Source organism: Malaya genurostris, chromosome 2, assembly GCF_030247185.1.
Source record: "Malaya genurostris strain Urasoe2022 chromosome 2, Malgen_1.1, whole genome shotgun sequence".
NCBI lineage: Eukaryota > Metazoa > Arthropoda > Insecta > Diptera > Culicidae > Malaya > Malaya genurostris.
This window is the reverse complement of record NC_080571.1, coordinates 264,138,447-264,715,162: the sequence shown is the minus strand read 5'-3', so window position 1 is coordinate 264,715,162 and position 576,716 is coordinate 264,138,447. Positions and strand designations below refer to the sequence as shown.

Below are 576,716 nucleotides of genomic sequence, written 5' to 3'. Positions count from 1 at the left end.
CGACTCGCCCAAAAATTATTTGTTCGAATTTATGTTTTCGGAGAGCAGAACTGTCAAACGACCGGAGCTAATGGCTTCAACATAATGGATATAAAGTGCCACGTTTTCCGTTCCAGATGTGACTCTTACTTCAGGTAATCGATAAAAAAGCTCACTAACCAAAATGTTGTATTGATGAACTTAGCACAATGTTGAAGAATTTCTAGTGTTGTTCATTCGCTAGAGTAGGATATATTTACAATTTGTATTTAGCCCAAGTAACCAAAATTTCGTAAAAAAAGATTTGTCTTAAACAGCATACAAAGCATTCTGAACAGTCCGTTTTCAAGGAATTACTCACACTTGAATGTTAACCCGACGCAACAGAACAAACTTTGAAGCAGTTCCTTGTACAGCTTTTAAGCAGCGAGAAAGTTTTCTTAGGACTTATTCTGTATGTTCAAGTTGCAACAGTCTCAATCCATTATGGTAATCATCTTGAACTATCAACTAATCATTGATATCTAATTACCACTTATTGTGTGCGCTTAGTCTAATATAAATCATTCGAAAGCAAAATGCAAGGAAAATCTCGTAGTTCGACCTTAGCGCTTCTACCGCACAATCTTTTCATTGATTCATTCAAAAATTTTCTGATTTGTTAAACTCACGCTCACAATGACCATTATTATTCATCCGCTTTCATTACACACAATCCATCAACTGGTAAACCTGCAGCATTACGCCATTAATACATTCAGCAAGCAATAATACAATGGGCCGTATGAATAAAATGTAGTAAAGGCTGTTGTTTGTAGTATCTTCTCAAAAACAAAGTCCACAGAGTATAACGCGATTTGGTATGAATAAAAAACAAGTTCGAACATGTAGTTAATGCTACTTCCGAATTTAAGCATTTACTGCATACCGTATCGACACAGAGCCGGAAAAGCTGGCATAAGCATGCACAAAGCAAGAAACGTACTTACATCTGTAAAAATATCACTTTTTTAATTTCTGTACTTCACTTTATCAGCAAACACATGAGTAGCAACCTCTAGAGCTACCTACCGAAAACTTGTAGTAAATACTACAGTTTGTAGCATGTTTTGACAGGAACGTGATCCACACGTAGAATTTACTACCGAAATTCAAGCATGCTACCTTTTATTCATACGGCCCAATAAGCACGTGGCTCGAAATGGATCAAGTATGCATGTGAAATCTTCACACAAAACATCTCGTTGCGCGCCAAACAATTTGTTCAACGATCTAGTATTCTTTCCTACGACGGCCTAACACTTATGTCGTTTTCGTTTTTAAATTGCACTACACTGGTGTAGCGAAAGCTACACTGAAACCGTTCGTTTTTACCTATAGCACTACACCAGTGCTACACTTTTTCTGCACCGATACCACTGGTGTAGCACTCATCAAAAGTTTAATGTAGCTCTGCGTTTATGTTTTTATCATTTTTTTTCGTTTATTTATGCCATGGTGTAGCACTGCACCGGTGTAATGCAGTTTAAAAACGAAAACGACATTATACAACTCGTTACGCGCCAAACATCAATCGTAGATCTAGCAATCTTTGGCGACTTTTTCAGTGGAAAATTCCATTGTCCATAAAAAACAAATTTATGGATTTTTCCCACCTTTTCGGCAAATTTTCCTAATTTTTTTTTATGTACGAACCCGGTGGGGGTAAAAATTGACCAAACAAAAAAATAATCATGAAAATCCGTCCATCCGTTCTTACGTGTTGTGATTACAAAGAATGATCTCTGCATTTATATATATATATATATATATATATATATATATATATATATATATATATATATATATATATATATATATATATATATATATATATATATATATATATATATATATATATATATATATATATATATATATATATATATATATGTCGTTATAAATTTACCGGTAAGCACCTCTCGTTCACGCTCTGCAGACAAATTATACGGATAATTAATATCAAAGTTAATAAGCAGCTTGATGTGTGGAGAACAAGAAAACAGGAAAAAGATAACTAGCTTGCCATTTCAAGTAACGGTTACCCACATATATGTAGCAATCATTGTAGGTTGTAAAAGCTTGAAAATAGAACAAATCATTCAAGTGCAATTTCGCTCCTGGAGTTTTCACGACGAAACCAGGTTAAACTCTGGGCGCATAGTTGTCACAGTTTATATAAAATTTCTTTGTTGTACAGTACCATGATGCATCATAAGAGCCATAAGTATGGCATAAAACCGCACATTACTCATTAAATGAAAAAATGTGAATTTTTACTAATGTAATTATGCGCATGAGACAATGCGTATTTTTTGAAGCACCGTTAACCGTCAAGTAATCTAATTGTCACATATACAACTACGATTTAGTTTATTAAAATTTTTAACTGCGTCAAATCTAGTTTAATTATATGATAATCTAAATTAACACAAAACTTGTTAGAATACGTAACTGGTGCCACACTCATATCACATTATTTGACACTTGTTACGTGATGTACCGGAGAGTTAAATGGGAAACTGTTTTCTTAGTTACGAATTAGCTGAATAACATCTTTTTTACTTACAAATCATTTTCTTTTGAAAAAAAATATTTTTTCTTTCGAAAAAAAATTATGTTTCTGAAAGACAATTTTTTCTGCAAAACTATGGAATTAACGGTGCCGTTACGCGCTTGAAAAGATCGTTCAATCGTGTATCATCTGGATTTGACTTCAACCTTCCAAAGTAATACAAGCCAAATTTTTACTTAGCATTAGAAATTATCATTAGGACTACAATGTGTCTGTTGATTTTACAATAATAAATAAATAAATAAATAAATAAATAAATAAAATCTCATTGAAGATTTAATCCAAAGCCTTCAATAAATATTTGATCAGTGCCCATTATCGTGGAACGTTAAATCCGATCACGAAAAATGTAAAATCGTAGTCAATGGTAACGCGATAAAAATGAACAGATCGACAGGAAAAGCTCAAACGATCACACTTCGAAGGCAACCTCCGCATGCCACATGCAAGATAGCGGAAGTTACACGCTTTAATCGATCACGAGATATGCAAAACAGTATTCAGTTGATTCGTGGTACCGATCATTGCCAACACAGATCAAATAAACCTAATCAAGTTTACATCGGATCGCATTTTCTCAGTCAATCAAAAAAAAAGGCGGAATATAGATTATTAATGAGAAAGTGATATGAGAAAGACATTATAGCTTTTTATACATTTTCTCGTAAAGTTTAACGCAGTAAGCCGTTTGCTTTCAGTATTGACATATACTAATGTCGTTTTCGCTTGATGCCAAACCTTACTCAGTTTCCACCCTAACTGCTGTCAATCCGTTTGTTTGCAGCCAGTTTCGAACCTAGTTTCAACGTTGTTGAACTGAAAATTGAGTCAGTTTCGAACCTGATTTTTATATTAGGTTTGCTCAAACCCCTGTTGCTAAGTGCGAATCCAACATAGTTTTGTGAAAAGTGTTTTTTGATGATACTGCCCTGGTCAGTTTCAGTTTTCTCAAGCGAAAACGACATAAATTTCTCATACCCAGGGTAGGTTGCATTGACTCTTTCCGTCCTATTCGAAAACCACGGCAGATGGAACAAGGTTCATCAATCGCATACAGATAACACGGACACTATTCAGGATACACTTCCCTTTAGACGTAAAAAACACACACTTCTAATGCGCAGAGTTTCACGAAAATTGTGATGTTCGTATGTGAAGTGAGCCCCGACCTGGAAGGATTCGTAGGGTCAGTAGAATCGTAGCACCAGCCATGCACTGGTTCTGTACACTCTGAATCGGCTGCGAAGTCTGTTGAAACCATTCCGTGGACAACTTGACAGCTTCCATACATCGAGAATATAAGTAAAAGTTTTGGTTCTCTGGTTCCACGATGGCGTCGTAAATGGAATAACATTTGGAAATAACGCATCTGTTTTTCGACAATCTGCGGTTTAAATTTTTATATTTAAAAAATTAACATAAAATTTGCTAGCATTTTTGGCATTAAAAATGCCTTACTCTTCACTATATGGGGCCGGGTGTCAATTAAAAGTTTCAAAAATAGTCGCGTAACCTTTTTGTGTCATAATTTTGAACGTTAATAACTCGGTCATTTGTTGATGGATTGTTATAATTTAACAACCAATCGATTCGGACACTTTTAACTTAAACATGTATGACGACGTCGTTTCAGTATTTCAATAGCATACTATTCATCCACCAATCCCTGTTCTACAAAATGACGTCAACTTCTTGTTCGGCATAGGAGGCTTTGCGTCATGCATAAAAAACACCGCATCGTTCTGCGTAGTATGAAGAGAAATCTATAAATATAGGCTGCACAATATTTCTTTGCCTATTCGTCATCTAACACTCGATGTGGATAGACGAATAACCTACTACGACTAATTTCGATTTTGTTTTATTTTTTATTCGCAGTTGTCTACCTACCCAAGCTATGGGTAAAAACCGCCATAGATCCGAGAAGGATGCTAAGCGTCTGAAGCCAAGTGATGTACAGGTAAACGACCGTTTGCTGAGTAAAAACCAATATGCTGATCTGCCAGTAGATGTCGAAGAGGAACTGCAGAAGAAGGAAAAAATGCCGCCTTTCTACCTGAAGGGCTTCCCACCAACTCTACGCTCGGATTTCAACACACTGATCAGCAAAGGACTACAGGCAACAATCCGTTTATGTACTGAAGGCTACAAAATAACTGTTCCGGCTTTGAACCACTACAAAGGAGTGGAATGTTATCTGAAGCAGACAAAAGCGGAATACTTCACACACGATATTTCCGCCAACAAACCTATGAAGGTTGTACTTCGAGGACTACCCGACATGATGGAAGCCGAACTAAAGCAGGCACTGTCGGAGGCTGGACTAAAGCCTTTGATGGTGTTCAAAATGAAGCGACATAATACGGATAAAAAGTTTAGAGATCAACTGTACCTGATTCATCTGGAGAAGGGCTCCATCACCATGAGTCAACTGAAAACGATTAAATCGTTATTTCACATAATCATCGAATGGCAAAAGTATAAACCGGTACATCGGGATGTCACACAGTGCACGAACTGTTTGAACTACGGCCATGGAGCGAGGAATTGCCACATAAAAAGTCGGTGCGGGAAATGTGCCGAACCACACAATACCAACGATTGCCTACTAGATGACATCGCTGTAAAATGTGTGAACTGTGATGGCGACCATCCATCTACTAGCAAATCGTGTCCCAAACGTGCTGAGTTCACAAAAATTCGACAACAGGCGTCCCGCAAACAATCAACGCGCAAGAATGTTCCACAGAAGGATGAAGTTAATTTCCCACGGCTCCCACCGAAGAGGGATATTTCGAATTTGCCGCCACTTCCTCGCAGCAATCCAAAGACTTCAGCCGCTGGATCTCAAAAAGAATCTTCCTCAAGAATCCCTCCTGGATGGGGCAATAATCAACCACAAGCAAAGGATGACTCTGGTGATTTATTCTCTGCTGAACAACTGATCGTCATTTTTGAAACAATGACAACAAAACTACGAAACTGCAGAACGCGGTTAGAGCAAATCAACGCCTTAGGCAAATTCATCATCGAATATGCAATATAATGAGTTGGTTATAGTAAATTGGAATGCTTGCTCACTCAGGAGCAAAACTACTGAATTGTCCGACTTTCTTCAAGAGAAGAATGCCGATATTGCTATTTTAACTGAAACTCATCTTAAACCTGAAATTTCTATTTTTATTTCCAATTACAGGATTCACAGGCTCGACAGGGCAACTACCAGAGGAGGGGGAGTTGCCATTGCCATTAAACGATCCATTCAGCACAGGCTTCTGTCAGCCTTTAAATTGCAACTCATAGAAGCCATCGGAATTGAGATTACAACGACGATGGGACCCATCATCATCATTGCAGCGTACTGCCCCAAACAAACCAATCTTCGAGATGGTACGTGTGCATCATTGAAGCGAGATCTGGCTATGCTCACTCGACGACAGAACAAATTCATCATTGCTGGGGACCTGAACGCACGGCATGAGCTGTGGGGAAACAGAAGACAGAATCGAAACGGATTCGTACTTGCCGAAGATTACGAAGCTGGACAATACAACATCTTCGCTCCGGATCAACCAACGCGACTTTCCAGATCGGGAGTTCATTCCATTTTGGATATATTCATCAGCAACATCGCCATAGACAGCTCTCCGGTTGTCTTCTACGAGCTCTCTTCTGACCACTTTCCAGTAATATTGACGTTGGGATCTTTTTTTTTTTTTTTTTTTTTTCAAATAAAATTTTTTATTAGGCTCATTTGCTTTAGCTTAACGTGGCCGATTGTCTTGTTGTTAGGGAGAGAGAAAGGGATGCCGTATTACGGGGCGGCATACTCCCCAGTTAGTAAGGGGACATAGGGAGGGTGGGACCTACACAGTATTGAATTGAAATTTGAATACATCATTGGTTTGTGGCATACATCTTTTAGACACATTTTGCGTTCGATGAATCTTCATGTTTTTCAGCTTGTAGCAATGAAGAGATTATTCTGGATTGGGATGCTTCGTTGGTGTGTTCTGACGTTGATGTGACGTTTTTGGGTAGCTTCCAGCAACTCAGTCAGTTCAAGGCAGGTGCATGCTCCGAAGCATCGTTTACACAGGCCATACTTCCAGCAACGTAAAGAAGAGTGCGGTAGAGCTGTAGACGAGAAAGAGATAGGGAGAGCACTAAATTTGAGCATTGATAGTTTTCAAGAAGTTATAGATGAGAGTCATATAAGGAAGATTTCGAGTTGCCAAGACGTCGCGGACTGGTACGAAGGGTGGTATACCTCGGGCCCGAAGGGAACCTATGAGTTGGGACCTGGCATCACAATACTCGACACATGTCCAAACAACATGTTCGATGTCATGATAACCCTCACCGCAAACGCAGACACCACTCTCAGCGAGCCCCACACGACAGAGATGCGCGCTGAACATATAATGATTAGACATGAGCCTTGACATTACACGAATAAAGTCTCGGCTCACGTCTAACCCCCGGAACCAAGCTTTCGTCGATACCTGTGGGATTATTGAGTGTAACCATCGTCCCAGAGTTCCACTATTCCATGTATTCTGCCAGCTAGCTAGAGTTTTCTGACGACAGCAACTGAAAAATTCATTGAAGCAGATTGGTCTTTCATAGATATCACCTTCTAGTGCGCCCACCTTGGCTAACGAGTCCGCCCTCTCATTGCCCCGTATGGAACAATGTGAGGGGACCCAAACCAAGGTAATCTGGTATGATTTTGCAGATAAAGCACTCAATTGTTCCCGTATTTTCCCCAGGAAATACGGTAAGTGCTTTCCAGTCTTCACTGAACGGAGAGCCTCAATGGAACTGAGACTGTCCGATACAATGAAGTAGTGATCTGTGGGCAGAGTGTCAATGATCTCAAGGGTATACTGAATTGCAGCTAGTTCTGCGACGTAAACTGAAGCTGGATCACTGAGTTTATAGGAAGCGGTGAAATTTACATTGAATATACCGAAGCCAGTGGACCCGTCTAGATATGATCCGTCAGTGTAAAACATTTTATTACAGTCGACTTCTTTAAATTTATTATTAAAAATTTTTGGGATCTCTTGAGGGCGTACAGGATCCGGGATTCCACAAATTTCTTCTTTCATGGATGTGTCGAAAAGCACAGTAGAATTAGAAGTATCCACAAAATGAACACGATTTGGAACAAACGAAGAAGGATTTAAATTCTGAGCCATGTAGTCAAAATACAAGGACATAAAACGGGTTTGTGAATTAAGCTCGACGAGCTTTTCAAAGTTTTCTATCACCATCGGATTCAAAATGTCGCATCGGATTAGCAGTCGATATGAGAGATCCCAGAACCTGTTTTTCAACGGTAAGACGCCCGCCAGCACTTCAAGACTCATCGTATGGGTTGATTGCATGCAACCCAAGGCAATACGTAAACAACGATACTGAATTCTTTCCAGTTTAATGAAATGAATATTCGTAGCGGAGCGGAAACAGAAACATCCATATTCCATTACTGACAATATCGTCGTTTTGTACAACCTGATCAGGTCTCCTGGGTGAGAGCCCCACCAAGTTCCGGTTATTGTACGAAGGAAATTGATTCTCTGTAGGCATTTTCGTTTCAAATACCTAATGTGACATCCCCAGGTACCTTTGGAATCGAACCAGACCCCGAGATATTTAAATGTGAAAACCTGAGCTATGGTTTCACCCCCTAGTTGAAGCTGTAGTTGCGCAGGTTCTCGCTTCCTTGAAAATACAACCAGCTCAGTTTTCTCCGTAGAGAACTCGATACCCATTTGAAAAGCCCATGTCGACAAGTTGTCGAGGGTATCTTGCAATGGTCCTTGGAGATCGGCAGCTTTGGGTCCTATAATAGACACAACACTGTCGTCGGCAAGTTGTCTTAGCGTGCAAGATGTGTTGATACATTCATCAATGTTATTTACGTAAAAGTTGTATAAAAGGGGGCTTAAGCATGAGCCCTGAGGAAGACCCATGTAACTGAATCGCTTTGTCGTCAAATCACCATGCTCAAAATGCATGTGTTTCTCGGACAATAGATTATATAAAAAGTTGTTCAAAACTGGTGAAAGACCATGCTGATGCAACTTCTCAGATAGAACGTTAATGGAAACTGAATCGAATGCCCCCTTGATGTCGAGGAAAACTGATGCCATTTGTTCTTTACGAGCAAATGCCACTTGAATTTCTGTTGAGAGCAACGCTAGACAATCGTTCGTTCCTTTGCCCCTGCGGAACCCAAATTGTGTACCTGAAAGCAATCCATTTGTTTCGACCCAATTGTCTAGACGGAAGAGAATCATTTTCTCCAACAATTTCCGAATACAGGAAAGCATAGCAATCGGCCGATACGAATTGTGATCGGAGGCTGGTTTTCCAGGTTTTTGAATAGTAATAACTCTCACTTCTCTCCATTCGTGTGGGACAATATTACCCTCGAGGAACTTGTTGAATAAATTCAACAAGCGCCTTTTGGCAGAGTCGGGCAGATTTTTCAACAAGTTGAATTTAATTCTGTCTAACCCCGGGGCTCTATTGTTACACGACAAGAGCGCAAGTGAGAACTCTACCATCGAAAACGGTGTTTCGTTTGTATTCAATGTCGCGACGCGGGATATCTTCTGTTCCGGAACAGAATCAGGACATACTTTCTTAGCGAAATCAAATATCCAGCGGTTAGAATATTCCTCGCTTTCGTTCGCGTGATTTCGATTGCGCATGCGACGGGCCGTATTCCAAAGAGTGCTCATTGCTGTTTCTCTCGTTAATCCGTCAACAAACCTTCGCCAGTAACCGCGTTTCTTAGCTTTAATCAGACTTTTCATTTGAAATTCTAACGCCGCGTATTTCCGATAATTATCTGGAGTTCCGTTCCTTCTAAACGAGATGAAGGCTGAAGCTTTTTTCGTTTTCAGCTCTGAGCACTCTTTGTCCCACCATGGGTTGGGAGAACGCATACTAGTTTGCGCGCTAGGTACTCGTTTCGTCTGAGCTTGAATTGCGGTGTCAAGAATCAAGCCAGCCAAAAATGTATACTCTTCCTCCGGAGGAAGCTCCTGTGATGTTTCTAGTTTCTCAGACATCGAGCTCGCGTAACGTTTCCAATCAATGTTTCGTGTGAAATCGTACGAAACATTGATTGTTTCCGATGGTCTTCCACGGTTGGTGATAGAAACTATGATCGGCAAGTGATCGCTACCGTGAGGATCACAGATTACCTTCCACTTGCAATCTAACTGTAGCGAAGTCGAGCAAAGGGATAAATCCAGCGCACTTGGTTGTGCTGGCGGTCTAGGGTTCCGTGTCATTTCTCCCGTGTTTAGAATTGTCAAATTGAAGTTGTCACACAGATCTTGGATTAACGAAGAACGATTATCATCATATAAGCAGCCCCATCCTGTACCATGCGAGTTAAAGTCCCCTAAAACCAGCCGCGGTGAAGGAAGAAGTTCTATGATGTCTGCAAGCCGACGATGCCCTATCGAGACTCTGGGAGGAATGTAGATAGAAGCTATACATAGATCTTTGCCTTTAATATTAATTTGGCAAGCAACAACTTCAATTCCCGGTGTCGAGGGGAGGTTAATACGATAAAATGAATAGCACTTTTTAATCCCTAAAAGTACCCCTCCATAAGAGTCTTCTCGGTCCAGGCGGATTATGTTAAAATTATGGAAGTCGAGGTTGATGTTAGAAGTAAGCCAAGTTTCACTCAAGGAGAATACATCGCAATTATGAGTATGTATTAAGTGTTTGAAAGAATCAAGTTTTGGGATGATACTTCTGCAATTCCACTGAAGCACAATGATCATATCTTCGATTCTCAGTGGTAAATTATCCATCAAAAGATACGATCGCTGCAAGGAGGGGCCATTGTTCAGTCAACTGTTTTAAAAATGTCCTTACTGTTGGCAGTAGAGCAGTTAGGAAGCTTTTCAGAGGATCAGTAATATTGAAGGCTGTTAATATCCAGTCCACGATATCAGAAAATTTCAATAATCCAGCGTTTGTTGGATTTTCTGGTTGTGCTTTGGGGTCATTCGGGTTTTTTGATGCCCCAGGAAGTGCTGGGTACTCCTTATCATCCCTAAGTTTTTTGAACCCAGGAGGTGTTTGCTTCGGTTTTGAGTCAGCACTTTTTGTTTCCGTTTGGTTCTTTTGTGACGAAGAGGACAGTCTGAGGCCTTTACGAGGAAGCTTGGGAGAAGCCAGATTCTGTCTTTTCCTGCTTCCTTCAACCTGTGTGTAGGAAGGTCCTTCGCCTGGGTCGTCAGAGGTATCCTCTTCAACTGGCAAGATTGCAAACGGGTTCTCAGGGGTCGATGGAGTGGTTCTTTTTAAGATTTCCGCATAAGAACGTTTGGAACGTTCTTTCACGGATCGCTTCAATTTCTCCGCACGCTGTATGTACGTAGGGCACACCGAAAGATCATGAGGATTCTCCCCGCAGTAGCAACACTTTTCCACTGCTCTTCTGCAGAGATCGTCCTCATGGGCCTCTCCGCATTTGCCGCATCGCGGTTTGTTGCAACAATAGGTTGCCGTATGACCTAGCTGTTTGCAGCTTGTACAATGCATTACCCGCGGTACATACAGCCGAACAGGTAGACGAACTCCACTCACTACCAAATAATTTGGAAGTGCAGATCCGGCAAAAGTCACGCGAAATGAGTCCGATTGGTAAAATTTACCATCTATCGATTTGGAGTGCAATTGCTTGCACTCCAAAATTTTCACTGGTTGAAGGTCGGGGTTTTTGAAACGGCCTACCCCGTCCTTCATCAGATCTTCGATTGTCAGACTTTCGTCACGGACCACACCGTCGATCTCCACCACATGAGACGGGACGTACACGCGGTACTCCTTCGTGAACAACTCGCTGGTAGCAATCTCGTTTGCTTGCTTCAGGTCGGACACAACAACGCGTAACTTGTTTGGCGAAACCTTATCTATTGTTTTTATTGCCGAGAAATGTTTTTCCAGGTCCCGAGCAATATTTAAAACTCTGAGAGACTTTAATTTGGGCCGGAAGTATACCACCCACGGACCCCCCGAGCCATCGTCTTGGTAAACTTTTTGGCGAGCAGGCAATATCTTAGAGGGAGATGGAGGCATCGGAGAGGGAGATGGCATTGGAGAGGGAGATGGTATCGGAGGGGGAGATGGTATAGGAGGGGTAGATGGCATCTCGGAAGCAAACTCAGCCTCTAAATGTTCTTCGTTCATTCGTTCAGCTTCGCCCTCCTCCGAGACACCCCCACTGTCATCAATATTCATATTTAAAGTGCGGGAGTAAAGAAGTCTCCCGCACTTGAAATGAGAAAGAAAGAAATAAAATGAAAAGAAAATATATGAATAGTAAAAGTTGAAAGAAAAAGTTTGAGAAAATACTTAACAGTATGTCACGGTAAGCTGTTAGGTGAGTTGCTCCTTCACTCCTTCGTTGTGCTTCAGCGTGACCTTGACTCAGGATTTGGCTGCTGCGATGCGGGTAGCAAACAATAGAAATAACTGCTGCCCGAGGATAGCACAATAGCGTCTACTGTCGATACCGATACAAAACCGGTGCACAGACAGAACTCACTTGCGGGGATGCTACTTTTTATCACTTTTATTTAATGCCTATACTACAGCCTCTGCTGTGATAGGCACCTTCGTCTTACCGATGTCGATTGTTAAAAAAACGCGTGTGCTCACTTCGAACATTCGGTTACGAATGACGTTGGGATCTTCACCAGAAACAGTGCCTATTCAACCACGGAGGAACTATTATCGCACCGATTGGGTCCAATTTCAACAAATCGCCGACCAACTTATTAATATCAATGTTCCACTAGATTCCCCGATGGAAATCGATGCGGCCCTATCTTCCTTCCAGCATTCAATCACAGTCGCTCGTGATAGGACGGTTCCAGTACAACATATGCCGAGTTCCTCTCTTCAAATCGACAGTGTCACCAAGAAACTCATCCGACTTCGGAATATCTACCGGAGGCAGTATCAACGAACTGGCATCCTAGATAGGAAGACTACTTATAACAACTTAACTAGGATAATCCAGGAAAGGATATCTGAGCTTCGCAACAGGAACTTCCAGCAAAAGCTTCGAGAAATTCTCCCACATTCAAAGCCCTTCTGGTCCTTAACGAAGGTGCTTAAGAAAAAACCGAAGCCTATTCCTCCTCTGATGTCACCCCAGGACGCAGCTGAAGGAATACCTTTAATCACACCAGTAGAGAAGGCAAATGCGCTAGGCCAGCAGTTTGTGTGTTCTCACAATTTAGGACTCAACATTGTTAGTCCATATGAAAGAGCCGTTGCTGATAGCGTAGCTGAGGTTGACCAATCAGACAGCTTAGTTCCTGAGGAAAGTAGAGTCACTGCGAATGAGCTGATGGCTTTTGTGAAAAAATCCAAAAATATGAAGGCCCCCGGTTTCGACAACACATTCAACATTGAGCTGAAACATTTGAGTATTCGCTCATTTGTCTTCTTAGCTAAACTTTTTAACAGGTGCTGGGAGCTTGGTTACTTCCCTTCAATGTGGAAGTTAGCTAAAGTTATCCCAGTTTTGAAACCGGGGAAAGATCCTTCCTTTTCCAAGAGCTATCGGCCCATCAGCTTACTCTCTGCCCTATCCAAGCTGTTTGAAAAGTCAATACAAAGGCGAATTCTTGCTTTTGCAGATGAACAGGATATATTTCTGGAAGAACAGTTTGGGTTCCGGAAAGGAAGATCCACCATCCACCAACTCACAAGGGTTAACAACGTCATCCAGCAAAACAAATCAGTGTCCAAAACGACTGCCATGGCAATATTGGATATTGAAAAGGCATTCGATAATGTGTGGCACGATGGACTGGTGTTTAAACTGCATCGGTATAATTTTCCCATGTATCTTATTAAAATTATCAAAAATTATCTTGCAGATAGAGCATTCCAGGTTTCTCTGAATAATGCACTTTCAGAAAGATTTACTATTCCTGCTGGTGTACCCCAGGGAAGTATCCTAGGTCCCATTCTATACAACATTTTCACATCAGACATCCCACCTCTTCCAGGTGGTGGTGTTCTGTCACAATTTGCTGATGATACTGCCATTCTTTACAAAGGTCGTGTCAATAATGCTCTGAAAAATAAACTACAGACAGGTCTGGACGCTTTAACAGAATATTTTACAAGCTGGAAAATTGTGATCAATGCAGCAAAAACTCAGGTCATCTTGTTTCCACATTCAAGATCTCCAAAACTTGTTCCATCAGACGAATGCAGAATACGATTCGGTGATGAGGTCATTCAATGGTCCGATGAAGTTATCTATCTAGGACTCACCTTTGACAGACATCTGATATTCAGGTCACATGTTGACAAAATCGTTCAAAAATGCAGCATACTCATTAGGTCTCTGTATCCGCTGATTTGTAGAACATCTAAACTATGCCTGAAGAATCAGATGGCTGTCTATAAACAAATCATCTACCCCGCAATTGAATACGCAGTCCCTGTTTGGCGGGGTTGTGCACGAACACACAAACTTAGGCTTCAACGCATTCAAAGTAAGATCTTAAAGATGATTCTAAATCTACCCCCTTGGACAAGGACTAGTGAAGTACATGAGATGGCCTCACTGGATATACTAGAACAAAAATTCGAACAATACTGCACGAAATTTGAAGAGAGGTGCTCAATCTCTGAAATACAAATAATTCAAAATCTGTACGTATTAGGTTAGGGATAGTTATAAGTAGGTAGACATTTTATAAATAATTAAAATAAATATTATGATTAAACATTAGTATGTAAAACAAGAGTAACTAAAACACCTATTATTAATAACGAATCGTATGAACAACAAAGATGAAAGGCCAAAGGGTCAAAACACTTGTACTGTAAAATGTTGATGTAATACACAAAAATAAGATTAATAAACAGATATTTATGCAAAAAAAAAATATTTCTTTGCCTAGTTGATGTTTGACTGTGAATGAAACAAGTAGCTCGTCCAGTGAGCTGATGACTGGATTGTATATGCGTTCACTTGCTGGATTGTCGCTTTTGCATTATGTGTTGGTGAAATTTCCTGTTGTCTGTGCAACATTGTGTTCGCTTGAGTATCTTATATATCATCTAGCTATTGAAGAACCGAATTAGCGTGGTTACCGATTCTTTTGAAATATCCCATGTATTAGGCAAATTTTTTTATCGATTTTGCCATTAAAAATGCCTTACACTTCGCTTCCCGAGGCTGGGTGTTAATTTAAACATGCAAAACTAATCGCGTAACATTTTTCTGTCATAATTTTGAACGCTTATAACTCAGTCATTTGTTGATGGATTTATATAATTCAACAAACAATCGATTCGGAAACATTTAGCTTAAACTTATGAGACAACGTCATTTGAATATTTCAATTGCATACCATTGAAAAATTGATATGAATTGAGTATTTTATTTTGGTTCTCTGGTAACTATCAGGCCAATTTAGAATTATCGGCGATAGATTTTTCGGATCTAATTTGCAGCGCTTGTTCCTCGATGATTTGTTAATGGGTTTTCCTAATTTAAATGATTCCAAAGCTTCAATATTGTAAGCTTAAAAATGTTTTAATTTGTCAACGGATCGGTTTGCATACTTAAATCTCCATTCCCATACGAACAAAACGTGACAATGTGACTGAACAAGTTGTTGTCCCACCAGGAATTAAACGCTTCAAAAGATTAAAAATTAAATTCTGAAACTTATCTAAAAGCGGTCTCCTCGGTTTAGTAGTATAATTGAGTTCCACAGGCTCACACATACAGTAAAATTAGATGCAACATCATATAGTATCAAAGATAAACTCAAGGTCAGTTTACCTGCGATTTTATGTGTATCGTTTGAATAGGAACCTTCGTAGAATTGGGTTAACCGCCAGTTTCAGTTCAATTATTATTTGCTTCAAAACAATAAGCGTCTGATGGCTACACGCGTTGTAACTATGACAATGTTCATTCATGTTTCAATAACATCAAGTTACAAAATGAACAAAATTTCGGGTATCCATTCCGTATATTCCTAATATGCCAAAGCGAAAATCAATGTAAGTAACTAAATATTTTATGCGGACTGTTTCATATGTTTTCCTCCTCGTATTGTTACCATATTATTTACCGACACTTTCCGAAGATTATCGACGATTTTGAAGGATTAATAAAATTACACCATTATTGAGATTAGTGGTACAACATTCTCTTGGATCGATTAACTATTTATAAAATTAATAAGTCCACCCATTATTAGGTTAAAACTGGGGGTAATCAGGAATCAGGAATCAGAACAAATTGGCTCAAATGGCACGTTCCCCTTGATATTTGGAGATTTGTGCCTTGCCATCAATTTGTTTTTAGCATCATTTTCCCGATATATAAGAGGGAAGGATTGAAAGGAAATGGTAAGGGTTGAACTAGGAGGATGGGAAAAATTGACGACACAAAAACACATAAAAGCAGAAGTATATTCTGCACCTCTAAGGGATGCTGAACAATCTGCTGAGGATCACATTTAGTGGAAGCAGAAGGAAATTCTGAACCTCTACGAGGTCCCGAACAGTCTGCTGTTAATAAAACCTCCAACCCCCGAGAGGATTTAGAGATCTTACAAAAGCGACACCATTCTGCACTCCCGGAAGAATGCAGAACGACTCGCAGTATGTACGAGCAGAAGTAAATGCGGTACCCCCCAGAGGATGCCAAACAATCTGCCAAACCCTATTTAAGGTGAATACAGAAGGGATTCATTCACTCCAGGAAGAACGATGAACCCTTCTGACTATAGCTCCTTACCACATTGGGTGAGAAACGAGAGAATATCCTTCAATTTTAGCTCCGCATACACAGACTCAACCATGTATGGAGAACCAAAAACCCGGATACGTAGCTGCGTCAATGCGGGACAGTTACATATCAGATGATATGAAGTACCATAATCGCATTCACACAAATCACACGAATAATACTCAGCACGTTGAATAGTAGCCATGTGATAATTGAGTTTGCAATGTCCAGTCAGAGCTCTGACCAGAATACTTCAATGATACTTGGAGAAATGCAGTAGACACTTTGACATTTTCAGATTTAAATCTGGTAGAAATGCTTTTGTCTGAGCGCAAGTTTGCAAGCTGCGCCAGTAGCTGGCATGTTTGGATGCAGCCCAAGAACGTATCTTGTGCTTTATCCAACTAGTTGAAAGTGGTAAAGCTGGTTCAGGACCAACGAAATCATTCGTTGCACCAGCTCTAGCCAACTCATCAGCCCATTCATTTCCAGTAATACCAGAATGGCCGGGTACCCATATGAAGTAAACAGCATTTGAAATGCTGAGGTCTTCAATTTGAGTTCGACATGCGATCACTAGATTCGACCGTGAGTCATTCGAACTGAGTGCTTTTAAGGCTGCCTGACTGTCGGAACAAAAATAAATACGTTTACCACAGATCCTCTGCTGAAGTGCCGATTGTACTCCACACAGAATTGCGTAGATTTCTGCTTGGAACACAGTACAGTATCTACCAAGTGAATGAGACTGCTCCAGCCTATTTCACGACAGTAGATACCAGCACCAGCACGACCATTCAACAGAGAACCGTCCGTAAAACAAACTATGTGTTCATCAAGTTGTCGTTCCAGACAACCAGACAATCATTCCTAACGAAGAGGATAGCTCACATTGAATGTTTTAAAAGGAAAACTGCATGTGAGAGTTAGGTCACTAGGAGCGAGTAAATACTCATCCCACGGAACCATTTGAGACCACAAGCGAGTGTGACTGGTAGCATATTCTAATGGGTTACTGTTCCAAAGCCCTGTAACCCTAAGACGGTATGCACAAGATAATGCTTCTTGTTTTAGGAACACATATAGTGGTTTAATGCACAGTAGCGCCTCTAGAGCAGCAGTAGGAGTTGTCGTGAATGCTCCTGTCATCGCCATTAGGACCATCCTTTGGAGATGATTTAGCTTTGACTGAACTGTCGCGACTTCTCCTTTCTGCCACCATACAAGACATCCATATGCTAAAATTGGTCTAACGATAGTTGTGTAGATCCAATGAATATATCTGGGTTTAAGTCCCCATGATTTTCCAAAAGCTCGTCTGCATTGGCCGAAAGCCATGCAAGCTCTTTTAATCCTGAAATCAATGTGAGCAGACCAATTCAGTTTTGAGTCAAGAATAACCCCGACGTATTTAACTTGATCGACCACAGTGACCCCTGAAGCAAAGAACTGCAACGGACGAGCTCCTGTAATTATCCTACGATGAGTGAAAAGCACCATTGATGTTTTGCCCGGATTTACAGATAATCCAAACCTGACAACACCATTGTTCAACAGATCGCAGGGCTTGCTGCATTAAATCAAAGAGAGTGTTAATGCTTATACCGGTCATCAATATATGATAATCGTCGGCAAAACCATAAGTCGGAAATCCAAGGTTATTAAGTTTCCTTAACAAACTATCAGCGACTAGGTTCCATAAAAGTGGGGATAGTACACCACCTTGAGGACACCCACAGACACTCAGCTTTCTAATCTCTGGCCCGCCGAAGCGATGATCAAAGAAGTTGATTGCTAAGCATTGCGTGTATCCAGTAAGGGAAAAACACAAGATATTCCGTTCACGACTGCAATGTTTAACCTCCTGCAGCCATTCAGCCATCGGCACGGAAATACACCTTGACTTAGGAGTTCCTATTTTTGTGGCCTTTTACGACATGGAATAGGAAACCAGTGGATCAATTCTTGGTAAAAAATAATTCCGCCGGATGCCACACGGCTTACCTGTTTGGTGGACTTATACCACCGGTACAGGTGGACCGTAGCGTTATTCTTAGCAGTTGGGAAACCGCTACCGACACTACACGGCTATCTAGGCTGCTCAGAGAGGGAAGTTAACATTGATGGTCAACTTCCATGGATGGCCGAGCAGCCGTGAAATATATTCCTAATATGCCAAAGCGAAAATCAATGTAAGTAACTAAATATTTTATGCGGACTGTTTCATATGTTTTCCTCCTCGTATTGTTACCATATTATTTACCGACACTTTCCGAAGATTATCGACGATTTTGAAGGATTAATAAAATTACACCATTATTGAGATTAGTGGTACAACATTCTCTTGGATCGATTAACTATTTATAAAATTAATAAGTCCACCCATTATTAGGTTAAAACTGGGGGTAAATAAACGATATAAATCAAATCAAATTAATAAGTTTGTACGTCGCTCTAAAATTATCATCTTAAAATAAAATAGTTTCATTTGTTCAGGTTTAAATCTTTAGGTTGTTTGTATCTCAAATTGAGCTTTCAAGTAACTTTGAAGTGTAGTGAAGTTTAGTGTATCATTATCATTATCATCTTTATTTTTGTATTTATTATGAAGACCCTAGAAACGTTTCATTTTTAATGTTATTGTGCTCGGTCGTGTCTTGAATACAACCCTCTAATTTTTTTTACATTAATTAAATAATTATGATGATAAGTACCTATGGTTTAGTATAAGTATAATTTTTCTCTTTTCATCAATAGAAAGTTTAAAAGTAGTTCATCACATTTCAATGAACAATGAACGTGAGGTAATTTATTCTACTGAATCTTGAAGAACAATACTACTAATTTGCAAACCAAGATTAAATCTATAGCTCCCTTATCTTTATCCGAGTCGTTAGAAGATCATCCAATGATAACAAATATTTCTACAAATGGCTACTAATTCTTTGCATGTTCATTGATACGACTAAATACGTTAGGTATTCTTTAGTCATACACCACATTTAAAAAAACTTCATTTCTAACTCTATCAATTACTATTAATAGTTATCTTTTCAGAACAAAGAGAAAACGTTGGGCAGCAGGCCCGTACCCAGGATTTCGTTTCGGGAGGGGCCCAAATATAAAAAAATAATGTCATTGACGATTGCTTACGTACCTAATACTCGGTGTGCCTTTTACGGGTGTTTTTAAATGACATTTTGGACTTTTCCATTGGAACTGTTATTGTATTACATTTCTTTACGTTTACTGTCTTGTTATTTCTGTCACTTATGTCTGAGACCTTCTAAATAATTATATATCTGTTTTTGATTTCGGGAGGGGCCAGGGCCTCCACTTAATGTCCCAAAACACTGTCTGCTGTATTTTAGGTAAACCGACAAGTTACTAGAATCTAAACTACCATATATACTAGGACTATGTCATCGGGGCTCATTTAAGCGAGCTAAAAAAAAGAACCGAAAATGTAAAATCCAAGCAAAAACCGAAAATCCCATGGTGTAGCACTGCACCGGTGTAATGCAGTTTAAAAACGAAAACGACATTATACAATTCGTTACGCGCCAAACATCAATCGTAGATCTAGCAATCTTTGGCGACTTTTTCAGTGGAAAATTCCATTGTCCATAAAATACAAATTTATGGATTTTTCCCACTTTTTCGGCAAATTTTCCTAATTTTTTTTTATGTACGAACCCGGTGGGGGTAAAAATTGATCAAACAAAAAATAATCATGAAAATCCGTCCATCCGTTCTTACGTGTTGTGATTACAAAGAATGATCTCTGCATTTATATATATATATATATATATATATATATATATATATATATATATATATATATATATATATATATATATATATATATATATATATATATATATATATATATATATATATATATATATATATGTCGTTATAAATTTACCGGTAAGCACCTCTCGTTCACGCTCTGCAGACAAATTATACGGATAATTAATATCAAAGGTAATAAGCAGCTTGATGTGTGGAGAACAAGAAAACAGGAAAAAGATAACTAGCTTTCCATTTCAAGTAACGGTTACCCACATATATGTAGCAATCATTGTAGGTTGTAAAAGCTTGAAAATAAAACAAATCATTCAAGTGCAATTTCGCTCCTGGAGTTTTCACGACGAAACCAGGTTAAACTCTGGGCGCATAGTTGTCACAGTTTATGTAAAATTTCTTTGTTGTACAGTACCATGATGCATCATAAGAGCCATAAGTATGGCATAAAACCGCACATTACTCATTAAATGAAAAAATGTGAATTTTTACTAATGTAATTATGCGCATGAGACAATGCGTATTTTTTGAAGCACCGTTAACCGTCAAGTAATCTAATTGTCACATATACAACTACGATTTAGTTTATTAAAATTTTTAACTGCGTCAAATCTAGTTTAATTATATGATAATCTAAATTAACACAAAACTTGTTAGAATACGTAACTGGTGCCACACTCATATCACATTATTTGACACTTGTTACGTGATGTACCGGAGAGTTAAATGGGAAACTGTTTTCTTAGTTACGAATTAGCTGAATAACATCTTTTTTACTTACAAATCATTTTCTTTTGAAAAAAAATATTTTTTCTTTCGAAAAAAAATTATGTTTCTGAAAGACAATTTTTTCTGCAAAACTATGGAATTAACGGTGCCGTTACGCGCTTGAAAAGATCGTTCAATCGTGTATCATCTGGATTTGACTTCAACCTTCCAAAGTAATACAAGCCAAATTTTTACTTAGCATTAGAAATTATCATTAGGACTACAATGTGTCTGTTGATTTTACAATAATAAATAAATAAATAAAATCTCATTGAAGATTTAATCCAAAGCCTTCAATAAATATTTGATCAGTGCCCATTATCGTGGAACGTTAAATCCGATCACGAAAAATGTAAAATCGTAGTCAATGGTAACGCGATAAAAATGAACAGATCGACAGGAAAAGCTCAAACGATCACACTTCGAAGGCAACCTCCGCATGCCACATGCAAGATAGCGGAAGTTACACGCTTTAATCGATCACGAGATATGCAAAACAGTATTCAGTTGATTCGTGGTACCGATCATTGCCAACACAGATCAAATAAACCTAATCAAGTTTACATCGGATCGCATTTTCTCAGTCAATCAAAAAAAAAAGGCGGAATATAGATTATTAATGAGAAAGTGATATGAGAAAGACATTATAGCTTTTTATACATTTTCTCGTAAAGTTTAACGCAGTAAGCCGTTTGCTTTCAGTATTGACATATACTAATGTCGTTTTCGCTTGATGCCAAACCTTACTCAGTTTCCATCCTAACTGCTGTCAATCCGTTTGTTTGCAGCCAGTTTCGAACCTAGTTTCAACGTTGTTGAACTGAAAATTGAGTCAGTTTCGAACCTGATTTTTATATTAGGTTTGCTTAAACCCCCGTTGCTAAGTGCGAATCCAACATAGTTTTGTGAAAAGTGTTTTTTTGATGATACTGCCCTGGTCAGTTTCAGTTTTCTCAAGCGAAAACGACATAAATTTCTCATACCCAGGGTAGGTTGCATTGACTCTTTCCGTCCTATTCGAAAACCACGGCAGATGGAACAAGGTTCATCAATCGCATACAGATAACACGGACACTATTCAGGATACACTTCCCTTTAGACGTAAAAAACACACACTTCTAATGCGCAGAGTTTCACGTAAATTGTGATGTTCGTATGTGAAGTGAGCCCCGACCTGGAAGGATTCGTAGTGTCAGTAGAATCGTAGCACCAGCCATGCACTGGTTCTGTACACTCTGAATCGGCTGCGAAGTCTGTTGAAACCATTCCGTGGACAACTTGACAGCTTCCATACATCGAGAATATAAGTAAAAGTTTTGGTTCTCTGGTTCCACAATGGCGTCGTAAATGGAATAACATTTGGAAATAACGCATCTGTTTTTCGACAATCTGCGGTTTAAATTTTTATATTTAAAAAAGTAACATAAAATTTGCTAGCATTTTTTGACATTAATTAAATAATTATGATGATAAGTACCTATGGTTTAGTATAAGTATAATTTTTCTCTTTTCATCAATAGAAAGTTTAAAAGTAGTTCATCACATTTCAATGAACAATGAACGTGAGGTAATTTATTCTACTGAATCTTGAAGAACAATACTACTAATTTGCAAACCAAGATTAAATCTATAGCTCCCTTATCTTTATCCGAGTCGTTAGAAGATCATCCAATGATAACAAATATTTCTACAAATGGCTATTAATTCTTTGCATGTTCATTGATACGACTAAATACGTTAGGTATTCTTTAGTTATACACCACATTTAAAAAAAACTTCATTTCTAACTCTATCAATTACTATTAATAGTTATCTTTTCAGAACAAAGAGAAAACGTTAGGCAGCAGGCCCGTACCCAGGATTTCGTTTCGGGAGGGGCCCAAATATAAAAAAATAATGTCATTGACGATTGCTTACGTACCTAATACTCGGTGTGCCTTTTACGGGTGTTTTTAAATGACATTTTGGACTTTTCCATTGGAACTGTTATTGTATTACATTTCTTTACGTTTACTGTCTTGTTATTTCTGTCACTTATGTCTGAGATCTTCTAAATAATTATATTTCTGTTTTTGATTTCGGGAGGGGCCAGGGCCTCCACTTAATGTCCCAAAACACTGTCTGCTGTAAACCGACAAGTTACTAGAATCTAAACTACCATATATACTAGGACTATGTCATCGGGGCTCATTTAAGCGAGCTAAAAAAAGAACCGAAAATGCAAAATCCAAGCAAAAACCGAAAATCGGTATTTATCAATATGCACGGTGAATTATCGGTATTTTAGGAGAAAATATCTGTATTGCGGAATAGAGGTCAAAAATACCGAGAAATTGATATATCTGACAACGTTTTTTCCTAATGGTGCGTACAATACAATGTTGAGAGTGTATTCAGCGCCGCCAGAACAGTATATTTTTTATTATTTCTGTCACCCCGACCGTACTCAGCTCATCACTGTATCGAACGAGACACGCAAGCTAACTTTCTGAACAATGCGAAGTGTTGTGGAAAAGAACACGAACTGTTACAAAATATCACATAGAAGGTACATTGTAAAAAATAAGAATAATTCATTGACTTGATATGGTGTTTTCTTTCCATTTCATAACTTTGTTAGATTCACGTTTAAAAATTTTTATTTACGCTCGATCACTACTACAGTTTTAGTGCATTTCTCACATGAACATTTACATTATTTTATAACATGTTTTGTTCTTTAATGCAAGGTTTTGGTGCTTTGTTCATTTTGAAGTGTCCATACGTTCCCCGGCTGCAGGTGAGAATGAGGCTGTGCAGACAGATACAGTTTTTTTTAATATACATATTTATGTTACTTTGAGTATCGTTTGCCAATAGTTCAGGATTCTGCTCCTTTGTTTTTGAGATGAAAGTGCTGTATTCAGCAGATATATTTATAGTTTCTTACTTAGCTAAACCTGGATGCCCCTTGTTTGTAAAATCCTCTATTAAATTGTTTTCTTTGTATTCTCTACTAACGTCGTTGGGTATATGAAAATTCAGAAGTTAGAATTATTTTGATACACTTTGTGTAAAGTTCTAAGATCAAATATTTTACAGCATGAATTTTTATTTTTTTTGTAACAATGATTTAATTTATAGTTTTCTAAACTTCAAGTAGTGCAAAATTCAGTATCTGAATTTGATAGGATCTAATCCCCATTCGAAAACTAATATCTACTTAACCATAGGTAAGAGTTTCTTTATAGAGTGGAATGTACTTTTTTTTCGAAAAAGGTTTTCGGTTCCATTTATCGAAGGGATCAGTAATCAAAAATCAAGTTTGTCATAGGTTTAATCTTTCTTTACAAAAACTATAAAGAAATCAGACATATTATAAAGATAAAGATAAGTGACACTAACCCTTACTTTATAATTGCATAAAAAGCAGCACTAGTGTCAGTTCCCTTCCTAATATGTTTTTGTTATAGAATAAGATCCTATCTCATGTTACTTAGCTCATTTTTTCGTGTTTGTTTTAAACAAACATTTTTGTACATTTATAATGTAAAAATCGAAAGAAGGTTTAGACTATACAGAAATTAACGAAAATAAGTTACGATTATTCACTGGGTTTCGCTAGTATAGCGGTGTGATGACATGTTCGTATGTGTCGTGTATGAATGTATATATGCCTTATTCAATGTGTATACCTATATCAGTTCCGAAAGCAATTTAGAAATCTGCAGCATGGAGTCACCAGTCAACATTGAACGATGATCACCCTTTACAGTCATGACGTTCACCTCTTTGTTGCAGAGCTGTCAAACGAGAAAAAAATCGTTTCAATTTTGACCAGAGGTCTATAACGATTAGGAAATAATTACCTCAGACAGGCCATAATCTCCTTGGAGCTTGGCGTAGTTCTCCGTTGGTTTGACCAGCTTCACTGAAGCACTGATTTTTGAGGAAGGCTTGTACATATGACTGGCAACGATTTTTTGTACGAACGACTTCGCTGTAGTTTCCACCTGTGAAAAGAGCTTTGTTCGTTACCTAATTCGGCTGTATCAAATAATAACCGACTCACCAATTCTTGTGAATGTTGTGGCATTTTTGCCCGAACCATTTCGGCACATTTCTGCAATCGCAGTTCCCATGTCTTAGGACTCATCAGTTCATGAGCAGTTTTTCCATAGTCCAGGTTGCCGCAGACCATACCAAAGTAGGCCAATGCATAAGCTTCATCCTCGGCCTGCACAACCTCTCCATTTGCATTGCGTTGCTTCTGGGCTTCAGTATACCAGCTTACATAGCGTGGAGATCCATCCAACAGTAGCAAAGAGCACTTCTCCTTGACAGCCTCCAGTTGGGCAACCATTTCGTACGCAATCGAAGCACCAAATGAATAGCCGACGATCGTATACGGTCCCTTCGGTTGTACCGTTCGAATCTGCTTGACGTAGTATCTTGCCAGGACATCAAGCGAGTCTAGTGGAGCTTCAGCTACACACTGCAAGCCATATACAGGAACCGGCAGCGTTTCTGCGAGCGGTATTAGCGAAGTAATCACCCCTTCAATAGCATGGACCATGAAGATTGGATTATCTTTACTGTTTGGTGAAGCTTTGGACTGAAGCTGGACCAAACATTTGGACGGCATGAGTTCGGAACTGAATTTGACCTGGGTTCCATCCCCGATGCCATTTTGCTGTTGATGTTTAGGTTCTGGTGATGCTGCAGCTGCAGTGGTAGCTCCACCAGCTACCTCTCCGCCGCTTTCCAGTGCTTTGAGTTTTCCGAACGTCAACATGCGAATATCAGCCGCACTCATCACCGTGTCGAAGTTACGCTCAAGTGTTTGCTTAATTTCTGCCCCCATCAGTGAATCCATACCCAAGTCAGCCAAACTAGACGAATCTGAAACATTCTTGGTATCTTTAAGTCCGAGAATGTTGGCGATGCAGCTGACCAACCCAACGCCACCCGTTTCGGCCTTTCGTTTTTCGGCGACAACCATCGAAGCCAATACCGAACATGGTTGCTGTAGGAAGAAGTCAATCGTCTGCAAGCATGAAGGCATTCGTTGGGGTAAAGTTCCACCAATGACGGTTTCATTGTCACCTAGATTTTCCAGTACCAATCCGGTATCACCGATGGCTCCCCACTGGATAGCAGTTCCGGGTAGACCAACTGCCTGCCGGGCTTCGCAGATCCGTTCCATTGCTGAATTGGCCAAACCATAATTGACTTGTCCAATGTTTCCTCTACCGCAAGATACGCTGGAGAAACATACGAAATAATCTAGGTCTGGACATAACTCGCGGGTTGCCTGATCGAGATTCTTAGTTCCATCAACTTTCGGCACGCAAACCGTTTTGAATTCAGCTTCAGTCGAATTTTCCAGTAATCCGTCCCGAAGGACAGCTGCCAAATTGAAAACACCTCCAACCGGTCCGATTTTATTTGCTGCTTGCAGTAATTTCTTAGCTCCCGCCAATGTAGTCACATCATTGGTGTCAACTGAAACCGTTACTCCTCGCTCACTCCAACGGCGAACCATCAATGATTGATAGCCGGTGCGGACACCGCTACGCGAGGTCAGCACGATTTTGGTAGCACCTCGAGCTACCAACCAATTGGCGAGTTCAAGACCGAATCCTCCCAAACCACCAATCAGGATGTAACTCTTTTCCTTGTGCATATATGTTCGTGGAATGGCATTTACCAATTTTGGTGCTGGGACCACTGTCTTCGTTTTTTCCTCGTCTCGAATCTTCAGGACAACTTTGCCAATGTGTTTACCCGATGCCATGAATCGGAAGGCCTGTTCTACTTGTTGATCACCGAAAACACTGGTCGGCAGAGGTCGCACAGCACCAGTCTTGATACCTTCGGAAACCAGCTTCACAACTTGACTGAGCGTTTCCTCATCGCCATCCATGATGCTGTCCACTAAAATACCATGGAAAGAGGTATTTTTCAAGAACACCGACATTCCCAGTGGACTGTTGTTGCTCAAATCGAACTTTCCAATTTCCAAAAACCTTCCGTTCAACCCTAGGCAACGCACTGACGCCTGCAATTTCTCATCTGCCAGTGAGTTCAGTACCAAATCCACACCGCGGCCCTGTGTCTCACGCATGATCATCTGCTCGAACGAACAGTCGCGCGAGTTGCCAATATGTTTGTCCTGCAGCTGCGGGAAGGTACGCTTCAGGAAGTCACGCTTTTCTCTGCTACCCACCGTAGTGAACACGGTCAGTCCTCCGGCCAGAGCGACCGAGATGGCAGCTTGACCGACACCTCCGGAACCAGCGTGAATCAGAATAGACTCGCCCTTCTTCATACGACCACGCACCACCAGAGCATAGTAGACGGTAGAATATACGCACGGAACCGTGGAAGCTTGCTCCATGGTCCAGTTATCCGGAATTTCCCACATCATATTACGATGAGCAATACATGTCGTAGCCAGCGATTTGGCAGGTACCATCGCCATAACACGTCGACCGGATGAATCACGACCGGCAAACTGTTGAAAAAAAATATAAAGAAAATGTTATTTTAGGGTGTACGTTATTTGGCCGAATTTTGTTTGGCATAACTTTGTTTGGCATAAATTTGTTTGGCATAACTTTTGTTTGGCATAAATCTGTTTGGCATAATGTCGTTTGACATAAAATAAAAAAGATGTACTGTTTCATTTGGCATAATTGTTGTTTGGCATAATTTTCATTTGGCAGAATTTCAATTGTGCATATTTTCTTTTGATTCGTTTTATTCTGGAAGTAATTTAAAAGGTTGAAATGCATAACGGCTTGATAACACTTGGATTATAGGTTTTCCGATTAGTGATTGGACGACTCGGACTGCGTTACCTCGGCGGCTTGGCGCCGCCGAGGTTGCCTTGTCCTCGTTGTGGTCTAAAACTAGAAAATAAATTCTAAAGGCGGCTTCGCCGCCTTTTGGTTTTTTAATGCGAGGCCAAGGGATAGCTCCTAGCTTTAAATAGACCGGGCAAACGAATGGATTACAGGTTTGTGTGCGGGGGCCGCCGCTTCCGACGGCGGGTCGGCGGCCGACTCAGCCGGCGTCGCCTCGGTGGCTTAGTGCCACCGAGCCTCCTTGGCTTCGTTTATGATTATCATTGATAGACACATAACAAAGAGATTCACTTCAAAATCGAGAGTAAGAATCGAGCACTAATCGAAATACTCCCAGAATAAATAGAATATCTAAAGAAAATATGCACAATTGAAATTATGTCAAATGAAAATTATGCCAAACAACATTTATGCCAAATGAAACAGTATGTCTTTTTATTTTATGCCAAGAGACATTATGCCAAACAAATTTATGCCAATCAAAAGTTATGCCAGTCAAATTTATGCCAAACAAATTTATGCCAAACAAAATTCGACCAAATAACGTACACCCGTTATTTTATCCCGCAACCGGTGAAATATAACAATGAATTTACCTCCAATCCCAGAATACAATCTTGTGTGGGCAAGTCACCGGGTAAAGCATCTACTCCGAGTTTTCCCGAACTGAGCATTACGTCACGGAAATTGATTGGTGCATAGTATACAGTACACAGTTCTACGCGTTTATCTTTTGGATCGGGTCTATCACGAGAAAGTGTACCTTCGATCCATTTCAAACTAGCCAGGTCGCCCTTGGTCAGTGCATTCACGTAGGCATGTTCCACTTGTAGCGTTGTGCTGTTAGTTTGATTATCCAGACGAAGATGTCTGAATGTTCCCCATACGCCATTGCCGTTCAGCACGTTGCAAATCAGATCCTTCTGGAGTTGTTCCGCATAGAGCTTTCCGGTGAGCGAAAACTTTTCTGCACGCTTATCCTGGATGAACACTAAACGAGCGAACTTTCCACCAGCTTCATTCTTGATACAATTGATGAAACCCTGTCCACCGAACAATTCTTCACCCTGACAAACCAAGTACACGAAGGTATTGGTTTCCTCTGCCTTTGCCAGAGCTGCCTTAAGCGGTTCCAACCAGGCAAAGTTCTTCTCCGTAACTTGGATGACGGTGCTCTTACGCTGTTCGTAAGCGTTAGTTGGACGGAGGAGGATGTAAACCTTTTTGTCACAGAATTGGTAGGATACAGTGGTCAATTTGAGAGCGTCAAACAAGACTTTTCCTTTCTTGCCAGCATCGAAATTGGTACGAGATTCTTCCAAAAAGATGAATCCATCTTCGCGGATGGATTCACGAAGGTTACCGAGAACCGTTTGACCATCGGGACGACCTAACACGTCGTAGGAGATAACAAGGTGACAACCCTGTTCAATTGCTCCCGCTGCAGCATCTTTTGCTACCACACGAACACCACTTTCTCCATAGTGCTGGGTCAGGCTATCCGGTTGATAGTTGGTCACCACAGCCACATCGCTGACCAGAGTAGGTTCACCTTCGATGATTGCTTGTACGGTTCCAGCCAAGGTGTTTTCAGGAGCCCGCTGGAAGCAGGCTTCGGCTACCTTGACTTTCAGTGCACCGGCACTATTTTCAATGGCAATGTGAACAGCAGTCGAAATTGATCTGAGTCTGGCCTTTTCGACGTTTTCTGCAAGTTCTTTTTCATTGTAGTTCGGAACGAAAACATATTTTTCTATGGTTGGGGGAGCCTGAGTTCCGGAACGTTTCGGAGCCAAGGTTGCTTTCAGACCGCGCATTTCGACACCACCGCTCTTGATAACATCAATGTTCCTGTAAACGCTTACTGGTACATCCTGATTTTTAGATTTGAAACTGTTCATCAAATCCATGTGACGGGCTGGGTTAATCACGATCTTTTCGATTCTCGTCGGCAGATAAAGTTCTCTCATGGTTTTACCCAAAATGCTGAACTGCAACATTGTGTCCATGAAGCTCACCCAGTTATCCTGCCATTGCAACTCTCCATTGACTGCTTTGGCATCAGCCTTCGTAACACCTCTGAACAGTCCACCGTAGTCGTATCCTCTCAAACGTAGCTCCTTGTAAACATCGCTAGGACCCATCGGGATACCCGATTTGTCATCGTCCAGCTTGTACAGGTCCAACTCTTCATTCTCAACTTTTTCTGGGATTGAAATTTTTCCCGACACCGCCAATGAACCACCTTCGCAAATTTCGAATGTTCCGGTACCGTCGAAGAAGTTAATTCCGAACTTTACGGAACCCTCCTTCGGCAGGATGGTAGCCCGATGGAATACCGCATTTTCAATGACCACTGGAGTTTTATCCATATCAGCTCCTCGCATTTTTGCGAATGTACGCCATGCCAAGGTAAGGTAACCGGTAGCAGGGAACAACACACGACCATCGATGGTATGACCAGCCAGGTATGCGTCGTCAGGTTTGTCCAAGTTGATATCGATAACGGTTTCACCGGATCGATCTATGTTGGGAAGTGAAATTGTTTGTAAAAATTAGTTTTAACTGTTAGCCATATCCATAACTTACTTTCTACTCCGAATTTAGCCAGGAACCATTTGGTCGAGTGATCCCACTTGACGAGGGAGTTAAGCATGGGTGTTCCACGGCCAACCGGGTACGAGATGGGACGATACAACTTCTGGACCTGTGGTTGAGCACCGGCAGCGTACAACCTAGGACGATGGAGAACATATTAGAAAGGGCAAAGTTTTTAATGCAGTCAATATTAAAGGTAATTGGTTATATGTTACTTTAGTCTAGGTGAGAAAACGGAAAAAATTGAAATTCGATACTCACTTTCCAAGATTGCTCAGCATAAAGACTACATTTTTATCGTGTCCGCGTTTCATTAGGCTCAAATTAGTAGCGTCTTTGCCGAGCGCACGTTTCAAGATTGCCTGTAGTAGACCATGGGGTGCAACTTCGATGCAAATTGCATTGGCTGGAACGTGTCGGATACCTTCCGCGAACAATACCGACGACAGCAAGTTGTTCACATGGTAGGAAGCGGATGATTGCTGCGCCAACGGAGTATTCCAGGCTTCCTCCGGAATACTGGTACTGATCCAGCGCTGTGAACGGTTCTTCGGATTGGGGATAATTTTGTCCAATGATTTGCGTAGTTTAGGAGCAGCATCGGCAATATAGCGACTGTGGAAAGCAATGTTGGACGATTTCACACCTTTAGCGAAGATTCCTTCGGCATTCAGTTCGGCAACAAATTTGGTGACCGAATCTACCGGGCCTGAGATCTAAAATCCAGAAAGAAAAACATTAGCTTTCCGACCAGCATCATAATAACCTAAAACGTACCGTAACGCTATCGCTGCTATTGTGACAAGCGGCAATGATGTCCTTTGGCAGACGCTCTTTGCATTGTTCCCACGACAGACCAACGGCGGCCATCTGACCCTTGATCAATTGGGTGTCCAAAATACTACGACCTCTCCAGTATGCGGCCAAAACTGTTTGCTCGGGTGTAAAGCATCCATCGGCATAGGCACAACCTAACTCACCCACAGAGTGTCCTACCATGCCGTCCGGAGTGATACCAACATGGTTCAAGACATCGGTCAGTGCAACCTGAACGGCAGCGATCGAGATAAACGAATTAAGGATATTTTCGAACCTAGCCTCATCACTCTTTGTCAAAACATCGATTAAATCGACACCTTCCGGGCGAAGAGCTTCCGCACAACGATGGATGCTGTTACTGAAGACTTCCACTTGCATCATTTGTTGCGCCATGCTGGCCCACTGGGAACCCATACCGGAGTAGATGAACCAAATCGGACGCTTGTCATCGTTAAGTTCTTGCACCTCCCGGACAGTTTGGCCACCTCCAACCACTGTGTAGCCTCGATGAAAATGCAACGGGATGTTTTTACTGTGAATTTCGTTGACGACGCCAACCAGCTCTTCGTCGTCTTTATTTTTTTCAGCTGAGTCCAAGAACGCTTCAACGGCTTCTTCGGTACGACCGGAGGCGAGAACCAGCTTTGGAAAGCCATCCTTCGGGCTGATTGGCTTTGGTTTAGGATGAGATTTCAAAATTACGTGCGCATTGGCACCACCAAAACCAAACGAGTTTAGACCGACGATGCCGCCATTCCATGGCATATTGCGGTCTACCACTTTCACTCGTCCATCCACGAGACCGTACAAATCTGGATTGGTGTTCTTGTAGTGCAAATTACCAGGGATGATTCCGGCTTCCATAGCAATCAACATTTTTGCGATTGAGCACACACCGGAAGCTGGCTCCGAATGACCCATGTTAGACTTGACCGAACCGATCAGCAGAGGAGCCTTGCGATCTTTGCAGAAGAAATCAGTAATGGCGTTCACTTCCTGTGGGTCGCCGACTTTTGTTCCAGTTCCGTGAGCTTCCACGTACACCACATCCGCTGGGTTCAAGTTAATTTCCTCGTAGGTGTCTTTGATCAGTTGTTTCTGCATTTGACCGTTGGGGAACGTAATGCCTTGCTCCTTGTAACCGTCGGTGTTAATTCGAACGTTAAGAACACTAGCGTAAATACGTCGCGAATCAGAAGCTCGCTGCAAGAAAGTTACAACACACCCATCCGACCGTACGTATCCGTTGCCCGATTCATCAAAGACTTTGCAAGTGCCATCTTTACCCAACATATTCAGTCTCTTGAACTGCAAAGACATCGTCGGTTTCAGAATCAATCCACAGCCAGCCACGATGGCAGCGTCACAGTGTCCGGCCTTCATATCGGCAAACGCTGTTGACATAGCAATCAGGGAACTCGAACACGCCGTGTCAACCGCGTAGCTGGGTCCCTTGAAGTCAAACGTGTACGATAGTCGATTGGCGAACATCGCTCGGGCGCAACCGATCAGACCATACCCATTGACCAGATCGGGATCGGCGCACCAGTGCTGTTCGGTTTCCGAGTTCGAACAACCGATGTACACTCCGGTACGGCTTCCCCGTATTTCCTGAGGGTTGATGCCTGCGAACGAACAACAATGAAATAAAAAAATCATTCAACCATTATCTCGGGAATCCGATGAAACAAGGTGCGAAAATGTATAACAAAAAGCGCAATTTGCAACCGTTAAGTTGCGCTGCGCGTACGGGGGCATCCTCTAACAAGTAGCATGACAAGTGGATTAGTTGTTTCGACTGTGTAAGGTTGGTAGATTGGTACATAGGGAAGTAAAATTGATGGAAGCATTTACGTGTGTAAAGATGTACCTAATACAGAAGGTAAACAATCGATCGATTCGTACTTGCGTCATTGCAACCGAGACACGAACGAAGTACAATACGGGATCTGTCACAGAGGTAGGATACCGTCGTGAGTGGCTTTGTTATGAAGGATTGTATATTAGTTCAAATCCTATATATGAGGGTGGTATGTGTAAAAGTGCTTCCCAATGTAGATTTAAATCGTTGGTTTTCTAAGACGTGAAGATTGGTTAATAATTTTGGAACCTATCGATAAACACTCATCGGTGATCCAAATGACTATAAAAAAAGTTTAGTCACCAGGTAAAAAAAACTTTTCGGGGTATCAAGGTTTTTTACTGTTCATTACTCGCTTGGATTGGTTACTTCATGGTAGGTCAAAGGATCAATTTCTGTTACATGTATTTCTTCTCTGGTTTTGGCTGCTACTAAAACAATGTCTAATGTTAAATCAAACTATGATGACAAAATTCTCTTTTTGCCATATTCCTGGAAAAACTTGGATACCGCGTTTAGTTTTTTATTCAAATTCAATGAAAGATGAAATAATCTTTTTTTTTATTATTTCATAGTTTTCGAAATGTTGCTCTAAGAAGCCAAGCGTCGGAACAAATGGTAATTAAAAAGAGCAATGTCCGGTGAATCTGGGAAGTGGGGTAGAACTTCCCATTTCAGCAATGCTTTGTTTAAGCATTACCTCAGAGAATGGAATAAAAATCGGAAGGATCAATTGGAATATTTTCTTTGTTAGAACACATGTATTTCGAATTTATTTTAAATTTGAAATGAAATGCGAACACAACCTGGGCTATAAGTTCATAGTCCATGATGTGAAAAAGCGGAAATACTTAAAACGAAAATTCTTTTCTATACAGAGACAGTTAGCCGAAAATCACATTGAATGAAAAAAACGGATGAAAACATATTTTTTGGAAGAACCGGTTAACTTATTGTCCGGTTTTTGCATTGCAAAGTAGTTTTGTCCGGTTCTTGCAATACAAATGTTTTTGTATTTACGATTTTTGCATGGCAAAGTCTGTGTCCGGCTTTTGCGCTCAGTGTTTATATCCGATTTTTACAAACAAAGTGGCACTTATCCGACTTTTGCTCTCAGCCGTTCATATGTGCGACTATGAATAGTTCGAGAACGCCATCTGCCGTGAAACGCTACGAATTAATTCCAACACCTGGCACCATATATTGTTTGTACTTTGATGTGCATTTAACTTACTGGGAGATTAAGGATTCGAATTGTTTTGAGTGGTTCGACTCTACAATTATATTTCATCCGTTTATAATATTCTAGTTAGTGGAGACTCTGTTTGAGAAGGGAGAATTAATCAAAATGTATCTTATACATAGAACGAACTAATCATGCAAATTTATGTCTTCATAAATGTCGCAATTTTTCTAAATTAACGTATTTTCGAAAGTCGTAGAGAGTCTTTTAAATTTTTCTAAGGGCATGGACCGATTTCTCCATAAAATCTTTGTTTCATTATGCCAATCTCAAAACGATATCGTTATTAAACCGTGTGTTTCAGATATTGCTGGAATTGGAATCCCGCTGCCGTGGATCAACCGAAAAAATCCGCAATTTTGTAGCTGTAAAACTTCCCCACAGTAACAAAAAAACGAAAAGGAAAACGTTGTGAGTGGGTATTTTATATGCAGAAAGTGTATTTTTGAAGTTTATTGTCTACAAAATTGAAGAAAATAATTTATTTTCCAGCATTATTTTTTTATTTCTTATTTTTTGTTGTATTTTCCTATGCCATCCTGTTTTGATTCCCAACCTCGCCCATAGAGTCAAAAAGTTTGTCTGGTCCCAAGAGACGAAAAAACTTCTAAAATCAAAATAAAACTGAAAACGATCGACACTATTTAACCCTTTCACGACCATAAGATGTCCAGGACGAAATATGTCAATACAACACAATATTTTAGCTATTATGGGTGTAAAGTAAAAGAACATCACCAGAAAAACATAGCAGGGTACATAAGTTTCTTATAATTTCATGGGAAATATTTTTCCCTATGATTCTCAGAAATAGATAAACGAAGAGTTAAAGACTGTGCTTCACAGGATCATTTCTGTAGGCTAGTTTTCACAACAAGTTTTTTCCGAAAGGGGAAACGAAGAGTTGGGTTTATTATATAGTAAATTAATGTATTTCTTTATTTGCTTTAATTATCACAATAGAAAAATAAATAGTTATGGTATTCTACAAAACGATTTCGTTTACTTGTTTAGCACACGTTTAGAGGACGTTGCATATAATACATTTATTATGTGTTCTATTTTCTATACGTCGTTTTGCACAAACTTTTTTAGTGCAATAAAGATTGACAGTTCTTTTTTTTTATTCGCTCAGAAACACATTTGTCGCCTTGGAAATAAGTTTTTTTTTAACATTTAGTAAAAAAAAACACATCGATTTAACAATAATTTTATAGAAGCGAAAATATTTCCTCATGCGTTAAGTTAACATTGATGCAAGAATATTCAATGAAATGATAAAAGAAGGTATCCCCTCTTTGATCGGTGGTTTAAACTCCGTTTTTCATACGAATACCAACAATTCCATAATTTTTTTTTGAAAAAAAAAATAGTCTGAAGTTTCTATGCAAATTTTCTAAACTATGCATTTTTCTAAATTTCTGAAGCTCTGCCGTTTTTATTCAAATTTTTGAAGCTATTTCTTTTTTTTGTATGCAATACATATCCTCCGTATAAAAAAGACTTCAGTGTACTGATGACATGACATAAAACCTACGACAAATTTACGGTGCTACTAGATTCAAGGGTAGGAAGATAGACGAAATAACCGTGTGCATTTATCCAGGAAGTATTTTATTTTTCCGAAATATAACTGGAATGCAATACTTAACTTGAAGTATTGTTTTGCGTAAATCACTATCAATGTAATGTTAAAATCGTTAGTCGAATCGGACTTTAATACATCCGTTTTTATCATAGATTCAAGATCACATTGATTGAGAGCCGTATCGTAATTTAATCTATTCCCAATATCGCAATAGCTTGAAGAACAGTTTCAAATGAGGGTTACCGTAAACTAAATTATGCTGAATTCATTAAACCTTGTCCGAGAAGGTTCGTCACATACAAGCTTGAAAAAGTATCTACTTTATCTTGTTGCGAATAAGATTAAAAATATAACTACATTGACCTTGCCGAATAGAATAAAAATATAGCTACATCGACATTGAGGATACGGGTTGTCTTCTGTCAAGTTTTTAATTAAATTCTAGGATAGTTAAATTAGTAGAACAGTTACAGTGGTTGGAGAAAGTTAGCAAGTTCGATTCTATCATTTTCATTTCCAATATATCGCACGGTGGAAATTGATTTAATTAATCTAAGTTATTGATGACTTCACGTCATAATGATGTGGTAAAAACCTGTTTCAATCCACCTAGTGGTATAATGATACCTTTCTCATATCTCATATTCCCATATATAAATGTGTGGTATTCTTTAAAATAATTTTCTTTGATTCTAAAAAACAAAAAGGTTTGTCCATAAACTACTATAACCTACAGAGTGAAACAGTACTCAGATCGGTTAGGTCATCTCTGAGGAACGAAAAGAGGTACTTTCGAAACCGGAATCTGGGAACCGGTATAATCGAAGCTGGTTCGAGAAAAGTGACTGGGATACATTTTTGAGTCTATGGCTACAATCTTCGGTCATTCATCAAAAACCCAAGAACAAACAAGAAAGCTAAATTAATGTATGGCTGTCTACTAACAATGACTACCGTTTGGAATAGTTTTGAGGCAAGTTTAGAAATTATTTTACTTTTTATTTCCGGTGCTTCCGGAATCAGAAACCGAGAATCAGCATAGCCGGAATCGGGTTGATTGGTTGTCTGTTGACAATGGCTACCGATTGAAATAGTTTGAGGTAAGTTAAGAAATTTTTTTACGCGTTTTATTTCGCCGCTTCAAGTGACGGTATCCAATTTTTAGCACACTTCACCTGAAGTCGGATCCGGATGAAATTCAGTAATTTGATATGATATTTAAAAAACTTTTTTCCAAACTTTGATTTATTTTCTGAATTTGGAAATAAAAAAAAAAGATTGATAGTAGTGCAATTTTCTTTACACAAACAGCTTTTGAAACTTTGGATTTTCTATGAAGTTGATAATTCGCATAGTTGTTAGAGGAATGCAAAAGAACCCATCCCGTTGATTGCTCAGTTCACTAATCAAACTCACCCGCATCAATGATAGCCTCGTAGGTGCACTCGAGCAACATTCGCATCTGTGGGTCCATGCACTCTGCCTGTTTCTGGTGAATCTTGAAGAATTCCGCATCCAGGTTTTGCAGATCTTCACTCTTGATTTTGCCGATCCTGGTGGGCAGTTCGTACAAACCTTTCGGCCATCGCCGGTCGTCATCATTCACCATGTCGATGCCCTCCATCAGGTTCTGTTTGAACTCTTCGATGTTGGAGCTTTCCGGGAGGCGACCCGAGAAGCCTGTGATGCAGATGTCATCCCGAACCTGACCGCCATTGTAGCGTTCTCCCAGGTCCCTGGGAACACCGCGCCGGGTGTCAGCAGCGACGTCCTCGAAGCGAGCTGGCATTGTTGTGTTTTGGTTGCGTCTTGTTTTCTTTTTGTGGGAGCGTTTTCCGCGAGAAGGAATGGCGGTACAATCCGCTGTACTCGGTCACGTCTCAGTCGGCGACTTGTCCTGTTTGGAAACCGCTGGCGAACGACAATTGCCTGTCGGGGTGAGAAGAACAAGTAGTTGAAACGAAATTAATTAATGGATCTGAAACCGTACAAATTTAATTGACGACTGCAAGGATTTTGCCTTCGGTTTGTTTCTATCGTTAAACTAATCATTATTATGTCTACATCGTGTCAGCATTTTGCTGATTTTGCTGGGATCCAACTAAAATTTAAGAGATTTTATTTTCATCAATGGTATACTACCTAAGCTTTTTTATATCGACAAAAATGTTTTATCAGTTAGTGCTCATAATTTAAAATACACAGTTCCCAAAACTGATCCAATTTTTCTATAAGAATGATTTAAAATCTGACAATATTGGCGGTAATCAAATCCGGAATCCGGAGGTAAATTAGGAATAATACCATATCCAGTTCATTTAAATCTGGAAACACTTTTCAATGCCATGCTCGAAATACGCGAGTCTACATAAATCTCCCCTTCCCATATACAGTATATAAATAATAGAAAACATTCATTTTCAAGACATTAGAATGCAACGAAAAATCAGTTCGTTTGTCTCGATCAAAACAAACGTACGGTTCCAGTATTGGTACTAGACACGAAGTAAAATGCAGCGTAGTGAACAATAAGACGATCACGAGATGAGCCATTCTATGGAACAAAACAAAAGCACTGACGTTGACTATTACATTACACTATTGTTATTGACTGCTGAAGGACAAAATGCGTCTCGGCATAAACAAGGTACAAGAGCTGCAAGTGAACAAATCTAATAATTCAATATACATATAGTGTTTTGTCAAACACAAAGCGAAGGTAGCCTAATCCGTGGGGAAAATTTAGTCTACTGTGTTGAATATAACAATGTCAATTATAACATCCTCGTGTATGTTGAATACAATACCATTGAGTACGGCGAGGTGCTTCCCATATACAGAGAAGTGTGTAGGAACTTGTTCTTCAGCTAACAGAATGAAGTTTATGAATTACGTTTGCGTTTGGAGAGGTATATTTCGTCTTACTTGGTCTTCGGAAGCGAAAGAATCCAATGCAATTCGAAAGTGAAAGAATTCAAATTCAATTCAACTTGCGAGGAATCGGACAAAATAACACTTATATTTAAAGACATCGAAAAAAAACATTGATATCGACTCTAAGCAACCTCAGCACTTCTGAAACAAAAATTTACAACAATAAAATACGACAACAAGGTACATAAATATATACATTCTCATACAGTTTTAGTCACGTGATTAGTCAAAGACCTCTTTTGCAATGTGAACCAACAAAGTATGCATGAACAATTATAAAACAAATAGGATAACCTAATAACAGATGATTTACAGTTCGATCTTTGATTCCAATCACTCTATTCAATAAATTTCTAGATGTCGAAGATCAACCTTCCACATCAATTGAAATTGGTTTGCTGCCGCAAACCGCTATCTATTTACGTTTGCTACGCTGTCATTACTTGACCTGTCTGATTCGATTGAGCCAATCAGCAGAAAAAATCTGAAACGATGTTGATCTCAAACTTGCCATTCAAAGTGGTGAGCTCAACTAATTCAATTGAGCAATGTCCAATGTATGATCCGGATGAACTGATTACGGGGCCCAATTGATATTCACTTATCAGTTAAGACTTAATCCTGTTTTCACCATGCGTATTGGTAGCATTTATTTAGGCGGTTTTCGAACCAGTTTTTCGTGATAAAGGTTTTGTTGTTGTCAAAGAGTGAGAAGCTAGAATTGAACCCATAAATGCATGCATCATGCTTTGGTTACCATACAATTTCTTTCTATATATACGATACACGTTTCAAGTTTAGGCTTTTTTCCACTGTTTATGGTCTTCTGCCAAAAGTTAACGGTAGATATTTAAGGGTTAAATCGGTTCAAGGTTGTGTCGATTGCATTCAAATGGATTAAATTTAAATAACTTACTACTGACAATATGAAACCTCAGACACTCCGATAGATGTCTGATGTATCAGGTTTGTAACGCAATTGAGCTCATATGATTAACTTCGACCCGGTGAGGTCACTAATGCGATACTTAATTGGGCTATTGTTGAGTTCTTCTGTGTGTTCTGTATGGTAAACTTTCAATCTTCCTGTATGCACTAGGAAAAATTTCAATATGCAGTGTTCTTAGCACGTCTCGAGATATTTACATTTTCCAGTGAAATTTAATTAAAATATCGACAGTGACACATTTTTAAAAAACTTATTGTTGTTATTGTCAGTTGATGGCGTTTCATTACTATCCAGAGAGTTATCTTAAAAATACCTCATATAGTGAAATGTAATCTGAGTGTGATAGTAATTCAGATAAATTGTACACTTTCATGAAATCCTTCAGAGATTCCTAAACAATTAGAGTTTTTGACACCAGAATCCTTCCAGGTTGTAACTCGAGCATACTTTGGTTCTAGATGGACTGTCTATTTAAAACAATCTTAGCATTTTTCAAAGCGCTTCTCGCCCAAATGGTATGAATGTAATTCGAAAGCAACAATGTATCTAGTAAATACCAGAGGTGACATCCCATCGAAGCAGTTACAAAATTTCAGTTTCCTTGACAACAGTGTTGTTTGTAAGTGTTATTTTGATAAACCATAAAGACTGAAGACTGTACTTGAAAATAATGTATCGAAAATAAGCTATCCACATACATTTGTGTTGTACGCATGTATTTGTGATGGTTTTTAATGCTCAGATCACAGCATGCTGTGCGTTTGGCTGTCAGCTTTCATTTGTTTACTTGTTTGTGCGGTTGAAATTCTGCGTTTTCAAAATGTCGCGTATTGAAAAGGAAGTGAAAATTGAGGTTCTGGACACATGGCTAAGTGCGAAGGGTATTACTATGCGAAAATTGGCGAAGCGGTTTGGCGGATGCCAGAGTTGAAACCATCATTAATAAGTTTAGGGAACACTATTCTTGGGATGAGCTACCAGGAAGAGGCAGAAAATCCGGTTCTTCCAACCCGAAACTGGAAAGTGGTATCTCTAATCATGAAGAACAAATCAATGTCAATACGTGATTTGGCCAAAAAAACAGGAACGAGTGTCGAAGAGATCCAGCATATCAATAGAGGAAATCACCTTAAGACCTACAAGAAGCAGAAATTCTCGAAACAAAGTGTAGAACAGAAGAAGCGAGCAGCAACAAGAGCCCGGAAATAGTATTCACATTTTTTGCAGTGTCCGGATGCAAGCGTTTTGATGGACGATGAGACTTATGTAAAGGAGGACTCAAAAACCCTTCCAGGTCCTCAATACTTTACTGTCGTCGTTGGGGAGGATTTTCGGAGAAATTCGGTCGAAAGGTATGGCAAGCAATATGTTCCTGTGGTTTGAAGTCAACCATTTTTTTACACTACCGGAAATATAAATGCATAAATCTATCGATCTGAGTGTCTCCAGAAGAGATTGCTGCCTTTATATAAGAAGCATAGTACACCTCCACTGTTTTGGCTGGATTTAGCGTCGGCTCACTATGCCAAAACCACTTTCAATTGGCTTGCGGAAAAGGGTATAAATTCAGTTGAGAAAAATATCAATCCACCAAATTGCTCTCAGCTTCGACCCATCGAAACCTAACCAGTTGTTCGAGCTCCGACCAGGAAGGATTCGTAGTGTCAGTAGATTCGTAGCACCAGCCATGCAATGGTTCTGTACACTCTAAATCGGCTGCGAAGTCTGTTGAAACTACAGGAAATTCCACAACAGGAATGTAATACCAGGGCATTGCTTTTCGACCCCTCGAACGTTACTGAGAAATCGTGAAGAGGGTCTTCAAGAAGACTGGTAAGGCAGCTGGGAACATGCAGGAGTTCAAAAAAATATGGGCTCAAGCGTCCGAAAAATGCGATGCAACACTTGTCCGGAACTAGATGAAAAGCGTTCGATCAAAAGTTCGAAAGTTCGTGACGGAATGACTTAAATTTCATCCGGTTTTCATTATGCTCAAGTTTAACCTCGTACAATAAAGGATCAATTTTTAGTTTGAATAAAATATCGTTATTTATCATAATTTGAAAGAAAAATTTGTGGATAGCTTATTTTCGATACACTCCTTATCCGGCTGAGAATGAGTTTTTAAATCTAGATTTTTCACAGGGTCTCAATAGTGAGTAATGAAGGTACGTTATCCAATACCTACTGTGGTTGTGTGAAATACACAGGCAACTTCATTGGGCTCTAGTTTTATACTATTACAGTCGGATCTCTAGATGTATATGTTTTATGCATAAATTAGATGCAAGGTGATCAATTTTTAAGACTTGTTTGTTTTCATGACGATATATCTAACTTCAAATATTTTTAAGAACAGTTCAGACGATCTATCACCTACCGGCAACGTTCACGGGACTTCACCGTCCGTCGAAATTAGTTAAAAGTTTTCGTTATCGAAACATTCGAACGAGCCGGACTTCAAAGACCAAATTTTAGTCTACGTGGCTTATGAACGGTCCCAAACGTACTGTAGTCGGCTAATGATAGTTCATAAATTATCCTCTCCGAGAGATCATTGGTAGTGAAAATGATTACTGAATGTTCGAAAGTTTGGTTCTATTCAAAAGACGATATTCTATGCATTATAAAATTCAAATATCCAGTGTGAACTATGCATGAAACCAAATGTGAATGAAGGTTTTTGTGTGTGATCAAATACGCTATAGAAAATCAAAGTACACTCACGTCTTATGCGGTTTTTTAAACGGCTTTTCTAAGTTATACAGTTTTTTTTAATGTGAATTAAGTTATACGGATTTTCATGCGAATTTTCAAAGTTAGATGTTTTTTTTGTGCGGTGAATGAAAAAAACTTTACTCGTCTCTTTTTATGCGAATTTTCAAAGTTGTGTGAATTTTCAAGGTTATGTGGTTTTTCTAGCGAAAAACATAAAAAAGACTTGATTATAGACTGTATCAATTCGGTAGCTGGAAATGCTTGATCAGTGCACAGTGGTCCCAATTCTAGTAACCAAACACGGGTTTTTTGTTTGTGCTTCAGAGGTTGATTTTAGAGGTTTTTACGCTTACAGAAGAATTTCTGCTTGGAGCAATCCGCTTCTTTTGATATAATAAAAGTTGTCATTAATCTACATAGAAGTTGAAGTGTGTTGTGAATTGAAAAAAAAATATTATGTATAAATTACTAGATAGACAGTTCGTGTCTTCAGGAGAGTAGACCATATTAAAACAAGAAAACATGCAGAAGACATAAACTTTTCCAAGTGCATTATAGTCGAGAAGTGAAGCATTATTTATTGTAGAAACCCAAATTTACAAATGTCAAATTACAAATACAAATTTTTGTCGAAAGTTGCACATTTTCACGTTCACAAACTAGAAAGTTTTTGAGCAAAATAATTAAAAAATACTGCATTTTCAAGTATCAAGCTTGAAAGTATGATCACTATTAGCACTATTAGAAAAGTTAGTAGTTCCAGCCTAAATACTCTTAAATTTATATAAAAACCCACTTTTAAAAAAGTGTATCCTAACATTCCCATAGGGGAAAGTCGGTAGTCTTGGGCCGGCGTATGCCTTGGACCACCCGTGTTTTATTGAAAAGTATCAAACATTCATTAAGCAAGCACCTTGAATCCAATGAAATTCAAAATCAAGCCAAATTCTGTTACGGAGCTTCGCCTTATGTTTCGAGTCGATTTTCAGTGTAAACAACTATTGCATAACTAGTGCCTCCATTAGGGTGGGATTTCAGCTCCACCAAACTTTTCGTGTTCCCTTTGGGTCCCATAAGCATGATGCAAAATTTTCGCCCGATCGGAGAAACTATATTTTCTTGTCCGAGGTTAAAAAAATCGTCCCTATAGACTCTAAAAATCAGTGCATATGTTATTTTCATAGTAAAGTTAACGAGGAAGAAAACTTTTGAAAGCCGCAAAACAATACGACATTTGTAGAAAAGTTATTAAAGGAAAACCGGCACAAGGTCCGAACAATGGCTCATTTCTTAATAGATCTAGCACCACTGCTGCTAGTAATCGTAATATGATTTGGGTTTCTTTTATTATGCTATAACGGTTGATCTGAGTTGTTTAATGTTTTCACAGAAGTTTCTTACTTTAGAATTCTTTTTAAGTGACAAACCTCAGGGGGTGGTAGGGTATAAACGATGAAAATAATAATCATTTTTGCGATTTTTTTTTTCAGAACTAACGTTCAAACTCAAACATTTAGCATAATACAACAACATCGAACAACATTTAACATTTTTTTCTTGGAAAAATATTGAGAAATAAGTCGGTGAAGAGATATTTTTGAGAACGCTTTTTGAAAATCATGATTTGCGATGTCCACTGTATCTTAGCGCAGACTAATCAGAAGTCAACAAATCAAACCAGCATAGTTAGAGTAGAAGTTTTTCTAGACTTCAACGTTTCTGTTTGATTTTTTTAAATTTTTTATTAATTTATAATGGTTGTCAGAACTGCGATTTTCCACGAAAAAATCCACCGTTTTGTAACTATAAAACCTCCCCAAAGTAATAAACAACAAAAAGGAAAACGTTGGGGTCTGGTTTTTTCTATGTAGAAAGTGTGTGCAAAATGTTATAAATATTGGTGCAGTAATTTTTGAATGACGATGGACACGGGCTTTCAAAACCTGCTTACGAGAAAAACGCACTTAAAATTTTTTTGTCTATAAAATCAATGGAACCAATTTGTTACTCAAGGGAGGGTAGGGTCTAACATTTTCAAAAAATCATATTTTTTTCTTTTATAATTTGTTATAATGAAACATTTTAAGAATGGTTTGTCAGGTTTTTAAGTCAGTCGAAGCAGAAATCTTGGGCCTGTGTGTCGAGCTCTTACTTCTTCGCAGTATGAGATAAGAAAAGATAAAGGGCCTTGCTGAGTTTTGTTCCGAAAAGCTTGAAATTTTCACAGAATATTCTTGAAATGTTTTACTATAAGGAAAATACAAAGAAAAAATAAATGATTTTTAAAATGTGTTAGACCCTATCCGCCCCTTAAGGAATGAACCATTGTTCGAAGCTTGTGCCGGTTTTCCTTTAATAACTTTTTCTACAAATGTCGGATTGTTTTGCGGTCTTCGAAAGTTTTCTTTCTCCATACGAAATCCCATACAAACATTAAACATTGGACGCGAAAATATAGTTACTCCGATCGAGCTAAAATTTTGCATGGTGCTTATGGGACCCAAAAGGAATACGAAAAGTTTGGTGAAGCGAGAAAATAAAGCTTTTCATTTTTTTCCATACAACCTTGTCCCACCCTAGCCTCCATCCTTCTGACTCTGAGAATCATTCCTGACCGAGATTTGAACACACGACAAATGCCTTATCTTTTAAGCCAACGACCCTAGGCTAAATTAAAAATGATTATGTTAACTGTGGATTAGAGATGTAACGGTATGGATAAGAGAAGTACTGTACAATTGTCTAGCCACGTGTCTCTAGAAATAAACTCAGATCGTTCGACGTTTCAAGTAATGATAAGGGCATGAAATTACAAAAAAGCACTGTTTCAGTGATCATCCATCATTTCTCATCCTCTTCATTAGTGTTCAGAGCTAGAATCAATCGGTAAACAGTTTAACTGTGAACAAAAACAGTGATTTGTTTATTCCGTCAGTTGTGTAGATCCAGTCATGTACACAATGCACTGAAAATTATTGATTCGAAGTTTATTTTACTGGTTGTGTCAGGCTGATTCGTAGTCCAATCTAGGAGTCTGTTGACATATTCCGGTCGTCACTCTCCGTCGGGCATTGTTTATCAACAACGTTGAGCAAAAGCAAAAGGAAAAGCATGACCACACCAACCAAAAGCACTACTGTTGCGTTTTTTTCTCGCCAGTCTTACCAATCTGCACAGGCAGATGATGTAAGAAAGCAACGCGAAATTTTTAGAGATATTTTTCGACCATAGTCAGTGACATAGTTTGTTGAAAACATTAAAGTAAACCATTGGCACTCTGATCATCATGACACAAAACCTAATATTTAGGAATAAATATTCAAAATATAAACTTATTCTTTATTAACAATCATTACTTGATAATAAGAGAATAGTAAATTGTTACGGTCTGGGACACATTTTTTTGTATCAATATTGTTTATTGACCCTGAATTATTTTATATGCCCTTCTGATTTGGGCTCTAACACTAATACAGTAGAGAAACTTAATACAGTGGAAGATTTGGTCATTTATAAATAATTACAAAAAGCAATGATCTTACGATATCACCGTGAATTGTTCAAGTCATCAATTCCTCCAAACGCTAATAAGCAAACAAAAACATCATATATCGGACGTAGCTGTGTAACATTTACGTCATATTGGCAAGTATTGGAACAACTTAAAATCGTTTTTTTTCCTTAGAGCTAACGTTTTTTTCCAATGAGTAAAAACCTACTGGAAACAGAGGTAAGGTGGACATCTTTTCATTTTTGTTGGTGGTAGTTTTGAAAAAAACCGTTGTACTATCATTATTGCCACGAATGAAGGAATTACAAGGTGGTGGATACAAAATACCAACAACAAAAAAAAAACATGCTAACGTGATTCAAAGGTTTTCAGCCACTGGAAAAACATTTAATGATAAAACTAAAAATATCATTAAAATTTTAAATGTCTACGCGATGTCATTAAAGTTCTTCATTCGATTATTGGGACATTGAAGGAACCAAATCGTGATACAATAATTCATTTTATGCGAAAAATTTTGAAACTAACATTTGACAATAGCATCAGGGTACGCTCCTAACAGCCCCCCGTTCCCTTCCGTTCATGCGATAATATCTCCTAAATTGGCACACGAGTGCGCAGAAAACCAATACAATGGAGTCAGAAAAATCAGGTGATATTTTTCGCATACACTACCACCAACATTACCAGCCGTCAGTCAGTTCCAGCCGTTCCAGTTCGACTAGCCCCGGCCACGGCTGATGGAAACAGAAGAAATGAATGGAGCAACCACAAAGCGTGGAAACGGCAGACATGACCAGGGATGCCAAATGCTATTGAAATGTATCATCTTTATGGGGAAACATATGAAAAGCCTAATTTGTCAACACAAAATATTATAAAACAAGAGCGTTGTCATGGACCGAGAAACTACAGAAGAAATTCACCTCTTTCGTTTTGAAAATTTCCAAACGTTTGCATCTTCAGATCTGACATCCCTGAACTTGTACGTCATGCTGAACTGGGGTACAATTGCGGATGAGGGGAATGATGTTTCTTATTCGTCGTTCGCATGCTCGCAATTCGCCGGCTTCATTTTTTGTTGATTCGCAAAATATGCTTGATCCATCATTGCAGCCTTGCGTTGATGTGTCTGTTTGTATGTGTATACGAGACAAACATGTGTTAGATATGTTTATACTAGATTAGCAACCACCCAGCTGTGAACTTGTGCATGGAAACTTGTCCAAATGTCAGACTAATTGTACTAGCAATAAATGCATATTTTCTTGATAAGCAGTGTAATCATGTTGCAATATTCGACAAAAAAAATTTTATTTAAATCGTAGGCATATTCAAACTCGACTATATTTCTAAGACACAAACACTTAATAGTAAAAATTCACAGCGGATTTTGAATAAAACTTCTGAATTATTTCAAATTCTTCATAAAAAATTGTTTCCATGGTAATAAATACAAAAACGAGAATCAACTCTAGAAGATTAGAAAAAACCGCTATCAAAACTAAACTTTTCGTTATTTTTAATAAATGTAGATTACTTTCGCAAAACTATTTGTCACAAAGTTGCTATAAATACAATCTACATTTTATATCTCATACAAACAATGAACACAAACTTCTTCCGTTTCGCGAAAACCTACCCTAACGGAAAATATGCGTTCCTGAATAGGGTGAGGTAATTATATGAGCTTTTGTTATCACCAAGATTACAGTGCAATGAGTTTATCACATAACATATCTAACACTTCATTAGAAAAAAAAGGAAAACATTTCCTATTTGTCTATCGATTTACAACACTAAAATCATGATGGCAAAGTTAGCCGTTGTGACAATACCTGTCCCTATGTTTGTACGGTTAGTCAGCCGCAAACATCACGCCACTCACCTGGTGGAGAATGGATCGAGCAGTGAAAACTCGCTCTTGACATTGGTTCGTGTTGGTAAGCACTCGGAAGCCTGCTTGGATGATGAACGTTGTTAGTACGCTAAATACGAGCAGCTGATGTTGCCATACGAGAAAATTTCCATTGCATTTCAAACCCAACATGCGGTTTTATTTCAACTTGATATCTTTTTTATTTGAATTGGTACCTTTATTTCATGACATTGTTTGAAATATATAAGTTCGTATCAATCTTTTTCTTCTTTCTTTACTGAGTCAGATGTATCGTAACAGAACTAAGAGCTTGCTGACTCAAATTCACGTTATCATTGCGATGTATTTTCTTCGACGTAATTTTAGAGTTATTTATTACGACGGAACTAATAGACTGAAGTAGAGAAACTCGTTTAAATCTCGTGAAGCTAAGTAGCACTTGTGTAGTTCGCGTAGTAATAAAAACTACGAGTAAACTTTCCACGTGCAATTTAATTTGAAATAATGACGACATAATGCTATCCGTTTAAATATAAACACTGTGTCAGATACTGCTTGGTAGTTATCACCACTCATATGACAATCGCACGCTCAAAATTTGTACATCACAATCAAAATATATTGATCATAGTAGGCACTTATTTTCGACACAAGTGAACATACTGCAATGAATCATCCAACAGTTGTTAAACGAAACGAAATAAATCATATTACATTACGCATCTAGTACACCCTCATAAAGTTTGGACGAACATGCCATAACCTCACAAAATGAACAGAATGAACTTTTTTTGACAGTCGACGTGTAATTGTTTACAGTTCAAAAGTTCATCAGAGGTTCATCGTTCGAATGTAAAAATTTCAAGTCGCCTCACACTAAACAGATTCATACATATATCGCTCCTTGATGCTGGCAAGGGCGATCTTTAGTTATTTTCACTGTGGAATACGTTTTTAACAGGCACTTTTTCGACATTTTTCAATTTTTAATTTGCAGTCGCAGAACAAAACAAGTACACGGCAACTGTCAAAGATTAACTTGATTCATCGGCGGTTCATTTGTGTCGTCATCGTGCAAAACCTAATTGAACATAACTCAAAATTGAGTGACACACCACTAAAATTCATAAAAAGTACACGTACTCTAAACTTGAGTTACCACCTATCTACTCATTTTTGAGTTAAGGGACGAAGCTGTCAAAATTTGAATATTTTTCACTCAGAATAAGTAAATTTTTTTTTTTCAAAATTTGAGTTCCTTGCGCTCAACATTCGTAAATGTTTATATACAAAGTCACTCTTCTTTAATTTAAATGGGAAGCCCAAAAAAGTGAATCAAACCCGTTTCATTTTGACCGGTTGGGAGTCGAAATTGAACGATTTTGATATCCTTATGTTGTGCTTCTAACTTAGCATAATTGAAACCACAACATTTCTATTGAAAACATCTATGATTTATGATGTATAGTTTCAAAAACCAGAACTAGGAACGGTAATGAAAAACGACGTATTCTTGCATTCTTAAATTCGATAAGAATATTCCGAGAATGAAAACGCACTAAACTGCAAGAAGTATTTTTTCACTCAAATCTTTGAAAACTCAACGCTTAGGGCATGTGTAAGAGTGTTCTAGTTCTAGATGCATGATTTATGTCAGTTTCGAAATTAAAATCTAGAAATTATAACAAAATAAACCAGCAGCGTTTTATCTGTGTTTCAAATATATAAAAAATAGAACGGCAACGTATACCAGTTTGGCAGTAGAACTGTCCGAATAAATAAAACTAGAACGGCTTGCTGGGGATACGTTTGTTCCAGTTTCTGCTCTATTATAGATCGTCCATATAGAACTTCTAGCTGCTGAATTTGCTCTTACTCTGTTGTATGAACAAATGCGAGAGAACTCACAGCCTGAACAAATTTTACTCAAATTTTGACATATTGTTCCAGTTTATGAATTTGAGTAATCGCAACTCAAACCATGAGTTATGTTCAAAGAGCGTGTAGTAAACAGTCCATACTCGCTTATCAGTCCTATCGATTATCACCAATTTTGAGTTGAGGAATGAAATCTATCCTCATTATACTCTCAGAAATTGCAATAAAAGTTAAGAGTTTGTTCAGTAAAATGTGGAAAAAATATCAACTCATGTCTGTCCCATATGCAAAGTACCCGGAGGGTCATGGAAAACTTTGCCTTATATTACGAGAATCGATACTTTTTGAAGACCATAGATACATTTTTCATACCTTAAATGTGACTATATGCGGAGTGGAGGCAACAAGTACCTTCAAAAAGAGGGGTGTAATGTTTATAACGGCATAACTCCTAAAATACTGAACGGATTGCCACCAAACTTGGCACAGACTTGGTGTGGACGTAGGTAGTGTTAGCGAACAATCGACACTTTTCGAACGGAACAGATAATTAGAACAACTAAAAGATGGTCGAAGATATATTTATACGCGTAAAAGGATAGCAAGTGTCGCTAATAAAGAAACTGGAAGTGAAATTGTTTGTATATATCAGCAAAGTTTCATAACAACTCAGTAAATTGTCACCAAACTTGGCACAAGCACTTTTTACTATTCAAAAGTGGTCATAAGGGTTTTTTTCACGACAAGCTTAGACATTCATTGCAAAGGTGTTCAAAAGGGTGGAATTCGTAGGAATTGCGTCTATAAAGGGGTGTATATTGTAACATGGAAGGATGCAGACTAGAAGAATCTTCCCGAAACAACGCCGGTTCATTCAGCTAGTATTTTTATAAAAATAAAAATATTTTACTTGTGCGTTCCTGTCAATTTCTGGACATTTCAGGACCAGCATCGGAATGATTCAACGAATCAAGCGCAATTATGACTTGAAGATGTACAAAAGTAGAAAAAGCTCAACAAACTCCAGAACAAAAATCTCGTATCAAAACCAGGTCTAGTAAGTTGTCCAACTGCATTGTGGACAACGTCGACTAGGGCATTACTATGGATGACAAACAGATGTTGAAGAAGAACTCTACTAACTAAGTCCTTCATTTCACACTAGACAGATCCGACTGATCCGAGCTCTCCGATGCCGATATTTTTTCTGCTTCGGATATGGCTGAAAAAAAGTCGGTGGCGAAGAGTTCCTTAAATCTTATGGAGAGAGTGTACCAACTGCAGATACGACTGTTGCGATGTTGAAATTCAATCAGAAGGTGCTCATTTAGCAAACTATTTGCTCATATGGCTTGCGTCCTCCAATTTTCTATACATCAATAATAAATGCAGAAATTTATCAAAAGGTTGCTACAATTGTACACTGAGGATACTGCCCTTAAGAATATCATAAGTCAATGATTATGATTGTGTCAATTTTCAATTTTTGACAATTTCATTGCTGTCGTATGGGATTTATTATAATGAAATAGATTCCATTTAACAGCTTTATGATCTGTATACGATACACGTGTACATTTCATACGTCAGCGCAATGAAATTCAAAGTTGCATCTTGTGTGAAAAAAAACATAGTTGGCGCGTATGATACTCGATCAAATATAGTGCAAACATGGCTTCCGCTGATGGTTCACTTTAGGATCTTCCGATTTCGGCTAGTGCGTTGCAAGTATTCACAGGTAATTTTAAATAATATATTTAATGCGTTGTGTACTTAAATAATCCTTTTGTGTTTAGAGTGCGGAGTGGATATAACCGCTTTAAATTGTTGGACGGAACGGAAATTATTGATGCTATTTCTTCTGCCCAAGTAAATTGGAATACCAGTTTAATTTGGGAATGGATTTCAAATTGGCGGTGCCGTAATGTAAACCTTTTTATTTTGTTTCGTACTAAGCTTAATTTTCTTGCTTTTTTATTTTAGAATCTCAATGGAGCGATTATTGAGTGAAAATGAGAGTCTTCAATTATTATTATTACGTCACGTAACGTATTCGTTGTGTATAAAATCGTGCTTACAGTTTGCGTATCATGCACACAATAAATCGTTCACTGAGTCTTATGTTGAAGGAATTTTCAAAAATCAAGCAATTAAGCTTAAATCATACTGGAATAACATTGAAACATGGCTTTTTTGTAACAAAGATACCGTTAGTTTGGCATCTTCTTGTAGATTTAAGGGCATTTCATACAAAACTTGCTATTTTTTATAAGAACAGACAGTAATATTGTTAATCTTTTTGAGGCTGAGGAATACTTAATGGACAACCGTGATGTTTATGCCATATGTAGGCAATGGATTTGTGGGAACCATGATTCCCATTATGTAACTTTAGAGGTAATAGAACGTACAAATCATTTTATACTTATCAAATTAGATTCCATTGATGATCCACCTTTCACTGTACACTTTTTAGGTAATAAGCATTTATTTAGATATAAAAAGGTATTTATTTAAGAAAATTAGATAGTAAGTAACATGAAAAAGTAAATAAATTCATTATAAAAAAGGAATGAAATGCTTTTATCAATATATTGCATTTTTATTACTTCATTATTTATGTCATACACAACACTGATAATTTTATACGAAAAATTCTATGATTTTCACTGTAAAATAGTATGATGTTCATATGAAAAACGTATGATTTTTATATGTCACTAGAAATTTTCATACGTGAATCTTTATGAAATTCGTAAATTTGTAGATTGATATTCATAGTTTGCTCTTTGATGGAAAAATTTCCATTCATAGTTCAAAACTATGATATTCAATAGAAAAACTTGTGACGAAAAATCAAAGTACATTCGTATGATTTTCCAACGTGTAGTATTCTCAGTGTACGAACGATTTTGAGAAAAATTGGACAGCGACATCAATGAAGTGCACAAAGGCCACTGTATGAGAATTTGAATTAATGTCAAATTCAAAGCGCGTGCATTCTACTGAAACGAATTACTATTTTGTAAGTATGTAAACTGCAATGTTTTGAAAATTTGTGCAATGCTTCCATTTTTACTCACTAGTCATTTCGATACACTTAAGTTTATCTCCATTAAACTTGAAGTTCACACAGAAATTGTTGCCTATATATTCTAACTCCGTTCTTACTCTTTGAGCCGATGCATCGAACTGCCATATAAAATCTCACTTTAGCTAATGGTTTTAGTATATGAGATGAATGATGAAGCTAAAATGAATTCTACTGAAGATAAATTACACTAGCTCACTATTATTTTGTACAGTGATAGATAGGATTGATTTTGTCGGAGCCAATAGTTTTATGATACTGGAGTTTCTTACTGCAAATATGGCGCGATTATCTTGCACGCAGGTTATACACTAATGTACTTGTGAAAATAGTTACAGAGTTGTTCATCTCGTTCAAATGAAAAGTTAGTTTCTTATACTCTCGCATAATTTGCATAATTGATGCAGTTGTTTATGACTACAAACAACTAAAATATTCTGATTGTGCTCTATTTTCTCTGCCATCTGTGAATCTGTGTTTAATCCCAACACTAGAAATGGAATCCATTTGAAAAAAAGTGTTGAATTTTGGGGAAAAAGATGGGGAACACTCCTTCATTGATTTCATATATGAAAACCGTTAGGAATAGTGAGATATGCTATCTGTACCCAATGTACAATAAATTTGTTTCAAAATGTCGTTATTTTCTTCGAGTTATTCTGCTATGCTCAAGAAAGATATTAAAAAATTCTAGATGCACTAAAAATTTACTCATTTTCGGTGCTCAGAAGAAACAATACATGAATATTACATCAGTACATCATTGCCCATATCGATTTTTGCTATTTTTGAGTTAGGTTTGATGAAGCTCACGCTTAAAATAATTTTAGAAATTGCACAAGCGAATTTGCTCAGTGAAATGTGAAAAAAACTATCAACTCCGTGTAAAATTTTCATTACGAGAATAATTAAAGGAGAAAGTAAACAAAGGGAATCTGCCATTTTCACTAAGATTGTAATGAAAATTTTACACAGAAGTCTATCCCATATGCAAATGAGAGTATCTGCATATCAGTCCCATCTAGTGTAAATTTCATTAATTTATTATATTAAAATATTAGGAGTGTATTACTGTATATTTCGTGCAATAATATTAAGATTATTATTAATGATAATATTTAGTGCTACAAATCACCAAAAAAAAAATCAAAGAATTAGAAAATAAAATTTGAATCGTTCTTTTCTCAAAATACTGACTTTCCATATCGGACTGATATACAAAAATGAACAGATCAGTACTATCAGTTTTGGGTAGTTTGAAAAAGAAATGGAAAATTTTTTATAAATTTAAGCACTTTTCTTGAAAAAATACAACATCTCATATTAGCTTAATCGATTCTGGTTGGTATTTTGCAGCAAGGTGTTTCAGCCAGAATTATCTAAGCAACAACTTACAACTGGTTTTTCAAATGAGCGTGATTGAAAACTTTCCTGTCTTTTTTTTCTTCATCGGAGAAATAGGAAAAAATTCAGCAAAAAAAATGATCGAGTGTTCAGTTGAACTAGAGTTTATTTTGCCGGAGTAGCGACAAATTATTGGCATAATTATGGTGGATAAAAATCCAGCCGTTATCGAATTATGGTAACAAACACATATCAACTATCTGTTAGGAGATTTTTTATTACACTGTCTTACTTGCTTACTCTTTTTTATTGGGTAAAGTTTGTAGAAACTTAAACACAATGTCAATGTCTCTCGATGGTTGTGTTGCAACTTGAATTTATAAAGATGAACAAAATTGTTCACTGTTGTTCATTTTTATTTGCTGTTAATTGATTTAACTACAGGATCGACTTCTGGTTCCGGAACTACAGGATTATATGTGAAACGAAATTTAAATTGTGTAACTTTTTTTCTTGTATATGGCTGAACCGATCTAGGATTCAAATGAAATCTAAGAATCATCTAAGATTTAAATGAAAAGTTTTGCTCTTTAGTCAGATCCAACTTCCGGTTTTGGGGATACAGGATGATTAGTATAAAAATGTATATTTCATATAAATTATCCAGGTTTATCGGGTTAGCAGATTTGGATAGTCAATAACCAAATAAACCAAATAAATTTTAGTTTTAGCGGTATTCATTTTTCGATTCGGAAGGTATCCAAAAAAATAAATTCGCACTACGATTTCTCAAAGATGTCTACACTGATTTGCAAACATTTTGAAACAAGTGTTAACTATACAGCTACTCAGGTGAATTTATCTGACTTCGGCTACACCGATTTTCGAAATCCGGTTCCAGTATCGAATCGTTTCTCAAAGCTCAAACGTTTTCTCAAAAAAAAACGACCAAATCGAATTTCAGAAACAAAAGTTCAAATTAAAATAAATCCAATTTTATCCAATTCTGACTTTCGATTCTGGAATTAAAGGATGATGAATTTTTAAAATTCAAACCGATATAGAAGATGACAATCCCGAAAAGCTTTAAAGTTGGACTCAAAACTTTTGCAATTTATTCGTTATATGGCCATACGAATTGGTTTGGGTTATGCTGGTTCCTGAATACCGACTCGGGAAGTACCCTAAATTACCGTAAACTCTAAAGTGGAACTTACTTCGACATATCATGGAATGTTTAATCGATTGTCACATTTTTAGATTCAAATTCGATCCGATTCGCAGTTTCGACATTACAGAGTAATGAGTAATTAAAATATCAAATTGCCGCTTAAAACGACGGTCGTTAAAATAATGTCATGAGAACTGAAACACCGAAGAATCTTCATGCAAAAAACACATGCGGATTGATAAAGTAAAGGTATCATCTCACTGCTAGGTGGATTAAGCACGTTTTTAAAAAAATATATGAAAAAACACATAGCACTTTCCGCATACAGGTAACATGATCTAATTGATAATAGTGTCTATTGCAGTAAATTTGCAGAAGCAATAATTGATGATAATGGTAAATCATGATAAACGGAGAAGGCCGTGCTCAACCGTTATGTGAATAGTTATATTAAAATGTACACGCGATCACGAAGATTCTACATTTACATTAAACTGTGTATATTACGTTCGTGTTTGAGTGGATTGTTCAATAAATTAAAGTTAAATCTGCACACGAAAACATCGAAACAATACAGAATTTAAATCCTGGTATTTTTGAATTTGAAAAAATGGAAGCGAAATTTCTTCACATATACAGATTCTAAGTTCATGATTAGTAAATTATTTCATTTAATTATTTGTAAATTAAGTAAGTTATTTCATTTAATTTAAATAAAATTTTGATAAATTTAGTTTTATTTCACTCTTTTCAACTTTCAAGCGTTTTACCAAAACTTTTCGTAGTTGAATTTTAGGTAACTCACAATTCAACAGTAAAACTCAATTATACCACATACTTCACTAACTTGCACATTCTAACTTTACCTTCACAAATTAACTTTTCTGAATTGTAGATGTTTTAAACTACCAGCATTCGTAGGGAATGTTTTACAGATTCTAAATAAATTGCCATTTCATATTTTAATTTGTCCGAATTATGCCAGTCTGATTGCGAGATGGCGAAGCAACTTTGAACAATTTTGTTTACATTGAGCTGTAGTCAAAGATTCATGAAAGTTTTCACTTGAGAATAAAAACTGAAAATACCACAATAATCCTAACTTTATCTAGTTAAATTCAGGGTTTCAGTTGTAATGAACGAATTTGATTTTCTGAAATAATCACGATGCGAAATATTCCTTTTAAAAATTGAAATAATTAGATACTCAACATGTTGGAAACTTACCGTTTCAGTTAGCAAATGATCGTTGCAGCACTCACTTCCAGTAAATAGCAACCCGAAGGATCACCTGTGGGCACACCTTCTTACTGACACGTTCGGAAATAGACTGAGCTAGCTAGACGGACAACTGGATCCGTTTCGGTTCAGAATCTTCGAAAGGATTTTCACGCGCCACTAACACACTTGGTTACACCGCTCGATCACACCACTTTATCAAGCTGTGCGATCCGAGTAAAAAATGATTACTGATTGCAAATTTTCACTGCAAGCACTTCTCTATAATCATTTGTTTATCTCACTCGCTTCTATTTTTATGTACCCTGATTATGGGATCTGTTATCGCACACTTTCCGTTAGGACCAGCTACGTTAGAGCCGGGTTGTCAAGGATTATCCTGGATGGATGGATCACTGAACGTAGAGCTTACAACAACAAAATCCCAATCCGAACGCGTTGAAGCACAGCCTCAAACTGAATCCCTGCTAATGGGATGACTAGTACTTATTTACTTCACTCAGCGAATGAAGGGGAAATCACTCTCTCTCACACGTGGAACTTCGACACGCACACAGTCGTCAATGCGGGCTTGTGCAAATTCTCTCTGCGCTCACGAAATAGCGGTTTATGTATCTAGACTAGCTTCACTTTTATTGTACACGCTAACGTCACGCTTGCCGGTATGATTCTAGGCCTGCTTTCTCCGAAAAAAATTTCGATTAAACACTGGAAGAAAAAAAGAAGGGTTTTTATTACTTGTGCCGAACATATATAAATCGAACGTATACATATTTTCTGGTATCAAAGAATAAATATTTTGATTGCTACTATCCTATACTTCCAAGTTCATATTACGTATGCAACGTTAGTGCACTAGGTATCGACCGTGTCGGTTACCTAACAGTTGTATAGTATTGTACTGATAAACATTAACCGAGAGTACTGGTACTTTCTGGAGACAGTAGAGTGTAGAGATGCGCTGTTGTCATATGCAACAGCAACACATCCACGCAGATCATCACATCGCCTGATTCGGCTTTGCGTGACCGCACTTGTGATGCTGAAACTTTTCAAGGACAAACAACCGGACCGCGCTGATGATGACGATGATGATGCAGAGCTGTCGTTGTTGGCGAGAGCGTGTCTGGTTTGTCAGTTCTACTTCAATCGCTGGACCAGGATCTGGGATGCGGTCGCTTCTAATCGTACTTTTGTTTTCGGTCGTTTTCAGCGGGACGAGACGATTTATTGTTAGTTTTTTTTTTAATTTAGCAGAAATCAAAGTAAGCCAACTAGACACATCCGATTCGGTTCACATGTTTTCAACATGAGAAGCGGTTATTTATTCGTTTTTTCGCGTATTCATGATGTATTTCATTGAAAATCATTGATGTGGATTGCTTTGGTTTTGTATATTAGAGTAGAAATAAAGGGTGATTTTTTAAGAGCTTGAGAACTTTTTTAAACAATAAAACGCATAAAATTTGCAAAATCTCATCGGTTCTTTATTTTAAACGTTAGATTGGTACATGACATTTACTTTTTGAAGATAATTTCATTTAAATGTTGACCGCGGCTGCGTCTTAGGTGATCCATTCGGAAAGTCCAATTTTGGGCAACTTTTTCGAGCATTTCGGCCGGAATAGCCCGAATTTCTTCGGAAATGTTGTCTTCCAAAGCTGGAATAGTTACTGGCTTATTTCTGTAGACTTTAGACTTGACGTAGCCCCACAAAAAATAGTCTAAAGGCGTCAAATCGCATGATCTTGGTGGCCAACTTACCGGTCCATTTCTTGAGATGAATTGTTCTCCGAAGTTTTCCCTCAAAATGGCCATAGAATCGCGAGCTGTGTGGCATGTAGCGCCATCTTGTTGAAACCACATGTCAACCAAGTTCAGTTCTTCCATTTTTGGCAACAAAAAGTTTGTTAGCATCGAACGATAGCGATCGCCATTCACTGTAACGTTGCGTCCAACAGCATCTTTGAAAAAATACGGTCCAATGATTCCACCAGCGTACAAACCACACCAAACAGTGCATTTTTCGGGATGCATGGGCAGTTCTTGAACGGCTTCTGGTTGCTCTTCACTCCAAATGCGGCAATTTTGCTTATTTACGTAGCCATTCAACCAGAAATGAGCCTCATCGCTGAACAAAATTTGTCGATAAAAAAGCGGATTTTCTGCCAACTTTTCTAGGGCCCATTCACTGAAAATTCGACGTTGTGGCAGATAAAATTATCTTCAAAAAGTAAATGTCATGTACCAATCTAACGTTTAAAATAAAGAACCGATGAGATTTTGCAAATTTTATGCGTTTTATTGTTTAAAAAAGTTCTCAAGCTCTTAAAAAATCACCCTTTAGTTATGTCAGAAGATTGCAATTCTATTCGAAAGTGCTGAAACGGAGCGATCCATGGAAGCAGCATTTTTCAATAAAAAACGTCATTAGTATTGTTATTTTCGCTTGATGCCAAACCTAAATCCACCCTAACTGTTGTCAACCCGTTTGTTTAAAGCCAGTTTCAACGTCATTGAAATGAAAATCAAGTCAGTTTCGAACCTGATTCTTAAACCGTTGCTAAGTGCAAAGTAGACACAGTCTCGTGAAAATATTTGTTTGATGAAACTACCCCGAAGATTCTGTTTTCTCAAGCGAAAACAACAAAATACAAAAATTTGAGTGACACAAATATCTGACCTTAAATTATGTGGTTCGACTGCTGCTTCGTTGGAGTTTGTTGTCTAGTGATTGTCATTCAACTAAATAATTGCTAGTAAGAAATAATGAATCATAAGTGAATATTAAAAAGTATAACTCATTCGAAATTTCTTGCTACTTTTGAATGTTTTAAGCATAACAAACATACTGTACATAATTTCGTAGATTGATCTTCCGTCTATGATAAAATATCGATTATTGTATACATGACAGAGAAGAGCAATGAGCAAGGACCTACCGCACGATATGTACTAATAACATGTTGATACCGAATAAGGTTTTTGAAATACCTAACTTTGATGGAATCGTATGCTGATTTTGTTTGTTGATCGTTATTCTGAGGCTAATCCAGAGTCGTCCAAACTACCTTAAAAATGTTTTTTTTCGCCCTGAAAAATCTTAACAGGTTTTAACATGACATTTATGTGAAATTGTTTATTTGTGCTGTTATACATAACATGACATTTTTTTGTTGTTTTGTAACTTACCATACTAATAATTTAAAAAAATAAAATTTTGAATTTCGTGATTTTTAGATAATTTAATGCATAATGTCCCAAATATGGAACACATTGTTTTTTCACCCCTGAAGAGGTAGTTTTGTCTCGGGATTTTTTTAGTATTTTTCCCGTGTTCTGGACCATCGAAAAAAGTAAAAATTTTATTTTTGAAAAATCATGCAATTAAGGGTTAAACACTCCACTTTTCTTATAGTTCAGTTTGCTAGCTGTTGACTGAAGAAGGTTAGGGTAGAATAATCGGAAATGGTAACCAGAACAATCGCCTTTTTAGGAATCTGGATGAATAGAAATGTCAAATATTTTTCGGTTCAAACATTCCACACGGTTATTCGTTCTTCTGGGAGTGTTCCAAAGAATGTGCATTGAAGTTTCTCTAGAAACACTCTTTTCAAAATATGTCGAACAGCTACACTGTTCGTACTAACGACACATTTACAGATAAAAATATGTTGTGAAGTTACATACTTTTCCAGGCACATATTTGGAGCAGTGAATGGAATTTGAACTTACTTTATAGTTCGTTATGTTTCAACATACTTTGAAACTGGAACTAAATGTTTATTTCATGGTACTATCGATTATCACATGTCGTATGAATTACACTTTTTTTCTGTGTGCTCTTGTGCTTAGTATCAAATACTAAAACAAAAACAACAAAGCTTTGATTGATTTTTTCCTCAGATTTTTAAAATCTTTTGCATGCATTTTGTTTGGTCTGTTTAGTAAACTAAGACAAACTGTCATTTGCACCTGGAACTTTTTTTAATGTTCGATTATTTAATTTCCACACTAGTGTTAAATGTGGTGAATTTAGTTTAATTTTGGCTGTTGCAGTTCAACAACTAGAGGAAAATTATATGTATATGATATTCTTCCACAACAACGGTCAAAACCTTGAAGCGGAATGACCAACACAATACCATTGGTATCGCATATTCTCTTTCCAAGTCAATCAAATACGCGCTCGATTTTTGATGTCCTTGTTGTGGTCACGAGCGCCACCCAGAGTAGGCGAATGATGTAGTTTTTCCCCATCCCTCCCTCTTTTCTCTCACTTGAACTTCTATCGTTACATGTCTGGCTCACAAAAATGTTTTTTTTTTCAGTTACTATCGATTTATCCACACCTTACATTTTACGAGTACTCATGAACAACAATATGCAACGAAAATCATGAAATGCATGAAAGCAGTATATAGAAAAAACGCATTACAAAACAAAATTTCAAAAATACCTGTGTTATAAGCGCGCTTCAAAATTGGCTATCTTTTATAAAATGTGAGATTTTACTTGGTTTTTAAACACTTCCGTTGTTTTTGCTTGAACTTGTCAATCAAAATCCTTAAGAATATCTTTTCACTGAATTTAAAAACACGCCACCACACCCGGGTACCTATGTCTGCTGAATGATGCGAAGGAGACCACAATGTGTCAGTCTGCTGAATCGATAATTTTATGAAGAGCTTGTGAGAGCAGTAAGAAAAGAGGAGAGCGAGTGTCACGCGAAAATTTCTTTGCAGAAAAGATCCATGAAAACAATTAAATATCGTACGATATTATTTCAAGAGAGAGAAATAAGGAGAGAAGAGAACATCTCAACAGCCATGGCATGCCGCGATCTATTCATCTAAAAATGAATAGGCCCTGCTCAGGTTCCACAAAGTACCGAATAGAGCTCGTAAATGAGTTTTCTAATAATTGTAACGAACTATTTATGTAGGTGGTTTCTAAGAAAATACCATTCCAAGACTTTTCATAAAGCTCCAACGCGACCGTTATGAAAAGTGTAGAAAGTATGATAAAAATTCTACAGTAAATGTAACGCTACATTGAGAGCATGAGAGAGTAACCATAAAGTTGAGCAAACATATAGATAGTATATAATGATCATACGATGTTGGCAAATTACAGTCGTTGTTTCGATAGTACTGCGTCCACATTTTCATGCTTATGCCATTTATGAAATATCGAATTTAATCGTACTTTCCAGATCATATTGTTATTTTCAGTTGTATTAGTTTGTTCAGTTAGTTCTTTTAACAACGAAATTTCGTTCTACGAGGTTTATGAGTGGTCCCATATGAAATGAGATACTCGCGACGACTAGGATATTCGCTATTACACCATCGATACCGTTCTATGGATCACTAGATACCGTTCTATAGATATTAACTGATAAGAATGCATAAAATACACTCAGATGAATATTCACGTCAAATTAAACATTTTATGTGACGAATATTAATGTTATGCGAACATATCCTAAAATGAATAGAATCATCTTATAGTACATATAATTTATGTGAGTTGACCAAACGTCAAACAATCTATGTGAGTTTCCAGTGTAAAAAAAAATCGATATAAAAATGTCGAGCAGTGAGTCTTTAGGGTGTAAGTAGTTTGGTAGTTTGCTAGAAAATCTAGTATTGAGTCCCCTTACAGTTTACAAAGAAAAATAAATTTAATGTTTTGTTTGAACTAAATTAAAACTACGTGCAAAGTAGGGTGGAAAATATTCACATAACTTTGCACGTAACTATAATGTGTATTATTTGAGTTTATGAACGTAAGCACTACACTGAAAATTGTTTTGAGGAGAAATCGCTCGTTGTCAGCTTTTCTATAAGCAACCCAAAATTAAGGAGAAAAAAAATTTTTGGTGCCATCCTAATTTTAGATAAATAACGGATTACAATTTTCATAATTGGTTGAACTATTCAAAATTTGACTTGATTGTAGAAAAAATAGGTAGCGACCATTGCTGAAGTTACCTTTTACCTAAAAATTGAAGTCATCACTCGTTAGTCTGGTTTATGTAGTATTACTTAAAAATGTGTATCTCCGAACTTTAGTAGGGTTCTACCTAAAATTAGGTAGCGGCTGATAAGAGTGTAAATGTTTTTTTAAGGCAAAGACATTAGCGGCCCTTACACGATCATTAAAAGTGTCATTACCAAGTAATGATACTTCTGCTCAAACGCTCGTCATTAGTGCATTACTATACATCATTACTTTTTAGCATTACTCGTTCATTATTAATGATGAGTATTTGTAACTACTCCAGCAATAGCAATAGCAATATTTTTATTTTCGTTTAGCTGAAAATAAAGTTTATTTGCCATTGAAACGTTAAGGTTAATGAAATATTAACAATTTAAATCTACACATTGTCATTTTTTCGCGTATAGTTCTAAAGATATTCAGCACTTCCACAAAAAAATAAGAAGAAGAAATAATGTTGGTAATGATGGAAAATCCGGAATTCCATCATTACTTGTGTCATTACTGAACTCGTAGACCTTACACGATCATTAAAAGTGTCATTACTTTTCAGTAATGACACTTTTAATGATCGTGTAAGGGCCGCTATTGACAAGATATCCAGCTCTCACATTTCACGAACAAATCATTGGCAACATTTTTTTCGTGAACATGCACGGAAAATAAAAACTACCTATTATTTGTGTTCTTTTTACTTAATTTTGAGTTCTTTTGAATCTTTTCTTCCGCTCGCTCCTTCCATTGTTGTCAAAATACAAAGAGCAAAACCACCCAACAGCGAGAGTTTCGTTCAATAAGCCAAAATTAAGTAAACCGTACCAACTTGAAATTGAGTCAATACGACTCAACTGTAGAGTAAATATAACTTACCATTGAGTAGATATAACTAATCTTTAAGTATTTTTTTCCACGTGCCTTACGAAAACTACATAGAGTCACTTTACCAAAAAATAGGTTATTGAACGGAACCCCGAAATTGGGTGGAATGTACTTAAAATTAGGTTGTTTTGCGGTTCCGTGTGGCGCCCATGGCGTCCTCCGGCCAGGGATGCCAGGTTCACAGATTAATCTGCGTTTCACAGATTTTTAATTTTTTGTACAGATTTTAAAAATGACACAGATTTTTGAGAATGATCACAGACCGTTTTTTTGCTCACCAAATTGATTTTGATCTGCTATTATGGTACGGAAAACGGGCACAGATTTTCACAGACAGGTTTTTGGTTTGATCACAGATTAAAAAAAATGACCTGGCATCCCTGCCTCCGACGTGTCCGTATTGAATCTTGTACATACAAGTAGGTTAGAGCCAAATTCGTTCGTGCCAAAATAGCAGCACTGCACGCCTATACAATTGACATGATATGTTCAATGTGATGCCGTGCGAAGGCGTTGCAGAACTAAGATTGATTTCGCTCCAAGCTGACAGGATCTGATTTAAGGATAGCTTATTATGTAAACGGCGTTTTCGCTCCTTAATTTTTAGTTTGGAGTGTAAAAAAAATATGAGCTACCTAAATTTGAAACTTCATGTGCCTATTATTATTTATTAGAGACTGAAGCAGTGTTAAATATATGTTAACATATCGTGTCATTTATCAGAAATAATTGCTCAAAGGGGGACATGCTACTTTAGCAGAAATAAGCAGTCTTGGCATTACATTCCTTTTGTGGAATTTGGCCTTTCTGTTTCAACAGACTTCGCAGCCGATTCTTAGTGTACAGAATCATTGCATGGGCTAGTACTATGGATCCTACTGACACTAAGAATCCTTCCAGGTCGGGGCTCGAACATACGACAACTGGCTTGTAAGGCCAGCGTCCTATGCATTGAACCGTCAACCCGGGACTAAAATAAATAGCGTGCATTGTAGAGTTTTAGGAGTTGATTCTGCAACAATGTTATTCGGGTTGCCTTTCTATTAAAGAAAAGATATGCAATCACTGTCGAAATCGACTTTTCAATTTTATCTGAATCCGAGTTCCCGTCTCGGAACTACAGAGTTATCACGCAACCCACCTGGGTTCGATTCCCAACCCCGCACATAGGGTCAGAAAAATTTTCTGGTTTGAAGAGGCGAATGACCTTAAAGTGTTAAAACCTTTATAATTGAAACAAAAAAAAAATTACAGAGTACTACGAGCAAAAAATATGCCCTCAATTTTCTCAGAGATGGCTGAACCGACTTTTACATATTTTGATTAAAATAAAGTTTTATACAATCGGAACGCTATTAAATTTTATTTTGAACCGGTTTCGGAATTATAGGGTGAGAAGTAAAAAAAAGCAATATCAAGGGCAAGTTTATATACACGGATATATCAATACTAATACAATCCGTTGAACCCGCTAATAAACCTGTGCGTGTCTTGTTAGTTGATGTCCAGAAAAGTTGATTTCGAATATTTCGTTTCTCAGTTCTCGGCTTCGTAAGTACCGGAATCAGTGGTCAAGACTCTAAACGGAACTCATTTCATATTCGCACGCCTAAACAGATTTTAGCAAACCTACGCTTAAATGAAGGTAAAGGGTCTTATATATGGTCTCAAAGGCTGATATTGAGTTTTGTTCATTTGGAGCAGGGGTTCCCAAACTATTTTGAGCAACTGACCCCTTTGCCCATTTACATTTACCTCAGATCCGCTATAACGCGTATATTATTTTATTGCCGAGGTTGTGCACAAATGTGTTGCATAATTATAATACGCCGTTGAAATTATTAGAATAATACATTTTTCTAAGAACCAACAAGTTTGAACACGTTCGCAAAATTTCAAATAAGACCTTGTGTTCGTTGATAGGGGTCGATATTTCAGTTCTCATTGACCCCCAAAATTAGTGTTTGCTTATTTCGACCCCTCGAACACCAATTTCGACCCCAAGGGGACGATGAAAAAACGAAACATTCTTCTAAATTTTACTCATTGATTACGAAATGGAAAAGTTATGTTAGTTTTTATTCAAGATTCAGTTTTTTTAAGGATCTCTTAGTAATATTTATGAAAATATTACTAAAATAGTTGGCAGACCAGTCAAACACGCAATTTCCTAATACCAAGCGATTAAGGAAGATCCAAGATGAATCCGTCTTGGTGACTGCAGTGCGACAGTTATCTTGGCACGGTAAGTGGCTCCGATTGCTCGTCTTCGATAAAGTCAACCCAATCACACATTTCGCAACGATCATTTAATTTTATATTGATACGACTTCCGATTCCGGAATTAGCGTATAAAATCCTTTGAGCCTGCCATTTTACCTGTGCGTGTCTTGTTAGTTGATGACCGGAAAGGTTGATTTCGAATATTTCGGTTCCCAGTTCCCAGTTCCTGCGCTTGTTTCTTTAATTGCAAGACACGCAAAAAAGTAGTCAGTAATCAATGTAGATAACTCGTATGTGCATTCTTATGAGCATGGTTAACCACAAAGAGTGGTCCAATTCGTGATGATGATAATTTTTAAATCGCCTGATGCATGGTGATAATTGTATTATCAAACATCGTATGATTGCATCCCTGTACAACAAAAGCCACTGGTCGTATTATCATCCTGTACCAATTGAAACGAAATGCTTGTTTACAACCAACATATTATAACTGAAGTTTTCATTAGTTTACTTTAAAGTTTATGGATAGGTTATTTACTTGTCTAGAAAAGTTTTTTTTTCTATTACTATTTTGAACTCTTTTTCTAGGCTATACAACATGTGGTTGCTCCTCGAAATTCTCTTTTCTTGGCGCACACCATGTAGGCTCCTACAGTACTGAAATAAGTTGATCACCCAAAGGCTCATCAGTTGATTGGCGTTCGCAACGGTTACCAAACAGCAAGCAAAAATTTATAACTGATGGCGCGTGTACGCCTGGGAAATGTCCTATCGGTATTCTGCTATTCATGATCGCATACTTGTCCCATTTGAGTAAGAAATTCCACAGGAAATGGGACAAGTATGCATGGTAGCCAGTAGCATCACTCGCACCTTCTCGCGGCCAATAGTCTCGACTGATTCATACCTTGAACACGATAGCACCACGCGCAGTTCCGATGAAGCTTTCTCGTATAATCGAAAGCAGCTGATAGTCAAAGAAACTGATTAGTTTTTTTTCGTGTAAGCATCGTGCGCCACGGTACTCTAGTAAATGTAGATAATGTTCTCGGTCGTGAAGCTTGGTATTAAATACAAGCTAATTTTTATAGCAGTTAATCGCAGGCTTGGTTTGTTCTTGTTGTCATACCAGATTGATGGGAAAGTACTTTATAATTCAACTACTGGTGTGATAATCCCGGTGATAAGACAGTCTCATTGAAACATTTCCTTCATTAATCAAATTTTGGACACAAATTTAGGCAGATCCAATAACTCACCGAATGACTCGGGTGGTTAGCAAATGTATAGTATGCGTCAAAAAATTTTGCGACTCTCACTAATACTACCTAGTTTTACAAAATTTTGCTCCAGGTGTCAGTTATTGTTTACAAACAGATTGGTATATTCGAACTTGTTTTTATTAAGGAAGATTTTTTGAAGACAAGATTACTTAGATTACTTCACGCCCAGAAGTCAGTTTCAGATATCATGGTTCTTATAAAATGTTAAAATACTAATGTATCATTATTTTCTGGCAAAGCTGGCTAATGCCTCATTATTTTCTGACGCATACTGTATTCTTCCTGGGATAACATTCCCGAAATCGAAAGCATCTGCAATGATGCATTTGACCTTGATAAACCCGACATGTGCAGTACCGGACGTGTTTTGCATAATTCATTTGAACGGGATATTTGATCACACTGTAACATTAAAAAGAGCCTGCATGTGTCCAAACCTGTTGAGCCATATCAGACCCTGTCAGCTTGGACCGAAATCAATCTTCAGTTCAACAACGCCATCGCACGGCATCACATTCAACATATCATGTCAGTTGTATGGGTGCGCAGCCCTGCTATTTTGGCGCGCACGAATTTGACATTTCTCTACCCTACTTCTATGTATGAGATTCGATGCGGACTCACCTGAGGGCGACATGCTCGCAAAAAAGGATGTTGCCAATGATTTGTCCGGGAAATGTGAGAGCTGGATATCTTGTTAATATGATGTCTTTGGCCATATCTAACAAAAACAGTGTGGATAGAAAAAAGGGCAAATATCTTCAACAATCTTTCCATATGAAGAAATCAAAACATAAAGAGTGTCTAAAATATGATAAACAAGAGTTACTTCACTTCGAAGCCTCTTTGGAATCGGAAAATATTTTAGATACGAATACCAACAGCTTACAAGCTTTGTGTAACTTTCATTGTCATTATCGATTTTCGATCGGTTTCGCAGAAAACCGAAATGATAGAAAGAAGCTAGAGATGGGCAAAATCGTTCGTTTAATTTGATCTTCAAACTTGATCTATTAGTAGCTTTTGAACGATCCTAAGATTATTAAAAACGGTTCAACTATAATCGAGAAAGTTGAGCGGATTACAAAATTAGACTACTTCACGCGAAGAAGTCAGTTTCAGATATCATGGTTCTTAAAAAATGTTCAAGGGCTACTGTATTCGTGTCAAGGCGTCAGTGGGACTCCAACAGTACCAAGAAAACCTAGAACTGGTTGGAAGCGATCTGTGAGAACGCCAGGGTTGATGCAATTCATTAAGATGAAAGTAACTAGTAATCCCGTTTGGAGCATGTGACAAATGGCAAAACAGGCTAATGTATCATTATTTTCTGGCAAAGCTGCCTCATTATTTTCTGACGCATACTGTATTCTTCCTGGAATAATATTTGTCGAAGTAATATTCGGATATCTCGGTGAAGCACCTTTTTTACCGTAGTTTGGCATAATATTATGCTGAATTTGTCAGCAAACAACAAATATACCGAGATTAGCAAATCCGTTTGCCTAGATTTCGAACAGTGTGTTAGCTTTTTACTGAAACCTGGTAAGACACTTGTCATCTAATGTCTCTTGTCGGTTTCGCAAAGCACCACGTCGCCCTTGTTCGTGGTGGAAAACATATAAAAAAAAATCCTCTGTATATTCAATTGCTGATGACTCGGGAATTTATTATTCAATCCTGATCACATTTGCCGAGCTAACAGCAAAATTGCTGCTGACAAGCTCGGCAATAATTCACAGTTAACAAATTTAGAACTGCCGCGATTCTCAGTAATTATACATTTTGCGAGACGATTACCGAGCACTCTGCTCTGCAAATCTCGGCATTTTTTTGCCGAGATTCAGCAAGAAAATTTAAGTGTGTAATTGAATACTAAAAACTGTTTAGTGCCACTTTTCTTTACGTTTCGTCTTTGACTCGTCAGTGCAGAGCAGTTCAAATTGAACTACTTAGTGCTTAGTTTAGTGTCGTCATCGCATTTGTGTATACGTAAATAGTTTAAACATAAAAAATTTCTTCTCTCAAGCAACTAATAAAAGTGAGATTCATTTATTAACGTACAATAGTACAATTCCAAAAAACTAATGCGAAAAGTGTACAGAATCAGAACAAAGAATTAAATTTATTTTTATTTTTTAAAAAGTACCAACTATTTTCCTTAACGTTTTGCAAAGCAGACGCAAGGTTCACGCTACTCATGTAACACTCCAATAATATTGCACCAAGGTGTAAGTAGTGTAAACTTTGCGTTTGTTTAGCGGTTTATTTGAGCCACTAGGCGGAGATGACAGCTCAATTTGAACTTTAAGCACTGATGAGCCGAAGGCGAAACGTATAGAAATAGAAATTAAATATGTGCTTTTTGTACTAACCAAAAAACCCTAAATGTTCAAATATCAACAGTCTAAACCACAACTGTAAGCAAAACATTACAAGTATTTAGGTTATGAAAGCAAATCCTCCAGAAAAAAAAGTTCCAACTACTTCAAACTACAGATCATTAAACTTGGTAATGTATAAAACATTTTTATAAAGGGAGCGAAGAGGTTAGAGCAAATAAAAAGCAACCAAGTAAGCAAGTTTAGTTTCTCTCCCGAATGTTTTGACACGATCACACACATTTTCCTTACTATTCCAGTAATAAGCATTATTCGAAAGTGGTAAAGTATAGCATATTTCACATTGTAGTAATATTGTTTGAACATTATAGTAACTTAGGTGAAAAATATGAACGATTATAGAGACGAACTACGGGGGTAATAGAAAAAAGTTTTATATCATAAGATATTTCTAGCAAATATTCAAACTTTTATTCCAGTTGCCAAAATATTGGAAGAGCATGGTCAATCCATTAAATTATTGGAGGGGGCCAAAAAGTGCTTTAACATACAAGCCCCCCTTCCCCCTCCTCCCCCACAGTTGCCGCGCCAACTACTGAATCACAATTATGTAAGGATTTAGATTTTAGTTTCATTTACAACTGATAAGACAACAAATAAATAAAATATTTTTAAAACTGACTTACCAAATTCTCCGAAATCCGCTGTAAAATAGTCTCTATGACATATTAAATATATTATACAAACCAGTTTGTTCTAGAATATGTCGACTGTAATACGAAAACGCAATACCGAGATTAATGTAATAAAATACATAATATGAAATCTCTTTTTCAGATCAAAGACCAGTTAAAAATTGTTTTCAATTTTCCTACTTAAACAAAATGCGAGGCGCACTAAGTGATAACAGTGAGAGTGACCTTGTTTGTTTTTTTCAACCACCAACTCATATACAAGTTCAATGTGACTTCTAGATGTCCATATAAGATCATATGTAGAGAACGTAATCAGCTGATAGTACAGTCCGATTGGAGAATGAAATATTACCGACGTCAGGAACGACCAGGTCACTGCATTCGTTAGCAGTTACCTCTTACTACTGTACGTTGGAAAAAGACAAGTCAAAGTTTTTTTTTAAATACACATTCTGGTCAAAGCAGGCGTGTCCAAAGTTTGAAGATGTTACGATTAGGTAGATCTATGTGTGATCAGTTTGAAACTTCTGCCCTACTATCATGTTATTGCAAATCCTCTTGTTTATGTCGTTTTCGTTTGAGAAACCTGGTACTGACCCAGTGTAGTTTTATTAAACGGACAATTCGACGTGAACATTTCAAAAGGGCCTTAAAACAATTGACAGATTCTCTTTGTTTGGTTTTCTCTTCGATTATATCTGCGTTATTACGCAATTATTCGTTACATGTATGATACTATTACAAAGCTGGAGATATTTTCTTTCACTCTATATGCAAATTTTGTAAGTGAACGTGAAAATTTAGGTGTTATTAACAGAAGAGAAAGTAAACAAAGAGAATCTCTCATTGGTTTATGTGTCCTTATGAAATGTTCACGTCGAATTTTTGAGAAACTGTGTTGGATTCGCACTTAGCAGCGAAAGTGTGAGCAAACCCGATATATGGATCAGGTTTGAAACAGATCCGAACTTCAGTTCAATGATGTTGAAACTAGATACGAAATTGGCTTCGAACGATAGGTTTGACAGCCGTTAGGGTGGATAAATTAGGTTTAGAATCAAGCGAACGGCAGTTTGGTCGTGTGATTTTTTTTATTATTTTCTGCTCATTTCAAGTTATTGGAAAAACAAGCATCATGACTATCTATGTATATTTCATCTTCTTTGAGAAACTAGTTCAACTCGTAAATAACGTTTGTATCACATACGTATGAATTGTAGATTCGAAACTATTGAGTTTAATTTTGCATAAACTCGATCTAACCTTATAAGCCTAATAACGAAACATTGACAGATTTTTTAAATCCAGAAAATGACGATCTTGGTAAACTCATACATATGAAGTCACATTTATTGTCTCAGGTAAGCTCTTGTTAATTCAATGTTTTAATTTCGTTTCTTTAAGTAGTGAGTTATATAAGTACGCAGTTAGAAAATAAAAATTCGTTGCTGACATCTTAGTTGTAGTCTATTACAATTTTTCCTCGTAAATGTTTAGCTTCAACGCGCGCATATGCTTCCAGCACTTGTTCAAACGAAAATATCTTCTCGATAACAGGAAGCAATTTACCCTTTTCTATGAGTTTTTGAAGGTAGGCGACACCTTGAGGGGCAGGAACGAAATAACCCCATTTTACGAGTCCTTTCTGAGCATTAGCCGAGACAACATTGTTGCGAACAATACTCATTGTATTTTGATACATTCCAGTGGCGAAACCATGATCGTCGATATTTTTAAGTACAGGAGAGTTAAATGTGATGTACTGTTCGAACTTCCAAGGAACTTCCGTAGCATACTCTGTTCCCTTTCCCGCGCAGTCGAGAATGATGTCAAACCTTAAATGTAAAACATATTTTACAGTGCACACAGTGCAGATTGTTTTGTTTCGAACTTACTTTCCCGCAGTCGCGAGTTTCTCCACATGTGTCGGATCGTTATAATCGATTACGTATGGAACACCCAAATTTTGAATAGACTCAACAGCATCAGAGGAGCACGTTGCATACACTTCAACACCTTCTGCGAGTAAAATTTGGACCGCCAATGTCCCCACACCGCCAGCTGAGCCTAACACAAGCACCTTTTTGCCGCGACCACCTCCCACGGGTGAAATAGCTCCTAGTACTCCTCCCAAATGACCAGTAATATAAAGTCCAGACCATGCCGTAAGGCCTGCGTACAACACAGCACTGGAATCAATTTTTCTCAGGTTCTCCGGTTTTTTAGAAAGCTAAGAAATATGGTATTTCAATTAAATTTAAAATAAAACCACTTCTAATCACTTACGCAGTATCGTTCTACTACTACATAGTCAGCATGGCATCCCTGCTGGTGCACAGGAACTACACCCCAAACTTCGTCGCCTATGTCCAAATCTCGACTAGAAACACCTAGACCTTTCTGTACAATTTCTCCACAAAAATCGCGTCCCACCGTTAAGGGGAACTCTATTTGACTCGAACATCTTAATGTGTTCAATACTGACGCTCCGTAGCCCTCTGAAAAATACGACACAGAAAAGCCATTTTAGTTTTACTTGATCAAGTTGTTGCAATTTCCGGTATTTGAAAGTAATTTTTAAACAGAAGATAAGTTTAAGTAAAAAAAATTTAAACGTCTTCTATACAAAATGTTCTGATTCATCATAAATGAAAATAAAAGAAAGTTTTTCAATTATCTTAGATTGTATTATTTTGTTTTACTAACCTATCACTCCGTTCAACAAATATTATTATTTTAAATATTTTTTTTTTATTTTTCTATAGATTTCTCCGAAAAAAGTAGATCACATTATCTACCAAGATAAATGCAGATAATTTTCCTTGCCCACCAACACTAATCCTTTTCCTTTTTTGTGGTGATGCAGAGAATTCCTCGGTCATTAGTAGCAACAAGTGTTGCACTAATACTCCACAAGAATCATACATTTGGTTCATTGTACAATTTCAACTGGTTTCTGATCAATTACGGGAAACTCAAGCGAGGATAACTAAGGTAAGCTATGCGTAAAAGCAATGGAAGGACGAGTACATTACAAATAATAAATAGAATCTCGATCTCTGAAATAAAGAATCATTCCGGATGCAAATCACTTCATCTAATAAAATGATAAATTGCTGGAGTAGAAAAATTAATTTTGTAAGATCATCTCTACTCGATTAATAATACAATAAAGTTAACTATTGAACAATACAATTCGGTTTTTCTATACTTCACTAACGGTTTCACTATATTCCACTGACATAAACTGCTAGCGCACTGAAGAGTTGAAGACGAAACGATAAAAAGAAGTCACTTATCACAAACCTAGTACGCATATTTACTGACAGATAGAAAGTCGTCACAAAGCTACTTTCTTTCGGAACTTCAGCAAAGACGTGGCACTTTTGTGCAAAAAAGGGTATATGAAATTTTACGTCTGGTTAAGGATTTATATTAAACCGTTAGGTGACGTTAGCAGTTCAACATAAACTGCTAATGCACTGATGAGTCGAAGATGAAACGTAAAAAATCGAGTTTCACTAAAGTTTAGCTACATGTTCATAATTTTAGGATGTGAAAGAATAAAGTAAAACAAAAAATAAAGTAAACAAAAAAACAATATGATGTGAAAGAAGAAAGTAAAACAAAAAATAAAGTAAACAAAAAAACAATATCAGGTTTTTTTATATCCTTGATAGTCTCCGAAAATGACCCTTACTGTATTAATCCACCTAGCGGTTTAATGATGTCATTTTCATCAATGTTCATGAGATGTTTTAAAAATTTCGTATTTTTTATCGTCTAAAGGTGAAATAACTAAGTGCTAACAAGTTCCTATCTCATGCCTCTCTGAGTGTCTATGATGACATTCGGTCAATAGAACGGTGTCGACTGGCTTCTGTGTTAGTAGCAGAATGAGAGGGTGCTAATTGGTTTGTGTGTAAAAACTCATTTGAAACGGGAAAATTATTGATAATCATTCAAATAGATCAAATATTTCGCCTTGATGTCTTATAGCTGCAGTGTGTTAAATCCTTCAATGTAACTTTCAATTGTTAACTTGTTTTCATGAAAACCGTCTGCAGCATTTCTTGTAATTCATAAATTAGCATTTTTCATATCATCTTTACATATATTGACGTATAAAGCAAAATATGTCTTATGAGCAAGAGTAACTGTTTGGGTATAAATAATAATTTTATTCTAATTATTAGTGTTTTATGCAATATTCAGAAGTGTGCAATATCATACTATGCTTCAGGAAGGAAATTTCCTGGTTCAGAAGACTGAAGGTTTGGAAGATTTTGATACGACAAGAAATGAAACATTGAATGCAAACTTGAGTATTGGTAAGGATTGGAAAATGTTAATTATTATTACAAAACTGAAGAACATAAACTAAATAAGCGTCTAGCAAGTGCAATTGCAGGGGTCGAAAGTCTTTTTGTGAAGGTTGAATCCATTTGATGCAAACATTTAATTTGTTTATTTATTTCGTCAAGCAAATGTAGACTACATATAAATTGTTTACAATGTTCACTTACATACTACACATTATTTCTACGACAAAGCTTAGATTTGATTTGATTTTTTGACATAGTAAGGTCAAGATGTTCGCAGTATTGATTGTAATGGCGCATTATTCGATTGACTGGACTGTATTTTGCATAATTTGTTCTAGCTTGTTTTTCTAAAAATAATTTCCTGGAACGTAGTTGGCGGCTAGGTATATAAAAATTTAATTGCGATAATAATGGAGCTGATTGAATGCGTTGAGAAATAATGTCGCTGATAAAATAAAGCATTGCAAAGTCGCGGCGTTCTTTAAGTGTTTGTATATTGATAAGCATGCAGCGTGCTTCATATGATGGTAGAGGAAATGCTGTCCAGTTTAATTTACGAAGTGCATATAAAAGAAATTGTTTTTGAATAGATTCGATGCGTTCTTCGTGAATAATATTGTATGGATTCCATACTAGGCTGCAATATTCCAAAATAGGTCTGACATATGTAGTGTATAATAATTTAATTGTGTATGGATCCTGAAAGTTATGACTGAAGCGTTTAATAAAGCCCAGCATGCTATTAGCTTTATTGATTATGGTATTGTAGTGTTCCACAAAAGTGAGCTTGGAGTCTAAGATTACGCCTAAATCTCTTACAATTTTACATTTTTCTACAAGTTGATTTCCTAGATGTATGTTTATAGGTATAGTTTCATTTTTCCTACTGAAAGTTATTGAGTTACATTTTTTTACATTGAGTTGGAGTAGACTTTTGCAGCACCAAATGTGGAATAGATTGATTTCGTTCTGGAATATTACAGCGTCGTTGATATTTTTAATTTCCATGAAGAGTTTCATGTCGTCTGCATATATAAGCACTTTCAGATTTTTTAGTATGAAGGAAATGTCGTTTATATGTAAAATGAAAAGGAGAGGCCCTAAGTGAGAACCCTGAGGTACGCCAGAAGTTACATTAATTGGTTCAGACAGTATGTTTTGGAAGCGGACTACCTGTACACGATTCGTTAAGTATGATTTGAGCCATTCAAGAAGAGTATGTTTTATGCCATATTTTTGTAGTTTGTGTAGAAGTAAAGGTATGTCAATACGGTCGAAGGCTTTGCTAAAGTCAGTGTAAAGAGTTTCTACGTAGTTGCCAGCGTCCATTGCATTCAGTGTGAATGTCATAAATTCTAAGAGATTTGTTGTAGTTGAGCGGCCTTTAAAAAAGCCATGTTGTTTGTTTGTTATTACATTTTTAAGTTGATGAAAAAGTTTTTCGTTTACAATTTTTTCAAATAATTTTGGAATGCATGAGATAATTGCTATTCCACGGTAGTTCCGAATGTTAGATTTTGCACCAGATTTAAATATTGGTACAAGAAAGGAAGATTTCCATGCTTTAGGGAAAGTACATTTATTAAGTGATAAGTTAAAAAGTAGTTGTAGTGGTAGTGTAAGTTCTTCAGCAAGATTTTTTAAAAATATTGGTGGTATGCTGTCAGGTCCAGGCCCTTTTGAGGCGTCTAAGTTTTTCAGTGCTGTCGAAATATCATGTTCTGATAGATAGTTTACAGAGATAGAGTTGGAAAATGCAGGTATGAAAGAGAAGTATTCACGGTCACGGTCAGTTTCTGAATAAGATGTATATACTTCTTGGAAAAAATTTGCAAAGTGATTGCAGATTTCTGTACTATTTTTCCCTACATGTTCGTCGAGGTGCATTTGAGATGGAAAATTGTTGCTTTTTAGTTTAGTTTTCGTGTAGTTAAAAAAGTTCTTAGGGCAAGTCTTTATTTCGTTTTCAATTTTGCGGTTGTATTCTTCGTGTGCTGTGTTAATGGCTATTTTGAGTTGATTGCATAGATTTAAGTAATTTTGAAGATGGGCGTCACTTTTTTCTTGTTTGTAAGTTTTGTGCGCTTTTTGTTTCCTATTTTTCAAATGTTTTAGTTGTGAATTGAACCATACAGGTAATTTGCTGTTATGATTTTTTCTTCTTCTTTTCATGGGCAAAGTTTCGGATAATATTTTGTTTATAATGTGATAGAATTTGTTTATTTCGACGTCGACATTTCCTTCTGTACTCAGTATGTTCCGCCAATTTATTATACTTAGTCTACACTTGACTTCTTCAAAGTCAATTTTATTGTATTCCGGCACTTCCTCATATTCCAAGTCGTAGGGAAGGGATGCATTGTGTGTAAATAATGAATATTCAATTGCAGTGTGAAATGCTTCATTTTTCCATAATGGCAGGTTTGATGCATTCACACAAAAGTCTTCTGTGCAATTTGTGAAAAGAAGGTCTAAATATGCGTTTTGTTGATTTTTTACGGAGTTTACTTGATGTAGGCCAAAATTAGAAATTTTGTCGAAAAAGTAATGCAATGTTGGGTTTTCTCCTACGACTGGAAGTAAGATTGATTCATTTTCAATGTCAGAAATGAAGTCCGCATTACGTTGATTGAAGTCGCCAAAAATATGAAGCTTTACTTCAGGTTCCATATTCGAAATAATTGTGTCTAAAGATTGAAAGAAAAATTCAAAAGAGAATTTGTTCGCATTTTCGGGTGGGAAGTAGACAGAGCAGTAAATATGTTCTTCTCCCAATATTGAGACTTTGGCCCATACATGCTCAAATTCTTTATATTTAGGAGTAATAATTTCTTCAGAAGTAAAGCAAGAGTTTATGGCTATGAGGACTCCACCTCCAGATTTTTTCTGACAGAGAGATAAATTTCGGTCGTGCCGGAATACGTTAAAATTATTTCCAAATACTTCTTCGCTTCTAACACTTTCATCCCAGCTGCTTTCAGTTCCAAGGATTACGTCGAAAGAGGAGGTTATTAAATTTTGATGAATTTCTTTCATTTTGGCCGGGCTTTTCATGCGGTTGAAATTTTGGCAATAGACCAAAATTTCAGTCACATTTTGTCTATGAAGCGAAGAAGTTTTTGAGAATTCTGGAATACTTACATTACTAATTTCGGTGTCTATTCCTTCGTCAAAGGGCGTCGTTATTTCCGAAAATTCGGCCTTGTAAAATTGTGTTCGGCTTCCCGGATTAGTTGGAGTCGGCGGATGTGTTCACTTGTCAAAAATTTCCCATAAGAGTCCAGGTCGGCCTGCGCTTCCTTAGGTTCCATTCCATATTCCTGATGCACTTCGATGAAGATTCGTAGGAGGTGGTCAGGTGTTGTTGGAAGGCCTTCTGATGCTAATAGCATTTTTATACTAGTTGGTGTCATACCCTCGATGCATACTGTAGGTTGTTGATTTTTCATGTATGACAAATACAGACGGACGACGTGCATTATTTTCGGGTCACGAAGTCTTGCTTTCAAGAAGCGTTCGTCGCCATTTGCAGATTGTGAAGTAAGACGTACAATGGGAGGACGCATTGGATCAATTTCGAATTGGCTGTCTGTATTCATGTCCTGTGATATTGCAGACGTATTTATGTTCTGTGATATTGCAGATGTGGGTGGGGCAGCTTTGATGTCATTACTTCCTAAGACCGGAGTAGTGTTGTTTTGAATACTTCTTGTTCCTTTGTAAGGGTTGATTGTTTCACCTTTTTGAAAATTTATGAATTTTGAGGCAATATCTGCACCTGGATTCCCGGAGAATTGAACCCGTGCAGCTGCTAGTAAGTCTTTGTCCAAGGGTAAGGTATATTGTAATGACACATTATTGTTATTGTTGTGGCAGGTATTGTTACTGTTAGTGTTCAAGTTGCTGTTGTAGTGCACATTATTGTCGTTGTTGTTGTTGTTGCTGCTGTTGTTGTTGTTGTTGTTGCTGCTGCTGCTGTTGTTGTTGCTGTTGTTGTTGTTGTTGGTGTAGTTGTTGTTTTTACTGCGTATACTGTAATTTGTATTATTTTGTTGTTTCCGCTTCCGTTGTTTTCGTCTGAGGTTTGCTTTTTCTGCTTGTTTTTCTTGCAGCCGTCGAGTGCGCTGTTTTTTATCATACACACTCCAGTCTCGTTTCCAGATTTTTTTACTTCCAATGAAGCGCCAGCCACTGTCGCATGTTTGATTTTCCTTCTCCTTGAGTTCTTCAGCTAGAGACTTAGGTTTGGTATTTTGGTCTTTGGTTCCGATACTGGAGATTGAAGTCGATATTGCTTTGACTTCATCTCTCAATTCTTCCAGAATAGTGTTAGGTATTATTGCAGGGACTTCAGATTTGGTAGGTCGTAAGAATTTTTCTTCGAGGCGAAGAAGCCGTTCGCTCATTTCCTGGATGTGCTGGTCATTTACTTTACTAAAATCGCTAACGTTTTTTATGGCACTGTGTAACGAGGCCTCGAATGACTGCATGCGCTGACCTACTTTACCGCAAATGTTGTGGTCGTTTCTGCTGATACTGGACAATGACTGCTTCACGTCGATGAGCAAGCGCTCGACACTGTCGAATATTTCCAGGTAATGGGTTTTCATGTCTGCAGTGGTCCGGTGATACGTTTCCGTTTGATTTTTTGTGTACTTAAGAAGTTGCTCCTGTTGATGAAGTAGCTTTAGAGTTTCAGCTCCTGTCCTTATTAAATGTTGACAGTCGGCACACACTGGTACCATAAATGCCAGAATAAAATTTTCTTGATGCCGCTGCACGCCGATGCAGGCTGAATGGTACGATTTTTCACAGAATTCGCATTTCCAAAGGAAGCGATCGTCAATATTAACACACGATTTTACACCGCACTTCATTATTCTAGATAGAATTTGTCCGAAAGGCTATAAAAAAAAGCCCGCGCGCGACGTAGACTACGCGTCAAAAAATAAATAAATATAAATTACTTGCGGAGCGCTCGAAAAAGCGAACCGCGCCCGATGACTGTTCGAGGCGAAAAAAAGGCGGGGCTGGTCGATGGAACGGTGACCTCGGAACATGATTTGCTCTCTATACGAAATGGATCATCGGGATTCGATTGAGTCAACACCTCCCAGAGTCCTGGACTAAAGTTATTTGCATGTATAAACAAAACACATAGAAACATAATTTTTCTGAGAACCGCTGTACACACACAAAACACATAATTGAAAAATTTCGTATTTCTCATTATTACTTAAATGGCGGGTCTTTAATACTCATAATCCTATCTAAATTTCTGAAAATTGGCGGTCGGGGCAAATAGATGTGAATTCCATTCCGGTGTCTCTTGAGCGCTATATCCGTTGCATGTGAAAACGAAATGAATTTGTTTGACCATCAACTAACAGGATCTATGAATGGTTCGGATACCAGTTTTGAAGATTTTGTATTCTTTTTACGTCATCATTAATTAAATTTTTAACACCAATTACCCTGTAATTCCGGAAACGATAGTCCGAACCGAGTTGAACATTGAATAGCAGTCGATTAGATCATAGAACCTCTCATTTCAATATAAGTTTACAAAAATCGGTTCAGCTTTTCCTGAGAAAACGATATGCGTTATTTTAAAAACAAATTCCGCAACATGAAAAGGCGGGTGGGTAATGTCAGAGACATAACTGGATGTCGTGAATACGAAAACAACTGACATGTTCCTTAACACTTCCGAATATCAATTAGTTGATCAATTGTATGAATTATGCAAGCATTCCCCTTTGCACATTTTTCGCAAAAACAAAGAAGGCTTCACTTTTTGTTGAGAGGCTTGTTTCTACCTGATTTCGTTTGTAGCTTTTTCACTAATGGGCATTCAGAATTTTAATGTTGATTATTTCATTTCAGATTTGCATAATTTATTGAAACAAACTATCAATATGCTGAAGGGACTCAATTCTAGCATTCAGAAAGGTCAAATTGCGTAATTATCTACGACATTAAACTCTGGAACATTTTTCGCAAAAACAAAGAAGGCTTCACTTGATCTCGTTTACTGTGAGTTTCACACAGCGAAAAGTGCACAAATTTAAGCAAACTGTTCTTGATTTGCAGTAAACTGAGGATATTTCCCTACGATTTGCGAACAACAAATCCTAATAGTTCTTTAGAAAACTTTTAGAGCCATTAGAACGGCTGATTTTATGCAATGCTCTCCACCTTTTTTTTCCCAATGCTAATGACTGGCAGCTGTGACGTAATCGCTCTTGTCGAAAGCGAAACTAATTGTGCAGACGACACAAAACACATCTGCTCGCAGTGGCGATACAATCCAAACTAATTCAAGTTTTGTTGAGAGGCTTGTTTCTACCTGTTTTCGTTTGTAGCCTTTTCACTAATGGGCGGTCCTAACGGCTATAAAAATAGCTGCATACAGAATTTTAATGTCGATTATATCATTTCGGATTTGCATAATTTATTGAAAGAAACTATCAATATGCTGTAGGGATTCGTTTCCAGCATTCAGAAGAGTCAAATTGCGTAATTCTCTACGACATTAAACTCTGGAACATTTTTCGCGAAAAAAGGCTTCACTTGATCTCGATGTGAATTTCACACAGCGAAAAGTGCACAAATTTAAGCAAACTGTTCTTGATTTGCAGTAAACTGAGGATATTTCCCTACGATTTGCGAACAACAAATCCTATTAGTTCTTTAGAAAACTTTTAGAGCCATTAGAACGGCTGATTTTATGCAATGCTCTCCACCGTTGTTTTTTTCCAATGCTAATGACTGGCAGCTGTGACGTAATCGCTCTTGTCGAAAGCGAAACTAGCTGTGCAGACGACACAAAACACATCTGCTCGCGGTGGCGATAGAATCCAAACTGATTGAATTTTTGTTAAGAGATTTCCTTTTATGTGATTTCGTTTGTAGCTTTTTCACTAATGGGCGGTCCTAACGGCTATAAAAATAGCCGCATACAGAATTTTAATGTCGATTATTTCATTTCGGATTTGCATAATTCATTGAAAGAAACTATCAATATGTTGTAGGGATTCGTTTCTAGCATTCACAAGGACCAAATTGAGGAACTCACTGTGATATTCACCACTTTTCGGAACATTTTTTCCGGACGATTTGTTGTACAGCAGCAGATGTTTTGTTCTCTTCCTTAGAACGCGTTCTGATTGGCTGGTGTTGACATGGATCAAATGAGACAGGTTTTTCAATAGTGTACTATTGAAATACTTCAATGCTTTTGCTATACACGTTTAAATTGAAAAATTTCGATTCTATTGGTAGTTAGATTATATAAATCCTTTCACAGATCACTGAGCTATGAGCTTTAAAAATACGAGAAAGGCAAACGCGCCTTATGAATTATCCTCTTTGATCGTTTGATCCTTTTTCGTTTATACCAAATTTTTCAGAAAAGTTTAATTTTGAATTATTTGAGACTATGTCACAAAACTGAAAATTTTATCATAAAATTGTGATCATATTTCCGATGGCATGTCGCAAGAATTATGTTGATTCATTAGATACAACAATAGACATTCACGATCAAAAACTTATCACTCTCTCAGAGGGTAAATTTTGAAAAGGCACCCCATAGTAAAGTAAGTCGTATTCACGACAAAATTGGGACTGGTATATAGCAGAAAGTAATTCGTTTTATCACCAACTAACAAGTTCTGTAAACCAGAAGAATTTACTGATCAATTTTATGAAATTCACTTGTTTTAATTGCAACTTACAAGAATTCACTCCCCAAATTGATATTTGTAGCACTTATCACCATGCGTTTCTGGAACCGGACGTAGGATGTAGTCAAAATAAAAGAGAACGGACATCCAAGTAGAGATTTAAATGTGTTTGAGAAATTCAACGGTTGTTTGGTAAAGTGATTACCAAATAACAATTCACCTGTAGAGGCGCTGTGAGTAGCGCAGTAATCGCGTATGGTATCTTGTATTTGAACTTGAATACAATGGTCATTCATGCGTGCAAAATCGTACGCAATGATGATATCTAACGAATTTTCACATGTATGTTTTATACAAGTTTAAAAAAGTTGTATGAGCTTAGATGTATGTTCTCTGTGCTAAAATTCAAGAGCAATTTGTCGGGACTATAAGACCATTTTTTTAACCTGAGATTGGAAAAATTGGCTGTTATCTCGAAAAAAATGTTAGAGCTCAGGTTTTCGTACTTTTTTAGCATATGTTACCTTGTAATTCCGAAACCGGAAGTCGATTTCGGATTAAATTCAATAGCAGCTTGTGGAACCATAAGACCATTCATTGGAACCTAGTTTTGTGAAAATCGGTGCCATCTCCGAGTAAAACGTGTGCATATTACGGACCTCGACGAACAACAAAAATTGTTTTTGTGAAGGGTGCATTGAATCTACAATTAGGATATTACGATAATTTTTTTTCGCAAATTAATTGAAATGAAATAGTTTTTACATTTCCAAGTATAATTGAACGATATGGGTTTCTCTTCTCGAGTCTGAAGGTATTTAACTCCCAAAAATACACTGCCAGTAGCAATACTAAAGTTTCAATGAATTAGCAATGCTAGCAATCAATCATCAAATTGTTTTCAGACTAATTCTCTTCTTTGAATAATTATTGAAAATTGAGACTTTTGCCAACATTTCTGCACATAGGTTCTTTTGGGATATTGAAGCAGACATCACCTTGAACTTGAGTGTTGCATGTTGCACATGAGAATGTCACGCGACGAGCCAGTTGCAAGTAACAAACAAATTTGATAGAAAACACAAAATCCCTTTAAATTGATGACACTTACTTATCATGGCTACATCAATCGGATTTACGGATGATGCCGTAATTTTGACCAACAGTTGGTTTGGAGACGTGAGCATAGGCATTTTCAAACTCTCGCTGTACTGTACTTCATCAAGACTCCCGTATGAGTGTATCTGCCAGCCACGCATCTTACTAACCGGACGAACCTTTCTACTGTACGATGGTACTCCGGAAACCGTGGACATCGATCGTCCAATCAGCAATTGTTGTGCCACCAAACGGATATAGTGTTTTGAGTACATTTTTAGTTCTGCTTCAACAGTTGAATCGAAATAAATGTTTATATACTCCGAATCACAAAAAACTGCACAGCATAAAACAAGTCTGACTAGTAAACATTGAATATGTGTTGAACGTGTTAAAGTATTCAATGATTGTTGCCAAGTTTAGTGTTGCCAGTAAAACACAGTTATTTTACTTCGCTTTGAAAGGAAAAGAAATTTTGTTGAAACAGAATAAATTAGCTGCGGTAATCCGTAGTACTTCTGCTAAATTGGAGAAAATTGAACTGTATTTACAACTCAATGATGATCAGCCGATGAAATAAAAATATCTTTTTTTCCAAACAACCCCATTGCTTCTCAATCGATCATTTACGATATTTTTACTTGTGAAAACTGTTAATAATTCATCTGTCATTATTCTTTCTGGAGAAATATAGCTGGCGAATAAATATTATTCGATTAGTAACTCTTACACCAAATGGATAAGTAAACATTCAATCTTCGACCACTTTCATGACTGACTCTATTCTCCGAGTATTGCAGAATTCGTTTGCAAATAGATGTCGACAGCAGATTTGTTGTTTGTTATCACAAAAAAAACTTGATTTAATCCTTCAAACAAACATATAAAAAAACCTTTTTTAATCCACCTAGTGGTGTCATGATGCCTTTCTCATATTACTTATGTTTTCAAAAATATCACTAAAAGATTCTGTCAAGAAATTTCTTTTTAATCTTTAATAAAATAAAAAAAATTCTTTGGGTATGATCTAACATAACATTTTCAACTTGTAAACAGTTATGTCAACAGTTGCACTTTTTCTGTACCATTTAATTCCACTGTCACCTTATTACACTTTCACAAAGTCACTATACTTTAATGAAGCATAACAAACGTTACAATACAGATACGCGTATTTCGGAATGTTACTTACATCCTTCTTCAGTGTATCGGTTTTAGTGTAATAACGTGACAGTGAAATAGTGGAATTAAATGGTACAGAAAAAGTGCAGCTGTTGAATACATTCCACTAACAGCTCCAGGTGAAAAATAGTGAGTTATGTCAAGTTTATAAGAAGTTTTCTTTATTTTGCATCTTCGCAATAAATTATTAAACACACTTCACCCTTTTACTTGGTCTGGAACCGGAAGTCGGACTAGGATGAAACTAAACAGCAACCTATGAGACTATAGGAACTTTTATTTGAGCCTGTTTGTGGAAATCGATCCAATCATCTCTAAAAAAATAGAGTGAGTCTCGTTTTAGAGTTTTCGACCACTTTCCCGGTACTTCTGGAACTTGGTACCAGTATAGCCGAAATCGGTTCGTTCACTAAGTAACTATTATATCCTACAAATTAAATCAGTTTTGTGCAAATCTAGAAGAATTTTACCATTTTTTTGCATCGTCGCTCTAAATGACGGTGTGAAATTTTAAACACACTCCACCCTACGAACATGACATACATTGCTCAGCTCGATGAACTGTGTCGATTGAGCCCTCCGGACTAATTTCCACTAGTCAATTTTTCAAGTGGTTGTATACACTTTCTATAGGAGAAATGAAATAAAAGTACTTTTATAGAAGAGCATCGTTATCATGATTTTGTAATAACATTAACAAGTAGGCACAAACTAAATAAAAGATTTACAAAATTTACATTTTTTTCACTTGAAAAATATAGATTTAAATGTGGCAGCCCTACACGCTATACGAAGTCGAACAAAGCACGCTGCGAACGGAGCAAAGCCGCACGTACCAGTTTTGCATCGTCATTTTTAATGAAGATTTAAATGTTTTGATACTCACTGCCCTATAATTTCGGAACCGGAAGTCGACTGTTTATGATATTGCACAGTATATTCGAAAACAATGAGAGCTTTAATTCGAATCATCGTTTTCTGAGCTTTTCTTCACTATTATCGGTGTTGTCGGAAGCGGAAACCGGGGACTAGTAATCCCAAAATAGTTTTATAAATTCACTAACAAGATCTACCAACTAGATGAATTTAGCAGTAAATTTTACGAAAATGTGCACCACTTTCCACCATCACTTGTGAAAAAATACTCTTAAAATTGAAAATTGAACCGGATGTCAGATCCAGATCAGCTTTTCAGGGGTTCTTTAAAAATTCTCAAGACCTTTTATTTACTTCTTTCGTATGTAAAAATCTGTCGAAGCGAGACAACTCAATGCTTCCTCTTGCTTTGTCGACAAAATTTCAATATAAATTGCAAATATCTCCAATACTAACCCGATTCACGAAAAATGGGTAGAATAATAAAAACAGAAATTCTGCCAACACTTGCGCAACATAAAATTCCTTCACATCGAGATCTTTCATGTTGCGTTAAAATCATATTATATGCCAAGTGTGCAGCTGTCAAAATAGAAAATTTTTGTGTATACAATACGCTCTGTAGAGCGAGAGAGACAACGCGATCTGCGCACTCGAATGACTCTCAAACTAGCAGCCAGTAGCAGCAGCAGTAGTAGTAGTAGTAGATATCAAAAGAGCATAAGCAGAAGCAAGAAAAAATTAAAAGATGGAGAGTTCGGTCGTCGCTAAATGTTGTCCAGTTAGAAGCAAAATGTCTGTGTAATTTTCGCGAAAAAGGTCTCTGTTTCGGACGACTAAGTGTAAGTGCAGTTTAGTGAATCCGTTGCAAATTCAGAATACGTACAAAATCGTCGCCCTTGGAGTTTTTTCGAGCATCGAAAATCTGTCCCATCTCAAATCTCGCATAGCAAGGCACAAGAAGCAGAACAGAGTGCGCAGAAGAAGAAGGCGAAAATTGTGTTTTTTTTTTATATTTGCGAGGAGCCTTTTGATATTTCAGGAGGAAATCGTTGCCTGCTGGGAGTAATCATTGTGGTGAAGAATCGAAGAAATTCGTAATGCCAAAGCCAACGCCGTTCGTGAACAAATTTGTTTATTGCGATTCTTGTTCTACCGCTGTTCTTGGAGTGAAATTGGAATATTGCACTAGTACTAGCTACAAGATTAGAATCATCGGCAAAACAAGCGTAAAGTGCCGTCTGTAGTTGAGTAGTGCAACATAAAGTTATGAAATTTGCTTTGTCGATTGTTTTGATGGCTATCCATGCAATTGAAATAACTAGCTTTAGTTGTCAATTAACTGCAATGTTTCAAAATTCTTAAAATAATCTGTTGATAAGTAGTATCGATTCTGGTGAAAAAACTCCTACAATAAATTCGTTCTAGGCTGTAAATCTTATGCGATATCAAATTTTACAAGGACAGGAAATCTCTTCAATGCTATTGGAATTGTGATAAATGTTTATGGTAACTTCAATAGGTTTCACTCCCGTTTTTATCCAATGGTTTTTTTATAATACAGCTATTGCATTTAATGCAATCTGTGTGTTTCAACATCCTGCATAAAATATTGTGACCAACTAATAAATATGAAAATAATAGTGTTCCAATCAATATGTTAACAAATGTTTCAGTCCCGGTTGAAGCTATTTAATAGTAAGTGCCAACTTCCAAGTGAACCGACGTAAGCCGACTGTGGAACTGCAATTTCGTACAAAAATGTGTTAGATTGTTCATTAGAATGGAAGAGTGCGATTAAAATAGCAAGCAAAATGTTCTATCCATTATGAACTGTTGTTGATAAAAACTACTAAAAAAAGTGGAATGTTAAACGAAAAAGCTGCTTGGAGGAACCCTCCATTGTTCCCTTCGGTTGCTGGTCGTCGTCGTCGCCTGATGTATTTGTGTTTGCCTTCTATTGCCGCTGCTACTGCTGCTGCTCATCATCTGCACTAACGACGACGACTGAGTGGTTTTGTTTAACGGAGCTGCTCCCAAGCCGAGCTAGCAACGAGAAAATCAAGTAGAAACTGCTGTCTGTAATATGTTCGTTAACAGCATCACGGATGCGACAGAGTACGACTTCGAAAAAGCAGAAAATGCAGCCAAATGGAAAGGTGTTTTTATAACATCCCTGAGAAAGGTAAGGCATAACAATTCGTCCAGAACGCAACATAGATAGATAAGAAGTCAATAATACGCCACAGTTTTCACATCTACCCATGCAGGACACACTCCCTCAATGCTGGGTAGTAGAAGAGTAAAAGATTTGTAAATGTCGAGAATTTCTGTATTGATTTGTCGAAAAACAGACCCGCCTCTTCTGTTGGCACATTGTCCGTAATATCAGTCTTGCGTTATTACCGATATGAGTGTCAAATGCTAAACAAATCAGTAAATTTTACGGTTTTTCCTGAGTCATGTTGAAACTGCTTTGTTAGTCAACTGAAATCTGTTTAAAAACCTGTGATTTTGAATTATTTTAATGCTTTCATTACTTGTCCTAACACTCTAAGCAAGTTTAAAATACGGCTCCTCGCAGGTTACATATCACAGATGCCCCTGGAAGGAACGTACAGTTGCAAATCGAATTTTGGAATACTGGATTTGAATGACAAAGGCAAACAGATTGAGCTATTCCAAATAATTAATACCAACTGGTGAGATCTTCAAATAATAGTGTCTAAACGAAAATAAGTTTGAAGTTTAGAATAAGAGAGAGATGTTAAATTAAAGAAGAAGCTTTTTCGGATTTATGTTTCCTGGAACGTGCAATAATTTGCGTCTTACTACTCTCAATTTCATGGATTTGTTGCATTTTGTGATCCAACCGCTCTAGTTAGGAGTGTAAAATTATACCAGTTGGATAGAACTCACGATAATATCCGCATAAAGACATGACAGTCGAAAGCATGAAATAGAGGTGTTTGTATGGAGATATTCATATGGAGATATTCATATCAATAAAATTAATATGCAATATAAATATGCTAGGATTCCATTGAATATCTTAAACTGCAACTACTACCTTGCTGTAGATTCCTTATCAACTTCAAATAGAAAGATTTTTTGAAACAACGTTTGCAAACTACAAGGCTTCTCTGCTACATAAACTTGATTTACAATAATTTGGTTGATTTTCACTTTATGATCGTTGAATATTTCAAATATTCCAATACAACATTTAATAAAAGAATCTTTCATTTATGACCGAGTCTTAACTTAAGTGTCTCTCTTATCCATAAATTAAAGCTGTTTTTTAGTGCTATAACAGTACTTTCAAAGTTGTTTCAAAAATTCCTATTTTACGAGGATTCGAAATTTATTGTCGCTGTACTACCTAATGAATGGGTACTATTCTATATTCCTATAGTGCCAATATAAGATTCTTTCATAATTTGAATGCTCGAAACTCGGCTACTTTCAAGAAGGTTTAAATAAACTGGTGACCAATCGATTCGACATCACTTTACTTTATTGTAAATTTAAAAAAATAGGGTTTTCAATAACATTGAATGTATTGAATGCCATTCCTTAGTAATCGAATAGTAATTTTCAGGACCAGTATTCCTTTCGGGATCCCAAAAGTTACGTAAAAATGTATTCAGAAATTTCATAATATCAACTGCAGAAACATGATACTTTTATGGTTATGTTGCTGACATTACCTACTCGTAGTTTTTTTATGGGTGGGATTCAAATTTCGAACAATGGATGATTTAAAAGCCAAGGCACTAATCTCAAAAGCCAGGTGTCTTGTATATTTGATATCGGTTGCGAAGTATGTCAAGCTGCGCATCGGAATACCGGAGCTCTGTCTTGCTTTCCGCTCGAAATTTCTACTGAAACTGTTGAATACTTTCGAGACGTAAGATCTGTTATCTTAGCGTTTTGTAATCCAACCATTCGACGGTTATTATTTGATGATTTGAGATATGATTTCGTTATCATAGGTACAGCATAGGATAAAGTCTAACCCAAAAGCTTTCTGGAAGCACGTGAATGAGCAAAGAAAGGAATTTGGATTACCATCGTTAATGCGATTCGGTGAGCGTACCGGTTCGAGTACTCAAGAAATTTGTCAGCTCTTTTCGGAACAATTCGCTCGTGTTTTCTCTACTGAAACATTATCCCCACAGCAAATCGAACGAGCGGCCATCAACGTTCCGGTATCTAATTGCTTTTTGCACTCCATTGACATAGACGTGAATTCGGTACAGATGACTATCGCTGGATTGAAGTCTTCGAGTTCTGCAGGACCAGATGGCATACCGGCAGGTATTTTGAAGAAATGTTCAGCTGGAATAATATCACCACTTTATCGTTTATTCAGAACCTCATTAACTACAGCAGTGTTTCCGGATTTGTGGAAAGCTTCGTTCATGTATCCGGTTTACAAGAAAGGCGACAAGAGCGATATGAACAACTACCGCGGTATCACTTCTCTTAGCGCAATTCCTAAATTATTCGAAAAAGTCATTCTGACTCAAATTTTTAACCATTGCAAGCAGTACATTGATGATACTCAACACGGGTTTATGCCGAAGCGTTCAACAGCTACTAACCTCGTATCTTTCACATCTTACATAACAAACGCTATGTCAGACGGGTTGCAGACGGACGTTATCTATACAGATCTCTCTTCTGCTTTCGATAAAATCAATCACGACATCACAATTGCAAAATTAAATCGACTCGGCTTTGGTGCAAACGTCATTCAATGGATACAATCATATCTCAGCAATCGACGTCTTACTATCAAAATTGATGATTGTTTTTCCGAAGAATTTGTTGCAACGTCTGGAATTCCACAGGGGAGTCATCTTGGACCTTTGATTTTCTTACTGTACTTCAATGATGTAAATCTTTGTCTGGATGGACCACGAGTCTCTTTCGCTGATGACCTCAAGATCTATAACACCATCCGCAGCTCAGAAGATGCGGCATTCCTTCAACGGCAATTGGAAATCTTTGCGAATTGGTGCAAAACCAATCATATGATAGTGAATCCCGAAAAGTGCTCAATCATTACGTTCACAAGGAAAAAGTTACCGTTCAAATTCGAATATTATCTTGAAGGATTCATGATTAGTAGATCGACATGCGTCAAAGATCTTGGTGTCTTTCTCGATGAGCAGTTATCATTCAAACAGCACATTAACTACATTGTTGCGAAAGCTTCACGCTGTTTAGGATTCATATTTAGAATGGCTAAGCACTTCAATGATATTTATTGCCTGAAGACTCTATACTGTACACTCGTTCGTTCTACTTTGGAATATTGCTCAGTAGTCTGGAACCCTCTTTACCTCAATGGAGCTCATAGAATAGAATCTATACAACGTAGATTCGTACGTTTTGTTCTTCGACGATTACCTTGGAATAATCCACATCAACTGCCGAGCTATGAAAGTCGCGGATTGCTGATTGGTCTTGACACACTACAAGTACGACGAGAGCTGTCGCGTGCTTTGATGATAGCTGATATTTTGAGTGATAGGATTGACTGCCCCGCTTTGCTCCGTGAGGTTAATATTAATGTTCGTCCCCGTGCTCTCCGTAACAACGCCTTTCTTCGACTACCTCTACGTCGCACCAACTATGGAACAAACGGTGCCGTTATAGGCTTGCAAAGATCGTTCAATCGTGTATCATCTGGATTTGACTTCAACCTTTCACGGAAAACAATTCAAGCAAATTTTTTACTTAGTATTAGAAACTATCATTAGGACTACAATGTGTCTGTTGATTTTACAATAATAAACAATAAACAATAAACAATCATTATGGGACAATTACAATTTATTATTTATTTCATTTTATTTCAACCACTTTCCATTATACTTTCGGAGCCGGATTCTGGGAATTGATATATTGAAATTCAAATCGTTTAACCATGAACTACAATTTGAAACAGTTTTGAGCACAATTCTGTAGAATTTTCTGCCCTTTAATTCCAGAACTAACTGTGTGGAAAACAATAAAGCATTCTATAAAATGTCAAAGTTAGTTCCCGTTTTGGATTTGGAGTAATTATTTCCGGTGCATTCGGAACTGGAATACATGGACCAGTATAATCAAAAACATTTCGTGTGCCCATCAACTACAAGTGATCTACAAATTGGGACAATTGGAACCGTTCTGAGCCCAACTTAGAAGACATTTTATAGATTTTGGTATTGTCATTTTTGATGACTGTTAGACTATAAGTTCTTTCATTTGAATTTGAGTTTTGCCTTTCTTTATAGAAAGCTAATAGAATTGCTAGAAAACTCGACTTTCGAATGGAGCCTCGGAGACCCCTAGTGTTACATACCATTCGACTCAGCTAAACGAGATCGTAAAATGTATGTGTGTGCACACCTTTCGAAGATTTATTCTATACGCTCAATTCTTTCTCTTTTTGCTGAACCGATTTTAACAAACTTAGGCTCGTTTCAAATCTACTATTGGGTTGTTAATCAAGTTGGAAACTCAATGGGCTATCACTATCGTTTCCGGAGATATTATAGTATAGATAATGACGTAGCGGACAAAACACGTTTTTGCCTTTCTCTATAGAAAGGTATTAGAATTGCTGGAAAAACCGACTTTTGAACGGAGCCTCGGAGACCCATAGTGTTATATACCATTCGACTCAGTTCGACGAGATCGGAAAATGTCTGTGTGTGTGTGTGTATGTGTGTGCACTTTTCGAAGCTATTTTAAACGCTCAATTTTCTCAAATATGGATGAACCGATTTGAACAAACTTAGGCTCGTTTGAAATCTATTCTTAGGTCATTGATCAAGTTCGAAGATCAAATGGCTGTGACTTTTTGTTCCGGAGTTATGATGGTATAAGCGACGTAACTGACAAAACGCGTTATGTTTTTACCGCGCAAGATTCTCGGAGATGGCTCAACCGATTTTAACAAACTTAGGCTCGTTTGAAAGCTACTATCGGAGTATTGATCAAGTTCGAAGACCAAATGGCTGTGACTTATGGTTCCGGAGATATAATGGTATAAGTGACGTAACCGACCAACCACGTTGATTTTTACCACTTATATATATATATATATATATATATATATATATATATATATATATATATATATATATATATATATATATATATATATATATATATATATATATATATATATATATATATATATATATATATATATATAAGGGTGCCAAAATTTTGGGATCACCTCTATTTTCGTAAAACTCTAGTGCTCAAAAGTTTAAGCACCTCGAAAAAAGCCCTCATGCAAAATTTGAGCTAAATCGGACATGCGTTAGGGGTGCTGCCCGATGGTGAAGGGTTTGACAATTTTCGATCTTGAAAAAGCACCATAGGGGGGAGTACTTGAAATTTCCAAAATCGAAAATTTGTTTTGATGCCAAAAGTCTCAAAACTGCATGAAACGTCGAGATTTAGTGTCATCTCAAAAAATTTTTTTTGAAAATATCAACTTTCTGAGACTTTGGGAAGCCCCAAAAGTCGATTTTCTCAAAAAAAAATTTTTTTTTCGAGATGACACTAAATCTCGACGTTTCATGCAATTCTAAGCCTTTTGGCATCAACAATTTTTTTTCGGTTTCGGAAATTTCACTAGCATTGCCTTTTTCTCAAAACGATTCGGTATTGCAATCGATGTTGATGGTAACCCTTGGTTTTTGCGTTTCGGATTCTCAAAATATAATCATTTTTTATCGTAAGGTGCAATTCGATGCAAAAAACTTTTTCTCTCATAGCGTAAAAAAGACATTTCGCTATGAGTTTTACGCCTTTCCTTCTGTCGTTCGTCCAGTTAGTGAGGAATCCATTTACCATCCTTTTGAATTTTTTCCATGGCTCTCGGATGATCGGAATGGATTGCCGACACTAAATTACATCTCGATCATTTGTTGGTTGGCTATGTACCATTTTCGTAGTTCGTCATCTTCAAACTTTTTTGGCCGATTTTCGCAATATTTGTTGTTGATAACACTAAATTGACCCGTTTTGAAACGTTGAAACCAGCGTTTACAAGTTAGTGAAATATAGCCATAAGTTTATAGAAGAATTCAATGACTTTCCGATGCCAGTTCCTTATGTTTGAACAAGAAAACCGTCATATGCTGCCAATGCTTTTTTTTGTTTGGTTCGCAATTCGACATGTTTAACACGAAATGAAAGTATGTTTCCAGCTCGAATCCAAGTAAACAAATATGACGTTTCAAAGTGGAGGGCCCAACTAACACAATCGCGCTTTCGGTTCGAAATATACATACACAATATCGATTTTAAACGCCATCTGTTGGCAACAAAACGACATTTGAAACTTACGCACCTCGTAAGTTTTTTTGAGTAAGGGCTTGGTTTTGAATTTCGTTCACTTTTCTCGATTTCTTGGAATAATGCAAACAGTTAAACACATATTATATTCCAATTTCGAATCATATACCAGATGTGCCAGTTCATAATTTTTTGTATGGAAATACAGGTTGATTGTAAGTAATGGGAATCAGAACTAATTGGCTCCAGTGGCACGTTCCCCTAGTGTTTTCAAAATATTCTGGAGTAATAAATTCGACATACTTTACAATTCCAGAAGTACCGGAAATAGTGGTAATATATTTCAAAATGGAATTCACTCACTTTTGTGGGGATATGGCTTGACCGATTTTTACAAACTGAGCGGTCTTATAGTCTCATATAAAACCCCTGATTTTCATTCAGATCCGACTTCCGGTTCCGGAATTACAGGGTGAACAGTATTACAAATTGTATACCATCGCTTAAAGCGGCGAAGCAAAACACGTAAAAATAATTCTAAACAGTTCTCAAAATTATTCCTATCGATAGTCAATTTCAGTAGTAACTGCGCATTACGTCACTTATGCCATTATATCTCCAGAACCGGAAGTGACAGCCACTTGAATTTCAAACTTGATTCACAACCCAATAGAGTAGCATTCAAATGAGCTTAAGCTTGTAGAAATCGGTTTAGCCATCGTCGAGAAAATTGTACGGAAATGAAAAAAATGCGTTTTATCGGTTACGTCACATACCTTTCCATCTCCGGGACAACCCAATAGTAACTTTCAAACGAGCCTAAGTTACAGCCATCTCCGAGAAAATTGTCTGAAGAGAAAAAATGCGTTTTGTCGGTTACGTCACTTATATCAATATATCTCCGAAACCAGAAGTGACAGCCGCTTGATCTTCGAACTTGATTCACAACTCCATAATTGTTTTCAAACGAGTTTGCTAAAATTGGTTCAGCCATGTCCAACAAAATTGTTCGGAGAAAAATCCCAGACAGATATTTTTCGATCTCGTCGAACTGAATCGAATGGTATCAGTGGCGTCAAGGATGGCTTTTATCGTATCAAAGAACGTTCACTGGCAACTCTTCAACGATTGAATCAGTGCCATCAAAGAGAGACGGAAATCATCGCAACAACAAAAACCCGGCATGGCTCATTTAACATAGAATCGACACCAATGCGAGAGCGAATTTCTCTCGATGACATTTCTGAGAATCAAAGGTTAGCACGCTGCTGTGGGGATCCTCTCTGAAGCAACAAACGGTCGCTTATTCTCGTTTCGCGATCCGATTCTATACAGGCAGTTGATAATTGCGATAGAATCATTTTACTATTGCCGCTTATTCTAACTATGTGCATATAACCTTTGTATTAGTTGTGTCTATGAAAATGTATGTGAACGCTCCACACAAGGGGTTTGAAATATTGCAACCTAATATGAGAATCATCAAGTTGAATCATCGACTCGATTTTCTGCGATAATTGTCTGTTGTGGGTGTGGTCGGAGGTGACCGATAATGAATATAACACGACCCAAACATTAAAACTGACTTTATTAATAGACGCACAGTTAGAGGTAAAAACGCGTGTTCCTTATTCTACTACATATCACATTCTGCTTCTGACACATAGACCGGATGCTGGTCGGTGCATCAACTGAGTGACAGTCGGGCTGCCACCAGTGAGCCCAGCAATTACTATTGGGTTGTAGGGATGGTCACGTCTCCAACATCTCCCCTTCTAATACAGCTGATAGGGATCGAACCATTGCGGAGCTCTTCGTACACGCGAAGAGCGGCGAGGAACCTGTACAGCTGAGTCGGCTTCATTAGCAGACTGAAATTCTGATGTTGAATTTGGCGTTGTCGAAGATGACGAAGACGATGCTGACAACGAAGACTCCGATGACAATGTGGGCCTTCTCAACAAGGTATTCGGTACTGACGACTGTCTCGAACTAGAGCAGCTTGGAATGGGTGCTACTGGTGTTGAACGTGCTAATGGATCTGGTGTGCAACGAGCCGGAAGGTTCCAAGCATCGAGTAGAATGCTGAGAGGAAGTTTCGTTCTATCTGTCAATGCTGGTACTCTGCGACTCTCTGAATCAGCACGATCTCGAAGCTGGTTAACGTGGGACCGAATAAGCTTACCAGTCTCGAGCTGAACGTTGTACATTGCACGACCTACACGTTCCAAAACTGTTCCTGAAACCCAGTGCCATTGGTTCTTGACGAATACTTTTGCATATACCGTATCCTTAACGATGAATTGTCGCTTTAAGGGATGAATTTCACTCGATTGTTCCAAATGTACACTATCGGATGGTGGACGGAGCAGATCCAAACTAGTACGAATCGGACGACCGAACAAAACTTCTGCTGGTGATTTGCCGTCTGGAGAAGAAAAACAAGGTGTACTCCGGTAAGTCTGAAGAAATGTACTGAGAGCATCACACATTGTCGCTCTCCCCTCCTTAATCTTTTTAATCGATCGTTTAAACGTATCCACGAATCGCTCGGCTTGACCGTTCGATTGAGGGTGGAATGGTGCTATTGTGCGACCCCTCAAATCGCACGCACCTTCACACTGATTATCACACTGAACGGTGGCGCTAAGTGTAATGAGATCTGACAGCGGTAGATGAATTGAGACTAAATTTCTATCAGCACATGTAAAACGCTAGAGTGTTCGATAAAGTTATAACTTCCATTAAATTAGTTTAGTGAGTGAATTTATATAATATCTTGTACTTCAATTTATTGCTACAAGTTAGGTAACTATTCTATAAGTTACATTGATGAATTAATCTCCTCATTGTGAAATAATACTATCTAGCTTAGTATAACCTCAATCTCGCTCTACTTGGAAAACAACGATATTTAACTTGATTGGACTGAATGTACTAAATGTAAGAATCAAAATCAGTTATTGAATTATATGTAATGAATTTAGTTTTAGGGTTTTGTAACCGATATCAGCAATAAAGGTTCACGGATCCAGAAAAAGACTCATTCAGTTCAGTTGCGAGTGCAACAGTTTACAAAACCATTTAAGGAAGCTCTCGGTAAAATGTCTGAGCACAATGTTGAGCCTGAGGCCGCGAGTAGCTCAAGAAAAGACAGTGAAGAGCGAACTTTCAATGGGGAGAAAAATCAACCGCATATACCTTCTTGTCCGCTTTGTAAGCTTCTTGACATGAGGGATACTGTAAAGTGTAATGTATGTGCTACATTGCACAACTTTTCTTGCATCAGTGTAACAAAGAATGTAGGCCAAAACTCATGGAGATGTCAAACATGTAGTGTGCAGGCCGCAGCCCGAGAAACTGACACGGGAAAAGTTTCAGGAGCAAGCAAACAACAAGAATCAATCGTTCAACCGGACAACGGTCAACATAAGTCGCTCAGTAAACCCACCAAGCAAGAGCGCGCAAGAACAATATCTCAACGAGTGACCTCCATGTACAGCCGAAGTGATAAAACAGCGAAAAATCTGATTCAACTGGAGATGGAACAACTGGAAGCAGAAAGAGCCCTCCAAGAAGAAGAAGAGCTTCGTAAACGCGAATATCTCAAGAAGAAGTTTCTTCTTATGAGAGAAATGATGAGCGAAACGAACTCGATCAGCCAAACCGACGATCAATCAATGGAAAAAGTCAGGAGCTGGCTAGACAAAACGAATTTAGATCATGGTAATATGCAGCAACCAAATCACACGGAAATTACTTGCTCTACATCAACTCGTATAAATATAGGCCAAGGTCCTTCTGACGCTCATAATTCGAATTCACAATGGCAATATGGAAAAAACGAAACATCCACCCCCGCCATTGAACCACAGTTATGTGTACTTTCACGAGCTCAGATAGCAGCAAGGCAATCAGTTCCGAAGGAACTGCCACACTTTGATGGTAATCCCGAAGAGTGGCCATTATTTTATGCAACGTACACTCACACAACTCTACTTTGTGGATTCTCAAATGACGAGAATGTATTCCGACTTTCTAAATGCTTGAAAGGTAAAGCCCTTGAAGCTGTGAGAGGTCAGCTTATACATCCCAGCAATGTACCATCTGTTATTAGAACTCTCAAACTGCTATTCGGTCAACCGGCTGCAATTGTGCAGACAATGATTAATAGAATATCAACGTTTCCAACACTCAGGTCTGATAAACTAGATCAACTAATAGAATTTGCCATTGTAGTACAAAACTTACGATCGACGATAGAAGCCAGTGGATTACAAGACTATCTGTATAATGTGTCGCTTCTGACTGATCTAACAGACAAATTACCTGCATCTATTAAATTAGACTGGGCAAAGCATCAGCAAACGTTGCCGAGAATTACTCTTGCTGAGTTCTCTTCTTGGATTTATTCCCTGGCGGAGGCCGCCAGCACGGTTACGAAAATCGGATTTAATGAAACAAAACAAGTCCGTAGTAGTAAACCAAGCGCATTCATCAATACTCACTCCACAGCAAGTGAGCTTGAACAGCCAATAGCAGATACAAAACTCTTAAGCACTGGCATTGCAGCGGTAAATCTTCACTTTACATGTATGATTTGTAAAGGAACATGTAAATCGGCAGCTGATTGCCAACGTTTCCTTGAACTTACGTACGATAGCAGGTGGACCGCAATTAAGGAGTATGGATATTGTAAAAAATGCCTAAGACGGCATAACGATCAGTGCACCGCGAGGAAACGGTGTGGAATAAATGGATGTACTTACAAACATCATGAATTACTACACAATCCTTCAAAAAACAGTACAGGCTCTGTGTCCAATAATCAGGTCCTTCCTGTAGTATTTGCTCCTCACAACACTCATCGGTCAAACTCGACATCTGTTCTTTTCCGTATTGTCCCAGTAACGCTGTACGGTATCGATAAAACAATAGATACGTACGCACTTCTTGATGACGGCTCATCAGAGACGCTCCTGGACCAAGAAATCGTAGACCAGCTCCACCTGAAAGGCGCGAAAAACCCTCTATGGCTACAATGGACTGGAGGAACCTGTCGTGTTGAAAATAACTCAGTAATTGTTAATTTTCAAATATCGGAGAAAGGACAGCCAAATCGTAGATTCAATATATCAGGTGCGAGAACTGTTAGTGCTCTTAATCTACCTAGTCAATCGCTGAATGCAGACGAGATGAAAAAACAATTTGACTACCTCGCTGGTCTGGCACTACCTTCGTACAGTGACGCTCGTCCTAGAGTTCTGATCGGAGCAGATAACGCGTTTCTTGGAAATACACAAAAGAGCAAAGAGAGAAATTCTCACGAACCAGTTGCCGTTAAAACGAGACTTGGCTGGACTCTTTATGGCGGATTCTCCGCAAAAGAAAATCAAAGCGATATAGCACAAGTGAGTCTTCACATCTGCTCGTGCGATGAGCTACAGCAAGCTATGAAAAACTATTTCTCATTGGATAGCCTAGGTATATCGAAGCTGAACAAAACCCTACTCTCAACAGAAGATGAGAGAGCTACTTCGTTATTGCAATCTTTAACTAATTTCGAAGGAGGTCGTTATACGACAGGTTTACTCTGGAAGTATTATAAAGTTAATCTACCAGACAGTCGTGCGCTCGCACTCCGGAGGCTACAATGTTTAGAAACACGCATGGCTAGGGACCCTACATTGGCAAACACTATCCAAAAAAAGATAGTTGACTACCAACGATGCGGGTATATACGAAAGCTTTCCGACCAAGAACTCGATCGCCCTTTTGATCGAATATGGTACTTGCCAATTTTTCCGGTAGCCAACCCTAATAAATTTGGAAAAATACGAATTGTCTGGGATGCAGCAGCAACTGTTCGTGGAGTGTCCTTGAATTCAGTTCTTTTGAAAGGACCAGATCAGCTGTCATCGCTTACAGATATCCTGTATCAGTTTCGGCTGCAGCGTGTTGGTCTCTGCGGAGACATACGTGAGATGTTCCACCAAGTGGGCATCAGAGAGCAAGATCAACATTGTCAACGGTTTTTATGGCGAAACGGTGACAGTAACGTAAACCCAGATACATTTGTTATGAAGGTCATGACCTTCGGAGCTTGCTGTTCACCGAGCAGTGCTCAATACGTTAAAAATCTTAATGCGCAACGTTTTACTAGTCGGTTTCCACGAGCAGTAGATGCAATCATTCACAAGCATTATGTTGATGATCTCCTTGCTAGCGTAGAGACCATCGAGGAAGCTGTTCAGTTGGCCAAAGAAATTCATTTCATACATGCGCAGGGTGGCTTCGAGATTAGGAACTGGCTCTCAAACTCGATAACGGTTCTCCAAAAAATGAATCAGCACCAAACTGAAGAAAAGAATTTAATTTTTTCCGAAGAGATGGCGACAGAGAAAATTCTTGGGCTATGGTGGAATACTTCCACTGATTGTTTGACCTTTAAAGTAAATTGGAGTCGATATGATAGCTCTTTACTGGATGGTTCCAGATATCCGACTAAACGCGAGCTATTAAGAATTTTGATGTCCATATACGATCCTTTAGGACTAGTGGCAAACTTCTTAGGCTATTTGAAAGTATTACTCCAAGACGTATGGCGCTCTGGTATACTCTGGGACGAACCTATAAGATGTCAAGAGTTCAAAAAATGGGATTTGTGGCGACAGGCTCTTCCACAAGTGGAGACCGTTTCCGTGAATCGATGTTATAGGCGGCTTATATCCTCCAACAAGCAAACTAATATTCAGATGCATACCTTTGTCGACGCTAGTGAGACGAGTTTTGCCGCTGTTGTCTACCTTCGTTTCGAAGAAAACGGTTACGTTGAATGTACACTTATAGGAGCAAAGACGCGAGTTGCTCCACTAAAATACATATCCATCCCTCGTCTTGAGCTGCAGGCGGCAGTCATCGGATCACGCTTAGCGAGTAGTATAGTCAGCGCACTTTCTATCAAGATCGATCGAAGATATTTCTGGACGGACTCGCGAGATGTCATGTGTTGGCTAGCTTCAGATCATCGTCGCTATAGCCAATTTGTAGCGTGTCGTGTTAGTGAGATATTGGAGAATACAGATCTGGCCGAATGGAGTTGGCTCTCAACTAAGGAAAACGTAGCTGACGAAGCTACAAAATGGGAACGTCCTCCGGATTTTTCGATAAATAGCAGGTGGTTCAGCGCCCCCAAATTCATCAAAGAACCAACGGAATCATGGGCTCCGTTACGAATGACACTAGGAACTACAAACGAAGAACTTCGAGCTAGTGTACTTACACATACTGTGCTCAACCCGGTTATAGCCACTGAGAACTTCTCCAGATGGCGAAGACTTGTTCGGTTCATAGCATGTGTACTTCGATTTCCCAATAATATCAAACTTAAGCTAGCCAATCTACCCAGCAATACTGGACCATATGTTAGAGCAGAACTGCATGCAGCAGAAAAAACACTTTACAAACTAGCGCAGTACACTGCTTTTGGTGACGAAATAGCTCTAATAGCAAAAGCCGAACAGACGAAATCGATTTGCCAAATTCCCAAAGACAGTGCCTTATACAAACTTACACCGCGGCTAGACGCAGAAGGGCTACTACGACTACACACACGTATTCAAAGATGTGAATACATAACAGAAGAAGCAAAGAATCCAATTATTCTTCCTAGAAACCATCACATCACAAAACTATTAATTCATGATTTCCATGAGCGCTTCCATCACTGCAACCATAACACCGTCATCAACGAACTTAAACACAAATTTCATATCCCTCGTATTAGAATCGCTTACAAATCTACTCGTAGAGAATGTCAAAGATGCAAAAATGAACAATCCAAGCCAATTCCTCCAGCCATGGGCGATTTACCCAGAGCTAGACTTGCTGCATATGCGCGACCGTTCTCATTTGTGGGAATCGATTATTTTGGGCCCTTGTCGGTTGTAGTTGGTAAACGAGTTGAAAAACGTTGGGGTGTGTTGATTACGTGCATGACGACTCGCGCCATTCATCTGGAAATTGCTCACACTCTTAGTACGACTTCTTGTATACTTGCAATAAAAAACTTCATAGCGAGGCGAGGAGTACCTCGAGAAGTACATAGTGACAGAGGAACTAACTTTTTAGGTACAGAACGTGAGCTACGAGAAGCATTGGCCAAGGTCGATGAAGATATGATAATGAAAGAATTTATTAGCAGTCAATTGGAATGGAAGTTCATTCCACCAGCATCGCCACATATGGGAGGCTGCTGGGAGCGGTTAGTGCAATCCGTTAAGCGAAATCTATATGCTCTGAAACCTCAGCGATTGCCGACCGATGAGATTCTTCGTAATATGTTGGCTGAAATAGAAAATACTGTCAATTCTCGTCCACTCACTCACGTGCCTATCGAGAATGATGATGCTCCTGCACTAACACCGAACCATTTTATTTTAGGTTCCTCAAATGGTTCAAAACCCGATACATTATGTGACGATAGTGGTTTAGCTCTTAGACGGGCTTGGTGTAGTTCGCAAGTATTAGCCAATGTCTTTTGGAAGAAATGGTTGAAGGATTATTTGCCAGAAATAACAAGACGCAGTAAATGGTTCTACAACATCAAACCAATCGAGATAGATGATATTGTTTTGATTGTCGATCCAAAATCACCCAGAAACTGCTGGCCAAAGGGAAGAGTAATCTTCGTGAATAAGAGTGCAGATGGGCAAGTACGTTGGGCAACTGTACAAACAGCCCACGGTGTATACGAGAGACCTGCGGTGAAGCTGGCGATCCTAGATGTTCGGTGCAACCGCTAGTACGCCGGTGAGGACGTATCCGGCGTACGGGGGGGGAGTATTGTGCGACCCCTCAAATCGCACGCACCTTCACACTGATTATCACACTGAACGGTGGCGCTAAGTGTAATGAGATCTGACAGCGGTAGATGAATTGAGACTAAATTTCTATCAGCACATGTAAAACGCTAGAGTGTTCGATAAAGTTATAACTTCCATTAAATTAGTTTAGTGAGTGAATTTATATAATATCTTGTACTTCAATTTATTGCTACAAGTTAGGTAACTATTCTATAAGTTACATTGATGAATTAATCTCCTCATTGTGAAATAATACTATCTAGCTTAGTATAACCTCAATCTCGCTCTACTTGGAAAACAACGATATTTAACTTGATTGGACTGAATGTACTAAATGTAAGAATCAAAATCAGTTATTGAATTATATGTAATGAATTTAGTTTTAGGGTTTTGTAACCGATATCAGCAATAAAGGTTCACGGATCCAGAAAAAGACTCATTCAGTTCAGTTGCGAGTGCAACAGGTGCTGTTGTAAGATGCTCGATGCCGTTGTTCGTACAGTACGATTGAAACTCTGCACTGGTGAATTGGGATCCATTATCACTCACCAGCGTCTCTGGCATTCCCAAGCGAGTGAACAGATCTCTGAGGATTTTCACTGTGGCGGCTGTAGTGATACTTCTCGTCTGCACAATTTCAGGCCATTTTGAAAAAGAGTCTACGACAACCAGGTAGTATTCCCCGTCGATCGGTCCAGCATAATCAAGGTGAACGCGCTGCCACGGTTTCGATGATTTAGGCCATGACAACGGCGCTGACTTCTGCGGTGTTTTCGCAGCCATCGCACATTGACGGCAGGATTTGACGACATCAACAATGTCGCTGTCGAGAGTTGGCCAATAAACATATGACCTGGCAATCGCCTTCATTCGCTGAATTCCAGGGTGGCCACGATGAAGTTGATGAAGACTACGCTTGCGATGGGGCGATGGTATAACCAGTCGATCGCCGAATAGTATGCAGCCTTGTACCGTGGTAAGAGATTCACGTCGAGCATAAAACCGTTTGAGCTCTGCATCGGTAACGGTTTTAGGCCACCCATCAAGGAGGTAACGATAAACTGCCTTGGTAATAGGATCGGACTGTGTAGACTGTTGTACGATCCTAAAACTTAAAGGAAGAACGGTTAATGCATCTTGTGTAACTGACCTTAAGTCATTTTCCAGAGAGACCGAAGCAATCACATAATCTTCCTCAGGCCTGGCGTGCTGGCTGATCAGACGGGAAAGTATGTCAGCATTGCCGAATTTCGCTGTCGGGACGTGCTCGATGGTGAACTCATAAAGCAACAGCGTAAGAGCCCAACGTTGTAATCGGTTCGATGTGTAAACAGGAATCCCTTTTCTTGAACCGAATATTCTCAGCAACGGCTCGTGATCTGTCTGAAGATGAAAACGACGACCAAACAGCATTTTATGAAACTTGGTCACCGCAAAAATTATCGCAAGTCCTTCACGATCGGGCTGACTGTAGTTTTTCTCTGCCGCTGTTAATGCTCTGGAAGCGTGGTATACAACTTTGAGAGTGCCGTCCGGAAATTTGTGTGACAAAGTAGCACCAACACCAATAGACGACGCATCTGCCGACACCACTATATCAAGTGCAGGGTTGTAGTGTGTCAACAGTAGGTCAGATTTCAGCAACTCCTTAAATTTGTTGAATGCCGCCTGGCATTCTGCTGTCCACTTGAATTTCGCATCCGCTTTGAGCAGCTCATCAAGAGGATACCGCAGACAGCGCATACGAGGAACAAATTTTCCGTAGTAATTAATTGCTCTTAGGAAGGACCGAACACCAGATACATCAGTGGGCGGTGGCATTTCGTTAATGGCCTGAACTTTTGCTGGATCCGGACGAAGGCCATTGCGGTCAAGCAGATGACCTACATATTTAATTTGAGGCTGAGCGAAGATGCACTTTTCCACTCGAATGGTAAATCCAAACTCGCTGATTCTTTGAAACACTGCGCGAAGGTTTTCCCAGTGTGTCTCAGTAGTGACACCACCAACGACGACGTCATCCAAATAACCACACGTATGAGGAAGACCTGCCAGCATTGTATCGATAAGTTGCTGGAAAGCTCCCGGTGCTGTTTTGACTCCCGGTGGCAGACGATTGTACCGGTAGAGTCCACGATGGGTGTTGATGGTTAGTAAATCACGACTACTTTCGTCAACCTCTACTTGCAGGAACGCATCCGACAGGTCGATTCGGCTAAATACAGTACAATTAGCCAACTTGTTGAAAATCTCCTCCGGTAGCGGTAACGGGTACTGATGCGGTTGCAGTGCATTGTTGAGACCTGTAGAGTAATCTCCGCAAATGCGGATGGACCCGTTCGTTTTTCTGACAACGACGATGGGTGCTGCCCAGTCCGAAAAGTCTACCGGTGTGATGATTTTTGCTCGTTCCAGTCGGTCAAGTTCGTTGTCAACCGTGCTGTGTACTGCATAAGCCACTGGACGTTTCGGACGAAAAACTGGAGTTGCATCTGGTTTCCGTTCCAATTTCACTTTTGTTTTCGTGCACAACCCTAACTCGTTTCTAAATACACTTGGGTATGCCGCTTTGAGTGACTGCAAAGTGATAGCAGGAACACTGACGTTGTTGCAGTACATGCTAATAGGTAATGAAAAGAGACCGAATGCTTCCATCAAATCGATTCCGAAAAGATAAAGCGGGTTTTCGACCACGTAAAACTGACAGTGATGTTGTTTACCGTTGAAAGACACTAGACAGCTGAACTTAAACAAAAACTGCAATCGGTCGCCTGACGCTGTTGAGGCTAGCTCATTTACTGGTGCAGTGGGTGGTTTACCTATTTTCTCCCACAAGCGTTTCGATACGATGCTAACGTCAGACCCCGTGTCCAACTGTAGACGCACCTTCACACCGTTCAGTACAATTTTAACAAAACGGCGCTTTTGATCGACGGTATTTATACGGAGATTTACGGTTTTTGTATTTAACGATCCTGGGTGCTTTCTGTTTCGGCTGGTCTTAAAATTTCGCTTGGCAGAGGAACAATATCCCTCGCGATGTCCGATGTTGCCGCAGTCCTTGCATTTGTGGCTCCGATGAGTGCAGTCTCGAACGAAGTGCATTCCCCCGCAGTACCAGCAGGGTGTAGAGGGTATTTGTTTGCTCTTGTCTGGTCCGGCTGACTCCACTGGTGGCTTATGTTGACGTTTTGAAAACTGCTGTTTTCGCTTGATGAAATTCACTGATGACGTTGATGCTGATGACTCGATCATTGCCGTGTCCCGTTTCAGGCACAACAATCGCTGACAATCTTCCGAAAGATGCTCTAGTGTGACGTCATCACGTTCTTCGATTTTCGCCAGCAGCCGCGTTCGTATTTCGCCGTCTCCCTCTGACTTTAGCCCGCAAACAAACATTAAGCATTTAAACTGCTCTTCGGACAGCTTGCTCAGCTCGAATTCAACACAAGTCTTGTTGATTCGACAAGCGTACGTAACATAATCGTCGGTCGGTTGTTTGGTTACCTGTAGACACCGATACCGTTTACTGATGACAGACTCAGCAGCGCCGAAAAGAATTTTCAGCTTTTCCACTGTATCGCTGAATTTGTAATCTTTTGGCGATTTCGGCAAGATATAACTCACGTAACGTTCGTGTTCTGCTGATCCTAGTTTCCGCATGAGCAAGCGGACTTTCGCTTCATCGTCCAACCGTGCGGCATCTTGCTCGAACAAATCGTCGTATCTGCCATACCATGCAGCGAAGGTTATGTTTCCGTCCGGATCGTAGCGAAACTCTTTGATGTTGTTCGCCAGCGAGTCGAGAATCATTTCAGGGTTTGGAGGGACCTGAACATTGATCGATGATATGATACTCCGGAAGAAATCTTGCTGCTGCTGCATTAGCTGCTGAAAGAGCTGGTAGGTGGTTTCTGTAGAAGATGAGCTGGTATTCGCTGATTGTTGCGATGATGGTGGACCGTTGAAAAATGGAGCTGGATGACGCAGATGGTTTTGCTGTATTCCCGGGTGCTGTGGACCGCCAGCTAAGCCGGTTCCCGGTTGCTGATGCTCCGGATTGAGGTTAGATTCCGCCATGCTTCTCGTTTCCTCGTGGGTGATAAAGATTAGCTTCTGATCGCCAATTTAACTTAAATCCTCGTCGCCACTGTTGTGGGTGTGTTCGGAGGTGACCGATAATGAATATAACACGACCCAAACATTAAAACTGACTTTATTAATAGACGCACAGTTAGAGGTAAAAACGCGTGTTCCTTATTCTACTACATATCACATTCTGCTTCTGACACATAGACCGGATGCTGGTCGGTGCATCAACTGAGTGACAGTCGGGCTGCCACCAGTGAGCCCAGCAATTACTATTGGGTTGTAGGGATGGTCACGTCTCCAACATTGTCAACTTGCGATTCTTTCTTGGGAAATTCCACACAGCAACGATCATTATCAGGCTGTTAATTTTTTTTAAGGGCGTGAAATACTCTGAGTATGAAGTGGAGCGAAGAAATGTAGCAAAATTCTCTCACGGTTCATGCATTGAGAGACTCGAGTTCTTGTAGCATCTTCTACCGGATTGAAAATGTTGTATACAATATAGAAAGCAATATAGCAGCTTCTGTCAAATTTTCGGCAATCACCAACACTGAGTGGCGTCTCGTCCTCATGCGCACCTCGTGCACTGCACAAGGAATGAACTGCGTCCCCAATCCCATCCAAATTCAATTTATTTTTTTTGGAATTCTTAATTATTCGATGAAAGCAGGTTGGATCGCACCGAAGTTGCGTGTATCTACACGCATCTCATACACATCATCTCATCCACAAGTATCTGTTGTCGCCGAGTTAGTGTCTTTTCCATGCACATGAGTTACTGCACAGATTCAAGAAGAGAAAGAATTACTCAGCTCAGCTGTGAGATTTGTTTGTATAATAAAAAAATTCCATCCGAAAGTATATCGTTATCACATTGTATTCAAAAACACAAGGGATCTGCGGAGCTCCGATCAAAAAACTGGCTTTTCCAGCAATTCTAGTAATAATAACTTTGACGATGAACTAGTATGTTTGCAGAGATATCTCTTGAACCAATTATCACAACATCTAATTTAAAGTTCAGTTAACAATTGTCTCAGAAAATGTCATAGTGGCAGAAAGATTACTCAATTATGGTAAAATAATTAATAGTGCTATAAGTATCTCTCGCGTTATCAATGAACTTTACTTTTCATCAACGCTCAATAAAAAATATATTGCGAAAGGCGGCTGAATAATACTCTCGAATCTTATAATTAATTTCTTAATATGATTGTACTTTCCTTCTAACATAATGTAGTTATTTAGTCGTGGATCCCTTAAAAGGAAATCCTTTCCACTGGGACTCAACTTAAAGTTAATAATTAATTTCACATAAGAACATGAATAAATAGAATCACAGTGGACTTTGTACCAACATTAAATTTGTATTTCTTGTATTATATTTGCCAGTGTATATTTGTGTCTTATTCTCCACTGAGACTAGTAGCTTCTCCACTACTAGGGAGTTCTAAATTTAAGCTTGTTGGTGTGGGGGAGTGTGGCGGCCAAAATAAAATGTCAACCTTCAAACGTTGGGATTGCTCTGCTCTTGAGTTTACCTCGATATCTCAGATACCGCAGTGCATCGTTCTTGTACACTGTGTACGGTTAGTGAAATTCTGGTTTAGCACACCCGCTGTGTAGCAACGAAATCTAACATATCCTCGTTGTTCCCTATAAGGCCACATAAATTAAAACCCCGTATCCACATCATATTGAATTTTGAGTATTGTATTGAAATAATTTAAATGCTTGTGTTTTACCTTCAAAATATCTCTCTATTTAGGCACCCCCCCACATACAATTTGTGTCACCCACCTAAAATTAAATAGCGCCCACTGGTTGACATTATGCATCACTTTGGTAATTGAGCTTCGCTCATCTTCTGTTCAGGTGACCTTCGCAGAACAAGATTGTTTGTTACGAATGTAAAAAATTCGTTTAGAACACATATTATAAATCATAACTATTTCAAACCCACTAGAATCGGGTTTGCATATAATGCAAAATTGTCAATGACTCACACTTCATGCCCATAGAATAAATATTGATATTCATTGATGGGAGTTACTTATGAGTTACTCAAACCCGCAACACATCTGAACGTATTAGCAAATTTTCCACCACACTCAGCTTCAAGTAAAACTTTTTCAATAACGAACGCATCATCTCTATCTTTCCCAGGTCCTAGAGCAAGTGCATCCCTCGTTGCAAGCCCGCGAGGATGCGTTGCTCTACGTCGAAAGCCTATGCCTGCGATTGTTAGCGATGCTGTGCGCAAAACCACCTCCAAAAACAGTATCGGTAAGTGTAACCATGAGAAAACATTGAAAAATCAAATACTATATTGCATGATTCGTTTCATTTTTAAGGATATCGAAGAAAAAATTGAACGAACCTTTCCCACTCCCATCGACAAATGGGCCCTAGACGAAGCGAGCGAGATAATAGATAAATCCAAGAAAAAGAAACCGGTGCTTCCGGTTGATCGTGTGCATACTTTACTACAAAAGGTATAAGTTTCGAAACTAGTGGATTCATGACTCGTGTAATTAAAATAATGTCTGTTTATTTATTTTTTTCAGGAGGTGCTGCAGTACAAGATCGACAGTTCGGTTTCGCTGTTTCTTGTTGCAGTGTTGGAGTATGTTTCTGTCGATATACTGAAGCTAGCTGGAAACTATGTCAAGAACATCCGTCACATCGAGATATCCCGGGAGGATATCGAAGTCGCCATGTGTGCTGACAAGGTTTGATATTCTTTCCCGACTTGAGATCATAGACACGAATTATAGTTATTTGCTAAGTGTTGAGTACGTTATAGTTTCTTTCGCCTTTTTCGGATTTTTTCTGGCTTTTTTGGCCATCGGATTGCTAGTAAATGATGAGTTTCACTAAATAGTCAATTATATTATGGTAATGCGTTCGTTCAGAGTAGCAGGCAGACGAATAGACGTAAAGATTTGAAGCGTTATTTTGAATTTCATGTTTTTAAATTCGCAACAACAAAAAACATCTTTGATATGAATAGAAAACTTTAGATTTTGGTATTGAACAAGTAATTATTTGATCGTAATACGGTTAACACTAGTAGATTCCAATAATTCAAAAATTCACAAGGTACGAGTTGCGAAATAATAATGTTACATCGTTCGATTTATTTATAATTCGCCTTTTAGAATAAAAGTTGCGCTTCTATTACGTCAATAAATTTCAATGCAAAAAAATACCTGCCAAATTTACCATTACTGGTTGTGTTGTGTCTGAATGGCCACTCTCATCGTAAATTCATTGCATATTTTTCATTTTATTATTTTCACATACAAACATGCACTATATTGAGCTTGTCGAAAGATCGAGTTCATTTTTGACATTCTCAGCAGTTATAACAAATATAAAAATGAAGCAAAAATCCCACTTGAAAAAAAAACAAAAACAAAACAGAAACCCACCACTTTAAATAAGATGTGTGACTATCCGCTTTATGTTTCTCGTGCTCTGCGCTTAAGTCCTTTTGTTCATTAGTTCCTACTAAATTGGGATCAGATCATACTTGACTCATAAATCAATAAACTTTGATTTCTAATTAACATACGTTGCAAAATATAATTTATGTTCTTTCATGCTGTCCAAAATCAAGCAAAACAATCAAACACACATATTTATTTTGAACTAACAAAAATCGCAGGTGGTATGTAAATTTGATTTTCTTCGGAAATAATTCTTCTCTATCGAAGTAATGGAAAATCCCACCTATCTACCATTGTTTAGTTCATATCACTTTTTTCTAGCCTTCTGATTTAAGTCCCTTACTGCCTGTTCTGTTACTTTCCGTTGAAGAAGTTCCTCATTTGTCATTACTGTTCACTATCTATCATAGACTTAAATGTCCTCCGTTCCGATGTGTATGGTTTTCTGTATTCATTGCTGATTTGTGTCTGAATTGTTTCCCAATACTTCCTGAACGGAAAACATTGTTCAAGCTGATTATCTTTAACATTAGTAGAGAGCTAACCAGTAAATAATGAACAACTTGACAAAACAGTTAGAATTAATTTTCAATTCCCTTTCGTCGGAATATCTGTACCAATACGAGCTGTCCGTAGGCTTCGGTTGATTTTAATTTGCTTCTTTTTTATATTCATTACTACTCTGATCTGTTTTCATACCATTTTTCGTTCAAATTAGCTCCCAGTGTCTTTTACTTGTTCGTATTAATGCACGGCCAACCTACCTTGTAGTACTGATTTGTATGCATGTACTGGATTGTAAGAACTGTGATTTAATGTGACAAGCTTTACGTAACTCTTACGATGTTTACGAGCGCTAGACTTACAAGTTATCGTATGTTCGATTTTTTTGTACGCTAAGAATCGGCTGCGAATTCGGTTGAAACAGACTGTTATACTTTGCTGTTTCAACAGACTTCCCAATTAATTGCGTTAGTGTACAAGGCACTGTGACATAACGGGCGATAAGATTATCGACTGTTATTGGTACGACTAATATCCGTAATTTAATCTGCGAAAAATGATGGATCGAAGATCCATCAAATTTTCTTCGTGTGGACAGTGTACGTTGATGATGTTGTAGTTATAAAAAACGACCTTTAATTCTCAACATGCACATCCTTGCGTTGACCGGCTGCCATTCAATTACTCACTGCCGCGTCTTATCCAGCACTATGCCGTAGCTTTAATAGAAGATCGATGTCACTCGATGTCCGCTATTCTACATCTTTATTATAGATTTATTCAGTCGTAGGGTATTCTACCGCAGTCAACGAAACCTAGCCACTTTCTGTTCCATGTTCCAAGTTTCCAATCGTAGCCTTTTTTCGGGTTGATCTATGCTGATTGATCCGGGTTGTATTCTCTTCTGTGCCAGGTGTGTCAGTTAACAATGCGGGATTCTTGAAATGGGAATGTTGATTGTACGCAAAATGTTTAAGATAAACTTTTCATGCACGCTCTTTTTCATGTTTTCGCCAAATCAAATACCACGTCTACGAGATCCTATCGAAAAGCCTTCACAGCTAGTGAAGTTTTGTTCAACCAGTGCGTGACACATCGATAAGAACAAATGATAATCGCAAGGGGCCAACTCAGGGGAGTACGGTGGGAGAGTTTCTATCTGAGCTCAGAAATGATGGTTTTGACCGCTTTCTGGTCGTTTTTCGAGCAATCACATTTTATCATTAGCTGTCGGTTTAGCGATTAGTATTTACAGTTTCTTTTTTTGGTTAGAGAAACTCGCAGTACTATTCATCAAATGCTCAGCATAGTTTTTTTTTTCGAAGTAAATTCATTTCTCATCTCCCTCCACGATCTGGTGCAAAAAGAAACAACCAAAATTTCGCTCACCGTTTTTCGCATTTTTCGTTGTCTGTCATTCAACTCTTGACGAACCCATGTTTCCATCTCCTGAATCTTTTCCAAAACGTGCATACTATCTAGAATGGCTTGATGATTATCGGTTAATCTCTCCGCCATTTGTTTTTGAGTTCTGAGTATTGTGTTCGTTCAACAATCCTCCCAACTCGGCATGTTCACACTGAAATTCCCACTTTTGAATCGTTGAAAAATCTAGTCACGGTCGATAGAGCATGTTTCCAGTATGCTCCAACAAGAACTCGGTGGAACTCAGTATTACTTTTTTCAAAACAACCCGATCAACAGAGCCTAACAGAACTTTATCAAATTTATATCTGATATAGATATTTATATCTCATTGAGGTATTAACATGGTACCAAATCCAAAGAAGAAACCAAAGTTGTATCAAAGTTCTATCAAGGATAGATATGATATTCTGGGTTGTTGAATGTTTGATAAACGAAAGAACTACAATTTAACAACAGATAGATATATGCAGATTACATATTTTATTATTATTCATATTGTTTTATTTCACCGTTTATCGTTCTAGACATTCGTCGGAGATAATGTACATGTCAATTATATTTCAATCTACTTGTGTCCGTATTTTGGATAAAGAAATGAAGTTAATTTTTAATTTGGGATCATTTTCATTCAGTTGAACACTAATACATTGGCGAATAGTCGCATCCAGTTTCAATAAGAATAATGAATTTGATAATTTGAATGTGTACATGTTTTCGAACAATTTCTTAGTTATCAGTTTTTCGACTACAACAAAAATAATTTCTGCGGAATCCAGAAGAACGCGAACAACATTAAAGAAAGCATCGTTTAATTTAATGAACGAGTCGTCGTACTTAAAATTTTTACAAACGGATCTCGCGCAAATGTTGATTCCATTGTAGACACACTTTCCAATGTCGTTAAAATCGTTTTTATTAATAGGAGGATTCATAATTCCATCGGGCAGTATGCATTTTGCCTGCTGATTATATTTGACCAGTTTGTGTTCATTCTTCCAGTGCCGTTTCACCCATTGCTTAATAGTTGAATTATCAGGTAACGTTGTGTGATGACAAATTCGATTCATAATGAATTTTGATGTAAGCTGAAGTACTGGATGATTATTAGAAGTATGAAAATCTACCAACATACTGTTTCCATTCTCATATGGAAAAAGTGACGTGTTCCACAAAGCACCTAAATGGATTAAATCGGAAAAAATAAGAAATGCATCGAAAAATTGTGTTTGATATACAACCTAAGTTTATAACAGTCCGTACTAAGTGCGTTGATAGATGTACATTATACAGCATATTCTCGTCTCCATAAAGTTGTCCATATTGCTTAGCAAATTTATTAATTCGTCTTTCGCAAGCCGCTATAGTGGATTCTGTGATGCTTAACTCCAACAGTTCATAAATTGTGGAAGCAAACAGCATAATGTGTTTAAGATATTTGGGAGGCAGTATGTTATAAAAGCACGGGTAAAAGCAATGCAAAAGTATGGTTTCCCACTCCGATGCCTTGAATTTCCTATATTCTTCCAATCTTCGTAATCTTCTAGGAAAGCAGCTTGGAAGACAAATAGAAAGAAGTCTGTCTTCTATAATTTCCTTCCAATTGCCTACGTAATATGGACGTTGTTTATCTCCGTTTGCATTTAATAGCAGCTCCCATAAAACTTTAGTGACGCCCAGAAGTCCCATATGCATGTAATCGACAGGCATTCCGTCAATGATATTAAAATCGGGTACGCCTACTAATACACATATTCCTTTTATTCCAAATTTAGGTTCCTGTGATGCTGAGTTATAAACCTCCATCATTAACTGGCGTGATTCTTCATTTTTCCTAATCTTGGCTTTCTGATAAGGATATCGTATTTGATTGTTAATAAGTTTTCCAGAATGTAAGCATGTAGTACAACCGAAAAAGCCGTTGAATTGTTTAAAACACAATAATTCGCATCTCGCTACCGAATCCAAACAATATTGAAGTAATACAACTTGGTAAACCTCATTTCCTATAATCATTCCTTTTCGCAGTTTCTGTAGCTCCAAAACAAGATTTTTGTGAAATAGAGCCATGCTAGGCTTACCTCTGCAGAACCAAATACTTGCTAAGAGAAGGTTGTTCTTGCTGAACCGCAATCTTGGTGGTAGATTATTTACGACTAAAAATATGGGATATACTGGTTTTTTGTTGGTGCATTTAAATGCAACTGCTGCGTCTTCATTCGCAGATAGAGTAATGTAGTTTCCCGGAGGTAAAGACTGTGCGAGTCGACCACGACTAATATCCGCAATATTTTCATTTTCAACTATTTCTTCATATTCTTTAATCTCTTTGAAATATTTTGTATAGGTTTCTCGGATCTGTTCTTCAATAGGAATTATAATAAAAAAGTCTTTCGTTGTCGAACCACAGTTTTCAATAGGACATATTGATTCAGGACATTGTTCGCTCTCATACCTGCAATATTTTTAGTATTCATGATGAAATTAAAATGCAAATTTTTTACCCCACCCGTATTGACAGTTTGTGCAAAAATAAGTTCTATTAATATTGTAAGGATCTGGAAACATCTTTGCAAACGTGGCAAATTTCTTTGGAAACGGCTTTAGCTTCGTCATTAAATTCAGCATTCGCATTAAATCTTCTACCGCTTCTTGAGTTAACTTATGTTTAACGTAGACGTTCAGCATCATGAAGAGAACATCATTTACTTTCATGTCATCAATGAAGGTTATATATCTTTGCTCATTATGAAATTGCTAAGGTTAAAAACATTAAATTAATTTTTATCTTACTTAATTTATTACTGAAATTTGTAATTGTTAACCTTATCAAATTGAGCATCCTTTTCATTTACGTCCGCCGTTTGATCGATACTTGTTATTTCACTCCTAATGTCATAGTCATCTCTCTAACGGTTACCGATAAAATGTTTAAATACAACTTCTTTGCATCTGATCATGCAAATTAAGGTACCTACTTCTTCATAAATTGGTCGTTCAATTACATTATTGTCGCCACGAACATTGTTATTGTTTTGCCTCATCATATTATCATTAAGATCTTCATTTCGCAGATTAATGGAAAATGCATCATTCAATATGATCTCCGTATCCGGCATCTCTCGGATTGCATTCGTTTGTGAATTGTTTTTTTGTTGCTGAAAATTTTGTATACTAAATTGGGAGGACTAGTATTGTAAATACTTCATACCTTTTTTATATACTTTCGATTGTGCCAAGGATGCATCAGGTAATGATGACGAGGTCTTCGTTGAGTATGCATTTTCAGCGACTTGATTTGTTATTCTTTGCTTTTCAAAGTATAACACGAACCGTCAATAGCAGAGTTGCCATTTCAAAATAAGTATTTCAATGTGAAAAAATTGTATTGCATACTATTGATCACAATCTATTAAAATCTGTGGAAAACATTTTGAAAATCTACCCATTTTTATGAAATATTCATAAAAATCGGTAGAAATCTGTGAATTTTGATAAAATCTATGTTCTGCGCACAAAATTGGGGTAGCAAAATAAGTAAATTATCTGTGGTTTTACAGAAAAATCTGTGAATATGGTAACTCTTGTCAACAGGCCAGTCAATGTAATGAACAGAGATGCCAGATATGTTTTAGAAAATCTGTATTGCTCTGTATGAAAACTCTGTTGTTATCTGTATTCACTAATACAATGAAATTTCTACAGTAGAATGATGTTATTCTAACATATTATGGTTCTAGAATGGAAGATTCAATGAGCATTTATTTTTTATATCTTCGTAGTTCATTGCCGCGCTCACAAGAATGAACAACGACCAAATTTAATATAATTGTTTTATCAACAACCATTAAAATGCAATTCGATATACTTATATACTTTGAAAATGACAATAAAAGCTCATGATGCTTAATGTATTTCAGTGCGGATAATCACATATTTGCACAAAAGGATTTCCAATTCAATTTGTGATTTGCCCGTTGATTAAAAAACTTTTAATTTGTTTATTTATATCTTTCTTGCTTTTTGCGAAATCTGTATAAATGGCATCTCTGTTTGTGAGGTCTAGAGCGGCCAAATTAGAATCTGTGCCTCAACATAATAAATGTTTCCCATATTTAATGCATGTTTTTGTTTTAAATCTGTGGAAATTTGTGAGAAATGTTCTGAAAATCTTTAAGTTTAGCAAAATATGCTTAAAATTTGTGAATTCTGAAAAATTTTGTGATCTGTGCCGCAGAATCTGTTTGGTAAAATTAGTGAGTGTTTGGTTTTATTAATAACTCTGTGGAAATGGCAACCTTGGCAAGCTACACTTTACGTCATTCCAACAAGGCCACGTTGCAGAAGTATAGGAGGTTAAAATTTAAAATGTGAAAATCAAATTACGAAGCAATATGTATATGAAAAACAAAAAAACGTAAAATACTAACGTGACAAGCACGTCATTCGCTTCAAGTGAAATTTCAATTGCTCAACACTATGGTATTTGGCATTTATGTAGTTGAGAACACTTAATTAGTTCAATGCAGAAACGATGCAACCGAAAACGCCACACAATAACAAATATCTAGGAACTATCGCTTCCATGGAATTTGACTTATGTTGAACCAAGTCGTCTTACGAGCATGTAAACAGTACTCCTAAATAGTAAAAAAAACTGTTCCACAAACGAAAATGTAATGACGTCTGTTTGTATCCTGCAAACGGAAATGTAAATTCAAATAACATAAACGAACTATAATATTAAGACTACTTGATTTTGGAAAACCAACATTTCAATAAGATGCCGAGAATATTTTTAACGACCTAAAATGAGAATAAATTCTTTATTTTTATAACCTTTACATTATCAGCCACTGCCGACCACCAGTAGGAGGCTTGATTACCTTAACTATTCATTTTTTTGTAACAGTATGTTAAAAATAGTTATTAGTACTAAACTACAAAACTACATCTTGCCACGAATTGAATAATGTAAAAACTTGCTTGTAATGCAAACTGTAATATATTCACCGTTAGTATTTAGTCTTGGTATACTCCGTTTTAGTTTATTGGCTGCAACGTGCGGAAGCATCCGCTTTTTTTTCAAAATGGGTAAAAGTCGCGGAAACTATATAAGTGTGGCTAAAAGAAAAGTCCTTTTAACTGCGAACCAGCACAATTCGAAATTCCTCAATAACTCGAAAAGCGTGCAGGAAAAATATGCTCAAAATAGTGAAAAAGTGATCGGAAACACAATGGCAGCTACCGAACGTTTGACTATCCATGACGCCACGGTAAGTTAGTTCATCATGTAGACGAAATAAACTATTTTCATTATATTTCAGGTAAAGAAAATTGTTTCGAAAAATCAGAAATCAGCAAAAGAGTTTCAACGAAAAAAGCTTTTTCGAAAATGTGCTGTTCGTGCTCGACTAGATTTGTTTGAAAATATTCCGGATGGCGAGCAAACTTCTGAAAATAACCCAGTGGAAGAGATTCATCGGCAGAGTATTGGAAAAAAATCAGCAAGTGATGTTATTTTGCGAGAAAGTGACTTGGAAAACTGGTCCTTAGGATTAAATCGCAAAAATGTATTGCATACGCTTCAAAATGGTGAAGAGAAACACGAGTACAATTGTGAGACTAATTTCGTAAACAATCCTTCACGAAATATGTATGAAGGTAAGCGGCTGCTGCTCGACAATGTTATGAATATGGAAAATGAGGGAAAAGTTATCCCAAAAACTAAACAAACTCAAATTAAAACGAGAAGCAATAACAAATGCTCCGTCACCGAAAAAATAATGCACGATGACTGTTCTCAAACAGACTGTATACCCACGAATTTTACAGCTAATAGAAAAAAGCTATCTTTACCGGTAAATGGAAATATATTTGATAAATTTCTTTGAGTAACATTTCGTTTGGTTTTTTAGGTTAAACGAACTTGTGTTTTACCAATTTTACCCAGTTATAACCCATCTTCAACATTGTCAGTCAACAATGGTCTCGGTACGGTAGAATCGATATCTGATGGTAGCATTGGCCAAAGAACTCCTAACGTCTGCATTCCATATGCTCAAATATCGTCATTAGACTGTACTGCAGAATCGGACACGGGGGATTCTCACTCTTACACATCTGCATCGACCGATTCAAAATACTCCTGTTATAGAGATATTCAGAGAAACAACATCCAGAACAAAATCGATTGGTATTCTATCGGTAAATTCAAATCTAACCTATACTCAATTAAGCATTGCATGACTTATATATTATTTCATATTAATTTATAGTGTGCAAATGTGGTCATCAAGCAGCTATTGAGTTATTGATAAAAAAATATACAAAATTGGTGGAACAAAATAAAAAATTGAAGACTAAATATGACGACACATCAACAAGATGCATGAGTCTCACTGACGCTCTAAGCAGTAAACTTATTGGTCAGCCACGAACTACAATATTCACCGAAGTAGCAGGATATCCCGATCAGAATAAACTTCGCATGTTTTCCGATGCCGCAAACAAAAGTGATTACATATTTGTAAAGCTGCTTATGCTTCATTTGTGGCCCGATGGTTTGCAAAATCGAACGGTGACGGGACGCGCTTCTAACAACCCTCTAGGTAGAAGCCGGCAAGAAAAGTCAACTTCTTTTTGTCCGGAATCTAGCTATAAGCGTATCGCTCTCGAGTCTGAAAAAGTTGAATATATATCAAGTAATTTATAATGAGATTCTATATAACTATTCAGAAATGTAAAAATTACATATATTTTCAGATCGTCTTCTTGAACACCGTTTATTCCTGGGAGATGCTCCGTCGATTGCGAAGAGAAACGCAGATGAGTGCTGTCAACTGATGGCGAGAGTCATATCGTATTACGGCAAAAAACGTTGATTTCAGAGACCTCTCGTTTTATCAATCATTTTCTGTTTTGATTTCCTTTCACTGAATATGTAACTGACACAATTGGATTTTGTGTCTTTTTATTTTATATGATAAAAACATGCTCCAGAATAAAATATTAACATTAACTTATTTAACTTTTTTTTAAAAAGAATATAAATATATATATATATATATATATATATATATATATATATATATATATATATATATATATATATATATATATATATATATATATATATATATATATATATATTAAATGTAACATAATTATAACTGTGGGAGATATTTGAATGATGAAATTAACAATCTGATTATGATATATTTTTGTTTGCATCATATCACACCCTGTTAGGTTGAATAATTCTCAGGAATAGATTTTGTTATATTTTTTGATATTTTAACTATTAACGAGCCCAAGTTTATAACAGTGGTTGTTAGAAATATCATAACAATTTCTGTTACAATTTAGTTCTTCTCTGTTGATCGGGAAACTAATGAATCAATATTTCACGCAATTACTCTTTATTATGATTGTCAATATGTTTGCGCCACTAAATCCATATGAAACTAGGGACAAAACAGTACTGGTTTATTGAAACCTTATGTTACAGTAACGAAAAAAGACGCAATAGTGAATGCCACAAATTCGCGTTAGTATAGAGTGATCGATTTTTGGACCTCTGCGATCTCCAAAATCAGGGAGATTTTGTCCACTAAAACAATAAATAGTAAATTAACTGGTGCAAATGAAAATTGTTATATAATCCGTAGAATTGCTCTGCCTTATTGAAACACATATTTCGATGCTATAATGTTCCGTACACTGTGTACGGTTGGTGCGGTTCAATTTTTATTGTGCCTTTTATATAACCTATCCACATGTATCATTCCGAACTGTACACAGTCATCATCTTCTATCATTCGTTGGCTATATTTTTTCTCCCTATGTCGTAGTTTGTCGTGAAATGTAAAATGATTTTTGAGAATTGTTCTTGATTTATTTCATTAAAACCAAAATTAATACGGCCTTATGTAAAGTTTCTTGTACATAAATTTGTTATTTTTTCTGAAAGATACCAACTCTCTTTGTCTATATCTATAACTACAGCATTCAGTAGTAATGTGTATCACATTTTGTAGGAAACATCTTCGAACTTCTACTTCATACAAATGTATAGAATATGGATTCTCATACCGTTGTTATGTTTTTGTAGTAAAGCTTCTAAAAATTATATAACTTCGATCCATCTATATATCAATTATGGCATAGTTATTTGCATACGCTTGTTGTAGAATTGTTCTGCTTCCAGTTCATTTTTTCCCCTCAAATAGTTGCGGCTTTTCGACTGTCTTCTCCGACTGGCTCAATAAGTATGCTTTCTAGTGCCAATAGTCATCTTCTTAGTCGAATCCCCAAAATTATTATTACTTGGCCTGCAATCAATGGATTACGATAAAGTCGATAAAGCTAATATTTCTGCTTTGGCTCTATATATCACAGCAAAATTAATGTGAAAACTGTGTTATTGTAACACGACAATTCGAAGTTAATACACTAGTTTTCTTCTATTCCTTTAAGCGAATGCTTATTGCTTGGTTTTATATATAAGATGATTGGCAGAGTTAAGATAATTCATAATGGTACGGTTACTCTAGTTCGATTCTGTTTATTTGGATGTTTATTTATATTACATTCCTCTATGTCTGCTTATGTCAAATGTCTACACTATCAGCATCAGAAAACTTATTGTATTTCTTATTTAAATACTAATAATAACGATAATGATAAAAACCGGAAACTAAATTAGTTCAGACTGAATGTATGATTTACTCTAAATGGATTTCACAATCCGTCAGAAACGATTACATATCCAAAAAATAAAGTTCTAGTACTAATTTAAATTAATCTGCTTAGCAACCAAGGTTTTAAGGTGGACTCGGGTTTGGTTTCCAAGGCCGTGCGCAGAGTTAGGTATTTTTTCCATAATCATTCCGAAAGACCACATGGTGAAAACCATACTTGCATGAACATCGACAAGTTGAGACAGAGATGAATACATATTTCGGAAATAATTCGTTTTTTACCGCTACTATGATGATTGATCCGTGATACTTTTGAGTCACATACATGGATTACATTTCAAACTTTTCATCTGGAACGAATTGTTGCATTTTTTTGACATTCGTTTGTTAACGAAAGAAAAGATACTCGCATACCGGTGTCTCATCTCAGCATGCTATGCATCTCTCGCACGTGTCGATATTTCAAGTTTGATTTTCCATTCGCGTGATACTTTTAATCGTTCGATACAAAATCATGTTAGCTCTTAATGCAATTGAATTGTATGGTGGAGACTTTTCCACGGAGGACAGCTCAAACAGTGACTTTGTAGGTTTCAGTACCACCAACAACCGAGAGAAATATTCCGTAATCTCTTGTTCAGCACAGTACGTTAAAGATGATTCCAATTGGAAATGTTCGCATATACCTACATCTGATTTTAGTCAAAGTTATGATAAAAGAGCTGAATCTTTTCCTAAAGTTGTTGGTTCGGAGGATGAAATTGTGCGTATAAATGGGAACAATACGTTTGATTATGAAGGAAGGTATTTTGGCGAGGAACTGAGATCGAAACGCAAAATATCTAAGAAGAAAAATCGTTCTGGCTATTCGATTGAAAGCCAGTTTAGAGTATATAAATTTTTGTACACACTGCCAGTGCTAGATATTGGTACAGTAGCCAGAAAAAAAGACCTGTACATTTTTACTTACTAAAACGTGCTTATATGCGAGTGCTTTCCATATGGAACACACCCGACTTGATTTTTTTTAAATTTTACTGAACTAAGCAAAGCCTTAATATTACATTCCTGTAGTGGAGTTTGACCTTTTGTTTCAACAGACTTCGCAGCCGATTTAGAGTGTACAGAACCATTGCATGGCTGGTGCTACAATTCTACTGACACTAGAATCCTTCCAGGTCGGGACTCGAACATACGACAACTGGTTTGTAAGACCAGTGCCCTATGCATTGAACCGCCAACCCGGAACAAGGTTTAATCGATATGGGAACAAGTCGATTTTTTCATAATTTTTGCTGTTAATTCTTGGAATTGTTCTTATCTGTAATTACAAGTTATAAATCAAGAACAGATACAGAATATGAGTTTACACTGTGTCGCTTCCGAAGACTGCCAAATTTATGAAAAATTGATGAATTTTCAAATATTAATTATCAAATTGCGGTAAAACCACACGGGAAGAATTCCGATTCTGCAAATGAGCAAAACGAGTCATGATTACAGAAAAAGAGTGCATTTTCATGTTACGATTATACACCATGATCAAAAGTTCTCAGATCATGAAGTATTTGGTATTTTATTGGCGGAAACTGAAACGTAACGCATATTACATTGATGAATATAACTTCAGGGGTATTCAGGATTATCACGGATAAAAATATTGAGTTATCATCCTTGAGCTTGCTTGAGTTTGAGCGAACTGAGCTTGAGTTTGTGTGGCCTTTATCCTGACCGCCTACATCCCATACGGTAAAGCAAATATTCTTATACTAGACTGTTTCAACATTGAAAGCGATCGTATGAATAGTTTAGTCGCAAGCTTTAGTTTATACAGGATAGTCGTTTTGCATGAAATCCTTGTAGTATAAACTGATCATATTATAACTAGCTCAGGGTGGCTCTACGTCTTAACAAAGACTAAAAACATATATTTTAAATAAAAAAAATCATTCCAAATAAACGATTAAATGCAAAAACCGCATGAGTGCACTTTAGTTTGGAAACCCAGTTTAAGCATTTTTGAATGCAAAACTCACAAAAAAATATTGAGTTCAAAATCAGGATACGGATTTAGCAATTCAACAATCGTTTAAAAATATAATTACGCAGAAAACGTACAAAAACCTTCGACTGCAAAAACTGTAAAAATTATCTTCACGAGAATAATATAAAAAAATTAAAGCAATAAAAGTATTTTTAAAATTCATCATTTGTGGTGAATTATCGTTGAGATTTTTCATCGAAAACCTGAGTCCCATTTGAGAAAAAAAACTAATGCGTGAAAGGTCGTGTCAATATCAACAACAATCGAAAATCATACTTTTAAGAGTCTTCAACGTAGTGTTAATTTGTCTCTCCGAGTCGGAAAAATGTTTTTAACACTATGTACGGGGTTGGAAATCGAACCCATGTAGGCTGCGTGAAAGGCCGCAAATCATTCTGGAAACTTTCTAGTCAGTGATTGAATCGGAGTAGAGTTACTTAAACGTAAAATCGATACTTTAGATATTGTTTGACTCCGTTGAAAAGTGATTAGTGCATCTATCGAACCCGCCCTTTGAGATCAAAATCAAGCTTTTGGCAATTCCTAGGCAGGCGTGGATCTTGAGAAGGATTATTTCTTGACGGCCGTTCGCCTTTGTCACGACCATTCTGAATAGTACTTGGAAGCACCACAGAAAACCGATATACAGCCTTACATATGAACTGTGTGTAAAATTTGTTCATTCAGCTTGGCGAACACTTACAGATGCCGCCACGATCGACACGTAGTGCCACTACGATCTGGGTGCCGCTTTCACATAAGACACTATTTTGGGTGCTACATTCACTTTACGCTGGATTTTTGTTTTGCTGGTGATTAAAAAGACTTTTATTTTTGTTTTTTTATGTCATTTATTTTACCCCGGCTTTAACCATTTTGGTCGTTCACCGGGGAAAGATGTGGTTGTTGGTTGTTGGTGTTTGTGTTAAATGTATTATTCAATAATCAATGGCAATGCTAAATCCAATGTCAATCCTCACTGGCGAAACCCTAAAGCTCACAGTATAAAACGAAATACTACTGATTTGGCATTCCCAGTACACTCTATGAAATATAACTATAATACTAACACGTAGATAAACTATGTAGTAAGATAGGCTATTGGTTTGACTGCTTCAAGAAAGAAAAAAATATTTACTGATTTGGTATTCGGACATGGTTTAAAGAAAATAATTCCCTAGACTTAGAGTTGGGTTTGTGATGAATGTATGGATGAAGCCAGAAAGGAAGCGACACGTGATGCGAAACTTGACACATCGCAAGGAGTCAACTCGCTTGCATGTGCCTGCCAGAAGTTTTTCCAGAATGCTGACAACAATGCAACAACCGTTTCTGGCAGAAAATTTTTTAACGGTTCTGTTTCTGCCGGAATTTTGCAATACAAGACTGGCAGGACCGTTTTGAATCGGTTCTTTGTTTTTAGCGCCATTGATTTTTTATTTTTTCATTAAAAATTTAAATAGAAGGCAAAAACAGCTTTTGCACTACCAAACATGATATGCCAAGCTTCTTCTCTCAATGTACCAATATTTTCATTTCATTTACCTGGTCTCAAAACTCGTTTTCATTTTTGGATGTACATGCAGGATTGATGAATATCAAATGAAGTTGAACAGAAAAAAGAAAGAAAAACGATCTTGCAAGACGTGACGTGGCGAAAGAATGACGAAATTTCGTCTGCAAAATTTTGACAGCTGCCGAAATCTTGCCAGGCTTCTGTCGGCTGCCAGAAATTCTCACTAGAGAGAAGCGACAGAGCTCCGTACATTTAAGTTTAGCAGAAAAAAAGACATGAATATCAGAGAGAACTCGCATCGCACGCGCTCTGACATATATGTAATTTTTCTGTTGAACTTAAATGAACGGTGCTCTATCGTCGGTAATCCTTTATACTTCATTGTTGAACAATTTCAGATATTGGCACGTATCTCAAACAATAATTACTAATTCTGAATATTATTTATAGATGATTTGAAACAAAGTCTGTTTGAGTAATCCGTCAGTACAAATGTTACATTAATCTTCTAGATTCAGATCAATTGTAGGAGATAAACTAGTTGGGCTATTTGGAAATAAAACTGGTTGGAAAACAGCGAAGAGTTCATTATGAAGAACTTGTACTTTCCGTTTATTTTCTGGTTATTCCACGAGAGATGCAAAGCATTTAGAACCCCATTAAGAATGAGAGATCGAGAAAAAAAAGATGAGATGAGACGGACATGACTTTGTCAATAATTGAATTTATGGATTCTATCAAAATCATAGCATAACAATTCTTCAGAGGGTTTCGTTTATTGAACAAACGTGTTTGCAAACGAATTACCGCAATTTAAATAGCAATCCTTGTCTTTTCTAAAAACCGGGAATTTTTATCTCGCAAACCGGGAAATTGAAATAGGCAATTCACTTGCCACCCTGCTTTAAGGGTAAGACGAAAAAATGTGCATTCGCTCCGAGTATCCGCGTCGCTATAGCAGTAGTATTGAAACATTTTTGAACTATTTTTTCTGCGGCATTGCTTCTTGAAACCGAAACAAAGATATAGGCCCTTATTACCGGTTTCACTACACGGTGAAAACCAAGTGAAGTGATTGTGACCCTTATTATCGGTGAAAATCGAGCTAAGTGAATTTAGGTCCTTATTACGGAAGCCGCTGCAGAGACAAAAGTAATTTCTTGGATGAACTTGATGTCATAATGAACATCACGCCACCAACATTTTGTCGAAAAAAATAGTTTTTCCACTACCGTGATCGCTTCACTATGCGTAATACTGGTAATAGGTAAAATCAAGTGATATGTAAGTGAAGTGAATGTAAAATTGGAAGTGGAAACGGTAATAAGAGCCATAGTTTCCGTTTTTATCACATTTCGTTGATTGAAAGTCGAGCAATCGGCAAAATAATATGGCGACTCTACTAATGAGATGACTATTGGACTAGCCCTATATTCTATCATTATTTTTACGTTTATGACAAACGTCTAGTTGATAACATGTTTTGAGCTTTCTTCGTACAATCCTACTTTACGATAGGAATCTATCAAGTCAGCGCCAAACCCAGAAAATATTGTTTGTTTCTTGAATGCAGTTTGACCTATGGTTGGCTAGGATCAGTTATCCTTCTACTAGAGTAGTCAGCATGCTTCATAATTGATTACACTTGCCGGTATTGAGAACATAAAACATTTAAATACGCTTTCTTCATTGATTAAATGCTACAGGTGCTCATGGACATGTTCTATCAAGGGGACAGCTCGGAATCGGAACCTACCCCTCGCACCAGCCTTAGCTACGAGGAAGCGGTCAAGGAGCTTATACACGACGAAAAGCAGTATCAACGCGATCTGCACATGCTCATCCGGGTGTTCCGCGAAGAGCTTGTGAAAATAGTGAAGGATCCGAAGGTAGCACACACAGGCTGTTGCCTTCGAGCTTGCATCGTGATTTTAACATCTTTCATTTCTAGGAACTTGATTCAATCTTTTCCAACATTATGGATATCTACGAGGTGTCGGTGACGCTGCTTGGTTCGTTAGAGGATGTGATTGAGATGTCACAGGAACAGACACCGCCATGCATTGGCAGTTGCTTTGAAGGTATGCTTTGTCTGTCTATGAACATTAAGGTTCAGTATTTTCATGTTTCAATTCTGTTACAGAACTGGCCGAAGCGGCAGAGTTTGATGTGTATGTAAAGTACGCAAAAGATATTACTTCGGTTCAGGCGAAAGAAGCTTTAGCAAATTTACTGTCTAGACCCGAGGTACGAGTAGCCAATATAAAAAAAAAAACAGTTCGAAACTATAACCAATTTTACCTTCATTTCAGGCAAACTCGTTGATGTCGGCTGGTCATGGTTTCAGGGAAGCAGTTAAGTTCTACCTACCAAAATTACTTTTAGGGCCTATCGGGCATGCACAGATGTATTTAGATTATATTAAAATTTTGCTACCGCGTAGTCCCTCGAAGGATGACAAAGAGAGCTTCGAACAGGTCCAAGGCCTGCTGAAACCGCTGCAATGCGAACTGCAAAGCATATCCTCGCTTTTGCCTAAGTATGCCATATTTAACTGACACCGATAACAATTTTCTCATAATGTTCCTACCATTCTCCGACCGCAGGGAATTTTTCACTAGGGTAAACAGTCGAGCCCGACGGCAGTCGGCAATCGAAAAAACACGCGATCTACAAAACAGTGTCGAACACTGGGATAAGGACGTGGGCCAGTGTTGCAACGAGTTCATTCGAGAGGACACACTTGCTAAACTTAGTTCCGGCAAGCGCCATACGGAACGAAAAGTGTTCCTGTTTGATGGTTTGTTAGTGCTGTGTAAAACACGTCGACAAATAGTGCCCGGTAATAACTACGATTACCGGTTGAAAGAGCGTTTTTTCATGCGCAAGGTGGAGATCATCGATCGCCCAGACACGGATGAGCTAAAGTATGCGTTTGAAATATCACCCCGGGAGCCGAGTAGCGTTGTACTTATGGCCAAGTCTGCACAGCACAAACATGATTGGATGGCAGATTTGGTGATGCTGAATACGAAATCCATGCTGGAACGCATTTTGGACAGTATTTTACTAGACATCGAGAAGAAACACCCCCTAAAATTACCCAGGCCGGATATTTATGAATTCGCTGCTCCTGATTCACCATCCAACATAGTTCTAGAGGAACGGGAAGGCACTGGTGTCCCATTGATTAAGGGTGCCACGTTGACGAAATTGATCGAACGTTTAACATACCATATTTACGCCGATCCCATGTTCGTGCGGACCTTTCTGACTACGTATAGGTCATTTTGTTCACCCAAAGAGCTCCTGATGCTTCTGGTCAAGCGTTTCGACATTCCGGATCCAGCTCTGGTGTATGACAGTACCAGTGACAAAGATCTCGGCTCAGACACAGACAAGTTTCATAAAAATTCCCAACGTGAAGACTGGAAGCGATATAAAAAAGAGTACGTGCAACCGGTTCAGTTTCGTGTACTGAACGTTCTCCGGCACTGGGTGGACCATCATTTCTACGACTTCGAACGAGATTTGGAACTGCTAGGGGAATTGCTTATATTCCTCGATACGGTGCGGGGTAAATCTATGCGGAAGTGGGTTGACTCAGTAATGAAAATTATCCAGCGAAAGGTGAATCCCGATGACCCAATCTTATTGTCGTTATGTCACTAACTAGTACAATTGCCTTCCACAGAACGAAAGCGAGGATAATCATCGGCAGATAACTTTTGCCTTTGGCCACAGTCCGCCCGCAATAGAAACCCATCTACCATTGAGCAACGAGAATGAGTTTAATCTGCTGATGATGCATCCCCTGGAATTGGCTCGTCAGCTGACGTTATTGGAGTTTGAAATGTATAAAAACGTAAGTAGCTTTGGAGACGTTCGATTTGAAGATAGCTGAGAAGGATCATGAATAGTTTTAATTTCTAATGTTTTTAAAATTTGTTAGCAATTTTATTTTGGAAGATTATTTTATCTTTCTATATCAAGAAGTAGTTCATTTTTCATTCTGGCATCTGAGACAAGATGAATTCTTCAATCGCTTTCAAATTAATCGATTAATTTGATTGCTGTAGTTTTTTGTTGTGGTGGTAATTTAAGAAACCAATTCAAGGTGTTTCATCTGACATCCTCGGATATTCGAGAAATTTCGAATATTTGTATATCCAATCAGCCAATATGAGCATTGTTTTAAATTCATGTGATTGGTTTTGTACCAATCCACAAAGATTGCCAACTGTCGTTGGAGAAATGTCGCATCTTATGAGCTGCGAATAATATGATAAATCTTGGGTTTATCTGCGAAAGATCCGTGTGGTTCATCTAGAGAAAAATTTGCATCGTTGAAATGCAGTAAGAAAATTATAGGGTCAAGTTGATTCCCCTGTTTAGTTCCACAGTAATTATGGAAGTATGAACAATTTCAGCCTAAAACACCATTTCCAACACAGCTTCAAACAACGAACATCGAGCTCGGAGTGTGAACACTTGTTCTCTGGTGTTGAATTTCATGTGATTTTGGAATCCCTCATCAAGAGTTTTCTTTCCATTATCGCTACAAAATATCTGTATCGTTGAAACGAGAGATTTTCTTTCAATGTCAAAAAAGCATCGTTTGTATCAGGTTCAATTTTTGATCTGCTCGTAAACTTTTATTGGGATCGTTGATGATTATTTAACCCGAGTTGGCGGTTCAATGCATACGGCGCTGGTCTTACAAGTCAGTTGTCACTTCTTCGAGCCCCGACCTGGAAGGTTTCATAGTGTCAGTAGGATCGTAATACTAGCCATGCAATAATTCTGTACGCTAAAAATCGGCTGGGAAATCTGTTGAAACAGCAAGGCCAAATTCCACAAAAGGAATGTAATGCCAAGACTTTGCTTTTTGATAATTATTTTATGTTCTACTCAGTCGCAATCCTTTTCGTTGCTGACGATGAACTCAGAACATGGGGAATTAGTGGCCCTTCATCTGAGCATCATATAATGTTACTGTAATCGACTTTAATCATTGCTACCAGAACCAGAGCTAATAGAAGTCATTTTCATTCAATCAAAACAGACAAACGTGATTAAAAATAAATGTCACTCTCAGCTCCGCAGTCAACACCAAAAGCGGGATAGTTATTTCAAAATTTAGTTTCTTTCTTTCGTTTACCCTTTCAGTCGTCTTCGGTTCTCATTGAAAATCGTATAGCTTCGAGAATCGATACTGACAGAAAACAATACACTATGATTTTTACCTGTCGGTGCTCGAATCTATAGTAATTTTAGTTTCCAAAGAGGTTCTGGGGTGTAATTATTTTGATTTCTCATGGCTTGCACTGAAATGAGAATTGAAATTCGACTGATTCTTCCGGCAGACGTTATTTTGGTTTCGTCTTGTCGTAGGGGAACGAGTGACGTTGGCATTGATACTCCCTTTTGTTGCAGTGAGAGATGAAAATGCTTTCTCTCTCTTCGTTTGTCTTCAATGTGATTATTTACGAACGAGACGGTAAAAAACGAAGATGATGCTATTGGATTGTATTCTTTCATTGAAATTACGATTTTCTCGTATTTTCATATGATAAAAGATTTTCTCGTATTTTCATATGATAAAAAGATTCGTATCATGACAAAAAAAAAATTAAAAAAAACATATCAACACGCAACCGCATCCACGTCGAATCCTGACAATCAATAGCAGTCGATAAGATCTTGGAAGTGGGTTTCCTTGACCATCAACTGATAGATTCTGCAAAGTTGAAAATTTTTGTTAAAACAAAATCACAATTCTTTGCTTTGTTGCCTTTGGATGAATCACGATTTTGGTAAAGACTTATGAAAAATGATTGAACTACTTACACTTCAAGGACTCACAGTCCGCCATTTTCCAAATCGAATATTTCACATTGGAAATTTACGTAGATTGTTAGAAGTTTTGTTAATTCACTTGAACAGTAGGTGATAGTTCTATTCACTGGTTAGAGCGCTGCACTGGATGATTTCTCAGAGGAGGAGATTCTACCGCAGTAATGGATGGATGGAGTGGTATGTCCCGTCTACAGCTGGATTGTTGCAATTACCGCGCAATCATATTGCTGAACGCCGCCGACAAGGTACTCTCCCAAATCCTTTGCCATCGTCTATCACCAATAGCTAAGCAATTCGTAGGGCCGTGCTAGGCGGGATTTACTGGAGCCCGCGACACTACGGATCACATATTCGCGATGAAACAAATACTACAGAAGTGTCGTGAATACAACGTACCCACGCATCACCTATTCATTGACTTCAAAGCGGCATACGACACAATCGATCGATCATGCAGATCATGCACGAATACGGTTTTCCGGATAAACTGATGCGATTGGTCAAAGCAACGATGGATAGAGTGATGTGCTACGTCCGAGTATCTGGGACGCTCTCGAGTCGTTTCAAATCTCGGAAAGGGCTACGGCAAGGTGATGAACTCTCTTTTATCTGGTTTAATATTGCTTTGGAAGGTGTGATTCGAAGAGCGAGGATTAACACGAATGGCATGATCTTCCGAAAGTCCGTACAACTTTTTGGCTTCGCTGAAGATGATGGAAACATACATCGAACTGAAAGCTGAAGCTAAGCGTATCGGACTGGCCATAAATGCGTCAAACACAAAATACATGAGAGGAAGAGTCTCTAGAGAAGAAACACTACGTCTCCCGTCACGATTATTGATAGACGGTGACGATATCGAGGTGGCTAACGAATTGGTGTATTTGGGCTCACTGGTGACCACCGATAATGACAACAGCAGAGAAATCCAGAGATGCACTTTGGTAGGAAATCGTGCGTACTTTGGACTCAGAAAAACCCTTCGATCGAGAAAAGTACGTCACCGCACGAAATTAACTATCTACAAAACGCTCATTAAACCGGTTGTTCTCTATGGCCCTGGGACCTGGACTATGTTGGCAGAGGACCAACGCGCCCTTAATGTTTTCGAAAAAAAAGGTACTGAGGATCATCTATGGCGGAGTGCAGATGGAAGACGGAAAGGGGTGACGGCGTATGAATCACGAATTGGAACAGCTGCTAGGAGAATCACCCATTGTACGGACAGCCAAAATCGGACGTCTACGATGTGCTGGGCATGTCATAAGGATGTCGGACGACAGTCCAGTGGAAATAGTTCTTGCATCTAATCCGACTGATACAAGAAGAAGAGGAGCGCAGCGAGCAAGGTCTATCGATCAAGTGGAGCGTGATTCTGTAGAGCATCCGTGCCTTGAGTGTCTAGCGACGAGCAGCCGTGGACCGAGTTATGTGGAGACTTATTCTTGATACAGCAAAAGACACCCCAGGACTATAGCTGTTAGGTCGGGTCTATTCATTTTAAGTGATGTTCATATAACATTGATCTTCATCACGTAAAATATTCAATTTGACGTTTGAAACTATTTTACGTGATTTTTAAGTAACCTTGAATGTGAATATTTATTTGAGTGTACAGATCGGTCACCTGTAGGCAGTAGAACTCCAATACACAAGTGTAATGGAATTTAAAGTACAAAGCTATTTTAATCCACCTAGTGATGTAATGATGCCTATACCTCATGTAACGCATATAAATATTACTAAGGTATTCTTCAAAAAACTATTCTTTGAATCGTGAATAAGAACAAAAAAGTTTATTTGGATACGGGGCGCTTAGGACGCTATTTATCTGCTTAAGCCAAATCATTCTCTTTCATCAACACTTTTGGTTAGTTGGACTGTTTGCGGAGTCGGAACCTAAAGACCCCCATAGTTCTAGTCAGTTTTACGACCAGGTTTACAAGTAAAAATAGTTTGAAAAACCGTTTTGAAAATGTTGTATTTTTTGTATCGTCAATTATATTAAAGTTATACATATTTAACTTTCATCAACCTGTATTTTCGGAACTGGAGGTCAAATCCGAATAAAAATCAACCACATTCAATTGGATAATAAGATATTTATATGAATCGAAGCTCAATCGGTTCAGCCACAGTGAGTCTGTCCGGTTATAAGTCAATAAGACCTGTCTAATAGAAGAATTTAATTACTAGTTTTGATGAATTTGTTCCATTTTCAATACCCACTTACATCAAATTTAATTTAAAAAATATTTCATTCTGAATATTTATTATGGAGAAAAATACTTTGTTTTTATTCTACTTGGTTGGCTTATCTCTCATGCTCTGTTTCGATTAAACCAATTAATCGAAGCGAAATCCTGCACTTCTGTTACCCGTAAAGTGGTTATGATTTGTCTTAACGTCAACGTCGTGTTCAACAAAAATCTCACACACAGGTAACAGACATTTTTACTTGTACCGTGATTCTGGTTTCTTCAACACGGTAGGAAATTCGTGCTCATGTGTGGTTGAACTCGGTTGTGTTTTTGGTGTCGGTTTTCGTCTTCTTTACCGCGTGTACAAAAACGAACACCGCACGCTTCGTTGGAAGAATCGGTGTTGAGTTTTCTTTGCCTGTTCAGCGCGTATACGTGCACTTTATATGCCGGTTCAAAATGTTCGATGCGATCAATTCAATACTTACAAAGTTATGAATTTTAAAAGTTTTCCAAATATTTTCCGGTGGGGAACAATTGTATCAAATGTAACAATTTTCTAAGAGATCGTGTATCGTTTCTCATGGAATTGCTGTGAACCTAAGCTAATTCTGATTTTACTTCAAATCACCGCCAACATTAACAATATTTACACTGTACCGTTTTTGTTCACAGGTAAAACCATCAGAACTGGTCGGTTCAGTGTGGACCGGGAAAGATAAAGAAACTACTAGTCCTAACTTATTAAAAATTATGCACCACACTACAAATGTAAGTATCTTCGGTTCACAAAAATAAATCAAATTTGAAATGTAACTTAAATTACGATGGTACTCCTCAGTTTACTCGTTGGATCGAGAAGTCGATCATCGAGGCGGAGAATTTCGAGGAGCGTGTGGCGATGGCATCGCGTGCAATAGAGGTCATGATGGTGCTGCAGGATTTGAACAACTTCAACGGTGTGCTGTCGATTGTTTCGGCCTTCCAGGGAGCAGCCGTGCATCGGCTCAAACTGACGCTAGAGGAAATACCTAAAAGCTACCAGCGAGTACTGGCCGATTGTCGGGAGCTAAACAACAGCCACTTCAAAAAGTATCAGGAAAAGCTGCGTTCAATAAATCCACCTTGTGTGCCATTTTTTGGAATGTATTTAACCAATATTTTACATATAGAGGAAGGAAATGCAGATTTTTTACCAAACACGGTACTAATAAACTTCTCTAAGAGAAGACGTGTAGCTGAAATTACTGGTGAAATACAGCAATATCAAAATCAACCATACTGCTTAAAAGTGGATCCTAGCATTAGGGTTTGTATTTTATCTGAAATGAAACATATCGGCCATTTTTGATTCCGTTTATATTTTCCAGCATTTTCTAGAAAATTTAGCTCCTTTCAAAGGAATGAGTGTAACTGAAATTCAAAACTATCTGTACGAAGAGAGTAAGCGAATAGAGCCAAAAAATTGTCGCCAGGCGACCAAATTCGTGAGTTTAAATTAAAAAAAAAATATGATTTTCATTTTTATTTCAATAATTTCTGTTTTCAGCCTCGAAAATGGCCGGACATCCCACTGAAGTCGCCCGGCATAAAACCATCTTCAAGGCGCAACATCGGTTCGGCTAACTCGTCTATGACGTTGCCATTCGGTAAGACTTCGCTGCAGAACAACAGTGATGCCGGCGGTGAGCAATCACCGCCAGCCAACTCATCATTATCCTCCGTGGTTGATTATGCGATATTTGCACCGGTCAATCTGAACTCTTCATCGTCCAGTTCATCACAGCACCATCATCACCAATACCAGCATCAACCACAACCATATCAACATCACCATTCGCAAGGATCGATGCAATACTACCAGGGCCATCAGCACAGCTTTTCACAATCTGTAGCTAATCTGACATCCACATCTGATCAGCAAATGGCACCAGAAATACCGCGACGTTCCGATAGTATTATCCTACCCTCATCCCAGGCACAATACAATAGTAGTCTGTCAGAATCTAGTAGTAATACCAGTGGTAGCGGTGTCAATAAGATGATTCCAAGTCCCCGCTATCCATCATCGTCCTTGGGTGCCCTATCGTCGTCTACCTCCGGCGTGGGTGGTTCCACATTCTTCGGTATACTGAGCGCATCGAGCAGTGATGGTAACAGCAACAATAATCATTCTATCGCTAGCTTTAAACACACGCCAACGCTTAGTCAGAACAAAGCGGTAGCAAGAACGCATGTTGAAGAGCATTCTAATTCAATTCTTTCAGCGTCCGGACTAGGGGTAGGCGGGAATTTCAGTCTGAGTAGTTCAGCTGCAACAAACGCCGCAAGCATGATATCGCTAAGCGATGGTCCTACGGTGCATCCACCACCGCTACCTCCGTTGGTTCCTGCTGTTGTTTCATCGTCATCCTCGATGTCATCATCATCCGCCAGCTCATCGTCGACGGTGGCAGCTGCCGACATTCCTCCTGCGATTAGTCCACGTACCGATAGACCCGTGCAACATCCACTAGTGCCACCACCGTTGCGAACCCACGGAGGTGGAACTGACTTTTGCTATAATATTTCCGGACTACCAAACTGTACATCACCACAAGCAACTAGTAGTAGTAGCAGTAGCTTTAGGATTAATTCATCCAACACTTTAAGGTAAGTAAAAAAAACAACACTACTGGACATTCTTTGTCATCCTATGCATTACTATGCATTCTTGCAGAAACCAAAACTGTGATTTTTCCTCCGCGAGTAGCACCCTCAACCGCTCTTCCTGTGAAAACTCTCCGATTTATCCGTCAAGCCCGAAGATATATCCAACAGGAGCGGTTGGCGGAACCGATTTTAACAACATTTCGCCCTTAATGTCCGGTTCGTTCTCGTCATCGTTGTGTCAGACTTCATGCAATACTTCTTCGACGACGGCCGATTCCATGGTTCTCAATACAACGTCGGCGAGTAACGATTTCGGTCCTATTTCGCCTCACGTGAACGTACCAAATGCACACAATATTCCTATACCACCCCCTATACCTCCTAGAGTTAAACGAAAAGAATCCTCCGGGGAGTCATTACAGTCTTCGCAGGTACGACAAGCGCCGGACGCACCTAAGGTATGTTTACATTGTTCGAATCGTTTTGTTTTTTTTTTCATAATCAGTTTGAATGGTTTCTACTGTTTTCTATGCAGCTTCCCCCGAGAGATGTTAGTCCTCCGCCATTACCGCCACGTAATCATATCCAATCCCACTATCAGTATGGTGATCCTCACCACCAACTACAGCAACAGCAGCAACATCTGTACGGATACGGTAGCACAATCTGCGATGGTTGGAAATACCCAAATTCGTTTTCGGTATGTAAAACAGATTTTCAAAGCCATTGACAATAATGAAATCCTTTTCACCAAATCTTGTAGAAGGACGAATCTCCGTCGTCATCTTCGTCATCGTCAACGCTGACACGGGATAACCTAAACCAACACAACCAACAGAATACCAGTGAACAGCGACTTTTGATGTTGCCCCACACCAGTACCATAATGATGCGACGTAACTCTGCAATGGATCGATCCTCGAAGGAGAACGTTCCCAATATAGCCGCTTCACCCTCACTTTCTGGACTGGTTAGCGGTGCTGTTGGAGCTGTTTCCAGCGTTGGAGCTGGTGCTGTCAATTTATCACCTGCATCGGCTCCAGCTGTCGGGGTCAAGAACAAGTCTGTACAAAGTTCTCCAGTTTCGCAACAACCTATTGTGTGCGGACGACGACCTAGGTACATAGTTACAAAGCCATTGCAGGGATGATTGTTTTCTGACTAACAAACTGTCGCACATTTTCTGTTCCAGTTCGAATGTTTCGCCACGTTTTTCACCCGGAGAAACGACACCTAAATTACCTCCGAAGCCAAAGCAAACAGGTGAGTGACCGACATGGCGAACCATTGAAAATTAATTTTATTTCTGTTTACCAGATAGTTATTTGTCAATAATCGAAAACATTTTTTTTAGTTTTCGTTTGTTTTTATCATACAGGATTTAATTTTGTGATTGAAAAAATTGCCTATTGCATGAGAAAAACTAACCGTACCTATAATTCTCTACCCAAATCAGATCAAAGTGTTTTATTGTTCTAGCCAAGTCCCAATTGTAACATTTATTTGTATTGTTTAGCTATGATCTACTAAAAATTGATTAGATCTTACATGTTTGTAGTAATAATGAATAAAGTATCCTAGCTCCGAGTCCCGGAGACCTACAAGCAGTGATGAAAAGGTTCCGATCACACCGATAACTGACAGATAAAAAGTAAAAAAAAAATATCCGGTAAAAAACTTGTTTGACAAGCGCTATGTTCCTGTGGTTTGAAATCTCAGATGTTTGAACAAATCGGCAAGAGAGTCTCCATTGTGTTTGTTCATAAGTGCACTCAGCTAAAGTTTTATACTGGTCAGATTCAACTAGCTTACATTACGCTAAGCAGACTTTTGAGGAAAAAAAGGAACTAAAATTTGTTCTTGTCCAATATTGATACTTTTTTTTTGCAAAAATCGGACATCTAGCTATAGAGTATGCTGTAAAATCTTTTCACAAATTGAGTTTCATTAAATTCTTGAATGATTATGAATTTTAGTTTAGTTTAGTTTTCGAAGACACTGGACAAATTTTGGACATGAAAAATGTTTACTAGAGAAACTTTGTTTCCTTAAAATTGTTCATCTTGCAATGTAACAGTTCGGCTGAAAAGTTCGTATCGTTTAATAGAAACACACATTTTTTTGCCAAAATTCGTTTTTATTATTCAACATAATTGCCATCAGAGGCGATACAGCGATTATAGCGATCTTCCAACTTTTCGATACCATTTTTGTAGTACGATTTGTCCTTTGCCTCAAAATAGGCCTCAGTTTCAGCGATTACCTCTTCATTGCTTCTAATTTTTTTTACCAGCGAGCATTCTCTTGAGGTCTGAGAACAGGAAAAAGTCACTGGGGGCCAAATCTGGAGAATACGGTAGATGAGGGAGCAATTCGAAGCCCAATTCGTTCAATTTCACACTGCTCAGAATCATCAATTCGTTGTTGTTTTTGATCGATTGTGAGCTCACGCGGCACCCATTTTGCACAAAGCTTTCTCATATCCAAATATTCGTGAACAATATGTCCAACACGTTCCTTTGATATCTTTAGGGTGTCAGCTATCTCGATCAACTTCACTTTACGGTCATTGAAAATCATTTTGTGGATTTTTTCACGTTTTCATCGGTAACAGCCTCTTTTAGACGTCCACTGCGTTCATCGTCATCGGTGCTCATATGACCAGTACGAAATTTTGCAAACCACTTACGAATTGTTGCTTCGCCCGGTGCAGAGTCTGGATAACACTCATCAAGCCATTTTTTGGTATCGGCGGCACTTTTTTTCATCAAAAAGTAGTGTTTCATCAACACACGAAATTCCTTTTTTTCCATTTTTTTTCATAATAACAAAAGTAGCTTTACTCAAAATGCAATATCTCCCAAACTAATAATCAGTCAGCTGTCAAATTTCTACACGTATCTTTTGAAGGTTGGTACTAACTGAAAATGGTATGGATTTAATTCTAGTGACGCCCTCTCATAGAAACGATACGAACTTTTCAGCCGATCTGTTATGAATGATTCATAGGAAACCTATCTTTTAACGAAATTTTCTTAAAATCAAAAAAGGTGTTTTTGTGTGAATCGACTTCAAATTTTTTTAAATATATGTTTTCAGTGTAGGATTCGATTTGGATTCATCATTTTTCGATTATAATCTTTACTAAAGTATAACTTATTGACGATAATCAAATTCTACCACACAAATAATTTTGAACACATGAGAGTAAAATGGAAATTCAGGAAATGGAACTGCTAAAAGTACTAAATTTGGAATTTGGGACTGACTCCGAATTCAGTTGCAGTTCCGACTTCAGAATCCAGACTAAGAAAAAATTCAATTTAGCTCTAAAGCTATGAAACTGAATTCTCAGAGTCTAGGAGACTTAGAACTGAGTTTTGAACTTAAATTCCGAACCTGAATAAAGGAACTGAATTCAGTTCCAGAATCTACTTCCAGAGTATATCTTCCGAATTTAGTTCCATAATGCAGGTTCTGAATTCTGAAACTGAATACAGAAATTAAATTATGAAACTCAATTCAGGAATTCATTTCTGGTTCGAGTCAGTTCCAAAATTCTGATTTGTAGTTCAGATCTAACATCTTAACTCCAGAGTCCAGATCTAAAATTCATATCCTAAAATTTGTTCCAGTATTCAGAAGTTTAAATCCTGAAGCAATAATCCCGAATTAGGATTCGATTTCCAAACAGGAGGGAAAACTTAGTTTCTGAGTGATTTATGGCTATCTAACATTGTTGAAAATTTAATCATAAATTTCTGATTATATTTCTGATGGCATGGAAAAAGAGTTATGTTGTTGGGTTTAATACAACTCAAGATATTCAAAATTAAGTTCTACTCATTCAGGGCGAATTTTGAAAAGGCGCTTCATAGTAAAGTAAGACGTATTCACATAAAAAATGGTGAATGAGTGTTTGACCATGTTCAAAAGATAGTCTAGATCAGTGGTTCCCAAAGTTTTTCGGTCGAATACTCATTGTAAATATATTATTCATTCTACTGCCCACCAAGTAGAAAAAACTTATTAACATTTTGCGAAAATCAATATTTCTGCAGTTAACTCGAGATTTAAATATAAAATAGATAGAAATGATAGAGATCGACTGGTAGAGGAATAAAGTTTTTTGAGTGCGAAATTGGATCACAGGGGAATGGCTAAAATATGAACTTAACCGACGGTGCACAGTCAGATCAAATACCAATTTTATTTCTAACGAGAAGTGATCTTATTTGTGTATCAGAACATCAACAGTAGTTCAGTTGGGAGAACGATTTCCCCGGATTGGAGAAGGTTGCGGACGGATTTATAACTGCTTCTAAAAAGCTTATGACGCAAGTTTTCGGATTTCATTGTTTTCATTTTATCAGTCATAATTTCAAACCGTCTTTTCGTTGGGTAATGGAGAAAAGTTCTGCATTAAGCGTGTTTTATTGCGGCATATGTGGACAACATTATGATTTTTTTAAGAGCTTGCTCAAAAGTATCTTTTCGAGTCATTTCTAGTTCTGGTTTTACTTCTTTTGTTAGAGACAAAAAACGAAAACATTTTAAGTCAAACAGGAACTTTATTCTAGACCTGGAGTTCTGTTTTCTGAACATCTGACAGTGTTTCCGAAAACTTCACTTCAACTCACTTGGACTGTGAGCCTGGATTAGATTCTGGACCTGAGTTCTCTAGGGTTCCTCAATTCTAAACTTGAACCTAAATTATTGACAGAGATTCTAAACCTAGGACTCTGAAATTGGATATCCGACAAGGTTTCTGGATCACAATAAAAAATCTGGACATGGTTTTTGAACCAGAATTTTAACAGAGATTCTAAGCCTGAGGAAGAAATCTACAGTTGGATACTGAGCATGGTTTTGGATTCTAGACCTGAACCTGATTCCTTGGCTTGAACTCTCGATGAAGGTTTTGGGTCTGAATCTGATACTGGGAATGCACCAGAATCATGAACGTGGAATTTGATCCTGATTTTGGATTCTGAACCTGAGGCTGGATTCAGAAACTTAACTCTGGACTTGGATTCTAGGCTAAAATTTTGAAGCATGATTTGGACCAGTTTTTTGGATCTGAGTTCTGGACCTGCATTCGGATTCTATATTCTAGACCTGATTCTGAATCTGGACCTGGATTCTGTGCTATAATTGTAAATTCCAGATCAGGATTCCGTACTATAATTGGAACTCAGAATCTGGACCTGAGCTGAGTTACTTGACCTAACCTCTGAACATGAATTTGTGATTGAGCGAAAATCGGAATCCGAATTCTAGGCCTACATTTTGGACCTGGTCTATAGATCTGAACTCCTAACTGGAATCCATTGGTTTTTGTGTGTTTTGGACATGAGTTCTGATCCCAGGCCTAGATTCTGGGTCTGAATTTCTGACAGTAATTTTGGATCTGAACCTAAATTCTAAACCAGGAAGCAGAATTCTGAACCTGAATTCCAAATATGAATCTGAATTGTGGTTCGACCTCAAGATTCTGAACAAGATTTTGAGCTTTCTGGGAAATATTTTTGCAACTGATAGATTGGAATGGAATTGTTTTTCGCTATGATATACAGGGTCCGGCACTCGAAGTGTAACCAACTTCAGACCTTCGAGCCTGGCGTCAAGGTAAATGCGACATATTATCGGGAAAGTATTCTGGAGGTTGCTTTGAAGCCGTGGGCAGACAAACATTTCGGTGGCAGACCATGGACGTTTCAGCAGGACTCTCACAAAGCTCGAGTGAACCAAGAATGGCTGAAAAACAACGTTCCGAACTTCATCACGTCCACACAATGGCTCTCGAATTCACCAGATGCGAATCCAATAGATTATTCTCTTTGGGCCATTTTGGAGAGCAAAGTCCGAACTAAAAGATACACCAGTCTCGAGGCGCTGAAAAAAGTTATTGTTTGCGAGTGGGCCAAAATACACCTGCAAGTCACATTCGGGCAGCTTGCGATTCGTTTTTTGACCGTCTCAAGGCCATAGTCAAGGCAAAAGGTGGTCATATCGAGCAAAAGTGAATTGATTCTGAATTTTGTATTATTTTTACACATTTTGTACTTTGAATTAAGTAAAAGTAATTTTCCAAACTGAATTTATGGCCTTTTTAATTGGTTACACTTCGAGTGCCGGACCCTGTATTACCCACATGTCTATGTAAACTTGTCATGAATACATTTTACTCAGAGCTTTTCACAGAAAAATTTTGTAAGTATGAAAGCCCACTATGTGTCACTCATTACCCACCTGTTAACAATTTTGAGTTTACTACCCACTGAAAATGAGCTAAAACCCTCTGGGAATCACTGATCTAGATCAGTAAAACAAAGTCAAACAAGTGAATCTAGATCAATAAAACAAAGTATGCAAAGTGGTTTTTGTGACAAACTCTACATGTGCAGACGGCTTCATTGAAAGTTCCCAACATTTGTTCGAGTTAGCGCACTAAATTCGTTCCCATGGTCCTATACAAAGTTTTTGAATTTAGTTTCGATCCGACTTTCCGTTCCCGATTTACAGGTGTTAAATGAAAATGTCACTTTCATCGAAGATGACTGAACCGATTTCCATCATCTTAGATTAAACGGGAAGGTCTTAAGATGCCATAAAAAATTCCTGGTTTTTATTCAGATCCAACTGCCGGCTCCGGAGCTACAGGGTGATTAGTGTAGAAATGTTCCTCTAAATTGATAATTCAATTTCTAAAATTTACTGATCATGATTGTAAAGGACCAAATAAACTCATATCGGATTTCAGTGCCGGAAGTACCGGAAATAGTGATCAAAAGCTTTGAATTGGAAACGTACTTCGATTTATCAAAGAAGGCTTGTTTCTAAGTTTATGCAACTGAAAGGTCTTACTTCGGCTGCTCCGATCTCAAACTCAATTTTAAATAAAGAGCTTAATCCCATATTAAACTGCTGAATTTTATAGTCCAACTTCCGGTTTTGGAATTACAGGATGATGAGTATTTCAAATTTCAAACTGTCGTAGAGCACAATAGCAACAAAAACTATATTCTAAAATAAATAACAATAGCAAAAACTATAAAAAATCTATGTTGATCTTGAAACTGTTCAAATTTGTAGATCAATGATCGAAGGTTCAGAAAACTTAAAAAATTATCTCAATTCGACTGTTTCAATTCCAGCATACCGGTTCCGGGAGTACCGGAAATAGGTGTCAAAATTTTAAGGAGCTCATTTCATTCATTTCATATTCCTGAATCGTTATTCACTAAAATAGAATCAAATCAAAGGTGTTATGGTGTTATGCAAAAGAAATCTTCAAAACTGGTTTATATTTTTTTTTTATTTGAAGTGTTTTGATGAAATACTTTCTGTAAAATGTGGCTCATTTGGTAAACCTTGCGTTTTTTTCGTTATTTACAGATCGGACTATGTTCCCCTACCCAACCACAAACTGACCAAACGGAAATGGTTGCGGGCGACACTTTTTACGATGAGCATGAACAACACTGACAAGAAAGCGGAACCCACGACGCCATGTGGGCATCGGCGAAGCAAGCATCGATCATGTTCCGGGAAGCTGGTCGAGTTTTTGTCGTGTTTTTAACAATTTGTTTTTATTTTATTTTTACAGCCGTTCGAAACAGTTATGCAAGCTTTCTCAATTTTGACCATGCATAATTTTATGTTTGTTTTATTTTTTTTTTTTTGTTTTCTAATCAATATATGAGTTAGAAGACATCCGAAGGAAGGAATGTATACAAAATGAAAACAGTGCCATATCTAGGGGTTAGAATCGGAGAATTCCTTTCACAAGATACTTTTGTATAAAGTTTGATCGCAATTTTTTACCCATAATTGATTTTCTCGCTCATATAAGGCCATCTGCTGTAACTATCTAGAATACAACTGTGTCGTGTTCCTATAATTGCTTAAACAGAACCATATGTATAAGAAATGTGTACGTTACAGAAAGAAATAGAATGAGTAACATTGACCAGACCAATGGGAACGTAATTATGAAGGGTTTGATGGATTTCTATTGTCAGTAAATATCTTTGCTTTTAGAACGTCTGACAAACTACAAACCGCAACCATTATGACATACATAACAGTTAAACAAATGAAGTAAATTCGAAAAACGACATGATGATGTTGTACGAACCACACAAATAGTGTATTTTTGGTAAAATTAAACATACACAATTTATCATAAGTGATGATCGAAAAATGAAAGTGTATAGAATGTTGCATGAATAGACCGGGAATTTGTGATATATTTTTCAAACAAAAGTGGAACAAAAAAAAAGGGGAAATGATTTGAAATGAGATAAGCGAAACGCAGGCGAAATGAAATATAACAATAAATGTTACTGTAAGTATATAATACAACAAAAATAAAATAACGAAGGCCACAAATCAGAATAATGGAGTATAATAACAACAAATAAAAAAAAACGTGAGATGTGATTGACTAAAAGCCGAATAAGTATAAATTGGGAAGGAATACAGATGTAGACAAAGCAGAGAAAGTTATATATTATTATTATTATTACAGAAATTTAAGCAACACAAGAATAAATCGTGACTGTAATATGTAAATATATTAAAGAAACGTGTTGAGAGAAGCAGTTGTTGGCCAAGTGAAAGCATGGGACCGAATGTTAGGGAAGCGCGCGAGAATGCTTCAGGAATCCATTGTAATAAAAGAATCGTTAGGGGAAAGAACTACAAAAGCTGTGAGTGAATACACAAGGAAAGATATGTTGTTGAACCAGATAATATACTAAAGTAATAAAAAGAGTATCTTATCATCGTTGTATGGTGCATATATGGATTTATGTACGAATGCGAATCTAAATTAATAATGGAAGTAAAAGGAAACATATATGTTCAAACACTGTGAAAATATATGTTAATTCTTATTTGAACCGAAGTCTTATCCCTCATTAGAACTAAAAGAAACAAATCAATCTAGATACAGTTGATTTCCTGTTTTGGAGCTTCTTTTCACTATTACCGGTGCGTTCGGTATGTGAACACCAGCCATTTGAAAGTATACCGATTACGTTGAGCCCCTCGCGTTTCGAGCCCCAAACACTGCGATGTTTTGATACTCATCGCGACTCTCAAATTGTGAAAATTATCTCCACTTGATTTCCCAAAACACTGTCTCCTGTATTTTAAGTAAACCGACAAGTTATTGTGAGAGAGTCGACCCTAAATTCATTAATTTTCGTGCACTAAACAAGGTAAACGCGTTAAACAAATGTATTACTGTTTGTTTGTTTACGTTGCAATCAGCTGATTTTGAAATTCAGAATTTGATCTCGTCAAGATGGCGTCGTGACAGGCAGAGATGCCAGATATTTTCATAGAAAATCTGTATTCTTTGTATAAAAAATCTGTATTAATCTGTATTCACTAATAAAATGAAATTCTTACAACAAAATGATGCTAAGATATGTATTCCAATAGATTGTGGTTGTAGGATGGTAGATTCAATATGTCATTGCCGCGCTCACAAGAATATTCAACGACGAAGTTTCATTTTTTTGCCTTTCTCTATAGAAAGGTATTAGAATTGCTGGAAAAACCGACTTTCGAACGGAGCCTCGGAGACCCATAGTGTTATATACCATTCGACTCAGTTTGGCGGGATCGGAAAATGTCTGTGTGTGTGTGTGTGTGTGTGTGTGTGTGTGTGTGTGTGTGTGTGTGTGTGTGTGTGTGTGTGTGTGTGTGTGTGTGTGTGTGTGTGTATGTGCACTTTTCGAAGATATTTGAACGCGCTCAATTTTCTCAGAGATGGCTGAACCGATTTTAACAAACTTGGGCTCGTTTGAAAGCTACTGTTGGGCCATTGATCAAGTTCGAAGATCAAATGGCTGTGACTTTTGGTTCCGGAGATATGATTGTATAAGTGACGTAACCGACAAAAGGCGTTGAATTTGAACGCGCTCAATTTTCTCAGAGATGGCTGAACCGATTTTAACAAACTTGGGCTCGTTTGAAAGCTACTGTTGGGCCATTGATCAAGTTCGAAGATCAAATGGCTGTGACTTTTGGTTTCGTAGATATGATTGTATAAGTGACGTAACCGACAAAAAGCGTCGAATTTGAACGCGCTCAATTTTCTCAGAGATGGCTGAACCGATTTTAACGAACTTGGGCTCGTTTGAAAGCTACTGTCGGGTTATTGATCAAGTTCGAAGATCAAATGGCTGTGACTTTTGGTTCCGGAGATATGATTGTATAAGTGACGTAACCGACAAAAAGCGTCGAATTTGAACGCGCTCAATTTTCTCAGAGATGGCTGAATCGATTTTAACAAACTTGGGCTCGTTTGAAAGCTACTGTCGGGTTATTGATCAAGTTCGAAGATCAAATGGCTGTGACTTTTGGTTCCGGAGATATGATTGTATAAGTGACGTAACCGACAAAACACATTGATTTTTACCGCTCTTATATATATATATATATATATATATATATATATATATATATATATATATATATATATATATATATATATATATATATATATATATATATATATATATATATATATATATATATATATATATATATATATATATATATATATGGGTGCCAAAATTTTGGGATCACCTCTATTTTCGTTAAGTTCTAGGGCTCAAAAGTTCAAGTACTTCGAAAAAAGCCTTCATTCAAAATTTGACCTAAATCGGACATGCGTAAGGGGTGCTGCCCGGTGGTAAAGGTTTGACAATTTTCGATCTTGAAAAAGCACCATAGGGGGGAGTACATGAAATTTCCAAAATCGAAAATTTTTTTTGATGCCGAAACTCTTAAAACTGCATGAAATATCGAAATTTGGTGTCATCTAAAAAAAAAATTTTTTGAAAATATCAACTTTCTGGGACTACAAATAGGCAACGCAAATGTCAAGCACTAGTTTCTGAAAATGATGCTGATTGTGTAACATAAACACTGAAGCATGCTTTTGTGAACTACTTGAATCAATCTGAATCAATTGGTGTCAAAATTAGCATCCAAAATTATTTAATAAAAGTATGAAACATATTTTCATGAGACTGTTATGAAAGAAGAGAAAGGCATTATCACACCACTAGGTGGATTAAGAAGGGTTTTATCCACAGCAATTGAATTGTAATTCCATACATTTATCTAGTTAGAAATTAATGACTTTATAATTTGACATGGAATTTCAATGACCAATATACAACGTCAAGTCGGTTCATACAACTCTCAGTTTGACAGTGAAGTACTGTCTCTGAGCGTATCTTTTTCCAATAAATCTGTATAAAATGTTCAAAACGACGAATGTAACAATGAGAGATTCTCTTTGTTTACTTTCTCTTTCGATTATTGCGAAATATTCCTGCTTTTTTCGGTAATTTCTTCAGTGCAGATTCAAAGAGCCATCAGGCTTTTGTTATTATTATCGGTAAATAATTGGAGTGAAGGATTGCTAACAGTACCGTAATAATCGAAAGAGAAAGTAAACAAAGAGAATCTCTCATTGTTACATTCGTCGTTTTGAACATTTCATACAGAAATCATCTTTTCTGTTAGTTTTTCATTCATTTGGTTTCTCCAATATAGGTTTCCACTAAGTCATTGTAAAAAAAAATTGAATATCAGTTCAAATTGGTTTCAAATTATAATATAAATGGATTTCACAGATTTCCATATTAATTTGTAATTTGTTCGTTGATTGATAGACTTTTATATCTGTTATGTAGGTGCTGAAGAGATCGAAACCCAGAAGAGAGTTTCACTCTCAAGAGAGAAATATTAAGTTTGCTTGCCATGTACCGAGAGTTCTGAATTATAAGTCATTCGATTATCTTACATCAGTTAAACCAGAAGTGTTTCAGTGACGCCGAATTTCATATATTTTATCTACATATTCTTTGTTCGTAACCGCCTGGCTTTGTCGGCCTTTTTGGAGTTATTACAATTGGCGACGAGGATTAAGGACGTCTCCGTAAAGTTTTCCGGAGTATACTATTTTAATTGTGCTTTACATAACCAGCGTAAGTTTGTCTGTGAAAACACGGCGAATTATGTAAGTACATTTATGTTATCGCTTTGATTCATATTTAAAAATAAGTGCACAGTAGAAGCGCTTCTATTATATTGAAAGGTGTCGTTTTATTGTGTATTATATGAGCGTTACAGCAATTTTACATAAGCGGTGAACAAAAAAAAATCTTAGAAAGCATCGCGTCATTATTTCATTATATAAAAGCTTTATCTCACGCCATTTTGTTTTATCATTTTATCTCAGTTCGGTAACTCAGTGAGTTACAGTGGAGAGTGAATTGATATATCTCTCACTTCACCTGTTTGCATGAGTGACATAAACGTCAGGAACTCATTTGCTTGTCAATTTACCTCGACGTTTCTCGGCGATCAAACAGTTTGTAAATAACATTTTCATCGCAATTGATTCAACACAGTGATTTGTTTATTTCGCTGTGATTTTGTCGACGAGTACGAAACATCATCTGGATAGACAACTGTTTTTATATCGAAGCTGAGTTAACGTGAAGAATTTTACATAGTGAGCTGCGATAGAGGAAGAACTGGTTGGTTGCTGAATTAATTGTTACCAGTTTGGTTGCAGGAGGTTTATATGCGGAAGCAGTTATATTTTAAACAAGTATTCTATTCAACGGGTACAGCAGTTTTCATAGAGTGAAGTATTGAATCAATTCAGGTATGTGAATCTGTTTTTGTTTTTATTCATTGGACGTATTTTATTTCTTGTTTGTTCATAGAAATTTGAAAAAGCACGAAGTTTTATTTTTTTTTACTAATTTTCTATTTGTTGTGTGCTTTTCTTTTATTTTATTTTCCTCAATATATATTTATTAAAGAATGTCGGTGTCAACAACTGTTGAGCCTTACCTGCCAAATTCAATCCCTTTTGCACAATACATCGAACAGCTTGAGTATGTTTTCATAAACAATAATGTGCCGGAAATCCGATACAAGACATCATTTCTCGCCGTATGTGGTGTTACGGTATTTTCTGAAATAAAAAAACTTTTTCCCGGTCAGGACATTAAAAACCTTACGTATCAGCAGATCACAGAAGCATTAAAAAAGAGATTTGACAAATGTGATTCTGAAGTAATACATAGCTACAAATTTTGGAGTAGACGACAAGGCAAAAATGAAAAATCAGAGGACTTCGTGATCGCGGTAAAGGTTTTAGCTGAACAATGTGGTTTTGGTACGTTTAAAGACAGGGCGATTCGCGACCTTTTAGTGATTGGTGTTTATAATAGAGACATTCAAAAACGTTTGTGCGATGAAGATGATCTCACTGCTGCTAGGGCAGAGAAATTGATAATGAATCACGAAATTTCTAATAATAGAACAAGTGTATTGAAAGAAGATGATGAGCATGACACATCATTAATTGCTCATTTGGGTAGAAAAGAGATTCGATCTCGTTCAAAGCAGAGATACAGAGGTAGAAGCAGAAGTAACAATCGTAACGTATCCTTTTCACCTAGAGATAAAAAAGAAGGTTACAGTGATCGAAGATATGGGTTGGATAAACCATCATATGTGTGTTCTTTTTGTAAGAGAAGAGGGCACACTCGTAAATTTTGTTATAAATTGCATGGCAGAGATAGATACCGAGCAGAAGTCAAATCTCTAGGTTCACCTAAAGAAAATGCAACCGAGGGTTCAGTCGAAAATTTTAAAAGATCAAAGCATGATAAGGAAGAAGAAGATGATGATGACGATGATATGTCTTGTATGATGATTTCCGCGGTAAATTATATTAATGAACCCTGTTATGTTGACGTTTTAGTAGAAAACAGGAGTATACAAATGGAAATTGACAGTGGGTCTGCTGAGACCGTTATTTCAGAAGCATTATTTTTGAAGAGTTTTTCACAAAACAAGCTTTTACCCTGCAATAAAAATTTAGCAGTGATTGATGGCAAAAGGTTGAAGGTTCTAGGAAGGTTGAGTGTGTCAGTAGAGTTTAAAGGAAAAAGGCAACAACTTTATCTGATTGTACTTCGGTGTGACAACAATTTCATACCATTGATGGGTCGCACCTGGTTGGACTGCCTACACACTTAAAACCATTTCTTGAGCTCGGCATAACCAAATGCCGAAACTGATCGGCAACACCTAACTTTGCTGATTACTCAGTAATCAATACGCATGTTTCTGAACTTCGTTAAATGCATTCACTGATACTTCGGTAAAATGCTTCACTTTGCCGAAATTTGGCATAATTGCTTGCTGAATTTATCAGTAAACAACAGATATGCCGACATCAGCAGAGACGTTTGCCGAGATTTCGGAATATGCGCTAGCTGTTGCCGAGATTCAGCACGACAGCTGTCATTTACTGCCGCGTTACATTTTCGCTTCGCATTGCGCGGTTATTTTCTGGTGAAATTTTCTAGTGAAAAAATGGATATTTTAGAAACTGTTAGTAAGGAAGACGTAAGAATCTACGATCTATTCAGTAAGTACGATTGCAACACATTCTTTTTTATATAGAAAGCAACTTCTATTGCCTATTTTTATTGTCGTGAAGTTATCATGGAATAAAAACACTATTTTTATTTTCATATTTCCAGCTCGACTCAAAGTGGCCGCATCCGGAAGCGTCGCTATTAGTAGTGATGTCTGAGGAATTTGGCGAAGGAGACTGCTCTCTAATTTGAAAAGATGTAGTAATTTCCGCGGGACCGGGAATACTGTCAACATTTAATGATCTTTGCATGGCTTATACAGTATTCGGTATTGAATGCGAGCCTTCCGACAGTTTTTTAAAAATATTTTATGCCACTTGTTTTCAGGTAGAGGCCTTTTAGCACTACCGGCAACAAATTTGTCAGTCTCCTTTAAGTGTAAATAAAATGAATTTTTGATCCCGAACGGCCTGTTTATAATGTTGACAAATCACGAACTAAATTAGTCAGTTAACTTTTTAATTACTGATGATTCAGGAATTTATTTTTTCGTTTTTCTTTTTTTTCCATTGCGTTACTGAATACTCAGTGAAAGTTTAACTGAACAAACAGTAAATCTTCTGCTGACGATTTCGGCAATATTTGACGTTTGTCAAATTTGAGGGTGCCGAAAAGTTCAGTAATTTTAATTTTTGCCAAGATGATTACTGATTCCTCAGCTGTGCGAATCTCGGCATTTTTTGCCGAGACTCAGCTAAAAAATTTAAGTGTGTATGTGCGGGATGGAGAAATAATTTCTCGTTACGGATTCAGGAACGGAAAGTTCACAAGATTGGCATGGAAGATTATATTGATGAGTTGAAAAGTAAGTTTTCAACAGTTTTTGATGGGAATTTTTCAAATCCAATAGTCGGGTATGAAGGAGACCTTGTATTGAAAGAGACCAAGCCTATTTTCAAAAAAGCTTATGGGGTGCCGCTTCGGTTGAGGGGAACAGTTATTGATTATTTGGATTCTCTTGAGAGAGACGGGGTGATTACACCTGTTGATACCAGTGAATGGGCATCTCCGGTGGTAATTGTGTTAAAAAAAGACCAGAATATTCGTTTAGTGATCGATTGCAAGGTTTCTATCAATAAAGTGATAGTCCCGAACACATATCCATTACCCGTAGCTCAGGACATTTTTGCCTCTCTCTCGGGATCTAGAATTTTCTGTTCTCTCGACCTAGCGGGCGCATATACACAGCTATTGTTGTCACGAGCTTCAAGAAAATTTATGGTAATTAATACCATTAAAGGCTTATATACATACAACCGTTTACCTCAAGGAGCATCGTCTAGTGCGTCCATATTTCAGAAAGTCATGGACCAAGTTCTCCTCGGTTTGGAAAACGTAGTTTGTTACCTTGATGATGTTTTGATTTCAGGAAAAAATTTGGAAGACTGCAAAGATAAACTTTATTTAGTCCTAGAAAGATTGTCTAGAGCTAACATTAAGGTTAATCTAAAAAAATGCAAATTTTTTGTTACAGAGTTGCCATATTTGGGACATATTTTGACAAAAGAAGGTTTACTTCCTTGTTCACAAAAAATTGATACTATTCGTGAAGCGAGAGCTCCACGAAATGTGTCGGAACTAAAGGCATTTCTAGGTTTAGTGAATTATTACTCCAAATTTATTCCTAATCTTTCGTCTCGGATCCAATGCCTTTACAGTTTGCTCAAGAAGAACGTAAGATTTATCTGGAATGAAGAATGTAAAAAGACTTTTGAAGACTGTAAGAGATTTCTTCTACGACCATGTTTATTGGAATATTTTGACCCTGTGAAACCAATTGTGGTAACCACAGACGCATCTAGTTATGGTTTAGGAGGTGTGATGTCACATGTAATAGATGGAGAAGAACGCCCTATTTACTTCACGTCTTTTAGCCTGAACGAGGCACAGAAGAAATATCCCATTCTACACTTAGAGGCTTTAGCGGTAGTATGTACAGTTAAAAAATTTCATAAATTTTTATTTGGCATGCATTTTGTGATTTATACTGACCACAAGCCTTTAATAGGAATATTTGGAAAAGAAGGAAAAAACCAAATATCAGTAACGCGACTGCAACGTTACATTGTAGAGCTTTCGATTTATGATTATGAAATTATCTACCGACCTTCTTCCAAGATGGGAAATGCAGATTTCTGCTCACGATTTCCTCTTACACAATCTGTGCCGAAAGCTTTAGATCGTGAGTATGTGAAAAGCCTAAATTTTACTGGGGAATTTCCTCTGGATTACAAAGAAATCGCCAAAGAAACGGTAAAGGATGAGTTTTTAACTAAAATTTTAACATTTATCAGGCATGGGTGGCCAGATCGTTTACATAGAATGTTCAGGGATGTTTATTCTCACAATCAAGAGCTAGAGGAAGTAGAAGGGTGTGTTTTATTTCAGGATTGCGTAATTATACCTGATATTTTAAAATTAAAAGTTTTAAAACTACTACATAGAAATCATACTGGAATAAGTAAAATTAAACAACTGGCTCGCAGAACCGTATACTGGTTCGGAATGAACAATGACATAGAGGAATACGTTAGATCCTGTAGAGCATGTAACGAAACCACACCCATTACAAGCCCAGCAGCATATTCACAATGGCACCCAACCAAGAAGCCTTTCAGTAGAGTGCACGCTGATTTTTTCCATCTAGAACATAAAACATTTCTGGTTATTGTGGACAGCTATACGAAATGGATAGAATTAGATTATATGAAACAAAGTACAGATTGCCGAAATGTTTTGAAAATTTTTCTCAATGTTTTCGCTCGATTTGGCTTGCCCGACGTGCTGGTGACAGATGGTGGACCGCCATTCAATTCAAATGAATTCATCAATTTTTTCGGCGATCAAGGGGTAAAAGTCTTGAAAAGCCCACCATATCATCCCGAAAGCAATGGACAGGCGGAACGTATGGTTCGTTTGGTAAAGGAGATATTCAAGAAATTTTTAATCGACCCAGAAATAAGAAAATTAGATATAGAGTTACAAGTTGCTTATTTTCTTTTAAATTACAGAAACACCTGTTTAGAGGGCGACAGTCAATTTCCCTCTGAAAGGCTCCTTTCATACAAACCAAAAACACTATTGGATTTGATAAACCCCAAATGCAATTTTAAATATAATCTTAAAATGGAACATGATGATTTACCGCCCAATATTTATTTGTCAGCTGACAGTTTTAATGACAAATTCGCCAATCTTAAAAGCGGTGACCTGATCTATTACAAAAATGCAAATAGATGTGATATAAGACGATGGTTACCTGCAATATTTCTCAAACGAATTTCTGTAACTGTTTTTCAGATTTCACTCGGTGGCAGAATTGTAATGGCACACAGGCAACAGCTAAAAGTGCCCATTGATTGTCAACGCAAATCGGGTCCTGATTTTGTTATACATGAAGGTAACCGGGAAACAAATTCCAACAAACGGAGAAGAGAAGACGTTGCTGAAATAGAGGAGCAGGAGTCCGATCAGGAACCAGATTTCTATGGATTCGCGGCTGATTCATTTCTTTTTGGAGAAAGAACTCCTATCGAAGACCAAGTAAATGATAGGAATACAACTATACAATCGAGTGTTCTCAGAAGATCAGATCGAAATATGATTAAGAAGAGGAAGAAAGATTTTTTGTATTATTAGCTCCATATTAGAAGTTATTTTTATCTAAGGCTTTGCTGTAAACACATTGAATTATAAATGTATTCGTTTTGAAAAAAGGGAGGAGTTGTTATGTAGGTGCTGAAGAGATCGAAACCCAGAAGAGAGTTTCACTCTCAAGAGAGAAATATTAAGTTTGCTTGCCATGTACCGAGAGTTCTGAATTATAAGTCATTCGATTATCTTACATCAGTTAAACCAGAAGTGTTTCAGTGACGCCGAATTTCATATATTTTATCTACATATTCTTTGTTCGTAACCGCCTGGCTTTGTCGGCCTTTTTGGAGTTATTACAATATCGTCACTGGAATCATATACTAAAAGATAGCTCAGACAGAATAGTTTATTTTTTTCTTTCTTACTTTTTGTGATATCTGTATAAATCTGTATTAAATTGAGGAAATCTGTATAAAATCTGTACTCTGTATAAAATCTGTATGAGCATGTAAAAATCTGTATAATACAGATAAATCTGTATAAATGGCATCTCTGGTGACAGGAGGCCGGCTTTGATGGTTAGAAGAGAAGCCAGATCTGCAGATTTCTCTGTACACGGAAAATAAAAACTACCTATTATTTGACTTCTTTTTACTTAATTTTGAGTACTTCCTTTCATTCGCTCCTTCAATTGTTGTCAAAATACAAAGAGCAAAACCACCCAACAGCGAGAGTTTCGTTCAATAAGCTAAAATTAAGTAAACCGTATTAACTTGAAATTGAGTCAATATGACTCAACTATAGAGTAAATATAACTCATCTTTGAGTATTTTTTTGCACGTGTCTTACAAAAACTACCTAAAGCCACTTTACCTAAAATTAGCTTATTGAACGAAACCCCCAAATTGGGTGGAATGTACTTAAAATTAGGTTGATTTGCGGTTCCGTGTAAATTTGCAGATTTCGTACATCCCACATTATCGAAATGACGGAATGAGCAATGAATTCTTACTCGACTGCATGATTTTTTAGTGCTTGATCGGTTCAGTGCTAGAATTTTCGCCTGAGTTGGCTGCTCGATCAACCTGATTGACAGTGACATTATAAATGTCATTGAATATTCGCTCATTTTATTAATGTGTTAGTGAAAAATTGAGGCGACTTAAGCCATTTCACTACACTCCAGCTAGAGGAATGGATGATGCTGACTAAGGTAGGCCATTTTATTAATTTCCAGCGAATTTCAACAGTTTATGTTGGAATTCTAAGAAGAACTGGTTGTTTACTAGTTCTGTATATCCGAAAAACAAGAAGATTTAAATTTGTATATTAAGTTATATAATGTTCTCGTTTAAAAATAAACTGAAAATCAGCACGAAAACGTGCGAAATCGGGAAAGAAGAAGAAGAAGATGAATTGACAATTCAGTCCGCAATTCTCACTCAATTCCAACAGATTTCCGGATCAACCGGTTGTAGGCGAAATTCATTCGGAATCGGTTGTTGCACTGGAGTTGGAATTGATTCGGAATTCCACATGATTTCCACATGGAATTCCGAATGAAAATTTCTCGCCGATTCGGAATTGATTCGGAATCCATTCGGATCTGATAATGTGGGATAGTGCTTTGTTGTGCAGACTTGTGAAAATCGAGTTTTTCGCAGACTTTCGTCAAAATTTACAGACTTTTGAAATTGTCTCGACCTTTTTTTTTTGCTCGCTAAATCATTTTAGCGTATCATACTTTATAGATAAATGGCTGCCAGCAAGACATACTTGCTAACTGCAGATTTTTTCGGATATACATACTTTTCCAACTATGCCTAAAGATTTTTAAATTTTTTACCTGGCATCTCTTATGGATGGCGTTCGAAATTTCAAGTGTTCCCGAACGAGAGTCGATTGAATCATACAAATCGAACGGAACAAAGAATGCAAAATTCGAACTCGAACCAAATTGAAGATTCGTTCGTATCACAAATCCATCGGATTGCAGAATCGGGTTGATTGCCTTGTAATTCCGGAACCGGAAGTCGGATAAATATAAAATTCAATAGTTATCTATGAGATCATAAGACCTTTCGTTTGAATCTAAGTTTTTGAAAATCGGTCACGCCGTCTCTGAGAAAAGTGAGTGACAATTATTTTCATTTTCTCGTGAGTACGACCTACTTTACTATTAGACTTTCTGACAGCTCACTTACAACCACAAATGCAAATGAGATTGGTTTGTTTTCATCAGGAAACGCCAGCATTAAATACGATTCAGACGTTTAATCAACTTCGGTTGACGTTAAGATTAATTTGATATTGTTTTAGCCGGATATTACTCGCGTAGTGGACGTTCACGGAACATAACTTGACGGTGTATGCCTCCATAAGAAGCTTACAATTAATTTTGTTGTTCCGAAACCGTTCCATGCCGGTGATAATCGCCTGATACCACGTGTGAATCTATTCTGTGTTTTGATCGAATCGGATTACTTCGATCGAATGTTATTTCTGTAATTCTGTAATTCGATCGAGTGATGCTTTTGCATGGAAAACTCGAACTCAATCGAGATACAGAATGCAAAATTTCGCATTCGATCGAAATAATCCGATTCGAACGAAACTCAGAATCGGGGTGATTGTTTTGTTTTCATCAGGAAACGTATTGGCCACCCATTTTTCACTAGGGTCGCCGTTCATTTTTTACTGGGCATAGAAACCTGTACAAGAATGCCCACTTGTACGCGGTGGGCAGATTTCCCCCCAGACGGCTAGCTATGTCTGCCAGCCATTTTTGCCGGAGTTCTGCCAGAATTCAGTCAAAAGTCTGGCAACAATGCAACAACCGTTTCCGGCAGAGAATTTCGCCTAGCGGTTATAAATGGTTCTTTTCTGTCGGATTCTTGCCATACAAGATTGGCAGAACCGTTTTGAATCGGTTCTACATATTAAGCGTCTTGGTTTTATTTTTGCAATAAAAGATACATATCAAAGACAATAAGTTATTGCCCTTCATATATACTAATCATGAAAAATGTTTTTGCCAATAACATTGTTTTCTCACTACCAAACATACCCATATTTCAATCTCATTTACCTCGTCTTAAGAATCGTTTTTTGTACGTATGTTACATGCGGGATTGATGAATATCAAATGAAGTCAAATAAAAAAAAAAGATAGAGGTGGGAAATAAACAATACACGTACGGCGAGATAATGACGCAATTTCGCCTGGACAATTTTGACATCAGCCGGAATGCAGCCAGCCTTCTGACGGTTGCCAGAATTCCTCACGAGCGGGTGGGCAGAACTTTATCGCGAATATATCTTGATGTACTTAACCCAACAACATAATTTTTTCTACGACCTGTCGGAAATATGTTCAGGAATTTGTAATTCAATTATCAACAGTATGAGATAACCATAAATAACTCAAAAAAAAAAAATTTTTTTTATGTTTTTGGAAACAATGAGGAAAACTCATAACGCTTGCTTGCCTTTTTCGCAACCGGACGACGGTTTTGAGGTAGTCCGGCACATATCAGTTCCGACTATCTACTGATCGAGTATAAAAAGTAAACTTTGATTGAAAATCGTTCAATTCTTCTAGTGCTTCAGATGAAACTGGATGTCGAAGTGAGGTGCTCCCCACCATCAGTAGGAATCAAGCCAAGTATAGAGCGTGAAACGCTCAAGTCAAGCTTAAATTTGGATTTCGGTCGTCAGGATAAGCAGTCGGCAATGAAAGCAGACGTTTTGCGTGATACAGAACCTCAAACGCTCATGTCGCAGAGCCAGTTTCCCTTCAAAGAAAATAGATTGCGTCATCCTGCTGCTGATCGTTTGCATTGGAGCAAAATATAACGGAAAATGGACAACAATGGGGTACATTATGCAAAATCAGTCCTTCTAATGACTCCAAATGGTTCTAAAGAACTATAAATATTGCTTGCATGGAGAGAAATGTAATACGCACAGCGAGCCACGTGGTTTTACGCGTTTTCAGCTGCCGGCTACTGGTCTTTTTGAGCCGATTTCATTTCTCTCTCATGCTTCGTTACGTTACCAGAAAACTAAAAAGGGGCCGACATAGAAATCGACTTACCTCCACAAAAATAACTTACACTTCATTTTCATCGCGACAACATATATATTTTTATGCACTGATCGCGTCTAAATTAAATTATTTAGACAATGTCAGGATAGATTTTTGTTCCATGCTTTTGAAAGCGAGATATTCAATGAACAAGTTGAAAGTTGCCGTTTTCAGCTATGCAATTCTTCCTTCAGAAAAAAGACTTTCCCGACCGCTAAAGTCAATGAATCATTCTGAAATTTCCACAGAATAATCTAAACTAATTTTCTAAGAGATTGTCAGTTGGTTTTTTTTTATATTCGTCACCGTTTCTGAGAAAATCTGATTTGAAGCGTGAAAATAGCCCTTTAAAACACACTAAAACACAGTGGCCTCAGCTCTTAATGATTGCAGAGTCAAAAATATTTGTTTTGGTTTGTGTGTATATTCGAAGTTTCGAATCTCAGCAAGGTTAATCCCTAGAAACAAAATGAATTAGAATATTTTAATTTATGCGGTTACAAGGTTAATTACCTGTGATTGGCGCCAGCTCACAGTTCTTTAGAAAAGTTTTTGAACATTACACCTGTATTCCGACTTTATGAAATCTTCTTGCAACTGATCCTTGGTAATAGTTTTTCATGTTTTCTTAGTGTACACACAAACTGAAATTAAAATAAAATAAGTAAATAATTAAATGTACAGTAAATAACAGTTAGCTTGTACTTTACTAAACGATTTAAGACTTACTTGTAAATTCAACCGCCAAATTGAGCTCAACACATATTTCGATTGTGGACGCCATGAACTTTGTTTGCAAAAATGCCTAATTCAATGAGTTGCGCCGATTTTTAAAAAATACTCCGATTTCTCCGAAAATACTGAAATGTTATATTTCGATATGGCGTTCGTCTATGGCGGGATCTATGTTTTATTGCTCACAAAAACAATATTCTTATGGGGTTTTATCACATATTTTGCACATACTGATTTTGCGGCGAACATATCTTTGAAACAAAAATGACCTACCCTCCCCGTTTATATTAGTTTGGGTCGCGGGCAAGAGTAATAGACCTGCACATACTTTTCATATTTTGTTAGTATTGGTAAAAAGGTATAACGTTAAAATATAAACTTTATATGTGCAACAAATTCGAAATATCATATACAATATCATGTTTGATTTATTTGAGTATTTTAAAACAAATGTGTATCACAAATAAAATAGTTATGAATTAACATTGATATTTTATGTGCGTTTCATGTTACAGAATTCAATCTCGCTTAAGGGGAGTTGTCAAATAAATTCCATCAGTGCATTGCGATCAGTGTAAAAGCAAAGATTAAATGAAACATTCAATATTTAAGGAAACATATTATACCGGAATCCAATCAGAAACTACATTGTGTATTGGCTTGGGATCAGACGTTGTTTTGAACCGCCCCTAACACGGGGAACAGACGCTCGTTTTTCCCTTCTCTGTCAGCAAGCTAAGGTAGCTCGCATACCAGCCGGCTCCGCAGGGAGGAAAGGATGGGAGTTCTGTATAAGAGGTGAATGAACGCTTAATGGGGTCTCAGTTTTGCCGACCTGTTTAAAATGTGTTTGCCGAAATTCCGATAAATTGATAACTTCAATTACCTGTTTGTGGAAAAATTATCGATTGCTGTTAACCACGGCAATTTACAAAACCGTACTTCGGTAAAATGTTTTACCGAGAATTCGGTAATAAACAAACGAATATTTCGGAAATAGCTATTTCAGTTAAATATCATTTTACCGTGCTCTTTCGGTAACTTTTCGTTGAATTAAGTTTTAAGTGTGTAGTGTAGTGTTATTGAAGTATTCAGGAATTGATACCTCGTTGGTAAGTTTTTGCAAAGTGAATATGACCTATATCATACTATATCGCTAAGACTCAGCAATAAAATTCCCTCCCTTTGGTTGGTGGGCTTGACGGTATTGCAAACATCATCACATACAATCAATTAGCGTTACAATTTGATAAAAATATGCGTTACAGTTTTTAGTTTCATAATTGAATTAAATGAATAATATATGGAACGACTTGAATAAGATGTTGATTGCATTACGCTCCAACATCCGGGGTTGGAGAGGCCGGTAGGGCTTAACTGAGCTCTTTTTTATGTTTTATTTTCATACTACCGGCCCTTATTACCAGTGTGAAGTGAAAATTAAGTAGAGTAAACGTATCCCAATTGGGTTTCACACGATGACAATAAATGAACGGTAAATCGAATCCATCTTTGACGTTTATTGGTGGTTTGTGTACCATGGAATACTGTGGAATGAAATAGAATATTGTAGAATATAATAAAATAATAATGACCGAACCAATGAGCAAACCACTGATAGCTGTCAAACGATGTTCATCCAGTTTATATTGTGAGGATGTATCGTTTGGGACCTGATGGGTGAGATGATGTGTGAATGAAATGTAAGAGTGAGTGCATGCAAGAACGGTAATAAAGGCCACCGTTTCAGCTCAGGACTAACGATCGACCAATAGAAGAGATAGAAATTGGGTAACGGTACCCCCATTCATCTCAAATCCATTAGTCATTTCATGCACGAAAACAATTAGTTAGAGTGAGATCTGTTATCTCTGTTTGATAGATTAATTTCAAGAATAACATGAAATCTGGAGCATTTTTTTTTGTTCGTTAAAACAGCAGTATTGAATCATTTCTGAACTACTTTTATGTGCCATTGCTTCTTACAGACGAGGCAAAGATTTTGTATTCGATTTTATCTCAATAAATTTATTGAAAGTCGAGTAATCGGTAAAATAACATGGTGACTCTACTAATGAGATGACTATTGGCACACAAATTTTAGTTAGAATCTATTAGAATAGAAATAGTAACTCAATGTTGTGATGCTTGCTTGTGGAATATATGTAGGTATGTATGCATGTGTGTATGCGTATGTGCCTGTGTGTATGTATGTGTTTTTGTGTGTACAACATACATTATACCGTTCCCTCGGGTGTGTTGTATCAAATTGGTTGTGACACATTTCGATTGCGAGTCAGTGTACCAGATGTTCAAAACTGCCTGAGCGGATGGTAATATACTGTCAAGAATCAACCGAAGATAACGAAATGTGAACATGCTGTAGCAATACTATTAAACCCAAGTGTTATTATCATTTAAATAAAAACGCATGTCCTCAGTTCTTATCCGTCAAACCATGATGAGCTGCTTTACAAAGATCAATGAAACACTATTTTTTTTTTTTTTTGGAAACGGATGACTGGATGAGGAACAAGAAATACGAAAATGCTGAAAGAATTAGAAAGGAATATTGGTAAGAATATAAACACCATTGCATACAACTAACTTTTACATTTAAGGAAGCAACATAACATGCCAGCAAAAGTACGGAGTGAAAAATGACAACAAAAGACACGAATCACAGCTGAATAGAACACTGGAATTAAGGTAAAACAGAATACAAACTATGAACAAAGGTAAGAAAATCAACATGAAGAAATAATAGAAACTGCTGGGTAACAATGTAATTTCCTCATATTGAAAGAGGCGTTTATATGGCGCGCATGCGCTAATTCGGCCTGATACAAATTAACGGGGAGGGCAATACATTTTGGACAGGGCTGTAAAAAGCTGATTGGAACCCTTTCCCCACCAAAATGTAATATAAGGAAACTATAAGGATATCGCTAAGACTCAGCAATAAAATTCAAGAGAGCATGAAGAGTTTAAATATCTTCCTTGCCTTCGCCTGATCTGATTTTCCTTCCATTATCATCATTTTGCTGCGACTCGTCTGATGCTCTTTGAAAGTATTGGTCGCACAACATGTAGTGGAATAATTAACTCTGAGATATCCAACCAGATGACGCATAAGGGTTTTTGAAGTGCGTAACATTTCTTGATGTATTTATTCTTGCAATGATTCCATCATTTTAATCACTTAACTAATTGAGATTAAATTATACTGGTTTAAACAGCAAGTTACTAGCAGAATTGTAGAAATTTTTACCTACAGTGCACAAAGTTATGAACACATGTGCGTTTAATTCTTGTCTTTAAAAATTAGTCATTGCGAGTTATTCAGTTAATGTATTAATAATTTGTATAATGTTTTAACACATTAGTTTGAACGTACACTATGTTCAAACAGCAGCATTCAAACATGTTAAAACAATTACTGACTATCCTAAGAATTTAAAATGTGTTTAAAACATGTAAATAACGTTTCGGAAAGAATTTAGCTAGAAGCAATTTGTCTGAGGAGGTGCTTCGAACGGCCTAGCAATCGCTTGTGCGTACTTGCATTGGAACTTGCATACAATGATAACGCGTGAAAAAACGCATTAGTGACACATATTTGTTTAACAAAGAAAAACAAAACCGCTGTTTGTAATTTACTTGCTTTTACTAGAGCAACGTATATTTTTGTAAAGGAGGAAACATGTACGGATAAGTGATAACAGAACGACAATGTATTTAAAAGGTAGAATAAAACTAAAATTAAAAAGCAAGAAACATGTATCGTCAATCTCATCTCTGCTGTGCTATTTGATATCAATGCCAAGTCTTTTTTCCATCTAGTTTGGGTTTCCCCAAACGATGTATAGTCACACACACATCGCAGGGACTTGTTACAGTGTCATCATCTCCTGGAACGACTTAAGGTATGCCTCGTGCAATTTCCGTACGAAGTCAGGGTCATGCTTGACCAGATAACTGATGGCCTGTATGAGCTGCGCTTGGGTGAGCGGTTCGATGGTGCCTACCATCGGAAAGAAACCGGGTGGAGGGGGATGATGATTGTTATTGGTATTAGCTTTTGTTAGTAAATCCGTAAGAGAAGTGGTAGCGCCGTTGGGATGTTGTTCTTGCTGTTTTTTGTTTGCTGCGCTGGCAAACATTTCTGTGAGACCCTTAGCTGATGTCGAACTGGTTGCGAACATGGTTGGAGGCATCAACGCCGGTTTGCTGGCGCTACCGAGATTGGGTGTGGTGTTCAACAAAGGACCACTGTTGTTGAGAGAATTGTTCATTGAATCCGATTTTTTCAAAAGCTCATGCAACGGTTGCTGGTGTTGTTGTTGTTGCTGCTGACGTGACTCAAGTTCGCTTATTTCAATTGGTTTTGTTTTAGGAATCGGCTGGTTATTGTTCCGAACTGCAGCCAACTTGGTTGCACTAAGGAACGTTGCCAACGGAGAAGTTCCGAGCTCCTGAACGGGCGGTTGTCCAGTGTTGACCGGGATGCCCATTAACTTGAAACTACTTTCTAGATCACCAACCTCTGGAGTTAGTTTTCCCGTCACAATGATCTCTTTCTGTGGCGTTGGGGCACGATGCTGTTTTTCGATTTGCTCAAGGGTGTGCACTGGATTGGACATGAGCGTCTGGAAAAGTGGCACTTCTGAAGCCGCTGGTTGTTTAGCGGCTGCAAAAAAGTTCACCACACTTTGGGGCGTACTCTGGTCTGGACCAACCGTATTGACCACCGTAGTAGGATTTCGATTTGGAACTTGCTCAGGTTGCGGAGCGGGTTGCTGCTTTCCAGTGCTGTTATTAAAATCTTCCTGTGCTTTGGTCAACATAGTAAAAATATCCACATTTGATCCTGAAACGATAATAAAACATCTATTGGTTATACTAATAAACACAAAACATTGCATAAAACATAATCCAATTTCTTCTGTTTAAAAGAACACAACCAAATTAGACTCACCCACGGCACTTCCATTTGCATTAACTTTCCCCATTTCAACTACCTTCCTGCTTTCGTTGTTACACTCAGCCACTAGTTTGAAAATTATTTCACGGATGCGATCACACTCCGAATTGTTATAGAACCAGAACCCACGGATGCGCGACCTCTCGTTGCGGTACAACAAAAACGGAGGCTGCGATTGCAGTTCTATCTGACCGTTGATTGGTTCAACCAGTGAGTTTGTGTTGAGTCGATTGTTGATGAAAATGCTGTGGTACGGTTCTGCGTTCCGACTGTAGATAAACAGTGCCCCTTCAATATCAGTTTTCTCCCACTCGTTATCGGCTGTATTAAACGTGTAAAAGGCTACGTGGGCGGATGAATTTACAATGTCCTTTGCATATGGATCTGAACGTTGAATAGCCACTAAATTCATACGTAGCTCGGTCTGATCAGCCATAACTTTTTCAGCCCAATCGTCACCAACGATTTGCTTGTTCTTGTTTCACAAGTTATATCTACTTATGGATGGATATTACACATAAATATTCTTTAGTGTTCATACACAGACCGTACTAACACAGAAGTTTTCTCTCTGAAATCCAAAAATTTGTTTCTCCACTTAAAAGTAAAAAGGATCTTCACGCACGCAGAAATGTTGCAATCTCTTATGAAAAAGCGATGATGGTTGACGGCTTCGTCTTGCGCTAATGATGACGGCAATGTCAAAATGTACAATTTGTATACACGGTTAAATTGAAGTACCCGTATCACAGTTCAATGTGAGTTCAAAAGGTTATGTATTTCACACATAAAGTCCGCTTTGTAAGCAAATATTTAGTTAGTTAGTTCAAAATTTTTAGATTTTTTATTTTTTACGTATTACGAAGATTGTATTTTCTTTTTCTTTTTGTTTATATATATTATTGTGAGACGAATTAAGTTACTGTGTTCGGTATGATGATGATGGATTTTTAGTTTGTTTGAGAGTTAAAAATAATGAGCAGTCTACAAACGTTTGAGCCTCGCGCGCGAAGCAGGTAGTGACTATTTGGAAAGCGAACAGGACTAGCCGAAGAGCCTTAGCATTCAGTGTGTTAAGTTTGCTCTTGACCTTGATCGCAAGGTTTGATTAATAATTTAAGGAATTGATTCGGGAGATTAATTGGGATCGACAGTTGTTGATGGAATTGGGCTTGGCTCTGCTCATCCGCAGTCTCGTTACTCCATCGTAGCTGATGTGTGTAGCGATGAACAGGTCCGGCGGGAAGGGCCAGGTGAATTACTGTCTGATACTGGTAAAGATATCGGGTTCGATTCCTGATGTGATCAAGGATCTTCCCGGGTTGGAAATTTTCTTGATTAACCCTGGATAGTAAATCCGAAATATTTGAATGTTATTTTTGTGGTCAGTCGTTCTTTTGAAGAAGAATCAATACCTGCTAGATTAATCAGATCGTTTTCTTTTGTTTACTGGTTAAGATATGTGCAAAAATATTAATTATCATTTAGATAACTCGTTCTGCTCACACCTTTGTAGGGGTATGAGGTGGGACCATCATCATCATCATCATGTGTATTATGTACGATTCAGACGATCCGGCTTCTTCCGTCACCGTCACCGGAACGTCAGCCTCCGTCAAAATTAGTCAAATGAGTTTTACCTTTGCGCATTCACACGATCCAGCAGAGATTCGGAACGTCAACGTCCGTCAACGGCAAGCTCCGTCAACATATCTCCGAAAGAATATTTGACGGACTGTGATTATCGCACACATGTAAGATTCATATGTTTTTCTCAGCGGTCGGCTTGATCCGCACTAAAATTTCTTCCAAATCTCGGCCAATTTTGATCGTTTTGTTTTCCCACGTATAAATTAAGTTGCATTAATTTTTTTACCTATTCTCTTTTTGTCCTAGATGCTGCGTTTTTCTTGAGAAAAATTCCTCTGTCAACTTGCTATGATGATCAAACTAAATTTCGTCTCTTGGCCGGATCGCTATTGTGTGATTTCTGATTTTTTTCCTGAAATCTCCAATATGGCCAGTCCAACACGAAAACGTTCTTTCTCGACCGAGTCCAATAATGATAATAATGAAGATATCAAACGGCGCAAACTTTTGCTGTGAAGGAGATGCACTGGTAACTAATGGTCACGGAATGAGGCGAAACGTAGTAACTAACTTGTGGTTTACAACCACATACCAATTTAGGGAATATTCAGTAGTGTTCTAGTTCTAGATGTCGCCCACCGGTGAACGACCAAAAGGTTAAAGCCGGGGTAAAATAAATGATATTAATAATAATAAAGGACTATTCACACATATACGGTCCGGTTCAGTGCCGGCACGACGCCGTGCACGGATATTATTTCATTCGTTTTCTATGCGCGCATTCACACCTATCCGGCATCGTGCTGTTTCAGTGCAGCTCGCCGTCAGTGTAGCGTCCGTCCGGCAAACTCAAATTTGTCGTCACTGATATTTTTTTATTTGCACTGAAGTCGCTATGTCTTCATTTGCTGTGCCGGAATGGAAACAGTACGGAAACGGAACGGAAAGGTTCCGACAAAAAAAGAACACTAACGGCGCACTGAAGGCACTTTCACTGAACCGTCATGGAACTGAAATGTGTGAATAGTCCTTAATAGTTCTAAATGTATAGTTGATGTCAGTTTTAAAATTTAAATCGGGATATTATAAAGCTTGCTTCATTTAGAATTGGAACAAACTTTTGCTCATATTGTGGCGCTCCTGGTGGACGGATTTGGAAGCTCTTGGCGCCCACGTGTCGGGAATTTTGTCAGCTTCACGTATGATTTTTGACATTCCGAAAATCGACTGTACTTTGTAAACAACCAACATGGAAGCCGATAGAAGGAAAAAAAATTGTGCACAGTTATTTGGAAAATCCATTGTGGTCTGCATCTAGGCTAGCTAAACAGCTGAAATTGCCCAGAAATACCGTACGGCGCGTTATCAAACGGTATAAGAAAACATTGACGACGATTCGGAAGCCTCAAGCCGATCGTCGGAGTCGAACTGACGACCGGAAATTGCGTGGTAAGATTTTGAAGACGATTAAGAGGAATCCTAATCTGTCGGACCGTGATTTGGTCAGAAAATTCGGTGCTGCCCATCAGAGATGTCTATCTCCTCTGTGTGACGAAGAGCAAGCAAAATTTCTCCCCTCGCACTGACAACTTCAACGAGAGCTCTTCTCTTTCACATTTATACACCACTGTTGTGTAAGTGTGCACGCATCATAAGTGCGTTTGTTTATTTCCTTTTACCTCTTCCACTGAATCGCACCAAAGTGCTAGAGCTTTAGCTAATAAATTCTCTGAGGTGGATGCAGATACTTTCACAGAGGTGTACACGCCGGTGAGCACTCTGCTGTATGGTTTTCGTAGATGAAGCGTGGACACGCAAAATCAGCAAAATAAAACAATTTATCGTAAAATTTTCGGTTTTCCTTGCAAATTTTTCATAGCAAGGCCAGATCTACTCTCTATTAATTGAAGTTCACAGAAGTGTTCGCTCACAATCACGCGCCAGTGGTCACTTGGGTGTATTTAGACGAGAGCGCGTGTGAGCGATTCATGCGAAGAGAATGTGTTTCACTCGCGCCAGCTGCTTTAACCACAAGCACACACTCAAATGCTGTCTATTCGACACTGAGAAGAAGTGCGCTTTCCTCTTTGTGCGGTGCTTCGTTTTTTTCATCCTCGGTGTGGCAGAAATCTGACTCTAGCGTTTATCACTCTGGTGAAATGCCATCTCTGCTGCCCATAGTACCGTGAGGAGAACTCGACTCCGGGAAGGAATCAAGTCGTATCGAGCTAGCAAACAGCCAAATCGGACCATGAAACAGAATAGTGTGGTCAAAATTCGTGCTCGGAAACTATATGACCAGGTGCTGACCAAATTCAACGGGTGTCTTCTGATGGACGATGAAACCTGTGTCAAGGCTGACTTCGGTCAAATCCCAGGTCAAAAATTTTACTTGGTAACGGCTCGGGGGGATGTACCAGCCAAATTCAAATTTGTTTTTGCCGACAAATTTGCAAGAAAATTTATGATTTGGCCGGGCATTTGCAGCTGCGGCAAAAAAACGAAAGTTTTCGTTACAAATAAGACAATGACATCGGAACTATACCAAAAAGAGTGTCTCCAAAAACGAATTTTGCCGTTCATTCGATCCCACGACCATCCTGTAATGTTTTGGCCAGATTTGGCAAGCTGTCATTACAGCAAAGCCGTTTAAGAATGGTATGCAGAGAAAGTGGTCCAGTTTGTTCCGAAAAACCTTAACCCACTCAACTGCCCCCAGTTCAGCCCTATTGAGAAATACTGGGCAATCATGAAGAGGAGACTCAAGGCAAAGGGAAACGTTGTCAAAGACATCAATCAGATGACGACCTGGTGGAATAAGATAGCTAAAACGATGGACGAAGAAGGTGTGCGCCGCCTACAGAGCCGTGTTACAGGAAAAATTCGAGAATTCCTTCAAAACCGTGACGAATAATTTTATTCGTATTTTTTCTTAAAAGTATGAAGAAAACGCTACATTTGTATAAAAAAAGATCTTGAATGCAATAATAAATAACTGAAATACAGGCAATTGTCTTTGTTCCAATTCTATTTGAAGCAAGCTTTAGCAAGGAAAACTGGCAACCCTAGCAGTGTTTTACCCGTGTTTCAAATATAGAAAAAATAGAACGGCATCGTATGTCAGTTTCAAATTTGACAGAAGAACTTTTCGAATAAATCAAACTAGAACGGCTTGCTGGGGATACGTTTGTTCCAGTTTCATTTCTATTATAGATCTTTCGTGAAATCAAAATGAATGAATTCAACTGCATTATATTTGCATTCAAAACGAAACTGAGCATTATTTTACAACAGCCTTCCACCGTGCTATATATCGACATTCAATGCTACATTTTGGAGCAACGAAACATTAATAATAACTATAAGAGTAATAATCCTATCCCAAGTAACATTTTTAATATTAATAAATACTTGTAGCTGTTCTCAATGCTACATAATAAATCTTGCATTCAAACTTTAAACTCCACGAAAGACAACTGAAAACCCCTATAAGAGTTATAAAGCAAAGTGAAGATATTTAGGGCATATTCAGGAGTGTTCTAGTTCTAGATGCATAATTTATGTCAGTTTTAAAATTTAAATCTAGAAATTATAACAAAATAAACTGGCAGCCCCAGCAGCGTTTTATCTGTGTTTCAAATATAGAAAAAATAGAACGGCATTGTATACCAGTTTTAAATTTGACAGTAGAACTGGTCGAATAAATAAACCTAAAACGGATTGCTGGGGATACGTTTGTTTCAGTTTCATTTACATTATAGACCACCCATATGAATCATGCAGCTGCTGAATTTGCTCTTATTAATATGAAAAAGGCGATTTGGGAAATTTGTCATAAATTTCTACACCATTTTGTATGTGAATATTAGAGTTTCGAGAAAAAATATAAAAATCAAATCTTCAAGTAAATTTTGAAAATTAGTTCAAAGCTCGTCACTTAAGTAGCCCAGCGATTGCAGAAGAGTTAGCTAGATTCTTCAATTGATAAATGTAATAAGTTTGGAGTGGAATGATATAATCTTAGGTCCTTTTACAATTCTGCAATTTGAATATGGTTCGAATTCGGATGAATTCGTGATTGCTAAAAATAACAAAGTTTTTCGGGACAGCTAGTTCAAAATAAATACTTTAAAAATTTCTAGTGTACCAAATTTCCATATAAACTTTTCATATTTTTATTGTGATTTTCTGCGTGACAAAGAATGCGTCGGAATCGCTGCAGAATAGCGTCCGTCAGACCGTCAGAATCAAGGACCAGGTTGCAGATTTGCAAGTAAATTCGTCGATTTCTTTTGTAAGCCGACTCTGTAATTTTGCAGACTTTTACAGGTTTATGAACAGGTTTATATACAGTCGTCAAATTTACAGATTTTTAAAATTGCGTCAGGCTTCTTGTTTGGTTTTTCTCGTTATACTTATGAAATTTAACATTTGCATTGGAGTGCAAACGTGAAAATTTTACCTGGAATCTCTGCCCAGAAGTTGAGCAGTTGTTTTAACCCCTTCGCTGCCTGTTGTACTGAAGTTTACAGCAATTTTATATCAATTAGAGCGAATAGAGAAATAAATCGTCTGGTGGATTAAAGGCAATTGCAAATTTGAAAAGTAATATCGACGACACGACCAGGCACTTCGAAGAAAAATCAGCATTAAAACTGTTCGCTAACGATTCACCGCCAGTTACCACAAATCTAGCGACCCCTTGTAAATGATAAAAATAATCTTCTCGAGCAACACTGTTTAAGTTGCTATGGACTAGTTACCAAGGAAACCCAAAACAAATAAACATGTTTTGAAAGCGGTGGAATAGTTCTATTAGTGTTAAACTTTGTCCAAATTAAGCAGAAATGCATTTAAATGAACTCGATTTTCGGAATTTAATCGAAACTAAGGATGAAACCAACGAACGAGGACAATGATCTGCTTCCAGCGATTCATCCGTACACTTCAACTGCTAGCTTTTCTGGGCAGTAGGATTCGGTGTAATATACCGGTGTCAGAATTGTTTTGTGTCGGTTGATTGCGCAGAAGTGGAAACAGTATTTCACCTTATTGGGCACTATTCGAGGATTACTAGTGGAATTCCACAAAGAAATCATTTTACCGTACGTTATACAGGTACCGCAGAACACTAGCCTCGCTCAGCTCGTTGTCGGTCATTTCCATGTCTTCCTTCTCACACAACGGTTTCAAGTCAAGACCTGAATTTTGAACTTGGCTTTATAAAAGACATAAATCATACTCCTCATTTTTTACATTCCGCTCGAGTCAGGTAAATCCATTAAAATGTTCCGTAATATAATAACCGATCTGAAATTTATTTTGTTTACATTCATCTTGCCTTCGATATGCAGTAACCAAGGTTATGGTGACTGTTATTCAAAATCAATAAATATATCAACTTGTGCTGCCAGTTTAAAAAAAATCACTAGCGTTTTCGATTTGACATTTCCAGTTACTGAGGGGTAGTTAAGTTTACGATACAGTTTTGATAGACGAGTGGCAGGTCGTGTCGTCGGTAATATTCTCTAGCAACAAGAAATATTTGTTTGTTCAATAAAAGCATCAACAAGTATGTAGCTGTCAAAGACGACTGAACTTTTAGTGTACAATTTTTTCATAGTAGTTTATTTTTATAGTTAATATTGATAATGTTTCTAGTGAAGCACGTGGTTATAAAAACGATTGTCATTTAACGGTCAATTTAAAAATATATTTTTCTGGTTTGTGGTTGTGTTGAATCGATGCGAATGACAGTTTCGCTTTTTTGCGGCACTTGGGAATGATACTACCTGAAAACTCTGAAACATACACAAGAATTCATTCACTAACACTTGCACAGAAAATGTGATTGTCAAATTGTTAGCACCGTCTCAAATGTGTTGATACTGTACTGTTATGTATGAGCAGTATATCATCACACCGTTATGTATGCGTTAATAATGTACCTTCAGACCAGACGGCTCAAAACCCAGTCAGAGAGAAAGTTAAAACGGGTTTGATCGGTTTTTGCTATTTCTGACGGTGTCCATCCCTGATCGATAGCCGTTTCAGAATTGCATTCGCACTAATTAGTAACAGTATCAGTAGCACTTGTAGAACAGACGATAGCAGTCAGAAATGTCCACAAATGCGAGACGTGACCAAAGAAATGTAAGTAGATGAATGGTGGTATAGATAAGGGGATAGTTTAGATCAATTCTATCAGATGTCGGTCAATTGAGGCTTCGCTTGATGACGTCACACTAAGCGGATTACCCCGCTATTCATGTGAATAGTTTTTTTTTCACTAACAACAATTGATCACGGTGTATACTACAAACTGTTATCGGTACCGTGGATGATAATTGTAGTCTAGATATTCATGTTTATTACTGCGGCAGATAAGATACATTAATTTGCTTCAATTTTTTTGCACAGAAACGGAATAAATCCAGTCAGATCATGAAAGACATAGCGTACAGCATCCTATTCAACATTTTTGTGGTAATACACATGCTGGTGGATTACCTAGTCGAGTTGATACTAAAATGGTATTGGGGACCAACCCGAATTCGATGTCCACCGTTGCAACGGAAACGGGTCATTTTGACCTACAGTGTACAGGAGCTAGCTAAAATGATACGAAACAAAGATGTAAGTTGCTACGAGGTGGTCAGTGCCTACATTGATCGATTGAACGAGGTCAACCCAGTTATAAATGCAGTGATCGACGGTCCCTTCATTGAAGCACTCGAGGAAGCAAAAGCCATCGATGACAGAATCCAACGAGGTCTTATTTCAGAGAATGAATTTGCCGAAAAACCTTTCCTTGGTATACCTTTCACGACGAAGGATAGTACGGCCGTTAAAGATAAGCTCCACACTTTGGGAATTGTGGCCCGACGTAACGTGAAAGCCAAAGAAGATGCCGAGTGTGTCAAACTGATGAAGGACGCCGGTGCTATTATAATTGCGACTACCAGTATTCCGGAAATTAACAGATGGTAAATAGTGATACAATTCGAACGCGGTAAGAAAGTAACCGAAACCTGTTGCTCACTTGCAGGCAGGAAACCAGAAATAACCTGATTGGTCAAACGAACAATCCATACGACAGCCGACGTACGGTAGGAGGTTCGAGCGGTGGAGAAGCAGCTTTGATTACGACATGCGGCAGTGCCTTTGGACTAGGTTTAAAACTTATTTATCTTGCTAACTAGTACACATCGCTGCACTATATCTGTCATTTCTATTATTTGTGGTACCACAGTTTCTCATCATTTCATTTCTCATGTGGGTTTTGTTTGTTGGCTCGAAAATATGTTGTGTTTTTTTTTACTATTAAATCCATGTTATTCCAAGTTTTATTATTCAATGTCATTTACTATTTCAGTGTTAGATCTTCATTGACAGTTTTTGTTACTAGTTGTTATGCAAGTAAAGTTTCATAAAACGTCACAGTGGTATTATTTAATGTATCATTTTTTATATTTTGTTTTGGTTAGCATTAAGTGCGCTACTCGAATACTAAATGACACATGAATTCCTAACTTGTTATCCTGGAGCCAAACGGTTTTTGTTTTACTGGTTTTCAAAGTATATTTTGGTAGACAGTATTGTTTAGTTTTCGTTTAGCATTGACTAAACTCGCAATGTTTTCTGCTCTCCATATTAACCCTTACACATAATCACCAAATCATCTCATTCTTTTGAATTATTAAAAAAAAATCTGCAATCTCTGTTCAATGCATTTGCCTAAAAAGTAGGATATTACTCGCTACATTGTATTTGTTTCCTTCAATTCCACAACATTAACTTGCACACCGTCGCTTTTCATGTCATGTCATGAGTTAACGATATAAATCGCAATACGGTCAGTAGTTATTACTTTTATCCACGTAGGTAAATAATAGTTGTTGACTGAAAGCAACAAAATCCATTCATCGCCTAATTGCCCTACTTCGTTTAGTGTAGAGTATTTTGTAGATATTCTTCTTTTTCGGATGGTGCTCCTTTTTTCAATTCTCAGACAGCTCATTACCTGCTATTAAATGAGTACTCACCTTACCGAAAGGTTACTATCAATTATCGCCCGACTATCATGCCATGATTCAGCAGGCTAAGGCTACTTACTTCATATTATTGATTTCCGCTCTCATTCATTTTTCGGCTGTACGGATTGCTGAAGAAAGCCATGGTTACAAAGTTAAATAACAAATGACAGTGCACCTTGCGATTTTACCTCCATTCCAAATCATGATTATCAATTGCCTTTCAATACAGGTACCGATATTGGTGGTTCGATTCGCATGCCGGCATTTTACTGTGGCATTTTCGGCCACAAGCCAACGTCGGGAATCGTCAACACTCGCGGTTGTACTCTGCGCACTGGCCGGGAAGTTTCCACAATGGTCGTCGCAGGACCGATGACTCGATACGCTTCCGATCTGCGTCCAATAATGAAGGTACAGCAAATAAATTGGCATGAAAAGATCACGCTATCACGTAATCATATTTTACGTTTTCCAGGTTCTTGTTGGTCCCAAAGCTACGGTAGCGTTGAAGCTTAATGAAAAGACAGACTTGAAAAAGTTGCGTTACTTCTATTGTACCAGTTCTGGAGACATTCGATGCAGCTCTGTGCATCCTCAGCTACAGAGGGCCATGACTCGTGTGGTTGATCACTTCCAAACGATTGCCCCCGAAGGTGTCCAGAAAGTAACATTGAAAAACAGTGAAAAAACCAGTCAAATGTGGCGCTACTGGATGACTCAAGAACCGGCTAGTTTCAACAATCTACTCGGCAATGGAAAACAACTTTCTCCGTTTGTCGAATTGGCCAAAAAGATCACGGGTAGCAGCGAATACACTTTGGCATCCATATACTCGCTGATTGACAGTATCATGCCCCCGGAAAAGGCTGATAAAATCAAAGAAATCACACGCCAATGTGATCAAGATCTCACCGAGTTGCTCGGGGATGATGGCGTTTTGTTCTATCACAGCACAACAAACTCTGCTCCGTATCACTATTCAGCATTTGTCAATGTATTCAACTTTAGCTATTGGTGTCTCTTTAACGTCTTACACGTGCCGGCTACTCAAGTTCCATTAGGTCTGGATCCGGACGGTTTGCCACTGGGTATTCAAATTGTTGCAACACGAAATCGCGATCGTCACTGTTTGGCTGTTGCAGAGGAGCTCGAACGTGCATTCAGCGGTCACATTCCGTCTTTTATCATTGATTAGAGATTAAGAGGTTTTGTAGCGGGCTCGATTAAATACACCGAACATTTATTTCGGTTCAGGTATTGGTATTATAACGGTGCAAACTAGTGAATGAGTTTTATGATTTATAAGTTTCTACTCTATTGCTTGCCACAACTGCGAACGGGAACTAGTGAACAATCAGTTATTTATATGGTCAATAAACTTTTAGTGAATAGCACATTTCGTTTCGTTATTGCAGTCTGGATGATAAGGGTGGTTTAATGAATCTAAATTTTATCTCAACCTGTGATCCTACGTTACTGATGTGGAATGAAACTGTTGCTTCAATTCGTTTGCTAAACAGTCCATCAAGCAGACCTGTTACCAACAACATTACCAACATATTTAGACGAAGTGGAGCTCACGGATTTCTTTCCCTTAATACACATACCAAAGTCAAATTTATAGTTACCCACTTGAAATCGAACATATATGTAGAATTAATTTGGGTAATTGAGACAAAATGCCACTAAGAGCAACATCTTTGATTGAAGCGAACACTAGGATTTTTGCACTTATAATGAAATCAGCTACCTATGCACAAACAGTTGAAATCTCATATACGCTAGACGTTACTTTCCAGCATATCGACTAACCGTTTAATCTCCCGTCTGCGAAACAAAAAAAAAAAAAAACGAATAGTTAGCAACGTATTCAATTCATACCACGACATAATACCGCTTACATCCTAGTTGCCAATGCTTCCGCTGGTTTGATGGCTTTGGAAATTTCCTCCGCTTTTGCCATGATTGTGTACATGCATTTGATGTTGGCATCCATGCAGTCCGTTAATTTCGTGACGGCATTTTTATAAATCTCCACGTTATCCGCTGTGATGGAGGAGATCGAGTGTAGCACCGAGCAAAGACTTTCAGTAAGATTGTCAACTGAAGCGGCCAATGCTTGCGCTTCCCGTTCGATTTCGTTCAGCGCGTTTGGATCGATTTGGTTGAGGTTCGGTGTCATCAAAAACGGTTTCGGCAGAAGGCCATAGTTCGCCAAGTTACCCCCACCGGTTGCGGCCGATGGTGTGCTCTGACGAGACGAAGATGGATTGCCTGAATCTTTCCGTGTTACTGTCACCGGACTCGCGAGTTTGATTTTGTATTCTAAATTCTCAGCTACAAAATGTGTCATGTTACCGTCTACTCTTACGGTGCCTTCCAAATTGTATGGGAAAGCATCTACAAGTAAATTTGTTAAATAAAGTTACTACTACTACAACGGAAAGTACCTTTCCTCTTATCACAGTTCAGTGAATCTGGACGCCGTCTGCTTTGTGAGGAAGCTGAAGACGATGAACCGGAGCGAACACTTTGTCGGTTAGTGTCCCCTTCGTGTTCTTCGGTGGTCCCGCCACCAAAAAAGTTTTGTGTATAGGAAATTTCGCTATACGACTCCGTCATTGCTGACGGAACTTCATCCATCTCTTCCTTCTCCGGGTCAGAAGTGCTAGGGTTTTCAATACTTGCAAGATGTGTGGTAGATGGATCGATAAATGGGTTTCTTAATTCGTCAGCTGACATATCCACTAATGACAGATTGTCCACTATGCTATCACGAACATTACGAAGACATTTGATGACTAGATGGTTTTGCAGTTTTGTGGAATATCCAATAACCGTGATATTTTTATAAATTTGAAAACCATTCTCATTTGAAACTTGAAGAAGCAAATCGAAAAGTGGATTTTAATTTTGTTTTGGTTCAGCATGTATCACACTACTTTCATCGATTTTAACAAATCGAATTAGCGATTTACACGCTTAGAAAAAGTTACTCAGAGTTTAAGTACTAGTTACTCATTTTCAAATAATAAATGGAAACGTCAAAAATTGAGAAGTTAACATATATCTCGGTTGATTTTTCATTAGGGCGTATAAGCAAGTGACAGCTTCTCTTTAATCACTTTCTCTTTCGATTATTGTGATGTGATTAAAAAGATTTTCTTTGACATTACTATTTTGTTTAAAAGTCGAAAGTTTCGGGTATCATTTCACGCAAAGAGTTGAGTGATAAACGTGGAAACCGCTTGGTAATTAATAGAAGAGAAAGTAAACAAAGAGAAACTGTCACTTGCTTATACCACAGACTAACAGACAGGACACTCAAATTAGATTCTTCGATCATTTTAACGGTCATTTCGAATATTTCTTTATTTGGGACAGTACTCACATGTGTTATGATGGCGCCACGTTACCCTATCAAAAACATCCTGTCTGTCATCTAGACTGTGTTTATTTTTTTCATTTATCAACAGAGTTGCCATTCATACAGAATTACCTGTAATGTATTGATTTGTATACGTCCATGCGAATTTCATGCAGGATACAGATTTAATACATATTGCCAAAACTATATACATAATTGTGCCTACTTCTCATCCTCCAACGTAATACAAAACCCGAACCCGTTTTGTTACAATATTTACTTGCTTCTGGTCTGCCACCACTTAATTTCGGGTGAAAACTACCAACACAATAAAAAATAGTCTAGATGAACAACGTTGAGTCAAATTAATGGTTACCTTCCAACATCGCGAAAAAGTTAAATATATTATCAATGTAATCCAATAATTTATTGTGACGATTCATTTTCAAATATTTTGATGAAATCAGGCATCCCTGCAAGCAGCTGATCGGTGTTGACAAACGAGGGGAAACCAACTAGTAAAAAAACTTTTACATAACACAAGGGGTGTACAGATAGTAAATAGTTCGCGCAGTACAATATAGGTGGAACTAGTGCATCACGAAAAATTATTTTTATAAGAATTTACTCATACTGTCATGTCTGTTAGTCTGTGCTTATACGCCCTTTTGAAAAATTAACCGAGATATAACAATTTCAATTAACAAAATTTGAGTCTGTTCTTTACGTTTCGTCTTAGACTCGTCAGTGCAGAGCAGTTCAAATTGAACTGCTTATTGCGAACTTGAACAGTTCAATTTGAACCGCTAAGCAGACGTAAAGTTAATGCTATTTGCAAAACACTTATATATTTGGTACCGAAGTACCACGTCTTTCCAGACGTCCCGAACGAAAACGTTGTTTTCGGCTTATTCTGGCCGATACAGGTATGATCATTTAGGGGTTAGCCTATGTTTGTGCTTAGGGTACATAACCGTTTTTACTGTTCTTTACGTTTCGTCTTAGACTCGTCAGTTCAGAGCAGTTCAAATTTGCAATAAGCAGTTCAATTTGAACTGCTCTGCACTGACGAGTCCAAGACGAAACGTAAAGAACAGTAAAAACGGTTATGTGCCCTAAGCACAAACATAGGCTAACCCCTAAATGACCATACCTGCATCGGCCAGAATAAGCCGAAAACAACGTTTTCATTCGGGACGTCAGGAAAGACGTGGTACTTCGGTACCAAATATATAAGTGTTTTGCAAATAGCATTAACTTCACGTCATGTTTATTCCGTGTCTGCGGTTCAATGCATAGGACGCTGGTCTTACAAGCCAGTTGTCGTATGTTCGAGCCCCGACCTGGAAGGATTCTTAGTGTCAGTAGGATCCATAGTATTAACCATACAATGATTCTGTACACTAAGAATCGGCTGCGAAGTCTGTTGAAACAGAAAGGCCAAATTCCACCAAAGGAATGTAATGCCAAGGCTTTGCTTTTTATTAACTTCACATCTGCTTACCGGTTCAAATTGAACTGTTCAAGTTTGCAATAAGCAGTTCAATTTAAACTGCTCTGCACTGACGAGTCTAAGACGAAACGTAAAGAAGCGTTGCCATTGCTCCAGATTTATCTGGCAAATGGCAGATTTTACGAATTTTATCAAACTTATTTGTCAGATCTCACCAGATCTTTGTGGTTTTGGCCTCTAGACGATAGGTAATGAGACCTTTTTTGCTCATTGTAAATGAAACCCTTGGACACAGACGAATCCAGATAAATTTTTGGGTCAGAGACAGATTTTTGAAAACAACATGGCAACTCTGATTGTAATATCAATTGGTTCCCAGTGAATTTTGTCGAGCCGCATCGATCCGATCATCAGACCAATTGAGCACGATATGGTCCGATCGTAGCGCTTAGCTTTGCAATTTGCATCCACGCCCCACTGAGAAATGGGGTCATTCACTGGACCTACTTGAGCTACGTATTGGACTAACGGAGGGCTCCCGTTGCACGATTTTTGTTATCGCGGCGTCAACGAACAAGCGAATCGCATCGATATATCGAGCCGATGTTGGCCCGATATTGTACCAAATACAAATAATAATACCCCTAAATCCCATACAAACGAACCGCCAATGTTTGGTTCACAGCCTGAACAAGCAAGCCTAGCAAATTACTCCCTTTTGTTGCGATAGTTTGAAAATGTGGAAGGAGATCGTTTCTGGCAACGCTTTATGCTAGTTGCTACGGCGCAAAACAAGTTTGTTTGTTTATGTTTTCCGTTGCTGTATTGCAACAAATTCAAAGGTACACTCCAGCTAATCGATGTATGAAGAATTGCGATATATTTTGGCAGTGATGGGACTTTTTTCATAAACGGGCCTTGCGTGGAACATGGGTACTGTTACGAACTAAAAATGATGATCAAAGCAAGCAACTAGAAACGGAATGAAAATTTTAGACAGAAGAAAATTTTATTGGTAGAAAGATAGACGTAAATTTAAATTCATCAAAAATAAATCTTTGTTAAACTGTTCAACGATTAGAGTTCTTTCTTTTTAACAAGTAGTATTGAAGTGAGAACGTAGTACATCAAATTAGGACGATTGCTACATTTTGGTCCTTCTCGTTTTCTCAGGTGAGAACGTAGTACATCAAATTAGGACGATTGCTACATTTTGGTCCTTCTCGGTTTCTCAGGTGAGAACGTAGTACATCAAATTAGGACGATTGCTACATTTTGGTCCTTCTCGGTTTCTCAGGTGAGAACGTAGTACATCAAATTAGGACGATTGCTACATTTTGGTCCTTCTCGGTTTCTCAGGTGAGAACGTAGTACATCAAATTAGGACGATTGCTACATTTTGGTCCTTCTCGGTTTCTCAGGTGAGAACGTAGTACATCAAATTAGGACGATTGCTACATTTTGGTCCTTCTCGGTTTCTCAGGTGAGAACGTAGTACATCAAATTAGGACGATTGCTACATTTTGGTCCTTCGAATTTTCAACGTCAGTTTATATGGAATATCAATTACGCCGCTCCAATAGAGAAAATCAAGGAATAGTACCGAATCGATTCAAAAATTTTCTGGAAAAACCAAATCTTCAATCCAAAGAAGCAAAATCAGTACCAACTGCTAATAATGGCCCCTCGGAAAACATGAATGTCGTTAGTTCCAGTAGTTCTAATGATGATGCATTTTCTATTAAGCATTCAACCAGAAGTCAGTCTTCCAAAATCACTGCTTTCGTCTGCTGAAAACGTAAAACAGATTATGAAAATGTTAAAATCCAATTTCGGACGTGCGGAATGGGTGGTAGCCAATCGAATGGAAGCATTAAGAAATTTAGAAAGCATCAAGGAGGGAAGCATTGAGTCCTTTCGAACTTTCTATAACGTGGTAATTGGAACCAGAACTGCAATAAAAAATGTTAAAGCAGATAGTTATTTGATGAATCCAGAACTTATCTCACACCTGGCTGAAAAACTGCCTGTATTCAGCAAACAAATGTGGATTCGACATAAGGCTGCTTTAATCAAAAACAATATAATAATCGATTTCGACAGTTTTATTTGTTGGTTGGAGGATGAAATGGACACTCAACTCGCCAATCTGAATCCTGTCTTCAATTCCAAAAAGCAAAGCTACCCAATAAAGCCCAAGCAGATGGTTCTCAATGTAAATAGTCGAGATGAAGAATCACCCGTAAAATGTTCACTTTGTTCTTCAAAATCACATGCAAGCCTAGACAAATGTGAGCAGTTTCGCAAATTATCTGTTGCTGAACGTAGGTCAACTGCAAATACTTGTAAAGTCTGCTATATTTGTTTAAAAGCTGATCACACAAGGAAAAACTGTAAATCTAAGAAGAAATGATCAATTTGCGAAAAGAATCATCATGAACTAGTGCATAATGAAGAACAACTAATTTCTAATGTATGCAACGTGAATAGTAGAAACGCAAATACTTTGCTTAGAGTAGGCAAAGTTAAAGTTCGTGGCCCTAATGCAATAGAAGAAGTTTTTGCTCTTTTTGATGAAGGATCTTCATTATCAATGATGGATGCTGATGTAGCAACAAAAATCGGACTGCGTGGACCTATCTCTTCGGTGAATTATATGTGGACCAATGGTATTTCGCATAAAGAAGAACAGTCCATGATGTTGTCCTTCCAAATCTCTGGACCGTCCCTACAAGCAAAGTGGTTCACGGCAAATAATGTTCGTACAGTAAGAAATATTGATCTTCCGTCGATGAAATTTGACATTGAGCAGATTAGACAGTTATATCCGATGTTAAATGATGACATATTAACTACAATTCAAAACACTCGCCCCTGTATGTTAATTGGTTCAAATAACGCTGGTCTAATTGTACCCCTCAAGACAGTGCAGTACTCAGTCAACGGTTTGCAGCTAACTCGTTGTCATCTAGGTTGGACAATACATGGTGTAATCAAACCGAACGCTGGTGAATCAAACGACAATCACGCTTTTCTATGCTCCGGAAATGACGATATCGAACTAACAGACTTGGTGAAAGAGGTGTACAAGGTAGAAAACTTTGGCATTACCGACCAATCGCCAAAAATGGCAGACGAAGATCAACGTGCTCTGGATATAATGAATCGCACAATCATTCGTCGAGGAGAACGTTTTGAAGTTGGACAGTTATACAAATATAACAATTTCACATTCCCAGATAGCAAGCCACAGGCACTTCGTCGACTTCATATAATAGAAAAGAAAATGGATTCAGATCCGGAATATGCAAAAAAGTACTGCAGTAAAATTGAGGAATATGTGGAAAAAGGATATGCCCGAAAATTGAAACCGCATGAATTAGTCAAAACAGCGAATACCTGTTATTTACCTCACTTCAGCGTAGAGACGGCAAATAAGTTCCGATTGGTAATGGACGCCAAATCCAAATGCCATGGATTTTCTCTGAACGATTTGCTACTGAAAGGTCCTGATTTCGTTCCCCCATTAATTGCAATTCTAATGCGTGCCAGGAAAAAGAAAATCGGATTCGTAGCGGATATCAAAGAAATGTTCCATCAGGTTATTATTCGTAGAGTGGATCAAGATTCTCAGAGATTCCTTTTCCGTGGTATGAATCGTTCTACTCCCCCCAGTGAATACATCATGACGGTGATGATATTTGGAGCAGTATCATCCCCTTCAATAGCGCAATACATCAAGAATTTCAATGCAAAACAGCTAGAGGAAAAGTATCCTGGCGTTGAGCGAGCAGTTTTGGAACAACATTATGTTGACGACTATTTTGATTGTGCAGATACCGAGGAAGAAGCCATTCAAATGGCCCAGCGGGTGGTGAAGACACACGATCAAGGAGGATTCAAACTGGTTAAATTTGCATCAAATTCAAACGCACTTTTGAAATCACTTGACCCTAGTTTGATAGCCGAAAACAATACAAATAGAACTCGTGTACTCGGTATTGAATGGGATCTTAATTCAGATGAATTCGTATTTCCACTGAATTTCTCAAACCTGGACAAAAAGTTTCATTCGGGTGACATGCGGTGCCTACAAAACGACAATTGCTAAAATTCATGATGGGCATTTTTGATCCGTTAGGCCTGCTTAGTCCTATAACAATACATCTGAAGATTATATTCCAAGAGTTGTGGAGATTACAATCTGGCTGATGACGAAATTCCGGATAGTTTGACTACAAAATGGAAAGAGTGGTTAAACGAAACTGCTAAACTGAAAGAATTACGTGTACCAAGATATTATTTCTCTGACATACCATACTTCACAAATGTCGAGTTGCATGCTTTCTGTGACGCGAGCGATAAGGCTTTCGCATGTGTAATTTATATGCTTCATCGTCAAATGGGTAAAACACACGTTACGTTAGTGTTTGCGAAATCAAGAGTTGCTCCACTGAAACCATCAACGGTACCAAGACTTGAACTTCAAGGATGTGTTTTAGCAAGCCAAATGATGAAAGTTGTCCAAGACGAAATTAAAATAGAAGTGACAGGACTGTATTTTTGGACGGATTCAAAAATATGTTTGAGTTGGTTGAACACAAATCAGAAGCTTACAGCGTATGTCGGTTCACGAATAATGAAAATCAAAGAAAACGGACATGGAATAGCTTTATGGCATTGGGTTCCATCACAGTTAAACGTTGCAGATTCGGCAACGAAATCATCAAAATTTAGCAGCATGCAAGAATGGTTGAGAGGTTGTGATTATCTGTATCAGGATCAAGGCTTGCATATTGAAGCAACGAATATGAACGAAAGGGTTTCACTATCTGTGCTATTCACACACATTCGTATGTCAGGTAGAATTTACAGCGCAACCCAAGCCAGGAGAGCTGCTTCGTTCGTTCGTTAGTTCATGAATATGCCCGCTTGCTGAGACCTATGCTTCATGAGGTTAGCATTTGATGAATGGTTCTCATATTGTAGATGCCTATGAGGAAACTAGTTTCATAACTTTTAATTCCGATGAATATTAATTTAAAGAACATTGCTTTTAGTGTTTCTAGGATATGTACACAGTGTAAACTGCCAAGAAACAAATGGATCGTTTTGAAAATGAGCTCAAATGCAAAATTTCTGCTATAAAATGTTTAAAGTCTGTTTGAAATGTGATCAAATTTGGTCTTGGAATGCGAACATTATGTTAAAAATGATTTCTGTAAACCTACTTTTTAAAAATAAACCGTAAACATTGCCTATATGACGTTGCTTCGCGTCTTGTAGCACACCGTGAGGCATGGTCTTCTTTCTCGTACAATACTAACGAGAGTGAACCCTTCATTTCATTACATTGTCATGGATTGCTTAGTTCATGTGTTAACTGAGAATGAGAGCACAGACAATTTACTTGGCAAGGGGAATTGGTCTGCTCAGTAGCATATACTCTCACGCATCCATTTTCTCTCTAATATAGGTCTCTCATTCAGCTATGTCAAGCAAAGTGTTCACAGCAGATATTTTTTGTTGCTTCGTTCGTTTGAGGATTCACAATACAAGCCCTGATCAGGATCTCGTTTCCTGGCCGAAAGGCGAATCATTAGAACTGTCTTCCTCAGAATTTGTTAACTTTCAAGCTGAAATAATTGTTCCTGATTCAGGTAATCTTATATGTTGTACAATCCATGAAAATGAGTTGATCGAGCTACCTGATATCATGAGATTCTCTGACTTCAATCGGTTATCAAGATCTACTGCATTTTACCTAAAAATGAGAGAGATTCTAGCGCTACCAAAACGTGAGAAGCCTAAATGTTTTAAAATAACTGTACACGATATGGATAATGCAAGGAATGCTTGGTATAAAAAAGTTCAATTGGAAGTTTTTTTACCAAGAGTTACGGAGCCATAAACATACCGGATTCGTAAAAAGCTGCAGTAGACTGAAAACATACTCACCTTTTCTGCATAATGGAATCATACGCATGCGTGGTCGTATACAAGATAATAGTAAGCCATTTGAAGTGAATAATCCCGTTATCCTTCCTGACAATCACAAATTTTCGACGCTTCTAATTCGCATGTATCATATCGCTAATGCACATCAAGGATTGGAAACTGTTGTAAATAACATAATAACATAATAACATCGCATTTTGAAACTCCGTTCTCAAGTTAAGAAATACACTATGTCATGTATCAAGTGCCGTGAGTATAGAGCAAAACCGACCATTCCACAAATGGGAAACCTGCCACTAGAGAGGACAACCAAATACAAATAATAATACCCCTAAGTCCCATATAAACGAATCGCCAATGTTTGGTTCACAGCATGAACAAGTAAGCCTAGCAAATATCTCCCTTTCGTTGCGATAGCGTGAAAATGTGAAAGGAGATCGTTTCTGGCAACGCTTTATGCTAGTTGCTACGGTGCAAAACAAACTTGTTTGTTTATCGTTGCTGTATTAAACTGCAACAATTAGTCTAAATATCGCCGGCTAATAAACCGAGAAGCTTTCGAAATGGTGAGAAGTTTCTTAGTAGAGGGATGTGACACACGAACAGGGTCGACCGAAATTTCGCTTCATAGTTTTCCTAAGGATCAAAATATGTAAGTAATATGTTTACATATTTTTCACTATAATAAACAGTAACTATAGTGAACTTGTTCTTACCCTTCAGTGTTGCTAGTTTTATAGAAAATTCGTTAAAGTACATTGTCACTCTGACAGTGTATCATGACAATGTACCGCACGATGCAAAATGTGTCCTTGAAAATTTGTCGGAGTACTCCGTATTATAATTTGTATTTGGGACAACCCCGTTCGTATTCCCATTTACTTACACAGGAATTGATTATTTCGGACCATTATCAGTAAAAATTGGGCGTCGTACTGAAAAGAGGTGGGTAGTGTTGTTTACATGTATGACAGTAAGAGCTATACATCTTGAAGTCGTACCATCGCTTGATACAGCAAGCTGTATTATGGCCATTCGCTGTTTCATGTCCATCCGTGGTTTACCGCAATGCATTATGACTGACAATGGTACAAACTTCGTGGGTGCAGATGCGGAATTGAAGAAGCTTGTGCGAACTCTGGATCAACCACAGATCCAAGATTCGTTGAGCGTTAGAGGTGTTCAATGGAAGTTTATTCCACCTGGTGCTCCGCATTTTGGAGGATGTTGGGAGCGTTTAGTACGTTCTGTGAAGATTGCACTTCGCTGTATGTTACAAGAACGAAGTCCAACAGATTTAGTATTACGCACAGCACTATGTGAAACAATGAATATAATTAACAATAGACCTCTGACTCACGTGCCAGAGGATCCCCAAGACCCAGAACCAATAACACCCAACATGCTGTTACTTGGTCGAAATAACTTTATCCAATTTGACCACACCTTTGATGAACGAGACCTGGACTGTCGAGCTGCGTACAAACATGCTCAAATTTATGCGGATCGATTTTGGCGCAAATGGATAGCTACGTATCGTCCGGAGCTAATAAGGAGCCGTAAATGGCCAGATAATAGAAATTATCATGAATATCACGTCGGTGATCTTGTAATGATAGTGGATGAATCTTTACACCGAGGAAACTGGCCAAAAGGATTGGTTGAAAAAATTTACCAAGGATCAGACGGCAATGCAAGAACAATTACAGTCCGAACATCGAAATCAGTTTATACAAGACCTGTGAGCAGAGATGGCATTTCACCAGAGTGATAAACGTTAGAGTCAGATTTCTGCCACACCGAGGATGAAAAAAACGAAGCACCGCACAAAGAGGAAAGCGCACTTCTTCTCAGTGTCGAATAGAGAGCATTTGAGTGTGTGCTTGTGGTTAAAGCAGCTGGCGCGAGTGAAACACATTCTCTTCGCATGAATCGCTCACACGCGCTCTCGTCTAAATACACCCAAGTGACCACTGGCGCGTGATTGTGAGCGAACACTTCTGTGAACTTCAATTAATAGAGAGTAGATCTGGCCTTGCTATGAAAAATTTGCAAGGAAAACCGAAAATTTTACGATAAATTGTTTTATTTTGCTGATTTTGCGTGTCCACGCTTCATCTACAAAAACCATACAGCAGAGTGCTCACCGGCGTGTACACCTCTGTGGAAGTATCTGCATCCACCTCAGAGAATTTATTAGCTAATGCTCTAGCACTTTGGTGCGATTCAGTGGAAGAGGTAAAAGGAAATAAACAAACGCACTCATGATGCGGTGCACACTTACACAACAGTGGTGTATAAATGTGAAAGAGAAGAGCTCTCGTTGAAGTTGTCAGTGCGAGGGGAGAAATTTTGCTTGCTCTTCGTCACACAGAGGAGATAGACATCTCTGCCTGTGAGTAAAATTGTACTACTCCAAGCAAACAGTTCTGTTCCTGGCCCGGAGAATGTTACGAACTAAAAATGATGATCAAAGCAAGCAACTAGAAACGGAATGAAAATTTTAGACAGAAGAAAATTTTATTGGTAGAAAGATAGACGTAAATTTAAATTCATCAAAAATAAATCTTTGTTAAACTGTTCAACGATTAGAGTTCTTTCTTTTTAACAAGTAGTATTGAAGTGAGAACGTAGTACATCAAATTAGGACGATTGCTACATTTTGGTCCTTCTCGGTTTCTCAGGTGAGAACGTAGTACATCAAATTAGGACGATTGCTACATTTTGGTCCTTCTCGGTTTCTTAGGTGAGAACGTAGTACATCAAATTAGGACGATTGCTACATTTTGGTCCTTCTCGGTTTCTCAGGTGAGAACGTAGTACATCAAATTAGGACGATTGCTACATTTTGGTCCTTCTCGGTTTCTCAGGTGAGAACGTAGTACATCAAATTAGGACGATTGCTACATTTTGGTCCTTCTCGGTTTCTCAGGTGAGAACGTAGTACATCAAATTAGGACGATTGCTACATTTTGGTCCTTCTCGGTTTCTCAGGTGAGAACGTAGTACATCAAATTAGGACGATTGCTACATTTTGGTCCTTCTCGGTTTCTCAGGTGAGAACGTAGTACATCAAATTAGGACGATTGCTACATTTTGGTCCTTCTCGGTTTCTCAGGTGAGAACGTAGTACATCAAATTAGGACGATTGCTACAGGTACGATTCGTATACGTACCACGGAAACAGCGATTAGCGCTCTACACGATAATTATTATAGCCCGAACGGTGGCAGACACAGCAGTTTTTCTCTCACGATGGATAAACTTATTAATTGAATTATTTTCTATTAGTATTATGATGTAAAGGTTCCCCGCATTTAGCAGATGTTGGAAAAATTCCTACTCCTCTGACGGGAGTGATTTGCAATGAGAAGATCGGGTGGCTACCATAACGATTCGGTGAACAGTGCAGAGACATTCTAACATATAATGCTGAGCAATTTCCAAAAAGCCAAGGAGCATATTTCTGAAAAGCCAAGGAGGACAAAAAACAAAATCCGATATGGAATAACCATATCTCATACATAACAACATAGTTCAAGTTTATTTTTCACTACAATAAACAGTAACCATGGTGAATTTGTTCTTACCCTTCAGTGTTGCTAGTTTTATAGAAAACTCGTTAAAGTACATTGTCACTCTGACAGTGTATCATGACAGTGTACCGCACGATGCAAAATGTGTCCTTGAAAATTTGTCGAAGTATTCCGTATTATAATTTGTATTTGATTGTACTATCGAATGATACTGACGATATAATGTTTGTGGCAATATTTGCTATAGTTATCGAAGCAATATGCTTCCCACCGTTACGGAGTTAGAATGAATGTTCCATGAAAGTGGATTAGAACTTCACTGTCACACGTCAATGTGAATGTGAGTATTTTACTTACCAAAGCGATCGGCTTATCTCAACGACCCAGCGGAAAATCATAGTATATGTGTACTGCAGCGTTCGGTTCGAATGTTCAGTAAAGATGCTTTTTAGATCGTTATCGTCATGTTACTGCAGTGCTCAATTTATTTTTGGAATGATCAATACGGTGACTATGGGCATATTGTCAAAAACAGAAATTTTTGGAATTTGGCGAACGTAATAGTGCATCACTACACGAAAATAGAGTGATACTTGCGACATTATATATTCAACAATGATTATCGCTGGAAGTATTTTCCAATTTTCAACTTCCGATGCAATCATACTACGGGAGGAGAATATGAATTATGTGGACGCCAATATGTGCTTCTCATGATAAAAGATTTCAGTCCATAACTTCGTTGCACTGAAAAACGAAGCAAAAAATAGAATCAATGTGTCGATGCCAATGTTTCTCAATGCGCAATAAGTGAATGATAAAATACCAACCTGAAGCATTTTTATACTCCTCTCCAGATCTAGCGACTTCTACAATGGTATGCACATGAAATTTGAATCTGAAATTACTATATATCTAGTTTGTACTGCTAAGTGCCAGCAAGTGAATCACACAAGTTTTTCAATGTACCAAACGTAATTGACAAGCGAAAAGTTCAGTGTTGAGAATTTACACTAACACTTTGATATTTGTTGTGCCATAAAATATTTGAATCACCGTTTGCACCGTTTGTTGTGCCATAAAATATTTTAATCATCTTTGCATAATTTTGGCGATTATCAATTTATGGTACTAATTCACATTTTCACACTCTATTTAAAGAGCTCGAACTGCCATACGTCCCACGAATCGAATACATTCATTTTATATACGTGACAAATGACATCTCAAAAATTTATTACCCAATCAAGAAAAAGATTTGTTCGAACAACATAAACGACAGGCGAATTTACTGGATGTCATTTGATATACCGAGATGATATGCATATTACGTCGAAGTGTTCACATATGAACAATAAAATATCGTTTGACAATCAAGTTGTCATTTTGAATATCCTCATTAGAAATAAGGTCAGTAATATTACCTTTATCTCTTAAAATTCAATCAATAATTGAAGTCTTGCATTTAATGGTCTCCGAACGCCAGTATTCGTTGAAAAATTCGAAATTTAATGATTGTTTATTGTCACTCTCAAAGTGACGTTCATAAATGAGTGCGTTCAATGCAGCTCCCTGCTATGACGTCATGTAACTGTGGCCAGAATATCATCACTACAATTAGGAAATTAAGATTTTACTCGATTTGAAATGCTCGAATGTTTGTTTAGCATACTCTGAGCGCTCTGATTGCCCACCAAATGCCCCAGGTGTTGGCTACGATCATCCCCCCTGCTATGGAAGCTGGTTCCTGAAACCGACGCATTTTGTTTTGGTGTAGTTGTTGTCAACAATATGTTAAGCTACGTTCATACCATACAATCAAACAACACTTGTGTCAAAAGTTTATATTTTCAAGGTCAATATAATATAACTCTAGTCTAGTATTCTCTATAAAAAAAAGTAATTTGACCTCTTTTTGAATAAGAAAAAGAAATTGTGGTTTATTATACTTTGATTATATGCCATCGAAATCGTTTCCTTATGTTGAAGCAACCGCATGAAGAAAAATGTGAACATGTGAACACTGCTTAAACACAGCATTTGACAGCAAACCAAAGAACCAAAATTTTCGGCTTCAAGCCAATTCTATGCAGATGACAATCGTGCCACCGGGCTGGTTCAATGCCATTGTCCGTGTTGCTAGATTTTTGACAACTCGACATGATATCACAGATATCTTTAAAAAAGGATGATACGCGTTGACATCAAATTGTATGGGATATCAAGTGATATCACACATGATATCACCGGATATCAAGTATATCCGTATATCACTTGATATCAGTGCTAATGTGAACATACTATTATTCTATTACTACATTTCTGATTCCGATTGGATTTTTAGTTATTTCGAATGAGCGTGCCATATCAAAGCTCGATGCAGAGTTGCCAGGTTATTTTTTCAAAAATCTGTCAAAACTCAAAAATTTATCTGGATTTGTCTGGGTCTACTATATACAAGGGAATTTTTGCCGGGCTTCCTTTTGAGTGCGCAAAAAAAAAAAAGGTCTCCCCACCTATAGTATAGAGGCCAAAATCGTAAAGATCTAGTAAGATCTGACTAAATCTAGGAAAAAATTAAAAGTCTGGGAAAATTTGGAAAATCTGGCAAAAGATCTGGTTAGTTTGAGTGTCTGGCGAAACGAGAAAAATCTGGCAACCTGGCAACGCTGGCTCGACGAAGAAGAACTGTCAAAATTATTTACTCATACATTCATGGAAATCGCTCGCCCATGCATTTTTCGATTTAATCGATTTAATGATTTTGCACGGTGCACAGGCGTGTTCGTTTCTAACCAGTCTTCGACTGACTTTTGTTGTGAACAGGTGTGTTAGACCTCATCGGAAAGGTCCTCTCTCTCGCGGCCAATCGATTTTGGGAGTAGTGAAAAATCGAACAAAAATTGCTTTTAGTGATAAAAATCTGCCGATTCCCTCTGCATACGTTATTCGATCGATCATTTCGATTGATTACTTTGTTTTAATTGTGTCATTGGCTGAAGGGCTCACTTTGTTGGAGAAAGAAAAAAATAATTAAATTTGATACCTAAAATCGCATGGTGTGGTGCGATAGGTAATTTTTTTCTTGATTTTTTTTGCGAACCTTTTTGTTTCGAGTGTGTTTCGCTCGTTTCGCTAGTGTGAGAAATATAAGCAGAGTGGCATACCGGGAAGGAATTCAGAAATAATGGCGGAGAACGAAGATTTAAGTAACAGCAGCAGTAGTAGTAGTAGTAGAGAGGATATGCATTTTTTTGAAGGAGTCGAGAAGCTATTGGAGATCTGGTTTGAATCGAATTCAACCAACAAAAATGCTGATTTGAGAAAAATTCCTAGGTAAGTAAAAATTTGTGCGTGATGCTTTGTTCCTCTTTCGGAAAGAAACGCCTTGCAGAAAGGTGATTTGTAGGAACTGCTCTATTGTACCGTCTGACAGCTGCAATAAAACTGCATGCTCGGGATACTTGTGAAAACATGTACGGTGAGCTGTGTATCTTGCTAGTCAATTATCGTGTTTTTATCAGAATTCATACAATTGAAATTTAGAAAAAAATTTAATGCTATATTTTACTATATAGTGACTATAGGCGAGATGGACTTTTAGTCAACCGTCTGTCAACAGACAACATAAAAAAATGGTGCTTAGGTCAGCCAATCATTATTTTGCACTTGTTTTTCTAGACCTGCTAAGATCATAGTTTATGCAACTTGCAGCAAAAAATTCGTTTAACGATTGAGTTCCGAACGCATCCAGTAATTAAAATTATCAAATATGCAATTAATGCTGTTTTCCAACAGAGACGGGTTTGATTTCGGTACTCGTGCTACACGTGAGCGTAGAAGAGATCTGAATAATTGCAAAGCTATCGATTGAATTCCTAGTCTCCGACAAAAGAAGAATTAGCTGGTGACGGGGATTTTTTTACTGAAGCGTTTAGTCAAGTCGTTTTGTGACTGGTACTGCTGATGTGATAAAAATAATCGAATACGAGACAGTGAGTAAATTTTGTGCCGGGAGTGACAACAAGAGTCCCACTGTTCTGTTGCTATAGAACAGAACGATTTGTTACATAATGACATATGAGTTGTTCTGTTGGTGCACCAAAGTCTCCTCTTTCATGATTTGTCGACAAAGGTATTTTTTGTTTGTTTAAAAATCACATTTGGCCGTGGCTTCACGAAAACCAAGCCGTCGCCGAATTTACCTTGAAAATACCGGCTTGGTCATGAAATTCAGGAATTGCGAACTCTTTGGAGAATGAGAGTTTGTCCCCGTAGAGAAAGACACACACACAGAGAGAGAGAAAAATGCCGAGAGAGTATTAAGCACGGATCGATCTCATAAGCGAAATGAATGCCGCATGTATGCAAAACTGCTGCTTGGATTCGCAGCTGTTCCGGGTCTGAATGTATTGAGAAATCCTATCAGCGTGTTCACCAGGAGAAAACGGTGATGTTCTTGACATTTCTAGAGGAGTTTTTTTTCTGGCGAATAAATTATTCACAAATTCAGTAGAATTTGATGAAGATTTCTTACGGTTATGGATAAAAAGATAATAATTCTCGGTTAATTTTTCAAAAGGGCGTATAAGCAAGTGACAGTTTCTCTTTGTTTACTTTCTCTTCTGTTAATTACCAAGCGGTTTGCACGTTTATCACTCAACTCTTTGCATGAAATGATACCCGAAACTTTCAACCAGAATAGTGATATCAAAGAAAATCTTTTTAATCACATCACAATAATCGAAAGAGAGAGTGATTAAAGAGAAACTGTCACTTGCTTATACGCCCTAATGAAAAATCAACCGAGAATTGTGTTTTGCCGTCAATGTTTGATAAGCAAAGTCTTGGCATTACATTCCTTTTGTGTCATGTAGCCTTTCTGTTTCAACAGACTTCGCAGCCGTTTCTTAGCGTACAGAATCATTGCATAGCTAGTAGAAATGCACGATTTTTTTTAACTTTCGGGTACTACTACCCTAAACCCGACCCGAACCGGTTTTTTTCGTGTTCGGGTTGGGTACGGGTAAAGATTTTTTCTTCCTTTCTAACCCATTAATGCTCATGGGGAAATATATTTTCCTTCAATAAAAATCGTTATCGATTCTTCAATTATTATTAAATCGATGTGTTTTTTACTGGATGTTAAAAAAATTCATTTGCAAGGCGACAAATGTGTTTCTGAACGCATAGAAAACACTGTCAATCTTCATTGCACTAAAAAAGTTTGAGCAAAACGACGCATAGAAAAAAGAACAGATATTAAATTTCTTATGTGCAACGTCCACTTGTGCTTAACAAGTACAAGAAATCGTTTCGTAGAATACCATAACTAACTATTTATTTTACTATTTTGATAATTAAAGCAATTAAAAAAATAATTAATCCATCTCTTCGTTTATTTATTTCTGAGAATCATAGGGAAATATTTCCCAAGAAATTATAGGAAACTTATGCACCCTGCTATGTTTTTCTGGTGATATTCTCTTACTTTACACCCACAATAGCTAAAATATTGTGTGACATGTTCCGTCCTGAACATCTTATGGTCGTGAAAGGGTTAATATAGAAAGATTATGTAATCACTGTGAAATTCGACTTTAGAACCGAGGCAATCGAGTACGCAAAATGTGCACTAATTTTTCTCGGGGATAGCTAAACCGATTTTCACAAACTTAGGTTCAAATGAATGGTCATTTAGTCCTGAACCGAACTTCTAAATTTCATTTGGATCTTACTTCCGGTTCCGGAATTATAGAGTAAAGTGTGTAAAAAATTTGATACCATCACTTGAGGTGCGACACAAAATACGTAAAAAAATTCTAAACTGACCTCAAAACTACTCCATTTGATAGTCATTTTCAGTACACGGTCAAACAAACTGATTTCGGCTATCCTGATTACCCGTTTCTGATTCTGGAGGCACAGGAAATAGTGGTCATATTTTCTCAAATGAATCTAACTCATTTTTGTCAGCGATGGTTTGACCGATTTTCACAAACATAAGCTCAATGAAAGTGGTTTTGTACGGAATTCATGAATTTCATCCGGATCCGAGTTCCATTTCCAGAATTATAGGGTAAAGTGTGTTAAAAATTTCAGATCATCACTTAAAGGGGCAAAACAGAAAACGTGAAAAAAATCTAAATCGGCCTCAAAACTACTCCAAATCGGTAGTCATCAGTAGACGGCCAACGAAACCGATTCCGGTTATTCTCTCAAGAATCAAAGAAAATTATTTTGAAGAATACCTCTGTATTATATAGTATAGTATGAATGATATGAGAAAGGCACCATTACACCACTAGGTGGATTAGAACAGGTTTATATTGGGTACAGGTCGGGTTCGAATTTGGAAGAAAAATTAATCTTGGGTACGGGTCGGGTTCGGGTTTAAAAAAATGCTTATTCGACCATCTCTAATATCTAGTACTACGATCCTACTGACACTATGAATCTTCCAAGTCAGGGCGAACATATGGCAATTGGCGTTCGACAAAATCAATCATCACATAACGATCTCTAAGTTAAGGAGACTGGGATGTAACGGATCGATTTTGAACTGGCATCGATCATATCTAACTGGTCAAGAAATAATAGTGAAAAAAGGAGACTGTACAACATCACCATTTTCTGTTACCTCTGTAGTTCCTCGAGGAAGTCACCTTGGACCGTTTAAATTTTTATTGTATCTCCATCAAGTGTATGAAATTATCGTTCGCCGATGACTTTAAAATATTTTATATACTCGAATCTGCAGCTGACTCAGAGTTCCTACAAGAACAGTTGAATAATTTAACTAATTAGTGTAACATCAACAAAATTGTTTAAAATGCCAATAAATGCTCCGTCATCTCTTTTAGTCGCAAAAAGTATGTATTCAAGTTCGACTATAATCGCCCTTATTCTGAATAACGTCGTATCGTTTTTTCCCTCGTATTTCATTTGTATTCCCCATAACGCTAGCAAAATCAAAGGTAGCTATGATTCGATCCAACCACATTCGATCGAAAAATCAATACGTCGTTATTCAGAATAAGGGCGAATATTTCACAAACTGTTCTCGAGCGCGCATCGTCTAAAGCACATAGAGTTTACTATCTCCAAAGTCTTTGATCTATTAGTATTTATTTTCCGCATTACTAAAAAAATCGCTGATGTGCATTGCTTGTAAGCTCTGTATTGCGCACTACTTCGCTCAATTCTCGAATATACTGCTGCTATCTGGTCATCTTAATACCAAAACGATATCCAACACATTGAATCGATTCAACGCAAATTTGTCCGATTCACTCTCCTACGTCTTCCATTGAGATATCCTTTGATCTTACCGTTTTATCATGACCGCTGTCAACTGATTGGTCTCGATTTATTAAAGTTTGGATTTATTAATTGTCCGTCGCGATGTTTGTAAGGTTAGTTTTGTGGCTGATCTACTTTAGTCGCGAATCAATTGCTCCGAGCTATTGCAATTGTTACAATTAGACATTCGACGTCGTAACCTTCGATCCTATTTTTTTCCTATGTTAGAACTAATTATGAATATAACGAGCCCATTGCTAGCATGTGCCGCATATTTAATAAATTTTTCTATTCTTTCGACTTTCTTTTATCACGTAATGTTATCAAGATATCGTTCTCCATGTTATTGTCTCACTAGATTTAGTTACTATAGAAGCACTAGAATTAAGGAAATGTATCATTTGGATGATTGTAATCTGTTGATGCAAAATATGAGGAGGTTTTATGCCTGCTGGAGCGCAAGTTTGACAGAAACTAACTCCAGTGGGCCTTTCCCTGCTCCAAATAAAGAGGAAAAGAAAGACATTCAGAGAAAAATCCAACAACAAGAGAAGGCGCTGTCTCAGAAAACAAAAGCTAATCTGAAAGCGATAAATAATTGAAACTGAAATTAAAAAGAGTAAATCACATCATTCTTCTTACCGAGAAGAAAGAGCTTGCCGAGCAAAAAGATGTTGAGGCAAAAAAATTGTCTTCACTGAAATCTGTTTAATTTCTTTCAAAATCACAATGGTAAGCATTTTTATTTTTACTGTAACATTTTCCGTCCATCAGAGAGTATTAATTAACTTTGACTTTTGTGATAAAGACCTACATTCACTTCACTTAGTTTTCACCGTGAAGTGATACCGATAATAAGGTAAAAATCACTTCACTTGGTTTTCACCGTGTAGTGATGCCCGTAATAATTTCTCGGGTATGGCTTAATCAAGACTGAACCGCTCGTTTATTTTTCAGAAAATGACCAATGATCCAGCTCAAACTGATAGTTTCGGTTATTTTTTTATAGTTTTGCTTTCCAGAATATTGTCGAATATGCGACGTAAGCACTGCAGTCCGCACTTGTGAACGACAAGAATCTATAAGAATGAATTTGTGTCAAAACTCAGCCCAAACTCGTGCCTGAAACAGAGCTGTCATATAAGAATATGCACGCTTAAATTTTATTACTGAATCTCGACAAAAAAAGCCAAGATTTACACAGCCGAGTGCTCGGTAATCGTCTCGGCAAAATGTATAATTACCAAGAATCTTTGCCATCCTAAATTTGTTATCTGTCGATTACTGCCGAACTTTTCAGCAGACATTTTGCTGTAAGCTCGACTAAAGCGATTGAATCATGAATTGCCGAGTCGTCATTTAAAAGCGGAGTGATAGACGCCTCTTGCCATTTTAATAGTCTAATTAAAAGAATTATACGTTTATGTTCTAGGAACGAAAAGTGTTTCGCCATAAGCATTGTGAACCTAATAAAATAACCTAATAGTAGCCTTCAAGCTCCGAGAAATTTTATCGGAGAGAAAAAAAGGTGTTTTGTCGATTACGTTAATTATACAATCATCTCCGGAACCGGAAATGACAGCCAGTAAATTTTCCAACTTGATCAATAAATCAATCGTAGATTTCAATTGAGTCTAAGCTTGTTGAAATTGGTTCAGCCTTCTCCGAGAAAATTTAGCGAAGAAAAAAAAATTCTTTCACTGAAAAAAGTAAACTAAACGACATTCTTATGTTTTTCTTTGCGATAACTTTATGATTTTCACATTTCGACTCGACATTCGCTAGTCACTAGACGGGTATCTTTCCGTTCCTTCACTAAGAGCCGTTTACTGCCGTTTTCCGCACGGATGTCTTATGTATTACGAGACACAATGATACTTTTGCGTATCATATATGTCATGCTCCAGACCCGTTGTCTGTAATTTGAATATTCAAAGGTCAGTTTTTGTTACAGTTCTCTATGCCATCCTATTAATGGTGAAATTAGCAATTCCATCCATTCTATAATAATAGGCATCTTGAAAAGGGGGTTGATACAGAGCCTGCTATACAGCACATAATGGCTTCGTTTCTTTTATTTTACTCTGTATCTAGATTGTTAGTTTATCTTACTCCCTCTGTTCAATGTTGGAGTAGAAAATTCATTCATCGAAAATTAAAATGGAACCAGCGAATTTGGAAGTTAAATTTATTGTTATGATTGAAAGGCATTTTTTGTAAAAAAATTATTTTCTGTGTTCATTTCAGAGCGATGTGGGATGCCTTGTTGAAAACGGTCCGATGCGAAATTATCAGCTTCACCAGAAATGAACAGATTGATGCGTATGTGCTAAGGTAAGTAAATATGTTCAATAGTATATTGGTTCGCTTAAATTAAAGTTTAAATGCAAAAAGTGATAATTACATTTTTGACAGAAGTAACAGGTTAAACAGGGAACACAGGTTATCCAATTATTGAAATAATTATATTTGCTTCATTTTTACGTGTAGTCTCCCACTAATTGTTTGATCTGTTAAAGCAGCGTAACGGAATACAGTGCAGTGAAATTGTTTCATTAATGAAAATCACGAAAGTAATTTTTTCAGTCACTGAGTTTTTTTTAGAAAATCTCGAACTGACTTTTTCACAAGTGATAGTGAAATGAACTTTTTCTGATCATGATTTTCACACCACTGCTTGGGAGTAGCTAATGATGTGTTGTCACTGTGCATACACACTCACTCAAAACATTTCATTAAATAGTAAATAACGACTCCGACTACGACCAGAAGCTGTGCTACTAAAGAAGTAAAGGAATGTTAATACGATACTCGTTGTTTCTAGAGCCCGTGGTCCCACTGCATCTCTACGAGTATCACGGGAGAAATATCGTGTGCGATATCAGCAGAAAGTGCGGTGCACGCAATGAATTTCCGAAAATCGTAAAACTACACAGACAGTCGGCTGTCTAGAGAACCACCACATCGTTACACAGTGGTTTGAATCGACAAAAACGTGAACTTAATTCTCTAGCTGCTAAACCGTTGATCCAATATACATAGTTCCTTTGGAGAACTCATTCACAAAAATATACCTCGTGATTTGATCACAATAAAAAATGTGCATAGCCCGTTAAAAGTTCATTTCAACAACTTTTTTCCTTTAAGAGATAGAGAAACGATGTCTTCTACAAAGTTTTAGAGCTTCTAACGAGAAAAAACTTTGCCGAAGAAGCTAAAGGTCTAACGCATATAGTTTCTGATATATGAACCACTTAAAATCAATTTTTTGTGCATAACTTTTTTCGCAATTATTTTCAGTGTCTACTATGTTTAAGACAAAAACGTAAAATTACACATTTTTGTTGAAGACTGTGCATGGTTTGGACTTTTCCCTGAAAGGTTATTTAACATTTAAGTTTTTATATACACTAACTTTAACTACTAATAGGAAGCAGGGTCGCAGACAAAAATGCACATACATATACTTTTTGGAAAGCTTAAATCAAGTAATATAAAGTTACGAAATGCGTAGCGTGGCCTTTTTAAATTGTGACAACAAAATATAGAGTGCTTTTTTGACCATTTTCTTAGGAAAAACGCACATTAATAAAATTGTTTATCTTCATATCACGCATATTTCCAATTTAGTTTTACATCGAGGATGGTTTTGAATCGAATTTTTTATTCAACTGATGTCTATTTCATAGTACTATTTATTTAGAAATTGTGTGAATTTCATTATTTTTTTCAGTGTATGGCTTAGTTCATAAGAACGTATTTCGTAGAATGACATGATTTTACAAAAAGGATTCAGACTTTCAAGCAGGCTACACTTACACATTTCAACACATAAAAATTAAACTCAGAACACATAAAAATTAAACTAGAAGAATTTAAACTATGTTTTTGGACGTACTGGTTATAGTGTAAGATATCAAATTATATTCAATCATTACACCATTGCACCAAAGCTACACTAACGACCGATTCCAATTTTTGAACATTTCCTACAAAGCTCTTTTTAATAAACCAAAAATAGTCGTTTTAGTAAATGTTTTTGCTAAGAAAATGGTCAAAAAAGCACTCTATATTTCGTTGTCTTATTTACACAATTTAAAAAGGCCACGTTACTCACTTCGTATCTTTGTATTACTTGATTCAAGCTTTCCAAAAAGTATATGTATATGCCTTTTAGTCTGCGTCCCTGCTTCCTATTAGTAGTGAAAGTTAGTGTATACGAAAGTTCAAATGTTAAATACCTTTTTAAGGAAAAGACTAAACCGTGCACTGTCTTCAACAAAAATGTGTAATTTTACGGTTTAAGTAATTGTCTTGAACATAGTAGACACTGAAAATAATTGCGAAAAAAGTTATGTACAAAAAATTGATTTTAAATGGTTTCAAACGAAAATGCTTCATATATCCGAAACTATATGTGTTAGACCTATAGCTTCTTCGACAAAGTTTTTTCTCGTTAGAAGTTCTAAAACTTCGTAGTAGACATCATTATTCCATCTCTTTAGGGAAAAAAGTTGTTGAAATGAACCTTTATCGTAGTAACTTTCGCACATTTTTTATTGTGATCAAATCACGAGGTATGTTTTTGTGAATGAGTTCTCAAGAGGAACTATGTATATCGGATCAACGGTTTAGCAGCTAGAGAATTAAGTTCACGTTTTTGTCGATTCAAACCACTGTGCGTTGGTTAGTTAATGTTTCCACTTGTTTCAACTATAAATATATTTATTTATTGTAAAGACAAAAGTGGTATTAATTATTCATAATCTATCGACCGATTGAATATAGAGCGAGCAGTGAGACAGATTAATCTACATTATGTTTCTTGAGGAATTAAGAATAACTATTCTTAAAGAGTGGATGTTTAGTGGAAAAGAACAACCAAATTTGAAACATTGAAAAAATCTGATAACTGAAGTTAGGAAATAAGAAACTCCGGTAGTTGTGGCGTTTCACGGTATGGAAACAGGAACTCAGTGAATCTATTGTTGGATGTTTTTTTTTGCCACCGGATTCCATACGGCATCTAGGCTGGCCCTGTCCGGAAAAAGATAATAAAGACAAGTGCGGTAAAGCTTCATTTCAATCGAATATTATTTGATGAAAATGAAATTTATGTCCGTTGACTGTCGGCATATACCTTCTCATTCATTTTACTTTTGTTGCCGAAGCTCCCAGAAGTCATCGTCAATTGAATCATCGTACCTAGTCACTTGAAGTTTTGTTTGCTAAGTTTGTAGTACCAAGTAGTCTACCTGTTCCATTGTCTTCCTTGTCTTCACTGTGGGTAGTGAGCAAGTGCGAATGAAAAGGCATAAACATCAACTCGATAACACCAAAACTCTCTCCAACCATTATGATAAATAGAGGATGGCGGTTCTCATTTGAGTTTTCAATTATCACCAGCAAGTTAAAATCGATAATTTCGATTGTTTGAAGTGTATTGAGATGTGTTTCGAAATTTAAAAAAATGAAAACTGAAACAGGGAACAATTAATTTATGTTTATTTTGTTATTGAACCTCACTTGAAGGCCGCTCTCTCGTTCAATTGTAAAAGATATTTTGTTACATCAAGAGATGAATTAAGCTTCGGTAGAAAGAGAAACGAATGAAGACGGGATGATGACCATTCGGTGCGACTGCGAAGGGTGTTTTATCCTATTGAAAACATCGTCTTTTGCGTCTTTAACGTAAGTTTTGTAACTTAATTTTCCACATATAAATTCTACAAATTTTTGTGAATATAGCTAACAACCCAGATTAATCGTTATAGCTCAATGAAACAAAGACAAATCAAAATATTTCTTGAATCAATTATTTTAAGAATGAAAATATTGCAATTTTGTAGTTCGACAGTTAAAGCACGTCGCACTATAAAGTTTTCCAAACAGTATATACAAAAATGTAAGGTATGCTCCCGAACTTTTTCAGTCGTCCATCACCACCGTCATGTCGCGATTCGCCGGTACTTTTTCACTGTTTGACCAGTTGCACCGACCTCCTCTTCAGCTTCCTTTGGAGCTTATTGTTGCTCAGGGTCGACGGCCGTCCGGAACCAGGCTTGCTTTCGATGCTTTGATTGTTGTCTAATAGTGCCAAGATGTTGTAGAGTCCGGAACGAATGTATCCGGTGTTCACGCGAACTCTTCTGAACGGAGTTACTTCACTGTTTATGCCGTTACCGCCGTTACGGCTAGAGCTCGACTGATAGAGCTGTCAAATTTTGTCTGCTGACTCATGGGTTACTATGATTGGTGCAGCATGGGTAGTTTCAATAGTGCGGGTGAAGGCAATCGGCAAATTTTGTTCATTTTTGTTTTAATTTTAAAATCAGTCCTGTCGAATTTTTCTGAATGCTATGGTCTGCCGGTGTACTGCCATATGTTACATATTATAAGCAGATTTCGATGCAATTTTCTATTGCTACGCCTCTTTCATTGCTTGATTACGAGGATGAATGATACGAATGCTTTTCAACTAATTGCTCTGAATGACTGAAGCAAATCATGTTTTATTTATCAATTCGTGCAATGTAAGTATGGTCGATTGTAGTTTTATAGCAATATACGAATTTTAACCCAAATTTATAAGCTGTTCCCGGTACACCGGATGACGGTGGTATATTCAGTTTTTTTCGATATAAATAAACGCTTACTGGCGTTTAGTTTGTGCTGGTCATAAGCAGATCATGTAACTAGGCGCGGACACGAAGCTACGGCGACGATTTTTGTTGTGTTCTCTCTCTCACACACACACAGAGAGGTGGATTGTCTCGCTTCCCTGCTGAATTGTTTTCTATGATGTAATAATTTTTCGACCTTTCTATGTTCTGTTTTCTGTGAGGACATCCGCGAGTGACTTGAATTAGTAACATTTTCGTGATTATAGTATCTTGGCTAGAAATATGCGAATTTTTTGCTTCCTGTGTATTAACATATTCTAGATCGTTTATGAGCGGTTTGTATCAATAGTTTTAGAAAGCAAAATATCGTTGACCTCGTGTATTTTTAAAATCAGAACTGATTTTCATTATACGCGATTTTCTTTCTTTGCGACAAAGAAAACAACCTCTAGTTTAAAATGACACACATCGGCTAACGCCATAAATACCGCAAAAATCGCATAAAACGCCAGATTCATAAGATGAGCAAGACAGAATAAGGCACTTTCGTATTCGCGGGAAACTGATAACGATGGTTCAACGAAGATTAAAAGCGAAATTGGAACGTACTTGACTTCTTCCGATAACCTTCTGTAGTGAATAAAAAGTGCACGTGCTTCGGCGCGAATCTGGTTAGCGACCAGCGCGAAGTTTTGTGCTATTATCTTTTCCATTCATGCATCGGCTATACTCGTACTCGTAAAACTTGATAACCGTTGTCACCCTAGGCTGTAGAAGATTTTGACTCAATGGTGCTTATGACGTGGAAAGTGCGACCGATGACCCTAAATTTTAGCACTGCTTCTCTTAGTTCAAGCAGTTATTTTCGTTGACAAATATTAAATCCAATTGTCATAGGATTGGCGAAATGCAGCTATGCTGTGGTTAATTAGTTTACGAAGATCGTAAAAATAGGTGACTGATTCAACCGTGATGATTAATTATCATAAATAGGATATTGGTCAGAACTAACAGGTTCATCCAAGTTCATATACGGTCCAAGGCTGCCGAATTGTCCTAACACGCTTTCACCTCAAAACAACGTAATCAATTATACACATTGCAACACAAATTATGGGTCGGGTTCGGCTGGGAAAAGAATTCCACCGAACAATGTTTTCAAATAGTAATATCAAATTTTACTTGAGTAAGCTTGAAGTAAGAAGGGCGATGTTGAAATAATGAAAATCGCATTCCGAAGAAGCTTATTCAGCAGGAAAGAAACAATGGTCAATGGTGTTATTGTGCATTTTGTGGTACATTTATGAATGGATTTTTGATTTGTTTGTTGAAATTTTTACCTATGCTATGTGGAAAAGTTAGCGTCATAACAATAGGTTGTGTAATCGACACCATTCCTGATAATAGCTTCACATGTTTCGGTGCATACTTTCGACCTGTCGACGTTGCAACATTCCTCGAATTTATAGAGACAGCTGCTTTAAACCGTGCGCTGAATTTTCTTCGGGTTGGGACTTCGGAACCTGCATAAAATTTCAATCGGATTGATATCTGCATATTGTGATGACCAGCCAATTGTGATAATAGATAATACTCACACATATTTTCATCTTAACCAGTTGAGCCTGGGCCTGACTCAGTGGAAGAGTAAGACTTCTCTTGAATAGATCGACTACACTGAGGTTTTTTTTCATGCCAAATGTCTTAGTAACTTCGGAAATCTGCGTAAAAAAGACTTCAGTGGATTGTTTTGTCCCGTTGTTTGACAATTGCTCGAGTTGATGTCCGTTCGTTGTAGTCGTCGATGTTGTTGTATAACTCGAATCCCCTGATCAACATTTTTTTGTATTTCAAAATGCAAGTGCTTATATAATTTATGTTGACGCCGTATCCCTTCGTCGAAAAGGGAGACGAAGATATCTATTAGACTTTTAAAAATTCGAAAATATTACACTGTTGCCAGATGTCTTAGGAATGTTTGTTTTTTTTTTATTTTTGATCAGAAACTCAAGCAAAACTACACTTAGAAATGTGGTCAGGTTTTAAACACTTACAGTTCAGTCTATTTTGTGTCAATTATTAATATTATTTCATCATTTGATAGGAAATATTTCTACGTTTCGATTTGAATGTATCAACCCACGTATTTTCATTTATATATGATTGAAATTTTGATTAGTAGCGAGCAGTGTCCTATTTTGTCTGCTAAAAATCTCCGGCATACCGGATTTCCCTGCCATAGACAACGGTTTTGAAGGAGTAAGCGATGAAAAAGCGAAGCTGTTGGAAGTATGCGAATCTATAAATAGAAGCGAAATTAAAGCTAACGTTTCAGTCCTATTCGTAGCATACTAGAGGTAGGTTGCTGCTAGACAGCAAGACAAAAACGTGCCATAAAACGATTTGAAGCTTTAAGGGCTGAGGCCAGTTGTTAGCGTAAAACCGTGTGGCTCGCTGTGCGTATTACATTTCTCTCCATGCTCTCTCGTAAATGTGTAAAAAGTTTTGATATTTTCGGTTACAAGTTTGACTACATCACATAAAATCCAATAAAGCTACCGCTTGTTTGGCAGCTTTGCTGAGCCGATTTTATTTCTCTCTCATGTTTCGTGACGTTACCAGGATACAAGAGCGGAAAAAAATGGTGCCGCCATAGAAATGGACTTACCATTACAAAAATAACATTCACTTAATTTTTATCGCGATAACATATGTTTTTATGCACTAATCGCATCTAAACTAAATTATTTAGACATTGTCAGGATAGATTTTTAATCCATGCTTTTGAAGGCGAGATATTCAATGAACAAGTTGAAAGACAGTTTTCAGCATAGCATAGCTAAACAATTCTTCCTTCAGAAAAAAGACTTTCCCGACCGCTAAAGTCAAACAATCATTCTGAAATTTTTCACAGAATAATCTAAACTAATCTTCTAAGAGATTGTCAGTTGGGTTTTTTGATATTCGTCACCGTTTCTGAGAAAATCAGATTTGAAGCGTGAAAATAGCCCTTTAAAACACACTGGCCTCAGCCCTTAATTGGTATACTCTGATCTTGTGTCATGCAAGCTCGGAATTCCATGTTATGTCGTTTCCCCATGAGAAATTGACAACTACCCCTGGATAAATTTTGAATGCTTAAGATTAATTTCTAATATATATTAGATGATCTCGATTGATAATGAGAAATAGTTTATCGCTTCAACCGAAATCGCAGAATGGCAGAGAAACTTAACGCTGAAAAAACTGCTTGCATACAAAACTTGAACACAAGCTTGGCGAAGAGAGGCTTAATTATCGAAATCGCAAGTATGTACAAAGATATAATTGCATACATTTGGGATAATGGTGCAATTTCGTCGGTAATTAAACAAATGCAAATCAAGACAAATGATGATCGGTGTTGGTTCGGATTAATTGAACTTTTTGATTGTAGATCAAATTTTGGTTGCCTTGTTCCACATCAATGGCTCGAACAACCCCATGGGGCTGATCCTTGTAGTGTTTTAATCAACTTCGGGGCCTTGAAATTTTTTGCGACTGAAGTTTAAAGTTGACTGACTTAATGTTTCTCTTCGATTTTTGAAAGAAACTAGTATAACATACAGAATGTAACAGTGCTTTGCTCGCGACGACGATTTAAATTTTTGTTGTATCCGAAAATATGCAGTAATTTTTGGCACGACCATAAGACCTCTGGGTTGGCGGTTCAATGCATAGGGCGGTGGTCTTACAAACCAGTTGTCGTATGTTCGAGCCCCGACCTGGAAGGATTCGTAGTATCAGTAGAATCGTAGCACCAGCCATGCACTGGTTCTGTACACTCTGAATCGGCTGCGAAGTCTGTTGAAACAGAAGGTCAAACTCCACTACAGGAATGTAATACCAAGGCTTTTTATAAGACCTCTCATTTGACTCTAAGATTGGGAATATTGGTTTTGAGTCCAGTTTAGAAAAAAAATCACGGTTTTTTGTTTTACCTGTTTAGGTGATGGTGTACAATATTTTACACACTTTACCCTATAACTCCGGAACCGGAAGTCGGATCCAAATGAAATTCAGGAATCCGTATGGGACCATGAGCCCTTCAAGTTTGTGGAAATCGGTCAAACCATCGCTGAGAAAAGTGAGCGAGATCCATTTTGGAATATATGACCACTATTTCCGGAACTGGAGACCGGGAACCAGAATAGCCGAAATCGGTTTGTTTAGTTACCTACTGATAATGGCTATCAATTTATGTAGTTTTGAGACCAGTTTAGAAATTTTTTTGAGTTTTTTGTTTCGCCTGTTTGAGTGACGGTATCAAATTTTTAACACATTTTACCCTATGATTCTGGAACCGGAAGTCAGATCGGATGAAATTTGGGTGTTTTATTTGGGACTATAAGAACTTTTATTTGAATTCAAGATTGTAAAAATCGATCACGCCATTTCTGAGAAAAGTAAGGAAGTAGTTTGAAATAGGATTTTTTCACTAGTCACCCTGTAATTCCGAAACCGGAAGTCGGATCAAAAAAAAAATCAGGAACTTTGTATGGGACGATTATAGCTTTCATTTGAATCTATGTTTGTGAGAATCGGTTCAGCCGTCTCTGAGAAAAGTGCACGTATTTTCATTTTTTGCACAAATCACCCTGTAATTGAATCGGAAGTCGGATTCGAATAAAATTCAGGAACTTTGTGTGGGGTTACAAGACCTTTCATATGAATCTAAGTTTATGAAAATCAGTTCAGCCATCTCCAAAGAAAAGTGAATGCAAAAAAATGTAACATACACACACACACACGCCTCGGTTCAAAAGTCGGTTTTCATAGTGATTGCATAACCTTTCTATATGAGAAAGGCAAAAATGTAATTTGAAAAGTAACAAATTTATTCATAGAGTCACTAGACGTAGCCTTCGTTTCATTTGGACATGTAAACTCAGGTTTTTGTAGAATTGTATCGTTTTCAGAGTCGTTGTAAAACGAAAACTATTAATTGTATAATAATTGTCTAAGAAACAGTTATGGGAAATCAAACGGGCGCTCTTGAAAAATATTCACTTAAAACCCTGTTTTTTCTCACCTAGTGGTGTAATGATGCTTTTCTCATATTATTCGTGATCTTCTATACATTACAGCAGGATTTATCAAAATAATACAAATTACAAAAAAGATTAGGAAACAGTTTAGAAGATTTTTTCAGCAGAATACTACTACATTTATATGTTGCAATTGAATTTTAGTTAGGACCACTATCTCCGCTAATTCCGGAACCGAAACCGGTATGGTGAAATTCGGTTTATTCAATCATTTACTAATACTGCCTTGATAAAAAAAGTTCCCGGAATCACCACCATGTGGCGCTCTCAGTCACCCGAATAGATTTAATTTTTTTAGGTTGTTACATCTGTCTATCTGTCTGATATTCTATTAAATATTTTAGCTTGATACCTGGACATTTGTAAAAGTACATCTGTGGTTGTGCGTGTTCTCGATTTTGTACAATTCTCAAAATGGAATTGAATGTTCAACAACGAGTTAGCATTAAATGCTGCGTTAAACACGGTTTCAATGGTGCGACTACATTGCAAATGTTTCAAGAGTGTTTCGGCAACGATACTCTGAAGAAAACAGTCGTTTATCAGTGGCACGAACGTTTCAGAAGTGACCGTGAATCTGCGAATGATGATGAGAGAAAAAGAAGGCTATGCTCACAGTTTTCATTGACTACAATGGTGTTGTGTATCATGAATTTCTTCCACAAGGCCAGACTGTCAACAAGGAGTATTATTTGGGCGTTATGAGACGTTTGCGTGAAGCAATTGGCCGAAAAAGAGCAGATTTGTAGGCAAACAACTCGTGGATCTCCCATTGTCACACAAAGCCATTGTGCAACCACCGAAATCACCTGATTTGGCTCCCTGCGACTCTTTCCTATTCGGTTGACTCAAGAAAATGCTCCGAGAAAGGCATTTGAGCACTCTAAACGAGTTTGTGGAGAAATCACAGATGGCTCTGATGGCCATACCGAAAACTGAATATAAAAAATGTTTCGAGGATTGGATCAAGTCATCATGGCATCAGTGTGTTGCAGTCGATGGGGAGTACTTTGAAGGGGTCAATATCGATTTTGATTAATAATCTTGTATTTTTATTTTTTTAATACATTCCGGGAACTCTTTGATCAAGGTAGTAGGAACCACAAATTGGAACAGTTTTGAGCTCAATTTAAAATAATTTCTATTTTGTTTTATAGTTCGATAGAACCATGAACTAACGTAATCTACAAATTGGAACAATTTTGAGTCCAACTTAGAAAATATTCTACGATTTTCTATGACGGTCAACTAAACAAAATCTCTACTTATCACATGGTTGTTTATGAAAAATACTCTTGAAATTGACATTTTTACTCTAAGCACCCTTTGTCCGGAACCGGAAGTTGTATCTGATTAAAAACCGGAATATTCTTTTAGCAACTTAAGACCTTTCAATTCTTTCTAAAAGTGTAAATCGGTTGAGCCGTTTTCGAGAAAAATGAGTAACATAATTTTCTTTTTTAACACACATCACCCTGTAATGCCGGAACTGTAATTCTGATCCGGGAACCTTGTATGGGACCATAATAGCTTCCATCGGAATTTAATTGTGTGAAAATCGGTTTAGTAGCCTTTGAGAAGTGTTAGTGATATCTTTGGTGCATATCACCCTGTGATACCGGAATCAGAAGTTAGATCCAGATGCCCTTTGATTTGAATCTGACTTTGTGAAAATCAGTTCAGTCATCGCCGAGAAAATTGAGTGGCAATGTTTGTAACACACATACACATGCATTTGCTCAGTTCGTCGAGCGGAATCGAATGGTATGACTGGGTTGAAGAGTCGGTTTTCATAGTGGTTGCATAGCTTTTGTATACGAGAAAGGCAATAAAAGAATACAATAATACAAAAAAGGTGGATGGGTAATGTCAGAGACACAACCGGATTAGCGTGAATTCGAATAACAATGGCTCGCTGAAACTCAAACTGTATTCTTATATAGCACGATATCAATAGGTCAAAAGTGGGCTACATAAAACATATATAATAATAAAATCAATACCAATATGAAATATAAGAATAGCTCTTTGCGATAACGCATGCGCTATCCAATATAATAAACATTCAAAGTAGTTGTTTTACGAAACACAGGAAATATTATATGAAGAATATTATTCATTGTATCTAGAACCTAGAATCGTGACCTCTACCATTAATAAAATTTCGTTAATATTTTAATTACTGCATTTTTATTGTCATCGCAATCGGTAGTTTCTTATACACAATTTGGTAATTATTTTAATTGTCTGATCGTACTAAGATGATCGCTTGGAGAATCAGTACCTCATACATTAAAATTCTTTTGATACGTTCGATACAACAAGAGATATTCACAATCAAAAACTTATCACTCTCTCAGAGGGTAAATTTTCAGTTTCTGGTGTAACTATAAAAGATGTTAATTTTATTATTGTCTTTTAAAAATAAACAACTTATAGGCCATTTAGAGGTTAACCTATTACCACATAACCGATTTATTTACACTGGAGTCTTTTTTTATGTGAGTTTACGTACCGCATAAAAAAAAACCGCATAACTGAAAGTTCGCATAAAAAAACAGCATAACTCTGAAAATTCGCAAAACAAATCGCATAACTCTGAAACTTCGCAAAAAAAACCGCATAGAAGAAAACCGCATAACTCTGAAAATTCGCATAAAAAAGACCTTAGTGTACTTTATGATTCGTCTTCGACTCGTTAGTACATAACAGTTTATGTTGAACTGTTGTGTAACCCAGCAGTTCAACATAAACATAAACTTTATGTTTACCTAGCGGCTCATGTTGAGCTACTGGGTTACATAATAATTCAACATAAACTATTATGTCGACTGACGAGTCGAAGAGTTTTCGAGTTATTTAAACGTGAAATTCGAAGATGTGGGTGATAAATCAACACACGATTTTTTTTTTCGAATCCATTGTATTGAGAATTTCAAGACTAGTGTCACTCAAATTACTGAAACTCGTGGACCAAACATTTGAATGTTATCAAATTTTGACAGGTGTACTTTGGAGGTTGCTGTTCAGTAAAAATAATACGGCAACGCCATCTATGTATCAGATCCGGGACTAATTGATCCACGTTAGTTGAAATCGGGCAGCCATCTCTGAGAAAATTTACACACTCATAAACTTTTTCCGTTGAGTTGAGTAGAATGGTGTGTAACACTGCCGGTATCCTAGACTATGATTGAAAATTGGGTTTTCCTGTAAATCCAAATATATTTTCTTTAGAGAAAGGCAAACAATTGTTGAATACAGGCAATTTGAGTCTTGCCTAAAAACCACGAACTTTTTTCTCTCAAACCGGGAAATTTCAATCGACTATTGAGTTTTTAACCAGAGACTTCGTTTAACAAATTAGAAATCTATCCAGATTCAATAAGTGTGTGCATTGTTTCGAATTGGATGGGCTATCTTAATTTACTTTCGTAACGACACCTCTACTTATCTCAGCTCCGTAATTCATCACATATACTGAAACCATTAGTTAGAGTGAGAGATCTGCTTCCTCTGTTAGTTGTGTTGGCTCAAAGAGTGATATGAAAATTTTATTACCTGCTGATCCAAATTGACCCGGACTGAATTAAAAAAATATTTTTTTAGATTTTAGTACATTTCTTTATTATTGCCTTCAAAATAGGCGAACCAATACAGACACTCCTTATGTCATCGATCAAGACATGGCGCGTTCCCCGGATTGGATATTTTAGTTTTGAAAATAGGAAAACGGGGCCAAATTCGTTTCGTGTTTGGCCAAAAATTCAGTCACAATCATGTAAAAAATTCAGTTCTTTCGGTACGAGCTAGGCATCGACGCGTTTCATACCAAAAACATTAACAAAAATGCTCTGAATTGATACATAAGAGATGCCAAGATCCTTGACTATCTCTCTAATGCTAAGCCGACGATTTTCAAGCACAATTTCTTTCATTTTTTCGATGTTATCGTCGTTAACAGAGGTGGACGGGCGAGCAGCATGAGGCAAATTTTCTATGATCTCACGACCCTTACTGAATGCTTTATGCCACTCAAATACTTGCGTTCTCAATAGAGTAGACTCGCCAAAACATTTTTAATGATTCAGTAGTCGAAATTCGATTTGAAACACAAAATTGCAAACAAATTCGCTGTTCAATTTTTTTCCATAGTGAAAATAGCCAGACAAATTTGTTGTGTCGTAAATAAGCAGCTGCCAAACACACACTAATTGACATATCCTGCTTTGGCAGGAATGTAAAAAAAAGGTTGTATCAACATAGGAAAAAAATACTGATTGGGTTTACGCGCGCGGAGAGGCTTATGCTTATGGCAGTTAAAATCAAATTGCTGTCTCACTTGAAACGTCGCAGTGGTTTTATTGATTAGACTATTGACAGATTTGCTCGGCGTGCAGAGCGCCAAATTCTTTTAATCCAAATAATTTCGATAATCCTTAGTTTGCACTTACAACGAACTGTTACATCTGATATCATACCACATAATCAGCGCACACATTATTTTGCGCTCTTAGAGTACTTCTTACGCTTCAAGCAACAAATTGTACTCGTACTTTGAATCGTAAGGACTAAAATAGATTCAGTTACCGTATTAAAAACTAAACTTTTTGGGCATTTTTTATGGTCTACTGTGGTCAGAACGCTTTTAAGATAGGTCAAGTACCTCGAAAAAACAAACCGCATTCACCACTCTTCAGCTTGATTCTGGTATGCGTCTTGGTCATTTACGGTGCAAATATTGAACGAAGAACTAACTAACTTGTAACGCTGAAATGTTTGCCAACTTTTGAATCCGCAGGTTTGACGCGTTCAATAAATTGGTGGTCGACAAAGTATTAGAATATTTCCACGTTCGTCTGTCGTACAGCAATCAATGTTCTCGATCATAATCTGTCACCAATTAAAAATAGACTAGTTTGCCAATAATTTCTCCATTTGGCAGAAATCGGTACGATTTGCACATGAAAACGTTGTCACTTTACTCGACATTAATTTTCTGTTTTTTTTCTCTTTCTCTATTTCATGTTTTCTTGCGTCGCAAACTGATTTTGGATTTTGATTGACGTCAACGTGCGACTCATCTGACGACAACCAAAATTTTTAAAACAGCGAGAGCAGCATGTTCGTATCGAAACGTAGATGGATTCTGAAGACGTGCGGCACCACAACTCCACTGCAATGTTTGGAACCATTGTTGCGTCTTGCGGAGGAAATTGCCGGCTACAGCGAGATCGAGGATCTGTTTTATTCGCGCAAGAACTTTAAACGACCGGAAATGCAAGTTTCTCCACACCGTGGTTTCGAGGAGGAAGTGGCCTTCCTCGATTCATTTTTCGAAGATGGACGCGCCTACAGTCTGGGTGCGATCAATCGTGACTGCTGGTATCTCTACACGTTGAGCCGCGGGGGAGGGGGCTCCGCCAATAAGCAATTGATGAACAACATTAAGAACAACAATAACAACTTTAATAATCAGAACAACAATAATAACAACAACAACAATGTTAACAGAACTATTCAAACAACAAATGTCGCGCTGACTCCGTTGGCCAAGTTGAGTCTAATGGAATCTCTGCAATTACCCGATCCAGATCAGACCATCGAGATACTGATGACTGATTTGGACCCAGAGGTAATGGCCGTTTTTACGAAAGATGTTTGTAATACGGCAAAGGAGGCAACCCAGGTAAGTTGAATGAGTTTCAGGAGAAAAAAAATCGAATTCGCCGATCGTTGTTTTGAATTTGGCTTCTTTTGTCCAACAGAAATCTGGTATTCATAAACTGATCCCAGGGATGGTGATCGATGATTATCTCTTTGATCCGTGCGGTTATTCAATGAATGGAGTATCCAAAAGCGTACGTACAAATCAATTTCTTACTTTGAACTTTTATGCTACTGACTAATCGTTGTTACATGTTTTGTATACTTGACATTTTCTATAATCATAATTTTGTTCTTCTTTCTATCGGGGCTTTGGATTCTGCATGTGCATTCTTATACTCATCAGTGCGCAAAAAATTATAAACAGGTAAGCTTTTACATTCTTTCCTTTTAGTACGATCAATTTCAACTTTAGATGTAACACACTATTGTTTACTGTTTACCAAAGTTCTCGGCTAAAGGAAGCCTGGGTGAAGAATTTCTCATTAAAAAAAAAATGTTTTAGAACAAGACAGTAATGGTTCTCAAATGACAACATATGCCACGTGCTTGTGTCTTTCCTAAGAAATAGAACTCCCATTATTTTGTTGGATCTCTACTAATTCTTAAGTTTCATAGGAAAAATTTAAGTAGTGCTAAATTTGGCATTCAGAAATCTCGGGGGAATACGCCCACCGTCTGGGATAAATTATATTATATTTATTATTTGTATATATATATATTATATATATATATATATATATATATATATATATATATATATATATATATATATATATATATATATATATATATATATATATATATATATATATATATATATATATATATATATGTATATATATAATTATATATATATATATATATATATATATATATATATATATATATATATATATATATATATATATATATATATATATATATATATATATATATATATATATATATATATATTTCTTCGGAATTCCATCCAGTTTGCAACCCCCTGCGTCGTTGATTTGAGAAGAGCTGCATTTTTTCTGCCTTTTACATTTGTAATATAAATAAACAAAATGGAAAAAGTTTGCAAATCGCTCAAGTAGCTCTAAATAAGTTGTTAAACATGTTCTGGAATTCGACTAGTAACTGGGCCAAAATGCTATTAGTGTTCAGTCTAGTGCTACGAAAGATTCTTCCTTCAATTTCGTGCTGTTCTTCTTTCCGTAGTTCTTTCACTATCGTTGCCATCGAAAGGTGACGACCTCCGACCAGAAATTTTTTCAGCCCTGTAGGAATACCTATTTCGATGAGTTCATATGCCTATTGTATACGTGAGAGTTGAAGAAATGATAGTGCCTAGAATATTAATGCTATTAAAAATATACTAAAACCTCAATTTACGTGAACCTCATTTACGCGACTTTTTTTACGCGTTTTATTTGAAATAACGCGTTTTTCTATTCATTTACGCCATGATCGCGTGAAAAAGTATTTGCTTGATGAAGAAAATTTTTATTTGTTCGTATAAAAAACAATTCAACATACTTCACTGCATTGAATTTTATGAATATGAATTACGGAATTGTTTGTTTCCATAGAATCTAGTTAAGATCGGGGTAAGTGATGGCCCAGCACACGAGCCAGTTCTCATACAGCCCGTGTTCTGTGCTTTTTCAAAAACACGCACACGAAGTCTGAAGCACACGCTCGTGTGTCGTGTTGCTACTAGATCGAGAGTCGTGTGCTTCGTAGAACCAGCTCGCGATTCAACTGGTGTGCTGGCTCATCTGCTGGCTCATGAGCTAGAATGGGGGAGCTAGCTTGTGAGCTGACTCATGTACTGGCTCATGTGCTGACTTGAGTGTCCGTTCTTTTTTTGTTATTCAATAATATAATATGATTTTTAAGCACACAGTGTCCGCTCTTATCTTGTCTCTTGTCAGTAGAAGGACTACACAAATAGCACACGCTCATGAGTCTGGTTTGAAAAAGCACAGCACACGAGCTTAATGTGCACGCACAGCAGGTATACATCAGTTCGTGTGCTGAGCTCAGACATCACTGATCGAGGGTATCCAAGAATTTTCTGGAAAAAAAAGAAATCAGTATATGAACGCGTGACTGGTGACTTTTGCATTACTGTTGAGTACGGTATGTTCTCGTAGTACTGTATTCAGCAAATTGACATACTGTGGTAATATCTGTGGATGTTCTTGCTCATCCAAAACCTCCTTGTGATACAGCCCGTGTTCTGTGCCTGAGTGTCCAACATATGATGAGTGGTATTCGGAGAAAAGTTCAAGATTTCACCAAAACGAAATCGGATTTTTTCCCTTTTTTTCATTAAAATTTGGGTACAAAACATTGCTATTTCATTAACATGGTCCTGAGATAAATCAGTTTTTTTTTCGTTCAGATATTGAATAATTCAAGCTTTAGTTTACAAAAACGCAGCTCATTAGTTTATAAAATATTCCTTTTTATCAGGGCGAACAAAATTTGTAAAGATGTTAGTTTTAAGAGATAAAGTTTCCACACCGTATCAAGTTTTATTTCATCGACTTTGTTATTTTCCAGGGATGCTACATGACAATTCATATTACACCGGAGCCCGACTTTTCGTACGTCAGCTTCGAAAGCAATGTCGCTTCATCGAGTTATGGTGAATTGATTGCACGTGTCATCGAAACATTCCAACCCGGGAAGTTTATTGTGACTATTTTCGCTAACAAGGTCCGTATTATAGTAGATAGCAGAGTCAAACGCATGAACTAAACAATTACTACATTATTTATTCGTTCTAATTCCAGACATCACCGGCCGCCAACGCATTCCGTGAGCTTGAGCACTTGGCAACGATTGATCAGTGGAAGCGCCGTGATATCCAATTTTCGCGCTTTGCCAGCTACGATCTGACATACGCTCAATACTGTAAATACCCAAGCTGAGGTTTACCGTGCCTAGCCCTTGAAGGGGCTAACTCAGCTTCTCCCTTTTTCCCAACTCCATCCTGGTCCACTACTAAATCCCTTTCCTCCGTTTTCATCACCCGTTCTTCTCCCTTCACCTGTATGTCCGCTCCAGTGGCTCTGTTCCGTGCGTTTTTCAACATTTTTCCAGTGTTGGCATCTCTCAGCTTTGCTATCAATTACTTCTTCGGCCTGGCGGATAATGAATACAACAGCAACAACAACAGCAACAACAACAACAACAACGGTAAAATCAATGATGTAGATAAAATGGACCACAGTGTCGATAAATCTCAAGATCGGTGCTTCGAACTATCGACCACTGAAAAAGATGAAAACTTCATGAAATTCTACAGTCAAATGAGAAAGCTGATCGATTTGCCAACGGTATTGTTCACAATAATTCTAATTCAGTTAATTTCATTTGTACTAGTGCTGAACATTGAGGAGTGCTCGCCGCTAGTTTTATTTTCTTGGTGGCGCAACAAGATATCCTGAAATTGACTACTACGTGGCAAACGACCGGTTAGCAGCAGTCTCGGCTGCTGCCTCCTTCCGTTCTGATGCCTTACCTGATGTTCATACTTATCGCTACTGTTATTATTTTGATAATAATACATTATCGATCATCATGCGTTTTCGTTCCGCTCCCTTGCGGAGCGAAACTTATACAGATGAGTTCCCCCGTCGATGTTGCTACAATGTTTGGTTTATTTGCAGCCAATCGGTTGTTGCCGGCCACCTGATAGTAGCTATCGCGATCATCGCTGCAGTGTCTGTATGTGATATGCATACAAAATCATTACCACTATCGTATGTTTCGTTTACCATAAGCTGCTCTCACGGCGATACGATCCACAGTAAATTTAAAGTTTTAAGGGGAAATTTTATAAACAGCAAAACAAACCAAGCAATTGTTGATAGAAGCAGCCGGTGTAGTGCAGTCTCTCTCGATCAAATAACCTACAATCAACAGCTAGATGTTGTAGTCGTTCAGTGTAACCAGCACCACCGAGAGATGCACCACCGATACATTACCTTTTTTAGCACCTTATACAAAATAATGGCTAATAACAATGGTAATAACAGCTATCTGCTAAATGTCGTAGATTTCAATTTTATCATGAGGATAGTAAACCACAAAATGATTCTAGTTGAAAGTATAATATTCACTTATCTAATATCATTGGATCTGTATTCGTAGCAAAAAAAAAACAAAGAAAATAAAATTACATGAATATTACATAATAACCACCAACATTAAACTAAAAGCATTTTAACAAAAATTATCAAAGAAACCGGTTCAATATGAATCGAAATCAGTTACAGTGTTTACTACTTTTTTTTCCTACATTTTCGATAGAACATTCTTCGCCGTCGCTGATTCCATGACGGTGGATGTGCGAACTAACTGTGTCATATATAATGAAACTTTCTAAAATAATAAATAATCATATTATATTAAACTGAACAAACCAAAAGCAACAAACATACAAATTGAATGAAAATACAAAGCGAGAACGACTAAGGAAGAAAAAAAAACAAAAATTGCTATATGATCACAATGAGGGTCTGAAACCGAACCAATAAGATTGAACATGTAACTGAAGAATCAGAGACCTAGTAAGCAGTTAAATATGTAAAATATTTAATTAACACTGTTGATATTTGTCCAACAAAATAGTGAACAACAAGAAACAAAAGTTAAGCAATTGAACTACTATTTCATGGGCGTTACTAAATAAGCTTCCGCAGTTACTAAGTGATTAAATCGGCTCCTTACAAGGTCTCTGCTATGCGCAAAGCGATATATTTTTCTAATTAATAATAAATCATTTCAAAAAACAAAACCTAGTTGTAAGATTATTGTTACGTGAAACAAGATCGTTTGATTTTGACTGGATTCGCAATAATCGTTATCGGGACTTTTCAGAAGTGTTCAGTTATACTTTTCACAAATAAAGTTAAACAAATGATGTAAACAATAAATTTATCATTCATAGTATAAGTAAGTTTTCCACAATTTAATTTCAGCGAATAAAATAGTTTAATTGGTATGCGGGAGAGCTAGTGTGTTTGCTATTTGAAGCTATCTGAAAACAGGTCATCAAACCGAAACTCCTTGCAGCACCATCAATCACATCACATTCAACCACATCCGTACTCTGCTTCTGAGCATTTTGATTTTGACAATTTTAGATGCTTTTGAAAGTTCATCAATCAAGTTCGAATGGCATTAAGCGGACATTTCAGGTTTCGTAACCGGAATCGATGCAGGTTAGCGAAATAATGGCCCTTATTACGGGTATCACTACATGATGAAAACCAAGTGAAGTGATTGTTACCCTTACTATACGATACACGTGTATATTTCGTACGTCACCGCAATGAAATTCAAAGTTATATCTTGTGTAAAAAAAATCATAGTTAGCGCGTATGATACTCGATCAAATATAGTGAAAACATGGCTTCCGCTGTTGGTTTACTTCAGGATTTTTCGGTTCCAACTAGTACGTTGTTAGTATTTAGAGGTAGATTTAACCAGTCCACTTAATGCACTGTGTACTTATTTAATCTTTTCATGTTCAGAGTGTGGAGTGAGTATAAGCGCCCTAATTTGTTGGACAAAAACTGAAATTATCGGTGCTATTTCTTCTGCTCAAGTTAATCGAAATTACTATTTGATTTGAGGATGGATTTCAAACATAGTAACATGAATATGTAAATGAATTCATTAAAAAAGGAATGAAATGCTTTTAAAAAAATTCTCTTACTTATTTATGTCATACACAACACTGATGAATTTTCTAAGAAAATTTCTAAGAAAGATTTCATGTGCCAATTCACTAAGATGCTAGATTAGATTATTTTTCACTTAGTTTTGATGTGTTTTTTACTGGGATGTGATGTGTTTTGCTATTGAATCGAATTACATGTGTTAAACACTTCCTTTTCTAGTGGAAATGAGTACAGCACAAATGTATGTGCAAAACACTTGATTCGGTCAACTGTGTGTCAACTTGAAATCTATGTGGAAAACAATGTGACATTCGTTTGAAATTCATATAAAATTTAGAGGTAACGATATATCTTATAATTTTGAAGTGCACTTCAGATATAACATGATCTCCACTACATATCAACAGTATTTACACTTATTTTATGAGTTTAGAGTATATTTTTCTATGAATTTCATGTGTTCTACAAGTAGTGATAGCTTAAATGTTCTGCACGTGCAAATTATTTCCGGTGTATTCCGTCGCCAACAGAGATTCCATTCATACAGATTTTTATTTGCGATAGAGATTTCTTACAGAATACATACTTCACAAACATATTACAGAAAAATTGAAGTGAGATGTCGTCACTCTGATATCGCAGGAGCATGGCAAATATATATATATATATATATATATATATATATATATATATATATATATATATATATATATATATATATATATATATATATATATATATATATATATATATATATATATATATATATATATATATATATATATATATATATATATATATATATATATATATATATATATAAACTTGCCTGCGCATTTAACAGAACCACTGTTGTTAATGGAAAAAAGTAGAGTGCCTATAACCAGAGTGACGACATCTCATCCGTAATTTTGGCAACAAATCAAAACATTCCATTAGCTTTACATTGAATTGACAGGTCGTTTGCTCGTTTGGAACTGGGAGCTGTCATTCCAAACGAACAGCTGACGCCACTCTGATTATAGTCACTCTAGAAAAAAGTACACCACCAAAAGCGCTGTCAGTGTCTCCGTACTGTGGGAAATCTAGGTTTACTTGATTTATGCTTGTAGTCATGAGGTAAAAGTTTTGTAATCAATGGGCGAATTACAAATTGATCTGAAAATCTGAATATTGTGTAGGTATATAAAGATGAATGTTAACCACTGAAACCCAAAGTGAACTTACGAAGTAAACATTTTCAAAGTATATGGTATTGAAATTATGTTTTGTTGGTTCCGAATATTAATGAAAAATTACAAACATTTAATTTTGTTTGTGTAGAGTAAATATTTGTCACTCATTGAGTTTCTCATTCTTAAACCATAAAATTTTATAGTAAACCATTGATTGTACAGCATAAACAGTTGATTCGCAATTAGATCTATGGGTTACAATTTATTTTATTGCCAAGATTGACAAGATTTTTTTCATTTCCAACGATTCAATATATTGTTTCTACGATTCACAAATGAATTTATTGTACACGTTGTGTTTCAAACAATATGCAAACTGTTAATTTGATTGTTTTCCAAGAAAACATGTATGAAAAGTTTTTTGATTTGAATTGTTACGATACACTCAGAAAATTAATATGGTAACAGTTACCATATGGGAGGTTAATTTAACCACAGACCAAAAAACAGGACACAAATTAGATTCTTTAATCATTTTAACGGTCATTTCAAATATTCCTTTAGTTGGGACAGTACTCGCATATGGCATGATGGCGCCACGTTACCCTATCAAAAATATCCTGTCTGTCATCTAGACTGTGTTTGTTTTTTTTTCGTTTACCAACAGAGTTGCCATTCATACAGAATTACCTGTAATGTATTGATTTGTATACGTCCATGCGAATTTCATGCAGGATGCAGACTTAATACATATTGGCAAAACTATATACAGAATTGTGCCTACTTCTCATCCTTCAACACAATACAAAATCGAACCCGTTTTGTATAATAATTACTTACTTCTGGTCTGCCGCCACTTAATTTCGGGTGAAAATTACCAACACAATCAAAATTAGTCTAGATGAACAACGTTGAGAAAATAAATGGTTACCTTCCAACATCACTAAAAAAGTTAAATATAGGGTAACAGAGGTATTTTGGCCACTTCATATGTTTTGGCCCACCTAACAAACTTTATCGATTTCATCGGATTTTATCGATGTTAAGTAACTCATTTTGCATCAATTTAAAGCTAATCACATTAAATTACCTATTGCGGAAAGGGTTTTCAAAGATATTACAATATTTGGTGGATATTTTTACAAAGTGGGCCAAAATGAAATCAATCCTAAAGTGGGCCAAAATACCTCTGTTACCCTATTATCAACGTAATCCAATAATTTATTATGACGATTCATTTTCAAATATTATGATGACATCAGGCATCCCTGCAAGCAGCTGAGCGGTGTTGACAAACGATGGGGAACCAACTAGTAACAAAACTTTTACATAACACAAGGGGTGTACCGAAAGTAAATAGTTCGCGCAGTACAATATAGGTGGAACTAGTGCATCACGAAAAATTATTTTCAAAAGAATTTACTCATACTGTCATGTCTGTTAGTCTGTGATTTAACCATACATTCAGAAAAATATTATGGTAACAGTACTATATAGAGGGCCAACCTGACCATGCGAGTATAGTGGTTTTCAGCCGACTATTAAATCAGATGATTTCAACAATAATCAAGTTCATGTTTACTATAATTGGTATCGGCTCTAGAATAGTAGTATTGAACAGTATATTGTATGAATAACTAATACGATTGAGATGGTTAGACTAACCATGACCGAATCTTTATTTACATTGTAGTTTTCGCTATAACCAGAGCCATGGTATTTTTGACATTTCACTTCTAGTTATTTCGAAACTAAAGGCAGTGGTTGATTCAACAATGCTGAAGATCAGCAAAACATGAGCTAATGTTAAAAAGTTTTATGAATTTGAATTCTAGAACAAGAACAACAAAATAGTTTCATTGAATTGAAATATTGATTATCAACGAAGACACGGAGAAGCATTGCTTGGTTGAAACTGTTGATCCCAGGCTCTGTTCGGTGAAGTTTTTCCTGAAGCAGGAATGAACAGCATGGAAGAAATTAATATCCAAGTCCAGATGTAAACCTCAATACCCACCTGCCATATATTGTTATTTTTTTCCGTCGGATTCGATCGATTTGAATCCGGGAATCGGATGATGTTCGTCGTTTTCATCAATCGCTTGATGTTGTTTCTACAGCGAAACTAGTAAGGCTACAAAATTTACTCACCTGCAAGACCTTCCAAATTGCACAATATAAGTCACAATATACTTTTTTTTAAAATCAATCACTGATGTGTTACGAAATTGTCTGCTGTATTGTAACTTTATGTGACAATAACAAAGTACACCCGTTTATTGACAATTTGTATAGTCAGCACAAATGAAAAACATAGTCGGTTAAAAAACACTATACGATAATGTGCTTACTACATAAATTCTGTTGATATGGACTACATGAATAGTGTTTTCAAACTTCATAATTTCTTTTAAACCATGTATCTATTTATGGTAACATTATTATATTGTGAACATATTTACATGGTAGCAATAACTATCATATATATCAAGGCTTGAGAGAAATTTCACCTTACTAGAAATTGTGATTTTAACTATTTGTTCTTATATTTGAGATGACTACCATTGTCAGGATGACCATGCCAGAAAAGTCATAAATACAAAAAGTTTAGTCAAGTCGTAGTCTTTGTTGTCTAGTAATTTATACAATACAGATGGTGAATAGTCATATATCATGATTGTTGCTACTATTTAAGCGTATAGTTGAAATGACAATGGAAAACAGGCTACGGTAACTATGGTATTTTTCTCAGTGTACGAGTTTAGTGGTTTTCAGCACAATGAAATCAGATGATATTAACAATATGCAAGCTCACTTTTACTATGAATGGTTTTGGCTCTAGAATTACCATTCTGTTGAATTGTATAACGTATGAATAACTACTACAATTGGAATGTTTAGCATAACCATGATAGCACATATTTTTACATTGTACTTATTGTTTCAACTAGTGCCATAGTATTTTTAACATCTCACTTCTGGTTCTTTGTTTCGAAACCTTAACTTAATTTAACAACATATATATATATATATATATATATATATATATATATATATATATATATATATATATATATATATATATATATATATATATATATATATATATATATATATATATATATATATATATATATATATATATATATATATATATATATATATATACTGAGGTCTTTTTTTATGCGGTTTTTTTACGCGACTTTTTTTATGCGAATTTTCAGAGTTATGCGGTTTTTTTTATGCGGTTTTTTTTATGCGGTACGTAAATTCGCATAAAAAAAGACTTCAGTGTAAATATATATATATTCTATTGTGAAAAGCATGTTCACAATTAATTGAATAGTGTATAACAATACATTAATATATTTGATCAAAACAAAGTTGTGGAACGTTTTAAATCAACAAATCGTTTTTTTTTCTAAAATATTCTTTATTCGGGTACACAATTTTTTATTCAGAGCAGAGATGCCAGATATTTTCATAAGAAATCTGTATTACTCTCTATAAAAAAATCTGTATTTATCTGTATTCATTAATAAAATTAAATTTCAACAATAAAATGATGTTAAAAGATGTTATTCTAACACATTATGGCTGTAGAATGGTAGATTCAATGAGACCAAGACTTTGATTCTCGTCACTGCAATCAATGCTCATATAAAAAAGTTTTTATTTTGCTTTTTGGGAGATTCGTATTAAATTTAGGAAAACTGTATCAAATCTGTATTCTGTATGCGTATGTAAAAATCTGTATAATACAGATAAATCTGTATAAATGGCATCTCTGATTCAGAGTAATACATATCACGCCTTTTCTTGAGAACGGTCAATAAACCCTCCATCAACATTCACTTTGAAGAGTAATTTCGAATGACTCGGCACTCGCTGAAAGTAAGTCATAATAGTAAACGGCAGAGAAAAGTTTTCTCTTTCGTCTGGTGTTAAATTTAATACTCTATCTTTCATAGCTCGCTTGCAATTTCTTTCGAAAGTGGAAGTTGACAGGTGGCTTATTGGCCGTTCTAAAAAAAACGCGTGATATTTTCTATCGCAATATCTGGCATCTCTGGTCGTGAGGGAAAGTAAAAAATAAACAAATAGTTCTTTTTTGCTGTGTCAGTTTGACGGCTAAAACCGGCATCGGTCCATTTCCTTCATTTCGTCAAATAAACAGTAACAATACAGTACAATGTTTTCAAAATGCCTTTCCCATCTAAGCAGAGAAAAGCAGCATTAATTCGCGAAAATCTAAAGAGAAAAAAACGGAATGAGTTAGGAAAGTGTGTTTCGGATAGTGATAACGTAAGGAAATCATCAGTCAAAGCTGTTGAAGAACTGCTGGTTCAAAACAATTCTACGGAATTTAGAAATTTCACTGCATCTAATAATTTGGTATCAATAGGTAAAGTTCTAAAATATTTACGCCAATCTATTAATTTAAAGCCTAGAGTAAAATGATAACACGATGAGTTTGTCGCCGAAATCTAAAGAGTAGAATTTGTTGGTTTGTTTGTTTTTTAATAAGGAGGTAATTCCGGAATTACTTAAATAAGAAAACCACCAACATAGAAAAACGGCTTCGTTTAATACTTCATTATGCATCTGTTGCTTGTAATAGGTAGTCAAAATCATTATGGGTAGTTGATCATAGGAAATAATAAGTTTAACGGTCAGATTAAACCAACATTCGTATGAGTTAGAAATACTCCCGCAGTCGGCGCCACCTAAACATAATGCTCTGGATGTTTTGACAGCTTGTTTTGTTTTGTATTTCTTTGTCGTAAATTGATAAATTGAAGTATTTCTAGGCACAATGGGTCGTCGATGTGAGTTTTACTACTGCAACAGTAACGAAGGATTAGGGAAATCCTTTTACGGTTTCCCAACGGATGAAAAATTGTAAGACCTGTGTTGCATTTATATAGGTACATATAATTACAAATCCACACACTGTATACCATCATATCTTTTTACACAGATGCGCAGAATGGGTAACTTTTTGCGAATCAAAGGAATTAACAGCTATTTTTAAAGCCGGAGGTGTGGAATCGTTACGAAAACGTCGGTTATGTTCGGATCATTTTCAACAATCGGACTTTAAAGACCTAGCACAGCGACAAAAAGGGTTCGTAATATTTCTTATACATTATATTCTACTGCTAACAAAAGGAAATCTTGACAGATTGCGCGGTGGTGCTACTCCCTCATATTTTACTGTTCCTACTACGGCAGGCACATTCTCTGTAAAATTTATTAAGACTAATTAACTTAGTAAACAACCTTTAGGTAATACTGTAAATAAGTTTCATTTGAAGCATTGTACGTTTTATTATTTGAATACATACATTTACAATACATCGAATCGAATGATTTATTTTTAATAATTCAAGCTCCCACATCTATTTTGTTGAACACATCCATAATATGATCGAAATTGTTGAAGTTAGGACGTTGAGGAATTGATTCTGGTGGCAAATATGGATCAAAATCTAAGTTAAATGCTGGAATCGGGCGCAGAAACTCGGCCAAATCTGGTTCGGGATCTCGCTTTTCCCTCATAACGTAGTTAACACGGATGGATTTTTTCCTGATGGGAATCAGAACGGAATCATTCACGTTCACTGGTACCAATCCTTTGAATACATTTTCATCGTGATTGAAATTTAATTTTTTGGTCACCTATAATCAGATTATCAATGAACATTCTCGAGAATAAAAGAAAAATATACAATACCTCTTCGCGTACGAATTTCTTGCTTTTGGGAGTTAGTTCTCCAATATTAGCTGGAGCCTTCGAATGAATGTTTTTAACTTCATCGATTTGTTTGCGTACGTTTAAAGCTGTATGTAGCTCCGGCTGTTTGAATTTATTTATTGAGACCAAACAAGACTTGACATTAGGTTGACCGACTTGTTTCACATCAGGCTCAGATGTGCTCGTGCCTCTTGTTGCTTTCCATACTGTTGCATTACTCTTGGTTAGAGGAATTTCGACGTCTCGTAAGAAATACTTTCTGTATTTGCTTTTTTTCATCCTTAAGCTGTTTGATTTAGCGCCTTCTTCGAGATTCAAAATCAAGAAATGGATTCTAAAGGTATTGGTTTGTTTGACATTTGTAAATAAAAGCATTCATAAGATTGTTGAAAAACGTGTTAGATTAGGTGATGAAGTCAGTTGTTTTGATCAATTGATTACAGCATTCATTAAACTTACGGTGGAAAATTTTATATCATGCATGATACGTGCACATAAAAAAAAATAAAATTTAATTTTCAATGAAGAGTGCGCTGCGTATTCATATTTCTCTACAACGTCTGGCATCTCTGAATGTGACTGTTAGATCACAAGGGGTCTGTTAAATATTGGTTAGAAAATTCCTACCCACTTGTACGCAGCGGGCAGATTTCCCCCCAGACGGCTAGCTATGTCTGTCAGCCATTTTTGCCATACAAGATTGGCAGAACCGTTTTGAATCGGTTCTACATTTTAAGCGTCTTGGTTTTATTTTTTCGATAAAAAGTACATATGACCGGCAAAAAATGAAATAAAACTAAATAATTAAAAAAATAAAACCAAAAAATAAATTCAAAACGGTTCTGCCAGTCGTGTATGGCAAGAATCCGACAGAAAAAGAACCGTTAATAACCGCTAGGCGAAATTCTCTGCCGGAAACGGTTGTTGCATTGTTGCATTGTTGCCAGACTTTTGCCGGAAATCTGGCAGTCATTTGGGGGGGAATCTGCCCGCCGCGTACAAGTGGACGAGCTCCGAAAAATTAGAGTGCCTAATACTAAAGTGCATATAACCAGAGGGACGACAGCTGTAAATTTAGAATGATAGTTTCCAGTTCCAAACAAGCAAACGACCTGTCAATTGCAATGTAAAGCTAACGACATTGGCAATATTTCGGATCAAATGTTTTGAATTGTTGCCAACATTACGGATGAGAAGTCGTCACTCCGGTTATAGGCGCTCTATCTAATACTAGCTACTCAAGTTATGCTAAAACCATATATCTATCCAATAATTGAGTAGTTGTATAAAGAAAAAAGTTGGCCGATGTGTGATGGATGTCACTTAAAATCAGATACTCTTTCATCAAATACCGTATCAATACATGTAATGGAGTTCAACCTAATTTTAGGTAAAACATCATTAAGTGCAACTGAGTAGCGACAAGAAAGGGTGTATCTGGGCCGCGTTTACAGAGAGGCAGTGGGCGCACGTTCCCCGGCCCAACGGTCTTGACGGGACCAATCGAGCAAAAAAAAGGTCATTCAGTTAGTTAGGGATAGATGTTTATAGTTATTAATAAAAGCGAAAGTAAACAAAGAGAATTGTCGCTTGGTTATGGAACCTTTTGAAAATAATTGACTGAAAACCGGACTTATTGTAGTACTTTTACTTTATTTGAATTTATCGAGAGCTTGAATAACTTTTTATCTTAAATATTAAGGAGGAATTGTAGTCGATATAAAAACTAAACTTCTTTCTCATTTACTTGTGGACGCCGAGAACAAATTGTGAATATAAACAAATTCCGAATTATTCAAAAGATTTACTTTGTTAACCGTGCTCTTGTTTGATTCTAAAATTTCATCGATATGGTTTGAAACAATCACATTGCGAATTGAAACTTTTTTGCATTGATTTGAAATAAATATTGGTTTGATTCATCGTTTTGTTGTTTCAATCATTATGGATTTTTCTGCATGTATGAAAAGCGAAACATAAATTAATTTAAAATTGAATTTAAGAAAATTTAGAAGACTGGCAGTCAGAATAAGGTTTTTTGGAGAAGTCAAAAAAGGTCAAGTTGTACAGTTTCACGTTCCAAGTAGAAATGCCAGCTTCCTACAGATATTTAATCTGTTCAATCTTTTTCTACAATCGTTAATTTATGTGATGATTATTTTTATTGAGAAGATGTTCTCATAATCAATATTCATGTCACGTAAAATATTCTCTTGACCTTTCAAAATACACTCACTTGCCAGTTCATTACACATTTAGATACCAGAGGATTCCCGAAAATATGGGAACCATATCTTCACATTCGCAGGAATGGTATTTTGAGGATAAATTATTGTTCTGTTCCATTTTTTCTTATTGTTTAGGAAACGACAAATACGACGCATTACTTTTGCTCAGTAAAATATCTCCACAGTTTCAATACCACAGTATATATAGTTTACATTTTAATACACTCTGATTTACAATTACCTCTCGAACCATTTGTAGTATTGTTCTGTTACAGTTTTGCAGCAAAACACTATTCAAAATTATTTGAGCATGCTCATCCAACAGATTTATCGACAGTGTCAACAGGGATGAAAAAAAACATAAATGTTTTGCGTTACTCTCGTTACATTCATTTAACGTTGGTGTCAACTCTATTGATGAAAGTAAATCAATGAATTTGATTGTATCCTAGAAAAGACCTGCCGATTCATCCACTTGAGCTATAGCTGTATTTCAGTTAATCATGTATTTTTCCTCATAATATATTCCACATTTGTGTAACTTAACAGAAATTACAAACCTCAGTAGTTTATTGTAGCAGTTTGTAACAAGTGATAAGTTATTCTCGTGTATGATGTAGAGTTAGGATAAAATTATATATTTTATTAATAATAATTAATAATTATTAAACCGAACGTGTAGCTGTAATCCAGGAATCTGAATTGGTCCGGACTATTTTTAAATTCATACAATGAGTGAAGGGTCACCTTATATTCCTGCTATATTTGGTAGGAAAAATAGATGTTATGTTCCATAGAAGACGCGAAATAAAATGAAGTAGGTTATTGGAGCATTATGAAATAAAGGCATATAAATCTATACTACAACGATAATAGCCATAGTGAATTCGTGTCAGATGGTTAAGCATAAGTGCTTTATTTATTTTAATTATCTGCATTTTTTTGTTACTATATCATATTATAAAATAATCATATACTATATTGCAACAACAAATCATATCATCTGTGTACAATACATTGCAGTTGAACAAAAACCGTGTTTATCGTTAAATCAAAAAGATATTACAACAAATCAGGTTATCACAAAACAAAAAATTTTTATATAATTTGAACTATAGCAGTTACCTTTTTTACTTATGCGGGTTGTTATTTTATATATTGGTTGAAGTAACATGGAGATTTGCTCAGATTTTCATGTGATCAAGGCTGAAAAACTAATAATTGGCTGGCAGCTCTGCTTCTAACCAATAATTCGAACCTATTCGGCAAGGTAAACAAATTTCTGTCAACGAAAGAAACAGTTGTTTCGCTGGCACTCCACCCACCACCACCCACAAATGATAAAATTTTGGTAACGTAAAGGCCGGGGGCTAGTGATGATAGGCGTTTTTATGCGGAGTCAGTTGGAAAATAAACAGTATCAGACACAGGTTAACAAATTTTATCCTGTTGGCATTTATCATCACTAACTGCACAGTGGGGAAATAAGTTTGAATTGTACACCAAGAAAATTATGTAAGTTTTTTCTAGTTAAGAAACTGTTTTGCTTCAAACGTTTATGGTGCAGTTTCTAAGCGTAACAAAGGAAACAGTTTTTGAAAATTAAACGCAAACTATTGAAAACAAACAAGAAAAAGTGATGCGATTCACTACAGCAGCGATAGCCTTGATAGCCTTCATAGTGATATTCTCGATATTCGTGGCGAATGTTGCAAATTTGGTTGGAATTGATAGCAAGCTGAGTAAGCGGTTAGATGCCGCATACAGCGAGGGTAAGCATCGCTGGCAGATGGATCATCACCAGTGGACAGGAAAACAACTCAAGCTTGACGATAGTCCGAAACATTTGATGTGGTTTCTTCAGGTAAGTGTGCATAGCCGAATGTGTGATTGAGATCGCAACGTTGTTTCTGCCATCCTGCGAGAAGGTTATTGCAGCTTCTGTAGGTTGAATTATGCATGAAAGAGCCACACCAATTTCAGACCTAATGCAATGATCAACCTCATTTCACAAGTTTTGGGCGTTGAACAGAAACGAGGTCGGTTTCAATGTTTCATCGGTGAAGGTTAAATTGTTTATTAATGATTACAATTTTTTTTTCAGATTTCTGATATCCATATAAGTCTCTATCAGGATCCCACCCGCGTACCGCATTTAGTCGAGTTCTGCAATCAAACAGTTGACATAATCCGACCTACGATTGTGCTTGCTTCGGGTGATTTGACGGATGCAAAAACATCGGACTTTCTCGGATCCCAACAGCATGAAGATGAGTGGCGTTGGTATAGGGATGTTCTACGTGATACGAATGTTCTGAATAAAACCACCTGGTTAGATATTCGGGGCAACCATGATAACTTTAACGTCCCGGCTCTGCAAACAAAGCATGATTTGTTCACTAACTATTCCGTGCAGGGTAAAAATCATCCGCGTTCCTACATGCATCAAGTGACGGTAGGAGGCGATCGTTATAGTTTTATTGCTGTGGACGCCTGTCTAGAACCAGGCCCGAAAAGGCCATTCAATTTTGTTGGCATGCTTTCAATGAACGAAACAGAGCACATTATCAGTTTGGCTGAAAAATCAAGAGAAATGGATACCAACTATACGATTTGGTTCGGCCATTATCCTACCTCGTGCATTTTGACACCCGGCTTAGGAACCAGTGGGGTTCGAAATCTGATCGGAAAATATCAGGAAGGATACGCCTATCTTTGTGGTCATTTCCACAAATTGGGGGGAGCAGTTCCCCAGATGTACACGATGCAGCAGGAAGGATTTCTCGAGTTGGAGCTCGGTGACTGGATGAAAAATAGAATGTATCGGTTGGCAGCTTTCGATCACGGTTTGTTCTCTTTTGTTGATTTGCAACACAACCAATGGCCGGTAATATTAATAACGAACCCAAAAAATGCCCTTTTCAATATACCGGGCAAAGAGGGTTCACTAGTCCAGCTGGAATCTAGTCACATTCGGTTGCTAGCATTTTCACCAGCGAAGATTTCCGAGTGTCAAGTTAAGGTGGATCAGCAAGAATGGATTGACTGTACCCGAGTTAGTAAGGAATTGTTTGTGGTGCCATGGATGCCCTCGCGGTACGACCAAGGAATGCACCAACTTTCGGTGTTCGTGCGAGACGTTGATGGTCGATATCGAGTGCTGGAACAGGAGTTCACTTTGGATGGTTCTAGGAAAAAATTCAGCCTTCTGGCACGGTTTGTGCTGATGTACGACACGAACAAAATATTTCAGGCATTTTTCAGTGTGGCACTGATTTGCTGTTTGCTACCGCTGTGTGTTTTCCGTATTTGGCATATGCTTGTGAGGTGTAAGTATAATGTTCCATCAATTATCTACCTGCAATGTGGGATGTGGAAATTTTAAAAATAGACGAATATCGCACCAAATCGTATGCGGAGTTTACAGCATCCTCTCAGATTTTAATGAAACACGCTGAATATGTAGACTTTGTAAAAAAAACGTTCTTAATCCACCTAGCAGTGAGATAATACCTTTTCTTATCAATCAGCATGTGTATTTCGCGTGAATATTCTTCGAATCGAAATAGATAGAAATTGTATGAAACCCTAAACTTATTATTGACAGTATTTCAATTTAAATACATATGTCATCCTGTAGTTCCGGAGGCAGAAGTCGGATCCAAATAAAATTCAGAACGTTATATGGGAGCATAGGACTGTTCATATGAGTCTAGGTTTGTAGAAATCAATTGAGGCATTTCCGAGAAAAATTAGTGAAATTATTTTGCACACACAAATTTCCTTATCTCGACAAGCCTCTTCAAATGGTATAAGGGTGTAAGAAGTTGTGTTCTTCCAGCAATTATTGTTGCAAGCAGTATAAATCAATATAAATAAGAAATTGTTTTGAATGCCAAAAACGAACCGTGCTAAAATCGAAACGAGTGCTGTGCATAGTCTTTTAGGTGCTAAGAAACAATAGCATAAAACAGTATTGCATATCGGGTTTCACGTTGCTCTGAAACATTGCTTAATCACCAAATGCGTGAAATCTCTACTACTGGAGTAAGGCGAAAAGTCACTTACACAAAAATATTGATATCTCCGTTAAAAATGGACGGATTTTAAATCTATGGCTAGTTGGATAGCTATTATCGTGCGGAATCTAAGTCTGAAAACATATTCTGTTTTTCATGGTCATTTGTTACAGATGTTGCAAAAAAAACTGAAAATTTTGACATAAAACTTCGTATAACTCAAAAAACAAAACAACAAAACAATTCAACAGCGTTCAGGATGACCTTACATTTGCGACTAATTTGTTCAAAATCGGTCCAGCCATCTTTGAGATCTCGACCTCTTAGTTGACAACACACATGCAGACACACACGGACATTTTCTCAGTTCGTTGAGCTGAATTGAGTGGTATATGACACTCGGCCCTCGGCTGTTGTTTCATTAGAATGACTGCACGAGAATGGAAGAGAGCGAAAATTGTTCACCAATAGCACTGTTTCTCCTTCTCTCGGTAACGGAGAATGTCTAACCTCACAAATCAAAGCAAACAACTATCTTCACTAGACTGGATAGTGCAGAAGATTATATATCCAGTTTTTGCTAACAGACTGATAACTAACTCTTAACTGTCGAATATTTCTCCGAGGTCCGAACGCGCTTCACATTTGTTTATACATAATTCATTTTGTGTGCACTGACACCGCTAGCACGTTTAATTGAATAAAGGTTTTGCTGCAATGAGGGCATGGGTTTTTTTACAGTTCTCAACAAGTCATAGTAATACGCAATGAGAATTCAATTAAAAAAAATTCCATGCTAAATACTGATTATTAGACTTTACGCCATCGCTAATCCTGCGCCCCTGTTACTTTTGTTTATAACATTCAAGTATAACTAAGAATTCTTATGCTCTATTAACTTCACACGGATTAAATGAGTGATATGCAACAGTTTTCGTGACATAGATTCATCATTAACAGTAGTTCGGAAATTGATTTTACGTTTCGTCTTTGACTCATCAGTGCGTAGCAGTTTATGTCTAACTGCTAGCGCGACCTGGCGGCTCAAACGCTAGGCAGACGTTAAGTTAAGGTGAAATGTAGCGGAATGCGAAAATCGCGTTTTTGATCAATTATTCAAAAACTAGACCGATTTTCGAAAAACCAAAAACACTTAAGTTTTCGAAATCAAATTTATCATAACTAAGTATTCTTAGAATTTTGAAATTTTGCTTTGCCGAGCCGTAATTGGTTTTTGAAATGTATAAACGGTCACTGTTCCGTCCCACGGGGATGATTTTAGAACTGAAAAGTAGTATTTGTAGCAGAATTTCACAAAGAATCTGAAAATGCAACTCAAAATTATAAAATTTTAGCGAAAACAACCGAAAATTGAAAAAGTTTTCATAAACTTTTCTGCATTTTTTTTATTGCTTGCGCGCTGCTGTTTCGTATTGAGGTGGTGTGAGAAATGCACGGTGGGCACGGTGGCATTATATCGTGAGCAAAAAATAGATATAAAATAATGACGCGAATTTATGCAGCATTGGGTTTTGTGTTGAAATAAAAACGACTTGAATACAATAAAATGAGTATTGTAAGAAATCGTTTATTTTCTAAGTAGCTGTCATTTATACAAACAATGTGATAAACATTGAGGGCCAGCTTCGAGACAGTCAGCATGGAAAACTTATTGGAATTCATTGGTTTTTCGATTATTATGAATACAATGAATCAACGCTTGATTTTGCTTTCAAAATCGATTGAATAATAAGGAACTACGAAATAACTTTATATTCAATTTCGTGCCCCAAATATGTGCTTGAGAAAAGATTCACTAAATAATTTTAACTGCATGGTATGATGAACTATTAGTTATAATTGGAATGTATTCCAATAATGTATTCTAAGAAATTATTAAACTATTGATGATTTCTGGCACCGGAGGCCAGAGGCTGTTTGGTCTTCGGTTCGTTATCGTTGAAACAGACATTTCTAGACTCATCATGCTATACAATTCCGAAAGTCGCTTCCGAAAAAAAGTTAATGGTGAATACTTTTACGTAAATTCTATCTCATCGGCGGGAAGGGTCTGGTGAACGACTGGCAAAGATATCGAAAATACTTGAATGTTCTCTTGTCTTCAACCGTTCTTTTGAAGGAGAATCGATGCTTGCTACTAAAATCAGGCATATACATGGTTAGCAAGTTAGTCAATACATATACATATAACCTCATTTTAATCATTCATAATTACTCATGATTTATAGCTCTAGTGTAAGAGTAATCACTAACAATGATGATTGAATCAGCATATATTCAAAGTGTGAAGAATTCTAAAATCCATTACGTCCCGTCTTTTTTACAAGCCAATATAACGAGAATTAAACCCACTGCGCTCAATCATTGAAAAAAGTTCTTGTTTCTATGTGGCCGTTTTTCTTGGTACGCTTTGTGCGACGGTTCGTTCAACTGAAGCGGATAAAATTTTGCGCGCATTTTATGACGCTACATTTCACCTTAATGCTATTTGCAATATACTTTTTTCTATCACAACCGAAACAGATTTCAGCTAGCTAACCGTACAGATTTTGGTAATTTGAAGGGAAAAGGCTTACTTTTTTACCCCAAATTAAATGCACATACCCGTTTTTGAAATTGATTTTACGTTTCGTTTACGCGTTACGTTTTTTTACAAGCAGTTTGGAGTTCGCAGAAACATTTGATATTTAAGAGCCAGTATAAGTCTGCTGGCGAAAAATGAATATATAATCTTCAGCACTATCCAGCCTCGTGAAGATAGTTGCTTGTTATGAATTATTTTGTAAGAGGAACGACGTTCAGACCAAGAAAGAGAAAATTATATTCACGGCTTCTGTGCTTCATGAAGGCTCTAATACCAGCACATTGTACCATCTGTGTATATTTCGAACATAATTCGTTTTGTTTGTGTGGTTCTTTTTGGCTTTCTGTTATATTGTTTCTTAGAGCTGAAGCAAAGATATTGTATTCGTTTTTATAACAATTCGGCAAAAATATCTTAGCGACTCTACTAATAAGATAGCAACTGTTGGTACAATAGCCCTACGTCTCAACAAGACTCAAATCGAATCGTTATACACATCATATTTGTGGTCCAAAAAACTTGAAATCTCATCAAATCTTGTCTCGATAGATGGTGCTGTGCCACGCCCACGGATTCGAAGCTATTGTTGCCGTGGCTGGATCCGTAAGATGTGGATATTGTCAACGGTCGATCGTCTGGTGTTTCCAATCGTAGGCTACTGTCTGTATCTGACTTGCGGTCCCTGGTCTTTCGGCGAGATTATTGACGGCCACATGGGCATTGTATTTGTATGGGGCATATTCGTGAACGGAGCCTTTCTACCGGGAACTCTTACCTACTTGTACGGATTTTTCCAGTTGGCGTTCTGTCAACTCCCACTGATCGTTATTTTTGCTAGTAATTCACAAAAAAGGTAACAATCGAAAAAAATTAAGAAAAAAAAATCATCTAAATTCTTATTATTTCATCTATACACAGATTTTACCGAGGACCGTCAAGTGGGGAGAAAAAACTGAACTTCCTGGCAGCCAGCTGGCAGAATCTTCCCTTCATACTCATCATGACGGTTGAACTACTGTTGGCGCTGATTTTCTGGAACGCGTACGGAACTTTAGCGTTCATGATTACACCGCTACGAACGTGGTCAATTTTGCTGAACTTGCTGCTGTGGTATCAATCGAAAAACCTTCCAATGAAGTGTCTTCGATCGGCCGCTGCCGTCTGGTCCCCACCACCGGAACCGAAGTCAAATCTCGCCCAGTAAGCTTCTGGTTTTGAAATGTGACGACTAAACTTTAACCAAAAACATATCAGGAATTGAGTGTTTTTTGCCTTTTTCTGAATTCACGAAAAACTGTCATAGAAAAATTTATATTTATTATTGTTATCAATAATTTCTACTACAGATTATGATTATCGACTGAGCAAAGCTAGACAAATCTTGACTATACAAATTTAGTGCTGTTAGTTAGTTTATCGACCAATTTTATTTAAAATAACTGTTATCGGTGATTTGTTCTCAACAAAATTTTACACCTGGACAAAGTAAGTTTTGTTAATCCATCTAACTAGTTAACATGCGGGTGCTGCTGGCCCACACACAAATGAGTACTGTTTCGTTGTTTGTTGTTGTTAACATGCGTTTTCGTATAATATCGGTCGCTACCACCGAATTGATAATATATATATATATACCTGTACAATGTAGTGCTATACACACAGTGCACCCGCTAGGTTCCATCCAAAGTGGTTGAGATTCAGAACTGTATATGAGATTTGCTACTACTCTAGCAATAATCGCAATCAGAAGGTTAATTCATTAGAGAAAATACATACACTCTAGTAGATTTCGTATGCTGAAAACGGCTAGCATTTTCGCTTAACTCTAGAAACATAGTTGTTTAAATACATGTTATTGTGTAATATGAGTGATTATGAAAGAAAACGAAGTATTTGTCTAACAATAGCCTTGTGATAATAAAAGTAATATCGGCTGAATAAATAGTCTATTCTGTGAGTTGATTCTTTTTTAATACTAAAGGTAACTCTATCGAACACCATGATTGTGGTATTTGACAGTATAGAAAAAATATTGGAAACGGTTACTTACTTGCAATGAAGAAGAATCCAAAACCTACCAAAACGGCAACCGGATTGACGTGAATACGAATAAAACTGACACGTTTTTTTAAATCTTAATATTTATATAAAATATTTGTGTAAATTAATCTTGCTTTCACGTCTTCGCTTGCCACAATTTGGATCGAAATAATGATAATTCTGAGAGAAACCAGAGCTCCGACCTGGAAGGATTCTTTGTGGCCGTAGGTACGTAGCACCAGCCATACAATGACTCTGTAACGCTATGAATCGGCTGCGAAGTCTGTTGAAACGGAAGGTCAAGTTCGACAAAAGCAATGTAATACCAAGGCATTTTAAGAGGAACCGTTTATGTTGTCGGTGATGCTGAATGTTGAAGAGTTGGATTCGATGGTTGACGGGTGCTGCTGACGTCCATCATTTCTTTTCTTGTTGACCTAATGTCCGTGGGTACGATACTGATAAGATTGGTTAAGGTAAAGCGTTTGGCATCAATGACAATTCACCAAGTGAAGAAATTATTAAACCATTGGATGGATCGAAGATAGAAAAACCCTATGATATGAAAAGAATCAGTTCGAAAAAATCTTGTGATTTCACATCTTACAAGATGCACATAACTGGAGCGTCGTATTTCACACAAATTTATGTTCAAAAACATGTAAAATTGTGCGATTTGAAAACTACATGGCTTGAACTCGAGTGAAATAATATAAACAAAAGACCGATAGCAACAGCGGGACTTGAACCGAGAAACATTAGATCACAAAACACATCGATTAATCGACTGAACTAAAGAAGCACATATGTGTTTGTTGAATAATTGATACATATATTCCATACTGCGGTAATTGGTAGCCAAGTGCGATTTACACTCGGAGCGTGTAAAATTTTGTGCGCATGGCATATTGCGTCATTTGAAAAATCAAGTAGTTATGAATTTTATCGTTTGTAGGTTTATGTCACATGTAAAATTCATAATTTTTTTCTGTGACGAAATATTTCTTCGGCTTCCTTTTACGATGTTTGGGGCAAACACGAGATCAATGCAAGTCTCTTCAAGTGTAGTAGCTTGTGAAGGCTTAGATATCGTCTACAATTTGATATACTTACTCGTGAAATCACAGATAATGTTTTGGCTTTGAAGCGTTCATAGAGAAATCTCAATTGACAGGAACGTGTTTTCACGGAAATAAAAACAAATTATCTTTTTCAGAATCGATTCACTGGTCCTATAAAGAATCCATCGATTATCACCCCGATTCTTTATTTCTGTCGAATGTAAAACTGTACACTTGTAAAAATAGCATCGAAACAAGAGTAGTAACAAATTATATTGCAGTAACTTTTTCCTGATCAGTTTGCGACAAAAAGTATCAGTACACGGAACGACCGAAATTAGCTCTGCGCCTAATTTGTATTACTGTTTTTGAATTAGTTGATTTTAACAACAAAATTTCCAAAATAACTATAAAATTAGTTAAAATTGAGAATTTACTCTTATTTTTAGAGAATATGTTTAGTTAATATCCTGGACACAAACCAGCAATATTTCAATCCAACATGAAATTCTCATTGACAACTAATTTAGTTTTAAAAATCAGAAAATTTGTTACTATTTATCTATCACCATCATTACTGAAGGACAGCACAACGAAAACCAAAATGAAATGGGTTTTATTAACAAGTTTATTAGCCAAAAACTCATGAGAAGTGTCAAAGCAAAACAAACCATTAAAAAGCTAAAATGGACAGTCTTGTTGGAACTGCTTGCGAATTGTTTAGATGTTTTTCGCATGTGTTACGATATATCAAAGACATCATATTAACAAGATATTCAGCTCTCACATTTCCCGAACAAATCATTGGCAACATCCTTTTTTGCGAGCATGTCGCCCTCAGGCGAGTCCGTATCGAATCTCGTACATAGAAGTAAGGGAGAGAAATGTCAAATTGAATAGCAGCACTGCGCATCCATACCATTGACATGATAGGTTGAATGTGATGTCGCGCGATGGCGTTGCTGAACTGAAGATTGATTTCGATCCAAGCTGACAGGGTCTGGACATATCCATATACAAATTTCTAAACCGAGTTGTGAAAATGACGTAAACTCTTAGTGAAAAGTGCATTTATTCAGAATTTGTGCTCATTTGAAGCGATTGTGCGTAATAATGTTTGAAGTGAGTTTCGAATGTTGCACTCTAATTGTTTATGTCAAATGATGTTTTTTGTATCTTCCAACCTTACGGGCTACGCCGTCCGGTGTACTACTTGTATTCGATTTTTGTTTTCCGAGTGCTCAAAGTTTTCAGTGAGAGAGTCGATTTCGCAAAATCGAATGAAGAAAACAGCGATTTAGAAGAAAATTTTTCAGGAAGAAGTTTATGTTTCGTTGATGTCTTTTTCTCCATCGTATTTATACCATTATCCATTATAACATCGTATTTATACCTGTCAATATAGAAAAGACAACCGCGACTAAATTTTTTTCGGTAGTAGTGTGCCATCTAGTGGCTAGTAGTCATTACGGTGTTGACATTTTTTCGGTGACAGAGCGCCATATAGCTGCAAATTGCAGAAGCCAATTCAACCATTCATGTTGGTTGAAAACAACGTTTTATTTCTCTAATTCAACTAAAAAATTAGTTGAATGGAAATGAAGTGTGCTAAGAAATGACAGCACGTTTAATTGGTGAATTCAACTAAAAAATAGCTATTTCAACAAATATTTTATTATTATTAGGGAAAATAGAATTAAAAAATCTAAATTATCAAAAGTAAGATTTTTCTTAGTTGTCTCAAAAAATAACTGACTAAAATCAGAAAATCAACTAATTTTTTCGCCAAAATGCTAATTTCGGTCTTTCCGTGTACCGGCGCCGGCCAGGCCCGAACGTAGGTCGTCTAAGGAATGGGAAGGGATGTTAGTTCAACACTTGTTGTTATATATGTTGTCTCTGTTATTAACTTTGTAATATTAATGGATTTGCACAATAGTTGATTTTTATCATTCAATTTATAATCTTGAAAGACATGCACTGACATGGAAGAAGAAAACATATTTTTTCCGAAGCTAACCGGAAATTGATAAGTTGAATGGAGTTGAATGAAATGATAATTTAGTAAAATGGAGTAATCAGATGTGAAACATTGAAAAACATCTGATAACTGAAAGGAAAAAGTAACTCCTGCAATTGTTGCCTTTTACGACATGGAAGCAGGAACCCAGTGGATCTATTCTTGACTCATTTTTTCCGCCGGATTCCACACGGCATCTAGGCTGGTACTGTCCGGAGAGAGCTAATAGGTACGATCAATCTCCTAGTGGACCCCAGCCCCTGGTGAGAAATCGAAATCCGGAGATTGCAAAAACGTCGAAACGAGGTTCCATCTGTTTAGAGTGGAATCCAAACCTCTCCGTCCGAGATGTCTCAAACAAACTGTGAGACTGTCGTTCACAACTAGCCATCCAGATGAAAATCGAACCGGACTGTCGACTTACAAGGACTCCAAACCGTGAAGAATAACAAGTCAGTCAAAGTACGACCGTGGAAGCTGTACATAAAGATGCTGGTGAAGTTTGATTGCGTTTTAGAACGATGAAATCGTAAATTGCAGACATACTTTAAACATATTTTTGGATAGAAGTATTATAGGAAAACTGAAAGAAGAATAAGTGGGGTAAAGAGCAACACTTACACACCAAACTGGACCAAGGCTTTTGGGGGGAAATTCAAGCACGGGAGGACATGAGAATAAAGAAAAATTAATGCATGTGATGTGCGTGTAGTGTTTTTACCTTTTTTTGCCTTTTTAATATAGAAAGGTTATGCAATCTCTTGAAAAATCGACTAGTAAAAAGTATCATATAACTTTCAACTCAGTTCATCGAGCTGAGCAATGTCTGTGCGTGTATGTATGTGTGTGTCGAATAATCTCACTAAGTTTTCCCGGAGATGGCTGACCCGATTTTGACAAACTTAGATTCTAATAAAAGGTCTCGTGGCCCCATACGGAATTCCTGAATTACATCCGGTTCCGACTTTCGATTCCGGAGTTATAGGGTAAAGTGTATTAAATATTATACACCGTTACTTGCACTGGCGAAACAAGAAACGCAAATTTTTATTAAACTGGACTCAAAATTACACAAATCGATAGCCATTATCAGTAGACAACTAAACAAACCGATTCCGACTATCTTTATTCCCGGTCTCCGGTTCCGGAACCAACGTAAATAGTGGACATATGGTTGACCGATTTCCACAAACTTAGATTAAAAGGTCTTACGGACCCGTACTGAATTCCTGAATTTCATCGGGTTCCGACTTCCGGTTCTGGAGTTATCGGATAAAATGTGTTAAATATTGTACACCGTCACTTAAAGCGGTGAAACAAAAACCGTAAAACAATGTGTAAATTCGACTCAAAACTAAACCAATCGATAGCTATTATCAATAGGCAGCTGAACAAACCGATTCTGGCCAATTGATGTGTAAAAAATGGTTCACCGAAGGCGGCTCTAAATTTGGTAATTGTTTCGCGTGCCGTGTGGGATGTGGCACCGTCTTGTTGGGCAAAAAAATCGTCAATTATTACACAGTAGCGCTCGTCATGCACAGTAACGTTCAGCCCATCGTCGCCTCTGAAGAAGTACCGCCCGATGATGCCACCAGCTCATAATCCATACCAAAAAGTGATTTTTTGGATGCATTGGTAGCTCTTGCAATGCTTCTGGCAGGTATTAACTCCAGATGCGCCAATTTTGCTTGTTGACGTATCCATTCAACCAGAAATGAGCTCCGTCGCTGAACACAATTTTTCGATAAAAAAGTGGATCTCTTAATTTCTTAATCGAGCATGAGTCTTGATAATGACATTCAATAACTTGCAATCGTTGTTCGTTCGTAAGTCGATTCATGATTAAATTATAGACCAAACTGAACAAGTTTAACACTGACACAAGGCCCAGTTTACGCTTGATCTGCCAAAAACAGTGTTGCGAAGAAGATACCAGCAAATAATCATTCTTTACTTTCAATTCATCCTGATGTTTGTGGTGGAGAAGTGATTACAAGATCAAAATTTAAATCATCTTACTAGTCAGACAGTAATGAAAAAAAATGAACATACCTTAGTGTTTTGTCAGTAAAAACATATCCTTACTGGGAGTTGAATGAGCTAGAGAGAATAGAGAGAAAATAGAATAAATAGCTTCATGATGCGGATATTCTAGGAGAACTGTCTGAAGCAGCTGATGAATATTGGGGACATACAACCACAAGCAGTACAATTCGCGATCATATCTAAGTTATCTGCATCTCTTTTGATTCCGTGATTTCGATTTTACGTACGCTTCCAATAAAGGTTATGAGTTTTCATTTGACTCTCATGAAATACAATCTACATGCGATCCACATGACAAATCTAATGGATATTGAAATTTTATTGGAAAAAGTTTCATCGACGTTTCGCATAGCTTGTATATGATATTTTTATCATTTTCAAAATAATTATGACGATTCGAAATTTCTTGGACATCATCTGCATACGATCCATATGACGCATCCAATGAATATAGACTATGTAAAGAGAGGAGTTCTGCCAGGTTTTCCTATAAATTGTGTATGATATTCTTATCAATTTCATTACGGTTACGCTGACTTAGACTTCACGTACATCTTTAATAAAGATTATAAATTATCCATATTATACGATTCATATGACAAATGTAATCAATATAAATAAGATTTCTATTTCAGCGTATATTTTTGCAATGATTTTGACTGAGAGATAGAGTTATTGTTAATGATTTTTACCACTTTAATAACAGTGAAATTCGTGCTTGGCTCAAATGTTGTTGGTTTATATTGACGATTCCCTTCAAGGCTGGGTTTCTGGAGATTTCCTTAACCACACATTTTTCTTGCGCACGCACGGCTGCCAAAAGGTTGAACAAATCATCGAAAAAAAAATTTCTTTAGAGCATGTTTAAATATCCACGTGACTGACGACCCTGCAAAATATATTATATATCAATATGGATTACTTTAACGAATCCAATACAAATCGAAAAAGACAACACAGTAACACCATCTCGTGATGAAAAAGGCTATTAGTTCAGTCATGTTTAATGGTTTGCGTTTAGCGTGCACCCAGAGATAAAATGTCAAAAATAATTGAGCATGATACCGACGACACGACCAGGCACTCTGAAGGAAATTCGGCTTGAAACATGTTCGTAAACGATTTGCTATCAGTTACCATAAATTGAGCGATCCCTCGCTATTGACAAAAACAATCTTTTCGAGCAACACTGTTTAGTTGCTACGAAAAAGTTTCCAAGGAGTCCCAATATAAATAAACAAAGAGTTTATCTCCAGAAGTTTGCTACAGGTGGGACAAAGGTCGGGTTCAGGTTTCCCGTATCTAGTGCAGCAAACAATCTAAAAATTCAAATTGACTCGGTCGGTTAAGGGACGATACGGTTAGATTTCGCGTGAAGAATATATCGCTGTTTTGCCTGAACCATCGATCCATTCTGGTTCCAGGAACAAAAATCGATCACTCTTGAGGAACGAAAACATACTCCGTTGCACTGCTGATATCGAGGGAACCGGAACCTGAACGATTATCACGAGCAAGCTATATCACTATCTTCTGCTTTGGTACTCCATACGGAGTTATTTGATACGCCTGACAAAACAGCGGTCGCTCATAGACATCCAAAGTAAAAACATCGATGCTAATTTGTCAGCAAAATGTGGTCTATGCATTACAAGAGAATACATAGCTCCAATTTTCATTTTATATTTCAAACTAATGCATTGAAAAGCAATCGTTTATGTATATGTGAAATAAAATGTGGAGCTGAATCGATTACGGACACTTTATTTAATATTGAATGAATGAGGTAAAATTACAAAATTTTCACAATTACAAATTACAATACAAAATTAGGTTACAAAAATCAAGTAGCTTCCAGGTATTCTGGGATAATATCAATAGTTTGTGGTTTTACACCCCAGGCTATTCTCCAGTCGCCAGGTTCTCTCCATTGAACGCAGAGAAGATCTGAGTTTTTTAAAGTTTCAGTTTCCAGCACAACTTGGTAGATTGTACTTGTTGTTCAGCTTTCGAACGGGTAACCTGAAAATAAATTACTATTCTAAAAAGCTGTCATTATTGCATATTTTATGAATACCTTACCTAGAACTGATAGTCATTTTTTCGGCTAGCACAAAAACATGTCAGTACCGTTTTAGATTTGTTTTTTATTTTTCAACCAGAACAACATTGGTAACTATGGTTCTGTTATTCGAAATAAACAATTTTTGTCCCTTGTTGCTAGTTTCAATATTTTCTTAAGCGATTTAGTTTTGACATTACCAGTTACTAGGGGGTAGTTAAATTTTCGATACAGTTTTAATAGACGAGTGGCAGGTCGTGTCGTCGATGATACCTACATCAGACCCTGTCAGCGTTGAGGGAAATCAATCTTCAGTTCAGCAACGCCATCGCACGGCATCACATTCAACATATCATGTCAATTGTATGGGTGCGCAGTGCTGCTATTTTGGCGCACACGAATTTGACAGTTCTTTCACCTGCTTCTATGTACGAGATTCGATGCGGACTCGCCTGAGGTTGCCATTCTCGTAAAAAAGGATGTTGCCAATAATTTGTTCGGGAAATGTGAGAGCTGGATATTTTGTTAATATGATGTCTTTGCCTAAATAGAGGTGTGAACTTTTTTTTATATTTTAGCGTGTTTTTTTTTCTGACGAAAGTAAATATCGCCTATAAATAATGTAGAATCACGCTTTTTAAGACCTACCGCCTTTACTTTCAAGAGTTATAAAGTAGTATTCAACTTTGCTCATGAATATTATAAATAGTGCTGAAACGCTTATCTTCACGAAACCTGTGAGGGCGATCTTTGGCAGATCACTTCTGGTAAACAGAATATATCAACAAAATTAAAATGAAATGAACGGTGTATTACAAGTTACTTTGGATGCGATATTTTTTTCATTGCGTTCATGGCATTGCATTTAAATTTGCTGCACATTAACTTTTTTCTCCGGGAAAGTTAATATATAGTATGATAAGTGCAATGCAGTAAACATAAGAACAAGATATACTTATTACTTGTACTTAAATTAATAGCTCTCGTTGAGGCGAATTACAACTTACGGTTTATTTATATACTAAATTGGTTTTTTTAAAAGTATTTATTTATTTATTTATTAAATAACCTGATATTGTGTATTTCTATCACTGGAACCGTAATCATTATAATAGTAAACATGAATACAAATGGATTAATTGTTCAAATCAAGAAATTGTAATACTGCCCATACTTGCATATCAGTCCCATATGGAAAATCGGCATGTCGAGAAAAAGACGATTAAAATTTTATTTCCGAATTTTTTGATTTATTGTGCTACCTAATGCTAAATCATGGTATTATTACATAAAATATCGGTAATACACCTTTGCTATTCCAATATTGCAACCAATGAAATTATTGAAATTTGCACTGAATGGGACTGATATGCGGGTACTTTGCATATGAGACAGACATGAGTTTATATTTTTTCACATTTTACTGAAGAAACCCTCAACCTCTATTGCAATTTCTGAGAGTATATTGAGGATAGATTGCATTCCTCATGCTAACTCAATATTGGCGAAAATCGATATGGGACTGATATGCGAGTATGGGCAGAATACTAAATTAGGCAATGTTTGCAAAATTCTGAAATTAGCAAATTTGTAGTGTAACACATGGATCAATAAGTCCCGAGACTAAAGCAGAGATGGCGCTCGTAGTAAACCAGTAACCACGTCTTTCTAGAGTACTAACCTTTGCTTGAAACGGGTCAAAATTTTAAGTCGATCCGGCCAGAAACAGCTGAGTTATCGAGGTTGGAGTAAAGTCGTTTTGTAGTTTGTTTAAAAAGTGGAAAAAACCGAGTTTCGTGTTTTGATAAAACATTGTTTTTTAATGGGTAAAAACACTGTGCAAGCGAAACAATGGATTGAAAAATGTTATCCGGACTCTTGTCCATCAAAAGCAAGGATTTGTCGGTGGTTCGCCGAGTTTAAACGTGGTCGTACCGACACAAATGACGCGGAACGCTCGGGTAGACCTGTGGAAGCCGTTACACCGGAAAATGTGAGCGAAGTGACAAAAATTATAATGAAAGATCGTAAAGTGAAGCTCCGTGAGATTGCTGAGATGACACAGATATCATATGGAAGTGTATTTACTATCCTTCATGAAAAATTGAGCATGAAAAAGATTTTTTCCAAGTGGGTGCCGCGATTGCTTTCGATGGAACAAAAACAGCCTGCCACAAGTCGATGAAAACAATGGCGAAATTGAACGAATTGGGCTTTGATCTGCTTCCCCACCCCCCATACTCGCCAGATTTAGCCCCCAGTGACTACTGGCTCTTTGCTGATCTTAAAAAAATGCTCCAGGGAGAAAGATTTGGCTCAAATGAGGAGGTCATCGCTGAAACTGAAGCTTATTTTGATGCGAAAGATAATTTTTTTTATAAACAGTGTATTGAAAAATTGGAAAAACGTTGGAACCATTTTATCACCCTAAAAGGTGTTTATGTTGATGAATAAAAAAAAATTTGGCAAAAAAAATGTTGTTTCCATTGTTAGTCTTGGGACTTATTGATCCATGTGTTATTAGTAACCTTTTTTTGTCACCGCACTTTACTGTGATGTCCCTCGTGAATCGCAAGAGTGATCCATATTGCTATATAGTATATTTGACCCTGCTCACAAGCGACAACGAAAAAAAAAAAAAAACACGAAGCAAAAAATGAACAAGATGCTTGTCTTGTTATTTACAGAGATCAAAGTTATGATCACGCTTTTGCTTCTGTACACTTTCATACTGTGTAGTTCGGTTTGATGTGAACTGTGCAATATTCGGAATTTAATTCATCAGAAAACAATTAACTTTTACACGATGTTTTTGAATTCAACTAATTCGGAAACAGAAGAATTATTTAGGCAAGAGCTGATTTGTTTCTTTCCTTTTAAGATATTTTGAGCCGAATCAGTGCTGTAGTTTTTAATCTCGCAAAAAATATCTTGCATGATGGGTAAATATAAAGTTGATCTGTTGAACCTTATCAACGACTCTTTCAATAGGACGTTTGAGGTTGTGACTCGAAGAAAAAGGAAATCCCGGTTCGTGGAAACATGATTGTGCATATATGACTGTTGCATTACGGTCTGTGTTAGATTAGGTGAAGAATAGTATGCAGGAGTACTCCTATCTGCAAGTCCTCAAAAAGCACCCATCGGACCATATGCATGTGCCAAGTATGCATAGGTTCCATTCTTCTGGATGTTCTACGCTCGCCCTCCCCACTTACAACTTGAACGACCGAATCGGATGCTTTGGTACTGTTCATTGTGAGGAAAACCGGAACAAGCTGCACGAAAAAAAGCGAAATGTGTAATGTTTCTTGATGCACATCATTGGTTTTCAATGCATCACCCAGAAGTGGACGTCCATTTCTCTTCTTTGCTCGCCCTGATACGACATGGTGCAGTTTGTCGGAGTGGGTAAGATTTGCTTTGTAGTTTTCGACGAAAACGAATTACGCTGTAATGGATCGTTTCGTTTGTGTAGTACACTCATGGACAAGTAGATAATAAAGCTTTTAGAAAATCCTGCCTTCAAAGCAAATATCAAATGAAGCTGAGTTTTGTAATATGTGTACGATGACAAATTGTGAGATGCGAGTGGCCATCATTTTAATCGAAGGGATTTTTGAAGAAGAGACTTTCCAACCAGAAAAGTGAGATATAATTGGGTGATCTAAATTATGCACGTCCGGAAGATTTCTCAATGCACTATAATTTTTAAACGCGCAATTTCCGTTTCAAACCATTAAGTGCTGTGCATACACTCATAGCTTATACGCTAGCAAACTCTACTGAAACATTGAACTTTAGAACAAGAACTATTATCGAAATAATATATGCTGTCCCAGCTGGTGCTCTCGGCAGGGGCACCAGAGGAACACACCCACCTAACTGGTTCATTTTCAGCACAAAGTCAAAAGTGCGAAGAATATAATCTCGCCCAACTGATGCCCGACTATCCGAAGTCAAAAAGGGGACACGTAATATTTCGTGAAATGAAAAACAAGTTGCAAATGAACAGTCACTTTTCTCGACATCTCAGCTCAGCATCGTCGGGGTAGTATTCGGTTTTGTCTTCTTTCTTCCTTCCTATTCTTAAATCATTCCCATCATGCATGGTGCGGTAATGCTTTTCAGCTTTCATAAGCGAAATAAAGGGAATGCAGCAGCTGTTCGTTATGCTGCCAGCATATCGGGGGAGTTCTTATTGTGCAATCCTCAGTTTTCACATATCCTTAGAGAGCGATGGTGTCTTTCCCTGCTGATGATGCGGGTTTACTGAAATGAACAGCGTAGCCTTTCTTACTACATATAGTGTCAAGATGATAAAACCTATTTTCGATCATAATAGTAGAACTGAGTATGAACAATCATAAAACTACTAGAAAATTTGTGACTCTGGGGTGTTGCTAGAGCTTTGACACCATCAAGAACCACCCACTATCTATTCGAATTTAAACTAGTTCATGCTACTTTGTGGGTGATAAAATTCGATCGGTAGGTGGTAAGTCATATTCATTGGCGATAGAGTTGTGTTTTTTTAATAATTAACGACATTTGTAGGTATCTGGGAATGTACAACATAGTTCTTAATTAGTTACAACGGATTAGTAAACAATCACAATTACGATTCATAGTGTCACGTTAACGTTGATGAAACGTAAAATAATTGCCGAAAAGAAATCACACAAAAATAAGTTTTTTATTCCGTACCTAGTAGTTTAGTAAACCTCCCTCCACTAGGTCGATCTCGAGGTTAAGATTCAAGAACAATTTATACTGGGCTACCGTTTGGTATCCTGATGGCGCACCCAGCCCTTCGAAGCTTCGGAGACCCATAGTGTTATACATATGTTCAGGCCCGTACCCAGGATTTCGTTTCGGGAGGGGTCCAGAGATTTAAAAAATGTTACTGAAGATTACTTATGCACCTAATTCTTGGTGTGCCTTTTACCGACTTTTTTTGCAGACTGGAACTGTCATTATGGAGTATTCAAATAAAATTAGTGACTGTGCCCGAGAGAAGGTGACATTTCTTCATGTTTACTGTCATGGTTCTTCTGTAACACATGTCTAAGACCATCTAAATCTTCGAAATTTATAGGTCGTATTAGTAGATTCAGGTTCCGGAAGTAGTGGTCTGAAAATCCAAAACCGAAACTCACATAAACTTCTTAAAGATAAATTAACGTTTGAGCACAGACAATAATATGAGGAAGCCAAATCAGGTGAGCGAAGGTGATGACCAAGTAATTGAGATCTAAGCCGTTGATTTTAACTATGGTAGCGATGCTCATTTGCTTCATGTAAGACCATTTCACAACGATTTCGGTCTTCAATCGCTTCATTAATGCACGCTAATACTGGCTTTTTTATGTTTTGAACTCTTCAAAAGTATACTATGCCGACCCCAGAAGACCAAAATTGTAATCTTTCCGTCTTTGTCTTGCGTCTCATTGAGAGGCACTCGAGCCGCTTCGAAACACTCGTGCTGGCTTCAGTTTATTGTCGGGTAATCATTCTGGTCTCTGGCGTATAATAATGGATTTAGCCAAACATGTACTCGAAATGCTCTTGCGACAGGATATCTGTTTCATCCGCAGAATCTTGCTTAACTTAGCACCGCATTGTAACACCTATAACTTACAAAAAAGTAACACATGTAACGCATCGTAACGGCTACGACTCACAAAAAAGTAACGCTTCGTAAAGCCCCGTAACACCTTTAACTTACAAAAATAACACATGTAACGCTTCGTAGTGCCTATACATTACTAAAAAGTAACGCATGTAACGCTTCGTAACGCCTATAACTTACAAAAAAGTAAACCATGTAACACTTTGTATTGCCTATGACTCACGAAAAAGTAGCATTTGTAACGCTTTGTAACACCTATAACTCACGAAAAAGTAACGTATGTAACGTTTCAAAACGCCTGTAATCAACAAAAGTAACGCTTCGTAGCGCCTATACCTTACTAAAAAGTAACGCATGTTACGCTTCGCAACACCTAGAACCCAAGAAAAAGTAACGCATGTAGCGCATCGCAACGCCTGTAATTATCAAAAGTAACGCATGTAACGCTTCGTAACGTCTATTACTTACAAAAAAGATGCATGTAACGCTTTGTAACGCTTGAAACTTACGAAAAGTAACGCATGTAACGCTTTGTAACTTATAAAAAAGAAACACATGTGACGCAATGGCATGTAACGCCTATGACTCACAGAAAAGTAACGTTCATAAATGATTAAACAGTAATGCATGTAACGCTTCGTAACCTCTATGACTCACAAAAAAGTAACGCATGTTACGCTTCGTGACGCATATAACTTGCAAAAAAGTAACGCATGTAACGCTTTGTAACGTTTATAACTTACAAAAAATACCGCTTGTAACGCTTCGTAACACCTATAACTCACAAAAAAGTAACGCATGTAACGCTTTATATAGTCTAAAACTTACAAAAAAATAATGCATGTAACGCTTCATAAAGCACATAACTTACAAAAAAGTAACGCATGTAGCGTTTCGTAATGCCTTCAACTCACAAAAGAACGACGTATAAAACACTTCGTAACATCTATAAATTCCTTAAAAGTAACGCATCGTAACTTATTTATCGCGAAGATCCAACCCTTATAATGGTTTTTAACGTTCATAATTTCCAGCAAATAACTCATATGATTCTTAACCCTCAATATCTCACGATAATATCGAGTGGGGATGAGTATAGTGGATGGGTAAGTCGATGCATTTCACGCAACTCGCCTGACTGCGATTCCCAACCCCGCACATAGGGTCAGAAAGTTTGTATAGCTCGAAGAGGCGAATGACATTAAGGTTAAAACTTTAATAATCGTAACAAAAAAAACATTTGATGTGGTTTTGACTCATTTCTGCTTCGTAGGGCCTGCCGCTGTGTACTTTATCTACAGGATCAACAGTCCCATAATATTTCTCAACCTTTTTTTTCGTTTCTGTTTTTAATTTTGCCTCCCTCTGGGTATGTGACTGCATATGTTATTCGACTCAACTCCACGAGATACTTTTGACGATTTTCTTATCGCCTTATTTTCGTGGAGATAACAGAGCCACGAAATCTAGTTCGAAGATCAAATGGTTTTCAACTCTTGTTCTGGAGATAACGCCTCTACTCAGTATTGTTTGGCAAATCATCATGAATAGGATAACTCCAGGACAACACTTCCAAAGCGTGAAAATTTATTTTCAAAATCAGTGTTCAAATAAATCTATTTATAGTGCAAAATTCTCTTCAGTGATGAGGCGCATTGTTGGTTGAATGTCATTGCTGAAATACGCCCTCGAATGGTTGGAAAAAAACAGTCCATAATGGGCCTCCAGAATGATCTTCGTGAAAAATGCCCGAAACGATATTTAAAACGATATTTAAATGTTAAATGACAAAAATTATCTTCCTAATAAATCCTGTTTCAATCCACATAGTGGTGTAATGATACCTTTCTCATGTATATAATATTGTGGTATTCTATTCAAAATTTTTCTCTTCGATTTTTGAAAGAAACCAAGAGATTGTTTATGCATAACATACAGAATGGAACAGTGCTTTGCTCGCGTAGGTCATCCTTAAGAAAACGAAATGGGTTCACTATTATATGCACTTCCGGCACCGGAACCCGAGAACCGGTATAATCAAAGTCGGTTCGTACAGCCACCAACTAACATGACACACAAACTCTTCTAGTAAAAACTCTAAATTTCGATTTAAATGTATGTTGCATCCGAAAATATTTTAAGTGACGGTGTACAATATTGAAGTCGAATCCGAATGAAATTCAGGAATTCAGTATGGACCTCAGGGAACCAGGATAGCCGGAATCGGTTTGTTTAGTTGGCTACTGATAATAACCGTATGGGACCACGAGACCTTTCATTTGAATCCTAGTTTGTCGGTTCAGCCATCTCCGAGAAAACCTAGTGAGATTATTTGACACATACACACACACATACACACACACACATACACACACACAGACATTGCTCAGCTCGATGAACTGAGTCGAATGGTATATGACACTTGGTCCTCTGGGCCAATTTTCACTAGTCGGTTTTTCAAGTGATTGCATAACCTTTCTATATGAGAAAGGCAAAAATATGGGCGTTTCATAATTTGACATGTGTTTTATTTAAATTTCAAATCAGCAAGTTCTTAATAAAACACCCTTTATAATGGTACCAGTGGCGTAACCGACTAACCGCATTTTTTTCATCGGATAAATTTGTTCGATTTTCTATAAACTCAAGGCTTATCTAAAAGCTATGACGGTTATGGCGAACATTTCCTGTTCGAAAAATGTAATCTTATATGCGATGCAGCGACAAATTCCAGTGTTTCTTATTGTGCCAACATTTCTTCTCAGAGATGCCTGAATCGATTCCAGAAGACTTAGACTTCTTTGAAGGCTACTATTAGGTTTTTCGACAAGCGCACAATACCAATGGGCGAAGATAGAATATTATATATGTCATAATGAAACTATTTAGATGGCAAGAGAAAGGCATTATCACACCACTGGGTTGATTTGGAAGGTTTTTTTTTTCAATTGGGTGGAATCCGGCTGAATTATTTCAACCAAGAATTAATCCACTGGTTTCCTGTTTCCTGTCGTAAAAGGTCACAAAAATAAGAGCTCCCAAGTCAAGGTGGCTGAAGAGGCTTCAATATTGCATGCATGTGAACGGAGTATTGTGGGCTTTGCCTTTACTGTGTTAAGCAAAGCTCTGATACCAGTCGTGTGTACAAGGGGATGTTTTAGGGGTTCAAAGCCCTCCCGAAACTAATTATGTTATGGAAACTCTTCCCTATAAATATGTCGAATTTTGCGTCAACTCGATTTGGTGTTCCAAAAAGTCACTGTACATATTTTGCTTTTAAAAAATTGACTGTCTTTTGAAAAGGGTTAAACATTTTCAGTCAGTTTTTTTTTTCAAAGAATTATTGTCGAAAATGATAAGTCCTACAAAAAAGAGTTATGTTAGCGGTTTTTCACAAAACCGGTCAAATTTTTCAATAAAACTACTGAAAAAATCCATATCGAGCCCTACACTGAAAAAAATTGATTTTAAAAAATTTGAAATCGATTTACAAAACGAAACCATTATTGATTTTAATTGAAATTTGAATTTTCTATCCAGTGTTTTTTATTAAAAACTAAACTAAACTAAACTGAAAGTTATAATCATCTAATATTCCAATGAATCAAAATTTGTGAGAAAATTTCACCGAATACACTATTGCTAGTTGCAAAGAGTATCAGTGCTGGATAAGAAAAAATTTTCGTTAAAAAACTTTTTTTCCCTTCAAAACACCAATTTTACATCATATGGAAGGCTGGCAAAGTACAGTCAAAGCAAAGTCTTGGCATTACATTCCTTTTGTGGAATTTGGCCTTTCTGTTTCAACAGACTTCGCAGCCGATTCTTAGCGTACATAATCATAGCATGGCTAATACTATGGATCCTACTGACACTAAGAATCCTTCAATGTCGGGGCTCGAACATACGACAACTGGCTTGTAAGACCAGCGTCCTATGCATTGAACCGCCATCCCGGGACGGCTGGCAGGGAACATAATTTTCGATGTTGGGAAAAAAAATCATTCAAATAAAAAATGGCGTAATTTGTAATTTGACTTAAAATATTTAAGATCGATTTTTTTTCAGTAAGATCGATTAGTAAATTTTACAGTATTTTCATTTGAAAATTAAACTTATTTTGAAAACATCAACAGCCCAACAATTTTTCGTAGGATTTGTTATTTTTCTACTCTAGTTGTTTGCCAAAAAATGGTAAAAATGTTTAGCCCTTTTGAAAAGATAGTCTAGATCAATTTTTGAAATATAAAGTGAGCATAGTAGCGGCCAGTAATAAGCCTTCACTCGTTTACGCCTGAGACGTCAGAAATAATATTGCACCTGTGCAGTATTAATATTCTGCGTAGCTCGTGTCCTGGTTAAGCTCGTACCTGACTGGTAGGTCATTAGAAGTGAAGTTGGATAACTGCACATCATTTCAATTTACGAGCAATTCAGGAGTTCATCAAGTCAGTAATTTGAGACCATTACTTTTCGTACTGTTTTTCAACGATATCTCATTTGCATTGCGAAATTATTGCAAATTTATCTATGCAGATGATTAAAAATTGTACCTCGTAGGTCGTACCGTAGAGGATTGCCAGCGGTTACAATATCTACTATAATTGTTCGTTGATTGGTGTTACAGAAACAAACTCATCATCAACGTGACAAAATGTCAGGTGATTAGGCGTCACTGTACTTTGAATCTTGTCAAATTTAATTACAGTATTGGTGGCTCTGTTCTGACTAGAGTTAACCAGGTGAGTGATTTAGGAATATTGTTGGATGAAAAACTGACCTTTGATTCACATCGATCACTGATCATTTCAAAAGCATCACGTCAGTGCCGATATATCTCGTGTCGTTTCCGTTGTGACGCTTGGCAAAGACAATCTACGATTTTGATAAGAAATCGTATTCGTTATTAGATGCTGTTTTTGTCAACAATTCTTAAATGATGCCTGAGCTCTAAAACATACAATTCAAAATGGATAATGGATGAAGGATTATGTGATGTCATAGCATTTTAACTTTTCCGAGAAATACTATTCGCAGTGCTTATTTGATCGTGATTTTACTATTGTAATAAATGCATCCCGTAGCAACGAAGTAAAGTTTGAACGTTCAATGAAAATTATATCTGAAACCGTAAAAACTGAATTTTCCCGTCTGGTTTACTCCATCTACGCTAGCTGGTTCTACTTGTTCCAGATTTTAAAGTTCGCATTTCCTCTCATTCACTGCAAGGAAGCGATTACTGTCTCGTTGGTGGGGAAATTTGCGTCTGAGATTTTTTTTTCCATATCCACGTTTTCAAGTTTAATGCATCGAGGCCCTTCATGAGGATGGCGCGCTACGTTACTTACAAAAATGTGCACATTAATGTGTTCGGATGCAGGTACTTTGCTCGTTTTTTTTCAAGTTCATTGTGTGATGCACAGGAGCAGGATGCAATTTTGCGTATTGCCCCTATTGTTAGTAAAAATCAGGAAGACATAAATGTGTGATTGAGTTTTTATGCTGCGAACAATATCGAAACAATAACCACGCAAATCGAAGTAGTTGTTGGATTCAAGTTCAATGGCACTGTCTGGGGGCATAGAACAAAATTTGTTAATTACCCGAAAAGAACTGGACACAATTATTTAACTATTTAATTGTGATGAATTTGCCTATCCATCCATCGTTGTAAACAGAGAAAAACTAAATAACATATCAATATATACTAAGCAATTTCACATAGGTGAAAAACAAAATGAACTGTTTATTTTCTTTATCACCGTTTCAAGTTTCTTAGGTACTCACAGTTTATCACATGTTGGAAACATTGAGCTTGAAAAAAAATTAGAAATATCAAAACGGGGTCAGAAAATTTTTCTTATGCGATAGGAAAAATGAGTCTTAACCTCTCTAGAAACTAAAGGATTTATTACGATATTATACTCTGGAAAGTTGCTTGAAATGTGAAAGTCTACATTCTGAATACAATGTAAGCTATGAATTCACCTACTTAATGGCGTTAGTGGACTTGCATGTTTACGATAGACAATAGATTATTCTATATCTCCAAAACTTGATATTTTAGAGTGTAGAAGCTTTCTTAAAAAAATACTCGGATTTAGTGGAAACAGTAACTGAAAATACTTTCACACGGTGGCGCTAGGGTCCAATCAATGTTTTGGAATTTCTATAGGTCAAGTTCAGGATGACTAATTAAGATGATTCCTTCGGGAAATCATATGCCGTTTTTCATTGAGAAACACTGGTGGCGTGGATTGCTCTGGTTTTGCACTTTCGAGCAGAAATGGCAATGAAACACCGTCAAAATATTGAATTTCTGCTCGAAAGTGCAAAATCAGAGCAATCCACGCCACCAGTGTTTCTCAATGAAAAACGGCAATAGTTATTAATTCTAGGGTTTCAAGATATATTAGATGACTGACATGAATAACATTTTCTAGAAGGCGCTTATGCAAAAAGGGGGGAGTGGTGTCAAATGATACCTCAGACAATTTGAATGTTCAAACTAATATTATTGAAGTGAAATCGTGTGTTAAAATTTTTAATTTTTGATCTTTAAAAATAAGAAAAAAACCTTTCACTGGCTCCTGTACTATTTGTGAGATTCTATGCTTTTTAGTTACTAATTTGTTACTGTAAGCCAATTAAACTTTTGCTTGTGGTCTCACTCGTCGTTTGCTCCTCAAGCTCAATTAAAGAAAACACAGAAACGGCATTCCGTCGTCGGATTCCGTTTTATAAACATCCTGCTTTATAGTTATAAAGATGTTGCAGAAGCGTGCTCTATAGTCCACAACTTAAGAATGCCTTCCAAACAGAGTTATTTTTTGGGAAATATTGACCGAATTTACCCAACTTTAATGATGCTTTTGGCCATAAAAATGCATTACTCTTCACTATACGGAGCCGGGGTTCAATTGAAAGTTTCAAAAATAGCCGCGTAACCATTTTTCGTCATAATTTTGAACGGTAATAACTCAGTCATTTATTGATGGATTGATATAATTTAACAACCAATCGATTCGGAAACTTTTAACTTAAACATGTACGGCAACGTCGTTTCAGTATTTCAATAGCATACTTTTGAAAAAATGGTTAGAATTGACCTATGTTTTCATCCACCAATCCCAGCTGACCAAATTGACATCATTTTCTTGTTAGGCATAGGAGGCTTTGCGTCATGCATAAAAACACCGCATCATTCGAGGAGGAATTTATAAATATATGCGTAGTTCGAGGAGGAATCTATAAATATATGCTGCAAATCATTTCTTGATTTCAGTTGATGCTTGACTGTGAATGAAACAAGTAGCTCGTGCAGTGAGGTGATGACTAGATTGTATATGCGTTCGCTCGTTGGATTGTCGCTTTTGCTAACTCTTCACTGTACGAGGCTGGGTGTCAGTTTAAAAAAATGCAAAAATAACCGCGTAACCTTTTTCTATCATAATTTTGAACGCTTAGAATTCAGTCATTTGTTGTTGACTTTTTATAATTTAACTACCAATCGATTCGAAAACATTTAACTTAAACTTATGCGGTAACGTGCTTTAGGTATTTCAATTGCATGCCATTGAAACTTTGGATTGAATTGACCTATGTTTTCACGAGCCAATGACAGTATCAGTGAATGTCAAACTCGCGTCCGATTTGCGCAGTATGAACTATAGCACAAAAGGGAATATATAAATATATGTCCGAATACAAGGGGCAAATCACTCTAAACTCTAGACAATCTCATACTAATAAACTCATTTCATTCCAAAATAATCTTTTCTAATCTCATTTACTCCCAACTAGTCTAATGGGTAATTTTAAACTAATCCAACCTAGTTTTGCCTAATCTTGATTGAAGTGTATCTGCCATTCGAGCTCGCAAAAAAGTGTATGACAAATAAACATAGAGTTGACCTGCGTCAGACCTGTCAGCTTGGAGCGAAATCAATCTTCAGTTCAGCAACGCCATCACACGGCATCACATTCAACATATCATGTCAATTGTATAAGTGCACATTGTTGCTATTTTGGCGCGAACGACTTTGACATTTTTCTACCCTTCTTCTATGTACGAGATTGGATGCGGACTCACCTGAAGGAGCCATGCTCGCAAAAAATGATGTTGCTAATGATTTGTTCGGGAAATGTGAGAGCTGGATATCTTGTTAATATGATGTGTTTGCCTGCGTTGAGCAGTTGCAAAAAGAAAAAAACAGAAAAGAAACAAATACTACGTTGACAGCCTCGTATGTTAAAATAATGATTTTCCAGATCTCGGCTAAACTTTTCTAATCCCATTCTAAACCAGCGAGATCCCTGCTAATCTTTTTTTACTCCCGGTAAAACTTGTTTGAGTTCAGACAAAGTTTAGAGTGATTTGCCCCTTGCCCGAATACATTTCTGCTTTAGGCTTATCTTGATTCTCCGGTAACTAGCAGGCCAACTTAGAATTATCGGCGATAGATTTTTCGAACCTAATTTGAAGCGCTTTTATCTATGTGATTTATTGATAAATTTTCCTCATTTAACTTGATTCGAAAAAGTTTTTTTTTAATTTGTCAACGGGTAGTGTGCATACTGAAATCTCCATTTACATACGAACAACACGGTTGCGCACAAATAAATTCAGTATAAAGTTGTGTTATGATGATAATCATATATAATTATTTTGCATTAAATGTGGCTAAATACAAAGAACTATTTCTCAGCATAATCACTCAGACCCTATTATTGAACCAAACAATAATCGTGTAACCTAATTGAATAGTTAGAAATTGATTTAGTCGTATAAAGCATAATATTTTGATCTAATCTTGCTTCCCTAAATCTTATATAAGGGATCCAGACTAAGTGTAGCAAAAATAATGCAATGCAAATCGTTATGCAGCATCGATTTGAAAAAGCTGTTGTCCCACCAGGAATAAAACACTTCAAAAGATTCGGAACTTAGCAAAAATAAGTTGCACCGACTCACATATATTGAATTATCAGATGCAATAAAATACAGTATTAGAGATAAACTCAAGACAAGCTGATTTGCGATTTTACATGTATCATTTAAATCCTTACTAAACTCGGGTCACCGCCAGTTTCAGTTAAATTATCATTTACATCAAAACAACAAGTGTCTTATCACCAGATGCGTTGTAACAATGATAATGTTCGTTCATGTATTAATAAAATCAAGTTACAATATCAACAAAATTAAGGAATTTGGTTGCGTATGCATTGGTTCCTCAATATGCAAAAGTGAAAATCAATTAAAGTAACAAAATATGCTCTGCGAGCTGTGTCACATATTTTCTTCCTTGTATTGCTGCCCTTCTATTTTCAGACACTTTCCGAAGATTATCGACGCTTTTTATCAAAAGATCATTAAAATTACACTATTACTGAGTTTATTGGTTGACGGTTATTCAAATTTTTCACATTCACATTTTTCGATCAAAATATTTCAAATCTTCTCTAATAGCTGTTTTTTAAAATGATTAAGTTTGTACGCTCTCTGTCTTGAAAATTATTATGATATTAAATCGTTTCATGTCCAGATTTTATCTTGAGGTTGTTCGTATCCAAAATTGATCTTTTAAGTAACTTTGAAATCATCATAATTGATTTTCATTTAAAGGATATTTTCCAAAAATTTTCGAATGTAAAAATTTGTTGTAGGTATAAAATAGAGTAGAATCAATTGTTCTGAAAGAATCTAATTGTCATTTTGATCGTTCGCCAAAAATGTTAACACTAAAAGCAGAGCAAGTTTGTAATTTGTGACTTTTAGTGCATCTATCATCTATCATTTTTGTATTTGTTATGGGTACCTTAGAATTATTTCATTTTTAATGTAATCGTGATCGGTCGTGTCTTGCATACAACCCTCTAATTTTTTTAAACGAGTTTTTAACTTTAGTTTCAGGTATTAATGCAAAATTTCTTTTGAACCGTTTAAAAATCGTCTAGTTCCAGGTTCCAGAATCTCACCATTAATTGTTTTCTTCTGCATTGTTGAAGTCTGTCTTTTGTCAAGATATTGAAGACATTTAAATATGACAGAAATTCTATCGACTCACTTTTTTTCGTTTGATTAACTGGAATAAATTTTTTTTAGTCGTTAAACATATTTACACAATAGCCCACCCGTGGACACTAGCTATATTTTAGTGAGTTGTAAACTCAAAATTGTTGATAATGAGTCGGAAATAGTGCTCAGAGTGAACGCAGTTTATATATGTAGACATGTGGAGAACTATTCAATAAATCAAATTGACCAAATCAATTAAAAGTCATTTTTTAATAAATCATTGCAGAATCCAATGTAGGATCAAGTCAATCTATTAGTAGCAAGCACGATGTCAATAGTGAATCATTCAATTCTTGTGAATACTAGTGAACAGTTGAAAACTTTAAGGTTGTAACGAACAAAAATTTATTCAAACAAAAATAAGTGTTGACAGCTCAAATGTGTTATTCAAAATTTAAATCTGCATTCATTTAAAGTTCAATTCATACAAAATCCAGAAAAAAATGCAAATGCAAATATCTGGGCATTTCGTTTGACTCCTCCCATCATGTTTTGTACAGTCTCCTCATTAAAGAACGCCAGAGTACAGTGGTCCGAAACTGGAAATTAATGACAAAATTATTTTTGCTATTAAAAATTATTTTTTTGTAGTTGTTGGCTTCACAAAAGTTAGTTGTATTCAACTGGCGCATCTTTTGATGTAAAAGATCATTAGAGTGGTTCGTGTTTGGATTTAATTCTGAATTCTAACACTTCACAATGAAATTGTAGGAAATTTTGTTTTGAGCAACTTTGCTGAAGAAGCCATCTTCCTACTGCTTCATTTAATCGAGTTACATAATTTTTTCGGAGTAAAAGTAGGATGCCCTCAATAGAATAAACTTTTGTTGTTCTAACAGTTTTACGAAAAAAAATCGTCTTCCGAAGATTTGTCGAGCTAATTATTACGTACAGTTTTGTTCAACTAAGCTTTTCAATATAAGCTACACACTTAAAAAACCCTGTGATTTTACATCTTATTAGATGCACATAAATGGAGCGTCACAGTTCACGCAAATTTACGTCGAAGAACATTTAATATTGTGTCTAAGACTCCATGACATGAAATTCATTGAAATAAAAAATTAATACTGATAGCAACAACCACCGCGACTTGAACCGAGAATCATTGGATCGCAAGTACGTCTGTTAATCGACTGAACCACAGAAGCATGCATCTGCTTGGCTGGTAAAGGTGCATTTAAATTTATACAGTCGAACCTGCTAGCAGAACGCAAGTTACAGTCGAAACCAGTAAAATTCAAGTTCATCTAACATTAAGTCATTACAAATAAAATTTTCCGTCATTTGACAAATTAGGTCCATCGTATGAGGGATTAAGTCACCTGTAAAATTCAAAATTTTTATAGTGTACCATTCAAAAGTTATGATTGTTTTTTCGTCAAAAACTAGTCAACCTTCTAATATATGTAAATATTCAACAGATTCCAGATTTAGGGATGGTACTCGGAAGGTAAAGTATCGATACCTAGGGTATCGGGATACCAAAATTTTGGGTATCGATACAAGGTATCAAAAGGCAATAAAGTATCGATACCTGTAAGTATCAATTGATACTTGAGAAACAATCATTTCGAAATAAAATAAATTTTTCTACTGTGGCATTATTTTATGATGTATAGAAAGGCTTTTCCATAAATTTGTTGTGCCACCAGTATACGCATATTTTCCGCCACATAACATGTAACTTCGCCTTTCGTGACCACGTCAAACAATTTCCGCAAGCCACTTTGTATTAGAGCCATGATGATTTCACATTGCACTTATTTTCTCAAAAATTTTCATGTCATAACCTTTATGTCATTACACGGATACTACTCTAAAAGCCAATTCCTATTGAACATTTAGGAGTTTCGTTGGTTTGTGCAAAAGCACATATTTTGTTTCTATTTCTTCGGCTCGTCAGTGCTAATTTTGCGGTTTAAATTGAACTACTAGGCGCGAGATGGCAGTTCAATTTGAACTGCTTTAAGCACTGATGAGGGCAAAACGCTAAGAAATAGAAACAATTCTTTTAGCTATTACCATGGGACCTGGGACGGACGGAACGGAAGTACCAGAATCGCGCATGTATTGGTATGACGTGGGCTAGCCGTCGTTGAAATTCGTACTCGACAATCTCGCGTCGTCCCACAGGCGCACTGAGAGAGAGAGAGTGCAATGAGTGTGAAAAATTGAAATGATTGAATCCTCTGAGATTATGGCTAACTATGATATTTTTTCAAAACTGTGCCTGTTTTGTTGTTGCTTTTTCGCTCATTTCACTCTCTTCCAGTGCACTTGTGGGACAAAACGAGATTGTCGAGAACAAATTTCAACGACTACTAGTCCACGTCATACCAATCCATGCACGAGTCTAGCGCTTTGTCGAATCCGGAAAAAAAATCTTCCATAGGGAACGGGTATAGGCTAACTGCATATCTCGAAATAGCGATTAAAGCGACACCTTGTGAGGGCTGGCGTCGTCAGCGCGGTACTCTTTAATATCCTTAGCCATGGTTTTACAAGCTAAACTCGACTATTTTAATTAATATTATTTGCATAATCAGACGAAGTATGAGCACGGTTATTAAAAATCTCTTTCAAACCGTAAAATTTTCTAGTTTTCGTCACAAATCGTTGAGGAAGGGAATAAAATAAGGAAGAACGAAATGACAATGGGTTTCTCCAGGGAACTGTTTTGCGCACCAATAGCTCGCTAAAACGCGAAAATTTGTATTATCCCGCTTTTTAGGTATCTTTACTACTTGTCGATTAAGGAAACTCGCGTACAAAAACGATTAACCACATTTAATTGCACTACATACATTTGAATATTCTGGCATCAATGTTTCTGCCTTCTCTTATAAAGGGTAATAGAATTGCTGAAAAAACGACTTTTGATCGAGCTCGATCAGAGACCAGCTCGACGAGATCGGAAAATGTTTCTCTGTGTGTGTATGTGTGTTTGCGTGTGTAGAAGCTTGAACCAATTGAAACAAACTTAGATTCGTTTGCATGCTACTATTGAGTTATTGGTGAAGTTTGAAGATCAAGTGGCTATCCTTACCAGTTCCAGAGATATGATGATATAAGTGACGTAAACGATGAGTCAGTTTTTATCTACCAGTGATTGTTTTATTTTAGACTCGTTCGTTATCATTTGTTTCAGATAGAAATAATGCAGGATCATTTTTACACCTCCCAACAGGTTTTGGGAACAACTAAGGAACAACTAACGCATAAAAGAGTGCTACGTTTAGTAACGAATCTTAAGACACTCATTTCTAAAAGTGTATTTTCATATTTATTTAAGGCCTGAGCACAGTGGGTCGCGTATAATTTGTGAATCGACCACGTGGTTCCCTCAATTCCCTTTTTCGTGTGTGTGTTTAAGAAAGTTATGATGGAAAAACTACATTTTGGAAGCCTCATATCAATTATGCTCCTTATATCGACACCGACGCATTTTAATGGGCCATGTGTTTTCTTGTAACGGGTGGCAACTAAAATTTTGGAATTTTTTCGAGACCTGTATGCTCAACAACAAACGAGCTCAGAAAGAACTAAGAGTGTGTATGTGTTAGCTCTCTTTCTGCTAGTATTTTCTGTTTTGTTCATGCTTGTTCAGTTTTGCTCAAAATGCCGTCGAAACAAGAAGTATTTCACGAGCGCATTGTACAGTTCTACGAACTGCACAGAAATCTCGGCAAATAGTATAGGGTACAACATTTTAAAAGCAAAAATGTTGCGGCTTCGACAGTTTACAATATCCTAAGATCCCCAACAACTGCTCGTAAGGAGGGTAGTGGAAGACTAGCCAAAATTATGGACGTAAAAGGACTTCGTTCTCTTTCTCGTGCCTTCAACAACAAGGATTCACTGAGTCAAAAGGATGCCGCAAAAAAGTTCAACTGTTCTCACCAGTACATCTGCAAAACATTGAAAAGCCTCGTAATAAAGTACCGAAAGAAGACACGAGCCCCGGGATATACTGACGCACAGATTTCAACGCTGAATTCCCAATGCCGCTGGTTGATTAAAAATTTTTCCGGAAAAAGTTTTGTTTTGGACGACGAAAGTTACTTCCCTCTTTCGAAGACGCAGATTCCCGCAAAAGATCGATACTATCCAACGGATAGTTCTACTGTACATCCGAACATAAAATATTAGCTTAAACATAAGTTTGAACAGAAATTGATGCTGTACATTGTCATTTCCGAGAAAGGCATTTCTAAGCCATGGTTCAAGCCATCTGGGTTGGCAATCAATCAAGATGTGTACCAGAACGAATGTTTGTAGAAAGTTTTGATCCCGTTTTTTTTTCAAAAAACATCATGCTGATGGACAATACGTGATTTGGCCGGATAAAGCGTCATCGCATTGCGCCAAAAAACACAATCGTTCCTGAATACCCATTCGATCTCTTTTTTTGAGCTCCTTGGTGTATAAAAATAACTGGAGAGCCACGGATTGCTAACAGTTGATTGGTAGAATCAAGAGATGCATTCGCAAAGTTGACATGAAGGCCGTACAACGCTCATGTTCCGACATCAAACGGAAAACTACTCTAAAAGCCAATTCCTATTGAACATTTAGGAGTTTCGTTGGTTTGTGCAAAAGCACATATTTTGTTTCTATTTCTTCGGCTCGTCAGTGCTAATTTTGCGGTTTAAATTGAACTACTAGGCGCGAGATGGCAGTTCAATTTGAACTGCTTTAAGCACTGATGAGGGCAAAACGCTAAGAAATAGAAACAATTCTTTTAGCTATTACCATGGGACCTGGGACGGACGGAACGGAAGTACCAGAATCGCGCATGTATTGGTATGACGTGGGCTAGCCGTCGTTGAAATTCGTACTCGACAATCTCGCGTCGTCCCACAGGCGCACTGAGAGAGAGAGAGTGCAATGAGTGTGAAAAATTGAAATGATTGAATCCTCTGAGATTATGGCTAACTATGATATTTTTTCAAAACTGTGCCTGTTTTGTTGTTGCTTTTTCGCTCATTTCACTCTCTTCCAGTGCACTTGTGGGACAAAACGAGATTGTCGAGAACAAATTTCAACGACTACTAGTCCACGTCATACCAATCCATGCACGAGTCTAGCGCTTTGTCGAATCCGGAAAAAAAATCTTCCATAGGGAACGGGTATAGGCTAACTGCATATCTCGAAATAGCGATTAAAGCGACACCTTGTGAGGGCTGGCGTCGTCAGCGCGGTACTCTTTAATATCCTTAGCCATGGTTTTACAAGCTAAACTCGACTATTTTAATTAATATTATTTGCATAATCAGACGAAGTATGAGCACGGTTATTAAAAATCTCTTTCAAACCGTAAAATTTTCTAGTTTTCGTCACAAATCGTTGAGGAAGGGAATAAAATAAGGAAGAACGAAATGACAATGGGTTTCTCCAGGGAACTGTTTTGCGCACCAATAGCTCGTTAAAACGCGAAAATTTGTATTATCCCGCTTTTTAGGTATCTTTACTACTTGTCGATTAAGGAAACTCGCGTACAAAAACGATTAACCACATTTAATTGCACTACATACATTTGAATATTCTGGCATCAATGTTTCTGCCTTCTCTTATAAAGGGTAATAGAATTGCTGAAAAAACGACTTTTGATCGAGCTCGATCAGAGACCAGCTCGACGAGATCGGAAAATGTTTCTCTGTGTGTGTATGTGTGTTTGCGTGTGTAGAACAGGCTTCCCAGCAGTACTGCTTTTCAATGACATCCGCCACGAGATAGCATGAACTGTCTGAGTGCAAAGTCGAAAGCCCAGTCTACAATATGTGTGCAGCATATGCCGAACTGTAATGGCAACAGCGCTCGCATGCCTAAATGAATGCTGTCGCTGAGACAGTTTCTACTCACCAGTTTGATGAGAGTATTCTATCCGGAGAGTAGTCAAACCGAACGGGCTGTTTGTATCCTGTTTCTTTCTGTTCGCTCGTTCGCATAAAATGTTACGGGGACAGCCTTAGAAAATCGAAGACATCCTTTGATTTTTAGGGAATTACTGTTACGAAGGGCTGTCGCCAGCCGGCTGTCTCATCAATGTCTCTTGAAGCAATAAACCGGCTGTTTCTGGAGACGAGCTGTGGTTTATAGTGCGCTCGCACTATTTCAGCTGCCTCAATGAAATGGTACTAGTACATACGATTGCGTTGTTGGGATTGCCTTTGCAGGAAATTTAAGGGTTTCATTACATTACCATTGTGGAATAAAGAAATTGTTTTAGATTTATATATACTGTCGGCGAAAGCAATGAATTTTAATAACTAACGAATATTAAAAGATAAACACAGAGTTTTGTGTAACGGCTCATATATCTGAATTACTGAAGTATTCATCCTTAGTGCTTCCTTCTTATTCCTAAAGAAACAGATACACTAGCATTCATTGATAATACTCCGAAAATATCTTATGCACCCTTATTCTGAATAACGACGTTTTGATTTTTCTGTTTCTCCTAACTAAACCAATGAATTTTTTAGGATCGGAAATGACAGCCACAATATTATTATTATTATTATTATTATTATTATTATTATTATCATTATTTGATAAGTTGGCTAGAGCTGGTGCAACGAATGATTTCGTTGGTCCTGAACCAGCTTTACCACTTTCAACTAGTTGGATAAAGCACAAGATTCGTTCTTGGGCTGCATCCAAACGTGACAGCTGCTGGCGCAGCTTGCAAACTTGCGCTCAGACAATCTTTTCAGAAAGAAAACTGTTAAATATATGCAATGAACTCGGCTCTCAGAATGTTTCACTATTCATTTACAATATTTAAAGTTCCAAACGTTTAATTTTTTTAAATGCGGACACAAGCTACTTAGCCAATTAGACGGTAGAAAATTTTCGACATTCTTAGACTTGTAACTGCGGAAGTAGGATCCGAATTAAATTCAATAGTAACCTATGCAGTCATGCCTGATTTGGGAAAATAGGTGCAGGTGGGTCATTTCAGCCTGATTTGGGAAAATAGGTGCATTCATGCCTGAGAAATTGAGTGACGTTGTTTGACACATACAATACACATACATACACACGGAGGAATTGATTAACTTATCTTAGTCGAATGTCAACTTTCACTAGTCGAATTTTCAAGTAATTTCAAAACCTTTTTTATGACAAAATCAAAATCTATGTATAGACACTATGAAATTTTTATAATTCCAATGGCAGATATAAGATTCTTCAAAACCAAATTGAGCTTGAATTCATGTTTAGGTAGTTTTTGTTACTTACCATTTTTGGAAATATAAGTGTACTTTATAGGTAATCGTACTCCCCAAATTTCCCAACCAGAACCGGCAATGAAATTCAATACGATGAATCTATAGTGATTTTGAAACCGCAAATGATAAGATTTTAGCTCTAATTAATCAAAAATATTTTTTTATTCATTTTTTCCCGTCGATTTGTAGTCTTTTCGGTTTTCCCAATGCTTCCAAACGTCGAACATGTGACAGTTTCAACGTGTATAAAAGTCGCGAACTTCTGGTAGCTATAACCAAAATAATATAATAGTTAATATGCCGTTTCTAGAGATAAGATAATTCAATGCATAACAGGAAGAAAATGCATTCCAGATTATCAGCACATATGTATTTTGGAATATATTCCAGGTTAATAGAAACACTATACTATTCATATATAGAAGATAACTTGATATGTCTGGAAAGCTTGAGACCATATTACTCAAGAAAGACATTATTAAATAACTTGGTGAACTAAAAATTTTTTTTTCTAAATAAAACGAAATAAACATTCGAATCTGTTACGGGCAACCATGCTGCATTCCACGCTTGGAAACATGCTTTTTGGAAGAACCGGAATTTTTCATTCAGTTTTTGCATTCAAAGCTTTGTTGTACGGTACCTGCCAATAAGTTTCTACATGATTTTTGCATTGCTAATTCCGACTTTCAATGTACATATAACGAACTGAACGAGCCAGATTTTGTATGTTTCAGTTCTGACTTGGAAAGATTCTTAGTGTTTGTAGTATTGCAACACTGACTGCAATAGTCCCGTAGACTTACAAGTCGACTGCAAAGTTGAATGCTATTCAGAATCACGCTAACTAGTATCGAATACAGAATCTTTAATTTGAATATATCTTTTGCTACAAACATTCATTCACCGTTTACATCTAAAATCTGATTCAATTGACTTATTCACTCTTGTTTAAGAAACGATTGCGCCTTTGATATCCTGAAGGAAGAGATAAAGAGGATGGAAATAATGCTCCACGCACATCAGTACGCGCCTACACTATGAATGTTACAACCGACAAACCGAACGTAAACTGCCTGAAACGAGCACGCCGAACTGTCTCAGCTCTTTAATTATGAATATAATTTCTTGAAAACAAACTTTTCTTTATATAGAATTTCATTGATCGATCGATTCATAGAAGATCGACCAAAATATAAAAATTAACTATTCATTAAAACCAAAGTCCGTTCTTCAATCCGTTTCGTATATTATTAATTATCAATTATATTGTTATCAATGCCTACCAACGGTGATTGCTATGCGCAATGATCAACCGCTGCGCAAAGCAATCACCAAAGGCAAAACTAAAACCCACATGCTTGCCTCGAATCTTCATAGCAAACCAAGAGCAACAAATTTGAACCGCACCGGCTACTGTCGCAGACCTGGTCAAGGGAGAGTAATATTTTGTTCTCGACAGAAACAACGCAGTGACTGATACCCGAAGCTTACTGTCGCAACAGCGAGAACTTCATGCTTCTTCGGCTGTCGTGGACCATGACAAAATGTCTTAAGATGGAATGAACTGTCGAACGAAGTGAATGACGGCAACGTTGGCTGTACAGAACTATTTGTCTAAGGGCTGTCGTGATGAAACCTATCACAAGGCTGTCATGGAAAGAGTAGCATGACATCCTCAATAATAATGTCGCGCGGCGGTACATTTGGGAAGCCTGGTGTAGAAGCTTGAACCAATTGAAACAAACTTAGATTCGTTTGCATGCTACTATTGAGTTATTGGTGAAGTTTGAAGATCAAGTGGCTATCCTTACCAGTTCCAGAGATATGATGATATAAGTGACGTAAACGATGAGTCAGTTTTTATCTACCAGTGATTGTTTTATTTTAGACTCGTTCGTTATCATTTGTTTCAGATAGAAATAATGCAGGATCATTTTTACACCTCCCAACAGGTTTTGGGAACAACTAAGGAACAACTAACGCATAAAAGAGTGCTATGTTTAGTAACGAATCTTAAGACACTCATTTCTAAAAGTGTATTTTCATATTTATTTAAGGCCTGAGCACAGTGGGTCGCGTATAATTTGTGAATCGACCACGTGGTTCCCTCAATTCCCTTTTTCGTGTGTGTGTTTAAGAAAGTTATGATGGAAAAACTACATTTTGGAAGCCTCATATCAATTATGCTCCTTATATCGACACCGACGCATTTTAATGGGCCATGTGTTTTCTTGTAACGGGTGGCAACTAAAATTTTGGAATTTTTTCGAGACCTGTATGCTCAACAACAAACGAGCTCAGAAAGAACTAAGAGTGTGTATGTGTTAGCTCTCTTTCTGCTAGTATTTTCTGTTTTGTTCATGCTTGTTCAGTTTTGCTCAAAATGCCGTCGAAACAAGAAGTATTTCACGAGCGCATTGTACAGTTCTACGAACTGCACAGAAATCTCGGCAAATAGTATAGGGTACAACATTTTAAAAGCAAAAATGTTGCGGCTTCGACAGTTTACAATATCCTAAGATCCCCAACAACTGCTCGTAAGGAGGGTAGTGGAAGACTAGCCAAAATTATGGACGTAAAAGGACTTCGTTCTCTTTCTCGTGCCTTCAACAACAAGGATTCACTGAGTCAAAAGGATGCCGCAAAAAAGTTCAACTGTTCTCACCAGTACATCTGCAAAACATTGAAAAGCCTCGTAATAAAGTACCGAAAGAAGACACGAGCCCCGGGATATACTGACGCACAGATTTCAACGCTGAATTCCCAATGCCGCTGGTTGATTAAAAATTTTTCCGGAAAAAGTTTTGTTTTGGACGACGAAAGTTACTTCCCTCTTTCGAAGACGCAGATTCCCGCAAAAGATCGATACTATTCAACGGATAGTTCTACTGTACATCCGAACATAAAATATTAGCTTAAACATAAGTTTGAACAGAAATTGATGCTGTACATTGTCATTTCCGAGAAAGGCATTTCTAAGCCATGGTTCAAGCCATCTGGGTTGGCAATCAATCAAGATGTGTACCAGAACGAATGTTTGTAGAAAGTTTTGATCCCGTTTTTTTTTCAAAAAACATCATGCTGATGGACAATACGTGATTTGGCCGGATAAAGCGTCATCGCATTGCGCCAAAAAACACAATCGTTCCTGAATACCCATTCGATCTCTTTTTTTGAGCTCCTTGGTGTATAAAAATAACTGGAGAGCCACGGATTGCTAACAGTTGATTGGTAGAATCAAGAGATGCATTCGCAAAGTTGACATGAAGGCCGTACAACGCTCATGTTCCGACATCAAACGGAAGCTTCGCCGAACATCCGATTACGGACCGTTTTCAAATGTTCACTAATTTTTTTTCAACAATGAACAATGTATCTTTAATTTCAATAAATCAGATCTTCTCCAAGTATGTTTGTCTTTTTTTGACAGCTTGAGAAAGAAATTCCAAAATTTTAGTTGTCACCCGTTAGTAACATGTTCTATAATTCTTCAAAAGGCTTGAATTCATTACCACGCAATGTATGCAAATTAAAACTTATCCACTTCTAAGTGGATTAATCACAACTTTGATTTTATTCAAAGAAAAAGACAGTTCCAAACAAAAGTTTTTCTGAATGCAATGAAGCAACAAAATCAACCTCTGAAACTCAAACAGAAACCGTATTTTGATGTGGTTGGGACCACTGAGCACTCTGTTAAAAGTGAATGGATTTTTACAATCTATGGCTTGTAACAATGCAATTCAATTATTGCAATCACAAAAAACTGAAAATTTTGACATCTAACTATGTATAACTTAAAAAGTAAAGATCAAATCGCAAAACCAATCAGTTGCGTACTGGATGACGACCTTTCATTTGCGACTAGTCTCGCCATCTCTAAGATCTTGACCTCTTTGTGAACAACATATAACTAACCACACACACACACGGTCATTTGCTCAGTTCGTCGAGCTGAATCGGATGGCCTTCCGGGCATCGGGTAATTTTCCCAAAATTCGAGCGAATCCCATACCTATTTTTTTATATTTACAAAAATATTGTGAAAAGTCACCAAAAAATCTGGTTTTTGCAGATAATGCGAACAGAAGTGTTCAAAATTCCAGTTGCGTTTATGTAAATGAAGAAAATAGAGACCATTGTAAACTTTGTAAGCTATCACACTTTGTTGAACATTTCATACGCTCGATGCAGCGCACCGCGCTGGAGACGCTATGCGCCACATGGTGGCGCTTCCGGAGCGGCGCAGGTAGCCTATAGGGACCGTGCACGAGGGCGTGGTTTAGTGCCCGGCGACGACAGCGCACGAGGCGGCGAGTGGAAAAAATAATGCTACCAACTTGTAAACTGAGTTTGAAAATACTTTCTAGCGTATTTTCTCTGCGGATTTTTTTCCGAACCCTATGGAACTATTCGCGTGTGGTGCGAACGATTGTTCAACATCGACTGGCTATTAAATTTTGAATCGAATTATTCATTCTGTATCTAAATACGGCCACGTCATTTTCTGTCATTGCAGTTGGATTTGTGTATAATATTTGTCATATCACTCAAACTCAAACACTCAAACGATATTCTCAGCACATTAAATGATTTTTCAATCGACTTGACCGGAAACACTGAAAAATATCTTGCTAAAACATTCAAATTTCAGACCTTTTGTAAAAATTGCTTCTGTGTAATTTCTTTTTATACTTTCACTCAAAGAAAATACCCCAATAAAAAGTTTAAATATTTTTTAAATGAAGTAAGTTTATCTCAAAATTATTCTTACTTTCGCTGAATTGCAATTATTACACCACTTGCTATTACTTTATTTTCAGAGCAAAATAGGCCCAAATAACTTTCCATCCGTCAAACTTTGAAATAGGCTACAGTTTTAGATAAATTTAACTACTCGATACAAAATAACTGCCCGACTGTCAAATTTTAACTAAAAGTTCAAATAATTCGCAGGATGGTCCATACTCTTAGAATGGAGAAAGAAAATAAATTGTGATCGTGAAAATGCTAGCAATCTCACGAGTAGCTAGTTTGACGTATATTGAAAATACGAGTCACGAAGCTAACAACAAATAATCATTTTATTGAAACGCTGAACTGTTTTGCCTTTCTCATATGGAAAGGTTATACAATCACTTGAAAATCGGCTAGTGAAAATTGGCCAAGTGTCATATGCCTTTCCACTCAGTTCGTCGAGCTGAGCAAGCTATCTGTGTGTGTGTGTTTCTTAAAAATGACTTAATCGATATTGACCAACTTAGATCCAAATGAAAGGTCTCATGGTTGTACACGGAATTCTTGAATTTCATCCGGATCCGACTTTCGGTTCCGGAATGATAGGGTAAAGTGTGTTAAAAATTATGTAACGTCACTTGAAGAGTCGAAACGAAAAAAGTAAAAAGTTTTCTAAATTGCTCTCGAAAGTATTCCCGGGTCTCGAATATCGACGGCAGATAATAGTCATACACTCAAAAAAGGATCTCACTTACTTTTACACTTAGTCCGGTATTACTAATCTTAAGTTCAAATGAATGATCTTATGCTCCTACCAAAAATTAAGCATATTTTCGGTTGCAATTAAAATCATGTTAGTTGATGGCCATACGAACCAACTTCGATTATACGTTCTCGGGTTCTAGTGCCCGAAATACCTACAATAGTGGAACTCACTTCGTTTTTTCATCGATGTCAGAGAACTGATTCATTCTGTAGGTTATACTATTTAATGCACAAACAATCTTTTAAGAATCGGAGAGAAGTATTCTAATAGTATACCACAGTATTATATATGAGAATATGATTGATGTGAAAAAAGGATCATTACCCCACTATGTTGTATTAAAACGGGTTTTAGACTATTTTATTCAGCGTGAACTTATGGTAACAGTGTAAAGCTATGGTAGAGCTTTTTCGCCTATTCGCCACTAATGGCGCTACTTGTTATCGTGCACGGTCCCTATAGCGAGATGGGTTAGTCGATGCCTTTAATCCAACACCTGGGTTCGATTTCCAACCTCGCACATAGCCTTAGAAAGTTTTTCTGGCTCGAAGAGGCGAATGACCTTAAGGTTAAACCATCTATAATTGAAACAAAAAAAAAATTTCCGTCGTAATGGGAATTGACTTTAATCCGTTGCGATACTGTAAGTATCGAAACCAAAAGTATCGATACTAACAGTATCGCTCTGTTGCTATATCGATATAAAAAATACGCGATTCTTGAAAGAAAGTATTAAAGTGCCGACCTTAAAGTATCGACCACAAAGTATCGACTCGGTATCGGACATGCCTATGCCAGATCGATAAAGACTAACCTCATACGGTTTCTGATAGGTCATAAAAAAGGAAAAGTTTGAAGAGAAATCTGGGAGGGTGTTATTTTTTTTAACTCATTTATGTCGTTTTCGCTTGAGAAACCTGAAAATAATCCAGGGTACTTTCATCAAACGAACACTTTTCTCGAAACTTTGTTGATTTCGCACTTAGCAACGGGGGTTTGTGCAAACCTGATATAAATACCAGGTTCGAAACTGACTCGATTTTCAGTTAAAACTAGGTTCGAAACTAGCTTCAAATAAACGGTTTGACAGCAGTTGGGGTGAAAACTGGGTTAGGTTTGGCATCAAGCGAAAACGACATTAAATTAGTATTCAAGTTGCCTTACAAAAAATCAAAAAAATCACACAACTCTCAAATGCCAAAACGATGGTTTTTGATGAGTCCTATGAGTATCCTAAAATTTATTCCCAAAATGACTGACCCGATTGAATTTGAATGATTGGGAGTAAAAGATACAGTTTGTTATCGTTGTTCCGAACTAGTAGACCATGACATTGCTATCCACAGACATTTTCATTAGCACGAGCGCCATTTAAACAATCAGATGCAAACTAGAAAAAAAAACGAATATTTTTTTCAAATCGTACCGGAACGCCAGTGACATTATGCAATCTTTCTCAGTTTTTGGTACACAACTGCAAAATGGCACACAATGAGTTTTGATTGTTAAAATGTCAATAAAAAATAGGAGACGTTCAGAACAGGTAAATGTTTAGTTTTTGATAATAATTAGGAAAATTTAGGCCAAATATATCCAAAACTACCATCCACTTTTATCTCATGTTTATTTTTGAATATTTGCGATGCGAAAATTGTGATAATGGATTTTAAATCAATCACCTTTTCGCCGCCAGCGAAAAAAAATTCATTTGTTGAGCGATTAATGATTAAACAATCGTTGACCCCAATAATTCATACGACTAGTACTTACTACACACCGCGAGGAAGAATCAAATTACATCAACTGCACTCGGCGTTGAGTCCGGTCGGTCACATAGTAAAACAGACAAATTATGCTAAGTCAACATTCTCGATGCCGATGCTATTGTCGCACCGCGATATATTGATACATACAGTCAATAACTTAAGCGGCGCAATGTAGGAACATAAAGACTCATTTAAGTATTCAATGTACTTATATATTGTAACTAATTGGCATAAAGAAATTTAGATATAAAAATCAAAAAAATAACAATAAAGACACAGTTAAAATCCAAAGCTCATTCAGCAAACATTCGTTTTCGAAACACTGGAGCTCTTTGTTGCTTTTCCACTTTGCATCCCTTGGTCGATCTACTTCCTTGATTGTAACGCAGGCGGTCAATCAGATTAACCACACGACCACACTTAGTATCGGTTCGTTACCCAGGACGGTACTAACTGGACGAAGGACTCCATTCCAAAGTCTATAGCGTGTAGCATTTGTTACGCAGGCGCTGCAAACTATAGAATCAATCTAGACTTAGAGGTGGCTTGTACCTCAGAACATTTCCAACTAGAACCTTGCTCGAACGTCGTAAGATTGTTCAACCGGCGAGCGATTTTACCTTTTGATGGCCGTCCTGGACGTGGTTCGTCGTCAACGTGTTCTCGACCCTCTTTGAACAACTTGTACTAATCAAAAACACTTGCTCGCGACATACAATTATCACCAGAAATTTGATTCCGCACACAAAATTTAATGGAACTTCTTTGTTGAATAATTTCACTCATTGTAAAAATCAACGATTGCACTTTTAATACTTCAGAAAGGCGAACGTATACTAAACACTAATAAATATTTTGACGTGACACTTGGCTTAGATGTCACTGACAGTCATACCAACCTAGAAAAAAAGTCGACAAATAAGGTTTCCGCGTGAAATATAATAAAAAGTCTTACTACTTTTTGGCCACAGTAAGGGGTGTATCGATATGTAGTTAGCAACATTCAAACAGTTATTACTCTGAAATAGCTTAATTTTTTGCAGCGTGTTTTGCGGTGACATGTTTGTTTACATGTCAATAACAGCTGCGCAATCGATTAGTTTCGGTACGGTTTATCGTTTCAATGATGAGTCGAATTAATCCGGAAACGCGAAAGATAATTCAGCACACTTGGTGCTCAGAAAGTGGTGTCGCATACAATGAAATTGCAAAACGGGTGAAAGTGCACCACTCCACACGGAGAACCCGCAGATCACAAAATTACAATATTGCAATTGTTGTTTCACGCCCTGGTTGTTTCAACTAAAATGTTGTTGATTTAACTTACATATCTGTTGATTTTGACATAACCATTCAGGTAACCGAAATTGTTGTATTCAAATGCTGTCACTTGGTGGAGAACGAAGACAGCAAAAGGCAGAACAAAAAACCTCTTCATTTCACCAGAAGTGTTTCATATTGAAAATTTTCAATGGTAAATAAACGTCATTTATGTTAGTTAGGTAGTGGTCGTTTTATGTAAGTGAAAGTATGCAGAAGAATATAACAGTTAATTCTCGATGAACATTACAAAAGGTCCCAAGTGCAAGTGACAGTTTCTCTTGGTTTACTTTCTCTTTCAATTATTACGGAAAATTCCAGTAATTTCCAACAAATTCTACAGGGCATATCGAAAGTTGATGATTTTTGCTATAATCCTATGTGAAGTGTTAGATGGGAAGATTGCTGATTGGACCGTAATACTCGAAAGAGAAAGTAAACAAAGAGAAACTGTCATTTGCACTTAGGACCTTTTCTCGTGTTTGTCTTCAATTGTAAAACAAGTTTTCCATGTGTTAAATAGATATTCCTACAGTATAAATGTTTTAATTTCATCTGGGAGTAATGTATTCTAGGACAGTTCATGTGAATGTTATTAAAACCGCTTAACGCTTGAAAATTTGCTGCTAAAGTGAAATGCTACTATTAGTATTTTCTTGAAAGTGTATCGGTAGCATTAGGTTTACCAGCGAGCCATTCTGCAAGTGAAGGAAAAATTTCCTAATTCCCTGTGACCATTTTTTTGGTGAGTTCCCTTTTCATATCCTCTGTGGGTTTAGTGATAAAGATATAAGCAGTTAATTAGGTAAAATTTCGTTGTTCAAGCAGTGAACGATTAGCTGCCCCCGAAGAGGCTAACAGTAAAAAATATTTATTGCAATTGGCGTTTTAAGTTGAAACAACTGAGACATTTTTTTGCTTTCATGCATACAAGTAACTTTGCTGGGATTGTGTCTTTGCTCAATTGCACGAGTGACATCTCATTGAAACGTTTCATTGTTCGTTCAGGGTTTGTCATTGCTCAACTGAAACGTTTCATTACTTGTTGGGTGTCGTTGCTAAGCTGCCAGCACGATAAAACAAAAATGACAGATTAGTTAAAACAACAATCGATTAGTTGTATCAAATTTTAACCAATCGAACTCAGAAAATCAACTAATATTCTGATTGAAATGGGATCGCGGGTGGTTCCGTGCAGTGTCAAAAATATTATCGAGAAGTTCGGTAAGACCCTTTCCATGAAGGATTTTCCCCGATCCGGTAGGAAAACGGGTCCCAGCCAGCCCGGCCGGGACTTAAAAGTGGTTGAGTACATTAGGAAAAACCCATCGGCGTCGACGCGGGATTTCGCCAAGTAGTTCAACACCAGCATCGGGATGATTCAACGGATCAAAGTTCGGAACTCCCTGAAAATGTACAAGAAACTGAAGGTGCCGAAAAAGTCTCTGGTACAGCAAGTTCAGGCCAAAACAAGAGCGCGAAAACTGTATAACCGGATTCTACAGAATAAAGACGGATGCATCCTGATCGACGACGAAACCTAGGCCGAGGAAGACTCTCGAGCGCTGCCTGGACCGCAATATTATCGAAATCGGTGTACCAGGACCTGGACGACGCTGACACCACGGTGGCGATGGAAAAGTTTGGGCAGAAGGTGTTGGTCTGGCAAGCAATTTGTACCTGTGATTTGCAGTCGTCGATTTTCTTCACGAAGGGCACAATTAACGCCAAGGTGTACGAGGAAGAAGGTTGAAGAAGAGAATGCTGCCACTGTACAGAAAGCATAAGGCTCCGTTGTACAGTGGTTGTCAAAAATTGTATTGGGCAATTGTCAAGCGGCACTTTCGGAAGTAAGGTACAGGTATGTCAAGTCCAAAGTGCGAGCGTTTCACAGAAACTAGGATTTTCTTCAATATAATCAGTGAAATGCATAAAAATGTAATTTTTCTACAATATATCGAAAACTGATGCCAAAATATGTCTTTTTTCGCTTTTTTATTCAATAATCAATGTTGCTAACTACTTTTCGATACACTCCTTAGTAGTGCGCTCATTTAGGAGTTCTTCCAACAGGATTTTCGAGAATTGACGTCATTTTAAATTTTTATTCGTGATTGTTTGGATTCGTTTAACACATTTGAACAAGTCAGATTAACAATTACAAGACAAGTTGATTGAGATTTTCTGTTTTTTTTCAAGTAAAAACCATGCAATGTTTTGAATCGGATATCGCACGTAAACACTTATCAAACCTATCCCCTACCAATCGAAACACTATTTGATTCTTAGACTAGTTATAGTTAAGCATGGCTCTTTAAGTCTTAAAGTCTGTATTTCATTATCTCTCTCTGTAATTATACTACTTTCGTTCACCCGGGTCACATTGTTGACTGTTATCAGAAAGTGGTTGAACAGTTATTCGTCACATGATTGTGTACATTGATTTGTCTCCTGGAAAGGACATCTGTGCTGTCCGAGAAGTACTCTGGTGAGCATGAAAGTCCTACATAATACACTGGTTAACATAAAACGTATGGTTTGAACAAGGTTTTATGAGAGCAACCACAGTCAGTGGTAATGCCAAAGCTGGTAGAACCGAATCCAGTGCGCCAGGAGTCGAATGTGCTACATTTTATGGTCTTTTCAGAATAATATAGCTTTGTGTTTGTCTGCGGACATGTGTGGGCGAGAGATCCGGAGTGGATTTCTTCAGAAACATACATACCTTGGTTCCGGGCGGCATCGGATGAAGCAAAATAAAATATGTAGAAAATAAAATGCAATCTGGGAATGATGCCGTATGGTCCGAGGAGAGGAGTTATAAGAGCAGGAGAATATTAAACACTTTCAGATAAAGTGAATTTTTCTTCTCTCCATACTGGAATGCAATACGTGTCTAGATTCGTTTGCTAAACTGATCTGAAAGTGTTTCTCTGTTCATGCGATTAGGTACAATTTTAAGAGTTTTAATTCGGCCTAAATCCTTACATCGGTTCGAACCCTACTGAATATGCAATTTTAATACCCATGTAGTTGGAAGATTTTTTTTCCATACTGCCTAACAAATATTCTAATATAATTTTATGTCAACAGTTTCTGTCAGCAGTGAGCCCACCAGTAACGAATATTGATATCAACGAAATAATAAAAAAATAAAGTCTAACCATATTTTACTTCCAGTTAACTCGACATACAGCGAACACCAAAAGAATTTCGCACATTGTGCCACAACGATTTGACTGTACGCTTGCATTATTACAATTTTATCTGGTGATCCGGGGCAAAATATTTCATGCTCGATCCAGTCCGGGGACTTGCTGCTCGCTCTGAAAATTCCGTCGACAATATTATATATATATATTCGAGTGGCAAAGACAGATCAGCACAATAATGCGAAATGCCATCAGATGGAACTTCGTTATTATTCAGTGTGCCGGTTATTGGATATTTCGGACTTGTGGGAGAGTCCTTTTGTGGTACCCGACTGGAATGGTGTGGCGGCCGTCATTCGCTACTGGAATGTTATGTTGTCTATTCTCGGATATCCTACACGACGCAAGCTGCGGTTTGTTTCTCACCGAACGGCGCCGACCCCTCGAGAAAAAAAAGGAGTTAACACTGGAAGATTCTTGCGAGTTTGTCATGTGGATTTCCGTACGATGTAGAAATGTAAATTCCATGCTTCTCAGTGCTGAGTCCGGTAGTGGCAGGAATGCGTTGAAAGCATGTGCTTGTATGAATTCCACAAACTGATTTCCTAAATAGAATTAGGAGCAGATACTATCGTATAGTAAGATATTGGAATGTTTGTGATCTAGAGCTTATCAATGGTCATGTTTCTTGTGCGTTTCGAATCGTTTATTTTCTATCGTTTGAATTGACGATTTGGGACTACGTGATTAGATTTTAATTTTGTAGGCAAAAATAATAGTCATCGAACGATAACTGAAAACATAAAACTGAAGACTGTACTCAAAAACATGCAACACTTTCTTGTGTGTTATGTTTGTTGCATGAGTAAAAATAGATGAAATTTATGGTAAAACCAGTTTAAAGTGTAATGTTTCATGTGCTAAATTTCGTTACAATCTCCCTAGCGGTTATCAAGATGGCTTTTAAGCAAAGAGTGCTTCGACAAAAAATTATGAGTCGCAGAAAATCGACAATTCGTCCGTATCCTGTATTAAATAAACGTTCAAGGAAAGCTAGAAAACCCAGCCGCAAGCTGGCAATGCAGTTTTCCAAGAAAACTAGAAACCAGAAAACTAGAAAACTAGAAAACTAGAAAACTAGAAAACTAGAAAACTAGAAAACTAGAAAACTAGAAAACTAGAAAACTAGAAAACTAGAAAACTAGAAAACTAGAAAACTAGAAAACTAGAAAACTAGAAAACTAGAAAACTAGAAAACTAGAAAACTAGAAAACTAGAAAACTAGAAAACTAGAAAACTAGAAAACTAGAAAACTAGAAAACTAGAAAACTAGAAAACTAGAAAACTAGAAAACTAGAAAACTAGAAAACTAGAAAACTAGAAAACTAGAAAACTAGAAAACTAGAAAACTAGAAAACTAGAAAACTAGAAAACTAGAAAACTAGAAAACTAGCAAACCAATAGCATATTTCAATATTGACACCAAACATCTCAATGGTAGAAATTAACATTATGACCGCCATGAAATAAGTTTTGAAAAATCAAAAATTATAAAATTATAAAATTTTTCATTCTAATATTAAAACAAAATCAAAATATTTATAGGAGACAAATTTATCAGTTATTTGATATTCTAGCATTCAGAATAATATCATAAGCAATTTATGTTCTGTGATTCTGATGCAGCTTTTCCAATTGCATTTTATTTGAAGATATCGCTATGACAGCACATAAAGATCAAGGCAAGATATGATGGTAGAATTTGTTATTATTTTGATCTTTGTTTGATATTTACATCTACTCGGGTACCGATACCGATCGCGATACTATTGAGACCATTATTTCACTCATGATGCAATTTGAGGGAGTACTCGCTTCATAATATTTATCCAATTTTCATATGGTTAATTGCACCGTTTTGCGTTTCAAACAAATATCGTTTTATCTATGCTAAACAATCGGTTGTCAAAACAAAAGCACATTGAAATTTGACATGACTGTCTAAATATGAATAGATGAAAAATAAGTGTCTAATTTCGGTAGGGGCCAGAGCCCCTCTCTTCCTTGGATACGTGTCTGCTTCACGTCAAAATCGAATATGGAAAATCTCGTACGTCAAGTTCCGGCCTGGATTAGCAAATTTTGGTTTAATCTCGACGACAGCTACTGGTGTACGGTAAAGTGACTTTGACGTAGGAGGAAGCAGATTATCGAGTTGCAGAGAACAATAGAAAACACACACACATAAGAAGTCTGCTACAATTTAAATGGAATGTTGCGATAAACAAAAAAAATGATGTGACAGAGAAAAACGTTTGCTTAAATTTTTGTTTTTGAATGCTAGATCGGCAAACACGTTCCTCCATTTGTATGTAAACTATGTAGTTATTTAGGATTCTGCTGTCACTCAGGATTGAATGCAAATGCGATGGAGGCGGCAGCGTAGTTACGATTGAAAAAGGGATACCGAAATGCTTTTCGATGGTGTTGACGGTTCAAGATAATGTTTGTGTTTGCGTTATTTGCAGATGAATAAATAATACATTCTTTCCAATGTGAGAAATGGTTTGATAGCGAGAAATTTAATTTGCTTTGGCTTTTGGTTTGGCGTTTGATCGGGGTGATATTGTGGACAAGAACTTAACATCTCTCGTTTTCTCGTTAGTGATGAAACACAATTTTGAGTCATTTAATTGCTGAATAACTTCCTGTGTGCTAATGTAAAGAGCCAATTGTATCTTAAAGCAAATCTCATCTCCCATGCACAGGATAAATTGCATCGCCTGACGAAATAATTTTACCAGAAAATCATGCCACAACAATACAACACTGCAGTTTGTGATACTAGATTCGGCTTTGTTCCGAGCCCTTTTTCGGGAAGTCTAGGTTAGGGTGTACCGAGCAAGAAATACCAGAAATGGAACCACAACCTAGCAAACGGAGTAACATCTCCGACAAAGCAAGGGGGACCCATTTGGTCTCTCACAGCTATGCAGAAATTGAGCATAACTAAACCAATTTCACTGTTGATGGGAACAAGTTTTCTGTGGACAATGAGGTTTTCGGGGTTAGGATTTCACTAAGCCGAACAAATAAAGCTTAAATCGCAAATATAAAGGACCGAGGGAGGAATGGGTTCTGATGCGAATCATTTTGGGCGAACGGGACAGTTGAAATAGGCACATTGAGTGGGTGGGGATTTCCTCTGCTGCCTTTCGGTTGGACTTTGTATGTGGAAGGAAAAGTGGCTGAAAACTTCATGTGCGGCCAGATGCACAGTTGATGTGAAAGAGGCTACACCATAGAGCTGTACTCGGCAAAAAAGAGCTTTTCGCAATGGCCACATAAACTAGAGATCCACACACACAAGACTCGGTCATATAAAAGTAAATTCGCACACAATGGGTTAGCTTTTGGTGGGTTGGTGTCCGAATGTGAAGTAAAGCATTCAACGTCTCATAAAATGCGAGAAAGTAGATTCAAAGGAGTTCATTCGGGTGAAAATTGTTGGTCCAAATCAAATGATGTTTTTATTGTAATGAACAGTAAAATGGGAAAGCAAAGTGTTGCTATACGAATGTGGCGTTTCAAGTTACATGGCCCAAGTATAAGCGAAAAACATTCAGTCAACTGTAGCATCAGTGGAAAAAATACCAGGTATATTTTATATGGACTTCGAATATTTCCTTTTTCTCGTGTCTGATTTCAGATGTTTTATTTTTCTCAAAAGTTTTTGGTTTTATTTCTATATGATTAGGGTAGTGCGAATGCAAATAACTTTCTTCCAGGACCCAGAGAGGTGTTAATTCGATCGAGTTCCTGTGTTCCGAGGTCACAGTTTCATCGACCAGCCCCGTCTCAATGCAATGTTTGCATCAAATGGATTCAAATATTACAGAAAGACTTTCGATCCCGTGCAAATGGCAATCAATCGACGCATATTTAGTTTATGTTTTTTAGTTTTGTATAAACAATTTTTATGTGTGCATCCATTGACCTATTTCTTATCAATCGTATTTAAACCTTCAGCCATCACCCTGAACGCTATTGAATGGTTTTGAGATCGGATGTTTACTTTTTGAGTTATACGAAGTTGTATGTCGAAAATCTGTCACAATTGACCTTGAAAACAGAAAATGTTTTTAAACTAAAATTCTGCGCGGTAATAGCTATCCAACAAGCTTAAGATTGTAAAAACCCATTCCTTTTAAACGGAGATATCGATAATTTGGTGTAAGCGGCATTTCGCCTTATTCCAGTTGTAGAAGTTTTACGCAGGCCTTCCGAATGCTCATGCGTGCAAAAATGCGACAGCGAGAGCGCACCGAAAATGTGTGTGTCGCATATTTATCCTGTGAGCGTGAGCACCGACTCAAAGAGCAAACCAAAAGCAAGTAAGAGACGCGTAGCGGGCACATAGAAACGGGATGTGCTGCTTGAAATTTCAGAGCATCGCATTTTCTTCTGCGCGCGACTCGTGCGCTTTGGTCTCAAGAGACAGCGCACGAGATTTTTTATGAGCGCAGCTTGTGTGCTATGTGAGCCACAGTAAAAGCTGCTGTTATTATTATTTGTTCGTGCCTAGAGCGGTTCGTGCGACTTGTGTCCTATCCTAAAGGAAGAGATGAAGAGGATGAAAATAACGTACAAACTACTCGTAGATCGCATGAAGCGAGCGCGCCGCGCTATCTCATGCGACGAAAGCGCTTGAGCCTCGCTCTTGGCAGAATGCGATGAGACTTTACAACGAAGCGTGCATCAGTTTCTGGTGCGGTACGTAAATGTGCCAAAGAGTTCTCTTGAGAGCGGCAAAAGTACGTCGCATGCGCGTGGTTGTCTCATGAGAATGAGAATTTATTTGTCTCAGCGCAAAATAAAGAGCGCGCGTGCATAAGGCCTGGTTTTACGCGCTTGATGACAAAGCGATGTTTCGGGGCAAAGTGAAACACGATTTTCAATACTGTTTCTTGCAATTGTTTCTTAGCACCGAGAAGACTATGCACAGCATCCTTTTTCGTGACGTTTCGATTTTAGCATGGTTCGTTTTTGGCAACATGACATATGTGTTAGCAAAATGGCAGTATTTTCAAATTCTGAACAATTTCATATTTATATTGATTACTTCTTACACCCTTATACCATTCAAAGAAATTCGTCGAGATAAGCAAATTTGTGCGTAAAAAAACCTTTTTTTTCTCGTAGATGGCTTAACTGATTTCTATAAACTTAGACTCATATGAGCAGTCCTATGCTCCCATATAAGGTTTTTAAGTTTCATTTCGATCCGAATTCTGGTTCAAATGAAATCTTAGGACCATCTCAGATTCAAATAAAAGATCTTAAGATCCATCTTGCTTTTTTAGTCAGTTCCAACTTCCGGTTTAGGAGATACAGAGTGATTAGTATAAAAATGTCCATTTCACATAAATTGATCAGGTTTATCGGGTTTGCAGGTTTGGATAGTCGATAACCAAATAACCTTTTTTTCAGTTTAAGCAGTATTCAGTTTTTGATCCGGAAGGTACCAAAAAGCGTAATTCGTAGTTCAAACACAATAGATATGAGGCTGGCACTTCTAACTTGGTGCCTAAAGCATGGGACACAGCTGCCTTTCTTCTGATCATGCTTATATGAACCTGCTAGCTTTTCCGTTATAAATTTATAACTGTTTCAATTTAGAATACGTATCAGTCGTTTCATTTCATATTATTTGTCTCTCTCAGTCAATGCTTGCCGAAAAGAACGAATCAAAATCGATATAGCAAACTATCAAAGCCTAAAAATCGAAATATTTTCGAGCCAAAATTGGAAGATTTGTTTTTTATTTTACTTGTGCTTTTTGTTTGTGAAAATCCGTTGAACCGTCGCGGAGAAAAGTGAGTGTTATCTGCTTTGAAATTTTTGGCCATATTTTCAAGGGATCAGGTATATCCGAAGTTGCTTCGTATGGTCAACAACTATTATGACCTAGGAATTGGAATTGGATTGCACCATATGATGGCTTGAAATTTCAAACTCTCATCACCCTTTAATTCAAGTACCGGAATCCAGATCCGGATTGAATTCAAAAATTCTGTAAATGACCGCTTTCATTTGAATCTAAGTTTGAGAAAATCGGTTGAGTCGTTGCGGAGAAAAGTGAGTTAGTTTCATTTTGGAATTTTTTTGTCACTAGTTATGGTACATCTGGACCCGGCCCAAGTCGATTCATATGGTCAGTAGGTGACCTACAAATTGTTACAGTTTTGAGTCAAATTTACAAGATTTTTTCCCTTTTTTGCATCGTCGCGCTGTAAGACGGCTTGAAATTTCAAACACACATCACCCTGTCAGATTCTGAAAAAATTCATCAATTCTATTAAGAACGGTGAACATTTTTCATTTTTAAATTTTAAGAAAATCGGTACTTCTTGAACCGGATTCTGGGAACCGGTATATTCGATGTGAGTTTGCGTGCTCTTCAACTTATAAAACCTAGCTAGAGGAATTAGTTTACTATTATCTTTATCTTTACATCTTTACATCACTATTATCTTTACAACTTTTTCTATGGAAGCAAATTTTCGAATTTTCACTCATCACCCTGTAATTGTGGAACCAGAAAAATACAAAACTGAAAAAAACTGAACTTAAAAAATAATATGGGACCTTTCATTTGAGCTTAAGTGAAAATCGGCTCAGCCATCTCTGAGAAAAGTGACAGCATATTCTCTCTCTCTCTCTCTCTCTCTCTCTCTCTCTCTCTCTCTCTCTCTCTCTCTCTCTCTCTCTCTCTCTCTCTCTCTCTCTCTCTCTCTCTCTTCTCACACACACACACACACACACACACGTTTTTTGCACTCACTTTTGCGGGTTCGATTTAGATTCAAATGAAAGGTCTTGTGGTCCCATACAAGATTAATTAATATTATTAAAGGGTGATTTTTTAAGAGCTTGAGAACTTTTTTAAACAATAAAACGCATAAAATTTGCAAAATCTCATCGGTTCTTTATTTTAAACGTTAGATTGGTACATGACATTTACTTTTTGAAGATAATTTCATTTAAATGTTGACCGCGGCTGCGTCTTAGGTGGTCCATTCGGAAAATCCGCTTTTTTATCGACAAATTTTGTTCAGCGATGAGGCTCATTTCTGGTTGAATGGCTACGTAAATAAGCAAAATTGCCGCATTTGGAGTGAAGAGCAACCAGAAGCCGTTCAAGAACTGCCCATGCATCCCGAAAAATGCACTGTTTGGTGTGGTTTGTACGCTGGTGGAATCATTGGACCGTATTTTTTCAAAGATGCTGTTGAACGCAACGTTACAGTGAATGGCGATCGCTATCGTTCGATGCTAACAAACTTTTTGTTGCCAAAAATGGAAGAACTGAACTTGGTAGACATGTGGTTTCAACAAGATGGCGCTACATGCCACACAGCTCGCGATTCTATGGCCATTTTGAGGGAAAACTTCGGAGAACAATTCATCTCAAGAAATGGACCGGTAAGTTGGCCACCAAGATCATGCGATTTGACGCCTTTAGACTATTTTTTGTGGGGCTACGTCAAGTCTAAAGTCTACAGAAATAAGCCAGTAACTATTCCAGCTTTGGAAGACAACATTTCCGAAGAAATTCGGGCTATTCCGGCCGAAATGCTCGAAAAAGTTGCCCAAAATTGGACTTTCCGAATGGACCACCTAAGACGCAGCCGCGGTCAACATTTAAATGAAATTATCTTCAAAAAGTAAATGTCATGTACCAATCTAAAGTTTAAAATAAAGAACCGATGAGATTTTGCAAATTTTATGCGTTTTATTGTTTAAAAAAGTTCTCAAGCTCTTAAAAAATCACCCTTTAGAATCCGACTTCCTATGGGACTATGGGAATTTTTCTCGGAAATGACTACACCGATTTTCACAAACTTAGATTGAAATAGGAGGTCTTGCGGTTCCATACCAAATTCCGGAATTTTTTGGATCTGACTTTCGATTCCGGAATTATGGGGTAAAATGTGCAAAAAAAAAGTGAAAATATGAGTACTAACTTTTCTCGGAGATGACTGAACCGATTTTCACAAAATCGGATACAAACAAAATCCTTGAATTTCATCTTCATCCGACTTCCGGATTATTGGGTGATTAGTGTAAAAATTCCATTTCAAATTACTTACTCACTTTTCTCAGAGATGGCGTGACCGATTTTTAGAAATTTAGATTGAGATGAATGGTCTTATGGTCCTATACAAAACTTCTGAATTTCATTAGGATCCGACTTCCGGTTCCGGAATTATAGGGTAAAGTGTGTTCAAAATTTAATACCATCACTTAAAGGGGCGAAACAAAAAAAGCAAACAATTTTCTAAATCGGCTTCAAAACTACTTCAATCGGTAGTCATTATCAATAGACGGCCAAACTAATCGATTCCGGTTATACTTTCAAGAATTGAAGAAATTATTTTGAATAATACCACATTATTATATATGATAATATGATAGATATGAGAAAGGCATCATTACACCACTAGGTAGATTAAAACAGATTTTTCAACTCTTCGTTTTTGAAACGTTGGCTAGTTAAACATCCGTCAGTTCCAAAGGTGCTATATCAGTGCAGCATTGTGATTGAGTTATCAGTTTTTGTGCCACCGCTTAAAGGTAAATTTTGACAGCGTTTGAATTAAGTGGGTGCACATTGTCGTTAATGAAAATGGAAATGAGAAAAGTTTTGTCGTATCTTTCACTAGATCCATTTCACAATAGATGACGCTCTTCTTGTACCATTAATTGCGTAACATCACTTTGGAACCATGAATATTTTTCTTCAAAGGGGACGGTTTGCATATCCCGGTTTACCGGGTAAGCCATAGCAAACCACAAAACCAGAGTTTGCAATGAAAAACGGAAACAGCTTTCGATTAATGAAACAAAATAAAAAAAAACTAGGTGGCTGAACTACTATAATCTAAACCAACTTCAACAATCGATTTTGAACATAAGTGTTTCGAACCGCTTTTCTGTTCCTTTACTCTTGAATTTTGCAACAGTAGCTAATTTTAGCTAATCAGTGAGCAAGTAAAGGGGGAAGACCTCTAAATAAAAACATGCCAGTTTGATTTAAAAAGTTCCTTTCGAGAATGCCTGCCTCGGCTGGAAAATGTGCTATTCTTATCGCATACCAGCTGAATACCCGGAGTGAGTTATTTGCATCATATGCTCAGAAACAGCAGTAATCATTTTCCAAAAACTGACATTCCGAATGAGCTTACACATTCCTCATAAAAGCTGCATGCCGTAACGGGATAGTTACCCACATTCCTTCCGTTATTCACCGGCCTGGTAGCATCTCCCCACGGATACGAAACGTCATCAGAGCCGGTGAAAATTGCGCAAGAGAGTCAAGCTTCTTGGCTCTGGGCAAAAAGTTTTCTTTGTATTAAATATTTGCAACATTTTCAACATTATTATCAAAATAATGCTTTCGCTGTGGGAATACGCTCTAAATATGACGACGCCTTGGTCCGGGCGAGGAAGATAACGCGGATTTCCGTCGTCGTCGTCGTCGCTGTTGCGATCGTCGTAAGTGCGCAACGTTTATCCGTCGTGTCGGTCGGCGAGAAAAGCTGCGCCCCTTTTTCCTCCGGTAGCGCAATGCCAGCCAGGGGGCATGGATGCAAGGAGCGAACCGAGTACCAGAAAATGCGAATCCTTTTTTTGTCATTCCTGAGCTGAGCCTGCGAACGCCACGCTCATCCGCCACACGAACGCAAGAAATTGTTTCCAACTGCATAGTTTCGTTGCTGCCGGAGCAGTTGTGGAATCGAGCGTGGAAAATATGATATAGAATTGAATGTATCTCGTTAAAAATGGCCCAAGGGAATGCAGGCCACGTTTTCCTGGAGACCAGAGTAGCGCTTTTTGTGCGCTTCCTCGGTTACGAAAACTTACCATTCTATTTCACTCGTATGACATATTTGTACTGCTAGCTGGGGCAACAATGTGCAGCGAGTTTTCCGATGGTGAGCACGGCCGAAGACACAGTGGATCAGTGGGAAAAAAAATGTTAATTTGGTTTAGAGGCTCTTTTGGAGTTTTTTTCCACCATTTCTAGATCAAAGCCTTTATAATGCAGATTTTTGAACTTGTGTATCCGAAGGTTTTGCATTATGCATACAGCAAACCTCACCATAAATTATATATTTTATTCTATTTTGGCAGAAGTTTAAAATGAACGTCCAAAATTCCACCACGTGTCAGAATTCCGATCATTTTGAATTTGTCTCGAAAATTGAATCAGGGTTCATTCAATCTCTGGTTTGGTGTCCTTATCACGTAGTTAAAAAGTACACTCAAAATCAATTGTTAACCATTCCGCAAGTTCGGAGATTGCCGTTCTCCCTAAAATTATATAGTGTATAGGGCGAATGCTCCAATAATCAAACCGGTATTTATGTTTTGATGTAATTTATCAATTCAACTTATGCAGAAATCAGAGTCATTTTGCTCATCCGTTAAACTATCGTATCGTTTTCTGAACACGGAAATATCTATTAACGGTACACGGTACCCTATTATATACGAATAGGATAAGTCCCCGTGGGATGGCAGAACCGGCGAATATATGCTGCGGTCATAGTTAAAGGGAAAGTTTCCAGTTTCTCCCGCGGGCAGAGCGACCGCACTGTGCCTGGCAACTGGAATCACAATAGTTGATCTAATTTGTGAATGAAGAGAACCGGATCATGAGGAACGAAAATAAAATTCAGTTCGTGTGAAAATGATGACAAATCAAGAGTTGTGGGAAATTAAGTTCCTTTCGTCGAATCGCTGCACCGGCGGAGCGGCAACCGGAGGCAAAGTTTTCTTTTCCTGTTGGCTACCTCTTTTTCGTCCAACCACCAGTGGCGAGTTCTCCGGTGTATGCGATTCTACTTACGTACTCCTGGATGGTTTGGCATGATGGCGGAGCTTTGGATAAGAAGTTTCCTTTTTCTACTTTCTTATACTGGTTTATCTCACCGGAATGACGGGACGGGACGCTAGGAGCATTTTTCTCGCTGTTTATTACTCCTTTGAAAAGCAATCTACTTGGGCAAATCCAATTTTCTTGCTCAACAAATATCTTGTTAAGATGATTTTCTTTCGGTTAGGGGTTTTGATTGTGTTTGGCAGTGACTAGTTCGGTATGCTGTTGTTGTTTTTCTTCACTGTCATGGGATCGAACCGTAAAGGTTTTTTTTTCTATCCTTAATACAGCTTGGAGGGGATTTTGAAAATTATCAATTTACTCGTTGCTGGGAAATTGATTGCAGACAATTTTTCATGAAAGTAGCATCGGCGTAGATTTTAAGCTGACAAAATTAATTCTCTGAGTACTCAAATATGAGTTAAGTTGAAAAGTATTTGTATTTATGATGAACTCTTGAGAAATAGAAACGACAAACTGGCAGAGATTTACACCTCCGAGTACTCGATAATCGGTCTAACAAGATCCACAAACTAGAGAAATTAATGATCAATTTTTGTAAAATTGTAAAATTTTTACATTTACATTTTTACATTTTTTTACATTAACCACTTTGTTATTTCGGAGCCGGAGTTTGTGAAAATCGGTTCAGCCATTTCTGAAAGATGATAGTTCACAAATTTTCATTTGTTTTGCACATATCTCCGTGTAGTTTCGGAAATGGAAATTGGACTTGAAATAAAATTCAGGAACTTTGTACTGGACTACATGATCTTAAATGAAAGATCTTGTAGTCCAATACAAAGTTCCTGAATTTCATCTAAGTATTTGCTGATATTGACGGACTGATCCGAATAGTATATGAAACTCAGTCCGTTTTCTTAATGATTGCTTATGAGGGAAAGTATCTATACAACGTGAGTGTCGCGTTTTCTCACAGTTGATCAAATGCAATTACTTCCGCATCCGTCATACTCATTAGGTTTGGCACTCAGCGACTATTTTTTGATCACTGATTTAGCAAAAGGAATTTTCTGGAAAGGAATTTACATCGAGGAAAACGTGGTATAAAAGTGGTCTAGAAATGATGATGAGTACTGTAATAGATTGAGACTGTATTTATAATTTTTGTGAAGAGTGTCAAAATTTGAAAGATCAGGATAATGGTTCGAAATTCCCTACTTTTGCATGCGGGTTTAAACTACAAGATCAAAATCAAATAAAAAAAATAATGAGAAGAAAAGTATTTGCTGATATTGACGGACTGATCCGAATAGTATATGAAACTCAGTCCGTTTTCACAATGATTGCTTATGAGGGAAAGTATCTATACAACGTGAGTGTCGCGTTTTCTCACAGTTGATCAAATGCAATTACTTCCGCATCCGTCATACTCATTAGGTTTGGCACTCAGCGACTATTTTTTGATCACTGATTTAGCAAAAGGAATTTTCTGGAAAGGAATTTACATCGAGGAAAACGTGGTATAAAAGTGGTCTAGAAATGATGATGAGTACTGTAATAGATTGAGACTGTATTTATAATTTTTGTGAAGAGTGTCAAAATTTGAAAGATCAGGATAATGGTTCGAAATTCCCTACTTTTGCATGCGGGTTTAAACTACAAGATCAAAATCAAATAAAAAAAATAATGAGAAGAAAAGTGTTCATTCATAAATATAGTTTGACAGTCCATTTTTGAAATCTTGAATAGGTATTTCACTTTTTATCTGTGAATAGATTCTTTAAAATTTCTTATCAATTTTCTATCACTTCTTTTTTGACACCATTTTTCTACCAAATTACACGTCATATTAAACCGCAAGGTGGTATTAGTAAATAGTAATTTTTTTCTGGTATCTTCTTGGCAACACTGTTTTTGACAGATCACGCATGAATCGTATCTAGTGTCATTATCAAACTTGTTCAGTTTGGTCTATAATTTAATCATGAGTCGACATACAACGTCTAACATTTGGTGAATGTGCGCTGGCAATGTTGGACGAAGATTAACATTTTTATCGAAAAATTGTGTTCAGCGACGAAGCTCATTTCTGGCTGAATGGATAGGTCAACAAGAAAAATTGTCTTTGGACTATTTCTTGTGAGGCCATGTTAAGGCTCATGTCTACAAGGATAAACCAGTAACGGTAGACGCACTGGAAATCAATATTGAAGTTTTTTGTCGTGAAATACCGGCCGATATGTTGGATAGTGTGTTCCAAAATTGGACCTTGCACATAGGCCATCTCAATCGGAGCCGTGGCCAACATTTGCATGAAATCATCTTTAAGCATTGAATTATATTGACCGTTTTGTCGATTCCAATATAGATTTCATCAATTTTTTTAAACTTTTTGTATTTAGTTTTGAAAATCAAATCCTACACCTATTGAAAAATCGTCCTATAGTATGCTAATCCGCTAATGCTCTGATGCGTCTAAGGCGAAATTAAAAAAAAAAACATTAAAGAAAACAGTACCCATGAAGTACCAAAACTCCTGAAAGGCTACCAATTACAGTTTTCCAGTTACAACGATTTTAAAGAAATTTTTCATGCAAAATTATGTTCTTCCGTTTTTAAATCAATTTTGTTTTTGGATTTCTAACGATATCAAATTAACTAGAGATTATAAAAGGAGAAGGAATGTGAATATTATGGATTTATTCATGGAAGAGCAAGGGTGTGAAGATAAAGTGATACGTGACAAGGGTCATTTAAGCACAGAGAACAGACATCCAATTAGAGATTTCAATTTGTGTAAGAAATTTAACGGTTGTTTTAAAAAGCAATCACCAAGTAGTAATTCTCCTGTAGAGGCGCTACGAGCAGCCCAGTAATCCTTTATGGGCTCTTGCGTTGAAGCTTCCATACAATGGTAATTCATGCGTGCAAAATCGTGCGCAACTGTGATTTTTAACGGATTTTTACTTGTATGCTTTACACAGCTTTTTTGAAAAAGTTTGTACTAGTTTGAATGTCTGTTCTCCGCAGCGATGCCAAATAGTAGTAGTGTCATTTCCGTAGATTGGAATTTTTCTCGGAAGCGCTCACGGTGAAAAGCTTTTTTTATTTTTGCTTGCCAGACAAAACTTGTTTCCGTAGTTCTCCGTTGATAAATTTTAATTTCTGTAGATTTCCGTAGAAAAAATCCAATTCTCGTACATTTTGTCCACGGATCCGTAGATCCGTAGATCCGTAGAAAATGTTCGAATCTGTAGATCTACGGAGATTTCCGTAGATCTGACATCGCTGGTTCTCTGTGATTTAGGTAAGGTGAAGTCTTCAGGCAGCTAAACTTTTACCTTCTGCCAGAGGAGTCGAACTTAGGAATCTCACCAATGCAAATCATCCGAGTCTCTGATATATCAAAAAAGGAAAGGTAAAGGTCATTTACCATTTACTAGTCGAACCCCCAAACGTAAAGTTACGAGAAGTTGTCACATTCTGCCTACGACAGATTTCTCGCACAAAGTGTTTCATTGTGTTGATATTTTCCATCTCTATGTAGCTAGTTTCAATACAGGAATAGGAAGATTTGTCCGAACTATTGCTTGAGTGCCTAGATTTGTAGCGTATGGTTATTCGGCTCAGGGTGCAGGCAGCACACAGTGGGGAAAAATTGGTCAAAATCACGACGACTTTTTTGGAGGCATGATACAGCTGACCACAAATCAATTTTCGGTGTAAAATGACCAGTAAAATCGATTCAACGTATTTAGAAAGACCGCACGAAACGCTATCATGTTCATTTTACGCCAAGTTCTCCTTATGTACTGGATTGTATTCAAGTTTAACTATATAACATAGAACCGAAGTGCTGCCAGAAAACCTGAAGGAATGTTTCAGATGTAAAAAGCCTTACAAGTTTGCACATAGTTTTAATTACAGCAGAAAACACGTCGTACTCTTTCACCCCATTTTTTTCATGTTTTTATATTCAATCCAGAAGCAGATCCTATATGATCTATTAATAATATCCATATTACGTAGAAAACTTCAGAAATCCAAGTACATGCAATGGGAAAGGCAGTACTAGCTCTATTAACCCAATTTATTTCATAAAAAGTATCTTTGGTTAAACTTTCTATGGCATTTCGAAAGGAGACTGATTGCGTTTGATCATCGAATCTATTTTGAATTAACTTTTTATGGCTTTCTTGATAATATCAATCGTTTTCAATCAAACGCAATCAGCCTCTTTTCGGAATGCGAAAGAAAGTTTAACTTATGATACGATTCATGGAATTAGTTGGGGTAAAACGAGTTAAACGAGCTACACAACAAATCATATTTACGGATGTCGGTAAAATTTCACTGACCTTTAAACAGCTGACTATTCCGTAATCAGTTCAGTAAAAGTTTCAGCAAGTCAAATAAAACTAAAAACCACGTGCTTGCTTTCGTCACATCGTTCGGACTAGTTGGCATTGAATCAAAGCATGCTTATTTTTTATGTATGTCGTTATACCGAACTGTTTACAAATTTTTGGGTACCCACGCAATCAAGCCATGTGGTCTGCCCCACCTGTTTATATCACATTGTCTCTGAACATCCTCTTGTCAAAATTATACTGACTTGTTCGTCATTCATTACCGACGTTCGATGAAATTTACAAATCATCCACAAATAGGCGAATTTTTCAGACTGTTACTGTTTTTCGGTAAATTTCACTAAGACTCGTTAAATAAAGGGACACATAAATTAAAATAACTCATGTAAAATTTTCGTGCAACATGTTAATTTTTTATTATTGCAAGATTCAACAATGATTGATACTAATATTATAATTGCGATACAATGTTTGATAATATATGTTTGAAGGCACACTGCTTAGGCTCTAAAATTCCGAGGGCGTTTTGATAATAGTTGACGGTAGAGCTGGATAATGGACTTTAGGTTGCATTAAAAGTATATACTGAATATCTTGCTTACCATCAGGAAATTGCAGGAGTTATAAAGAAATGAGTGTTTTTCATAAAATTTTCTCTAGGCCAGATTAAGTTTTTACTGTTTCACTTCCGAAAATAAATCAGTGTCACAGATATGATTCTTACCGAGGTAGTCAGTAGTGTTCATTGAAGTTCTTTATCATTATTAAATTTGACATTTTTTTTACTGAATTAGGAAAATGGGATTACATTTCGAAGTTAACAGATCATGTCAGTAAAATAGAACCGAATATCCCGCAATGTTTTATTGAATTTAACGAAATACAGTAATTCATTGACAGATGACTGTCAATTGGATCAGTTTTACAGACCCTCAAGTGAAAATAATGTTTTACAATTCATAACCGTAAAAATAATTACTGGACATCGAAAGAGGAATTTGATGAGTAGTACTGTCATTGTCATTGTCTGTACTTGGATCACTAAAGTTTTCTACGTAATGTGGATCACTATTGATCGGTCACATTGAATCTACTTCAGGATGGTAAAGCAGAATTAAATTCAAAATTAGGTTTTAGGGAAAAACGATGTTGCACGTTTCATGGAAACTATCTGGTCATTAATTTGTGGGGTTATATGCGTAACATAGAACTGTCAGTTTTTCAAACCAAGGTATCAAAAAAGTGGAATTCGAAACAGGCATGGTGGTGAATTTTGCGGCTATTCTAATTATCATCAATTGACTCTACGGTCATTTTTCCATAAGAAAACCCTGCTTTGAAAATATTTACATAGATTTAAGGAGTGTATCGAAAATAAGCTATCCACACACATATATGTGTTTTGTAGGCATGCTTTTGTGATGGTTTTTCATGATCAGATCACAGCATGCTGTGCGTTTGGCTGTCAGCTTTCATTTGTTTACTTGTTTGTGCGGTTGAAATTCTGCGAAAATTGGCGAAGCGGCTTAGAATTCATGATGCCAGTGTTAAAACCTTCATTAATAAGTTTGGGGAAGACTTTTCTTTGGATGAGCTACCAGGAAGAGGCAGAAAACCCGGTTCTTTCAACCCTAAACTGGACCAGAAAGTGGTATCTCTAATCATGAAGAACAAATCAATGTCAATACATGATTTGGCCAAAAAAGCAGGAACGAGTGTCGGAATGATCCAGCGTATCAATAGGCGAAATCACCTGAAGACCTACAAAAAGCAGAAAATCTCAAAACAAAGTGTAGAACAGAAGAAGCGAGCAGCAACAAGGGCCCGGAAATAGTATTCACGTATTTTGCAGTGTCCGGATGCAAGCGTTTTGATGGACGATGAGACTTATGTAAAGGAGGAGTCAAAAACCCTTCCAGGTCCACAATACTTTACTGTCGTCGTTGGGGAGGATGTGAGCGATGCAGACAGGTCGATCCAAGTGGAGAAATTCGGTCGAAAGGTATTGGTATGGCAAGCAATATGTTCCTGTGGTTTGAAGTCAACCATTTTTTACATTACCGGAACTATAAATGCAGAAATTTATCGATCTGACTGTCTCCAGAAGAGATTGCTGCATTTATATAAGAAGCATAGTACACCTCCACTGTTTTGGCCGGATTAAGCATTGGCTCACTATGTCAAAATCACTCTCAATTGCGGCTTGCGGAAACGAGTAAAAATTTCGTTGAGAAAAATATCAGTCCACCAAATTGCCCTCAGCTTCGACCCATCTAACGTTATTGGGCAATCGTGAAGAGGGTCTTCAAAAAGACTGGTAAGGCAGCTAGAAACATGCAGGAGCTCAAAAAATTTGGGCTTGTCCGGAACTTGATGAAGAGCGTTCAATCAAAAGTTCGAAAATTCGTGAAGGAATAACTTGAATTTGGTCCGGTTTTCATTATACTCAAGTTTAACCTCGTACAATAAAGGATCAATTTTTAGTTTGAATAAAATATCGTTTTTTATCATAATTTGGAAGAAAAATTTGTGGATAGCTTATTTTCGATACACTCCTCATATGAATTTTTCGGTTTTTTGAATGATACCAAACTATTTAGAGACTATAAGAGGAGAAAGAATGTGAAAATTATCTCGCAGTTCAACCTCTACTCTTGGTCGAACTCTGGCATCTAAAAAAACAATTTTAAGTCTAATTGCGCTTCATCAGAAACAACAATAAAACGTTGGTTTGCTGACTCCAAACGTGGTTGTAGAGACACTGATGATGCAGAACGCAGTGGACGTCAAAATGAGGCGGTAAATCAGAAAACATTAAAATTGCTGACGTTGACCAAAAACGAGAACGTGTTGAGGATTCTGAGCAGTGTTTGTTTAAACGTAACAAACCGGAATTTTTGCGTCGATATGTGACAATGGATGAAACATGGATTCATCACTTCACTCCGAAATCAAAACGATCGTCGTCTGAGTGGACTGGTGAACCTCGTCCGAAAGTACAACCTTCTGCTGGAAAGGTTATAGTCTCGGTATATTGGGATGTGCGTGGTGTAGTATTTATCGATTATCTTGAGAAAGGAAATACCATTAATAGTAAATATTATCTAGCGTTATTTGAGCATTCCAAGGCTGAACAAAGTCAACCAAAACAACGGTAAAACTACATGAAATAAACTTCGAATTGCTTCCACATCCACCGTTTTCGCCAGATTTGGCTCACAGCGACCACTGGCTATTAGCAGATCTGAAAAAAAAGCTCGCCGGTAAGAAATTTTGCACGAACGAAAACGTTATCGCTGAACTGATGCCTATTATTAGGCAAAAGATAAATCGTTCTACAAAAGTGGTACTGAAATGTTAGAGCGGCGCTGGAATGATTGCGTTGCTCTTTATGGAGATTAAGTTGATGAATAAAGTTAATTTTGAACCAAAAAAATCGCATCCTTTTCAGCCCATATGTTATCATAAAAATAGTGGAAAAAATCAATCTTGGGTCAAAGTGATTTCTTTTTCCGTGGTTTGTCATACTGTAGACGTGTGCAAAGTTCCATTCAAACGGATTTTATGGAATTGCTCAATAATAAATAAGAATGAATAATAAATTAATTAATAATTAAGTCCATAAATAAGTGAAAAAAAAACATTTATGATACGTGTAAAATAGTGAAATTCATTTATTTACAAAATCATTTATAATGTTTATTTAACGTACGACGTCTTCAAAAAATATTACTCTCAAGTCACAGTTTTTGTTTTTAAAAAATAATATTAGATCGTAATTAGGTTTTAAATATTCAAATTTGCTTTCCTTTTTCGTATGCTGTACATGACAATCGATGTTTCTTCTGTTGGCGATGTTAATTGCTGCTGTTGCTACATGTAAACAAATCCAAACTCGCTACGGAAAAATATATAGTCATCCTTTTCGAACAGCGGCACCAGTGTCCTGGTCACGTTCGGCAACGATTCGGTTCTCTGTTTTGATTCTTACTGCTCGTGAGAATCTACTGACGAGTCTGTGAGAGTGAGAATTTTCCCACCGGCACTTAGCTGTTCGGCTGAAGACGAAAAAATGGAGGGATGTGCGAGAATCAACAATGGATGGATGGATGGAGTCGCTCATCGTTTTTCCACCAGTACGCCGGTAGCGAACATCCGAATCACCACCCACCACTCACGTGGTAGCTGTCTTCGGAGGACTTTATCTCCTGTCAGAAGGGGATGCTTTGCAATATTGCTGGCAGAAATTCAGTTTGATACGAAGTCTCGTTCAGTGCGGTTGATTAAACGTGAACGTTGACGTCGGGCTGAACCTGTCGATTCGTGGTTTATGTAGAACGATAAGACGGTGTGTGGGCAATAAATCCGGTCGGCGGTCGTTTGCGCGCTTAAGTTCACAGTGATAACTGTTTGACAGTTTCCTAAGGATAGTTCTTCAAGTAAGAGGCAGATGCTTCCGTGCCGTTCCGTTTCGTTCCGCTCCGTTCGAATGATGGTGGAATGATTAACCGTTGAAGGTTTTGCAGGATGCGCTGCACAGGTTTTTCCCGCTCGTTTTCAAACAAAGAACGCCAATGAATGGACGGCTTATGTGCCAAAGAACGATAGTTTAGCCGGGTTGTTTGAACGGATTGAATTCACTGGTGTCTGTTCTGGTTGTGATAGGACACTTTCAGGGTGCCGCACTAAGAATAACGTGTGATGATTGCCACAGTGAGGGTGATTTCGGTGTATTGAACGTTGAAAGTGAAGTTTCCGTCAGCTGTACGAATCAGATGAGCATCGCGGAGTGAAGTGTTAATTGATCTTTTTTCTAAATTCATTGAATTGAAATTAAAGGCAGAATGCTGGTACTTGAGCGATCGTTTAATTTACTTCCTTCGGTATCAACGGTGCAATTATATGAATTAATGGGAGCGTTCTGTGTCTTTCCGGGTTTGTTAAATGGGTATTCTATTTATTTTTTTATCTGATTGCGTGACTCAGAAAATGTGCGGATTTTAACCATCGCAGCAAGCTGGCGGACGAAGTAGAAAAACATCGAAAGGAAAGTGCGTGTTTCGGAGTCTTTGAGTTTTCTAATACTCGTATATGGTAGTGGTGAATGATCCTATTGCTGTAACCGAAACGGTTACGAAGATTGTTGTTCCATAACGATAATTGTTATCAAAGATTGTGAGCTAATCATAATGTTTATATTGCCATCGTATGCGCGCTAGTTTCATTTCGAACGATGATAGTTTGAAGAACTATCGAAATTGAGGAAAGCGACTATAATTCGGCGTTGTCACGTAACTTCAGAGTTTGTTTTGACAGTTGAATCGAAATAATCGGTTACACGCAAACAAAGCAATCTAAAACGGATCACGAAGCAAAACTAAGGTGAGTTTCTTTTCCAAGGAGGATGTTGCTGTGGAAGATTAGGGGACAGTAATTTGGTGGAGTATTTCAAACTACTGAACTGGTTTTTTAATTCGAACGGTGTTTTGTAAATGAATTGTTTAAAAAAAGTATCAGTATTTTCATGATGTGAATGGGCTATATAGTCTTTTAAAAAGAGCTGATAGATTTCTAAAGTCCGCTCACAAGAGCAGAAAATGAGGAAAAAAGATGTAAATGATGCAATGATCTGATCATTGATTATTGCATCACTTTTTATCGGAATATTTTTATAATATTTTGTATCATTATGTCCAACGTCTGTACAGGACTGCCATAATATCTGAGAATATCGCCCTTATTCTGAATAACGACGTATTGATTTTTCGATCGAATGTGGTTCGATCGAATCATAGCTACCTTTGATTTTGCTAGCGTTATGGGGAATACAAATGAAATACGAGAGAAAACACGATACGACGTTATTCAGAATAAGGGCGTATATGAGCACTTTTGACTGTGATCCTTAATTTATTTGATTTTACTAAAACATTATTTTAACTTTTTTTTCGTTTATTTGTATAAAAATGTAAACTAACTTATCGATAACGTGACACACTCGACGATGTCCTATTTAGATTGCGAATAATTGTTGCCAAACGTTTTTTTTTTCAAACAACATTTATTGAAAATACTAATCAAGAATTTTAAAGGAATTTTAGACGAAAATTTAACTTGCCTTGGTACTAGGGAAATGTATCAAATTAAAGTACACTGAAGTCTTTTTTATGCGATTTTACGTACCGCATGAAGAAACCGCATAAAAAAACCGCATAACTCTGAATATTCGCATAAAAAAAACTCATAACTCTGAAACTTCACATAAAAAAAACGCATAACTCTGAAACTTCGCATAAAAAAACCGCAGAAGGGAAACCGCATAACTCCGAAAATTCGCATAAAAAACGCATACTGGCCGCCGCAGAATTTTAACATTTAGGGGTTTTTGGTTTGTACGTAAAGTACATATTTAGTTTCGATTTCTTCGCGTTTCGCCTTCGGCTTATCAGTGTTTAAGCAGTTCAAATTGAACCGCCATCTCCGCCTAACAGTTCAATTTGAACCGCTAAGCAGACGCAAAGTCCACACTATTTATGTGACCCTTTAAAGATATGACACTAGGTGCCATATCCTATCTGACGTCTCGGACGAAAACGAAAAAAAAAAACATTTTCCGAACTTACCAACACTCCAGTTTTCATCCAATATCCCATTTTTAACCAATCGTATCCAAACCTTCAACCTTTAGGACCAGCCAGTTACACTGTTGGGGCAAAGTATGATATTACATCTGAATATTTTTCGTACAGAAGCTCTTATATACAACATTTGTAAGACAGTTACCTCTACTCATAAGACGTATATATGTCGAATTCTTTAAAGGTGTGAAGAAAAATGCTAATGCTAAGTATTGGAAGGAATGTTACCGACGTTAAATAAGTTGACCAAAAGTCTGGATAATTTATATTCGATATAAAATCATATTAAAGGATTTAAATACACTTCTTCAAAGGTCGTCAAACTAAAATACTTCTTCTGTTGGAAGAATTTTTAATAATTTTGCATGTCAAATGAGTTATTATATAAAAAACTAATTCGCACCCTCTCATTCTGTTATTAACGCAGAAGGCGATAGCACCCAGTCGACGTCGTTCTATTGACCAAATGCCTTCATAGAAAGGCATAAGATGGGAACCTGTGGGCATTTAGTTATTTCATACTTTGACGACCTCGAATATACTTCCATGAATTTAATTCAAATGTGGCTTTTTAATTCATTTGTTCAATTTTCAATTTTGTGTTGCTGGCCAACGTTTCGAAGGTACATTTGTTCATTTCCAGGGTATGAAGACTATAAATATCTTTCATGAAATAGGAAGTAACATAGCAAATAATCGGTACGGATAAATTGTAATTGATAGTTTCTGACCACAATCTCTAAGAGAATAAAATTTCCTGAAACTATGTGAAGCCCGACAAAATTCGAGCACTAATAAGTTATTTTAAATATTATATTACTTGATTAATTTTGCGTTCAAATACGTCAAACAATGTAATATAATTATAATATATAATTTCAATACATAATTCCATTTTCAATCTCTTGACAATAGCGTCAAATTTATAAGGTATTCGGTATTTATCGAGAATTCTTGAAGAGTCTAGAAGTTTGTTGCTCAATATGTAGTTGACAAATCCAAGAGGTAAAAATTAAAATTTAGTGTATAAAATATACAATGAAATTGATCTGACATTTTTATAAATTCGTTCGATCATGATATTAACAAAAAAAGTTTGCTAACTTACGTTTTATTGAATACATGATGAAAGACAGTTTTAAAATCGATTTTCAATTATTTGTAAAATGAATTCAACAAATCTAATGTTGAGTGATATTAAATGAATCTCATTCCACTGCTAGGTCGATAGAGCACGTTTCAATTAAATTAGCAATTATTGCGAGACATAAAAAATACATTCAAAATCTAGTGTTTCGATCTGGATGGAATTTCACTAAGATATTTTCCAAAGTTTGTTCCTACGAATGTGCAATGAAAAAATTTTGTCCAGTCCCAACTTTGTATATAATTAAAAGAAAGGTTATAAAGACATTTTTTTCCTGGAAGTAGCGGTTCTCGAGATATTTGGGAATGAAACATAAATAACTCAGAAGTTGTTATTCGAGTGTACACGAAGGATTGTTCTATATAGTCTCTATGCATGTCTTTCAATGAACACAAAAAGCTACTCTGCATTCTATTGTTATCCAAAATTCATCTGGACTGTTTTTTAAAAAGACAGAACTTTTGTTTTATTATTCTTTTTTTCAAATGGTTACAGTCGAACAACGACAAATCCTACAAAAACATGTTGCACTAGTGATTTTCTCAAAATCAGTTAAATTTTCAGTTAAAAATATTGAAAAAATCTATACCAAGCCTTGCACTGAAAAAATTGATTTAATTAATTCAAAGTCGATTTTAAATAAAATTTTTGATTTTAAATAAATTTTTAAAATAACATTTTTAGTTTTGTTGAAATTTTATCCCAAGAAAGGTAATTATGTTCTCTACCAACCGTTTATACATTGCAAGATCGGCACTTTTAAGAAAAAAAGTGTTTAAAACAAAAAAAATTCTTTCTCACTGTTTTTCCAAACCTAATTGAACGTCAAGGATTCAATGGAACTCAATTTGTGAGGAGGTTCTACAGAACACTCTATCGCTAGTTGCTTAATATTTGCAAAAAGTATACTCTTAGAAAAAATGAATCTTACACTTGACGTAACTTCGACCATATCGTAATTTGTTGTATTGTTGACAGAATATTACATCTATTAGCACGTAAAAATAAATTTTGTGTCTGTTCAGATGGAAATTTTAGCTTCATTAGCTGTAAAGTCATTTTTACATGTTTTGAATTGTAAGTTTAAGTGAATTGCGACGCTCCTTTTATGGGCATTTATATTGACGTAAATTTACACGATTTCTTCCAAGTGTGTACCTTGAAAAAGTTACATCTTTATAGGTGCACATAAAAGGAGCGTCGCGATTCACTTACATTCACAATACAAAGCATGTAAAGATATGTCGTATCATTAACTACATAGTTAATTTAGCTAAAGTTTACATCGACACAGACTCAAAATTTATTATTACTTGTTAGTAGATGTAATATTATGTCATCACCGAAGAAATAAACGCATGATTGAATTTATGTCAAGCGTAAATTTCATTTTTTCTAAGAGTGTAGACATGAAATAAAAGTTTCCATTTCGCAATGTGTAGACGATTGGTAGGGAACATTTCATCAAAAAATTTTTTTTGTAAATCGAATTAAAATATTTTAAATTAATTTTTTTCAGAGTAGAGCTCGAGTAATTATAATTTCAATATTTTATTTGAAGATTTGACTAACTGAACGCGACAAGTAGAACACCTTTTTGTAGCATTTTTCATTTTTCATGGTCATGGTTATATTTGAAACCATGGATTCCATGGTTATATTAAAAAAAAATGATTGTCCGTCTCCAAAGATAGCCAGTTTTGGAAAAGTGACTTTTCGTGTCAGTCTACGTGCCCAGAAAGTTTCAATAAAATTTGAGATGGAACCGCCAACTCCAAATGCGATCTGGCGCGAAATTCGTTTAATCGAGTCCGGCACGAAAAATAAAGGAACCAACAATTTAAAGCTGATTTAAAAAACATCGTTTTTGATTTGAGTGAAATTTGTCCCAAAATAGGTAATTATTATCACTACTAATTGTTTATATATTACAAGATGGAAACTTTTGAGGGATGCGGTTTTTTGGCTAAAACTTTGTTGGTGCGGTACTGATACTTTGTGGAAATATCCGGCAAATAGCGAAAGAGTATTCTTTAAAATCTCCTCAAGAAGAGAGTTCTATTGGATTCTTGGATGATTATGACTTTAAGTTTTGTTTGCGATGAAGATACACTGAAAAAAAAAATCAGTTTGAATAAGTTAGAGTTCGGGACAAAATTACATCAAAATCATAAATGGTGTTTTTTTCTTGTTAAGACGAAGAGCCGTCTTGAGCTAGTTTTAAATTTGATCAGTATCTAATGGGTAAAACCAGATTGGGAAAATGATATGTGAATGCAAGTATGTAATGAAAACTACGAAAATGTTACCACGAAGTCGGGACTCGAATCCGAGGAAATTGTTTTGCGACACCCTTCAACCCTGCACATGAAAAACCCTAAAGAGAAAGCCTGATTGACTAGAAGGACCAAGCATGCTTCGCTTTACCTGGCCGCCACATTATTCAATTATAGTTCTATATCTATGGAAACCCAGCCAACAGAAAAAAACACACATCGTGTTACAAGTCTATCCTCGCTATTCTGCTTTGCCGCCAGCCACTGATTTGAGATCTGAGACTGAAACAAATCATTGAAAGTCAATCGAAGGTTTGATTTATCTTCAATATATTGTGTTCGAGATAACAATCGTACTACATATCAGCTGAGATTTGCATATAAATGATGTCACTGATGTACCCCATAGGCATTAAAAAAGACAAAACATAAACGTCAATATTGTGTGTGGTGCATGTGATTTCTTTAACCGATAAAGATGGTCCAATTTTAGTACATATGTCACGAAACAACTCTCATTAGCTTTTAAAAATCAGCGCAAATTCAAAATTGAAGATGAAAACACTTATGAATGGCTTAAAACTGACTTCATCTGTTATTGTTCTTGTAGCTGAGTCCCTAGTGACAAATATGAACCGCAGTTGGATTCCAATAATTAAATATTGTGATTGTGATTAAATGGTGACTACTTTTTTTGAGTTATCTAATGAAGAAGAAAACTTATAGTTAAACACAACAATTCACTAAAACTGAGACAATGATCTACAGAGCATATACAAAAAGTTTAGTTGGGATTTTCGGAGGATTTATTATAAAAATACTTATCAAGAACAAGGATAGCTTTTTTATCGTATCAAAGAACACTCTGTAGCAACTCTTCACGCGATTCAATCAGTGCCATCATATAGAGACGGATATCATAGCAGCAACAAAAAACCGGCATGGTTCATTTAACATAGAATGGACACCAGTGCGAGAGCGAATTTCTCTCGATGACCTGAGCATCATGAATTAGCACACTGCTGTGGGGATTCTCTCTGAAGCAACAAACGGTCGCTTATTCTCGTTTCGCGATCCGATTCTATATGGGCAGTTGATAATTACGATAGAATCATTCTACTACTGCCGCTTATTCAAACTATGTGCATATAAGCTTTGTATAAGTTGTGTCTATGAAAATGTATGTGAATGCTCCACACAAGGGTTTGGAAATATTGCAACCTAATATGAGAATCATCAAGTCGAATCATCGATTCGATTTTCTGCGAAAATTGTCAACTGGCGTTCTCTCTTGGTAAATTCCTCACAGCACCGATCGTTATCGTACTGTAAATTTTTTTAAGGGCCGTGAAATACTCAGAATATGAAGTGGAGCGAAGAAATGTTGAAAAATTCTCTCGGTTCATGCATTGAGAGACACGAGTTCTTGTAGCATCTTCTACCGGATTGAAAATGTTGTATACAATGTAGAGAAATATCGAGCAGCTTCTGTGAAATTATCTACCATCACCAACACTGACTAAGAAGATGTATTCTAGAAATGTTTTTACTGTATGTATCAAAGCTTGGTAACCTAAAACCCCTAAATGTAGATAAAAAATAGAGTTGGTTAGAGAAGGTATACGTATTGATCAAGAATTTTTCATTAAATTATTTCCAATTTATCAACATTCATGATGTTTTCGAATGTTGCTTTCGCAAAAAAAACGCTCAGTTTATCATACTTAGATTGTGGTACACGAAAGTTATATTCACATTCGATATAACCGAGAATCGTTTCGGTTTCTTGCTCCTAGCGAAACTTGTTGGGTTGTTCGTGCCAGAACGTAAAAGAAATTCCTAATCTCCTTAATGAGCACCACTTTTACGACTAGCATATATTTCCCTCTACTCATCCATTGAGCGGTATCAAACTGGCTGCGTGGCTTCCGGTCTACGGAACAGCTTTGTATTTTCCACTCTATGGTATTTAACCTTTTAATTCTTGTTTATTGATATTAGATAATAGTCCTTTTTTGCGACCTCAATACTTCACCCTAGCTGAGGGCACTAAGCAGCTTGACTAGTACTGTTGTGGGTGGCAGTTATGTGTTAGTTATTTTTTATACGACTTCTGATTGCTTCCTTCTTCTACCTTCTCCCGTTTCGTGATAGCGTCTACGGAAGGTGGGGGTGGCATTGTGTTTATTTCTATGACAGACAAGGGAACAATCGAGCGGAGTGTTTGGCTTTCTGCTCTGTTTCTGGTTTCTTTTATTGCACAAAAAATACCAAAGAAGAATGAAGTGGATGATGCTAGTAGCAAGATGTGGCTTGTCTGCTGCTGCGGCTACTGCTGTTCTTGCTTTCTTCAGGATGGCACAGCCTGAAGGTGTAGCTAGCGTTCAGCATCACCACTGGAAGCCGAAATGTAAAGAACGAATCGGAGACTCATTGAAGCGTTAAAATAAAAAAGGACCTTGAGGTAGAAATGAACATAACACGTAAGGAGATGAACAACAGCTTCGCCGTAAAACATCTACTCGAGAATTGACCTTCCCGGAAACGATTGAGTGTTGTGTTGGAAGTAGAAATTGGGGTGCTCACGGAATTGGTCTGAATTTAATCGTTTTCTGATGGAGAATTTACGATACTGCTACGGCGGTTTGCATTAATGAAATCGCATAACATCATAAAACATGTTCGAATTTTGAATGTGGTCGGTTGAAAAAATGTTCTATTTTCTGAAAGACGAATCGCATTGGATATTTAATTGTTTAAAGATTCAGCGGTACAATTTGTTACCTGTGCTTCTTCAATGGTTTGTTCATGACCTCCCTAAAACGTAAAAAGCAATTTCCAATTTCCAGCTTAGGAGTGACGACCTAGACGACTAGCTTTCAAGGTGAACGTGTGAGCCGTCGTATCACTGATCGGACGCTTTTGTGGGAAGTCGTCCGTGAATCGCTTGCCGTTTGTCACCTCGCGGGATATATCCGAATAGTCGGATTTATCCGCATCAATTGGGACCGGAACCCATAAACATTTATTTTATGAAATTGAGTTTCTCTTCTTCAATTTGCAGGAGCGAAAATCGTCACTGTCAGCAAAAAGCAACGGCACAGGACAGAATTTGCCAAACGCATCACTTGTCTCGAGTGTAACGTAGCCGACAAGTAGGAAGAGAATCGCCCGCCCAGGAGCTTTATTTTATATACCAATACTCACCGCCGCCGGCTGGGTGTTACGGTTACGCTCAAACTGTGTGGATAAACATTTGGATTTAATGATCCTCAACTTCTAGGAACGGAAACAGTCCACCCACCACGCCGTATCAGGGTCGGGGGAAGGTAGCAGCCGAGTTCGGCCAAAGTTTTCGGGGCGTATTGAAAATGAATTCTTTATCCTTGCCTGGAGCTCGTAGATTAGATTTAATTTGGTCTAGTTATGTCGAGAAGTGACGACGGCGGGGAAAAGTTCTAGCCTCAAACAGATTTTGCCACTGGGTAGACACCGGGAAGTTTCTTGATTTTGGGGTTGCGCAAAGTTGATATTCCCTTGCCCATCCGGAGTGTAGTAATTGGATAATTTGAATATTATCTGTAGAGCCTGAATCTAAAGTAAACATAGTGGAATTGATTACACTAAGCAGAAGCTCAGTTTTAATGAATGCTTTGGAAATTTCTCTTTTAGTTTTACAACGCCTCTAAGAATTACCAAAATGGAACCGAGGTAATATAAAGATATAGAAAAAGATTATCAAAATGCTGTTCACAACAGATTATGAAACAAGCACAGCATTAGTCAAAATAAGCATAAACATATTTTTTCTCTCCGTCTGTTGATCTAAATGAGTATAAATTACATAACTATTATAAGTTATTTAATCACTTACACTGCAGTGTTGTTGATGTTTTTTATGTTTTCTAAAATTGTTTCTGATATGATGGAATGACGGTGGCCTTGGTCATAATGTAGGAAAAAGAAATGATTGTCAGTTACATTACAATACGCTACCTCTAAACAAAAAGAAGCTGTCATTTTCAGATTCGATTTGGTAACTCATTTCGTTGCGCTTTAATTTCTTATCATCTCAGGAATCTGTAAATCTAATACACGCTATTCGAAATTAAACAAAGCACACTGTATGCTTCGTTCGAAAGGCGGTGGTGTTTTCTTCTTACGTACCAGCACGTATTTTTAATGACTGTTTGAAACTTTTGACACTCATCGTTATATAAAGACTGTCCCAGAAAGTATGGACGCAACCAAAAACCGCTACCATTTCGCAATGGTTCAGAATCTGTCAATTTTTATGACTGCGTCCTGTTGTTTACACTCTTCTCTAACCACTTGTGTAGTTGTTTATTCGTTTTCATTAGTTTGTTTCGAAATGCGTGGACTTTCAGCAGAACAATGTCGAAAAATTGTGTACAAATGGTGCACAGAACGCGGACTGTTGCTGAGAAAGATAGCAAAAATGGAAGGAGTAAGTAAAAAAGCCGTGCGAAATGCAATCAGGAAGTTCGGTGAGGATAACACCTTCGAGGATAAACCGAAAACGGGTCGAAAACAAGGTCCTGCTAACCCTCAGTTGGATAAACGTATACTGAAGGCGTTCGAGCAAAAGAATGAGGTTTCAGTTCAGGATGTGGTCAAAAAAGTTTGCACTTCGAAGTCAAATGTTCTTCGTGCTAAAGAACGTTTGAATCTTCGAACCTATAAGAAGCAGAAACAACCAAAACGTAGTCCGAAACTGGAAATTTGAACTGCATAATCATGGACGACGAAACCTACGTGAAACTCGATTACAAATCCTTGCCGGGACCACAATATTATACGGTGCGAGAAGGGCAAGTGTTAAACCAGTTCGAGACATCGATTGAAGTCGAAAAAATTGGTAAGAAAGCTATGGTTTGGCAAGCAATTTGTAGCTGCGGTAAGATTCCGAAACCCTTCATCACCACTGCTTCAATGAACAGCGGAAATACATCAAGGAATGTTTACAAAAACGAGTTCTACCCATGATTCGAAGCCACAAGGATCCTGTTGTCTTCTGGCCAGATCTTGCATCTTGCCACTACTCGAAATCAACGGTAGAATGGTATACTACCAAAAATGTCACTTTCGTCCCAAAAGACATGAATCCACCAAATTGCCCACAACTTCGACTAATTGAGGAATTTTGGGCATTAACGAAGGCACAATTTAGAAAACATGTCTCGGCAGCCGAAACCATTCAACAGTTCGAAAAAGATTAGAAAAAAGTGTCAATACTTGTCGTCAAGAAGTCTGTACGGACTTTAATGAGGCACGTTCGCAAGAAGGTGCGCCAGCTAGTCTACAATGGCTAAGTAGCAAATGTTGAGAATAATATTCTGTTGTTGTAGTCTAATATTATCAGTATATCGAATAAAATTTGAATATCTAACACTTGTGTATTATTTACAACGAAATCAAAGTGCGTCCATACTTTCTGGGACAGTCTTTAATTATGGAACCGGAAGTAGGATCTGGATGAAATAGCACAATATCTTTTAAGGGGCGGATAGGGTCTAACACTTTTGAAAAATCTTTTTTTTTTCTTTGTATTTTCTTATAGTAAAACATTTCAAGAATATACTGTAAAATTTTCAAGCTTATCGGAGCAAAACTCAGCAAGTTATTGCAGCCGATTCAAAGTGTACTGAACCATTGCATGGCTAGTGCTACGATTCTACTGACACTACGAATCCTTCCAGGTCGGGGTTCGAACATACAACAACTGGTCTTGGCTTATGCATTGAACCGCCAACCCGGGATAAAAAACTAGACAAAACATTCTACAAAATACGAAAGAAAAAATATGATTTTTTGAAAATGTTAAACTCTACGGGCTCCCTAGACTTATAAACTGTTTCTTTAGATTTTTTATCCAAAAAGATACAATATATAACAGTTAATATCACAGTACTGCCGGAAATGTAATATTTCTCGTTTAATAATAACAATAATAATAATAATAATAATAATAATAATAGTAATAATAATAATAATAATAATAATAATAATAATAATAATAATAATAATAATAATAATAATAATAATAATAATAATAATAATAATAATAATAATAATAATAATAATAATGATAATAATAATAATAATAATAATAATAATAATAATAAATATTATTATTATTACTATTATATATAATATAATGTAGTATATTTCAATTCCATATATACACCCTCATTCTTGTTTACGTCCGTATCCGTAATACGACGAACGGGTACTTTCGAACGAATGCGAATTAGCCATTCTTGTTTTCACTCGAATGATTTCTAACGCGACTCGTTTGCTACAAAATATTCAAATATCACTAAACTTCTCCAAATAAATGCTAAGCCTTGATGAAATCAGTCCAATTCTTGTGATTAACCACATACGAAACTCTAGAATATATGCCAGTTTAGCTTCCAATGGTACGTGTATTCGAACATCATTCGTACGAACGAAAAGTCCCATTCCCGTTTACGGACGAATAGACGAAATGACGTGGTTTCGATTCGTCAGTTTAATGTTGCGAATCAACCGTTCGAACACATTGAAAAAAGTTTAACCGATTTCCAACAAACTCAATTTCGAATCTAAAGGTGATTTGCTATCAAATCATAAATTTGTGTTTTGCAGAAAACATTTAGAAAGCATAGCAGTATAGTAAAGCTGTTTTTTTTTCTGGCGAGCCTTAGAATGTATGCGCGGCTCCAAGCTTTTACGCATCAAATTTTACATCTATTAGGTACTTTATGGAAAATATGCCATGGGCAAACATGCTTTATTTTATATTAAATGCATGATTTTACCAATGTAATAAATATGTAGACTATCGAAAACATGACAAAATTGCAAGAAAAATGCAACATATTTTTCGCAGTTACTACTGGTCGGACTGCTATTTTAAATGCTTTTTTTTACTTTGCAGGATTCGCGTTCGTACACGTTCGAGTGAAAACAAGAATGGCTTGCTCGTATTCGTTCGAAAGCATGTGTTCGTCGAATAGTCAATACGGACGTAAGCAAGCATGATGATACAAAATCAGCGAAATAAAATAAGTCAAATAACAAACGATATCAAAGATTTTTATTTACAACTCAAATCTGTACCAGAACTGATAGTTTAAAATTGAATGGGTGTTGGTTTTATGCATGTACGATGTTTAAAAGTGTGATTGATTCGAACGTAAACAGGAATACGAATTTGATATACTTTCGAATGTATCGCATACGGCCGTAAACAAGAATAAGGGTGATAATCGCCCTTATTCTGAATAACGTCGTATCGTTTTTTCCCTCGTATTTCATTTGTATTCCCGATAACGCTAGCAAAATCAAAGGTAGCTATGATTCGATCGAACCACATTCGATCGAACCACATTCGATCGAAAAATCAATACGTCGTTATTCAGAATAAGGGCGAATATATAACATAAAAAACAACAGAGTTTTATGTTGCAATATACTATGCCCAAGTAACAATGTTTGTTATGCTAGCTTATTTGTGACTAGTTTGCAACTAGATATTTGAGTTATTGTTACTAACATCTAACCACTTGCGTGACTCAAAAAGCGCAGTTTCTACTAGTTTCTATGTCGGTTAAAAATAAGTTGTCGTTACGTTGTTATGCCATACTGAAATAACTTATTTTCCATAACTTGAATATAACTTATTTTCAAGTAAACTAGTTGAAACTTTGTTTCCATCGACATTATAAACATTGAATGAATCCATAATGTTTTCCTATCAACAATAAAAAGACAGTATAGTACTTGAAATTAAAAATTTAATACAAGGTACAAATTTCACAACGATTATAAAACTGTCGAGCGGAATTCAATTTTACTTAACTGTTTTTTATGCGTCGTCAATCAAAATCTGTTTATAAAAATATAAAGAATAAACAACAAAATAATTCTATGTTCAAAATGCTCAAAATTGTTCCAAGTAGAGTGATTTCTCATCATTTTAAATTCATATATCATGAGAATTATAATATTATCAGAATCGATGTTTCTATATTGTTTTCTTCGAGTTTATAATAGTGCATAGAACAAAAATTATTTTCGTCAAAAAGTAGTTTTGAAAAAAGTAATATCCTGGTTTTATTCACGTTTCATACACTTTTTGAGACTCCACATTGTGTTCGCCATATTCAAGCCAATAAAAGTTTTTTTGGTTACATTTTCGTTATCATAACGTTGCGAAAACCTACCGATAACTATCTGAATCAATGCAGAAATTGTATGTTATAATCCTATAACATCAAAGTTATTGCTACATCATTTAACCGTAACGATTTACATATACGCTTACGTATTTATAATGGTTTCGCAACCTTTTTTTAACTAGCAGCTAAAACCAGAGCTGTGATTAAAGATATGTTAGAATCAAGTAACGATAACTTACAAATGATTGCTAGTTCAATGTTTACGTTATAAAGAAACACTGCCGTCACCTTGTTTCAACCAGCATAACATAAAAAACATGTTCGTGCTCTTGTTGCAACATAGTTGAGCTAAGTGGTATCAGAACTAGTTATGGGTTGCTAATATTGGAGTCAACTAAACTTATTTTCAACTAGTAGCTAGAAGCATAGTTGTTATTAAAGATATGTTTGGATTAAGTAACGATAGCTTATAAATTATAATTAATTCAATATGACAAAAAGATGTAGTGATTTGAAACCTAAATAACTATTTCGTAACTAGTTGTGTTATGAAGAAACATTGATGTCACCTTGTTTTAACCAGTATAACATTAAAAACATATTCGTGCTCTTGTTGCAACATAGTTTGGACTTAGTCGCATCAGAACTAGTTGCGGATTGCTACTCGGGATGATAAATATTGCACTTCAGGATAGGCTTTAAATTATAAACCATTTCGCACCCTCTCATTCTGCTACTAACGCAGAAGGTGATAACAGCCAGTCGACGCTGTTCTATTGATCAAATGTCATCATAGACACACGGAGAGGTATGAGATAGGAACTTGTAAGGACTTAGTTGTCTCACCATTTGACGACCATGAAAGTCCGTGTCCATCGCCATGCAAAAACTATTGCACCAATGTTTTACAAATTTTGCATACACTTTCTACATGTAAAATACCGGACCCCAAAGTTCCCCCCCCCCCTTAAGGGGCGGGTAGGGTCTAACATTTTTGAAAAATCATTTATTATTTTCTTTATATTTTCTTATAGTATAACATTTCAAGAATATTCTGTGAAATTTTCAAGTCTATTGGAACGAAACTCTGGAAGTTATGGACCTTTATCTATGGCTATCTCATTCTGTGCAGAAGCAAGAGCTCAACGCACAGGCCCAAGATTTCTACTTCGATTGACCTCGAAACTTGACAAAAAATGCTTGAAATGTTTCATTATAATAAATTATAAAAGACAAAATATGATTTTTTGAAAATGTTATACCCTACGGGCACCCTGGAGTAAAAAATTGTTTCCTTCGATTTTATAGACAATAAACTTTAAACGCGTTTTTCTGGTAAGTCAAGTGGTAAGTCATTCAAAAACTACTGCACCAATTTTTTCAAATTTTGCACACACTTTCTACATATAAAAAACCAGACCCCAACGTTTTTCTTTCCGTTGTTTGTTACTTTGGGGAGGTTTTACAGCTACAAAATGACCGATTTTGTCGTGAAAAGTCGTACTTTTGAATTTAAACAACCACCAAAAATTCAAAAAAATTTAAAAAAAAATCAAAAAGTCTAGAAAAACTTCTTCTCTAGCTATGCTGCTTCGATTTGTTCAGTTCTCAAAAATTCTTCTTCAACGACTTATTTCTCAAAATGTTGTTCGAATGATGCTTTTTATTATACAAAATATTTGAATTTATTTTGTTGAACGATAGTTCTGAAAAAAAATCGCAAAAATGATATTTTTTTCATCATTTAGACCCTACCCCCCCCCCCCCCCCCCCCCCCTTGAGATAATGAGAGCTTTTATTTGAATCATGAATTGTGAAAATCGGTTCAACCGTTGCTGAGAAATCGAAGTTTTCTTAACTATTATCGGTGCTTTCGGAAGCGGAAACCGAGGATCAATAGTCCTAAAGTAGATTTTCACATCTACTAAATAACAAGATCTGCCAACTAGATGAATTTATCAGTAAGTTTTATAAACAATTTGCACTTCGTTTCGCCTTCGCTGGTAAAAAAATACCACTAATCGTGTGGTAATACCGCAACTGAAAGTCGGATGTGAATTCCAAGACCATTTATTCGCATCTTGGTTTGTGAAAATCGGTTGAGAAATTTTCAAAAAAAATGACGTATTTTCTGATAGATTTGCATTGTTACCTTTCAATTTCGGAAGTCGGATAAAGATGAAATTCAATAGCAAGCTTGAACCTTTCATTTGGATCTGAGTTTCAGAAAATCGGTTCAGATCTCGCTGAGAAAATTAAGTGACATTAACTGTCACATACACACAGTCATACATACACACACATACCAACATATACATTTTATGATCTCGACGAACTGAGTCGAATGGTATATGACAAGGAAGGCCGCGTTCAAAAGTCGGTTTTACAGTGATTGCGTAGCCTTTCTATATGAGAAAGGCGAAAATACTACGCTATGCCCGGTCAATTGTTGTCATCGACACCAACGGTAAAGCCAAATATTGATGGTGCGAGGGTCATGTTGTGTATTTGGGGGAACCAAAAGGATGTTGTGTAGTATGAGCTGCTACGACCAGGCGATATTATCACACGCGATTGGTGTAAGGTGCAATTTATGCGTTTGAGCCGTGCATTATGAGAAGAACGGCCGGAATACAAGCAAAGACATGATAAAGTTATTTTCCTGCATGACAACGTTCGGCCTCACGTCGCAAAAGTCGTGAAAAATATATTTGGAAACGCTCAAGTGGAATATTTTATCGAATCCGCCGTATTCTTCTGACATGGCTCCTTCTGATTACTGGTTGCTCCGACGGATGCAGCACGATCTGGCAGGTAATCGGTTTACTTCTTTCGCCGAAATCGAAAATTGGCTTCAAACTTGGATTACCTCAAAAGACGAGACATTTTTTCGAGGTGGGATTCGTAAATTACCTAAGAAATGGGAAAAAATAGTAACTAGCGGTGGATGATACTATGATTAATCTTTAAATTCTTTTTATTTAGAAATAAATGCATTTTTGACCCCAAAGAAACGAACCGAATTAATTTGTACACTCTTAGAAAAAAAAAATGAAATTTACGCTTCACGTAAATTAAATCATGCCGTAATTTCTTCGGTGATTACATCCAACAAATAATGTTAGTGTCTGCAAACTTCAGCTAAAATACCTGTGAAGTTATTGATATGACTTATTTTTACATGCTTTATATTGTAAATTTAAGTGAACTACGACGCTTCTTTTATGTGCATCTATAAGGACGTAAATTTACACGATTCTTTCTGTGTGTGCATTCTCAATACGACAAACATAGACTGCAAACTATTAGGCAAAATATCTTATGATAGTCATATTTCTAATTAAATTAGGCATACTTAGAACTGGTATCTCCGTACCATACCGAACAGTGCTACACAATTGATGTGAAACATCAGTAACATAACATTTCATCTGTTACAAGGAATCTCATCTTTCCGACAGTGACGGTGCTAAAAGATGTCACTTTCATGAATGAATATCACCCCAAGATTGTTTATTGGCTGGAAAAACCACATGAAAGCAGTCGTTTGCACCGTATGCTACCAACAACAACCAACAGTCCACCCGCATGAGTAGTTTGAAAGATGGCACAACGAGTGATGGTATTAGACACATACGTGCGTTCCTTCACACTTACATCCAGTACTGACAAAAAAAAACGACCGAGCCGTAAAACGATACGTGGGATGTTGTTCCTTCATCCTACGTTGTCTTGTTCAGACGAAGTTTCATACGATTTCCCGTTGTGGCAGCGCTTGTCAGAGCCACTTCATATTTACGGAACGTTACAATAAAACTTCACTTTGTTTTCTTCACAATCAATTTAAAATTTGTGTCTTACGGTGCGACTTGCAGGGAACCTCCGAGTTTTTGTGATTTTAAAAAACATCAGTTTAGTGAAACTGTTTCACGATGATAGAGTGCTAAAGAAAATGTTCATTAAAAGATGTGGAATGTTTATTACTTACGAGTTATGGGTACATAAAATAGTTCCGACCACGCGTCAAATCGCAATTGTTCAATACAATCGTACAACACTGACCACTCAACGGAAAACAGTACTTCGATAAGCACACCAAATGTACAAAACCGAGTACACCATTAGCAGCACCCCCATGGCAGTATATCAGTAACCCACTATTTGACTGCCGACCACATCCGGCATAAAAAGTTGCCTTCACTCACTCGGCATAGTGACTTTCCCCAAAGCTGGCACAGTCCTTCATCACGATAGTACTTCATCCGAGCCTCCTCTCGCCACCGTTCATGCACCGCAATGCTCATCATTCTCGTACCGGGGTATCTCGTACCGAACTGCAGCTCAGTGGTTCGGTCGGTTGCCGAAGAAAATTGGAAAATTTATAGCTCGCACATATGTTGTTTGACCAGGGCAATGCGGTGGCACTGGCGGCTGAAGGCTGGCAGGCGGCACCAGGCTCCGTTCCATGCCTCGCACGTTTCGGTCGTATCACAAAAAGGCCCGGATACGGCGAGTCCGGTCAATCCATCGTTACTGGTTTTTGGGAGCGGTTCTGCGCTGGGGGAAAGGACTTCACACAGTAGTCCAGGACCGGAATCGTGTGTCTTTCATTGTTTTATTATGGCCGTAAAGTGTGAGAGCGTGAATTGAGACGCCGGTTGGTGCCGCTTCGAAGATTCACTGTCAGTTAGCGTTGGCGTAGAGGAAGGCCGTTTCGGCAGACACGGGTACGGCAGTGCGGACATTACTGTGAGTAACACTGTACACAGATGACTGAGCTCGGGAGGGCTGATGGTGGGTTCCACCAGCAGATGCCGGGAAGCTTAAGAATTTTTGCAGTTGTATGACGAATGTTTTATGCATGCATGGTTTCACCGGAAGCCGTCAAATTAGCTTCTGATATGTTGTTAAATAAAAGTACTGTGTTTCCATATGAAACGCATCCGTACGGGAGTTTGGGTGAAATTTGGAAATTTCAATTCCTGCAAACATGCGTAGGCTGTCTTGTTGAATATCGCTTTTGAGATACCAAGAAGCCATATTGGGGAAAAGGATGTTTTGTTGGCTGTATCATAAAGGAAGGACGTATGATTTTGAAGGATCATCCGAAACATTAAAAAAAAAGAGATGTTCTAGGTATTGTCAGGCAGGTTTATATTTCTTCTCTATTTTTTTGGAGATGTATTTCGTGCATTGCAAAACTTGAAATTTTTAAACATATTTTGTTACACTTTCGATTCTGGTACCACACTGGACTATTTAGTAATGAATAAATAATTTTTAAACGCGTTAGAGTGTTTCAGTTTCATATTTATTACAAATGTGCAAGACCGCAATATTTGATTAAAAAAAACATGACAATCAACCAAGTGATTTCATTGAACATCTTTAGAAGGAAACGCATGGTGCTTAGTTTTAGTAGTTATGCAAATATGAAACTGGAACATTTGAAAGCGTTCAAAGATCATGAATTAATCACTAAAAATCGAAAGTTTCACTACAATCGGAAGTGTAAACAAAAAATTTTCAAAATTTTGGTGTGTTTTTTATTGCAAAAAGTAGAAGTCTTTAAAATATTTGAAAAAATTGTAAACCTATAAAATTCTTTAATTTTTTTTTTCAAATTATTCGATTCGGAGCGGTTGCTTCCAAAATCGTATGAAATGAAAATCATTAGAACTAATCTAGCTTCGTCCGTATAGCTGTTAAATGGATGAAATATCGGGAAAATCTTCTGTACAACAATATTGATTCCCTTTGGGGAATTTCACAACAGACATTCGTGCCTTTGCACAGTGGTTTGAATCGATAAAAACGTGTTTAATCCACCTAGCAGTGAGATGATACCTTTTTTTTATCAATCCGCATGTGTTTTTTGCATGAATATTCTTCGGTGTTTAAGTTTTCATGACATTATTTTAATGACCGTCGTTTTAAGCGACAATTTGAGATTTTAATCACTCATTACTCTGTAATGTCGAAACTGCAAATCGGATCGGATTTGAATCTAAAAGTGTGATAATCGATTAAACATGCCATGATATGTAAGTTCCACTTTAGAGTTTACAGTAATTTAAGGTACTTCCAGAGCCGGTATTCAGGACTCAGCATAACCCAAACCGATTCGTATGGCCATATGACGAATAAATTACCACAGTTTTGAGTCCAACTTTGAAGCTTTTCGGGATTGTCATCTTCTAAATCGGTTTGAATTTTAAAAATTCATCATCATGTAATTCGAGAATCGGAAGTCATAATTGGATAAAATTAATTAATTTTTGTATGTATGTATAAAATTAAATAATTTTGTATATAAGGTTATTTTAATTTGAATTTTTGTTTCTGAAATTTGATTAGGCTTCTTTTGAGAAAACGATTGAGCTCTGAGAAACGATTTTATACTGGAACCGGAATTCTAAAATCACCTCATAAATTCTCCTGAGTAGCTGTATAGTTTACATTTATTTCAAAATATTTGAGAAATCATAGCACGAATTAAATTTTTAGGTTCCTTCTGAATCGAAAACTGAATACCACTAAAACTGAAAAAAGTTAATTTTTTTATCGACTATCCAAATATGCTAGCCCGATAAACCTGATTAATTTATGTGGAATAGACATTTTCATACCAATCACCCTGTATCCCCGAAACCGGAAGTTGGATCTGACTGAAGAGCAAGGTGTTTTATAGAATCTTGAAACTTTTCATTTGAATCTTAGATGATTCTTAGATTTCATTTGAATCCTAGATCGGTTCAGCCATCTACGAGAAGACACAATTTTGATTTCGTTTCACATATCATCCTGTAGTTCCGGAACCAGAGGTCGGAACCAAACATAATTCAGGAACTTTGTTTGGGAGCATACGACTATTCGTATGAATCTGAATTTGTAGAATATAAATTTTCCGAGAAAATTGAGAGAAATTATTTGTCACACACGCATTTGCTGATCTCGACGAACTGATTCGAATGGTATATGGATGTTATGTTCTTCCAGCATTTATTGCCGTAAGTAGTTTAAAACAATATAATTAAAAAAAATCCGCCATCATCTGGTTTATATATGTCATATTCGAACGATTATGTTGCCAAAAACGAGCCGTGCTAAAATCGGTCCGAGGCTAAATGTCATGAAAAGGGATGCTGTACACAGTCTTTTTGGTACTTAGAAACAATTGTATGTAACAGTATAAAAAATCGTGTTTTCCGTTGCTCCCAAGCATTTCTTTGTCATACAGCGCTCAAAACTCCTACTGCTGGAATAGGGGGAAAAGTCGTTTACACAAAAATTTAGATATCTCCGTTAAAAATGGACGGATTTTAACAATCTGGGGGGAAAAGTCGCTTACACAAAAATTTAGATATCTCCGTTAAAAATGGACGGATTTTAACAATCTATGGCTTGTTGGATAGGTATTACCGTGCGGAATCTAAGTCTGAAAACATATTCTGTTTTCAAGGTCAATTGTGACAGATACTGTCAAAAGACTGAAAATTTCGACATAAAACTTTGTATAACTCAAAAAGTAAACATCCGATCTCAAAACCATTCAGTAGCGTTTTGGGTGACGGGGAGACCTTTCATTTGCGACTAGTTTGATCAAAATCGGTCCAGCAATCTCTGAGATCTCGACCTCTTAGTTGACAACACACATACAGACACACACACATACACACACGGACATTTTCTCGGTTCGTCGAGCTGAATCGATTGGTATATGTCATTAGGCCCTCCGGGCCTCAGAAAAATTTTCTAAAGTTTGAGCGAATTCTATACCTATTTTTTATATATATAAAAAAAGGTAAAACGTGAACTTAATGTTCTAGCTGCTGCTAAATCGGTAATCCAATACACATAGTTTCTTCGGAGAACTTAAAGACAAAAAAAGTTTATTTTAAGTTTAAGTTTTTTCTCTTAAGAGATAGAATAATAATGTCTTCTACAAAGTATAATAAGAAAAAACTGCCGAAAAAACTATGGGTCTAATACAAAATAGTTTCGGATATATAAAGCATTTTTATTTGAGGCCCCTTAAATTAATAATAATAACTTTTTTCGCAATTGTTTTCAATGCTTACTATGTTCGAAACAATTACTAAAAACGTAATATAATAATTTTCACTACAAGTTAGTTAACATTTTAACTTTTACACACATAAATTTTAACTACAGGGTGATTTTTTAAGAGCTTGAGAACTTTTTTAAACAATAAAACGCATAAAATTTGCAAAATCTCATCGGTTCTTTATTTTAAACGTTAGATTGGTACATGACATTTACTTTTTGAAGATAATTTCATTTAAATGTTGACCGCGGCTGCGTCTTAGGTGGTCCATTCGGAAAGTCCAATTTTGGGCAACTTTTTCGAGCATTTCGGCCGGAATAGCCCGAATTTCTTCGGAAATGTTGTCTTCCAAAGCTGGAATAGTTACTGGCTTATTTCTGTAGACTTTAGACTTGACGTAGCCCCACAAAAAATAGTCTAAAGGCGTCAAATCGCATGATCTTGGTGGCCAACTTACCGGTCCATTTCTTGAGATGAATTGTTCTCCGAAGTTTTCCCTCAAAATGGCCATAGAATCGCGAGCTGTGTGGCATGTAGCGCCATCTTGTTGAAACCACATGTCAACCAAGTTCAGTTCTTCCATTTTTGGCAACAAAAAGTTTGTTAGCATCGAACGATAGCGATCGCCATTCACTGTAACGTTGCGTCCAACAGCATCTTTGAAAAAATACGGTCCAATGATTCCACCAGCGTACAAACCACACCAAACAGTGCATTTTTCGGGATGCATGGGCAGTTCTTGAACGGCTTCTGGTTGCTCTTCACTCCAAATGCGGCAATTTTGCTTATTTACGTAGCCATTCAACCAGAAATGAGCCTCATCGCTGAACAAAATTTGTCGATTAAAAAGCGGAAACCGAACACTGATTTTGGTAATAAAATTCAATGATTTGCAAGCGTTGCTCGTTAGTAAGTCTATTCATGATGAAATGTCAAAGCATACTGAGCAAATAATAATGCATGAAAATCATAACCTCAAAAAATCTGAGCAAATACTAATGCATGAAAATCCTAACCTCAAAAAAATCACCTTTTACTTATAGGAAGCATGGTCGCAAACCAAAGGTCTTGCGACCCCACGCAAAGTTCTTTAATTTTATTCGAATCCGACTGCCGGTTCCGAAATTACAGGGTAATATGTGAAAAAAAATGAAAATAAGTGCACTTACTTTTCTCAGAGACGGCTGAACCGATTCTTACAATTCTCTAGGATTCAAATGAAAGGTACAATTGTCCCATACAAAGTTCCTGAATTTTATTCTGATCCGACTTCCGGTTCCGGAGAGACAGGATGATAAGTGAAAAAAATTATTTCAAATTACTTCCTCACTTTTCTCAGAGATGGCGTGACCTATTTCAACAAACTTAGTTTCAAATGAAAGTTACCATACAAAACTGCCAAATTTCATCCGGATCCGACTTCCGGTTCCGGAATTATATGGTGAAGTGTGTTAAAAATTGGATACCGTTACTTGAAGCGGCGAAACGTAAACACGGGAAAAAATTGCCTCGAATCTATTCCAATAGGTAGTCATTGTCAGTAGACGGCCAAACATCAATTTGGATTTCCTTGTTTTTATGGGTTTTTGATGAACGTCCGAAGATTGTAGCCCTGGACTAAAAAATGGATCCCTGTCACTTTTCTCGAACCAACTTCGATTATACCGATTTCCAGATTCCGGTTTCGGAAGTATCTCTTTTCGTTTCCTTAGAGATGACTTAAGAATCAAAGAAAATTATTTTGAAGAATACTACACATTTATACATGAGCAGTGGCGTCTCGCCCTTATGTACATCTCGTGCACTGCGCAACCGGTGAAATTAGAGGAAATAACTGCATTTCCATCCGCATTCTATATTTTTTTATTTAGATTTTCTATTTATTCGATGAAATCAGGTCGGATGGCACCGAATAGAAAATAATGAGCGATTCTATTCAAAGCATTATATGCAAAAATTCACCCGAAGCTGCTTGCGCTTGCTGCTCTTTGAACTTGAGCGCTTTGTCTTGTGCACCGAGTTCTTGTCGCTGTGTTAGTGTCTTTTCCATGCACATGAGTTACTGCACTGACTCAAGAAGAGAGGAAATTACTCAGCTCAGTTCTGAGATTTGTTGTTCTCTCTGTCACATGCATGCACACCTTCAGTAGAGGTTTCCGTGGTTTGTGGTTATGGCAGTTGAAAACAAATTGCTGTCTTAATATGAGCTTCACATATTCTGATTATGCTGCACAAATTTTCACAGATTTCTGAAGTCAATGAGTCCCTAAAAGTCTTCAAATTGCTATGCAAAGTATCCTACAGAGCGGTTTCTTGCTCAGACTGATTTTTGGTTCGCACACAGAGTTTAAAAATGACCTGGCATCCTTGGCTGTCTCAGTTGAAACATCGAAGCGGTTTTGTTGATGATATTATTGACAGATTTGCTGGAAGAGCAGCACGAGGATTTTTTTCTGTTGTAACGATGATACGAAAAAAGTTTAATAAAAAATCCCATCCAAAAGTATATCGATATTTCATTGTATTGAAAAACACAAGCGAATATCAATTCCTTAATCTTTAGTTTTCGCTTACAACGAACTGTAATTACTGTATTACATCTGATATAATCAGTGCACAACCCGTAAATTTTGCCACGAGACGCCACTGTATATGAGAATATGTGAGATATGAGAAAGGCATCATTACACTACTAGGTGGATTGAAACAGGTTTTTGTATTTGGAGCAGGAAATTAAATACTTCTCTGTTCTTCATTTTTCAATATATTTTAAAAGCAAAACTAAGCATAAATATGATTATATAATCATATTCACTTTAGAATTAATCCATTCCAATTCAGTTTTACATCGAGGATGGTTTTAAATCGAATTTTCCGATACGATTTAAAAAAAATTATTCACCCTTTCAAGATGGGGTATGAGCTTACACATTTAAGCAGTTAAAAATAGTTCTCAAAAGACGAATGATTTTTTTAGGTGTGGTTTGGGTGAAGGTTATCGTCCATAAACGAGTGATCAAAGAAAAGAATTGAAATCCAGATTTCTATAAACATTAAGCAGTAATCCTAAAATCATAGTAAATAATAATTAAAAGGCAAATTCTATCAAAGAAGCAAGTAAAATTTGTTGGAGTTTAATGAGCGCGTTAACATGCTTCCTTAGTTAGATTAATTGCGTACAAGAATGCATCATAAAAATATATTTTCAATCATTACACCATTGCACCAAGGTTATACTAATGCTTGATTCCTATTTTTTAATATTTCCTACAAAACCCGACAAACGGCGACATTTTACGGTTTTAATAATTGTCCCGAACATAGTAGGCATTGAAAACAATTGCGAAAAAAGTTATTCACAAACAATTATTTTAAGGGGTTTCAAACGAAAATGCTTCATATATCCGAAACTTTTCGTGTTAGACCTATAGTTTTTTCGGCAAAGTTTTTTCTCATTAGAAGTTCTAAAACTTTGAAGAAGTATTTTTCTATCTCTTAAGGAAAAGAAGTTGTTGAAATAAACTTTTATCATAGTAGGCTTTGTACATTTTTAATTGTGATCAAGTTACGAGGTATATTTTTGTCTATAAGTTCTCCGAAAAACTATGTGTATCGGATCAACGATTTAGCAGCTAGAGAATAAAGTTCACGTGTTTATCGATTCAAACCACTTTGCTGTGCCGTGATGCTGTTACAATGATGTTCTTACAAACGGTTAAAAACTCGAACTCATGTGTGCTCGGTGCCGAATGACTCGCTTGTGTTTTCAAAATTGAGATTCGGTGTTGGTTTTCGTTTTCTTTATCGCGTGTACGTAAGCGAACACCACATACAGCATGCTTTGTTCGTAAAAACGGTGTTGTGTTTTCTTCTTCCGTACCACCGCATGTAAGTACCGGTGCTATTTCGGGTGCTTCCGGAATCAAAAGCTGGTATAGCCGAACCGAAATGGATACGTTCGGTCGTCAACTGACAAGGACTATTGATTGGAAAACCATCGATAGAAAATATCACTGTTTGTTATCAAACTAGCCATCGAAATCTCGGGAAACTTAAAGTCATTATGTCTGATGCATTTTCTTTTCCAAGATATTGGTTTTTTTCCTAATTGATAATTTCTCGTCAACGATATCATTAAAATGAAATTTCCCAACAACATCAAATCTCGCTTCACGCCGATTCCGCCAAGTAATCATCGTGCTAGAACAAAGAACTTCCTGGAGTTCCACTTTACAAATAATTTTAACACCACAGCACAGTTTCCCCACATTTCATTGTGTCTGACTTGCTGACAAGTGTTAAATTGTTTTATAGTGTTTCCTGCTGTGCTCTGGTTGAGCGTGATAGGATACTTCGCCAAGAGTGGAAAACATCCATAAAACATAGCAAATAACAGAGTGTCCCGGTGGCTGTGGACCGACCTAAAACGGTTCGGCAATGTTGAATCTCTCGGGCATTCTACGTGCAGTGCAGAGCACAACCACCAAAAGTTGGAAAAGCACAAGGGAGCAAAAAAAAAACAAAACCAAACAAAGCCAAAGTGTAAAAACTGAGCATTCAAAGGGAAGAAAGCGGCGGCCCAATCCGGGAAGGCAGCATCGAAATATGAAAGTGAGAAGCCAAGTGAAACAGGAGATAAAATAAAATAAATTCACATCGTTCAAGCGAAAAGTGAGATTTTCCTGTGACTGCCAGAACAGCAGTGGCCAGCGGAAAAGATTGAAACAACGGTTGAAGGTATTATTTCCAAGTCCAGTTGATGAGAGACGTAGAAACGAGCGCCGCATATCCGAACCAGTTCAGTGGTAGCTCGTATTAATATTGTCGGTTTCGGACTCCGACAGAGGGATCATCGTTGCTATCTACTGAACCGTTCGGCGCTAGTCTATCAGGTTTCTTGAGCGCTTGTGAGTGTTCTTTTTCCTTTGTTTTAATCATCCTTGCATTATTCATGGTTCTTCATCATATACTTTTTTCGGGAAGTTGGTTTTTAAGTGGGGTGTGGAATCTATCAAATCATTCCGTTTCCTGCAAGCATGAGTACGGTCGTGTTTTTTTTAAGAATCTGTTAATTAGCTCAATTCAACAAAAAAGTTAAGAGGCTGAGATGATTTATAATTGAAGTTCTTTGCTTATTTTCTATTCATTGAGAAACAATTGCAAATTATGAATTTTTCGATTCATATGGCATTGTAATCTCATCAGTCATCAGCATTATTATCCTAATACTGGAAATACTAAAATTGGGATGATTTTTTACCCTTACAATTTATATAATGGCGCCAAAGTAGACTGTTAAATCATTGAATTAGTAGAACTGGAAATTTAAATGATTTTCTTCGTGGCGAATATGAGACTTTTTTTTCGGAGAAAATTTTATTTATCTGAAAGTGAAAATTTTCTTTTTAAAATTAAATTTCATTAAATAATTTATTTCACAGTGAGGCAGAAAAAAAAAATTCCTACATATTAGGAATTGACAAGCTCTTTCCAGTAAGCTTGAATTGAATTGACCCATTTCTAGTGAGCTAGCCCTTTTATACACGTATAACCCAAGTAACTAATAAGCATGAAAACGAAGTCGTATGTTTGCTTTATATTCATTTACCGGTTTGCCATTAAAGACTTTCAGCCCTACTGCCACTGCCACTGCCACTGTTAAGTTGATATAATACCACAAGAGGCGAAATATTTAGCTGTAGTACTGCAGTCATTATAAAACACAATGTATTAAGCTCGAAATAGAAAGAACGAAAATAGCTAATGCTAGTCAACATATGCAATTTGTTGGCCAAAACAACTTTCTCCCTGTTTGTTTATTCTCCTTTTTCATTAACAAAACTGAAATGGAAAGGCCATGACATGGCCCAATACCTTTCAATTGGCCGAAGATCCGGGCAGTTCGGTGGGTTGATGTCCTTTTCCACGAATTGTACATTATTTTTTGACAACCACTGTAGAACGGAGTTGGCGTAGTCGGCTGAAGCCATATCCGGCCAGAAGTGAGGAGGAGCCTTATGCTTTCTGTACAGTGGCAGCATTCTCTTCTTCAAACTTTTTCCTCATACACCTTGGCGTTAATTGTGCCCTTCGTGAAGAAAATCGAAGACCGCAAACCACAGGTACAAATTGCTTGCCAGACCAACAACTTCTGCCCAAACTTTTCCATCGCCAGCGTCGTCCAGGTCCTGGCAGCGCTCGAGAGTCTTCCTTGGCGTAGGTTTCGTCGTCGATTAGGATGCATCCGTCTTTATTCTGTAGAATCCGGTTATACAGTTTTCGCGCTCTTGTTTTGGCCTGAACTTGCTGTACCAGGGACTTTTTCGGCACCTTCTGTTTATTGTACGTTTTCAGGGAGTTCCGAACTATGATCCGTTGTATCATCCCGATGCTGGTGTTGAACTGCTTGGCTAAATCCCGCGTCGACGCCGATGGGTTTTTCCTGATGTAATTCCTACATATTGTAATGTAATGTAATTCCTACATATTAGGAATGTAATTCCTACATATTAGGAATTGACAAGCTCTTTCCAGTAAGCTTGAATTGAATTGACCCATTTCTAGTGAGCTAGCCCTTTTATACACGTATAACCCAAGTAACTAATAAGCATGAAAACGAAGTCGTATGTTTGCTTTATATTCATTTACCGGTTTGCCATTAAAGACTTTCAGCCCTACTGCCACTGCCACTGCCACTGTTAAGTTGATATAATACCACAAGAGGCGAAATATTTAGCTGTAGTACTGCAGTCATTATAAAACACAATGTATTAAGCTCGAAATAGAAAGAACGAAAATAGCTAATGCTAGTCAACATATGCAATTTGTTGGCCAAAACAACTTTCTCCCTGTTTGTTTATTCTCCTTTTTCATTAACAAAACTGAAATGGAAAGGCCATGACATGGCCCAATACCTTTCAATTGGCCGAAGATCCGGGCAGTTCGGTGGGTTGATGTCCTTTTCCACGAATTGTACATTATTTTTTGACAACCACTGTAGAACGGAGTTGGCGTAGTCGGCTGAAGCCATATCCGGCCAGAAGTGAGGAGGAGCCTTATGCTTTCTGTACAGTGGCAGCATTCTCTTCTTCAAACTTTTTCCTCATACACCTTGGCGTTAATTGTGCCCTTCGTGAAGAAAATCGAAGACCGCAAACCACAGGTACAAATTGCTTGCCAGACCAACAACTTCTGCCCAAACTTTTCCATCGCCAGCGTCGTCCAGGTCCTGGCAGCGCTCGAGAGTCTTCCTTGGCGTAGGTTTCGTCGTCGATTAGGATGCATCCGTCTTTATTCTGTAGAATCCGGTTATACAGTTTTCGCGCTCTTGTTTTGGCCTGAACTTGCTGTACCAGGGACTTTTTCGGCACCTTCTGTTTATTGTACGTTTTCAGGGAGTTCCGAACTATGATCCGTTGTATCATCCCGATGCTGGTGTTGAACTGCTTGGCTAAATCCCGCGTCGACGCCGATGGGTTTTTCCTGATGTACTCAACCACTTTTAAGTCCCGGCCGGGCAGGCTGGGACCCGTTTTCCTACCGGATCGGGGCAAATCCTTCATGGAAAGGGTCTTACCGAACTTCTCGATAATATTTTTGACACTGGTGTGGTGCACTTTCACCCGATTTGCAATTTCGTTGTACGTGACACCACTTTCTGAGCGCCAAGCAAAGTCTTGGTATTACACTCCTATTGTGGAATTTGGCCTTTCTGTTTCAATAGACTTCGCAGCCAACATTGAACCGCCAACCCGGGACCACTGAGCACCAAGAGTGCAGAATTTTCATTCGCGTTTCCGGATCAATTCGACTCATCATTGAAACGATAAACCGTACCGAAACCAATCGATTGCGTAGCTGTTATTGACATGTAAACAAACATGACACCGCAAAACACGCTGCAAAAAAGTAAGCCATTTCAGAGTAATAACTGTTTGAATGCTGCTAACTACTTATCGATACACTCCTTACGAGGCGAAGGTATAGTACGTAGGGGTGCCTTTACATGTTGTAAACTTTTTTTTTATAAACAATACAATATGAAATTTTCATGGAAAAATGAAAAAAAAACTTTTCACTTATATGCTTATAATTTTTCGAACAATTAGTATTTTCAAAATCCCCTACGTGGTATACTGGTTTATGAAGTTCAATTCATGTAGTTTTGCCATTGTTTTGATTGATGTTGTCTTGCTGAAATGAAATTCAATTCAATTCTATATAATATTTACTGATAATAGTATTTCTTTCTCAAGATAGTCGATAAATATTACACCACGCACATCCCAAAATACCGAGGCCATATCCTTTCCAGTCGATTGTTGTACTTTCGGGCGCTTTGGACGAGGCTCATCAGTTGCTGTCCACTCAGATGACGATCGTTTTGATTTCGAAGTGAAGTGATGAAACCATGTTTCATCCATTGTCACATATTGACGCTAAAATTCCGGTTTGTTACGTTTAAACAAGAGCAAACTTTCGCATAGTTAAATGCTCATACAATATAAAGCCAACACGTTCTTTTAATATCTATAAGATGTCAACTAACTCACGCAACTTCACTTTTCGATCATTCAAAACAATTTTTTATGTTTTCTGGTGTTTCCGCCTTAGTCGGACGTCCACTGCGTTCTGCATCATCGGTGTCTCTACGACCACATTTGAAGTCAGCAAACCAACGTTTTATTGTTGTTTCTGATGGAGCGGAGTCTCCATAACACTTTTCAAACCATTGCTTTTCTTGAACGATATTTTTCCTCATCAAGAAGCAGTGTAAAATTAAAACACGAAATTGTTTTTGATCCATTGCTCTGAAAACAACAAAAGTAGCGTCACTCTTAGCACAATAGCTCATTAACTAATGAATAAATATCATGAAGTTTTGCCAGCTGTCTCTTAAAGATTAGTACTAGCTGAAAAAAAAGTGACTGCAATAAATTTGTTTTGTTCTGCCTTTCTCATATAGAAAGCTTATGCAATCACAGTGAAAACCAACTTTTGAACCGAGTGTCATGTACCATTCGACTCAATTCGTCGAGATCACAAAATGTGTGTGTGTGTGTGTGTGTGTGTGTGTGTGTGTGTGTGTGTGTGTGTGTGTGTGTGTGTGTGTGTGTGTGTGTGTGTGTGTGTGTGTGTGTGTGTGTGTGTGTGTGTGTGTGTGTGTGTGTGTGTGTGTGTGTGTGTGTGTGTGTGTGTGTGTGTGTGTGTGTGTGTGTGTGTGTGTGTGTGTGTGTGTGTGTGTGTGTGTGTGTGTGTGTGTGTGTGTGTGTGTGTGTGAAGAATGTCACTCAATTTTCTCAGAGATGACTGAACCGATTTCCACAAACTTGGATTCAAATGAAAGGTCTTGAGGTCCCATACAAAGTTCCTGTGTTTCATATGGATCCGACTTTCGGTTCCGGAATTACAGAGTGATATGCACCAAAAAAATGAAAAAAATAGTTACACACGTTTCTCAAAGATGGCTGAGCCGATTTTCACAAATTTAGATTTTAATGAAAGTTCTTATAGCCTTATACAATTTTCCTGAGTTTCATTTGAATCCTACTTCCGGTTCCGGAATTACAAGGAAATATGTGAAAATTTATGAAAAAATATGCAATCAATTTTTTTGGAAATTTCTTGACCAATTTCCACAAACTAAGAAGCAAATAAAAGGTCTTGAAATTCTTTAAAAAGTTCCCGAAAAGTTGATCCAGATCCGATTTCCGGTTTCGGTATTATAGTGCGATTGATGAAAATTTTCAATTTCATGAGTATTTTTTCACAAGCGATGGCGAAACGACGTGCACATTTTTATAAAACTTACTACTAAATTGATCTAGTTGACGGATCCTATCAGTTAGTGATTATATAAAACTATTTTGGGACTACTAGTCTCCGGTTTCCGCTTCCGAAAGCACCGGTAATAGTGAAGAAAATCTCCAAAAACGGAACTCTCGTCGATTTTTCAGCTACGGTTAAGCCGTTTTTCACGTTTTATGATTCAAATTAAAACTCTCATTGTATTTAAATATACTGTGAAATTTCATCCTGATCCGACTTCCGGTTCCGAAATTATAGGACGATGAGTGTCAAAACATTCAAATTCAAATTGATGATGCAGGAGAACGGGTATAGCGTTATGGGTAAGTTGATGCCTTTCACGCTGCCCACCTGGGTTCGATTCCCAACCCCGCACATAGGGTCAGAAAACTTTTCTGGTCCGAAGAGGAGAATGACAACAATGTTAAAACGTCTATTCTATAATCGAAAAAAATAGCGATGCAAAACTGGTACGCGACGGTACGTGCGGCTTTATTCCATTCACAGCGTGCTATGTTCAATTTCGTATAGCGTGTAGTGTTGCCACATTAAAATTTTTATTTTTCAGGTGAAAAATATGTAAATTTCTAATCCTTTTATTCAATTTGTACCTACTTGTTAGTGTTATTACATGATCATGATAAAGATGCTTTTCAATAAAAGTGCACTTATTGCCTTTCTCATAAAGAAAGTTTATACAATCACTTGAAAAATTGACCCGAATGGCTAAGTGTTCTATATAATTCGACACAGTTCATCGAGCTGAGCAATGTATATGGGTGTGTGGGTATGTGTCAAATAATGTCACTCATAAAAAAAATCTCGTAATCCTGTAGGTTGCTATTGAATTTCACACCGTCATTTAGAACGACGAAGGGTAAAATTCTTCTAGATTTGGCTTAAAACTGTAGGCTATATGTATTAGTTACTTACTAAATGAACCGACTTTCGTTATACTGGTTCCAGAAGTATTAGAAGTAGTAGTCAAAAAGTTCGAAACGAGACTCATTCAATTTTCACAGAGATGATTTGATCGATTTCGACAAACAGGCTCAAATAAAAATTCCTACAATCTTATAGGTTGTTGTTCAATTTTATCCGGGTTCATATTTAGAGAAGGATGAAAGTCGAAAACATTGAATGTACTGCACATACTGGAAAATGGTTCATTGTAACCATAATTTGTTCGTGCAATAGGTAAACTCAGCGATGAAAGCGTAGATTACTTCGATGAATGACCAGATTAATAAATTGCAGAAGTTCGGGACGAGCGCTATGTGATTGTAATAAATCAGCAACAAAAACGGCTTTGGAGACATTCTTACGAACAGATAGCAGATCATGGCCAATAAGCTTACAACGATCTTTGTCACTAAGAAGGTTAGTGGTATCCCTCCAGGGTAAGTTGCGCAGAGTGAATCTAACAAATTTACGCTGGATAGCTTCGATGCGTGCAATGTCGATTTGATGGTGAGATGCCCAGACAACAGTTGCATATTCTAGCGTCGAACGGACTAGAGCACAAAATAATGCCTTAAGACAATGACACACAAATCTTTCACGGAAGATTCACGTTTCAATATATTGTGCGAGATGCAGTAGTCGTAGGTAATCAGCGAGCGTTTAAGAGTAAACGGCAAAACGGAACACTTCGAGGCATTCAAAACCATTCTATTATCCTGACACCAGTTTGTGAATAAGTCTAGTTGTGATTGCAAATATATATATATATATATATATATATATATATATATATATATATATATATATATATATATATATATATATATATATATATATATATATATATATATATATATATATATATATATAGTGTCTTCTTAACATTTAATTGCCATTTCAATATAAAGTTGAGATTATTGAGGTAGAGTAAAAATAAGAATGATCCTAAGTGACTGCCTTGCGGGAGTCCAGAGTTGACAGCGAAAGGCACTGTAATGAAGTCTCCGATCTTAACAGATATTTCGCGACCAATTAGATACGACTCGTGCCAATTTAGCAGCAATCCACTGAGTTTTGCTACTGCTATGTGGTGGTTTATTTGTTCAAATGCAGCAGAGAAATCAGTTAAGATTGCATCAACCTGTAGTCGTGCTTGTAGAGATCGAACTATAAAAGAAGTGTAGCAGAGTAAGTATGTGGAATTAGAACACTCTTTGAGCACTTTTTCAGTACTAACGAAGGAGTACCATCCGGTCCAGCTTTGGAAGATGATTTCATCCTAATACACGCTTTTTCAATCATCGCAGTTGTTATGAAGGGGTGAGAACCAGTCGGAGAGCGGCTAGGAACATTGATGATAGCCATCTATGTGTTAGTTCCGGGCCTTTTCAGCCCATGTGTTAAGATAAAACTAAGCAAATTTGGCAAAAATCATCTAACAACTAGAGTTACTCTGACAAATTTCAAACCATTAATATTTTTCTAATTCAAAAAAAAACAATGATTTGTTTTCATTCAGGGGTTTGGTACCACATGGGCTATATTGCACATGACTATTTTTAATTTTTATATTTCGCATTCAGCTCATCAGTACGTCAGCAGTTTATGTTAAACTACTAACGCCACCTAATGGTTCAACATGAACCGCTGAGCAGACGTAAAGTATTTGCTATTTGAAAATCACTTATTTATGATTTGTTTGCTGAGCAGATTTCTGAGAAGTTTTGTTTAGAGATAGAAAAAATGGAGAAAACTTTGCTGAAAATATTTTTTGTTCGGTGATAATTTCTCTTAAAAATATTATAGGTTGCTGCTTATGTGCATATAACCTTTGTATTAACTGTGTCTATGAAATTGTCTGTGAATGCTCTACACAAGGGTTTTGAAATATTGCAACCTAGTATGAGAATCATCAAGTCGATTCTTCTATTCGATTTTCTGCGATAACTTGCGATTCTCTCTTGGTAAATTGCACACAGCGATTGTCAGACTGTATCTATTTTGGTAAGGCCCGTGAAATGCTGAGTGTATGAGGTGGAGCGAAGAAATATAGAAAAATTGTCTCACGGTTCATGCATTGCGAGGCATTGAGTTATTGTAGCATCATCTCCCAGAATGACGGTGTTGTATACAATGTAGAGTAATATCGAGCCACTCTCTGTCAAATTATCGGCAATCACCAACACTGGAAAGTGTATGCTAAGATCTGTGCGTGCTTTAAAAAAAACGGCCTACGCCATACTGAAGATCTATGCAAAGATTTATCCAAGTCGGAGTATGTGATGTGAAGCCTGGTGATTGGCCACCCATTCCTGGAATTGATTTATTATTAGACCGGAAGTAAAAATCGGTGCGCATCTGTTTTGTTTGTTTATATCGTTTATTTACCCCCGGTTTTAACCTAATAATGGTCGTTCACCGGGTATGTATCAGATTGTGGTAGGGGTTTGGTGGTGGCTGGGAGATATAAGGTGGGGCATTTAGGGGAAAGGGGGGGAGTTTTTACATAAAGTCAGTAATAATGGTTACATTTCATGGTATCGGTTCATATGTCTTAGATTGTGAGGGGATAGAGATAGAGAAAGAGAGAAGATAGGGATAAGCTTAAGACTACGTTAAAGACTATTTTTATGTGGTGGTCTGGGTTTGATGTTACAGCTTCGGGCCGCGGGTAACATCCCCAAGGGCAGCGCCCCCGGCGGATGGCCGCTTAGGTGCTGGGTCTGTGGCGGATTGCTTTCTGGAGGTCGGGACCAGGCTCCTGGTCTCGGTCCTGTATTCGGGTGATGGTTGCAGGTGGAGGTCCGTTGGGAGTGGGGTCCAGTGATCGGTGTTCCTGGAGGCCAGTCTCTCGTGGTGACGGAGTCGTGCCTCGGATAGTAGTGAAACAGTGCTCTGGTGGTCGGTGGTGGTAGAGGTTGGTTCTAGGTGTGGTCCGTGTAGTGGTTGAAAGAGAAGGGGGCTGTGGTCGACATTCCGCCCCCCCCCTCGCGGATGGCCCATGGAGCAGTGTAGTTTCTCGACTGGGTGTGCGGCAGCGGCCGGGTGGTCCGGGCAGTGGATGCTGAGTCTTCGCCGAGATTCTGAAAGAGAAGAAGGAGGAGGAGGGATGGGGTAGTTGAGGGGGATTTAGTTGGGAGGGGAAGATACTAAATTTGGTTTAGGAGGCGGGCGTCTTTAAGGAAAAGGATTAGGGTAGTTTCGGAGACGGGATCGTTGGAGAGAGCGTTGCGGATAGAGGAGCTAATGTTGTATTGGGATCTAAGGTTTTGGAATTCGGGACAGTAGGTGAGGATGTGCTCTACCGAGAGCCTGACTCCACAGAGTTGGCAGGAGGGAGGGCTGCCACGAGCGATGCAATGGGCATGTGTAAGGCGGGTGTGGCCCACCCTAAGGCGGGACAAGGCTCTCTGTTCCGTCCGATCTGGTCGATCAGTCCATCGGATCACCTCCCCCTTGATTTTGGGGAGGTATCCTCCAGAAGATCTCCAGTGACTTACAAGATGTTCCTGGAGTCTCTCCCGGAAGTAGGTGATCAGATCTGCGGCTGGGACCTCCGATATATATCGTGGTGACTGTCTGCCCATGGCCGCTAGCTCATCAGCTCTTTCGTTCCCCGGGATCCCGCAATGCCCAGGGATCCAGCACACAGTGGTTTGATCATTGGTGTATTCCTGAATCGCCTGGACGAACGGGTGCCGGCATCTTTCTGCCTCCAAGGCAGTGATAACTGACAGGGAGTCCGAAAAGATCACGGCTTCGGATCCCGGGGGGATAGCCTCAATACAAGCGAAGATGGCTGCGGCCTCCGCAGAGAATACCGAGCTTTCCGGGGGTAGGCACCGGTGCAAGGTGAAGTTTGGTCCCCACACCCAGATTCCGGTACCATAAACTGTTCGAGACCCGTCTGTGAAGTATGCAGGGACACCTGTAAACCGGTCAGCGCAGATTTGGAGGAAATTGCTTCTAGCTTTTGCTGGAGGGGGTTTGGCTCCGAGGGAGAGTGCCAGGGAAGTGTCGGTCTTGGGAAGGTCTGGTTGGTACCAGGGCCTTTTCCAAACCCGATGTAGGCGAGCCAGTTTTGGTAGGTTGCTTCCGGTGAAACTTTTGAACAACCTTTCAGCTAGTTTCTGTAATAGGCAATCTTCCTCTCCGTGAGTTCTTTCTAGCCACCCCAGTGCTCGGCGGAATGTAATCCAAGCGGAGTACCAACGGAAGGGGTATACACCAGCTTCGACGCATGCGGCCACTGCTGGGGTGCTAGGAAGTAGGTTTGAGGCAATCCTGACAGCCCTATTGTAGGTGGGTGAGAGTATCTTGATTAGATTCTCTCTGCCCACCGCCGTCGCCTCTATCCCGTAGGTTAAGCGGCTCCATACCAGTGACTGGGCTAGAAGTAGCCCTTGGTGTCGATTCCACCTCGGGTGCCCAGTGCTTATAGTACGGATCAGTCTAAGACGTGATTCACAATCTTTTTTGACTAGACCAAAGTGGTGCGTGAAGTTCAGCTTCTGGTCGAAGTTGATGCCGAGAATTCTGGGGTGCTTCACGAATGGTACTTGGACTGTTCCTATTCTGATTGTGGAGTCGGTTTTCCTATGACCCCCTCGACAGAAGTGTGAGAGGGTGCATTTGTTTGGGACAATGTTGAATCCCACCCGGTTTGCCCAATGCAAAATAGCATCGGCGGCTTGTTGGATAACTTTCCTGGTTGCTATAGAGGAGTTTTCGGCACTGATAATCACAATGTCGTCAGCGTAAATGAAGATATATGTTTTAGCTGGTAAGCGACTGAACACGGAGTTCATTCCCACTAGGAAGAGGGTTACGACTAGAACCGAACCCTGGGGAACGCCGTTGCTCTCGACGAATGTTTGGGATAGAGATCCACCGATGCAGACTTGGAAGTTCCTCCCTTGGAGGAAGTCTTGTAAGGGGTGCGCATCTGGAATTTTGCAATTAACTTTAAACTTCAACAGCTATAGTTATACTATAGTTATTAAAATGACAAAAAGTAAAATTGTTATATTTTCTAGATCTATTCTAAATAGCGAATAGGTTTTTATTTCAAATTAATTTGAAGTGGTATCATTCCGTGCTCATTATTGCGAATTCCTCCCAAAACGCTTGACTAATTGAGGGCAAAGAAAGAACGACAAAAATAAAATACTTGTAGCGCCTGCAGATCGCCATAATAGTCAAAAGATTTCGTGATAAATACATTTTGATTATGATGATGGGGCCCAATTTATTACTCTGATAATTGAGTTTTGTTCGTTTTGTTAGAAAAGCCATGACAAGGATGAAATCATTATCATAACATCATTTTTTTTTCTGTCATCAGCTACAGCACGCCGGTTGAAATTTGAATCATTCAAACTTATTCGTTGACAATTTCGTGGCAAATTTCAGTAAGTTCCTACGTATTAAATTATTACGTTTTCCAAACAATGACTTCCAGTCGTTCATGGTGTTGGATGGAAAAGATCATCGGTTTGAGGTGCTGCTCTGGTGAGCTATCGTCCCACTTTTTGGGCCTGGGAGGCAAAACCAGCGGAAGTAACAGCTTGAGTGGGGGGGGAGGAATGTTCCGGGGTTCCCAACCGAAGTCGTTGGGTTTGCGTGCTAAATTTATAGCCGAAGTTAATTTAATGAATTATGAAGTAAGCAAGCAAGCGGCCGCTACCGCTTCAGGACGCGAAAACTGGTACCGAGAGTGCGAACCTACTGTACTGAAGGAATGTTGCTCGGTCGTGGGAGGATACAGCAACCCTGATTGATGGGGTTGGATTTGGTACGTTCATAACAGTGAACTAATGGCTGGTGCTTCATTGTTGAAACTGAACCGAGCAGAAGTCTTGAGTACGAGTGTAAACTAGGTCAGTACACTGTTTGCTCCGCGTGTGACTGATGCAGAAAAGATTTATCCTCTATTTATGGTACGGTATTTATTGCACTTCCTAGGCAAGTGGTGCACTTTCGCGGCATAATCTTTAAAATTTATTTTTATGATATTTTCATGCGTTAGTTTGGCTGTTTCTGACACTCGATACAAAAGCGTAATTTTAAATTGCAACTGCAGTAACCTATACTCATAAAAATAATAAAGTCTACTTCGCTACAATTTCTGTATCGAGCGTAACTCAGTTCAAACCCGTTCGTAGCTATAGTCAATTCGCAAAAAAAGAAATACTTCATTCGACACAATGCTCGTGCAAACTGATTCAGGCTATTCTAAGAAAAATATGTGGGCTAAGTTTGGCAGTTTTGGATTGCTATTTCTATTGCGTCTCGAATCGGTAACTTAGGCGGACCAATACGACGTGAGTTTGTATGCCCGTCAATAGACAAAACAGTTTGCTTTCATATATGTCTGAGACAGCTGACAAAACAAATCGCTTGGGCCGGGACGATAGAAACAAAGACGGATATAGTGTATGAACACTAACACAATATCGAAATGAGTAAAATTGAAAAACGAAAGCACGTATAAATACTGTTCTTGTTGAGGCAGGCTTAGGATTCAATTGCAAAATTCAGGTTCGGAATGCAGATCAAGAATTAAGTTCTAGAATTTTGGAACTGAGCTTAGTTTCAGAATGAGGGTTTCGAATTTCGTTTTAGAACTCAATTTTGAACTTGAATTCCGAACCTGAATAAAGGAACTGAATTCAGTTCAAAATCTAGTTTCAGAATTCAGGTTTCGAATGTAATTCCAGGATGCAGGTTCTTGCATGAATTCTGAAACTTATTTTAGGAACGAATTTCTGAAACTGAACTCAGCCATTAAATTCTGGTTCTGAAGTCAGATCGAAAATTGAGATTCGGACTTCAGAATTTAGTTTCAGAATCCAGATTTAAAATATCGTGAATTTTTGGAAATATCTCGGGATGCTGGCTTCGTTTTCTGAATATAAATTAAGGAACTTAATTCAGTTCCAAAATCTAGTCAAGGACTCAGTATCAATGAAATCCAGAATAAGGACTTAGTTCCAAAGTCTAAGTTTTAAATTCTGAATTTGTATTCTGGAACTAAATTCTGAAACTCAATTCTGAAACTAAATTTTAAAACTGAAATTTGGTTCAGAATTCAGGTGGACCAGAATACAAGTTCTGAATTCAGCGTTTGAGGGTTTATACCACACAGATGGTTTCTCACCGATTTTGCTGCTAGAGGTGGATGGTCCTTACCACGACATCCAGTTTTGTCTAACGCATAAAAAGAAATGATCGATTTTTTTGTATCACTCTAACATGGAAATGGTCACCCTATTGACAAAATTAAAAAAACGGGTACTGATCTAAAATTTTCAGATGAAGAACGATTCCACCAAATATTACGACATTCAGAGAGATCGTATATCGGTTTCATCATGGAATTTCAGCATAAGTATCTACTTTAAATTTACTCGATACATTGGCTTCAATTGAATACAACGAGCACTGTTATCTGCATCCAAATCTTTAAAAAGTGCAAAGCAATTAAAATTGATACTACCAACAATATACAGAAAACATCAAGTACTATATGAAGGATTGTGATCTAGAGGTACGTGTGAATGACCTTCACTCAACTGCTAACGATAAATGTATTCGAAAGACCACGGTTGCCGCACGGAGAAATTATTTCCATCAAAAATAAAATGTAGAAGATTTTTTGCATTTCTCTATTAGAATGGTAGTTGTTTTTTTAACCGCTCAATTTTTCCAGAGAAGGCTGAAACGGTTTCAACAAACTTAGACTCGTTTTGAAACTAATATTAGGCCATTGATCAAGTTCGAAGTTTGGTTCTGCAGATATAATGGTATAAGTGACGTAACCGACAAAACGCGTTGTTTACTTTCCGCTCAATTTTATCGAAGATGGCTACATCAATTTCAACATTCTTAGGCTTGTTTTTATGCTACTATAAGTTCGTTGAATAGGTTTGAAGTTCAAGTGGCTGTCACGTACGGGTCCTGTGATATAATGGCATAAGTTACGTAACCGCCAAAACTCATCATCGCTCAATTTTCTTGGATATGGATTAATTGATATCAATAATTTTAGGTTAGTTCGCGGCCATATTTAATGTCAAGTTAAGTGACGTAATCGTCAAAATATTTTTTTCAATCCGCATAATTATTTAAGATAGGGATCTATGATCACGTTCCAATGTATTATTACTGATACGCTTGTTCTAAGAAATACTGCCGAACATGTGACAAGTATGCTTTTATGAACAACTCGAATCAATCTGAATGAATTGGTGTCAAAAATAAGTTCAAGTTAGTGTCAGAAACTATCTTAATAATAAGTTCCTGATCCGAGTATGGGAAACCAATTGAATCATTGGGTGATTGGACGTCTACTGGACATCTAAACTAAGGATATTAGTTATAAGAAAAGGAAAACCATTTTAACGTGAATTTTAGGACTTTATTTTACACGTTTCGAATTGTCTGATTTTTATCAAATAAGCATCGTGTCGTTCTATGATTTACTGTCATTTCATGTGGAAGCTTCATAATACCTTTTTAATCAAGGTATTGGTTCTTATACACAAATACTTCTAGTAACTTATTTTCACTGCTACAACTAGGAGATATTATAACGGGCGATCGGTATAGACTGCAATTGATACGTTTGAGCCGTGCATTACGAGAAGAACGGCCAGAATACAAGCAAATACATGATAAAGTTATTCTCCTGCATGACAACGCTCGGCCTCATGTCGAAAAAATCGTGGAAAAATATTTCGAAACACTTAAGTGGGACATTTTTCCGAACCCGCCGTGTTCTCCTGACATTGCTTCTTCTGTTTACTGGCTGTTCCGACGGATGCAGCACGATCTGGCAAGCCATCAGTTTACTTCTTTTGCAGAAATCGAAAATAGGCTTCAAACTTGGATCACCTCAAAAGACGAGACTTTATTTCGAGATGGAATTCGAAAATTGCCGAAGAGGTAGAAAAACTAGTAACCAATGATGGGCGATACATTTACTAAGCTTTAAATTCGTTTTGTTTCCAAATAAATGCATTTTTGAGACGTTTTCTGGCTAAGACCATGGTTGGTTTTGTCAAATAATTGCATTTTCGATCACAAAAAAAAGACGGAATTAATTTGACGTCCAATAACATATTTATCTACTAACCCTTCTCAGAGATGGCTCTGCTGATTTCAACGCAAACAAGTGAAAGGTCTTGTGGTCCCATAAAAAGATCCTGAATTTTATCCGGATCCTACTTCCGGTTCCGGAATTAACCCTGTAATTATTGCCAAATATGAAAATATTATTTTTCTCGAAAATGGCATAACCGATTTTCACACAAACAAAAATTCTGAATTCTGGATTCGACTCCCGGTTCCAGAGTTGCAGAATGCAAAGAGTTGAATTTCAAGAGTGTTTTTAAAAGTGTTTTTATAAGCGGTCTTTGGTTAGCAAATTCTTTTAATTTACAGATCTTGTTAGTTGATGGCCAAGTGAACTTATTTAGGTTCCATCAGCTTCCAATTTCCGGTTCAGGAAATGTCGGAAATATTAATTTAACACTAAAAAATTGAACTTACTTCGATTTGTTGGATACGGTTTGGTTGGTTTTCACAAATTTTGATTGAAATTAAGAAAAAAAATTCCAACCAACATTGGTAATCTAGGCAAAGAACGGAAAATTCTTCGAAATTGTGCTCATTTCGTAACAGTGAAATGAAGATCATTGTTCTATAGGGGATACTTATGGTTTCGTTGAAGGAGATGCTTCATTGTTGTTGGTGGCTGTCACAGGTGTACTGGGGTTGCTTGGGGTTGGTGTGATGGTGTTGTTCTTTGGTGTAGTTGTCCCCTTGTTCAGTTTATCACATGGCCTTCCGTAGCGAACAGCTTTTTGGCAATATTGACATGTGGCCATCTGATTGTGAAAAGTAACAAGTGATTTGCACGGGGTTCTTGTATTCTGACCGAAAGTCACATGAGAAGGTATAGCGCATCTTCAAGCGCATGCGTAACAAACACCATTTAGAATACCGGAGAAAAAGTTCTTCCACTTTTCTTTTTCGATAGAGAGATTGTGACATAGTTTTGCGAATATAAGGATCGATGACGCTTGAGGGAAGATCATGCACACGCACTTCTATAGAACTATCTTCCATATATAATGGAATGTTGTACTTGATGTTTTCGTGCTTCACATAGTGCACACTGTTATTGTCTTTTGCGAATTGAATTGCATCCAACTCTTTATAAAACTGGATGTACACAACATTATTTGTCTTATTGCATTAAAGTAAATGCACACGTTTAAAGTCAAGATGCATTTGCTCCTTAAGTTCTCGAATTTTGCACTGCCTGAAGTCAACAATAATTGTATTCTTTCGTGTCGGCGGTAGCTTTTGTTCGTTTGGTTCACTCATTTCGAGGTCGTTTTATTGTTCACTACACAATACTATACTTGGTTTGTTCCGTCCCGAACGTAAGCGGTTTTGTTTTATCGACTGACTTGGATTAGATGAGAAAGCGATCTGATTTATACTGTTGTTTCGTCTTAGGCTCATCAGTGCATAGCAGTTCAAATTGAATTGCTCAATGCAATACTCAGCAGTTTATTTTGAGCCACTAAAAAGACGTAAAGTTTCTGCTATTTACCGTAGTGCCATGAGTCTAAGACAAAACGTAAACAAAGTTCAAAACGATTATGTGCCCCAAGCACAAATTTAGGCTAACCCTTGAATGACCGATAAGGAGTGTATCGAAACTAAGCTGTTCACATGCATTTGTGTTGTATGCATGTATTTGTGATGGTTTTTACCTTTTTTTATATATATAAAAAATAGGTATAGAATTCGCTCAAACTTTCGAAAATTTTTCCGAGGCCCGGAGGGCCGAATGACATATACCAATCGATTCAGCTCGACGAACTGAGCAAATGTCTGTGTGTGTATGTGTGTGTGTCTGTATGTGTGTTGTCAACTAAGAGGTCGAGATCTCAGAGATGGCTGGACCGATTTTGATCAAACTAGTCGCAAATGAAAGGTCTCCCCGTCACCCAAAACGCTATTGAATGGTTTTGAGATCGGATGTTTACTTTTTGAGTTATTCGAAGTTTTATGTCAAAATTTTCAGTTTTTTGACAGTATCTGTCACGATTGACCTTGAAAACAGAATATGTTTTCAGACTTAGATTCCGCACGATAATACCTATTCAACAAGCCATAGATTGTTAAAATCCGTCCATTTTTAACGGAGGTATCGAAATTTTTGTGTAAACGACTTTTCCCCCTATTCCAGCAGTAGGAGTTTTGAGCGCTGTATGACAAAGCAATGCTTGGGAGCAACGGAAAACACGATTTTTTATTCTATTACATACAATTGTTTCTAAGTACCAAAAAGACTGTGTACAGCATCCTTTTTCAAGACAATTTGCCTCGGACCGATTTTAGCACGGCTCGTTTTTGGCAACATAATCGTTCGAATATGACATATATAAACCAGATGATGGCAGATTTTTTTAAATTATATTGTTTTAAACTACTAACAGCAATAAATGCTGGAAGAACATAACATCAATATACCATTCGAATCAGTTCGTCGAGATCAGCAGATGCGTGTGTGACAAATAATTTCTCTCAATTTTCTCGGAAAATTTATATTCTACAAATTCAGATTCATACGAATAGTCGTATGCTCCCAAACAAAGTTCCTGAATTATGTTTGGTTCCGACCTCTGGTTCCGGAACTACAGGATGATATGTGAAACGAAATCAAAATTGTGTAACTCATTCTTCTCGAAGATGGCTGAACCGATCTAAGAATCAAATGAAATCTAAGAATCATCTAAGATGCAAATGAAAAGTTTCAAGATTATTTTAAACATCTTGCTCTTCAGTCAGATCCAACTTCCGGTTTCGGGGATACAGGGTGATTAGTATAAAAATGTCTATTCCACATAAATTAATCAGGTTTATCGGGTTAGCAGATTTGGATAGTCAATAAAAAAAATTAACTTTTTTCAGTTTTAGTGGTATTCAGTTGTCGATTCAGAAGGCACCTAAAAATTTAATTCATGCTATGATTTCTCAAAGATGTCTTCACTGATTTTCAAATATTTTGAAACAAATGTAAACTATACAGCTATTCAGGTGAATTTATCTGACTTCGGCCATACCGATTTTAGAATTCCGGTTCCAGTATAAAATCGTTTCTCAAAGCTCAATCGTTTTCTCAAAAAAGCCTAATCAAATTTCAGAAACAAAATTTCAAATTGAATTAAACTTATATACAAAATTAATGAGTTTTATACATACATACAAAAATTAATGAATTTTATCCAATTAAGCTTCAAAGTTGTACTCAAAACTGTAATTTATTCGTCATATGGCCATACGAATCGGTTTGGGTTATGCTGGTTCCTGAATACCGGCTCTGGAAGTACCTTAAATTACTGTAAACTCTAAAGTGGAACTTACATATCATGGCATGTTTAATCGATTATCACACTTCTAGATTCAAATTCGATTGTATTTGCAGTTTCGACATTACAGAGTAATGAGTGATTACAATCTCAAATTGTCGCTTAAAACGACGGTCATTAAAATAATGTAATGAAAACTTAAACACCGAAGAATATTCATGCAAAAAACACATGCGAATTGATAAAAAAAGGTATCATCTCACTGCTAGGTGGATTAATCACGTTTTTATGCTCAGATCATGCTATGCGTTTGGCTGCCTGCTTTCGTTTGTTTACTTTTTTGTGCGGTTGAAATTCTGCGTTTTCAAAATGTCGCGTATTGAAAAGGAAGTGAAAATTAAGGTTTAGGACACTTGAGTGGGCTAAGTGAGAAGGGTATTACTATGCGTAAATTGGCGAAGCGGTTTGGAATTCATCATGCCAGAATTAAAACCATCATTAATAAGTTTGAGGAATACTATTCTTTGGACGAGCTACTAGGAAGAGGCAGAAAACCCGGTTCTTTCAACCCGAAACTGGACCAGAAGGTGGTATCTCTAATCATGAAGAACAAATCAATGTCAATACATGATTTGGCCAAAAAAGCAGGAACGAGTGTCGGAATGATCCAACGTATCAAGAGGCGAAATCACCTGAAGACCTACAAGAAGCAGAAAATCTCGAAACAAAGTGTAGTACAGAAGAAGCGAGCAGCAACAAGGACCCGGAAATAATATTCACGTCTTTTTCAGTGTCCGGATGCAAGCGTTTTGATGGACGATGAGACTTATGTAAAGGAGGGCTCAAAATCCTTCGAGGCCCACAATACTTTACTGTCGTCGTTGGGGAGAATGTGAGCGATAAGGACAGGTCGGTTGAAGTGGAGAAATTCGGTCGAAAGGTACTGGTATGGCAAGCAATATGTTCCTGTGGTTTGAAGTCAACCATTTTTTACACTACCGGAACTATGAATGCAGAAATCTATCGATATGAGTGTCTCCAGAAGATTTTGCCGGTTTTATATAAGAAGCATAGTACACCTCCACTGTTTTGGCCGGATTTGGCGTCGGTTCACTATGTCAAAGCCAATCTTCATTGGCTTGCGGAAAAGGAAAAATATCGTTGAGAAAAATATCAATCCACCAAATTGTCCTCAACTTCGACCCATCGAACGTTACTGGGCAATCGTGAAGAGGGTCTTCAAGAAGACAGGCAAGGCAGTTGGGAACATCCAGGAGTTCAAAAAAATTTTGGCTAAAGCGTCCAAAACATGCGTTGCAACACTTGTCCGGAACTTGATGAAGAGCGTTCGATCAAAAGTTCGAAAATTCATGGAGGAATAACCTAAATTTCATCCGGTTTTCATTATGTTTAAGTTTTACGCCGTACATTAAAGGATCAATTTTTAGTTTGAATAAAATGTCGTTTTTTATCATAATTTGAAAGAAAAATTTGTCGAAAGCTTATTTTCGATACACTCTTTATAGTGGTCAAACACTCCAGAATAGAACTTAATCCATTGTCTCGGAGATAGCCGAACTTATGATGTGATGTGATGTGATGTGAAGTGAAGCCACCATCAGTTCAAGGACTTGCCAGTGGATGCGGGTAGACTTACAGTAGCTCCGATATAACTCATCCATTCACCTTCTTACTATAGCTGTTATCGAAAAGCGAACAAAAAGGGTTGGGCGGATATGTAAGTAGAGTCACTTACTCGTATTCCGCGGGAATAAAAGATGCTCTTCCAACCATAATATCCAGTGCATGGATGAAGCATATCGCTATACATGCTTGAACCCGCCTGATGGTTTGTTTGAGAAGGGCGCGTCAGACTTATTTCAAACCTTCAGAAGGAAACAAGTTTCCTTCAAGTGACTTGGGCTGGCTATCCACAATCCCTCGTCCAGTCATCAATTCGTCCGATGCCCTGATGCTCCCTCCCCTTTACGCCCCCGTGCAAAATGGTTTATATTGATACATATTGAAACATAGTGTAATGAAATTAATATAACATAAAATGATATAATAGATTACAAAAAAATATAATATAACATAATATAATATAATTTAATTTAATATAATATAATACAATGTCATACAATACAATATAATATATTATAAAACAATATATAAAATAACAGTTAATGTAGAGTGACAGTTATGCTCTTCTAGAATATTTCTCTTCTAATAACAATGATAATATTCACATCTATAAAAATAATATATGTTATTATTATTGATGACAAATTAATAATAATAACAATAAATATAATAATGAAAATAATAATAAAAAACAATATAATACAGTACAATGAAATATATAATAATTAATAGAATGAATAAAATGATATGTTGCGATATGCTATTATATTACTTGAATTTATATGTCACTTCTCATCCTCTCATTCTGCCATCAACGCATTCCATCGACCAATTGTCACCACAGACACACGTGTAAGCATGAAACAGGAACCAGTGAAGACCAAGCTTACCTTGTGACGATCTTGATATTTAGTTAAAAGATTACTTTAAAAATGATAACTTATAAGAAAAACAAATTTATATTTTGCGCAGAGGTACGTAGTACTACTCATAATAAACCCTATAATATAATATAATATGATATAATGCAATGCAGTATAATACCATACAACATATTATATAATAACATAAAAGACACAAAAAACATGTAAGACGATAATATATGAAATATTATGCTATGATACAATATAACAGTTAATGTGGCAGTGTAAATTACGCTCTTCTAATAATAATAATAATAATAATAATAATAATAATAATAATAATAATAATAATAATAATAATAATAATAATAATAATAATAATAATAATAATAATAATAATAATAGTAATAGTAATAATAATAATAATAGTAATAATAATAAAAATAATAATACTACATGATGTAATAAACAACAGAATCATATGTTGTAAGTTGTAATATACTATGATAAACATTTAGGATGGGCTTTAACATATGAGTCAATTCGCACCCTCTCATTCTGCTACTAACGCAGAAGGCGACAGCACCCAGTCGACGCCGTTCTATTGACCAAATGTCATCATAGACACACGGGGAGGCATGAGATAGGAACTTGTGAGGACTTAGTTATCTCACCATTTGACGACCGTCTCGGAGATAGCCGAACTTATTTCCACAAACTTAGGTTCAAATGAAAGGTCTTATGGCAGGATACGTTTTCAATTGATTTTGTGCAGAATTTAACTTTCGATTCCGGAATTACAGGGTGAAGGTAAAGCCCTGGGCTTTGGATGATGAGCTACAGGGTGCGTACCCCCGCTTGGTGGATTGGGTGGGAGTCAATTTACACTTCGCGTATTGACAAAGTCGGACCATACCGAGATCGATAGTTCGCTTATAAATGCAAAAGATGAAAACTATTATGTTGTCTGGATCGATCACGGAGTGGACAGGACTAATAGTGCTTGAAATTGACAATAGGTCATTAGGTGGTTTCGAGCATTCTTATGCCTGGAATTGGTCACCAATTTGAATTATTTTGATCCAGTTGGGATTAATGTTAATATATCATATTCGTCCTGAACTTGGTGAATTTAATTCTAAAAGGAGGACTATTGTTATCAGGAATAGGAGTAAATTGATATCTTATGAACCGTTTAGGAACTTTCAAACCTTTCCGATCCGGTTCGGTACCGGTAATGTTTACAAATTGCAATAACGGCGAAACTGATTAATCAGGTGTGAATACACTCTCAAATCGGGAAAGGTTTGAATGTACTTAGATTTCTACAACTTGGACACAGATGTCACCTTCTAACTAAGGGCGTGAGATGTGTGTTTCTGAAAGAGAACGGTTCACGTGGACCATTTCATCTAATCACACCTAGTATTTCTTCACGAAATACATGTAGTTCTTGTTTCCTGGATGCGTGCTCAACACTAAAAGGCCAAAACTTAGTTTGACCTAAATTGCTCTAAAGAAGTCAAAATTATTGGAAGAGAGAAAGTCAATAATAAAAACTGTGACAGAATAAATAAAAGCTAGTGCAGTGTGCCTTAGTACATATATCGTTAAATAAAGAATTAAAAAAGTTCATAGAATTTTAAACAATCTTCCATTGTTTACATATTGTAACTTTCCTGGGCAATCTAGTGTTAAATGCGCATCCTTACGTTATATAATTTAACAAGCTTACTAACACCTGATTTTATTTTATGTTATTAACGAAAACCGAGCCTGCTGAAACAAAGGATTATCATCGAAGATTTAAGACCAAGAAACAGACCCTAGAATGTTCTCAAGAAAATGAAATATAAAAGGTATTTTATGAAATTACCTAGCTTTTGGTAAGTAAATTTTGGTATTATTATTAATATCATTATTATTATTATTATTATTATTATTATTGTAATTATTATTATTATCAATCTTATTATTATTCCTTTATTCCTGATAATCTACTAGCTTGTGATATTAACAGGTGTCTCCGGTATAGTAAAAAGCAATGCAATGGGGCAAAAGGAAACGTATCGTAACATCGACAAAGATAGAAACAATTAGAATAGATTAGATTGGATAGTGTAAGTAGGCCAAACATATCTACATTGATTAGGGAACTTCAAAGTAATAATCGTAAGTACCGCTTCAGACATAAAAGACTATATAGGAAAGCAGGGCCAAGACCGAAGCGGATACAATGCGAAATTTTCCAAAGTTTCATCGACGAGGACATATAAGACACAGAAGCAGCTGGTAGGATGACAAAATACCAATACGATACAGACGCACGACTCAATGATTGACTGGTTACGGGGTGAAGCACACACTTCCTGCCCAAGTGACAAACTCTCTGGTGAACTTGCAATAGAAGATATTCGTATCTTTAGTTGCAAATTGATAACCGAAAAGGAATCTGTCGCTTGGGTTACATGCTGGAGGGAACCTATCATAGATAGGCCGGTTTCCTCCTTCGTTACTAGTGTTAATTTGGGCACCATAGCCTAGTTCGTCCGGTATGGAAAGTGTGGATCGTTGTAACCACCCCCCTCGGCCAGAACAGCCTATAAAGGAAAAAAAAGGAATTACAGGGTGAAGGTAAAGGAATTTAAAATTTAAATTTTTCTCGCGACCAAACTTTTCCTGTTTTTATTCAATGGTTAATGAAAAGTGTTGCGAAGAACCCTGCAGTAACATTAATGGTAATTTAAATACTAGAGAAAAGTGCTGAATTTCGAACCGCACTTCACTTCTAACTGATACCTCATACGAATCACATAATTTTTCAAAATTGTGGAAAAAAAGATTTAATTATAAGCGAAATGCCACGTTTGAGGATTTTCCGAATTTATGAATTTGAATGTTTTTTAAAGTTTTAAAAATATGTTCAGTTTTGTCATTTAGGAAAACCGTGGAATGTTTCGAATTACGTAGTAATTTGACATTCCCCACAAGCTATGTTCTACTACATAGTCGCTCATGAGTCCAGTTTCTTTGAAGTATAAAAAGTATTTACAGACAATGATTTTGAAGTCATCAACCTGTTTATTTTTAGGCAAAAGTTTTTAAATCCGAATATAGTTTTTAAAACGCAAAAAACACTTTTGATGTTTCAAAAATCACTTGATTATCACAGATAGCACAACATATGTCTGATCGGCTTGACTGCTAATGAAAAAAATAGATGAAGCAGAAAATGACAGAAGTTTCGATTCCTTACTTTCCCCTATGAGAATTATTACACAAATAGGTGGATTAAGACAAAATTCCGTTACCTAAATTCGTTGAATCTATAAAATTAAGCTTATGGGTAGCTCAACGACAGAGCAATTCTACAGATAACCGGCTCGAGTCTAACCTCGAGGATAACTTTTTAGCAATTTTTTTTATGATTAGTGGGTTACTGACAAAAATGGTATTGCAAAACTACTGGAATGATTTTGCAGCTCAAAAAATGATAAAAAAATTTCAGAATATCGTGCTGACTTTGCTATAGCTGGTTCATTCCACAGTCATTGGAATGAATGTTTTTGCATTTTCACTTCAGGTGACCGACACAACAAACCGGTCATATCTTATTTCCGGATCTCATTTGCAAACCATGTTTACCCGACACTTCTCTGTTCCGTACTGTAAAGTGTTAAAGTTTACTCGCGGTTGCCGCCACCGTGCGGTTTCTGACCGGTGAATGTATTGGACAAACTTACGCAACGGAAGCAGTATTTCACGGTGAAAAATGCCAGTCTCATAGTCAGTATGGGTGTAAAGCGAAAAAAAAGAGCAAGCTGCAATAAAAATAACACCCTTTGTTCTTTGTTCTTTGACCTTCGTCGCACTGCGAGAAAACGACGGAAATACGGGTCGGTGAAAACTGACTTTTATTTTGATAGTATGCTGGAATGACTGAAAGTATGCTGCATTGTTGGTATTCTACCCGCTGCTTTTCCTTCAATTGATAGTGAAAAAAAAAATCCGACGGAAAACGATGGTTGTTCAGTTTGTTCGGTGGGAGCGCATGGTAATCTGTAAAATTTAGTTTCTTAGTGTGGTGCCGATAGATTACTTTGAATGTTACTTTGGTTGTAAACTTTACATTGAATCAGACAAGTTTACTTTCATAGTAATCCACGCTTTCGACTTCGAAAATTTCCAAATATCATGGCAGTAGAGGTAGGTGCGTAGCTTTGAAGCCCTGAAAACTAGCTTTCAAATAGTTACTTTCCCTGTTCGCTTTTATGGAGCGAATATTTCTCCCAGGAATGCAAGCTGTATGAAATGAAAACTTTTCTCATTCGTTTATATTCTTTCGACCCCACATTCGGTTTCTTCAATGTAAATCCTTCTTCCAGGGCAACCCTCCTTCTTCTCCCAATGGCTGATCGAGCGGCTTGCTTGGTAAATACGTTTAATTTTGGAAGAAAAAACAAAACGTTCCTTTCAACTTTGCATGCTCGTCTTAGTCGAGTCGTTGGATAAACAGTGTTATTGCAGTTGGTAGAAATCTAGCGAAGATTTGCTCCAACCGGCGAAATGCTTTGAACGTACACATACACATACACAACCACCTCCCAGTACCACCCACGCCCACCTATACACAGATGCTTTCGTATCGAAGACTGTGGAACTGTGAACAAAGAAAAACTCGGTGACTGGCAGTGCGTTGCAACGAAGAGAAAAGCGCAAGTTTCAATTAGCACTAAGTCCTTTGAAATTAGCTCTCGATGCGAAAGCGCCTGTTAGTAGTTGCAGTAGTTATCGTAATGCGCCATCGTAGGTACAGGAACATAAGTGATGGCACGTCTTTTGGAATAAATTTTGAAGATTTCGTCTTAAGCTGCAACACGGAATTTGAAGCATTGTGTTTGGTTTTAGTCAAGGTTCTGTTTTAGTAGAAGAACTGTGTAATTTTGGGCAAATGCTTAACTTATCTTAAATATGTTTTGAAACTTGAAAATATGTAAAATAATGTGATTAGTAATTAGTTTTGTTGCCTAATTACTGGCTTTTCAATCGTTTGGATTTTTTGCCAGACTCAAATGATTTTACATCAAACGATTATTTACATTTAGGAAGGATTACTTTTTCAAAAACCCGATTACTATTGGGTTAATCGTTTACTGTAAAACCCTATTCTCAATCTCCCTAGTGGTGTGATAATGCCTTTCTCTTTCATCGATACAGTTTCATTAAAATTGTCAACCCACCGCCCAATTTGGTCTCAAACGAGCTTAAAATTATCGATATCGATTTACGTCACTTATGACATTATACCACCGGAACCGTAAGTACAAGTCATTAGAACTTCAAACCTGTTTAATTAAGCAATGGTAGTTTTCCAAGTATGTTGGAATCGGTTCGCGCGATGAGTGCGAAGAATACAACGCGTTTTGTCGGTTACGTTACTTATACCATTTTATCTTCGAAACCAGAAGGGACAGCTATTTGTTCTTCGAACTTGATCAATGGCACTAGTACTTATTATATGTTATTGAATAAAAAAAATGGCACTAGTAGCTTTCAAACGAGCCTAAATTTGTTAAATCGGTTCAGCCATCTTTGATAAAATTGAGCGGTAAATAAAAACAAAACATTTTTTTCGGTTGCGTCACGTATACCATCATATCTCCGAAACCAGAAAACACTGCCATTTGATCTTCGAACTTGATCAATTTCTTAATAGTAACTTGCAAACGAGCAAAAGTTGGTTGAAACCGGTTCAACCATCTCTGAGAAAATTTAGCGCGACAAAAATTCGTTGAAAGTAGGTTTTTACAGCAATTCTATTGTATTTTCTATACATAAACATAAACCCATACTAAATTGTTTGTGAATACTTCGTGTTTTTTTGGAAATATTGCTACTAATTACTAAATAGTTCTCGTGGGAAGCACATACATATAATTTAGCAAAGGAACACTGGGAATTAACTGAAATTCTCACTCGATTTTGTGGTTTCAATTTTTCCCAATGCATGAATATAGCTTTATAGCTTTGATTATAGAGGTTTTAACATTGTGGTCATTCACCTCTTCGGGCCAGAAAAGTTTTCTGTCTCTATGTGCGGGGTTGGGAATCGAACCCAGGTGGGCATCGTGAAAGGCATCGACTTACCCATTACGTTATACCCGTTACCCGTTCGGCAGCTATTCAGTCAAAATTCAATTCTGTCAATCTTAAGTAAGGATGCACCATGAGAAGGAAAAAAAAGACGACGAAGAGTAAAGCTTTGCACATAGATCTTATTTCAATATTTTCTTAATTTTTTCAAATATCATACCTTGAATTCCCGGGAATGCATTGCATCATTTTAATAGAAAAATTAGAACATGTTAATTCGTTATGAAAAACAAATCAATATCTAATTAACAAAAACGAATTTTACTCGAAAAGCAAGCGTTTGCTAATATTTTCAAATTGAAGTCACAGCACGTTTGAATTTCTATATGTCAGCACGTGCACTTCTCGTGCAGTTATTTCACGTGTTGTTTTGAGTCAGTAGTCATTTGCATATCTGTGCGCACAGTAATCGCAATAATCGTTGCTGCATACAGCGTTGAAGTTCGTGCTGTAATTCTGATATGATCTATCGATATTGTCAGAAAAACTGGTCGTCAGCTGCTGAAATCCATTGAGAGTCATGTCTAGTAACTGGTGTTTTTTGGAGGTTTATTTTTTAAAATAGGGATTATTCTGTTGTCTGAATGTTGTTTTGACAGTGTAAAGTGACGTCTCTACTCAGTATTGTTTGGCAAATCATCATGAATAGGTTAACTCCAGAACAATGCTTTCGAATCGTGGAAATTTATTTTGAAAATCAGTGTTCAAATAAAACTATTTAAGGGTAGATGGCGTAGAGAATAACACGGAAGAGTTTCATGCATGACTATCTTCCGTAATCATTATTTCTCAAAATTACGTACAAATACTCGCTGAAAACATTGAAAAATACATGAAATATTTTATTTTCCAAAACCCTTAAAAATTGTCTATTGAAATATACGCGGGGCATGACGCCCGATCGTGGAAAACATGAAAAATATACATTCTAAATTACGCGAAGTGACGATTATCTGAACATAGAGGCAGAATGATCTTAAACAACGGGTAAACATCAGTTCGGTTTTACATCTCATCCAAGTCAGTCGATAAAACAAAACCGCTTACGTTCGGGACAGAAGAAACCAAGTACAGTATTGTGTAGTGAACAATAGAACGACCGCGACATGAGTGAGCCAAACGAACAAAAGCTACCGCCCACACGAAAGAATACAATTGTTGTAGACTTCAAGCAGTGCAAAATTCGACCTTCGATACGAGAACTTGAAGGTTTGCTTAAGGAGCAAATGCATCTTGACATTAAACGTGTGCATTTACTTCAATGCAATAAGACAAATAATGTTATATACATCCAGTTTTATAAAGAGTGGGATGCAATTCAATTTGCTAAAGACAATAATAATGTGCACTATGTGGTGCATGAAAATATCAAGTACAACATTCCAGTATATATGGAAGATAGTGCTATTGAAGTGCGTGTGCATGATCTTCCCTCAAGCGTCAGCGATTCATATATTCGCAAAACTATGTCTCAATACGAAGAGATTTTTTCTATCGAAAAAGAAAAGTGGAAGAATTTTTTCCCGGTATTCTAAATGGCGTACGTTTATTACGCATACACTTGAAGAAGGCTATACCTTCTTATGTGATTTTCGGTCAGGATATAAGAATTCAATATTGCCAAAAAGCTGATCACTACGGTAAGCCATGTGATTAACTGGACAAGGAGACAACTACACCAAAGGACAACGGTACTTCCTTCACACCAACCCCAAGCAACCCAAGTACACCTGTGACAGCCACCAACAACAATGAAGCATCTCCTTCAACGAATCCATCATCATCCCCTATAGAACAAAGTACACCAGCTGCAGTTAACAACTTACCCTCTAACCAACCAGCAATTGCAACCAATGTACAACAAGGTACATCTACAGCAACTAGCAACGAAAAGAAGACGGAAATCGACAACAATACCATCGATGCGGCAATGGATGACGAGACGAACCACGAACGAAGTGCCCCTCAATCCTCGCAGGATGGAAATGAAAGCTCTCTTCCCCTAGAAAAAGGGTGGCAACGAGATCCAACTCAAAAAAAAAATTATTTCAAAATTCGGCGCAATCGGCCACGTAAAGCTTATACGCAAATAGGCTTGAATAAAAATATGTTTTAAATAAAAAAAAAATATTCAAAATGAAATATTATTTCACGGGATTTTGCTCTTCTCATATGGAAAGATTATACAATCACTGTGAAAACCGATGTACGCAAAATGTCTCTGTGTATGTAACATTTTTTGTGCACCGATTTTCAAAACCTTAGATTCAAATAAAAGGTCTTATGGTCAAAGCTTTAAAATTTCATCCGGTTACTTTCGATTCCGAAATTACAGGAAGAAGAGTGTTGAAGCAGCGAATCAAAAGACGTAAAAAATGTCTAAACTGGACTCAAACCTATTCTGATCGTTAGACATTGTTAGTAGACGGCCTATCAAATTAACTTCGGCTATCCTGGTTCCCGAAGCACCGAAAATAGTGTTCAGATTCGCCAAATTGAAACCCAGCCTATTTTCACTTTGACCGGTTTTCATTAACTTGGGTGCAAGTAGAAGGTCTTTGGTTCCATCTTAAATTCACGAATTTCATCTTTATCCGAATTCCCGTTCCGACGCTACTGGGTTAAGCGTTAAAAATGTTATACCAACACCTAAGGCGATGAAGTAAAAGAGGGACAAATTCAAAATTTTTCCATTCTGTAGGTCATTTTTGTTGTTGGTCATACGAACCAACTTCGGCTACTCTGGTAACCGGAATTCAGTATCAGAAGTAATGGAAATAGTAATTGAAAACTGCAAAAAGGATCTCACGCACTTTTCTTCAAGATGGTCAATTCTATTTTCACAAACTTTAGATTTAAGGGAAAAGTCTTAAGGCTTCATACGGAATCCCTGATTTTGTTGTGGATACTACTTCCGATTCCGGAAGTATAAGGTGTTTTAATTTGTGAATTTTTCTAAATAACGTTCGAACAAACTTTCCTTTTTCTATTCAATGAACAGTTGTTTTTAGAATTCCACAGTAATGTTGATGATGGTATGAGTAATATGAGAAAGGCATCATTACACCACTAGGTGGATTAACACAGGGTTTTCAATTACAAAACAGTGGCTTTAAGCTGATTTTATAAAAAATATGAAATATATGGTGGTTATATGTGTAGAAAATAAATCGCACATATTATTTGCCTTCATGTTACGAAATTTTGAGTTGTTTTGAGTTTTTTCTTACATATTTGTTTAAACACGATAAATTAAAACTAAGTAAACCGCATTCAACCTGAAATTGGATAAATGTATGCTCTTCTCATATGGAAATGTGTATGTAACATTTTTGTCGTGAATACGACTTACTTTACTATGGGGTGCCTTTTCAAAATTTACCCTCTGAGAGAGTGATAAGTTTCTGATCGTGAATATCTCTTGTTGTATCTAACGAATCAACATAAGTTTTGCTACATGCCATCGTAAATATGATCACAGTTTTATGATAAAATTTTCAGTGATGTGACATAATCTGAAATAATTCAAAATTAAACTTTTCTGAAATGTTTGGTATAAACGAGTATCAAAGAGGATAATTCATAAGGCGCGATTGCCTTTCTCGTATTTTTAAAGCTCATAGCTCAGTGATCTGTGAAAGGATTTATATAATCTAACTACCAATAGAATCGAAATTTTTCAACTTAAACGTGTATAGCGAAAGCATCGAAGTATTTCAATAGTACACTATTGAAAACCCTGTTTCATGTCAACACCAGCCAATCAGAACGCGTTCTGAGGAAGAGAACAAAATATCTGCTGCTGTTCAACAAATCGTTCGAGAAAATGATCGGAACAGTGTTCAATATCGTAGTTAGTTCCACAATTTGGTGCTTCTGAATGGCCTTTGGCAGGAATGAATCCCGTACAGTATCCGGATAGTTTCTTTCAATAAAATGCAAATCCGAAATGAAAAAATCGACATTAAAATTCTGTATGCGGTTATGTTTATAGCCGTTAGGACCGTCCATTAGTGAAAAAGTTACAAACGAAATCAGGTAAAAACAAGCCTCTCAACAAAAATAGGATCAGTTTGGATTCTATCGCCACTGCGAGCAGATCTATTTTGTGTAATTTGCAAAGCTAGTTTCGCTTCCGACAAGAGCGATTACGTCACAGCTGCCAGTCATTTGTTTGCATTGGCGAAAAAGCAACGGTGGAGAACATTACACAAAATCAGCCGTTCTAATGGCTCTAAAAATTTTCTAAGGAACTATTAGGATTTGTTGTTTGCAAATCGAAGGGAAACTTTTCGCTGTGTGGAATTCAGAGTAATCGAGATCAAGTGAAGCCTTCTTTGTTTTTGCGAAAAATGTGGAAAAGGGGAATGCTTGCATCATACAATTGATCAACTAATTGATATTCGGAAGTGTTAAGGAACATGTCAGTTGTTTTCGTATTCACGACATCCAGTTATGTCTCTGACATTACCCACCCGCCTCTTTTTGCACCGATTTTCAAAACCTTAGATTCAAATAAAAGGTTTTAAGAAGTCATACGAAATTTCAAATTCATATGACTTCCGGTAGTGTAAAAACTTGAATTTCTGATTACTTTGCTTCAAATTAAAGGTTTTATGGTCAAAGCTTTAAAATTTCGTCCGGCTACAACTTTCGATTCCGAAATTACAGGAAGAAGAGTGTTGAAAATTTTATAACGTCATCTTATATTTGAGAAATAACATACACGAAAAGATGATTTCCCACAACCATTCATAAAAAATAAGAGCATAGAATTTGTTTGGATGTAAATTTGAATTGAATCATCAGGGATACAAGTTTCTCTCAAAATATCTTTAACTAAGATGTCTCACCCATGATAAGATTGGGCACAAATCAAAAGACAGAATTTGCCGTATCGAAAAGTTCACCGCACGAACAAAGGCCTGTAGCGGAGAGCATAATCGAAAATTGCACTTCGATTACTCAAAGATTTGAATTGTATATGTGAAGGAGCTCTTCCAACGGATGCTCTCGGCTTAATAGTGTTATCTAACTTCCCTTTTCGTCATCGATATATGCTTTGATTCCATTCCTGACATATACTTGAGTACAAAACCCTTTCCATATAAGCGCTGGATTTACCGATTTTCCAATCCTTTTGAAATCTCTCCATTTCTCGTACCCAAGAATCCGTTGTTGTTGTTGAGGGGGATGTTAATCTGAGATGCTAAGGTTGTTTCTATCGGAAGTAATACTGCTAATGCTGCTACCATAGATATTCTAAGATCATTCTGCCGCAAACTGTGCCAAGTTCATTCATCGGGAAATGGAATCTTATTTTACGAAAGGGGCCTGTAGTTAAAATTAAATTGAGAAATATAGATTAAATTTTTGGGTATTGCATAAATGTATTTTGATTAGTTATGTGGGATATGAACAAACTACTTCGAAATGGTTTGCAAGATTTTATTTACAAATAAACTCGCTTTTGCTATACCGGTTTTCGATTTTGGGTTCTAGAATCCCCGGAAGTAGTGGGACAAAAGACTTCGCAATGGAACTTATTCATTTCTTGAAGAGGGCTGGATCCACTTTCACTAAACTAAATTCAAGGCCCTTGCAGTGCGTTTGAGTGCTATTGAATAGCAGCATACTTTTGGAAAGCCATTGCACTTTATTAGAAAGGAGGATCTCGGAAAATTGAAACTCAATTTCTTTCAAGAAGGCGCGATGCCTTTCGATATTTCTACCGGAAATAACGACGCGGTTCGATGAAAAGCGAGTACACGTGGTTGAGAGATAGAAGTGGTGTCTAATCCTCGTTAATCGATTTAGATCGATTTTCAAGGACTTTTCGTTAAAACATACACTGAAGTCTTTTTTTTGCGAATTCACGTACCGCATAAAAAAAACCGCATAAAAAAAACCGCATAAAAAAAACCGCATAACTCTGAAAATTCGCATAAAAAAAAACCGCATAACTGTGAAACTTCGCATAAAAAAAACCGCATAACTCTGAAAATTTGCATAAAAAAAGTCGCGTGACAAAAACCGCATAAAAAAGACCTCAGTGTACTATATATGCGTATAAAACAAAAGAGCCACAACTTCACATCCAAGGAGCCGTATGTTGCCGACCCCTGGTATAGTTTATTGAAATACTAAAAAAATTATCGTGCCGTGTGAGACGGACCAAAAAATACGAACGCAAGCGCATTTCGGAAGCGTGTTTGGTCACGTTTATGTTGGTGGTCTTTTGGCTATTACACGCCAGAGAGATAGAGGAAGTGTTCGACAATAGATGGAAGCCAGCACGAATGCTCCAAAGTGACCTAGAGAAGGTCTATGTAAAGATCATAGCGGTGGTTTTCTGGGATTGTCAAGGTATGCTGTAAAAAAAGGAAGTATTACTGCTTTTTATTTTGTTTTGTATTTAGCTCTTTCGAACTCTTATACGTTTCCAAAACTGACACATCAATGAAATCTGTTTTAATCCACCTAGTGGTGAAATAATGCCTTTCTCACATAACTTATATTTTCATGAATATCACTGCTTGATTTTTCAAAAAAAAAAACTTTTCTTTGAATCATGATCAAGAAGAAGAAAGTTTATTTGGGTATAAACTAGCATAACCTAGCATAACCTAGCATAACTGTTCACAAATAGTTTTGTGCCAATTTAGAAGAAATTTCGAATATTTGTATTGTTGCTCAACTTAACGGCTTGAAATTTCACACACTTCACTTTGTTGCTCTGGAACCGGATGTAGGAGTTAAAAATAATAATAGTTAAGAAAAGCTCCAAAAATGGAACTCATTTCGATTTCTTAGCAACGGTTAAACCGATTTTCACAAACCATGATTCAAATTAAAGCTCTTAGTGCTTATTTCATCCATATCCGACTTCCGGTGAAATTATAGGGCAATGAGTATTAAAAGCTTTGAACTGTCAGACAAAATGATGCAATATCGGTACTCATCGGTATGTGCTGGTACGGAAGTAGAAAACGCCACCGCCTAGCGCACAGCGTGCTTTGTTCAATTTGGTATAGCGTGCAGGGATTTCATATTGAAATCTATATAAACCTGACATAACTGTTTAAAAATTGAAATGGTGATGGTAGTTAATAGCAATGAGAGTTTTTGATTTTATTAACGTTTGAACAAAAAATCATGACAGAATCTTCTAGTGATGTTTTTGAAAACATAATTAATATGAGAAAGGCATAATTACACCACTAGGTGGCTTAAAACATGTTTTTGAGTTTTCGATCACTATTTCCGGTACTTTCGGGATTGGGATATTCTGTGAAATTTTCAGAATGATTCATTGAGTTTAGCGGTCGTGTTGTATTTTTTCTGACTGAAGAACTGCTGAAAATTGGAACGCTCGGAAATGCATACCTCTACTTGTTCACCGAATATCTCGGCTTTGAAGGCTTGTATCATAAATCTACCGTGACAAAGTCTAGATAGTTTAATTTAGATGCGATTAGTACATAAAAACATATTTGTTATCGCGATAAAAATAAAGTCTTGTATTTTTCTGTGAAACAAAGTCAGTTTCAATGCATCCACCATTTTTTTTCTCGCTTTGGTTTCCTAATAGTATTCTGAAAAAGGAGAGAGAAATAAAATTGGCTCGACAAGGCTGCCAAACACAAACTTCTCATCAAAATAATAAAATGTATGCCGGCAAACCGGTACAGTTTGCTCATATACAAGAGAGTACAAGTGAAATACGATGCGCAAAGGGAGTTGAGTGAGCCATGTGGTCGATTTAAAACTCAACACGTGGACCCCCTGTCCTCAGCCCTTAAGCGGTCGCTGAGAAAATCGAATGAACTCCCTAACCGGAAGCTCGACCCGGATAAAATTCAATAGCATGCATGCCCCAAAGGCTAAGAGATCTTCCATTTGAATCTTAGCTGGTGAAAATCAGGCAAAAATCTTCATCATGGGTGAGTGAATCCAAAAGATGCAAAAATCGCTTCAATAAGTTGGTTAAAGCCGAGTATAAATAAACGACAAAAAAACATTTTATTCACTTCCAAGAAGGTTATATTTCACCCCACAAAGTAAGATCAATTCAATTGCTCAATTTCATTTCAGCACATTTCACTTATAGATCATCAATCCAGTCAAGGTTAAATTGAGACCAGTCTAATTAGCACAATCAGTTAAGCCGATTTCTGACGCATCTGCTTTACAAATTTAACAAATAAAGCATCATCCAGTGAAAAAGTGACGGAAGAAATTTGAGAACTGTGCTCAAATTTTGCTACGAGTAATGCTCAACCTCGGAGCAAAGACACCCTATAAAGAGGGGTGGCTACACATTGTAACATTAGCATGTTCTCTCGGTTATAAATGGTACTATACTCAAACACGTATTTATGATTTATGAATTCAAGTTATTTTACTTAAAATTAGAATGAAAAAAAGGTCCACAATGAGGCGCTGTACTAACCAATTCAAAGGAGTTGTAAGTCCTTTCGTTGTTTTGTCTTTGATTCAAGTGAAATTCATGGCACACTGAGCAACTCTCGCTCGACGCACGGATTGGTGCACAAAGAAGAAAAAATAACAGAAAAATCGTAATCCACTGATAGTAATCTTTAATTATTGCATTTTATACATTTTGAGCATCTTTTCCATTTCCCGACCGTCTCAACGTTTTTTTCTTTCTTTAGTTTGCCTTACAACGACGAAGATGATGACGACGACGACGATGAGAACGGCAATGATGATGTTGGTAATGAAAATGGCACAATGGAGGATAGAGCACTGATGGGACGCGATATCTTTCCACTCTAGTTAACACTTCGTGACTGCTTCAGGCGATGGAAAAAAGGGCCCATGAAATAGTGGGTTTTGTAGCAGTGCAACAGTTTGAGATCTTTTTTTAGGTCATTTCGAATGTAGCTAAGGTGAACGTCTAGATTAGCCGGGGATTCAGAATTATGGAAAAGGGGTCGCAGGGTTCAGCTGATTGGGCAGCATAATATTTATGAAACAATCTGCCCTGGCACAAAAACAGCGCTTTCATGTCGGATGGAAAACAAGAAATTGATGATCAAAGCGCAACAAAGTTTTAAGAAATAACCCGCCTGTGTTCAGTTACGATCAAGCTTAATTATCAAAGTTAATTATTTTGCGACTTTCAAGGAAGTGAAACGCTTCAACGCATTTAAACTTTGTGCACTTTACGCTGCACACTTTCCGCACTGGAAGCAAACGATCATTAGACGTAAGAGTGTCAACTCAAACAATTTTAAACTTGACTATCAACATCTAGAAAAGTTAGCAACTTCCTTCGCGGAATCAGTGATGCAGGACCCCGCCACGTCAAGGCGTGCCCAACAATTTATGGCATAGTCTTCCTATGGCGTTGAATTATCATCACTTGCGGACATCCGCGGGTAGTACGTGATTGAACTCAGGGACGTATTCAGGGGGTTCGTGTCACGTGCTGCTAAAAATTAATTCAGGCCAGAAAAATGCTTCTCTCAGTAACGACTCGCATCCTTAGCTGCTGGTTTCAATTTTCCTAATAGTGGGTTGATAGTACGTTTTGGCAACGCAATTTTCGTAGCCCTGAATAGTTTGGCCAGCCCTGAGGGAGGTATCTAGTAGTCGATAGTCGAACTATTTCGCTGCACTGTCACAGACAAAGAGACGTTTTCAGTTTCGAAAGTTGCGTCTCATTGGTTTGACGTCTGTATATTTTCAAGCTTGAATCTATTTCATACTCTTGTTGTGAATTGTTGTATTGCAGTGACAAAAAATTAATAAGAGATCTTTATCATTGTAAATTCTTGATGATAGAAATTTTCAAACGAAGCGTTTACCGGTAATTTTCAAGGGTAGTGCAACTTAAGACACGGCTTCCTAGCCGGAATCTTGTGTCTAATGGTCTGTGCGTTGGACCGGGGCCAAACTTTTAATCTGAAGTGACTAAAGAACTTTCAGCGCTTGCACGGCTTCGGTCAGGTGGAACGTGGCATCGCTAGGAACACAAACTATTATTAAGCCATAAAGCATAATGGAAGTTTTCGTTCGTGTTAGGATTCAAATTTTCCTAGACGTCCGCGGTAGTGATATATTTATGCATAACAGCGTGCGGGATTATCACAGAGAAGTAGACAATATTTTCGGACGCGGCTTTCGGTGCGAATCACTAAAGTTCACTTGCTAATAAAATTCATGTAAAAAAATGTTCTAATCCAAAATTATATTACTTCTGTGATCATAATACGACAGACACTTGAGGTCTCGTTCACTTTCCTACAGTGGTTAGGCGAAGTTTTACCTTCATTATGGCTCAGTATTTTCCATTGCAAAGTTGCAGCGGGATCACTAGACTTAGCTTTTTAAGTATTAGAAAAACATTATTGTTTTTATACCAATCGGGAAACTCGTGTGGGACAGGAAGCGTTTTTGAACACATGCATCCTTGCAGTTTTCTTTCTGCTCGTTAATTTTGGGATGTTTCTCTCTCTGGATGGTTTCAAGAAAAATTTCCGCAGACTTACCGATTAAGTTCAATCTGAACTTTATATTTTCAGTCCGTTACTTTTTATTACTTCCGGAAAGGTTTGTTTGACGCTCACTCAGGACTGATTCCTTCTTTGCTTTCACGGGATCTATTGTCTTGCGTTTCCTGCCGGTACATTTCTTCCAATTGCACTATGTGATGTTCATTGAATATTTTTTTCATATAATTTATTTATACCCGGCTTTAACCTAGTTGCCCAGGCCTACAAAATGGAACTATATGAAGCTTAGACATTTTTATGTTTCATTATCCTGGTGTCGGATTCCGATAAAATTCAACCTTATTCAATAGGATAATGGGACAGTTGTTTGAATCAAAGTTCGACCCGTTCAGTCATAGTTAGTTTGTTTGGTTATAGCCAATAAGACCTGCATGCTAAAAGAATTCACAAAATAAAAAAAAAAACAAATATTCGGAAATAAACTAATCGAGCGAAATTCTGCGTATATATATATATACATATATATATATATATATATATATATATATATATATATATATATATATATATATATATATATATATATATATATATATATATATATATATATATATATATATATATATATATATATATATATATATATATATATATATATATATATATATATATATATATATATATATATATATATACAAGGTGAGATGAAAAAACTGCAACCAACTACAGACTGCTGTCATTTCTAAACCGCTCGTCCCACAGCTGTCAGATTTATTCTAGTGACAGCTCATTATATTATTTACAAGCGCACAAAAGCATTTTGGTGGGAATTTTTCAGAAAAAAAGTTATTTGTGATGGAATTCAAGTGTGATAGTGTGATTGCTTTGCATTTGGCTGGAAAACCACAAGTGGCTATCGTTAGAGCCCTCCAGCATTTAAAAGTGAATAAATCTTTTGTGTCTCGTACCATCGCTCGTTATCGTGATACTGGTAGCGTAGCCCGACGTCAAGGAAGTGGACGAAAAAAAACAGCAACATCGGCAGAAATGGTTCGAAAAGTGAAGAAGCGAATTGAACGAAATCCGCGTCGCAGTGGCCGAAAAATGGCTCGTGAGCTGAACATATCGCAATATGCCATTCGGCAAATATTGAAAAATGAGCTTGGACTAAAGCCATTGAAGTTCCAAAAAGTGCAAGATCTTACTGATGCGCAAAAAAAAGTTAGACTCGAAAAAGCTAAAGAGTTGCTTCGCTTGGCCGAAAGTGGTGAACTGCCGAATTTGGTTTTCTCCGATGAGAAACCATTCGTTATCCAGCAGTTTGTAAACAAACAAAATGATCGTGTTTACTTGCCAGAGAGGTCAGCTGAAAATTTGCAACTTCGGTTGGCCACCAGAACTCAAAAGCCGGCCATGGTGATGGTGTGGGCCGCCATAACAGCCGATGGTCGCTCGCCGCTCGTATTCATCGACCGTGGGGTCAAAATAAATGCGCAAATCTATCGCGAAAATATTTTGGAGGGAGTTCTGAAGCCCTGGGCACGCAAACATTTCGGCCGCAGACCTTGGACATTCCAACAGGACTCAGCACCATCGCACTCAGCACGCGCCACCCAAGAATGGTTAAGAAATGAGGTTCCTCGCTTCATTTCCACCGCACAATGGCCACCAAAATCTCCGGATGCCAATCCGTTGGACTATTGTGCCTGGGGTATTTTGGAAAGCAAGGTTGGCACTAAAAAATACCAAAGTGTCGATCATCTCAAGCAAGCGCTTCGCCGAGAATGGGACAAAATACCGCAGAGCCACTTTCGGGCAGCGTGTGATGGTTTCATTGGCCGTTTGAAGGCCATAGTTCGTGCCAAAGGTGGCCAATTCGAACAAATCTAAACCGATTCTCAAATTTGATGTTATTTCCGACATTTTTTGCTTTCATTCAATAAAATTTAAAAAAAAAATGAAAAAATTATGGCGTTTTACTTTGTTGCAGTTTTTTCATCTCACCTTGTATATATATATATATATATATATATATATATATATATATATATATATATATATATATATATATATATATATATATATATATATATATATATATATATATATATATATATATATATATATATATATATATATATATATATGTGAAATTCAAGCTAAACAGAGTATTATTTCTGAATCAGTTGCAAAAAAACTTACTTTGTTATTGGGGTATGATTTGTCTCAACCTCAGCACCGTATCCAACAAAAATCATACACCGACAACAGACGCACGAATGTCTGTGACGTGATTCTGTTTTCTTCAACACGTTTGAAAGCTGCCGTGCCGATCAGTGCTGTAAAACTTCATTCAATTCAATTGAAACTGAATGTGGAACACATTGACGATCTCTCTAATGCAGTAAACTTCACTCTCTGACACACACAATGTTTGCTGACGGCCCGAACGGGCAGCATTCAGTCATCACTCGTTTCTCTTCAATCGAGGCTTAGTTTAACCACCGTCAGTTGATCTCTTGAAGTAACAAAATATCTCTTTCAATAGTGTGAGAGCGGCCTTCAAATGAGGTTCATGTAAACATTCGAATTGGTTCAAGATAATAGATGAAAGACAAACCAGATAGCTGAAATATCAATCACAGAATACACATAAATTAATTGTTTCCTCCTTAAGATTTCATTTTTAACACTTTACTCCATTTATAATTCTATTCGATCGAAATTGCTTACTACCAAGAGCGAAGACTATGAAGCAGCTAGACTACTTGGCACTTGAAACTGAGCAAGCAAAACTTCGAATGACTAGGTACGATTATTCAACTGACGATGAATGCTGGGAGCTTCACTTGGAATTGGCAGCATAAGTCAAATGAATTAGAAGGGATATGCTGACGGTCAGTGGCCATAAATTTCATTTTCATCTAATATTATTCGATCGAAAATGAAATTTTACCGCACTGGTGCCGATCGACTTGTTTGTGTTTTCAAAATTGAGCTGCAGTGTTGATTTTCGTTTTCTTTTCCGTTTGTATGAAATCAACCACACACTGCGTGCTTCGTTTGTAGAGGTGGTGTTGTGTTTTTTTTCTTCTACCGGTACGGGTGCGCTTTATAAGAGGGCATAAGATTGTAAAAATCGATCAAGCATAAGATTGTAAAAATCGGTCAAGCCATCGCTGAGAAAAGTGAGCCGGAAGTGATATGATCAACAACGTTGCTTTTTGTGGTCGTTAGGACCGTTCATTTTGATTATGTATGGGGATAGATCGGGTCATCTCAGAACCAACAAATCGGGTATTCTTAGAACCAGAAATATGCATTTTTGGCGTAATTTAAGAATTTGCTTTATTTTGCCGGCTAAAATTGTCGTAATTTATAACTTAACTAAAAATTTCTATCTTTTTTTCTTTCCCCATACAATTGAAGATACTTGAAAAGCTCTTCTAAGTTTGGTTTATTTTTCCAATCTGAACCAAAAACAATAACATTACCCTAAAACGTTGCAAAATAATTATAATAACCCTGATATTATTTTTATATTTTAGCGTTTATTAACAAACAGCTGTTATTAATTCAATAAACATGAACTTAACGAGGAACTTCTCGCCGATGATAACGCAAATAGGTGAATAATTTGTTACGGATTATTTAAGGTAATTTTGAATTTGTTGTTGATTTTTTTTCGAGTACTTCGCATAGTTCATATAAAGTTAACGGATCACCCCTCCCAAATAAGCTTGAAAACAAATCGAAACCCAGTGGATAGTTTGTTGTTAGTTAGTTGCGGTAATTTTGAGTTTTAATTTTGAAATTCAAAATTACCGGTAGTAAGTAGCAAACCTATTAGAAACAAACTATTCACTGGGTTTCGATTTGTTTGCTAGCTCATTTCGAAAGAGTGCTTCGTTAACTTCATATGAAATTGGCGAAATACTCAAAGAAATAAAAAATGAATTGAGCAACAAATTCAAAATTACCGTAACTAATTAGCAACTAATAAGCAACAAATTATTCATTGGGTTTCGATTTGTTTTCAATTTAGAAGAGGTGCTTCATTAATTTGTTATAAACTTATGGAAGTATAACTAATTAGCTACAAAATGATTCACCTATTTGCGTTATCATCGGGAAGAGGTGCCTCGCTAAGTTCATGTTCATATTTATTCAATGTAAACTGTAGATCACACTGTTGTTGCTTTGTTTGTATTAAGTTTGGATCCACATTTACGAATATTCGTCAATCAATAACATTATCAAAGCGGAAAAAGTTACAGTGAAATAGCTGTGATCAGTTCAAATAGTGTGGCTTGGTACTACTCCGAAAATAGACAGAGATATTATGAGAAAGGTGAAGCAAAAGCGAAGATTATATGCGCTCAAATTGACTAGAGATGAGCACGGTATCAAAGCTACCACAAACAGAACGAAATCGGTTATACGATCATGATTCAAAGGGAAGAGTTATGCTTAAGAAGTCATGGCTGTCAGCAAAGCATTAGAAAGTGTTGAAATGGACTCAAGATAATGTATTGCACGTAGGGTTGTCAATTTGAACAACAATATTTTTTTTCCACATTCCAAATAGTGATTATAGCGACGATGAGCTGTTTAAATTCCAGCTGGCTGATTACACTGGACTATTGAAATTAAACCCAATAAAAGCCATTTTGCATAAATTTGATTTATAGAAGCAACACGAACGCAGCATTTTGCATGTCTCGAACAAACAGCAGGCACAGCGTTTTAATTGGCATAGCGATAGCCTGCGCTCCTATTACTTCTGCGTATGATATTCAAGCTACATAGGATAATACTTTTAATCAGCAGCATAACATGCTTTGTGATTGGTTCTCAATGATGTTTTTATTATTTCGCAACTTTTATTGCTTTGCTTCCAGAATTGTAACGGTGAATTTATACAAAAGATGGACTTATTGGCGACAAATATTTGCTACCACACAATTAAATCACGCGGAACAAATGGAAGTAAAAATAAATAGCAACATACAGAATGTCGGTTATTACATTTTGGATTTGCATATTTCAGTGAAAGAAACTATCAAAATGCTGAACGGGATTCATTTCTGGTATTCTGGATATTAAAAATTGTTCGAAGCATTTTTTCTCGAACGCGAAGCAGTCAAATGCTGGCTTTATTCGCACTTGTTTGGTGCGATTTTCGCACTGTGAGAAGTGCACATAGCTTATCAAATTATTCTACATTTGCACTAAACTTATGATTTTTATCTCCCAGTTCTCTTTATTGTTCCTTAGATAACATTTGAAGCCATAAGAAGGGCCTGAATTTGCATAATGTTCCCCATCGTTGTATTTTGCTCTAATGCAAACGATCAGCAGCAGGATGGCGCAAGCGCTCTTGTTTGAAACGAAACTGCCTCTGCCAGTATCCCGCAATTAATTCAATATTGAACTGAATTTTTGGCACTGAAACTGAGCTTTGGACCTAAACCAACCGGAATGACGCACTTGCTTTACTTGCTGCTCAGCCAACTGGACAGGCTATAATGAACGAAATATATTAAGTGTTAACCTTTTATACCCATTCCAGGTACTAGCAAGGTGTTATGAGTTTTTTTCTTTGATACTCGTTGATATCAAACATTTTAGTAAACTTTATTTTTGAATTATTTGTGATAATGTCATACAACTAATAATGCTACAGTACATAGATGATCATATTTCCGATGACATGTAGTGAAAATCATGTTGATACGTTGGATACAACAAGAGATATTCATTATCAAAAGCTTATCACTCTCTCTCTTATGAGGTAGAGGTAAATAATGCGTCCTATAGTAAAGTAAGTGGTTTTCGCGACAAAAAGAGCCGAATTAAAATAACAAGTTCATTGCACAGTGCCCAGGCTACATAAAACAAACATTCAGCAGCTTTGCATTCGACAAAAACTTAACAGCAAAGTGTCAAACATCGGAGAAATAATGTTTCAATATTATCGTTGACATAACAAACTTTTTTTTCGGACCTCCAAAGCCTCAAACGGTTTTTTTCTTGGTCTTCGCTTAGGTTCTAAGAAGTAATACCGCAGGAAAAATAGTTTAACAATTGTGGAATATTGCTGTTAAAACCAATACAAAAACTCGAAGCGAATGTGCCTATTTTCATCTTACCATTAGAGTCATAATAATAATAAAAATAATTTTCATCTATTAATAATGCAATATATAATAAAACACATATTTTGCAATATATTTTGATAAAAATTGCAATGTAAGATGGGCTGTAACTTGTAAGTTATTTTACACCTTCTCATTCTGCTACTAACACATAATGCGACAGCACCCAATCGTCGCCGTTCTAAATGTCAACATACACACTAAGATTCGATTCCGTTGTTCGGTAATTTTTTCGACGAAAACTTTCGGTAATCAATAGCGATTACAGATATTTCGGTACATGAACTTTATTTTACAAAAATAATGCAAATTTTTACCGGACGATTAGTTTTACGCAAGTTTTTATTACAGAATTCTGTAAATAGTTATACAATTCATACGGTAAATCTGAATAGTCGCCGAGTACGGTAAAAACCATACCTTCCGTATGGTAAAATAATCTTCCAATAACCGAACTTCTGTAAATACTGATTGTCGTGAAAACTAACTGTCAAACAGTTATTAAAATTTTCAGTAAGTGTCTTTTTATTAACCAAACGAAAAATATCTTGAGAGGTTCGTCGAATGGAATGAGGTACAAGTGCACAAGAATTCAACCAAAATTAAACAAACACAAAAAATTACCGAGCCATTCGTTAGATCCATTTGGTTTACAGTTTACGGTAGTTGTTTGACAATGCAGCAATAACCGAACGATCGATATTCAATTCAAATACCGAACGTTCAGCTGTTGAAAATTCGGTAAAAAATTACCGAGATCTGCGAAATTTTCTAAGTGTGTAGACACGTAGGAAGGCATGAGATAGGAGCTTGTGACGACTCAGTTATCTCGCCTTCAGAAGACCTATTATATATCAATTTATCGATGAAAAAACGATGGTTGGAAATCAACTGAAATTCCAACAAATCTCTCAATTTGAATCACAGTATGCTACGAAGCTTGTGCAACTTTGCGCAATATTTTCATTCTAGAAATTTAAACGCTAATATTATCCCTCAAAACATTGAAACTGTCAATAGCCAATCTACCAACAACCATCGAGCGAACCACGAAACGGATTTGTTTCCATTAGCCACTGGCGTAAACATCAACTAAATCGGACAGCACTTGGCATATCATTCAATCAATAGTGTATTTGAAATCCGGTGAAAACCACGACGGAGTGGAACTCCGCGTCACGTGTGTTATCACAAAACAATGACATCGACCAGTCTCTCGTTAAACAGATCGACGTGGTGACAAAGTTTTACCAATCAATTACATTGGGCATTACTCGGTATGCAATTATTGTCAGGTTGTGGTCGGCGATGGTGGGGGGGTAAACTATCCGCAATTGAAGTGCAAACAAATAGCGACAGTTGTGTGTGTCGAGATATGGGACTACATTTATCTGGATGGTCTAATGCGCTTAAATGGTGCGAATAAGTGGAAATCAAACATGAAAATTAAATTTCCACCATCAGGTAGAACTGTGTGTACTGCTTAAATTAATCCAACACGACGAGATTTAGTAGGTATGGTGACTACGGGATCGATAAATTAAAGCGTATCTCTATTCCACTCAGAAGATATATAGAGAGAGAAGGACAGTTCTCATTTTGCGAGAGTTATTCGAAGTCTGTGGTACTCAATCCAATCAATTAGAAGACAAGATGCTCATTAATTATCTGCTTTATTGGACATTGTGTTCTTGTTTTCGTATTGTCTTGATCGAATCGAAAGAGCTCTCCAAAAACACTCAGTTGGCCTTTTCCAGTGCAGTAAGTACCATACAAATCGATTCGATAAATTCAACTTTAATGTTTTTCTTTCTCAAACTAGATATGTGTTTTTTTCTGGATATGTTTTATAACCCAATCAGCAAAAGACAAATCAGTTCAGGGAACATGTGCCACTGAATAGTCTACAAGCAAGAATTAAAACAAACATATTCTCTTATCGTCTATAATTCAACAGTTGATTCCCGTCCCGTTCACCCTTGTCTAACCCAACAACCAACAAACTATTGCTATATGGTGGCAGCTTATGTTTATGGTTGTTCTTTTTTTTCTTTCTTTTATTGTAACGGAACGCATTTGTTGCTTTCAGTTATTTTAGCCCCGACCTTGCTTCGTCTCCGTGTAGGAATTCTCTCGTTTCGTTGCTCCCAGCCGCCTCGTCATACGTATTCATAAGCGAACTGAGCTACTTCTTTGCTACACGCCTTCCTTCAGTGCTCGGTTGCATACATAAAGTTATACTTTTTATGTGCTACGTTGACTCTGTTCCCTGCCATTCTCGTATTTCTTCATTCAATTGCCAAACAATTTTGGCATGATTGCGAGCACTGATTCGACCTTATTAAAACTTTCCGCTGGATATTCGAAATTAACTTTCGCAGCAGACGGTGCTTTCGCGGAGGAAAAGCCCTTGCATAGTTTTTAATCGCTTAATTAGTGTTATCCATGCGAATCGGAACGGCAAGCGAAAAGTTTTCTACGCTAAAGATGGTGGTGACAATGAGGACATTGCTCTGATTGTGGTTCTTTGAAGTTTTCGGGAACAATGCTTAAAAATACGAGTTGCGTTGGTGACTACACGAACTTTAGTATCTTGTTAAATTTTTTCGTTGTGTATTGCCGACAAAGGCGCACAGATAACCGGCTTTAATATCGCAACGAATTTCACCTTTTAACATTGTGAAAAGGTCTTTCTGGTGAATGCCATTTTTCTGAAAGCCATTTCATCGAAAGAAGGTGATTTCATTGAATCGTTTTGCTAGTCGTTTGGTGGTGGTGCCTTATAAGCGAGGTATTTTGTCTTTGGTCTTTGGCCTATGAGGTATCACAATAAATATATATTTTCGACGTGTCTGTTTTTGTCTGTCTCATATATGGCATTTTTGCTTGAAGTAAAACTCAACCCAGTTTCGGCCCCAAACTGCTGTCAAATGTATTGGAAATGGCTTGAAAATTTGACAGGTAAAAATTGGCCCTGAGTGCAGAGTGTCATATAGGGGAGACCGGGGCTAGTTGGCCGAGTTTCGCTTTCGGAATTTCTGTACTCTTTCTGGTTAGACTTTTTGATAAACGCTTTGGTGTGATTTTTTTTCATTCCTGTATGAAAATCCGGAAAATAGTTATTAACAATGAAATGCGGAGAAAAAAAAACGGCCAACCAACCCCAGAGCCGGGGTAGGTTGGCCGAGTTATAAAAAGTATGTGAAACACATCAATTGTATCAATAAACGTTTTCGTGAAAAAACTCCCCTTCTTGGTTTTTGAGTCTTCTTGGTTTTTGAGAATAGTTAATATTTTGGAATTAGTTTCGGTAGCATTAGTGAACTATTTCAGTTTCCCTTCTACCTTTTCATCCACCAGCGTTCGCGCTTACGCTTGGTTTCATTTTTTTACTCCTCCAATGCTGCTTTTATTAGAGAGTTGTTAAAATTTTGGATTGATTCGGGATTCACGACCTTGACGCTCCTCCGAATCAGTCTTGGGGAGATGTCTGTTATTTTCAGGATGGCTTACATCTGCAGCAGATTCTATACTGATGGACGAGTTCTGTTCGGGCTTGGGTCAATCTGCGAGAAATCCTGTCAGGAACTCTAAATGCTAAAAGTTTGGATGGCATTTGATTCATACAAAATTGAAATCATATTTTCTATCGACAATTTCCAACTTGTAATAATTCTAATCACTTATTTTTATTTGTCAATGATTTTTATTTAATTCCATTACTTATTTCTCCTGTATATTTTTCTAAAAACCATCAATATAAACATACAATCTATTTCCGTCCAAAAAAAGGATAACATTTCACGAATATCCAAGTGCACTTCACTCTAAGCTAAAATCACAACTCGTCCAACTAACCCCGCACAAAACTCGCCAACCTGCCCAATGAATGTTTTCGAGAGCAATCACGATTACCAAAAATAAAAGTAAGGTTATACTGAAATCCAACATGACATTTTGTAAAGTTTTGAATACCCGTTCCAATGGTACCACGTTTTTGGAAATCGAATATAAATTGATCCGCGTCACAAGTATTACTTTACAAAAACAGAAATTTACTCACCAGTGCCGAAAAAAGACAGCACAGAAACACCTAAAATTACGTCGGTACGTGGGTGACCTAATGCTCCATCAAAATTACTATAGACGTCGCCACTGCGCATAATAGCATTTTCAGAAAAGCTACTCTGCTAACTAGTCCCGGTCTCCCCTATCATTCGAGTCATTTTGTTAAGTTGAGTAATGTCTGTGTATGTATGTGCCAAATAATGTCGCTTACTTTTCTCAAAGATGGCTGAACCAATTTATGTACGTTCTCGAATTACAGGTTTTTTGATGTGGAACACATCTTTATTTTCTATATAGGGGTGCAAATTAGAAATTCAAGGGTAATTACAAGTAGAAATGTGGTCAGGTTTTGATCACTTACAGCTAAGTCAGTTTAGTTTCAATCAGCAATATTATTTCATCAATTGATTGAAAATATTTCTATGTATTGATTTGAATGTTCAGAGCCATGTATTTTTAATTGTATACCATTGAAATGTAGATTATTCGTGCCACTGTTCTATTTTGTCTGCTAAAAATCTCCGGCATATCGGATTTCCCTGCCATAGACGACGGTTTTGAAGGAGTAAGCGATATATCAATGGAAAAGCATCGCTCTGATTGGACAATCGATGCAAAAGCGAAGCTGTTGGAAGCACGCGAATCTATAAATATAAGCGAAATTATAGCTAACGTTTCAGTCCTATGTGTAGCATGGTAGAGGTACGTTGTTGCTAGACAGCAAGACACAAAGTGCCATGAAACGCTTTGAAGCTTTAATTGGTATGCTCTGATATTGTGTCATACGAGTTCGGCTGAAATTCCATGTAATGTCGTTTTTGCCTGCGAAATTTGCAACTACCCCAGTGTAAATTTTGAGTGCTTAAGAATAATTTCTAATTTATATAAGATATGAACTCGATTAATAATAAGAAAAAGTTTATCTTCAAATCTTCCTTGCTTCAGAAAAAAGAAAAAGCTTCAAATCTTCCTTGCAAGTGTATGAGTAATGTCCACAACGTGTGCGTAAAAACAATTTCCGGCGCTTCTTTTCCTGATTTTAATCAATAAATTTTCCATAGGTTTGAAAAAATATGCCAATAAGCTCATTCTGCTTAAAATTGCAATTCAAGACAAGCGAAAATCTTAGTCCAGAACTCTTCCGTTTTACTTAAAACTGCTGGAGAAAAAATAATTTCAGTTTCAGTTTACTTACACTAAAACACATTTGATTAGCAGCAAACACATCCCTATATGGATTTCCTCTTGCAGAAATTATTGTGATATAAAGATTTACGTACATTCTATAAGTAAACCCGTGAAATGGGAACCTTTAATTTAACACGCGAAAGGCAATGGATATGGAATGTTGTCGTAAAACTTTTTATTTTTCCGAAAAACTGCTTTTGTAACAGAAAATATTTAGCTTAGATTATTTTGTGTAGCGCAATCTAATACAAATGCATTGAAGCAGTGTTGCTAACTTTTTTTATTAGGGAATTAAAATTTTCATTCAAAAAAGGTAAGCAATTTTCTATAAAACGTTGCTGAAAAAGTGATCAAAACTGTTATATCATCCAAAAAGTCAGGCTTAACATTCATTTGAGAATAAAAGCAAAGTCTTGGTATTACATTCCTGTAGTGGAATTTGACCTTCTGTTTCAACAGACTTCGCAGCCGATTCAGAGTGTACAAAACCATTGCATGGTTGTTGCTACGATCCTACTGACACTACGAATCCTTCCAGGTCGAGACTCGAACATACGACAACTGGTTTGTAAGACCAGTGCCCTATACATTGAACCGCCAACCCGGGCCAGTCATTTGAGAATAAATCATTGTCAGATTGTATGAAACTCAATCGTGCAAACCACTTTGATAAACTGGTTGCACTTCATAAATGAATACATAGATCTATAACAAACGTACCAAATAAAATGTACGTAATACACAAATTACCAACACAAGTCAACTTGGTCTACTCTTTATCCTTAACGCAATAAAAATAACGGCGTGCATACAAAGCTCGAATACAAGGTTGGTGAAAAGAAACTTAAATATCGAAATCCGTATCGCAAGCACGTACAAAGTTATAATTGCATACATTTGGGATATTGATGTAAATTCGTCGGCTATGAAACAAATCAAAATCAAGACAAACGATCAGTTCGCTCGTACATCTCAACCAAGTCAGTCGATAAACCAAAACCGCTTACGTTCGGGACAGAAAAAATCAATATATAATATACCTTCTTATGTGACATTCGGTCAGGATACAACAATACCATGCAAATCACTTGTTGTTACCTATGACAATCAGATGGTCAGATGGTTACCTATGACATGTCAATATTGCCAAAAAGCTGTTCATTACGGCAAGCCATGTGATAAACCGGACAAGGAGACAACTATACCAAAGGACAATGGTGCTTCCTTCACACCAACCCCAAGCAACCCCAGTACACCTGTGACAGTCACCAACAACAGTGAAGCATCCGCTTCAACGAAACCATTCAACGTATCCCCTATAGAACAAAGTACATCAGCTGCAATTAACAGCTTACCATCTAACCAATCAGCAACTGGAAACATTGTACAACAAGGCGCATCTACAGCAACTAGCAACGAAATCAACAACAATACCACGGCAATGGATGACGAGACGAACCACGAACAAACTGCCTCTCAATCCTCGCAGGAGGAAAATGGAAGCTCCTCTCCCCTTAGAAAAAGGGTGACAACGAGATCCAATACAAAAAATTTTTTATCTAAAAACTCAGCTAAATCGGCCACGTAAAGCTTGTACGCAAATAGGCCTGAATAAAATATCTTTTAAATAAAGACAAACGATGTTCGGTGTTAGTTCCTAATCAAGATCAATCTAAGCAGACTCTCGTGCAATTGCGGATTGAAAAGTGTGACGATTGATTGAGCTGTTTGTTGTAGATCATCGGAAATTTTGGTTTCGTTGTTCCACATCAATGGCTGCGAACAAACCAATGGGGCTGATCCTTGCACCTAAACGTGGCTCAAATCTGTTTCAATTTGTAGTTTATGTTAGTTGCTGTCCAAACGAATCGATTATGTCTATACCGGAACTTTTTCAAGTATATCCTAGTTGGCTGAACCAGTTTTCACAAACTTTCACTCAAAAGGAAAAAAAAATATTGTGATCCCAGCAACTGCTTTTGAAATTTATTCGAATCCGCCTTTTGGTTCCGAAACTACAGATTGAAGCGTGTTTAAAATTGCAAAACGTCGTTCAGAGCGACGCGACAAAAAAGAAACAGAAAAACTCTTAAATTTGAATCGAAACTTTTAAATCCAATTTTTTTTTCAAATTGAAATGGTTTTTTGTAGATTCCTGTAATAATATTCATGTGAATATGAGTAATCTGAGAAAGACATCATTACTCCACGAGGTGGATTAAAAAAATTTATTAAAATTTTAGTTGGCTTGACGTAAAGTCATCATAACAAAGTTCAGCTTTGCAATGACTGAGTAGAAACATATATTGAAGAAGCCAAACTAATGAGAAACTAACAGAAAAGATGATTTTTTGGAAAAAGATACGCTGAGCGGCAGAGTTTCGACGTTCCTGCCTCTAATCGTATCGTATCAGTCTCGTTGAAGATCAAATGGCTGTAATTTCTGGTTTCAGAGATTTAATGGTATAAGTGACATAACCAACAAAACACGCTTCTTCTCTCCGATTAATTTTTCGAAGATGCCTGATTTTTTTTTATTTAGCTCGAATTTGCATCAGAAGTTTATCATTTTTACTCTAGCCTTACTTTTGCAAAAATACTATGAAAATTTTCAATAATATATGTTTCAGAAATGTTGAGTCGTTGAGTTTTAGGTAAATATAAGGACTGTGTAAAAAACTGTAATATGGCTGAAATTTTTTTGTTTGATTTGATTTTGAACAAATAAAATTAAAATATGTCAAAAAAGGGATTTTTTATTTTTTCATATTTGTTGATACATTGTAGCTGTAAATCAAACTAAAACTCTATCAAATTTATAGAATTTTGTTTTGTTTCGATTATAGAGGTTTTAACCTTAAGGTCATTCGCCTCTTCGGACCAGAAAAACTTTCTGACCCTATGTGCGGGGTTGGGAATCGAACCCAGGTGGGCTGCGTGAAAGGCATCGACTTACCCATAACGCTACACCCGTCCCCAAATTTATAGAATGGAGAAATAATATTTGAAAAAGGTGAATATTTTCAAACTAATGTAAATTTTTGAAAATCATGAAACATTTTTTAATTTATTTTTCAACAAAATTTTATGAACGATTTTCGGATGGTTATTTGAGTTTATTAAAAAGAGTTTTTTTTCCGAAAGAATTTTTTTTAAAGTTCTCGAAAAACGTTCGAAAGTCGCATTTATTAAAGAGTTCTTACTGTTTAATAATACTTTTTTTTATGATAAAATTTTTATTCTAGACTTTTTGCGTAAAAGCTTTACGGGGCCGATTGGCTTACATTTTTTTTATTTAAATTTTTTTTGCTATTGGATCTCGTTGTCACACTTTTTCTAGGGGAAGATGAGTTTCCATTTCCATCCAACGAGGATCGGGGGCCACTTCGTCCGCGGCTTATCTCATCATCCATTGCTTCATCGTCGGTGTTGTGTGTGATTTCCGTTTTTTTTCGTTTCCATTGTTGATCGTAGTCTTGGGCTCGTTGAGAGTTGCTGTAGATTGGTTGGTTGGAGGGTAAGTTGTTAACTGCAGCTGGTGTACTTTGTTCTATAGGGGATACTGATGGTTTCGTTGAAGGGGATGCTTCATTGTTGTTGGTGACTATCACAGGTGTACTGGGGTTGCTTGGGGTTGGTGTAAAGGAAGCACCGTTGTCCTTTGGTATAGTTGTCTCCTTGTCCGGTTTATCACATGGCTTACCGTAGTGAACAGCTTTTTGGCAATATTGACATGTGGCCATCTGATTGTCATAGGTAACAAGTGATTTACACGGTATTCATGTATCCAGACCGAATGTCACATAAGAAGGTATAGGCCTCCTCAAGCGCATGCGTAACAAACGCACGCCATTTAGAATACCGGGGAAAAAATTCTTCCACTTTTCTTTTTCGATAGAGAGAATCTCTCCGTATTGGGACATAGTTGCGCGAATATAAGAATCGTTGACGCTTGAGGGAAGATCATGCACACGCACTTCTATAGCACTATCTTCCATATATACTGGAATGTTGTACTTGATATTTTCATGCACCACATAGTGCACATTATTATTGTCTTTAGCAAATTGAATTGCATCCAACTCTTTATAGAACTGGATATAAACAACATTATTGGTTTTATTGCATTGAAGTAAATGCACACGTTTAATGTCAAGTTCTCGTATCGAAGGTCGAATTTTGCACTGTCTGAAGTCAACAATAATTGTATTCTTTCGTACCGGCGGTAGCTTTTGTTCGTTTGGTTCACTCATTTTCGAGGTCTATTGTTCACTACACAATACTGTACTTGGTTTCTTCTGTCCCCAACGTAAGCGGTTTTGTTTGTCGACTGACTTGGTTGAGATGTAAACCCGAACTGTGTTCAATGACTTGATATTTATTAAATATGTGTGGCAGATGTCATACCAACTACAGAAGGGCTAAACAGTTCATTCCAAAGAACCGGTCAGAACTTAACAGTTCTACCGGAAGAACTAGTTCTCCTGAACCGTTCTTTCGTTCGTCAGAAATGTTGAATGTTTCTGCCAAAACCGTACGAAAGCGAATAATTATACTTTTTTGGTCGAAAACTCTTCAATGGAAATGCAGTAATTTTCTTGCATGTATTTAAAGCTGCAATCGTTTACTTTTGGGGAATTTTTCAGAAGTCTTTCTTATAGAATTCAATCACTTTTTATTCTTTGAAAAGATTAGAGAACTATTGTTTTTTTAACAAAGATCTGTAGTTAACTCATTTTTTCAAAAGAATTAGTTTTTTTCTACCGTTCACAAACGGATTGCCCATTTCTAATACCAACAAAACAAAAACAAAACGGCACATCAAATTCACATCGAATGTTCATTATCTACACATTCGTATCTACAACGCTAACTTCACTACCAGTCACCCAGCAGTTTCTCGTTTGGACTGTCTCTTTCACTACTCTACAATCATCGTTTGCTAAGCCTAAGAATATGTGTGAATTTGATTAAGCCATTGTCGAATAAATCAGTCTTTGTAGTTTGAATTAAAGTCATTCATCAAGGCAACCAAAGTTATCCATCAGGGTAATTTTCTTTTTAGTATCAGCTGGTACTGATTCCATATTTTCATGTCAGTTAGTATTTATTGAGCAGCTTTATGATATATTTGTCGATATTTACTTACTATACGAATTCCTTTTTATTTGGCGGTACAAATATTCTCCGTCAAGTCTCGCTAGCAGTTCAATATAAACTACCGGCGAATTGATGAGTCGAAGACAAACCCATTGAAAAACAAACAAATATTCACTTTCCACTAGCAGCAGTTAGTACAAGTAACCATCCAATTGTCGTAAGAGCCAATGCTTAAAGATATTGAATAAGGAGGAAAACCACTATAGGAAGCAAAATCCTCGTTAGCACTAACCATCGGCCAGTACATTGAACCGATACCAGAAGCACATAAAATTCGTACCCACAAGACCAGATTGCAAATTTTCCAATATCCATAAACATCCAATTAGGCCAGTGTCGTTTCGGAATAATAACCATTACAACAGGCTTCTGCCGTAATACAAAACACCTCTCAAAAAGACCATTTTCCCTATACTCACGTATAACTTTTCGGCTGGACCACTCCTGCCGGAAACTGACTCCACACTGTGCTGCTGTGGCTGTGTCAGTGTGGATGTCTGTGTGTGTGTGTGTGTGTGTGTGTGTGTGTGTGTGTGTGTGTGTGTGTGTGTGTGTGTGTGTGTGTGTGTGTGTGTGTGTGTGTGTGTGTGTGTGTGTGAGAGAGAGAGAGAGAGAGAGGTTGGCCAGTGATGCATGAGAAAGCGAAAAGATATAATAATAAAATCATAAAACAAAAACGAATCCTGAATACCAATGCCTTGAGCTTGGCTGCTTTCTATGGTTGTGTGGTTTTGAGAACAACGCCAGGCGCCTCGGCCAGACGCACATGCTATCCTGTGGGAAGGTAGGGTAGGGTAAGTATAGAACAAACCACTTCCGGTGACTCCACACGCGAGCTTAGTACATTATAAAACCCTACGCAGTCGGTTTCCCGGTTGGCTGGGATGCGAAATGATCCGAGACACAGACACAGGCTGATCTGCTGTTTACCACCAGGAAAAGAAGTATCACTAACTTTTACGGTAGACACAACCAACAAGTTGCTTCCAGGAGGCGAATTTAATTATGCTGTGTAGAATTAAATTCCTTTGAAAATCAATTATGGTTTGCTTAAAGGGTAGGGTCGAAGCATGTGTGAGCAATATTGCTGCCATGGGGAATTTCATAAACGATGCAATGGTGCTGTTTTTGCTGTTGTTGGAGTTGAAGGGAAGAGTGTAGCTGAGAAAGTGGATTTTACTTCGCTTCGGAATAGTACACGGCCAATTTTCATTTGAGCAAATGTACTTTTCACACATTTGCAGACACGCAGGATGAATGTAGTATGAAATTCTTCAATCATTTGCTATTTACTTCGGCAAAGGGCGAGAAAAATGCCACGACTTTGGGTAGCTAGCGTTCCTTTTTCTATGGTTCTATTCCAACATGGCATCTGGCATTTCACCGTATCAACTATCCGGGCATCGTCCGGACTATTATCCCGTACATTCTCAGTTCGTCATTGTTTTATGCTAATGTTCCATATCAAACAGAATTAACTTTTTATCCCCAGCTGTCACAGCAGATTATTTTGAAGCGGTATTATACAGTGTAACATGGTTATCCCATGTTCTTTACACATGATCGATGTAACAAATAGCAAAATTTCAACAGATGTTAAGTTTGATATTGAAGGGTTTTGCTCTTTGACGGCCAACGCAATTCCTTCATAATCAGTATAGCAAATGCGATGGTGGAGTGAAGTGTTCATGACTAGATTTTCATTAAAAACCTTTTTTTATCCAACATTTTTCTTGTCATTCAAAGAGTCTCATCAAACCATATTTTTTATTGATTTGTTTGAATCTTAAGACGTAGAGCCATCTTAAGCTGGTTTTAAATTTGATCAGTATCTAACGAGGAAAATAGATTAGAAAAATGACGACAACTACAATTTTGTAACAAAAACCGCGAAAAAGTTCCCGCAGAGATAGGACTCGAACCCGTACAAATGAAGAAACAGCCTAATTGACAAGAAAAACCGAGCATGCTTCGCTGCGCTCGAGCGCCACGGTATTCAATTATAATCATATTTCTATGGCCACTTCACATAGTTGTATTCGCATGTCGTTTTTTCAATCTATTTTCCTCGTTAGATACTGATATTATTTTTTCTCAAGACAATTTCTGACACGAGTTGGAGCATTATCACCATAAACATCCATGTCATAAACATGTCTCTCAATGAATGAACCGTGAGAGAATTTTTATACATTTCTTCGCTTCACTTCATACTCTGATTATTCCATGGCCCTTAAAAAAATTACAGTCTGATAATGAATTTACCAAGAGAGAATCGCAAGTTGACAATTATCGCAGAAAATCGAATCGATGATTCAACTTGATTATTCTCATACTAGGTTGCAATATTTCAAAACTCTTGTGTGGAGTATTCACATATATTTTCATAGAGCTAACCTTTGATTCTCAGACAGGTCATCGAGAGAAATTCGCTCTCGCACTTGTGTCCATTCTATGTTAAATGAACCATGCCGGTTTTTTGTTGCTGCGATGATAGCCGTCTCTCTTTGATGGCACTGATTGAATCGTGTGTAGAGTTGCTAGAGAGCGTTCTTTGATACGATAAAAGCCATCCTTGATTAACACAGTGAAACACAAGTTATTTTTTAAACAAACTCGAAGCAATACTGCCGTTCTACGCATATTTATCCCATATACATAGGAATTCCTGTAGAATATGGGACACTTATGCGTAGAGCGGTAGAATATGAACTGAATATTAAAGACAAATGTCTAACCTGTTGAAACTATCGACATCAGCTGTTACTGTTCAATATTCATAACAACCAGAGCCATCTTTTGAAAACGGACCGAACTAATTTGTACTCACGATATATTTAAATTGTTGACCATTTTGATTCTTTTATCAAAAACTCCTGCAGATGAAATATTGGTTTGTAGAACTATTTTGGAGTTTCAGACCATTATTTACGGTACTTTAGAAACCGGAAACCGGAATACCCAATATCAATCGAAGAGAAGCCTGTCCATTTCGGATACTTTTCTGTCAGTGAAGATTTTGAATTATTTCATGGATCGCTAAAACGTTTCATTTGTATGGCAGCTGAAACTTTTCACTTTATTTCGTTGTACAAAGCAAAGCAAAGTCCTGGCATTACATTCCTTTTGTGGAATTTGGTCTTTCTATTTCAACAGACTTCGCAGCCGATTCTTAGTGTACAGAATCATTGCATGGCTAGTACTATGGATCCTACTCTAAGAATCCTTCCAGGTCGGGGCTCGAACATACGACAACTGGCTTGTAAGACCAGCGTCCTATGCATTGAACTGCCGACCTGGGACGCTGTACAACATGTGTCCATTCTGGTTACATTTAGTAAAATGACATTCAATCAAGTGGAAGTGTGCAAATCATTTGACCAGCGTTCGCAAGATTGGAAGTGGAACAAATCGAAAAGTATGATCCCGACAAATGGACAAGATGGACAAGCCTACCTGGGTTCGATTCCTAACTCCGCACATAGGATTAGACAAATTTTCTGGCCCGAAGAGGCGAATGACCTTGAGAGTAAAACCTCTGCAATCGAAACAAAACAAAAGTGAACAAAAAGGTGGTAGCCATAATTGAGAAAAAATCAAATCTCTCTGTGTGAAATGGGGTTGGGAACTCGAAATCGCACGTTCAAAAAGTGAAGTCGTTGGGAAGCATTTTTGGGTAAAGAAGGTGTCCAAATCCAAATCCCATGTGTACGAAAAAGAATATCTGCGAAAACTGTATTGCTGCCATTTATCAGAAACCGTAACCCTTCATTTCTGTTTTGGCTTGATTTGGCCCCTAGTCACTATGCGAAATCCGTCCTGAAATGTTATAAGCGGCAAGAAGTCAGATACTGTTCAGAATTTCGCCCAAGAGAGAAGTACTGGGCTCTAATTAAGCGAAAACTCTCCGAAACTAAGAAAAAAGTAATTGGTAGGTATTGGTATCTGAGATACCGTACAGAGCATAATGGCGGACAAACCACAGAGAGTTCTAGAATTTACAGAAAAAAAGATTATTATATTAATCAATTGTTGATGTTATTTTGGTGTCCGAAATTCTACGTGGATACGCTTGTTTAATGGATTTCATTCGTTTTTATAGAATTCGTCATGTATAGAAACACGCGCTTGAAATTGAAATTTATTTTACTCATCACTCTGTAGCTTCGGCGCCGGAAGTCGGATCTCGATCAAATTCAATAAACATCCGTTGTATTTCAATTTTAGTTTGCGTGAATCAGTTCAGTTATATCTGATAAAAGTGAATGCATACTTTTTGCAACTATTTGCACATATTCCGGAACCGGAAGTCGGATCTGGATACAATTCAATAACGATCTATGGGACAATAAGACCTTTTGTATGAATCTAAGTTTTCAAAATTCGGTTTAGTCATCTTGAGTAAATCTAGAGCATATTTATACATACACACACTTACACATATACGAGAATACGATATTTCTGTATAAAATGTTCAAAACCACGAATGTAACAATGAGAGAATCTCTTTGTACAATACAATATTTCGTTGGCCATTTCTTCGCTCGAACAACTAGACGGCATTCATATGATTTTGCCACCGGTTTTCTATGCCTCCGGCTGACAGTTGCTTTCCCAAACCACACCCAGATAATCGAATCCGAATCCATCATCGGTGTAATAGCGGCAGTACATAAAATACAATAAAGTTTTATCCCTTCAGCCGTTGTCGTTGTCGTTGCCGTCCATTTCCTACGCTACTCGTCGTCTTACCAACGCATAGACAGGAACGGGCCCCCAGTTCCGGCTATCACACTCGACGGGATAATGGCCGGGGAGGTAATAATATTTCACCCTCGGATACGGATCCCGGACGTGGATACTACTACCTTCTCGGTGGCGTTTGATGTGCGGTTTGTTCTCCGGTATCGACTGCACATTCCTCACCACGACGATCGGTATCGATGCTGCACGAACATAGCTCTTTTCGCTCGGGCTCGAGTTAAACTGATTCGACGAGTTGTGGTAAAATGTCACCAGATGAGATACGCGCTGCTCCGCTGGGAATCCCACCGGAACGGACGAACGAACTGAAGGAAAAGGGGTTTTTTTATGTGTAAGGGTTTTCCGCTTGAAGAATGGGGATTTTATTCGTTGAGAGGTTTTTTTTTCATTGCTGTGTTGAACTGCTTTTCAACGTGGAGGTAGTGAAAAGTTTTTCTTGATACATTTTTTTGAAAATTTATGATGAATTGTTCAAATATTTTTTTTCGTTAACGTTGCGTGAATTTACGATTTGTGAAAATTTATATTTGAAGTAATTTCATAGAGTTTCTGATCGTGATTTGAAAAAAAACTATTCTTCAGAAGCTCAAATGTAAGATAAAAATTCTGATTTTGGAATGAAAACCTGTTAATTTTTGCATGAAGAAAAAACACAATAGCCTTTTTTTATGTGATATTTTATATGATTTTTGTGCGACTTTTAGGTGCAAATTTTCGAAATTAAGCGGCCTTTCATGGTAATTTTGTAAGTTATACGGTGTTTTATGTGAATTTACAAAGTTATGCGGTTTTCTTGTTTCGTCTTCGAAAAGCACGAAACGTAATGATTCAATGTTATCTCGAAAAAAGAAATTTAAAGTCGACTCTTTGGGACTGGATTTTTTTCTTTAAATAACACCAGATGCATTTCTAAAATATTTGGCACCAAACAAAAAGAAAATCTTTTTCGGAAATTTTGATAAGTCGTGAATTTTATCTCTAGAAATGAACATTATGCGTTTTTATGCGAATATTCCGAAGTTATGCTGTTATTTTTATCAGATGTGCCCAGTTCACTTGCGTGGTTCGATCGAAACACGGTGCGAGAAATACAATACAATACAGTGTTTTGAACGACAAGATGATCTCGAAAACAGCAATCCTGAAGATGTTTTTCAGGTTTACATCACCAAGGTCAATTTTTTTTGAAAATTTATCTATTCTGGCCTACTCGCGTACAAGCTTTGCGTGACCACAGATACAGATAATTTTTTACTATTGAATCACGTTTTCCTTGGGGGAGTGTAGCTTTCATTTCCATCTAGCGAGGATTGAAGGCTGCATCGTCGGAGTTGTGGGTGGGTTCCGTTTTCTTTTTGTTTTCTTGTTATTCGCAGTCTTGGCTAGTTTCTGGAGATGCGCCTTGTTGCTGTTGTTTGCTAGTTTGAAACTGGAAGAGTTTTTGAAGCAGAAGTTCTGGGCTCACTAGTTATCGTTATTGAACGGTTGTCCTTGTCTTTGGTTGAAGATGTCCTGTTCGCAGTTTCAGTGCAGGATGTACCGTAGTGTGCAGGTTGTTTACAAAAGTGACATGTAATCAGCAGATTTTCACAGGTAACCAGCGATTAACTAGGACGCCTTCGGCCCTGACTACGAATTACATAAGATGGAATTGCTTTATGCTTTCGTTGGAAAGAATTTTTCCGTACTATGACATGTTTTCCTGAATAAATGATCACAGGCCATCGGGCGAAGGTAATATACACGTACTTCTTTGGCATCGTCCACGACGTAAACAGGGATTTTGTATTTAACATTGTCATACTCGACACTGTGGACATCAATGCAGCGAATGCAATTGCATCTCTTTCACGTTCAAACATAATGTATACAGAGTTAGCCGCCTTGTTGAATTGAATCTCACTTATATCATTAACGTCGCTTTGCATTCGTTCTTTAAGTAAGATTTCAATTTCGTTTGCTGCTGATCTAACTTTGCAGCGTTTGAAAACAAAACAAATTGAATTTGACCTCGTTGGCCAAGTTTCAAGCCTTTGTAAATCGTATTTGCTCATTTCGTATACTCCATTGTTCACTACACTGTATTGTATGTTTCTGTCTTTTTGAACGTAAGCAATTTTAGACTGTGTCGAATGAGATGCGAGCGAAAACTGTAGGTCAATTGTTATTGACTTTAAAAAGAACTGTATTGTAACCTTACTGAAAAAAATGCGGCTCGACATAAACAAGATACAAGAGCTGCAGCTGATCAAATCTGATAATGCAATAGACAAAGCGAAGGAATCCTTTCAGCAAGCGGTTCTATTTAGTTGGTCGTTGAGCGCTTGTTGAATGACATACTGCACGAAATATTCGTTCAGTTTGCTGGGTCGGTTTGTTGTTTTTTCTCTTGCAAAAATAGTGTCAAAATTAGGTGTTACCTTCATATAGAAAGAAAATTTGTTGTTATTCTACGTGAAGTACAAGATTTGTACAGGTATGTAGTGTTAGTTAAATAAAATAAGTGGAAAAAATTCAAAAATTCTCCAGTAAAACTAGTACAACTCCCCATATTAAAAATGGCACAACCATTGTTGAACCTTTGTCTGCCGGGTTTGTTGAACGAAAAATGGCATTCGGTTCAACGGTCTGTTTCAAAATCGGCAAACGAAGGTCCCGTGTTGGGCTCCCGTTGAACGATTGATTGGACGTTCATTGGACCAATGATTCAACGTTGGTCCAACGAAGGAACGTTTTTTTTAGAGGGAAGCCATATTAGCGTCGAAAAATAGCATAGTTCATTGCATTGGACGTAAAAAAGTCAAGTTTAAAATTTCTGTCGATGTTCAAGACAAGGCTATTGATGAGCACGTACATGACCTCCCCCGGTGTTTGAAGATAGGTTTATTCAAAAGCATATGGAGCAGTGCTATGAGGTTTTCTCCATCTACAGGGTCCACCATGTAACTTTTTTTTTAACTAGCGGTTGTTTCGACATTGGTAACCTTAATGTCACTTCTGATTTGACAGAAACTTAGTTTTATCCTTCCGCTGAACGAAAATGGCTGTGTATACGCTTGAGGAACCATATGGCGTACTGCAAGGCCAGCCGAGGCTGCCATTTGAATGAAATTATATTCCACAATAAACCGGAAGGATTGTACTTTAATATGAAAAAAAAAATTTTGAAATCGGATGAACCGTTTGTGTTTTATTGCATGTTAAAAAATAAGTTACTCGGCGGACCCTGTAGAGAGAAGTATATTCATGTACTACATGTGCGTCTGGGGATGACCATTTCTTCTTACTTTGTTTTCGGAAACGAGAGATACGAAAAAATGCAATACAAAACACTGATCACATACGAGAATCAACGGGGCCACTTGGCAATATTATGAAGAAACCTATCCATTCTTGGCGAAGAGTCCGACAAAAGAACACCTACTCCAACCCACTCAAGCACTTAAAAAAAAGTTTGCATCAATAAAATATTACAACTAAATACTGTAAACAATGACGCTAACAATTTAAAAACTAATTATGCAGAAAAAATCTTATAACGATGCGCTTTTAAGAACATGAACGCAGTAGCAGGGATGACGAATTAAGGCGGACAAAAGTGCGATAGGTGATCCAATGACCCCAAATTCTCGATGAATGGTAAACAGACTGCCTCTCTCACCAGGAATATGATACCAAAGAGGCCCAGAACAAAATAATTTCTCCCAGGGAATGTTTTTCGCAGTCCCAGCACAATCATCCACCGGAAATAGTCTTATCAAAAACGTTGTCAATCGTTTCGGGAAATATATTTTCAACTGCAGCACTATATTGTGTAAAGTGATTTACGTTAATCCAGTTATCGGGGAAAAATTGAAAAGTTTGAAACCGGGATTCAACAATTATAGAACTTACCAACTAACTAACTTATAGACTACTGGAATTTAGTACAAATTTGTACAGTTCCGTGCGTCAGTCGACACATTTGAGACTTCAATCGAATGTTTTCTGACTAATTTGGATAAATTTCATTTTTATTCTACATATATAAACTGTTTTTTATTCTATATAATTTTTTTCCTAACATTTATCTTTTCTCAATTTCAGGTTAGTGTACTGCTAATTATAATGCCGAAGTACTAAAGAACAACAGTAAGTAGTTAGGATATATGATACCAAGCGCAAGTTGTAGCTTTCGACCGTTCTTATTCCCGTTTCCAGAATTTGCTATAAAATCATCTCGGTGCAATATTTCAAACTGTTACATAATTAGTACAAACTATGCGTCTGCTGAACGGTTTGAATTGAACAGATAGGCAAAGATGGCAGTTTAGTTAGAACTGTTTCAAACACTGATGAGTTGAAGGCGAAATGTGAAGAAATTGATTTGGTAGCCGAAAGAGGCGAATTCTGGGGAGTTTCCATCAGAGTTCAGAATTTTTTTTTCTGAGACGACAGATTAGACATTGAATTTCAGTGCAGTAGCAAAAGGGTTGTGAAAGGGTTTCCGAAAAAATATGGCTAAAAGATTCCTCAACAAAAAAAAATGAGCTTGAAATAAAACTAGAAAGTTTATGTAGGAATAAACAAGCATAACCTTCCCAATTTGTAAACAGTTATGAGCTGAATTAAGAAGATTTTTTTCCGTTTTTGCATCGTCGCAGTTCCTGAACCGGAAGTCGGATCCGGATGAAATTCAATAGAAACATATTTCGATTGAGCCTAAGTTTGTGGAAATCGGATTTGTTTTTTGCTGTTTTACCTTTTTTTATAAATATAAAAAATAGGTATAGAATTCGCTCAAACTTTAGAAAATTTTTCCGAGGGCCGAGTGTCATACACCAATCGATTCATCTCGACGAACTGAGCAAATGTCCGTGTGTGTGTGTGTGTGTGTGTGTTTGTGTGTGTGTGTGTGTGTGTGTGTGTGTGTGTGTGTGTGTGTGTGTATGTGTGTGTGTCTGTATGTGTGTTGTCAACTAAGAGGTCGAGATCTCAGAGATGGCTGGACCGATTTTGATCAAACTAGTCGCAAATGAAAGGTCTCTCCGTCACCCAGAACGCTATTGAACGGTTTTGAGATCGGATGTTTACTTTTTGAGTTATATGAAGTTTTATGTCAAAATTTTCAGTTTTTGACAGTATCTGTCACGTTTGACCTTGAAAACAGAATATGTTTTCAAACTTAGATTCCGCACGGTAATAGCTATCCAACAAGCCATAGATTGGTAAAATCCGTCCATTTTTAACGGAGATATCGATATTTTTGTGTAAGCGACTTTTCTCCCTATTCCAGTAGTAGGAGGTTTGAGCGCTGTATGACAAAGCAATGCTTGGGAGCAACGTAAAACACGATTTTTCAATACAGTTACATACAATTGTTTCTTAGTACCAAAAAGACTGTGTACAGTATCCTTTTTCATGACATTTTACTTTGGACCGATTTCAGCAAGGTTCGTTTTTGGAAACATAATTGTTCGAATATGACATATGTAAACCAAATGATGGTAGCATTTTCCAGTTGAAAGCAATTCCATAATTATATTGATTTAAACTACTTACAGCAATAAATGCTGAAAGAACATAACAACCATATACCATTCAACTCAGTTCGTCGAGATCAACAAATGCGTGTGTGACAAATAATTTCACTAATTTTTCTCGGAGATGGCTGAACCGTTTTCAACAAACTCAGATTCTTATGAAAAGTCGTATGCTACCAAACAAGGTTCCTGAATTATGTTTGGATCCGACATTTTGTTCCGAAACTATAGGATGATATGTGAAACGAAATTAAAATTGTGTAACTCATTTTTCTCGAAGCTGGCTGAACCGATTTAAGATTTAAATGAAATCTAAGAACCATCTATGATTCAAATGAGAGGTATTAAAATCCTATACAACATCTTACTTTTTACGAGGATCCGACGGTTTAGCAGATATTCGGTGATTAGTATAAAAATGTCCATTTCTCATAAATTATTCAGGTTTATCAGATTTGGATAGTCGATAACCAAAAAAAATTATTTCTGTTTGAACGGTAATTCTCACTACAATTCCTCAAAGATGTCTACACCCTCCTCAGGTGAATTTAACTGATTTCGGCTACACCGATTTTCGAATTCCGGTTCCAGTATCGAATCGTTTCTCAAAGCTCAATCATTTTCTCAAAAAGGCCAAATCGAACTTCAAAAACAAAAATTCAAATGAAAGAACTTATGGTCCCGTACAAAATTGGTGAATTTCATCCGATTCTGGAATTACAGGATGATGAGTTTTTAAAATTCATACAGATATAGAAGATATAAATTGTTTGGCGTATTAATTTATGGCCATACGAATCATTTTTTGTTATGGTAGATTTTGAATACTGGCTCTGGAAGTACCATAACTAATGACGAAAAATTCTAAAATGTAACTTACTTCGACATCTCTCGGAATGTTCAATCGATTGTCACACGATTCAAATTCGATCTGATTTTGAAATCTCAATTTACCGTTTAAAACGACGATAATTAAAATAATGTCACGAGAACTAAAACAGCGAAAAATATCCATGCAAAAAACACATGCGGATTGATAAAAAAAGGTATCATCTTACTGCTAGGTGGATTAATCACGTTTTTGATCATTATTTCTGGTACTTCCGGAACAGGAAACTGGGATTCGGTATAGTCGAAATCGGTTCATGCCGCCAGCAACTAACATAATCTATAAATTGAAGAGGTTTTAAACCATATTTAGTAGAACTTTTCCTTATTTAGCATTATTTTCGTTTATTGATCAGAGCAGCCCGAAAGCTGACCCAGAGTCGCCCAAACAACGTTTGATATGTTTGTTTTAGCAACCTGAGGTCGCTCTAGGTCGGATTCCAATCGCGTAGTTTCGCTCTGAAAATTTTCTCGGGTCGCACCACGCATCCAGCCGAGTTTGTTTATTTTTTCTTTTTTTCATGAGTTGTTGTTTAGGGCGCGTACCACGTGTTCGTTTTACTCGGAGTCAGAGTAGCCCGCGTCTAGGTTCAAAAACGAAAACGGTATAAATGACGGTTGGCAATTTTCAACACGCTTCACTCTGTAGCTTCGGTACCGGAAACCGGATCGAAATGAAATTAAATAGTGTTCTATGGGAAAGTAATACATTTGAGTCTAAGTTTGTTCAGCCATCTCTGAGAAAATCGAGTGCATATTTTTGTTTTGCGATCTCGACGAACTGATTTTAAGGGTTTTCACAATAAATGCATATCTTTTTCTGTATTTTTAATTCAACACACGACGTTTCGACGCTATCAGTTCGCGTCTTCTTCAGAAAAAAAAAATACTATTCTAGCGTTGCTCATCAGAAACACTCCTGTATGTGTCAAAAGCCAAACGGTGGAGATTAAGCTTTCGGTATAAAAGATCAGTAGTCAGTTATCAGTAGAACTAAATATTTAAATTGGGGTAGCTGCACCCTTCATCATTCCAGCAACACCGTTCATTTTATATAGGAAACATTAGTTTGAGTGTGATCTGCCAACTCTTTTCAATGTATTGACTCAGAGGATGAGACTAAAATAGGTGTAATTGCTTTGATATTTTGTTTCGAAAAACATAAGTATTGCTCATTTTATCTTTATTTTTTTCTGTTGTAATATTGCCTCTTCAGGAATCAGAACAAATTGGTTCAAATGGAACGTTCCCAGGTTATTATTTTTCGCGGAATGTATGTTTTCTAGGAATACGCTCATTTTCACATCGTCACTGGAAAAATTATTCTTTCGAAATTTATTTTTTCAACACTCTGAATTTGTAAAAAGTGGTCTTAAGGTGAAATGTAGCGGAATGCGAAAATCGCGTTTTTGATCAATTATTCAAAAACTAGACCGATTTTCGAAAAACCAAAAACACTTATGTTTTCGAAATCAAATTTATCATAACTAAGTATTCTTAGAATTTTGAAATTTTGCTTTGCCGAGCCGTCATTGGTTTTTGAAATGTATAAACGGTTACTGTTCCGTTCCACGGGGATGATTTTAGAACTGAAAAGTGGTGTTTGTAGCAGAATTTCACGAAGAATTTGAAAATGCAACTCAAAATTTTAAAATATTAGCTAAAACAACCGAAATTTGAAAAAGTTTACATAAACTTTTCCGCATTTTTTTTATTGCTTGCGCGCTGCTGTTTCGTATTGACGTGGTGTGAGAAATGCATAGTGGGCACGGTGGCATTATATCGTGAGCAAAAATTACATATAAAATAATGACGCGAATTTATGCAGCATTAGGTTTTGTGTTGAAATAAAAACGAGTTGAATACAATAAAATGGGTATTGTAAGATTGTAATGCTAATAATGTTCAATTCTGTTGAGTTCAATGCATTGATGTTGCTGAAGCAATAAAGCTTGTCTGTGTAATATAGTATAACATGGATTATTTTAGATTGCAGCAATTTTAATAGCAAAACTATAACTTCATCATTGACAAGCTACTGAATGAAATGAATACAAGCTAAGTATTGTCGTTCATTAACCTGTGATACAAACAATGTGATAAAAATTGAGAGACAGCTTCGAGCCAGTCAGCATGGAAATCTTATTGGAATTCATTGGTTTTTCAATTATTATGAATACAATGAATCAACGCTTGATTTTCCTTTCAAAATCGATTGAATAATAATGAACTACGAAATAACTTTATATTTAATTTCGTGCCCCAAATATGTGCTTGAGAAAAGATTCACTAAATAATTTTAACTGCAAGGTAAGATGAACTCATGCGAGTCAAGTAAATACTTTTACGTAAATTCTATCTCATCAGCGGGAAGGGCCTGGTGAACTACTGCAAAGATATCAAAAATACTTGAATGTTCTCTTGTCTTCAATCGTTCTTTTGAGAAAGAATCCATGCTTGCTACTAAACTCAAGCATATACATGGTTAGCAAGTTATTCAATACATATACATATAACCTCATGTTAGTCATTCATAATTACTCATGATTTATAGCTCTAGTGTAAGAGTAATCACTAACAATAACGATTGAATTAGCATATATTCAAAGTGTGAAGGATTCAAAAATCCATTTCGTCCAGTCTTTTTTACAAGCCAATAGAACGAGAGGTAAACCCACTGCGCTCAATCATTGAAAAAAGTTCTTGTTTCTATGTGTCCGTTTTTCTTGGTATGCTTTGTGCGACGATTCGTTCAACTGAAGCGGATAAAATTTTGCGCGCATTTTATGACGCTACATTTCACCTTAAGGGGTTGTATACTACAATTAACATCTGTGTAAAATTTTCGAAAAATCGATTTTTTTAACATAAAGTTTTTATTACGATAATTTCTGTCACGAATCTGGGTTGATAATTTCAGACATAAATTTATTCAGTTTGATTCTGTTAGTTCTCAAAAGAGGGATACCTCGCTTAAATAGCATATCCGACAACGTTCTCAAAACTGAAAATATAAGCAGTAATATCATTGGTCGCGTTCTGAAAAAATGAGCGAATAGAAAAATAACTCAATTTGTCGGTTTCGTCACTTATACGATTATATCTCCGGAACCAGAAGCATCTGCCATGTGATTTTCATACTTGATGTTTTTTACGATCTAATAGTAGCTTTCAAACGATCCTAGGATTGTTGAGATTGGTTCAGTTATCTCTGGGGAAATTGAGCGGAGAGAAAAAAAGTGTTTTGTCGGTTACGTCACTTACACCATTATGTCTCCGGAACCGGAAGCGACAGTCAATTGATCTTCGTACTTGATTCACAATCTGAACGAAGCTTTCAAACGGGCATAGCTCTGTTAAAATCGGCTCTACCATCTCGGGAAAATTAAGCGGGAAGAAATAAAGCGCGCTTTGTCGGTTGTGTTACTTATACTATTTAATCTGCGGAATCGATAGGGACAGTCATTTTATCTTCGAATTTGATCAATGGATCATTAGTAGCTTTCAAATGAGTTTGAGCTTGTTTAGATCGGTTCAGTGATCTTGTAGAAAACTGAACGGTATGAAATACAATGCGTCGGTCAAGTCATTTATACCATTATATTTGCTGTACCATTAATGATCTTTGAGTTTGATCAACGGTCCAATAGTACCATTAAATCGCCTAAGCTGGTTAAAATTGGTCCAGTCGTCTGCGGCAAGGAAATCTTGGAAAGGTGCTCATTCACACAGACATTTTCCGATCTCGTCGAGCAGAGTTGAATGATATGTAATACTATGGGTCTCCGAGGCTCCGTTGGAAAGTATCTCGACAACATAAATAGAAATGAGATATGTTTAACTTCATAGATTTTGGACCGAATTTTGAATAATTGAGTTGAATGAGTTAACACGTTAGGTTCGGAGAAAGGTTTATTCAAGTGACAATCGGAAGGAACCAAGTTTTGGTGAGTAAGCCGCATGGGGCAGAATTGCAATTAGTGAAAGTTAGGAAATGTCTTTTTGTATTTCTAAATTTTAATTATTTATAAATCAATGAACGTTTATCAATCGTTGTTGCTAATGTTTATAATTAGTTGTTTTCTTGTATTTTAAGAGTTCCAAATAAAAACTATGTCACTCTGGTTGCTCAAAGCACAGAGCATGTTGATTTACCAAAAAAAATCTCTCATACGGTAAATTTTCGTTGTATGATTTGTTTTCAGATGAAAATTTCCGAAACCCCCTCAAATTGATTGTAGTTCATTGATCTTCAGAGGCGTGAACTATCAAAGTTTTGTTTGGCGGAATTTTTAGGGCACTGTATTAAGGTACAATATTAAGCTTTTTGATGCGATTTTTTGCACGCTGTGACTTAAATTAGGTTAAGAATTTTCCGTTCCTTGCTTACACAATTAATACGGTACTAATCGTAATGCTCCGCTGACACCAGCAACGTAATTTGCACTTTTTATTTGCCAAGTAAACGGAAGCAAACTGGGATCCCACTTTTACGCTCTACTCATAATCCCGATCATCTTTAATCTCAGCGGACCAAGCCGCAGCTGCCGACGTTGTTTCAGGTGCATCACCAGCTGGGGGTGGGACCCGATGCGTCTTTTGCCAGTTCGCCGGCGAATTGCTGATTCAACAACCGTCACCGTCCCTGGCCTTCGAGCGTGAAAATATGAGAAGTCACTTTAAAATTCCCCCTTGCCTTGTGATGCGAAGGATGCGACAACGAACCAACACGAAGACGATGTGGTTTCGACAATTGCTACTCGATGGGGCAGAGGACCGAAGGTGAAGCCGGTACATTCAGTGCAGTGATTCAATTAAATGTACATTTTTTCCGTCCCGTGTCACTCCTCCATCGCATCGTGGCCAAAGCTGAACCCGGCAGCGGGCTGAAATTCCGGACGGCATCCCGGTTGCCATGGCCGGCCGAGTTGGAAGAAAGAATTTATGATCCGCAACGAGCAAGATAAAACTCTCACCATAATTCTTACTCAGTTCACATAAATCTGGTATTTTCCTCCTTACGTTGGCTCTTTTCTGGCAATAGCCGAGGCTTATAAGAAGCTGCTGGTTGCGGAAGAGTGAACTTTTGCGAGCGGGCGATGATGCAGACACCCGGTCCCTGCAATTGAGACGTTGGCTAGGCGGTATGGTATCAGCTTTAGCTCTTCACTTCGCCAAAGCTAGTGCAGTGTGGAATCGGCCACCGGACGACCTGCTAGTCGGAATCATGTGCTGAGTGGATTTCTTAATATAACAAGACGAATATAGGGCTATTTCCGAGTACGTGCTGAGGTTGGAGATTTTCGGTATTTGCGGCTTCCAGCCAAGCTCCAGTGAGCTCTTGACTTTGCCGGGCGTGGATCATTTGTATTCAGGCCCGGGAAATCGCTGGTTCTGGGGTCAGTGGATTTAGCAGTTGATGAAGGCGAGAGACTTGGTTACAGATCAGCAACCCGTAAGCGATGATGTAGCCGCCTGTTCATCACGTTCCATAAGTTTGGAATTTTCAAGTGTCTCCGTGCTGAATACTATAGCAATTTTCAAATGTGTCCCAGGAAATTCTAGATCTCTGAATTTTGTATTATTTGTAGAAAGGAGAATAAACTTTTTAGACGCTGTCTACAGCTCGATTCACCTAATATCCAAACGTAAGAGATTATCAATCTCGGGATTGTTTTAAATTAAATGAACATGCAAATAATAAAGTAAATATCAGAGCCACTTAGTTGTGATCCATTTTAGTTGTGATAATAGGACTAATTCAACGATCGTTTCTGTATCCTTTGAACAGTATTGTTATTGAGTTTTCAGTTGATGGACCCGTTTGGAGCGATAACGTTTTAATCCTCTGGCCAAATCAGAAATCTTTGAGCGGACTTTTCAGACAAAACAAACTCACACTTCATGAGGATATCTCCTAGAGCGGAGGCTACATAAAACTTGAACCCGAAAGGCTGGCCAAAACATAAATTAATCACCTTCTTGCGAACGTTCCTCATTAAATTCCGTACAGACTTCTTGGCGACAAGTTTTGACACTTTTTTCCAATCTTTTTCAAACTGTTGAATGGTTTCGGCTGCCGAGACATGTTTCCTAAGGTGTGCCTTCGTTAATGCCCAAAATTCCTCAATTGGTCGAAGTTGTGGGCAATTTAGTGGATTCATGTCTTTTGTGACGAAAGTGACATTTTTGGTAGTATACCATTCTACCGTTGATTTCGAGTAGTGGCAAGAAGCAAGATCTGGCCAGAAGACAACAGGATCCTTGTGTCTTCGAATCATGGGTAGAAGTCGTTTTTGTAAACATTCCTTGATGTATATTTCGCTGTTCATTGAAGCAGTGGTGATGAAGGGTTTCGAAATCTTACCGCAGCTACAAGTTGCTTGCCAGACCATAGCTTTCTTACCAAATTTTTCGACTTCAAACGATGTCTCGGACTGGTTTAACACTTGCCCTTCTCGCACCGTATAATATTGTGGTCTCGGCAAGGATTTGAAATCGAGTTTCACGTAGGTTTCGTCGTCCATGATTACGCAGTTCAAATTTCCAGCAAGAATCGTATTGTACAGCTTTCGAACCCTCGGCCTGATCGATGCTTCTTGTTTCGGACTACGCTTTGGTTGTTTCTGCTTCTTATAGGTTCGAAGATTCAAACGTTCTTTAGCACGAAGAACATTTGACTTCGAAGTGCCCCTTTTTTTGCCACATCCCGAACTGAAATCTTCTTCTTTTGCTCGAACGCCTTCAGTATACGTTTATCCAACTGAGGGTTAGCAGGACCTTTTTTTCGACCCGTTTTCGGTTTATCCTCAAAGGTGTTGTCCTCACCGAACTTCCTGATTGCATTTCGCACGACTTTTTCACTTACTCCTTCCATTTTTTCTATCTTTCTCAGTCACAGTCCGCGTTCTGTGCACCATTTGTATACAATTTTTCGACGTTGTTCTGCTGAAAGTCCTCGCATTTCGAAAAAAAGTAATGAAAACGAATAAACAACTGCATATGTGGTTAGAGAAGAGTGTAAACAATGGCAGCGGTTTTTGGTTGCGTCCATACTTTCTGGGACAGTCTTTTAACTTATGTTATTGCCGTTATTCCGGTATTCCGTTTTCGATCCTCGAAGGTACCTAAATGTTACAATGGGTGTACAAATTAGTTCGGTCCGTTTTCAAAAGATGGCCCTGGCTGTTATGAATAATGAACAGTAACAGCTGATGTCGATAGTTTCAAGAGGTTAGACATTTGTCATTAACTATTCAATTCATGTTGCTTCGAGTTTTTAAATACAAAACCTTGTTTTTCACTGTGCTAATTGTGAGCAATTTTGTGTTAACGAAGCAGCATTTGCGGGAAGTTTTAGTTTTCAGTTTTAATTGTAAGAAAAGTGTAAATGAAGCGCATCATATGCTTGTGGATGTTTATGGTGATAACGCTCCAACTGACAAATCATGTAGGGAATGGTTTCGACGTTTCAAAAATGTAGATTTCAGCGTTGAAGACAGGCCTCGATCTGTACAAGACAAACAGTTGGAGGCATTAATCGATGAAGATTCGAGTCAAACGCAATAGAAGGGGAGCGGGTCATATCGCCGAAAGTCGTTTCGCCGAATGCCATTTCGCCGAAAGTCGTTTCGCCGAAAGGGTCATTTCGCCGAAAGGGTCATCTCGCCGAAAGGATCATTTTGCCGAAAGGGTAATTTCGCCGTAAGGGTCATATCTCCTGCATGTTATGTCTCCTGTATATGCCGACACCAGCTGAGTCGGCCGCCGACCCGCCGTCGGAAGCGGCGGCCTCTTGCATACAAACCTGTAACCGCCTCGTTTGCCCGGTCTACTCAAAGCTAGGTTTCTTTGCTTTAGTTAGCACATGAACTAAAACGATGTGGCGTAGCTGCATTAGTATTTTTTTCATTTTCACTTAATAAACGGAAAATACCACCTACATTTGCCTGGTAGATACACCCATGCAATTGCTTTGATGCTTACTAGCTAATAGTCAACATGTTTTCTTGGGAACTACTTTCTGAGGTTCATGAATCAATCTTTATTCAAAAGTACAACAATCAATCATTATTCAAGAAGTACAATGGTAAGTTAACAAAACGAGCGTTAACGCTATCATCTTTAGTTTGTCTTTAATTGAAATCAATTCTAATTACGATTTCAAGACGATTACACGATTCGGCGAAATGACCCTTTCGGCGAAATGGCTTTCGGCGAAATGGCATCCGGCGAAATGTCATTCGGCGAAATAACCCTTTCAGCGAAATGACTTTCGGCGAAACGGCTTTCGGCGAAATGGCTTTCGGCGAAATGACCCTGATCCCAAGAGAAGCTTGCAGAATCATTGGAAGTGACTCAACAGACAGTTTCTATACGATTAAAATCCATAGGAATGATTGAAAAGCAAGGCAGTTAGATACCTCATGAACTGAAACCGGAAGACATTGAAAGGCGATTTTTCACTTGCGAGCAACTGAAACAAAGAAAGGGTTTTTTACATCGAATTGTTACAGTTACAATTGTTACAATTCTATGATAACTCCAAGAAGAAAAACGACCACGCTATGCCCGGACAATTGTTGCCATCGACTTTAACATCAACAGCAAATCCGAATATTCATCGTTCGAAGGTCATATTGTGCATCCGGTTGGACCAAAAGGAAGTTGTGTACTATGAGCTGCGGGTAATCGGTATAGGCTGAAAATGTTGCGTTTGAGCTGAGGCTGAAAATGTTGCGGTATAGGCTGAAAATGTTGCGTTTGGCCGGAATACAAGCAAAGACATGATAGAATTATTCTCCTGTAAGTAAACGCTCGCCCTCATATCGCAAAAGTCGTTTAAAATACTTGGAAATGCCTAAGTGTGACATTTTTCCGCATCCGCCGTATTCTCCTGATATTGCTCCTTCTGATTACTGGTTGCTCCGACGGATGTAGCACGATCTGGTAGGTTATCAGTTTACTTCTTCTGCAGAAATCGAAAATTGGCTTCAAACTTGGATTACCTCAAAAGATGAGACATTTTATTGAGATGGAATTCGAAAAAAAATCACTGATGGAAGGTGCTGAGCTCGTTCATCCAGTTCCCCATGATCGAAAAGCAATGTCTTATTAATAAATTCCTTTTAGGGAATTGGATGTTCTTTTTCAACAGACTTCGCACTCGACTCATAGCGAACATAACCATTGCATGGGTGGTGTTAAGATTCTACTGACACTAAGAATTCTTCCAGATCGGAACATATGACAACTGGCTTATAAGACCAGCGTTCTACCCGGGAATGTTCTCCACAATCCATAATAAACCGGCACAGTCAAACCAGCACAGATCACACATTGAATTTATGAATAAAGTCTAATAATTAATACACTGTAAACGATTGATATTCTGTCATCCGGAAAAATAGGCATGAAAACTTCGTGTTGGGTGAACGAAGAATCAAAGTTCGTGAGAATGGTTAGCACATCAACTGAATATGCTTTTACGATTTTATGCGAAAATCTGGGCATAAAAATAGTCTTTTCCTTGTTCGCTCACAATAAAACAAAAGCAACAACGCATCAACGATCCAGAGAGCTGCTTGGCAATGTTTAGTCACAATAAAAAGGTTTTCTTTCGTTGGTATGAAACAATGGACGGAACATGGATCCAACATTTTCACACACGAATTTGCTTATCTCGACTAACTTCTTCGAATGATATAAGGATGTAAGAAGTTGTGTTCTCCCAGCAATTATTGTTGCAAGCAATATAAATCACTATAAATATGAAAGGGTGCTGAGCATGGTCTTTTAGGTGCTAAGAAACAATTGTATTCGAGCCAAATTCGAGCCGAAGTACAATATTTGGGGTCGTTCTTAAAACCAAAATGGCGGTTTACGGTTTATTAGTATTCCTCGAAAATCCTTACAATATGAATATTTTTGAAACAGATTTGATGTTTAGGTACCAAAAAACGATGTTTGAGAAGTCCATGATGGCGACTTCCGATTTATTTGTTTTTCTTGAAAAGCCTTACAATATGGGTAGGGATTTTAGAGAAATGTCGATATACCGGAAGTCACCATATTGAATTTATCGTTTATTGTTGGATATCATCTGTATCGAAAATACCCTTATTTTAAGGGTTTTCAAGGAGTATCGATGAATCTTGGAATTCGAAACAACATCAAACATCACTTCAATCAATTTCGATCATGATTTATCAATCTCTAGATCCAACCATACAAGTTAAGTATTTTCCAAATTTGTAAGCAGCGCCCAGCCTGACTTCCTCGAAGTTGATATTCCGATTTTAATATATATATCAAACATACAGCGGAAAGTCGCCGATACATTAGTTATCAATTTTTTATCCAATTTTTACATATATTTGATATTATGACAGTGTTTGATTTATGAGAAACTAGCAAATTTTTTCAATCTTCCTGCAAAATCTGGAAATTAACAGCGTTGATTAGTTCTAAGTTCTCAGATTGGACAGCGCAATCAATCACAGAAGAGTTGGGTGAATTCGTCAACTGCTTGATAAAGATTATGAAAACCACAGTACCACAGTACTTATGTACAAATAAGTAGTTGTAAAGAAGTTAAAGCCGGCTTCAAATAAACGATTATTTATAATAATAATAATAATATTAATAATATTAATTCTTTCAATTAATCTTCTACCTATCTTCTACCAAAGGAATCAAACTGATGTACCTTATTCACATTATTTTTCTAAATTCAATTTTAATTAAATAAAGTCTAATTTTAATTTTTAATGTTACCAAGTTCGAGTAATGGTTAACTACGAACCTTAGTTGCTGAAGAAATACTGGGCAATCATGCCTCTTCATGATTGCCCAGTATTTCTCAATAGGGCGGAACTGGGGCAGTTGGGTTGGTTAAGGTTTTTCGGAACAAACTGGACCCCTTTCTCTGCATACCATTCTTGAACGACTTTGCTGTAATGGCAGGTTGCCAAATCTGGCCAAAATATTACGGGATGGTCGTGGGATTGAATGAACGGCAAAATTCGTTTTTGGAGACACACGTTTTGGTATAGTTCCGAAGTCATTGCCTTATTTGCAACGAAAACTTTCGTTTTTTGCCACAGCTGCAAATGCCCTGCCAAATCATAAATTTTCTTGCAAATTTGTCGGCTGGAACATCCCCCCGAGCCGTTGCCAAGTAAAATTTTTGACCTGGGATTTGCTCGAAGTCAGCCTTGACATAGGTTTTATCGTCCATCAGAAGACATCCGTCGAACTTGGTCAGCACCTGGTCATATAGTTGTCGAGCAAGAATTTTGACCACACTATTCTGTTTTATGGTGCGATTGGGCTGTTTGCTAGCTCTATACGACTTGATTCCTTCCCGGAGTCGAGTTCTCCTCACGGTACTATGGGCAGCACCGAATTTTCTGGTCAAATCACGGTCCGACAGATTAGGATTCCTCTAAATCGTCTTCAAAATCTTACCATGCAGTTTCCGGTCGACAGTTCCACTCCGACGATTGGCTTGAGGCTTCCGAATCGTCGTCAATGTTACCTTATACCGTTTGATAACGCGCCATACGGTATTTCTTGGCAATTTCAGCTGTTTATCTAGCCTAGATGCAGACCACAATGGATTTTCCAAATAACTGTGCACAATTTTTTCCCTTCCTTCGGATTCCATGTTGATTGTTTACAAAGTACAGTCGATTTGCGGAATGTCAAAAATCATACGTGAAGCTGACAAAATTCCCGACACGTGGGGGCCAAGAAGTTCCAAATCCGTCCACCAGAAGCGCCACAATATGAGCAAAAGTTTGTTCCAATTCTAAATGAAGCAAGCTTTATATAACAATGCATCAAAATAAATATACTGAGTATAGGTTTATGATAATCAATGATGCTATCGATAACTACCCACAAATAAGGTGAAACGTATATAAAATTCGACCACTTCTTATCGAGCTTAATCGTTCATTAGCTCGATTGTTTTGGTTTCCTATAGCCAAAACTTGTCAAAAATCTAATACTTCTTCGAGTGAAGCTCGATGATCGAGTTCGAATCGAGAACCATAATAGAACACATGGTCGATTCGATTCGATCAAGTTTCTCGTTCGGAATTCAGTGTAAAATTTTCTTTCTACTACTGTTTTTAATATACCTTGATATTTACAAATAAAATGCAATTTCAAAGACGGTTTATTAAAAATTTGTGCAAGAATTTGAGAATTCCAAGCGCTGAAATAAAAAACGATAATATCAACACTTTGACCAATTCAAAGTTTGAGAAATTAAACAGGTTGCGAAATATTGGATGGCTTTTTTTTGGGAAGCTCTTTCCCATTCGGCCCACTTACCCACAAGCATACGTTATTTGGTAATCAATGACCACGGATTACATTTTTGGAAAAGATGCGAGAAAAGGTCGAAACAATTGGTTTTATGAATAACTCGTTTGCTTCTTCTGAATTGCACTTGAACTTTAACAGACTGTCAGCATCTATTCTGCAGGATGATTCATTCTCTCATGAACTGTTTTATTCATCGTCACATTGCATGTGCTAGCGAAACGTGAACGCAACAATATTCAAAATTGTTCCTTTGAATTTCAAATAGACCCAACCATTATTGCTAAACGGCAGTAAGCAATTTCGTAAAGTGAGAATACAGTACGGTTTGTTTCGAGTGAACTTTTTGATTTACGATTTTACATATTACCGAACGTTTACACACCTGTGCCGGCGAAAGTTAGCAGACACCGCGAACAGGGTAAAACTATCACATTTTCGGTTTAGGATACATGTATGTATAAACACATAACCACTATAGGAAATTGGTGGAAAATGTCTCTGACATACAATGTATTCAAGGTAGCTCCGTTCGAAACAGGGTTCGTGGTTGCCGTAGAATGGTGGAACCGTATTCGACGATCAAACGACTTTCGCATTCCAGCTAAATTAATTTCTTTTTAAATTAACAGCTAAGAAGTTCGGAACGAAGCGGAAGATTTTTGGGAACATGCGATTTTTCTAGTGAAAAATTTATCTTTCGATCAATGTGAATCTGATTTTCAACGATATTTACTCATTTGTTGGTAAGGAAAAAAATCCAAATCTACACACTTTACAAAAGCAGCACACCAGCACACGACAATTCCAGCCTAAATTGCTTGGAAAATAGTTCAGTCCGACTCGTGAACATCAGCATATTCGCGACTGGCGGTGGTTCCCGGGTGTTGGTTCGTCACGCTATGTTTTGGGGAGAAACTGCGCCACTCGGATGGAAAAGACTGCACTGCATCTATTCGTGCAATATCCTTCCCGTGGTTATTGGTTTGGTCGTCAAGCATGATAAACGAGATTGTGGCAAAACACGACAAAAAAAAGGGAAATCAGTTTTTTGTTCGTTTCCCATTTTCAAATCAAAAAGTATTGACGACTGCATCGGTTCTTCCGAAAGTGCCCGTAGTGTCAGAAAAAAACCACATCGGGAAGCCAACTTTTCACACCTTCCATCCTTGTTTGATTCAATATTTTTCACTCAATTTGCGATTATCATGAATGCATGAACCGATTTGCGAAGAAGGAATTCGATGTGTGATACGGTAGATGCCGGGTTCGGGTGGAGAATCAAACCGTACACAACGGGAAATGTGAAGATTTCCCAGTATTACTGGTGTGGCTTGTGCTGGATTGGCCTTTATATTGAAACACATTGCGGAATGAGAAATGGCAGAATAGTAGAAACGTTCCCCGGGAGAACACTGATTGGGCACAAAGTATGCGAATGTGGGGGAAATGATATGCACATATTCATAGGTAAATATTGCATGGATGCAGCTTCTTCCTCGGGTGCAGTGATATTTCCCAGAACGATTGAGATAAATTCCTTGAATTGAAAGCATCTTGTTGGATAAAATCAATTAATACATGCTGAATAATTCAATTATTCAATTAGTCAAATGTCTGTACAGATTTTATCGAACTGTTAAAACGTCATGCTATGAAGTCGAGCATAAATTCAATAAATCGTAAATAATCTTATTCCGGTAGAAGAGAGAATGTGGAACTACAAATAATGGAAATCGCCAGAGAATCAAGTTCCTGAGTTCTCTGATTCCAAGAAAGTCCGTATGTGGCCATTTTGGTTAGCAGTGTAGCGAGTGCTAACGTCGTTATTAAACTATCCTACTAGGATTTGGATGTTCTTTGCTGGATGAATTGTACAGTTTGAACGGCGATATTGATATTTTTGTGTAAGCGACTTTTCGCCTTATTCCAGTTAGTAAAAGTTTTACGCGCTTAACGATAAAGCGATGTTTCGGAACAAAGTGAGACACGATTTTTAATACTGTTCTATGCAATTGTTTCTTAGCACCTAAAAGACTAAGCACAGCGCCGTATTTCATGACGTTTCGATTTTAGCACGGTTAGTTTTTGGCAACATAATCGTTCGAACATTACATATGTATTAGAAAAAAGGCAGTATTTTCAAATTCAAAACAATTTCATATTTATGTAGATTTATACTGCTTGCAACAATAATTGCTGGAAGAAGACAATTTCTCACATCCTTATATCATTCGAAGAAGTTCGTCGAGATAAACAAACTGATTGATGAAAAAAAGGTATTATCTCACTGCTAGGGGGATTAAGCACGTTTTTTTGTGACAAAGTCTTCATGCAATTTTGCTTGAATATCGAAAATGCAACGAACGCCAATGATCATCGTTCGCTTCCCTTCGCCTTTGTTCGATAATCGCTCTGATATTCGGACTTGTCCGTAAATTCGGGTGCGAACGAAGTCGACGCTGCTCCGTTGCTCGCATGAAGATCTATTCATTGCCCCTGAATGACTTAACGCGAATGTAGAACGAATATTCATTCATCAACAAAACCTGATTCGCGATGATCATTCGTGCTGTCTTTGAAACAAGCAAATTAAGGCGTTTTCCTCTGTATTAGTACCATAGTCTTATGTGTGTTTGATGAACCATGTCACAGTACACTCCCATTGCTGCTACCTCACGAGATATGATGAATTTATTAGATGAAGAATGCTTCGCGAAAAATGAAAACCAACGATCATCACAGTGACGCTATTCGAACCAATTCGAAGAGTAAAGTAAAATGAACGAATGACAAACGAATGTATGAAACGAACATGCACGAAGTAAACCAGCAGCGAAGAATGGATTAGTAGATTCGGGTTCTCTACGATTATTGCTGATTCATTTTTACCCTTCTATCTTTCATGCAGTTCAATAGTTCAACGCAGGGTTACCAGATATACGGATTTTTCAGTATTCTAATGATTATCAAGTGCGTTGATAAAATTTACTGAATTTTGTACGGATTTTGCAAAAAAATATTGATTTTATACAGAATTTTTAAACAAGTTGGGGTTTCCCAGTTAGAAATAGTACATAAAGTTCTTCCTGCTTTATAATATGATGATAGAGGAAAGTCAATCGGACCGATTCCGGCCGACAAAATTGCACTCAGTTAAATCATTGTTGAACTTCCAGAACGCACCCAAAGTTTTCAGAACATGTACAAACTTTGTGCATTCTGCACATTTAATACAGTTATGCGCTTTATTTGCCATCATTTGCTATCTCCTCTTGACAGATTCTAGCAGATTTTCTATATATTGGCTATGTAATTAAGATTAATTAATCTATATATTGGCTATGTTTTTAAGATTAAATAATGTCTTATACTTTCTCGAATATTAAAATGATGAATGTTCTTTTTTCGACCGTGATGTTCTCTCCTGGATGTATTTGGGTACTTCAATGATAGCAATGAAGATAGAGGTAATTTTCTTTCGATTAAACTACACTTCTTCGTATAAAATAATAAAAATTCGTTAAAAAAAACCAAAAAATCACCCCTTTCATAAATTATGCAATAATTGGTATAGAAAACATGTAATCAATGTAAAATATGATATACGGATTTATACTGATTTTGTTTCCTCTGCCACCATCTCGATACTAGATGGAATACGGAAATTCGGCGCACACGATCTGATGTCGCTGGTTCAACGTTGTTCGAGACGGGCGGAAGTAATATAATGATATTCGCACCGAAGAAGGTTGAATGAATTAAAGACTGTCCCAGAAAGTATGGACGCACTTTGATTTCGCTGTTCACAAGTGTTAGATATTCAAATTTTATTCGATATACTGATAATATTAGACTACAACAACAGAATATTATTCTCAACATTTGCTACTTAGTCAATGTAGACTAGCTGGCGCACCTTCTTGCGAACGTTCCTCAATAAAGTCCGTACAGACTTCTTGGCGACAAGTTTTGCCATTTTTTTCCAATCTTTTTCGAACTGTTAAATGGTTTCGGATATCCGGAGCGCTCAATCCAAACAATCCTCGATAAGAAATTAAGATCATTGAAAAAATTATCACTTACAACTTTGACCTCCCTATCAGAAAATTTGAAAAGAATATCGGTAGACTTCAACTCTAACATGGCATATCCACTTAAATCAAAATTAAAACCCTTTGGCTTGGATTTAGTGTTTAGTAGTACTAGCTACCAGTTGAAAACTTTACTAGGATCTACTAAAGATCCTACTGACAAATTGAAAAAATCGGGGGTATACAAAATTTCATGTTCTCATTGTGATAAATTATACATTGGACAAACGAAGAGATCATTACATATCCGTTTCAAGGAACACATAGCGGAAATAGGGAAAGCATCCAATGATTTGGAACGGGGTTTATCACACCATTTCAAGTCGAAAGTAGCTGAGCATGCCTTTTCCGAAAACCATGATTTCACTACAAATGACATAAAAAATTTAAGACAAATTTCCAACCCATGGAAATTGGATTCGGCAGAAAGTCTAGAAATTTTCAAACATAATTCCATTTCTTTACTAAACAGAGATCAAGGAAATAGGTCACACACACATGGGACAAACAAACATAGAAAACATTTAACCTCCCCCTACCCTGAACAAATTAGATAATTTTTTTCGAGGTATTTATACCTGTTGTAGGAATTTACCTACTTCCATTTCATATAAAAGGAACAACGTTGCAGCATTCTTTCAATAACTAAACAAACCTAACACACTGAAGAAGAATATAAATTGTATTCGAAATGCGTATATGTGATGTGACGTTTATTATACAAGATTTATAGTTATACCGTTGATTTCGAGTAGTGGCAAGAAGCAAGATCTGGCCAGCAGACAACAAGATCCTTGTGGCTTCGAATCATGGGTAGAAGTCGTTTTTGTAAACATTCCTTGATGTATATTTCGCTGTTCATTGAAGCAGTGGTGATGAAGGGTTTCGAAATTTTACCGCAGCTACAAATTGCTTGCCAGACCATACTTTCCCTTCTCGCACCGTATAATATTGTGTACCCGGCATGGATTTGTAATCGCGTTTTACGTATATTTCGTCGTCCGTGATTATGCAGTTCAAATTTCCAGCAAGAATCGTATTGTACAGCTTTCGAACCCTCGACCTGTTCGATGCTTCTTGTTTCGGACTACGTTTCGATTGTTTCTGCTTCTTATAGGTTCGAAGATTCAAACGTTCTTTAGCACGAAGAACATTTGACTTCGAAGAGCCCACTTTTTTGGCCGCATCCCGAACTAAAACCTCCTTCTTTTGCTCGAACGCCTTCAGTATACGTTTATCCAAATGAGGGTTAGCAGGACCTTTTTTTCGACCCGTGTTCGGTTTATCCTCGAATGTAATATCCTCACCGAACTTCCTGATTGTATTTCGCTCGGCTTCTTCACCTACTCCTTCCATTTTTGCTATCTTACTCAGTTTCTTTCTGGGACTGTCTTTAGTTACACGATGAATATGTGCAACATTTTCTAATGTACAGCAAGTTCCATAAAAAACTGAGAGCGTGCTGCCAACTCTGAATACGATTTAGCGCGAAATTAGTCTTAATAAAAAGTATGTTTCTATAGTATGCTACTCTATGGATATGTCAATTGTTTGTATAGCCATAAACTGTTGCTAGTATTTTTAGTCAGTAACACAGGATACTGTATTTCACTAACGAATCCACAACGATAATGAACAAAAAACGTTAAGAATAGTGTTTTAATTCTTACCAAAAAAATCAACAAACAATTCCCGCAGACCCACACGAATCGAAGGATGGGCCAATATCGATCGTACCAACAGCATCAAAATGATCGCTCTAATCAAAGACATCATATTAACAAGATATCCAGCTCTCACATTTCCAGAACAAATCATTGGCAACAACATTTTTGGCGAGCATGGCGCCCTCAGGCGAGTTCGCATCGAATCTCGTACACAGAAGTACACTGAAAGAAAACGCCAACCGCATTTTGCATGAATTTTCATTCAATGCGATAAATAACTGAGAATTCCGACTATTGAATGATAGAACAATCTGCATGATCATATGATCAATATTCAGTGAGTTTTACTTCTTATATGTGTGATTACCATTCATATATTATATGACTGTCAGTTACGTTTCAAATGTTAGTGAAGTGTGTGTTAATCATCATGAATCAGACGGGATGTATGTTACCCATTGTCATTTAATCCCTGAGAAGAGTTTATTCCTAATAATGAATTATAGAACAGTTCGATTAATTGATTGATGAGCGAGAAATGAGTTTCATACTCATTTCTTGTGATTTTCTTCCATCATTTATATGATTGGCATAAATATATGGAATTGTATTACAATTGTATGTAAAATTGATAAAATCGAAATGAATTTGTTATATGATATTCCCGTAACAAAAATCTTTCCATGCATGTATTATTTTCATTTTGCAGTGTTTCATACAATCCAACACAGAAGAATTTCTTCTTTCGAAATTTAAATGTAACTTTGATGATTCGCAATGTTGAAGGAAAAATAACATAGCATGATTTTATTATTAATGATCAGTGCGTTCCCTACAATTATTAAAATATTTTTGGATAACTTGTCAGAAAAGTCAATGTGAACAAAACGCGTTTTTTAACCGAAGTTATACGTTTAAGGTTTCTATTTAATACGTATTGTGGTGGTGATACGAAATCAGTGATTAAGAATGGTGCTCGATGGAAATATTGGAAAACCTGGTGTCAGAGTACTTTGGAGTATTCAGTGAAGTAAGAGTCTGTAGTAGACTTAGAATTCACGTAATGTAAGGGCGATTTCTGCTTTAGACAAACAATTATTGGTGCCAATTCTATTTTTCTAGAATTGTATATTGACCACCTGATTTAATAAATTCAAAACCTTTTTGAATCCGTATATCGGATCAATTATATTTTATTTGTATCTACTATCCTAAACAATCAGTTTGATAAGAGGAGACCCTTATGTTTAATAGAAAATCGAGCCAAAGAACTGAATTGAAATGAATGACGACGCTTTTTAAAGAAAAAAAAACTCAGACTTAATCAGTAGAAAGAGAAATGATCAAAATTTGACAAGAAAGTTTTCATTCTACCATGGAGCTACTGCATACTCTTGGAATGGATCAAATCTGAGTTTTTTTCTTTTTACAAGCGTCTTTTCCCAGGGTTGCTATGAAGATGGAAACCAACAAATCTCTGGAAAAGTTATAACGGTTTTCAACAGTAATATTATTTGCATTTGAATGGAAACGGAAAAGTCGTGTTTCTCACAGCAAATGATATTTTATATGGAATTGATACTTTCAACTTTAAAGTTTTCTTACATTTTCTTATATTAATAAACCATTGTATTTTTCATTTGACCAACCAATTCCACAGCGGAAATAAGTGATTCTCAATCGGAACTATTCGGTTAAATACAATTTATTGTATTTTGATGACAAAATATATTTTTCACTGTGCAATATATTTTTCTTATATTGGTTTCTGCTGCTTAAGATATTCAAACTGTACACTTGACTCTTTTCCGAAAAATTTTTGAGGGGAAAAATTAAGCTTTTAATTGTTACGATACTTAACAACCTACACACTTCATTATAAAAAGTTTGTGTACAATCCATTGAATACCTTGACGAAAATTAGTACGATAACTCAACCGACTCCAGCATAGTTTATACAGAATATTGAAATGTCTACTTATGTTCAATGAAAAAGTTTCCATGAATATGTAACAATTAATCTTATGGTTTCTCTGCAACATTGTCTCAGGTGTCTAAGTGGTATATGTGAAAACCTTGCTCTCGGCATCTTAAAACTAAAGCAGAGTGCCTCATTAAATATATTATTTTTACTACCATGGAGTGGGAAGGTAATTTTCTTGAAACATTATCAACTATTCAACCAATTGTCTTTCAGTTATTTTAGTCAAGGGCAAGAAGCCAGAAGAAACTATCTTTGATCCGCATACATACGACCAATGCTGCGACATGTTTTACAGTTCGGAATTTATTTCAAAAAAAAATAGCACGCTCGGTAATTTCTGGTATAATCAGTGTAAGTGGATTTACATAAATTCGGCAATAAATCATTCGATTATTATGAACCGTTTTATCAACAACAAAAATACGACCAACTTCAAAAAGCAGATCAAAACTTGAAAAAAACTGTCGTCGTAATGGTTAGGAGCAAAGTCTTCCAGATGAATCGGGTGATAGTGCTGATCGGTTTAAAATATATTATTTATAATTATAATAATACGTATACGAAAATAAACCAAATTTAAATTTGAATAAATATATGTTTATTTTTGTTAAATAAATGATCTATATCTTCAGTGTTATTTGTATCTTCTTCTTTCAATGTTATGATTTTTATTAATTCAATGAAAAAGTTTTTATAAAAATCTAAATCCATTTAAGGAAAACAAATTGCAGCTTCAACCAATTCTATTCATTAAATTAACTTTTTTATGATTTTGTTACTATTTCAATAAAATAATTTTGAAATTACCCAACTTAATTATTCGTACAGTATTTCATAGTTTTATTAGGCATCCTGCGGTTCCAGCCAAAAACACTCTTGCGAATAATCTTATCAATTTTTGTAAACTACAGTATACGTCAAAATCCGTTCCAACATCTTGGTTGACGAAAGTGTGTGGGACATTCTTCGTCATATTTTTCTTATCAAATCTGATCATTTCCACCTTTGTTAGGAGCACTTACATATCAGTTCATCGATTTTGAAAAATATTCATATACTGTAATACCTTTTCGGTACTTTGACCAGTTATTATTCATACTCATTGAACTCCAATGCAATTGTAAAAAAATTCAACTGTCATAGAAATGTTTAAAAATGGAAGTGGAGCATAATTAAAACTTTTTTTAAGTGTAGGTCATTTGCATTTTGATTAATTTTCATTTCCAGATGTATAATTTCAATAATAATTCATCTTAATATCATCCGCATTATTAGGACTCCGTAATACATAAAACTACATGAAAATCTTATTAATATCATCCGATGATTGGTGTAGATTAAATTCATTCGGTTTATGGTATGCGATTATATGTACGAACATCATACGCACTACAAAATAAATAGTATTTCCTATATGCCTGCTGTGATGATTAATTTTGAAACGAAAATCATCTACATTTTGGATTCATTCAATTTATAAGTGTATGTGCTTCAAACAAATTTTAAATGATATTCATACAAATCAATTTGTTTTTGACAGAGGGGAAATTGAATGGCCGACTTATTAAAACCATCTGAAAATCGTTATGGGGATCGGATGAAGCAAAAACCATTCAGCTTGTGGCCGGTAAATTCTTTCAGTTTTACACACTTTCACACTTTCAATATTATAGGGGAGAGAAATGTCAAATTCGTGCGTGCCAAAATAGCAGCACTGCGCACCCATACAATTGACATGATATGTTAAATGTGACACCGTGCGATGGCGTTGCGGAACTGAAGATTGATTTCGCTCCAAGCTGACAGGGTCTGCTCTAATATAATATTCAACCCATCGACTACCGTTGACGGCTGGGTCTGTCAGAGTCAATCACTGCGACCCCAATGCGACATTACAGTGAAATTATGCTAGTTTGAAGTAATTTGTTAGGTAAAAGTAGAAAAAGCCCTCGACATATTAGAGCTTAGGTGGTGTGCCGTATAAATTATATTATTAAATAAAATGAAACAATCATAATTGAAAAAAGTTACTTACTTCATCTTACAAACGAAGCGAAAAACTTATATTAGAATCCCTAAGTTATACTTTGGAACCACGAAATTTCACAGTGTTAGTGAACAACCTGCAACAATCAAACATTCCAGAGTTGGAAACAATGTGCCTAACATAAGAATGTAATGTTTCTGAGCTCGATTACATGCTCCCCTTTCTTCAGCTAACCCAACACGATCCAAAGAACACAATTTCCTTCGATCATCGTAACACTTTCGAAAACCCCCGCTTCCACCAAGAGGAGAGGAAGTTGTTAGGCGTGAAGTGTGTGACAATGGACGGGACTTTCACACATGGCTTGCTTTTGCTGAAGCATAAACAAGCGTCGCCAGTCGATCCTATCCGGTCGTCGGTTGTGCGACGTGCCGCTAGATAACCCAATCCCATTCATCAGGTTGCCTTCTTTCGTCCCTGGAAGGTTGGCCGACAGCAACAAATTATTCGCGCTGAAACGGAGAAGGATATTTCCAAAAGGGATGCTCAATGCGGATGAAGTTATCGCTACACCGTCGTGGCTTTCGTGGTTGATGATGATGATGATGATGTGTCTCGATTGCGGTCGCTCCTCGGTCGTACCTTAACCCATTTTTTTCGCCAAACTTAACTGATGGAGCTACCGCAGAAGCAGCGTTGAATGCGGAAACCGGAACCGGAAGTTAGAGTAAATAAATAACAACAACTTGATTAAGGAAATCAAATTTCATGGGCTTCCTTTTCAATTTCCATAATTTGCTATTGTCTTCGTGAGGAAAATACGGGTAGGGCGGGGGAGTGTCGGAAGATAAGAAGGTGCAAACAGCTAACCGGAAGGGACTAGATGATAGCACATTTTGCGAGACGGAATGTCCCTGGCGCGAACTGTGCCGAGGTAGGTGGAACGATGCTAAAATTTAGACTGTGAATTGGGTGTGAAAACGAACTCAAATAAGTGAAATTGGACGGCAAATAGAATTTGTGAGAGGTGTCGGTAAGGGAGCCGACGGAAAACCACGCGAAGCGGAATAATCGAATGAATTTTAAATAACAGGTGGCATTCAAATTGAGAAGGGTGCACCAACTGCAGAGATATGGATGTGGCTTTGTTAACCGCACTCTACACAGCGTTCGAAAACGAGAAGTTGGAGGTTTTTGTTTCACATCGTATCTACCTTATCTATGTAACAGTTTCGGGTTTCCAACCGGGCGCTACGAGCTGACAAAAATTAACAAACTAATAATAACACCTGAACTTGGCAGAGTGCCAGTGAAAAGAGAAACCATACCAGGAGCAGGTGCGTTTTTTTTTGCCAACTTACATTAAATTATATCACCGTTGAATCGGATTCGGAACTTTTGTAATTTGGCCATTTTTTATTCCCAGTAAAAAAACAAGCCAGTTGCTCGGAGTTCGAATCCCGAATATATCTGAGTTCAACATTTTTTTCTAACAACAAACCAGTCGAACCAACAGGGTTCTACTGTGTAAACAACCACAGCGAGCGGCTCTAATTGATCCGCTGTGACCCTCTCACCTCACCCCTTCCATCTAAGGATTCCCAGTACCAGAGCATCTAGACCAGCTCCGCATTCCGTTTTTGTCGGTTGACCTGGACAAGGTCCGTGAGCACGCCGGACGACGCCGGTGGAACAAACCATGCAGTAGTGGAGTTTATCTTGGTGAAACTTTGTTTCATTGTACATTTCCCGTATGTGGCCTTTCACCCACTGACATTGTTCTTCATAAACCGAGCAAACAATAGAACACGAAAGAGAAAAGCGAATGATAAATGTTTGGGAAGGGTATTGCGTCGGTTTTGCTAGTGAATTACAACAGTGAAGATAGGAAAGTTGACGCTTTGTTTGAGTGTAATGAATGCCGTCATAGTTTGCAAAAGTTTTTGGGAAGTGTCAGAAATAGCACCCTTTATCGCGGCGGATACAAATTTCACAATACGGCATAGTTACCGGCTAGAATTCAGACGAATTCTGTCTAACCCATTACACGGTGTCGGCTTGTTTTAGAATTGATCCTTCGTTTGCTTCAAGAAAATTAAATTTTATCTCCGATATCACCGAAGCTGTATGGATTCAATTCTTGTAACTCAATACAACAGCTTGACGAAAATACTCTCTCTGGGATCAACATAATTCATTACTCATTAAGTTCACGAACGTCATTTTACACAGTATTGAAATTAATCTTTGTTTTGTATTAATATGTTTTCACCGGAAATGACGTTCTAATATAAATTTTCAATGACTTAAGTAAAGACTTATTCTCCAGATTCTCAAAGATTAATTCTACTTTTTAATTCATATAAAAGCAACAAAGAGTAATAAGACTTTTGAATTGAATTTCGCGCGGGAACCTTATTCGTTGAAATTTTTTTTCTAGGTTCGTATGACTGTCAGTGACATCTGTGCCAAGTGTCACGTAAAAATATTTATTACTGCTTAGTATACGTCTGTCTTTCTGAAGTATTAAAAGTTCAATCGGCGATTTTTACAATCAGTGAAATTATTCAACAAAGTTATATTCAATGTTGTGTGCCGAATCAAATTTCTGGTTCCGAAACGTTCAGAATGTTGCAAAAAGTCTTCGGTGATAATCGTATCATATGTCACGAGCAAGTGTTTTTGATTGGTTCCAGTTGTTCAGAAAGGGTCGAAAATGCGTTGATAAAAAATCATGGTAATGTTGACAGTTTTTTTTATCGAGGTGTGGTGCATTCCGAATTTCTTCCGAATGGCCAAACTGTCAACAAGGAATACTATTTGAGTGTTATGCATCATTTGCGTGAAGCTAGTCGTAAATTATGGGCTGACAACTCTTGGGTTTTGCACCACAATAATGCACCGTCGCATACCTCCGTAACCACCGTATTCGCCTGAATTAGCTCCATGTGACTTCTGACTATTCAGCAAATTAAAACGACCGCACCGGGGAAATCGTTTTGAGTCAATTGAAAACATCAAACGTGAATCGCTACGCACATCGAGGGTCATTCCGGAACTCGACTTTAGCAACTGTTTCGAGGATTGAAAAAAACCTGTTTTAATTCACCTAGTGGTGTAATGATACCTTTCTCATATCAATCATACCATCATATATAAAACTGTGGTATTCTGTAAAATAATTGTCTTCGATTCTTAAAAGAATAACCGAAATCCGTTTGTTTGACCGTCTACTGATAAAAACTATCAATTGTAGTAGTTTTGAGGTCGATATAGAATTTGTTTTACGTTTTTTCGCCCTTTTAAGTGATGGTATAAAAATTTTAACCCACTTTTCCCTATATTTCCGGAGCCGGAAGTTGGATCTGGATGAAATTCAGGAATTCTGTATGGAACTCGCATTTGAATTTAAGTTTGTGAAAATCGGTCGTTGAGAAAAGTTAGTGAGTTCCATTTGGGAAATTATGATCACTATTTCCGGTGCCTCCGGAATCGGAAACCGGGAGCCAGTTTGTTTAACCATCGGAATCGGTTTGTTTGGCCATCTACTGATAATGACTACCGATTGAAGTAGTCTTGAGGTCAGTTTAGATTTTTTTTTTCGTTTATTGTTTCGCCACTCTAAGTGACTGTGTACCATTATTCACAAACTTTACCCTATAATTCCGGAATCGGAAGTCGAATTTAGATGAAATTCAGAAGTTTTGTAAAATACCGTAGGTTCATTCATTTGAACATAAGTTTGTAAAAATTGGATCTCTGAGAACAGTGACTAGGTTATTAAAAATTTTAATTTTTTACGCTAATCACCCTATAATTCCGGAACCGGAAGTCGGATATAGATCAAATTCAAAAGTGTAGTGAAAGATCATAAGATCATTTGAATTTAAGTTTGTGTAATTCGGTTGCATCTTTACTGAGAAAAGTTAGTACACATATTTTCATTTTTTTGTACATTTTACCTCATAACTCTGGAACCGGAAGCTAGATCTAAACAAAATTGAAGAATTTACTATGAGATCAAAAGAGCTTGTAGTTGAATCTAAGTTTGTTAAAATCGGTTAAGCCATTTCCGAAAAAAGTTAGTGCAAAAAAATACGCAAATACACACACAGACGTTTGGCGTACTCGACGAACAGAGTCGAATGACACTCGGCCCTTCGGGTATCGGTTTTCACAGTTTCTATATTTCTAAATGGCGAAGCACAATCAATCTGGGTGCACGCTCAGCCGACGACAGATTCCCAGCATCTGATCTGTCGGAGATAAGTGAGGAGATCGCCAAGCTGAGAAACAACAAAGCCGCGGGCAATGACCAGTTGCCAGGCGAGCTGCTCAAACATTGAGGAGAGGCACTGGCTAGAGCGCCGTACTGGATGACTTCTAGGATTTGGGAGGAGGAGATTCTACCGCAGGAATGGATGGATGGAGTGGTATGTGCCGTCTACAAAAAGGGCGATAAGCTGGATTGTTGCAATTACCGCACAATCACATTGCTGAACGCCGCCTACAAGGTACTCTCCCAAATCCTTTGCCATCGTCTATCACCAATAGCTAAGCAATTCGTAGGGCCGTACTAAGCGGGATTTACTGGAGCCGGCGCCACTACGGATCACATATTCGCGATAAGACAAGTACTCCAGAAGTGTCGTGAATACAACGTACCCACGCATAACCTATTCATTGACTTCAAAGCGGCATACGACACAATCGATCGAGAACAGCTATGGCAGATAATGCACGAATACGGTTTTCCGGATAAACTGACGCGATTGGTCAAAGCAACGACAGATAAAGTGATCTGCTACGTCCGAGTATCTGGGACGCTCTCGAGTCCCTTCGAATCTCGGAGAGGGCTACGTCAAGGTGATGGACTTTCTTGTATCTTGTTCAATATTGCCCTGGAAGGTGTGATTCGAAGAGCTAGGATCGACACGAGTGGCACGATCTTCCGAAAGTCCGTACAAGTGGCTTCGCTGACGATATTGGTATTGTAACACGTAACCTTGAGAAGATGATGGAAACCTACATCGGACTGAAAGCTGAAGCTAAGCGTACCGGACTGGCCATAAATGCGTCGAAAACAAAATACATGAGAGGAAGAGGCTCTAGAGAAGAAATACAACGCTTCCCACCACGAATATTGATAGATGGTGACGATATCGAGGTGGTTGACGAGTTCGTGTATTTGGGCTCACTGGTGACCGCCGATAATGACACCAGTAGAGAAATTCATAGACGTATTTTGGCAGGGAATCGTGCGTACTTTGAACTCAGAAAAACCCTCCGATCGAGAAAAGTAAGCCACCGCACGAAATTGACCATCTACAAAACGCTCATTAGACCGGTTGTTCTCTATGGCCACGAGACCTGGACTATGTTGGCAGAGGACCAACGCGCCCTCAGTGTTTTCGAAAGAAAGGTACTGAGGACCATCTATGGCGGAGTGCAGATGGAAGACGGAACGTGGAGACGGCGTATGAATCATGAATTGCAACAGCTGCTAGGAGAACCACCCATCGTACGGACAGCTAAAATCGGACGTCAACGATGGGCTGGGCATGTCATAAGGATGTCGGACGACGGCCCAGTGAAAATGGTTCTTGAATCTAATCCGACTGGTACAAGAAGAAGAGGAGTGCAGCGAGCAAGGTGGATCGATCAAGTGGAGGGTGATCTCAGAAGCATCCGTGCCTCGAGTGGCTGGCAACGAGCAGCTATGGACCGAGTTATGTGGAGACGTATGCTTGATACAGCAAAGGATACCCCAGGCCTATAGCTGTTAGGTAAGGTAATCATCCCAGAACCATCCCGTTGAAACTCAATTTGTGAGAAGGTTTTACAGACTACTTTATTGTTAAAAGCCCAATTTTTTCAGAAATTATGAGACTGTCAAGAAACAGTTTTAGTTAACTTTTTGTCGTTAAAAGCTCTCATCTTTCACGATTGGTGGCGAATGAAATTAGTCAAATGGGACAAAATTTCATTGAATTTTTTGTGAAATTACTAAATTTTTTAAATTGATTTTTCCACTAGAATTTTTTAAATATTTTGTTTGAAGATTTGACTAACTTTGTGAACATAACTATTACAACGCATTTATTGTAGGATTCTTTATTTTTAAACTAATTTTGGGCATTTACAAATGACAGTCCAGATGGAAAGTGGATTTCTGTTACAAAGTCTATAAGTCCAGAAAATTTCAATAAAATCTGAGAAGGTACTGTCAACATCTGATGGAGCTGGTGCGAAATTCGTCTTTAATGTTGTTCCATTTCGAGACTCTGTACCTCAAAGACTTAAGCATAGTATAAATAACATTCATGACAAACTTATGTCATCCAACTATGATGCTTCTCTATTTTATACTGATGCAGTGAAAATGTGTCATTTTGCTGACGGTACACAGTGGCCCTTATTACCGGTATCACTGCACGGTGAAAACCAAGTGAAGTGAATGTAGGTTCTTATAACGGAAGTCACTTCAGAGAATAAAGTAATTACTTAGATGAGCTTGTGGTTATTACGAACATCATATAACCAATTTTTTTTTGGAACAATGATTTTTTTCACTACTTCGCTGTGCGTGATACTGGTAATAGGGAAAATCAAGTGAAGTGACATGTAAGTTAAGTGAATGTGAAAGTGGAAGTGAGAACGGTAATAAGTGCCAGTGTACATGTACGGTATATTGTTTTATCGGATTTCTTTCTATATTATAATTTAGCAGACTTGTGAATGATGTTTGTCTCAGGGAGTAGAAATTAAATCACATCGTAGTGTTGATTTATCGATACATTGTTTTGGATCTTGATTACTTGAAAGTAAGTTAATACATTAACATGAGTTAATTGCAGTTCGATTGTAGCCTGCACTTTAACAGTAACTAACAATAGCATTAGCATTAGAGACCACCCGTGTGTTTTTTTTTTTTTTTATTCAATAATATAATTATTTTTAAGGCACACTGCTTTAGCTCTAAGGTGCCAAGGACTTTTTCTAATTTTATTAACGACTAACTTAAAACTAGGATAGTATGATTGGATAATGTTGTATTGGGGTCGCAGTGGTCGACTTTGGCAGATCCAACCTTCAGCTGGCGATCGGCACCGGCCGGTGGGTGGAATATATCATGAGTCTTCCAGATGACGTTGGCCGCATCCCTCGGTCTGTGTGGGTCCGCGGGAAACACCCCCAGGCTACGAATACCCGGCGGGTGGCCCGCATGACTAGAGCGACCTTCCGTGGGCGATGATGGTGATGTAAATATAACGAAAAAATATAGAGAAGTAAATATTGCGGAAAACGAAGTAAAATGGGGATATGGGAATGAAATGACTAAAACGACAGAGATCTAATTAGTTGACATCGAGATGGTGAAGAGACGGGGAGGGGGGAAGCGAAGGTTAGTGACAGCAAAAAGATCTTGTTAGTTCCGATGAAGATGGTGGACAGATGAGGAATCGGGATAATCGGCGGAAGTTAGTGTCGAACCTGCAGTTGAGAAATAATTCTTAGCCACAGTTGAAACAACGTCGATAAATAGGAGGAACTTTCTAAGCCAGATGTAACAGATTACACTTGTATATTAATGTGTTTGAGAAACTGGTATATGAGAAGCATATATGAACTATCCCGACTCGCCAACACATCCCGAACCGGAACCTCAGGCGGTCTACCTCGGGCCCTGAGGGATTCCAGTAGCTTCGACCTGGCGTCGCGATACTCTACGCACGACCACACGACATGCTCGATGTCCTGATAACCGTCGCCACAGGTGCAGAGCCCGTTCTCCACGATCCCGATACGCCGGAGATGTGCGTTGAATGTATAGTGATTTGACATGAGTCGTGACATAACGCGAATGAAATCACGACTCACGTTCATCCCCTTGAACCAAGGTTTCGTCGATACCTTAGGGATAATGGAGTGTAGCCATCGTCCCAGTTCGTCATTCGTCCATGAAGTTTGCCAACTTTCGAGAGTTTTCTGACGAGAGATACTGAAAAATTCATTGAAGCAGATCGGTCTTTCATAAATGTCACCTTCTAATGCGCCCACTTTAGCCAATGAGTCTGCCTTTTCATTGCCCGGAATGGAACAATGCGAAGGGACCCAGACTAACGATATTGAATAAGACCGTTCAGATAAAGTTCGCAAGTGTTCCCGTATTTTCCCCAGGAAATATGGGGGATACTTTCCTGGCTTCATTGCCCGGAGAGCTTCTATTGAACTTAGACTGTCCGTGACAATGACGTAATGGTCTTTGGGCAATGTTTCAATGATCTCGAGGGTGTACTGAATAGCAGCTAATTCTGCGACGTAAACTGAAGCCGGATCACTGAGTTTGTAAGAAGCGGTGATGTTTTGATTGAAGATGCCGAAGCCTGTGGACCTGTCGATGTTTGATCCATCAGTGACCACCCGTGTGTTGTTAGACTCCGTTACAGATCAGACCAAATTTAACTTGCAACATATTTTTTTCTGAAACAACTTGCTTGGGAATAGCACGTAGTTTCACATTGTATAAACTGCATTGATCCCTGTATGCTGATCAATACCGACGTCGGCCACGTCCAAATGCAGATCTACTTGGGAAGAAAGGATTGTTAGTTCAACTGCATGTTGCTACTAGAAACCAAGGAATCCTCTGCATTTCTACATGCATCACAGGAATGGGTTGTTCGTTAGTAAGTTTTCGAATAATATTATCATGTGTTTATTGCTCTGGGTAGCCGGCTACCGTGAATACGTTGCAGTTTTATCGCGTTTTGTACTTCCTGTTAAAATACGAAATTTCTTCCAAAATTCGTAAAACTCCGGACAGCCGCATGTCGGAAGGTTCGCTTTTTTATACATTTAATTTGATATCACTTGATCATCATCAATCAAATAATAACGATTTATGCGATACGAAGTTATATCGATATCTACTCCCTAACCAAAATAATAATAAAAAAAACGTGATTAATCCACCTAGCAGTGAGATGATACCTTTTTTATCAATCCGCATGTGTTTTTTGCATGGATATTCTTAGGTGTTTTAGTTCTCATAACATCATTTTAATTATAGTCGTTTTAAAAGGCTAATTGAGATTCTAATCACACATTACCCTGTGATGTCGAAACTGCAAATCGTATCGAGTTTCAATCTTAACGTGTGACAATCGATTGAACATTCCATGATTTGTCGAAGTAAGTTCCACTTTAGAGTTTTTCGTCATTGTTTATGATACTTCCAGAGCCGGTATTTAGGAACTAGCATAACCCAAAATGATTCGGATGGCCATAAATTAATACGCCAAACAATTTACATCTTCTATATCGGTATGAATTTCAAAAACTCATCATCCTGTAATTTCAGAATCGGATAAAATTCGCAAATTTTGTATGGGACCTTAAGTCCTTTAATTTGAATTTTTGTTTTTAAAGCTCGATTTGGCCTTTTTGAGAAAATGATTGAGCTTTGAGAAACGATTCGATACTGGAAACGGAATTCTATAATCGGTGTAGCCGAAATCAGTTAAATCCACCCCAGGAGCTGAATAGTTTACATTTGATTCAAACTGTTTGAAAATCAGTGTAGACATCTTTGGGAAATTGTAGTGCGAATTTAAATTTGGGAGTACATTCCGAATCGAAAAACGAATACCGATTAAACTGAAATAAATTAATTTTTTAATCGACTATCCAAATCTACAAACCCGATAAACCTGATTAATTTATATGAAATGGACATTTTTATACTAATCACCCTGTATCTCCTAAACCAGAAGTCGGATCTGACTATAAAGTAAGATGTTTCATAGGATTTCAAGACCTCTCATTTGAATCATATGTGATTCTTAGATTTCGTTTGAATCTTAGATCGGTTCAGTCATCTACGAGAAAAATGAATTGCATTATTTTAATTTCGTTCCACATATCATCCTGTGGATCCGCAATCAGAAGTCGGATCCAAACGTAATTCAGGAACCTTGTTTGGGAGTATACTACTTTTCATATGAATCTGAGTTTGTAGAAAACGGTTTAGCCATCTCCGAGAAATTGAGTGAAATTATTTGTCACACACGCATTTGCTGATCTTGACGAACTGAGTCGTATGGTATATGGAAGTTATTTTCTTCCAGCATTTATTGCTGTAAGTAATTTAAATCAATATAATTATGAAATTACTTTCAACTCGAAAATGCTGATATTATCTGGTTTACATATGCCATATTCGAATGATTATGTTGCCAAAAACGAACTGTGCTAAAAACGGTTCGAGGCAAATTGTCATTAAAAAGGATGCTGTACACAGTCTTTTTGGCACTTAGAAACAATTGTATGTAACAGTATAAAAAATCGTGTTTCACGTTGCTCCCAAGCATTGCTTTGTCATACAGCGCTCAAAACTCCTACTCCTGGAATAGGGGGAAAAGTCGCTTATACAAAAATGTTGGATAGGTATTACCGTGCGAAATCTACGTCTGAAAATATATTCTGTTTTCAAGGCCAATTATGACAGATACTGTCAAAAAACTGAAAATTTTGACATAAAACTCCGTATAACTCAAAAAGTAGACATCCGATCTCAAAACCATTCAATAGCGTTCTGGGTGACGGGGAGACCTTTCATTTGCGACTAGTTTGATCAACATCGGTTCAGCCATCTCTGAGATCTCGACCTTTTAGTTGACAACACACATACAGACACACACGGACATTTGCTTAGTTCGTCGAGCTGAATCGATTGGTATATGACATTCGGCTCTCCAGACCTCGGAAAATTTTTCTAAAGTTTGAGCAAATTCTATACCTATTTTTTATATATATAAAAAAAGGTAAAAGGGATCCTCTTCGCAGTCCAAACTATATTTATATACGTCATATTTGAGCACGGTCACAAGAAATGTCTGCACGGTTATAAACTTCACTTCATATCCATTGATCAAAGGTTTCCCGAATAGTCGGCGAACTTTAGTCCAGTCCGATTTTTAGTAAGGAGAAATATAATAAGATGTTAATATGAAGAAGACGCTTCGATCGGTTAATATACATAGACATCGGACAAAGTTTAATTTTGGGTGGTAAATTCGCAGTATCTGTCGCTTGAACATTATTAGTTGCGCGAATCACCATTATTCTTTGAATAACGCTTTTTATTAATCAACACACACTTTCCACAGCTGCACCCTTACTTAAGGGGGAGTAAAGGATAATTTGAATCAAAAAACACTTTTTTTGTAATTTTTTACGGTGAAACTGCCTAAGCAAATTCATTCAAACTTTTTTTTACATTATAAAGCATCATTTAAAGAATATTAAGTTAAATTTCGGTGTATTAATATTACAAAATTAGGTGGTAACGAAGCATTCCCCAAAACCTCTTATGAGAATCACGTTGCGCGTTGAACACGATAAATCGGTGTAGAATTATATTCTTAAATTTACTTAAAGTACGAGTTATTTCTTCTCCCTCCGTCGTTCTCAAGTTATTATTTTGATTTTTTTTACAGTTTGTGGCATATATAAGCAGAAAACGTGATCTTTCGCCAAATTTTGAGGTGAAAAACTACCATCATATGAAAATGAAAAAAATTCAAAAACGTAGATGGGAGGCATTTTAAACCAAGAAAGTATGTTCCAAATTTGGAAAGAATCGGTTCAGTAGATTTTGCAGGATCGTGTTCATATGATCGAATGTTATATACTGTTCGAAATCTACAACTTTCAGTTACGAAACGCATTTGGTTTGAGAAACATATTCATACTTATACAGCTCGGAGAGCATTAACCTTGAAATCGAAAATCACAAAATGGATGGAGCGAAAAAAGTCGGTCACATAAAAAAAAAATTTATTCTGACCATTTTTGCGTACAAGCTTTACGTAGCCGATTGGTTCACATTTCGTTTTTTTTTTGGCTTTTGGATCTCGTTGTCACCCTTTTTCTAGAGGGAGATGAGCTTCCATTTCCATCTAACGAGGATCAAGGGTCACTTTGTACGTGGATTATCTCATCATCCATTGCTTCATCGTCGATGTTGTGTGTGATTTCCGTTTTCTTTTCATTTCCATTGTTGATCGTAGTCTTGAGATCGTTGAGAGTTGCTGTAGATGCACCTTGTTGTACATTGGTTGCAGTTGCTGGTTGGTTGGAAGGTAAGTTGTTAACTGCAGCTGGTGTACTTTGTTCTATAGGGGATACTGATGGTTTCGTTGAAGGGGATGCTTCATTGTTGTTGGTGGCTGTTACAGGTGTACTGGGGTTGCTTGGGGTTGGTGTAAAGGAAGCACCGTTGTCCTTTGGTGTAGTTGTCTCCTTGTCCAGTTTGTCACATGGCTTACCATAGTGAACCGCTTTTTGGCAATATTGACATGTGGCCATCTGATTGTCATAGGTAACAAGTGATTTGCACGGAATTCTTGTATCCTGACCGAAAGTCACATAAGAAGGTATAGGTCTCTTCAAGCGCATGCGTAGCAAACGTACGTCATTCAGAATACCGGGGAAAAATTCTTCCACTTTTCTTTTTCGATAGAGCGAATCTCTCCGTATTAGGACATAGTTTTGCGAATATAAGGATCGATGACGCTTGAGGGAAGATCATGCACACACACTTCTGTAGCACTATCTTGCATATATACTGGAATGTTGTACTTAATGTTTTCGTGCTCTACATAGTGCACATTGTTATTACCTTTTGCAAATTGAATTGCATCTAACTCTTTATAAAACTGTGTAAACAAGATTATTTGTCTTATTGCATTGAAGTTAATGTACACGTTTAATGTCAAGATGCATTTGCTCCTTAAGCAAACCTTCAAGTTCATTTCGAGATCGTTCTATTGTTCACTACAGAATGCTGTATTCCGTGTATTGGTTTCTTCCGTCCCGAACGTATGCGGTTTTGTTTTATCGACTGACTTGGATGAGATGTGAAAGCGAACTGTGTGCCGGCCACATTTTAACGCAGGAAACACAATCAGACATGATCCAAAGTTGTGTTTGATTGAAATTGTTCGGCCTTATTGATATCTCTCAACTGTTTCGTACATGAAAAATATCATTTCATTTTAAAATTACTGATTTGGTAAGGAAATATGGAAAATGACAAGGAAAAAACTTGTGAAATCAAATGCAATTGTTTTTAAGTTTAGAAATAAATTTTGAGTTTAGAAATAAAAATAACGCTTCCCTCATAGTCTGATTTACTGTCTGGCTCAGAAAAGCAATTCACGCATGTGAAAATGTTGTCGGTTGAGCGCAGAATTCGAGTAAGCTCCGTGGGAGTATTCAATTTGATTTTGCGAAGTCTTAACAAAACTGAAAATATTTTTAACCTAAAAACAACTTGTGCCATTCGATTCAGTGTAACACACACAAATAAATTTGAACTTTACAGGCGACTTAATCCCTCATACGATGTAATTTATAAAGACCTTATTTGTCAAATGACGGAAAATTTCATTTGTGATGACTTACAGTCAGATTAGCTTGAATTTTACTGGTTTTGACAGTAACTTGCATTCTGCTAGCAGGTGCGACTGTATGAATTTAAATGCACCTTTTACCAGTCAAGCAGATGTGTGCCTCTGTGGCTCAGTCGATTAACAGACGTGCTTTGCGATCCAATAATTATCAGTTCAAGTCGCGGCAGTCGCTATCGTTATATTTTTTTTTTAAATTTCAATGAATTCCATGTCATGTAATTTTAAACACAATATTGAATGTTTTTCCACGTTAATTTGCGTCAACTGCGACTCTACATTTATGTGCATTTAATAAGATGTAAAATCACAGGGTTTTTTTTCGAAGTGTGCATGACTAGCTAAAAACACTCACTAGATATGATTTGTTGCTGGGAATATATTCTTCAGTCGAAAAATTCTGGAGCTAGAAAATTTCACTTTTGACAAAAAAACGACACTTTCGCACTGATACTCGGGCCCACGTTTAGCCGACAAGATGTGACATCTATGTAATGTTCGAATTATCGCGAGTGGCCATTTTCGCCGAGGACTCCACTAATAATTACACTAAGGTCTTTTTTATGCGGTTTTTTACGCGGCTTTTTTACGCGTATTTCCGAAGTTACGCGGCTTTTTTACGCGTATTTCCGAAGTTACGCGGTTTTCTCGTTTTGTCTTAGAAACGTTTTTGGGTTTTTAACAAGATCTGGACGTTTCATGCATTTTTAAGACATTTGGCATCAACAATTTTTTTTTTCAATTTGCAGTTTTTTTACTACGCGGGTAGTCCCAATGTCGATTTTTTTTAATTTTTTTCTCGAGATTACATCAGATCTGGACTTTTCATGCATTTCTAAGACATTTGGCATCAAACAAATTTGTTTCAGTTATTTTACGTTTCGTCTTTGACTCATCAGTGCATAGCAGCTTATGTTGAGTTAGCTGTTTGTTGCTAGCGCGACCTGGCGGTTCAACATAAATCGCTAGGATCTGGAAATATAGGGTAAAGTGTGTTAAAAATTTTATACCATCACTGAAAAGGGCGAAAAACCGCAAAAAAAAATCTGAATCGATCTTAAATCTTCTCCAATTGATAGTTTTTGTCAGTAGACGGTCAAACAAACCGGTTTCGGTAATACTTTCAAGAATCATTACACCAGTAGGTGGATTAAAACAGGTTTTTTTTCTAAGCGGAATCAATTTTTTTTTTAACGTGGATTTTTTGAATTTTTTCTCTGGAGAATTTACTAGATCTGGACGTTTTATGCATTTGTAAGGCATTTGACATCAGACATTTTTTTTTTCGATTTTACGGATGACATGTACAATCAAACATTTTTTTTTCAATTTTGGAGTTTTTTTCCAAGCAGATTTCCGAAGTTACGCGGTCTCTAAGTCCCAAAGTTGATTTAAAAAAAAAAATATTTAGGAATACACCAGATTTTGACGTTCCATGAATTTTTAAGATATTTGGCGTAAAAAACCATTCTTTAGTTTTACGGGTTTTTCACGCGTATTTTCGAAGTTACGCGTGTTTTTTCACGCAGATTTTCGATGTTACGCAATTTTTTAGGCGGATTACCGAAGTTGCGCGTTTTCTTTTACACGGTAAGTATCCGCCGCGTAAAAAGAGACCTCAATGTTGCTCAGTTGTTACATTTCTTTCTTCTTATTACAGAAATTCTGAATTAGATGTTGTAACATAATTCAATGTCATAAAACTGGCGCGTTCCTGAGCTAGCGACAAATAATTAAAATCAATTTAAACTTAAACTGAAAATAAAAAGTTTCCATAAAAAAATTAGTGCTAGTAGTAGTTCAAAATAAATCCCAATTGAAAAGCAAATATATTGTTTTCAGAACCACGTTTTTAGTAAAGCATTCGGAAGCATTCGGAGGCATTGATCTTACATGCCGGTTGTTGTATGTTCGAGTCCTAAACAGGACGGACTTTCTGTGTCAGTAGAATTGCAACATTAATCGCGACTCTGACGGATCTATTGCGAAGTCTATTGAAACTGAAGGTAATGTTTTGCTTGGATTTCACTAAAGCTATGAACTACATTTTTTTGCAGATATGAATAATTAACAAATCAAATTATTCCTAGATGCTGAGCCACGACCATTATTTTAAGATGTAATTTAGGATATATCATAAATGATGTGATTTTAAGAACTGAAGAAAGGGTTATTCAAACTATTATTCAATTTAGTTATCTCTTTTTTGATAGAAGTCTTCTGGAACTCGTATTAAAGCTGGTGTAAATTCACTTGTTCAGTAATACTCACAACCATTGGATAAGAACGGTAGCAGGCTCAGGTGTTGAATTTACAGAACTCGAAGGAAGATTCCGATGGCAAACGATGCGGTGTGGAGCGGTGAGAAGCACCCAATGGAAATAAATCTTTTAACTGAAAGTTTTCTGATAAAAAGTGACTGCAGTTTCGGTTGTTGGGATTGGGACCCGGGGTGAGATTCATCGGAGTGTTCCATTGCTTCTGCCGTCGTCGTCGGTCGTGCTGAGTCAGAAGTTTTCTTGTTGCTGGAAGAGAAAGTTCAGACTATCGATGCACTGCACTTGTAAACTAGTTAAGTGTGGGCTAAGTGGCTACCGCCTGCAGTTTGTTTTAGATCGGTTATCAATTGAATAAGTTCATCAATGGAATAGACTGCACAGACGTGTTATGTCGTTGTTATTGAATTAGCAATTGTTTGTAACATCTGATTGTTTTTGCATTCAGGATGAAAGATGGCGATATTTTCAAGTAGTTTCGTAAATGTTTCAATGATCGAGATGTTAACATAATTATCATTCACAATCTAGATTGAGAAATCGTTTTGTGAATAGAAGACCAGATTTTCGATTATCAGTTCGCACGAGAACCCAGTGTTTGTGTACTGGATAACCGCGGGTCTCCACGATGTAGCATTTCCATGGAAACGCGTGATATTTTCTGTGGCATTGTTGGGGAAGTTGTATAAGGGGCATTGCACGCAAAATCAGCCGCCTAAAATTTTTTTTTCATCTAACTATTTTTTTTCGGTAAAGAACTCGAAATTATACGACACGTATTTTTTCAATATGGTACGTAGAATATTCGAGATATGAATTTTTGAAATTTCGCGTTTTCACAAAAGAGCCTTTTTTCAACAGCTTATACTGTAAAATCTAATAAAGATACAAAAGTTCGTCCAAGACATGAAATGTGCGTCTTTTCCTTAGCTTTCAAATAAGCGATTCAATAAAACAATATTTAAAGTTAATTTGATGGCAAAAATTAAGAATTGATAAACAAATAAAATAAATTTCAAACTTGGGCCTAATTTTTTTCTTTTTTTATTGAAAATTGTACACGGTTCATGTTCGTGATACCACATGCAAATCATTTTCTTATTGTGAATATTCTAGGTCATCCAGAAACTGGAGCTCAAGCTTCAAGATCTACTAACACAAGGAGCTGCGTTAATGAACTTTTTGTCCTCGGCCAATACTCGTTCTACTACATGCAATTAATAAGTATAATGTGGAAGAACTACGACATCTAAAAATTACCTACAGTTCAGAGCGTACGATCTACCAGAATAACAAAGTAAATTAAAAAACTAAATCTTCACACTTCATACTCACAATTTACTGAAGTCCCTGGAAGACTGAAAATATTCCTGAAACTATAGAATAGACAAGTAAGCAATATTAGCTCCATGACTATGAGCAGCATTGAAACAAATATACGTAACCTGCGGATTATTTGTGTAGACCTTAAGATCTGTTTTCACTGAAGTTTTCGGATGACTGAGAAAGTTTCTGGATCAGATCACAATAGACAAGGAGGCAGTATGTAGCTCAATGACTATGAACAGCATTGAAAAGTTATTCAGAAGCTGCTGATTGCTCGTGAAGATCTGTAGACCTGTTTTCACTGAAGTTCTTGGACTACTGAGAACATACCTGGAACAGCTAAAAATAGACAATTAAGCAATGTGCAGCTTTAAAAATATGAACAGCGCACAAAAAATAGATATTAGCCATTGTAGTTCTTGCTGTGGCAATCTATAAGGACAATATTCCAAAGTAGTTCTTGGATCTTGGAATATCTCTTACGGATTTCCGTATTCCCAGAATATACTCAGGTGGTCCTAGATGCTTTTGCGTATGAATGTAGTTAGATTTTTTGTGTTATTTACACAAAAATCGAATGGAATTGAAAAACCCTTCTATTAAGCGAAAAAGTTAAAATAACACATTGTTTTATTTAATTTACGCACCCCCCGACAGTGCATAATAAATCAACTATTTTGTCCAAATCCTGTTCATTTGTTTATACTGTTGCAATCTATTTCAATTAGAAAAAAATAGAGAAACTTTTATTCATTTCGCAATTGCGTTTAAAATTTTCCTCCAGTTTCCACGAATAAATCAAGACTTTCAAGGTCTTCAGTATCGGATATTGTTGAAATGTTTGCTCGGAAAGTTCATGAGTTTTGTGGTACATTCGGGCATCTTAGAACCGGAGCATGCTAAGTCGCGTACGAATACGAGCATTACTGAAATTTATATCTACAAAAATCCTTCTTCCGTGACACTTGTGGAGTCCGCAATAGTAAAATCTACGGCCTTTAGTACCAACAACTGTTGGACTAACATCCGTTCCCATTCCTTAGGCGATCTAAGTTCTGATCAATGACTTCTGGGGTTACCAGAAGATGTACATTGAAGGATGATTAGCCAGCCTCAGGTCTGATCATTTAGTAATTATCTGTACAATTTCAGGTAATTCCGATCAGTAGCGAAGTAGCAACCAGGGCTGTTTGCTCAAGCTGTTGATTTCGGAATGTTTTAACAATTACTAATCACTTATGGTTGCTTGTTGATTTTTTCGGTTCACCGAAAAAAATCAACAAGCAAATCATAATTGAACAAAGTTGCGGTAACCAGAACAAATAAAGAAAAAAAATACTAATCACGATTTGTGTTTTTTTTTGTCTTTGTTAAGACGTAGAGTATCTAACGCATAACGAAACCAAGCATGCTTTACTGTTCTTGGTCACCACGGCATACACTTGCAGTCCAATATCTACGAAACAAATTTAACAGAACACATACGAGGTCTGTTCAAAAAGTTCTCGGAATTTTTTAATTGCGCGCGTCTGGAGAGTCCAGTGGTCAAAATTTTATTTTAATTGTGTTGGTACATATGTCCCTAATGTATGGTGAAATTTTCAGCTGTATTCATTGTTTACATTCTGTCTTGTAGCGGCTGGTGTAGACGTGTTTTTTTGAGCTCGGCGATTTTTGTTAGTTTAAACAGTGGAAGAATTGAAGAATTTGTATTAAATTTTGCGTGAAAAATGAAATAAAGTGTAACCAAGTGTGCGAAATGTTACAGAGAGCCTACGGTGAGTCTGCTATGAAAAAAACAAGTGTTTACGAGTGGTATAAGCGTTTCCAAGATGGCCGCGAAGACGTTGAAGACGACGAACGCTCCGGTCGACCCAGCACGGCAATAATCGATGAAAATGTGGGAAAAGTGGAAAAAATGATTATGGATGATCGCCGAATCACTATTAGAGAAGTTGCTGATGAAGTTGGCATATCAGTTGGCTCATGCAGCAAAATTCGTTCCAAAACTGCTGAATTTTGATCAAAAAAACAAACGCATTACCATCGCTCATGAGCTGTTAAACGACGTCAACGACGATCCAAATTTACTTGAAAGGGTCATAACTGGTGATGAAACATGGGTGTACGGTTATGATGTCGAAACCAAAGCACAATCGTCCACGTGGAAGCACCCAACGTCACCAAGACAAAAATCGCCGAGCTCAAAAAAACACGTCTACACCAGCCGCTACAAGACAGAATGTAAACAATGAATACAGCTGAAAATTTCACCATACATTAGGGACATATGTACCAACACAATAAAAAAAAATTTTGACCACTGGACTCTCCAGACGCGCGCAATTAAAAAATTCCGGGAACTTTTTGAACAGACCTCGTACACATTTGATCACAAGCCTAGTTTAGATCACTGCAAGTAAATGCCGTGGTGACAGTGAAGCATGCTTAGTTTCTTCTAATCAATTGGGCTATCTCTTTATGCGTTTTAATGTATGGGTAGTTTAATTGGTAAAAAAATTTCCCCGGTTAGGAGTTAACTACGGGTTCGAGCCTAGTCTCGCGGTTTTCATTACATAATTGCATTTGCATGTCAATTTTCCAATCTGTTTTCCCCATTAGATACTGATCATATTCAATTAGCATAATTTTTGGTGATTGATGACGTTTTTAGAGGGCGAGATTTCAGAAGGTTTTTATCGATTTCAAGCTCAGCGGTTGACAGAGTCTCTGGAATGCCATCTGCAATATCTGGGAGTGCAAGAGTTTTGGAAAAATCCCGACGATATCAAGAAAAAAAGGAAAATTAGTTTTAGAGATAGCAGGAGAGTTGAAAATATTCGAACATTATCATTTTACGTCTGTTTAGCGGTTAAAATTGAACTGCCGAGTTTTGCATTGAGCAGTTCAATTTGATCTGATATGCACTGATGGCTTAAAGACGAATCGTAAACGTATTAAAAACGGTTATGTGTACTAGCAAAAAATTTAGTTAACCCCTGAATGAAATTATAGTTGACAATCGGAATTCTGGTACACTTTAATTCTTAACCTAATTCAAGGTTCAGAATTTAATTGCAGAATTCAGTTTCAGTTTTCAATTGGCACTGAATCTCATTTCTGGATTATATCACTATATTTTTGGAATTAGTTCCTTGACTGATTCAGATCGTGATTCTGGAATTAAATTGTTGATCTGAGCTCCGAATCAAAATTTTGGAACTAACTTCTGAACCAGAATTTAATTTCTGAATTCAGTATCATAATTTAATTCTCAAATTCAGTTTTAGAATCAATTTCCAGAATTCAAAACCTGCATGCTGGAATTAAATCCGGCACTTGCATTCTGGAACTAGCTTTGAAATTAAACTTAAAGTTCTTTAATTCAAGTTAAGATTTTCTGAATTCTAGAGCTACATTCATGAGCTGAATTCTTGATCTGGATACCGAACCTGAATTTGGCCGCTGAATTTTGGGCATTAGGTTCCGAATTTAGTTCTTGAACTCAGTTCCAGTTCCTGAATTCTGATCCAAAACGCAGGTTCTGGTGTAGATAAATAAATGATGGCAAAAACTACTCAATAGTAAGCATCGGATAAATTCCACAAATCGATTCTTTCTAGAACCATTAAAATATTCCCAAAAAACTATGCGAAGAATTCTTCCACTGAGTATGTAAATCTACAAAAAGAAAAAACTGTGACATTGATTGTTGTATTTTATTTGATTATAAATATTTGTGTGGTAGAATATGCTTGCCGTTAACAAGTCATACTTTAGTATAGATGCACCGGTACAGTTCTAGAAGCGAAGCAGTAAAATTTGCAAAATCAATTAACTAATGCGAACATGTTCACCCCGGGTTGGCGGTTCAATGCATAGGGTGCTGGTCTTACAAGCCAGCTATCGTACGTTCCCGACCTGGGATGATTCTTAGTATCACTAGGATCGTAGTACTAGCTATGCAATGATTCTATACGCTAAGAATCGGCTGCGAAGTCTGTTGCCAACAGAAAGGCCAAATTCCACAAAAGGAATGTTATTCCAGGACTTTGCTTGTAAGTGCGAACATGTCAGTTTTATTCGTATTCACGTCCTCCAGTTATGTCTCTGTTATTACTCACCCGCCTTTTTTCTATCCGTATAATTATTTCAGATAGTGACCTATGACCACGTTCAAATGTATTACTACTGATACGCTTGGTCAGAGAAAGGTTGCCGAATATGTAACATAAACGCAGAAGCGTGCTTTTGTGAACTACCCGAAACAATCCTAATAAATTGGTGTCAAAAATGAACCCAAATTAGCGTCAGAATTTTATCTCAATAAAAAGGACAACATATGTTTAATGAGACTGTGTCGGAGGCATTACCACATCACTAGCTGGATTAGGAATAGGTTTTTTGTTCCTTTGTTTGATATTAAAAAAAAAGAAATCTTTGTTGAAAGAGATACCAGCATCTCAAAAGTCATTTTTACTACGAATATTCACAATTAATTGTTATACAACAAAGTTTGTTACAGGGTTTAAAAAGCAAGTATTTCATTATGAGAAGTGTATTTTTTTGAATTTATCAAAAGTCACGAATCGCATTCACGTCAATGTCTTGCTTTTAAAACTGGTTTAAAATGACGGGTGAGTAATGTCAGAGACATAACTGGATGACGTGAATACGAATAAAACTGACATTCTTTTCCACACTCCGGAAAATTTTCCCTTAGTTTGAGCAAATTCTATACCTATTCCGTATGAAAAAGGTTAACAAACACAATACATTTATGGTGAATCTTACAAAAAATTTGGAAAAATTGCATTTTTTATGATACTTCAAGTACAATGATTGCATCGAGCGACGTATAAAATGTAAAAGAATTTAATGAAAACAAATATTTTCGATTTGAAACCCAGAATATTCGCATTTTTGTATTATCAGGGGTTCCTTATAGGAAGTGTCAAAATGTATTTGATAAATTGTTTTTTTTTATTCAATAATATAATATAATATTAAGGCACACTGCTTAAGCTCTAAGATGCCAAGGGTATTTACTAATCTTAATTATCGTCTAACTTAAAACTAGAGTAGTATCATTATGTAATATAGTATCTGGCGATTGATAAATTGTTGTATCTGAAACACATAGTAATGTATAAGTCATAAATTATCATAAAATAAGAAGATACAATAAAACAAAACTTCTTAACGGTTTTGGTTATTTGAATTTAGAAACTCTCTTTCTTCCCTGTCAAGTCTAGAAACTTTTTCTCTTCCCTGTCAGAATTACAATTAACCCATTATAATTATTTCTCATATATCATTTTATTTAGCACAAAAAATATCATAAAGCAAACGATTAGAGTGATCATTAAAAGTTGGAGTAACATGAAACAATGGGCCGTATGAATAAAAGTAAAATCTGATGTTTGTAGTATCTTCTCAAGAACAAAGTCCACAGAGTAAAATGCAGTTTGGTATGAATGAAAACAAATTCGAACTTGTAGTAAACGCTACTTTCGGATTTGATGATGGTATATAAACAGGAATTACAAAATATACAAAATTTTATTATACAAAATGTTTTCAAATATTCCAGTAGCCAAAATAGGGGGAAGCGTGGCCCTCAAATTAACACTCAGCGTTCACACCCCTCGCTTATGAACCGAATGAGCTGTACACAGGTCATGCCAAATATTTTGATTTGTAAAATAGAATGAACAATTTCATAATAGGTGAGAAAATGAAACAGAATTTCAAAATTCAATGACAAAATCAACTGTCTTAAACAACATACACAAATATGTCTCCCTCATATCAGTCAATTACAAATACTTACTAGCGAACAAAATGTGTCGTAAACCCACAGTACTCAATCACTGGAAATATTCTGTATTTCTGTGTGTCGTTTTTGGACGATACACTTTGTGCGAAGATTCGTTCAATTGATGTGTTTGGAATTTGTTTTTACGCGCCTTGTTTTGGCATTGAATTTCATCTTAATGCTCGATAATATTAAACACTTTAGAAAACTTCAATTATGAGTTATTTTCGGATATCTCATACTACAGCAAATATTATCATAAATTGCTGATCATGTTTTCGATTATGTGTAGAAGAAACTATGTTGCTGCTTTTAATACAACAAGATATATTCTAAATTAAGTTCTACCCATTCTTTTACAGGGTAAATTTTCACGATAAAATGGAAAAATTGAAGCGACGTGTTTTCATTTTGATTTTCAAGGATAATTTATAATTATATTTAAATTTTCAACTTTAGGTGTTTTACATCGATTCGAAGAAATTTTCATGCAGAAGTACATACCCTTCTTTTAAAAAGCAGTCTTGATTAAAATTGGTCTCTCCTTCCGTGCAAAATAAATGGTTTGTCATACTGGAGATATGTGCAGAATTTCTTCGAAATCACGTATTCTGCTGTTAACTCCTGGTATTGCTCTGCTAAAACGATGAAAATGTTGTAAAAGAAGCTAAGGATCCGGTTATTTTGCATTTTGGTTTTTTTGGATTATTTTCTGGTTCTCGAAGAGGCATATAATTTTTTTTCCAGTACATATATTTTAGTGTGCCTATTTTATTTCCTACGACATTTTTAAGACACCTTGCTTGTATATTTTACAACTTTTAAGTTAAAGAAATTCGGATAAATTGCATGCAAAAATACATTGGCCCTTTTCAAAAGTTAGTCTTGATTCTATTCCTGATCGAATATTTTTCAAATTTCATTTCAAATATGTTTGTTGGATTCAGAACCATGGTTGTTCAACTTTTCAATGTATTCTTCATCATTATGCATACTTTCATACAAATGTATAAAATTTAAAATTGCAATACTATAAACTTTCCCTTTATCCAAATTCCACGGACCATTTTGTCCTCCGGGTTTAGCACGCCCCATTTCATATCAATCGAAAACGGAATCCCACTCAATATCATCATCGTGGAATATATTTCGGAAGCTACTTACCGGCATAATATCAATTTTTCGCCATAATCAGTGCTTCCATAAACAACATCTCCTTCGTTTGCATTTTCAGCTTCCCATGTGACACGTACAGCGCAAGAGTGCAAGAGCGTTTCGATCCCGAGGTTCCGTTCCGAGCTCAGACCAGACGATGAAGCCCGGATTGGGGGCAGATATTACCGACTAAGCCGATTATGGTGTCTGTCACATGCTCGAATAGCTGTAGGTGCCGCACATTATCCCACTGTAGCAACAGCAACAGCAGCAGCCGGCGTTGTCATCCAACAATCCGAGAGCGTGTCGGACGGGGAAAAGTCACCACAGACAGGTGAATGTTGTATTCTTTTTTTGTCATCCATTTCATCTTCCAAACCCAACTCGCAACCGGGAGGCTGCCGAGGTTGAGCTGTTAATCTCCAACTTATATATAACCCGGCAGCAAAGCCGACAGCTTCCAGAGACGGATATAAAACATATCTTCAGGCCGGCTGTTGCCTTCTACCTACGGCTGCTGTATATTTATGCCGACTTCTTTCATTCGTCAGTTGCTCACCATGGAATAAGGATATACTGAGCCATGAGCTGCGAAAAGATTTTCCGCTTTTCAGTTGTACGGCTGGCACACTGTTTGCCGAGTTGTATTGTTGGATTACGGTCGGTATCATCTCGTTCTGGAGCCAAAACAGTCGGGAACAGCTCGCTGGGGTGACCCTTGTCGTACGGATCATAAAGTTTGGATTCCAGGGAAAGTTGGAAATGAAGGAGTACAACTAGCTGCTATGTTCGTTGGTCTGTGCAGACCAAACTGCTCGATTCTTGTGTGTTCCTGGCTGGAATTTGTAACATGTCCCGAGTGGTTTCATGTTGGCCTTTTTATGGGTTACCTTATTGTGAAGGTTGTCATCGTTGTTGGTTTCACTTAAGTGCAGAATTTAAAAAAAACATAAACAATGTCCAGTCTTGGCCGTACACCTTCTCGGTTTTCTTTACTACTTTTGCCTAGTGTCTGACACTTCGAGATCTCTTGTCTTGGTGTAACCCAACTATTTCTTGTCGTGTGAGCCTTTTATGCATGTCGAAGGAACACCCTGACATTGGTCCTTTGTATCAGTATATCTAGTAGCTAGTTTAGATACGAACTGCAAATAGCAGCGAGAGTGTGCCTTTCGGATGCACACGTGAAAAAAAAGATGAATCTGTTACATAAATATTGTACAGAAAGAAGCCACCCGCTGATAGAAGTGCTTTGTCGTAAACAGTATGTATTGCGACAAAAAATATATACACGAATATGTGAACTATTCCAGATTTATTATAAATGGTTTTTCTGCAGTTTCCTGATATACGGGTGTAAGGAGTGTGGATAATTGAACAGTTGCATAACGGCATAATGCAGGCGGAAGAAACATTGTTAGTACGAGTGAGTTACTGTGATTATCTGATATATCGGATAGATGCTTTGGGGGAAGAGTCCAGAGCATCCGAGTGCATTGCTTAGTCATGTGTTAGTTCAATATTTTGTAGATTATGAAAGACTTACTACAATACATAATGTTAATTTAACAAGTTTCCAGCACGGAACGACCGAAATTAGCTCTGCGCCTAATTCGTATTACTGTTTTTGAATTAGTTAATTTTAACAACAAAATTTCCAAAATAACTATGAATTGAGAATTTACTTTGCTGAAAAAAACTCTTATTTTTAGGAATGTGTTTAGTTGGCGAATATCCTGGACACAAACCAGCAATATTTCAATCCAAAACGAAATTCTCATTGACAACTAATTTTGTTATTAAAATCAGAAAACCATCATCTCACTCACTCATTCCGAGTCAAGTTTCCACTCTTCTCTTGCTTTTGTTTGCCAATTGCCAGATATTTCTCAGCCACTGGTTTGTCGCGAAAATCTGGTTTCTACCAGTAAATATCTAACAAGATCATAGTTTTTTTGCGAATTTATCGGAAAAACGGATTGAACTTACTAGGGACATCGATCAATTGCTGCACATAATCTATGTTCTCATACGGTTCGTCGTCTACGAGAATACTTCACACATTCAATTGCAATGTTTAGAAACGATTTTGCTTTTCGATTTTTCCCCCTTTTTTACCTTCGATTTTTCCACATTGAACCAAAATGACGAAATTGTGCGTGCGTGTTTAAACTATCCCAAGTCCTACTGTCTGGCAGCGGTTTACAGAATAAAAATATTTCCATGGGTTTTGTTTATACATGTAAATAATTTTCGTTCAAGACTCACGAAGGTGTTGACTTAATCGAATAACGATTACCCATTTCGTATAGAGAGCAAATCAGGTTCCGAGGTAACCGTTTCATCGACAAGCCCCGCCTCAAAGCAATGTTTGCATCAATTGGATTTCAACATTACAGAAAGATTTTGGATCCCTTGCATGTGGTAAGCAATCGACGCTTATTGAGGTTATGTGAAACAAAATGACGAACTTTTTAGCTTCACTTGGCAAAACATTTATCGAAATGGACGGACAATTAGAAGTCGATAGTTAAACCGTTTTTGAAAAGAAAAATGAAGGTTTCCTCAAATTCCACTATGGAATTTTTTTTAACTATTTCGTTATTGTAACGTAATAGTGACAGACAGATAATAGTATTTTGAATTCTATATTCATCATTAGTGTGTCAGTTTAGAAAGTTATCACTCACCATCAATCGAACAACAACTCCTAAAACAATACGAAGTTATATTGATATCTACTTCCTAGCCAAAATAAGAAAATGCTTAATGAGGTCTCCTCGCAGTCTAAACTATATATACGTACGTCCTAGTCAAACATGGTCGCAAGAAATATCTACAGGGATATCAGCTTCACGCGCCCGTCTTCAATACTTAATAATTGTAAAAAAAAGGAAATAGATCCATCGATTATACATTCCTCGGAGTTTACTCTATCCCGATTGTTAATAAGGAAATTGTTAAAAAGGATAAATATAATAAGGCATTGTCAACAGTGTTGGGAATATCATGATCAGAAAAAGTTCATTTCAGAATCACTCGTGAAAAAATCAATATAAGAGATTTTCTAAAAAAACTCAGTGGCTGAAAAAACACTTCCGAGATTCTCATTCATGAAACAAGCATCTACAAAACTCAGAACCTCGAAGTTCTCAAGTGATATTTTGTGTCAGCGAAACTTGATGACGAATTTTCACCCACAGAAATATCGATTAAGATATATTCGAAAGGGAGAAGACTGTCCGATGATATTTCGATGCTGAATCTTCTGATCGAGAATCATATCAGATATAGATAATCGAGCAGAATATACGCTAGTGAACTTTTCACAACTGATTTTTCGCCATGTGATATCAGTTCCAGTGTAACCTGGGGGTGTTTCCCGCGGACCCACACGGACCGAAGAATGCGGCCAACATGAATATTCACCAACGCCATATGGAAGACTCTCATGAAATATTCAGATCACCGGCCGATCACCACTTGAAGGCTGGATCTGCCAAAGTCAACCACTGCGACCCAAATATGACATTACTTAATGATACAACCCTAGTTTTAAGTTAGTCGTAAATTTTAAATTAGTAAAAGCCCTTGGCATCTTAGAGCTTAAGCAGTGTGCCTTAAACATTATATTCTTGAATAAAAAAAAAAAATCAGTTCCAGTGAGGATCGCGTTGTCAACAAATCAGTAATGAACTTTTTTGCAGTGAGTTTTCTAATCGATGATTTTTTATGTCTAAAAATCACTTATGAAAAATTTCAATCGCGACTTTCGAAATTTTGATTTTTTCTAAACACTGTGTCAATAAGGAAAAGCATGAAATATTTTTATGGAACGATCTCACCAGTATCTTGTTTGTATTCGCTTGGCTGTAAACAAAACATGGTGGCGAGATGAGACACCACAACTGAAAAAAAAGAAAGCACTCACACAATTCTTATGCACTACACGGTTGCGAGAATCGAAACATTCGATTAAATCAGCTTCAGATTTAACTGTCTCGGCACAACGACCACAATCTATTTTGCCTTAATCTGATAATGCCGACAACGATATGCAGATGGCGCTTCGATCGGTTAACATCATTCAATTTTAGGCGGTAAATTATCAGTGTTCGTCACTTGAACATTTTGTAGTTTCGCGAGTCAGCATCATGCAAGAAATAACACATTTAGCACTTTTTTGAATAACTGCTTCGACCAATTAATTTTACTAAAAGTTGTTTGATACACATTAAAACTAGACTTTTATGAGAGTATAACTTGAACCCACATCGTTTGTCATAATTTATATAAATGACATCCCTACCGTTCCGTTTCTGTAATTTGTCAATCTACTGTTTTTGTTTGATTTGAACTACGACTCATTTAGATTCCATCAAACTACATTTCCCCAAAAGGTGGATTAAATGTGTGGTTTCTATCTTTTTCCCGTTGGGTTGTGATACAAAGTAAGGATTTATTTTTAGTCGGTGTTGAACATTCGTTCGCACCGCACGTGAAATAGCTCTTGGCTCCTGGAATTTTTTTTCTGGCTACCTAGAGTTGAATCGATTCAAGGCTACCAGAATCAATAACAGTCTAATTTAGTCAGCCTTTTTAAGGCTATATGAAGAGTGATATTCTGTTATAATCAGTCTTTTTCAAGACTAAGATTTTAATCAGCCTTTTTTAAGGCTAGCCATCCAAAGAATTAATATTCGAAGTAATCAGGTTTTCTTAAGACTACCACAAAATCAGTCTTTATTTAGACTTATCCAAACTAGGAGTCTATTCGAAGACTAATTTAGCCTAGTTAATTTATATTTTTCAATAATGCCTGCATCCAACCGGAAAGGCAACAAGCCTAATGTTGGAAATAATACAATACGGAAGAAATCCCCATCCGTTATTCAAAATTCTTCTAATAACATTGACGATCTTACAGAATCCGAATGCAAAAGTAAAAGACAGTGGATGGGCTCCCCTTCCATCAATTCTGTACCATCTAACAATATTTACAATATTCTTCCTGAATCTGATTGTAGTGACATAGAAGAAAATTCTTCAAAAAATCCTAAAATGGACGCTTGTCGTTCTGGGAAGAAACAGGCATCTCCAGTGATGGTGATGATCTCAAACTTTAAAGCATTCCGTACTGAGCTTTCTACTTTTCTCCCGGAAGTAAAGGTCTCATTTCAAATCGGACGAATGTTGAATCTTGGTTGATGGATTGGAAGATTACGAACGTCTTCTGCGGTATTTGTCCAAGAAACTTTATACATTTTATTCATATGATATAAAATCAAATAGACCCTTCAAGGATTTCTTGAAAGGCTTATCAAATGATCAAAATACTGAAGAAATTAAAAATGAACTGAACGAATTGCTTCTTTCTTTTGCTTTACAGAACATATCTGAAAATAAAAAAGAATTCAAACGCCACGCCTAAGTCTTCTAATGCACTTATTTCTTCGAATGAAGCACAAAAAACAGTTACGCCTTCCTCTTCGTCTTCTAATGAATTTAATTCTTCGAATGCAAACAAACAGAAAACAGGAACGCCTTCCAATTCTTCTTATAACGAAAACTATGTATTAAAAGGTAGATCGGCCACGTCATTTTTCTCCTATAATGACAGTTACACTAGCATAACAGGTAGACAACTACCTATTAGAAACCCATCAATGTCATTCGCTTATTTAAACGAAGCCGATTTATGCGATATAACGGAAAATGAAATGATCTACCTATAAGATCAGCTATTTCAAATGATCATCCGAATGATTGCGACTTCATCACTTTTTGATGCATTTCATGCTGGGTGATAATTTGCAAATAATATTATCATCAATTAGAAATTCAGCAATGATGGTTAATAATTTTTTTAACATCTTAAATTGGAATGCTCGATCGTTAAAATCGAGTGAAGATGAATTTTATAATTTTCTCAAAAATCACAAAATTCATATTGCCATTGTGACAGAAACATTTCTTAAACCAAATGTCAAATTGAAAAGCAATACACATTTGGTGGTTCATCGTTTTGACAGGTTTACTGGAACGGGTGGTGGAGTTGCAATTTTTGTCCAACGGCAAATCAAACATTGAATTTTACCTTCTTTCAATACTAAAGTTATTGAAAGCTTGGGAATCGAAGCTGAAACCATTCATGGAATTTATTTCATCGCTGGAGCATATTTGTCATTCCAATGCACCGGTGAACAATAAAATTTTTTTAAGGCGGTTTGCAAAAACTCATAAGATATCGATCTAAATTTTTCGTAATAGAGAACTTAAATTCAAATCATGTCCAGTGGAATTGTAGAAAAAATAACAGTAATGGTAGAATATTTCATAATCAACTCTCTACTGGTTACTTTACAGCTTTTTATCCCAGTAACCCGACTTGTTTCTTTTCCGTGAAAACCCCCTCTACAAGCGAAAAAGCTCAAAAACTTGCTCAGCAGCTCGAGAGTGTCCACAATTTTAATTTGAACGTTGTGAGTCCTATTGAAAATGAAGTCTCACATAATTATGATCATATTTCAACTCAAGTGTTGTTACAAGATGACATTACTGAGACGAATTTTGATTAAATTAAGAAGGGGGGGGGGGGGGGGGGGGGTAGTTTCTAAACAATGAAAAAAATCATCATTTTTGCGATTTATTTCAAGAATTATCGTTCAACCAAATAAATTCAAATGTTTTGCATGATAAAAAGCATTATTCGAACAACATTTTGAAATTTTTTTGTGGAAAAATATTGAGAAGAGGAATTTTGGAGAACGCTTCTTAAAAATCATGATTTGCGGTGTCCACTGTATCTCAGCACAGACTAATCAGAAGTGAACAAATGAACGCAGCATAGTTTGAGTAGAAGTTTTTCTAGACCCCCACGTTTCTGTTTGATTTTTTAAATTTTTTTAAATTTTTTGTGGTTGTTTAAAGTGAAAACTACGATTTTTTACGAAAAAATCCGCCATTTTTTTAGCTGTTAAACCTCCCCAAAGTAACAAACAACGAAAAGGAAAACGTTGGGGTCTAGTTTTTTATACGTAGAAAGTGTGTGCAAAATTTAAAAAAAATTGGATCAGTAGTTTTTGAATGACGATGGACACGGACTTTCAAAACCTATGTACTTCCGAGAAAACACGTTTAAAGTTTTTTTTTCTATAAAATCAATAGGAACAATTAATTACTCCAGGGAGCCCGTAGGGTCTAACATTTAAAAAAAAATATTTTTTTTCTTTTATAATATATTATAATGAAACATTTCAAGAATGTTTTGTCAAGTTTTGAAGTCAATCGAAGTAGAAATCTTGGACCTGTGCGCCGAGGTCTTGCTTCTTCGTAGAATGAGATAGCCATTGATAAAGATCTATAACTTCCAGAGTTTCATTCCAATAGGCTTGAAAATTTCACAGAAAATTCTTCAAATGTTTTACTATAAGAAAATATAAAGAAAATAATAAATGATTTTTCAAAAGTGTTAGACCCTACCCGCCCCTTAAGTCAATTATTAGGAAACTTTAAAACATGGAGACTCCTGGTAATGATGGAATTTTTAATATTCTTATTCAAAAACATTGGTTCGTTGAAGCTGGAACTGTGCCTTTGTAAAGCACGATGTCAACTCCGGCAAACACAGATACAGATTTAAATTGAAGCTAAATAAAATTTATATAATAATAATAAGTATAATATCGAATATAATAACACACGACACCCATACTAGAATGAAGAAGATGCATTGCACATCATTATTTGCGTTCGTTTGGTGGAAACCATGCACTAATCTGATTATTTTCAATGCCAATGTGCTTAATCCAACAGCTGAACAATTCTTGTAGTTCTTTTGTAAACATTTATAGCCCTCAAAAGGGCAGATTTGTGAAGTTTTCTCCATCGTTTTTGGTGTATTTTACTTCAATGCAAACGACCAGCAATGCCGATACTGATGTAATTGCCCTTGTTTGAAGCGTTTGTCGCTTAATCCATCGAAACCGTCGTCGCGGGTATGAGAAAGGCAAACACGCGTCATGAGTTATCCTCTTTGATACATTTCAGATAACTTTAATTACGAATTACTTTTGGTTACCAAGAACCAAGAGCAATGCTTGTATGCGCTAGAGCGCTCTCTTTCAGGAAATGAAAGTCATACTTTTGTTCAACGCTACTGCTGATACTGCTGCAAATTGACACTTATTCCAGTACGCATAGAATTTGACTAAATAAAGTACCCACTTATGTTCAGATCATCTAAATACATTACAATCAATTTGCATCCCCAACCGCCACTGAGCGTAACACCACAAACACCATACTTATTGCACTTCATACAAACTAGCTGTAATCATTGTTCTATCCTTGCGGCACCTCACACTTCCCGCGCAATCCAACAACACTGGAGATGAGAGCGGAGGATTTTGTCTTAAGCATGTTGAAGTGGTGTAATTAATGTGTGTATATGTTGTTACAGTCTCTCGAGCGTAGCAAGACGGATCACTGCTGATAAAGATAAAATCGGTGTCAAAGATTTACTGGCGGGTGCGGTGTTAGGAACCAAGTAGTAGTAAGCAACCGTTACTCCGAATCTAACCACCAGTGAACTGTGCCATACCCATCTCGCTTAGACACACACACACATCCACACCCAGTAAAACCGCCAGTCCGCGACGGGAATTAAAAGATGAAATAGATGATTGTTCTTTGCTCTTGGCAGCCGAGCGGAGAGTCACTTGCCGTACGCGAGCGGCAGACTGCCGGAGCAAACGGAATTAGGGATTTCGAGTCGATCCCACTCAAATCGTTTGTTTTTGTCCCACCAACCGGCGGGTTCGTAGTCTCGCTGCAGGGTACTGGGGACAGCAAAAGTCAGACATTGATTATGGGATTTGGTTGAGATTAATTGCTACCCATTCAGTCGAGTCTGTCAGGGATGGTTTGACAACTAATGGCATTCGAGTAAGATTATTAGGGTGGGTTGAAAGTATAGCGGTCAGATGAAATTTACGATGAGATGGCAAATGGAAAAGTTTTGCAGACGAAAATATAACATTGTTTGTTACGAGTTTTAATTGGAATGTAGTGTAAATTTTATTCGCAATGTATGGGTATTGTAGAAAAACTGAAGTTAAGTAACTGAAATGTGGGTGTTTAACCAGGATTTAGATATAAGTTAGATTTTAATTTATTTTGTCAATTCAAATTTCAAATTGAAGGAGCTTCAGGAAAATTTATTCATTGTCATATGTGTAAAAAATAGGTAGTTGAAACGATGATAATTAAGCTTCATCACAGTACACATTTGTTGACATCATTAGTGGCTTGCACACGTACCAAGCTGAATACTGGGAAACCAATTTCAATGGGATTTGTAGTGTCTTACGTTCTCATGGAAGTAGGTATTGGATTCTAACCTTAATTAAATTAGTCTTCTAAATAAAGCAATTTACGTCCGCTTGGTTCTAGTTGCTGGTATTAGTTTCAATTCATTAGCATTCTGTCAATAGTTGCTTACTTCCTCTACGGACTAGGAAAATTGGAATATAGAATATTGCATATTTTGATAATCCGTGTTTGAATTATAGTTAGGTAAAAGTTTATTAAGTGAGTCCTCGATAGTTATCAGCTATTGCACAATATCTATAAAAACCTGGAAAATAATTGGATAATGATATAGCAGCAATCAAAATTAATAGGTGAACATTTATTCAGATACGGGAGTCGAACTACACTACACTGAATATAAAGAAAAACACCTAAAGTAACCTAATTGTGCAGAACTCCGCACCTGTTTAAACTTTGCACAACCGATGCACAGTGGGGAAAAATGGACCAAAATTCCATGTAAAAATCGATTCTATGTATTTAGAAAGACCGCACGAAACGCTTTCATGTTCTTTTTACCTCAAGTTCCCTTTTTATACTGCATTGTATTCAAGCTTAACTATATAACATGAAACCGAAAAACTTGCAGAAGAGCGAATAGAGTGTTTCCGATGTAAAAAAGTCTAATAAATCGATTGCATATAGTTTTATTGACAGCAGAAAACTCGTTGCACCGTTTTACCCTATTTCTTTTCTAGTTATAATATTCAGTTGAAATATGATCTACAATCCAGAAGCAGATCCAATGCGATCTATCAATATTGGTTCATAATACGTGCAAAACATCTGTGATCCAATTAAACACAATGGAAATGACAGTACTAGCCTATTTAACCCGAGTTTTATATCAAAACTCGTATTTCTGGTTAAACTTTCTCTCGCATACCGAAAGCAGGCTGATTGCGGTTGATGAAAATCGATTGATATTACGGAGAAAGACTTGAAAATAGGATTACAAATGAATTCAATGATCGCACGAATCTTTTTATACCGTTTTACCCTAATTTATCCATCAACTGAGTCTTAAGATTTTGCTCCACATTGAATTTAACATAATTTTTTTCAATTTTCAGGTCTTTCTTCGTAATATCAATCGATTTTCATCAACCACAATCAGCCTGCTTTCGGTATGTGAAAGTAAGTTTAACCAGAAATACAACTTATGAATTAAATTGAGGTAAAACGGGTTAAACAGGCTAGTACTGTCATTCCCATTGTGTTTAATTGGATCACAAATGTTTTGCGCGTAATATGAACCAATATTGGTAGGTCACACTGGATCTGCTTCGGGATTGTAAATTTGAATTCAACATAAAATTATATTTGTCGGAAAATTGGGGTAAAACGATGTAGCACGAAGCATGCGATCATGAACACTATCTGTAAATTATTGTTTGAGGTTATATGCAAAACATAGAACTGTCTTGTTTAACCAAAATTGGTCCAAACACCGATCAGTAGACCTTTTTTTCCTGTTATTTCACGGAAGATGATTGTGCATTTTTTAACTATTAATCGGAAACGGAATCACCCAGAGCGGTACACTTCTTACCTGTAAGGTTGTTCGTGGTGAAATGTGCAAAGCAATTCTGTTACAGCTCGCTTGACCTGGTGCAATGATGTCTACCGCAATTTGTCATGGCATACTATACATTAGTTATTATAAACTCGTTTGCACCCACACATCCACCCTCTTCTCAAAAAAAAAAATGAAATACTAGTTCTCTTAGCTTTACTTCTAATAAATCAAAATAAAAACAAATAAATAAATCTTATAGGTCGATATACGAGAACTTATGTCAGAGAAGGAATAACGTTTCAGTGTAATCATACAGTTTCACTCAAGTTTTCAGATTTTTCGCTATGCACAGATTTTTTTTTTAACCTTTGGCATCCCTGGGTGTATCGAGTGGTATATCGCTCGGATCCACGATGTAGAATTAACACTGCACACTTCGAAAAAATCCTGTGATTTTATATTTTATCAAATGCACATAAATGGAGCAATTTTACGTGCAAGAACATTCAATATTATACCTAAAATTCCATGACATGAAATTCATTGAAATAAAAAGAAGGTTATGATTGCGACCGCTGTGACTTGAACTGAGAATAATCGGATTACAAAGTACGTCCATTGATCGACTGAGCAACAGAAGAACACATCTGTATTCATACAGTCTAACCCGCTAGCCGAATGCACACTACAATCAAACTAGTAAAATATTAAGCCATTATTTGGAGGCCGCAGAACAAGCCCAAGCTGGTCGTATTTTCAAGACAGCATGATCCCGCGCAGCTTCAGCTTCATATGATGGGAAGAATTATCCAACAGGTTTTGACTTTCAAATACCTCGGAGTGTAGTTTGATTCCAAATGCACGTGGGGAGGACACATTAGGTATCTGATAACAAAATGCCAACAAAAAGTATATTTTCTTCGAAAAAAAACAGGATTTTGGTGGGGTGCTCATCCGCAAGATCTAATAAAATTGTATCAAACAACGATACTTTCAGTCATGGAATATGGATGCGTTTGTTTTCGTTCCCCTGCAAACTCTCATATTATCAAACTTGAGCGAATTCAGTACCGTTGTTTGCGAATTGCCTTAGGCTGGATGCATTCGACACATACAATGAGTCTTGAAGTTCTGGCGGGAGTTCTTCCATTGAAAGATCGTTTTTAGGAGCTTTCATCGCGACTGCTAATAGCATGTGAGGTACTGAATCCCTTAGTTATTAATAACTTCGAAAGGCTAGTTGAGTTTCAATCTAAAACAAAATTCATGACAGTATATTTTATCCATATGTTACAGGAAATCGACTCTTCAAGATATATTCCTATCCGTCACAGCCTCCTAAATGTCCCTGACTCAACTTAATTTTTCGACACATCCATGCAGCGTGGAATTCCGGAACACCTACGCTCGATGGAAATCCCAAAAATATTTTCAAGTAAGTTCAGTCCTATTGACTCTGAGAAAATGTTTTACACGGACGGATCGCGAATTGAAAAAGCAACAGGGTTTGGTATGTTCAACAATAATGTTTCGGCCTCATTTAGGCTTCAAGAACCTGCATCTGTTTATACAGCAGAGTTAGCAGCAGTTCATTATAGTTTGAGTGTAATCGTCACATTATCTCCAAACCATTATTTTCTTTTCACAGATAGTCTGAGTGCAATTGAAGCCATTCGCTCAAACGCTGCTGGCAAAAATGAATCATTTTTCTTGGGCAAAATAAAACAGTGTCTGAACGACATATTGAATAATAATTATCAAATCACTTTAGTTTTGGCTCCCGGTTCATTGTTCCATTCTAGGCAATGAAAGAGTTTGTCCAAGCGTGGTGCTTTTGAGGGTGAAACTCATGAGAGACCAATTTCTTTCAACGAATTATATAGCGCGTCCCGCCAAAGAACACTTGCCAGCAAGCTTCTTGGGATATAGATTATCTGGGTCGGTGGATGCACTCAATTATTCCTAAAATATCGACAAAGGCATGGTTCAGGGGACTGAATGTGAGTAGAGACTTCATTCGTGTGATATCCAGACTCATGTCCAATCACTACACATCTCCTTCGAATTGGACTTTCCTAGACTAATCATTGTGCTTATGGCGAAGGTTATCGCGATATTGATCATGTCGTTTGGACATGCGTGGAGTATCGTGATGTCAGATCTCAACTAATAAATTTCTTGCGTACCCAAGGTAGACTATCCAATGTCCCAGTAATAGTAAATCGCTTGATAAAAACATACTAATATGATATTCGAAATGTATTACGTTTAAAGTACTATGTATTGTGGATGCCACGGCGAAGAAAAACTTAAGCATATTGCCTATTAAATAAACGTACTTATGGAAAAAAAATTAAGCCATTACAAATGAAATTTCCCAGGTCTTTATGAGTACACCTGTAAAATACATTTTTTTTTGTGTGTGGTGTATCATGATGGCGAAGCGAAACTCCTACATTATTTGTTTGTACATTTTCTAAATCATTGTCAACATGTTTCCGAGTTCGATTTCACTACCTGAAGCATAACATGCTCAAATTGCACGGCGTTACTGAAATCGTTGACTCCTCGTCAGTCTGATCAACAGATGCGTCAAATGTCGTCTGATTCTCTGCATTGCTCGTACCGCTGACCCATCGGACATATTTTCCGTTATTCTCCATATATCTTGCTTTTAACACTTTTTTTGTGGTCTGGAATTGCACGCAAAAATATGCGCGTAAGATTACTTACGAAGCAAATGTGCGCGATCTCAAAATCCGCTTTGCAATGCACGATTATTCAAAATCCGCTCATTAATTTTCTTTTTTTTTCATTTGCACGGCCACGTAGCCTGCTTCCTTTATGCGCGACGTTTTCGGTTCGCTCGTTTATATTTAAATATTTGCGCGACCTTCCAGATCCGCTATGTGATGCGCGATTTTATGAATCCGCCTTTTTCAATTAAAAAAATCGTCAACATTTTTTGAAATGTATTTTAATGCGCGACCTTCTTGGTCCGCTTTGATGCGCGACCTTCCTGGTCCGCTTTGATGCGCGACCTTCCTGGTCCGCTTATGATGCGCGACCATAATGATCCGCTTGTTCCAGTTATTTTCAACGTTACGTAATCTCCACCGACGCTTCTTTTTTTTTTCATTTGAAAATGAAAATCTTTGTGCCAAATATTTGAATAATTTTCTGTTGCTTTAGGTGATTCCGTTTCCGTTTTGAATAACTATGCTATTTGAATTGCAACTCCTGGCAGGATCGCCATTGTGCATTTTTTAACTATTAATCGGAAACGGAATCACCCAGAGCGGTACACTTCTTACCTGTAAGGTTGTTCGTGGTGAAATGTGCAAAGCAATTCTGTTACAGCTCGCTTGACCTGGTGCAATGATGTCTACCGCAATTTGTCATGGCATACTATACATTAGTTATTATAAACTCGTTTGCACCCACACAATGATGACTTGGGGTAAAACAGAATACAGTTGTTTGCGGTCAACCTTATTAAAAACAATCCATTTATCTAACTTATGAGCATGTCAGGAATACCTTCCGATTGGTGGAATTGAATTTTTTCCTGAGTTTCACAGTTAGTTTTCAAAGTAAAGTCAGAAAAAAGAGGAATTGGAGCAAAACGGGTATGATGGTGAATTTTGCGGATCTTCTATCATAAATTTGTAAAATGAATTTTGCGGATCTTCTATCATAAATCGATTCTACAGAAAAATTTGCATAAGAAATACTAATTTTGAAAATATTTGCTCATGTTTTTTATAAAATTACTAGCTCATTTACCCGGCGTTGCTCAGAAATGTTTCGTGTAGGGAGGGCCGAAGAAATTTCTAGAAATTGTCCTCATTGATACTCTTATTGTAAAGAAACACAACTTAGATGACAACTCGAATGAGCAATACTCCGTTCATGTTCAAATTGCGAATGATCAGTGTCCCATCTCAGATCTCATAATAATCATAATTTTCATGGTATTTTCGACAAATTGGGTCAGTTTTATATTTGAACCCTTTTGTTGAAAACAGTCGACAGTTTTCTCAATTTACATAAAAAATGCACCTTGATTGTATGATTTCGTCAATTCAGATCAATGTTGAGAATACTTATTTCCCCTCCCTCTTGAGAATATTTTTGTGAATCTCACTTAGTTTCTAGAAATATGCTGTACTCGTAAAGAAATACCAGTTTTCGTGAAACCCGATCAATTTTCCCATACACTTTCCATGTTCGGGGCACTTACTCCACTCTCTCACCCTCAAAATAACCTTATAATCTATTTTGATTTAACCTCCTTTTTGTCAGTGAACTTACTACAGATCTCCTCCATGATTACCCTGAGCAGTGTAGAAAGTATCTGTGCTTTTCAAAACATATCGATTCCCACCTTTGGTACATGTACCAAACTTGGTGGCGATTCGTTTAGTTGTTTCGTGACTATACAAATTATCAACAGCAATACTATCTAATACGAACGTGAAATTCTTGCCACTCTCTTGTTTTACAAAATATGGGAGATGAAAATTTATTTTCAAAAACCCCTCCTTCTAGTCTAAATGTCGATTCTCTTTAAATTATATAAATTTCGTCATTGATCCCCTCCCCCCATGTTAAGGACACTTGCCATACACTCCCCCCTGAAAATATCCTAAAGATCATCTCTGAAGAGCAAGAAGTATCTGTGCCAAATTTGATAGCAATCCGTTCAGTACTTCCGGAGTTATGCCCTTATAAACATTACATCCTCTTTTTAGAGACACGTGCTACATCCACCCCACACGAATACCCTTATAATCATGTCTAAGTAGCGCAAAAGGTATCTATGGTCTTCAAAAAGTATCGATACTCGTCGAACTATATAATTTTTTTCAAGACCCCTGTTAAGGACACTTGCTACGCTCCCTCCCCCATAAAAATAACCTTACAACTATCTCTGAAGAGCAAAAAGCATCTGTGCCAAGTGTGATAGCAATCCGTTCAGTTGTTTCGCAGTTATGCCGTTACATCCCCTTTTTTAAAGGGACTTGCTACATCCACCCCCCATATATCTCATATCTAAGGTATGGAAAATGTTTGCATGGTTCTATCGATTCTTGTCGAATTTTATGAATTTCTCCATGACCCTTCCTGTTAATGTTACTTGCTACGCTTCCTCTCCTATAAAAATACCTTTATGACTATTCCTGAAGAGCAAGAAATACCTGTTCCAAGTTTTATAGCTATTTGAGCAGTAGTTCCGGAGTTATGCCGTTACAAAACTTTAAACTCCCTTTTTAGAGGCACTTACTACACCCTCTCCCCACAGAATATCCTTATAATCTTATCTAAGTTGTGCAAAAAATGTCTTCAAAAAGTACCGATTCTCGTAAAATTAGATAATATTTTTTATGACCATCTTTGTTAAGGACACATGCTACGCTCCCTCCCCCCATGAAAATATTCTTATAACCATCTCTGAAGAGCAAGAAGTACATGTACCAGGTTTGATAGCAATCCGTTCAGTAATTCCGGAGTTATGCCATTACAAACATTATACCCCCCTTTTTAAAGGCACTTGATACATCCACCCCCCCGTATAGGCATATCTAAGGTATGCAAAATGTTTCTATGGTCTTTAAAAAGTATCGATTCTTGCCAAGTTATATGAATTTTTCCATGACCCCCCCCTTGTTTATGACACTTGCTACGCTCTCTCCCCTATAAAAACATTCCTTAAACCATCTCTGAAATACAAGAAGTACTTGTGCCAAGTTTGATGGCAATTCGTTCAGTAGTTCCGAAGTTATCGCGTTTCAAACATACAAACTTACATCCATTTTTATATATATAGATTGAGCAAAGTCGCGTTTTTGATCGTTTTTTCCCCACTGTGCGATGCATGACCTAATTTTCTGTCTCGTCCCGGAGCTATCATTTCGCATGAGAATGTGTTAATACACTTACAATTTGAACGAGGAAACATCCTAGATTACGAAAACTATGTTTTTCCGAAGAAATTGGAAAATTATCGTTGAACTTCCCCCATTTAATTTTTCCCTCTTTCAAATTATCATTAATGAATTTTTCTATCAACATTGTCGAAAACACAATTTTTGTTACTTTTTAAATTATTTAAATTATATTCTACCTTTCTTTTACAGTAAAAGTCGAAGCAGTCGAATTTTCCTTTTATCTTGACATACTCTTGTTCAGAAAAAAACAATTCATTGCAGTGATAGTAAAATGTAAATTGCTAGTAAAATTGTTCTACGAAAACTACCCAAACGAATTTATTTTGTTTGAAAAATACCCAAAGAAAAATATTTGGTTTCAGTCAATTTCTCTGCGATAAATTTATTGTTTTCTTCAAACCACGAGTGCGAAAGTATAAACTGAGTTCGGAACGATGAAATGCAAGGCTATACATCCACCGACTTTGAACGGAGGCCCAACGAACCTAGATTCAAACGAAAGGTTTAGTAATCCTATACAAAATTTCGGAATTTTACCTAGTTCTACTCCCGGTTCCGGAGGTACAGAGTAATGCTCTAAAAAATAATAATATGTGTACTAACTTTTCTCGGTTATTTCTTGACCGATTTTCACAGACTTCAAATGACTGAGTTTAGAATACTATGGAAAAAATCTGAGTTTAATCAAGATCCAACCTTCGGTTCCGGAGTTACAAAAAGTGGGAAACATTTAACATTTATTTTTTACGTGAAGCGGATTCTTCAAAACTGGTTGACAATATTTTTTACACTGAGGTTTTTTTTAATCGGATTTCCGAAGTTACGTGTTTTTTTACGCGGATTTCCGAAGTTGCGTGATTTTTTGCGCGATTTTATTACGCTTTACGTAAAATAAATAGATACCTCAGTGTAGCTGTAAAATTTAGTAACAAACTCATTTCAGCAATACCGGTTCCAGTTTTTCGGCTCAGAAAGTACTGGAAATATTGGTCGAACACTCCGAAAAAATGTATTTTTTATGGTCCCATAGGTTTCTATGAAATTATAAGGTGAGAAGCATTTTTAAATTTCAAATCTTCGTTTAAGTTGAGGATACAAAATACATAAAAAATTTCAAAATTGATCCAATATCCAATATTTAGCCAACCTAAAATTTACTTAAAAAATAAAGCAATTATTTAGATCTTTAGATCCTTTCTATATGGTACTTAGTTTTGGAGGAAATTCATAATCATAATTTTAGGCGTTTTTGTTAGAGCTTTTCGAGAATAAATGAAAAATTTATGTATAGTAAAGTTGAACAATTTTCAACCTATGACTCGAGAGCACATGAAATCTAATGAAATTCACAAAAATAATTAGGCTTGATGTTTGATCTGGCAAGGAATTTTTAGTTGTAGACTCCATCCTAAGCTTTTCAGCGGTCATAAAACGAGGAACTCGAAACAACGAGCACAATAGAAAAAAATTTGAAGCCTAATTCTGAACTGAATGGCAATTTCGGGTCCGGAAACTAAATTTTGGACCGGGGTCTGGGAACGATATCCTGATCTGGGTTCTAAAACTTCATTCAGATATTGCATTCTGGAACTGAATTTAAAACCTAAATTGTAGAAGTGAATGCTGATTCCTTGACCTGGACTCTAAAACTGCATTCTGGACCTTGATTCTACAACCAAATTCAAAATCTGGATCCTGAATCTAAGTTCAGGAACCAAATTCCTGCATCTGGATTCTGCGAATGCATTCTGAAAGTGAATTTTGGAACTGAACTATGAAACCTGAATTCTAGAACTTATTTCTCAACTTGAGTTCTAGAACGAAATTTTGATCCTGGGATCCTGGGACCTAATATCTGGAACTAAATTTGAGAATTGAATTCTCTATATGAATTTTCGAAATGAATGCTGCCCCTGGAATCTAAAACCAGCACCAAAGCGGAAAAAAGCAACTAAATTTTGTTTTCGAATTCTGACCTTGAATTCACCTTGACTTAGTTTCTGAAACTTCATTGTTAACCTGAATTCAGAATCTGCGTACTGAACCTAAATTTTACAAATAGATTTGGGAACTGAACTCGGGACATGGATTCTGGAAATGAGATTCTGAAACCTAAATTCGATAATTGAATTCTGGAGCTGATTTCTTGGCCTGAGTTCAACATCAACAACTGGATATGAGTTCTAGAAATAAATTCTCGACATGGATTCATGAACTCTGGGCTTCGATTAAATAACTGAATTCTTGGACTAGATTCTGAAACTGAATTCTGGACATGGATTCTGTAAATAAATCTTGAACAAGAATTCTAAACCTGGATTCTAGAATTGAATTTCGGAACTACACTCTGAGCTTGAATTCTGGAACTAAATTATAGACTTCGATTCTGGAACCTCATTATAGACTTGGATTCTGGAACTGAATTTTTTAAACATAATAAAATCAAATTCTGGACTCAGGGTTTCAAAACTCATATCTAAAACTGAATTATGTACTTAAACTCTTGTTCTAGATTTCAGCTCCAGAATCCAGTTTCATAATTCATTACCAGAATTTAATATTTCTCCAGAGATATTTAAAACTCCGCTTTATGGCATTTAAGTCTACCACCTTACCTTTATTGTGATTTTTTTGTAGTTTACCCATAAAAATTTTTTTACAGTCGACCCATGGTTGTAAAAACTATCATCAACTATCATAATTGAATTTATAATTGTTTCATTTGATATCACTTAAAATAATACTGTTTCTTGTAAAGAAAAATATGATTGAGGACACCAATCAAATTCCCGGAGAGGAGTATTTCTAGTTTTCCTCCGATCCCACGAAAGTGAAATTCTACCCCACTAAGGTGAGAGGTGGCTGGATTTGGCCTCGTGCCATGACGCTGACCGGTGATGGAGTGGTGTGAAGTCAACGTTGTTATTCTTACCTTTTTTTCATAAATAAAAAAATAGGTATAGAATTCGCTCAAACTTTAGAAAATTTTTCCGAGGCCCGAAGGGCCGAGTATCATATACCAATCGATTCAGCTCGACGAACTGAACTCGTGCGTGTGTGTGTGTGTATGTGTGTGTGTGTGCGTGTGTGTATGTGTGTGTATGTATATATGTATGTGCGTATGTGTGTGTATGTGTGTGTGTATGTTTGTGTGTGTGTGTGTGTGTGTGTTTGTGTGTGTGTGCGCGCATGTGTGTATGTGTGTGTATGTATATATGTATGTATGTATGTACGTGTGTGCGTGTGAGTGTATTATCAACTAAGAGGTCGAGATCTCAGAGTTGGCTGGATTTTGATCATGAAAGGTCTTCCCGTCACCCAGAACTCTATTGAATGGTTTTGAGATCCAAGGGGTTTCTCAAAGTGACGTGTCGGATGCGGACTTATTTATTGTGTTTATATGACAAGCTTATGCAGATTTTTAGATTATATTCAAGAGGATTTTTAAGTTTTGCGGAAAGTAACACCTGCATAAAATTGGTGGTGTAAACGCTTCGCTCGAATATCACGCGTTTTAGTTTTCGAAACCGCGCGTTTTGATTTTGAAATATTTCGTAACAACCCTGATACGTCTGAAAGCCCTGGGAAATTCAGAAGGGTGGAAAGTTGGTGCCGCATGCACTGACCGAGAGACAAACGGAGTGACGTGTGAAATGCTGCTTCAATGGTGAAAAAGCAAGTCTTTCCTGTATCGTATTGTCACTGGCGACCATAAATTTGACTTTGGCTCAGCCAATGGCTGTCAATTCTTCTGTCAAGATGACAAAAATGTATAGAAAGCGGTGGAAAATATTTCGAAAGAAATAACCATAACGGTTTCCTTGTCACTTACTGTGTTATGTTTGAAAGAAAAAAAAACAGAAATCATTTAGAAGTACATCTGATATCAAATCCTACGATATGAAAATGGCTGAACTTGTTAATGTTCAACAAAGCAACCATCCATCGTATCAGCCTGGTAAGTTTCAAAACTAACCGACGAAAATCTGACCTATAATAAAGTCAATTTTAATTTTAAAGCTCTCATTCCTTGACCCATGCCATAAGTAAAACCCCTATTTCCTGTGTGCTTTTCTATTAAATACCTGTAGCATAAACAATCGCTTGCCCGAAAGACCTGTCAACAATTTCGAACCCAACCAACCCAGCCATTGAAGTATCTTTATGGGGATGATGCCCAACACATTTTTCCCAAAGTGAACAAAAAATAACGACGCGACCAGGTTCGGTTTTTGAAAGGCACAACGACCGTCCAGCGCTGTATACACACTCCAACCGAAGACGGAACGAACCGGACGAAGAAGCCGTAACACGAAAATCCCTTCCTGCCAATTGACTGCCCACTTCGGGATTACAACATAATGATATAGTAATAGAGGACCCTTGATCCTTATCGGCACAGCAGTGCTTCTCTAGGTAGATAGGATGCGTGCTGAGTCCCCCCCCCCCACTCGTCCGGCGGCGGCGACGGTACCCGAAACAGGAGAATTCGAAGCAGATAGCAAAGGGAGCATTATCCTGACTGATGATGCTTGAACCGTATCAGAACAGGACATTGCTATAGTCGGGCAACGTTACGGCTGTATGTACTGTGTAGTACCGAAGGAAAATGTGTGAGGACGCGTCCAGTTGCCCGACAAAGAGGCACGCTAGGAACAGAAGGAAGGACAGAAAAAAAATGAATGTAGGTAATCTATTGTCACTGTCTAGTGGAGCTTTGCTGGAGCTTTCGCATACTGGGAATTGGGAAGATTGCAATAAGATGGAAAATTCTCACGTGGAACTAGAGACCAGTTCCCCTTCTCTCATAGCGTCGGTTGATTAAGGATTACAGCTGGCTAAACGACGTGGAATAATGAGAAAAAATAATACTGGACCAGTGGTAAATAAAAGATACTTGAGGATTAATCTGGCTTCTTGCAGTGTTTTGTGTAGAACGAGGAACTGGATGATGGTGGCTTGCTGGCAGCTGAAATCGACCAACCAGATGTTTAACCCTTCCCCTGTTCGTTTGTTCGTTCGTTCATTCGTTGGGTTGGGTGGACGTCGGCTGTCTGCGGTGCTAGAGGAAGCAATTGAGACAACTTGGATAGTTAGTTTTAATGGGTTACATAGTCGAATTATTTGTCAATGGTGAGAACTGCTGCTTTTTATCTGGCTATCACCGAAGAAAGAAGGGACTCTTATTTCGATCAAGGGATTGCCCTCCTAATGATTATTCTCTTGGCCAAAGGATCATCAACATTTTTTTTTTTTTTTTCATAAATACGTTTATTTCATAGGCAATATACATAAGTTTTTCTTCGCCGTGGCATCCACAATACATAGTAGTTTAAACCTAATACATTTCGAATATCATATTAGTATGTTGGTACTCATTAGTTAATCTAAACACTGTTTTTATCAAGCGAGTTGCTATTTTAATTACATTAAATAAAATACATTTATTTTGTACATGATCTTATAACTATTTCAGGATTGTTTGTATCAGTTCACCACTTATATTCAATATCCTATAGTTGGCTATTGGTTGAACTCATGGAAGAGAAAACAGTTTAACATAAAATAAAATTTAAATTGGAACTCCAATGGATTTAATGAAATGATAAAGAAGTTTCATGTATGGAAGGTCACGACAAGCAAGAATGTCGCGAACTGGGACATTGGATAGTCTACCTTGGGTACGCAAGGAATTTATTAGTTGAGATCTGACATCACGAAACTCCACGCATGTCCAAACAACATGGTCAATATCGCGGTAACCTTCGCCGCAAGCACAATGATTAGTCTCGGAAAGTCCAATTCGAAGGAGATGTGCATCTAACGTGTAGTGATTGGACATGAGTCTGGACATCACACGAATGAAATCTCTACTCACATCCAGTCCCCTGAACCATGCCTTTGTCGATATTTTAGGAATAATTGAGTGCATCCACCGACCCAGATCATCTTTATCCCAAGAAGCTTGCCAGCTGGCAAGTGTTCTTTGGCGAGACGCGCTATAGAATTCGTTGAAAGCAATCGGTCTCTCATAAATTTCACCCTCAATAGCACCACGTTTGGCTAAAATATCGGCTCTTTCATTGCCTGGAATGGAGCAATGAGCCGGAACCCAAACTATTGTGATTAGATAATTATTATTCAATATGTCGTTCAGACACTGTTTTATTTTACCCAAGAAAAACGGTTCATTTTTGCCAGCAGCGTTTGAGCGAATGGCTTCAATTGCACTCAGACTATCTGTGAAGAGGAAATAATGGTTTGGAGATAATGTGACGATTACATTCAAGCTATAATGAACTGCTGCTAACTCTGCTATATAAACAGATGCAGGTTCTTGAAGCTTGAATGAGGCCGAAACATTATTGTTGAACATACCAAACCCTGTCGCTTCTTCCATTCGCGATCCGTCCGTGTAAAACATTTTCTCAGAGTTAATATGCCTGAACTTACTTGAAAATATTTTTGGGATTTCCATAGAGCGTAGGTGGTCCGGGATTCCACGCACTTCGCGCTGCATGGATGTGTCGAAAAATAAAGTTGAGTCAGGTACATTTAGGAGGCTGACACGGATAGGAATATATCTTGAAGGGTTGATTTCCTGTGACATATGGTTAAAATATACTGTCATGAATTTTGTTTGAGATCGAAGCTCGACTAGTCGTTCGAAATTATTAATTACCATGGGATTCAGCACATCACATCTTATTAGCAGGCGTGATGAAAGCTCCCAAAATCGATCTTTTAATGGAAGAACTCCCGCCAGAACTTCAAGACTCATTGTATGTGTCGAATGCATGCAGCCTAAAGCAATTCGCAAACAACGGTACTGAATTCGCTCAAGTTTGATAATATGAGAATTTGCAGCGGAACGAAAACAAACGCATCCATATTCCATCACTGAAAGTATCGTTGTCTGATACAATTTTATTAGATCTTGCGGATGAGCACCCCACCAAGACCCTGTTATTGCGCGGGATCATGCTTTTTTGAAAAGACGACCAGCTCTGTTTTCTCCGCAGAGAATTCGATACCAAGATGAACAGCCCAAACGGACAATTTATCTAAGGTATCTTGCAATGGTTTTTGCAGATCAATAGCTTTGGATCCAGTAACTGAAACCACGCCATCATCTGCCAATTGTCTTAGTGTACATGGGGTTACTAGACAGCTGTCAATGTCATTCACGTAAAAATTATAGAGGAGCGGACTGAGGCATGAGCCTTGCGGGAGACCCATGTAGCTAATTCTGATTGTTGCCAAATCGCCATGTGAAAAATGCATGCGTTTCTCTGACAAAAGGTTGTGCAAATAATTATTTATAACCGCTGGGAGTCCATGTTGGTGGAGCTTGTCTGAAAGAACATCAATGGAAACTGAATCAAATGCTCCTTTAATGTCTAAAAATACAGATGCCATTTGTTGCTTTTGAGCGAAGGCAATTTGGATGTCAGACGAAAGTAATGCAAGGCAATCATTCGTCCCTTTATTTCTACGGAAGCCAAACTGAGTATCTGACAACAAACCGTTCGTCTCGACCCAAGTGTCGAGACGTCGTAGAATAATTTTTTCGAACAATTTTCTGATGCAGGACAACATCGAAATGGGTCTATATGAGTTGTGATTGGAAGCTGGTTTCCCCGGCTTTTGAATGGCGATAACTTTCACTTGTCTCCAGTCAGGTGGAACAATATTTTGCTCAAGAAACTTGTTGAACAATTCCAACAAACGTCTTTTTGCGAGGTCGGGCAGATTCTTCACCAAGTTGAATTTAATTCTGTCCAATCCAGGAGCGTTATTGTTACAAGACATGAGTGCTATGGAAAATTCCATCATTGAAAAGGGGCTATCAATGGAATCATCATTTGAAGAAGACTCCCTAACAATGCTATGCGTAGGAACGGAATCTGGACAAACTTTCCTCGCAAAATCAAATATCCATCGATTCGAGTACTCCTCACTCTCATTTCCTACGTTACGATTCCTCATTCGTCTGGCCGTATTCCAAAGAGTGCTCATTGAGGTTTCTCTTGACAAACCTTCCACAAAATGTCTCCAATAGCTGCATTTCTTAACCCGAAGTATGTTCTTGTACTTGGTTTCTAAAACCAAGAATTTTTCAAAATTCTGAGGAGTTCCTCCTCCTCGTTTTAAAAACGTCTTGAAAGCATTTTGTTTCGCGTGTTTAGCATCTGAGCACTCTTTGTCCCACCAAGGATTTGGAGGTCTTCTGTTAGACGATGGACCAAGAAATCGTTTGGTTTGGGCTTGTTCTGCGGCCTCCAGAATCGAACAAACGAGGAAGTCATATTCTTCAAGTGGGGGAAGCTCTTCCATTGAAGTTAAGACACTTGAAATATTACTTTGGTATTTAATCCAGTCAATATTTTTTGTCAAATCATATGGAATATTAACTGAATTAGCAATGCCTTTGTTACTGCTAATTGAGATGATGATTGGTAAATGATCGCTACCATGTAAATCAGGAAATACTTTCCAGGTGCAATCTAGTCGAATTGAAGTCGAACAAAGAGATAAATCTAATGCACTTGGACGTGCAGGAGGTCTTGGGATCCGTGTCATGCTACCCATATTTAGTACCGTCATGCTAAAATTGTCGCAAATATTATATATTAGAGATGATCTGCTATCATTGTAAACGGAACCCCACATCATTCCGTGCGAATTGAAATCTCCTAAAATCAAACGTGGAGCAGGAAGGGCTTCGACAATTTCATTAAGCTGTCGTTGTCCAACTTGAGCTCTTGGAGGAATATATACCGAAGCAATGCAAATGTCCTTTCCTTTAATGTTTATTTGACAAACAACAACTTCTATACTAGAAGTCGAAGGAATGTTTAATCTATAAAAGGAATAACATTTCTTAATTCCTAAAAGCACTCCACCATACGGGGAGTCTCTGTCGAGACGTATAATGTTAAAGTCATTAAAATTTAAGGCTATGTTTGATGTAAGCCATGTTTCGCACAAAGCAAATACATCACATTTTTGACTATGCAACAAAACTTTAAATGAATCAAGTTTTGGCATGATGCTTCGACAATTCCACTGCAGGACAGTGATTGAATCATTTGCGGCGGATGATAAATTATCCATCAAATGATACAAAACCTGAAAGAGCTGGCCATTGAGCTGATAACTGTTTCAAAAAAGTTCTAGCTATTGGAAGGAATGCTGTTATGATGGTCTTAAGAGGTTCAGAAATATTGAATGCAGCGAAAATCCATTCTACAATTTCCGAAAATTTCAGTAATCCTGTTGGTGAATGTGAAATGGAGCCCACTGGATTATTGTCTTTTCTTGAGCTAGTTCCTGGATTGGTTTGTGAATTTGACAAACCAGGAGGCACAGTTTTTGGTTTTAAATTTGGCTTTTTAGCTTTAACACGGGGATCTTTTTTTGAAGGTATAATTTTAGGTGTCTTTTTTGGTATTTTGTGGTTTGTTAATCTCCTCTTAACAGACCCTTGAGGAGTGACAAACGAGGTATCTTCACTATTTCCGTCAGAGTCAGATTCCTCTGGCTCCGCAAGATTTGAAAAACCGTTTTCGGTTTCCAAAGGGGAGACATGTATGACCGTTTTGAGCATTTCTGCATATGTGCGCTTAGACCGTGCTTTTAAAGAAAGCTTCATTTTGTCTTTACGCAGCTTAAATGCAGCGCACACTGAAAGATCATCATGAGGGCTTTCCCCACAATAAACACATTTTTCAACATCTTTATCGCAAAGATTATCCTTATGAGGCCCTTGACATTTGATACATTTGGACTTATTACTACAGTAAGTAGCTGTATGTCCGAATTTTTTACAGTTCGTGCAATTCATAACATGCGGTACGAAAAGCCGAACAGGAAGACGAATTTTATCGATATAGACATGGCTAGGCAATGCAGATCCGGCAAATGTTACGCGAAACGAATCTGAGGGACGATAAGACTTTTTTCCATCGACAATAGATGCTGAGTACAATTGTTTGCACTCGAGTATCTTAACTCCCTCAAGCATGGAGTTTTTAAAACGGCCAACTCCATTTTTAAGTAAATCATCTGCTGTCAGACTTGCTTCAGTCACAACACCGTCAATTTCTACCTCCTTCGATGGAATGTAAACTCGATATTCAATAGCAAATAATTTACAGGTTACAATATCGTTTGCCTGTTTCAAGTCGTTAACTACAACTCGAATTTTATCTCTATTAACCTTACAGATTTCTTTAACTTCAGAGAAATGTGATGTCAAATCCTTTGTAATTTGCATCAAGTTTAAAATCTTTTCTTTTTTTCGAAGATAGACTATCCATGGCCCAGTGGTACCCTGTGGATAATGTTTAGCCCTCGGAGTATTTAAACTTTTACTAGTATCCGGAATCGGATTCGGATGATCTTCCATGAGATCATCCATTACATTAAATTTTTTTTGTAAATTAATAATACCAAAATAAAAACTTATGTTTAGTAAAATTTCAGATATAAGAAATAAAAAATAAATTAAATTAAATCTACCTTGTAGCTGATGTCTCTGTTCCTTTATCGTGAAGAACGACGTGAAGCTCTTCCAACGATTTCCAATTGGCAGTCTTTTGCTGTTTCCAATTGGCAGTCTTCTGTCGTTTACTGCTATCTCAGTTGCTCTGCCGTCGTTGTGAACACCACTGCACTTGCTGTACCTGACCCCAGGTACAGTGCTTTTGCTCTTGGTGGCGATCAAATGCGATGCTTGCAGTGTAGCACCTCGCGATATATGCCGTCTCTTTTGATCCTACGCAGCGTACAAATTCTGGTACCTGGTAGATCAGCACTGGGTTGCTTTAGCACCTCTGTGCCTTTGCACCCCTTCGTCTTCGCACCTTTATGCGATGGCACCTCTGTGACTCGTCACTTCTATGCTCTCGCACCTCTGTGTCTCTACACCTCTGTGCGTATGAACGGGATGGCCTTCGTTGCTAGCTTTCCAGTCGGGAAACGCCCCGAATATTGCGTTTGCTATGGGCAGTTTAACTACCTGAAGCTTAGAATTGTCTCGGTAGCAGCCGTTAACTCACGAGCCAGTACAATCGAAACACAACCTCTTCGCTTGAATGGTTTTTACTGAATGATCATCAACATTTGTTTTAGTTTACTTCAATTTTGTCAGCTATAGAAAAAGTCGAGATAGGCCAAAAATAGTGCAAACTTTTGCAAGCTTTTCGAAATACATACTACGGATAGGAACATTAACTTTGAAAAAGAAGGTTGATAAAGAAATAATCCAACCTTTGGAGGTAGTGATTGAGATTAATTATTCGATTTAAGTGAATCTGTTTATAGTAGGAAAAGAATGAGAATGCAATATATCTTTGTTCTTCCCATGGAAATCAGTGCATTTTCTATTTTTGGTAATAAGGCGTGAATCTAATTTTGTCAAGGTTGTTTTTTGTCTTTTCTAAATTATTTCTTTTGTGAATAATTTTTCGTTTTAACTCTGTTCAAAGTGGGTGCCGCGTTTGCTCACTGTTGACCAAAAACGAGAACGTGTTGATGATTCTGAGCAGTGTTTGGCCATGTTTAAACGTAACAAACCAGAATTTTTGTGTCGATATGTGTCAATGGATGAAACATGGATTTATTACTTTACTTCGGAATCAAAACGATCGTCATCTGAGTGGACAGCAACTGGCGAACCTCGTCCAAAGCGCCCAAAAACACAACAATCGGCTGGAATGGTTAAGGTCTCGTTATTTTGGGATGTGATATGGACGGTCATCGATTTTTGGATGTGTGTGGTGTAATATTTATCGAAAGAAAATACCATTAACGGTGAATATTATATAGCCTTATTTGAGGCTGAAATTGCAAAGAAACGAACGCATATGGCAAAGAAAAGAATTTCATCAAGACAACGCACCGTGTCACAAGTCAATCAAAACAATGGCAAAACTTTATGAAATGAACTTCGAATTGCCAGATTTGGCTCCTATCGACCACTGGCTGATCGCAGACCTGAGAAAGATGCTCGCTGATAAGGAATTTCGCACGAATGATGAGCTTATCGTTGAAACTGAGCCCTATTTTGAGGCAAAAGATAATTCGTTCTACAAAAGAGGTATTGAAATGTTAGAGCGGTGCTGGAACGATTGCGTTGCTCTTGATGGAGATTAAGTTGATGAATAAAGTTAATTTTGAACCAAAAAAATCGTGTTCTCTTTGTTGTAGAATCACGTTTTTCTTGGTTGAATAACCATTTTTAGACTAAGCCAAAGTTATCGTAATGTAGTTTTAATTGTTGCATCAAATACGAAATTGTAATCATAATTAGAATTAATAATTTTATTCTATCAAGTGGTGCACATACTCCGTTCGACAATAATACGTATAATAATAATAATATTGGTACATTTTCGTATGCTTCACACCGAAAAATAAGGCCAGTTTAATATATCAAAACAGGTAGTGGAGCAGTTAAAATCGAACAATTTATCTTCACAAACTTTTCCATTCAAAATAACAAATATCTTGTTTTGTTGTTTAAAGGAACAATATTAACAGTATCGAACCAGATTTTCTGTTGTCACTATTGCAATCAAATAAATCACCATTTTTTTCACTGCGTGATCTTTCAAGAAAAAAAATAGTGGTGGCGGTCTATTAGTAAAATAAGTCAACTTATTTTCATTAATTAGTCCATTTTACCCCGTTACTCCGGAACCGGAAGTCAGATCTGGATAAAATTCAGATGGTAGATTATGATTTCATGTTTATAAAAGTCGATTTAGCGGTCTCGGGGAAAATCGAGTGCACTTATTTTTTTGCATTTTTAGAAAATTTAACCTCCTTACTCCGGAACCGAGAGTACGCTTCTGTTAAAATTTAAATCGAGTGCAACTTTTCGTTAATGCATAGCATATACACATGTGTACACTTCGCTGGACAGGCGCGTATCTGACATTGTTTAGAAATTGAAAAAAGAAACATTAATTAAAACTAGGTTTTCACCTAAGTCATCTCTACCTTGTCATCTCTAAGCGCGTTTACAGTAAATCCATGCATCCAAATAGCTTTTGTCTTCCATAAATATTTCATGAGTTTGGAGGGGGTTGAATACCTAACTTCCCTTCCTGCCCAGCATACGCTCCGTACGCTGGGACAAAATTTAAAATTCAACTTCTTCAAACTTTTCGTGATGTTTTTGGGTTTCTAAGCAAAAATTTTATAAACTATATTTTTGCGCCCGTGGTTCAAAGAACAAATGAAGAAAAACGTGTTTGGTGTCTTCGACAATGTTATAGATGAACTAAAATCCAATAACTATATAAAGGTATTAGAACTATATATAAATGTACTATTGGGTTGTCAATCAAGTTCGAAGATCAATTGACTGACATTTCCGGCTCCGAAAATATATTGGTATAAGTGCCCAAGTAGCACACGTTATTACACTTCAATGACAGTAACTTATATGACACAAATTCATGGAACAAGTTGAAGACTTTGCAACGAGCATTATGACTGCTATGTAACCTGAAAAGCGTAAGAGCTTGTGCGAATTACCAAGGGTTGCCAAACAACTTCTCAGTAAAGAATATTTGATTTGATTCAGCGCGCACATCAGTCACAATGAAACAGAAAATATACGTTTGTGTCAAGTTACAATTTGTTGATGTTTTTCTCATTCAACATTTACGATCAAAAATTGACATCCGATAATGGGAGCTAAAATATAGAATTCAATATTCATTAAACTCACTATATCTACTCAAAATCTAAATGCTATTCGATATTTATGGTGAAGTTGATCATTGTACTTATTGAAAACGTGCGCGCCTTCGATATTTTGTGTTTCAGAACATCGACATACAAAATGATATTCATATTTTTATTCCCGTCATAATAATAAATATAAATGTGACGTAACCGACAAAACGTCTTCATTTTCTCATCAGGTAAATTTTCTCCGAGATGTCTTAACCGATTATAACAATCTTAGGCTCGTTTAATAACTACTTTTGAGTTGTGGATTAAGTTCGAAGATCAATTAACTGTCACTTCCGGTTTCGGAGATATAATGGTATAAGTAAATTAATCGACAAAACGCGAAGAAAGTAATCAATGATCAAATTTATTATTGCTGATATATTTACTTTCGAAAATGTTGTCGAATATTCATGCCAGAAAGTATTATAATGAAAACATTACTGTTTGAATGACCAGAGAAAGGACAATTATCACATCACTAGGTGTAATCCAGGGTAAGTGTAATGGGTTTTTGTGTCTCTTTAGTATTTTTTTGAACATGGTTTTGCTCTTAAAAAATCTTCGTACTATGCTGAGTAACAATGTCTTTGCAATCAAACTACTCAGATTAACCGTTTTACTACGATAAAAGAAAGTCGAACTATATTACGATCACTATTAGCAGTGGTGCTAGTCATATTACAGAATGAGCCATTGTCCGAAGTTGGTGTCTTCAAAGGTTTTCTTCCTCGTTAAATTTTCTACGAAAATATCATTTGGGCAGATGTTTTTCATACAAAGTTTGCTTATCCATAGGGGAAATCTCGAGCCAGACTTTGATTTTAACTGATAACTCTTCCGAAAATCGTAATCAGATAATGACTGATAGGAGTAATCGTTCGAAATTCCATGACTTCCACTGAACGAGCTGAATCGATTAGTACAATATCTTTTTAAATTTTTTTGTTAGTTCGAAGTATCTATTTATGTAGTTAAAATAGTTAATAACATGAAATGTATAATTTGGATACTCTCTAATCTGTTGGTAGAAAAGATGAGGAGGTTTTATGCCTACTGAAGACATAATGATAAATTGTTACTAACTTATCTTTAGCGAGCTCTTCTCAAAAAATAAAGAAATAAAAAAATAAAATTAAAAGAAATAAAGAAATTAAGAAATGAAGAAATAAAGAAATAAAAAAATAAAGAAATAAAGAAATAAAGAAATAAAGAAATAAAGAAATAAAGAAATAAAGAAATAAAGAAATAAAGAAATAAAGAAATAAAGAAATAAAGAAATAAAGAAATAAAGAAATAAAGAAATAAAGAAATAAAGAAATAAAGAAATAAAGAAATAAAGAAATAAAGAAATAAAGAAATAAAGAAATAAAGAAATAAAGAAATAAAGAAATAAAGAAATAAAGAAATAAAGAAATAAAGAAATAAAGAAATAAAGAAATAAAGAAATAAAGAAATAAAGAAATAAAGAAATAAAGAAATAAAGAAATAAAGAAATAAAGAAATAAAGAAATAAAGAAATAAAGAAATAAAGAAATAAAGAAATAAAGAAATAAAGAAATAAAGAAATAAAGAAATAAAGAAATAAAGAAATAAAGAAATAAAGAAATAAAGAAATAAAGAAATAAAGAAATAAAGAAATAAAGAAATAAAGAAATAAAGAAATAAAGAAATAAAGAAATAAAGAAATAAAGAAATAAAGAAATAAAGAAATAAAGAAATAAAGAAATAAAGAAATAAAGAAATAAAGAAATAAAGAAATAAAGAAATAAAGAAATAAAGAAATAAAGAAATAAAGAAATAAAGTAATAAAGAAATAAAGAAATAAAGAAATAAAGAAATAAAGAAATAAAGAAATAAAGAAATAAAGAAATAAAGAAATAAAGAAATAAAGAAATAAAGAAATAAAGAAATCAAGAAATAAAGAAATAAAGAAATAAAGAAATAAAGAAATAAAGAAATAAAGAAATAAAGAAATAAAGAAATAAAGAAATGAAGAAATAAAGAAATAAAGAAATAAAGAAATGAAGAAATGAAGAAATAAAGAAATAAAGAAATAAAAAAATAAAGAAATAAAGAGATAGAGAAATAAAGAAATAAAGAAATAAAGAAATAAAGAAATAAAGAAATAAAGAAATAAAGAAATAAAGAAATAAAGAAATAAAGAAATAAAGAAATAAAGAAATAAAGAAATAAAGAAATAAAGAAATAATGAAATAAAGAAATAAAGAAATAAAGAAATAAAGAAATAAAGAAATAAAGAAATAAAGAAATAAAGAAATAAAGAAATAAAGAAATAAAGAAATAAAGAAATAAAGAAATAAAGAAATAAAGAAATAAAGAAATAAAGAAATAAAGAAATAAAGAAATAAAGAAATAAAGAAATAAAGAAATAAAGAAATAAAGAAATAAAGAAATAAAGAAATAAAGAAATAAAGAAATAATGAAATAAAGAAATAAAGAAATAAAGAAATAAAGAAATAAAGAAATAAAGAAATAAAGAAATAAAGAAATAAAGAAATAAAGAAATAAAGAAATAAAGAAATAAAGAAATAAAGAAATAAAGAAATAAAGAAATAAAGAAATAAAGAAATAAAGAAATAAAGAAATAAAGAAATAAAGAAATAAAGAAATAAAGAAATAAAGAAATAAAGAAATAAAGAAATAAAGAAATAAAGAAATAAAGAAATAAAGAAATAAAGAAATAAAGAAATAAAGAAATAAAGAAATAAAGAAATAAAGAAATAAAGAAATAAAGAAATAAAGAAATAAAGAAATAAAGAAATAAAGAAATAAAGAAATAAAGAAATAAAGAAATAAAGAAATAAATAAATAAAGAAATAAAGAAATAAAGAAATAAAGAAATAAAGAAATAAAGAAATAAAGAAATAAAGAAATAAAGAAATAAAGAAATAAAGAAATAAAGAAATAAAGAAATAATGAAATAAAGAAATAAAGAAATAAACAAATAAAGAAATAAAGAAATAAAGAAATAAAGAAATAAAGAAATAAAGAAATAAAGAAATAAAGAAATAAAGAAATAAAGAAATAAAGAAATAAAGAAATAAAGAAATAAAGAAATAAAGAAATAAAGAAATAAAGAAATAAAGAAATAAAGAAATAAAGAAATAAAGAAATAAAGAAATAAAGAAATAAAGAAATAAAGAAATGAAGAAATAAAGAAATAAAGAAATAAAGAAATAAAGGAATAAAGAAATAAAGAAATAAAGAAATAAAGAATTAAAGAAATAAAGAAATAAAGAAATAAAGATATAAAGAAATAAAGATATAAAGAAATAAAGATATAAAGAAATTAAGAAATAAAGATATAAGAAATAAAGAAATAAAGAAATAAAGAAATAAAGAAATAAAGAAATAAAGAAATAAAGAAATAAAGAAATAAAGAAATAAAGAAATAGAGAAATAAAGAAATAAAGAAATAAAGAAATAAAGAAATAAAGAAATAAAGAAATAAAGAAATAAAGAAACAAAGAAATAAAGAAATAAAGAAATAAAGAAATAAAGAAATAAAGAAATAAAGAAATAAAGAAATAAAGAAATAAAGAAATAAAGAAATAAAGAAATAAAGAAATAAAGAAATAAAGAAATAAAGAAATAAAGAAATAAAGAAATAAAGAAATAAAGAACTAAAGAAATAAAGAAATAAAGAAATAAAGAAATAAAGAAATAAAGAAATAAAGAAATGAAGAAATAAAGAAATAAAGAAATAAAGAAATAAAGAAATAAAGAAATAAAGAAATAAAGAAATAAAGAAATAAAGAAATAAAGAAATAAAGAAATAAAGAAATAAAGAAATAAAGAAATAAAGAAATAAAGAAATGAAGAAATAAAGAAATAAAGAAATAAAGAAATAAAGAAATAAAGAAATAAAGAAATAAAGAAATAAAGAAATAAAGAAATAAAGAAATAAAGAAATAAAGAAATAAAGAAATAAAGAAATAAAGAAATAAAGAAATAAAGAAATAAAGAAATAAAGAAATAAAGAAATAAAGAAATAAAGAAATAAAGAAATAAAGAAATAAAGAAATAAAGAAATAAAGAAATAAAGAAATAAAGAAATAAAGAAATAAAGAAATAAAGAAATAAAGAAATAAAGAAATAAAGAAATAAAGAAATAAAGAAATAAAGAAATAAAGAAATAAAGAAATAAAGAAATAAAGAAATAAAGAAATAAAGAAATAAAGAAATAAAGAAATAAAGAAATAAAGAAATAAAGAAATAAAGAAATAAAGAAATAAAGAAATAAAGAAATAAAGAAATAAAGAAATAAAGAAATAAAGAAATAAAGAAATAAAGAAATAAAGAAATAAAGAAATAAAGAAATAAAGAAATAAAGAAATAAAGAAATAAAGAAATAAAGAAATAAAGAAATAAAGAAATAAAGAAATAAAGAAATAAAGAAATAAAGAAATAAAGAAATGAAGAAATAAAGAAATAAAGAAATAAAGAAATGAAGAAATGAAGAAATAAAGAAATAAAGAAATAAAAAAATAAAGAAATAAAGAGATAGAGAAATAAAGAAATAAAGAAATAAAGAAATAAAGAAATAAAGAAATAAAGAAATAAAGAAATAAAGAAATAAAGAAATAAAGAAATAAAGAAATAAAGAAATAAAGAAATAAAGAAATAAAGAAATAAAGAAATAAAGAAATAAAGAAATAAAAGAATAAAGAAATAAAGAAATAAAGAAATAAAGAAATAAAGAAATAAAGAAATAAAGAAATAAAGAAATAAAGAAATAAAGAAATAAAGAAATAAAGAAATAAAGAAATAAAGAAATAAAGAAATAAAGAAATAAAGAAATAAAGAAATAAAGAAATAAAGAAATAAAGAAATAAAGAAATAAAGAAATAAAGAAATAAAGAAATAAAGAAATAAAGAAATAATGAAATAATGAAATAAAGAAATAAAGAAATAAAGAAATAAAGAAATAAAGAAATAAAGAAATATAGAAATAAAGAAATAAAGAAATAAAGAAATAAAGAAATAAAGAAATAAAGAAATAAAGAAATAAAGAAATAAAGAAATAAAGAAATAAAGAAATAAAGAAATAAAGAAATAAAGAAATAAAGAAATAAAGAAATAAAGAAATAAAGAAATAAAGAAATAAAGAAATAAAGAAATAAAGAAATAAAGAAATAAAGAAATAAAGAAATTAAGAAATAAAGAAATAAAGAAAAAAAATAAAGAAATAAAGAAATAAAGAAATAAAGAAATAAAGAAATAAAGAAATAAAGAAATAAAGAAATAAAGAAATAAAGAAATAAAGAAATAAAGAAATAAAGAAATAAAGAAATAAAAAATAAAGAAATAAAGAAATAAAGAAATAAAGAAATAAAGAAATAAAGAAATAAAGAAATAAAGAAATAAAGAAATAAAGAAATAAAGAAATAAAGAAATAAAGAAATAAAGAAATAAAGAAATAAAGAAATAAAGAAATAAAGAAATAAAGAAATAAAGAAATAAAGAAATAAAGAAATAAAGAAATAAAGAAATAAAGAAATAAAGAAATAAAGAAATAAAGAAATAAAGAAATAAAGAAATAAAGAGATAAAGAAATAAAGAAATAAAGAAATAAATAAATAAAGAAATAAAGAAATAAAGAAATAAAGAAATAAAGAAATAAAGAAATAAAGAAATAAAGAAATAAAGAAATAAAGAAATAAAGAAATTAAGAAATAAAGAAATAAAGAAATAAAGAAATAAAGAAATAAAGAAATGAAGAAATAAAGAAATAAAGAAATAAAGAAATAAAGGAATAAAGAAATAAAGAAATAAAGAAATAAAGAATTAAAGAAATAAAGAAATAAAGAAATAAAGATATAAAGAAATAAAGATATAAAGAAATAAAGATATAAAGAAATTAAGAAATAAAGATATAAGAAATAAAGAAATAAAGAAATAAAGAAATAAAGAAATAAAGAAATAAAGAAATAAAGAAATAAAGAAATAAAGAAATAAAGAAATAAAGAAATAAAGAAATAAAGAAATAAAGAAATAAAGAAATAAAGAAATAAAGAAATAAAAAAATAAAGAAATAAAGAAACAAAGAAATAAGGAATAAAGAAATAAAGAAATAAAGAAATAAAGAAATAAAGAAATAAAGAAATAAAGAAATAAAGAAATAAAGAAATAAAGAAATAAAGAAATAAAGAAATAAAGAAATAAAGAAATAAAGAAATAAAGAAATAAAGAAATAAAGAAATAAAGAAATAAAGAAATAAAGAAATAAAGAAATAAAGAAATGAAGAAATAAAGAAATAAAGAAATAAAGAAATAAAGAAATAAAGAAATAAAGAAATAAAGAAATAAAGAAATAAAGAAATAAAGAAATAAAGAAATAAAAAAATAAAGAAATAAAGAAACAAAGAAATAAGGAATAAAGAAATAAAGAAATAAAGAAATAAAGAAATAAAGAAATAAAGAAATAAAGAAATAAAGAAATAAAGAAATAAAGAAATAAAGAAATAAAGAAATAAAGAAATAAAGAAATAAAGAAATAAAGAAATAAAGAAATAAAGAAATAAAGAAATAAAGAAATAAAGAAATAAAGAAATAAAGAAAAAATGAAAAAAAAAAAATAAAGAAATAAAGAAATAAAGAAATAAAAAATAAAGAAATAAAGAAATAAAGAAATAAAGAAATAAAGAAATAAAGAAATAAAGAAATAAAGAAATAAAGAAATAAAGAAATAAAGAAATAAAGAAATAAAGAAATAAAGAAATAAAGAAATAAAGAAATAAAGAAATAAAGAAATAAAGAAATAAAGAAATAAAGAAATAAAGAAATAAAAAAATAAAGAAATAAAGAAACAAAGAAATAAGGAATAAAGAAATAAAGAAATAAAGAAATAAAGAAATAAAGAAATAAAGAAATAAAGAAATAAAGAAATAAAGAAATAAAGAAATAAAGATATAAGAAATAAAGAAATAAAGAAATAAAGAAATAAAGAAATAAAGAAATAAAGAAATAAAGAAATAAAGAAATAAAGAAATAAAGAAATAAAGAAATAAAGAAATAAAGAAATAAAGAAAAAATGAAAAAAAAAAATAAAGAAATAAAGAAATAAAGAAATAAAAAATAAAGAAATAAAGAAATAAAGAAATAAAGAAATAAAGAAATAAAGAAATAAAGAAATAAAGAAATAAAGAAATAAAGAAATAAAGAAATAAAGAAATAAAGAAATAAAGAAATAAAGAAATAAAGAAATAAAGAAATAAAGAAATAATGAAATAAAGAAATAAAGAAATAAAGAAATAAAGAAATAAAGAAATAAAGAAATAAAGAAATAAAGAAATAAAGAAAAAAAGAAATAAAGAAATAAAGAAATAAAGAAATAAAGAAATAAAGAAATAAAGAAATAAAGAAATAAAGAAATAAAGAAATAAAGAAATAAAGAAATAAAGAAATAAAGAAATAAAGAAATAAAGAAATAAAGAAATAAAGAAATAAAGAAATAAAGAAATAAAGAAATAAAGAAATAAAGAAATAAAGAAATAAAGAAATAAAGAAATAAAGAAATAAAGAAATAAAGAAATGAAGAAATAAAGAAATAAAGAAATAAAGAAATAAAGGAATAAAGAAATAAAGAAATAAAGAAATAAAGAATTAAAGAAATAAAGGAATAAAGAAATAAAGATATAAAGAAATAAAGATATAAAGAAATAAAGATATAAAGAAATAAAGATATAAAGAAATTAAGAAATAAAGATATAAGAAATAAAGAAATAAAGAAATAAAGAAATAAAGAAATAAAGAAATAAAGAAATAAAGAAATAAAGAAATAAAGAAATAAAGAAATAAAGAAATAAAGAAATAAAGAAATAAAGAAATAAAGAAATAAAGAAATAAAGAAATAAAGAAATAAAAAAATAAAGAAATAAAGAAACAAAGAAATAAGGAATAAAGAAATAAAGAAATAAAGAAATAAAGAAATAAAGAAATAAAGAAATAAAGAAATAAAGAAATAAAGAAATAAAGAAATAAAGAAATAAAGAAACAAAGAAATAAAGAAATAAAGAAATAAAGAAACAAAGAAATAAGGAATAAAGAAATAAAGAAATGAAGAAATAAAGAAATAAAGAAATAAAGAAATAAAGAAATAAAGAAATAAAGAAATAAAGAAATAAAGAAATAAAGAAATAAAGAAATAAAGAAATAAAGAAATAAAGAAATAAAGAAATAAAGAAATAAAGAAATAAAGAAATAAAGAAATAAAGAAATAAAGAAATAAAGAAATAAAGAAATAAAGAAATAAAGAAATAAAGAAATAAAGAAATAAAGAAATAAAGAAATAAAGAAATAAAGAAATAAAGAAATAAAGAAATAAAGAAATAAAGAAATAAAGATATAAAGAAATAAAGAAATAAAGAAATAAAGAAATAAAGAAATAAAGAAATAAAGATATAAAGAAATAAAGAAATAAAGAAATAAATAAATAAAGAAATAAAGAAATAAAGAAATAAAGAAATAAAGAAATAAAGAAATAAAGAAATAATGAAATAAAGAAATAAAGAAATGAAGAAATAAAGAAATAAAGAAATAAAGAAATAAAGAAATAAAGAAATAAAGAAATTAAGAAATTAAGAAATAAAGAAATAAAGAAAAAAAAAAAAAAGAAATAAAGAAATAAAGAAATAAAGAAATAAAGAAATAAAGAAAAAAAAAAAAGAAATAAAGAAATAAAGAAATAAAGAAATAAAGAAATAAAGAAATAAAGAAATAAAGAAATAAAGAAATAAAGATATAAGAAATAAAGAAATAAAGAAATAAAGAAATAAAGAAATAAAGAAATAAAGAAATAAAGAAATAAAGAAATAAAGAAATAAAGAAATAAAGAAATAAAGAAATAAAGAAATAAAGAAATAAAGAAATAAAGAAATAAAGAAATAAAGAAATAAAGAAATAAAGAAATAAAGAAATAAAGGAATAAAGAAATAAAAAAATAAAGAAATTAAGAAATAAAGAAATAAAGAAATAAAGAAATAAAGAAATAAAGAAATAAACAAATAAAGAAATAAAGAAATAAAGAAATAAAGAAATAAAGAAATAAAGAAATAAAGAAATAAAGAAATAAAGAAATAAAGAAATAAAGAAATAAAGAAATAAAGAAATAAAGAAATAAAGAAATAAAGAAATAAAGAAATAAAGAAATAAAGAAATAAAGAAATGAAGAAATAAAGAAATAAAGAAATAAAGAAATAAAAAAATAAAGAAATAAAGAAATAAAGAAATAAAGAAATAAAAAAATAAAGAAATAAAGAGATAGAGAAATAAAGAAATAAAGAAATAAAAAAATAAAGAAATAAAGAAATAAAGAAATAAAGAAATAAAGAAATAAAGAAATAAAGAAATAAAGAAATAAAGAAATAAAGAAATAAAGAAATAAAGAAATAAAGAAATAAAGAAATAAAGAAATAAAGAAATAAAAAAATAAAGAAATAATGAAATAAAGAAATAAAGAAATAAAGAAATAAAGAAATAAAGAAATAAAGAAATAAAGAAATAAAGAAATAAAGAAATAAAGAAATAAAGAAATAAAGAAATAAAGAAATAAAGAAATAAAGAAATAAAGAAATAAAGAAATAAAGAAATAAAGAAATAAAAAAATAAAGAAATAAAGAAATAAAGAAATAAAGAAATAAAGAAATAAAGAAATTAAGAAATTAAGAAATAAAGAAATAAAGAAAAAAAAAAAAGAAATAAAGAAATAAAGAAATAAAGAAATAAAGAAATAAAGAAATAAAGAAATAAAGAAATAAAGAAATAAAGAAATAAAGATATAAGAAATAAAGAAATAAAGAAATAAAGAAATAAAGAAATAAAGAAATAAAGAAATAAAGAAATAAAGAAATAAAGAAATAAAGAAATAAAGAAATAAAGAAATAAAGAAATAAAGAAATAAAGAAATAAATAAATAAAGAAATAAAGAAATAAAGAAATAAAGAAATAAAGAAATGAAGAAATAAAGAAATAAAGAAATAAAGAAATAAAGAAATAAAGAAATAAAGAAATAAAGAAATAAAGAAATAAAGAAATAAAGAAATAAAGAAATAAAGAAATAAAGAAATAAAGAAATAAAGAAATAAAGAAATAAAGAAATAAAGAAATAAAGAAATAAAGAAATAAAGAAATAAAGAAATAAAGAAATAAAGAAATAAAGAAACAAAGAAATAAAGAAATAACGAAATAAAGAAATAAAGAAATAAAGAAATAAGGAAATAAAGAAATAAAGAAATAAAGAAATAAAGAAATAAAGAAATAAAGAAATAAAGAAATAAAGAAATAAAGAAATAAAGAAATAAAGAAATAAAGAAATAAAGAAATAAAGAAATAAAGAAATAAAGAAATAAAGAAATAAAGAAATAAAGAAATAAAGAAATAAAGAAATAAAGAAATAAAGAAATAAAGAAATAAAGAAATAAATAAATAAAGAAATAAAGAAATAAAGAAATAAAGAAATAAAGAAATAAAGAAATAAAGAAATAATGAAATAAAGAAATAATGAAATAAAGAAATAAAGAAATAAAGAAATAAAGAAATAAAGAAATAAAGAAATAAAGAAATAAAGAAATAAAGAAATAAAGAAATAAAGAAATAAAGAAATAAAGAAATAAAGAAATAAAGAAATAAAGAAATAAAGAAATAAAGAAATAAAGAAATAAAGAAATAAAGAAATAAAGAAATAAAGAAATAAAGAAATAAAGAAATAAAGAAATAAAGAAATAAAGAAATAAAGAAATAAAGAAATAAAGAAATAAAGAAATAAAGAAACAAAGAAATAAAGAAATAAAGAAATAAAGAAATAAAGAAATAAAGAAATAAAGAAATAAAGAAATAAAGAAATAAAGAAATAAAGAAAGGAAGAAATAAAGAAATAAAGAAATAAAGAAATAAAGAAATAAAAAAATTAAGAAATAAAGAAATAAAGAAATAAAGAAATAAAGATATAAGAAATAAAGAAATAAAGAAATAAAGAAATAAAGAAATAAAGAAATAAAGAAATAAAGAAATAAAGAAATAAAGAAATAAAGAAATAAAGAAATAAAGAAACAAAGAAACAAAGAAATAAAGAAATAAAGAAATAAAGAAATAAAGAAATAAAGAAATAAAGAAATAAAGAAATAAAGAAATAAAGAAATAAAGAAATAAAGAAATAAAGAAATAAAGAAATAAAGAAATAAAGAAATAAAGAAATAAAGAAATAAAGAAATAAAGAAATAAAGAAATAAAGAAATAAAGAAATAAAGAAATAAAGAAATAAAGAAATAAAGAAATAAAGAAATAAAGAAATAAAGAAATAAAGAAATAAAGAAATAAAGAAATAAAGAAATGAAGAAATAAAGAAATAAAGAAATAAAGAAATAAAGAAATAAAGAAATAAAGAAATAAAGAAATAAAGAAATAAAGAAATAAAGAAATAAAGAAATAAAGAAATAAAGAAATAAAGAAATAAAGAAATAAAGAAATAAAGAAATAAAGAAATAAAGAAATAAAGAAATAAAGAAATAAAGAAATAAAGAAATAAAGAAATAAAGAAATAAAGAAATAAAGAAATAAAGAAATAAAGAAATAAAGAAATAAAGAAATAAAGAAATAAAGAAATAAAGAAATAAAGAAATAAAGAAATAAAGAAATAAAGAAATAAAGAAATGAAGAAATAAAGAAATAAAGAAATAAAGAAATAAAGAAATAAATAAATAAAGAAATAAAGAAATAAAGAAATAAAGAAATAAAGAAATAAAGAAATAAAGAAATAAAGAAATAAAGAAATAAAGAAATAAAGAAATAAAGAAATAAAGAAATAAAGAAATAAAGAAATAAAGAAATAAAGAAATAAAGAAATAAAGAAATAAAGAAATAAAGAAATAAAGAAATAAAGAAATAAAGAAATAAAAAAATAAAGAAATAAAGAAATATGACAGTTTGCACTGCGGGCTATGGTTGCAACGTTGATTTTCATTGTGTTTTTATATCCGTTTTTATGAGTGGGGCAAAAACTCGGATCATGGACCGTAGAATTCACAATTTTGCATTAATTATTTTACTCACAAGCATAACCAAGCATGTGTAATTGGATGCTTTTTGATTCATCATTTTTACATCTTCCAGATAAAACGAAAGATGAGGACTCGTTTTCTCGCGCTGAAAGCTGTATACTTCTTAATACTATAAGTTTAACTACCAAGTAGAACCGTTAGTTTAATTAGCACTGCTATGCACAGAAAAGGCTAAGACGAAACGTAAAGATTCTGAATCTTGAACGCGTGCAGTAACATTTTCGCCAGAGTTACTTTTTTGTAAATTCGGATGATGAAATTTTCGTTTAAGATTTGCTAGAAAACTTGTTAACTTTTAGAATAGTTGAGAAATTATGTGAAGAATCCGGAGAAATCTAAGTATGTTCAAGCTATAAAAACAAGAAACAATTATTCTCCGATTTGACGGATACGAATTTCTCAGTTGGGCCATCAAAAAATGATTTTCAGTTTAAATTTTCCAACACCTCCCGTAAATGACAAAACGGTAGATCACGGTACCACTTGGTTTGAAGCAGTGTTGTGCTCAAAGTTCGTTACAAGAAATACCGCTTTCGTACGAACGTTGAACATAATCCATCTCGTAAACCCATAGTCACCGAGCGGAATAGTCTCCCAAAAACACATCCCGTCAATGTCTGCAAACTTATTTAAAGCACTTTGTTAGCATAAACTACAGCCAAGCCAAGGCAAGCCAAGCCAGCAACTGTTCCTCCCTTGGTGCATTCTATCGTCATTTCGTCGGTTGCCGAAAGTACCTCCGGGAGGTTGGCTTGGCGGTGGCTTTCTTCAACCCGATAACGCGAAAGAGGAGCGCTTATATCCTAAGCCGAAAGAAATTTCTACTGTTGGCTTCACGTCGAAAACGAATGGATTGACGGGGATGAGCAAGGGGAGGTTCAGGGGCAAGAAAAATGCAAAACAACGGTGGACAAGTGCAACATAAACAAAATTACACTTTGATACGCTGTTGTCAGAAGCAGCCGACGCTAGTGACGCGGTGTTTAGATTGTTAGTTTTTCAATCTAAATTTAGTACCCGATCAGAAAAGTTTGAACGTCATTGACAAAGTGCACAGTTTTTTTTTCAAGACGAATACATTGAAACTTTTCAGGCTAGATCAAGTTTTTGAGTATTACTATGGAACGGCAAAATTATTATTTTGTGAGTAAACTGTATTCGTTTCACCGAACTCGTTTCATGTGAGCTGCCGCGATAGCTTCATTGCGTTCTATCAGCATAAAAAAAAGAAGTATGAAAAATGTACTTCATCCAGCCAACACACTAAACGATGGCAATAAGTAGATCCTGACACTGACTTTGTGTCGCCGTTTCAAACTGTCGACGGTTCACCTCAACCTCCGTCGATCCGTCACGGTACCATTTCGGTAACGGGAAACGACTGTCTGACTTTAAACAGAATGAACGGAATTTCATCACGAATCCGACGGTGGGTGACGGGCATGTTAATTTATTAAAATTTTAATCCTCGCTCTGCAGCCGACAGACGACGGACGAGTTTCCCTTGGCACTGCTGCTAGCGGGGAGACTTGCAACACGTTTCTAGATTCCTAGGTTTTGCCAGTTTGTGGTGCTGCACGTGTGTTCCCGAGCTCTCGTCCCGTGCTGTGTGGCGGTTTTCTGGCGAGATAAAGAATTTTAACAGGTTTCAAGCAGTCCTTAAGAGCTGTTTGTTGAAGAGACGCAGATATGTCGAGTGTGTATTCTTCGAGGTGTTATTCGAGGATTGCTACGTAGGCGCATTCGCTCGGACGGAGTGTTGGTACGGTTTTTCATTGATAACACTCTGGCAGAAAACTCTGCAGGTAGTTAGGAAATGCCAATTGTTTCTGAAAGAATAATTTTTGTGGATTAGTTATTTTGCTTATTTAAAGAGACGTGGTGGCGCATTTCTTGGAAAACAATGAACATATTTTTGTGCAGAATAAAAAGCAGTGTTGACAGAATGTCGCTTTTCCTGATAAAAGAATTTATAGGCCGAAAACTTTGTGTTGATTAGGAAACTGAATCACACAAAAAAATCTTTAAGCTTTGGGGGTTTTATGACAAGAAATTTTTTTTTAAGTTACAGCTAGCTGCATTTATACAAGCATTTAAAACAAGCATCAATAATAGTTTTCAGGTACATGGAAGAAAATCTTAATGTTTTGTTTACAGGAAAAAAGATCATCTGTGCATGAACAGCTGTGTACCGATGAGTCGAAGACGAAATGTAACATAGAGAATAATAGGAAAACATGTTTCCAAAACGAAGGTGAAATGTGACAAAACGAAACGAAATATGTACTTATTGTACAAACCAAAAACCCATAAATGTTAATGTTACCGTATGTTTTGTTGGGTCAGGACCATTTCGCCAATTTTCATTTCACCGAATGACATTTCAGCGAATGGTCCATTTTGCCGAAAGCCATTCTATCGGAATGGTCATTTCGCCGAATCCTGCAATCGTCTTAATATCGTAATTGGAAATGATTTCAAATAAAGACAAATGAAAGATGATAGCCGTAATACAAGTTTTGTTGACCTACAATTGTATTTCTTCAATAAAGATTGATTCTTGTACTCTTGAATACAGCTTGATTCATGAACCTTAGAACGGAGTTCCCAAGAAAACTTGTTGACTTTATTAGCATCTTTATTTTTTTTTTACAATGTGAAATGCATTTACGCACGGAGTGTGGGACTCTCCACAGGACTACCCAACTGTTGATTGGAACTACCCACTAAAACACCTTGGATCTCCAACCCTACCTCCCCGGCACCACCGCTATGTATTACTTCGGGGTGGAAGGCTACTGGTGCTCACAGCACCCTCCCCAGATTTATGTAGAATGGGGATCAGCATCCTGCTCTCGAGGGATCGACCAGTTGGATGACGAGGTCGGTCCAGTGATGCCGGCTGGAGGGTAACTTCCGGTTCACTGGCGCCTTGACGACCTTAAACTGATGCTACGTCGCGGAACTACTCGACTAGTCTCCGCCAAAAGATCTAGTCTACACCGACGGAGGGTTCCCCGACGAGGAAAGTCCTCCCGAACTGACGCTTACGCGTCTACGACCCGACAGAAAGGATGCCTAAGTCGATCCAATGATTCCGGTTGGAGCGTGACTTCCGGTTCACTGGCACTCAGACGATCCTAGCGGTACCACGCGACGATCTACTCATCTAGTCCCCGACAAAGGATCTACACTACTCCGACGGAGGGTTTCCGGCGAAGGAGAATCTCCCGACACAAAGTCTCTTACATCACACGGGACACCCGATGGAGTGCCGAGGTCGGTCCCGCGATTCCGGTTCGCTGGCGCCTCGACGACTCGAATCGGTGTTGTGGCGACTGCTCGACTAGCCCCCGCCGAAGGATCTAGCCTACGCCGGCGGAGAGTTCCCCGACGAAGGAGGCTCTCCCGAAACCGACGCTTTCGATACCCGTCAACGCCCGACCGAGAGGATGCCTGGGTCGATCCAGTGATTCCGGTTGGAGGATAGCTTCCAGTTCACTGGGGCCCCGACGATCCTAACAGTTTTACGTACTACTCGTCTAGTCCCCGACGATGGATCTAGACTACTCCGACGAAGAGCTCCCCGGCGAAGGAGGTTCTCCCGGACCGACGTTTATTCGCTGCTCCCTCTTGAGCCTACTACGGTTGCACGCGGCTAGCGGTCGCGGCTGCCTGTTGTTGTTCCGCACTCCATTTCCGCTGCAATTTGGGATGCCGCGGTTGACACTGCGTTCCAGTTCTCTACGCAGTGGCACATTCTCTGGATCAGGTTCTCCGGTGTGGTGTCAATGCCGCATGCCTCCAGTAGCTCACTCCTTTGAGCCGCGAAACGGGAACATGCGAACAAGACGTGTTCTGCCGTCTCGATCTCGTCTGGGCAGCCAGGACATACAGGGGATGTCGCGTGGCCGAACCTGTGGAGGTATCATCTGAAGCACCCGTGGCCTGTGAGGAATTGCGTCAGGCCGAAGTTCACTTCTCCGTGAGGTCTATCTAACCAACTCGAGACTTTAGGTATGAGCCGATGTGTCCACCTACCGTTGGTTGAGCTGTCCCACTCTTGGTGCCATATGCGTATAGAAGCGGCTTTGGAGGCCCTACGCGTCTTCCTTCACTATCAGTATGCACTGATCACGCGAAGACACATCAGTCTACGCGTACTCTCCAGCATCTGTGCGTTGCGTTCCACATTAAGTGCCGACGCCTATACCGGGCTGCCGTACCTGAGGATCGAAACTGCCACTCCTGCCAGTAACCTACGTTTACTGGAGCGCACAGGCGAGCTGTTGGTCATCAATCGTGAGAGCGCCGCGATCGCTTTTGATGCGCGCTTGCAGACGCATTCAACGTGCTTGCTGAAGCTGAGTTTGTCGTCAAGCATCACACCTAATTGCTTCAGTGATCTCTTGGAGGGAATCACGCAATCTCCGGCATCTACCAACGCTTCCTGTTCCGATTTGCGGTTGTTTACCTCCATCACCTCTGTTTTGTAGTGCGCGAGTTGCAGTTCCCTGCTACGCAGCCGCTACTAAGCAGATTGAGTGTGATGCACTCAGTTCGACCTCTTCGATGGATTCGCCGTAGACTGTCAGTGTGACGTCGTCCGGGAACCCGACTATCTTGACACCCGGAGGAAGCCTCAACCTCAGTACTCCATCGTACATTATATTCCACAGGATCGGGCCCAAGATAGATCCCTGTGGTACTCCAGCCGTGATTGGAGTGTTACGTGTACCTTCGTCGGTCTCGTAGAGCAATACTCGGTTCTGGAAGTAGCTTTCCAGAATCTTGTACAGCCCTTCCGGTACTCCCAGTCGAAGTAGGGAATCAGCAATGTCTGCCCAACAAGCACTATTGAACGCGTTCTTAACGTCTAGCGTTACTACCGCACAGTAGCGGATTCCTCGTCGTTTGCGCTGGTTACCATCGATGTTATGGCGTCCGCCGTCGACCTGCCTCTGCGAAACCCGTACTGATGGCTTGACAGTCCTCCTGCCTCCTCTATGAAGGGGGATAGCCTGTTGAGGATGATTGTTTCAAGGAGCTTTCCCACAGTGTCTATCAGACAGATTGGTCTATATGCCGGTGGGTCCCCTGGGGGTTTCCCAGGTTTCGGTAATAGTACCAACCTCTGCCTTTTCCAAATGCCTGGGAACATACGCTCATCCAGACATCTCCGCATGACATCCCTGAACATGTCCGGTTTTGTCATTATAGCTGCCTTTAGAGTCACGTTCGGGATACCGTCTGGCCCGGGGCTTTCTTTGTATCGAGCGATCTCGCCGCAGTGAGCAACTCCTCGTTCGTTACTTTTCCAACTTCGTTCGCTGGTAGCGGGGCTGGCTGCCAGGGGGGCGTGTCGTGGTGGGGAAAGAGAACCGTTATGATTTCCTTCAACCTCGCCGAACTACGTTCAGGGGGTGCTAGCGCCCCTCTCGTTTTGGCCATTACCATCCTGTAGGCATCGCCCCATGGGTTGGAGTTGGCTCCCTCGCATAGCTGGTCGAAACAGGCTCTTTTGCTTGCGCTGATGGCCTTGTTTAGTGCTAACTTCGCCGTTTTGAATGCCGTGTGCCTCTCCATCCTCATCTCCGCTCTCTATTAGCATCAAATCATTTGTATAGGTGTATCTACCAGGCAAATGTTGGTGGTATTTTCCGTTTACTTTAATATCTAATACGGCTTTGCCTCATCGTTTTTATTCGTGTGCTGTCCAACCTCGCTGCAAGAGGCCGCCGCTTACGACGGTGGGTCGGCGGCCAACTCAGTTGGTGTCCGCGAAATGTCCCTGTCGGCGAAATGACCCTTTTGGCGGAATGGCCCTTTCTGCGAAATGACTTCTTCGACGAAACGATTTTCGTCAAAATGACATTCGGCGGAACGACTTTCGGCGAGACGATTTTCGGTGAAATTATCCGCTTCCGTTTTGTTGTACATGCAAATAACTTTATTCCGGAACTCAGATAAAATGCCGATAACCCATTTTGTAATGCTTGTTCGCGACAAACCTGGACACGCCATGTATCTCTGGGATACATGTATCTTTAGGAAAACTTCATTAACGCGTGAAATATTTCGCAGACTGATGAATGTATGTCTGTTCAACAATTATATTTGCATATTTGAAGAACTTACTAGTCAGTTTCATGCAATTCACATCTCATTTCGCCATTACATGTGAAAAAAATACTCATGAAATTGAAAATTTTTACCCTTGTTGTACTGTATCAGCTTCAAAATTGGGTTAAAATTTCAGTTGTTTCTGAAGAATTTTAAGGCCTTTTATTTGAATAACAGATTGTGAAAATCGGTTTAACAATCATCGAGGAAATTGGTTGCACATTTTGTCATAAAAATGAACATATTAAGCTGTGTCTCCGGAACCGGAAGTCGGATCCAGATAAAATTTAATGCCAGGATGTGGGACTGTAATACCTTTAAATTCTTACTCTGTGACAAGCGATTCATTCATATCTGAGAAAAATTAGTAAATATTTTTTCCATTTTTTTCACGAAACCCAGTATTTCTGAAACTAGAAGTCGGATCGATGCTCATTTCGTCAAGCTGAATCTTTACAGTGATAGCATAGCCTTTCTATATGAGGAAAGTAAAAACGGAAAAGTACTAAAATTATCATTTTAATTGATTGCTTAAATTATTAACAAAATAAATTATCTGTTGCTAAATTTCTTTAACTACAATGAATGAGACTAGACGCAAACAACCACAAAGCAACAGAATAACCGTCAATCCATATTAAAAAAATCTGTTTTTACGATTGCGTAAGGGCTTGATCTTATGCTATTTATGCTATTTTAAAGTCTCTCAGAAAAGCGCAAACCTATGGATGAAGACTACAGAAATTGCGATAGAACCAAAGCATTTTTTTTGCAATTGGGGAATATTTTTTTGGGTCTGGGTTGTTCTGAAATTTGCTAAGCAAACCCACCAGTAATACAGATTATCTGTATTTGCCCCCTTGAAAACGACTCAAACCAACAGTGTATAAACGCTGGGTTTTAACTAAAAAAAAAAAAGAAATACGTTTCATAACTTTCGAAAGGGTTCAGTCGAAAGATTTCCAAGTGATTCAAAAATTATTACTACGTTGATAATATACTGCAATATTACATTCAAATCTCCTTTCATGAACTTAAGCGATTAAATGACTAGATGCAAAAAAACGCAGTTTGAAACCGTTCCAAAAAACGTTTAGTTCCGTCCGTTTTTTTTTGTTTATTATTTCAATTACAGAAATGAAAAGTTGTATCCGGATGAAACTCTAAAGCTTTGTATGGGACCATAAGGCCTTTGATTTGAATCTAAGTTTGTGAAAATCGATCACGTTTTATCCTAGGAAAGTGAGTAAGTAATCGGCTTCGGTGTTGTTATTCGTTTTCTTTATGGTCTATACGAAACTGAGCAAAGCACGCTGTGTACATCGTTAGTAAAGGTGTGTTGTGTTTTATTCTTCCACGCCAGTACGTACTGGTGCGTACCGGCTTCGGTTCATCATTTTATATGGTGGTTTGAAAGCTTTGACACTCATCGCTCTGTAATTGCGGAACCAGACGTCGGATCCGGATGAAATTTCACAGTAGCTTTTTAGACGATATGAGCTTTAATTTAAATCTAGATTTGTGAAAATCGGTTCAAGCATCGCAAAGAAATCGAAGTGAGTTCCACTTTTGAATCTGTTCTTCACCACTTTCGGTACTTCTGGAACTGGATATGGAGGACAAGTTCTGGAAACTAGATGAATTTATCAGTCAGTGTTATGGGATTTATACATGTTTTTGCCATTGTTTGTGAAGATTATTCTTTTATCGCATTCTGGTTCCGAAACCGGAAGTTGGATCCGTTGTTCTAAAAAAAATTAAATAACTTTAATAGCTTTCATTTGAGTCTTAGTCTGTGAAAAGCGGTTCAATCGTCTCTGAAGAAAAGTGAGTGCATATTTTATCCGTTTTTGTTGTGCATATTAACCTATATCTCCGCAACCGGAAGTCGAATCGGAATGAAATTCAATAGCAGGTTATGGGACCATAAGACCTTCCATTTGAATTTGTAATTGTGGAAATCGGTTCAGCCATCTCCGAGAAAAGTGAGTGTATACATACACAGACATTTGCTCCGTTCGTTGAGCTGAATCGAGTGGTAGATGACATTCGATAAAAGGTCGGTTTTCTCAGTGGTTGCACAGCTTTTCTATATGAGAAAGGCAAAACGGCTTTAAAAATCGTTTTCCGACATCTAATCTTCCTATCGTTACCGAAAATATTCATATTTTAAGCGTTAAGATTTAATATTTTAAGAATTTAGACGAACGGAATGTCGGCATCTTGAATTTCGAATCAACTTTCAATGTCGTATTTCGGCAACTATTCATCGAATCAGCTACAAATATATAGGATACGATTGTTGACACGGCATATATATTCATATTTGGTACAAACCTCTTTTTAAGGTTTATTTCGAAAAAAAGTTTACATTTTTTGGAATATGATTCGTAGAAATAGCGTAAGTCGAATACTTCTTAAAAAATGATTTCATAAATCGAGGTTTGGATGTAGGATAATCAGCACAACATTAAGGCGTTCGTTAAAATTGTGAGTAAACTTTGTCTTCCACTCAGCCTGTCAAGTAAAACTGCCAAGTTGCACTAGCGTTTCAATTCGATCTGCCACGCAGTTATGGGTCGTAAGCAAACCGTATAAAAACAATGTAAAAAAAATATCCCATACAAATGATGACTTTTCAGAAAATTAAATCCCAACCGATGGCTTCTTCTGATGATGTGAATCAAATTCTGGAATCGACGTTTGTCAAATCAATTGTTGCTTGTTTTAATCACAGATTATTGACGTTGTTCACTGTACAGACCGTACCAATCATTCAAGCGGTCGACACCGACTAGGAGTTGGGTTAGCTAAGAAAAATATATGTAAATAGTAGTCCTACCCTGCAACCTTTCACTTCTGCAGCAAGATACAAAGAACAATTATTACCAAGCATTTCGAAGCCGCGCTATAGGAGTTGGAGGACTTTGGCTGCAATTTCAAAACCTTACCCGCACTATTCGTGTCAGCAGGATCGCCAAAAGTGCCGGAGCACTTGGCGTGTCGTGACGCAACTATCCGGACAGGCACGAGGTACTGCAGCGGGAACGAGCATCCACGGATGCGGCTACCTATTAGTAACGGCAACTGGAAAACATTACCCCAAAGTTTTGTTTTATTTCCTTCTTGTTTGGAGTACAAATTAAATTACAAATAGGAATTTTATTGCTGTGCTCTGATGTTGGTCGAACCGCCCAACGGAAGGACCTTTGGTAAGTGAGCGAGAGAAAATCTTAAGACAGTGTACCGGTGCAGTTTCTTGTAGCTACAGACAAAGTTCAGGAGCTCAGAAGTCCCGGGAGGAAAACAAACAGCTCACATTCGGGGTCGGGTAGCATTCACGGTTTCCGGATTCAATTTTCTCATTAGACCAAAAGTCTTTCGGCGTAGCAGCAGTTGCAGTGGTTCGGAGTGACATTAATAAATGATGTAAATATCAATATGAATTCTGGGAGTGACAGGAAAGAAATAAAAAATGGAGAATTTAAAATGGAAGAACGGAAGAAAAGAAAAATTAAAACAACGGGAAAATAGTTTGAAAATGTAGGACTTTTTCAAAATATCCATTTCATTAATTCTACATAAAACAATCAAGCGTCTTTATTACAGTCTGTCAAAAGCTTGCGATAATAAAATTTATTCCCGCGGTGCCTAGTCAGTGGATAGCCGGCAGCCGAAAGTTTCACAATAATTTATTGTTATTTATTATCATTCATCACAATAGAAGAGATGCGCACTTTCGTTCCGAGAAGTAATCAAATTAGTATCAAGTTCACTTGACGGCTGTCCGTAGTGGAAAAAAAACATTTACCTTCGTTCTCTTTCTTCTTCATTGCAGGGCTCTCGGTTTCCGCAGGGAGATTTCCCACGTCCTGATGAACGTCCAATGAAGTATTTGCTGGATTACGTTCCGGGGCACCCAATTTACTCTGAGCGACTGCCAAGCGACTGGCTGAAAGGTAGGTATGCTCGACATGCCCGAGGATGGGAAACAATCAAATTAGAGAATCCAATGGAGCCATAAAGGAAATGGGCTGCAAAATTAAATTTGAACTGCTAGCAATTAAACCTGTGGTTATTGACGCGATTGAATGGATTCTTTTGGGAATGAAGTTTTCCGAAGCAATAGTAATTTGTTGAGATGTTCGAAGTTTATCATTCGCTCTAGACTAGGAAGGTCCCAGCTCGAAGTGAGAAGTATTAGTAATTGTTTTGTTTTGATAATGATACTAGTCGATTTGATCATCGAGATGAAATTAGAAGTGTTATATAATCGATTCTACATTATATCATAAAAGATTAGGAAAGATGTATGATTTAAGTCGCACTGCTAAGCTACTCAAGTAGTTCAATTTGATTTGCTATGCAATGATGAGTCGAAGACGAAAAGTGAAGAAAATTAGAAAAGATTCTATTTCTTCAGCCGAGACCGCACGAAGTCGAAGAATAGCTGATTATTAAAGGATGTGGTTAACCATATTCATTTTTCGTCCCCAACAATTTTAATTGTTGTTTACGTTTCTTCTTCGACTCGTTGCTGCATACCAATTCTAATTGAACTGTTAGTATGGCATAGCAGTTTAACTGTGTACTTTTTTAAACTGTCTATTGAATACTTCTTCAGGATCGATTTTTAGTTCTTGAAATTTTTGTTGAATACTCAGTAAAAAATATGAAATTTACAGGTAACACCAATCCATATATGACACAATTGATGAGATCTTTATTCTTAAAATGACTGCATTTTTTAAGAATGATTCAAATATATGTCAAACATATATCACTTTTCAAGCAGGCGTGTATACTTCTACGTGATATGTTTCAGCACTTTAAAATATATCAGAACGCTTTGAACTTGTGTTCGTTCAACAGTAGAAATGAGTCATTTTTGATGCTTGAATATGTCGGTCTCAGAAGATGTAACTTCACACGAATTTTTCTAGGTGCGTATTGTTGAAAATATATGCCAATTTTTCGATGCGAATTACACACAAATCATATCTTCCAACTGATCTTTTCGCTAAATTTTGGTAAACTGGAGTCAATAAAACTGTCCGACCGCAAAAATATACACAGTGCGAATTAAATCAATACTGACGTTAACTGAATTAAAACAATCGTTTTGCATTCTGCGTCATTACGAGTTTCCCGTTAATAAGGCGGGACTGACGAAAATAAAAAAAAATGTCGGTTCGTATTACATCAATATTGACATTAGCTTTTAAATGGAAAATAAGCCAAATAGTTCTTCAGGGCTGATTATCGGTTCTTGGAACTGATGAATTTCTCTGATCTTAAAGAAGTTCAAGTAAATTTCTCTTGAATGCAACACTGAAAATATGGTTTCTTACGGTTTACTCGGCCCAAAGCATCACATCGGCCAATAAACCACAATTACTATAAAATAGACAGCGCATTTTTTCTGTTCTGAAGAACTAGATGAATATCACGGGGAACAGCTTTCGCTCATATATCACGAATGGCAGATTTTTAGTTGTGTCATGATCAAAGAGGCACCATAATCCATTGCGAGTTCATTTTCAGATGAAGAAAGTCGAGTTTACTTATTTACATTTTGTTGCACACTTAGCACAGTTATTCCGAAACCGGAAGTCAGATTCGTATAAAATTTAATAGCAAGCTATGAGACAAAACCACCTTTCATTTGAATTTAAGTTTATCGAAATCGATCTAGCCATCTCCGAGACAATCAATCGTACATTTACGTTGCACACATACATACACACACACATACACAGTTGCATAGTTGATTTTCACAGTGATTGCATAACCGTTCTTCAAGAGCAAGTAACCAATGTTCGATGTACGTTCGACTGTGTGTGACTGGCGTTTTAGAGTAACTCAAACAAAAATCAGAGTGGCGAAATGGTAGCGCGTATGCACGGAATGCATAAGAACGCAGATTCGAGTCCTGTCTCTGAGCGTATATTTTTCCAATAAATCATCTTTTCTATTAGTTTTTCATTCATTTGGGTTCTCCAATATATGTTTCCGCTCAGTCATTGCAAAACTGAACCAATCCTTATTCATTTCCACACTGAAAAAAAAAATCGATTTCAAAAATTAAAAGTCCACATCCGTTTGAATAAAATTCGTGAAAAAGTTAGTCCTGTTTCACAAGACAGTCTAGGTAATGTTAACGAAAACAAAGTATGCAAAGTATAAATCTTTAGAAAATTTGATTGAAATCGGAGGAGGTGCGACCATGATTTGCTCGAGTTGGTGTGAAATTAATCAATTTTTGTAAAACGCTGGTCCTTTCCTGTCTAATTAGGGTTGCCAGATATATGATGGGTCTCCCCCGGTAGTGTTGGGTCTAGGAGAAGCTATAGGAAAAAAAATTCTGCCGGGCCACAGCGCGACCGATGACTTAGAAGACAATTCGATTAAACAGAGCGTTGTACATTCAGATTTATATTACAAACAACCATCCACAAACTACTCGTAATATTTGATATATTTTCGATCGTTTGCACACTGAAGATATATGACATAGCAAAATGTATATTTACTTCTATGACATTTTCTGTTCGTATATTACAATCATATGAATTTTTAAGACAAGGAGTCGACGCCTTTCACGCAGCCAACCTGGGTTCAATTCCCAACCCCGCACATAGGGTCAGAAAGTTTTGCTGACCCGAAGAGGCGAACAACCTCAAGGTTAAAACCTCTATAATCTTAACAAAAAAGGACAAGGATTGATTTTAAAACCAAATTTTGTTTACTACGAATGCCTTTTAACTTCGCCTAAAATAGTGTTGAAGCTCTAACACAACTGACAAATAAAAGAAATTTAGCACGGATCAAAATTTTTGATGATAAAACTGTAATAACAATAATCGGATTTATTGTATTTCTTTGAAACTTTCGGAAAATAAACTCTGAGAATTCGTTGGGATCGCTAACAAACGAAACACAACAATGAACTTTCATTTGAAATTTTTAAATATTAAAATTCATAATTTTGAAACGCTACTAAAGGCTAGCTTTCTGGGACGGGTATAGCGCAATGGGTTAGTCGATGCCTTCCACGTAGCCCACCTGGGTTCGTTTCCCAGCCCCGCAAATAGTGTCAGAATGTTTTTTGGCTCGAAGAGACGAATGACCTTAAGGCTTAAACCTCTGTAATTGAAACAAAAGAAAATTAGCTTTCCATTTAAATTTCCCACAAATCGAGTGACAAACATCATAACAACCAAAATGGAATTCAAATATTGAAATTTTATTAGGTAGAGAGTCAGTAAATGGCGGCTACATTTTGTGAGCAACAAGTTTATAAGCATATACAAGAAAGTTTTAGCATTTAGTACATATTTTATATCAATTTATGCTTAAATAGAACTTGCAAACAAGATTACAAAATTTTTTTAGGCTGTATTTAATTTTGATGAAGGTATTATGATTATTCAAGACTATTATAGGTTTGAGTAATTTTATCGAAATAAAGTACCTCCTTAATGTAGTTTCCTCCATTCTCGAATAGATTGAAAATTTCGGCCAATATTACTATAAGAAACAAATTATATAATCTTCAAATTTGATCCGACTTCATATCGCACAATCCAAGAGGTAAATGTATCAACTAACTAGCACATTATCCACCAGAGGAAAATGGTTGCGACAAAACCATGCGCATCTTCTACGCATCGTAGATCATCCGGTAAATAGATAGATTCCTAGTTAAATACATACACTCCTATACAAAATGCGAATAATGTGGTGTAATGAATGCCCAAGTACAACTCCAACATCACGATTTTATGATAGTTGCAGCATAAGAAGCAAAATTGAAAATTCAACTTTCTTTTGACGTGAATACTTCTTACTTAACTATGGGAAGCCTTTCCTAAATCAATATCTTAGTTAATATCTCGGGTTGTACTAAACACAATAATATAATTATTTCTTCATGATATCAAAAATGTGATCAGCAATTTATGATGAAATTTTCAACAGTGTGAGATAACCATAAAATAGATTTGATCAAACATTCGCAAGCAAGGAAAACTCATCACGCTTGCTTGCCTTCTTCGCACTCGAACGACGGATTTAAGGTAGTGTCAGTCCCGATGTTCTACTAGACGAGTGTAAAAGGTAAATCTTGTGCGATATACGGGATTATATTAGTTAGAATAAGCGGCAATAGTAAAATGATTCTATCGCAATTATCAACTGCCTGTATAGTATCGGATCGCGAAACGAGAATAAGCGACCGTTTGTTGCTTCAAAGAAGATCCCCACAGCAGTGTGCTAACCTTTGATTCTCAGAAATGTCATCGAGAGAAATTCGCTCTCGCACTGGTGTCGATTCTATGTTAAATGAGCCATGCCGGGTTTTTGTTGTTTCGATGATTTCCGTCTCTCTTTGATGGCACTGATTCAATCGTTGAAGAGTTGCCAGTGAACGTTCTTTGATACGATAAAAGCCATCCTTGGTTTTTGCGAAAGTCTACAAAAATAAAGTATTATGTACTATGTTTACCTTTTGGAATTTCCGCCCTTTTCAAATGTTGGTCTAGAAGTAATACGAACGTGTTGAAAAAGCTTATTAGTTTTATTCGTATGCTGTCTCTGACATTACACACCCGCTTTTTTCTTCGTTAAATTACTGCCGGGCGAGGAATGCATCTGAGGTGGTAACCCTACGTCGAACACACAAGAAGAAACAATTGATTTGAGGCCATAGCTTTCGTCCAGTAGAACAGCGCGACAGATATGTATCTGATTACATCTAAATCGTCGTCCGTGTGCGAGAAAGTCAAGCAACCGTGATGCGCTTTCCTCTTTGATGCTCGTGGATTCCCAAAGTTTTATGTTATTTATGGTTATCTCGTGCAGATGAAAATTTATTGATAAATTTTCGATCCTATTTCCGAGGTTGTTGCGAAAGACTTAGGGCAACTTTTGGGTCACTACAACTGAACAATTGAACATTTTTCTCTTTATTTTCTGTTAATATTGCTTCTTGGGGTCGAAGCAAATATACGTAGATCGATTGCAGCATATTACGTTGGTTTTAGGCCGAGTAATATGCAAAATAATATGCTGATTCGGCTAATGAGATTGGTACAATTTTGATACGTTTATTACAACTTGAAATATTTGCGATCAGAAACTAATCACTGGCACATTTACTCTGTAGCAAACGACGCAAAATTTAACTTGAAATAGTTTAATAATAGTATGAAAGAAAAAATCAGATGATATATAATGAAAGATTAAACAAGTGCAATATCGAAAAGATTAATAATTGGATAAATTCTGAAACATAGGCAATCGACTATTCCGAGAAATATCGGAAAATCGTTGCACGTCTTTCATAACCGTATACAAATCAGATTGCGTAACAATGGCTCCGAAAGGATGTTTCCCATCCAATAATGCTCCGATAAGCATTGTTAAACTCCTTGCTTGGCATCGCACACATTCCGGGACCGGGACGAAGAAATTCGCCACAAAGCTCGATTCACAACATAACTACTCCTTCACACGGATAAATCGTATTTGTTGGCGCTGCGAGAGGCACAAATGATATGTCGGTAATTGTAGGTGTACCGGCGGCAATACTGTCGAGATCACTGCGCGTGGAATTCGAACCAGCCAATCGGTTTGCTTCTAACGATTTTCCGAGAGCGTCTGTCGAGCAAATAAATGGTTTGACTTTTCCCCTTCCAATTCGTTCAGTTTGGCAGACTGTTATTCAATGCCTTCCATTCGACCATCTTCGATGACGGAAACGGAGAGGGGGGTAGGGCTGTTATAAGCTGCTCCTGAGACCTGAAGGCTGCTGCTGCTACTGCTGCTGTTGAATCGCATAATCTTCTCTATTAGGCAACTTAACTCGAAGCCTCAAGCCTTGGTGTGGTGAAGGCAGTGGTGGCTTCTTTCTTAGCCTGATTCATCGTAGTCCATACCTACATACACACCCGCTTTCCGCGCTCAGCTGGATTCGTAGAGTATAGCGAACACTGTGAGGCAAACGGGAATGATGTTTTATTATACCCTGGCAAATAATGATTCTCGGTGGCTTCCATTCATGCTTTTTCACTCCTGTTCGCTGGTCTTGCTGGATGGCTTTGTACGCAGCGAACGCGACACCGATAGGAGTCGGTTGACATTACTATTTTTACGCTTGGTTTCAACTAGGACTAGAACGGGAACCCTGGCAACGGATATTGTTCCCGATATTATGATCAGTTCGGACACTTTGCAGGAAATGATTGATACTGAGATAAGTAAGGCTAATAAATTGGTTGATTCATTTTATGATCATAATTCATTTTATGAGCAGTAAGGCCAATATCGCAGCACTATTTTGCATATGTACAACTGAATCTGAAATTACAATATGTTGTAGATTTAACTTATGTTGACAAAGATCTTTATTTTGCTAGCGGATGACAGCAAATGATTTTGCATTATTTCTTGTCATCGCTAGTGCAGTAACCGTTCGTATTAAGTTTGTGCTATCTCGAAAACTACCGATTTCCTCGTATATGGTTGAACGACTTTGAGACATTTGAACTCCAATGAATGGCCTAAAGTGTCATCGAGGTAAAATGGTAAACAAAACAGTAACGCCTTCAGCAGATGAATACTTTCTGAAATCACGCTAGCTGAAAATTTGAATGAGTCATGTTACACCTAGCGGTGAACATCTACATTAACAATTGCGCATATGCTGTCGCATTGTATTATTATAATTTAATCGAACTGTAGACATCGAAATGCTGCGCTGATCGAGAAATCCGGGCGCCATAATTCTGAAAGATTGTGCAGCAACTCGTTAAATTCTTGACAACTTTATTTTGTTTATTTCGAAGCAAAGGAAACGCTTGGTTTCTGTTTTACTTGCTCTCCACCAGGCATAAAACCACATTACTTTCTGCTTCAACGGGTTGAAGACATTCGAATGACACGTTTTGTTAAAAAAAATAATGCTTCTACTATAGATACAACTAATTAGACAGTAATCTGAGGCAATGAGTGAGTGCGGAATAGAGTGAATGATGAGTGTGAGTTTTTGTAAATTGCGTCCGACGATGGCTGAAGCATAGTAAGCCGAAACGTTATGCAGTACAAAAAACGGCATTAGAGTGTATTTATTTCTCACCGAAAAGTATCAAAAAACAACAAAATCTAACGAAGTTGCGGTGACTAAATAGAAGACAAAATCTGAGAAACAGTTTATTTATAACGTTACGTGATAGATGAACGCCAAATGTACCAGAGCAATGATCGAGTACGTGGCACATGCAGGCAGAAATTTGATGTATCCGAAGTAAAGAAGAGGTTCAACGATTACTACATGAATGAATATCTAATTGTAGAGACTGTAGGAACTAGGACCAATCAATATGCGAATGAAGCAGATGGGTCCCATCAACGTCTACATTTGGATCCCACTAACGTCTACTCCGAGGGGAAACGGGAATGAGGGGTTTACCATAAGTCTACGTAGCCTCATAGTTTGTTATTATATTTTCAATTTTAACTTAGGTGAAAGCCGTTTCACCGAAAGTCATTCTACCGAAAGGGTAATTTCGTCGACATTTTGCCGGAAGCCATTCCGTTGAATGCCATTTCGTCGAATGCCATTTCGTCGAATGCCATTTCGCCGAATGCTATTTCGCTGAATCTTATATGTACACTTGTCTTAATATTGTAATTGTAATTGATTAAAATTCTGACCTCGCTACCGCTGATTAAAGCAAAGAAACCTAGCTTTGAGTAGACTAGGTAAACGAAGCGGTTACAGGTTTGTATGTGAGAGGCCGACTATTCCGACGGCGGGTCGCCGGTCAACTCAGTTGAAGTCGCCTTGGCTACGTTTATGTGGATGCACCACATTTATTATGTTGGAGATATAAAACTAACAAATATTTTCGATGAAAAGCCAGCGTTTGTAGTTATTTTTTAAAATAAATAACGTGATGTATTCAATGTTGCCTTTTCGGCGAAATGTCTCCTTCAGTGAAATGTCATTTTGGCGAAATGTCCATTTTGGCGAAATGTCCATTTTGGCGAAATGTCCATTTTGGCGAAATGACCCATTCGGCTAATTGATAAACTTGAAGAAAGGACTTTTAGTGGAACAACCCGCTCCCATCTGACTTAGAAAATATAACGTGTGATAACGTAGACGATGCACTCTCATGCCAGTCAGTCACAGTAAGAAAGGAAGGAATGTGAGTTTAAAACTTGTTTCTACTAGTGACCGAAGAATTCTAGGCCTTACCACAAGTGTCACAGGGAAAGGATAGATATTAGTAGGGAGACAAAATGATGACAAATCTATAGTCGATCACCAATTTTTAAAAATAATTAATTATGGAAATACCATGAAATACTGAGCGTGTAAGAATCGATTAAGCATTTCATGAGATGTTGAAGTGAGTATAACCCAAAAAGAATTCGAATAGCCTTGAATTAATATGATCTAAAAATTGGAATAGTTATGAGCCCAACTTAGAAGATTTAGGATGATATTCGAATGAGCTTTGTAGCCCACCCTTACCGATCCCTAAAAAGCATGCAGTTTAAAGCGCCACTTCCACTTGGGAAGACTGCATGCCGCGATGTGTTTGCCCGGATGAGACTCTCCTTAGGGCGAGTTCCCGAAGAAGGTCGACTCAAAGATAATTCAAGATCGGTCAAGATAGGCATACCAAGAATCAGTATCCAAAAGACGGGTAGATGACCCTATTATCAGCCAGCAGCAATCATCAATACCTAATCACCTTCCGAGAAATAGCGGTAAGAGATTTACCCGTACCCAAAGTCATCATCATGGGCAACGCAGCTACTCGCCCCCAGATGGCGTAAACCTCATCGAAGCTGAACTTATAGCACACGCTCAAATCCCACGAAGTGGAAGACGGCTAACAACGCAAACTTGACGAAGCGACACAAACGTACGAGAATGGACTAAATGATTTCCTAGCTACCTCGGTAATATAAACATATATCTTGGGAAAGCAAACAACATTTATTTAAGTGAAAATCAACGGGTTCTATTGCATATTATATAATTGGTTTCACGATTTCTATCTAGGCCTATCTACTATTCGTGTGCGTGCTTTCTCTCCCTACTCGTGCTCATTGACCATTTTTGTGCTTTACTACTATATGACGTCACTCCTTCTCTCTCGATACCATGTGCTTCGCACCCGGGTGACTAATCGTATGGGTTGTGTGTGGCGTTCAAAGATGGTGTCACAAAAACATGATGGCCGACACACAACCCTCAACTTATGGACGCGTCCCTATCACTCGTTTCGAAACGGGAATTATCTATATGCTCTCCAATACTTTGTTTAATTACGGTGCGGGTTCTTTGGACGCCGCCCTTCCAAATAAGGTAGAAAGAACGATACGACTCACCAATAGATTCGGCTGCTGCTGCTGCTGGTGGATGCTGCGATCGATCGTTGTTCGGTTGACGATGACGTTTTTGGTCGATTGGGTGTGGGTGATCACATCACCACGCAGATTCGAGCCGACGGTTGATGGCTCTAGGATACGTCCAGCGGTCAGTTGACGGTCCGGCTTGCTTCCGGCGATGTAACGGAGGCCGGGTGTAGAGTTCGCCGCACGCGTGTGGTTCTGATTGTCCGCTTCTCCAGTCGTAGCTGTGCAAATAAAAAAGCGTGCCGTATGGCTATTGCGACGGGGTCATTAGCACATTCGTGAGGTCAATGGCATGAACATTTTGAGCACAATTACCTTCTTTACTGTATTTGCACACGCTATTCTTACACGCACTACCGACGCTATCGAAGCTATCTTTATAATCTATTCGAACGGGAGAGACAAACATTTAGACAAAATTCACGCACGCTTGCGTCACTATCTTACTTTTCACAACTTTGAACCGGACAACAACGCGAGCTTCCACTAGGTTTGGCGAACTGAGATGAAATAACTTACGTTGTGAATCCTCAGATTAGGGAAGGTAATCTCGTACGACTTAACCGGAAATACGTAATTTCCCGCTAATCTCTTCGGGCAACTTCGGAAACCAATGACCCCACTGACTGTTTCATTCTGTTAACCAAATCTTGGCGCCATCCCTCCCTTTCCATCCTACATCATTCGTGAAGAATCCTCGTGATTTTCGCCTTCAGGAGAGACACAACGGATTATTCTATTTACCCGATTTAAAGAGGGGAAGTTTATTAGAGCGTTGCGCAAGGCTAACGGTTAAGGTTATAACTTCGGGCGCAATCAATGACATGGGTCAACTAAAGACAACAAACTGATTGCTGAATACGATGGGAACGCTACAGCTTCTCTATTCCCGATACTTTCGGAACCGGAATTCGGAAACCGGAGTAGCCGTGGTCGGTAAAAATTCAACAGTCACCTAAAGGAATTGTAAGCCATCTCATTTGATTCGAAATTTTTGAAACCCCAGTGTAGCCATGTTTGAGTAATCGCAGTGCGTTCCAAATAAATTGTTTGGATATCTTCCGGAATCGAGAATCGAATACCGGTAAAACTGAAATAAGTTTATTTGGTCATCGACTATCAAAATATCATCAAAAAATCAAAATCACCCTGTATCTACGGATCCGAAGATCGGATCTGATTATAAGATCGGAAGTTTTAATGGGATTTTAAGACCTTGCATTTGAATTTTAGACGGAGGAAATAGGTTCAGTCAACTACAAGAAAAGTAAGAGATATTATTTTCATTTTGTCGTGAATAGGACTTACTTTATTATGGAACGCCTTTTCAAAACTTACCCTCTGAGAGAGTGATAAGTTTTTGATCATGAATATATCTCTCTAACGCATCAACAATTTTTTTTGGCTCATGCCATCGGAAATATGATCATTAATTTATGACAACATGCGCAGTAAAGTAAAGTAAAGGAAGTAAAGCAAATGAATCATTCCGGTTGGTTTAGGTCCAGAGCTCAGTTCCAGTTCCAGTATCAAGAATTCAGTTCAGTATTGAAGCAGTTGCGGGTCGTTCGCAGAGTCAGTTTCGCTCCAAACAAGAGCGATTGCGTCATCCTGCTGCTGGTAGTTTGCATTGGAGCTAAATACAACGAAAAGTGGACAACGATGGGGAACATTATGTAAAATCAGCCCTTCTAATGGCTTCGAATGTAATCTAAAGAATTATAAAGAATGCATTTTGCAAATCGGAGATTGGAATCACCAATTTAGTGCAAATCTAGAATAATTTGATTAGCTCTGTGCACTTTCGGCACCAAATAAGTGTGAATAATACCATCATTAGACTGCTTCGCGTTTTGAGAAGAAGGCTCTGAACTGTGTATAGTATCGTAGAGAATTCCACAATTTGGCCCTTCTGAATGTCAGAAACGAATCCCGTTCAGCATTCTGATAGTTTCTTTCACTGAAATATGCAAACTCGAAATGAAAAAATCATCATCATCATCAAAATTCTATATGTTGCTATTTTTGTGGTCGTTGGTACTGCCCATTTGTGAAAAAGCTACAAAAGAAATCACTTAAAAAGAAAGATCTTAACCAAAATTAATCTTAATTAATCGGCACTGTGAGTAGTTCTGCTGTGGGACGTTTGAAGAGCCAGTTTCATTCAAACAAGAAACGTCATCCTGCTGCTGGTCGTTTGCATTGGAGCTAAATACAACGATGAGAAATCAGCCCTTCTAATGGCTCCAAATGTTATCTAATGAACTGAAAAGATGACTTCTTCACAAATCAGAGATAGAAATTCAGTGCAAATGTCGAATAATTTGATTAGCTTTGTGCATTTTTCGCAGCGCGAAATTCACACCATATGAGTGCGAATAAAGCCAGCATTTGATTGCTTTGCGTTCAAGAAAATATCGAATTCCACAATTTGGCTCTTCTGAATGCCAAAAATAAATCCCGTACAGTATTTTTATAGTCTTTTCTCACTGAAATATGCAAATCCGAAATTATAATTTTTATCCGTATTCACGTCCTCCAGTTATGTCTGTAACAGTACCCCCCCCCCCCCCCCACTACCTACACATAGTGTCCAGTAGCTTGCAAACCAGAAGTCGAATCCAAATGAAATTTAGGAACTTTGTATTGAATGAATCTAGGTTTGTGGAAATTGGCATCACAGAGAAAATTAAGTATTATTATTTATCACACTCGCACACATTTGTTGATTCCAATGAGCTTATTCGGCCACCAAGTTGATCTTCAATGTCAATCGCCCTTATTCTGACTAACGACGTATCATTTTTTTGATCGTATTTCATTCGTATTCCTAATAACGCTAGCAAAATCAAAGGTAGCTAGGATTCGACCAAATCATATTCGATCGAAAAATCAATACGACGTTATTCGGAATAAGGGCGAATGTCTCTTTCTAAGCAACACGGATATCTGTGTAGTGTCGGTAGCGATTCTCAACTGGCTAAGAATAACACTACGGTCCACCTGTCCCGATGGTATGAGTCCACCAAACAGATAGGCTTGGTGCCATCCGGCGCTAATATTTCAACCACGAATTGATCCACTGGTTTCCTGTTCCATGTCGTAAAAGGCCACTAAAACGGGAGCTCGCAAGTCAAGATGTATTTCCGTGTCGAAGACTGAATGACTGCAGAAGCCTAAAAAAGGCAGCCGTAAATGGAACATTTGTGAGCTTTTTCCTTGTGGAGCTTAAAACTCCGTGTCACAGTTAGACTGACTAATTAAAGGCATAGACAGAAAATATGTCGCGTGTTCAGACAACAGCATTTTAACCAGATTTGATTCTGAAAATGTCAAAATGTCTGTTGCATTTTCCAAGCATAATCGCAGGATTCTTGTCAGTGCTCTGACTGGACATTGCAAACTCAACCATCACATGGCTAGTATTCAGCGTGCTGATTATTATTTTTGTGATTTGTGTAATTTCGATTGCGTATTTCATAGTATCTGATATGTAATAGTCCGGCATTGACGCAACTTCGTATCCGGGTTTTTGGTTCCTCATACATGGTTGAATCTGTGTATGGAGCGCTAAAATTTAATGATATTCTATCTTTTCTCACCTGATGTGGTAAGGAGCTCATTGTTTCTCCTGGAGAGAATGAATCCTTTCTGTATTGACCTTAAAAAGGGTTTAGCAGATTGTTTGGCATCCTTTATGGGGTGCCGAATTTACTTCTGCTCGTACATACAGCGAATCGTTCTGCATTCTTTCGGAAATGCAAAGTGGTGTCGCTTCTGTAGAATTTTTCATTCCTCCCAGGGGTTGGAGGTTCTATTAAATGTACATTCTGCAGATCGTTCAACATTCTTTCGTGGATGCAGAACGATTTAACTCTTTTTGTTTTGTGCTGTTTTTTCACCTCATACTTCACATTTCCCTTCCATGTTACTTCCCTTCCCATCAGGAAAATAATGAGAAGCCACGGCAAGGAACGCTACTGCAAATAACTAGGGGAACGTGCTACTTGAGCCAATTAGTTCTGACTACTAATTCCTGAAGTTTGTAGAAATAGGCTAAGGCATCAAGAGAAAATTGAGTGATATTATCTATCACACTCGCACAAATTTGTTGATCTCGACGAGCTGATTCGAAAGGTATATGGTGTGAAAAGGTAGGTTTTTGCAGCAATTATTGCTGTATTAAAATTTTTTATCAATTTTTATCATTCATTCGAACGGTTGTGTTGCCAAAAACGAACGGTGCCTCAATCGAAACGAAGCAAATTATCATTAAAAAGAGAGCTGTACATAGTCATTTTTTCTACAATGACAACTACGACAGATATTGTCACAATTTTAACATAAAACTTCGTATAACTCGAAAAGCATACATTCTATCTCTAAAACATCCAATTGCATTTAGACTGACGAGCGACCTTTCAACAACACATATAATAACACACAGACACATACATACACACACGGATATTTGCTCAATTCATCTAGCTGAATCGATTGGTATATGGCAATCCGGCCTTACAAAAAAGGTAACGTTTGCATTAACAACGGACTTTTTTCGAATGGTGATAATAAGAAGTGAAGACAGACAACTGCTTTTGATAAATATCCCATGGAAAGTAATTAGTTTAGCTTACATGCAAAAAAATTCTACGCCTCTGCGAGCGGCCTTCCGGCAGTTAACCGGAACATTCGCCATGGCGGACGAAAGCATGCGTGTAGACATGTTTTTGAGTTATTTCTTCGTTTTATTTGGCCAAGAAATTCTTGATGGGACGCAGCTAGAGGACGTTGGTCGGATTCGCAGAATTGGGTACCACATTGATATTCAGCCGCTCCATCTACTCAAACGATCGCTTCGAGTAGTGGGCCGACACCAGATCCGGCCAGAATGCCGCATCTTCGTGCTTATGGTATTTCTTGACGAACGACGCAATTTTCGGTAGGCATTTCGTACTATAAATTTCCCCGTTCACGGCCAGTTCGGAGCGAACGAAAGGTAGATGCTCTGATTGTTGTTTAATAGTACCAAGATGTTGTATCCGGCTTCCACAAAATGCCACTCGATGTCTGTTTCCGACGCGGCGAGGTGGCGTTCTTTTAACGCGCACACTTCTGAACGGAGTTACTTCACTGTTTTGCCATCACGGTAAGACATCGACTGATAGAGCTGTCAAATTTTGTCTGCTGACTCATGGGTCACCGTGATTGATGCTGCATGGGTAGTTTCGTCAGAGCGGGGAAGGTAAACCCGGCCATTTTTGTTCAGCTTTTTTTTAAATGCTAACGAAAAAAAGTGTTGTTTTCTTTGTTAGACCGGAGAGTTTTAGACCGGTGTGTTATTCCATTGTGCAGATTTGCTGCCTAACGATGTGCTTTACGAAAATGTGATATATTTAGTTAAAATCGTTTTATAGAACCATCAGCTGAAATATAATTGGGCGGTAATTAGTTTTTGCACCAAAGCCACCAAAGCACTCACCTAAGTTCCAATAAGAATCGCTGATAAGTTCTCAAATTTCAATTTCATTAGTTTTCCTGGTGCAGTGATTCGTTCGTAACGATTTGATGCTCGAGGGAAAAATCGGAAACAATCTGTTGCTGGTATTTGTTTTCGTATCCTAGGTGAACATTTGTGTTTAACAACATAGTGAGTGAAAATAACACCACCTTTATTCCAAACTACTCCTACACTTATGGAAGAAAAATGGACACTAAATGCTAGTACTCCTACCCGATGTTCACAGGATACAGGAAAGCCGCCGGGAATCGTAAGTGTAGCACGATTTCTTTCTTGTTGCTTCCTCTGGTGGATTCTGTTCTCTTTTGGGCCATTTTATTTTAAAATAGCATTTTGATCTTTGAACAACCGGCTGCTGGATTGCTTTTTTCCAGTTTCATGTTCCCGATTTTTTATTGCAATCATTTCTAGTGCAATTTTGGTTCGCTGTAAGTTTGTAGCATAGTTTCTTTGGATAAGCTTACAAGTAGTATACGAAAGATGTATTGGTTCAAAATACGAGAGCAAAAGAGTGAAACTAGAGGGAAATATTTTTTTTACTTTTAATTTATATTGGCTTCTAGTAGAACTCGTTCAATTTAGTCATGTTATTTATTGCAATGCTACTACTTCTAAGAAATCGGGCTCTTCTTTGAATAATACTGTAACAAATACTGGAAGCTGATGCCCGCGGGGTTTAAACTGAGGCATTTTAAGGCATGAAAATAAGTGATACTGTGAACTGAGAAACCAAAGAAAATTGGGTTTTGGTTGTTCTGGGCTTTCGATTTCTAAAAAAGATCATATTTCCGTTACCCCTGGATAGTGTGGATTAAACCCGAGTTACTTAGGAAACCCCGTCGCAATTGTTCCTCTCTAAATCCGAGAAAGCATAACATCGCTCCGATGATGCCGAAAATATGGCATCATTATTCGCTTCCATTTAGCAGCCTCGGAATGTACTCTATAATCCAAACACGCAAAGCTTTTAATTCGTTCACCCTTTCAGGGAAAATTCCCGAATGCTCGTCACATACTGTTCGCTTGAATGCACAGTGAAAATCCCACTCAAATCTGTATACAGTGGCAGCCGGTGGCCGAGAAAGCCACAGCAAGCGTAAGGGGAGCCCTCGGAGCCAGCAGCATCACTCAAGCAAAAGGATTAAATAGAGCGTGGAAAATAGCGACAGAGACCGTTTGGGGCAAAAAGCACGAACAAATGTTCTATCCAGCCGTTCCGAACAGAAGGGAAATATTTTTAATAAACGAAACAGTCCGAAGCAAACTATTCTCGGACGAGTTTGTATGCAGCCAGCTGAATCAAGTTGGGTACCGACGGATGTGAAAGTTTTGGGAAAGAAACACAAAAACAACGACAACGCGAACGAAAAAAAAGAACTGTATTTTTAATTTAATTTCCTTCCATCCAGCTTCCAGCTAATTTTGACTGCGGGTGCGTCTTTGGCAGATTTTTTTCCTACTTTTTTTCTCGGCTGGCGTCGCTCCAGTCAGCGGCTGATGTCACGCGGATTAATTTCCGCGCTCACCATCCGGTGCCCCGCTTGGACACAGGAAGTGGAAAACTGCCTCAGTCGGAGCATGAAATGCGACCACCACCCGCACCCGGGCGGATGTGATGCCGAATAAAAACTCAACCGGCGGAAGATGGGATATCCAATTAGGCTTCCATTTGGTTGTGTTCTTGCGGTTGCTCGACGCGTTCGCGGTCAGGCTTAATTCAATGTGATGGTTTTTGGGTGGAAAACAAACGCGAACAGATTGCACAGCGGATGTCAAAGGCTTCAGCGTAGGCGTCAGGTTTGACTCCATTTTGAGATGGAATTAGGATCTAGCAAACTGTGAGAGTAGCATTTCTCGATATTCGCACAAAGCAAGCTGATCCGGTCTGAGCATCAATCGAAGAAGAATAGAATTAACAACAGTCCACATACATAAAAATTTCATTGAATAAAAAAGGAACACCATAATTTAAAAAAGGAACACCACCATTTAATAAAAGTGCTTTTTTTGCAAACAGTGTAACTTAACCAAAAGAAAAAAATAATTTCAGCAGAACAAAATACGAAATATCATATTAGCATCTAGTTATATCCGATCTTGACAATGATAATTCTTTAGTTACGGTATCGAAAAATACAATCCAACAATAAAAACCAAATGAGAAAAAAATGTACCGAAATGGCGCTTTGGGAAATTTTCATTCGAAGATAAAACTCAATCCTGCACTGTTATGCATTCCTTGCATACGCGCATCAATTTCGCCACTCTGAACTGTGATGGGGTTTGAGTTCGTAAAATCGCCCAGAAAAAAAATGACTAGGGTAAATTCGGGTGAGATTCATTGAAGCAGAGCTTGAGCTTATTGTTATTATTATTGAAAAACTGATTCTGCATTGAAAAAAATAATAGAATTTGTTCTTGATATTTATATTTGAATAAGAAATGCAAATCTGGGTGAGATGCCATACCTCAGAGCGAGACGCCGCTCGTATAGGAAACGATAGAGAAAAGAAGCTTTTTACATTTTACATTTTTGCCTTTCTCATATAGACTTTTTAACCGAGGCCTGAACTGAGCAAATTTCTCTCTGTGTGTGTGTGTTTAACAAAACTGTGCATTCGATTTTCTCGGATATGGCTGGACTGATTTTCACTAACTTAATACATGGGCTGAAAAGTTCCGGACCTAACACATAGATGGCGCTGGTTTTGTTGCAGTCACCTTTGTTTCAGTTAATACTAATATTTAAAAGACAGCTGTTAAAATAGCTCGAAAAGTGTTATGGAGACTCCGCTCCATCAGAAACAACAATGCAACGTTGATTTGCTCACTTCAAACGTGGTCGTAGAAACACCGATGATGCAGAACGTAGTGGAAGTCCAAATGAGGCGGTAACACCAGAAAACATGAAAAAACACAAAATCGTTTTGAATGATCGAAAAGTGAAGTTTCGTGGGTTAACGGACTTCGTAGAGATATCAAAAGAACGTGTTGACTTTAAATTGCATGAGCATATGACTATGAGGAAGCTCTGTTCAAAGTGGGTGCCGTGTTTGCTCACTGTTGATCAAAAACGAGAACATGTTGATGATTCTGAGCAGTGTTTGGCCACGTTTAAACGTAACAAACCGGAATTTTTGTGTTGATATTTAACAATGGATGAAACCTGGATTCATCATTTTACTCCGGAATCAGAACGATCTGAGTGGACAGCAACTATTGAACCTCGCCCAAAGCACCCGAAAGCACAACAATCGGCTGGAAAGGTTACGGTCTTGGTATTCGGGGATGTGCTTGGTGTACTATTTTGCACGAATGAAGAGGTTATCGCTGAAACTGAAAATAAGAAAAATCGTTCTACAAAACTGGTATTGAACTGTTGGAGCAGCGCCGGAATGATCGCGTTGCTCTTGATGGAGATTACGTTGATGAATAAAGTTAATTTTGAACCAAAAAATCGTGTTCTCTTTGTTAGACCTGGGACTTTTCAGCCCATGTGTTACACTCAGTCTTTTGGTCCCTTAGGTTGTTATTGATTTTTACCTGGACCGAACTTCCGGTTCGGGAGTAACGGTGTAAAATATACAAAAAATTATAAAAAAGTGCACTCGATTTTCTCAGAGATCGCTCAACCGATTTTCTTCAACTTAGGTTCAAATTAAAGGCCTTGTAGTCTCAAAGCGTGCTATTAAATTTCATTTGGATCCGATTTCCGGTTCGGCAGTTACGAGGGAAAATGTGCAAAATGAACTGAAACCGTGCACTCGATTTGATCAGAGAGAGAGGCAATTAAAAAAAAAAAAAAAGAGACCGCTCATCCAATTTTCACAAGATTAGGTTCAAATGAAAGGTTTGCAACCCTATATTACATTACCAAATATAATCCGGATTCGACTTCCGATTCCGGAATTATTGGCTGATAAGCATACAAGTTCCATTTTCAGGAGCGTGTTTTTATACGTGACATGGAAAAAACTAGCCAAATACATTGAAGTAGCCGTATGATTCTTAATTGGGTAGGTATGGATAGTTTATGACCAAATACGTTTACTTCTTGTATACCGGATAATCGTTCCTGGTTCCGGAAGTACCAGAAAAGTGTTCATGTGCTTCAAACCGGAAATCACTCAAATTTGTCAGAAATGGATCTTGGCAAACTCAGATTTTAATGTAAAGTCTTATATTTCCATAAGTAAATGTAGAATTTTATCCAGACTTACGATTCCAGAAATACAGGCTAAAGACTGTCCCAGAAAGTATGGACGCAATCAAAAACCGCTGCCATTTCGCAATGGTTCAGAATCTGTCATTTTTTATGGCTGCGTCAGTTGTTTACACTCTTCTCTAATCACTTGTGCAGTTGTTTATTCGTTTTCATTAGTTTGTTTCGAAATGCGTGGACTTTCAGCAGAACAACGTCGAAAAATTGTGTACAAATGGTGTCACTGTCACTGAGAAAGATAGCAAAAATGGAAGGAGTAAGTGAAAAAGCCGTGCGAAATGCAATCAGGAAGTTCGGTGAGGATAACACCTTTGAGGATAAACCGAAAACGGGTTGGAAAAAGGTCCTGCTAACCCTCAGTTGGATAAACGTATACTGAAGGCGTTCGATCAAAAGAAGGAGGTTTCAGTTCGAGATGTGGCCAAAAAAGTGGGCACTTCGAAGTCAAATGTTCTTCGTGCTAAAGAACGTTTGAATCTTCGAACCTTTAAGAAACAGAAACAACCAAAACGTAGTCCGCAACAAGAAGCATCGATCAGGCCGAAAGTTCGAAAGCTGTGCAATACGATTCTTGCTGGAAATTTGAACTGCATAATCATGGACGACCTACGTGAAACTCGATTACAAATCCTTGCTGGGACCATAATATTATACGGTGCGAGAAGGGCAAGTGTTGAACCAGTCCGAGACATCGATTGAAGTCGAAAAATTTGGTAAGAAAGCTATGGTCTGGCAAGCAATTTGTAGATGCGGTAAGATTTCGAAACCCTGCATCACCATTGCTTCAATGAACAGCGAAATATACATCAAGGAATGTTTACAAAAACGAATTCTACCCATGATTCGAAGCCACAAGGATCCTGTTGTCTTCTGGCCAGATCTTGCTTCTTGCCACTACTCGAAATCAACGGTAGAATGGTATACTACCAAAAATGTCACTTTCGTCCCAAAAGACATGAATCCACCAAATTGTTCACAACTTCGACCAATTGAGGAATTTTGGGCATTAACGAAGGCACATCTTAGGAAACATGTCTCGGCATTCAACCATTCAACAGTTCGAAAAAGATTTTAAAAAATGTCAAAACTTGTCGCCAAGAAGTCTGTACGGAATTTAATGAGGAACGTTCGCAAGAAAGTGCGCCAGCTAGTCTACAATGGCTAAGTAACAAATGTTGATTAATATCCTGTTGTTGTAGTCTAATATTATCAGTATATCGAATAAAATTTGAATATCTAACACTTGTGAATTATTTACAGCAAAATCGAAGTGCGTCCATACTTTCTGGGACAGTTTTTAGTGTGTATGATATTGCAACCTGTCATGTAGAGCGAAATTGCAAAAAACGTTTCAATTTATAGGTTATGCTAGTTACTGGCCAATCGAATTAAAAACGAGACTCTTCCTTTTCTTAAAAACAGCTGAGTCGATTTTCACAAACTGTTGAAAATTGAAAAGGTTATGCCCAAACAATCGTTTTTGTTCTTATTCAATATTCAAAGAAAAGTTTTTTGAAAAATTCTTAAGTAATATTAAGGATAATATGAGATATTGGAGAAAGGCATCACAGTTTTTTTTGTTTAGAATATATTAGAATGTTTTGGAGAAACATGCCGCTGAACATGCCATTCGGATTGTAATTGTTGAAGGTAAAGTGGCTTGTTAAAAATGCCTCTAAAAATACTCTTCTCTATTTGGGGCCGGGTGTCAATTGAAAAATGCAAAACTAACCGCGTAACCTTTTTCGGTCATAATTTTGAACGCTTATAACTTAGTGATTTATTGTTGGTTTTTTATAATTTAACTACCAATTGATTCGAAAACATTTAACTAAAACATATGAGATTACATCGTTTTAGTGTTTCAATAGTATACTTTTGAAAAATTGGTTTGAATCGACCTATGTTTTCATGAACCAACCACAACTTACAATAATGATGTCATCCTATCGTCCGATTTGCGCAGTATGAACTATCGCACAAAACGGTATGTATAAATATATACTCCAACTCATTTTTTCTTAGTCAACCTTTGGCTGTGAGCGAGGCAGGTAGTTTGACTAGTGAGTATGATAACGAAACCGTTGTCGTTTTTGCATGAGAAAACTGAAACTGACCCAGGATTGGTTCCCCAAACAAACACTATTCAAGAAGCTGTGTTTGATTCGCACTTAGTAACGGGGAGTTGAGCGTACTCAGTATAAGAATCAGGTTCAGAGCTGACACGATTTTCAGTTCAATGACGTTGAAAATAGGGTCGAAACTGGCTTCAAACAAACAGTTGGAGTGGAAACTGGGATAGGTTTGGCATCAAGCGAAAACGACATGAAAGTTACATCCATTCCCTCGCTGGATAGTCGCTTTTGACTGTGTGCGGTGTGTTGATGCTATTTTCCGTTTGCTGCACACCGTGTTAACTTGAGTATATTGAATACCAATTAGCTTAACTAGCAGGCTAATTTGGAATTATTGGCGACCGATTTTTCCGACCTTATTTGAAGCGCTTGTATCTCGGTGATTCGTTGATGGATTCGTCTCATTTTACTGGATTCGAAAGCATTACCTTAATATTGTAAGCTTAAAAATTGATATTTTTATCAACGGGGTCGTATGCATAATGGAATCTCCCTTAACAATCGACCAAAACGGTGGCTCGCTAATGGTTTCAGTTGAAAGTTGCGTTATGATGATAATCATGAATACACTTTTTTGAATTAAATATGGTAAAAAACACACTGAACTATCACCAAACAATGACCTGAACCAAGCAATAATTGTCTAATCTAAATGAATAGTTAGAAATTTAGTTTATAAAGCATAATAATTTGATCTAATCTTGCATCCAAGGATCACATAGACAGAAAGCAGACTAAGAGTGAAGCCAGAGAGAAAGCGACAAGGTACGCGATGCGAGCGGTCAGTAATCGCCTCGCAACGCATCAAGTTCACTCTGAATTTTTTTCATTTTTCTGATGAACTTGAACTGCTGAAGTGGACGGAGCTCTGCCGCGCGACTCGGTGCGATCTGTCAAGTTTCGCATCGCGTTACGTCGCTTGTCGCTTTCTCTCTGGCTTCACCCTAAGTGTAGCAAAAACAATGGAATGTGATGCGAATCGTTATACAGTATAAATTTGAAAAAGTTGTGGTCTCACCAGGAATAAAACGCTTCAAAAGATTATGAATAAAAATAATCTTATTTTATAGCGGCCTCCTTGGTTTAGTACAAATAAGTTGCACCCCTAAGGACCCCTCGATGAACTCGGTTCACCGCCAGTATGAGTTCAATTATTATTTGCATCAAAAATACAAGCGTCTGATTGCTACATGCGTTGCAATTATGATTATGTTCGTTCATGTATTAATAACATCAAGTTACAATATGCAAATTGCGGTATTTGGCTGCGTATCCATTGATTCCCAATATAAAACATTGAAAATCAATGAAAGGAACAACATATTTTGTGCGGACTGTTTGACATGTTTCTTCCTCTTATTGTTACCATAGTATTTACCGACACTTGCCGACGTTATCGACGCTTTTTAACGAAGGATCAATTAAAATTACACTAGTACTGAGTTTACTGATTCACGGTTACAGATTCATCATTTTTTTCATCAAAATATATATCTTCTCTAGAATCGATTGACTGTTTGTAAGACTAATAAGTTTGTACGTTCCCTTTCTTGAAAGTTATTATTATTATGTAGAATCGTTCCATTTAATTATATCTTGAGGTTGATTTTGATTCTTTTAAGTAACTTTGAAATCATGATAATTGACTTTCAGTTAGAAGATATTTTTCAAAAATTTCACAATGCCAAAAACTATGGGAAGAATAGAATCAATTATCATATAAGAATCTTTCGTCATTCTCGAACAATCTAGGCGCTTAAACTATAGTTAATTTCTAATTTGTCACTTGAATAAGTTTTCGGTTTAGTGCATCCAACGTCATCTTATTTTTTGTAATTATTATGCGAACCTTAGAATTGTTTTATTTCTAATGTTATTGTGCTTGGTCGTGTCTTGTATGTAACCCTTTAATTTTTTTTAAAGAAAAACGCGTATGTAAAATTTGAGTCAGTTTAAAAGTACTGAAAAAATTGACCTTCGAATTCAAATGGAAATGCACAGCAGACTTCGCTCTCAAACATACTCCAGGTCTGATCTGATGAACTCACAAACCATTCCGAGCTCGAAATGAACCCGATGGAGACTTCGATCCGATACGTTGAGAGCCACCACCATTTTAATGTCAATACGTTGAGCATTTTTCTTAAGGCTTCTGTTGACGTTCTTCACCATGGCAGTTATCACTACAGTATGTCAAGTAATTCGGATAGCTCACGAACTATGTCCTAATCCCGAGTTGACGGTTCAATGCACACACGGTGCAGGTCTTACAAGCCAGTTGTCGTATGTTCGAGTCCCGATCTGGAAGGATTCCCAGTGTCAATAGCAGGGCCGGTGAAAAAGGTGGGTACGGTGGGTAGTACTACCCACCCGAAATTTCCAAAGGTGGGTAATTACCCACCTGAAAATTCTAACGAAAAATAATAGTAATATTAGTATCATTTATAACAATAAAAATAGTTTTATTGTAACTGAGAATAATAAAAAAAATCAGATTTATAAAATGATAGTACTCAAGGTAGAGCAAGGATGTAAGATATACAACAAAAAGGTGAGGCGTGATAATGGTCATTTGAGCAAGCCGAAATCTTTTAGTGACTCAACTTTTACCTTCAACCAAAGGGGTCGAGTTTAAGCATCTCATTCATGCAAACTTCTGATAATTATTCTTTTGTCGGTTCGGATAGTAAGTGGTAAAAGACCTTTATCGGTACTTTCCGGCCTACCAGAGACTCGAATGATTTGCATTGATGAGATGCTTAAGATCAACTCCTTTTGCGAAAGTTAAGTTAGTAAAAGATTTCAGTTTGCTTAAATCAACCTTGTCACGTCTCACTTTTCCATTCTGTATCTTCACATAAATGAAATCACTCAAAATCTTTTGACGTAGGATTGCGTCTTTGTTTTCTATACCGGGGTACAAATTCAAAATATAGAAGTAAAACCATATAGACAGTGGTTAGGTTTTGAACATCTACAACTGAACCACGAACAATGTCTGATTCTCCCTGTTTTTCAAACCATTGTCATTCCTCTAATTGATATGACGGTTTCGTATACATAAGTTCCCGGTTTCCATATGATTTCTTCTCGCATTTGAGAAAATTACGCACAGAAAACAAAATTCAGTGTCGAATCGACTTGCACTCTGTGCGGTTCAATACTGCCGTAGAGAAGGTTGCTTCCACATCGTCCAAAAAGTCCAGGAACTAATTAGGAAAACAACATTTCTTGAGCAAAATTTCTTTATTAATTATCTAAATTTTTTATATCATACTTATAAAATGATTTGTCCATGGCCTTACAATAGGCCTCAGTTGCGGCGATGACTCTCTCAGATCATCAAATGACAAGTAGTCGCTGGGGGCTAGGTTATTGAGAATATGGTGTGTGAAGAAACAGATCGGTTCCCAATACGTTCAATTTGGCTATTATTTTCATTGACTTGTGGCACGGTGCATTGTTTTGTTTAAAGATGATTTTTTCTGCTTCATATTAGGCCGCTTTTTACGATTCCATACTTCAAACGCAGTAATAATTCCTAACGCATTAATAACTTAAAACTTTTGTTGGTACTTCCTTTTCAAGATAGTCGACATTAATTATACCTCGAGCAGCTAAAAACTGACGCCATACTTGTTGCAGCTACCTGTTGCGTTTTCCTCGTCTAAATGTTGAAACAACTCCGGAGAATAAAGATAGATCCATGTTTCGTCCACTGTTTCATACCAACGCAAGAAATCCTTTTTATTGCGACTAAACAGTGCCGACCAGCTCTCTGGATTGTTGATGCGTTGTTGCTTTTGATAGATTGAGAGCGAACGAGGCACTTATTTGGAAAAGATTTTTTCATGCCCAGATTTTCGCATACGATCGTACAAGCACTTCCAATTCAGTCGGACTTTGATTTTGTGTTCATCCATCACGATTATCAAAATTTGCTCACATTTTTTCCGGATGACTGCTCAATTTGGTCACGTTTAAATCAGAATACCACAAATCTTTGTTTTTAATCTGAGTGCGGGTAACACTTCTTAAACCATTGCTGGACTTGCCCGGTTTTTCCTTATAGGAAGCAATTTTTTATCAATAAACGGAATTCGTTATTTTTAAGTTTTCGTAAATCAAAAAGTAACCTCAATTATATGTCTGTAAATTTATTGTTTGTGGTGCGATTGAAGTGAAAACACTTGTCTTCTGAACGATGATGATAGTTTGACATTACAAACGTCATCTCAGTCGGTCCCGGGACTTTTTTAACAATGTGCTATGGACATCAGCGGCTGGATTTGTTTTGTGCGCCGTTCGATTCGCCCGGGTTTGCGGTTCAATGCATACGGCGCTGGTCTTATAAACCAGTTGTCATATGTTCGAGCCCCGACCTGGAATGATTCATAATTTCAGTAGGATCGTAGTACTAGCCATGAAATGATTCTGTATGCTAAGAATCGGCTGCGAAGTCTGTTGAAACAGAAAAGCCAAATTCCACAGAAGGAATGTAATGCCAAGGGATTGCTTTCGATTCATGCGAGACATCTTTCATCATCAACCCCAACCAACTAAACGATCAGGGTTACCAAAATTATCAAAGAAATAGTTTCGAAAATTTGCAAACACAAATAAGTTTATACGGAACCTAAAAGACTGCTGACTTAATATTCCAAACAAATATTGGCAGAAATTTTGTAGTTTGATATTGTATTTAACCCTTAAATGCGCAATTTTATTTTACAACAAAACATCGAGAACGCTTCAAGCTTCGAATTTACGCGTCTCATGCAAAGTTATATCGAAACAAAATACGAAAACAAAATTTAAAAATCGACTAAATAATATTTCAAAATAGTGGGTCGTTCTCTCTTGGTACGAAAAATTACCCACCTGGGCTTAACATGTTTCACCGGTTCTCAATAGGATCGTAGTACTAGCCATACCATGGTCCTGTACGCTATGAAACGGTTGCGAAGTCTGTTGAAACAGAAAGGCCAAATTCCACAAAAGGAAAGTAATGTCATTCTACAGTTTTGTTCTATTTGGAACAAAGTAGCCTAAGAACTACGTTCAGACCCAGTGAATGGAACTGACTGAAGTTGTAGTAACTCGAAATCTTTATACGGGGTTGTGATATTAAAGATTCATCCTAATCAGCCGCAGTCGAATGTTTTGATTCTAAGAATTGAACGTTTTAAAACATCACCGTTTGAAATGAAATGATTAATATTTTTCCTCTAGACAAAAAGCAAACCAAATCGAATCCGAGGAAGCTCTGTTTCCTTCTGTAACCAGACAATTCAATCATGTTCATTAAAACTAGAACTGCTCTTAACCATTTCAAACCCAATTATATTTTCTTGTGTGGGTTGAGGGATTTTTTTCTCCTAGTCATAATGCTCGATTCATACGATTCGTTTGTCATTGTATCACGACAGCGAGTTGCTCAAAGAACGTTAGCATTAGTAATGTTGTTGGTCGTGACGTTCACGTATCGTTTGAATCATGCTTAATCATTACCACCGTAGTACGAGGAAAAGTGCATCTTTCTTTTGCTGTTAAATCCCTAGCAAAAAAAGTTTGCTGCTTTTTTCAATGATTCAAGTATCGAAAGCCAAGTACGGGCACCGAGCAGATAAGCGGATAGGCAGTTGTCCGTCCAGCTATCATGGCATTACACCGAGACAGACTGGTATTGGAATGATCCTGCGACCGGGATAATCGTCCAATTAGGCTGAAGTGAGTTTGTGTTTTTTTTTTCTAGCACCGATCTCTCTTCTCCTAGAATCTGTGTGTTGCATTGGTTGGTTCAACCGGGATAATTTATTCCTTAATTGAGATAATCGCCTCAATTAGTTTCTCAAGGCAGGCTTTTTGTCGTCGTTTCTGGAGTATTTGTTAACTGACGAGAATTTTAATCGTCTTAAATAAGACGATTTATTCGTTCAGCTTCATTAGTGCAAATTGGATGTTTCGGCTTGGTGGTTGTGATAATTTTAAGAAACGACATAGGTTTAGCTTGTGGGAAATTATTGTAATATGTTCGAGCACTTTTTCCACCACATCACATAATAGTTGATGCCCTTCTTCGGTAAAATCGATTATTGAAATAATTAACGTTTGAAATTCATATTGCGTTTGAACTCACATCAGTATGGCACTCATCAGAACGACGGACGCTGTTTATTCATGACAGGGTTTGAAATTATTATCAGAATTGAAAAAGCACCAGACGGTATTAATTAGCATTTTTCATTATTTTTTGTTCATCCCACTGTGGCACTCCTGCCTCAATTTTTTTTAACTGTACGTAAAATGTTTCTCCTGTCATAGCATAAATCGAACAACATAGAAACGAAAACTACTCCGGGCTCCTGATTCATAGGACACAAACCGGTTCGTCGTTGGCTAATGAACCGGTCAAAGCCACAACTTTTTCAATCGAGCACTACTTTTTGCTGTTATTGATACTCTGTTCATTTCTCTACTATTCTGTGGAATGTGAAGCGATGATCGAAGCAAATGGTTGTTGGAAAACATTGAATTTAATAGTTAAACTTCAATCTTCAAAGGAAGTGAAATGCACTCGTTTCATTTAATGCTTTTCTCTTTCTTCAAAGCAGTCTCTTGAATTTTTTATCATTTTATGAAATAATTTCTGACACTAATTTTGGCTCATTTTTGACACCAATTAATGCAGATTGATTCGAGTAGTTCACAACAGCATGCTTCAGTGTTTATGTCACACAATCAGCATCATTTTTCCAAACTAGTGCTTGACATTTGCGTTGCCTATTTGTATGAGAACAGTGATGCTAATCTAAAAAAAACCCTTCTTAGTCCACTTAGTGGAATTTTCATATATCTTGAAAAATCACCATAGGGGGGAGTGCATAAAATTTTCGAAATCGGAAAAAATTTTTTGATGCTAAAAGGCATGAATTGCATGAAACGTCGAGATTTAGTGTAATCTCGAAAAAAAATTTTTTTGAAAAAATCGACTTTTTGGAACTTAGAAAAAATATCAAATATCCCAGAAAGTCGATTTTTTTCAAAAAAAATTTTTTTTGAGAGAACACAAAATTTCGACGTTTTATGCAATTTTAATATTTTTGGCATCGAAAAAATTTTCGATGGCGGAAATTTCATGTACTCCCCCCCCCCTATGGTGCTTTTTCAAGATAGAAAATTTTCAAACCTTAACCGCACCCTTACGCATGTCCGATTTAGCTCAAATTTTGCATGAGGACATTTTTCGAGGTGTTTAACTTATGAACAGTAGCGCTTTACGAAATTAGAGGTGATCCCAAAATATTGGCACCCTTGTATACATTAGAGCGGTAAAAAACAACGTGTTTTGTCGGTTACGTCACATATACCATTATATCTCCGGAATTAAAAGTCACACTCATTTGGTCTTCGAACTTGATCAATGGTCCGATAGTAGCTCTCAAGCGAGCATAAATTTGGTAAAGTCGGCTCAGACATCTCTGAGAAAATTGAGCGCGTAAAAACACAACGCGTTTAGTCGGTTACGTCACTTATTCAATCATATCTCCGGAACGGAAAGTCACAGCCATTCGTTCTTCGAAATTGATCAATAGCCCGACAGTACCTTTTAAACGAGCATAGGTTTGTTAAAATCGGTTCAGCCATCTCTGAGAAAATTGAGCGCGTAAAAATACAACGTCGGTTACGTCACTTATACAATCATATCTCCGGAACCAAAAGTTACAGCCATTTGATCTTTGAACTTGATCAATGACCCAGTAGTAGCTTTCAAACGAACATAAGTTTGTTCAAATCGGTTCAGCCATCCCTGAGAAAATTGAGCGCGTATAAATATCTTCAAAAAGTGCACACACATACATGCACACACGCTTTTCAAGCAATTCTAATACCTTTCTATAGAGAAAGGCAAAAGAGTTAATCTTGGGAGTAGAAAAGATTGTTGGGAAAAAGATTCAATGGATTAATTTGAGCGGTTCATCTTTGAGTATATTAAATAAATAAATAAAAAAATTATCACTCGTTTTATAATCGTAGATTAAGTTCCGATAGCAATTTTCTTGTTCCATTTTCTGCACAGTTCGTCTTGGATTTATAAGTGCATTAGCCGTTCAAATTGAACACTATTGCCACGTAGTAGTAAAATGTAAACCGCAAAGTGGACAAATATTTGACTACTTAGGCTTAGAATACATAACTAAAATTCCAAAAAAAAAACAAAAGCTTTTCTTAAAACACTTCTGAAACTAGTTTTTATGTGTTTAGAATCTAATATTACAAATATTATCTCCAAAAAAGGTACATTTATCCATCAGACTATGTCGGTTCTTAGAAAACATAAAAAGTCAATCGAGTATAAATTTCTTAGTTAATTGTAATACTTTTTCAACGTACTCACCGACCTTGTCATACTTTTAATGTTTTAAACTTCTAATTTGTATTAGGCGAGCCATTTGAGACGATTTCGTGAACAATTAAATAGAGATGGATCGATGACTATGTAAATTGTAAAATTGTTAAAGATGCGAGGCCTCATAATATAGGGGAGAACGGGCTAATTCAGATAGTTTTTAGAAATTAAAAAAAAAGCTTTTACAAAGTCAATCCATGAATCTAAATAATAGCAGTTTTATGAGATATTTATGGAGGGGGCGCACGACAAAAATCACATCAGATACAAGCGCTTCAAATTAGGTCCGAGAAATCTGTCGCCGATAGTTCTGAATTGGCCAGCTAGTTACCGGAGAATCAAAATCAATAGCTAATTGGTATTCAATACTCTCAAGGGAACACGGTGTGCAGTTATGCGTAGAGCGGCAGTGTAAAAGCTTACAGCAATCAATTCGTGACATCCCGGCGAACAGAGTCGAGGTCAGTTAGTTTGCATCTATCATGAATGCTTCAATACGTTGGATATCGTTTTGGTAGTAAGGTGATCAGACAACTGAAGTATATTCAAGTGTAGAGCGCACCTAAGCACAATAAAGCAATGCTTTTAAGCAGTGCCATATTTTCACTATTAAATATTAGTTTTTTGTAGTTGGTGTCTTCACAAAAGTTGTTTGTAATATAATGGCGCTCCTTTTGATGAAGAAAGTTACTAGGGTGGTCCTCATTTTGATTAAAATCTGATATCTAACTTTCTTAATTGAAATCAAAAATGATTTTGTTGTACAATAAAGTTTTAGGAAATTTTATTTCGAGCAACTTTGTTGAAAAAAGCACCTCTCTATCTCTTCATTTGATCGAGTTACATCAATTTTCCCGAGTAAAAGTATGGTGGCTCCTGAAAAAAACATTTTTTTTGTTTTTTGTGAAACGTTCTACGGAAAAGTTGTCTTCAGAAGAGTTGTTAAACTAATCATTGCGCATAATTTTGCTCAAACAAAGTTATGATTGTTTTTTCTTGGTTTTTTCATCAAAAACTAGTCAAGCTTCAAATATCAATATTCACTAAATGCCAGATCGATAAAAATGTATCCTATGCGGTTCCTGAAAGGTCATAATATAAGTAAAAATTTAAGAGAAAAGTGGAAGGGTGTTATTTTTTTTAACTTTTTTAAATTAGTTTTAAAAATACCTTCAAAAAACTCAAAAACATTGCATAACTTCTAAACGCCTTAACGTATCAACATACTTCCTTCCGCAAAATAATAGTATTAAATTAGTTCTACAAGCAGAGATGGCATTTCACCAGAGAGATACACGCTAGAGTTAGATTTTTGCCACACCGAGGATGCAAAAAACGAAGCACCGCACAAAGAGGAAAGCGCACTTCTTCTTAGTGTCGAAAAGACAGCATTTGAGTGTGTGCTTGTGGTTAAAGCTCTCGTCTAAATACACCCAAGTGACCACTGGCGCGTGATGGTGAGCGAACACTTCTGTGAACTTCAATTAATAGAGAGTAGATCTGGCCTTGCTATGAAAAATTTGCAAGGAAAACCGAAAATTTTACGATAAATTGTTTTATTTTGCTGATTTTGCGTGTCCACGCTTCATCTACGAAAACCATACAGCAGAGTGCTCACCGGCGTGTACACCTCTGTGAAAGTATCTGCATCCACCTCAGAGAATTTATTAGCTAATGCTCTAGCACTTTGGTGCGATTCAGTGGAAGAGGTAAAAGGAAATAAACAAACGCACTCATGATGCGTGTACACTTTACACAACAGTGGTGTATAAATGTGAAAGAGAAGAGCTCTCGTTGAAGTTGTCAGTGCGAGGGGAGAAATTTTGCTTGCTCTTCGTCACACAGAGGAGATAGACATCTCTGTCTACAAGTGTTCCATACATTGTATGTTCGAGAAATGAGACACACAAAAACTACACCAGAAAACAGATTTTTTGTAAGTCAAAGCATTTCCTGAAACCCAAGAAAATCATGAGTTTGTTTAAATGAGTAGAATGTATTTATTCGAACCAAAACTCATTGTGCGTCGTTTTACGGTTTTTACAGGCTATTCGGTACACAAGTGGATGAGAAAGAAGGGCCAGTGTCATAGGCGTCTTGGCACGATGTGGATGAAAATATTTGCATTTTACTAACTTGCACCAGCTTGTTGGAATGGTTGTCGAAATCATGATAATTTCTGTTCATAGATTTATCATGGCCAACTAATTCGGAATAACCCTATTACTTGAATATTGAAATAGTTATTCTGGTGATAAATTGATTAATTAAATAAAATAATTGTTCTGCAATCTATTTTCGGCTGTAGTTTTTGTCTGCCTCATTTCTCGAAATAACAACGTATGGAACATTTGTAGAACTAATTTGATACTACTATTTTGCCTAAGGAAGTATGTTGATACGTTAAGGCGTTTAGGAGTTAAATTTTTACTTATATTATGACCTTTCTGGAACCGCATGGGATACATTTTAATCGATCTGGCATCTAATGAATATTGATATTTAAAGCTTGACTAGCTTTTGATGAAAAAACAATCACAACTGTTTACTGGTAGCTCGTATGAAAAAGCTTGGTTGAGCAAAATTATGCGCAATGATTAGTTTAACAACTCTTCTGAAGACAAGAAACGTAGAACGTTTCACAAAAAAGTTAGAACAAAAAAAGTGATTTTTCAGGAGCCACCCTACTTTTACTCGGGAAAATTGATGTAACTCGATCAAATGAAGAGCTAGAGAGGTGCTTTTTTCAACAAAGTTGCTCAAAATAAAATTGCCTACAACTTTATTATACAACAAAATCATTTTTGAGTTCAATTAAGAAAGTTAGAATTCCAGATTTCAATCTAAATGAGGACCACCCTAGTAACTTTCTTCATCAAAAGGAGCACCTTTTGATTACAAACAGCTTTTTGTGAAGACACCAACTACAAAAAACTAATATTTAATAGTGAAAATATTTTTGTCACGCTAATTTCCCGTTTCGGACTGTGTACCACTGTGCAGTGTATACCTTCGAATTCTTTAGTAACACGTAAAATGAATCCTATCAACTTGGAGACTTTGGAGATAGTCAATTCAATATGCTAACTAAAATTTAACTTAGAGTCTAGGAGTACACCCAGATCTTTTGTCGATGATCTGCGTTCGGGAATAGTTTGAGAAATATGGTCGACAAACTTGACTCCAATCTATTTGCAACTAAATGAAATGACGGAACATTCATAGGCATTCAAAACCATTCTGTTGGTATAACACCAATTTGTTAATTTATCCAATTGTTCCTGTAAAAAATGTGAATCATTTGCGGAATTGATAACAAGAAGAAGTTTGAAGACATCAACAAAGGATAGCTTCATGCACTTGATCGAAATCGAAAAATTTATATCGTTGAGATGAAGTAAAAATATGAACAGTCTAAGATGACTTCCTTGGGGAACTTCAAAGGTAACAGCCAATGGTGAAGTAGTAAAGAGTCCTATTTTCACTGTCATTTCGCTGTCACTGTCATCAGAGAGATGTGATTGAGAATTAGTCGAATGCAGTGGAGAAATTGGAGGAAAAAATAATGAAATTTACACGACATTTAAATCGATAGTACAATGAAAAAGTTATCTGTTGAATCGAAAATTCGATTGAAAATTTAAATACATTAATTTTTCAATGAACAAGACTGTAGATTCAAATTTACGCTAAGTACTGCTTTCAAAATATATTGAAATATAAAGAACTGTAGAAGTACCTTTGAATTAAATCTCTTGCTCCGAATATGTGCGTGAAAAAAGATGTAAATTCACACAACATTTTTATCTGTGTATAGAATCAATTTTCAATTGTGCTTACAAAAAGCGTATGATGAAGGAAGTGTAGGATACTAAAGTGTGGAAAGTTGTACACTTGGACATAAATCCATGATGAGTCTTAGATGTGTAGTCAGAGCAACCACACGGAAAAGCCCGCGATAGCAAAACAACTTAGATATTAGTTGTTTTTCTGAATTTGATTAGTGGAAATTTGGTACAACTAATCGATTGTTGTTTTATCTGAACTGTCATTCTTGATTTATCGTGTTGGCAGTTTAGTAATGACACCCAGAAAAGACAGGTACCACAAACGAGTAATGAAACTTTACAGTTAAGTAATGACATACACCCTAATGGGAAAACGAAACGTTTCAATGATTGAGAATTATGTGGTGATTACTTTAGTCGAACGCAGCGGAGAAATCGGTTTATATAGAATTAACTTGCAATCATGCTTGCAAAAAAATGATGAAAGAAGTGTAGAATACTAAATTCGTGGGAGTTGTTCACTTGGGTTTAAATCCATGTTGAGTCTTAGATACGTAGTCAGAGCAACTATTAGTTATAAAATCCAGAACTAAAATTTCAATGCAGCTATTCCACGGTTCCGGAAGTAGTGGTCGATTGCAAAAAAAGTGCAAAAAAGTCCTACATTTTCATACGAAATTCCTGATTTTGTTACGGATCCTACTTCCGGTTCCAGAACCGCAGGGTGTTTTGATTTGTGGATTACGTCCGAACTAACTTTTCTGTTTCTATTCAATGAACAGTAGTTCTATCTTTTTTTATAAAAATGAAAAATAGGTATTGAATTCGCTCAAACTTTAGAAAAATTTTCGGAGGCCAGAAGGGCCGAGTATCATATACCAATCGATTCAGCTCAATAAACTGAGCAAATGTCTGTGTGTGTGTCTGTATGTGTGTTGTCAACAAGGTGGTCGAGATCTAAGAGATGACTGGATCAAACTAGTCGCAAATGAAAGGACTCCCCATCACCCTGTATGCTATTGAATGGTTTTGTGATAGGATGATTACTTTTTGAGTTATACGAAGCTGTGCCTATCACAAGGCTTAGAGTGGCGAAATGGTAGCGCGTATACACCGAATGCATAAGAACGCAGATTCTAGTCCGGTCTCTAAGCGTATCTTTTTCCAAAAAAAATTATCTTTTCTATAAGTTTGTCAATCATTTGGCTTCTACTATATATGTTTCCACTCAGTCATTAAAAAAAACCGAACCTTCTGCTTCGACGTCATTTTTTTAAATTACCAGTTTTCTAAATACAGTGATATTTAAAAAGGTATGCCATGCTAAATTTCATATTAATAGGATTATGTAAAGTCTTCTAGACTCATTTCTGGAATTGCGCCAACGATGTAATTCTTCTACGACTGGATGCGATATAGTTAGATACGTAAAACTTTATAAATCACTATATAAAAATACACCAGATTGTTAAACTAAGCCCATTTGATTGTGGTTCTAACGTTGCTGCTAATTTGGTATACTCATGTAAATCTTGAAAAATCACTACTCTTCGTTTATGTACGTAGAACACTTTTCCAAACTCAGGCTCGCCCTCTGCCGCAGACTTTAACACTTTAATGCAAATATTGTCTCCGATGGGGTTCCGTTGTTGATTCTTCGTCGAGCTTCGAAAGTTTGCAAACACTGTCACATCTGAGCCGCAGCGTTCTATAATAGATGTCACTTGATGCTTATGCTCATAAAGGACACAAAAAAAAAGAAGTAAAAAAACGAAGAAGAAAATGCGGCTTCCTCCATCAAAACTGTAGTCCGTTCAGCGCGAGTGAGGAGGTCGTTCGTCTGATTTTACAAGCGGATCAAATCGTACAATTTTTTCAAATCTTGTTTGAATATTTACCCTGGGTTCCGGGAGTCGGGGATACGCTGAGCCGATAGGTAAACATTATAAGCGTCTTTCCTGTCTTTCCCACGGTGGGTTGGAAGCAAAGAAAAATCGAGGAAAAAAATGAATAATAATCGAACTAGGCTAGGGAGCTCCGGGCAGGGTGGGAAGTTTGGATTTGATGCCAGGCTGAAAGACAAAGTGACTGAGAAGACTTTAGATGTTGAACATGAATGAAAGCGTCGCGGTTCTTTTTTCCTTCCGGTTTTCTTTTCCTGCTTCGCAGGAAGTAAAGACGTTAGGATGGGTGAACAGCTTTGCCAAACGAGAAGTTTAATTTTCTCGAGACTTTGGTTTTTATGGGGAAAGTTTTGTTCTGTTTTGATGGTCCTTCGTTTTGCTTCGACGGTTGAGGATGAGGAGAAAATATAAGCGAAGGCATGTGAAAAAATGGTTAAGTTTTAACAATCAATAAAGTCTAATTGACCTTTTAAAACCATTTTTTTGCGATGGGATGGGTAAAATCACTCAAACTCGAACACTGATTGTTGAAATATACGAACACGTGTGGTTAGTATTTGTGCACAGAAGGCAAAAAAAAACGAAAACCAATCAACCAAATTGTTCAGTTTCCGCATATCTCGCGAGCATATTTGGGGAATTCCCCAAAGCCAACGTTGTAAATTCAAATCTCGCTCATTTCTAATTTATTCCATCCGTTCCGCTGGTAACCCGCTCCATCCGGCATTGGCACCAGCACCGGCACCGGTACAGGGCGGTTATCGTTCCCGAAAATCTGACACTTCTCAGCGAATAAATACTTTCTTCGATACTGACGCTGCTGACGAGGAAATCCTCTTTCAGTTTTGATTAGATGATGACATTCCCGTGTAGCGCCGATCGCTAATGGATCGACAGGGGATTGTGGATTCATCTTTTCGTGCTTCAGCCACGGTGCGGTGGGATATGCTTTGGGAGAGGGGGACTTGTAACACAATGGAATCCGTCCCTTCCACTGCCTCAGTTAGAACTCGTTTCTTGAAGGAGCAATTGAAAAACGTCAAATAGTTGATTGCTTTCAAAAAGAATTGCTTTGAGATCCGATTTTTTTTCCTTCACCGACAAAACGTTCCAAATTGAAATCGAGCTTTTGCTTGTCAATTCCCCCGATGGAAGGAAAGAAAAAGTATCATTTCCATTCAGCAAAATAAAAGTACATACGTTTTTATTAGTACGAAGAGCGGGGGCCACCCACCAGAAGAAAGTAATTCCGTGAGAAGATTTACGATTAAGTAGAAAGTGAAATTTATGAAGCTTTCAATTTGGAGATGAGCTCGGGCTCCGCCCTGGAAGCTATAATAATGAATCTAATCAAGCTGAGGAGAACAAGATTTGTTTAGTTGAAGGAAAACGGAAGAAGAGTACCGGATTTGAATGGCTGCGCTGACAAACTGGACACAACAGGATGGAAAAACTTGTCTCGTAATCGTAAATGTCAATTTCAATTTAACTTTCCTGCAGCTCAATTCACTTTTCAAAAAAAAACTTTGTGCGACTGTTTTGTTGCGTAAAGTCCAACGGGGAGATAAATTTATGTGATTGAGTTCCTGTAATAGCATAATAAATTTGTATTTTGCTGCATAATATCTGATTACATTCAAATGTATCTTTATGTGACAAGACACGCTGTTTCTGAAACAATCTGATGCAATTTACGAATTTTGCACCAACTCGAACAAATGTTGGCAGTACTCTCTTAAGTTTACGTTTCGTCTTCGACTCATCAGTGCGTCAGCAGATTATGCTGACGCAAACCCCCGGATCAACATAATCCGCTGAGCAGACGTAAAGTTAATGCTATTTGCAAGACACTTTTTTTATTACACAAGAAGTGTAACGTCTAAACTGACGTCTCGAACGAAACAAGTATCGGCTTACTGGCCGTACAGATTGTGGTAATTTGAAGGGGAAAAAGCTAACTTTTACCCCCAAATTTATGCTAGGTGCACATAACCATTTTCTTAAGTTTACGTTTCGTCTTCGACTCATCAGTGCGTCAGCAGATTATGCTGACGCAAACCCCCGGATCAACATAATCCGCTGAGCAGACGTAAAGTTAATGCTATTTGCAAGGCACTTTTTTTATTACACAAGAAGTGTAACGTCTCGAACGAAACAAGTTTCGGCTTACTGGCCGTACAGATTGTGGTAATTTGAAGGGGAAAAAGCTAACTTTTACCCCCAAATTTATGCTAGGTGCACATAACCATTTTCTTAAGTTTACGTTTCGTCTTCGACTCATCAGTGCGTCAGCAGATTATGCTGACGCAAACCCCCGGATCAACATAATCCGCTGAGCAGACGTAAAGTTAATGCTATTTGCAAGACACTTTTTTTATTACACAAGAAGTGTAACGTCTCGAACGAAACAAGTTTCGGCTTACTGGCCGTACAGATTGTGGTAATTTGAAGGGGAAAAAGCTAACTTTTACCCCCAAATTTATGCTAGGTGCACATAACCATTTTCTTAAGTTTACGTTTCGTCTTCGACTCATCAGTGCGTCAGCAGATTATGCTGACGCAAACCCCCGGATCAACATAATCCGCTGAGCAGACGTAAAGTTAATGCTATTTGCAAGGCACTTTTTTTATTACACAAGAAGTGTAACGTCTAAACTGACGTCTCGAACGAAACAAGTTTCGGCTTACTGGCCGTACAGATTGTGGTACTCTCTCAGATTCGAATTAAACTTTCTGGACATGGTGATTTTGTCACAAAAAGCCGCTTTGCATAATTTGTTTTTTTTTTCCAAAATTGATTTATGCCCACACCGTTTTTAACCTAATTGTTTAATGTTTCATGAACGACGAATCCCACAAACATGTGTTGTACTAGTGATTTCACAAAATCAGTCAATTTTTTTAATGAAAATACTGAAAAAATCCTTACCGTCCCACACTGGAAAAAATTGGTTCAAAAAATTTAAAATCGGTGTATTACAGTTAGTGTTTTTCGCGTGAATATTTTTCGCTTTGTTTAGTTTTCATGAAATTATTTTAATGACCGTCGTTTTAAATGAATTGCAATTAAAATTTTGGAACTGCAAGATTTGTTTTGCATAGAAAGATAGTAATTGTATAAAACCTTAAAATTATTCTTTCAATCTAAACGTGTGAAAATCGGGGAAAACTGGACAACGACTGTCTTTTAATACAAACGAAATGCGGTTTATTGTCTGACGTTTCGGCCTTTATCAAGGAAAATAAAGTCTATCGTTTATAGTCAAAACGTCTAAGTTTGTAGAAATCAGTTAAACCATCTCCGAAAAAAAATTATGAAATTATTTTTCACACACAAATTTGTTTATCTCGACGAACTTCTTGGAATTATATAAGGGTGTTTTGCCAGCAATTATTGTTGCAAGCAGTATAAATCAATATAAATATGAAATTTGAAAATACTGTCATCTTTCTAATACATATGTCATGTTCGAACGATTACCCAAGTAGCATGTTAAGTTGCTGTCCTGTATTTTTCTACTGATTGTGCAATTTATCAAGTTAGTATATATCACTATTCTAGTAACTGTTGTGTTATGGAAAAAGCGCCTTTTTATGTGTTGTGCAACATACTTTCATGTTCATCCGTTATTACGAACATTTATTCATAACGATTGTGAAACTGATACAAAAACTCATGCCTCGATCACATCAAAAAGGTAGTAATAAAACCAGCGGAAAAATGTTGCCAAATACTAACCGTCAAAACGTCATGAAAAAGGGTGCTGTGCATAGTCGTTTAAGTGCTAAAAAACAAATGCATAAAACAGGATTGAAAATCGTGTTTCACTTCGTTCCGAAACATCGAGCGTGTAAAATTCTTATTACTGGAATGAGGTGAAAAGTTACTTGCAAACAAACAAGGCGAAACGTCGTTTAAGTTAAGAATGGACGAATTTTAACAATCTATGGCTTGCTGAATAGCTATTACCGTGCTTAATCTTAGTCTTAAAACATATTCTGTTTTCAAGGTCAGTTGTCAAAAAAACTGAAAATTTTGACATAAAACTTCGTAAATCGTAACTCAAAAAGTAAACATCCTATCTCAAAACTATTCAATAACGTTCATGGGTACGGGGAGACCTTTCATTTGTGATTAGTTTGATTCAAATCGGTCCAGTCATCTCTGAGATCTCGACCTCTCTGTTGACAACACACACACACACACACACACACACACACACACACACACACAGAGAGAGAGAGAGAGAGAGAGAGAGAGACAGACAGACACACACACACTTGCTCAGTTCGTTGAGCTGAATCGATAGGTACATGACCTTCGGCCTTCGGAAAATCTTTCTAAAGTTTAAACGAATTCAATACCAATTTTGTATATTTTTCAAAAAAGGTAATAACGGTTCTTGTACGTGTGAACTTTTTAAACATGAAACAATTTAACAAAAATCTAACTCCTAGCAGTTTGTTGTCCAAATTTCTTTTGAACTATTGCTGCGATGTTTGACAAATTGCCTGTAAATTGTTTCAGCTGTAACTTTTCCAATTGTAGAAATGCACTGATAAAATTTGTAGTTTATTTTATACCTGATATTAAAACCAGTAATTGAGGTAAATCAGGTTTAAAATAAAAATATTGCGACAAAGTGGGTGGGCAATGTCAAAGCTATAACCGGGTTGACGCCATTCGGAATGTCACTGGTGATGATTCGAAATAAAAATAACGTTAGGTTATCACGATAGATTTAAAGTTTCTCAACAATGTATCGTAGTGCATGTGATTTTTTACAGTAGTTGCTCCAACATTTTCAGTTCTACAAAGTTAACCAATGCTCAAATCCAAGCCAGTATTAGTCTACATTAATCTAGACATTCCAAAAAATCCACTGATAGAAATATCAATCAAATCGGTTCAGTATCAACGAAGATGCAGACATTTGAAAATATCGTTCTTGAGCTAGTTTTAATATGATCAGTATCTAACGGGGAAACAGATTGGAAAACTGACATGTCTCTTCGGTAACATTTTCGCGGTTTTCATTACATCATTGCGTTCACATGTCAGTTTTCCAATCTGTTTCCCCGTTAGATACTGATCATATTAAAACCAGCTCAAGACGGCTCTACGTCTTAACAAAGCCTAAAACAAATCGTTGATGGTTTAGGCTGCCGAGACATGTTTCCTAAGACGTGCCTTCGTTTATGCCCAAAATTCCTCAATTGATCGAGGTTGTGGGCAATTTGGTGGATTCATGTCTTTTGGGACGAAAGTGACATTTTTGGTAGTATACCATTCTATCGTTGATTACGAGTAATCAAGAAGCAAGATCTGGCCAGAAGACACCAGGATCCTTGTGGCTTCGAATCATGGGTAGAAGTCGTTTTTGTGAACATTCCTTGATGTATATTTCGCTGTTCATTGAAGCAGTGGTGATGAAGGGTTTCGAAATCTTACCGCAGCTACAAATTGTTTGCCAGACCATAGCTTTCCTACCAAATTTTTCGACTTCAATCGATGTCTCGGACTGGTTTAACACTTGCCCTTCTCGCACCGTATAATATTGTGGTCCCGGTAAGGATTTGTAATCGAGTTTCACGTAGGTTTCGTCATCCATGATTATGCAGTTCAAATTTCCAAGATTCAAACGTTCTTTAGCACGAAAAACATTTGACTTCGAAGTGCCCACTTTTTTGGCCACATCCCGAACTGAAACCTCCTTCTTTTGCTCGGACGCCTTCAGTATACGTTTATCCAACTGAGGGTTAGCAGGACTTTTTTTCGGCCCGTTTTCGGTTTATCCTCAAAGGTGTTATCCTCACCAAACTTCCTGATTGCATTTCGCACGGCTTTTTCACTTACTCCTTCCATTTTTGCTATCTTTCTCAGTGACAGTCCGCGTTTTGTGCACCATTTGGCAGTGGCTTTTGGTTGCGTCCATAATTTCTGGGAAAGTACCTTTTTTGATGTGGAACACATCTTTATTTTCTATATAGGGGTGCAAATCAGAAACTCAAAGAAAAATACACGTAGAAATGTGGTCAGGTTTTAAACACTTATAGCTCAGTCTATTTTGCATCAATTATTAATATTATTTCATCATTTGATTGGAAATATTTCTAAGTTTCGATTTAAATGTATCAAGCCACGTATTTTCAATTATATATGATTGAAATTTTGATTAGTAGCGAGCAGTGTCCTATTTTGTCTGCTAAAAATCTCCGGCATATCGGATTTCCCTGCCATAAACGACGGTTTTTAAGGAGTAAGCGATATATCAAAGGGAAAGCATCGCTCTGATTGGTCAATCGATGCAAAAGCAAAGCTGTTGGAAGCACGCGAATCTATAAATAGAAGCGAAATTATAGCTAACGTTTCAGTCTTACGCGTAGCATGCTAATGGTAGGTTGTTGCTAAACAGCAAGAAAAAAGTGCCGTAAAACGGTTTGAAGCTTTATATGGTATGCTCTGATCTTGTGTCATGCAAGCTCGGATGAAATTCCATGTTCCATGAAATTGACAACTACCCCAGGATAAATTTTGAGTGCATAAGATTAATTTCTAATTTATATAAGATGAACTCGATTAATAATGAGAAAAAACGGCGGGTGGGTAATGTCAGAGACATAATTGGATGTCGTGAATACGAAAACAACTGACATGTTCCTTAACACTTCCGTATATCAATTAGTTGATCAATTGTATGAATTATGCAAGCATTCCCCTTTTCACACTTTTCGCGAAAACAAAGAAGGGTTCACTTGATCTCGATTACTGTGAATTTCACACAGCGAAAAGTGCACAAATCTAATCAAACTGTTCTAGATTTGCACTAAACTGAGGATAATTACCTTCGATTTGCGAGTAAGAAATCCTACTAGTTCTTTAGAAAACTTTTAATGCCATTAGAACGGCTGATTTTGTGTGATGCTCTCCACCGTCGTCCTCTTTTCGTTGTTTTTTACCAACGCAAACACGGCTATAAAAATAGCAGCATATAGAATTTAAATTTCGATTATTTCATTTCGGATTTGCATTTCATTGAAAGAAACTATCAGGATTCTGTACGGGATTCATTCCTGCCTTTCAGACGGACCAAATTGTGGAACGCACTACGATACTAAGCACTGTTCGGAACATTTTCCTCGAACGATTTGTTGTACAGCAGCAGATATTTTGTTCTCTTCCCCAGAACGCGTTCTGATTGGCTGGTGTTGACATGGGTCAAATGAGACAGGTTTTTCAATAGTGTACTATTGAAATACTTCAATGATGTTGCTATACACGCTTGAGTTAAACAATTTCGATTCTATTGGTTGTTATATTATATAAATCCTTTCACAGATCACTGAGCTATGAGCTTTCAAAATACGAGAAAGGCAAACGCGCCTTATGAATTATCCTCTTTGATACTCATTTATACTAAACATTTCAGAAAAGTTTAATTTTGAATTATTTCAGATTATGTCACACAACTGAAAATTTTATCATAAAATTGTGATCATATTTCCGATGGCATGTAGCCAAAATTATGTTGATTCGTTAGATACAACAAGAGATATTCACGATCAAAAACTTATCACTCTCTCAGAGGGTAAATTTTGAAAAGGCCCATTTTGAAAAGGCCCCATAGTAAAGTAAGCCGTATTCACGACAAAAGTTTATCACTTCAACCGAAATCGCAGAATGGTACAGAAACTAACCGCTATAAAAATAACTGCTTTCGAACAAAACTTGAACACAAGCTTGGCGAAGAAAGGCTCAAATATCGAAATATAATTGCATACATTTGGGATATTGGTGTAATTTCGTCGGCTATAAAACAAATTCAGATCGAGACAAACGATGTTCGGTGTTGGTTCCTAATCAAGATCAATCTTAGCAGACTTTCGTGCAATTGCAGATTCAAGAGGGTGACGATTGATTGAACTTTTTGATTGTAGATCATTAAAAATTTTGGTTGCATTGTTCCACATCAATGGCTCGAACAACCCCATAGGGCTGATCCTTGTAGTTTTATTGTTTTGATAAAGCTTTCTGCTGAATAAACCATAACAAGCTGCAATATTGTTGGAAGATACAACGAATTTCGTTTGACACATATAATTAGAGTATAGCACACGAAACTCACTTCACTGAGCAACGTGAAAAACATTGTTATTTAAATTCATATCAATTGTACACAAATTCTGCACAAAAAACAACAACGTAGAAATTAATTGTTAACAACAACTAATTCAAAAACAGTAAAACGAATTAGACGCAGAGCTGATTTCAGTCGTTCCGTGTATTAAATAAGGCTTTTATATGTTATTTGTGCTCATGATATAACTCCACCGAACCCACTATGCATTTCTCACGTCACCACCATACGAAACAGCAGCGCACAAGCATTACAGAAAATGATGCAAAGTTTTTGAAATTCATTTGAAACTTTTTCAAATTTCTGTTATTTTGGCTAAAGTTTTATAATTTCAAGTTGCCGTTTCAGATTCTTTGTGAAATTTTGCTTCAAACACTATTTTTCAGTTCTAAAATAGTGTTCCGTGGAACGGAACCGTAACCTTTTATACATTTTAAAAACTAATTTAATTGTAAAAACTTAATTGCAAGTTTTTGTTTTTTTCGAAATTCTGTCTAGCTATTCAATAATTGATCAATTGATTGATTGGGACACTGTCATTCTAAAGGGATCATGTAGATTTGTAAGTTTGTACGGTTCCTACAAGTCTGGTGAGTTTCGAACTTGACAGCTACATACGTAATCTTCAGCACGAACGTCCAACAACATTCGACTCAGCAATCCTTGACCACTAATGAGAACAAGCTATGCGACTGTCATCGTCCTCTTTCAAACACAAGCCACTGAAGAGGTTAAATCAAGTCCCGATAAACCTAATGTGCGGAGTGGTTCCTCGCAATTTCCCTCGGTAATTTTCACAGATTGTTTCTAGATTCTACATCGAACACCGAAACTAATGACTACGACCTGTCAGTCAAATCCCAAATATTTGTACTTGAAGTATTCGAACTAGTCTAACGTCCTGAAAAATTAATGACCGCCGAAACTTTCAATGCTCGGCTGGCTTCCATCGCTCCGCACAAAAATCTATAAGGTTTACAGTGCTGGAACAAATCGCCTACACTTTTCCGGCTGGTTTGAAAAGTCCCGAACAGCCGGAATTTAAATCTTGATAGGGCTTTGAGGAAATTGTTTTCTGCCTCGGCAGTGAGATCTCGTTCATCTTCAATTGTTCACTGACTACACTGCCGTTTTGCCATCGGGCTGGGTTGCCCGCTGCCGTGAGTTCCTTCCTGTCCTTCCTTGGTTTGCAGTTGGTGTACCGTGCGTCTCGAGTGGAATAATTGGCGAATGAGGAAAGGCACACAATGAGCGAAAAACGGCAAATTCTGTACAGCAATAGAATGTTTTTCGTTTTCTGGCACTGCGTTGGTTGTGGCGGCATTAGAAAAGCATAATAGAATGAGTGGAATGTTCTCCCGAATGAATCGAATTCCGTGATTCCGGTGCCACAGCGGAATTGAATTCCACGAAATTTTCGTGAAGTCAGTCTTTTGTTTAATTGTTTGACCGTTTGATGTTTAATTTGAAGCGGCTTTAGCTTGTTTTGTTGGGACGTTTATTTTTCATGTGGGTTAGGTTAGTTTGAATCTCATGCATCTAGACATTTTCATATAAAATCAACACAGCGAATACGTATTTCATTGCACTTGAGAAAGTATGTTATACCGTACCGTTCGACATGCGTTTTTGAACAGTTCCACTTTCCAAACAAAACTATTACCGAGCCCATAACCAAATTCCAATCAAAAAACGAACCCCACATTCAACAATGTTCTCCAACTTCTCCATTACAGAAAACAATCACCATAGCGGTCGCCATTAAAATGTAACAACCAGCAAACCACTGGAAACGATCATCCTCGGCGAAGGCGGCACGGCACGCTGCTCCTGCTCCTGTCCGGCTGGTGGAAAATTGGTCTTTTCCTTCCCAATCTGCCGGCAGCCCTGCACGATAGTATCAGCTGCACAAAGCTACGCTTCCGCTGCAATTAGGGATTGCTTCGCCGAAAAACACTCGACTCACGGTGTGACGGCACCGGTTAGCGCAATTGCGAGAATGCATTCGATAGAGCAGTTTAGTGGCCGTGGAGTGCTCTTCTAGAAAGAAGGAGGGGAAAACAAAGAAAAAGTGCACAATAGTAACGGTGGAAAATAAAAGCATTTCGGTTGGGGGAAGGGGCAAAAAAGTGCATCGTTGCTCATAGTGATAGCCGTGGTTCGGGAGCATAAATATCCCAAAGTGGCGCAGCAAACAGTCGTGGGAGCAACAGAGTGCCGAAACGGAGCCTAGAAATGGGACACATAAATTTTGTGGAGCTGAAGCTTTTGTTGAATGTACTGTTCGTAGTAATACTGGTGCATGGTAAGTTCTTGGGTGGTGGCGAACGTTTTACTCTCAGCATACATACGGACAGTGCGAGAAAGTGGAACTGGATTTATTCAAATTAAAAGCGAATGGGAATATTCCTGTCGACTATGATAAATTGTCATAATCGTTTCGCTGTCTTAATTTGTGGAATTTAATTATGCAAGCTCTCTCGCGCTCACGGATGCTGCTGGCCGGGTGAGCAGAGATCACATACAGGGAAGACTAGCAGTGTTTACCAGAAGTGATTATTTTTTCCAACAGTGTATTTTATCCCGTGTTTTTTTCTTCTTCTGTTGTTGTCCCGTTTCTGTTTCGTTTAGGTCATGGCTCGCAATCCGACTCGCAGCCGGAGTTTTTGGCCCCGCTAGACAATCTTACGGTGACGCAGGGACGCGATGTGTCATTTACCTGCGTGGTTAACAACTTAGGACAATATCGGGTAAGTATCGCGCTTGCACAGACGAAGTGTTTAAGTCATATTTTCACATTCAAAACTATGTTTACATTTGAAAAATTCACCACAAACTAGCAATTAGCTTACGGAGGCACTGTAATCTGTTCAATAATTACTTGCTGGCTTGTGACGTTAATTTGATAACAACGCGTTGAATTGAAAAATGTTGTCCTTATTTTAGACTAGCTGAATTACCCGGCGTAGCTCGAAAATGTTTCTCGAAATTGTCCTGCCCAGTGAAACACAACTTAGACGGCAACCCGATTGAACAATACTCCGTACATGCCCAGATTGCTCACGGCCAGTGTTCCAACTCAGATCTCACAATAATTATAATTTTCACGGTATTCTCGTAAAATCGGGGCAATCGATTTTCACACGTTTAGATTCAAATTCGATCCGATTTGCAGTTTGGACATTACAGGGATCTCAAATTTTCCACTTAAAACGACGGCCATTAAAATAATGTCATGAGAACTAGAACACCGAATAATGGCTCTTATTACCGTTCTCACTTCCACTTCCACATTCACTTCACTTACATTCACTTCACTTACATTCACTTCACTTACATTCACTTCACTTGATTTTCCCTATTACCAGTATCACGCATAGTGAAGTAATCACTGTAGTGGAAAAAACTCATTTTTTCAACGCAATGTTGATGGCGTGATGTTCAGAATGACATCAAGTTCATCCAAATAATAACTTTTGTCTTTGAAGCGACTTCCGTACTAAGGACCTAAATTCACTTCACTCGATTTCCACCGTGGAGTGATACCTGTAATAAGGGTCACCATCACTTCACTTTGTTTCCACCGTGTAGTGATACTGGTAATAAGGGCCAATATTCATGCAAAAACACGTGCGGATTGATAAAAAAAGGTTGTTAACATCTCACTATAACCAAAATGTAACCATATCTTTTGAAATTGCTAAAAAAATGCATTGTATTCAAATTAACATTAGCAATACTATCTAGAAATTCTTACCGTTCTCTTGTCTTACAGAAACATAGAGATGAAAATTGTTTTTCAAATCTCCCTTCTTTTAGACTGAATCACGCCTTCCTCCCCCCTCTTGTTTGTCGTAAATAAGATAAATTTTACAATAAACACCCCTTTTCAGAGGCACTTGTTATAAATTCCACCCTTTTGATCACCTCTGCAATGAATCGCCATTATTCTGAATAACGTCGTATCGACTTTACGACTGTATTTCATTTGTATTCCCAATAACGCTAGCAAAATCAAAGGTAGCTAGGATTCAACCGAACCATATTCGATCGAAAAACCAATACGTCGTTATTCATAATAAGGGCGAATATTATACCTTTCACGTGTATAAATGTACCTATGACCCTCCTTTAGTTATTCGAAACATTTTGTCTCAAATTCCCCCTGTTAGTAAACACTCACTACATTCCTCTCCCATTATAATTTCCTTATAGCAACCTATGAGCAGTAATAATAACTTGTGCCAAGTTAGGTGTGGTAATCTTTTGAGTTGTTTCGGAGTTATAGTCGATCATATAAACAATTTAAACAATGCACCCCCCTGAGATGAACCCTTATTTTATTAACCACCCCCTCCACCCTTGAAAATGCCCATAGGATCGTCTGAAGTGCAAATAATATCTGTACTTAACAAGAAGTATTTTGAACAGTTCCGCCAACTTCACACTAAATTTCCTTTTTTAGATCTACTCATCATATCCACCCCCCACAAATACCCTTAAGACCATATCTGAGTTTTTCAGTTTTTCAGTAGATTTGATTACTCTCCTCTCCTCTTCTTTTCCCGGAGACCACCAGGAGACTAAAGCGAATATTTTTATCAACATACATGTTTATAACATATATGTTTTGATGTACTAATCGCATCTAAACTAAATTATCTAGACTTTGTCACGGTAGATCTATGATACAAGCCTTCAAAGTCGAGACATTCGATGAACAAGTAGAGAACACGAGCGGTAAACTCAATGAATCATTCTGAAAATTTCACAGAATATTCTCAGCTAAATTTCGAAGAGATTGTCAGATGGGTTTTTCGATAGTCATCACTGTTTCCAAGAAAATTTAATTTGAAACGGGAAACTTGCAAAAAACCCACATCTTTAACGTAATACTGTCCTCAGCTCTTAAGAAATCCTTTGCTTCCGCAATTCTGTGATTCCATGTAGGGAAAGCTGTAAAGGTATTTGTAATGTGTAAATAGGAAAAGGAATCTATATACTAACATTCTAACTAATACAGAGAGCGAATCGGGGACGGGTATAGTGTGATGGGTAAGTCGATGCCTTTCACGCACCCCGCCTGGGTTCGTATCCCAATCCCGCACATTGGGTCAGAAAATTTTTCTGGCCCGAAGAGGCGAATGACCTTACAGTTAAAACCTCTATAATCGAAACAAAAAAAATAGAGAGCGAATCGATTCAATTGAAGATTGCATCGATTTTTGTCAAAATTTGCTTAGAATATTGTGTGATATTACATTGATATTACATGATTTTATATTTGTGTGTCTGTACTAAACTAGATAGCCCGAGTAGGTGTAAATAACAAAGATAGATCAAAATAATAACAAATTTTATCATCATATCTTGGCTTGATGTTTTTGTACTGTCATAGCGATACTTGATATTTTTTAACATTTCATCCAAGTAATCAAGAATTGTACAATATCTGTTTAACATCAAAATAAGTTATTATATCTTATTTCGTTATTGATGAGTTATTCCAATCTCATTAGGTTCAATTGCCTTAGGAGTTTTGTCTTCAAATAAAACACTATTGAATGAACTGCATCAGATAAATGCTTATGATATTATTCTATTCTGAATGTTAGAATATCAAATAACCGAAAATTCTGTCTTCTGTAAATATTTTGTTGTTGCTTTGATATTACAATGGCAGAATTTTGTTGCTATTTTTTCATGCAGTTATGGTTTTTGATATTTTAACTCTTATTTCAAACTCAATAATGTTCATTTCTGCAATTGAGATTTTCTGGTTTTAATAATAAAATGTGTTATTGATTTTCAAATCACTTCTACCCGGGAGAACGCCTCAGTATCATTTTCAGGATTTTATTCCGAATCCACCAGAAGGTGAAAACTGGTTTAACATTTGCTAAATAACATAGCACATCTTTTTTTAAGTCAATCATAAAACATACAGGTGGGACGGGTATAGTGTGATGGGTAAGTCGATGCCTTTCACGCAGCCCGCCTGGGTTCGATTCCCAACCCCGCACATAGGGTCAGAAAGTTTTTCTGGCCCGAAGAGGCGAATGACATTAATGTTAAAGCCTCTATAATCGAAACAAAAAAAAAATAAAACATACAGTTATTTCCAATTAATTTCGTGGAGAAAGAGGTTTCGTTAATTCAATAAATTTCAACTAAATCGTTTTCCAATCGATTGCCAATGAATTTAGCTGGAGTATCGTTTTAAATAGCTTTATTTACAGATGAAAGATTGAAATCTATTCGATATTTTTTTGAAAAAGATATGCACAGAGATATGACTCAAACCTGCGTTCTTATGCAATCCGTGCCCACGCGTTATCATTTCGCCACTCTAAGCCCGTGATAGACACGGTTTTACCACACGACCGGGTCTGGTAAAGCGTTCATCGAACATGGTCTAAATCCTAGCCGCCTCACGGCCGGTATCGTATATCCAAACATCTTCTCTGTTCATCAGACAAATCAGACGGAAGAATAGATATAGAACGAGAAGACTTGTATTAGTCATTGCAAAAGCTTAAACAATTTGTGATAGTTTATGTGCAGCTATAGCTATCGATTGAAGGTCCAGATTGTGAAAGTAACCTTATTTTAAGTAATAAAACTTAAATGCACGATCAAAAATACGCAACTTATGTGAGGTCTTTCTGGTTATCAGTACGATTTCCACCTGCTTGTTGATTAGTTCTTGTCCTATTTAGTAAACATTCAAAATCAGAGCAGCTTCTGCATTCAATACTAAAACTTGGACTTACATATCAGTCGATTTATTATCGAATTTGCTTGCAAGCTTTAAGAAGTAACAGTAATTTATCGCACTTGGTTGCAAGATAAGGTACCAACTAACTCATCACGCTATTCCCCCTTTCGAAACAATTTACAAAGCTAAAATGTTTCTATATTTAATTTGCAGATCTTGGAAAAACATTTAAACTATCCATGGATACTTTCCTTCCGATGATTAGCAGTTTGAAACTCAATCGAAATTCAATTTCCCTCATAACTTTCGCACCCAACAACATAAACTTTCCACAAGACATACGTTGTGTATCCTTGAAAAAAAAAAAAACTTTTCCTTTGTTTTCGTCCCAGTCATGCCGGATGAACTTTTCACGGTCGAAAGCAACCTTCTGGCCCGGGAAGACGAGGCATTTACGGGAAAGTTCGAAAACCCTCCGCTAGCCACTACTTCTGTTGCTACTGCTGCCGGTTGTGGTTTGGGTCAACTGCATGACTCAAGACTTTTTCATGTCTATATTGGTTAGAAATTTTCATTTTGGGAAGTTTATTAAAAGTGTTTTTCGTTTTTTATCATCAACTTGTTGTGGTAGTGCTGGGCTTGCGTGTCATGTCCTCCGTGCAGCGCGCCGCAAATGCACAAGTGGGCCTTTTTTCTGGCCGCCCGTTTGTCATCCTCAGACTCAGAGTAGTAAATGAAATCATTAATAACGATTGTGGGTATTTTATGCTATCGAACTCGCCTCGGTCGTGATTGAAAGTTTTTGCCGGGAATGAACATAATAAATACTTCGCCATTTAAAATTTTGCGTGTCAGCAGGCTATCTACGAAAATGTTCTTGTTTCTCAGCATCGATAAAGTTTTCATGGCCCCTTACGTATGGGAGTGGGTACCGCTGGAAGTTCGTTTCGGTGTCCTGTTGGAATATACTTTTTGTACGCTGTTTCAGCGACACGAAATCGAAATTGTGGAAATGAATTTTTCATTGGTGGTGGAATTCCGTAAACTTTTTTCCCGGCTGCGATGACATGATTTTTTACTTCAACATCGCATAGTTCGGATTTGATTCATTGGACATCGGCAGCTGCCGATAAGTAGCTCATGAACCGGCTCATAATCTGTTGTCCTTTGCAGGTGGCTTGGATAAAATCTGACTCGAAGGCAATTCTGGCCATCCACACCCATATGGTGGCGGTGAATCCGCGCCTGTCGGTCACGCACAATGGACACAACACCTGGAAGCTGCACATCTCGCACGTACAGCTCAATGACTCCGGAAGCTACATGTGCCAAGTGAACACCGACCCAATGCGGCATCAGGTGAGTAGGGGGTCCTTGGTACGGAGCCGCTAAGCTCCTGTCAACTGTTCTGTCGGTCGGTCATTGCGGCAGTTGGTCGGAATGTGGTTTGTGAAACAGGCCAACCGAAATTTACGTATTCATAGCATAGCGTTTCATCCGAACAGGTGGGCAATGGCGGATAGCAGATGGAAAATATTATTCAAATGATTTGGAGAACGTCCAGCACAATGGCAGCAGAATGACTGCGTGGATGGTGCCCGTGAATGTCAATGATCGTGATCAGGCGCGTAGCTAGAGAAAATTTTGGGGGGGGGGGGGTTTTAGAACATGGTGATAAATCAACACATGTACAATTTATATCACAATGTTTCCCATGGGTTATAATTTTTTGTTTCGGGGGGGGGGGGGGGGGGGGGGGGTTTGAACCCCATAACCCCCCCCCCCCCCCCTGTGTACGCGCCTGATCGTGATTGTATTATGTCACTTGTATTCAATGTTAACGAAGTGCAGAGCGTAACAAAGCGGATGAATTAAATTTTCCGAACGTTTTCTTACAAGCATCTTCAAGCGAAATGCTTAGAATTATGACATCCTTAAAGCAGGGGATACTTTTTTCTGAACTTCTAGTCAACTTTTCTTTCCATGCAAACTTTCTCAAATAGCATTATTGAAAGTAAATATCTGAGATTGAAACTTGAAACTTGAAACTTGAAACTTGAAACTTGAAACTTGAAACTTGAAACTTGAAACTTGAAACTTGAAACTTGAAACTTGAAACTTGAAACTTGAAACTTGAAACTTGAAACTTGAAACTTGAAACTTGAAACTTGAAACTTGAAACTTGAAACTTGAAACTTGAAACTTGAAACTTGAAACTTGAAACTTGAAACTTGAAACTTGAAACTTGAAACTTGAAACTTGAAACTTGAAACTTGAAACTTGAAACTTGAAACTTGAAACTTGAAACTTGAAACTTGAAACTTGAAACTTGAAACTTGAAACTTGAAACTTGAAACTTGAAACTTGAAACTTGAAACTTGAAACTTGAAACTTGAAACTTGAAACTTGAAACTTGAAACTTGAAACTTGAAACTTGAAACTTGAAGCTTGAAACTTGAAACTTGAAACTTGAAACTTGAAACTTGAAACTTGAAACTTGAAACTTGAAACTTGAAACTTGAAACTTGAAACTTGAAACTTTAGACTTTAGACTTTAGACTTTAGACTTTAGACTTTAGACTTTAGACTTTAGACTTTAGACTTTAGACTTTAGACTTTAGACTTTAGACTTTAGACTTTAGACTTTAGACTTTAGACTTTAGACTTTAGACTTTAGACTTTAGACTTTAGACTTTAGACTTTAGACTTTAGACTTTAGACTTTAGACTTTAGACTTTAGACTTTAGACTTTAGACTTTAGACTTTAGACTTTAGACTTTAGACTTTAGACTTTAGACTTTAGACTTTAGACTTTAGACTTTAGACTTTAGACTTTAGACTTTAGACTTTAGACTTTAGACTTTAGACTTTAGACTTTAGACTTTAGACTTTAGACTTTAGACTTTAGACTTTAGACTTTAGACTTTAGACTTTAGACTTTAGACTTTAGACTTTAGACTTTAGACTTTAGACTTTAGACTTTAGACTTTAGACTTTAGACTTTAGACTTTAGACTTTAGACTTTAGACTTTAGACTTTAGACTTTAGACTTTAGACTTTAGACTTTAGACTTTAGACTTTAGACTTTAGACTTTAGACTTTAGACTTTAGACTTTAGACTTTAGACTTTAGACTTTAGACTTTAGACTTTAGACTTTAGACTTTAGACTTTAGACTTTAGACTTTAGACTTTAGACTTTAGACTTTAGACTTTAGACTTTAGACTTTAGACTTTAGACTTTAGACTTTAGACTTTAGACTTTAGACTTTAGACTTTAGACTTTAGACTTTAGACTTTAGACTTTAGACTTTAGACTTTAGACTTTAGACTTTAGACTTTAGACTTTAGACTTTAGACTTTAGACTTTAGACTTTAGACTTTAGACTTTAGACTTTAGACTTTAGACTTTAGACTTTAGACTTTAGACTTTAGACTTTAGACTTTAGACTTTAGACTTTAGACTTTAGACTTTAGACTTTAGACTTTAGACTTTAGACTTTAGACTTTAGACTTTAGACTTTAGACTTTAGACTTTAGACTTTAGACTTTAGACTTTAGACTTTAGACTTTAGACTTTAGACTTTAGACTTTAGACTTTAGACTTTAGACTTTAGACTTTAGACTTTAGACTTTAGACTTTAGACTTTAGACTTTAGACTTTAGACTTTAGACTTTAGACTTTAGCAGTGTTGGTGATTGCCGAAAATTTGACAGAAGCTGCTATATTGCTATCTAAATTGTATACAACATTTTCAATCCGGTAGAAGATGCTACAAGAACTCGAGTCTCTCAATGTATGAACCGCGAGAGAATTTTACTACATTTCTTCGCTCCACTTCATACTCTGAGTATTTCACGGCCCATGAAAAAATATACAGTCTGATAATGATCGTTGCTGTGTAGAATTTCCCAAGAGAGGATCGCAAGTTGACAATTATCGCAGAAAATCGAATCGATGGTTAATCTTGATATTTCTCATACTAGGTTGCAATATTTCAAAACCCTAGTGGGGAGCATTCACATACATTTTCATAGACACAATTTATACAAAGGTTATATGCACATAGTTAGAATAAGCGGCAATAGTAAAATGATTCTATCGCAATTATCCACTGCCCATACAGAATCGGATCGCGAAACGAGAATAAGCGACCGTTTGTTGCTTCAGAGAGAATCCCCACAGCAGCGTGCTAACCTTTGGTTCTCAGAAATGTCATCGAGAGAAATTCGCTCTCGCACTGGTGTCGATTCTATGTTAAATGAGCCCGGCATGGCTGTTTGTTGTTGCGATGATATTAGTCTCTCTTTGATGGCACTGATTCAATCGTGTGAAGAGTGAAGAATGAACGTTCATTGATACGATAAAAGCCATCCTTGGACTTTAGACTTTAGACTTTAGACTTTAGACTTTAGACTTTAGACTTTAGACTTTAGACTTTAGACTTTAGACTTTAGACTTTAGACTTTAGACTTTAGACTTTAGACTTTAGACTTTAGACTTTAGACTTTAGACTTTAGACTTTAGACTTTAGACTTTAGACTTTAGACTTTAGCCTTTAGACTTTAGATTTCCGGCGTTGGACTCTTGATTCTGGACTCTTGGATGTTTTTAATCTTAATTTTTTTCTCTTAAACTAATGAATGCAAAAAAGTGTAGCAAAAATCAGCACAAAATTATTGTATAAGATGATTAATTAATAAGATAATGATAATACAATTTCCGGTATTCAGAATAGACCTGTATCTTGCACAAATCACCATCGACGGCTGTCCTAACTCAATGTCATATTTGATTTGCAGTCCGGCAATCTGGATGTGGTTGTCCCACCGGACATCTTGAACAGCAACGACCCGAACAGTGCCTCGCTGGAAGAAGGAATCGCCAACGAGGGCGGAAATATTCTGCTTGTGTGCCAAGCGGTTGGAGTTCCGCTGCCAAATGTACAATGGCGCCGCGAGGGTGGTAAAGACATTGTCGTGCGGTCCGACGCCCGGGAGAAACAAGGTAAGATATGCTCCGGAACTTTGACTGCTTGTGGTCAGCTGGCCTCAGTGTTTAATTAACAGAAAATGTAATTCAACCTTTGCTCTCTTTTGTTGCAGTGGTGAAGTTGGTCGAAGGAGAACGGCTGGTGCTGAATCAGGTGCAACGGACCGATATGGGAGGATATCTCTGCATCGCATCGAACGGAGTGCCTCCTTCAGTCAGCAAGCGGTACGACGTGCAAGTGAATTGTAAGTACAAGTTTCGTTTGGTATACTAAGGAGGAAGAAAAGCATTTTTTCCTTCATCATTTGTCAAAGGTTTCAATTTTGCTTGTAACACTGCTATAATTTATTACCATCGCTTTACCGCGACCGACTGAAAAGGGTCAGTTCTGGTATGTTCGAGTATAAAAAAATTCCCGTGGCAAATACTTTGTACCACCAATCGAAAACAAGAAAAGGCAGGAAAATCTGTCGAAGTGGTCTGCCAGTAAACTTTAGCTCCTCTAAGAATTCGGAACTCAGGAAAAAATGGAAGGTTAGACAAAAAAGCAAACAAGTAAAATACATTGTTTTGCTCTTAGCCTTTTCGTGTGAAACTGAGAGCATACCGAAAACGTTAATCATTCGGAAACGCTCACAGCGACAGCATACACCAAAATTTGTTGCAGTAAAGTGCTAAGGCAGTGTATTATTTATAAAATTTACTCGAAAATTTGTTATTTGTACATAAACTGTGTCTAAGAAGAAGTTTTACGAAATCGAACGGGCACTTAGGAAAATATGCACTGAACAAAAAGGTTCAATACCTTTATCTTAAAATGAAGAAGTTACAGCTTAAACAACTTATGGGCATTCAAAAGTCTTCGAATTCTTGATGTTTAATTGTTATTGAAGCAATTGAATATGATTCTACAGAATTGCGCAGCCTTAGCAAGTTTTTGGTAATAATATATTTAATTTAGATTAACTTTGCCTGTATGTATAAATTTATCACAATGGTGAAATTTATCGGAATCCTAAGGTATTCGCCCAAACAAACTTTTTTTTCTGATTCAAGATTCATAGTACAGATTTTTGAAGAATCCCTTAGTAATATTTAGGAAAACATGAATTACATTCATCGGTACGCGATCTTGTCAAGAAATTGAATCCACCGACAAATACCGTGTTTTGTGTTTGTAAATCATTTGCCTAGCGCTTGACTGTGGATTGGAAAGTTGGAAGTGGAACAAATCGGAAAGTATGCTCCCGACAATTGGACAAAAAGGTGATTGCGAAATGTGCCTGGCAAAGTTGGAACTTAAAACTTTAAAACAGACTTTACTTTGCACTTCCCGCTGTTGTGACAGCAAATCTGGCCAAAACAACAGTTCAGTTATGAGCTCTAATGTCTTGTTTGTAGCGACAATCACAGTTTTAGTACGCAGCTACAAATATCTGACCAGACCATAAAGAAAGAAATGTTCTCCATTGAAAGAAGAAACATATTCTTTGTTGCTCGGTTATCTGAGAATTACTACATGGAGTAAAAAGTCCCGGGCCTAACAAAGAAAAAGTCGATTGTTTATCGTGAAAACTTTTTTAGTCTTCAGTATAATCTCGCGTTCTAGATTCTAGATGGTTACACTTGACTCATTGGTCGTCCCAAATTTTGGTGCCCTTTAAAAAAAAAGAAGATTTCTCGTTTCCGTTTGTGCAATAATCTCAGCATTCAACGAAAATTTCTTTCCCTGGAGAAACCTTTTCAGGTTTGGAAATAGATAAAAGTGGCTGTTGGTCAGGTCTGGAGAATATGGGAGATGGTGGACCAATCCATATGCAAATCATTCAATTTCACCGTTAGTTTTATGCATGAATGCGCTGGTGCCTCTTTCTCCACAGCTTGATCAAAACTAGAACTCACCTGACACGATCAGCTATTATTCAAACTCAACAAATATATACGCGTTTTGAAATTATTTATGTCTTTTCTGTGAGAAGCCCGGAACTTTCCATTCCATGTAGTAGTTAAATAGTCATTTTTTGTATACTTGGAAAAGGATGTTGCTGTTCCGGAGACTAATCAACTATCTAGACTTTATTTTATGTTCCGTAGGCCTCCTAACTGTGTCAAAAAAATTCCTACATAAGTTATTTTAACCTGTCGTTTGCTTTGTTAAGAACCCATGTATAAAGCTGGCCGAATCGAGAACTTTCTAAAATACATGCCTAGGCCATCTATAGTATTCACATTTTATGGGGTACTTTCTCATCGTTTGGTCGCTCAATTCACTTAATATTTTATGGTTTCCTTGAGTTGTTTATAGCTTTGTTCGACAATTTTTCATTTATATTTCTAACTTAGCTTAAGTTCTTTTTTGTATTCTATTATGACATTCTTAGGATGTCAAATGAGATCGTATGGTATAAATAGGTGTACCAAAAAAGTGGTGATTTGCAGGGGAAAAATTGTTAATTTTTAACACCCAAATTTATGTTAGGTGCAAATACCCATTTTTACTGATTTTACGTTTCGTCTTTAACTCATCAGTGTGTTGCAGTTTATGTTGAAATGTTATTACCACAATCTGTACGGCAAGCAAGCAGAAACTTGTTTCATTCCGGACGTTAGATTAGACATTACACTTGGGTGAAATAGCAAAAAGTGTTTTCAAATAGCAGTTCAACAAAATCTGCTACGCACTGATGAGTCTAAGCCAAAGAAGTATTTGATTTGGCAGGCCATATGTAGTTGTGGTCGGAAATCAGAAAGCTCAGTTTTTATCGGCACTACTAGTAAGAATATGAACGAGAAAGAATGTCTGCGAAAACGGTTGCTATTATTTATCAGAAGCCACAACTCTCTAGATCTGTTTGGCATGATTTGACCTCTTGCCACTATACGAAATTCTGTACAAAAGGTCAAATACGTACCGAAAACAAAAGAGAACTGACGCGTATCTAAGAATACTGTACGGAACCTAATGGCGGAAAGTTAGAAAATTTTACAGAAATAAGGATTAACATCATAATCAACTGTTTCTAATGTACCTAAGGATGAAGCCAGAGAGAAAGCGAAGCGATGCGAAACTTGACAGATCGCACGGAGTCGAGCTTCAGAGTTTGGCATCGCGTCGCTTGTCGGATATCAGCAACCACTAAAAGGACGCGAAGGCGAAGCAAATATTGCAGAGCAATTCCAGAAATGCTTAGCAGATCATCAGACTCGGCCTTCTCCGATTTGGATGAAACTTTGCACATGGCATCGGTATGGCAAACCATAAGTTTTGAACCGATGGAGAGGTCAATCCGACTCACGACTGATTTTTAAAAAGGGCGTATGTATTTTTGCATTTCACAAAAATTGCCTTTTTCAAATCGTTGTAACTCGGAAACCGTTAATTGTACAAAAATGGCGTTCAGGAAGAAGTTATAGGGAATCGATTGAGCACTCTAAGAAAAATATACACTGAAAAAAGTGTATATATTTTTAGAGTGCCCTATTGATTCCCTACAACTTCTTCTTAGACGCCATTTTTGTACGAGGAACGGTTTCCAAATTACAACGAGAAGAACTTGATCATTTGCATGCACCCGTAAACTGTTTAGCTGTAACTTCTTCATTTTTCAAAAGGCACGAATGGGATAGCCATCAATCTGTAGGTTTTAATAACAGCTTTAAAATAAAAATTATAAAAATAAATTAAAGCCCTGTTTTTTTTATTTAACTTTTTCGGATTATTTTGTAATTATTGAGAAAAAAATCAAAAAATTTTGTCTGTGTATATTTTTTTTAGAGTGCCAACTTCTACAACTTCTACCTGAACGCCATTTTTGTACAATTAACGATTTGAAAAAGGCAATTTTTGTGAAAAAATCAGTCGTGAGTCGGATTGATCTCTCCATCGGTTCAAAACTTATGGTTTGCCATACTGAAGCCATGTGCAAAGTTTCATCCAAATCGGAGAAGGTCGATTCTGATTTTGTTACTTTTTCGTCTACTCATTCCTGGAATTGTTCAGCTGTTAAAATTTCATGATATTCTATTCATTGGTTTGTGAGTCATTGTGCTAAGAGTGACGCTAATTTTGTTATTTTTGAGAACAATGGATCAAAAACAATTTCGTGTTTGATTTTAAAAATCATTGTTTAAATAAAGCATTAGTTTGAAAAGTCTCATGGAGACTCTGCTCCATCAGAAACAACAATTAAAACGTTGGTTTGCTGACCTCAAACCTGGTCCTGGAGACACCGATGATGCAGAACGCAGTGGACGTCGATATGTGACAATGGATGAAACATGGATTCATCACTTCACTCCGGAATCAAAACGATTGTCATCTGAGTGGACAGCAACTGGTGAACCTCGTCCAAAGCTTCCGAAAGCACAACAATCGACTGAAAAGGTTATGGTCTCGGTATTTTGGGATGTGCGTGGTGTAATATCTATCTTGAGAAAGGAAATATCATCAACAGTGAATAATATACATATAGCATTATTTTAGCGTTTGAAGCCTGAAATTGCAAAGAAACGACCGCATATGACAAAGAAAAAAATTTTGTTACACAGAGACAACCGTGTCACAAGTCAATCAAAACAATGGCAAAGCTACATGAATTGAACATTAAATTGCTTCCACATCCACCGTATTCTCGCCTGATTTGGCTCCCAGCGACTACTGCCTATTTGCAAGCTTGAAAATATACTCGCCGGTAGGAAATTTCGCGCGAATGAAGAGGTTATCGCTGGAACTGAGGCCTATTTTAAGACAAAATTAAATTGTTCTATAAAAATGGGAATTGAAATGTTAGAGTGGCGCTGGAATGATTGCGTTGCTGTGTTGATGAATAAAGTTAATTTTGAACCAAAAAAATCGTGTACAGAAGAGAGTGTTGTTAGGCCCGGGACTTATCAGCCATGTGTAATACCTTGAAGAATGCATAAAGAAACGATTTTTACCATTCCTACGGAGCCATGACGCTACCTCGCTACTCTGGCTTAATTTGGCATTTTGTCACTATGTCAAAGATGTTTTGTAAAGTGAATGGAGTCTATGTTGTACCGAAAGAGACGAATTCACCTAACTGTCCGAAGTTGCGACCTATCGAGCGGTATTGGCCTCTCGTGAAAAGAAAACTCTCTCAATATAAATAACAAGCTACAACTGTAGTAAAATTTTGAGATCTTGGACAAAAGCAGCAAAATTGGTTGCAGAGAAGTCTGCACAGACCCTGAGTAAACTCAAAAGTATGTAATTTCTTCATGAACTCTAATTAAGAAACTGTAAGTAACTTAATCTGTCCAGATTTTATCGCGAACAAATTTTATAACTCTATTATTCTGAAATAAAAACCCGGTTTTGGTGTCCAAAATTTAACGTAGACTGCCTTTGTAAGAGAAGGAGTGTGATTTGCATAGTCGATGTTTCTTCCTCGAAGAGTATCAAAAAAAAACTTTCCGTTGCACCATCCCACTAATTTACCCTATTTTCAATTCCATCCAATTTGTCAATTACAGTTCCACCCAGCGTGAAAGCCGGCAATCAGCTGGTGGCAGCTCCGGTGGAAAGTCACGTCATGCTGCAGTGTATCGTGGAATCCTTCCCGACACCGCTGAATGGGTGGTATAAAAACGATGGTAAGTAGCACGAGTACACACTTCGTACTTAATACGCTTTGTAATTTTTGCCCACATTCCCATGGGAACATAACAGAACGAAAACAACCGCCTGCTGGGATCACCGCGTGTGACAGAAAAAGTGCACCTTGTATGGTGGGAGTTTCGGCAGGGGGAAAGGGCAAAGTACGAGAGTTTCTTTTTTTTATTGATGATGATGAAGATGATGATGATGATAATGTTGTTAATGATGGTGCTGTGGTCGCCTGTTTCCGATTTTTTTCAATTTCGCAAGTCATTTGGTGCGATTTCCCATGTAATTTTGATTTATTTTCCCATGCAATTTTCGAAAGGTTTCTACATGAGCTCTCAAATTGTTCTCTCGAGATTTTTTTACGCGCCGTCCTCTTCAGTGGTGGCACATGAACAACATTGGGTCGTACAGATCCATGCTTTCGTTCGTTCATTCGTTCGTTAAATGGATTCTAGCAACAACTCTTCAAGCTTCGTTTTTTTATAGCAGTTGCTGAGGTCTTACTCAACAGAAGTCACATCCCTTACATCCATAATCGGAATGAACGTCTGTTGTTGAGAGTTGTTTTATGGGATACAATTTTCGGCTTGCCTTCCCTGACTCCTTGGGACCAGAGTTTCGTTTCAACCGTATCAGTAAGCTGATGTTATTTTTTTCTGTTGTTTCCCAGAAGTTTTTCTTCTAGATTAATTTGTTACAGGCGATTTCGGTCCAATCCATACCATGACCATGCACATTTGCTTCGTTGTTTAGCCTTTTTATTCTCTCCTTCACAGGAATCAAACTGTATGAGAGCGAAAAGTACGTCGTCAGCGAGGAAAAACTAAACGCCTTCACCTGGCAGCTTAATTTAACGGTAAAAAACCTTCAGAAAACGGATTTCGGAGCGTATGCCTGTTCCAGTATTAACGCTCTGGGGAAGGCCGATGCCCGGATACGGTTACAAGGTAAGTTCGGGCGGTACGATTGAATGAGTTACATTTTTCGCGAGATTTCAGATATCCTTAATTGAGTTACGGATAATTTACCCGCATGTATTCGAGGATTCCTGAAAAAAATTCTTTTCTAAATTCTATACAACTGTATCCTGTTCCATCACACAAATCATCACACTTCCGGGAACACATTTAAGGTACTCTCCTCGATTTGGTCACCTGTCAGGAAAAATCATTTCACAACCGACTCATTAGGTACTGGATCCGATTTCGAAACAGCAATCTTTTGAAAAGCTTTCGAATTCAATTTCACTCAAGCGAGTGACCAATTTGCGTCGCAAAAAGTCCCTTCAAGTGTGAGTGACAGTAAAATTGATGGAAAATTAGTCCGGTCGAATGGTTTCCCTAAGCGACTTTTCTCCCGTACATGTTTTCCGTAGCGTGAGATAATTTTTCCTGCCTTCATCCGCTCCCCCCCTCCTTGGGTGATGGATGCCGATGTTCCGATTTTAATATGGTCATCAGCGGGGAACCCAAGCGCAGCCGAAAAATTGCAGCATCCATTTTAAACCTGTTCACTTATTGACATTTGCCGGCGACAACAAAATTAATTGCATGTAAATTTGTACTAATAATATTATTTCTTCCCTTCCCCCTCGGGGTATTCCCTGCTGCTCCGCAGAGCTCCGGTTGCCACCGAAGCCAACAACGACTCCGACGCCGTACGTGCCGCCAACGCAGAAACAACCCCGTCGGAAGCAGCACCATCAGAGCCACGGTAAGGGCAGTCACGATGCCAACGGGAAAAGTGGCTTCGGCGGTGGCTTCAACCGTGACAGCTACATCATCAATCACATCCAGGAGAACGACTTGCTCGGCGGATTTGGCTCGGACGGTAAGTAAAACACAGGGTACAGTCTGCACTTTGCGGCACAGGACAAGACGGTGTTTGTTGACGGTGCCCATTTTGACCTGTGCACTAAGTTATGGTGCCAGTAACCGAGCACCTTGCACTTTACTGTTGAGCCATGTCCTTTACTGGGGAGCAACTATGTATCGAAAGGAAATTTACCTTCCGATACTAAATTTGTTTAGAAAGTATGGAATTGGGGCCAGGTTGATTGATGATTAATTGGTACCACATCTAGTGCAAGAACTATTCTTCCTCTCGGGCTAATAAAATATTATGAAGTATGTCAACATCCATCTTGTGACTGCACTTCAGTAGTGGTGTTTTTTTTAAATACAGGTCATACGTTCGAAACAGAGTGTGGCTCTAAACCTGATGTTCATACTTCGAATCGGAATGGTGTACCTCATGGTAGATTAATCACGACACGCTGTCTAACGAACAACACGGGGTATTTGATTATTTGAATAATTAGTTAAAAAACTGCACTTAATTATTCTGAACTAAAATGTGTCAAACCTTCGGTTCCAAAAGTTCATTTGATATATATACCTTATGATCAAAAAAGAACCGGAATTTTCATTTGAAAATTCCCGCGCTTGTCCAATCGGTAAACATTTATTCTCTCAACGTTGGCAACACTTTTATACACATTCTGTCAAATTTTCTCGCATATCGTACGATTTATTTTTGTTTGGCGTCTATACAAAGAAGTTGAAAAATTTTCGTGTGGCGATTTTTATAATGGATGAAAATTTAGAACAACGGCTCGCCTTCGAAGCGCCATTCGGTCGATTGTTGTGCGGTTTCGACGTCATATTCATAGATCCACACCTCATCATCAGTTATGATGCATTCGATGAATGTGGGGTCACTATCTGCGTTGGAAATCATCTCTTTGGCCACATCAACACGACGCTGTTTTTGAATGAAATTCAGCTTTTTGGCACCAGCCGAGAAGCGACGCGTTTCTAACCCTAAACATCAGTTAAAATGTGTTCGGCTGATCCATAAGAGATGCCCAACAACACAGCAATCTCTCTAATCGGTACAGAACGATTTTGCAACACGATTTGCTTCGCCGATTCAATGTTTTCTTCAGTAACAGATGTTGTTGGGCGGCCAGGGATCTCATCATGATCCAAGCTTGTACGACCACCTTTGAAGCGTTTATACCACTCGTATGCCTGTGTTTTTCCTAGACACGATTCACCAAAGGCCTTTTCGAACATTTTTTACGTTTCGGAACACTTAAATCCATTTGCAACACAAAATTTGATGCACGCACGTTGTTCTAAATTTTCATTCATTATAAAAATCGCCACACGAAAATTTTTCAACTTCTTTTATCGACGCCGAACAAAAACTACTCGTACGATATGCGTCAAAATTTGACAAAATGTGTATAAAAGTGTTGTCAACGTTGAGAGAATAAAAGTTAACCGATTGGACAAGCGCGGGAATTTTAAAATGAAAATTCCAGTTCTTTTTTTATCATAAGGTATATATACATATATATATATATATATATATATATATATATATATATATATATATATATATATATATATATATATATATATATATATATATATATATATATATATATATATATATATATATATATATATATATATATATATAAATTATGCCGTGTACTATCGCGGTTTGAATAAAAAAAACTTTATTTCACTTAATTTTCGGTTACATGGATTCGCTTACGTATCTCACTCAAGACTGACTAAAAATTCCTATCGCTAAACCTTTTGTTAATTTGGATTTGACAATTCAGCAAAGTTCGATATCGTCGATCGGCCACGTTGTCTTCGATGTCGTGTGGTTGGCGGCTGGAACGGTTGCTATGCCGGGTTTACCCCGTGTCAGCATTTTCCTTGCTGCGTTGGTCGGCGGACTCTCGGCTGTCGCTATGTTGAACTATGGGTTCTTTACTGTTGACGTTGCTGTTCCGGATCCGGTATTTCGTAACATATATATATATATATATATATATATATATATATATATATATATATATATATATATATATATATATATATATATATATATATATATATATATATATATATATATATATATATATATATATATATATATATAATGAGAACTACGATAAAAGTTATCGCAGAAACAGGACTCGCACCCGTAGCATCCTCCTAAGCTCTTTTCTGGGTAGTTTAATTGGCAAAACGATTACCCCGGTTAGGAAAAAAAGCTACGGGTTCGAGTCACGTCTCTGCGATAAATTTTTGCTACACTGAAAGACTGAAATCAATTTAGTTGATTTTCTGATCTGATTTTAGTTAGTTTTTTTCTTGAGACAATTAACAAAATCTTACTTTTGCTAATTTAGATTTTTAATTCTCATTTGCTTAATAATAATAAAATGTTAGTTGAAATGGCTATTTGCTTTCTCATATAGAAAGGTTATGCAATCACTTGAAAAACTGACTAGTGAAAACTGACCCGGAGGGCCAAGTGTCATATACCATTCGACTCAGTTCATCGAGCTGAGCAATGTCTCAATGTGCGTGTGTGTATGTGTCAAATAATATCACTAGGTTTTCTCGGAGATGGAGGAACCGATTTTGACAAACTTAGATTCAAATGAAAGGTCTCGTGGTCCCATATGGAATTCCTGAATTTTATCCGGATCCGACTTCCGGTTCCGGAGTTATAGGGTAAAGTGTGTTCAATATTGTACACTGTCACTTAAACCGGCGAAACAAAACATGTAAAAAAAATTCAAAACTGGTCTCAAAACTACACAAATCGATAGTCATTATCAGTAGGCAACTAAAAAAACCGATTCCGGCTATCCTGGTCCCCGGTTCCGGAAGTACCGGAAATAATGGTCATATATACCAAAATGGATCTCACTCACTTTTCTCAGCGATGGTTTGACCGATTTCCACAAACTTAGATTCAAATAAAAGGTCTTCCGGTCCGGTTCCGGAGTTATAGGGCAAAGTGTGTTCAATGTTGTACACCGGCACTTAAACTGGCGGAACAAAAGCCGTAAAAAATGTTATAAACTGGACTCTAAACCGTTATTCCCAATCTTAGGGTCGATTGAAAGGTCTTGAAAAAATACTGCATATTTTCGGATGCAACAAACATTTAAATCGTAATTTAGAGTGCGTACTAGTAAAGTTTGTATGTCATGTTAGTTGGTGGCCGTACGAACCGACTTTGATTATACCGGTTTTCGGGTTCCGGTGCCGGAAGTGCATATAATAGCCCAAGTAGCACGTTAAGTTGCTGTCCTGTATATTTCTACTGATTGTGCAATTTATCAAGTTAGTTTATATCACTATTCTAGTAACTGTTGTGTTATGGAAAAAGCGCAATTTTTCTGTGTTGTGCAACATACTTTCAAGTTCATCCGTTATTACGAACATTTATTCACAACGATTGTGCAACTGCCACAAAAACTCATGCGTCAATCCCATCAAAAAAGCAGTAATAAAATCAGCGAGAAAACAATTGTGAAACTAGTCCAATCTACTACGTAGTGTAAACAAGAAATGGAACGACGTTTACAAAAACATAAAAAACATAATTTCTAATGAATAAGTTTCATATTTGATTTTCAATACAACTGCTCTCAACACAAACATGGATCTTGTAAAATAATCTGCACATGAAAAATGATAATGCACATATTGTAGAATTAATCTTTTGTGTTTCTGTAAATGGAAAATCGACAACGAACTGCATTTTAATGGTGAAACATGTATTCGTACGCATGTATTCAAGTGCCTTTAAATTAACGTGTTTTGATGATTCTAAACCAATTTCTGTGAAAATAACAGTCTATTATTTTTAATGAGAATCATCTGCATGGTGTTTAAAATACGTGTATCCAAATATTCTTCAATTCTTCTTTGATCAAACTAATGTGTAATTAAACCTGGAAAATCTCGAAATGATTTTTTCTTGAATATTTTTCAATATGGCATCGATTGTAACAGTGAGTTGAATAGAAAATGGTTCACCCAACGTAATGACATATATTATCTAAATAACAGGAAACATTAACATGTTAATATTTCGGAAAGAAATTCTCCACGTTTTGTTTTTTATCAGTTTTAATCTTCTAGTTGAATTAAACAACAATACGGTGTAGTCATTTATCTTTTGTGATACGCACTGTAGGTATTATTTTTTGGCAAGTCCGTGTGCATGAGCTGCAAAAACAAGTTGCACAAGCGGTAATATAGAACTATGGGAGTAACTATGTTGAAATTAACTTTTCGTTCAATATCTTTGAAAAGTGATGTCAGGTCTGCTTATTTTTTTTCGCGAGATGAAAACCGAATACAAATTATCTGATTTATTTTTGTTTTCATTGCGTATATAACGCTGTATTCCTGCAACTTTTATGATAATAATCTCATGTCTGCAAGTTTTACGTTCAATTTAAACAGATAAATCTTGCACAACTTTTTTGCAAGTTTTGAATTTTGTATCAATGTTTTTCTAAAACTGAAGAAAACTGCGCACACTGATCTAAAAATTCATGAGGCAGCAAAAACAATGCGGACTCTGCAGAAATATATTTTTTACAGTAAGGTTATCAATTCGGCTTAGCATTTTTTGCTTGCGGAGAGCATCAATCATTTCACTATTTTTTCTTCCACAAGAGATTTATAGCAATTTCGACGTATATTGTGCCCGGTACAATTATGACAGCCGTTTGGATAGTTTTTGATAAGTTGCACAATTGTTATAGTTACTTCCGTTATACATGATGTAAAATTTTTTGTAGAGCTTCCAGTGAAATATTAACAAGTTGGTGATTTACTGCACAATTGTTTTAGATGTACTTAAAGTTGTTCTACAGTGATTTTTTCGGTAGTATTGTGAAACTTAACAGTGATACGTTGCACAACCAATTTTAATTTATATTTCTAAACATATCTAACATAAATAACATTTCTAAATCAATTGTAAAACATCTTCAAAGTTCAATAAGTTACATTTGCTACTTGGAAGTGAACTCACTTCGTTTTCTTAAGGATGACGTACGCAATCAAAGCACTGTTTTATTCTGTATGTTAACATATACTAGTTAATGCACAAACAATCTCTTGGTTTCTTTCAAAAATCGAAGAGAAAATTTTTGAATAGAATACCACAGTATTATATATGAGAAAGGCATCATTACACCACTAGGTGGATTAAAACAGATTTTTTAAATTACAGTTCAAGAGATTTTGATCGAGGAACTGGAAGAAATAAAATTACACCATTAAATTACAGTATGCACATACCAGAAGTTTTTACATACCAGAATTGATGGTCCAAACGAAAAATATAATGATCTTTTGCTAAAATTAGGCGATTCAAGGAAAATCTTAAGACATTGAATTTCATGTTTTAATGTCTCGAGAACGATAACTTGTAGAAGAAAGCAAATTGTAACGAAATGTATTGCTCTTGGGTTGTAGAATCATTTGTATCCTAGTTTAAGAGAAAAATATGGCGAAAAAGTTGAGGCCACTGTTTTCTTTAATTCCGTTTTTTCAGCTGATTTCCTGATTTCTCAGCTTTTTCTCGGTGTACCTACTTTTATCTCATCGACGTCGAATGTTGGTTTTATTGGCAAGTTCGGATTCGAAACTATTACGTAAAAATGAAGTTGTTTGTTCGTTTTAATTCAAATTTTCCGAATCGCTCTAAAAAAATGAAATTCCTTAAAAGTGTTTTATTTCATTCCACTAACCGCGCTAATAAAGGTTGTTCAACAAAAAAAGGTTCATTTAACTTTTTTTCAGCGTCCTACAACTTCTTCTTGAGCAATGTTGTTGCACGATAAACTGGAAGCTGATAAAGATAAAATTGCATGCAACAATTGGATAAGTCTTGAGTCGGTTCTATGTAAAGTTTGCGGATTGCCGAGCTGAATACGTGTTCAAAGTTTCATCGAAAGCCTTTTCTGGCTAGACCACCTTGTCTGCTGTTAATCTATGCCATAACTCAATTGATCTTAAAAGTAAAGGGTGATATTTTTTGCTGGTGTCTTTTTGGTAACACTTTTTTTGACAGATAACGCGTGAATCGTGTTTAGTGTCATTGTCAAACTTGTTCAGTTGAGTAAATCGACTTACGAATGAACAACGCTTGCAAATCATTGAATTTTACAATCAGAATTCATGCTCGGTTAAGATATTAAGAAATTTACTTTTCTATCCAAAAATTGTGTTCAGCGTCGAAGCTCATTTCTGGTTGAATGAATACGTCAACAAGTAAAATTCCCGCATCTGAAGTGAAGACCTGCCAGAAGCATAGCAAGAGCTACCAATGCATCCCAAAAAAGTCACTGTTTGGTGTGGATTATGGGTCGGTGGCATCATCGGGCCGTACTTCTTCAAAGGCGACGATGGGCGCAACGTTACTATGTATGGGGAGAGCTACCGTGTGATGATTGACAACATTTTTTTCCCAAAATAAAAGAATTTGACGTTGTCGACATTCAACAAGACGGTGTCACATCCCATACACTAATTTAAAATTTCATAACCTCTTAAAAATCACCCTTTACACATATTTTTAAATCTTGTTAGTTGAAGGTAGAAACAGATTCACTTTGATTACTGTCGACTTTTGAATTTTGATTTCAGAAGCATCCGAATGAGAAATCAGAACGATGGCACGTTTCCCTTAATATGATTTTTACCATTTCAATGAAATCCATTTGGACGAAAGACATTCTTAGATATGATAAACCGACCGAAAATGTAATGGAGTATTGTATTAGAGTCTAGTTTTAGAATGCAAATAACCTATCGTGTACAAACGATCTCCGGACGACAAACGTTCTAAAATTTCTTTTGATAGAGATCAGAGCCAGTAATCGAAACGTCGGGTAGATTTCTTTTCCTCCTTAGCGAGATCGAACAACACATGAACAAAAATCCTGTAATGAAGTTGCATTTGTCAATTTTTCGCTTGGTCAAAAATTTTCCGTTAAACACACCAAAGCAAATGCTTTCATGCTGACTAGATTATAAAGTCAACTAGCCAATCTGGTATTCTGATTCTGAGGATTATGTATCAATCTGGAAAGTTTAATCAATGGAACTAAAATTGATTCTTAGTTTATGAAAAAGTTGCTCAACAAAGTGGACAGCTACTTGGAATACGAAAAAGGGGGAAAAGTTCAACAGTGTATGCTCGTTTTGTACATTGCGATATATCAGATAGACACCTGAATCCATCGATATATCTGTTAGGTTAAACTGAAGCCCTATGCATCATTGTTTTGATTAATACTGTGTGATAAAACTCTTTCCCGTGAGTTATGAAGATTTGCGCCATTTTAAATCAAGCTTAATGAATGCGTTCCGTTCGCGTGACCACGATAATTCTGTTTAAATCACCACATCATAATACAGTGCTCTGATTGGTTATTGACCTCAGACACATGACCACCAACAGTTCCACCGCGGGAACCAGTTATTTTGGCTTCCGGGCGCATAAAATGCCCCAACCACAAGCATCGCACAGAATAATGGCCTTCGAAAATACACCAAATAATGCATTTTGTTGGCACTACTAGCGTAATTGTCCCAGGCGATCAGTGTTTCATACCGGTTGGTGTTTCGAACTCACTCCCAAAGGGAGGGAGACATTATTGAATTGGGGACAGTGGACTAAAGCCGATGGGTTCTGATTTCAATCGACGAGTAAAAACCATAGATTATTAATTTAAAATCACTCCCGAACTGAAGGCTCAATTAATTTTCATTGCACCGGGGAAAAAGCAGCACCAGTGTGGAAAACGGCGTGCATTGGTTTGACAACGAACAGGTCAACGGGAACGCAATAAATTAATTGATACGATTACCAGGTTCTGTTGCGATTGAACATTGACATTTTTTGTTTTGCTTCGCTGGGGGTGTTGTTCTTCACATACCGCATACCGCAGATAATGCCATGCAGTAGTCATATTCCAACTTTTACTTCACCAACATGGCGTTCGAATGCATTTTTTTTATTGTTCTTAATCGCCTCCCGACCAAACTCCAATTGGTTTGTGGAATCAAAGTACCAATAATGGTCATTGGAAATGCCTAGAAGCATGACATTGAACCATTCGATATACATTTTGAAATTAATATTTTAATACGCCTGAATGATTTTATTTAATTTTGATTCGACTAATATGTAAAAGGATCCTAATCGGAAAACATGTAACTATTTTTTACCTTTCTCATATAGAAAGGCTACGCAATCGCTGTGAAAACCGACTTTACAACCGAAGCTCGAAGGGCCCGGTGCCATATACCATTCGACTCAGTTCGTCGAGATCACAAAATGTATGTGTGCGTATGTGTGTGTATGTATGTGTGTATGTGACAAATAATGTCTGAATCGATTTTCACAAACTCAGATTCAAATGAAAGGTCCTATGGCCTCATACAATTTTCTTGAATTTCATTTGGATACTACTTCCGGTTTCGGAATTACTAGGAAATATGTGCAAATTTATGAAAAAAATCGCACTCAATTTTCTCGGGAATTTTTTGATGTGGAACACATCTTTATTTTCTATATAGGGGTGCAAGTTAGAAACTCAAGGAAAACTACATGTAGAAATGTGGTCAGGTTTAAACACTTACAGCTTAGTTTATTTTGTATCAATTATTAATATTATTTCATCATTTGATTGGAAATATTTTTAAGTTTCGATTTTAATGTATCAAGGCACGTATTTTCAATTATATATGATTGAATTTTTGATTAGTAGCGAGCAGTGTCCTATTTTGTCTGCCAAAAATCTCCGGCATACCGGATTTCCCTGCCATAGACGACGGTTTTGAAGGAGTAAGCAATATATCAAAGGGAAAGCATCGCTTTGAATGGTCAATGAATGCAAAAGCGAAGCTGTTGGAAGCACGCGAATCTATAAATATAAGCGAAATTATAGCTAACGTTTCAGTCCTACGTGTAGCATGCTAGAGGTAGGTTGTTGATAGACATCAAGAAAGTGCCATAAACGATTTGAAGCTTTAATTGATATGCTCTGATCTTGTGTCATGCAAGCTCGGATAAAATTCCATGTTATGTCGTTTTGCCTGAGAAATTGACAACTACCCCAGGATAAATTTTGAGTGCTTAAGATTAATTTCTAATTTATATAAGATGAACTCGATTGATAATGAGAAAACGTTTTTGGCTTCAACCAAAATCGCAGAATGGTAGAGAAACGTAACTCTATAAAAATAACTGTTTGCATACAAAACTTGAACACAAGCTTGGCGAAGAGAAGCTGAAATATCGATATCTGTATCGCAAGTATGTACAAACATATAATTGCATACATTTGGGCTATTGATGTAATTTCGTCGGCTACAAAACAAATACAAATCGAGACAAACGATGTTCGGTGTTGATTCCTAATCAAGATCAATCTAAACAGACTCTCGTATAATTACGGATTCAAAAGTCTGACGATTGATTGAACTTTTTGATTGTAGATCATTAGTAATTTTGGTCTTGAAATTCTTTAAAAAGTCCCCGAAAATTTGATCCACATTCGATTTCCGGTTCCGGTAATACAGTGCGATTAGTGAAAATTTTCTATTTGATGACTATTTTTTCACAAGCGATGCCGAAATGTGCACCTCAACATTTTTATAAAACTTACTGCTGAATTCATCTAGTTGGCAGATTTTGTTAGTTAGTGAATATATAAAACTACGTTGGGACTACTAATCTCTGTTTTCCGTTCCAGAAAGCACCGATAAAGAAAAGAAGAAAAGCTCCAAAAACGGAATTCACTTCGATTTCTCAGCAACAGTTTAACCGATTTTCACGAATCATGAAGCTCTCATTGTCTTTAATTATACTGTTCAATTTCATCCAGATTCGACTTCCGGTTCCGAAATTATAGGCCGATAAGTGTCAAAATATTTATATCGTCATTCAAAATGACGCATGACGCGTCGGTACATGCGGCTTTGCTCCGTTCGCAGCGTGCTTTGTTCAATTTCGTATAGCGTGCAGGGTTGCCACGTTTAAATCTATATTTTTCGGGTGAAAAAAAGTGTAAATTTGTATATCTTTTATTCAATTTGTACCTACTTGTTGGATTTATTACAAACTCATGACAACGATACTTTTCTATAAAAGTACACTTATCGACTTTCTTATATAAAAAGATTATGCAACTTAACAACTCGTCGAGCTGAGCAATGTATGTGTATATGTGTGATTATGTGTCAAGTAATGTCCTTCATAAAATAAAAAATCTCTTAGTCCCATAGGTTGCAATTGAATTTCTTCATGCTTTCATATGGTGAAGTGTGTTAAAATTGCACACCATCATTTAGAACGACAATACAAAAGATAATAAAAGTCTTCTAGATTTGACACAAAACTGATTTAATTTGTAGGCTATAATAGTTACTTACTAAACGAACCGACTTCGGCTATACCGGTTCCAAGTTCCCGGTTCCAGAAGTACCGGAAATAGTGATCAAAAACTCTGAAATGAGACTCACTCAGTTCTCTCAGAGATGATTTGATCGATTTCCACAAACAGGCTCAAATAAAAGTTACTGTTGCTGTTTAGTTTCATCCTGGTGCGACTTCCGGTTCCAGAACTATAGAGTAAAGTGAGTTTAATCATTTCAAACTTATTAACTTGACATAACTGTTTACAAATTAAAAAGGTTGTGTTATTTCCTACACAAAAAAGTTTCTTATTTCATTCAATAATGAAAAAAAATTCCTTGACAGAATCTTTTAGTTATATTTTTCAAAAAATAAGTAATATGAAAAAGGCATCATTACACCACTAGGTTGATTAAAAAATATTTTTAGACTTGGTATCGATACTATTCGGTTGCGTTTAGTTGACATTAAGTTTTTAAATAGATTTGCGTTATCAAAATTAATCAAATGACTGTTTGTTGATACGGTAATCTAATCATGATAATTTGAAGTTGAAAGTATTGATTCGAAGTAGAAATTATAGTGCGAATATTCTAATTAATTTTCCTTTCCGGAAATAAGAAGCTCCGTACAGCTCCGAGGCCCGGAGGGCCGAATGTCATATACCAATCGATTCAGCTCGACGAACTGAGCAAATGTCTGTGTGTGTGTATGGGTGTGTGTCTGTATGTGTGTTGTCAACTAAAAGGTCGAGATCTCAGAGATGGCTGGACCGATTTTGATCAAACTAGTCGCAAATGAAAGGTCTCCCCGTCACCCAAAACGCTATTGAATGGTTTTGAGATCGGATGTTTACTTTTTGAGTTATTCGAAGTTTTATGTCAAAATTTTCAGTTTTTTGACAGTATCTGTCACAATTGACCTTGAAAACAGAATATGTTTTCAGACTTAGATTCCGCACGATAATACCTATTCAACAAGCCATAGATTGTTAAAATCCGTCCATTTTTAACGGAGATATCGAAATTTTTGTGTAAACGACTTTTCCCCCTATTCCAGCAGTAGGAGTTTTGAGCGCTGTATGACAAAGCAATGCTTGGGAGCAACGGAAAACACAATTTTTATTCTGTTACATACAATTGTTTCTAAGTACCAAAAAGACTGTGTACAGCATCCTTTTTCATGACAATTTGCCTCGGACCGATTTTAGCACGGCTCGTTTTTGGCAACATAATCGTTCGAATATGACATATATAAACCAGATGATGGCAGATTTTTTTTTAATTATATTGTTTTAAACTACTTACAGCAATAAAGGCTGGAAGAACATAACATCCATATACCATTCGAATCAGTTTGTCGAGATCAGCACAATTTTTCACTCATTTTTTTCTGAAAATTTTTTTTCTACAAATTCAGATTCATACGAAAATTCGTATGCTCCCAAACAAAGTTCCTGAATTATGTTTGGTTCCGACCTCTGGTTCCGGAACTACAGGATGATATGTGAAACGAAATCAAAATTGTGTAACTCATTCTTCTCGTAGATGGCTGAACCGATCTAAGATTCAAATGAAATCTAAGAATCATCTAAGATGCAAATGAAAAGTTTGGATAGTCGATAAAAAAATTAACCTTTTTCAGTTTTGGTGGTATTCAGTTGACGATTCAGAAGGCACCTAAAAATTTAATTCGTGCTATGATTTCTCAAAGATGTCTTCACTGATTTTCAAATATTTTGAAACAAATGCAAACTATACAGCTATTCAGGTGAATTTATCTGACTTCGGCCATATCGATTTTAGAATTCCGGTTCCAGTATAAAATCGTTTCTCAAAGCTCAATCGTTTTCTCAAAAAAGCCTAATCAAATTTCAGAAACAAAAATTCAAATTGAATTAAACTCATATACAAAATTAATTAGTTTTATACATACATACAAAAATTAATGAATTTTATCCAATTAAGCTTCAAAGTTGTACTCAAAACTGTTGTTATTTATTCGTCATATGGCCATACGAATCGGTTTGGGTTATGCTGGTTCCTGAATATCGGCTCTGGAAGTACCTTAAATTACCGTAAACTCTAAAGAGGAACTTACATATCATGGCATGTTTAATCGATTATCACACTTCTAGATTTAAATTCGATTGTATTTGCAGTTTCGACATTACAGAGTAATGAGTGATTACAATCTCAAATTGTCGCTTAAAACGACGGTCATTAAAATAATGTAATGAAAACTGTGGATTGATAAAAAAAGGTATCATCTCACTGCTAGGTGGATTAATCACGTTTTTTCAACAGAAATTTATTGCTATCATATCCCAAGTAACAGTTCGAATGCCTAATGATTTTGATTGTAATTTATAGGAGTTTTGTAATTGATTTTTCAATCACTACCTGTTTCATGACGACTATAATAAATGTCTCTTTTGACAAGTAATTTCATAGTTTTTAAAGCTTCTATAAAACTTTTTACCCAGACTAACTAACAACTGGACTAAAAATAAAATAATGCGTACTAGAATAAAAGCATGCAAACACTCTTAATATTGCTTTCAAACATTTTCTTTAAAACATTATTGTCAATTAAATTCTTTCATAAATCTAGTTTTGTGTGTGTGCGTGTTCATTGGATGACAGTTTCACTCAGAGCAAATTTGAGGGTTCTAAAGTACATTTATGTCTGTATTTGTGTATGTGTGTGAGAATGTATGTATGTACCATTTTTTTACACTCACTTTTCTCGGGGATGGCTGAACCGATTTTCATGAACTTAAATTTAAATGAAAGTTCTTATAAACCCACATAAAGTTCCTGAATTTTATTCGAAACCGACTTCCGGTTCCGGAATTTCAGAGTGATACGGGCAAAAAAAAATAAAATAAGTGCATTCACTTATCTCAAAAATAGCTGAATCGATTCTTTCAAACTTAGATTCAAATGAAAGATACAATTTTTCTATACAAAGTTCCTGAATTTTATTTTCATTCGACTTCCGGTTCCGGATTTACATTGTGATTAGTGAAAAAATTCTTATTTAAAATTACTTCCTCACTTTTCTCAGAGATAGCGTGACCGATTTCACAAACTTAGATCCAAATGAAAGGTCTCATGGTCTCATACAAAACTTCCAAATTTCATCCGGATCCGATTTTTGGTTCCGGAATTATAGGGTGAAGTGTGTTAAAAATTGGATACCGTCACTTGAAGCGGCGAAACAATACTTGTAAAAAATAATTCTGATCTGGCCTCGAAACTATTCCAATTGGTAGCCATTGTAAATCGACAACCAAACAACCCGATTGCAGCTATGCTGGTTCGCGGTTTTTGATTCCGGAAGCAACGGAAATAAAAAGTAAACTGATTTCTAAACTTGCCTCAAAACTATTCCAATCGGTAGTCATTGTCAGTAGACGGCGAAACATTAATTTGACTTTCCTTGCTCTTGGGTTTTTGATGAATGACCGAAGATTGTAGCCATAGACTCAATAATGGATCCCAGTCACTTTTCTCGAACCAACTTCGGTTCCCAGATTCTGGTTTCGGAAGTACCTCTTCTCGTTTCTTCAGAGATGGCCTAACCGACCTGAATACTGTTTCACTCTGTAGGTTAAACTAGTTTGTGATCAATCTTTTTTTGTTTTTCCAATAAACTGTATTTTTTATAGAATACATTACATTTATATATGAGAATATGTGAGATATGAGAAAGGCATCATTACACCACTAGGTGGATTAAAACAGGTTTTTTTGAAAATCAAAAACCTCTTGAAAATCAGCCTTTATATGTAGCGAAACAATCAAATAGTGTCCAATAAAAACTTTAAAGTTAGTTTCAACATCAATTATTTAGTACTTCCGGGCGTGAAATTTCAAGCCAATCCCTACATTCTCAGCGAGAAGGATTATGGCTCACGTAAGGTTGAAACCAACAGACAATCGTTCGAACACAGTTTCATTTCTATTGCTATTTGCTATACGCCTCCGGTTTTTCATCGGTACATTAAATTGAAAAAAAAAAACTAATTTTGTTACTATTCAAATGTCTTTTATAAGATAACTAAGCATAAACTGAAATAATGTTTTTCTCTCTCCATTTCAATTTTGGACTCATTACTTGCATATCTTTTGTTATGGTTATGGACTGTTATGGTGTCTCATTGTATACTAATACGTTTCGGCTAACACTGAATCAGTGATACCCAAACGGCTTTCTTGTTACCCAGCTGTGGGCACTAGCTTATTTTTGGTGGACAGTAATCTCTAAGTGGTCAACAGGTGGACAATATGTCTCAGATAGTTGATTTTCCCATTAGAAAAAAAGGCGGGAGGGTAATGTCAGAGACATAACATGACATGCCGTGAATACGAATAAAACTGATTAGCTTTTTCCACGCATTCAAATATCGATAATCGAACGAACTAGTGGATTGATTGTGTAAATTTAGCAAACTTTCAATGCTTCAAACTTGCTTGATTGTAATATTACAATTATAATTACGCAAAAAATTACGGGGACAATGCAGATTGAATAAAAAAAGCAAAGTTAAAATTCATTCATAAATTGAAAAAATCCACAACAAATCGGATTTCTAAATTTGAGTTGGGGATTAATATGAAATTAATTAATTTCAATAACTTACTTGTCAAACCCGTCTCGAAAATACATATAAATTGTATTGCGATATGGAAGAATATCCTCGAATTTAAATACTCCTAAATATAAATTATTGATATCTACTCGCCTAGCGAGGACAAAAGTGTTCTAAAATTACTTCTAAAGTATTATTCACTTCACACAAATATTATTCACTTATATACTGATATAATACGCACTTCAAAAACTAGATATTTGTATTGAACATCTCACAAACCAGTTGTACTTCCATATGAAAAAGATCATGTTTGAATATTATTTAGCTCTTTCATAATATGATAGTAGTTGGAATCAGATGAATGAAATAATGACAAAGGTTTAGATTTGTAACAATGAACAACTTCGCGAGAAAACAATTTTGGTTTTGCAATTTAGTAACAAATTGATCATAGTTAGTGACCAAATATGCCATAAGCGCACTAGACTCAACCGCTGAAAATATTCTGTATTTCGATGTGTCGTTTTTGCACGATACGCTTTGTGCGATGATTCGTTCAATTCATGCGGTTGAAATTTTGTGCGCCTTACTTTGGTATTGAATTTCACCTTAATGCTCGTACATACTAAACATTTAAGAAAACTTCGATTTTGAATTATGTGTTGTTATCTCACAGGCCCGTACCCAGGATTTCATCTCGGAAGGGGCCCAATGAAAAAAAATAATGTTACTGAAGATTGCTTATGTACCTAATTCTCGATCTACCTTTTACGGGTGTTTTTAACGGCCACTTTAAACTTTTCCACTGGAACTGATATTGTATTACATTTCATTACATTTCATTACGTTTATTGTCTTGTTATTTCTGTAACACTTATATATCTGTTTTTGATTTCGGGAGGGGCCAGGGCCCCTCGGCCCCCCCTCTGGGTACGTGACTGTTATCTCATACTACCGAAAATTTCATCATAAATTTCTGACCATATATCCGATTATATGAAGAAAAAATTATGTTGCTGCGTTAAGTATAACCATAGATATCCGCGATTAGGTTCTACCCATTCTTGTATAGGGTAAATTTTCAAAAGGCGTCCCATAGTGAAGTAAGTCGTATTCACGACAAAAATCTATTTGAGCAATTGTATTCATGACAAGTTTACATAGACATGTAAACAATTTGTCATGGAATCATTGCTAAATCCCGTCCAGGATCAAGCCAACATATTATTTGCAAATATGATGTTAATAGAGAATCATTAAAATCGTATGAGATTCACAAGCATTTATAAACATAAAAGTGTTATGATTATTAGTTGGTCAAACCAGAGTCATGTCTGTGATCCAAGTTCAGTTCATACAGAGTACAGAAAAAATATTAATTCAAGCTTTCTTCTTAACAAAGGCGATTATCTGGGTGTTTCGTTTGACTGTTTCCAGTAAGTTTTGTATTGCATTCTTGGTAACTTCCCTCGCCAGAAGAACTGCATCTTGTCAGTTTGCCTTGAACTGCAACGCGCTGACAACTGCTTGTCGCCAGCTTTGGCGTCTTGCAAGGAGGATTCATTTCTGTTGTTCGTGGAATACTATTCCATGATGCCGAGATGACAAATCCGACCAAAATAGTGTTACTTGAAAAAGAAAAAAAAACAAAAGTTTGTACACGCACTCCGGTACATAAATTTTTGATCAATGATTTCGGTCGTGATTTAAATGTCGTTCATCAATTGGAACAGATGGTTCGCCACATGCGTTATTTTTGTAGTTCAAGGTATTTGAAAATCCCTCTCCCAGCAGCCGGTAAATATTCCTGTTCAAATTTGTAAAATGAAAGTCTTGATGTAGGTTTCATCATCCTGTACCATGTACTCTAACTTGCGCGACAAACCGACTAGATTTGTTTATCGCACGATTTGGAGTTATCACAGACTTGTAAGTCGACAGTCCTGCTAGTTTTTTTTATACAATGCACGGTTGTAGAAGGCATTTCCTGCTTGCTTGTGAGAACTTGGATGGAGAAGTTGGGTTTCCGCTTGAAACAGATGGACACTTTTCGACAATTTTACGACATTTGACGTTCGATTTCAACCCCTCCCGATTCAGTCTCCGAATACTTTTATTGCATTAATAACAGTTAGTATTTCCGCATTCATCAAATTCAACTACTTTGCGTGCGAGTAGTTTGGATTTTTGCGGTGGGCGAGCAAAATTTTGACACGTTGCTACTCTTGATTCGATGCCATATTAACAACCGAGAAGCAAATGTCACAATTAAACAGTAGGCTTGATATTTGACGAGGTCGAAAACGACATAGAGTACTCTAAGCACGTAAGTCAAATTGCAATTGCGACGGGGTCAATAAAATTAAGATAAAAACTTTTGAGTTTGTACGAATGACTTTATGTTGAGATTTGTCGATATCCCTGTTAGTTAGTGTGTGGAAATTTGCACCAAGGAATTTACAAATCAGGTGATTTGTAAATCTTAATTACTGACGGTTAGCTGTTTTTTGGGATGATGTGAAATTAGTTGCGAAAACTTATGGATCGTACGAAACTGGCAGCTAGTCGTGTCTCAGTCCTATACCAAATTTTAGAAAAGAAAAATACACAGTTTTAGTCACATATGCCCAAGCCAGACTTTGCATGGTTTAGCTTTGATACATTACCCAACAAAAAAGCAGACTGATGAAATAAAAGAAACGAAATACGTAGCCTAACGACATTGGTTCTCAAAGAAGGGGACGGGTATAGCGTGATGGGTAAGTCGATGCATTCCACGCAGCCCACCGGGGTTCGATTTCCAACCCCGCACATGAGGTCAGATAGTTTTGCTGGTCCGAAGAGGTGAATGACATTATCAGGCAAAATAGGAAACTGCTAGGTATTAACCAAAATATGTATTTTAAAACACGTGACTTTAAATATTGAAATCAACACGTAGAAACATTTCCAATTAGTTGGTAAAATGATATTAGTGATTGAAACTAAATTGACTGACTTTGTCTTCTATTTAGTCACCGCAACTTCGTTAGATTTTGTTGTTTTTCGATATTTTTCGGTGAGAAATAAATACACTCTAATGCCGTTTTTTGTACTGCATAACGTTTCGGCTTACTATGCTTCAGCCATCGTCGGACGCCTACAACATATATTTTTCGTCAGTAATAACATACAATTTACAATTTCACAAATCAAACAAACATATTACATACTCAATAATCACAAATTGGATCAATGGACTTACAATTTACAAAACTTCACACTCATCATTCACTCTATTTCGCACTCACTCATTGCCGACGATTGGACAATCATTAACCGTTCTGTCCTCTCCGAGTATTTTTATGTGAAACATTTCTGCTGTTAATCTGCTCTCCTGGTTATCAATTCGATCCAGTATCCGAGTATTGGCAAAGTCAAAAAGGTGTCCCTCTTGTTGTGTGTGTTGAGACAGTCCAGTTCTTGCGTCTTTTTTTTCTTCGTATCGTTCTTGTGTTCCGCCACTCTCGTCTCTAGCTTTCTACCTGTTTGTCCAATGTAAACCTTGCGGTCATCAGCACCACACGGGATCGTGTATACTACATTCGTCTGTTTTCCTGGTGGGATCGGGTCCTTTAGATTAGTGAAAACTTGATTTTTAATTTTATCTCTTGGTCTAAATGCAAGTTTTGTGCTGTACTTTTTAAAAATCCTTTCTAATTTTTCACTAAGCCCAGGAATGTACGGAACTGCAACATACGATTGCTCAGGAATTGTTATTTTTCTCTTCTGCAGACTGTTGTAATGCTTATGAACACGTTCCTTTAGGATCTTGCAAACAAACCAATTAGGGTAATGATAGAAACAATTGATTTCACAGCATAAACGATTGATTCACAATTAGATCTATGGGTTACAATACATTCTATTGTATCTTGACAAAATAGTTTTCATTTCCAACGATTCAATATATTGTTTCTACGATTCTACAATTGAATTTATTGTACACGTGGTGTTTCAACAATATGCAAACTGTACATTTGATTGTTTTCCAAGGAAAAATGTATGAGAAAATTTTATGATTTGAATTGTTACGATACTTAACAACCTATACATTCTATAGTGAAAAGCATGTTCACAATTAATTGAATAACCCAAAATTCAATAATTTATACACTGCGGTTCTAAAACAGACACCCTTTGGGGTTAATCCGGACACTTCTTAGAAATTGAAAAAAAAAACCCTTAGACCTAGGTTTTCATCCGATTTGTACATATCGTTGTGTAGCTTCAACCTTCAGCTACCATTCCCAATTTGTGACTTGGAAAAACATGCAGTAGTTTTTCAACCAAATCACAATAAAGTGACCCACCCAAAATGCCAATATTTAGGAACCGTGGGGCTGTAAAGTATATAAAATTCAGTAAAAAACGTATATCTCTTGACATGAACACGATTGTCACCAAACTGAATCCAGCTAACTGACGTCTGTCTGTAACATGTAAGCGCGTTTACAAAACCAAAAAAATGGTTTGAAATAATTGCTAGGGTAGAAGATATTTGAGCTGTCCGGCTTAACCCCGTGTCCGTACTAGCCCCGGTCTCCCGTACCCTGGATGTGATGAAATACAGCATAGTAGACTCATTGAGAAATAAAAACTTGATCTGGCTTGATAGGATCTAGAATTAACATTCCAATTGAACTTTGTAGGATTGGAAAAACAGTCTTATCTACAGTTTCTTTCTATTTTACGTTCGAAGCTCAAGTTAAAACTTGGTGAGTAGTAGACAGAATAATGTATCCAATGTTGATATTCGACCAAAAAGTTTGAGAACCACTGCATTTGCAGCCAGTTTTGTAATTCATTTTCCCAGCTTCTGTTACGTAATTATAATTAGCAGATAATTTTGGAGCCCTGCGAATCAAACCAACCGATAATAAAGCAGATATATTTGAATGCTCTGGAAATTGGGTTCATGTACCATCATCATAAAAAGCACCTCATTTTCCTTCTCCTGCGCGAGCACTCTCACCATCGCGTGAACGATTCGTGACATCCGTCATGTCCTGATATGTACAACATTCTGCGGAAAGCGTCTGATATGCATGCACGAAAAGTACATGCTCTCCCATAAATTTGATCGAATAAATATTAATTGTGCTTTTAAATGACACACGACCCAAAATAAAACTTCCTGCGTGCACACAACTAATCGAAAAAAATGTTTTTTTTTCTCTTTCTCTCTCTCTCTCTCTCTCTTTCTCCACTAGTGCCCCCACGGGGAGGTCCCGGTGCGAACGGTGCCGGACTCGGTGGCTACGGTTCCGGTGCGGGTGTGTACGGTGGCACCGGAAACGGCAACAGTGGTGGAACTGGCCCCGGCGGTAGTAGCCTGGAGAAGGCACGAAACACCCAAATGCCGGCGCCCATCCCATCGCGGCAGCCTCCCCTCTGGATACGGAACAGCGGGTCGGCATCCTGCAGCCGGGGACCGTTCGGGTTCGGATCGGGTTGGCTTGACGGATCCCTGCCGTTACCCCGGCGGAGGGGTTTGGGTGCAGCCATCGTAAGCTGTTGTTTGCTGATGATTTATAGTCTGTTGATGTTGCTGACATTTACATGAAATTATGTCTATGGGTGTTATCACTACTGTTAGGATGCGTGTGCATATTATCGTCATTATGAATACATCTATATCTCTTGGCATACAATCGCTACGGTGGATCGGTTTCGCCTGGAGTTGAGCGGCGTGACCTTCCGAATGATGCGTATGAAAGGGACGAGTTTTACACGGGAGATGCATTTTTTGGAACTGAGCTGTTATTAGGCATGTATTAATTTATCTTGTCAAATTATAACGAAACTTTATTTTATTGCTATTTTATAATGATCATTGACTTTAGAGCTATCTAGGTTCCGAAAGGCGAAAAACGTAAGGTTATATTTTAAATATATAAGCACTATTACTCAACCTTTCACTCAAAATAAATCAAAATCCTTTTCCTAATAGTATGACTGCATCAGTTTGTTTGGCAGTTTTTCATCGTTTCAGATCTAAATAACAGATCAAATGAAACAATTTTCGATCAAATCTAAAACACAGATGATTTAAACCACGAACTTTTTCCCCCATCTCATTGAACAGCTTTATCGATTGAGTCGCTCTGGAGCTGTAAAGAAATCACAGCTCAAATCATTACACTGAAGCCTGTTTTGTACCGCACAAAAAAACTGCGCTAAAAAAGCGTGTAGCTTCGGAAGTCCACGTAAAAAAACTTCGGAAGTCCGCGAAAAAATCGCGAACCTATTGCAAATTTTTATTGTTGTCAATTCATAAAAGATCGAAATCTGGTGTTATCTCGACAAAAAATTGTTTGCAATAATCGACAATGGAAGATTTCTAGAATCGAACATTTTTTTGATGACAAATATGAGAAATTTTTCCAAATGTCTTCGAAATGCATTAAACTGGTGTAGTCTCAAAAAATTTTCGAAAAAAATGGAAAATTTTAAAATGTCGAACATTTTCTAAGCGTCAGAATTCCGGGACAACACCAGATCTCGAGGCAAAACAAGAAAACAAAGTGACCTTCAATCGTCGTTAGATTGAAATGGAAGCTCCTCTCCCTCTAGAAAAAGAGTGACAACGAGATCGTATAGAAAATAACTATTTTCATCGGCCACGTAAAGCTTGTACGCAAGAAGGCCTGAATAAAAAAATTTATTGAGAAAAAAAAACAAGAATACCTTAGAACGTTGAAAATTTGCATAAAAATACCGCGTAACATAGAAAATCCGCATAATAAAACCGCGTTATTTCGTAAACTCGTGTAAAAAAACGCGTAAAAAGAACCCAGTATACAATGGAAATATGCAACACTTTCTTTTGTGTATTACTTTTTTTTTACTTGAGTGATAAAGGAGAAAGTTTTGGATGAAACTAGTTTAGAGTGTAATGTTTGTATGTGATGAGTTTTGCGCCACTGCTTATTTGGAATTGGCAGTACCCTGTTATATTTCAACGAAATTTCCTGGACATGTAGGTTTTATCACAACAAACATCTTGGCATACTTTGTTTTTTTCCAACGTATAATCAGACATCTATTAAAAGAAATCTATTATGGGCGGACCAGTTTTGAAAGCAAAACGAAAAACAAAAGGCCGCAATGAATTATAGACAGCTTCTCGGATGAAAGTTCTTTAAAGGCATTGGTCAAGATGATGTTTCTAGCCAGCTGACATTTGATTTTGCAGAAAATTTCGCAAGATATTTTCCAATCCGGCAAGGTATTTGCAGCTGCGGACATTTATTTATTTAAATCGTGTGTTTCATTTGCCAGCGATGTTATAATTGAATTTCAAAATCGTCTGATATTTAAGTATGTGTTTTGCCAACTTCTTCAGCGCTCAGGACCTTATTTACCGTGATAGAGGAAATCTTGCACTGCCTAACTTACGTAGCGCAAAAAATAGAAATTGCTTTTGAACTGATTCTATAAGATCATTGTGAGTGATTGAGAATGGGGACCAAACAAAGCAAAGATCGACCTTACCAAAGCAATATATAATGTTTAAATCGTGTAAGGATCGCGAAAATTATAGCTGAAGCGTTTTAAAAAAGGCAAGCATGTTATTAGCTCTGTTTATTCCATTTCAATACGCGACATTTTGAAAACGCAGAATTTCAACCGCACAAACAAATAAACAAACGTAAGCTGACAGCCAAACGCACAGCATGCTGTGATCTGAGCATAAAAAACCATCACAAATACATGCGTACAACACAAATGTATGTGGATAGCTTATTTTCGATACACTCCTTAAGATCAGCGTCCTATGCATTGAACCGTCCACCCGGGAATGAAAGCTTATATTGAATAGCTTAGTTGAGCAAAATTGTGCACAATAATTAGCTCGACAAATTTTAGGAAGGCAATTTTCAAGTATTAGGTGTAAAACTTTGCTTCCGCCGTTTTTTTTTTCGAAAAATTAAAAGCTTTATTGCGAAAAAGTGCTTACAGATGTATTATTCAAAGTATTGTCCGTCGCTAGCGACAACTTTCTCCCATGTTTCCGGAAATTTTCGGATCCCGGCTCGAAAAAAGGAGTCCTTTTTTGACGCTATCCATGAAGCAATCCATTTTTCCAACTCTTCGAAGGATTGAAAATGTTGATCTGCCAGACTGTGTGCCATCGAACGGAATAGGTGGAAGTCAGAAGAGGCGACATCTGGGGAATACGGCGGGTGGAGCAAGACTTCCCATTTCAGCGTTTCCAGGTACTTTTTGACCACTTTTGCGACGTGAGGCTGAGCATTGTCGTGTTGGAGGATGACTTTGTCATGTCGCTCTTGATACTGTGGCTGCTTTTCTTTTAGCGCGCGACTAAGGCGAATCAGTTGCGTTCGGTAGCGATATCCTGTGATGGTTTCACCCGGTTTTAAGAGCTCGTAGTAAATTGTTATTCATCTTTGAAGGTTTTTTCTCTTCCACCATCATGTTTGTCTTCGACATCGAAATCACCATTTTTAAAACGTTGAAACCACTCCCGACACGTTCTTTTACTCGGAGCAGCATTACCGTAAGTTTCTGAAAGCATTCGATGCGCTTCAGTTGCATTTTTTTCGAATTGTAACAGAAAAGTAAAACTTCCCGCAAATGGCGAGAATTGGGCACATAAACAAACATTTTCGAGCGTGAATAATACGAAAACAAGAACAATTGTCACTGAAATGGCGATGACAATTCGTTAGGCACTGTACACACTCACTTTAAAGGTATTATCATCTATGTATTTCAACCAGCCTCAGCCGGTACAGCCACCTATCGGAAATCGGCGGAAGCAAAGTTGTACACCTGATAAAACTGTAGTACAAAAAAGGTGATTTTTTGAGAGCCACCTTACTTTTACTCCTGAAAATAGATGTAACTCGATCAAATGAATGAGTTAGGAAGATGGCTTCTTCAACAAAGTTTCTCAAAATAAAATTTTCTACAACTTTACTGTAAAGTGCAATAATTTTTAAATTCAATTAAGCAAGTTAGAACTCAGATTTAACTCCAAACATGGACCGCTCTAATGATCTTTTACATAAAAAAAATGCGTCGGTATAATACAAATAACTTTTGTGAAGACCCCAACTACAAAAAAAAAATTTAATGGCCAACATATTTTTACCTCGCTAATTTCCCGTTTTGGTCCACTGTGCATTGTAATTATTTCCGAGAACTTTTTCACTCCTAACACTTTCATCCCAGCTTGTTTCTGTAGCTAAGATTATTGCATAAGAACTACTCTATATTGTATTACAAATTTCATTCATTTTCAACGCACTTTTCATTATTACGTAATTTTATTTGCTTTTGGAAACTTTTAGCTTTTGAAGCTTGTTTCTACTGATGTAGTCTTCTCGATTCTCACGCAAAGTCCGATTTCCATATTTTTTTGGACACCTTCTTCGTCTGGAAATGCTCGGCAACAGTGTGTCTTTGCTTTACGATTTGAAAAGACAGACTCAGAATCTATTTAGTCTTTGAGCACTCATTGTTAACGACCATTATTGTTAACAGGAAATTGTTGCAAAAAATCGATATTATGCTCCTTAGCACGACTTTTGCAATGAAATTGGATTTTTTCTCAATAATGGCTATCACCTTCTAGTCCATTTGTCGGTAGCATATTTTTCGATTTGTTTCACTTCCAACCTTCCGATCCAGAATCAAAAGCTGGTTAAATAATTTGCAAACACTGAACACGATATTTTCCGGTAGTTTTAGTTTCGTGGAATGGTCGCGTGTCGATAAATTCGGATTTTGCTGCCGTTTGTACAAAATGCGTTTGAGCACTTTCGCTTAATTCGACGTCATTTCACTGAAAGTACATTGATACAAATTTGCACGATCGATTCATATGTAAACAGTACTTCAATTCACTATGATTTTTCATTTCAATATATAAACATTGCGATTTGTTTTAATATTTCGTATGCAAATTCACTAAGATGCGAGATGGTATTGTTTTTCACTTATCTTTAATGTGTTTTTTCTTAAGATGTGATGTGTTTTGCTATTAAATCTAACTACACGAGTTAAACACTTTATTTTCTAGTGGCAATGAGTACAGCACAAATGTATGTGCAAAACACTTGAATCGGTCAACTCTGTTTCAATTGGAATATCTATGTGGAAAACAATGTGACATTCACATGAAATGCATGTAGAATCTAGAGGTAACGAAATATCTGATCGTTTTTAAGTGCATTTCATATGAACGTAGCATGATTTTAATTAAATATCAACAGTTTTTTCCCACATTTTGTGAGTTAACTGTTCGGCTGAAAAGTTCGTATCGTTTCTATGAGAGGGCGCCACTAGAATTAAATCCATACCATTTTCAGTTAGTACCAACCTTCAAAAGATACGTGTATTAATTTGACAGCTGTCTGATTATTAGTTTGTGAGATATTGCATTTTGAGTGTAGCTACTTTTGTTATTGCAAAAAAAAAAATTTCGTGTGTGAAGTGGGAATTTCGGAGTGAAGTGATGGAGCCATGTTTCGTCCATTGTTATATATCGACGAAAAAAATCGGTTTTATTTCGATATAACAGCTCCAAACACTGCTCAGAATCATCAATTCGTTGTTGTTTTTGATCGATTGTGAGCTCACGCGGCACCCATTTTGCACAAAGCTTTCTCATATCTAAATATTCGTGAATAATATGTCCAACACGTTCCTTTGATATCTTTAGGGTGTCAGCTATCTCGATCAACTTCACTTTACGGTCATTGAAAATCATTTTGTGGATTTTTTCACGTTTTCATCGGTAACAGCCTCTTTTGGACGTCCACTGCGTTCATCGTCTTCGGTGCTCATATGACCAGTACGAAATTTTGTAAACCACTTACGAATTGTTGCTTCGCCCGGTGCAGAGTCTGGATAACACTCATCAAGCCATTTTTTGGTATCGGCGGCACTTTTTTTCATCAAAAAGTAGTGTTTCATCAACACACGAAATTCCTTTTTTTCCATTTTTTTCACAATAACAAAAGTAGCTTCACTCAAAATGCAATATCTCACAAACTAATAATCAGACAGCTGTCAAATTTATACACGTATCTTTTGAAGGTTGGTACTAACTGAAAATGGTATGGATTTGATTCTAGTGGCGCCCTCTCATAGAAACGATACGAACTTTTCAGCCGACCTGTTAAGTTTCATGAATTTCATGTGTTTTACAAGCAGCGATAGATCAAATGCTTTGCACATGATGCTAGCGTGCAAATTATTTTCAGTGTAACAAAAATGTAAACATTTTGTACCACGAAGAAAAGTGGAGAGTTTCAGCTGTCATATAAGTGAAACGTTTCAACAATCGGTGCAATAATTCAGACGCTACACTGAAATAAAAGTGTCCGAAATTTATCGTAGACATACTATAATGTACTTCTCTATGTCTTGTCAAGCCGTGCAAGTGAATATCGCTGATGAAATCTAGTCAATTTGAATTTTCGCATTTGCGTCTTTCAATGAAGAAAGCCAGAAATTCTAGTTACAAATTACGTATACTAAATGGAACTAAAACAGTTTATTATATAGGTGTCCGATGATGCATTCGGACACAGTTGTGGG

At 36.8% G+C, this 576,716-nt stretch overlaps 13 protein-coding genes, 2 long non-coding RNA genes and 1 other non-coding gene across 27 annotated transcripts; 9 read left to right on the top strand and 7 right to left on the bottom strand.

Moving 5' to 3' along the window:
* Positions 1-23,608: 23,608 nt before the first annotated feature.
* LOC131429824 (fatty acid synthase) lies at positions 23,609-61,300 on the bottom strand. The gene is made up of 10 exons (XM_058594215.1): positions 61,118-61,300; positions 56,647-57,366; positions 37,361-37,873; positions 31,211-32,877; positions 30,695-31,149; positions 30,425-30,570; positions 28,432-30,359; positions 25,039-27,483; positions 24,836-24,979; positions 23,609-24,769 (listed from the first exon to the last, which is right to left on the bottom strand). Exons 3-10 carry the CDS (start codon positions 37,731-37,733, stop codon positions 24,662-24,664), a joined length of 7,266 nt encoding a protein of 2,421 aa, XP_058450198.1. The 5' UTR covers positions 37,734-37,873; positions 56,647-57,366; positions 61,118-61,300; the 3' UTR covers positions 23,609-24,661.
* Positions 35,186-35,261, top strand: LOC131433363 (small nucleolar RNA U3). Its single transcript, XR_009230174.1, has one exon. It is a non-coding gene; the product is annotated as a small nucleolar RNA U3 (small nucleolar RNA).
* On the top strand, positions 51,356-51,896 carry LOC131429825 (uncharacterized). Its single transcript, XR_009229460.1, has 3 exons — positions 51,356-51,551; positions 51,610-51,739; positions 51,797-51,896. It is a non-coding gene; the product is annotated as an uncharacterized LOC131429825 (long non-coding RNA).
* A 10,109-nt stretch (positions 61,301-71,409) lies between the features above and the next one.
* On the bottom strand, positions 71,410-83,662 carry LOC131429823 (reticulon-4-interacting protein 1 homolog, mitochondrial). Its single transcript, XM_058594214.1, has 4 exons — positions 83,214-83,662; positions 72,376-72,587; positions 71,985-72,319; positions 71,410-71,924 (listed from the first exon to the last, which is right to left on the bottom strand). Exons 1-4 carry the CDS (start codon positions 83,473-83,475, stop codon positions 71,546-71,548), a joined length of 1,188 nt encoding a protein of 395 aa, XP_058450197.1. The 5' UTR covers positions 83,476-83,662; the 3' UTR covers positions 71,410-71,545.
* A 2,285-nt stretch (positions 83,663-85,947) lies between these two features.
* On the top strand, positions 85,948-143,785 carry LOC131429819 (protein son of sevenless). 4 transcript variants are annotated; one of them, XM_058594210.1, is made up of 21 exons: positions 85,948-86,100; positions 86,823-87,443; positions 108,691-108,810; positions 108,879-109,019; positions 109,092-109,256; positions 125,874-126,056; positions 126,119-126,248; positions 126,311-126,414; positions 126,480-126,706; positions 126,774-127,797; positions 127,862-128,032; positions 132,903-132,998; positions 133,069-133,536; positions 133,598-133,714; positions 133,777-133,876; positions 134,495-134,879; positions 134,947-135,337; positions 135,415-135,579; positions 135,643-135,998; positions 136,072-136,142; positions 142,278-143,785. In XM_058594210.1, exons 2-21 carry the CDS (start codon positions 87,345-87,347, stop codon positions 142,310-142,312), a joined length of 4,548 nt encoding a protein of 1,515 aa, XP_058450193.1. In that variant the 5' UTR covers positions 85,948-86,100; positions 86,823-87,344; the 3' UTR covers positions 142,313-143,785. The 4 variants fall into 4 exon arrangements, with proteins under 4 accessions (XP_058450193.1, XP_058450191.1, XP_058450190.1 ...); XM_058594208.1 differs by having other exon boundaries at positions 133,777-134,380; XM_058594207.1 differs by having other exon boundaries at positions 133,777-134,879.
* LOC131429821 (uncharacterized protein K02A2.6-like) lies at positions 102,639-106,834 on the bottom strand. Its single transcript, XM_058594211.1, has one exon. It carries the CDS (start codon positions 106,510-106,512, stop codon positions 102,835-102,837), a length of 3,678 nt encoding a protein of 1,225 aa, XP_058450194.1. The 5' UTR covers positions 106,513-106,834; the 3' UTR covers positions 102,639-102,834.
* LOC131429822 (uncharacterized) lies at positions 110,195-118,899 on the top strand. Its single transcript, XM_058594212.1, has 4 exons — positions 110,195-117,766; positions 117,824-118,112; positions 118,184-118,609; positions 118,671-118,899. Exons 1-4 carry the CDS (start codon positions 117,560-117,562, stop codon positions 118,787-118,789), a joined length of 1,041 nt encoding a protein of 346 aa, XP_058450195.1. The 5' UTR covers positions 110,195-117,559; the 3' UTR covers positions 118,790-118,899.
* Positions 143,786-161,438: 17,653 nt separating the features above from the next.
* On the bottom strand, positions 161,439-163,462 carry LOC131429817 (mRNA-decapping enzyme 1A). Its single transcript, XM_058594205.1, has 2 exons — positions 162,769-163,462; positions 161,439-162,660 (listed from the first exon to the last, which is right to left on the bottom strand). The coding sequence occupies exons 1-2, from the start codon at positions 163,208-163,210 to the stop codon at positions 161,684-161,686; spliced, it is 1,419 nt and encodes a 472-aa protein (XP_058450188.1). The 5' UTR covers positions 163,211-163,462; the 3' UTR covers positions 161,439-161,683.
* Positions 163,463-170,261: 6,799 nt separating this feature from the next.
* Positions 170,262-173,794, top strand: LOC131429815 (fatty-acid amide hydrolase 2). Its single transcript, XM_058594203.1, has 5 exons — positions 170,262-170,517; positions 170,785-171,350; positions 171,413-171,537; positions 172,630-172,811; positions 172,876-173,794. The coding sequence occupies exons 1-5, from the start codon at positions 170,485-170,487 to the stop codon at positions 173,593-173,595; spliced, it is 1,626 nt and encodes a 541-aa protein (XP_058450186.1). The 5' UTR covers positions 170,262-170,484; the 3' UTR covers positions 173,596-173,794.
* Positions 173,795-173,849: 55 nt separating this feature from the next.
* Positions 173,850-175,338, bottom strand: LOC131429816 (BLOC-1-related complex subunit 6). The gene is made up of 3 exons (XM_058594204.1): positions 174,851-175,338; positions 174,302-174,800; positions 173,850-174,227 (listed from the first exon to the last, which is right to left on the bottom strand). Exons 1-3 carry the CDS (start codon positions 175,140-175,142, stop codon positions 174,182-174,184), a joined length of 837 nt encoding a protein of 278 aa, XP_058450187.1. The 5' UTR covers positions 175,143-175,338; the 3' UTR covers positions 173,850-174,181.
* Positions 175,339-189,503: 14,165 nt separating this feature from the next.
* Positions 189,504-216,410, top strand: LOC131429814 (S-adenosylmethionine decarboxylase proenzyme). Its single transcript, XM_058594202.1, has 7 exons — positions 189,504-190,050; positions 196,264-196,350; positions 210,839-211,415; positions 211,495-211,587; positions 211,740-211,760; positions 213,953-214,108; positions 214,186-216,410. Exons 1-7 carry the CDS (start codon positions 189,902-189,904, stop codon positions 214,321-214,323), a joined length of 1,221 nt encoding a protein of 406 aa, XP_058450185.1. The 5' UTR covers positions 189,504-189,901; the 3' UTR covers positions 214,324-216,410.
* A 3,772-nt stretch (positions 216,411-220,182) lies between these two features.
* LOC131433094 (uncharacterized) lies at positions 220,183-220,440 on the bottom strand. The gene is made up of 3 exons (XR_009230021.1): positions 220,410-220,440; positions 220,276-220,372; positions 220,183-220,208 (listed from the first exon to the last, which is right to left on the bottom strand). It is a non-coding gene; the product is annotated as an uncharacterized LOC131433094 (long non-coding RNA).
* Positions 220,441-222,361: 1,921 nt separating this feature from the next.
* LOC131429813 (uncharacterized) lies at positions 222,362-223,623 on the top strand. 2 transcript variants are annotated; one of them, XM_058594200.1, is made up of 4 exons: positions 222,362-222,663; positions 223,070-223,160; positions 223,240-223,386; positions 223,444-223,623. In XM_058594200.1, the coding sequence occupies exons 1-4, from the start codon at positions 222,462-222,464 to the stop codon at positions 223,526-223,528; spliced, it is 525 nt and encodes a 174-aa protein (XP_058450183.1). In that variant the 5' UTR covers positions 222,362-222,461; the 3' UTR covers positions 223,529-223,623. The 2 variants fall into 2 exon arrangements, 1 of the variants encoding a protein (XP_058450183.1); XR_009229459.1 differs by having other exon boundaries at positions 222,364-222,663; positions 223,070-223,186.
* Positions 223,573-224,581, bottom strand: LOC131429812 (protein PPP1R35 homolog). 2 transcript variants are annotated; one of them, XM_058594199.1, is made up of 3 exons: positions 224,476-224,581; positions 223,996-224,350; positions 223,573-223,940 (listed from the first exon to the last, which is right to left on the bottom strand). In XM_058594199.1, the coding sequence occupies exons 2-3, from the start codon at positions 224,293-224,295 to the stop codon at positions 223,647-223,649; spliced, it is 594 nt and encodes a 197-aa protein (XP_058450182.1). In that variant the 5' UTR covers positions 224,296-224,350; positions 224,476-224,581; the 3' UTR covers positions 223,573-223,646. The 2 variants fall into 2 exon arrangements, with proteins under 2 accessions (XP_058450182.1, XP_058450181.1); XM_058594198.1 differs by lacking the exon at positions 224,476-224,581 and having other exon boundaries at positions 223,996-224,466.
* Positions 224,582-227,548: 2,967 nt separating this feature from the next.
* Positions 227,549-234,825, top strand: LOC131429811 (transmembrane protein 62-like). Its single transcript, XM_058594197.1, has 4 exons — positions 227,549-228,108; positions 228,349-229,573; positions 233,418-233,721; positions 233,787-234,825. The coding sequence occupies exons 1-4, from the start codon at positions 227,884-227,886 to the stop codon at positions 234,070-234,072; spliced, it is 2,040 nt and encodes a 679-aa protein (XP_058450180.1). The 5' UTR covers positions 227,549-227,883; the 3' UTR covers positions 234,073-234,825.
* Positions 234,826-296,283: 61,458 nt separating this feature from the next.
* Positions 296,284-570,906, top strand: LOC131429807 (protein amalgam). 7 transcript variants are annotated; one of them, XM_058594185.1, is made up of 13 exons: positions 296,284-296,513; positions 297,061-297,456; positions 434,632-434,886; positions 487,185-487,305; positions 532,635-533,203; positions 533,530-533,648; positions 538,790-538,975; positions 542,418-542,622; positions 542,721-542,852; positions 548,104-548,223; positions 549,013-549,183; positions 549,854-550,066; positions 570,356-570,906. In XM_058594185.1, the coding sequence occupies exons 5-13, from the start codon at positions 533,134-533,136 to the stop codon at positions 570,706-570,708; spliced, it is 1,569 nt and encodes a 522-aa protein (XP_058450168.1). In that variant the 5' UTR covers positions 296,284-296,513; positions 297,061-297,456; positions 434,632-434,886; positions 487,185-487,305; positions 532,635-533,133; the 3' UTR covers positions 570,709-570,906. The 7 variants fall into 7 exon arrangements, with proteins under 7 accessions (XP_058450168.1, XP_058450167.1, XP_058450169.1 ...); XM_058594184.1 differs by adding an exon at positions 444,998-445,061 and having other exon boundaries at positions 296,284-297,456; XM_058594186.1 differs by adding an exon at positions 374,950-375,116 and having other exon boundaries at positions 296,284-297,456.
* Positions 570,907-576,716: the final 5,810 nt, after the last annotated feature.

What these genes read in the sequence shown, in the direction of transcription:
- LOC131429814 (XM_058594202.1), top strand. Translation starts at nt 189,902, where the DNA reads ATGGCGGAGAACGAAGATTTAAGTAACAGCAGCAGTAGTAGTAGTAGT. An exon ending in ATTGATGCGTATGTGCTAAG is followed by an intron (nt 196,351 to 210,838) that starts GTAAGTAAATAT and finishes TTTTTAAAACAG; the next exon opens with CGAGAGCAGCATGTTCGTAT. An exon ending in GCGCAAAAAATTATAAACAG is followed by an intron (nt 211,761 to 213,952) that starts GTAAGCTTTTAC and finishes GTTATTTTCCAG; the next exon opens with GGATGCTACATGACAATTCA.
- LOC131429807 (XM_058594185.1), top strand. Translation starts at nt 533,134, where the DNA reads ATGGGACACATAAATTTTGTGGAGCTGAAGCTTTTGTTGAATGTACTG. An exon ending in CGTAGTAATACTGGTGCATG is followed by an intron (nt 533,204 to 533,529) that starts GTAAGTTCTTGG and finishes TGTTTCGTTTAG; the next exon opens with GTCATGGCTCGCAATCCGAC. An exon ending in ACAACTTAGGACAATATCGG is followed by an intron (nt 533,649 to 538,789) that starts GTAAGTATCGCG and finishes TGTCCTTTGCAG; the next exon opens with GTGGCTTGGATAAAATCTGA.
- LOC131429824 (XM_058594215.1), bottom strand. Translation starts at nt 37,733, where the DNA reads ATGCCAGCTCGCTTCGAGGACGTCGCTGCTGACACCCGGCGCGGTGTT. An exon ending in CGAGGCTATCATTGATGCGG is followed by an intron (nt 32,878 to 37,360) that starts GTGAGTTTGATT and finishes GTTCGTTCGCAG; the next exon opens with GCATCAACCCTCAGGAAATA. An exon ending in ATGCTGAGCAATCTTGGAAA is followed by an intron (nt 30,571 to 30,694) that starts GTGAGTATCGAA and finishes CCATCGTCCTAG; the next exon opens with GTTGTACGCTGCCGGTGCTC.
- LOC131429816 (XM_058594204.1), bottom strand. Translation starts at nt 175,142, where the DNA reads ATGTCAGCTGACGAATTAAGAAACCCATTTATCGATCCATCTACCACA. An exon ending in GAACTGTGATAAGAGGAAAG is followed by an intron (nt 174,801 to 174,850) that starts GTACTTTCCGTT and finishes ATTTACTTGTAG; the next exon opens with ATGCTTTCCCATACAATTTG. An exon ending in GAAGCATTGGCAACTAGGAT is followed by an intron (nt 174,228 to 174,301) that starts GTAAGCGGTATT and finishes TTTGTTTCGCAG; the next exon opens with ACGGGAGATTAAACGGTTAG.
- LOC131429817 (XM_058594205.1), bottom strand. Translation starts at nt 163,210, where the DNA reads ATGGCTGATCAGACCGAGCTACGTATGAATTTAGTGGCTATTCAACGT. An exon ending in TGCAAATGGAAGTGCCGTGG is followed by an intron (nt 162,661 to 162,768) that starts GTGAGTCTAATT and finishes TTATCGTTTCAG; the next exon opens with GATCAAATGTGGATATTTTT.
- LOC131429821 (XM_058594211.1), bottom strand. Translation starts at nt 106,512, where the DNA reads ATGGCGGAATCTAACCTCAATCCGGAGCATCAGCAACCGGGAACCGGC.
- LOC131429819 (XM_058594207.1), top strand. Translation starts at nt 87,345, where the DNA reads ATGTTCGTTAACAGCATCACGGATGCGACAGAGTACGACTTCGAAAAA. An exon ending in TCGCCATGTGTGCTGACAAG is followed by an intron (nt 109,257 to 125,873) that starts GTTTGATATTCT and finishes TAAATGCTACAG; the next exon opens with GTGCTCATGGACATGTTCTA. An exon ending in GTCGCCAGGCGACCAAATTC is followed by an intron (nt 133,715 to 133,776) that starts GTGAGTTTAAAT and finishes TTCTGTTTTCAG; the next exon opens with CCTCGAAAATGGCCGGACAT.
- LOC131429822 (XM_058594212.1), top strand. Translation starts at nt 117,560, where the DNA reads ATGTATGAAGGTAAGCGGCTGCTGCTCGACAATGTTATGAATATGGAA. An exon ending in GAAAAAAGCTATCTTTACCG is followed by an intron (nt 117,767 to 117,823) that starts GTAAATGGAAAT and finishes TTGGTTTTTTAG; the next exon opens with GTTAAACGAACTTGTGTTTT. An exon ending in AAAAGTTGAATATATATCAA is followed by an intron (nt 118,610 to 118,670) that starts GTAATTTATAAT and finishes ATATATTTTCAG; the next exon opens with ATCGTCTTCTTGAACACCGT.
- LOC131429823 (XM_058594214.1), bottom strand. Translation starts at nt 83,475, where the DNA reads ATGTACTCAAAACACTATATCCGTTTGGTGGCACAACAATTGCTGATT. An exon ending in GATTGATGTAGCCATGATAA is followed by an intron (nt 72,588 to 83,213) that starts GTAAGTGTCATC and finishes CGTATTTTTCAG; the next exon opens with AGGGCTACGGAGCGTCAGTA. An exon ending in AAACTCGCGACTGCGGGAAA is followed by an intron (nt 71,925 to 71,984) that starts GTAAGTTCGAAA and finishes TTTACATTTAAG; the next exon opens with GTTTGACATCATTCTCGACT.
- LOC131429813 (XM_058594200.1), top strand. Translation starts at nt 222,462, where the DNA reads ATGCCTTTCCCATCTAAGCAGAGAAAAGCAGCATTAATTCGCGAAAAT. An exon ending in TTCCCAACGGATGAAAAATT is followed by an intron (nt 223,161 to 223,239) that starts GTAAGACCTGTG and finishes CTTTTTACACAG; the next exon opens with ATGCGCAGAATGGGTAACTT. An exon ending in CTAGCACAGCGACAAAAAGG is followed by an intron (nt 223,387 to 223,443) that starts GTTCGTAATATT and finishes AAATCTTGACAG; the next exon opens with ATTGCGCGGTGGTGCTACTC.
- LOC131429812 (XM_058594198.1), bottom strand. Translation starts at nt 224,391, where the DNA reads ATGCTTTTATTTACAAATGTCAAACAAACCAATACCTTTAGAATCCAT. An exon ending in AGAAATTCGTACGCGAAGAG is followed by an intron (nt 223,941 to 223,995) that starts GTATTGTATATT and finishes ATCTGATTATAG; the next exon opens with GTGACCAAAAAATTAAATTT.
- LOC131429811 (XM_058594197.1), top strand. Translation starts at nt 227,884, where the DNA reads ATGCGATTCACTACAGCAGCGATAGCCTTGATAGCCTTCATAGTGATA. An exon ending in TTGGCATATGCTTGTGAGGT is followed by an intron (nt 229,574 to 233,417) that starts GTAAGTATAATG and finishes TTGTCTCGATAG; the next exon opens with ATGGTGCTGTGCCACGCCCA. An exon ending in GCTAGTAATTCACAAAAAAG is followed by an intron (nt 233,722 to 233,786) that starts GTAACAATCGAA and finishes ATCTATACACAG; the next exon opens with ATTTTACCGAGGACCGTCAA.
- LOC131429815 (XM_058594203.1), top strand. Translation starts at nt 170,485, where the DNA reads ATGTCCACAAATGCGAGACGTGACCAAAGAAAT. An exon ending in ATTCCGGAAATTAACAGATG is followed by an intron (nt 171,351 to 171,412) that starts GTAAATAGTGAT and finishes GCTCACTTGCAG; the next exon opens with GCAGGAAACCAGAAATAACC. An exon ending in CGGCAGTGCCTTTGGACTAG is followed by an intron (nt 171,538 to 172,629) that starts GTTTAAAACTTA and finishes CTTTCAATACAG; the next exon opens with GTACCGATATTGGTGGTTCG.